Source organism: Podarcis filfolensis (genome assembly GCF_964270895.1).
Source record: "Podarcis filfolensis genome assembly, chromosome: 5".
Classification (NCBI taxonomy): Eukaryota; Metazoa; Chordata; class Lepidosauria; order Squamata; family Lacertidae; genus Podarcis; species Podarcis filfolensis.
Genome location: NC_139608.1, coordinates 55,331,605 through 55,908,320, shown reverse-complemented (window position 1 = coordinate 55,908,320; position 576,716 = coordinate 55,331,605). Strand labels below are relative to the sequence as shown.

Genomic DNA, 576,716 nt, shown 5'->3' with positions numbered 1-576,716 from the left:
ACTGGATTAAGGATGTCTTCACAGTAGCTTGGACAACACTTCCCCACAGATGATGGGCTATGAGCTGATTCATATTGATTGCAATGCTTCTGACACCTGCTGAAAGCTCCCTCTTCTGTTTCCATGGTAACCAAGAGAAGGAATACTTGTCCACATACTTTAGGAACCTCATTAAATCAGGCAGCAGGACAGCAGCTGTGTTCTCAATGTGTTGCATTGACAGTCATGGACTAATTTTACGACGCTCAGGTGATTTTTGGCCCTCTCTCTCTAGTCTAAACTGTTGAAAATGTAGAGCTTGTGGGACAGATGGCAGAATAAATAAATATTGCAAATATGTTTTAACACATAGACAAATTCCGGAAGGTGCAAAAGCAAACGAAAGTAGTTGATTGGCTCAGGCAAATTTTAGGCAGAGCATAAACAACAGATAGATGCTATCTGTCAAATATAACCTGTATTGTGCTTGAGAAATTTGTTTGGTTTAAAGCGGTCGTTCTTGGCAGCAGATGTGTTTAACACAAAGCATAAAAGGCTATGCCCGCACATGGCATTGTTTTCCTGTGCTGTACATTAAAATATCAAGATTGAACGTTTAAAGCTCATTCTCTTCCTCTTCCTCTAAATATTTTCTAAATGTGTCAGCAGGAAAAACAATTCTAGCTTCAATCATATCTCTGCCAATACCCACAGGCTGGAAAGCTGCTCTCTCAGGCCTCGTTCTGCGGCTCAAGCTATAGTATACACACAATCCTATGTTTCTTTCCTCCACAGGTATTTTTGGGATGTTGGTTTTTATAAAAAGCGAAAACAGCCAGGACAAGATACTAGGCAGGGCAGATGAAAAGGCATTGTTAAACCTGTTCTCCCCACACCCCCATGAATTTTCAGTTAAAAATTCAAGCTTCTGTAGTTGTGTAGAAGAGGGAATTTCAGCAGATGTACCTTGCATGACCACCCTTCTTATGCAAACTTAACCCAGCTGAAGATTTCTAGCAGTTATTCTGCACATTCCTGCACATCAGTTCTAGGCTTTGCTGCTCTTCCATCTTTTAAATTTAAATGCAGCATTACCTCCAACTATGAGTTTGTGAGCTTAGGACCAGAAGGAACCACTAAGCTATTTATGCTATTTTCTACCTACACAGTTGTCATACCACTTGCACATTGCAGGGTGTTCAGCTGCTTACAGTGCAATCCTATGTATGTCTATTCAGAAGTAAGTTCAATATGACTTAGACTCAGGTAAGCATGTGTAGGATTGCAGGCTTAGACACCTGCACAGGATGGAGATAAATGTGACTCTGATTTGGGAGTTGGGAGGTTACTGGTGTTCTAGGGCTCAACAAGCTCAACCATGATTGAGCCTTAAGTCCTGAATTTCCGCCCAACCCCTCCCAAAGGATGGTGTGGGGTTTGCGACACCACGCTGGTTACCTGGCCAGGGCCATCCCCGGATATAAGTCAGCCGTTGACCCGCCCCCAGCTTAGGTAGGACAATGGGCAGCCGGCTGGGCGTGGGATGGAGGCCAGGGGAAAAGGGGCCAATGCTTCAGCCAAGCCTCACTTGGCTCTTACCTCTCTAGGTTCAAGGCACTGGGTCGTTGGCGTTCCACGGCCTACAGGGGATATATCCGTCCCTGAACACTTTCTCTAATGGTTGCCATTCAATTTTCTTGCAGGTCTCCCCAGCATGAAGGTCTGGGTCGTGGGACAAAGCATAGTTCACTGGGCGGCGTCCTATGCCTCTTCACATGTCTGGGGCCATAATCTTGACATCCACCCTAAGGTACATATCTATTGGATGGGCCGGCGTGGCATGTGTTGGCATGCCCTGATGCCCATGCTGTTCAGAGCTGCTGCTGTGCACGGCCCACCTGGGTTATTGATAGTGCACCTGGGAGAGAATGACAGTGAAGCAAAAAGGCATCAGCTTGACCCTAGCTGCAAAGGCAGACATCAAACACTTGCATGCCATGCACCCGGATATGACCATCTGCTGGTCCAAACTTCTACCCTGCCTGTGCTGGAGAGGGGTCAATAGGCCTTCTCACATTAATTATGCAGTGCAAAAAATTAACAGGGCCATGCAACAAATTGGTGGCTTCTCTATTCCCCACCCCGACATCAGAGTGGGCAATGTGGTGCTGTTCAGGTCAGACAGGGTGCACCTGACCCCCTTGGGTCAGGTGACACCTGGCTGTGCAATATGCTCCAAGGCATCAAATATTGGGTGGGCAGCAGGGCGTGACCTTGGGTTAAGTTTCAGGGCTTGTTTTAGGGGAGGAGAGGGAGCTTTCAGTTGTAGGTTTCTTGGTGGCAAGGCCCATCTCGGGCCTCGGGTGGTGGTTTTTTGGCCTTGGTAGGTATCCTATAGTCTATCTTCGAGTTGGGGGGAGCATCTCATGCACCCCCACGGCACAGCATCTGGCAGAGCCCGTTAAAAGGGTTGATTAGGGGAGTCACTGGCCCTAGAGCGGCGACAAGTAGGTCAAACTCCCAACTGAGGTGATGCGGGAGGGCACGCTGTGTAAGTTCATGCTTTACAGTTCCCTCCCACTTCACTTGTTAGCCCTGCACATCCTCATACCCTATGGGTTAAGAGGGATACCTTCCAAGGCCTAGGCCAAGTTTCCTACATCTGAAATATAATAAAGTTGTTGCCTAATTTGAACCCATACACTGGTGTCATGTCTCCTTCGGGGGGGGGGGTAGGCTCCAGGGACAGGGGTTCAGCGTGTGTGCTCGCAAATTGTACCCTATATGTCAGTGGTAAAGCTGAAGTAATACATCTTTTAACATATTTCAAAGCAACCCAATGGTTTGTGGAACTTTACTTTGAATGGAATTCAGAATTTATTTAATATTTGTGTGCTTAGTTCAATTATTCATGGTCTTTAATTCACTCCTGATGGTTGAGAGTATGGCGGTAATGAATTCATTCAGGCTATATAACTTCAGACACTGACCCCTGCATAATTTTGATTATTTTGCATAATTTAAATCAAAATGGGCAGTGTGCTAAGCCATGCTTGTTTTGTCACTCAAAGGAACAGGGGAGAAATTTGGTTCAGTACAGATTTTAATGTGAACATTTCCTAATTCACACTTCCCAAAAGAATGTGTGAACCCAAAGCAGAGCAAAATGTGCATTTCTCAAAATGTTTTGATGCAGCTCTCCAAGCAACAAATTCATTGCAAGAGGAAAGTGTGTGTAATAATGCTTATATTAGTGTAAATAACAAAAATAGTTTTATAAGGGAAAATTCATAACAAAAAAAAATGGTGTATTGAGGAAAATGAGCTTTTAAATGCTGATGAGTTTTAATGGGGATTTTTTAAAACCCTGATGCAGAAATGTGGACTGAAAACAGGAAAAATGAAAACAGGAGGGAAACTGATATTGAAACACCAGATTGTCAGCAACCTGGTGTTTTAACTAAGCTGAGTGATGCCAAATGAAGAGCAGGATACAGTCGGTTTCAAAGTTTGATTTGTTCACTTGTTTGTAAGACATCCTACTTGCATTACATTTCTGACACATACCCAATTAGATATGATCTTCATACGTATGTACTTGGAAAGGATCCTCAATAATGTAGCACACACTGGGGAAATTGTTACCTGCTTACATAGTTACCTTTCTGTCGTACCTTAACTAAGAACTGCCATGATTTTAGGCCTCTTTTGCAGGGTTTGCAATTAAACAGTTTCAGTTGTTTGTACTTGCGTGTTCAGACCCAAAGGCCTCTCCCCTAAATAAAGACACATTTGACTCAAATTTTAGTTTGGGTTTTTGGCAGAATTTAGGCCACAACTTTACTGATTACATAAAAGTGAGTGGTTGCATAGGCTCTGGTTCTACTAGCTCCCTACACCCTTGCAGGTAGCGCTGACCCAGAGCTCTGTCATAGGTCAGCCAAGGGTGAACACCTGAGGCAGGTGAAAAGTCTGGGAACTGACTCTGTTCACTCCCCAGATGCTCCCCTGGACTCAGACACGGGCACAACCCTCTCTCGGGGGTTGACCAAACCAAGTTGAGTCCCTGGATTCCTTTAACAGAATACCCTTCACAAAGGGATAGCGAGACCATTCTCCCATCCCTATCACATGCCTATCCGCAACCTTACAAGTTGTGACGAATTGCTTCACGGCAGGCAAAACCCAAATGGCTACAGCCAATCAGCCAAGTGGGGAAAATTCCTGCCATGCCCCTGTCCCAACGACAGATGACACATGACGGCATAGCAAGGTCAATCACAAAATACCCTAAAATTAGGGAGAGGTGGGCGGGTGTTCCAATGCACGAGCTGAAAAAGGAAGCTCTGGGTCACGGGCATAGGTATATATAGGTCCCTTAATCCGTTCAGACTGCACCCCATTGGCCAGATTAAACCCAGCAACTAGGAACCTACCAATCGGGTGTTGTGGCTATCCAGTATACCCACCCACAACCGGGAGGTCAGTCTCCAGGTCTCACTGCAACACATGTCCTCTTTTAGGGAGGACATGATTAATGGATTGAATTGGAAAGACAGAACTCAATAATCTGTTCCCAAGCACAACATGGTTATTATTATTATATTTATTTATTATAGTACAAAATGGCAACACATTAAATGGCACTAAATAAAACATAAAGGTAAAGGTACCCCTGACCGTAGGCCGAGGGAGCTGGCATTTGTCCGCAGACAGCTTCCGGGTCATGTGTCCAGCATGACTAAGCTGCTTCTGGCGAACCAGAGCAGCGCACGGAAACGCCGTTTACCTTCCCGCTGGAGAGGTACCTATTTATCTACTTGCACTTGATGTGCTTTCGCACTGCTAGGTGGGCAGGAGCAGGGACCGAGCAACGAGAGCTCACCCCATCGTGAGGGTTCGAACGGCTGGCCTTCTGATCAGCAAGCCCTAGGCTCAGTGGTTTAGACCACAGCACCACCTGCATATAAAAATATTATTTTATAATATATAAAATATATAAAAATATATGTATAAAACATACAAGAGGTTAAAAACAAAAATCCAAAAGCCTACATGCTATCAGAGATACAGAACAAAGAAAGCTAGTGGGAAGATTGAGAAATGTACACATTTCACAGCATGGTTGCTAACTGTTCTAAAGTCGTCCTTTGCTTTATCAAGTTGTATATAAATGGATCTGACTCAAATGTCCATCATTATTACTCACCTCCATTTTATGAGTAATATGTAAATCTGTAAGCACAGACAAAGAACAAGCATGTTAGAAATCTCATCTCAGTCAGGACTGGTCAAATATTGAATCATTGAAGAAATATTCAGTTGATTGAGACTATGATGAAGCCCATTTAAAGAGCTGGAGTAGCTCTAGCTATAATATTTTTTTAAAAAATGTGTATTACTTACAGTTGCCTGACTATTACCAATTCAGCGAATAAATGCCACCCGCCCCATAGTTTGCTTGTTGTAATGTTTAGGAACCGACAATACTATTAATTATTAACTTCTTGAATAATAGGCTTACTTTAGAGGTGTTTGCTGCATATCTCAATATTTATATTGCACTATTAAGTGAAATAATTGATTTCCCAAAACCTGTTTAAAATGAACACAATTCTTTCATGAAACCAATTAAATAAGAGGTAATTGTTTTACCTCATATCAGCAATTTTTAAGCTGGCGTTTTAAATTGAAATGGAATTCTGTGGCGGTAACACTGCTTGTGTCAATGATAAAGGCAAAAGTTCAGCCCAAGTATATCTTATTTAGTAAGAATTACAGTTGCAGCGTTGTTGTTTTGTTGCTAGCTTAATTGATTAAAAATGGTTTGACTAACTAAAAGGGTATCTCCAATTAATTTGACAGCATTTTTTTTTAAGTATGCCCTTAAAAATGTACTTTTAAAACCTAGAGGAGAAGGATGCTTTTCTCCCACACAGGGTGTAATACCTCTCTTAATATGGTACCAATGGTGACATATATGGACGTCATCTAAAAGCTTCATTCTTAAAACCTATTGCTTAAATATTCATTCTGTAGTTGACCTCCTTTGTAATGTTGTATTTTGAAATCTTTAAGAAATACTTTAGTTTCCTGTTAAGTATGCTGTTTGAATGTATATATCTGACTTTCTTCAGTAATGTTTTATTCTGGATTGTTTTATCTGTTTTAATATACCAGTACTTGAATTGAGATGGGATAGACGCGGGTGGCGCTGTGGTCTAAACCACTGAGCCTAGGGCTTGCCGATCAGAAGATGGAGACACAACAGTGGAGAAAAGGGCCAATGCAGGAATGGGCCAGAAGGAGCAGCAGCTGCACCCTCCCTTGCCGTTTCTGACATTTTAAGAGTCAGGCATGTGATCTCCAATTCGTTAACTGGCACCAAAACATGCTGGCTTTTTAAATAAGCATTTTTATTGCTGGAAGAGACAATATTGAGGGGTTTAGAAATGTTTAGATACAATTGCAATCCTCTTGCAAGGACCTCACAGTTTAGTGTTTCAGTGGTTTTTGTAGCCAATGGTCAACAAATTGGTTTAAATCGGGGTAGGTAACCTGTGACCCGGGACACGGGTGGCGCTGTGGGTTAAACCACAGAGCATAGGGCTTGCTGATCAGAAGGTTGGCGGTTCGAATCCCCGCGACTGGGTGACCTCCCATTGTTCGGTCCCAGCTCCTGCCCACCTAGCAATTCGAAAGCACACAGTGCAAGTAGATAAATAGGTACCGCTCTGGCGGGAAGGTAAACAGCATTTCTGTGTGCTGCTCTGGTTCGCCAGAAGCAACTTAGTCAAGCTGGCCACATGACCTGGAAGCTGTATGCCGGCTCCCTCGGCCAATAAAGCGAGATGAGCGCCGCAACCCCAGAGTCGTCCGTGACTGGACCCTAACGGTCAGGGGTCCCTTTACCTTAACCTGTGACCCACCAGATCTTGTTGGACTCCAGCTCCCATCAGCCCCAGCCAGCATGGCTTGTGGCCAGATATGATCAGAGTTGTAGTCCAACAAGCTGTGGAAAACCACAGGTTACCCACACATGTTTTAAATAGTTGGCAATACACAGCCTCCACTATTTATTACTGACAGTGGTTGCAGAAAACAGAATCTGGTGAAATAGCTAAAGATCAGAACTGTCTAGGTTGTCAACAAAGTACAGAGGTACAAGCAAAGTGATATCTGAAGGGCAGAGTGAGGCCTGGTTGCAGAATCGAGGACAACAAATGACTCTTAAATGTTCATATTGAGCAGCTCCTGGAAGTTGAAGAGAAAGGAATGGCAGGGTGTTGAAGCTTAAGGGGAACTTTCCCAGTCCAGCTCCTAATTCGGTAAGATGTAGCAGAGAAAATATGTTCTCTGGCTGCTTACTACTGTGGCACAGGGAACAGCAAAGCAGTGCCTGTTCCCTCTGGGACCATTGTTTGAGACCTATAGATATAATTCCTTCCCTAGATGGTGGCTGGGAAGCTCCTTTAGAAAGTCTTACAACAGTGGAATTGTGCTAAAACGAGTTGAAGATTTGCAGAGAGACAGATAATGAATAATGTAAGACTAAGGGCATTTTCACAAGTGGCACTTAAAAAATATATTTGAATTTCATGCATTTGTAAATCAAATGGAAAACTCCCATTAAAGGAAATGTACATTCAGGGTGGTTGGTTTTAAATAAAAAAAAGCATTTCTTCCATTTTTATATTGCATTAATAACATTTAGTAGTGATATGTTTTCAGAGGGAAAAGGCATTCTTAGTCTGACTTAAATCACTTTAAAATCATTGTAGCAGTTGAGCTCACTGGCCATTCAGATCATGGAACACAGCTAAGTAAATATATATTCTGTCTAATATTTCTGTGGCTATAATCTTATACTTGCTAACCTGGCAGAGGAGTCAAGTACCTCACAAGCATGGAGACTATGGCCCCATATTTATCACAGCACTGCCCCATCTCCACCATATCATATGACTTAAACAGACATGGCATCCCCCCAAGAATCCCCTCACAAAGCTACAGTTCTCGGAATTCCCTGGGGAAAGGGATTGGTTGTTAAACCCCTCTGGCCCATTGTGCAGCTTCTGAAGACCTTCATTGCCTGGAAAGTCAGCACTCACTTGGAGAAGGACTTTTGGTATGGCTGTCCTTGCTCTGCGCAATAAAAAATATATATTTGACAGGTGCCCACTGTCTGCATTTTCCCGAAATGGTTGAAGACATTTTGGTTCCAGCAGGCTTTTCCAGCTGGATAAATGGGTCTTTGCCATGAGTGCCTATTTTTGCATTGTTTAATTTCATTTTAAATGTATCAGCCTTTTAAAAACTGTACATCACCTTGAGACGATTGTGTAGAAAGTGATTAATAAAATAAAATTAATTTTTGACCACTGGTAATTGTTTTTAAAAAATCACCCTGTGCTTATACATTCATTGTTAATTGATGTTCCTACATCACAAGGTGACCGTTTGAAGCTGAGGGACAGGAAATGTGGTTGGCAAAGACAGATGCACTTTCATTTTTATTAATAAAGACTTCAAGTCAAAAATGCTTGCTGCAAACAACTGCTGTTCTCAGTCAGCCTTCCTTTTATTGGTGCTTCTGTTCAAGATTCTTTATTGTTTGAGGTTCTAGCTGTCACCATGTGTAATAGATTTCTTAGAAACAGAGTTTAACCATTAAACATGAGCGAGTATGTCATAATTTTCTGCAGTTAAATGCCTGAAGGTAAAGCTGAGTGAATTTAATGCATCAAGAAGGGTAATTATCAGATAATCTTGATTGCCAAGATCCCTCCTGCTCCAGCAGAAGACTATTAGCAGTGTATGCATATGAACATTTAAATCTTCACAACTCATTTCTAGTTTTTGTCACTAATCACTGGGTGCTTCTTGTGTTGTTTTACGCTTTCTCTTTCAAGAATTACTGCTGCATTTCACCCTCTGTTTTCACCCTAAATTATTTTCCCGCCTATTCCTTCCCTTTCAGGAATGTTTATATGAATTTTTCTGCCTCAGAAAATTGGCCAAAATAATCTCACAGCATACTGGAATGTGTTTTATGAATACTGAGGTGTAAATTTTCAGGTTTTGGACATTCATTTTTCATTCTTCCCCTCACATAGGCTTAAAACAAACAAGTTTTCACTGCTGGTTATTCTGATTGTGGCTTTGCGTAGATAATCTCTATGAAATAAAGATGTTTTGCTTTACCATTGCCATTTCCTCTTGGCCAGAGGTTTGCCGATCTGCCTCTTCTACCCTTTAGCATTCACTCCTCTTGAATCGTAGCAGAAGTGTGTAGAGCCAGTGAGTTGAACAGAAATATAGGTGTTCCTCTGGAATAATCATACACGGGCTGAAATGCAGCCCTCCGCCTTCTTTAAATCATGGCTCTATGAGGTAAGTGCTCTCTATGGACTGGGGAGAAAAAGGCAAAGAAAAAACAGGCAGGGCTGGAAGCATACATTGAGGGCTGTGAAAGGTTTTTACATCATGAAAATAAAAACTGCATCAGTGGGGTTTGGGAGAATCATGATAGAGAAAATGATGCTCCCCTACGAGTTGCAGTGGTGTTGTGGTAAATTCTGAAGCACAAGCCCTCTTTATGACAATTCTCATAGCCACATTCCTTCCAAGGGACTTCCGGACTGTTGCTATTTACAGGGGGGGATTCAATTACGCGCCCGATGAAAACATTTCTCTTCAACCAAGACTTTGGTTGATTAAAATTGTACGGCATTTTATTGGTTCATTTTTGTTTTACTGTGTATTTTGTCTTTTCATTTTGCATTTTTATGTTGTGAACAGCCCTGTGATAATTGGATGAAGGGTGGCATACAAATTTCATAAATAGTAAGTAAAATCATAATCATCATAAACTTCCACCTTATATCTGAAAGAATGCAATTAGGAAAAGTAAGAGACAAAGTATTTGATCAGATCCTGAAAACTAATCTTTACGTAATACATTTCCTTCTATGCTTGGCAGAGATAAGGATTCCAGCCTGCCTTGTTGCATAATTGTTCTGTTGGGATTTTTAATATACCAGTACTTCAATTGAGAAGATGAACACTTGGTGGAGCAATTTGTGGCCATTAATGTTAAAAATCCAGCAACAGAAAATTTCTGTGGTGTTCCCCTTCCCTTGATGCCCTAAGCACATACTTACTTTGCTTAATGGTTAATCCAACCTTGCACACCATACATTTAAAGCACTCTTATACCAGTTTTAACCATCATAACTTCCCCCAAAGAATCCTGGGAAGTTTACTTGGTTAAGTGTGTTGGGAACTGTAGCTCTGTGAGGAATCTCCTAACTCTCAGAACCCTTAACAAACTACAGTCCCCACAATTCTTTGGGGGAAGTCATAGCAATTAAGAGTGGTATAAGAGTGCTTTAAATGTATGGTGTGGATGTGACCAGGAATAAGCATAGAATAATCCACACTTCATGCTTTAAAGTACACTGTTATCTTGTCTGTTCAATCACTCACCGTCTTTGTTGTTGTCATCTAGAAAAGTACACAATAAGAATTGCATTTCTTTGATCACACTTCCCAGCTCTGATAAATTATACATTTATGTTATGATTGGATGGAAGCCCAGAAGCCTTAAATTACCCACTTGTAAAGCAATTCTCCTGGCAACCTTGTCTCACAGTGATCAGTGTGGATTCTGTACCTCCCATTCCTGCCTGAGCACACAAAGAAATATCCATCCACAAAGAGTCAAGTGTCTGTATTAATAGAAATGTTCCTTGCTGTCTGTCGATTGGTGATGGTGTACATTGTTATGCGCTCCCCGCTTCCCCAAGCAGGGAGAAGTTCCAGAGGCAGCACTACCAGGTCTAGTTTGCTTTGGATAATAGAGCACAAGAGACTTAATGGTGTCTTTGTAATAACTGCTTTGTTTACAAATATACAAGCAGAGCATAGTGAAAACAAATAGACTTCTATAAGTAGACAGCGCAGCCTGCATCAGATTCCCAGAGAGGAGCAGCGACAGGCAGCTCCAAAGTTGCATCTCCATTTTAACTATATCCAGCTCATTTCTCCTCTCCCTCTGTTTTCTAAAAGGGTAAATGCAGCCCCAAAAGGTGAACCCTTTTCTGATAGGGTAAATGCAGCCTCAGAGGGTGAACCCTTCTCTCACACACCATTTTCCTGATATAATTCCCCCCTTCCTGAAGCAGCTATTTTCCCTCAGGGCAAAACATACAGGTTCCCACAAGGCAAATAGCAGTTGTGACAGCTCTGAGACTAGTTAAAAAGTCTTCTCCCAGTGCCATAGCTTTGAATAAAATCTTCCCCAGCTAGCTGCATTTGCAATGCCCCCCCCCCGCCCTGTAAAAACAGCTACTAAGTTACAGTCACAGACCTCTTGCTATCATGTCTCATTTGTTCCTCAGTCTCTTCTAAACAGCAAACAGTTACTTCTTTCTCACACAAATGCCCACTGGACCACTTGTCTCAGTCCCCATCTCTGCAGGTGAATTGCCCGTTCAGGAGAGCAGTCAGGCCCACTGAGGGATCAGGAACACTTTACTGCCAAATACTCTTAACTATGCATTCTTAGTGATCGAACAGCAAACTCACAACAGTATGTCAGCTGGGATTGGGGAGGGAGGTAGGGTGGAAAGCAAGTTAGGTGATAAAAAAAAAGGAGGGATGTGAGAAGTAATTGTTTTCTATTCCACCCTGTATTTGTCCCAAGCAGTGCTGTTTCTGTACCACTGCAGTTCGTCTTTCACCAAAACCTATATTATTGGTCTCACTGTCCACTGCAGCAAAATCCAAAACTTATGTAATTTGTATAATTATGTAAGATATGTAACTTGTAAGTATGTTATTCTACCCCATTCATTTTAATGCAAAGACAATCCAATGCAAATGTAGGGTGGTGTAGTCAGATACTGTTTGCAGACCAAAAACTGATCGTATTTGCTGCACTGATTTCTGTTCTGGACATAGGTGTAGTGGCCTGGATTCACAAGGGGTGGGTTGTCAAAGATGCATTACTATTTCTGTAGCAGAGTCTCAGTCTCCAGCATCTTAGAGCTACCCAGCAGGGGATCTTTTTAGTCACTGAGAAGTCTTCCCATCCTTTGTGTGGATTGCATCCAATCAGAATGAAAGAAGTTGAGTCAGCCACTGAGGATTTGCTCCTAGGGCCACTCTGGAGAAGGTGTGCAGGAAGAACATGGAGTTGTTGTTGTTCTGGGTGCTCTAAAGCTAAGCATTTAGGAACACTGAAAGCACAACGTGTTTCAGTTTCATAAGAACGGCATATAAGTTCTCTTACGTACCATGGAACTTCAAGGAAAACACAAGTCCCTCTGAAATAAGGTATTGGAGCACTCCAAAGCATTTGCCCATGTATGTGCACAGAAAATAACTGATCTAGCTGAAAGTCAACACATAGAGATCTGCACTGAATGCTGCAATGCATCCCTAATTATTACTATTGTATAATCTTGGAGCATGGCAGTGTGTGGCTGTGAGCGGCATAGCTGCAACTTCACTTGAATTTGCCACTACACTACTGGTTCCAGATATGAAATAAATCAGTGAGCACAGGCAATTTCCGCTCCTGTTTGCATTTTAGCCAGAATTCTCTGGCATCCCTCTTTGGAAGACAATATTTTATTTGTATTTGTTATTACTCTACATAGGAATCAGTTTTATTTTGTATTAATCTTGTTTGTTCTTAGGCGTTTCCCCTGCTGATTTAAGGATCTTTAAGCAGTTTTGATGAGCCCATTCAAAACATTGCACATTGATTTCAAAACTGACTTATGGCAGAGTAGAATAGCAAAGTATAAGACATGTGTGAAAACTGCCTGAAGAAAATTTAAACAAGGTGTTATGCCATCAGAAACCCTGGGGTATGTAGGAGTATACTATTGGATAATGATATGCCATTTAGATGTCACATAAAGAACAGCTAAGGCTAAAAGGAAAGTATTAAGATTTGTTTTAAACCAAAAAAGCAAAGTGTCTGAGCTCTGTGTGTTCAATTTGTCTTACAGGATGGAACTGCCTTATATGAAGGCAGTTTTGGTAGAGATGTGGCTGGAGGAGGAAGAATAATCCCCTTCTCTCTCTGCATGCTGTAGTACCATTAAAATTCAAATAACAGAATGCACAAATAGTAAAACTAAACTAACTAACAAAACCACCTTAGTCTTCAGGTGTTTTCAAAGGAAAATGCACAAATAACTTTTGGAGATGTTCTGTCCGAACATGCTGGATATGTTCAGAGCATACCCATTGAAATAAATGAACTTAAGTCCATTGGCTTAGTTGGATATCATCCAATGTAACCTGGAAACATTCGTGCAAAATATGGGCTGGCTCATTTGTCAAAACGTTTCTCAGGCTGGTTTACGTGATTGGATGTAACTTTATAAAATACAGAAAGATGACTCTACTTGGAGAGAGACTCCTGTAGTACCTAGAAGCAGGTCTTTATAAACCTGGTCCATAATCTTTATTCCACACCTACCTCCCAGGATGAACGAGTCAACAGTGCACAGCCCAGCATACGTGTATCTGCTGATCAAAGAGCAAGACGCTTCCTTCCAGCTTAATTGTGAATTTAAAGCCATTCATTAGTAAGTCCCTGTAGCATTGCAGGAGTGGGGGGAAATAGGTATTTTTTTAAAAAATACATGTACCAGAAATGGGAGAGTTTTGCTGGCTTTCTGTTATAATTCAGATTTCAGCCCTATATTTAAATAGACACAATTTAGGCTATATCCAGGAAGTAGGGTGGTTCAGATATCCTGATCAACATCGGTTCCATTTCTTGAAAGCCTCGGGGTAACTATGTTAAGCCAACCTGGCTGTGGCTGATGGGAGTTGTAGTCAAAATATCTGAAAGGCACCAGGTTGAAAAGGCTGGTATAAATCATACCAGTGAACATGGGAGAATACTGAACAAAGCCACATGCAACACACTGCACAGCTCCTCATTTTCAGGACACTTCTTCCTTCGCTTCTTTCTAGAACACCAAATTAGAGTAGAAAATGTATGTGTGGAGATTGTCATAGATTAATGTGTTGGTGGGACAACTCAGGGGATCTGTGCTGAGATGAGGCTGGATAAAAACATCATGTCCAAGATTCAGCATGTCCCTTTGGCTGAATACTCCTTACATGGGAGTAAAGCCTTTATTTTATTGTTTTGCCTATTGATTTGCTACCAAAATAGCTGAAGGTCATTCTTTACCCTGTTTGATGTCCAGTGGCACAGCTTCATGCTCTGGCACCGGCGGCGGGGAGCAGGCAGGGGCGGGGCTGGCGTGTGTCCTGGGGGCGTGGTGCACCGCCTGCAGGGGTGGGGCACATGTTTTGGGATGGGGCGAGTGTTCTGGGGGCGGGGCATGCCACCTGTGGGGGTGGAGCGCCCAGCACAGGAGGGAGGGCAGCCATGATGGAACCCCACTGGGATCGCACTGCCGGGGGCAGTGTGCTCCCCCCCCTTCCTCCACCAGTGTTGATGTCATGTGATGAATTTCAGTTTCGTTTGCCATTGCCTCTAGTTTTCTTTCAAACATGGCAACACATAATTATCTCTATAAATTTATCCTAAGGCCTGAAGTTTATATTACTGGGTAAATATTTTTTGTTGAGAAACTCCTAAAGAAATTGGCTGAATAAGCCTTTGTATCATTTAGTACCATTTAGTACTAAATGTATCATTTGTACATTTGTATCATTTAGTACATAATTAGTAGCTAAAACACACACAGTAACCTTGTGAGTGGCGGTCCTATGCAGAATTAACATAGCTTTACTCTGTAGGATATAGTAATCTTCACACTTTAACATTATTTCTGCCTCGTTTCCTTCTCTTTGCTATTAACTTTAGCACCCAGGATTCAAACCTCTGGGCTTTTATATCCCATCCGTTCCACCCCTCCATGCTAAAACCTAATGGGTTTTCTGTTTCCCCATGGAAGATGTTGAACAGATCCACATTTTTCCATAATCAAAGATGGAGTTGCCACCACCCCACTTAAATAACATTAAATTCAGTGTTACCAGCTGTTCAGCAATGAGGCCCTTTGTTACTAAAAAAAAAAAAAAGCAATTTGAAAGAATTTTGTAGAAAGCCTCTGGTAATTATAAAAGTTTATCATCTCACCATTATGAGGTTCTAAAATGCTTATGAGGAAAAACTGCACCACATTCCTGGTTTTCTACCAATTTCAGTTTTGGGAAAAATAATTTAATAGGCTGAGAGCAATTATAACTAAAAAAAATCTATATTGCACATAATTATTATCAGCCTTATTGTTCTCACTGTCCAGCCATCTGAGTTCCATTCCCAATCTGCCCACAGGCATCATGTGTGCAATTAATAAATCGTCTTCATCTTCTCCACACATATACACACTAATTCTCAAATATGTAATTTTAGCTGAGTGATGTTCAGGGAATTTTACAAAAGGCAAGGATATCATTAAACTAACGTACATTATTTCTGCATTACAATTTGCATGCAAAGCCTTTATTTCTTATCTCTTCTTTATTTAGTTTTTTGCAATGTGTAATTCAGTCAAGGTTATAATCCTTACTGAATGCCTGCCTGGCAATGAACTGTCAGCAGAGATTCATTTCTGTTGTGGGCTACAGGAATCTGGTAATTTAAAGAAGAGAATAAATACAAGGGAAAAAGGGACAGTTTTATCAGATGAGCTATGCACCTGGCTCCGGTTTAGAACTTATAATCATCTTATAAGCTACCAAACTGAGTCAGATCCATTGGTCCATCTAGTTCAATATTGTATTTATGGACAGGCAACAAGATTTCAGACAAGAGATGATTCCTAGCACTATGTGGAGATGCCAGGGCCAGGGGTTGGACCTGGGACCATCTGCCTGATGTTCTACCACACTTTACTCATGATAAAGAACATGAATGCCAAAGTATAAACAGTTAAAAACAAAACATAATATCCCAGCTGGAAAATGTCATGCTGGTAGGCCTTCCAAGCCACTGGGAGGGTTCCAGAGCTGGGGGGCCACCATGGAGAAAGTGTTCTCCTTCATGCCTGCCTGTTGAGGATTTTAACAAGAACATCATTATCTAAGCTGGTTTATCTCCAATAGTCAGTTTGATTATCATAAGCCTTGCATGAAATGGTGGCAGATCCCAGGATGCATTTTTTGCATGGTGTGTGTGTGTGTGTGTAGATATGAATATATCAAATGCAGATAGTAAAGATAGTAAACAAAAAACAAAAAAACTTGCCAGCCAGCAATTATGTCTTTTTATTTGTGACTATGCATGAGTATGGCTGTAGTAATTTAAAATTATTCTGGGTTCAGTAATCCTTTCTCTTCTAGCTCTAATCTACAGCAGCACACCAGCAACATAAAAACTAAGACATAACATTTTTTGGGGGGGGGAGTTATTCCTGTTGTTTGGTTAACAATAAATAAAAAAAGGTTCCCCCACATTTGAACCATTTTATGTTCCCATCTCTTTTCTTTTTCTACTCTTTGGTGGTAGCAGTGATTTTGTGATAAGCCACACCCCTACAGCAGCCTTTTCTTACTGGTGCCCTTGGCCCCCTTTAAAAACCCAAATATGCCCACCCAGACCAAAAACATTTGCAGCCACTGGAGTAGAAACATTCATTGTTCCATCCATCTAAGCATGACGAAGACTTTCTGGCAGTAAGAGCCGTTCAGCAGTGGAACAGACTCCCTTGGAAGGTGGTAGACTCTCCTTCATTAGAAGTTCTCAAACAGAGGTTGGATAGTCATCTGTCATGAATGCTTTAGTTGAGATTCCTGCATTGCAGGGATTAGACTATATAAATATTATTATTTATACCCCACTATATAAATATTATTATTTATACCCCACTGGTTTCCCCAGCCACTCTTCCAACTCTTGTTGGCATGCACCTGAATTGAGAGACAATGGAGTATGCCTTCAAGGGTGAAGTAAAACTGCTGTGTTTCAGGCTTATGTTCCAATAAAGTACACAAGGCTACTCATTGTTTTTAATCAAACACAGGCATTGGAAGAGGAATAGAACTACTATGTACCTGGCCTTTTCCTAAAACCATGCACAGGAAACACAATGAAAGCAGCTCTCACTAGACCCCTTTCTTCCCAAATAAGGTTGGGCCACATGAGGCAGTGGTGGTTTAGTTAACCCCACAAATTCAATGTGTATCAATGAGGGTTCTCTAGCAGCGGGCATGCAACCCACCCAAGATTTTGGCTCATCTCTCTACTTCAGGTGTTCCATGTTCTGCACCCCTGAAAGAGGGTCCTGCACCACAGTTTGAGAACTATGAGTTCATAGTGTTTACTAGATGACAAAGAGATGACAATGAGGCACCTGTTCATAAATTAATTTCCTGGCACCAGAGAAAAACTGTATTTTGCAAACTGAAGTGTCATGCAATATTCCGGTCTGGGATAACTGTTTTTCATACAATAAATATAATTAGTATTCTGTCCTTTGGCAACGTTTGAGATTTTTAGCTATGTTCTGTAGTAGTTTGTTTGGTTAAATCTCCCCTCTGGATACATGTTTGTATCTGTGCATTTAAGATATTCTCATTGTGGCAGACTACATTGCTAAGCAAGCTTTTCCTGCTGGGCAGAAGATCAGTGTGTTAAACAAAATTAGCATGTGTAAGCACAAAAAGGGGGGGAAGTCAGAATATAGTAGGGCACTTAATTGGCCAACTGCCATCAACCATTTCAACACTTGCACACCTTCCTAGCTACTTGTACTGCATTGTTAGAGGAGAATAAATCATTTGACACGCAACTAGGTTTTAGAAAAATATGTGAAAACCATTCAGGCAAAAAATCTGTTTGAAATGTATGAAATTTTCCATCTGACTGCTTTCTGCTGGGAGAAAATATTGCAGTGAGCTGCAATATTTTTAATCTTGTTTTATATTAAATAGTTTAATATATAAATCACTCAGGGCACAATTGTTAAATTCAACGCAATTTTTACTTCATTTTCAGGTGACAACGTTTCTCAGCGCGGTTCCAGAAATGTAGGCATTTAAATAACTCTGCTACCCTAGCAAAGACTGCAAATTTTGTGAATACAAATATAAATATGTGGAACACTTAAGCTACCTGAAATTGGAAAGCGTTGCTAATAAAATGGGAAGCTAAAGCTTTCATTTGCAAACTGTGCATATCAGTCTAAGTACAGTACACATACCTTATGCCAGATTGATCTATTACTTTGGTGCGAGGGCAAACATAACTTTGGAACCTGATGAAGGAAAAAGTGACTTGGGGAAAGTGATTTTGTGTGTAGAAGCAGTGAGTGAACAAAGAGGAACAAAAGAAGCTATTTTGTACTGAGTTAGACCATTGGCTTATCTAGCTCAGAATCTGCAGCTCTCCAGGATTTAAGGCAGAGGTCTCTCCCAGAAGATGAGATTTCAGGGATTGAACCTACGATCTTTTGCATGCAAAGCATGTTCTTTACCACTGAGCCACAGCCCTTCCCTACACTGTCACTACTCCAGGTAACATCATCTCTCCCCCCCCCCACTCGCAACTTGAAATAAATAATAATCAGCAATCAAACAGGTGTTGCACACATCACACTTTAATGTTGACAGAGCTGTCTTTCCCATTGCTCTTAGTGGTTCATTGCACCAGGGTGCTGGCCTCTCGGGGCGCCCTAGCAAATGGGGGAGCTGGCAGCTTTGCTGGCAGCCTCTCCTTTCCCTGCATGCCCGCCAGCTGCACCCTGCCAACTATATGGCTGGCGGGCGTGCAGCTTCCTTCCCAAGCCTCCGCAGGAGAAGAGCGATCCCCGAAGAGGCTTAGGATGGAAGCTTCCCTCCCAAGCCTCTGCATCTGCTAAAGACAGCCCTGCTCCGGTCGTTGTCCTCCTCCTGCTTCCTGGCAAAAGGCGGCGTGCAGCCTTCCCAGGCTGCCTTCTTGGGCGGCCTGACACTGGAGAGCATGTTCGCCAACACGTTTCCCTGCTTGATCGCCACCACCACGCCAGGGATCGGGGCGGTGAGGAAGACAGAGGGCAACCTACAGATGTTGTTGGACTGCAACTCCTATAATCCCTGACCATTAGCCATACTGGCTGGGACTGCGAGAAACTGAGGTCCAATAGCACCTGAAGGGCTACAGGTTTCCCCACCCTGATTTAGGGCAACTAGTTGGAACTGCAACTGCAACTGCAACTGGAAAACTTTTCTTTTCCATTTCCTTCTGCTAATCCAGCTCACATTACATAGTCACCATCATCACAACACTGAATCACTAGAAATACTATATTTGCTCAAAGAGATAGTAAAATTTATGTCAACAAAATAAATGCTATGCTACTGGGATATTTAAAAGTTCTTTAAAATAAACACAGCCAAATAGCTGTGTTGCCTTCCCAGCTACCCACTGACAAGGTAAATGGAATTTCTAACTTCCCTGATTTCTGAGTATGTTTAAAATGCTTTCTCCCAAATAAAAGCAAGATGCAGGATTTTGCCCAAAATTGCATAATGTAAAACAGTGCATTTCTTGGCCGTGCTATATATGTGTGTACATGACTAACCCAACCAAACAGCAGCACCACATGAGTACTATTAATTATTAGCTGTCATATTGAGATTAAATTGGGCATTAAATTAAGGTTAAAGAGAGATTAAATTGTGACCTGAGGTGCAGAAAAGACTCACTAGGTGCTGAAATATCAAGTCATTATTTGCAGAGAATAAAATTAAGAGCCTTTGCTGCTGTCTGCCTTCTAATATAGTGCTGGATTTAAAGATGCATGAGGAAAATTAGTACCATACATATACCATAGTTGGTGTTTCCTAGAATGAGATGGGACAGAGAGAATTGGCTGGCAAAACTGGTTGTGAGGTGCAATGACTCACAATGGTTTTCTTTGTGCAGAGTAAAAGATAGGACCTCAGGATTGGTGTTGTTGAGAGGCTGGCCAGCTCCGGTACGCTCCTTCCTCTACTGTGATCAAGCAGGCAACCCAAAAAAAGAGGTGTGATCTCAGGGCCTCCCCATCAGCTCACCTGAGAAACCAGCAGTGGTTGGCTCCTCTTCTCCTTGAACACTTTCCATCCAGTTGTTACAAGAACCGTGTGACTAGTACTAGTGCTGGGTTTATTTGGGGGGGGGGTAGACTTTATATTAGTGGGTCCGAACTGAGATATCTTCAATGCAATTGGCCAGTTAGTTAAATATTTCTATTTATTTACTTGATGGAGCGGGCAGCTGCCCCTGCACACACCGCCGTTGTTGTGTTTGGTCCTCGTTACTCCTCCCAACACAAATTTACTCCTTTAACTCTGTACTGTCTCACCCTCTACCTATCTCACACATATTTTTTATACAGAAGCCACTTGGGCATGCTGTTTACACCTGGCCCACACTCATTCCCATAAAAACCAAGTTCATGTTCTGGTAGAACAACATCAGGTCCAAGCTGGCAGTCTCTATTCCTGCACAATCCCTCACAATGCTACTTTGGGCTTGTAGCCTACATACCTTTGAGACCACCTCTTTCCTGCAACCTATTGTGAACTGTACTTTCAGGTGAGAATGACATCTTTATGGCATCCTTCCAGTACCCAAGTCTGAATGGGAAAGCCACAGAGAGGCATTCTCAGTGGCTGTTGTTCAGTTATGGTACTTGCTTTTTCCAGAGTTAAAAGGTATTTTTAGGAAGCCATTCTTATGTGAGGAACAGAAAACTATCCTTGCAATTTTGCAATTGATGGAATTGATGGAAAAACAGAGAAGAGCACTTAGGCAGCTTTTATTGATTTAGAATTTTTTTTAAAAATCTCAGCTGGAACAAAATGTTTACCATGTTAAAACTGGAATAAATGGCAAAGGGAGAAGAACCTATATAAAAACAGGAAGCTATAATTAGAGTAAATGCTATTGTACAAACAACTAAAATAAGTTAAGGGGTCCATCAAGGATGCTCAGTGTCCCCTGTCCAAGATCTATTTCAAGGATGCAATAAACAAAATAAAAGAACTAATAAATACAAGTATTAAAGGAATTAGGAAGGAAGTAAACCATTTTGCGATGGGGATGAGAAGGAAGTGCTTTCAGTAGCTGATGTTTAAAAATGCACTTATATTGATCATGGCTTTCTGAATGTGACTCACCCTGAACTTTTGAAGAAATGGTAGGGTAAAATCCATATATATATAAAAATCCTATTTATTTATTTTGGCTCTTTTCCACTACACACATTCTAAGTTCTGCTTTCCATCTTCCAATATGATTTTCATTACACCTTCATTTTTCTCCTCTACTTTCAGCTTCAAAAATTAATTATAATTTAATATTTCAGACAGGCCTTACTCTTTTTGCCAATTAATACAAAACCACCTACTGTGAAGCCCATAATTTTTTTGAATGCAAAGGGAAAGCCTGCAAACAAGGAACTAGTTGTGTGAGTCCAGGCCGAAGGTGTGGTATTATAGTAGGTGAACTGCATGCTGGGTGATCCATAAGTGATCCATAAGACTCATTCAGCTGGTTTGTACTATGTCTTCAATTAAAAGTCATCATTTTCGTTGTTCCTTTATAGTGGTTTATGGTATTAAAATTTGAATTCTGTGCAAAAAAAATTTCGTGCAAAGAAAAGGAATAATTAAAAACCATACAGCATCTAGCACAGCACATTCCAATTGCTACAAACAGGCAGAAAAATATTTATGTGATCCACCAATGTGATCCACCATCAGCAATGTTCAAGTGGTCCAAGGGAGCAAAATTTCGGAACCACTGTTTTAACTAATTTTACCTTTTTTGTATTGTTCAGTTAGCCGTACACTACTTGATTATAAATCGTCAAAATAAAATAAGTAAAATAATAAATAATAAACAAACATTGGTTCGTTGTGTGTTCCATAGTAAACCTCAGCATTGCTTACTTCCTCCTTCCCTTCGCTCCTCTTTTAAGCATCAGAGGAACCCTGTTTCCCATAACATCAGAATCTGGACAGCTGTGGTTTGTTCTAACCACAGTTAAGAAACCAGGATCTGAAACCATGACTTGTTCCTGGTTTATTAGAACTAACTACAGTTAGGAAAAAAGTGCAGCTTCCAATACCGAGAAATAACAGGCAACTGTGGTTTGTTCAAAACTGCAAGTGAAAGCTTTAAACATTTTCCTTGCGCATGACTTAGGGGGAGGGGGAGGCATAGCACAATAGTGGCCGGTGGAGCAGCATGGGTGGGGTTGCGTTGTTCCCAACACCATGTTTGCTGCCCTTTACCATTGTGCTACCTTGCCCCTCTCCTTCTTGGTAACCAGCAGTGATGTGTAGCACTGGGAATCAGGGAGAGCAATGCAGCCCCAGCCTCCCTATCTTGCCAGCTGCTACTGAGAGAGCATGTGAATCTGAGACTCATGCCTGGTTATCCTTATAATGCTAAAGCAGACTTTGCTAAGCTTTAGACTACAGCTCCCATGAGTCCCTGCAACCACAGGCATGCGAAATATATGGAGGGCACCAAGTTGGAGAAGGTTTAACATTATGTAGTTCTGCATCTCTGTCAGATGCCACCAGTAATGACTGGTCATGATACCAAGACTCTCAATAAGATGGCAGTGATCTGCAAGGCAAATAGTTCTAGCAATTGTAACCAGGGTTGGGTGGGGAGGAGGAAGAGTCGCTTGCAGCAAAGTCACTTTCAGTAGCATCCCCATTGTGAATATACTGTATGAATGACCCTAAGAGCTAATGTGAAAGAGCATCTTCATTGTGCGTCCTACAAATGAGATTCTGGGCCAATCTTTAATTAAGCTGCCACAGAGAAACATTTTCCTACTATTCCATGTGATAGCTGTTATCTTGGGAAAAGCCTTTCGTGAAGGTGCAGCTCAGCATAGACATCAGGTTCTTTTATCCATGCCAGTCCAAACCTTGTTTTTCAAATGTTTGTGCTAATGTACAAAAGAATCCCAATCACATGATGCTACCAGGAGCGATAAAAATCAGCTTCCATGTGGCTGTAACGTGTAGATCTGTCCCAAGATCTCCCTGCACCCCTCCATATTTTTATAGTGTACCATTCTAATAATTTTAGTTGGTTCTGCATTACACTCTATTAAGCCATTTCTTTTCCGCCATATATTATTCATAAGACTGATCTTTTATTTAGTGTTATTAAAATTAATTCTTCATTAATTCTAAGAAAAGATGAACATACAATGAAATACTTTGAGATAAATTCAGCAAATATTATTAAAGGAACCTGAGTGAATTACAACACTGAAAGCGAATGTAATAATGGTATGAACTGTTTCTGAAATATAACCTGTGAGATAGAGCAGCTCCCCACCTTGAACAGTAGAGTAATTTAACAACATACCAAAACACAGGCCAGTATCAGACCATAATTACCGAGCTGATTCTGCTGAAGAGCTTTGCTTTATCATTGTGTCTTAGAAACTGAGACTAATCCAGAAGCATCGTATACATAAATTAGCTGTAGCCAGAGGCAGGGCTTACTGTAATTAACAGTTGTTTAGGAACCCTACACAACAACTCTAGGCATTAAAATTGTTTTGGAGCTTGATAGGAAATGCGTTTTCTGCCACACACCCTGCCAAGCTTAGGCAACACAGCAAGCAAATTCTGCAGTTCACACGACACCTAAAGAGGCCTATTTGCACTGGTGCACACAGGATGATTTTGTGCATGCATATTCAATACTTTGTGACTGCAACATTACGGTAAGTTTGTGCAATACTGTCATTGAAGATCACACATCAAATATAAAGCATTCACATCACCTGACATTGTTGCAAATATAATCCTTTTCAATCAGGACTTGCCTGCAAGAAGGAAGTCTTAGAGTACATCATATCCTTTTTTTTCAAAGATGTAAGGCATCCCTCTGTCCACTGATAGGCATTCAGTATCCTGTCAGAAATGCCTCCAGCAGTTCCCGGACATTCTTTGCTCGGTGTCTAAGATGGTAAGAAACCCATGTCAAGCATTATGTAGCCTGAGAAAAGTGTGCCTATAATATGCACATGTATATTATATGTCCAGGCTCACCAGGTTTCTTTTGGTGCATGTGCCAGGCTCTTGCTTTTGATGAAGCTCATTTATTGCCATGAAATTGCATGGCCTCAAAAGCCAGCAAAAGTTCTTTAACATTAGCTACTAACTTTAAAATTAAGTGCCTGGTGATTTGCTGGGTAAAGGTAAAAAGGTAAAGGACCCCTGGGCGGTTAAGTCCAGTAAAAGGTGATTATGGGCTGGGGCACTCATCTGGCTTTCAGACTGGGAACCAGACTACACGACCAAAGCAGCTTTTTGTTTGCTACGTATCAGCTCTCCATGTGGGTCAGTTCTGTTGACTCTGCCTTGCAAATGTTGATGGAATTGTTGTCCCACCATCTAGATCTCTTGTTCCCTGGTATATTTTTGTTTTGGCATGGGAGACATTGATTTTCCAGGTGGCTCTCTCCCATAGTTGGAATTACTTCTCCCTGGGGGCAGTATGCTAAAGCACATGTGCATGACCTTATCATTATGACATGAGAGAGAACTCTTGAAAATAGATCATCCCCCCCCCCCACAATGTTCACTGTGAAAACTAATAATGATTTCCAGTCAAATCTAAGAGGGTTTACTACTGAACAGTGGTGTGTAGCCCAATGACTACAGAATAGGATGAATCCTGTATTTATTTATTTCTCTTGGTGGAATACACTTCAGTTGCTCCTTCACTTTTCTCCCAAGTCTAAATTTGCCTCCTTCACCTTCCCCACCGGACTATTTTGAAATAAAATGGGTAATATGCTTTGGTTGTGTTTACCATATAGAGTTTGTGCCAGACATTGCATTTATATGCTTCCCTTTCAAATTGGACTGCATTCTGTATTCACAGGGGTTTCTTGAGGTTAAACGCTCCCATTTCCCTTTTCCGATTTCTTGATTCAGAGCAAAATAATCTCCCTGCTATTTCTGCATTGGGATCTGTTTTGTTTTGTTTTCCAAGGATAAATAACTTTGGGCTCCCCGTAGGGTGCTGGTAGACGATGTGGCATGTCACTTTCCAAAAATGTAATGTAATGTGCAATTTCCCTATTGCTTGCATATGCATTTGTCCACCCTACCTCTCCCACCTTCCTCCTCTGGCATGGGCTGCTATACATTTCTTTTCCTTGTACATTTGTTGCTGCTGTTTTTCAACAGACCAAAACTGGAAGGTGGTGCTGTTTAGCATGTAAATAAAGCAACACTTTTCTTCCCCCAGTAAATAGCTCTATCTGGAATTATATGCCAGGAACTTTCATCTACACAATGATGAATTCAAGTCGTGCATTGTGTGTCTCTTTTCTTTCACAGTAGGAAAGGTGATCACTCTGTAATTAGCTCTTTTCTTCCCCTGCTTCTTTTTTTTTTAACTTTATCTTTGCTGTGTACTTCAAATTCTCCTGACCTCTCCAGAACTTGGCATTTCATATGGCTGAGGTCAAAATTCTAATGCAGCCTTTCTGAATTTATTTAGCATTACAGTTTCCTATCATCTAGCCTGCTAGAAATTGAGGGTGCTCAGAAGCTGATTGTAAATAAAGAATGTGACATTGCAGATATACTTGGAATGATGTGTGCTTCAAGTTCACTATTCTGCCCAGATGAGTGGAGGGCATGCTTTTGCATTTTAATTTGAAATTCACTGAATATTTTGAATGCCGCAGCATGTCTATAACATTATTTCAAGGCTCTTGTGCATTCAGGCATGTAATGATTGGCATTGGCAGTAACTTGATGCAATGTTGCACAGTTTTAATGTTATCTTTGATCACTTCCTATTCATTGGAAAAATCCCACAATTGCAAACCCACATTATGTTTCAGTGAGGATGCCAAGTTCTCTATATTCCAAAGCTTATTCAAGGCACTTTGTCCACCCTCAGGCTGCTCATTAAAGGGATGGCAGTTTCCAATTTAATGAATAAGATAGAGTGCAAATTCCCCATTCATTCATGGAGAGTGAATGGTAGAGGAATGAGCTTTTCTCCCTGCTATTCCCTGGTCCTTTGTTTTCTTGGAAATTGTATATGCTTCTTCATAAATGATGTGGATAAAACTCCACACACGTACAGTCTTACTTAGTTTTACTTGATCATTTAAACCTTGGCAACAAGGTTGTGCTGCTTAAAGGTCTGTTCCATAACCATAGTATACATGATTTGTCTGAATTTCATGAGATTTTACATATGGAGCACAGAGGAAGTTCCATTCCTCAGAGAAAACCAAACCTCCAAGGTCTCTGCTGAGCTGAAATTATTTTTCTGCACAAGAATAATTGCAAAAGAACAGTCCTATGCAGAGTGATTGCCACAAAAAGTAGGGTTGCCCTTTTTCAAAAACCAGGACACCCCAAAAGTTGCTGAGCTTTTTTTTTTAATAGGAAAACCCAAAACAAAAGCGGGCAACATTAGCTATACAACATCCCAACATGGACTACATGTTGACCTTTTGGGGGGGCCACTAGGGGGGCATCGGAAGATGGCTGACAATAACATCTCTCCGACCCACACAAGGTAATTTGGAGGCTATGATGGGGGTAATTAGCCTCCTTAACCCCCCCAGGATGGTGGGGGGGGACGGCCCTTGCCTGCTGTGCCCTATACCACCCCCGAATTTGTGGGGATGGGGGCACTAGGCACAAAGCCCTCCTGTGGGATTTCGGCACTCCTGGACGCCGTCCCTGATTCGCGCCACTAGCTGCAAGAACTTCAAAAGAAACAATTTGGACAAGACGAATTGCACATACTTCAAGGAAGAAGGGGGAGTAAAGACTGCTAACAGAAGAGATCTCTGATAAAACAAGACAAGAATAAAACATGAGAAGATACGCCAAGACACGGTACGGCAAATGACTGATGGGGGGGGGACTTTCCTTTCTTTTCTTATGTGATTAAACAAGAATCCCCTCCCCTTAAGAGTCAGAAATGTCGTTTTAAGGACTTAAGCTGTGGATTTAAGGCTGTGTGGAGATAAACTTTCGAACCAAAGCATGTTTCAAGAAGAGCCTGGAAGGTATAAGAGCTTTGAAATGACGCAGTTAAAAATGCCGTCGCCATATTGGGAAGCTCTGTCGGAGGTCTTGAGTCTGGGAGGAGAAAGAGAGAAACAAGCTGTTTATATATTGTGGATTAAACTCCTCAGTGGGACTTAAGAGCGACAGTTTCGCAAGATTATGATGGAAAGAGCGATGTTATCTATGAAGGAGATGATATATGGAAACCATCTTGATTTGAGGATTGGAAGAACGGAAAATTCACACAGGATTATTATTACTAGTGGTGTTTATCGGTTTAAGGAGACTATCAGAAGAGATCATAAAGAAAAAGGAGAAATTATATGAACAAGATGTGATGTGGAAACAGCAAGATAAGATGGGATAGAATTATGAACTCTGTCTGGACTGATTTGGACTGATTTGGACATTAACGCAGTAGCAAGAAGATGATCAGAATTCCCCTTCGGATCTTGAAGTATGGGTCCCCCCAACAAAATTTAAAATTTGGCTTTGTAATTCGGAATTTATGTGATGTGATTTAATCTGATGTGATTGGCCAGTTAATAAAAATTATTTTTTTAAAAAAAATACATGTTGACCTTTTGAAGAAAAGGTGCATTGTACATGCAACTACAGCAATGAGGAACATAAGAACCCCTTGCTATGTCAGACAATAATTTCAACTCTCTTCCTAGCAATGTCCAGCCAGGTGCCCCAGGGAAGATCATAAGGACAAGGTGGCAATAATCATCATGTGATTTGTAATCATTAGAGGTAGATCCATCAGTGATTAGCATACTATGCATATTAATATAACAAGGGCTTTGTGAACATGTGTTTTATTTTGACCCTTTTAAACATTTGCATTTTTTGACAATCTCACTACTTTATTTAAATTAAGTATTTTTTGGCTTCTCCATCCTGACTCTTTTAACATGATGGCATCCTTTTGGTCATTTTGTGTGTGTGTGTGTGTGCGTAAACCTATGTCATTTTTAGTTGCGCTCTGTACACACTTAAAGGTAAAGGTAAAGGTACCCCTGGCCATTAGGTCCAGTCGTGACCAACTCTGGGGTGGCGGCGCTCATCTCACTATATTGGCCGAGGGAGCCGGCGTACAGCTTCCGGGTCATGTGACTAGCATGACTAAACTGCTTCTGGCGAACCAGAGCAGCACACGGAAGCACCATTTAATTTACCTTTCCGCCAGAGCGGTACCTATTTATCAACTTGCACTTTGACGTGCTTTCGAACTGCTAGGTTGGCAGGAGCAGGGACCGAGCTACGGGAGCTCACCCTGTCGGGGGGATTCGAACCGCTGACCTTCTGATCAGCAAGTCCTAGGCTCTGTGGTTTAACCCACAGCGCCACCTACATCCCTTACACTTACCTGGGACTAAAACTCAATAAATTCAATATAACTTACCTCTGAATAAGCATACACAGGATTATAATAACAATAAATTTTAGGCTGCAGTCCGAATCCCAGTAAGCTGGGCAACAGAAGGACTTACTTCTGAGGAGAGGTTATGTATTTCTGAGGAAGCCATTGTTGGGCTCTTTAACTTGCTTTCTATCAGTCTTTTAACGAAACTTCTAATCTTTTAGAAATTGGAACTTTGGCCGTATGGATTTTTCTGTGCTACTTCCCATGCAGAAACATATTGAATTTTATAGCATTTTGGCTATTGTCGTCAAGTGATTTGGACATGCTTGCGGCTTGGACCAAAAGGTCACATAGATCCCAATTGCTGTTGTTAAGCACAGGCTGGGCTCTACCTGGTTTACTTATATAAACACTCATCAAATTCAAATAGCCAGGCCAGGATTTGTTCAGTGTCAGGCAAGTTTCATACGATATTTTAAGCACATGGCAGGTGGGTAAAAGTCAGCTCAGACTGACACATCAGCTCATAGAAGATAAAAGGCTATCTGTGGCTACTTGTCATTATGGCTATATTACTAGAGATGGGTGAATCTGTCAGTTTTGGTTTCTTTCAGTTTTTAGTTCTTCAGCTTGCTTTTTAAAATGTCCTTATGAAAAGTCATTAGCATTTTAATGCAGATATTTTTATATGCATTTCTGGATACTGTACAAATGCTTGAAAGCAATTTGCCATATGCGTACACACACACACACACACACGCACACAAACACACACACACACACAAACAATTATCCCTAATATCATGCACTTCTGTATGTTATTCTCACTCATTTATGTGTTTTTATATGCACCTAATAGGTATATTATGGTTCACATTTTTTGGCCAGACACCTGCACCCCAAAATACAGAGAAGTGTACATTTTGGTGGACAGCTGTGTTCTGGTTCATGTATTGTTTCAGGAAGTGCTGAACTTCTCCCCCATCTTTCTTACCACCAGTATGTTAATACCAGATGCAAGTGATCATAAATAGGAGGTCACATCCTGCTTGTGGGCTTCTCATAGGCATCTTGCTGACCACTATGGGGAACAGAATGCTGTTCTAGGTAGGCCTTTCATCTGATACAGCAGGATTCTTCCTATGTTCTTGTGATCTGTAGCTTACAATGGGAAATTCCTCTTCCTGTATGTGCCAATCACTTCCAGGACCTCTTTAGAAAATCTAAGCCTTTCTACAGATGCTTTATTTTAAAATAATATTTGATTTCACCTGTAGTTATTCTAAACTGTTCAGAGGCATGGCTTGTACCTGTCAGAAGCTATGCATGCCATATTGTGGACCCAGTCTATGGAACACTAACCAAGATGGGACAGGGCCCCTCCCTGCTAAACTTCACATGCTTGACACTTACCTATTTTAGCAGGTAGCTCTCCTATTCTTATGAGGAATGATTTAATATTTCTTACTCTCCCTATGGTATTTTAAAACAGTTTGTGTACACCGTTAATAAATTCTGAATATTCAGTGGTATATAAATTCCTGAAATAAATTAAGTATTTTTAGTCAGACACGTGAAAGGAGGGAACAGGATATAGCCTTCCTTGGCTGATAAAAACTTAGAGCTATGCCATTGTATTATTTAATAATTGCCTGCTTGTTTTGAGAGTCTCTAGAACATTTCTTGAGAATGAATCCTACTTGTTTAGATGTCATTTCCTAGATCTATTCCTAAAACATGTAAACTTTGGAGATTTGAAATATTAAATCATTATCAGTAAACAACTCTCCGTTGACTTCCTATTTATCTATTGCTTTCAGAGTTTTATCTGCTTTGAATTATATTTGGTTGCACACCAGGGTCTTTTAACAAGGAGGATGCACTATAGTTCTGCAAAACAGCTGGAAGCAAAATCAGAATGGTGGCTGCACATTTAATATCACCACACTTTTTGTGGTGTTGTGATTAGCGTATCAGACTTGGACCAAGAAGATCTGGATTCAAATGCCTACCCTTCCATCAATGAAACTTACTGGGTGTTCCTCTCCTTTTCATCCTTGCACTCCTCCTAGTGTATCAATAGTGCTTTGCCAGCCTGGATTGGTGGAATGTCTTGCATTGTAATCTTTATTGACGGGTGGGAGAGAATCACTACAAATGAGGTCTGAAAAAGGATGAAAGGAAAATACAGAAAGCACTGGATTGCAATGAGTTTTCAGCAGCATTGTTTGGATTATCCATAACAAATGAATGAACAGTGGATAGCAAACCCAATCAAGAAGCAAATATTCTGTGCTATCTATTAACTGTGAAGTGGTTTGATGAAAGCCAATCCAAACAAAAAATTCTATAACCTTCCACCCATATTCACTAGTACACAGCATCGTTTTACTGTCTGATCTGCCTCAGGCAGAGTAGTTTTCTCTCTGACATATTAGTTTTGTATGATCAGGCAGTGTTTCAAACACTAACCCACCTGCAGCTGGAAGTGGTAAAGTCCATCCACAAAGGTTCATAAAGGTTGCTGAACAAGCAGAAGAAGGGGACTGTATATATGTTTGTGGATGTGGCGGGAACAAGGTCCAATCTGCACTAAGGCTTTCCCCCCATTGCCGCCTCTGGGTCATGCGCCTCCTGCACGATACAGATGCCAACTCATATTCCTCCCTTTATCTCTGCTCTGATCTCATCTTGTTTTCAAAATCTTTTTAATGACTTTTCATTTGTTTATTGTGCTACTGCTGTGTTAGTGCTTTCGCTGTGAGCTCGTGCCATACTATTCTAAGGCCACATTCACACCATACATGTATGCTCTGTGTGGGGGATAGGGGGCTCCTAACAACTCTCAACACTCTTAAGCAGGCTTCCTCAACCTCGGCCCTCCAGATGTTTTGATACTACAATTCCCATCATCCCTGACCACTGGGTCCTGCTAGCTAGGGATCATGGGAGTTGTAGGCCAAAAACATCTGGAGGGCTGAGTTTGAGGAAGTCTGCTCTGAAGCTACAGCTCCCAGAATTCTTAGTGGGAGGCCATGGCTGCTTAAAGTGGCATCATGGTGCTTTAAATCTATGGTGTGAATTTGGCCTAACACTTATCAGTGGGTGTGGCTTTAACCTGCAGAACCTGCTTGGCAACTTTAGCAGGGGAGGGGGGTCTTCATGGACAGAAAGTAGTTCTCCTCCAGTTCCCATTCTTCCATTTCATGACTTCACTCCATTTTAATTCATAGAATCATAGAATCATAGAGTTGGAAGAGACCACAAGGGCCATCGAGTCCAACCCCCTGCCAAGCAGGAAACACCATCAGAGCACTCCTGACATATGGTTGTCAAGCCTCTGCTTAAAGACCTCCAAAGAAGGAGACTCCACCACACTCCTTGGCAGCAAATTCCACTGTCGAACAGCTCTTACTGTCAGGAAGTTCTTCCTAATGTTTAGGTGGAATCTTCTTTCTTGTAGTTTGGATCCATTGCTCCGTGTCCGCTTCTCTGGAGCAGCAGAAAACAACCTTTCTCCCTCCTCTGTGTGACATCCTTTTATATATTTGAACATGGCTATCATATCACCCCTTAACCTCCTCTTCTCCAGGCTAAACATGCCCAGCTCCCTTAGCCGTTCCTCATAAGGCATCGTTTCCAGGCCTTTGACCATTTTGGTTGCCCTCCTCGGGACACATGTATTTTTCTTTTTATTCGTTTCCTCCTAAAGCTCTTAATCACCTCAGGAGTATTTTCGTAAGACAGGGGGTAGAAATAGTATGAATTTTTTTTTAAAAAAAAAAACTTTTCTCCACATGTGCCTAAGTGTACATACACTTACCTCAGAGCTTTCCAAACTGTATGTCGCAACATGCTAGGTGATGCAAAAATAAAAAAGAGGGCCTGAAATAATCACATGAGGTAAAAATGCACCTTCAGCTGTAATCGTTGTTGTGTGGCAATGAATCCTGGAATAATTATAGGGAATGAAGTACAGTATACATTGACATATGGCCACCGAGTAGCAATACCATTACAATAAAATTATGGCATAGTGATGCCTCCGGAAGGAAAAGGCTTCCAGTGTGGATTTACCCCCAATGCTGACAATTATTTACGTTACTACAATATTGTTTCCAATGTGAATTAAAGTAAGAACACTAGAAGGATCTGTAATTACATCCTCCTTTTTAACCTTTAAATGGTTTGGTACCACCATTTTCATGGACTTCATCTGTAAAAAATCAAGCAATATTTTAAATTAGATGTCACGCTTTAAAAGATGGCAAAAGCAATTCAGGACAAGGGATGTTACAACAGACTTACTATCCAGTGTCTTGGGCAAAATAATTTCCGAGACCCATCTAGCTTTCTTTCTCCAGACAGCATCCATAGTGAGTCAGATGTGGTACCACCAGGTAAGTATGTAAAAGTTTTTATTTAATCTTAACAATTTAGTCACTTTAAATAATATCATGAAGCTTAATTTGCCGGCTGTTGTTATCCTTGCTCATGTGGTGTTAGCAGTAGCTTCATCTGACAACCTTACCAAGCAATGGTGCTTATTTAATAAATTTATAAACTATTCCCAAAAGCTCAAAGCAGGTAACAAAATATAAAATCATGCCTATACATGTTGGAAACGAGGCTAGTGGGAGCGAATCAGGAGGCCTTTTCCTTAAATTCAAGCATTATGGGTTCAAATTAAAAGAAATACACAAAGGGAACTAGTCTTCGATCATAAAACAACAATGTGGTGTGGAAGGGGTGTTGTTTTTGTTTTTATCATGTATTTTCTTTTTTTTTATATTGTGATTTTATATTGTGAACCACCCTGAGATCTACATGTATAGGGTGGTATTAAAATTTAAATAGTAGTAGTAGTAGTAGTAGTAGTAGTAGTAGTAGTAGTAGTAATTTAATCTTAAACTCATATTATAGCATGGTGCTGATAATATCAAGGTCACAGGTTTGATCCCCATATGAGATCCCATTGTAGGACAGCTGCATATTCCTGCATTGCAGGGGGCTGGACTAGATGATCCTTAGGGTCCCTTCCAACTCTACAATTCTGTGATTATATAGTACATAGTTTCTCTTCTCCTTGCATTGGTACAACAACTGTGTGAGGTAGGCAACTGATTCAAATAGCCCTGCTCCCCTTCTTTCCCTTTGCTGCAGAGTGAGGATAGTAAACAATGTGCCACAAAAGGTATCACTTGCTGATTTCTGCAAATCAAACTTCGGTTAAAACTATAGGAGTAGGTGGAGCTGATTTTTTTATTATTATTATTGCATATTATTGCATATTATTATTGTGTGTGTGTGTGTGTGTGTGTGTGTGTGTGTGTGTGTGTGTGAATGTTCAGGTGCCTTGGAAAAAGAATAGTGTCAAACTTGAGTTGAAGTTTCCTTCTTCATAGTTTGAATAACATCAATAATTAAGTAACATCAGTAATTAGACTTTCCAGTGTTCTCCTGAAAAGGAAACAAAACATCAGCCGTGGTTTGCACATCATGACAAACCAGACTCTGCCCACCCCGCAGTCACAGTCAAGAGCAGGGCAAGAACAAAGCAGTTGTGCATTTTGAACCAGTTTATTTTCAATTATGGTTTAACACTGCATGTGAATGCAGCCTGTTTTCTCATCAGCAGTGGGTTGTCTCTCATGCTTATTATTCTTCTATTAATGAATTCAGGGGCTGTGGGTTAAATTGTCTTTCAATCTTCTTTACTGCTGGGTTATATATATATACCTTGTCTTTTATTTGCTTTTGATGACTTGCTTGGCCTAGATTCACATCAAGCATTTGGTATGATTGAATAATCTTTAGTTGTGCCTTCTTGCCATGCTATATGCTAATCTGCTGATATGCTGTTCTAGTGCTGTCATTCAGTGCTCTAGTCTATAGTCTTTATCCTTTCCTGGGTTTTTAAAAGGGTATTTTATTGCCCATCATTACCATTCATTGTGGCTTTATCGACTGTGCTCACTGCTTGTTCACTCTCCTGATGTTCCCTTCTTGCCTCTCCATCATATATTGTGCCCTCTGTTATTCTAAGGTGAACCGTGCTTCTATCAAAACTTCTATATCTTTTTGTCCACCAGACTCCTTTTTCCTTCCCTTTCCTAGCATGTTTTTAACGTTTCCCTGCCACATTTCCTGATGGCTACTAGAGTTTTGATCATGACGGAAAACGTCATCTCATCTGAGAACAAATTCCTTAATGTCCAAGGGCACAAACTATATCAAACACTTCTCTACCACAGCCATCATTCCGGGATCATCATAAATGAGCCCTTAATGTTTCCAAATACTAAAACGTTACCAGCTGCACAATGCACATTTAATTGCTAAATCCTGGGCAAGACAGCTTAAAAAGCTCTTTCTTCCTTTACAGTCTGTTTGTGTGGCACAAGCAGACTCCTGAAATAAAATGACATTGTGAGCAGTCATCAAAATACCTTTAGGGTTTTTTTTTTTAAAAAATATTTTTTAACAGTACATCATATTTTTGCATGCCTCTTATAACAATCATTTATAAGCAATGCTTGCCAGTTTGCTTTAATAACATTTGGATGGGAGCCAAAATCAGAATATTTATCTGAATTGGCAAAAATGGTATGTTGGAAACTCATCCCAAATACAGTACAGGGGAAATGAATCTGTTTTTATTAACCTCTGTGACTCTCATCATTTATGGCACATGCTTTCTCCTTCTTAGGATTGCTGATTGTGAAGCCCAGTTACAAAGTCTTTATTCTGGTAGAACATTCAATGGGCAACCAGAACAACAAAGGAAAATCATTGTTGACCAAAGACAACAATATAAAAATCAGGAATAACAGTGTAATACAAAACAATACAAAACTCTTATCTTTACTCTCACCTACAGACATTTCAAATATTAAAAAACAAAACTAAAATACTTTAAAAAATTATTCCAGCACATTATTTACTGAGTGTCCCTATTTTCAAGACAAAAAAACCTAAAAAATCTAGTACAGTGGTACCTTGGGTTAAGTACTTAATTCGTTCTGGAGGTCCGTACTTAACCTGAAACTGTTCTTAACCTGAAGCACCACTTTAGCTAATGGGGCCTCCCGCTGCCGCCGCGCTGCCGGAACACGATTACTGTTCTCATCCTGAAGCAAAGTTCTTAACCTGATGCACTATTTCTGGGTTAGCGGAGTCTGTAACCTGAAGCGTATGTAACCTGAAGCGTATGTAACCTGAGGTACCACTGTATATAGTGAATAACATTAGATACAGCACAATCTTGGGTATAATCAGAAGTAAGCCCCATTAATTTCAGTGGGAGGTACTTTAAGTAGATATGCTTAAAATTGTGCTGATTTCTCAACTGCTTGAGAAATCTAGCAACAGAGTCCTATGGAACAGAAATTTGTTCTGGGGTGCCCAATCTTTCTGGGCCCAGGGCACAACTGGAAATAGAAGAAACTGCTGTGTTTAGCAGGAAAATATACATTTCACAGGAGAAAAACCAGTGGTGCTGAGACAACACAACAAGAGGCAAAGCAAATAAACACAGACCCAAAAAATCAGACACCACCACTAAACAACCCTCCACAAAAGCACCCAAAATTCATATAAACTAAAGGGGGGCATGGGACCTTGGCAGAAGCCAACGGGGTGGTATCCAAGCATTTTGTGGTGCTCCTGGGTGCCACAGTGGAAACATTAGATATAGGGCTAGATTAGGCTCCTGCTTAGAGGGCATTTTCCTGGCTACCACAGGTGGAGATACTGCTGGAAAAGCAGGCAGGGTGGTGTGTCCCTGCCAAAGTGGAGACCAGTGGAGCAGCACAGTATCAGATGGAGGGACACTCTACCTCATTAAACAAAAAACAAACAAACAAACAAAACCCCAGCACAGCAGATACCATCTCTATCTGTGTGTGTGCTGCTGTTATTAAAGAAACGCCCCCAGTAGAAATCCTAAACCTCTGAGGAGTGTGTCCACCAGTGCTGCCATTCCACTTGTGCAGCAAACTTCCTCTTGCACAGCAGAACTATCTCCTCTGCAGCCCACGCCCTTTACCCTCAAACTTTGCTCCAGAAGGTTGGGGCAATCCACTCCTCCAGAGTGTATTTTTGGCAGGGATCTGTGTGTGCAGTTTTTGATAAAACCCTGTATACCCCAACTTTTTATTTGTGCAGCAGAATTTCTGGTTCCATTTGAAAATTCCAACCAATGTGACTCATATTATTTTTTCTTTCATGGCAATGTACCGTATTTTTCGCTCTATAAGACGCACCAGACCACAAGACGCACCCAGTTTTTGGAGGAGGAAAACAAACAAACAAATATTCTGAATCTCAGAAGCCAGAACAGCAAGAGGGATCGATGCGCAGTGAAAGCAGCAATCCCTCTTGCTGTTCTGGCTTCTGGGATAGCTGCACAGCCTGCATTCGCTCATAAGACGCACACACATTTCCCCATACTTTTTAGGAGGGGAAAAGTGAGTCTTATAGAGCAAAAAATACGGTAATTAGCGAGTGAAACTGTTAGTTTAGGTTGTGGAATTTAACCATCTAATCCATCTCTCCTCCTCCCCCCATCCAATAAAGGCTATTTAGTTTAGTTTTCTTCTCGTTCTTTTTTTAAAAAAGTAACTCAGTTTTACAAATTGCTATTTAGTCCTTCCAAATACTCGCCACCCCTCCTCTGCAGAGGAGGGCGCTCCCTGCTTCTCAGTACTTGGCCCTAGACATAAGCCCTTCATTATCTATTCTACAAATAGAACTGGTTGTAATGTAAATGATAAAATAAATCTTTCTGCGGCTTAAGATCCTACAACTTAAACTCCTATGCTGCTTATCTGTCTTCTGCCACCTACCTAAGGTTTTATCCAGTACTCTTGGCACTTGATTGTTCCTTGCATATATTTTTCATTCATACCCAGAGGGCACCTCGTTTTGTATAATAAGTTAGACTGTGAACAATTTAGCGCAAGAACTATCTAGTTCAAACAGTGAGGAAGACATTCTCTAATAAGAAAAGCACTTCCCCCTTGGGGGTACCACACATTTCTAATGTAATACTATAATAAGGTACTTGTATTGACATTAAAATGTAGAATAGATATGCATGTTACCTTTTGCTCATGTGGAACTGCCTTCACTGTTTAAAGCTTAGCCTCACACCTTAACTGCAAAATCCTTATACATAACCAAGCAGTCACTTACCAAACTTCCTGGCTGCGACAGTCATATAAATAATTTCTTATTTTAGCGAAGCAAAATAGTTCATTGACAAACCTAATTAGGGACATATTGCTTCTATACAATAAATGTATCCCAGTACTTTAGCATTGCATTGAGGAATGCAAGAGACATCATTCACACTCTGCTTCAAAATAAAATTAAAAGGAAACTTATGTGTCTGAAAAAAACCAAGAAATTAAAATTCTGCAATCAGTTCTACTTACTTTGCATAAACCTGTTCAATTTGCATGATTTATTTTCCCTATATAGAATGTGAGATTTTGTTTTGAATGGAGTAAGTAAGGTTAATTAAGGGGAGTAATGGTGTGAGGGAATTTGCATATTTTGCTTCATGTTTTGGTAGCACTGCCCACACATTTTCAAAGTTCTCTCCTCAACCATAAGGGCCAGTTGCTTCTGTTAAAAAAAAAAAAAGCACTGAGATTCCAAGGAGGTTAAATTCTGAACCTGGTGCCAACTTCTACATTTGCACAGTACATATATGTATAGGAAACACATAGTTTTGGTCAGGAGAAAGAGACAGAAAACCATACATGGAAGCTTAATTCTTTCAGTGGAACATTTGCAAACATTGATTGCCAGTTTTTAATATCTATTTTCACAACTTTGAGGATAAGACACAGAATGCATTAGAGCAGTACAATCTTGATATTACCAACACATGTTGGCTGAGCTACCCCTATGCAGGAATGACCATAACTGGCACACTCACAGCATAACTGCCAGGGTGCCGAGGTGCAGTCACCCAATGCTGCTCTTGGAAACTGGCAATCAGGTAGGAACAAAACCATTGCAAAATTGTACTTCCTAATCTACCAGGTACGCCTGGCAAGATACCATGATTAATAGTATCAAAACTGAGATCAAGCAAGAGCAACAGGGATGCGTTTCTCCATTAGGGCAACAAGGCTGATTCAGCAAGTATCTTACCCATGTCCTTGGGACTCAAAAGCTCAAATGGATCCCACAAAATTTGACGAAACAATGTGTTGGAGATCTCCTCTGGACCTGATACAATCATAGAATCAATGTTGCTATGGAGGGTGTGATTTCCCCCCTCAATGTGTCCAATTTTTCCAGTCTTAAACTGGAAAGGCCAAGAACTGAGTTCTAGATAAGAATATATTAACAGAGAATTCTCTGCATCTTTACAAAACTAAAATCCCCAGAATTTCGAGTAGGTACACTATGACCATTAAACTAGCATAAAACTGCAATGTGTGGTTGGAACTGCATGAAGGAAGTGGTGCCACGCTTTCTTTCTCTACCCTCATCACCTGCACCTGCCACCACCCAGACACCAGAGGAAAAGGCCTGCTCTACGCACATAGGCTTCCCATGTGATTTAGATCCCTAATAACTCTGCATTGATGGAGAAGTGAAGGGCAGACGGATCACAACAGCCTGATAGCAGGCTGGGTCCCTGTTCCACCACAGTCAACTCACTCCGATACACCATACTTTTTATGATACCGCTCAGTAATGTTTGCTGAGGAGTGGCAATGCCATTTGAAAAATACAATTAATTACTAACCATGGACATGTGGTAAAGAAATGTGGCAGCCAAAAATGGTGTGATGTGGCCACTACAAGTAGCATGCATATAGTGAATTTATGACCCTCGTACGGCAGGCTGTATTGTTGGCCTGTCCAACAATATAATTAAAACAGGTTTCTGACTATGTCATGAGTCAATGGCGGTTGCTCTCCGTAGCCCTCTGCAGACTATGAGGAAGTTCAAGCAGGGGAAATGGAGGCATAAATCCTCACAATGCTCCTCAGTGGGGTCTGGGGAATCCATTGCATCCTGCAGTGCCACGCAATCCAATGTCCGCCAACTTGAAAGGCAGAGTGGGAGCGACTTGGGAGTGTGTCCCTGCCATGGATGAGCCTCCATTACCGGCATGATTTGTGGATAGTTCCTCCTTAATCTGGACAATTGGCTTTAATCAAGAGGCATTCCTGGACCGGCATATGCTAATGGGCTGCAATCAATCAGCTGCCGAAAGGACTGGACTTGGCTCCCTGAAGGTATTTGAATGTTTTTCTGAAGCTTGAGAATCCTTACAACAGGTTGGAAAAGAAGGGGAAGGACAAGGTCCTTTGTGGTTACTTATGGTTTTCAAATGGTATTTCCTTTTCTTGTCCTCCCCTACACAATGGAAGAGAAGTGTGCAGCCGTTGTTTTGTTACTCTGTCTGATACTTTGAGAAAGAGGGCGGAGGCTTTTGATTTATGCTCAATAAGAAATTTAATAAGTGCCCTCCCCCTTGATCAAGGCTGAATGGGTTTTATCTCCAACCATTTCTGGACTGGGGTGTTGTCGGAGGAATGGGGGGGTGAACTGTAGCTGAACATATGTGGAAAAGAAGCTGAATCTGAGAAAAGATCTTGCTCTTGTCTTCAGTGTGTGCCGAGAAAGAACTGCAGAGGAGAACTTAATGGTGGAAGTCTGGAAGTGCACCCTGTGAGTTATTTATGGCTGTGGCCCGTATGCTAGTCTGTAAACAGAGGAAGGAATGGAATGTGACCTTGTACCATCCAGAGAAATACTGCAAAGAGCTGAACAATGGAAGATAGAAATAAACTCTCCCAGCACACCAGGTCTGGAACAAAAATGTATATGAAGGACTACATACGTGAACTAGATTTTATATTTATAAGATGTAACAGAGGTGCTGTTTGTATGGAGGAGAAAGTGGTCAGCTGGAAGAACGGTGTAACGGCAAGTGAAGGATGACAACTGGATGCTGAATAAGAAATGATGCAGCTATGGCAGGAAATGGTGGACACATGTTTGCAACAGGAGCGGGAAACCTGATTTTAAGAAATTGTATTAAATTAAAGTAATTCAGTTTGATTTGTAATAATTCGGAAAATAAATAAATAAATAATACTTTCCTAAACCTTTTCCCCATGTCGCAACTCAAACTGCAAAGTTGTGGTTTTACACTATTTGAACTCCTGAACAGGGCTTCTGCTTCTACAATGAATTTCAGCTTCAAAGAAACAGTTCTCCGGCCCTTGGTTGCAATCATATATACACGTAGCGAGGAGTAAACCCCAGTGAACTCTATACATGCATAGGGTTGTTCTGAACCCTATGCATGTATTTCAATCATTTCAATCAAAGAACAAGAAGAAATATGCTTAGTTTGTTTAATAACAAGGAGAATGTGAAAATTTGTTTCTAGGGGTAAAATTATCAAATCTATTACAATCCTCAAAGTAGATACTTGTGCCAGAGTTCTGTAGATGTCTCTCTGTATACCAGGATAGTTATACAGCTGCACACTTCAGAGGTGTTATGGCGCATTGTTTAGAATCAATTACTCGGTTTGAGTTTACCTTTTAAAAGAAACCTGAACTACATGGTAGAAATGTTCCTTTTAATCATTAGGAATGTTTTAGAAGTAGGTGCTTGTGGAAAATGCTTGTTTTAGAGGTACTTCACAATAATTGTGTGTAATTCAAAATATAAGCCTAAAACAATTCGCTTTGTTGTGAAGGAACTAAGTGTTTCTGTTCAAATTCTGTCATATTTAATTTTGCTTCATTTACAGCAACACCCCCACTGACAAAAACATTTTTTAAAAAGTCAATTTCATTTGCTGCTGCTTTGTATGAAAATGAAACCCAATTGAGGTTTTGTAATTAAGTTCTTGCACATAAAGCCACATCAGGAGAATGAACTAAGTCTGTGAAATGTGCATTGAACCTGAATTGAAAAGTTAATTCAGAATGAAAAAGGATGAAGTTCTCCATGTTCACTGGGGGGATGCAGAAGCATTTAGCAGATAGCCCATTTCCCAGTATCCTGAGCTGCTGAATGCATCTTTATTAAGCATGGGATGAATATTTGAGTAAATATTCAAGTGGCTTGCAGTGGTCTAAAAAATATTTAAGTGGGTTGCAGTGGTCTAAAAAATGCCTCCCCAAATACTAGTCACATTTCTAATTTGTGCAGCAGAAATTAATTCATGACAAGAAGTGCAGTTCACTCTACATGTTTTAGCATGCTTAGAAGATGAAGATGATAGTTTATCACATTTATACTTTGGCTTTCCATAAAAAGCACATGAGGCAGCCATGTTGCCATTTAAAATGCAATCTGCTTGATATTCCACCCCCAGTAAAATTTCATTTTACTTGTAAAATGTGTATACCACCTCATTGTAAAAACAGCAAACAATGATCTCAAAGCCAAATGAAGTATAAATGTACTAAATATAGTATAAATTGCCTGTTAAGTATCAAAAACACTAGGATTATCAAAAGCTTAGATACATGAGGTTACTTATTTATGTATATTATTATATTATATTATATTATATTATATTATATTATATTATATTATAATTATATTATATTATATTATATGGGATAGATTTGAAAGGAAGACACATAATAAATTAATATAACCAATGTATCCTATATTTGATCAAATGTAAAATGCACCCACTGCCGTACATTAGTGTGTACACATATTATCCTTATGGATGATGAAATCAGCCTTGTTTCATTGTCATTGATAAACCTGAGACTCAGCTATACAGCTACAAATAAAACGTTTTAAATGTGTTGTAATATACCAATGTGACACTAGATGGCGACAGTGAGCTATGGCAAATTCAACGTATTTTTCAAAACGTTCTTTGTTTAAAGCATTTTCACAGTGTTCTTTTACATGTGTGTAGATTCCACCCTGCGCTTAAGGTGCACCTATATGCTATTCTACGCCATTCTCCCCAGACAGTGATCATGTTGGCACATCAAGATAAACCTCATACCATGACTTACTGTGAATAAGCAAAGTCTTCCTTATCCCTAGTAAGCGATGTTCGATCGAGAGGTTGTGGTTTGTTTTGTTTTAAAAAACCATGGTCCAAAGCCAAGGGACCATGGTTTCCTCCCAGCATGAGTAACCATGGAATTATGATAATGAATACTGATAAGCTCTATACCTATTCGCTGATTGTCCTCATTCACTTATTTATGTCTAGCCAGACATTCACCAAATATACACGGTATTTTCAGAACTCCCTTGTGAGTCCTTTGCTTGTGAGTCCTGGAAGACCTGCTTCCTGCCTTGCAGGCCTTTTCCCACCTGGCCTGGGAGGGAGGGGCCCTAACGGATTACAAAAATTGAGGCTGCTAAACAGACTCTTGGGCTGGGCTATTGTTTAGGGAGGTTTTTTGGGGGGGATTGTTGCTTTTATTGATATTAATTTCTTGAAATTTTATTTTACATCTTATTATGCTTTATGTTGAAATTGGTTGCATACTTTTTATGTTTCCTCTATTGTTTATTACTACTTTTGTTATGTTTGTGATTTTAATTTTTTACATGTTGTAAGCCGCATTGAGTAGGGGTGCCATACGTCCTGATCTTCCCAGACATATCCAGAATACTGCAGTTGGCAGCAGTGCCTGACGTTTTACCACATGTAGAAAAGTGCTTTTTTTCCATTTCCCCTTAAGAAAAGCACAAAAAACGGTGCTTTTTTCTTTTTTTTTTTTTAGCGAGCTCAACAACTTTGCCAAATAAAGCTCAACAACTTTTCTGTCCGGATTTCCACTATTTGAAATATGGTAACCATACAAATAAAATATGTGTGTAGATACATATTTAATTGTATGGCAGCATACAAATAAAATGATGCATGCATACCAACAGTCACTTCTGCATAGAAATTATAGCCATATCCTAGAAATGGTGTTTCTGTGCGCTGCTCTGGTACACCAGAAGTGGCTTAGTCATGCTGGCCACATAACCCGGAAGCTGTCTGCGGACAAACACTGGCTCCCTCGGCCTATAGAGCGAGATGAGCGCCGCAACCTCAGAGTCGTCTGCAACTGGATCTAGGTCAGGGGTACCTTTACCTTTAGAAATATTTACTAGGGAAACAAGTTGCATTGTGTTTACTGGGGCTTACACTTAGATGAGTGTATACAGGATAAATTGCAGACTTCCTCTAACATCACTCTACACAATATATACACTTCAAATAAATTAAACAGCTAAGAGCAGAATGAATGACTGGAGCAATGTTTCAAAAGGATGAACTCACTTTCATTTTTGTTTGTAAAGATTCTTAATGGCAGCCATTCAAGGTGGCCTTGGAATGGAGTATCAAACAATTCCTGCAACTCAGTGATTCCGCTAGATTCCTAAGCCACTTTTACCCCTGTCTGGCAATATGCAAACCCAAGAGCTTCAGCAGTGGCTAGCCACATGGTACTGATCACTTATCATTTATGCAATACTTTAGTGGAAGTAAAATCTTCATTACTTGTCAGATACTAGCTGTTTGGCATTGATTGTTCAATTAAGTAGCCATGCTTTCATTACAGTATTTTTTATGCATTTACATCTAGTAGTCCCACATTATCAGTTTTATATTAGATTCTTCTGGGTTTGCACATACAATTTTGTCATATGACAAAAATGGTTTATGGCACATTAAAATATATTATATTTCAATAGTACCAATATATTTGATTATAGGCAAACCCCCTCCTCATTTATGTGGGGGGTTTTGTTCAGAAGCACTGCACCCATCAGTGGGATGCGCGTAAGCCTGCCCCATTCTGCCTACTCCCTGCCCCGTTCTGCCCCTGCCCTGTGGGAAAGAATTTAACCCTTTCTCCTACACTATTTTCCTGATCTGAGACACACAGAACTGAGCTGCTATTGTCACTTCTCCCCAGGTTACAAAAACATCCAACATAGACTTGAGCCTTTGTGCTTGACCCATTGCTTTTTCAAGACAGTTCTAATCAGTTTGTGGATTTAGGCTCTTTGATTCAGTAGGTAAGAGGCCCTTACTATGTAGATATACTTGCCGATTATGCTTTCCCCCCCGTTTCCTTATTTGGCGTACTGTGACTGACAGCTTGCATGCATTTTCCGCACAATTCATTTCCCCCCACAAACATCTGAATTATATGCATTTGCTGAAAGGCAGCCAAAACATCTGAAAGGGTTCATTGTCTCCAAACTAATATTGTGTCAATACAAACTGAGCTCGGCACCCAAACAACTGTATATTAAACCTTTTCCCCAGCATCTTGACTATTCAGCCTCCATGACCGAATGCATACTGTAGCACATCGTGATAGGAGCACAAAGAATATTTCTGTTGCTGTTAATGACAGAGGCCTTGTTTAGCTGTTGGAATATTGTTCAGTCTCTTGTTCAGGATATGTATAATGAATATACTTAGTGCAGAAATGCTCAGGAAATGCTGGTGATTGGTATGTCAAATTATCCTACAGACATAAGAACCTAAGAAAAGCCTGCTGAATCAAGCCCAGCATCCTGTTCTCTGAGTAACCAGCCAGATACCTGAGAGAAGCTTACAAGCAGGACCAGAGCACAAGAGCAGTCTGTACAGCCATCATGGTTAGTAGTCACTGTCATGAATCTGACTAATTCTTTTCTAAAGCCATCCAAGTTGGTGGCCATCACTGTCTCCTGCAGGAGCAAGAGCCACAGCTTAACTATGTTCTGTGTGAAGAAGTGCTTTCTTTTCTCTGCCCTGAACCTTACAACATTTAGCTTCATTGGGTGTCTGTAAGTTCTAGTATTGCAAGATCAGCCTTCCTCAAAGTGGTATTGCCCACCCAGAGTTGTTGGACATCAACTCCCATCGACCCCAGCCAGCATGGGAGTTGAGAGCTGGAGCCCAGCGAATTCAAAGACCCAGGGTTGGGCAACAGAGTTATTGCGTAGACCCTGTTCACATTGCTGCCCATTCACATCAAAAGGCAGGATGCAAGAAAGGGCTTGGTTACCACTTAAATCTACACAAGAAGCTACATAAAGGTAAAGGGACCCCTGACCATTAGGTCCAGTCGTGGCCGATTCTGGGGTTGTGGCACTCATCTCGCTTTGTGGCTGAGGGAGCCGGCATACAGCTTCTGGGTCATGTGGCCAGCATGACTAAGCCGCTTCTGGCGAACCAGAGCAGCACACGGAAACGCTGTTTACCTTCCCGCTGGAACAATACCTATTTATCTACTTGCACTTTGATGTGCTTTCAAACTGCTAGGTTGGCAGGAGCAGGGACCGAGCAACAGGAGCTCACCCCTTTGCGGGGATTCGAACCGCCGACCTTCTGATCAGCAAGTCCTAGGCTCTGTGGTTTAACCACAGAGAAGCTATATAGAAAGAAACTATATCCCTATTCATTACATCCTAATAAAAGAAAAGCTTTCAAACCACATTAAAAAGCAACAGAAGAAGCAATGCTGTTACATATAGTATGTTAAAATAGAACTATGACTGTTACAATAAAATACATTATTCACAAGGCGTGATTGCAGAATCCAGCAGAACCATTCAGGAGGCTCCTGTTAAGTTTTCCTAATGTCACAGTAAAAGAATTATCATTTTCTTAAATCTACTTCCGCTGTGTGCCGTTACCTCAAAAGCAATGCATTATTCTCCCTAAGATACTTGGCAAGATAATTATCTATGCATGGATGCTTTAGTGCAAATGGCATCTCTAAGAGTCTTAAGTTGAACTTTCTTGGGTTTCTCCCCTCTCTTCATAAAACAAAAGGGGCAAGGCAGAGATTGGTCTAAACCCAAAGATTGCCATTTAAAACCCAAACTAATGAAATGCTAATGTGCACAAATGAATATTGAAAGAACTGGGGCCGCTGCTCTGAAATGTATTCTCTGCCTCCCATTGTCCTTTCAAAATGGAAGATTAAAACCTGTACTGCAATGTTTACTGTGTTTAATTTTCAATTGTTTCTTTGATGTAACAGATAGAAAGGTTTGCACCTGTGAAGTAAAAAGGCTTTGAACAGATTGCAAACATTCTGCAAACACTTCATCAGAAATTTTAGTTGTCAGCCTCCCCTAGCACAAGGGAGCCTTGATGATATCTTTGTGTGCCTTTGACTCCTTTTGATTAATAAATGCAAACAAATTTCTCTCCATAACCTCTGTTGCAATCTATGCATGACAATTAGAGACAACCTCTGGTGAGGGAGGCACTGAAGTCTGTTCCCTCTTCTTCTGCCACAGAATAAATACTTGATGTTTAATGCTTTTTGACAATTAGAGAATGAAGTCTTTTGTAGCTGGGCAGTCTTGGCTTCTGCTCATTATTCTGTTTTCAGCAGCACAGAATCAATGTTTTCTATAATATTAATGCTTGTCCAGGAGATGCTCTTGTGTCCCAATATTGAAACCTGTAGCAGAAATATAATTGTCTTCCTTCAAGAATATGTTGCTACCCTCTCACTTAAGGATGTGTAAAATAACAGTACATAATGGGGAATCCACTGGTGGTGGTGTCTTCAGATTCTGTAGTGGAACTGTGGAGGGGGGCTCTTAGAAAAGATGACCCATAACGGGACCTCCTCCCTGTGTTGGCCTACGTCCTTGACACTGTCAATAATAGCTAGTGCTTATTTGCTTACCTCCTTCCTCTAGGCCCAATCTGCACCACAGCTCAGGTGACTACAAAGCAAGTTAGTTCATAAGCTATAGATGTCAGATAAGCAGTTAGCAACAGTTTAGATCCAGATTTCACTCTCCTTGTTGGGAGCATACCCACACTCAGGGGACATGCCCTATGGTAGAAGGGAGGAAGTGTTTTTGGCTTATTTCCCTTCCCCCTCCAGGCACTTGTGCCATCTGAAAATCTGCTCCAAAGGATTGGGAGACCCTCCAGAACAGGGCAGCAGGTAGGCACTGGGGTCTTCAAGGGGAAGGAAGAATAGGCAAAAGTTGTGTCCCCACTCCATCAGTGGGCTTCCTTCTCTGGATCAAAATCCTTCTGTGGACAGAAGGAGCATTTCTGTTTGCAGAGGCCAGAACTGGGTCTACTCCAACAAGTAATAGAAAGATCAGCCAAGTCAGAGGGTTCTGGGGGCTAGTAGTGGAAGGTGGACCTTTCATCTTCATCATTTGTAACAGTACTGTACTAGTTTGAGTTCAGAAAAAAGCAAACTGAGCTGTCCCACAGACTGTGGCAACCTACGCCCCCTCCCCAATCCGTTGTGGACTGCCTGCCCCTGACTAGCTACGATACTGTCCAGGAGTTAGAAGTATATTGCTATATAGCCTACTTGCCCCCTAATCGTAACAATACTTTCCTAGCAACCGTGTGCACAGCTTTGTTCGGGAATTCTAAGGCGGGGTAGTGTGCAGTTTCAAAATCACTGCTTAAATCTGCAGTTTTGAAAGCAGTTTCAGCCTGCCATCTTGATTCAAAATGGCATCCCGTTGTATCCAGTCATAGATGAAAAGCTGCTTCTTGATCTCAGGATCATGCAGAATTTGATGATAATATCTTAAGATGCACAGCAAACAACTTTCCAAAACATATAGTAGATTCAGACTGGTTACCCTTGGTGCTCGATCCCAATTTTTATTTCCCCCCCCCAAAGGCCATTGGCCACGATACCTTTTTAACATTTCAGAAGCTTCCTTTCTGACAAGTAGTTCTTCATTCTCACAAGTCATACTCAGCTGTATGCAACTATAATGAAAGGAGCAGGTTCTTTTTGATGGTTATTTGGTGTGCTGGTTAGATGTAGTGATTATACCTTCTTTTCAGTTGATTCACCTGATTGACTAGGATGGTCTTTGTCTATTCTGTCTCAAAGGTAAGCACTATCTTAGGTATGCTATGTATGTTATATCCTCCCACCTGCTTTAGTGAATTGGCATATGAGTCAGTACTTCTCTGTTTTATTTAACTGGCATGTTGCAGAAGGCCTATTAACATTCACAGTCATAATTTGCAGCATGACCCCAACCATTTGGGCTCCCCCTTTTCAATAAGATTTTGATGTTGCTGTCTTTACCCGTTAAGAAACATCTGTAAAGAAAACAAGGAAAACACAGCTTGGATGACTGGCATCATGTACATGTGTGTGTACATATATGTATGCATTCACACACACAAATACACAGGCATTTCTGGTATTTATTTATTGCAAATGACAGCCTTGCCATCCCAGCATGTTCTGCAGCATCTTCTGAAAATGACAGCAACTATAATTCAAATTTACTGCTGTTATTTTTTTTAAACTAGTAATGAAGTTGTAAATGCAGCATTTCTTTCATTACCTATTCATTAAAGATATGACATGAAAACAGAGTTACCATGGAAATAGCACTGCGAATTCTAAGTACATAATAAGAATTTCATTGTTTACACTACTGCACAGATAACTGATGGGTGTTATTGTAGCTGGTAAAGTCTTATTTAGCTTCACAAATGCTTGGAAAGAGGAAGAAAGGTTATGCAATTGGTCTTCTACTAAGTGCTTGAACACGAGCAGACCTCTTTAAAATCATCAGTGCAAAAGCAGTTTTATGATGAAAAGGACCAAATGTGTTTGGAAAGTATCATTTGGCATTGAATATTTAAGCATTCAAGCTATAGCCCACTTCATGTGTTACTAATACCTCCAATACAGATGCAGTGTTTCCGTGCTGCCATATATATAGAAATTAGCATACATAAATGTAGGGATGTTGATTTAAAAAAAAAATTCACGTAAACTGAAAACAATACAGTTTAATTTGTGCAAATGTGTCAGGTGTAATGAATAACAGTGTCAGCAGCTTTGGAAAGGCAGGCAAAGGTGTTAGAAGCTTTATCTCGCCCCCAACGTGTTATGATTTAACAGTGGGAAGGGATTGTGAATATTAGACAATGTGTCTTCCAGCTTCTATAAAGGGTCTATGCAACAGAAGGAACATGAACATGACAAGTGGAGCTTACAACTTCAAGTGCCCCCTGTGTAACACTGAGGGTACATTTGCACTGTCGTTCTTAGTGACCGGATGTTTCATTTTGCATTTGATCCCTTGTAAGGCGTCAATGAAGAAAGTGTGAACTCACATTTGACTGTTACTCAACTATAGAACTTGAAGGGTCTCTGTGAAAATTGTCCAAACATTACCACCACCATAATCATTATCATCATTATATTTTATTTTTATCACACCCTTCTACCAAGGAGCACAGGTTCTCCTGCATCCGTTTACAACAATTGTGGAATAAGGTCATCCAGTGAGCTTCATGTCTAAGCAAGATTTTGAACCCAGGTCTCCTTAGTTTTAAGGATGCAGTATAGTTACACCACATTAGCTCTCGATGCTATTTACAGGCCTGGCTCACAGTGGTGAGCAGTAATGTAATTATTGTATTTATTTATTAAATTTGGCATACCAGCCTTCACCTGAAGATCTTCAGGTGGTTCACAGAATAAAAATACAAAAGAAAAACACAAAATACATACTGAAAACAAAAAAATGAAACAAACCAATTCCCCCCTACAAACACATTTAAAAGGACATAAAATGCTAGTCAGCCAAATGTCTGGTTAAAAAGGAATGTTTTCGCTGGGCGCCTAAAGATGTATAATGAAGGCGGCACCAGGCAAGCCTCCCTTGGGTGAGCATTCCATAAATGGGGAGCCACTACAGAAAAGGCCCATTCTTGTGTTCCCACCCTCCAGACCTCTCGCGGAGGAGGCACATGAAGAAGGGCTTCCAGTAATGATCACAGGGGCCAGGTTGGTAACTAGAATAAGACAACCAGGGCACCGGCCCTGACTGCGAGCTAGGGTCCCTCCAGACTGGTGTTTCTGTGTGAGTGTATCCTCCAAATATCATCGATGCAATAATAGTGCATTAGTGGTGTATTTATACTGGGCTGTCCACACACCATTCTGATTTATTAGCTGTTCTTTGATGCTTCCCCAAGGTTATTGTGCTATTGCTGTGCTATTGCCCGCATTATAGTGGGACAAAAAATAAACTGGAACACGGGTGGTATAAAAAGTTACAGGATTTCAGCTTGAAGTAGTGAAGCACTCACTGATTTGAAACAAAGCAGTATGTCCACCCCCACACTTTTCCAGTCACAAACAATATTGAATGCAGGATCATACATACTGTAGCTGTCCCATGAGCACAATTATGGGCTGTTCCATGAATGTACAATTATAAAGGATGCCTTGGGAATATGTGAGAAATGGGCACCAAACATCACATATGTAAAGGCATGTGAATCATGCACTGTTTTCTAAAGTAAAGATAATCAAGCATATTTTCCAAGCAGGTAAACGAAAAGCCAAATTGTTCAGAGGCACAGCCAGGGCAGCAGGGCAGGCAGAATGGCACTGCTGCAGCTTTTCATTAGCTTTCTGCCTGCAGCCTAACACAGTAAATCACATTGAGCCACTGACGGAAAACTGCAGGAAAGAGAGAGAGGAATTTGAAACCTGTGACACTGGTCAGCAACAGACAGATGGTTTGTTTTTGGTTTTGGTTTTTTTTGCACAACAGCTTTTAGGATTATTAAGACTGTGAACTTGGGATATATTAAAATGTCCACAAACTTTGATGGTATTTTATGTTTTAATTGTGTACATTATGTTGTGCACCACCCTAATATTTCACGAGATGGTGGTATATCAATACCTTTTATCAATAGATAACCTTAATCTGCCACAGTTCTAATTCCCAGGAGGAGGAAACAACTTGCCTTGTTACAGCACTGGTAGCGGGGTCCCTTTAGGACAGGAGTGGGGAACCTTCGACCTTCCAGAAGCTGATAAACTACAAGTCCCATCAACCCAAGCAAGCATGACCAATGACCAGGAATGATAGACCTTACTGTTGTTCAGCAACATCTGGAGGGCCAAAGTGTCTGCACCCCGTCCTGAGGAAAACACGAGTTGCCTATTTTACTGTGTACCCTAGTTGGGCATGACAAGAGTGGGCCAAGAAGTCTGGAAGCTATAACAGTACCATGTCCAGCAAAGAGAAGGAAGGCAATGCTTGATTTATTTAGTTACAAAAGCAGGTTTGGTCCTGTGCTTTCTAGAACGTTAGAAAGAAAATAGAAATAGCTGGCAGCAGACTTGTTAACTGAAAGGTGGTGGGGAAGAGAACATAACAGGGAGCTTTGGATTGCTTTGCCCATTTGCAGTTGACATGTAGTACTCTTTTCATGTCAGTTAGTCTATCATAGTCCAATGATAACCGTATTAAATCCGACTCCGTGAGTAATTTGATATATCTAGTGTCTGATAGGGAGAGCTATGAACTGCAGTCCTTGCGCAGTGTGCATAATAATGTGGAAGAGAATTAAAAAGGTACTCCCAAGGTGTTTCCAAGTATTTTATGGAATATTGAGTTAATAAATATTAGTGATTTAGGGACTTAGTAGGCAAAGGGAGTGGCTGCCATATATTCCCCAATAATTTGCAGAATGCCTTGGAGATTAGGAGCAGTTTTGCTCAGGAAACAAAAGGCTGGCTGTATCTCTTGCTCTTATCACAAAGAACCTTCTGGAAAGATTAAAAAGGATCATGACACAGCTGTTAGTTCTGAGACATGTTCAAGTATTGCATTAGCATTTCATTGCCATAAATGTAATCAGCTCCGTTTAATGAGGTAACAGGGCAATCCTATACATGTCTCATCCAAAGTAAGCCCCACTGAGTTCAGTGGGGTTTCTTTCCAGTTATTTGGGAATAGGATTGCAACCCTAAAGTCCATACTGTTAGATGACAAGGGACAAGCTGAGATTTATGTTTTTGTGGGAGGTTTTGTCATGGGGATGAATTTTTATTTGTTCCTCTTGCTAATGAACCCATCAACTTGGGGCAGGGGGGAAATTCCGTTCAGTTTGCAGTTAGAGGCTGTGTTGTCTTCTGGAAGAAGTTCCAAATTCAAGGTAGTAATTTAGAATTCAGAACATACATTTTACTAATAAGCAGGCAAACCTTATGTGTACAAGATCAGTCAACTGAACTTAAACTTCTCTAACTGACAAAGCTAACTGACAGGATTGCTCTTAAGATTTTGTTCATTGCAAAGATACACTAACTACTTAAATCAGGTATTTCATGCATCTTTGTCAATTAACCATTTTGGTGGGACTCTGATGTGTTTGAAACATTGTAACTCAGATTCTTGTCTTTCCATTGTACCTTGTTGCTCTCTAGCCTTTTTTCCAATATCAAACACAGTTTGTTTTTCCAGGAAAACCCTCCACTATTGACTCTCTAAAGAAGCAGGAGATTACCACAGTTTCATTTCATCTAACACAATAGCCCAGGTCAACTTAGATTTTGGTTTCTCTGTAATGCCCAAGAAGACATTATCCTCCTCCAGGTTCTGCAACAATCCCTGATGTTTGGGGAGAAATGAGTAACTCTCCTTCAATATGTTTTATGAACTTTAACGAGAGTGAGATGGAAGGGGGGGAGGTAGTTTAAAACTGACATCTGAAACATGTTAACCGAGCGGTTCTAATTTGTACAGATGTGTGGATATTTGTTCCTACAAAGTTTTGCAAAGTCTACAAACAAGCTAGGCAAGTGACAGCTGCATCTGAGGTTCTCATATTCTGTCCCTATGGAACCCTAATTTAGCAGATTGGTAGAGGTATGTGAGACTAAACTTGCTTTTCTCAGAGTGCTCTTTCTCTCTCAGAAGAAAATATGGGCCTCACATTTTAGGTCAGTGGAATCATAGTGCACCTACCATCTATTGCTGAAATTAGATATTTTAAAAATAACAATTAGTACCACATTGGCCAGAGTGAATGTATATGTGCATTCACCAGTTAAATGTCCCTTTAAAGATGGAAATACATGCATTCAGAATGTTGCTTTAAAAAAATGTGTAGATTTAAATTGTATCCATGAACACCTTTGAAATATGGTTTTATCAGGGGCATGATAACAGATCATGCATGCCTCATAAACAGAGCATTTTAAATATTTGGGTAGTCCTAAGGCTCATCCAGTCCAGTATTCTGTTCTTACGGTGAACAACCAGACAGATGCCTATGGGAAGTCCAAAAGCAGGACATGAGTGTAACCATGCTCTCCCTACTCGTGATTCACAGCAACTGGTATTCAGAGCCATACTGCCTCCAATCATGCAGGCAGAGCTTAGCATAATATGGGCTAGCAGTCATTTATAATGTTATGCTTCATGAATTTGCCTCATTGTTTTTTAAAGTCATCCAAGTTTGTGACCATCACTACCTGTTGTGGGAGCAAATTCCATAGTTTAACTGTACTGTGTTTATTTTTTGCCTGTCCTAAATGTCGAAACATTCAGCTTCACTGGATATCCCTGAGTTCTAGTATTACGAAAGGGAGGGAAATTGTTTATCCACTTTTTCTGCACTATGATACCCAGCAATTGGTATTCAAGAACATACTGCCCCTGACTGTAGAGGTGGGCATCATGTTGGCTACCCCTACCATAGTTGCTCCGTGAATACTCTGTTCCACTCTATGTATTGGTCCAGAAAATGTGAATCAAACCACTTCATTCGGCTCATCCACACATACTTTTCTTCCCCTTCTTTCTAGGCAGAGGTCTGCACTATAAAGCTCTGTGTCTTATTTTATTTTTTTGCTTTCCCCATGAAAACCCACTCTTTCCCGCTAAATCAGAACAAATGGCAATTCAGGTTTTCCACACATCACTATTTGCTCAGATTCAGTGGTAAAGAATGGGTTTTCACAGGGAATGTGCTGGAACCAAAAACAAAGCTCTCAAACCCGTAACCCAGTTTCTTGGGGATGGGTGTGCTTTAAATGTATGATGTGTACAGCATGAACAAAATCCTCACACATCCCTGGTTTTTCATGAACATGTTCTGTCTCTTCCCACCACCACCATCACGAAAAGGCAGCTTTCCCAACAAAAACTGAACCTGAACATAATTCAGCTCATGAAAATAGCCCTTTTACCTGATGTGCTGAAGCGAATGTGAACCTTGGCACCTTGGAATGTCAATGGCTTTACTGAGCAAGGCATATCAGCCATTGAAGGGCCATACAACTAATTGTATGATATGCAATAAGCAGCCCACAGTGGCTCAGAGTCAAATAAATTGATTAGTTGAAGAGCAGGTAAATATTTAGACATGATCGATATAATAGCTGGCTTTTTCGAAGGCTGTGTTGTTATAACAGAATAACCAGGCCAAGTCTGTTTGTGTAAAACAACAGCATATCCAGAGATGTTAGAGGCGCAACAAAACAAATGTAGAGTACCTTGATAGAGATAAAAGTATTGATCCAAGGGGGACTGCAGCCTGTAAGACTATCGGTTATTGGGATGCAACAAAATCTCATTTGCTGGCTTCTGTGCTTGAACACAGCTACTGATCACTGCACCACCTCGATCTGAGATCACATCTTGAGTTACATGCCTATTTCTCAACTAAGCAGTGCCAATTACTGTCACTTCTGTGCTAGCTCTTCCTATCCACACCAACACTGGTGTCATTCTCCTCTTTCACAGAAAGAATTCCTTTATATGGTTGATCACAAGCATTGTCTTTACCAGTGTTTTCTAGTGTTTGATAAACAAGTGAATTCTGCACTGTTTGCAGATGCCGTTCATAAAGAAAATCAATGGGCTTCCCGCGGCGTATCTAGCAGGCTTGATATCTTACATAGTTTGTGATGCAAAACCTGTGATGGACTATTTGATATTTCTGGCAGCAGTTAACATTTTACGGTCCTCTGAAACTGGATTAATGCTTGGAGAAGCTGTAGTAGAAACCGTGCTGGTTCAGACATAACATTTTTGATGGTCAGGGCATATGGGAAAACGAGATTTGTATATTTCAAGAACCCTGCAGAGGCACTTTACAGCCTGCTAATCAGTTAGGACCAAGCCAACTTTGGTGCAAAGGCAGGTTTGTTCTCTAAGGGCAACAATACCCACCCAAACAGCACTTTACCCCTTGGGCTGCTTTTCTGTTTTTTTGGAAGGAAAGAAGTTCAGGCCCCCACTTTGGAACAGGGATGTAGGACCTGAATGTGCTCCCTGCCTGTGGTGATCCATTCTGTTGATCATCAAATCTGCTTCTAAATCCACAGTCTGGTCATTTAATCTTCATAATCCCATTTTGGCTTCTGTTCATTGGCTAGAGTATTATGTATTTATTTATTTAAGGCACTCCCTCCCTGGGAAAAGTCTCACGGAAAAGCTTAAATATCCATTAAAAAAAACCCCAAGATATCTTAGCTTCACCATCAAAAAAGACATAGCACAAAAGAAAAAAAGGGGTGGGGAGGAAGGAAGAAGAAGGCAAACTCAGGCAACAGTTCCTAGAGTTACAGTGTTCTTGTAATAACTGGCTAGGGGGGAAATGGTTCAAGGCCAGAAACAGCTCATCTCTCGGCAGAAGTGATTGGGCATCCATGCTTCCTATAGGATATGATGCTAGACTTTACTGAAATATTGAAGTGTGTGTGTGTGTGTGTGTTTTGTTGGCAGTACATTCAACATTGCCTACCATAATTACTACCCAATATAGCTTTTGATGCATTTATTTATATATATTGTCAGCTCTTGGAGTAAACTTGACAACTTGGACAAAATGTTATTGATGGACCCCTTAAATTCAAAGAATTGGAAACGTATTCATGTATTACCTACAGCTTCCCCCCCTCCCACACTGTCCAGTACATATTTGCAGAAGCAGAACTATTTCATGGTGAAATACTGCCATGAGTGCTGCCAATCTCCACTGGAAACAAGAGAAATGAGTGCAGCTTTTGGTGTGTGTCTGAGCTTTTTGTTATGAGCACATAATCCAGAGGCATCATCTGAGGCTTCTTTCTATTGATATCCTCTTCCCCCACACTTGTTGCCATGTCAGATTCACTTCGGTAAGCAAACATCTCTCAGCACTTTTCATTGCCTTGCCCTCAGGCAAAATTGTCACGCAAAGAATCATTGAGATTGATCTCAAGTCGTATGTGATGATAGCTTACTTAAGATGGCTGCTTGTTATCTCACTGACTTACCCGCAGCCTTGAACTCTGCTGTGGAATTGGAATTCCTTGGCCACTATCAGGGTTTCTTTGGGGGAGAACTCTTGCTGCAGAATTGCTATGGGTTTATTAAAGGATCATATTCCACAAAAGAAAAAGAAGAAAACCGCAACATAGCTTCATGTAAACATCGATTAAATTGTGGCTTGAAAGTGTAGGCATTTCTTTCTTTTTTTGTGGTGCTGTTTCTAAATATACCTGCAGTTGTACATGGTAACCAAAACTCTACTTTTCTGTGTTACCCTGTTACCATACAATTGTATTTTACCTTCGTAAGATTTCTTTGCCTATGAAATTCCACCAGTATTTTTTAAACAACAACAACAACATCCAGGGATTTCTCTTTTTATAACCTACTTTTCCTTGCCATCAACAGTATCTTCATATGCACATTGGGATGAATGTCAGTATCAGCTGCTGGGATTCTGGGGCAACTTCCTGGGACCCCGGTGTCCTAGCAAACCCACTGCTAATGCAGCAAACCGCTAGCCCCCCCTCTTTAAAAACATACCCTGGTCCATTATTCCAAGTAGCACTAGGCAGTTGGGTCTAGTCACCATTTGAATTTCCCAGAATGCCCCAAACTCCCAGATTAATGGTGGGTGCATTCTATCAGCACAAGCTTTTCAACCTGCCTGACAGAATGACACCTCCCTCCCCCCCCACACACACAGTGTTCTGGGACTTATCCTAACACCACCCCCTGCAAGCCAATTTCCGAAAGGTGTGGAGGGAAAACCTCATGGCACTAGGTAGGTAAGGTAAATGACCCCTGGACAGTTAAGTACAGGCAAAGGCGACTATGGAGGTGGCACTAGCAGAAGTGAGTTTCCACTAGTGGCACTATTTAGCTGAATCCCTCCCTTATATTTGGCTCACCTACACATTCCATTCAACTCCACATATTTTTCAATTGGCACTGTGCTCCAGACCTTTGTCCACTATTCCTGCAACAAAAATGGAGTTTAGTACCACCAATGCTTGTCTGTTTCTATAGGAGCCATAGCCAGTACTAAGGTTATGAAATGCTTGTGCATAGTTTTGAAAACATTACCTCTAGCTGTTGCATCAATGAAGAGTTAAAATAAAAAATAAGAGGAAAAGGAGCAAAGACTCGTCTCCTTGAAGCTTACGGCATAAGCTTTTGTGGACTACAGTTGACTTCACTGGATGCATTAGAAGTGTTTTTTTGTCCATGGAAGCTTGTGACACAATACATGTGTTAGTCTTTAAGGTCTCTCAAGACTCCTTGCTGTTTTTACTGCAACAGGCAAACACTGCTACCCCTGTGGAAGAAGAAAAAGGGAGCGCACAGAGGGAACAGAAAAGAGCAACATAACCATTATGATAAATGTAATGGATTGTGAGCTGAAAGAGTCAGGACAGGAGGAGGAAGGAAAACGAAATAAGAGAATGTTGCAATAGTCAATTTATGAGAAATAATGAGAGACTGAACAAGAGCTTCAGTTGAATCAGAAGGTGGAGGGGCTGAGGCGGGAAGAGAGAAAAGGGCAAGTTATATAGATGTTATAAAGCAGGTAGCAACATGAAGCCAATTGCGTGAATGCATGGAAAGAAAGAAATAAGAATTAAAGATAACACAGGGATGGGAGAAACGATAGGGTATCTAGTAGAGGAGAAAGTGAAGGCCAATCCAGAAATGTCAGAGCAGTAGCTTACATGTCTGCTCTCTTCACATATAAGGCAGTGGGCAGCTGGGGGAAGTTTACGTTTTGCATGGAGGAACGTGAAACTCACCCCTTCCCCTACATTACACAGAACTGTAGGGAAACTGCATTCTGCTGAGTCAGACCATTGGCCCATTTTGCTTAGTATTCTCTGCACTGACTGGCAGTAGAGATTTCAGACAGGCCCACCTAGAGATGCCAAGCATTAAACCTGGAACTTTCTGCAAGCAGAGCATGTGTTTTACTAGTGAGCTGCAGTCCCTTCCTTTACCCTACCTCTTGGAAACTACACTACTTAAAGCAGTTTACCACCAGCCTAAGTCTAGTACTGACAGTGAGTAAAAGCAATAAGTGTTGTGAGCAAAAGTGTTTGCAGGTGGGATGGGAGGGGTGGGCTGAATTTGCTCTCCTCCACCATGTACTCTTTTTTAAAAAAAAAATGAAGTGTACATTCCCTCCATCTCAGCTCAATATATGGGGCAGACATTTTCATAACATACATGTGGCTTCCCTGTCACATCCAATTTGCTCCCAGGAAGAGGAGAATGAGCACAGAAAAGCAGAATAAAGTTCATTTATTCTGACAGACTTTAGTTTGAAGACATGGGAAGCCAAACAGCAGGCTAACAATTGAGAATACATCAGGCATCGTGATGAAGGAAGGAGCAAGGAAGAACTTAATGATGAGGTGGAGATCATCTGCAAAGGGAATCAAATTGGCAAATAATAGAGCAAAAGGAGATGAAAGATAAGTAGACAGACTTGAAAAGAAGACCCATAAAAGAGAGCATAGACTGTAGAAAAAAGAGAAATGTGAACAGAAGGAATAGTAAGATCTGCCTAGAATAAGTGCCCCCCCCCACCCCTTGAGCTGGTGTTTTGTTCTGCAGCATGTTCTTGACACAATACTAGTGCATTAGTGGCGGATTTATTCTACTTTGGTTTGTCCTGAGATGCTTCTCCAATGCTAACAGTTTATTGCTGTCCAGAGGGAAAATAACACAACCAAGCAGAACAAAAATAAACCAGAACATTTGTAGTATAAAAAGTTATGGGATCTCAGCAAGAATTATTGGATATGCCCTGATTGGAAATGAAGCTGTGTGACCACCTCAAAATATTTGCAGGCACAAACAGTATCAAAAGCAGGATCGTGTACAAGCACCCCAATAGCATTATGAGCATAAATTATCATGAATATACAATGGAAAAAAGACACATGGGGCCCAAGGAAAGAAAACCCAGAGAATGCAAAGAAGAAATGCAAGGAGCATGATGTATGAGAGCAATTGGTTCTGAATAAATAATTAGTTGTGGGAGGATTCTGGCCTTTTTAATAATCCAAAAATTCATTCTTAGCAGTCCCTCTGTTAATCATAAGGCACAATACATAGCCTTCAAAACATTGCCTTTCTACAAGGTCTTCTTCATACTTATTTCTTTTGTTGTTGGGTTTTTTTGGAGGGGCGGTCTTTATAGTCTTCTTGGTACAGTCTGAACGTATACTTCTCTCTTAAGACACTTAGCAATAGATGTCAATATGTTTTATCATTCATCCTTGCTGATCTCTTTTTCTGTGTGTCAGATAAAAGGGAATGGTTACTTTTTCTGTCAAGTCTTTTAAAGGCAGTGTCACTGTTTAATTATTTATTCAGCCTTATGTTCTCGGTGGAGAGGGTCATTTTAAGATGTATCATATTTCCCTTTATGTTCTGCACATTACACATTTCTGCAGATGTTCCCCTTGATGGTAATAAAAAAATGAGATTTCACAATTGTATATACTTCTGCTGCCTATTGTTCACCTGGTCTCATTCTCTGCCCATTTTCAACACAGCAATTTTCATAGCAACCAGTTTTTGTATAATGCAATGCAGGGGAATGTTCTAACTTACCAATCACTTGGACCTGTGACAATGAAGAACAGTTGCTGGGAGCAAGAGCCATATTGTGGGTTTACTATACACACACCTTTGGAATGAAAATATCATTTGTGCCTAAAGGACATATGGCAGTGGAGAAAAACCACTTCCTATACATTACAACCCTATATTAACTGACAGATCCTAAGACCCTGCAGTCTGCTACTGGAACACCTAGGTCTGAGCCCAATGCCAATTTAATGTCATAACCTGTGATGCCACACCAGTTGTTCCCATCCCTAGTACAATTTGTTGGAGTAGAGCCACCAGTTGTCCTGTAAATAAGACTGCGGGCCTTTAAGCCCATGGGAATCACAGATTCTGCCATAAACATGCACTGCCCTCCTATGGCTTTTTAATGATATTTGAAAATAATCCTTATTTAGATGGCAACACTGGCTACATGTCTTCACCCATACAAGGCAGCCCAAGCTTCTGCCGTTAGCGTAGGTTTTGACCCTGTGGTTTATATGGGCTGGAGCCACCAATGAGTGGGTTGGGAAACCTATGAATACCAACTCTCGTCAGCCCCAGATAGCATGATCAATAGCCATGGGTGATGGGAGTTGTAGCCCAATGACATTGGGAGGGCCACAGGTTTCCAATTACTGGTCTATGACATGCTTGTTTGAAGATTCAGCCAAGAGGCTTTGTGCTTCTGTGATCTACAAAAGTGTGTCAGTGGGAATGAGAGCTTGGGGAAAATGATAATAAGAGGCATCCCCATATACACAAACACTTTCATAAGGAAATCTTCTTTCACAATTCAAAGCTCGTTCGCTTAACCTCCATCAGAGCTCTCATCAATTGCTTAAAGATGATGTGGAACTACTTAACATATTACTGCTATCGTGGTGGAGAGCCAAACCCTTCAAAACCCTCGTCTCTAGGGGTAACTCTGGTGCTTGCCAAGTTCAAGTGAGTTCAGAACTGTTTTGAATGCATCTCTTTACTCATGCAGAAATAAAACCCAATTATTGACTCAAAAGTTAATGTAAGATTGACTGAGCGTACCTACAAATAGTCTGCTTTATTAAAAACCTCAATTCACGATGGATTTTATTTCTGTGATTCATCTGGCAGTATTTTGTTCATCAATTCTCCCCCCCACCCCGCCCAACACACTCTTTCTTATTTCAGTAATACAAGGACTGAAGTCACACTGACTACTTAATTGGCCAAATACATCAGCTGAAGTGTTACACTTTAGAAGCAGTGTGTTTTTTCCTCCAATTTATTTACTCTTCAAGGTGGAAAAATAGCAACGTTACTATAGAATTCAATTAAATTTTCCCAGGTTAATGGGTTCTGTGTCAAGAATGAATAACCAGAAGTGCGTCGGCAATGAATGCAACCATAAAGATTCATTCCTTTCACTGTATATTCTACTTCAGAAGCATATTTGTGGGGGTTTTTTCCTGGTAGGCGAAACAAAAGGAACTACCCCTTTGTTTTCTCTTTTACAGAGCAAGTGCTACTGCCATTCTGAGTACAGCAAATTTCTTAAAATTATACCAGCCACTTTTACTTTAAGTGCCAGAGGCCAGTAGGAAGAAGAATAAAACACCCTTTCACTTGGGTTAGCTTTAGTGAATATATTTAGTCAGTAAATTATTTGCTTCCTGAACTAGAAGAGCCAATATACATTTATGTTCCAAGAATGGGTTGTTTTACTTACTTTATGAGTGAAGGCTGCAATAGTAGCTAAGTCAAAGGACATTTAATTAAGTTATATTTGCTTTTTCATGATCTTTTAGCTCCAGATTATAAATCAAGAATCAATGAGTACTTAATTTCCTCTTCTGGAATTAAAAGTAATTGCTTCATAAATTCACTTTAGTAATCCAAATATTTGCGCAGAGCCCAGCACAAAGAAGTTGCTTCACTGACGAGGAGTCAAGCTTCCTTCTGTTCATTAGCAGAATATGGGACTGGCAAATTTAGGTCCAACCCAGTCCTATAATGTACCACATTTCCTTAAACATTGGGCTTTGTCTCATATTGGAAAAATTCAAAGGCTCCTGTGAACACTCTTTTGGGTTAGCTTTTCCTGCCAGGAAGTGTACTTCTTAGATACTACTCTGCTATTTTCTACTCCCGGACATAATTCTAATAGATTTGTGTTATTTATAAATTTTCTACATATATAAAGCAATAAAAGACAGAACAATTGCAGTTGAAATGGTGAGAGGCAGCAGATAACAATGCATGCATAACATGTCAATGAGATAAGAAACTTCCCAGCAGGTCAAATGCTTGTTGAAAGAGAAAAATATTAGACCACCAGCAAAAGACCAACCAAAAAGATGCAAAGTAGATCTTCCTTGGGAGGAGTGTTCCACAGCTTAGGAGCAACTAAAGAGTAGGCCCTCTCCTCTATCCCAGTCACATTCAGTTCAGATGTTGGTGGAACATGAAAGAGAGTGTCTCTGGAAGATAATAAATGGGCAAGCTTATATAAGTTACAGCCACCATTTTGATTTGGGCTCAGAAATTAATAGCATTGCTGTGCATTGTCCTTAACATTATACTTCATTATACAAGATTTGTGCATGATTATTATTTATCATAAAATGCATTGAAAAATATTCAGCTCTCACTGGCTGGCTGACTTGCAGGGCAACATTGGTATGAAGATTGCTAGGTATCCACACAACACAGTAAGCTGAAAATCTGATTCAAACCCAGTCCAAGATACTTGGGTTGCTAGAAGTGTCTGAAAATGTTTTGCTGTTGAAACACACTACATAAAATATTTCTAATGACATTGGCTAGCTCTCAAAGACATATGTGGTCATTGTTACCAAGCAGCTTGACCAGTGGCTAGCATTACAATGACTTTGTGCAAATGAGTTAAAAAGCCATTGGATAAATCTTGGCTATGTCCATAGGTCAAAGCTTGTGGTTTGTCTGAAGAGAGCTAAACAATGAACCAGGTTTGCACGACATGATAAGCCAAACCATGGCTCAGCTCAATTCAGTAACAAAACAGTTAGAGGTGCAGCAAAGCAGCTGCTGCCACTTCACCAGGAGCCCAAATGTATGCTTGTTCACGCTAAGCCATGGTTTAGCTTACATGTGAACTGAACAACTGTAAATAAATGCAGGCCAGAACTGAACAAATTTTAGATATATTCCAGATGTAATGTGAAATATTTATGATGTGGTTAAAGGGGCAACAGAATTAAATGGACACAATCTCTCCAAAAATAAAAAAGGGAGACGAGGCCATTGATTATAGAGTCCTGGAGAGGTGTCTCTAGTTAACATTCTTAGATCCATCACATAATAACGTTCAGAAGCAACCAACCCCTTATGTCTTTAAGAGGTTATTTCAGGGAGATGAACAGGGAAAAAGGAGGCCTGAGGTCAGAAACAACTGTTATATCAGGAGGAGATCTCCATCCAAGTGCAAGGGAATAATCAAGATTTATTTAGAAAAGATTGCTATTAAATAAACATTACAGAAACTTTCGACTATCAAGCTTATTTATAGCTTAAGGCGTGAAAAGCCACATTAGTATGTTGAATTATATGAGTTCACTGCTGCTAGCTGACAGCATGTCAAATTATTTGCAAATATTTTCTGGAACAGTAACCTTGAAGGATGCCAGCACTATTCAGTGTAACCTTATCACAAGACAGGAACCAAGTGTTGAGGAGGGATCTAAGGAAATAAAGGTTTTAGGACTATATGACCTCTAAGCTTTGGCAAAAAGAAAAAAAGAGAGTTTGTAGATATATCCTTTGGCAAAGAGGCTCCCTTGCGCCGCCCCCCCCCCCTTTTGGCTCTTTGGCAATTGGACTGATTCTATGGAATGTTCTGGAAAATAGTGTGAGGGATGTCTAACTGAGAAACTCTGCTCTGGGCAGGCATTTGTGAGTACATTAGTCACATTTAAGTGGGTTTATCTCTTCCAGCCTGCAGTACCAAGCTTCTGCGAAAATTATGTAATCATTTTAACAAAGTGTTCTGTAATTGACATGAAAAAGGCAAAATAAAATAAAAATGAATTTCTCTATAAGCAGTTTATCCATTTTAACTGCAATCCGTAAAGGGGAAATAAGGGGGGGGGGAGGAGGATACAAACACAAGAGCTTTATGGAAATTGCACCCTTGTTGAAATTATATGCTTTGCACCATTTAAAAGAGTAATACCCCCTATGCAGAATGTTTTCTCATTTAAAGATTTGTTGAAGAATGATTTCCAACTTTTAATTGCTTGCTGTATTGTAACTGCTGTTCTACTAAATATTTTGTTTCCAACCATTGGAAATAGAGGGAGCAATGAGCAGTGTGGTTTTTGTTCTTTTTTTTCTTTTTTTTTGTTCAGCTGACAAAGTTTGGCTGTACAAGAATTGGTTTCTGAGGTCGCAAGGGGAGGGTTTTGAGAAAAATATTGCACTTTGCCAGTGACAATTGTTTGGATTTCCTATCGCTTCCTGCTTATAATCGACCTCAACCCTCAATTAGAAGCTGCATTTTTGGGAATTTTGTGTGTGTGAATTTTGGTCCTAGGTGTAGAACCCACCTCCTCAATCTGGGTGGGATTCACCTAACAAGCTCTATTAGCGGAAGCCCTCTCCAAAGACTTTGGGTTGCACACTAGGGCTTCCCCCTCCCCCCTCCCCTACCCCTAAACCCTCCAATGATTCTGGGGAGGGTCAGGAGAACCCCCCAGAACAGCATGCGGAGGGAGAAGAGGGGATCATTCCATCTGACAAGTTGAAATGCTTATGCAAACAAAACGTTCATCATAGGGCTATGTTTGATTCCACCCTCTGACATCCTGGTGTCAGAGGACCACTGTGGGCACTGTTGCCTGGCAACACCAACACGGGAAGACTTCCACCATGAGCTGAGTGAGATCCAGCTGCTCTGTTGCCTCAAGGACAACACCAGGGAAGACAAAGGCTGAGGCAGGAAATGCCACCTGAATAATGCTGTCACCATAGGGACATTTCCTTTCCTGGTACCAAGCTAGGATATCATTCTTATTATGATAATTTTTGTAAGCCATTCCAAAAGTCTCTTGGGGCTGTTAATCAGGATATAAATATTCTACTAAATTAAACATGTTATTTATTTTTTAATAAGTGAATATGCTGTCCTTTGATATAGATACTCTCAGGGCAGCTCAGCAGAATAGAACAATAAATGCAGCAAGCAGTGAGGTTAAAACAACATCTAAAACTTAGGAGCAACTTGTGGGGCGGAGCTATGGAATTGGCTCCCTTGAAGCAGCATCATTGGTGCTTGTTGAAGTGATGAGATAGGGCAGGGTGTTAATGTGGTCAGGGCAGCACAGATATACTAGCAACGCAAATCTAGTGCTCTCGCTGGTGTGCCCACACTGCCCTGATGTCACTGCCACCCAAATCAGACAAATGCATCATCTCACACAGTGTTGTCCGCATCAATTGGCAGCATCTCTCCAGGATTCCAGATGGGATTCTCCCAGCCTGACCTAGACCTGTCAGGGATTGGTCCTGGGACCTTCTGCATGTGAAGAAGATATACTACCACTGCTCTTGGACAGGCAGTATTCAATGAAGATGCTTAAGTTACACTGCCCCTAGTTTGTTGACGCGGGTGGCGCTGTGGGTAAAAGCCTCAGTGCCTAGGACTTGCCGATTGAAAGGTCGGCGGCTCGAATCCCCGCGGCGGGGTGCGCTCCCGTCGCTCGGTCCCAGCGCCTGCCAACCTAGCAGTTCAAAAGCACCCCCGGGTGCAAGTAGATAAATAGGGACCGCTTACTAGCGGGAAGGTAAACGGCGTTCCATGTGCTGCGCTGGCTCGCCAGATGCAGCTTGTCACGCTGGCCACATGACCCGGAAGTGTCTGCGGACAGCGCTGGCTCCCGGCCTCTAGAGTGAGATGAGCACACAACCCTAGAATCTGTCAAGACTGGCCCGTACAGGCAGGGGTACCTTTACCTTTACCAGTCCTCACAGCGGGTGGCGCTGTGGGTTAAACCACAGAGCCTAGGACTTGCCGATCAGAAGGTCGGCGGTTTGAATCCCTGCGACGGGGTGAGCTCCCGTTGCTCGGTCCCTGCTCCTGCCAACCTAGTAGTTCGAAAGCACGTCAAAGTGCAAGTAGATAAATAGGTACCGCTCCTGCGGGAAGGTAAACGGCATTTCCGTGCGCTGCTCTAGTTCGCCAGAAGCGGCTTAGTCATGCTGGCCACATGACCCAGAAGCTGTACACCGGCTCCCTCGGCCAATAAAGCGAGATGAGTGCCGCAACCCCAGAGTCGGCCACGACTGGACCTAATGGTCAGGGGTCCTTTACCAGTCCTCATAGGAAGTCCCGAGAGCCAGTGTGGTGTAGTGGTTAAGAGCGGTAGACTCGTAATCTGGTGAACTGGGTTCGTGTCTCCGCTCCTCCACATGCAGCTGCTGGGTGACCTTGGGCCAGTCACACTTCTTTGAAGTCTCTCAGCCCCACTCACCTCACAGAGTGTTTGTTCTGGGGCAGGAAGGGAAAGGAGAATGTTAGCCGCTTTGAGACTCCTTCGGGTAGTGATAAAGCGGGATATCAAATCCAAACTCCTCCTCCTCTTCTTCTTCTTCTTCTTCCCATGTTGCAGTAGAAGTTCTGCTCCGGAGGTTACCACAACATGTATAGCTTGGCCAAGTTATCTTTAGCTTTACTTTACGTTTGTCCTTGTTGATTTTTAAAAATTTCCCATCCAAATTCTCACATTTTATTGTGGTTAATTTGAAATGTTAGTAGATTTTAAGGAGTTTGCGGCTACTTCTAGTTTCTTTAAATCCACCCATAAGTTTAATAGATACATGTGATTGTATGATGCCAAATGGTACTAAACCTAGGAGTTCAGCTCCTCCAGAGCCTCATTGCAAATCTTTTCTCAACTTGAGGCTAATTATTCACTGCCTACTGTTTTGTTACAGGCAGTATTCAAAAGCACTGTTGAAGTTCAGATATACTATGTCTATTAAGCTGCCACCAAAAGGTATCTGGAGTGGCATGATTTGTTCTTAACAAAGCTATGGTGGATCAATCTGTATACATTAAACATAGCTCCATAAAAATACATATCTTGCTGAATTTGTTTACTCTAAAATTTCAAGAGCTCAATATTGCATAGAAAAAATCTATTAACGCAAAATGGGAGCATTTGTGATTACATTTATGGCATCATAAAATTAGAGTTTGTTCAGTATAAAAGACAAGTAGCTCTATTGAAGCTATCTTTGTCATGCAATAGGCACTGCGGCAGTGGAACATATTTAATGACAGCACAAAATGACTTGAATATATAGTTAACCTTGACGAACAAGTGTGAAACAGTAGGAGGGCCATAAAAGTGTTCACTTTTTATGTCTGCCATTCTGTCTTCTGGATACTGTTGCACATGCCATCAATTTATACAGCATTTTTGGGATTGACGCCGACTGGTGTATAAAGTTTTGCAATTCTGATCCACTGCGGATGGAAATAATAGAGGCAATGCCTCTGTAAAGCAAAGAGAAAAGAAACATGTATGAAGCCATGGCTAGCCTAGGATATTAGAGAGATGGTGTCTGGACCCCTTGCTGATAAGTCTACCAATGACGAGATTATTTTGCATCCTATTGAGATTCATATTACCATCTTCAGAAAAGTATGATCTGAGAACCATCTCATAAATGTGTCCACTAAAAGTGATTGGGCTACTACCCATATGACTAATTCTGAAAAACAGATGTTTCGGTTTGCAGCCAGCTTGCACAACCCTCGGGGGAGTATAAAAATTTCATATAGACATGTAAATAGAACGGTAAGAATATTCAGAGACAGGCTTATTGCTAAGGACATGGGAAACAGATTCCCACCCACCTTGCTATCTGTGTTTACAGCTGGGTATAATTACTTGTTATTATTATTAAAAGCATTTATATACTGTTGTCCGTTTACAAAAATCTCAGGGTGGTGTATAAGAAAATATCTAAACAAAGATGCATTAAAATCCTAAATTACATTAGAAAGAAACCAAATTATAAGAGCAACTGTCATTCACCATACTAAAAATAAGTAAACAAAAATCAGTAAAGCTTAGGTAACTAAAGATCAAGAAATGCCTGGGTGAACAGATGGATCTTTTAAAAGATATCAAAACAATGTCACTGATGTTGCCTGCGTTACCGTAGGGGGGGAAGTAATTCCAAAGGCCACAGCGGAAAAGTTCCTTACCCCTGTTGCCACAAAATTTACCTGCACAGGAATTGGAGCAACCAGGAAGTTCTGATCTTCAGCTATCAGTGAATGGGCATGGTTATATTTGGGAGAAGGTTTTTTCTCCCAAACATGGCCCTGAGTTGTACTAGGACCTTATATGTATATAAACACACCTTGAACCTGGATCAGTAGGAGACTGGCAGCCAGTGCAGTTCCTTCAGCAAAGGTGCAACAACTTAGCTACCAAGTTCTGCACCAGCTGCAGCTTCCAGAATAGCTTCAAAAGATGCCCCACATAAACTGCATTGTGGCAATCCAGTCTTAAGGTTACCAGTGCATGGACCTCTTTGGTAAAAGCAGTCTGTTAAGACTTCTTTCTCTGTGTGAATGCTAGCAGAGATGCATAGAATCTGAGGGTAAGATTTAGCACCAAGTCTATGGGTCTTTTCACCTACCTGCTGTATTGAAAACACATTCTGTAAAGTAGCTTTCCACACAACTAGTGTTGTATGATTACACCACAACCTTTTAAACTTAGTATTGGACAAAGGTCAGGTAAAATGTTACTTGCACTTAATGCCCACTTTGGTATGCATTCAGGTAGCAGCAAAGGAATAAGACTAATTGGAAACTGGCACAAAAAAGTGTGGATGAAACAAGGTCCCATAAAGTGAGAGCACCCAATTTGGTTTCAGTATTCTTCCTTGGAGTTATGAACAAATTCTCTTCTCCCCAAGTGTACTTGCTGGTTTATCATTCTTCTGAGTCTCTTGTTTATTCAATGGATGCCGTGTGTGTGATACAGATGTCGTAACAATTCCCAAAACACCCAGTAGAACAGGGATCGAGAACTTTCATTACAGAAAAAAGAAGGCTCCTTCTGGTTCCTGCCTGGATATAACTAACAACTACTAACAAACAGAATAGGGCTGTGACAAAATTACTAAACTGTATTGTTAGGGAATGGCTCCAAGTGTCCACAACAGATACTCCTTCTGATATAACAGTTCTCTTAGGAGCATAACAAACTGCCTAATCAAGCCATTGATGCATCTAGCTCATTATTGTCAATAATGACTGACAGTGGCTGCCCATGATTTCAGACGAGCAGATATTCCCAGCCCTACTAGGAGATGTTGGGGGTTGAACCAAAGACCTTTTGTATGCAAAGTAGGTGCTCTACCGCAAGTGTGGGAACTTTTCTGACCCAATGAGCCACAGCACTATTTCTGTCCCCCTGCCTCATGGGCCAACTCAGCTGATGGTTGCTCATCCCTTATTTCTGCAGGGATCAGCCACACAATCAAATGCCCTACAGGGAACTCAGCTGCAAAGTGAATCCAGCCACATCTACCTGCCCGATACCTGAGGTCACATGTGATATAAGTTGTGAGGCAGGTGGACTTAGCTTTGGGGAAATGGCCTTGAGAACTATCTTTTGGCCCACGGGCCAGAGTTTCCCCAACCCTGCTCTACCATTGTTGTTTAATTGGTTCTACTTCAGCTTGATACAGCATGGAAAATTGATTTATCACTGTAAGTCCCTCCACCCAGGCCCATTGGAGAGGGGAGGCAGAGGGATGCACTTGCCCTGGGTCTAGGAGGGCTGAGCTGGCCTGGGGGGTGAGGTCCGCATGCACGGGCTGCTCTGTTGTTTGAGTTTATAACTTTATTGTAACAAGACTCTCGCCATTGGGCCTCAGAAAAGCTTTGCACAGGCCTGTCTCCATCTAATGCTGGTCTATGTCCAGTCACTAGGGTCATTCTAAAACCTGAAGGAATGCTCAGAGATAGTATTTGCACAGATTTCTTAATGGCGTTTTAGTTTTAATTCTGTTTTTAAGTTCCATTCTTCTGTTGTTGTTGTTGTTGTTGTTGCTGCTGCTGCTGCTGCTGCTGCTGCTCTTGTTGTGGTTGCTTTTGTCTTTTACTCTCAGAAAGCGTGTTCTCCGTCATGGAGAGCACGTGTTGCGGTTGGGGATTCCAAGACACCTTGCTGTTTCTGGGCAGATGGTTTGGCCAACTCGTAAGCAGGGGCGGGCTGTTACCGGGGAAATTTAGATGTTGCCATTTAGTGATTGACAGCCCTATTTGTTAAATACAAGGCACGCAGCAACGGACGTCCTCTTTCGCTGCGTGCTTCGGATCACCCGCCCTCCCTTCCCTAATGTTAGGCTGTTTGCTTGACCTTGCTATTGCCTGTCATGGGGTCGTCTGCTTTGGGGCAGGGGCCCAGTAGGAATTTTGCCATTTGGCTGATTAGTGTGTGCCACTTGGTTTTCGCCTACCGCGTAGCAAATCGTCACAACTTGTAAGGTTTGCGGTTAGGCATTGGTCTGGAATTGGTTGCTGGAGGGGTATGGATTCGGCTGTGCCTGCCCCCCAAAATGCTGCTGCTGGTGGAGGGGTATGGATTCGGCTGTGCCTGCCCCTCCAAAATACTGCTGCTGCTGAAGGGTTTTACTGTTAAAGGAACCCAGGAGCTCCCCCATGCTTTTGTCCGAAACCCCCTGGCAAGGGGCTAGGGCCGCGCAAGCCCCTGGGAGCATGCTGGGGAGAGGTGAGGCATGGTTCCCAGTCCCGTCTCTCTCCCCAGGTGACTTACCCTTCCTGACTTCGCGGGGGGGGTGTGAATGTCAGAGCTGTCCCTGTGCGGGGGCAGTTAGTGCTACCAATGCCTAAGCAACCACTCACATTGCTGTATTTGAATAAAGTTGTGGCCAAAATTATGCCAAAAAATTTAAACAAAAATTAAGTGTCAATTGTGTTTTCCTTTGGGGTGTATTGGGGACCTCGACACGCAACAACTGCATCTTTTATCTCTTATCTTGCTAGCACATTTTACACAGAGATAAAGGATATGATGGTTGAATAGAACCCTATGTAACAACAACAACAAAAACACACACCCAAAAACCCTTTGGAAGCCACCGCCAAGCAGCTTTAATTCTTGTTCTGTATTGTTCGTTTTTAAAAATGGTTGATAGTCAAGGGCATTTCATGGTCTTTATGTATCACATTTAACCCTGGGATAAATACCACTCCTTAAAAAAAAAAACATCATCATGGCTACATTTGCTCAGTAGATTTTAAAACACACTACCAAAACCAAAAATAACCAAGCTGGCTAATTTTATGGCTGCTAATTGCATTCGTTGCTATGCAAGCTAGGATAATGATAAGGGTAATCAAATCTCATGCTTCAGGGTATATGCTCATCACCTGTGGATGTCAGGAAGGGTTTTTCCCCCCTTCCTTCCCCACATACAGAGCCAAGTAATTTGCAAAATATAGTGCAATTGTTGGTTGCATTTTAGTTTGTTTATGCTTTCTTATGAAACACTGTCTCATAAGAAACACCGCCTCACCGTCTCTTAGCTGCAATCTATGAAGCAGCATACTTGATGTGGTTAAACGACTGATTTGCCTGAGTGAGGGAATTTCTAGTGTCTTCCCTATATTGTTTGAGGGTAGGGGGTTAATTAAGTAATTAAATAAAATGCATTTATATACTACTCCATATTTCGAAAAAATCTCTAAGCGGTGTACAGTCTAAAACAACATCATCATTTAAACAAAAACAAACCCTAAAAACAGTAAAACAGCAAATGAAATAGAAGTTCAGGAGAATCAAGCACATAAATCACAAAGGACAAATATTTTAGAAAGAGAACATAGACTTTTCCAAATGTCTGAGTAATCTTTTTTTAAAAACCATCTTGGGAGAAAATAATGTATTATGTCATAAAGTTATGATAGCCAAGTGAAATTTCTATAAACCTGTTGAAATACCCAGACTTTGGAACTCCCTCCTTAGAGAAGCTAGACTGGCTCCCTCCTTGTTGTCCTTCTGCTGGCAGGTGAAGACTTTCTTGTTCCAACAGGCTTTGGGGAACCAACTGATTTTAATGAAAGGGCTGGTGCTGTGCTGTTTTCATTGTAATTATTGGTTTGATTTTTGGTAGATTTTATATAAAGATATAGTTTTAATTTTATCAATGTTTAATTTTTTAAAAAATATTGTTTTTTAATGTTTTTAGCAATTGTTATTTTTATTTGTAAGCTGCCTTGTTTCCTGCCAGGAAAAAGGGTGGTATATAAATAAATATATACTAGTAATAGTAGCAGCAGTAAGAATAAGAATAAATTTTCACAACTAGGACAAGTATGGGAACCTGGTCCTCTCTTTCACCCAATTACCCTGTGTGGTGATATTGTCCTTTAAGATCAGTTTGCGGGCTGGGCAGGAATTTGCAAGAATTCCTAAAATAATGAGCTTACACACAGCTGTCTCCCGTTAAGGCTTCAAGGCTGGTGTCGAAAGGTAATTAGAGACATGAGAAGGGAGCAGGTGCTGATTTTGTGGGGTGGAAGGGGTGAATGCCCATGGTCAGCATTCCCTTAAAACCTGGATTGGAGAGAACTCCCGACACCCAAGGCCAGCGTCTACCTTTGAATATATCTATGTTTGAATATATCTTACTTCGTTGCTCAGCCTACTAAGATTTATGTGTAAGTGTTTATGTTAACTAGCTAGATAAGGCAGGTTTTGTTATTTTTAGCTTCTAAGCAGTTTTAATCTGTGCAATTACTTGAAGTTTTTCTCTCTTGTAGAGTCTTGTTTTAACAAAGTTTGTGTATGGTTTTTATGGAAATTGGTCTTGCTTGAGTTTCTGAACCTTCCAATCTTGACTACGCTTTTCGAAGCAGGGTCCTCCATCACACCCCGTGTCAAGGTTATCCAAGAACTGGGAAACTAGAAAAAGAAATTTATTTAAGGCTTGTTCCCTTGTGCATGAACCTCCCTTAATTTCCCACAACTTGATAACACTGGAGTGCTCTCAGCTTTCTATGAAAGAAAGAAGAATCACAATTGAACACGTGGAAATTTTCAAACGAAAAGCACCGCTTTGTTTTGTAATAGCGCCTTTGCACTCTTAAGTCACCACCTGATGCCACAGTCATCAAGTGATGAACATGACTGTGCTTCATTATACTTGGGAAAACCTCTGCCTTCTAATGCAGCTAGTTCCCAAGACTATAATTGTGGCATCCATCATGTTATGTTAACATGGCAAGCACTGGCCAAGAAAATAACTGAAAACTGGCCTCACTATCTCCATCCAGGAAACACCTCTGTGATAATCCTAACACCGGATATTGGGTTTGCCAAAATGGAGTGGGGAGGGGGAGGGAAAATTGTCAGAATTCCACTTCATGCCTCTCCATCTTATTCTCCTTTCTGAAAGTCTTAATCAAGGATCAGCAGCTGTCCACAGTGCAGCTCACTGTCATTCTGCTGTGCAACATCGAGTAAGACTAGGACGTGACTGTTATTGGCTTTGATTCGTTCCTTTTGTTTGTTAGGTTCCCCTTTTCCTTTTTCTTCTCTAGTGCTTTCTCATTTTTCTCTGTTGCTGCAGATCTGTCATCTAATTAATTGATTGGCCTTTATCTGAAGCCAAATGAAATTTCTCTATTGCATTCTCTGATTGAAGCAATCTATTGACATTTATACATCCTAGCAAGCACCCTTTGTAAGTGTTATTAATTATCTATACGACATGCATGCATACAACAACCATTTGTCAATATGTATTTAAAATGTTATTATGTTCATACATACCTGATGCATAATCATATAAATTCAGCAGAACAGCTCGGGTGAACTGATCAGACAGCCTTCACACAGGGACACCTCTTGCATTGCATTTGGGGAAAAAATATTTATTTAAAATATTTTGAGGATACAAGCAATCACCAGGGTGGGGGTACATTAACTCACTTTTAAAATAACAAAGAAAAATAATGTAGGGACACAACTGAACAATGGAAAAACTAAAGGCACCATAGGGTAGTAATACTGAAAACCAGATTCTACATAAAGAGGCAATTATAGTTACATGGAACACAGTCCTGGAAGATAATGATCACTCTGCAAATTGCTTGATAAAGATTTATATATTTTATCTGTTCTATAACCTAGTACTCTGTGGTTCAGTTCAATAAGTTTCTCAGAGCATCCTGCAATAGGCATTAAAACCATATCAATAATGACACAACATTGTTCTGTTACATTTGGAATGGTTTTATGTATTTTATAACAGTAATTACTTTATCTGTTTTTAAAATAGTGTTTTCTTTTGCTTTAACCCGCCCTGGTATCTTATGGTGAATGGCAGGTAAGAAAGGGGGGTCCATTTTTTTTAATAAGCTATAAGAACATAATTAAGCAGTACAGCATACAAACCTGTTATGTACTAAGCTGAATCCTAGAACAATAGGATCCAGAATACAGCAGTCTGATTGGTCCGCAGGAGCAGCCAATCAGGCTCCTGGATGAAGTGAATCAGCAACCTGACTGGCCTGCAGGAGTAGCCAACCAGGCTTCTGGAGGAGGTGAATCCGCAACCTGATTGGCCTATAGGAGCAGCCCGGAATTAGCCAATCATGCAGGGCCCATTGTGTAAATAATGTGTATATATAGCTAGACATTTTGGGGAAAGATTCATTCATTGCTACTATGAGCTGAATAAAGAGCATGAAATTCACACTCGACTCAGAGTATATTTCAAAACCTTTAAAAGGCCTGGAAAAAATATATTAAAGATGTTCACTTGGCAGTCATAGGACATCAAACTTGAGATCATGTGAACCCCACTTAGGAGATAATTTTAAAAACTAGGTTATCCCCATTGAGAAAGCCCTGTCCCTGGTTACCATTTTCCTCACCACTGACCAGTGGCGTAGCGTGGAGGGTGCAGGGGGGGCCGACCGCACCAGGCGCAACATCTGGGGGTTAGGGTTAGGGGGCGCAAATCCACGGGTTAGGGGGCACAAATCCACAGGCTAGGGGGCGCAAATTACTTGCCTTGCCCCGGGTGCTGACAACCCACGCTACGCCACTGCCACTGACTGGAGAAGATGGTCTTTGAAGTACCCAGGTCTCAAGCCACTTAGGTTTGGGTACTCCAACAGCCAAACTGGCCATTTCAAGGAACATAACATTTGCCCATAACACAGACATATACCGGAATAGAAGACATAAGCCATATACTGAACAATACAAAAATCCAGTTTGGGGAGGTCTGGTAAATGAAGATGGAGAAAAACCTTGCTGGGTCTATTTAAGGTAAATATATTATCAGTTTTTGTGACTCACTGGGATCGGAAAAGGTTGTTTTCTTATTACATGAGATGGAAGCAATTGGGTTTATTGCTATGGTGGTTAACATTTTCTGGGCAGAAGTCATATCCAATGCTGCTCTTCCCCTAGCACAGCAGACTTCTACTTGCACAACAGAACTTTCGCCTCCTCTCCTCTGCCTACACACACCGGTGGAGTCTCAAAATCTGCTGCAGAGGCTTGGGGGACCTTTTGGAGCAGATTTTAAGGTCATGTAAGGATAAGAAAGGGAAGTCCTACTGTACAAGTAGAACACCACACACACAACATTAGATACAATCCAGAGCTTCTCTTAACATACCATTGGTATGACCATTGCTCTACTCAGTTAAATACGGTCTCCACTGATTACCAGTGGCTCTCTAGGCCATCAGGCAATGGGTTTCCCTGCCATCAGCTACCTAATCCTGATTCTAAAGGTAAAGGTAAAGGGACCCCTGACCATTGGGTCCAGTCGTGACAGACTCTGGGGTTGCAGCGCTCATCTCACTTTACTGGCCGAGGGAGCCGGTGTATAGCTTCCAGGTCATGTGGCCAGCATGACTAAGCCACTTCTGGTGAACCAGAGCAGCGCACTGAAACGCCGTTAACCTTCCCGCCAGAGCGGTACCTATTTATCTACTTGCACTTTGACGTGCTTTCAAACTGCTAGGTTGGCAGGAGCAAGGACCAAGCAACGGGAGCTCACCCCGTCTCGGGGATTTGAACCGCCAACCTTCTGATCAGCAAGTCCTAGGCTCTGTGGTTTAACCCACAGCGCCACCCACGTCCCAAAATCCTGATTCTAAACACATATAAATTCCAGGGGTTAAACCTGAGGTATTCTGCATGCAAGGCATGTGCTCCAACACTGTGTTGCAGCTCCTCAAAGCTATAGGGCATGTAGAAATCCAGAAGATTGGTCCAGAAGTCCTTTCCCCTCCCATCACTCTCTATTTCTTCAGCCTCTCTCTACATCTCTCAGAGCTGCAGGCAGCCCAAACCATCCAGGTGGGGTTGGTGAGGCAATGCAGCACTGGGGGATCCCCAGAAGGCACGTTCTCCACCTACAGTAGCACGTGAGGCCATTGTGCTACAGGTGTGATATTACTGATCATTTCCTCTACTACACCCGGATTGTGTGCGTGGGCCTGTTCTCCTTTGAATTTCTTCACCTTACAAGACAGAAAGCGTTAGCAGGCCAGCTGTTCCTCTTATGGCCTTGCTTGTGTGGATATGTTTATCAGGCTTTCCCAATTGTATCTGCGTTGGCTGATGGGGTGGGAGGGGCGCACGTGTTGATTTCCTCTGGTAATGGCTTGCGTTAGAGTATGTTTTCAGGATCAAGGCCATCATTCTTCATGGTTTGTGTTATAGAAAACACCTGACAATATTGATCAAACAAAAGCACTACAGTACTCACAGGCAATATCACTCCAGAGTTGGTGTATGAAACATTTCCCTTGTCTCCGTAGCAATTATTAATGAATGGAATAAAGCTGCAGGTGAGCACAAAGAGCTGACTGTTCTTTTCTCTTTTTTTGCAATGTCAGCACTCCAGATTGTATACTAAACTAGTCATCATACCTGGAAGCAGACCAATAGGCTGTTGACAGACATGTATTTCTGAAGGGAATGTGTGAAAAAAATGAAAATAAGCTGCCTCTGATTAAGCTAAACAGGCCTATTAATTACAATACTCTCCCTTTCTTCTCGAGATGAATGCAGGACGTTGAATAAGAGGCTTATCAGGGACTTGATCGTTTGAAATGTTGAGATTCACGCAGGATCTGAAGTGTCCATGTATGCCTTACATGTAAGGCAAGCAAATTGCAACCTATAATTTATTTTGTATTATACATGCCCGGAGAACTAAATACCTTAAGCTAGGCTTTTTAAAAAAGATATGATCATATAGATTTTTATGATCATATAATTATAAGGTGAATGTGGATGCTGAGAACAGCCATACATCAGAATTTGTGGCTGATACCTTCCAGAAGGACCAGAAAGGCATTCCTTTCTTATATACATTGCACAGGCTTCCACAAGTGTGCAGGAGGATTGCTGAAAGTCCCCACCCTCACCAGGGAGAAAGAAGCATCAGCTGCCAGTGTTTGAAGACACCAGTCAATTCCTTTGCCTTTGTCTTCTTGTCCTGGGTAAACACCTGCAACCTGGAACCTCACACTACTTGGAGACTGGGGTGCCATGCAACAATATTCCTTGCAAACATGCATTTTGAACCGCATAGGGAGGAGTAATGGAGAAGTCACAAGCAGGGAAGGAGTTAAACACAGCTCACCCCTTTATTTGTTCCAGTAGTGTTGGATCATAATGAACTGCCTCTCCTTGCATCCCACCCTCCAGATCTGCCCCCCCCCCAGATCTACTCCAGAGGATGCCCCACCCCTCTGGAGCAGGTTTTGTGCATGTGTGAGGTGTGGGGTACGGCTGCGGCAAAGAGGCGAGGATGTGAACGTTCCTCAGCACAAACAGAATGTCAGTGCTGTTTACAACCCATTTCTTTTCCTTAAAAAACAAACTCCCATGAAACAAATCACAGGCTGTAGACAGGCAGATAGATATTTTGTCACCTTCATTGCCAGAGGAACTTCATAATTTCCTCATCATGCCGGTTTCCTAATTTTGAACTTATATATGCAGAGCTATAGTATTTGCTAGCTTCTTTTCAGCTTTCATTTTAAACCTTTCCAAGATATAAACAACAACAGACTTTGTTTTCTATCTGTCGTTACTTGTTTTAAGCAGGAAAGGGAGGAAGGAAATGTAGGGAGCTTGATACAGGTCATGTGCCTGTTGAATAGAAATATCATTACATATTTCCTTTTTGACGTAAGCTTAGAAGTACCTCTCTCTGCTTTAAAACACCATGAGGTGTTAATTTCCCTCTTATCTTGCTTGTCCATGCCCTAACATTTGAACCAGATACTGGTTTTTATAACAATACCACAAGTCCAACAGGGCTTACTTGAACTGCTTAAATGATTGATAGTGAAATAGTGTCAGTAATTTAGGCTGCAATCCTATACACACTTATGTGGGAATAAGTCCCAATAGAAATCCTTTCCAAGTACGTATGCATAGGATTGTACTGTGACTTTTGTGCTAATTCTAAGGCCCAAGTGATTGCATGGGCTTGTTCCTATGGTCAACAGAATGTCTTATTTAATTTTCTATCTGTTCTGTGGGAAGCAAACCAAAAATAGCTAAAATAACCTTGCATGTCCTGCAAATCTATTCTCATGAGTACATACACCTTTCTTTCCTGTAAATGTAAACACTCTATAGGAAATTATTATTATTATTATTATTATTATTATTATTATTATTATTAATATACTGCCCTATACCCGGAGGTCTATGGCTATGCAATGCATAATACATTTTTATATACAGGCATGCAATATGGGGGCACAGCTTAGATATGATGGTCAGATGAACCAAACAAAGTCCCAACAATTTCTTGTAAAGTGTGGGGGGGGATATGGCTTAAGCAGGCATGAGTGGGGAGCCCAATCTTCCCTGTGACCATGCTTCCCCATCTAAATTGGCCCCTGAATATGTGACAGCCACCCATCTTGGTCTTTAAGTTCTTTATGTTCAAAACAGTTCTGGAAGGTTAGTAAGAAGATGCTACCACTTATATCAAAATGTGTTGCATTAACATAGATTGTCAGTGAATGGTGAGGAACATCTGCTGTTGTTTCCTTGCGGACCTGATCAGTCCCTTGTGTGGGAGATTACTGGGAGCCCCATGAAAGAGCAGTATATACATAATAGTCACAATTATAATAAATATTTTAAAATCCTGCATCAGCTTCCTCCAAAAAGCAGTTGCATGCCAAGTGTGTCACTCCTATAAAGCAATTCCTAGTCCTTTCTGCCTGTCTCTCGGATTAAAACTGCCTTTCTCCCCTCCCCCCCCCGCCAGCATTGGTCTCCAGGGCCATCTTAAGCATATCCACTGCTGTGGTGCAAAGATCCCTCCGGAGCCCCCGGTTTCCCAGATGCGTTGACCTTTTTTAAGGGGGGGACCCCAAAGTTGTTGACCATGCGGCGGGCTCATGGTGTGGGCCTGGGCAGCCGTGCACGATATGGGCGGCACAGGAGGCAGGTGGCGGTCTCGTCCGGGCAGGGACAGGCGAAGCGAGCTGGGCCATCCGTGTCACCGCAGCAGAGAAGCACGCTCACTCAGCTGCAGTCTCGCAGTCCTTGCTTGGGAAGGAAGGGGAGGAGGAGAGAGCATGACTGGGAGGGCATCGGGAAGGGGAAGGAAATGCAGTTTGTGTGAAGGAGTGCAAAGGCGGTGGGAGAAGCAGGGGAAGGAGGGAGGGGCGCTGGGGGCAGCACTTGCAGCGTGTAGCCTTGAGCGCAGGGATCTTTCTAGGTAGAGTTGACAGGAGGGGAGCAGTGGTAGAGTCACGTTTATTATGCGCAGAGCTTGGGATGCAAGCACACACCATGCAGCCAAGGAGGTGGTGTGACGCGGAGCCAGCAGAGAGAGCTCTGGACTGTGGGAAACATCAGGGGCCTTCCTGCCTCCGATGAGCACTGGAGGTGTGCAGGCACCAAGCCCCCGCTCCGTCTCGCTTATCTCCCTGCTCTCCCTTCCCTGGACTCTCCCCAGACTCTCCACCTGGCGCCCTCCACTGCTTGGCGCCCTGGCTTGCCGCGCCACTACACCCAATGGTAAAGATATCCCTGTTGGTCTCAAACCCCATCCTGCTGGGGAGTCGCTGCCAACCAGGCAGGGGTGGTTAACCTGTGGCATTCCTGATGTTCTTCAGTTCTTAAGCGCTAGCCTGCATAGCCAATGCTCAGGGATGATAGGATTTCTAGTCCAGCAACATCTGGAACACCACAGATTCACACTCCTGCATTAAGGAAGTACCATCTTATCCCTGGCTATTAGAAAACATTCAAATTAACAAAAGATGATCAAACTTGCCTGCTGAATTCACTGGTGCTGCTTTCATATTAAAGTCACATATTATTTCTACTTAATCACTCGTGATTTATTTATTTACCATCCTTGGTTTGAAATGTGTAGAATTCTTTATAATAATTGTCATCCACTGCACAACCCTGCGAAGGAGGTGAGTCTTATTTTCAGTTTGACAGGTGGGAGCTAACTCTTGACATACATTGACTTGCCCAAGGCCATGTAGTCAGTATATGGGCTAGACAGGCTTTGAAAATTCAACATGTATTGATTGTATTTTTACAAAATGCCATTCCTGTTGCCTTGATGACTGTAAAATGGAAGTCTGCACCAGGGTGAAGGAGCTACATGTGTAGGTGTCCTGATGAGGGCATGAGAAATTATAGGACAAACAAGCTATGTGCTGTGAGCTGAACAGAGTTTTGTGTCGAGTTGCGTTGGTGAGGACCCTATCAGAAAACCGCAGGAAATCAGGGTTAATTATATCCCAGCTATTTACTTAGCCACTTGTTCACAGAACAGGATGTGCAGGTTGGGAGAAATGATCTCTGCCCACAATTCTACCGATGATGGATGGCACTGGAGTTGATAAGGAAAGGCAGCTTCTTCAAAGGAACGTTGTACACTGCGACTGAGCAGGCAGAAAGGTGAATGGATCTGTTACATGAAGTGAGAGAAACTGATCATCTAAATGAACAGAGGCTTAGTTAAATCCCTTGCTTCCCATTACTGTATTGCTGAAACATTCCCTTAATACAAGCCAACTTAATACACAAAACTAGGAAGCCCAGTGCTACAGCTTCATTACTCCTCTTTACTCTGGCAAGTCTATTAATACTGAAATTGATCAAGTGTGCCATTTTCAACCACATCTATAGGAGAGCTCTCATTCTGAGATCTCTTTATACATCACCCAGCTTGGGTTTTCGGGTGAGAAACACTGTGGGCCAGATTTGATTAACTGGTCCTGCCAGCAGAAGCCTGCACAATGACTTCTGCTAGTGGAATGGGGGTTTTCCTTCTCCCATGTGGTTGGGTGTGTATGGGAGAATCCACAGAACACTGCAGGAGGAGGGAGGAGAGGGAAGATATTTCCATCAGGTAAGAAGAAATGGTGCAATCTCCTTAGCATTATGTTGAATTCCTCCCTGAAGATTCAAGATGGGTTGTTATCAATAAATTTAATAAGGGCTCATCAAGGAGATGTATAGTCTGCAATAGATAAGCAAAACAGAAATGTAAGAAATGTTAGGGCACCACAGATACTAATTTTATCTCCTAGTAATTTAACATGGTGCACATGTAACCGTGAGCAAACTGGTCATCTGTGGTATCTAGAGGTACGAGTTTACCACACTTCTGCATCCAAGCGAATGCTTAAGGAATCCAGGATATGTTTAAGTCTTCTCCATCATAGAATCAAGCACCATATAACTCAAGCACCATTTCTATGCGTGCTATGAAAAACAACCACAAAATAGGTGTTTGTTCGCAGGTACCCAATGGGGAGCAAAAGTGAGAAAGGTTGAGTTCTGGCAGTAATAGACATAACACCAGAACTGGGAGTAGTGGGTTTTAAGGATATATTCACAGGAGGGGCAAGTGGCATCCTAATGATGCTGAGGCTGTTCAAGCATAAGACACACCATGGAAGCTGACTAAGAGACAGGAGTCTAGCCAATAAAGGTCTTACAGAAATGGAGTAAAAGCTAGGAAGGAGGATAAGCTACCCTCATTGCATGGGAACCACAACAGCACAGCTGTTTCCTGTGCCACAAATATGACAGAAGTCCTGGACCACATGGAATGAGTACCTTTGTGGCTTCTCCCCACAGCAGCATAGGGGAAGTGCTACATGGGCTGCTTCCCATATGAGCTTGGGCTTCTGGCATGGTTAATAGTTCAAGAAGGTTCCACTTGGTGCCAGTGAGATGGCACTCCCAAGTTTTCCCACCAACAGCAGCCTCAGAGAGACAGCTGCATAAGAGAAGTAACATCTGATCCTCCATGTCTTTGGTTACACCTGTTGCTTCTCAACAGTGACCCGTGTTAATCCTGTGCTTAGAGAATGTGCCACTGAACCTGCAGTAAATTACTACCAGAAAGCAGTGCCTGTATAGACAGGGATGTATTGGGCTAGACAGTTCTTCCTTGACATCCCTGATTGCTCTGCATGTACTAAAGAAACATATAGATGACTGGATGGGCTAAAACAATGCAGAGTCTTGCAGTACCTTTAACTCACACATTTATTATGGCATAAGGTTTCATGGACTAAAGTCCACTTCATCAAATGCAAGAATGGGCCTAAGGTCTATATTAGAAAGAATATTAATATAAATACAATCAGAGTTATAAATTTATTTTTCCTTACACTGTACAGAGAAACACATTCGGACAGATGACTGAGTTCTTCATGCAACAAATTTAGCATGTCCCTGTAATGGCCGGTGATACACAAATAACTTCTAATATAAATAATGAACCACTTGGATGCAGTTCAGCTTCCAGACCGGCTAAAAAATTGAAAGTGTTTGGGTCGGATGGGGGGAGGGAAAGAAGGAGAGAATCCAAATGCATGTCAGGATTTACAGAATACAATAGATGGACGTTGCCAAAGAGGTTGGAGTTCGTTTAGCAGAAGAGTAAGCAGATGGCCCCAGGAAAGTGATCACATTCTTAAGTGCTGAATTAGATTTATACAGAATAGAATCACATCTGCCAAGACTGCTAGCTAGAAGTATGGTGGAAAGGAAATGCCGGAAGGAAATACAGCTTTCACTAGCCTCCGGTCTGGATTCATAGTAGAAGAATGCCATAATACAAGGATTTGCAACATCTGTATTTTGGGGGTATCTACAAGATTATCCAAATACTATATTTTGTTGCACAAACTGACGCCTTTGTGAGTGGTCAGATTCCATCGAGTAGTTTTGGGCTACATAACCTTGCATATTGGGGATTTTTAAAAACCATTCTTACCTATTTTATTCTAAAGCAATTGAGCATTATGAATATAAAAACTACGTAACTACATCTGGTAAGCAGCATTCCTCTTAAGAAGGACTTAAGAGCCCCAGATGTGCTGGGATATTAAATACTCACTCATCAACGTATTGTTTAGTTATCTGTATTTGTTTGTTTGTTTAAGCATTGCTTATTCTATCTGGGTTATGGTCCTAATGGTAGGACCTGTAGGCAGAATGTGGGCTCCCACATTAAAGTACTTCTCAGGATGGTGGGGAGGCATAGGCACAAGTACAGTGAAAATTAGGACCCCATTAAGAAACGGTTGGGTAGCTGGGAGTCAGTACAGTGGTACCTTGGGTTAAGAACTTAATTCGTTCTGGAGGTTGGTTCTTAACCTGAAACTGTTCTTAACCCGAGGTACCACTTTAGCTAATGGGGCCTCCCACTGCCACCGCAACGCGATTTCTGTTCTCATCCTGAAGCAAAGTTCTTAACCCGAGGTACTATTTCTGGGTTAGCGGAGTCTGTAATCTGAAATGTCTGTAACCTGAAGCATCTGTAACCCGAGGTATCACTGTATTTCAGCCCTCAGTTAATTGCCTGGAAAACGCTTGTGTGTCAGCCTTCACTGAAGGCAATATGTTTCAGGTAGAGTTGCATTCCTCCTACTTATGATGTAGTTGAGGCTGGTATCAACTAAAATAGTCCTGCCTCTAGCACTCATCCAGCAGGAATAGTTTTCCAAGTTTTTATTAGAGGTTGGCTGAGAGACAATTCTAAACCTCCTTTTTTATATATAAAAAGTAAAGTGCTGGGAACTGCTTGCCCACTCCTTCAAACCCTCTCTAAGACATTTTAAAAGTTCCCAGTGGAGTGACAAGTCCTGGGGTGGATGATTCAGCAAGAATTCTGTAATGGTTGGTGGAACAAAATGCTGATGCAATCACCCACCTGTCTGGAAACTTTTCATGCACTAACCTATAGTTCTGTGGGCTGCTTCCACAGCCTTTTTAAATGACTGGTGTTATGCCAGGAGGAGAGTTAATAATTTTCCTATATACTTATATGGCTGCTGTTGTCCTTTTTAATTTTTGTTGTTGGATGAACATATGTGTTTTAAATGATTCACAAGCTGTTTGATATTTTATATATATTTGTGAGTTGCTCAGAGGCATTTTTTTGTAGAAAGTAATAAACATATTGTTGTTGTTGTTGTTGTTGTTGTTGTTGTTATTGCAAGAAGCTTTTAGTACCAAGAGATTTCAGAAAGAAATAATGAGCTGGATCTAATTCTGGTCCATATTGTGTTAGAGTCCCCTCATAGTGGTGAGGAGGAATGAATGTCCCCTCAAAGTATCTGCTTTATATACATTATTTACACAATGGGCTGCACATGATTGGCTAATTCCGGAATTCTACTGTAAGCCAATCAGGTTGTGGATTCACTTCTATCTGGAGCATGATTGGGTGGTTCCTGCCAACCAATCATACTGCTGCATTGTTCTAGGACCAATCAGACTGCTGCATTCTGAATCCTATTGTTCTAGGACCAATCAGACTGCTGCCTTTTGGATCCTATTGTTCTAGGACCAATCAGACTGCTGCAGTATGGATCCTATTCAACTCAGTACATAACAGGAACTATCTTCTTATGAATGAGTGCTTGACTTATTGTGTCTTTTCACTGTTTATTTACAGCCTGGCTGAACAGATGCAAAGGGGGAGCATGTTCAGAAAGTGCTTAAGAGCAACAGCTCATCCTTGCAGCTCTCCAAGGCAGTTTCTTGCCAACCAGCTCAAAAATTCAGTCTCTTACTTTCTGTCTCTGACCTGTGCCATTCAGATATCATGGGGTTGTGAGGGACACACATTTCTGAAGCTTAGAGTAGCCACCAGCCACCAGTGTTTGTTAGCAATGACCCTATTGTTCACTATGAAGTGTGAGGCTGTAGCCATAGTCTGTTTTACTAAAGAGCATGTTTCTTCAGGATTTGGGTGATACTGGATCATTTCATGTTCCTGCTCCTCTGTAAAGCAGGGTGACCAATTAAAAAGAAAACAACAATTAAAACTAAGGCTAGATTGTATTTTGTTTTGAGGCCAGTTGCCAGAAAAGCAAGAAGCTGTGTCAAACCTTCCAACTTCCTGTGTTTTAAAAACTTAACTCTCTTAACTTCTGGAGGTTTGGTCAGGGTGTCTGTGTGTGTGTGTGTGTGTGTGTGTGTAAGCGTAAGATTTGGAGCTGAGGAAACATTCCATGTCTGGTAGTAATAAAGGACTTTGTGACGGTGTGGAATCATAGAATTGGAAGGGGCCCCCAATGGTCATCTAGTCCAACCCCCTGCAATTCAGGAATCTCTGATAGATCATATATGACAGGTGGCCACCCAACCTCTCCTTAAAAACCTCTAAGGAAGGAGAGTTCACCACCTCTCGTTGGAGCCTGTTCCACTGTCAAACAGCTCTTGCTGTCAGAAAGTTATTCCTGATGTATCTTGTTAGCAAAGTCACTTTCAGAACACAGACATAGTTCAGAGAGAAGAGAATTCCTGATAGCATTTTAATGAGGTAAATGGAACAAAACTATGTTTAGTTTGAGGAGAAACGAACAGAGAGTTTTTGTCTTTCCTACTTCAGGCCTCATACATAGCAGGGAGATGTTCAGTCAAACATACAGAGGAAAACTCCATCAGAACTACACAGCGTTTGCATCTTTGTCACTCTGCCTGGTTGTTAAGCCTCCACCCAGCCAGCCCTTGGTTAGCTGACTTGCTGATAACAGAATTAACCCTTAAATTACAAATGGAATAATCCCTGCTGTTTTACTTCCAACAAGTTTCTTGTGTGCTGCCTAAAGAACAGAGTCAGGGAAAGGACTTCTAGAAGAGAAAGAATGGAGTTGATTGGGGGGGGGGGAGGATGGCACTGCTGCAAACCACAAGGAGGAGGATACTGGCAGGAGAGTACAGTATTAGTGATATGGGGCTATCAGTCAGACTGGTGCCAACTGTGATCTAGATACATGCTGCCCTTCTTTTGAGTCAACCTAGAATATTTTTCGCTGTCTCGTCTAACCTTTGCTACACCTAAACCCACTTGTGAGCAAGTCTTCAGGAGCAAGTCAAAGGACACAGTAGTGTATGTTTAAGAAGTAATTTGTTGCCAGCGCGCAGCATTCTAGTGATCCATACTTTCAATGCCATGCTATTTGTGTATTTTTTTATTTACTTCATATATATTACAAGCAGTTCTGGGGATTCTTAACTAGCGGTTTCAGAGCTCCTTGAAAATTGTATTCAACACCTTATAAAGCAAAACCTGAAGAAATATGTGCTAAGTATTAAAACCTAACTTATTTATTTCGGGTTTTCCCCATAGATATTCTGCTTTCACACACCCCACCTGAAACATAAATTGACGGTGCTGGACATGCATAGAATACAAATTAGAACAAACTAGATCCATTGTTTATTAATTTATCCTGTGAACCTAGTGTGTGGCATACATTAGCTATCAAATAAAGAAGGGAAGAGAGCATCCCTTCCCTCTTTATGCTAAATGTGTTACTGTGCTTTCTTACTCCACTGACAATCTGCACAAAACGCCCTGACAGAAAAATTGTCATGAAAGTTAAACTAGACATGTCCAATTTTGTTACAGGATAATCTGTGCTAAAACATGTGCCAGTTTGGGTAACCTTCTCAGGCTCGTACTTTGTTTTCTATTAAATGTCAACTCTGATAGACTAGCTCGCTTATTGGAAAGGGCAGGTTTTTACTTCAATAAAAACAAACCTTATTAAAAAGACAGGCAGTCCCTCAAAAAAACAAAACAAAAAAACAAAACAAAACCCAAAACAAATCCTTACAATACATGAAATATTCACTCTTAATTGGCATGGCTACACTGTAAAGTTTTATTGGTAGTGTGAAGGCTACCTGAGATTATTTGTTTTCAAGGGATTGTCAAGGTTATGAAACATTTTCAAGGTACCAGAAGATGCATAAATTAAGTCTGCTGCTGGTGATAACATCATAGTACTGTTGGATTAAATATGCAGGAGCCTTCAGGAAAAAAATATATTATCACAATATTGTGTATATATTTAAAGGCCTGATTCTCATCTGGTATAAATTGGCTAAGTCCCCCTTGACAGTCTTGTAATTGTGTTAATTTACAACTCTTCAAAATGTGTCTTTGCAAGCCCAGACTTGCTGAATGGAGTATATTACCTTCAAAGCTAAGACTCAAGGGAAAGGAATCAATAGCTCAGGGTAAATGTATGCTTATCCCTCACAGATAGATTGGGCTGGGCTCAACTCTTAGAGAACAATGACTGTAGAAGTACAATGACAAATGTTTGTAGTACTCTGGTCTTTAAGATAGCATTTAATATAATCATATGATAGTATTTATAAATTATAAAGCACCTGAGAAGATAGGCACTGTGGAAGCAACTGAGTGTTTGCTTGTTTTTTAAAAATCCCACCACGAAACCTGCCAGCCTTTTTGTAGAAATCTTTTTTTAAAAAAACTACAGCAAAAATACAAGAAAAACAGAAGAGTAAGGAGAGGATGAGGCAGGGGTTGGAGGTCAAAGGCTCAGGAGGTGTTATTGTGTATAGCTTAAACATTTACAGGTAAGTTGAGGTGTGGATGTAAAGAAGAGGCCATATTTTCCAAAGAAAATGTGCAGCAAAAGATAAGGCAGAGGTGTACAATGGAAGTAAACTAGGGTTTAACAAGTGTGAATCAACAGAGTTAAGGGGATTAGAATACAAAGAGGGGAAAGATAAAATAGATATGAAAGGTGAAGAGACTTTTAAGAACGCCATAGTTAGGTGATTCCAACCAAAACAGTAGAAGGAAATGTGTGGCAAGCTTTTGAGTTCTCCATAAGCCAGCAAGCAAGGTGTTGCACAAAGCAAGGGTTGAGAGAGATGTAACATGTTTGTTTAACACCCTTCCTGATAAAGCATTCTGGAGAGCTCAAAAGCTTGATGCACTTCAGTGGCATTTTGACTAGTCTCAGTAAAGGTATCGCCCAACTGTGGAGTCCACTCTGAAGATTTTTATTGTGTACCCCCACTTCCCCCCAAAAGTAATAGAACAATCAAGATCTGACAAATGATGGTACAATAGGAATGGAGAAGCATAGACAAAACCAAGTACAGGGTGGGGTGGGGTGGGGGAAGGAACAGCCAAGTAGAGAGGGCGAAGCTAAGGAAGAGGAAAACAATGAATTGCTATCCAGGGTGGAGCGAGACACTTCTGGTCAGAACTGGTGACTCTGCCTCCCAGTGGAGACACATTTTCAGGTAAATCAGAACCTGAGCAATATAAAAGCGTCCAGGGTAAATAATAATTGACATTATTTGCTTTTTATATGGCTGCCATCATTTGTTAAATATGAATAGCTTGAAAGAGAAAGCTTTCCTACAGCAATCCATTCCTTTTATCTCTCTGCCCATAAAAATCAAGACACAATTCTTTACTTTTACCATCATCACCTGTTGTCATAGAAACTATTGCAACACATAAGTACTGCAAATGACTGCAACTTCACTGGATGGACAGGGATGGATATGGGCCCCTGAAGGGGAACACTTTAGTTTAAACAGGTGTGTCTATAATAATGGGGGGTGATAAGAGGAATCATTCAATATCACAACAATGCTGTATGAGCAACATCCATTATTATGCTAACCATATCCTAAAAGGGTATTTACTGAACCTTTTGTTTATTTTGTGGCATTGTTTCCCACAAGATATGCAAATGTGCCTGAAAACAAGGAGGCTCGTTGTCATGGAGTGAATGAAGCACTGCACTCAAGTTCTGTAGTAATTTTATTATGATTCCTAGGAAAGGAACAGAAATGTGTGCATATGTGTTTACACACACACACACACACACACACACACAAACAAACAAACAAACACATACACAAACACCTTGTTGATAAAAAGATTATTTAGTGTGAAACACGTGTAAGGTACCCATTGGCAAATCTCCCAAAATGAATTCATCATCAAACACATTTATTTTTTGTTAGTTTTATAGCACCTGGAAATTGACTGTGCATTCTCTCAACCTTATCTACAGCGCGGTGCTGTTCTCCAAAAATCAGGAGGTCAGTTACAATGCAAGTTATCATTTTTGTTCTTCACTGAAGATGCAAAATGCCAGGAGAGCTTTGATTTGAAGCTCGGCAAAAACAGTTATTCCTGCATCATCTCAGTGGAATGCAAAAGCTCAGACAGGTCCTTAGGATGTGTAAATGTCACCAAGATTCCGTTTTGCAGGGAATCCATTGACACTCGAGTGACAGCAGGCAGCATTTTGCTTCTGGTTCAGTACAAATTACAGACAACTTGACATTAGAGACCTCGGAATACAAAAGCAGACTGAAACCCTACATGATCAACTGACTTTTTCATATTTACAAAACCAGAGCTTTCGTTTAGACCTCTCTTAAGGGACAGATGGATAAAATGGAGGGGGGGTACTGCAAAGTTCCTAATTCATGTTATTTTCTGCACTATACTTAAAAACCTAAAATGAGCAATGATTTTCCCTGCAAGATATTAAACATAAATGCTATTGGCATATTCATAGGTTTTTTTAGTGTGCAGCCTGTAGTCTCGACAAACCCCTGTAGCATAAAGCATAATAGAAAGCCAAACCATTCAAACAAGAAAAGATCTTAGCGGTATTTCTGCCCCCTATTCATGTTGTTTACTGCAGATAAATTCCTACATTCATTGTGTGCGTTTACGTAGTGGTTTTGCTCTCTTCTCCTTTTCCTTTCACATGTAATAGGCAATTTGGGTGTCTATTTTATCAAGAGGTCTGCCAGCTTGATTCTGCATTTTGAATGTGCTCACTGAAAATAAAGCAGGCAGCGATAAACAGCTTCTTTATCTTATCTCTCTCTCTCTCTTTCCCTCCTTTTCTTTTTAACATGACTCTAGGTCAGTGATGAACATAACACCTTTGGCTCAGCTGAGAATATAGGCAAGATAGGAAATCAAGGTATGTGTTGTGTTAGGATACTGTCATGCCTTGGGCAGGTTGTTAAAAGTAGAAGTCAAGGCACTCAGCTAAGTGTGAAGTGATGATAAATCCCAACGCTGCTGTTTCTTATAGAAATCAACCATGTGCCCATAAAATAAATTTGAGAAAAGTAATTAGAATTTGCACCAATGGATGTAACTTTGCCTGGCCAAAGAAAGAAATAGAAACAAAAAGAGTTAAATGATTTCTGCTTCTGCTTCTGCTTCTGCTTCTGCTTCTGCTTCTGCTTCTGCTTCTGCTTCTGCTTCTTCTCAGACAGCCAGTGTAACGTAGTGGTTAAGAGCGGTAGATTCGTAATCTGGGGAACCGGGTTCGCGTCTCCGCTCCTCCACATGCAGCTGCTGGGTGACCTTGGGCTAGTCACACTTCTCTGAAGTCTCTCAGCCCCACTCACCTCACAGAGTGTTTGTTGTGGGGGAGGAAGGGAAAGGAGAATGTTAGCTGCTTTGAGACTCCTTTGGGTAGTGATAAAGCGGGATATCAAATCCAAACTCTTTTTCTCTTCTTCTTCTTTGGCAATCACTTGTAGCCAAGTAAGATTGTCTTCCATAAGCACGGTTTTAAGAATGAGTCCGTAAGGGACTGTGGAGGCCAATTCTGGATCCACACATCCTCCCACAGTGGGGACATTGGTTCCTGGGCAGGAGTTGATCACGGTGTGGTTTTGCCAAGCGTGCCTTCCTCCAAGCACGTTTCTCCCTTGCATTCTGAGTTCGAGTGTCTTCAAAGTCCATGACACCTTTGGTAAAGGCTGTTCTCCAACTGGACCGCTTCCAGTCCAGTGTTTCCCAGTTGTCGGTGTTTATACTACATTTTTTTAGATTTGCCTTGAGACAGTCTTTAAAACTCTTTTGTTGACGACCAGCATTACGCTTTCCATTTTTAAGTTCAGAATAGAGTAGTTGCTTTGGAAGACAGTCGTCAGGCACCCTCACAACATGACCAGTCCAACGAAATTGATGTTGAAGAATCATTGCTTCAAACACGGGTGATGATTTAAGCATGTACTAAAACACTGAGAACAAATAAAATTCTTAATACAGAAAGTATCCCTTTTTGCAGGTAGTTTTCTACTTGATCTTACTCTATGAAATTGAAGATGAAGACAAGCAGACAGGTGGCTTGGCCAGGTGTTACTTCCTGGACCTGTGTAGGGAACAGTGAGACCACACATACAATCCTGCATATGCCAGCTCCATTCCCCCCCAGCCTTCCTCTGTTGTACAGGAAGGTCTGAAGGGCATTTGGCTGAATATGCTCAAGATCCTCCCCATGACTGGGAACCCTGATAGCGCTGAGGGAGCTTCAAGTCACTGCGAAGTCAACCAGCACAATTCCAAACAGTTTTATGGGGGGCTTAGATTTCCAGCCAACATCTCAGAACCAAGGAAGAATAACATTGCACCACAGAACTGGAAATTCAGCAGCTAGAAATGCTTATAGCACCATCTGTTGGTGGAGGTTCTAGCTATAGCTAGCTATTTCTCTAGCTATAATTTCACGAGTTTCCTCTTGGGAGGAATGGTGGGATATAAATGCAATAAATAGTCATTCTCTCAAGCAAAATGTATACAAATTCATGCGCAATGTGGAGTATGCATCATTCCCACCCATATCTGAGGAGGGACTCAGTGATGCTTTTCCCCTGTGGGGTCCCATATTTACCCCCCCCCCCAATATATAACTTAAGGAGCTAATGATGTCCTTGTGAAGTCTAATACTATATAAAAACACATATATACACTCAAGGTATGTAGCTTCATCTATTAAAAGGGGTTCCATGGTTACAGCCTCAAGCAATGTAAATTGCTGAGGAAGCTCACATCAGCTTCTGGCCAATTTAATGATTTAAGTGTTAAATTGGCAGAGGCCACATATTCAGGAAGGGGAAAGAGAGAGCTTTAAAACAAAGGTTTCAAAAGTGTCACACACACCCTATTAAAATTGAGCTTGCCTGTGCCTGACTTCTAAAATTCCTTCCCACTCTTATTCCACTCCCACCAAACCCAATGAACGAATCATAATAGCTTGCAAGCAAGTTCAAAACTGTAGCCTAATAGCAATAGAGACTAAAGAGTCAACCCACTGTGTCTGTTGCCTTGAGTTAGAAGAGGAGGCTTAGCAGTTAGGGCTTCTTAGAAATGGCACCTAGACACACAAAAGCATGGAAAGGGCTGTGTGCACACCCTGTGCATTTTGGAAAACCACCACAAATATTGTCCAAGTGTGAACACACTATGGGACAAGGAAAAGAAATGCTAAAGGAACTGCTTGATTGAGCAGTGGAAAGTTTGTGTATATGGTGGGTTATTTCCCCAGAAACCTATGGAATGTGAGATTTCCCCATTGTCTGGAATCGTGTCCTGCCTAAAATTACTTCTGCTGATGGATAGCAGTTTTGTGCTTGGGGAAAGATTGAGGATAAATGAAATAAACCAAGTGCCTTTCTACACTGGCAAACTGGAGGAGCTGCTATTGCGTCCCTCCATTTTTGCTCCACAATACTTTTGTGTACGTGTGCAATGTATGTGTGCATAAACACAGAAAGGTTTGTATGCATGTGAATACATGGACCAACCATGCCCACTAGTATTTCCCTGACCTCCAAGCATGAAGGTTCACATTTTCCTGGAGCCTATGCATGAACAAGGCTCAGGCTCCAGTACTCACAACCCATAACTCTGGAAAATAGAAGGTCCCACTGTATGTGCATAAGAACCTAAAGGCATCAAGGAGTACTAAAACAGGCTAAGTGTACATATGGAACTTCATCATGTGACCAGAACAAATGAATGAAAATGTATGCAAATACATGTATCAGAGACTGCACGCACGCGCACACACAAGCACAAACACACACAATATTTCCAGTGACCCATGAATCTTTGCTTCTGTACTCAGTCTTTGCTCCCAAAATTTATCAATTGTGCAAAAATCCAAAATGTTACTTTTCAGTAGGTTGGTGCGGGTATGGGATTCCACATGCAGTTTCATCCAATTACAGAATTTAAGCCTTCTGACTGGAGAATTTTAAGGTTTTCTAAATGCTAAAATCTCTTCTCCCTGATCATGACCTGTTTCATGTCACTGTGATGTGTTTCAGCAAAGAAATAAAAAAAGAGCCATCTCTTGGTATCCTGTTAATGGGGACTGCTGTGTATAGTGGCCAATCAGAATGGGAGGTTTAAAATGCCTAATTAATTCAACTGTCATGAAATTAAACTATCATGTACATTGAAATGTGCCTTTTTTCAGGTGCAGTTTTACTTGAAGAGCCCCCATGCCTGTTTAGCTGTGATCCCTTTTGGAAATAATTGGTGCAGTTTGATTGATAATGTGTATTCCTCTTTAAAAGAAAACACGCTATTTTTCATAATCAGAGGCTGAATGCATAATGAGCGTTCTGGCACTGCCTTTAGCATCAGGTCTGTCAAACTGCACTGTTATTTCCATATTGATGCAAACTAAGATATTACACTCCCTCATTACATTGACACGGCGTATCTTTCAACAGTCAGCTCCCAATCATACATTCCTTGCAAACAAAATTACCTTCATCTTCTCTTTTGCTGTGAAAGCAACTAGTCTTGGAAATGTGCCCCTAACAAGCTAATCAACTAATTTTTAGGAAATGTTTCAACCATTTAGCATCCTCAAGGAAAACAAGGAGGGAAAAGTCACTAATGGAGCAGCAGGCATAAACAGAAATAAATAGACAACTGGTTGACTGAACATTAGCATACTTGAGCTTTATCAGAGCTACAATAGAATTATCTTTGCAAGCAGAGAAAGAAAAAGGAAGATCTATTTGTTATTATAAGCCAAACCACCTCATTTAGAATATGCATACTTGAACAGATAACTACAGCTAGGAAAGTAAAAGAAAGGAGAAGGTCATTCTTTCATGCACTGTACATCTTGTGCTAGAAATCCATTTCCATGGAACCAGCAAACAAATTTTCTAAATCGGGATTTTAGCTGCAGCGCATCACAGTTAGCATATGCACAAATCAAGGGATCCAGTCCAACTAAAGATAAGCACATTTCCTATTGACTTCAACTCTTCCATTGAAATGAACAGGAATTGAAATTATTTGAAAGCTGGATTGTGTCCCCCATTAGCAATTTCTGTTTCAAGCTTAAGAATCCACTGTGCTCACTTGCACCTTCTCCTTAGTTGTAAGTCCTTAGAGCTTGGACATAACCAATAAAATCAAATGTCAATCTTTGGTCAACAGTATTTTAATGCTATTTTTGCAACATTTTGCCCTTTAGGGCTGAGTCCCAATCTGTTCCTCGCTTGGCACAAGCCTCCATGACCCGTGAAACAATGAGGCCTCACGTGGTGACTCTGATTGTCTCTGCCTGAGGTCAACCCTGGGCAAGAGACTGTCCAGAGGCAGGAGAAGCAGAAGTCAGATCCAATAGAAGCAATGGCCTGTCTGGTGCACTTGTGTACCTTGAGTATATAAAGTTAGTGATTCAGACATAGTACTGATATGTGCAGAACACATCCTGCCACTTTCAATAAGGATACTGGAAGATAAAACACTTAACACTACTTTTTCAGATCCTATTCAACTATAAGCTCCCAGGTTTGTACTTAATAGTGGTTTTAAAGATAAAATTGAATTTACGGATGAATACAGGTCCTCAGACTGTGCTTAAGTTGTGGCCTTATCCCTACCTACCTACCCACCCACCCACACCATGGAAATGCAAATACCATTGTCTATGGCCCACCCAAGCTCATAAAAAGCAGACTGGCAGAGTTGTCCAGCTAGCCACTTTGCACCACTTTTTCCAGACTATGGTAGCACAACCCAGTTGCATCTACAACTCATTTGCTGGTGTAAAATGCTAGAAGAATGAAAGCTTTGTGTACAGCTGCTACAAGGGATAGTAAGGCTCAGGTGGAAAGGGGAAAAGGCAGAGATCAAAGGAAGAGACTGAAAGGCGGGGATTTATAAATAGTAGAATGGAGAAAAACAGGACCATCATAGCTTCTAAGAGATGGTTATGAGAGGGAAAAGGGTGAGAGGGAGAAAGTGACAGAGGCATCAGTAGCGAAAGGGTTAAAAAGAATAGTGAATGAGTAAGTTAAATGTCAAACAATTTGCTCCATGTTGTTCAGCAATGCATTCATCTTGATTTAGCAGAAATATAAATGTGTCCTTCAAAGTTATTTGTGTTGTCCATTCCTGGTATAAACTATGCACATTTAAAACCAGGTCAAAGTCGACATTGGCCTTTCCCACCCTAGTGCTATTCAGTGGTCAGAGATGATGTGATTTGTGGTTCAAAATATCTGAAGGGCAGCAGGTTGAGAATGGAGGGTATAAATAAGTCTTGTTAGAAAAAGTAATCCACAAATCAGTCCACAAATTAATAGATTTTCATCCCACAAATCTCCCTGTTGTGGGTCTGATTTACACTGGTTTCATCTTGTGCTCACACATTTAGCATACCATATTATTTATCTTGTTATAGCAAAGCAAAATGATAGATGAAATATGCAGGATGTCAAGCCAGAGGAGATGTTTTATCTGGCCAACTGCTTAGATTTGATATTTTGTTCAAGTGACTAGAACTGGTTGGCAAACACTGAAAGCTGAAAAATTGTCAGAAAGACCACTATTCACAAGAAACCTAGATTCAATTTTAAAATGAAGAAGAAAATCATTTTAATAAAGTTAGAGGATCTGCTAGCTGAAGACTCTAAATGACACATCAAAGAATATGGGGCATAATGTAGATCACTAGAATTTATTGCAATCTACATTTCTGAGATTATATTATTAAAGCAAAAGCTGGGTCTAGAATCCTTTTGTGTTTGTATCTTTTCTCAAAGAGATCATACAAAATAAAAAGGATCATTAGCTTTAAATTAGATTCTCAGAAAAGCAAGAAATTTAGCTTTTGGGTACTGCATAGTATCAAGATGTCATTACTTCTTTTTTTGCTAAGGCAAAGAATGGGTCAGAAACTGCTCTGTCCTTAATTGTACTATGCAGATAATGACTTTACATTCAAAAGCAAGGCGTCAGGTAGGAGCTGTGTGTTTCAATTAACAGGCTGATGACCACAGCTAAATAAGATCTGATAGGAATTTCCCAAATGAATATTTGTGTTCTGGGATGAGTTTCAATCCTTAGGGCCTGAAGCAGGCTACAATTGAAATCACACAGCCTGAATTCACAGTTAATGTACGTTTACACTAAAATGCCGAAGCCTTAAAAAGTTGAATGCAGACAATGAAAAGCCAACTTTGGGGGAGGAGGGGGGGGTCTTTGCAAATGGGGGAAAGATTTTGACAGCTGTGATGTAACCATTAAAAGTTTCTTTAGCTGTCCCTTCCTTCCATGACACTATATCTGCCACCATATTTTTTTCTGACAGGGATCTGCACCTTTAAGAGTTGTAGAAATAGTAGAGGCAGAGAACTGACAGATTTTAGCAAGAAGCTGGAAAAGAGAAAGAAAGGATCAGATAATGGCTCCAGTTGCTGAGAAGAGTGATGTCGCCATTTAAGGGAGGGAGGGAGGGAGGGAGGGAGGGAGAAGGTGAAAGTGGCTTAGATGCGCAAAAAAAGAATGTGTGTATGGAACCGGACAACTAAAACAAAAGAATCAAGTAGAAAGATAAAATGCTGAGCAGAATGCCAATCAATGCGGTTAACTGAAATCATCTCACTCTGTCTTGCAGCCATAGTTGTCTGCTGCGTCTGTTATTTTCATTTGGGCAGGGTGTGTGTGTTAGTGATTCTGTCCTTTCTTGGTTTCACTCCTCTCTCACAAATCATTCTTTAAAGTTTCCTTTAATGTCGTTCTTCTCAGTTCCCTCAAGGTTCACTTCTTTGCTGCTTTCTTTACACACTTCCCCTTGGCAATACGATTTCCTCTTTTGGCCTGCAATATCATCGTGGCACTGATGATACCCAGCTCCATCTTTCTCTTCCTTCCCCGTCTTCCGCTGTTCTTACTAATATTTCCAACTGTCTTACAGCCATTTCTGCTTGAATGATTTATCATTATCTCAAATTCAGTATGCAGAAAGGAGCATTTATTGTATTGTCCCCCAAACCACTTTCACCTTCCTCCTTCAAATGGAAGCATCTTCACAGCAAGAGAGGAGCTCTGGCAATATCCTTCATTCTTCTTTCCTCTGTCTCAGCTCACATTACTATTCTAGCTCAAAGGCTGTTGATCCTCTGTCTATAATATTTATAAAATTCATCATTTTTATCTACTTATTTTATCAAAATGTAGTCCCATTTTATTCCACTGATTATTATAGCGTTTTGCCAGCTAGCCTTCCTGATTCTGAACTTAAATCTATTTATCCCTCTTTTCAATTTTTCTGCATGCTGAGTTTCTTGCTTTGCACTTTACAGTTACAGTGGTACCTCAGGTTACAGACGCTTCAGGTTACAGACGCTTCAGGTTACAGACTCTGCTAACCTAGAACTAGTACCTCGGATTAAGAACTTTGCTTCAGGATGAGAACAGAAATCGTGGCCCCATTAGCTAAAGTGTTACCTCATGCTGAGAACAGTTTCAGGTTAAGAACAGACCTCCAGAACGAATTAAGTTCTTAACACGAGGTACCACTGTATAGATACATAATATTTATTGATTAATATTTGTATATATAATATGTAATTGTGTTACATATCAGGGCTGGGGAACCTTGGGCCCTCTAGAGCTCTCCCCTGGCCACACAGCCCTCAGGCCACACAGCCCTCACCTCAGGTCACACCCTTCCCCAGCCCTGCTTCATATTCTCCTTGAGGGATTTTGCTGGGAATGTGCCCTTGAACTCTGATAATACTTCTTGATTACCTGGACAGAGGACAGAGAGAGGTGTCTGAGTGTCTGTAGAAACTAGACAACTGTAAAAAAGGGGGGTAAAAGTTGTGTCTGTCCACTTTGGTCTCTGACCGTGCCCACCATTGGCATGTGTCTCCTAGAAGGTTGCTCAGATGGGAATAGAAGCCTATGAAAAAGGTTCCTGTCTCAGCTGGATTCCTCTATTGTCCCACAGCTTTGCCTCTTTTTTACGTATCTTCATTGCTTTCTCTGCATTCTTCTTTTCAGTCTCCACATTCATCAGATACTACTCTACTTTCCAAAACGGCACCCTTTTTGAGAAAGCTATTGTCTGTTCTCACATGGAACCCTTTAACATGTTCAGCAGGCATCTTTGTCCTCATTTATTTTATTCATTTATTTATATTATTAAATTTGTATACTGCCTTTCATCCGTATATCTCAGATAAAAACACAAAATATACAATAAAAGCAGGAACACACACACACACGAAAACCAATTACAGATAGGTAGCCGTGTTGGTCTGCCATAGTCAAAACAAAAAAAATTTTTTCCCTTCCAGTAGCACCTTAAAGACCAACTAGGTTAGTTCTTGGTATGAGCTTTCGTGTGCATGCATCTGAAGTGTATCTGAAGAAGTGTGCATGCACACGAAAGCTCATACCAAGAACTAACCTAGTTGGTCTTTAAGGTGCTACTGGAAGGAAAAAAAATTTTTTTGTTACGAAAACCAATAACCTTCCTCCCCACCCCCTATAGGAGTTAATCAGCCCAATGCCTGTTTGAAGGCAAACATTTTCTCCTGGTGCCTAAAGGTGTGTGATGAAGGTGCCAGCTGCACCTCCCTGGGGAGAGCATTCCACAAATGGGGAGCCACTGCAGAAAAGGCCTGTTCTCATGTAGACACTCTCCGGACCTCTCATGGAGAAGGCACATGAATAATGGCCTCTGGTAATTTAAGAAGTTGTTTAAAAAAATCATCCTAGTAGTCTTGATTTATTCAATTCATTTCTTATTGATAGATTAATTATTGTATTGTATGGGTGTTACTGCAATTGTTTCACTTCCTTTGGCTTTCTCTCATTCAGCAGTAACGAAGTTTTTCCCCTTCCTCCAAGAAGACCATTTTCATTTTGTCTCTCTATTTTCATATAACTAGATTTTGAGCAAGTGAGCAGGTTTGCTCATGGACACTACATTTTAGGCATTTTCTATAAATGAGAATATTGATAAAATATAGGAACGCAGAGCCCTGTGTGTACTGAGAATGCAAGAAGAATACATGCCTGTAAACGTACAGAAATGTACAGTATGGCAGCCAAAAGCAGTACCAAAGACGGTCACATATATCAGAATCCATTCATTCATTATTTATAGGTTTCTGTTTATTTTCATGAACTATCACAATGTTTAACTATTTGGATATGAAACAAGCAACGTGATGTTTGCAAATAGAAAATGGCCTTGAGAATATATTAGCTCTCATCTTGGAACAATCCAGCTAGATCCTGAGGTTACTATCTGTCGTTAATTATCTGGCAACAACGAGTTGAAAAACCAATAACATTAAAAGTCAGCACATTATTGGGTATCCTCCCAGGATTTTTCCTATGGAAATGTGGCTGAGATATTAAAACTCATCAAATACATTGTGACAGTGTCAACGCACAGAAACAAACCTTCCTGCTGGAGGTTTATATGGGGTATAGTATAGTTCCCAGTAAATAGTTTTTGTCTGTGCAAGTACCCTAGGGCCTAAGTATACACCTCCACTGATCAACGTAACATGTGAACAGAACAAATGTGACTGGCAGCAATTCCCATGACAATGATGAATGGACACATCCTCTCATAATCACAAAATCTGCTTAGAGGTGTTGTCAAGCTCCAGGCTCAATAGAACAATCTCCAGGGGGATAGTCATACTTGCCTCATCAACAATGTGAATATTATAGCTCTGGAATTATTGTCCAGCTTAATTTTAATCTGAGCCAAAGAAGAAACTTCTTTTATCCATCCAGCAATTGCCCAAACCCAACCACCATGTTTTCTGTCACCCCACTTGCAAGTGGTGGTGCTTCAGCAGTGGCAAGCTATAGTGAGAGCAACACTGGAGAGAGGGCTTGAGAGAAGTCCTCTTCCCTTCATCCCCCGCATGGTGTGTCACTACTAGAGCACTGCCACCAGCTGCCCCAACCAGATAAATGGAAATGAAAGGGAAGTGTTTAAGAGATTACTCCACTGAGTAGATGGAGGAGGTGGGGCTGAGGGTCCAAGAGAATTAAATTTGCTTGACTTGGATATTAGCTCAGCTAGGCTTATTTCTGAGTCAACCTAATACCATCTCTGGATTGTTGGTTTGCTGCCAACCATAGTAAAGTTGTCACACAATTTTGTTGTTGACACCTGCCCATGTCTAGATAGTTTGACTAAATGAAAAATTATACTGTGGGAGCCTATCCAGATAATAGCAATCAGTTTTTAAGGCTAGGAACAAGCATGCCAATCTCTAGTCATGAATCTGAAAACAAAAGTAAACATAATTGTTGAGAATTTTTTACATCATAGGTATTTGCTCCAAAAAGGGGTCTGAAGTTCAGTTTCCCCTGATATATTTTTTTATATAATGCCTCACTGCATCTGCACCTCATTAATTCCACCATGTTGCAGCTAGAAAGGGAAAACAGGACATTCCCAGATGAAATTGGAAGCTGGGTTTGCTTCTTAAGTCTGTGAATAGGGACATTTGATGGGTATGCTTTTTTGGAATGATTGCCAGTGATGGATCAGAATGACATTTTAAGACTCAGCATTACAAGGACTTAGAGCAAGTGCAAAATTGCAGACACATTCCTCAAATTTGTTGTTCAGAACAAACATGGGCAGGGTGATCTCATGTTCTTGGTATGCTAAATTAAGGTCAAAACTGACAATAACACATACCTCTGATGATGTGCCATCACTGGCTATACTGTTAATGGGATTCAGTTTTTTTCTTGTGGCTACAGAGTGAAGGAAGAGTGGGAGCTACTTGTCTGCAAATCTCAATTGTTCCCAATAGGAGTGTTTAACCTTCTTCATTTCCAGGCTGGTGCTGGGGGCAGCATAAGCCCCTGGGCAAGAATAGGATTCCAACTAAATCCAACTAAATCCCACCACACTTCCAACTCTTCCAACTTCAGTTTTCCACATTACGCTGGTAGAATCCCACTGATGCAAACTAGTAGCCTTCCACTGGCAGTAAAGGCATCACTGTGTGCAATTCCCCCACCACCACCACTGTAGTTTTGTGCAATGGGCTTTTGGGATGACTCAAGAATAGTATTGCTCTATGACATTACAGTACCTCAAATTGTGTGGAATCTCATATAGTACATTATACTACTTTCCCATTTGTTTGTTGTTCAATATATCATGTCTTGACTGACAGATTATAAAGTGCTCTTCTATAACTCACCTAACTGAATTTTTCTATTCTTGGATTTTCCCTGCTCTTTATTATCTGTAATTGGATAACTTCTCTCAATTTTCTCCTTGGAACACTGAAGATAAGGTTTCTGTTTAATCATCCCACTTTAAGTACGTGCAATCAGAGAGGATATTGGTGCTTTTTAAAATAAGACAATGACATTTAATGACTTTTATTTCTTCCTATACAAAAGATTAATTTATGTGCTGGAGTCATTACATTTAGAACCACTCTCTCACTCTCTCTCCCTCCTTTGAATGATTCAACCTAGTAACCCTTTTTCATTTAGATTTTTGTATCTTTCATTGCTTGTATTTGTGTACAGTCCTCTCCTCAATATTTATTTTTCATTTTGTTTTCAAAGAGTATCCTGATGGAGCACTGATGGAACATCTTTTGGGGTGAATAATGGTAGGTAAAATGCTTTTAAAATGCTTTGTCACCTTCTTTTGGATGCATTTCTGTTTGTCAATATTGTTTTACAACTGCTACACCCAGATTGAAACACATTTATTTAGGTGCATTGTGACCAACACAAAATAGAGTGGTACCATTGCCTCTCATGATCTGGACACTATTTATCCATTGATGCAGCCTAGAATTGCACTAGGTGCTATATCACACTGCTGACCCTTGTTTAGCTTGTGGTATACTAAAACCTCTGGATCCGTTTCACACAGACTGCTATCAAGCCAGATGCCTTCTTTTCTATATGAATCTAATTCTTCCTGCCTAAATACACAGCTTTACATTTATTTAAAATGAAATTCACTTTGTTGGTTTGGACCCAATTTCTGATTCCGTCAAGATCATATTGAATCCTGTTTCTGTTTTCAATGTTTTTCACTACCCTGCCCAGTTTGGTACCATCTGCATATTTGATGAGCATCCCGTCTATTCCCTCATCCAAATTATTTATAAAGATGTCAAACATCTCTGAGCCCAGGACAGAACTCTGTGGTATTCCACTTGTCACTTCTTTCCAGAATGACCCAGGGCCAGTTGATGAGCCAGCTTCAACTCTACCCGTAGCCATTTTCATGCCCTGTGTATTCACTACTTATGTGAGATGCACATATCAAAATGGCAGCAAAGTGTGGGAGGACATTCAGTCCCTAACAGTGATCACCATGATAACCCAGAAGGCTCGTATCGAGTTTGGTTTTTGCATATAATTGGCTTGTAATTTAATAAGGACAATTCTTACATATTCAGATCAATAGTAAAATTCCAAATGACTTCAATGGGATCAAATTTTCACCCAATTAATTTATTCTTTCCCAAGCCTATGGGACTCACTTCTATATTTTATGTGTTCATTTGATTTTCTGAAGGCAAAAATTGGTCTACGATCATTAATATGAAACTAGCCATCTGGTGCTGATATTTTCCCCCCCTTTGTTGGTTAAGGAAACAATACTAATGTTGCAATTATTATAAGCATGATTTTTATTTGTTAATTTTCTTAAACCATCAAATGCAGAGAAGGGAATGAGATGTGGCATGACAGATTGTAGCTGCTATATCTAGTGGCCCCAAAGGCTGCAATTTATGTCTTAAAAATGCACTAATTATATATGTCTGTTACTGCCTCTAATGGCCCCCAAATGGTTAAGAATGGAGGATACTGTCACCAAATATTGCAGCAAAAGTGCTAATCATTAAAATGAAATGTAGATTGCTTTTTTATATTTGGTATGGTGCTGTGTCACTTAACCAACAAACCAGAACTGTTTTGCTGATTGCTTGGCAAAAAGTAGCAAGCACATACAGAACCTCAAATGGAAACTGCCTAAAGAAAGCGATTGTAGTCCTGTTCACGGGAAGATTGTCCAAAAGCAGAAAAGTTCTGGTTTCTTATTATGTTATCTCTCCTGCTTCCATATTGCACAAACAAATTGTGAAAGGTTTATGACTGATGTAGCCCATGTTATGAGATTGATGTAAGATTTGCATGCATGATTTATCCCTGACATATATGAGAGGATAAATTTGCATGCATGGATCTGATCACAAACACTAACATGCGGACTGCTGAATGGGCAATGGTGTCATAGATTTCCACCATAATTTCAACAACAACAACAACAACAACATCAAACCTTAACATAACCATGGCCATACAGGTCAGTGTTGTGAGCTTTACAACAGAAGATGAACTGTTTGTACTATCTGTTTCTGCTTTCGATTGAATAGTTGAGTAGATAGTTTGTGACAGGTGCTTCCCAAGCCCAGTGCCCCCAAGCAGTTGCCTGCTCCTAAATCCAGCCCTGAATTACCCCATGGTGGACAAATTTAGCCAATTATGAGGGCTACTGCATATAATTCTATTCACAACACATCAATGTGTTCATGCAAATTAGCCCTGAGTGACTTTGACACGCAGACTTCCAGATTCATGCTCTTAACAACTACATGACATTGTAGCTCACTCAACAGAACTCATGGATTGTTTAGCAAGCATTACCTAGCAGATCGAGAGAGGACATGAAACATTTCCATTGTATGAAAAAGAGTAGGGCAGATGCCCCACTGCAAGCTTCAAGTTCACAACCAGCAAATGAAATTCAATCTGCAAAACATAGATCAAATTTCTTAAGTTCATCAATGATCATGCATCAGGATAATCACATGGCAAGCATCTCCTCTCATGCCGTTGTGCTGTAATCATACAGATCGCAGGTGTGGTTGACTTAAGGTTACTTTTCTATATCATGAAACTGTTCTCCTTCAACATTCCTAGGATCCAGTTTCACATCACATGAATTGAATAAGAACAGGAAATAAGAAACAGAGCTCTGATGTCAATGGTAAAATTCAGCTTCGAAATAATTAAAGGAACAGTACCTCACAACTTGTGGGAGATGGCTTTCCACAACAATCATTACACTGTGGTGGGTGCCCTGTACACTAATCTGATATGCTGGGAACCCAAACCCAAATGTCAATTGGACAATTTTCTCATGTTGTTGATCATCTCTAATCCAAACCTACTAGCCAAATCAATCCAGGTTGGGGAATGTGATGTCCTCCTATTTACTCCAAACACTCATGACAACAGATTACCACTTTCATGAACATCTTTCCATTTTGCTTGCTGATTTAGCACTAAAGTCACTGAGAAGGACAATTCCATTGTTCTACATTGTTCTACATTTACTAGATTCACACAACACAAAATTCATTCTAGACCTTCTCCCTATTGATGAATGTTGTTAGGGATGGAAGGTGGAAATGAGCATATGAGTATGAAATTATATTTTTTGATCAGACCTTCCTTTACCCAATAAACAGTGTTCAGAAGCATTTCCATTATTGGATTTTTAAAAAAATCCCATTATCATTGGGGAAGGATGTCTGGTTTTTCTTTTTTTATTATTAAAAAAAAAGATAATTTGACTTAAAATATTTAAATGTTACCAGTGATAAAATTGTTTCATACAGTGTGTTTTAGCCAAAGAAAAATTAATGCATTTCCTCTCCACACTCTGTGTTTTTGTAAAAACAAAAACACTGGCCTTAATGGCTAAAGCCATGTGCTTCCAGCTCTTCATTTAACTCTGACCTAATATGTTGAAATGTGGTGGCCTCAAAGCCACAAGAGCATTTATTCAGCCCAACCTACATGGCTAATCAAGCCAAATTACATATTGTGGCTCCCGAAAGGCCAAGGTCAGGGCTGGTGCTGCTCTTGGCTTTCTCCTCTTTAAAGGCACATCTCCTTTCCATATATCACACTATGGTCTTTGGCCAGGAGAGACAGGCCCATCAAGACAATACCTGGTTAATGAACCAATAAAGCATATTTGTTTCGGTACTTCTTGCTACCTTTTCTTATACGCACAATTATTACTGAAATCAGAGATGAGAACATTGCCTTGAGATATGATTTCCATACGGGGATAGGCTTTCTTTTTCTTTTTTAACCCAGCCATACAATACCCACCATTATCATTTTGATTATATGCTCTTCTCATTTGCTCTACGTGGTACATTTGTTATTACTTTTACAAAGGAACAGAAAAGGCATCCGCTAGATGGATTGTAAAGGAAGGATTTCTATTTTTGCAGAAAGGTATTTTGGCTGAGAACATTAAGCGGCAAGTGCGATTTGTAAAAGTTTTATTTTATTTTATTTACGTAAACTCTAAAAAGAGGAAATAACAGAGATATTTCTACAAGACAGGAAAGCCTGCGGCTACTTGGCAACAAATGATTGCAATTTAGAATTCATGTACTATTAAGAAGTCCTGATTAAATTGTAAGGTCCTTGGGAAAAGGGAAGTCATAGAAATGAAAAGCCGGTGGTGTCTTTGCAGCTTGGGAAGCCTTATACTGGCTTGTCTCTTGGGAGGTTAAGTTTACAGTGGTGACCTGAGGGCTTGCTCTCTTTTTTTTTTTGGTCTGCTGCAGCTATCATAAGAATGCAAGATGAGCCTACTAGGTCAGGCCAATGACCCATCTCATCCTGTATCCTACTCTCACAGTGGCCAATCAGATCCCTATGGGGTGCTTGCAAGCTGGACATGAGTCCACTCTGCCCACCGTTGATTCCCAGCAACTGGTATTCAGAGGTAACCTGCCTCCGACAGTGGAGGTAGAACAATGGCATCATGGCTAGTAGCTGCCTTGTTCTCCATGAATTTGTCTAGTCCTCTTTGTTGTCAGGCAGCAAAGAGACAGCCCACCCCCACCTTCCAGAGAGCTGGGCAGACAGACAATAAGTGTGATCCCACCTGAAGGGCAAGGCAAGAATTTCTGTGCTTTCTCTGGCCCAGTCTGTCCTACAAACTCAAAAGGGGTTATCATTTGTAAGAGGAAACCTAGTATAGGCTGCTTGCCTTGACAGTCTGTGAAAACTTTGTCTCAAATCCATTTTCTGCTTTGGCTGGGTCTTCAAATACCTTTTACATATCTGCCCTATAACCTCCCACCAAGATGTCTAGAAGAAGTGCAAGCTTCCTTGGATGACGCTAGCTTGTCCTGCTAGATTTAGGGTATCCACTTACTTATAAGTAAACATGCTAAGGACAGCTCTGGATGTTAAATCATCTGCATTCTCCCCAGCATTTCAGCAATAAAAATGAGGGTTCTGTTGTATACTTTTAACATTTCTAGTTCCATATCAGGGGACTTGGCCTGCCACCACTATGTTGCAGATAGCCATTGCCTGCCTTCTGTTAATTTACTCTGCACTGAATAGTCTGCATACACTGGCTTCTAAAGCAAGGTGAGCTTGTACACTCACCATGGTGCAATGGTTAGAATGTTGGACTAGGATTGGGAGACAAGGGTTCAAATTCCCACTCAACCATGAAGCTCACTGGGTAACTTTGGGTCAAACACTGTCTCTGAGCCTAACCTACCTCACACGGTTGTTGTAAGGATAAAATGGGGAAGGGAGAACCATCTACACTCCCTTGAGCTCCTTTGACGAAAGATGGGGTAGAAATGTAGTAATAAAAGTACAGTACCTTGGTTTACGAACTTAATCCATTCCTGAAGTCTGTTCTTAAACCAAATCCATTCTTAAACTGAGGCACGCTTTCCCTAATGAGGCCTCCTGCCACCGGTGTCCTTCCACTGTTCGACTTCTGTTTGTAGACCGAGGTAAAGTTTGCAAACCGGAACACTACTTCCGGTTTTGTGGAGTTCGTAAACAGAATAGTTCGTAAACAGAACTGTTCGTAAACCGAGATACAACTGTATAGTCTTACTTTCTGCCTTCCAAACGCGATGCAGCTATGTAGAAAGTACCTGGCCCATAAGCAGTTTGCAGGGGGTGGCAGGGAAGCAGATAGCAGTTAAGCAGAAAATAGATAGGCTGGTGGCACAGATGGACAACCTAGGGGTCCACCACAGTAATAAGATGCCTTGAGTGAGCAACAGCAACAGGCCTGAAAGATTTCCATAAAATAGTGATGCAGAATAGGTTTTCAACTATCATCCTGACTCCAGTACCCATGCATAATCATGGACCCACGATGCCACTGCTTTTCCACACACACACACACACACACACACACACACTCATCCCCTTTTCAGGTAGCATATGTTACTGACAATATCTGAGTTACAGTTACTTTTAATAAATGCAACCAGATCAATTTTGAAATGAGACGTTCTAAGGAAACTTATGGCCAGTTCAAACATTAAAAGTGCTAGTTCAAACATGCCAAACAATAACATTAACTAAGCATGGGCCATAGTATTCCTCGGTGCCTTAGTAGTATGAATTCAATGTACAGCATGCCTAACCTTCAGTGTTCAGAGCACAATAAATATGTAGATTCTCTAGAAGCACCAGACAGAAATTAATAGGATTCATGCACAAGCCCTGTACTCCTCTCCATTTCAATGGCACACGTACATGTAAAATTCTTGCTGAATTATGTCCTGTGACTCTAGACTTCTGTGTTGCTTGTCTATATGCCCACTGAGGAATATACCTTTACACCTGCAAAACACAAATACTAGCAGCACTTGGTGCACTGCAACAAAACTGGAAAAGATCTGACAAAATGTATAAGGAAGTCACTGGAAGGCATCACAAGAGAGGAAATGCTCGTCAGTTGCAAGCCATAAATATTTGACAGAAAGTAATTGCTAGATTTTTGTGCTCTTTGTAAATGCATGACAATGGTAGTAGAGTGACGTATATACAAACCATTTGTGCTGGAAGACCTGGGTCTGTTGGAGTCCATAATGGAAACAAGCTGTTCTTCGGTTGCCACTTGTTTGCATTGCAAACTGCTCTGCAATCCAAGACACTTCTCTTTTGCTGCTCAGGTAAATAAATAGTGCTAAAGCAGCTTAAACGGGTATTGCATATGTGAGGATTTTGCTTGTCCTCCAGACCCAGGTGGTAGGTAAGCCACAAAGAAAAAAAATATGTCCAACCTTGAATCTAGTTCAGAAAGGCAACAAACAATGTTTAAATCAAAATGTAGCTTGGAAGTTAGTGGTAAAAGTCAACGAAAGTCATTTTGGTATAATTAAAATTTGTTTCATAATACCTATAGAATTAAAATGTGCCAAAGCACCATTATCACCATCAACAACAATAACAACAACAACATTTATTTAAAAAATTTACCACCCTCCATCTGTGGGTCATAGGATGGTTTGCAATACAAAAACACAAAAATACATACTATAGTAACAAACAATAGCCCCTACCCTACAGTTTTAAAAACCATAGATTGTTTAATTAGCCAAAGGCTTGGGAGAAGAGGAATGGTTTTGCCTGGCACCTAAAGATATGTAAGGAAGGTGGCAGCTGAGCCTCCCTAGGAACAACATTCCACAAGTGAAAAGCCACCACAGAAAAGGTGCATTCTCATGTTGCCACCCTCTGGACCTCTCGCAGGAGAGGCACACAAAGAAGGGTATCAGATGATGATCACAGGGTCCAGACCATAATCGTAAGTTTGAGTCATATAGTAGTAGGCCATAATATCCCTCATTGCTTTAGCAGCAAGAATCTAGTGTATACAAGGTTTATCCTTCACAATGGTCAGAGCGCAGCAAGCCCTAGTTTGTGTCAATCAACCAAGCAAAAACCTCGTACGAGCATGTATAGTGAAAAAGCAGAAACTAGGGGGAAACCTGCATCAAAGAAATCTTACAATTTTCTCCAAGTCAGGAAAAGGAGAAACACTGAACTGAACAGTCAGAAATTGCAGACTGATTTGACTGGTCACGTCACAACAGTAGGTACATTTACCTATAAGTAATAGGCTCTGGGGACTACCTGGTGCTTAACAGGTTTATTCTTCATCCTTAAAGCTATCAGAAACATAGCTATGCTACCGTCCAAACATTTGGTACAAGTTGGTAAACAGTAGAGGAAATAAAATCAGACTAATCAGGAGTAAGTCAGATATACGTACTTTTTTTTTTTTACCTCTGGGGAGATTTTCAACTATAACAATGTGTAGCTTTGAGCTTCTGACAGATGCTAATGAATTGTTGTTTACATGTTTGATTTACTGCCTAAACAAAGATAAGACATGCTCTTGAAAACACATTGAATGCACAATCCAAACACATCCATTAAATCTGTCACAATAAACATGACAGCTTTCTTCTAACCTAACAACTGGCATGCCTCATTTACATATTAATGAGAAAACTGGGATCAGGCAGCACAAATTGCTTCTATCTTGTGACTGAGAAGTTACTGATCGACAGACAGCATTGCACTGCAGAGTGTAAATGCCACAAGTAAATACCTCTGCCATTTTAATAGATCTTATTTTTATTTGCTGAATTGCTTCTACTGCCATTGATTAGTTGTCTTGGATAAGTTTATAGTTAAAGACACTGGGATTACATTTGCAACCTTGAGCCCCACTGTCAGTTCCCCATAAGCATATGTTGTATTTTTAACATATGGGGATTCTCCCAAGATCCAGTAGCAATTCCACATTTATACACAATGACATCATCAGATATTACAAGGAACATGTATCAATTTGTACCTTTGATCAGTTTTTAAATGTTTTCTACATATTAGAAATATAAAAGCCAGATTTGTGACCTCTGCCTCCTCTTAATGAGAGAAAGTTGACAAATGTCTTCAAAGAAGCAAAGGGTTGAATTGCTCCTCATTTTTGTCTTTCCTGAGCAGTATCTGACTCTACAAATGTTGCTCCCCAAGGAAGCACATGGGAAGTTTTTGAAGTGTAAAGCAATATTTTATTATGGTAACACAAGCGCAAATCTGTCCTATATACTGTACAAATAATGAGCTGACTTAGCCTGGGGAAAAATATCTTCAGTGTAAGTGATGCTTATCGTGAAACTATTGCAAATGTCATAATACAATGTGTTAAGCACCGTTGTTAAAATATTACTTGGCAACCAAATTTCCTCTCTGACTCCAAATGGCATAAATGAAAGTTAGGCACAGCAGCCCCAAATATGAAAAAGGACTGTTTGGAGAGGAATGGATATCTTAGATCACGAAAACCAGGAGTACCTAAGACCTTTTCTTTGCTTTTTATAACTGTTTTGTTATATAATTGCATACTTCATTGTAACCCCCTGTAGCCTTGTGGTAAGGGGTAGGTAAGAAATCTAATACATAAATAAGTAAAATAATTCCAGTCCCAGCTGAGCAGCCTTCACTGACCTGGTGTCCTTCAGTCCATCAGTGTCCATCAGTCCCAGTCAGCACTAATATACCCTCTGGTAAGCGGGTATATTATTGCAACAGCCTACACGTAAGCCTGCGTAGAACTGGTCTTTACAGCTGCAACCCTAAGCAGCCTTGCTTTCAAGTAACTTCTCTTGGAATCAGTCTTGCAGATATCACTTCTAGTTAATAAGAGTTAATGTATATCTTTAGACTCTCTCACCTTTTAATAGTCTCTGGCGGTGCTATTTTCCTAGAAAAAGAGGTACTGGAATTCACCATGAATTCTTCTCTTGTTCTCTTATAATGGCAGTGGGACCCACCTGAAAGATGCCGGAACTGAGTTCTGGTGAGTTCTGTCTGAAAAAAGCCCCAGTCTCTGGCTGATAACATTGAGCAAACACCATCCTCTGAGCGTGAGAACTATTACATTTTCATCTTTCTATGAATTGAGCAGGGGAGTGGGGTACATTTTCAAAGTAGAAGATTATATAGGAAAAAGAATATACACCTAATATAAATTAGAGTATTCAGCCTACAAAGGTTATTAGGTGCTTAGTTATCTTTCTTTTTGTAAGTTTATTTATTAAATTTAAATCAATTAAATATCAACAAAAGCTAAATATAGGTACCTCTTCAAGATACCGAGGGAAGTGTAAAAATATATGCATTTTAATAACCAATAGCTACCACTCAAGATGACAAGCGACATCATTAAATTTCTTTTTCTATTTCTATAATAGTATCACACCCAAACCAAAAATAAACAAATGTGCCCTTAATTCATAGTCCATAGTTCTACCAATTAAAATTTGCCCTCATGGATTCAAGTTGGCTCCTACCAATTAATCAACTAAAGCTTTAGTCAATTGATCTAGCAATTATACTAATTAAAGGATGCAGCCCTAACGGAAGTATGACTTCATTTTATATTTTTATATAGAATTAGTTGCTATACACACTGGGCAAAATCCAGCAAGAACGAAGAATCCCATCAATTTAAATGAGATTTTAAAATCACATATAGTACTGTGCTATCCAAGGTAAAATGGTAACTACCAGCCCTACATTTCTGCAGCAGTGGGCAGAATGTCAGTTTGGCAATTCTGCTTTTGGGTTGCCTTTGTGCAGCACTGTTCAAATAAGTCCCCCCCGCCCCATCTGCCAGTCTTTCTCACTTTGGAGCAAGGAAGGTTAATGCAGAAGCTTGCTGGTTTGATGGTGCAGGCATCTTGGATCTATAACTGCCAGTTGCTTGAAAACGGTGGACAAGTTAGCTGTGATTTCAACAGGGACTTAAGTATGATTTTTCTCTTGATTAAGGTCAATATAAATTGGGATACAACTTTTTGTGGCTGAAGTATTGCACAATACATTACGACGTGGTTTGGTTTTTAAATGTTTTGATTTTGTGGCTGTTATTTTTCCCATTGTAGAAACCGCACCTTAATATTGGCAAGCACCAGATACAGTGGTACCTTGGGTTAAGAACTTAATTCATTCTGGAGGTCTGTTCTTAACCTGAAACTGTTCTTAACCTGAAGCACCACTTTAGCTAATTGGGCCTCCTGCTGCCGCTGCGCCGCTGCTGCATGATTTCTGTTCTCATCCTGAAGCAAAGTTCTTAACCCGAGGTAATATTTCTGGGTTAGCGAAGTCTGTAACCTGAAGCGTATGTAACCCGAGGTACCACTGTAGTTTAGAAGGTGGTGTTCTCTAACTGCAGTTGCCAGCAAAAATACCACTTCACTACTCCCAGTTGACCTTCTTTGCTTCAGGAATTACTTAAAGCCGATTTCTAAGTTATGTGAATGGCTTGGGAGCCACACCCACTGGGCTGCTCCTTATGCAGCCACATCACTGCTTATAAGAAGCCATCATATACATTTAGTAGCTTCTTAGTCTTAGACTTAGTTTTAGACTTAGACTTAGTCCTGCCCCAGGAATTTATGAGCTGTATAGATTTACAGTTATCTGATCACTGTGAGTGGTTATCTGATCTGGTCTGATCTAGGGTCTGCAGGTTTCATTTTCTTTCCAGTTTGGGGACAAGGGTTGCTCCTAGTAGGCATGTTGGGTACATTGACTGAGTGTTCCTCCTGGTTTGTTTGCAGGGAGATTAAATAACACTGGTTATTTATTGAACATCAATTCTGATTTGTTTGTGAGGATACTGGATGATGTTGCATCCACCAAATGTTATCCAATGTACTTTCCAGGTCCTTTCCCCATTGCTTTCCTTATTGCAAAAGGTCAAAACTTTGGGGGAAGTATGTTTGTTGCATGTAAGAGCTCCAGATCAACTAAAACAGCACAGCTTGAATTTGCCAGAATGTGATTGAGACCAATCTGAAAATAGTGACAGACGGGAAGTGCTCTAGGTTTCAGAACTCTGAAGCTTTGTGGACATGAGTCTTGATATATTAACAGAAAGTTCTGCCATGGTGTGAAACCAGACCTTCAGTAAAGTACTCTGCCAGGCAGCCTCTGTGCCTGTACACAAAAAAGCTTAGCTTTCAGGAACATGTTAAGTGTGGAAGATTATTTTTATCTCCAGTAAATTAGGAGAAAGAGAAGTTGGAATCCTGGAAAGGAGAAAGAACCAGATGGGAGGAAAACATCATCATTTCTGTTTCACTAAATGTGTTAATAAAATGTTACAGTTATTTTCATGGAGGGAGTTTTTTTTTATGGCTATGCCAACAATAAGTGCATTTATGTTCCCTTGCTCTACTTCTACATTATCCTTTATTTATGTATTGGAGACTTTATAAGTAGCAATTGTTATCCGTTAACGGCCTTTATGTTGTAGTTGCCTATTTGGAGGCAAGAAATCAAATTAAGAGAAATAAAAGGCTCTTTTCAGCTGTGCTAGCCGTGCTCAATGAATTGCACTCCCTGTTTTTATTGATGCAAATTCACTGCTAAATATGTTGAAGTCTAGTAATGTAGAATCGCATACTCATAGAATCACAGGACAGAAAGAACCTCCAAATGGCACGGCCCAACATCTTGCACTAAGGAGCTGAGAGGCAGCATGTTTGAGGACTTGCTGTCTAAACTGGATGGGCTTTTCCTATCAACCTGGTTTGAATCCCACTTAGAGGTGACCAGGGGCTGTATGCAACATTCTCTGCCTGCTTGCGCAAAGGTTATTGCACTAATGGGTGAGTTTTAACATTGCACACAACAGAGGAATCCAGTGCAGCAGTTGCATTAGCAGGAAAATGTTGCGCATTGGGTTGCACAATCTGTTGTGCAACAAGGTTACCACCAACCTGCTTATCCTTCCTCCTGTGAAACAATGTTCAGCTGGTGCAAAACATTGCACCTACAGAATAAATATACTACTGAGATTAATTTAGCGCCACACTGGATACAATCTCATTTGTTTCACCACATACTCAAGTCTTGCCCATGCAAGTAGGTCTTGTGAAAGAAATCTTATTCCTGAATCTCACTGACTTTGCTTAAAAGGCTTGTTAGTATTAATGTTATTTTGTCTGATCAAAGTAGGGCTGCAATGTTTATTTTATTAGTTAACTGACCTTTGTTTTAGATGACAAATTCACATTTTGTAGTAAGCACCATCTTAAAGGAATCATTCCCTCCTGTGTGTGAAAGGAAAATGCTTCCTGATCAACAACTTTGAATTTGATGAAAAGCCATTTAACATTGAAACTTTATTTTTGCTACACACATTTGCTTATTCATGAGAACAACCATGCCGGATGTCTCAGACTAAAGAGCTATTTAATCCAACATCCAATTTCCCACAGTGGCAAACCAGATGCCTATAGGAAGCCCACAACTGGACATGGGGTAATAGCTTTCCCCAGCAACTGGTACTATTCAGAGGCATGCAGCCTTCAAGCCTGGGAGTAGTATATAGCCCTTAGGGTGCATAGTCATTGATGGGTTTATCCTCCGTGAATCTGTCTGATCCCCTATAAAATCCATCTAAATTGGTGGACATTGTAACATCTTCTGGTAGCAAATTCCACAGTTTGACTGAATGCATCATGTGAAGAAGTATTTCTTGTCTGTTCTGAACCTTCAACTCTTCAGCTTCACAGCATGACTCTGGCTTCTAGTATTATGAGAGATGAGGAAACTCTATATCCATTTACATTCTCTACACCAGGGGTGATTAAACAGATGCCTTCAAGATTTGCTGGACCATGGCCACCATCATCTCTGATCTTTGGGAGTTGGAGTCCAGCAACATGGAGGGCCACAAGTTAGCAACCCCTTCTCTATACCATACATACTTGTCACTCCCTCTTCCTCATCATTATCTAAACTAAAAACCCACAGACTAAAATGCCACCAGTCTTTCTGGCTATTGTCAGAAAATAAACTTCTATGAAAGTTAATATGGATTATATACAATAATATTATTGGATTCCCAATAACTGGGTTCCCAAACTGTGGTCCACAGAGCACCAGTGGTCCTTGAGCTTTATGGTGTGTCTGTAAGAATACAGCTTCTAGCACAGTTCATTACAAAGGCTACAATAGCCAGGGCCACCAGCAATTTTCAAGTGGTCCTTGGGTGAAAAAGCTTGGGAACCACTGCAATAATATAGCCAAGGCCTGACCTTGCTGTGTATCTTGCTGACCTCCAACTGAGATTTTTTGGTTCTCTGACTAAAACATGCAATTTTGCCCCAGAAATTACCATTCTTGGGGTCCCGTGTTCCACATTCAATTTTGCCTGGTGCTGAAATAAGAAGCCAAAAGTTCCTCTTCAGGTATGAGGTAGCAAAGCAAATAACAGCTTAGTTTACTACTTTAGACATATTTCCTGATACAATTGCTCCAAACTTGAATTGTTTCCATCTGCCTCCTCTGCTTTCCTGTGCGCTTTGAAATTGTACATTGGAAATATGTTTGAGATGACAGCGTAGCCTTGCTACTTTAACATTTTCTGAAATATGAAAATGCATTTCCTGTTTTGTTACAAGGTTCTTGTATTAAATAACAACAATTCCTGCTGCATGACAGGATAGTTGTAATAAAAGACTTTTAAGATAGATTAGACTCCTTGGTGCCACATCAGTGATTAATCTGTCTCAACAGGCCTTTATTGCTTTGTATACTACTGAATAGGCAAGACTATTTCTTAAATATACTTGACTCTTTTGGTATCATGCAATTACACTAAGGAGCCCCCAAAACATATACAGTTATTTTGAACTACTTCACTTGCAAGGAGCAATTGATCGTCAAGAGTCTCTTCCTCCTCTTGTTATGCTGATTAACAGTTTCGGAGATATTCCCCGAAAGGAAAACATTTCCAAAAGTAGGCGACAGTTCTCATCTTAATATTTTAATTCCTTGAGGGTCCTCTACATTCTTAATGAAGCTCTGAGGGGCACCCTCTTTCCTCCTCGCATTTTAACCCCATGCAACCATATTAGGCAGAAGCCTTTAATTCTCTTCCACCACAAGAGCCAGCCTCATCATGAAACAGTGCTGTGAAGCCTTGGCTTTTTGCAGCAGAGGGGGGCACCGTTTTTCTGTATCCATTCTCCAACTCTGTGTTCTTTTCCCCCCTTTTTAATTGGCCTACTGAAGAAAGAATATGCAGGGATCCTATTCTGAAATATGTATGTACTAAATAATTTTATCTTGGAGGTATTTGCAGGCTCAGAAATTAAGAGTTATAGCTGAGTTCTGTGTCCAGCAATTTGTGACATGGTATAGACTATGGGTAGGCAAACCCAGACCGTCTGCGGGCCAGATCCGGCCCAATTGCCTTCTAAATCTGGCCCGCAGACGGTCTGGGAATCAGTGTGTTTTTACATGAGTAGAATGTGTCCTTTTATTTAAAATGCATCTCTGGGTTATTTGTGGGGCATAGGAATTCATTCATTTCCCCCCTCCAAAATATAGTCCGGCCCCCCACAAGGTCTGAGGGACAGTGGACCGGCCCCCTGCTGAAAAAGTTTGCAGACCCCTGGTGTAGACAGTGAAAGGGGGAAGCAGGAAGAGACAGCTCCAAGGGGACTCTGAAAACTAGGAGGAATTAGTGGACACAGTCATCTGAGGGAAGCCAGCCAGGCAAAATGCCCTAGGAACAGCAGGTGGGGAGATGCCAATCAGGAGACACACCACATAGAGAAAGAACATATAATAGGGTGTGAGGTGGGAAGTGGGGAAGGGCCAAGGGTGGGGAATGCCTTCTTCCAAAAGAGACTGCCATGGACTGTCATTGCTGCTGCTTCCTTCTCTGCTGTTGTTTTTGTTGCAAGAAACAAACACAGCTACCCCTCTGGAAACAGTAACTTTTAAGAGTTGTTTGAGACTGTCAGAAAGCCTGTTGATAGGGTGATTCAGTAGACTTTGAAAATATTTTGATAAAGTTATTAATCAAGGACTCTTGAATTAACTTAGCACTTTTGGCATAAGAGGAGAGGTCTTTTTTTTTGCTCTCTCTCACTGCTTAAAGAAAAGAATATGAACAATAAGCAATTCCATGAAAATTCCTCATTCAAGCAACTAGCTGGGTTGTTCAGAGATTTCTGTATGCTCAGGCAGGTTTCTGCAGACCACTTCAAAAATCTGAAGAAGTACCGGTATAAGGTATTTTGGTGTAAGACAGAACATAAGGATTAATTATTGTAACTCTATATTTGGATTTAAAATTATGCTGGACTGTGAATAATATATTAAAAATTGTGCTGGATTATGAAGAATAGTTACTATGCTTGAACTATGAAGAATAGTGTTCCACTTCCGATAATTAATGAGACCTTAAACTTCAGTCTCTGGAAACTATCCGGTTCTTGTTGTACTGGGCACTCTGCCTAATGCAGACATTGTTAGTATGGCTGAGGTCCAAGCTAGTATTAATATTCAGCCCAACTTCCACTGGATTTATTTGGCATTATGAGTATTACTCATGTGGGTCTTCAGACATGGCTTGTGATTAGGAAGACCCTCTGTTGGGTTCACCAGTTGTGGGTGGTCTCATACTATAGACCTTCCAAGAGATCTCTTGCTTGAGCCCCTGTATCTCTGGAGCCAAGAAGCTTCACTGGTTGTTGGGTTTTGTTTTGCTTTACTCCATTCTTTTCAGTGTAATAGGTCACTGCATTTTCTGCCTCTAGAATATATTTCCCCTTTTCTATTAGTAAACTCGTGGGACGCAGGTGGCGCTGTGGGTTAACTTAAACCACAGAGCCTAGGTCAGAAGGTCGTGGTTCGAATCCCCGTGACGGGGTGAGCTCCCCTTGCTCGGTCCCTGCTCCTGCCAACCTAGCAGTTCGAAAGCACGTCAAAGTGCAAGTAGATAAATAGGTACCACTCCAGCGGGAAGTTAAACGGCATTTCCGTGCAGTGCTCTGGTTCGCCAGAAGTGGCTTAGTCATGCTGGCCACATGACCCGGAAGCTGTACGCCAGCTCCCTCGGCCAATAAAGCGAGATGAGCACCACAACCCCAGAGTCGATCACGACTGGACCTAATGGTCAGGGGTCCCTTTACCTTTACCTTTATTAGTAAACTTAGTACAACACTGCAGTGTGTTCATCTCATAAATGGTAATCCTCTCTTCACCCATGTATCTCTTCACCCATGTATCTCTTCACCCATCCTCCTTTTCTCCCCAGTCCTTCAATCCTCCCTGGATCCTTGACCACCCCAGTCCCATTACCTGCTTCCCTCTCAGCTTCTACATCAGGCATAGACAAACTTGGCCCTCCAGATGTTTTGAAACTACAATTCCCATCATCCCTGACCACTGGTCCTGTTAGCTAGGGATGATGGGAGTCCCAAAACATCTGGAGGGCCAACTTTGCTTATGTCTGTTCTACTTTATCTACCTTTATAATTTGCATTGTTGCTCCAACCTTAAATTTCTCTATACAGATTAAGGTGCTTTGTCCCAGCCATGTCACTAGACAAGACCCAGTCTTCTGAAGAACAACCTGCTGTTCTAACCTAGAAGCTAGTGCATATATATTGCTTTTCAGTGTTGTTGTTGTTTTGGCCTAATTGATATTAGTACAAAGGCTTTAAGTACAAGGCAAGGTTTTAGTTGAGTCCACTAAATCTCTTGAGTTATTGCAGATAAGAGTTTTCACTATGCATCATGACAGAGTAATTTAAAAAGAAATCATACTGAGCTATGCAAGTGCCAGTGCTCATATTTCTTCCTTTTAAAAATCCAAACAAATGCTCTCAGTTTGCAAACAATATAATAATCTCAGTTACTTTTCAGGAAATTATATTTAATATACTTTACCGAGACAAGGGGGAAACCGTTTAACCGAGATAGGAACTATATTTAACCGCCACAGTACTAAATGGAATATTTCTATGTAAGTTATGGTTTTTAATCTAACTTAAACCATTATGTACACAGACACTATGTTTTTGCTATTCTAATAACTCCCATTTTATTCTTCGCAACTTTTATTTAAAGAAAATCATATTGTCCTAAGACAGCACACTTTGTGTAAACTTGTACAATATCCCGAATTTTATTTTTATGTCCATTTCTTTGCTAGTCTAGGGATGTGTGTCTGCATGCTTAAAAAAAAATACTGGAGCCTTAATAGGATTTCTCTTCATAGATATAAAGCATCTTGCCCTGCCTGGGGGGTGGGGTTTAAATGGCTGGATAAGAGCCTTCTCTAGGGAATACATATTGGTGGGTGCTCACATTTCATTTGCATTGGATTTCTTCCAGTGATCTGCACTTAGCTTACTGCATCCCTGATTAATATTTTACATATATTTTACTAGCACTTTAAATGAAATTTTCTTCCTGAGAAGATTAATTACTGAATGAAAGATATTGAAAGCTTATTATTCCAATACTTCATCCAGATAAAATTTAGCGTATGTATGAAGTTAATAATATGACAGTAATGGATATAATTTAAGATGTATGTTAACTTCCCTGTCTTTTTGTCATGCAACTATGGGTAACTTACAACAAGTTGGTATATACACTCATTATGGACAAAGCAAGTGGCCAAACTGTGTTATCTTTTAAAAAATAATGAGCAAAGTTAGTATAGCATGACTAGCATACAGTTTCATAAAATTTCTAGTGCGTTCTTAATAATTAACCCATGGGAAAAAATGGCTGGCTTGCATTTTTCTCCATTTGCAGAGCTCAAAGTGCTTAAGTAAGTTTTAATGGTAATCAAACCCTCATACTTAAAAGCAGCAGACCATTTGGAGGGCCAGGAAATCAAGGCAATTGAACCAAGATTCACACAAGACTCACATCACACTGACAAACAGAATGTACTCTGAAAAGATATAGAGCCCCTCCACCCCCCTGAGCATTTAGCTCAGGGCTGGGATTCCAGCCTGGGAAACCTTTTTGGCTCCATGGGCCAGATCCTTCTCAGGATCAACATCATAGACCAAATCTATGTCAGTGCAGAGGTGCCGTTTGCAATTGATGGCACCAGGCATACATTTGCCCATTCTTAAACTCTGGAATGTTTTGTCCATGAATTCAAAGTGAATTGGCTCCAAGTCTCTCTTTGTGGAGCTACTCTGAGCCTATTCAAAGTATGATGTGGTATGCTGGCATCATCCATGCCATATGTAGATGCTACCAAGTGGAAGCGAGAGCTGGACCATAAAGAAGGCCGAAGAATTGATGCTTTTGAATTATGGTGCTGGAGGAGACTCTTGAGAGTCCCATGGACTGCAAGAAGATCAAACCTATCCATTCTGAAGGAAATCAGCCCTGAGTGCTCACTGGAAGGACAGATCGTGAAGCTGAGACTCCAATACTTTGGCCACCTCATGAGAAGAGAAGACTCCCTGGAAAAGACCCTGATGCTGGGAAAGATGGAGGGCACAAGGAGAAGGGGACGAAAGAGGACGAGATCCTCTTCTCGAAGCTACCAGCATGAGTTTGGCCAAGCTGCGGGAGGCAGTGGAAGACAGAAGTGCCTGGCATGCTCTGGTCCATGGGGTCACGAAGAGTCGGACACGACTAAACAACCAACGGTAGGGTTTGGGGGACTTCCATACATGCATTTTTTTGCAACGTCCTCCTGGCATCCTCCTCCTCCTCCACATGCCATGTTATATTCCTTACCCCATTTAATCTGAAATTATTGTTTATGCAGATTTTTTATCAGGGTTTCCATCGAAATGGTCAATATATGGAAAGTAATAAGGGAAAGCATTTTGATGAGAACGACGTCATGTGGACACCAGCATGATGTCCAAAATCAGTTTCCGTGTAGAAGCACCCCAAAGCTGCTTTGCCATCTCCCTGGTGAAATTGCGTAAAAACATGTGTGAGGAAGACCAGAAAATGATGGTAGAGGCACATCTTTGTAACGTCAGAACAGTCTTCATGTGACTGTGAGATGCATGCAATAGAGGGAACGCCCTGGGAATTCAGCAAGATGCATATTTTATATTTACAGTTGAGTATTACACAGCAGAAAGATTTTAACCTGTGGCAAATTTTTTAATCATTTCCACATCATTCATTTCCAAAATGTTCAGCACAAAAAGGTGACTATGACTATCAATGTAAATTCAGGTGAAATTAGGATTTCTGATATCAGTGTAATTGGGTAATAGCTAAGCTTTAAGCTGTCAAATGAGTTAGCTGATTCCTAGTAGTTTCATCCAGTCTCTCCTGACATTCCATGTGGGCACATGACAAATTATAGCACATTCACACAAGTTTGAGGAACAAAGGTTTGGTTTATGAAACTCTTTTCTCAGAATCAGCCAGTTATTGTGAGAGAGCTATTAATAATAACTTGTTTATTATCTTGTCTCGCAAACTTGGTTATTAAAAAAATACATCAGACCTACACTGCTGACTCCTGAGAAACAATAAGCCAGCTGTGGTGTGAAAGAGTAAATATTTTTAAACACTTTTTAAATGGTATGCATCCTATTTGTGAGAGAGAGTGCATGCATGGGCACATGTGAAAATATTCAACTAGGTTTTTTTCCACCTGGGTCAAAGACTCGCTAGCTATGGCCAATGTGTCCCTTTCAACATCTTAAATTTTCCTGTAGTACTTTGTATTGAATAGTGTGTGCCAACCTTTATTCTCTGCAAGTATGTGTTAACAGTAGTAGCACGTGATCCATTTTTTTTCATGGGTTCATTCCATGGAAGTGCTGTAATGCTGAAAGGCACTTAGGCATATAGGCGAGGCTGATCACCATGATCCTCAACACACTATTGTTGCACCTTATCCCTACTGTGTGATTTCATGGCATGGATCCTTATAAATACCTCTCTGCCTATGCTGTTATGACCCTTTAAACAGACCAGCACTTGGGGATCAATCCACAGAAAAATGCATTTAACATCTCTGTTGTAGTGTGTTATCAAAGAAAACAGATAATGCTGTCGTTCAGGAATTATTCACATGCTTGGCAGAGAGGTCACTCTTCAGCTTTGTGAATTGTGACTGAGGGGAATATGAAGCTTTTGTCTCCACTGTTTGTGAGGTTATTTAACACATGCAAGTTGGAAACTGGAGGAAACTATGCGTACAATATACACATTGCTAGGTAAATTTTGATAAAGTATTAGGATTCTTCCAAGCCTGCTGAATTCTAAAAAGTTGTCCATTAAAGCCTTGCACAGGGGAAAGTTAATGTATTATCATCTCCAGAGATCTTGGTGTGCAGTGGCATGAGCTGGGATGCTGGTAGTAGAAACAAGCAGGCTTAGAATACACTGTGGTGAGAGCACCCTTATTTCGGCTAGTTGAGGTGCGCTTGCTTCCCACTGCTGCTGCTTTTTATTTATTTTTGTGATTTCTCATTGCCCATTCAGGTTTTAGCTCCTAAGTATTTGGGAAATAGGTTCAGTGAGAGTGCATTTTCACCCTTTAGCTTGGGGAGGCTTTTCTTTGGCTCTCCTGTGTTGTGATTTTCCTTTCCTATTTTATTTTGCTTGCTGATTGATTTATAGCACTTTATTGTACTCTATTGTATATATTGCTTTAATATGCTGTTCACTGCCTTGGGCCAAAAATGTGTGTGTGTGTGTGTGTGTGTGTGTGTGTGTGTGTGTGATGTGGAGGTGGGGAATGAGGCCAAAAGAGGATGCCAGGATGCCCCCCATCCAGCCCTCAGGTAAGCACTGGGCTTTGGGAAGGAGGCACAAGACTCTGGCAAGGTCCTTGAGCGCTCCCTTCTCCTTCCCAAATCCAGGCAAGTGCTAACTAAGCTTTGGGGGTGGAGGTGGGAGGACTCTAGGACCCTGTCAGAGGCCACCAAAAAAAGGCCTTGAGGGATGCATGCTGCCCTTGGGCCATGCCTTGGACCAACCTGTTCAGACAGATCTGAAGGAGGAGGAGGAGGAGTTTGCATTTGATATCCCACTTTATCACTACCCAAAGTAGTCTCAAAACAGCTAACATTCTCCTTTCCCTTCCTCCCCCACAACAAACACTCTGTGAGGTGAGTGGGGCTGAGAGACTTCAAAGAAGTGTGACTGGCCCAAGTTCCCGCAGCAGCTGCATGTGGAGGAGCGGAGACGCGAACCCGGTTCACCAGATTGCGAGTCTACCGCTCTTAACCACTACACCACACTGGTGAAGTGAGAGAACAAGAAAATAGGCACTGGTAATAGTACTAAGACATAAGTGAGCCTGTTCAGGAAATGTGAGGGGAGAAACTGAGGTTATCTTGCACTAGAATTAGCATAAAAATTACCATCCTTTCATGATGCCTGGATAGCCAACACAAGGTATGTGCTCTTATTATTTCTCAAATAGCACATTACCCTGGCAACTTATGGAACTCATGTTTCATTTCCTGCTATGGCTCTTGTGCTTGCTTGCAGGTCCATTGCATGTAGATATTTGAAAAGCACTTCCACAATAAAACAAGCAAACAAACAATGTGCACAGTTGTTTGTGCATGTTTTTAGCCTTCCTTTGCAGGAGGTGTGTTTGTTAACAGATCCAAATCTTCAGGCATATCTATAGGGAACACAAATCGTAGGTGCAGGACAAACAGCAGCAACACAACACAAAAATAAATTCAACAAGGGATGTTGGTGCAGCAGATATAATTATAGGAAGAGGTGGTGGACTGATTATTCCTCACAGCCCAGCCACCAACCTCACTTACCATGTATTCACATCTTTTGCTGTTTGACCCCAACATCTCAATTTTCTGTCTTTGAATTCCTGGCTAATTAGGCAACTCTGTGTTCCCTATGAGACTGGCCTTTTGTGCAGAGTTTGTAATTAGAGTGACTGTGCGGTGCTCTATTAATTGCAAGAATTGTGATTTTTAGATTAATGAGTTAATTGCTAATATCTGCTTACAACATTCCCTCAAGATGTATTACATTACATTACATTACAGTAAATAAACCTCATGTGTGGGATAGAAGACATTCAAAGGAAGCTGCCATGAATCACTTACTGTTAGATGGTTAAATTACTATTTATTCACTATATGGTATTTGTAAAACAGATGTTTTTTTCAATTAAAAAAGGAAAGAAAGAAATACAAACTATTTTGGTTACCAAGGGTAACAGAAACAATTTGGTCTGTAAAATAGGATATTGCTGCTCAATGTGATTTACCATATTATAGAGAATGGGCATAGTCAATGTTGTGCTCTCTAAAATTTGTTGGGCTACAACTCTTATCATTCTTGACCATTGGCCATGCTGGCTGGGGCTGTTGGTATTTGTAAGTAAACAATATATGGAGACCACTGCAGTGGGTAGCCTTTTAGCATATGCGGTACCGCAGCTTCCTCAATAGCCTTCATAGGGTATCTGTTCCCTGCTTTAAAAGAAGTAAGTCTGAAATTTATAGAAGTGACATTGGCTATGGCTTAGTACAAAAGGTAGTGTAATAATCTTCATTTCCCATGTTGCCTGCATTAATCCAGTACCACTGGCTAAATAAAACCTTGTTTCTAATAAATTTTTGTTTTGTTTTGGGTTCTCTCACTTTCATCCTATTCAAATGTATTTTACTAAATTTGTCAGGCACTTGAGCCAATATCCCATGTGTGCAGAGAAAAATGGCATAACAGGTGTTAAAATACCTATGTCTGCTGCCCACCTTTTCCTTGCACATGGCAGAAGAGATAGCACAAGATTAAAGTTTTCCCCATAATAATATTGATGGTATACATATTGTATGTTATAAAGGGCGAGTTGTTTAGCCGCATTCCCATGAACACTGCTTTAGACACCCTTAAATTGTTCCACTGCATAGTTCCCAAGCAGGAAGCAAGCAGCACCTATTCCAAACAGTTTGCTAATGGAAAGTCAGAATTGGCCTTCAGGCTTGCCATGAAAGAGATCTTTCTTCTTTGCCACTCTGAGAATTGCTATCTGGGATAGGGAAGTGGGCTTTTCTATGCACAAACAAAAACACACCCAATCTTTTCAAACGGACAGTGTATTAGTGAAATAAACAATACATGAAACAAAGAACACACCCAGAAACTGTTCAGTCATTTGTGTTTCTTGATATGATAGCAAACTTAATAAACTTTGTCCACTACATTTATGCTGTCAGATTTCCTCTGCTGTTAATCCAAAAGTTGCTGTTATTATTATTATTGGTTTAAAGGACCTTACCACTGTCAGTCCTAATGCTTACTCAAATTAGTCCCACTGTGTTCAACGACATATATTCCCGGATAAATCTGTATAGAAATGCAGTCTTCTGCAATTTTTATGCAAATCACTAAAATGCTCAGTTGACCCACTCTTGCACCATTTGTGTTATGTGTGACTATTGCAAATGTGAGATAGAAAGTGGAAAAGTGAATTATGCTGTACTCACCGATATAGGTTGCTCATTCACATTATGGACCGATTTATGGGAGAGCTAGTTTAATGTGTGATAATGCTTGAAAGAAAAGGAATGAAGATTTGAGCATGTGAGGGACATGCACTATTAGTAAGCACTATTTTAAGCTAATGCTGATAATTATCTTCATCACCATTACTTTAAAAAAAAAAACCACACACATTTTAGAATTGTTTGCAGAGATCTTATTTTATACCAAACCTTTGTTTTCTCAGAAGCTGTCTAATGTCCTACTTTAGCCAGCCAATTTTACATTCTTAATTCCTAGGTAATATTGTTCCGACCATTTGGATGCTGCTACCTTGTTAATTTCCTTAAACTATTGTGCCTGGAAATGTTACCTATTTATATATCGCATTGGACCCCAAGGAGCCCAGAGCAGGGCTTTACATATCAGACATAATAGGACCCAAAGATTGTGACTTCTCAAAGTGAACTGTGTGGTTAAGCAGGGATCTAAAATTAGGATCCCCACTCTGGCCATTGCATCGCAGCAACTCTGCTCCTGGTGCTGTAAAAATATCAGCTGTACAGAATTAACCCAACAGTCCTGATTTCCATGATTTTGTTTCTATTTATAGAATGATACATGAACCGTACAGACCTGAGCCTGAAATAGAAGAGGACTGAAAAGGCAGAGAATGCTGCAAACTCTGCAGTTTCATGATCACTTGTACACAGGAAGCATGGTTGCTAATCAGCAGACAATAGTGTGGGCCTGATCAAAAAGCTTAAATGAAACAGCAAAAAGTCTACAGCAAACAAGTAGTCACTCATAGGACATAAAAGGTTATTTAACAATATTTTCACAAATCACAAGTGAACGGGTGCACCGAAAGAAGGCAACCTTCATTAGCTGGCTGGAGTGGGCCTATGTTTAACCAAACATATTTTAAAAAGCCTATAGATAAGAAGGTCCCCAGTGGATCATCTAGTCAGGCTGTTCCTGGTATGCAGCATGGTGAAGAACAACCTGCTTCAGGTGACACCATGAGGGGGTGATAAAAGAAATCAAGAATTGGTATCTAAAATGATTAAATGTGTACCCTTGCTTGTGGGGAGGGGGCAACTTTGGGCTCCACTTCAGACCCCAAAATACCTTGGCCCACTAGTGCAAACACACCACAGTATGACATCATCCTGCCACAATGTGAGCAACCAAGCCTTTTCTTTAACATACGGATGGGAAGCCTTGTTTGAGTTACTGTTACTGTGCTATGCCACCTGTATTTCTCTGTTCTGCTTTTCTGTCTGCATCATCGGTTAGACATTGACAGACCCATATTCTTTACAGTACCTGCTATACCTCCCTAGGTGGTGATGGTGGTAGCAGTAGTAACATGGTTTTCACTACTGTACAAAATGGATTATTGCTACCAATGATTGTGAGCTATCTCTTGCTCGTTACACCTTCTGTGCTAGCTTGTTGCACACCTGCTTCCTTGGTCCTCTGGTAGGTCTCCTACAGTACAACTCCAAAGCTTCTGTTCCAGTAAAGGTAAAGGTAAAGGTACCCCTGCCCGTACAGGCCAGTTGTGTCCGACTCTAGGGTTGTGCGCTCATCTCACTTAAGAGGCCGGGAGCCAGCACTGTCCAAAGACACTTCCGGGTCACGTGGCCAGCGTGACGAAGCTGCTCTGGTGAGCCAGCACCAGCGCAGCACACGGAAACGCCCTTTACCTTCCTGCTATAAAGCGGTACCTATTTATCTACTTGCACTTAGGGGTGCTTTCAAACTGCTAGGTGGGCAGGAGCTGGGACCGAAAGACAGGAGCTCACCCCGCTGCGGGGATTCGAACCGCCGACCATACGATCGGCAAGTCCTAGGCACTGAGGTTTTACCCACAACGCCACCCGCGTTCAGTACTGTTCCAGTACTGCTCTTCATATGGGGCCGGCTTCAGAATCTGGGGACTCTTCACACAATAGACTATCAGAAGACACCTTAACCAGCCAGGGTAGAACATGCAAAAATGCAGCCCAGAATTACCTGTCCACATAGTGTGTCTAAATGATGACTTCACCATTCTCCATCCAAGTGCTGCTTAGGAACAGTGTGCTGCAAACAATTTCTTTTGTTATCCATACAAGTGCACACTATTACACTATGCATTTAATGCAGAATGTAATTTGGGAAACGTACTTACAACCACTAACAGAGATTTAGACTCCCCAGTTCACCCATACATAATCACAAGCATGTATTGTCATCCTAACAGTGCTTACAACAATACGATTAATAGCAAATAATTAAGATTAATTGAGAAACAGTATTATATAACACCATTGTTTTGTTCAGCTTCCTCCTCAGTGGGCCCCAGGGCTCTGGTATTTGCCCAGTATTGCCGCCTTTGGGAAAGGGCCAGGTCTCCAGTGTTGACAGTGACACCTGAAACAGGAATTCATATATCTACTCCATAAGAAGACACACGAACCCTGGAAGTGAGGATAGCACATGCATATTCCCACCCACAGGAAAAGATGCTTGAACACCTGCTTCAATTTATAGACAAAAATGTGAAAGTAGTTTACTCAGGTTCAAGGACTAAAGTTACTCCTAGTGATATTATATAGCGTCCTCAGATCTGCAAAGTACCTGCTTTTGATATGAACAGTTGATCTTGATGTGGTGTCCTAAACACAGCTGTCCTTCAGACACTTGTGTTACATTGTACTTGCTTATTTCCTTTGTTCATAGAACAGTATAAGCTTGAGGTTATCAGCCAACTGGTGATGGACATTGGATAGGGAGGATCCTGCCTCAGTGCAGGTGTTTGGATTAGATGACCTTAATCATAATACAGCCTTTCAAATTCCATGAAACTGTCCATATCACTAAGATAGGGAAGTGCAATTGATTCCTTCTATTGATTAACTAGTTTTAAGCTGAGCCGCAGAGAGGTTGAACTTTGAGGAAGTTCAGGTTTTATAGGAAGGGAGGGGTACCCATAAACATATGTTTGTTTAGGAACACCTGGCACACTTATCAACACTGCACATCCATCAAACTTTAAGCCAAATGGACTGACACAAGGATTAGCTGTGTAATTTACATAGAAGCATTCATGGGGGAGACTTCAAGGATGAATATACTCAAGTATTAAGTCTGTTGACTTGATACCACAGGAACAGATTACACCTATTGTATGCACAAGCTTCGTAAGGTATTTATCTTGTCTTGGCTTGTTCAAAAGTACAAAACAAATAGGAGGAAAACAAAGAATAAAAATGTGTTTTCACGGTGACCAGAAAGCAAGAATTGCCAATAGACACATTTTTTGGGTGTCAGCAGGTCCTTTTCCTTGCATTTGCAAAAGCAGAGAATTTTAGAATTTCTCACCAATGTACACTTAGCCATTTGTAGAAAGGCAGAAGTAATACATGTTTCCTGTCTCTTGCGAATGATTCAGTTCAATAGGCTTTCAGCATACAAGTGTCTCTCCCTTTCCCCTCCTTTCTTTCTTGAAAATAATGCATTTGCCAGCTGGGGAAAAGTGTGACATTTGATAAAGAATATCAGGCATCTTTAAACTAGTGTGACTCATTGTGATATAGCCAAAATCTACTTCTAACTGTACAGACTTTCATATTAAATAAGTATCGTATATAAAATCAGAACCACAGCAAAAAAAAAAAAAAACATTATTAGATCAATCTGTGTGCTGATGAAATGAATAGTCCCAATTCATAGATAAGCTTCTCTCACATTGAAAAGAATCAAATTTTTTTGGAAATATGCTTGCTCCACCAACAATATAATTTTTGCAAGTCCTGTGCTTATCTCCCAGCCTTGCACCACAGGCAATCTAGGGTGCTTGGCTTACAGCATGTGTCATAGAACTCAAACTAGGTGTGTGCTTAAGCAATGCAGCCGCATAAGTCTTTGCAACTTTAGTGTCTATATTTGAGTATGCAAATGAGCTTATTTTAAGAAAGACAGCTTGTTCTTCACTAAGTTCCATGGAATATTTTGAAAAGCACATACCTTGCAGAAGGGTATGACCTGGCAATGAAGTAGAGAAGAAAAGTGTCGTTGTTTTTCTAGCTTTTTTGAAACTTGATTTCCCACAAACTAAAAAAAACAGCTCATAGGTCAGGGTGAAATCATACTGGACCCTGTTTAGCTTTGCATATGTGCTAGCAGTTTTATCACCTCTAACAGTGAACTCAGGTGAGTGAGTAGCTATCAGTTTGGAAGTGACACATGGTCAACCAAAAACAAGGGAGTGATTTTTACATACTCAGTGGATTACTTAGTTAACACTTAGATGTTATATAATACAACAGGAGAAAGCCTCAGGTGGGGTGAGTAGAGGAGAGGCCTCTTTATCCATTCCCAACTGCTGAAGCTTTTCCTCCTGAGAAGCTCAAACCAACGTGGCCCTTGTTCTAGGCTGGCTGGAAGAAGAGTGTTCCTCTTAGGGATGTAAATAAGACTAAAACAGGGTGCTGCTGGTTCCACTTGCCTAATGCCCGTGGAAACCCAAGGTGGTTTATAAAATAACTGCACAAGCCCTTACTGAAAATAATTCTAATTCATCTACTATAACTATTGCAGTTGCTACCAACTTTCTGTTATGATCTTGGTAAGAAGCTAATCCAAAAACTGGAATAGAATAATGAAAATATAATGCCAATAACTTTCTGCAGAGTAGGTTTAACAAGTAAAATTATGTCTGACCATGTGTTTAAAAAATGCAAAAAAAAACAAACCCAACCCTATACTAGGTTACTCTCAAGCTAAGTTCTGCTACTTATAATAATTAAGTGTATTATTATGAGTTGGGGGGTAGTAAGCTATATGCTGTGTGCTGAACCAAAGGTGAGAGGTCATATACGTTTAAAATTCATTTGCTTTGATATAGGCTAATTGGCTTACTTTGATGTTATCCTTATCTCGGGGCTTGGGGTGCTGGGCTCTAAGCCCTGAAAGCAGAACTACTGATAAGATGTGGGTATTTACCATCTATGCCCTCATCTGGTCAGGTGGAATGATGGGAAGTTCTGGCCAAAGTGGTGTATGCTGCTTTGGGTATAAAGAATGTGTGAACGTTGGCTTGGGTGCAAACAAGCCATCTCCTTGATGTGATGTCCACTCCATGGCTGTAAAGGCCATGAGACTGGCAGGATGATTTGCTGCAAGTCTACACCTTTCTTTAATAAAGAACTAGAATTGATCACCATAGGAGTCAACTTCTAGGGGCCGTGGTTGCTTCATCCCCCCCCAATAAAATATTTGAGGGGGTTGCCCCTTGCCCAAGTTGATGGGCATTGCCATTCAAATGGTGTGTGCATGCCACATCATGTGATTATGTGGGGCAGGGCTTACCTGGGCCCCTCAATATTTTATACAAGTTGGTACCTCCTGCTGATCACTCTGATGTTTTTGACATCCTTCTTTGGTATCCCTGTACCCAACCACTCCCACAAGACCTCCTTTGGGCCTGTGGTTCAGAACAATGCTGACACCCATCTAACCCCTGGAACCTGCAAGTGTTAAAATATAAGCCAGGCTAACTTCCTGGTGTAGTGACAGCCTAGGCCCTAGGTAACAGGCCTTTAAGGGAACAAAGGAAATGAATCTGTGTGAGACAGCAAATGGGTGAGGCCTCCTCTCTTAAATGGTCAGAGTTGAGAGTTGAGTGATGTGAGCTAGAAGCTAGGAGAAAACCTAATTGGGAAGCCAGAGAAAGCCAGATTTGATTTCTGTTTGAATCTAAGGTTGCTGCTATGGGGGAAGCAAGGCCTCTCTGGGTGTTAATTCTGTGAACGTGTTCATCATCGGCTCAGATTGTACATTTATGTAAGTAAACCATATACCCTAAAGACACTGCAGTCTCTGCTGTGCCTCATTCCAAAAGAAACAGGAACCCTGGGTAAGTGCATGGAACCCCTGGAATTTCACATCGCTCTGAGATTGGGGTGGTATGCAATAGTATTTTACCGGTTGAATTTATTCCACAAACTAAAGTCTTTAAAAAGCCAGAAGCATAAGTAGCTTTTCACATCTACTGTTTGCACATTGAAAACTAATCTGGAGACATAAAGAGAAAAACTGACCTGCATTTAAAAAAAATGTATTTTAGACTTCACTCTTTTGTTAAAAGCAGTATTTGGTTTCCTAACTGAGCATAGCACTGCTAGTTTTTTGAGGCCATTTCAAACCCTCTTGTTTATGATGCTGATGTGTTTTTTAAGACATGTGAATGTCATTCAAATGTTACAGAAGAGGTAATGTAGACATGCATAGAACTGTGCTGTAAGTCTTGTTCAGCTTTAGCTCAAATGAAGGTTTGTCCGTTAGGTGTAGTATCTCAGGTGTTAAACAAGTATAATGCGCCTTGGTTTTGGAACACTTTGGTTTTGGAACAGACTTCTGGATTAAGTTTGAGAACTAAGATACCACTGTACCTGCCCTTCCTAGAATACTCTACAGCTCCTATGTCTGCTGTAGCTCCCCATTGCCACCTAGATATTTCCTTAGACCAAATTATGATTGTTATTAACCTGGCTTCAACAAGATCCTTCTTAATGTTACGTCCTTTATTCTCATTCTCTTTCATTTCAACATCTGGATTAATTTACTTCTGAAATATGCAATGATCAAGAACAAATTTATTAAGGAAATTTATTGTCCCTATTGGACATGCACAAGCCAGTGTAAATTGTGTACTGCAACCTTCTTTGGATTGAACCACATCAGGGTATTGGTAGGGCATTAAAAAATATCCATATATGGAAAGCATTTGACTACAGTGGTACCTTGGGTTAAGAACTTAATTCGTTCTGGAGGTCCGTTCTTAACCTGAAACTGTTCTTAACCTGAGGTACCACTTTAGCTAATGGGGTCTCCTGATGCTGCCGTCATGCAATTTCTGTTCTCATCCTGAAGCAAAGTTCTTAACCTGAGGTACTATTTCTGGGTTAGCGGAGTCTGTAACCTGAAGCATCTGTAACCCGAGGTAGCACTGTGTTAAGAAGGTCAGACTAAAAGCTTTCCTCCAATAATGCTGATTTTTTAATAGGAAGAGAGCATTTCACTCATGCCATTTTCCCGCCTTCCTTCTCTGAAGTGGTACAGGGCAAGGAAAACTGAGTGCTTGAATTGGTTCTCAGTGTTGACGTTTTAAAGCAGCCTGAAAGGTGGAAGAATTCCTTCTTTTAGGGTCCCCTAAACTATAATATGATAATATACAGCTAATGGTTTATATGTTCCATGCTTGAAAAGTTGTTCCCTGTTCTGTTTCATGGTCTCCTTTAAGAAAGCTTCTCGGAAAGATGAAATTTTCATCATGGCGTTGGATACAGGATCAATCAGTTGGTATCGCTGGAACTTTGCAGCTGCTTATGTTTTGTGGTCCTCCTCCTTTTGCTCCCACATGCAATAAGGTAAATTTGGATGGCCTTAGTCTCATAAGCGTGAGAGAAGTAACTACAGCTCCTTGCATGGTTTTATGAGTTAAGAATCATGGTGGTGGTGAGATTGACCTGCCAACCTCTGGCCTAAAGACAGGTGGCTTCAGTAGTTTCATGACAGGACAAAGTTCATCAGGTGGAGTTTCTCTAATCATCACAGAACTGTGGCAGGAGGAAAATAAATAAAACAAAAACAAATGTCCTCCTGCCTTACTTCCGAAGACAACCTGGTCACTCTTGTCAAAGGCACAGAACCACTTTATACTATATTGTTTTGCCCCAAAGCTGTAGTATAGACACTGAAATCGCTCAAAACAGTTCCCCTTTCAGCTTACATTCTCCAGCAACGCAGCACTTTGAGAGGAGCTCTCTACTTTGCTGCCTGAGGTTTTTTAAAATGTGTGAGGTGATGAAGTTCACCTGGCACATGTTAAAATCACAACATTTATCATGTGTTAACTGATACCTTTACAAGCCAACCTAGCGGAGAATCTCTTGTGAATTCACTCGTTTTTTTGTTTTCTTCATGAGAGCTACACAGGCCTCTCTGTTCATGCCAAAAAACACGAGTCATTATTAATTATAATTTTTTATTGATGTCTCCAGCACTATAGGTTGCACAAGCAGCACTTTGCAAATGAGCACAAAAACATGTTTAAGCCCATATCATAACCAAAATATCACTGATGAGTGAAAAGCCTGAAATGACATGTACCAGGTTAATAATGTATCAAAATTATCTTTGAAAAAATGCAGTAAATGAAATCTAACACAGCCTTTTTTTATTTGAGTGGCATGGGGAGCATTTGAAAAGTTTAGAACAACAGTCTGCATCTTGTTGGCAACCAGGCAGATCTATTGCCATTGTAGACCAGAGGCAAAAATCCTTTGGGGATTCTGTTCAGTTTGCATACTCTTCCATTGCCACACATCTCACCAACGGACAGAAGCCACACACACCTGTATATGTTATCACCACTCTTCTTTCCAACTCTACTTACCTACCACAGTGAAGCAAAGGACTGAAGCAACAGAGAGATGTGCTCATTCCAGTTTTTCCTTCACTATGTCCTGGAAAGAGAGGAAAGAGGTAATGGAAGAGAGAAGCAGGTGATGGAAAAGTATATGGGTAGAGGAAGGAGGTGATGTTTGTTACAGGTCAGCCTGCAATCGTCCAAAGGCTGATGATTTGGCTCACTGGTTGCCAACTGCTGATCACAGAGTTCAAGCTTTCATGAGTGGGAATTCAGTACATTTCAGACTAAAATGACATGAAGATGTGTGAAAGCACGCAAATAATTAGTTTGGAGAATACTGTAAAATTAAAGTGCAAATGTTCCAGAGTATATTGCTGGATTAAGGCTAGATCAGCCATAATTTTGCATACAGAGATTAGAATAAAATATTTTTACATTTTTTTATGTTTTTCTCACCCTCCCCATTTTATTTAACAATTTAAGTCCAACACAAGGAACAAACAGTACAGTTACACAATAAACATGATACATGCATTCAGTAAATAGGCAGTAAACCAAGATCAAGATGGCGCAGAAGTCGCTGTTGGCAGCTATTTTGCAAAATCAACCGCTATCATCAGCACTCAACTACCACGCAATCACTATTCTACTTCATAGCTATTAAATGCACTGACATAAAATTAGCTGTGGAATGTTCCCAGGTTTGGCTTATCCATATCTTATTTTGGCCATATGAAAGTACCTGGCATATAAAAAATATTTACTGGACCACATATGGTACACAAATTTCCTATTATGGATGAACAGGAGGCCATTTCCACCCAGAACTGCCTATAGGTATAACCACATATGCAGTACCAGTAACAAGGGAACACTACTACCAATTCTGAACATTAGTACTTGTGTTCACTCAAGAGTGCTTCACAGGCATTATCTCAGTAATACTTACAGCAGTCTTCTAAGATAGGTCAAGTAGTATTATTCCCATTTGGGATAGAAGAGGAAGGCTAGAGAGAAGGGGAAAGGCAACTGAAAAAGAGTGGCTCGCTCAAGGGTCAAACTAAACTATACATTTAGCTTAGCATCTCTGCCTTTATGTACAAGGAACTGAGATCATAGTAAGGGTGATGTGTTAAAAGCCCTCTGACCTCCCACTCTATGCGGATCAGGCACCTTGTGCGAGCAATTCACGCAGAACAACAACCCTGCACCTAAAAGGCACAGGCGCAGGGTCAATATATTGTCTGGTTTGATTGTCCCTTCATCTAGCTAGCTCATGGTTAAGGAGAGATCTGAGACAAGGACTTCTCAGCTCACTCGTTTATGCATGCTTGCTCAGATATAAGTCCCACTGAATTTATTGCATTTTACTTCCAAGTCAATCCTCCTTCAAATAACCAAATTAAATGTGGACTTAAGTGTATAATCATAGTCAAATTCTGTTTCTGGATGAATATACAGTAAACCTCTTTTTTACATAGTTTCACGAACTACAATTCACATGATGATGCCTTTTCCAATAGATACAGCTTCAGGTTTTTTATTTTGCCAAGCTATGGATTTTGCTTCCTTCCTGAATAAGCAGAAATAAATAAATAGGACAAGACAGGCTAGAAGATTATACAACAAAAAGAAAAAGGGTAAGATCACCACCTGCCCGCATCTTTGTGATAAGCAAAAAAAAAAAACCAAACACCTAAGAGTGATAGGGCTAACAGTCATCCTCAGAGCAACACAGACTTAAGACCCAAATGAGGATGTGCCTGACTGTGCCATCGCTATCTCACATTCGACATTTGAACACCGTAGTGTGACTGTATGGTATTCAAATCAATTTTAGTGCTTCGTGGGGGTGTACATGTCAGCTCCTCTGTCTTAAGATGTCATCAGGAGGGGCTCAGCATGTCTGGTGGCCTTTATCCCGAGGCTCTGCAACATCCATTTCAAATTACATGTGCTCTGTACGGGGTGATGATGAATGTGTGATCTAATAATCACACATTCAAATAAACATTGTTGGGAGAAAATGACAGGGTGGTGCCGAAAGGCTTCTAAGCTGCTACAGAAAGCCCCCAGTTGGACAAAGCAAGCACAGAGCTTGATGTGCCAGCACAATTCTTTTTTACTGATGCGTGTGTGACTAAGGGCACACACATGCTGTACAGGCAGTATGCATTTTGAGGAATAGGGTGATTTCCATTATTTCAACCCTCACATTCCAGATTTGTGAGTTCTTCAGTATATAAAAGGTTTGCATGGGCTGGCTTCTCATGGTGAGCATAGGGGTTCCTGGGAGGAAAGGAGCCAGATTTTTGTTGGACATTTCACATACTCCCAATGTGTGCTATGCAGCATCCAACAGGGAGTGCAGGAAGCTCAAGTCTGGCCATGCTCTAAATACCCTGGAATCACTTAAAGCTGCAAAATCCGAGGCTTCTAGTGTGCTTCAGAGTGGATGAAGAATGTTGCTAATTATGTCTCAAGACAAGAGCAATCCTAAGAACAGGATGAAAAGCCGGGCCTGTTTATGTGGCACAATATGCCATTTTTAAAAGCACTATATTGCATTCCTTCAAATTCTGCCCCTAAACAGAATCAGTCTGATTTTGTCATCCTGTGTGCACTTATCTGGGAGTGAGTCCTATTGAATATGACAAGACTTAGGCCTGCTTTAAATATGCTTTTAAAAAGCAAAACAAAGCCTTTGCTTATTCAGAAGCAAGGTCCATTTAAACACTATTTATTTAGTCCATTTATAGACTGCTTACTATTCAAAGGTGTCAAAGTGGTTTACAATAAGGAAAATCCAGATATAAAAACAAAACACAGATATACACAATACACTCAATTTCAGATGGTTTATATTAAAATAAACCCTAATACTGTATGGAAGTTCACAGTACCCATAAGAACTATATAACATTGGGTAAAACTAGTAGGCAGCGCAATACAAACTTCCATCCACACTGTCCACACAACCAGTTTACACAACATCACTCTCACCTCTATTCACACAACCATTACAAGCATTCACCAGCTCATTCAGTATCTTTACCAACCAACCACTGTATCCAAAGCACTCCTGCTCAACGACGCATACATACCCTCCTATATCCTTCTTGCTGCTGCCAAACACACATCTCTGCAGCATTAATGGGCTCGTGTCCCACAACCACAGAACTAGCAAATACTCTCTCGCCCAGTTATATACCAGTGCAAACTCTCACGCTGTGGGGGGTGTAAAACTGCTTCGCTCCCATCAATCCCAACACCAGAATCATACCACACATGGTGCCATCTGCGTGGAAAAAAAAGCTTCCCTGTGTGTGCATTCCCTGTGGCCACTGTATCATTTAAACCTACATGCACTCACGCCAGAGCAGGTGTCTTGAATCCCCGGAGCACTAATACTGCACACGTCGGCGAGGATACACCACAGCTGCTTTTCTCTTTAAACCATACTATAATCAGAGTAAACGACCCCTAGCAAACCCTGTTGAGGGTTTGCAGTTTGCACAGCCCGAGCTCACGCGTGTTCCCTGCAACTCCGTCTGCCTCCAACGGGACGTGCTCCCAAGTAAGCGCGTTTAGCACTGCGGTGCTCGTTTGCCCGGTGATTTGCAATGGTCGGTGCTGGGCGATATTGTGCCCCGCTGGGCTTGTTTACGGAGCTCGGGCCTCCTCATGGAGTTGCTGGCTAAGTGACGGGTCTCCTGAACTTCTCAGGTATCCCGGTTCCCCAGAGGGCATCATGATCGCTGCCACGCGGGGGTAACGTTACAAGGGCAAACTCCCGCTCCCGGGAGCCGAGGGCAGCAATTCCACGTGGCTGGAGAGAAAATGCGTGGAGTGCCTGCACGCCGGGAAAGGGCAAGATCCGGCTCCGTAGCAACCGGGAAAGGTGCAAAGCGTGCGGCACGTTTCAACTACCGGCTCCGGGCTCCCTCGGCCCCAAGCGGGAGGGGGGCGCCGAAAGAACCCGCCGCCTTTTTCCTGCTCCCGCGGCGAGGCTTTGCACTTTCTTTCCGGTTCTCTCCCCAGCGCCGGTTCCTGCCCGTTTCCTAAATTTTCCTCTCGCCCAAGTCCTGCCAACTGCGAAAGTCGAACACGCGAGGAACCGTAGGACTGGGGGGTGGGTGGGTTGGAGAGAGAGCGCCGCGCAAGAGACGCTCCTCCTCCCTCTTCTTGCCCCCTTCCTTCTCCCCCCCTCTTTTTTTCTTTCTTTCTTGCTGCGTCTGTTTGTACTTTAGCTGATCCACTAATCCCCTGAGAAAGCCTATTTGCAGTGAAGAGTATCTGTAGGGGGCGAGGCTGGTCCATGTGGGTTTGTGTCATTGGTTTGCAAAGAGAGACCCCGCCTATTGCCCAAAAAGAAAAAAAAAAGGAGAGAGAGAGAGAGACCCTACCTCTCCTAGCACAACGGAGGAGGAAGAAACGGAGCCGGGAGGGGGAGGATTCACCCTCCCCTTTTCTTTTTCTTTTTCTTTTTTGCTGGAGGAGCCCCAGCCAAAGACTTCTTTAAAAAAAAAAAAAAACACAAAGCCGGGAAAAGAATCCAAGTTGCCATTCGATTCTCCCCCTCCCCCCTCACTTGGAGTAGCGGCCGGAGCTGGGCGAAGGAGGAGAGGATTAAGTTTTTTTGTGGGGGGCGGCGTGTGCGTGCGTGTCTCGTTTTAAGGTGGATCTCTGGCACCAGGAGCCCCGGCGCGGGGAATAATAATAATCAAAAGAGCGAGCGAGCGAGCGCGAGCGGGGAGCCAGCGGAGGCGATCGATCAAGGGGGGGAAGATGCAGCGCTGAGAGCCCAGGCGGCGGCTTTCGCCCAAGTAGGGGGGCGGGCTGCTCCCGGTGGACCTTCGGAGCCCGACGACGAGGTAAGCGGGGCGGGCAGGCAAGCGGCGAAGGGGAGCCGAAGAGAGGGTCCCCCCGGCTGGTTCTCTCGGCGGGGCTCGGGAGTCTCGCTCTCCCCGCTCAGAACCTACCTGCAATCCTCGTAATGTTTGCGCCCGTGCTAGTGTCCAAGTGCTTTCGCTTCACTGCGCCATCCAGGGAAAGGGGGGGGGGGGCGGGAGAAGGACAAGGGGAAGCTTGAAATGTGAGGACATCTTTGGTCAGACCTCACCCCCTCCGGCCGGCTTTTATCCGTCTGCGGAGCCCCTTTCCAGCCAACTCTCGCCGCCGAGATGGTGCCTCTTTAGGGCGAATGCCGCTTTCCCCGTCCCCCATCCACCCAGCGCGATGGAAAGGTGTGTGTGTGTGTGTGTGTGTGTGTGTGTGTGTGTAGATTTGTCGAAAAGGCTTTCCGATCCAGGTTTGTGCTTAAGCGCGCGCGCGCTGGGTTGTGTGGATGTTTCGCCTTTCTCTCCCCCACCTTCCCATTCGCACAGTCTCATTAAAAAAAATTTTTTTTTCTCTTTTGGGAGGGGGGGTGGCAAGATTGCACTGGCTTTCCAGAGCCCAAGTGGGGCAGATCGGAACAAGTGGATCGCTTGCCTCTCCCTGTCCCCGCTTTCCAAAAAAACCCAAACAAACCTCCAAAAACGAGAATCTGAGAAAAAGAGCCGATATTTTGTTGTTGCTGCTGTTGCATGTTGGAAGGGCGAAAAGCTGACGGCGGAGGAGGAAAGCGGCGGAAGGAGGGGGGTGGAGAGGGAAAAAAATGACAATAAGTTGCTGCCCGCCTTCTTCATCCTTTAAAAATCCCCCCCTTCCCTCCCCGCTTAGGCGGAGAGTAAGTGAGAGACGTTAAATGAGGTGAAGTGGAAATCTTTTGTTTTGCTGGGCTCTGCATTGTTTACTTAGTGCTGAGTGTGATGGACAACATCTGCCAGCAGATTAGCAGGGTAACCCACGGTTTGCAGCGCTGCCAAAGTCTCGGCCAAGACAAGGGAGCGGGGAGGGGGCATCAAGGGGGGGAATGGGAGAGAGGCAGGCAGACATTGCACGCCGCCCAGCCCGGGGACTTCCTCCTCCCCAGGCTGCCCAGAGCCGACTCGGGGGCCCGCCGCACTTCCCCCTCCCGCTCCGCGCCGCTGTACTTGAATGCAAGCCGGAGAAAGTTTTCCTACTGCTGGAAGTGGCGATAAGGGGAGACGATTGCAAGAGGGTGGGCGGCTGGGTGGGATCCGTCTCGACCCTCTCCCCCCCCTTCCACACACGCACACCCCCTCCCCTTTCTCTCTTCCCCTTTCTCTTTTTAAACTACTTTGGAGATCTGCAGCGAGGCGGGTGGGGGTGGGGCCCGGGACGGGCGTGGAAGGCGCTTTATTGATTTTGTGGGCAAAACGAAAGCGGGATCCGCCAGAGCCTTGCAGAGCAAACAGTTGCAGAGCGATGTGGGTTTGGGGGAAAGGGTGGAAATGAGCAACGCCGGGAAAATCCGGATGGGTCTCGGAGGCGCTTCGGGAAGCGGGGGCGGGGGCTTGCGAGCAAGGCATCCCCATCTGGGGAGAGGGCTGCTTTGCGTGGAGATTTGAAAAGCCCTTTCTTTCCTGGGGAAGCGTTCTGCTTAGTTTCATTGTGACGTTTGCATAGTGGCCGTGCAGGGTGTGTGTGTGCCTTACAACCCCTCACGAGAAAGCGGATTTTTTTCTCTTCTCGCAGCCTACGCTACATAACCAGAGCTCGATTCGTTTTTCGGCCATTCGCTTGTAAAAATTAATAATGATGAAGTAATGTCCCCTACCGAGCTGCCAGAGAGGATGTTTACATACCGTATTGCTAATAACGGCTGCTGGGGTTTTTTGGGGGGGAGGGGAAGACCTGATTTTGATTGTTCCCGTACTTTGTATGGATCTCCTCCTTCCTTTCCCTGCCTGCCCCACCTCTTGAAACACAGAGAGCAGTAATAAGCATCATTTGGCTCCTTTTAAAATGGAAAATTTCAAAGTGAGGTGCTGTGTCTCCAAGAATGAAATGGCCGAGGGTTGTGGAAAGGTGTTGCCATCTGCGGAGATAAGCAGAGAAATATCAATGTGTAAACCAGCTCCTTAGCAACTCCTGTGGACACACAATTTCTCTACCTATCACTCTGCTGCTGGTCAGGCAAGGCATTTTCAGGGATAAATAAGATGTTTACATCTGACCTTTAACTTGTAATTGTCTGAAGTTTTCCTGTTCTCTTGACCAACTCTTTGGTATAACATTGTCTCCTTTCCAAATACTATTACACACATCACATGATTGCACCAAGATGCTTTATGTTGTATGTGTCTAAATATTGATTCAATATATATCTGTGCCAGGAAATGAAATCTCTCTTATAGTTATTGTGGCATTTGAGCCCCCTCCCACCAAAACAAACAAAAACAGAAACCCTGTTGGGTTTATAACTTCAACATCTTGGGGGGGGGGTCATGCTTTAAAAAAAGCCTCATCTCTTTTTTTCAAAAAAATATCAGTGTAATTGTGTAGATTAAAGCTTATTACTTAGTGGGATTCATCCATGAAGAGTGTTCTTTGGCCCAAACCTAACTTGGCAGGTGGTTTCAAAAATCTGTTTCAGGAAAAGTTTGCCCCTTTAAAAAAGCAAAACAAAATGTGGATTTCATGTATTGTTAAGTATTTCAGTTGATACCATATTGTGCATAAGAAATGAGAAACACAACAGAAGAGTAACTTTTAAGCTGATAGTTTTTCTTTAAGTTAATTACAACCAATTAAATGTGCATAACGATTAATGAAAGTAGAGCCAGGTGCTCTTGATCAAGTGTAATAGGGACAAAAAATAAAGCAACTATATTTCTATAATACATATAAGCATGCCTTCTATACTTCGAGCATATTTTCTTATTCTTAGGAATTAAGCCAGAAAGAGAGGCAAGGTTAGTTTTTGGTCTTTATGTCTTGTCTTTGCTGCTGTTGGTAGTATTGATGAATATTTGGGGAAACAGTCCATGCTGTTAGAACCAGTTGATTTTGCAATTTCAGCTAACTGGACCTAAGCTTCCAAGGATTTCAGTAGGACTCCATTCAGACGTTACTTTTTTTATTTATCAAGCTCATATACCACCCTTCATCCAAGGATCACAGGGCAGTTTACAGTATAAAGGACAAACATACACAACACAATAATAAACTTTATTCTGTCTTCCCAACTTTTCCAACCTGTTATTTTTATGTGATCTTTAACATGATATAAAATCCACTTCTGGAAATCTGGTAGTATCTAGTGAAAGTTTATTGCTCATTTTTGTGTTGTAAACATTTTTTTTTCTGGAAACTACTGTTTAAACAGAACCACAGGAGTTTTGAGTTGTAAGTTTCCCATGGTTTCCATGAATCACATCCTCACTGCTCATGTAATGAACTTTTGGGTGGTGCTTTTGGTATACCATGTGGTGAATCATGGGGGAGCAAGTGTGCGTGTGTGCGCACACACGCGTGCACACACACACACACACACATATATAGAAAGGGTGGAGGAGTGGCAGCCTATCTGATGACATTCATGCCTGGTGTGATTGAAATTTAGTGCAACATGGTATTATATCAATTGAAAAGCCACAGTTCCATAATGCAACAGGTTCTGCAGTGTAAAAGGAACATTAGAAATCATGACAGAAGTGGTAGCATTATAACTAGTAAAACTGATATTAAAAAATCCTATGTCTGAATGCAGCCTAGATCTTGTTCTCATCCATGATGTGCTTGTATTAGTGAAAGTTGGTTAGAAAAAAAGGTTTTTTTAATGCATTGAAGGATGATGGTGTAAGCTACTTCAAAAATGTAAACGAAAAACGGTTGCATTTTAAGAGTTTGTTCAGAATACAGTAGTGACGTACTTCAGAGCTGATAGTATTCCAGACGTTTCATTTATATAACTGATTCATAAAATTCTGTTTTTGACGGTTTGTAGATATGGTTTTCAGCTCTTTTATAAGAGCACATAAATTTTCCAACTGTGGAGTTGGTGAGTGAATTTTTTGATAGACACAACCTGCAGTTCAGAATACAGTATAATCTACATGCAACGTATTTTCTTCAGTAACTTCTTATTCCGTCTCAAATTGACAAAAAAAAAGGGAGTTGTCATTGTAGGCAAAATAGTGTCTACTAAACATCTTACTATGGGAAAAAATGCATTGCTGCAACTCTTAGTTACATATTAAGAGTTTGGGCTGTGTGGAAATATTAATAAATCTGTGAATGTTAATAGGTGAAAATTAGACAACTGCTTCTGTATCCATCTTTTGGAAATACTTCCATAAAAAAAAAATCATATGGATCATGCAGCTAGCATGACCCCATGAAACATTTCTTACATCATGATGCAGAGACTGGATAATGAACGTAGGTGTGAAAAATAAATAATCTCAGACTGTTTGATCCTGGATTCTTACTTATTTCTGAAACAAAAGATACCAGTTTCAAAGTAACCTGTGGTTCCTGACCATTGGCCATGCTGGCTGTGGCTGATGGAAGTTGGAGTCAAACAACACCTGCAGGCCCGCAGGCTCCCTGATGGGAAAAGTTAAAACGTTTAAGGCTGCAATCCCATACTTAACCCTTAATCCACCCTGGTTCTCTCCAGAAGTGTTAGATTACAGTTCCCATCAACCCCAGCCAGCATGGCCAGTGTGTAGTCCAGGCACAGGCAAGCTTGGCCCTCCAGATGTTTTAGGACTACAACTCCCAAGATCCCTAGCTAACAGGACCAGTGGTCAGGGATGATGGGAATTGTAGTCCCAAAACATCTGGAGGGCATCATGTTGAGGGAAGTTGCTGTATCTGTTCACCTGGTAGTAAGTTTCACTGAACTCCTTAGGCCTTGCTCCTGAATACACCTGCATAAGTAGTGTTCTGTGCTTTGTAAATAACAGAAAATGTCCTTGTTTTCTTGGGGATATGTCCTGCTGTCTCTATAATAGAACTACTGTCTAATTTAGAACTGCACCCTGACAAAATAAAATAAACTTGAATCGATTAACCTTTTCTTTATTGTCTCTCGCACATATCAACCTCTTTCATGCTCTCAGGTTGCCCTTCCTGGTTTCGTAGTTTTAGCTGCTCCAGGCCTTGGATACTAGGAGGCTGTTGCTGTCAATGTTGCCTCAGGCAAGCCTGGTGGACATAGTCTGAAGTTTTAACTGCCGTCCTATGTTAATATTTTATGGGCATTTGGGCGGCAGGGCGGATGGGGGATTGTTACATTGTTTGTTGTAAGCCACCCTGTAATCTTTCAGTGTTATGTGGCAGGTTGTAAAGCTACATACTTTAAATAAATAAATAAATAAATAAACCTATAAGGGAGCACCCTCTTTAATAAGTGGCAGTGTTAGAAGCTGACCCTGAGGTCAAAGGTTGGGAAGAAAAGGTTTTGGCAAGAACACTTAAGCTGCCACAGATGCAGTCTCTGACTGATTGCTGCATAGTGGAATACAGAGAAGTGCTCTTCTCTAAGCATCCCTCAGCTAGCCTGTACAGTGGTACCTCAGGTTACATACGCTTCAGGTTACATACGCTTCAGGTTACAGACTCCACTAACCCAGAAATAGTACCTCGGGTTAAGAACTTTGCTTCAGGATGAGAACAGAAATCGTGTTCCGGCGGCGTGGCAGCAGCGGGAGGCCCCATTAGCTAAAGTGGTGCTTCAGGTTAAGAACGGACCTCCGGAACAAATTAAGTACTTAGCCCGAGGTAGCACTGTATACCATTGCAGTTTGCCCCACAATAGATTTCAGACTTAAGCAAAAGGGCTCTGTCCTGTCTGTTACTTCCTAGCCCTGACAATTGTCCATACTGGCTGGCGCTGATACGAATTGGAGACCAAAACATTTGGAGGGCACCATGAAAGCTACCCCTGGCATAACATAGGGGGATATACTTGGCTCTAAACATTGGAGGACATGTTCAGCTGGTGTTGTAGTCTACAGGAAGTGAGGTAGTAGACAAGTTAGAGAGGGCAGAATGTATGCCTAGGTAGGCTCTTGGAGGAGGACTTGCTTCTGCAAAATAAGCTGTGGCTCCTGTAGAGAGGCAAGAAAGGGTCTTAAGGAGTAAAGGAGGGCTTGCTGGAAAGGGGCATCCTTCACCCATTCACTGCCACTGTGATTACATCCTGGTGAGCCAAGATTGGCTCTGTTTCTGCCATGTGTTTTCTACTTATTTGGGTACATGTGACTGTTGGCCTTTCCATGCTGTCTTGTGTTTCCTCTTCAGACTTTGTGTTACCCATCAGGGACAGTGGTGTAAATGTGGTAAATGCATCTGCTGCCATAAACTGAATCGGTTCTCAGTGTGTCAAGCTCTGTAGTGCAAATTGAATGCCATTCATTCCCTTATCCGTTTATTTTTAAAGTATGGCTTTGTAACTTACCAATATAGAACAAGTCTTTGATCGACAGTTTTCTTTATAGTGTGCTTCTATTTAGGTTCAATTTAACAGGATAACTCTTGCAGAGTGACTTTTTTGCAGAGCTCCAGTTCCAGAATGTCAGTTAATACCAAGGCATTCCTGTCATGAATCACTTTTGAAAGCCAAGTTGTACCCTTTGCCCTTGTGTGTTTCCTAAATGGAAGAAAAAAAATTAAGAGGAGTTTGCAGTAACAGCGGAACGCTGCCACTTGCTTTCATTTTTAACGTTGTCATTTTAGCAGAGAGGACTTGTCAACATAATTTATGTGAGCATGTCTTGGGTTCCAGTGCTAATAATCTTCCTATTGTTAAAAAGCATCAAGCCTAAATGTGCTGTGTCCTAGACGAAGGCTACAGATAGAGATCTACTCCAGCTGAGGTTGGTAAAGACAAATTTTCTGTCAGATTGGGTGGTTGCTGTATGGATAATACTTTAGCAATTCATGCTGTTATGAGAATATCCTCATTACATTCTTAAAAATGGCAAATTCTGAATTGGACGCGCTTGACAGATTGCATAAGACAAGGTAATACCCAGCAACAGATGCCCATCAAGTCATCTTGCTATCACTACTGACTAGAAATTATTCTCCAGATAAAAGCTACTAGTCCACAAACTTTTTTCTCATATGCCCATGTTCAGGACATAGGAAGCTGCCTCATCTAGCTCAGCATTGTCTGCGGGGGCTTTCCAGGGTTTCAGCTAGGAAACATCCCCAGCCTTATCTCAAGATGCTGAGGATTTAACTTGGGTCCCTCTGCATGCAAAATAGAGGCTCTACCATTGAGCTGTTGCCCTTCCCACATCTTTTGTGGCCCAAAAGGGAAAAGCTAAAAACAGCCACACTCTTTTGTAATGTTTTCCTCTTTTATCTCCTGGAGGCAATTCTTACTTGTCACAAATGACCAAGCAAGCAGGTTTCCCTTTTCATTGGAGTCCTTATTTAACTATTCTCTCCTTGTCTCATTGCCCTCCCCCAGGTGTTAATTTCAGGAAAGGAGTAGTGCTTGGGAGGTCTCAAACCAGCCTGGAAGTCACACATCTGATAGAGTATGCCCTTTTACTTAATCCCAGACACCTAAGAGCAGTGCTTGGTTGCTAGTGAGGAAAGCCAGCCCTTTATTTATTCCCATGTGAAGCACGGCCACCTTTAGTCTTGACTCAACAATTTTGCTGAAGTCAAAGGGGTTCCGAGTCTGTAGTTAACTCATGGATGGAAGATTGCCTGGGAATTCTGTGTTTGCTTGCTTCCAAGCTCTGTGATAAATGAAAGGCAGGATTTTAAATGTAATAAATGACACTTGCAGAGTAAGGGATTTCGAAGGGCTACAAATGAAGAAATCCACAGAGAATTTGTGGGCATATGTTAACAATATAAGTTTCTAAATTTATTTTGGGTAAGACTTCACTGACTTTCAGATTGTTGCCAGAACTTCGATTATGTTGTTCTGATCTCTGTTGGTTCTGCAGGTTCCCATGACTTTCTCAGCAAAGATTAATGGTCATGGATAATAGGAATCTAATATCCTGATTTATTTATCACTCATGAAAAATGTATGTGAAATTCATCCTGATAATCATGTGTTTTTGGTGGGACAGTCCTGTGGAGGCACAGTACTGCTGCAGAGGCACACATTTTATTGGAACCCACAAGAACTCCTTTCACCTGTTCTAATACTCTGAACTTAAAAATAAATACAGATAATTTTTTTAAAAAGTGATAATTACTTTTTGCAAGACATGTTTAAATATGTCCTAGCTATCTTAGTGTCTCCGAGGTCACTGAGCCTCAGCTTCTACAGCTGCTGCCTGACATGAACTTCTGTTGGCAGCAACAACAGCAGATATCTTCTATGTTTAAGATATTTTATTATTTTGCTAATTATGCTGCCTTAAACGTGCATTTTATATTTGACTTCCTTTAGTAATGTTTTCTTTTGAAATGTTCAAGGTAGTTTTTTTTGGTTAACTTTGGTGCATTAAATGTTCATTTTGTACATGACCTTCATTGTAATGTTTTGATTTGATAGCTTTGAGATAAATTTTAGGTTCCTGTTAATTATGTTGTTTTGAATGCAGGCTTTATATTTGACTTTCTTCTGCAATGTTTTCTTCTGGATTGTTTGGTGTTTTAATGTAGGCTGTAAACCACTTTGATATTTTTTTCTTAACAATGTAAAGTGGTGTAAAAATGAAAATAATAATAATAATAATAAGCATTGGTGAAGCTTTTCTTTGGGAAATGTGGAACACCTTGGTTGCTCCAGCACATGTTATACACCTGTAGTGTTGTCAAACAATCAGTTGCTATTTACTTGCAGCAGTGCCTGCCAATTGTGAAGTGAATAGGGCCCTGAAGCATAGCATGGTAAGGGAATCTGTGGAGTGGAGACCTAATCTTTATGGAATTGAGCTCCAAAGAAGACTTGGAGTAATGTGCACTGATTCAAAGTTACTAAATAACTCCAATATTGAAAAGATGTAGATACTTTTCGACTATATTATTCTGCTGAACATCTGTAAAAGAACAAAAGTGCTGTCTGATTTTGTCCATTATAAATTCGTCCCTTCCTGTGCCAACTTCCCTGTGAAGCACCCTACTCCATTATCCTAATGCACACCAGCTTTTAAGCTATCCCAGTGCCTTTTCCTTACCTTTGATGCTTAACTAAGGCTCTCCTTTCTCCTCTCCCTCCTTCTACCAAAGACTTTATCTCATCTTTCAACAAAACACTGGGTAGAATCCAACATTGTGTAAGGGAACAGGCTCGTACAATGGGATTTCATCTTCCTCGCCTCCCTCCCCCCCCGGACCTCCACAAGCACTGCATAAATCTGCTCCAGAGGGTCCACCGACCCTCCGGAGCAGATTCTGAGGCTGCATTGGGGGATGAGGGAGAGAGCAGGTAAAATCTGTTCCTCTCATAGACAGCTTTAGTAGGTTCTATCCAGCAGTGGAAGACAGGAGTGCCTGGCGTGCTCTGGTCCATGGGGTCACGAAGAGTCGGACACGACTAAACGACTAAACAACAACAACAACATCCAGCACTCTCTGGTCCAATCTCTCTTCCTTACTCACTCACACTTTCCAAGCTTTCCCTTTTCTTGCCACTTCCTAAGCTCTTTTCTCTTTTCCCCTGTCTCACCTAACAAGCTGAGTACCCTGATCTCATCACCTATGCTTTGGTGCTGTCCTCTCCCAGCTTCTGGTTGTCATGTTCTCTGCCATTTTGCTCCTCTTAACCACATAAATGACCTTTCCCTTTCTTGCCACCATTACCATTATTCCCCTTTTCTTACCAAAATCCCTTATTTTATCCTGTCCTCCTGACAGTTGTCCAGTTTTACAGCAAGCTCTTAATGTATTCCCGCTGCCTTAATTTTCTCCAGCTCCCTTAACAATCTGCCCTCTGTCCTCTTCTGGCTCTCACAGAAATCTATCTTACAGCCAAATCCAGCAGTCTCCACTTTGTCCTTATCTTCCCTAACCTCTCCGCTACCTTTGAGACAGTTGATCACTCCCTCCTACTTGACTCCCTTCATACTGTGTTTCCATGTCTTTGCCCTCGCTGGTTCTCTTCTTACGTGACTCAGGGTGGCTCATCAAATCTCATGACTCTCAATACTATCTATTTACTGATGAAACCTAGATCTACCTTTCTGTCCGCCTCTCCACCTGATCTCCAACTGCCTAGCTGATATCTCTGGTGGGATGTTTTATCATTGTCTGAGACCAACCTAATGCACTTTCCTCCCAAGTTTCTCTCTCCTTGTATACTCCCCGTATCCAGGCACAAAGCCCTGGTCCATTCTTTGATTTTTCCTTCTACCCCTGCCCCCCAAACCCTTTCAGTTTATTGCCAAGACATGTTGCTTCTTTCTGTACAACTATCTATACGCTTCCTGTTTGCCCTCCTAGGGGAAACATTGATTTGCAATCTAGTCATCTGCCACCCAAACTACTGTAATTTTCTTGACTGTTTCCTTGTCATGTTGCCGCTCTGATGCCTCCATGCCATGAGAAGCATATGCTACTCAGAACATATGATGCTCCACCTTGGATTTCTATCCTGTATTGGATTCAGCACAAAACCCACATCCTTCCCTTCAATTCCCCTTGTGGCTGTCTCTTCCAAGTCTTCATAGTTTCTGCCTGTGACCTTTGCTCCTCACACCGTAGCATCCTGAAGTGTCTGGAGCCCTCTTGTGTATTTAAATTGCTTTCCTTACCCCTTATGCTTAGATTTCCCTCCAAAACCCTTTGTGAAACCATTCCTTCAGATTGCCCCATGTTTTCCATGAAGCCTGTGGTAAATCCACCTTGAGTACTAAACCTAAATATTTGTGTCTCAAGGCCTTCTATCCCCCTATTTATCCTCACCTCCCTCCTCTTCCCCTCCCATTGCCTCCCTGGTGACAAATCGTTTATTGTAAGCTCCTTCAGGGCAGGGACCTGACTTTCTGTTCTGTATATAGGCCACTGTTTCCAACGGAAAGGGCATTTCTATAGCACAGCTTACATGCAGCATATCAAAACGTTGTTTACTTGGCTTTGTGTTATTCTTTAGGTGTGTTTACTTAAGAGGCTTGTTTGTGTATGGAGTTTGCTAAGGGCAGCTTCAGGTACAGATACTTGAGTTTTTTCACCTTTACATGGAAGCAGAACAACTGGGAAAGAATTGTGGCCCCCAAAATAAAGGTTTTTCCTGAACCTTTTTGCCCCACGGAACGCTGGGAGAATTGTTGAGGTCTTGGTGCACTACCTAATTATTTTTCTGCTTGTTGTAGCATTTGTAATGCATGGTGCTATATGCTGTATTAACTTTTAATTGTTTTTATTGCTTCTTTTATTTCTTATTTTGTTGTATTGCAATTTGAATTCTGTGGAACTCTGATTGTAATACAGTAAAATGCAGTGTAAGGAATAAAATAAGTACTGAAATACAGTTAAAAGTTAATATGAATATTTAATGTGGGCTTGCCACGGACCACCTGAATGAAGCTCCTAGACTACAACTTGGGACCCCTGCTTTGAAAGTAAGAGGTATGATTTGTACCAGTGCCAGGCCCCTGGATGGATTCCAGTCTTCATTTCTGCACTCTCCCACATCTGTGCCTACTCACCATTGCTGACTAGAGAGAAGAGACAGGTGAGCTAGCAAAGGCAGCTTGTGTTCCTTCTGGTCACTCCCATTGTTTCCTGGTAGTCTCCACCCACACCAGACTTCTTGTTAGGACTGTTGTGTTACTTTGGGTCATGTCCCATATGAATGCAGAAATGAAGAAGTTTCTTGTTGGGAATAATGTATGGGTGGGAGAACAGAATAGTCCAGCGGTCAGCAAACTTTTTCAGCAGGGGGCCGGACTATATTTTTTTGGGGGGGAAATATGAACGAATTCCTATGCCCCACAAATAACCCAGAGATGCATTTTAAGTAAAAGGACACATCCTACTCATGTAAAAACACGCTGATGCCCAGACTGTCCACGGGCCGGATTGAGAAGGTGATTGGGCCGGATCCGGCCCCTGGGCCTTAGTTTGCCTACTCATGGCATAGTCCCTCCTGTGCCCACAGATGCTTATATGCAAATGAAATGGTCCAGCCGTGCTTGTGGTTTTGGAGCCCAGCTTGGGAAATGACAAAAATTGCCATGAATGTGAAATTGAGAGCAGCATCTACAGGTCCTGTAAAAGTGAGTGTGTATCAAGTAAAAAAGTACTATTTTCTGTAATTGTTTTTTGGATTAGGAACATAATTTTGTGGGTGCTTCAGGGGCTATATCTCTGTTTTGGGACACCCAGGGAGTCTTTTGAAGCTTTCTCCTTCAATAGCAATAGCTGCCTATGCTGAACTGGAGGTATGGAAGAGGCCTGTGGCAGCAATAATTTTAAAAATCCTGCTGTGTGTAGATCTGGCCACCTAGGTCTGTGGACTGTAGCTGTTGCAACTGCAGTGGAGAGAAACTTCTTTCCAAAAACATCGAGCCTTGGAGCTGGAGTCTTTACCTTGCCTTGATTGAGCAGTAACAGTACAATCGTTTACATTTCTATTCAGAAATAAATCCCAGTTGGGTTTACTCCCAGGTAAGAGTGCATCAAATTTCTGCTTTAGCAAAATATGAATTAATTAATTTTTAGTCAATTAATTATTATTTTACTCCATACAGTTTCGTTTCTGGGTGCTGATGAAAACCTAGCCTTTGCCATTAAAACACTTATGCGTCCCTGTGCCCTTGTTTTTCAACTACAGGCCTGTTACTTGATAAGCTGTATTATTTTTATAGATCTCCTGCATCCTTAGTCATGGTCGGTTTCTAAAACTAGTTCACTTCAGTGAGATTTGCACAGGGGAAAGAAGAGAAGAGCTTATTCAGGCATGTGAACCGCTGGGGAAGTTTGCAAGATTGCCATATGTTAACTTCTCTGCATTTCTGTTTGCTCAAATTTTTGTCTTTTATAGCTGGGAGAGCAGTCCAGTCTCTAAAGAATCAACATCTACTACATTCCACTGTGGACGCATACTGGTAAAGAAAATAGCAAAGAACACACTCTTTATTTTGGATAGCATGCCAGTCAAGTATAACGTGTCGAAGTAAAGCTTGCTTGCAGTTATTTGAAAAGGTGATAGAAAAAGAATGGAGCAAATTATAGGAAATCTGTATTTTCTTGGATGACCGTTGTGTGAATAAATTCCTTGCTGTGTAATTTAACTCTAGAATAAGCAGCATTTTGAGTTGTCATCCAGTTTGGAAAGCCTCTAGTGCCAAGGGTAATCTTGTGAAAACACTGCACATGATTGAAAACATAAGTTTAAAATTGAGGTCACTTAACAGTAATAGAATGGTGTCCCATCATAACAAAACCCTAAAGCGTGATAGCATGTGAGTTGCTGTCCATTTATTTCCTCAACTGATCTTTGCAATTCAGTTTGGGGGGGGGGGAAGGCTTTTTGTTTTCAGCTAAATTCAAATTTGGGTTGGATTCTGCAGTTGCAGGATTGTAGAGTGGGTTTCTTTGTGTGTTTTTTCCTGAGCATGTATTCAGCCATGCTGAAATCAACAGTGATGTAAATCTATAATTTGTTCGAGGAAGTTTTCATCATTTCAGTGTGTGTTGTCTTTAATTTATACCTTTCAGATTGTATGTTAGAAGCTAATGCTCTGTGAGTGGGTGTTTCCTGAATTTGGATAATTGATCAATTGTCTGCTTTAGGTGGGGTCTTGAAGGAGCAGATTAATAGTTTAGGGGTGCTCCTGGACCCATATTTGTTGCTAGCAGCCCAGGTGACTTTGGTGGCCAGGAGAGCCTTTTGCCATCTTAAATTGGCAAGACTGCTATGGCTGTTTCTAGATCAGGGTAGCCTGACCACTCTTGTCCAAGTGTTGATAACCTCCAGACTGGATTGCAGCTAGTGCAAAATTTTGCAGCTCAGCCACTCATAGGGGCAGATATATTGTCATCATATGCTGCTAAAAGAATTGCACTGGCTGCCTATCAGCTGCTGTGCTGGGTTCAGGGCACTGGTATTGGTGTGCAATACAGATTGGGATCAGAATACCTAAAATAATGTTTCACCCCCTACATGCTTACTCGATCACTTTGTTATGCAGGAGAGGACATTCTGCAGATGCCATCCTACCTGTAGGGCCATTTTGCATGATGCCGAAGCCAGTCCATTAGTGTGGTGGCATCTACCCTGTGGATCTCTCTCCAGTTGCATTATCAGATGGGCACCTTCTGTGTTGTCCTTTCAGTGACTTGCTAAAGATTTTCCTCTTTTAATCTCTTTATTCTAGATGGTATCTTTATTGGATTTGGGGTGGCTCGTGGGAAGTGGTTCATAAATGAAAAATAATAATAGAGTAATGGCTAAGTCTGCAACCATAATCCCATTGATACTGGTGACTGGTCCCTCTGCAGACAGAGAGGAGTGCTGCCAATGTGGTGGGGCGAGACTGTTGCAGGCTTGCAGCAGAACCTAAACTCCACCCAAGTGGGTGGAAAATGACCACTGGAGGTAGCCAACAGAAAACTCTGAAAAGGGGGACAGGATTCAATGGAAGCCTTGCACAATGGGACTTTTTTCCCATTTGTATTCCTGTTGCGCTTCCAAAACTGACTTGGAAGGGTAGGAGAACCACAGCATGTGGAGAAAGGAGAAAGGTGATCATTCCTCCTGTCAAGTTAGAATGCTTGCACAGATGGAACGCTCATCATAGTGAATTCTGTCTGGGGTGTTTCAGAGTGGGTGGGGTGCTGGAGCTTGGGATCCACAGCTTGTTGGATCCCCCAAGGGACCTCTTTGCCATTCCTGCACTTGTGCTGTCCCAGTGAAACAGGATGAAAATCTGCCACCTTTCATCCTAACTGGTAATTTCCAGCAGAGCCCTTGACAGAGTGGTGGTCTGCTGCTTAGATTGGCCCTGGCTTCAGTCAGGGTGGCATTGCAAGAACCTGGCTATGAATAGAGAAATCACTGCTTTGAATTTTGCCTGTGTCATGAATGCAGTAGGCAGCTGCAAGCCACTGTTTCTTGGGCTCAGTCCCTCTATCTGCAATATGGGAGATGATAATACTGACTCCCTTTCAGGATTGTTGTAAGCATTACAAATACAGTAGACAAATCATGTGAAACACTTTAAGCACTGGAAATGTTGAGTATTAGTAATTTTGAAAAAAACTTAGTGCATTTAATCTCTTTCCTCCGTTATTTTTGTGAGTGTGCTTTCAATATCACAGCAACAAGTGAAGCGTTATAATTTAGCTTTTGAAGACAAACCTTCCTTGTAATATTGTAATATTTTGGAATATCATTGTTTTGTGCTAAGTAGACATTTATTATTTTGAATCTTTATGCTGCGATTAGATTGTGTCCTGTTCAGTTGAAATATGGAACTTTAAGACTAGAAGATCCACAATGCATTGTAACTGCAGGCAAAAACTCATAAGCAGCAGTACCTCTGGGTGATGAACAGCTGAGTAAGGATTGCCTTGAGGGGACCAGACATGGAAGCTGTTGTAATTGATTAGAATGTTTGGCTAAATTCAGAGTAATGATAAGCATGATGGGTTATTGTTGTGGGAAAGAGCCTAGATGAGCCTTGGGGTCATCTGCTCTCATATTTTTCCTCTGATGCAACCATGAGGAAGAGATCAAAAATCTTTCCTTCTGTTTCTAACAGATCACAGTTTAGTGTTATGTCTGAACCTGTGCATAGTTAGTCGTAACTGTACACAGTTTTCTGAAATGAGCTAAATTTAAAATCTTGGTTTATGAAGATGGCTTGTTTCAGGAAGCCATAGTTTTTTATTTTATTTACTATATTTCTACATATGTCCTTCATATATCAGAATCCTAGGGTTGTTTAGAGTGTTCACATTATAACAACAATACAGTCATACCTCGAGTTGAAGTAGCTTCGGGTTAAGCATTTTCAGGTTGCGCTCCGCGGCGACCCAGAAGTAACAGAGCGCGTTACTTCCAGGTTTTGTCGCTCGCGCATGCGCAGACTCTAAAAATGACGTCATGCGCGGAAGCGGCGAAGCGCGACCTGCAGATGCGCAGTCACGTGTTACGTTCTACTCAGGATGTGAACAGGCTCCGGAACAGATCCTGATCGCATCCAGAGGTACCACTGTAAAGCAAACAGCAGTAAAACCAATAATAAAATCATGATTAAACTAATTTATACGACAGTGCCATTAAAACAACTATAGTTCTTCAGCAAATGAAACATTTTCAATTTCAGCTGGCTTTGCCAAACAGATTGTTAAGATCACCCAAACATAAGCTTGAAAGGGTTTAGACCAAGCATCACGGAAGCTGGTTAATTTTGAATGTAAATGTATGAAGTAAAGGGAAAAGAGGGAGTAATCTGGAACAGTGGGTACATATGGGGGACAAGGAAGAGGAACCTGCTTTCTGCCCTTTTTAGAAACTTGTACCGATCATCAAGACCACATGTTAGTGACTTCTTGACACTTGGAATTTTGCTTCTAAAGCAACTAATTGCAATTAAGGGTTTTTTTGCTTTTTTGTATGTGTTTAACCTAGCATAAACTTCCTTTAATTTCAGTTTAGATGATTAGCCTAGGATGATTTGATAAAAAAATGAATGACATGTTACATCACTAAAAGCAAGCGTTGTTTGTGAAGAGTTTGCTTAATGAAGATAAAAGTGCAAAATAAAACTGAATGCCTGAGCTGTGGTATTCCCATAAGCAGCATTGTCAGTTGTATGCAACGTAATTGTATTTTGTACACTTGCCAATTAAGTAGCTATAGGAGTGGATTACCTCTTCAGGAGATTGAAGAAGAGTGTCTCACAACAGTAAATCAAATAAACTAGAAGAGTTACAAAAACATGCTGAGGATGTAGTTAAAATATCAAAAATTACCACCACACTGACATATATTTGGCAATATTCGTATCAACTGAGTACTCTGAGCCTTTAAGGAGAATAGTGGTTGATTATAATTCATTATCTTGGCTTTTTAAAAGAATATTAATCCCTCAAATTCCTTTAATCTAACAAACTTTATGTTATGCCATTCCTGCATGTGTTGGCAGCTCCTCACCTCCTCTGGTGCATCACTTTCACACAGGTTAAAGGGCAAACGTCTGCAATGGCAGAGAATCCTGCATGCACTCTTCATTTGTGTTGTAGGGTTTTGTATGTATAGTATTTTTTTGTGAAATTTGTGTATTTTTCCATATCTATAATCATAACAAAACCTCTCCAAGTCGAAAATTAGCTCCATGGGTATGTAGTTGTACCAGAACCTATTTTTCATGTTCTAGTTGGTGTCGAGAGCCAGTGTGGTGTAGTGGTTAAGAGCGGTAGTCTCGTAATCTGGGGAACCGGGTTCGCTTCCCCGCTCCTCCACATGCAGCTGCTGGGTGACCTTGGGCTAGTCACACTTCTTTGAAGTCTCTCAGCCTCATTCACCTTACAGAGTGTTTGTTGTGGGGGAGGAAGGGAAAGGAGAATGTTAGCCGCTTTGAGACTCCTTAAAAAGGGAGTGAAAGGCGGGATATCAAATCCAAACTCCTCCTCCTCCTCGTCCTCCTCCTCCTCCTCTTCTTCTTCTTCTTCTTCTTCTTCTGTTTGCTTACTTGCTTGCTTACTTGTGTATGTTTTATACAGGAGCAGTAAAAAAAATCATGGCAAAACATTTAGTGTGATGTGTGAATGTGTGAATCTTTGTACAGAAACAGGACCAAAGAGCATTGAACTTCCTTTGGAGAGTACACAAACGATAGAGATAAACATAATGGTGTGTGACCGAATTCTTAGTCATGCCATTATGCAGTCGTCGTTCCCCCCCCCCCCGTGTAATATGAATAAGGCAGCATACTTCAAATTTCCTGTCCAATTATTTGGCATGAAGAATATATCACCGGGTGGTCATCTGTAATGAGTGCTGTAATGAGTGGTGCAGGTGACTAACATTTGAGGGTTGTACTGGAATAGGAAATACCCACTCGTAAGTGATTATTGGTATAGGTATTTAGCAAGTATATAATTATATTTGAGCCATGTGTGTCAGGTAGGTCTCTCATCCTAATTCAGACATTTTTACTGCTATTTCTTTAATAGCCATGATATTTCCATCAATTTAGCCTTTCATCTTCATTTGTCAGCCGTCTTACCAAGTTTTCTTGTGTACTTAGAAGTTGAGGTGCTTTGCTTCATTTCAGGATGCAGCAAATATCCAATTTAAATATCCAATTTAAAATTTGACTACTATTATTAATTATCATAAGTCCTGAACAGGGCTGCTGCCAAAATATTGGATGTAGGAGCTTGGGAGCGGGAAATATTTTCGCAGCTCTGTCATTGGATGTTTTGTCAGTCCGCTGCATAAAAAGTTCTATTTCCTGCCCTTCCTGTCAGATTTGTTGGCTGCAACAGCATCTTAACAGCTTCACATTTTTATCCACCTTTTGTCTCCATGTTTCAGAGAGAGACCCTATAATCCTTGCAGACTAAATAAATATTGCAGTGTTTTCAATACCAGGCTGTTATCTTAAGTGCTGCATTTTGGTCCTTTGTCAAATAATGGGGAACCGTACTCCTGATTCTGATGCCTATTTGTTTTGTGGTCTTCTGGTGTGATTCTTTGCCTCTGCTGTTCAGTAGCATAGTCAATATGCTTTATGTAAATTGATTACTGCAGGTTTTTCCTCAAGTCCCGCGTGTTTGATCATTCAAGGAAGCTGACTGTTAAGCCAGTTCGCCTGAAATTTTTGTTTGTAATCTCTGCTTCATGCTTTTTGCATTGACGCTGCCCATCTACAGTGCATTTCTGTTGCCACTTTACAAGCTATGGGGTAATATAGCCAGGAACATCAATATCTTGTTTGGCTTCATTTATCTGTGACATTTACCTTGCTCATCCCAGACCTCAGTAAAAAGGCAATTACTTGTGTTCTCCAGTATGACACTAAGCTTTTCACCTGCATTTGGCTTTAGTGTGATATAGCAAGCAAGACTACCAGCTTACATATATTGCAGAGCTCCTGCAACACTTCGGAGTTGAGGGGGAAGACAAGCAGATGAAATGAGTGTGATGATAATGAGTGCCAGAGAAACGAAATAAGCAGCGTATTTCATGGAAAGGGTAAAACTTGCACTGGCATCAGCCACCCTGCATCAGTGTATTTTGCAGAACATTTCCTGGCTTTCAGATCCAATTAATAACAGATTCAGTCCTGGCTCCATTTTGCAGCTGGTTGCTAGCAGCAAGTTTGTGGGAGTCAGTGTGGTACAGCCGTTTAGTATCATGGATTCAGTGCGCCTGATTTTTTGTTGCCCCAAGCTGTGTGCAGTCAGTGTACTGTGCAAACTACACATACAATGCACTGTGCTGAGAAAGTGACATGGAAGTGCTGGGTGGTGTGCCCTCAGCTGCTTGAGTAGGGCTGGAAAAATCCCAGGCATCCAGTACAAAACATGATGTTTGGATTCTGGAATGTAGGAATTTTGACATATAATTCTAGTTATATTTCTGTGTCCCATGTTGGGCTTGCTTTGCCATTTTTCATTGGGTTGATATCCTGTTGCTTGTTTCCAGTGTGCGAGCTCTTTTGGAGGTGCATACCTGCACACTGATTTGAGGCCAGCAGAGCTTTGGATGATGTTTGTAGGATTTGTGGTAGGGATAGATGCACTGCAACAAAAGGAGATGGGAGTAGGGACCATAAACAAAGACAAAACTCTATATGAGGATTCTCTTTAGCAAATGGCTTGCTGAGAAGCACTGATTTATCCACTTATGAATGGGAAATTTAGTACATCACCAAGGTCAATAATGGCTGTTTTCTCTCCATTCTAATAGAGGATTTAAAATGCGCTAAGTATTTGAGTGGGTCTTACTTGTGTGACAGCATATGAATCCCACTCGGGCCATATAAGAACTCTCCTGTGCAGATAATTTATTTTTGGTTTTTTGACTTGCTATATTACCTGTATCATTTTTGTCCTCTTGTATTCAAGATTTAGTATAACCTTTTGCAGCCCAGTGCTTTCAATATGGCACTAGTGTCTGGAGGGCACTAGCTTGGGGAAGCCTGATCTAAGAAATTTTATTGGCATTGGGGAAGGCTGATGTAAAATAGCTTCTTGGTGATTTTTGCTATGACAACAAATAAGCAAGGGTGTTGCACCAGTTCAAGTACATTGTTATCACAATGGAATAATTACATTTAGGTACTTGATTTGATTTGTTATCTGGAATATTTATCCAAAAGCAGGGATGAAAATGAATGTGTTGTGCTAGATGATTAGTGTAGGCTGTAGGAAGTTTTATTTATGTATTTTTAAAACTCACAGTACATGTTTTAAACAATTCCCCCTACGACTTGTGTAGCAGTGCCAATTTATGGCTTTCAAAAAAGCTAGGTAAGTAAATAAACAATCTCAGTCTTCCAAGCTGAACAAAAAGGACAAATAAGATAAAGATACGTTCTACTTTTTGGACCATAAGAAAACACTTGTTAGTTGTGCTTTGCATGGGGGGAAAGAGCATGGCCTAGTTGGGTATGTGCAGAGTCGCTGGACTTAAGAACAATCCCAGGATACAGTTTTTCAAGTCAGATCCTCATGGTGGAAAAATGGGTTCATGTTAAGGCCCTTCAGGCCTCAGCCAAGATCTGCTCCTCGTTGCTTGGTTAAGACCGTAGTCCAAATAAGCAACATTGAAGCTGGATCAAGCAGAGTGGGGTTTCAGGGGCCAGGGGTTAGGGCTAGGTTGAGGCACAAAGCAAGGCCCAAGGATTCATCTTCTGCTTGTAATGACATGTTGCTGAGGCTGATAAGCCATCTCTGAGGCCTAGGATTAGTATAGGCCTAAATTATGTTATAGGCCTAAATTATTAGAATAGACCTAAATGGAATCAGCTGACAGTGACCACAGCCTATGGACACCCTTGCCTCTGCAGGAGGAAGAGTGCTGATGTTGCAGGAGATAAGGTGTTGGGTGCTAGTTGTTAGGTGATCTGCTGCAAGACACACAGTTTGTGGTAGCTTGAGGTAGTTGAAAGGAATCTGTAGCCAACAACGCTCTCACTTCTGGGTAAGTGAAAATGGATAATCGTATTATGAGGGACTGCTGCATATTTAATATACCAAAGTTCAAAAGATAGGACTTTTAAGCTGTTCTACCACATGTGCCAATTTTATCTTCATTTCACAATAACAATTAAAGTTGAAGACCTTGTGACCATATAGAACCTAGTATGGCCTAAGGAATAAATGAGATCTCTTAGTCTCTGCTTCCCATTTCACGCTAAGCCAAATCAGAACTTTTGAGTTACAGGAAAACAGATAACAAAAAAATCAGGTTTGTTGCACTAGTAGTGCAAGCTAACAACCTGTCAACAGCAAACTTGGACAGTAATCAGAGAGATGATGTGCTCTTTTGAACCACATTGTATTGGTATTGTCAGCAACCAATGTAATCAAAGAAGCAAGAAAAGTTAGTGTGTCTTACTGAGGTTGAAAATAACCTTTTCATGAATCTGCTCAAGAATAATAGGTGTTTCCTCATTCACTTTCTGTGTGTCACACACTTTGCAGAGTATTTTTAAAGACCAAAACCAAAACAAACAAAAAGCCGGAATAAGGAAAGAGGCAAGGCCATGGCTGAGAACAAAAACTATTTAGGATATGCATCAAACAGTTCTTTATAGTCTGGGGGTTTGAGGAATGTATTGAGAAAAAAGGTTCCTTTTAAAGAAGGTAAGTGTATGCAGGTGAGCATTATTGCTTAAATGCCACCAGCATTAATATTTTTTTTTAAAAAAAGATTACAATGTTAAAAAGTTTAAAACACCATTTTAAAAAACAGGGGAAACAAAACAAAATAATATAAATGATAACATTGAAGAAGAAATGTGATTTTTAGAAATGCAGTAATAATTAGAAAAAAGAAAAATTCAAAGCCTTGGGGGAAAAAATTTAAACAATCAGTTTAATAAAAGTTGAAAAGCACTGCTTAAAACAAAATAAACAAGATTAAAACAATATAATTAATAGTAATATTAAAGTGTTTTGCGATCTGACAACGCAATATAAAATAGCAAAATTCTTCTGGAAGTCCACACTTAATGTTGATATTGACAGTTGCTTTCAGACTGAGATATTACTCTTATTTAAAATCCCTATAAGGTGGCTGCCTTTAAGTCTGATGTTTCGGTATTGAGCTGCTGCAGTCAGTTTGTTTGAGGATGATTATTCCTGGATACAAATGGTCCTTTTTTCAAAGAATGACCATAGTTGGATGCCCAGGTAAAAACCCATCAACAACAGCATTACATTGCCTAATGGAACTACAGAGCTCAAAAGAAATCTTTATCTCCCCCACAGAAATGGGGAGTTGCCTGTACTGTACTCATTTACTCTGCAGTAGCCCTGTTGTCCTCTAATTTAAAGGCCCCAAAAGGTTTTATTATTTTGTTAAAGGCAACTTAATGTAATTGTTTGGCTTCGCAACAGAACTAAGTCACACAGGGTGTTTCAGATGTTTCCCCGCCCCCAACATGTCAAAAGGACATGTTTGGGGGGATGTGAGGTAGCCCTGCCCCCTCGGTTGATGTGTCAGTGTCTTCACTGTGGCGCAGTTATGCTCTCATCAGTCTGTCATTTTTAGATCGCCCAGCTCCTGCATCATGCATGAGCAGAGTAGTTGCGTCCTTCCTGCTATTTCTCCCCCTCATCCTTATTGCATATACTCCTGTGTAGCGCTGGTTTCTAAATATACCTAAGGGCTACTGGTTGTTCAAGTGTCTGTGTGAGCAGGAGGGGAGATGGGCGGAAGTTGCCAATCCAGGATACTTTGAATTCAGCTGGCTGAATTCCCATGGAGACCACCTTAAGGCAGTGGGAATCCTAAAACACTCACCTTAGCGACACATAAGCAGGAAGTGGCAGTAGAGAGAGAGGAATAGGACAGGACTCCCAGTGCTGTTAGGCCATCCTGTTGAGGTGGGTGCTGCCCTATCATTATAGTTACCTCCTCACTCCATCCCTTTGGCTAGTGTGTGCTGTATATACATAGACCTCTACGACAGACAGTCCCTGATTGGTATGAGATGATGGTGATGAGAATAATAATAATTAATAATAATAATTTATTATTTATACCCCACCCATCTGATTGGGTTTCCGCAGCCACTCTGGACAGCTTCCAACAAAATATTAAAATACAGTAGTCTGTCAAACATTAAAAGCTTCCCTAAACAGGGCTGCCTTCAGATGTCTTCTAAAAGTCAGATAGTTGTTTATTTCCTTGAACTCTGATGGGAGGGCGTTCCACAGGGCCGGTGCCACTACCAAGAAGGTCCTCTGCCTGGTTCCCTATAGCTTCTCGCAGCGAGGGAACCGCCAGAAGGCCCTCGGTGCTGGACCTCAGTGTCTGGGCAGAATGATGGGGGTGGAGATGCTCCTGCAGGTATACTGGACCGAGGCCGTTTAGGGCTTTAAAGGTCAACACCAACACTTTGAATTGTGCTCGGAAACGTACTGGGAGCCAATGTAGGTCTTTCAAGACCGGTGTTATGTGGTCTTGGCGGCCGCTCCCAGTCACCAGTCTAGCTGCCGCATTCTGGATTAGTTGTAGTTTCCAGGTCACCTTCAAAGGTAGCCCCACCTAGAGCGCATCGCAGTAGTCCAAGCAAGAGATAACTCGAGCATGCACCACTCTGGCGAGACCGTCCATGGGCAGATAGGGTCTCAGCCTGCATACCAGAGAGATCTGAACCCACAATTAATGTGCATATGACATCATTATCATGTCTTATTAACAGTTCAAAATGCATGACGGCAGCTGTGCAGTATGTGAAATGCCAGGTTGTGCACTTCATGATGCCTTATTGTCTATGCACATCCATTTAAGGACATGTACACTAGAGACAAGTTGCTTCTGTTCTCCACTTGTGGAGATTTAACTCATGGATAGCCTGGAGAGAAGACCTGAATCCTCAATCACAACTTCTGTAGCTGGGGTAGCCAGCATGGCGCCCTCCAGAGATGGTTGACCTGCAGTTCCCATCATCCCTGGCCATTGGCCTTGCTGTTGGGGACTGGTGGTTATTGGTAATCCAGTAACAACTGGAGGGCATCATGTTGACTATTCCTCACCTATAGCTCCTTGCATTAAAATATGTCCCCAAATGGCAAAATAAGGGCAGTGAATTACTGTCCCTGGTAGATAAGGACAATTTGAACGCACATTTTCTGTATAGTCTCGTCCCTCCAGATTATAGTTGTCCTTTAGCTGATGAGCTGTTTAGGTGGATTTCTTGTTCTGTGGAGGCCATTTGGTGGTCTGTTCTATTTTGTTGGTGGATATCACAATCCACAGTTTGTTTGGAAGGCTAATGCTGTGGTCATCGTGCTGTCTTCTGTTGCTGGGTGCTGTTTTTGGATTGTTTCCCCATGAGTATGAGTAAAACATAACAAGTTATGTGATGTTCTGACCATAGCAACGAAACAAAGCTTTCACCCATGTGATTAAAGCAGAGTTGATTCATGCATAAAAACCAAACCAATATATGTCTTCTCTTAGCCCTCCAAGTAAGCAACCTCAGAAAAAGAGCTATACTGAATGTTAACTTAAACTGTACAATGCTACTATGCAAGTGAACTTTAGATATTAATCTCTTTGAAAATTGCACTGGAGATGCTGGCATTTTTATGAAATGATAACCTGAAAAGGCCTAGAAATGACAGGGCACTCTTGGAAAGTAATGTTGGCCTTGAACTCAAACCAATTAATTTTGCAATACTATACATACCTGGAAGTTTCAGTGAAAACAGCAGTGCTTCCATCCAGTTAGATGCCCTTACAATCACCTGTAATTCACATGTTTATACCAAAAGAATAATAATGGCTGTGTTCTCACAAAGGGGATTATGGTTTGTAAAAGCAATACTAGAAACAGTTTTGTCAATCATAACATGGAACAGTGTATTAATATGGAAGTTCTTATCATGATAACAGTACAACCATCAAAATAGCAATAAATCAGAATGCGACATTATTAGCAATAATTATTGCAGCTCCAATACCAGACTGTTAAGTCAAGCTCCACTTAAGCCAAATACTCACTAATAGCACATTCCCATGTCGGGGTGCACCCAAGTAACCATATCCTGTATAGATTGCAATATGAAAATATGCATAGAGAGGCCAGGAGCCGTTCCTGAGCCTGTGAGTTCTAAAGCTTTGGGCTAGCAATGAAAATTCCCCATCTACTGTGCTTCTAGTAGTGGTGCCACAGGCCTGCCGTAAAGACCTTAACATGTGAGCATTCTCCAATTGAAGAAGGCCATCTGTAAGATATTCTAGACACAACCATGTAAGGCTTTGAAGCCTTAATTTGTGGTACCAGCTTTAAATTTCGAAATGAATTGGAAATTATCTTTTTTAAAAGCCCTCTAAAAACTACTTCATTCTCATTGCTGAGATATTAAGTTTAGAAAATAGCATACAAAATAGCCAATCTCATTTAAAAACAAAACATCATTTATACACAGTCAATGTCAACACTTCTTCCCACCCAAACTGGCCTGTGCTGCATGCAATAGATCTTAATGTTAAATCATCTCATTTTCTATTTTAGTGTAGGCAGTGAGTTGGCTAAAACATTGATCGTGTCATGGATAGTTTTCCAATGTTCTTCAAGGCCAGCCCCACTCTGATGCAGTAGGGTGTGTTAAAGTTTCTAACTTTCAAATTCTGAAAATGGGGTGCTAAAAAGTTTAAACATAACTTAGGAATTCAAAAGATATTTTGGTTAAATTAATATAATTTAGTTTTGGTTGGTAATTACGTAGAATGTGTGTAAAATTGCATAGAAATCATTAAAAATGATTGCCAAGTACTTGCAGTATATATTAATATTCTTATTTTTATTCTTATTTAGCATCACTTGACATTTTCAGAAGCTAAAATTAAACTTCTGTTGTTTTCTGACACCAGTTTATGTAGTTCTTCATCAGATGTAAACTTGCCAAGTTAAATGTTGTCTAATCACAATAATGGCAGGTTTTGTATTCTTCACAGCCCAAAACATATTTTTAAGACCTCCACTGAAGAAATTGCAAAAAATAACTTTCACCCCCTAGAATGACACATCCTATATGATGCATATGGATAAGAGCAAAGCATGTGTGACAGTGGCCATGCCAGCCTCCAGGAAATGGAACCACTTGCACCTTTGCTGAGCACTCTTGGCCACAGCTGACACATCACTTCAGGAGCACTCCCAAGCTGAAACCTTGGTTTTTAATGGGCAATCTACATCTGAAACATGTTGAACACCATTATCTGAACCAAGCATTTCTCTAATGGTCATCAATTCAGAACCCCCATACCCTCCCTGAAACCAGAAAGTGGGGAGAGAGTTGGGTACTACCTGCCTGTTGATGGCACCACATTCCAAATCTTGAGGCATGTCGTATGATGCATATGTGATGTATAGTTATTTCAAAATAGCTGTTGTAGATGATAGTGGTATTTGGCTGTTTCTAAGTATCTTTTGCGTTTGTGTGTGCAAGTATGTGCCCTCTGTGCTGGCTCAGAGTCTGTTGTTAAGTCTCCTCTTAGTTCAGAGAAGAGAGAGATTAACGTTTAACAGTATGTAGAACTGAATATTTATTCTCATGATGCCTTTCCATACAGCACCTTTTAATTAGCTGGGAATTAATCCTTTTCACATTACCTGTGAGTAACTATAGATCAGAAGCAGATTTTTATACCTTGGAATAATAGTTAATCTCCTTCACTTTGTTACAGATTCAGTAGCAGACTTCCCTATAGCAATGCTTTTGCAGGAGACAACTTACAGGAAATACTGCCTTTAAATTCTGTTGGTAGTTGTTACGAGTCAGCAGTGCTTGTACATGATGAGGCATGGGAGGTATTTCATTCCCTACATGGTCGAAAATCATAATTCATAGCTTGATAAAATATTGTGGACCAAAGGGTGAAAATAGTTTTAAAACTATGATCAGTGGTTAAGCGGGGTTAACGTGTCTGCCTCAGGGTTGTGTGTGTCACAATCACTTTTAAGTGCTGTCTTCTCCCTCTATTTTACAAGAAATACTGCCCTTATTGAGGCTTTTAAAAAAAGCATCTGAACTGTAAATGCTGATTTTATAAGCTAAACTGTAGAGCTCACTAATACATGTTGTGACTGTGAGTAGTGCTAGCCTTTTCTTTAAGCTATGATTAATATAGTCTTCTGTTTAAAGCTATTAAGTGTAGTGTTGTAATTGATTTATACCAAGCACAGTTAAAAAAAAATTGGCTGTAAATTTCAAGGATGCTGGGGAGAAATCATAAAGCAACGCCCCACCAAGTCCCAATGTAGAGCAACTACAATTTCACATTAATCTCCATGCATAGTACCCAGCGAGTTCTTTTCACGCAGCCCCTTTTCATGAGTTAGCTGCCTGCGTAACGCCTAGTTGTGTGTTTCGGAATTACTGTAAGAACAACGCCAGTATAAGATGTTGTGACACTTCTTTTGAAAGGGCTTCTAGCAGAAGGGAGAAAGCAAAAGGGCTACGCTTAATCAATGTAAATGTCAGTGGCTTATTTTAATAAATTCTTGATTTAACGTGGCCTGTTTGCAGTTGCACGTTTTGTAAGGAATTTGCCATTCCCTTCCAAAGGTAGGTGACATTTAAAAGATCTGTAAAGGAGATTGGCTTGACAGCTTCAAATTACATTTGAAAGAGTTTTTCTTTTTCTAAACAGAAAATGAATACTTCCTTTTCTAAATGTCATCGCAAAGGCACAAACATATTTAATCAAATTTATATATTTAATTTATGTAAAGTTAGATTTTCCCCCTTATTCACGAGAGAGAGAGAGAGAGAGAGAGAGAGAGAGAGAGACCTGCTACATTTTTGCCATTTCAAAGGTTTAGCAAAGGTAGCATTTGAAACTCTTGAGCTTTCTGAATAAATGAATCCATTGTTTGTAAGGAGTTCTGGAATTCTTCAAAAATTGGCATCAGTTTATTACTTGAGCCCTTTCTTGATCTAGATATTTAGTTAACCTCTTGCTGTTAGAAGTACCTAAATATTTTTTAATAGAGAAGTATGTGTGACAAATTGTTGGGTAGCTCTGGTAAAAATAATGAATAACTAGAAAATATTGCAACACAACAGAAAAAAAGGATAAATATAAATTTATTATAGGGAAATTTATCCCATCATTCAAACAAATTCCCAAGGTGATTAGCAAATAATAATTGGCATCTGCAGTGCTGTTAAAACATTTTCTAGCATATCATTCAAGCCAGTAATTGCTCCGCATACTGCTTTTACCGGTATTTTATCTTGCAAGATTTATATACCGCTCAATCAGTTTGCTGCAATCAGTTAAGCCTGTGCATTCTTCTTCCTTGGGCCCACTCAGTAACACCTGGGCATGTGTCTACAGCAAAGGTCCCAGTGAGACAAGATAGTGCCTCTTTCTTTGTGCAGTTCTTTGGGATGACACAGTCTGCCTTTCATTTACAGCACATCTTATCTTCCTTGCATGTTCTTTTATACTTTGGGTGACTGCGTTTATCCAGGACAAAGGCAAGTCACTGAGAAGACATTTCCACAATGTCTTTGCAGATGGAATGTTGGAAAGTGTCCAAGTAATTGCCATAGAATGTGTGTGGTCTTAACATTTTAGCAAGTGCCTGCTCTGTCATTTATTGTGACACTGTAGGAAGCTGAAAAAGTTGTACTGCCTTTGGTCATATGTTTACTCTGAAAGTGGTACTGACTCTGACTTATTGCCCATGTGGATATTGCCAGGGCAGTATAAAAGGTTTGATTTTCAGGTTTCTTCAGTATCCGTGTCATGATTTAACCTCACCATAGCAAGACTTGAAAGCTGACATCTGTCTTTGGGTATTTCAAAATAGTGTTTTTCTTGCTGTTTGTTGGTGTACTGAACAAATGCAAGCGTTCCTTTCCTGCGGTTCAAATAAGACTCCCATAGATAATTTATATACCACTTTACATTTCCAGTAAAATAAAAATAGCTCTAAGTGGTTTACAGCATAATTTTATAACATCTAAATTATCATTGCAAAATATCAGAATCAAAAATTACAAATGTAAATCAAATGCAGGATGCAAGAGCCATATTTAAAGCAGTATATTCAATGGCAAAGCAAAATTAAACCTCAAGAAACACTACAAGTAAAAATCAAGCATAAAAACTCGATAGAATTTCACATACTAATGCTACAGTAGTGGCTAAACAAAATGTATTATGAGCAAATCTCTAAACAAACAAACAAACAAAAAAAGCAAAACAGAGGAGCACCTTCTTCACATAAATGGTTATCTCCACAACTTCTCTGCCTGAAATGACTGCTTCAAAAATTACCTTCACCAGTTTATTTTTATTTCTTTGCAATATTTAGCACTTTGTGATCCCAAAGTGATGTTTCAGCATGATGAAATAGTAATAGTTTCCACAAGATTGCTGAACTCCTTGAAGCTGTGAAAATGCGATAGAATCTTTTCAAAAAGTTTGATTGAATATGTGTTCTGGAGTTAGTTGGTGTTTCTCCCCAGTAGTTCTGTGATCCATTCTTTATGTTGATGGGGTTTTTTTGTTAAACAGAATTTGTATACTGCATCATCATGAAAACCTCTAAGCAATTTACATAATTTCCTCTTTCAACTGTTCTAGCCCTTGTTCCATTCAACACTTTTTTGCCGCTTATCACTGCCACCTGTTTATTCTGCTATTCTTTTCTGCATCCGTGCTTCTGATTTGAGCTTGTTCTTCACATGCGTATAGCTACTTTGAGCTTTTGTACGCTAAAAGTCCCCAATACATTCTGTGACGGGTTTATTAAACTAAACTAATTCATCACATCTTGCCAAAATAGAGACAACTAGATAAAGAATAAAGACTGATAATTTGTCTGTGATACCATTCCTCCCCCCAACTTTTCTAAATCATGAATTTTTCACAAATCTTACTGGCTGTATAGCATGTGTTGTGTGACAGGACTGGCACCAATACCTGTAACTTCTTGTCTCATATGCTGTACTTACAGGAGACAAAAGAGCCTAAACAAGGGTAAAAACATCTGATATTTTATCAGCAGTTTTGATATGTTTTGGTGCTCAACAGTCTCTCTAAGCTGCTGTCCCAAACTGTATCCACGATTCTTAATGGACTTTTAAATGGTTCCACTTGAGATGAGATTCCTTTGTGGGAGAATTTGATTGTGTGCATGTATAGTTAAAAGTGACACTAATCCATATTTTCATGGAACAGTAGGAAATGGCTGCAGCTCAACAGAAGTAGATTGTTTGAAAATAATAGTTGATAGAGAATTCACTTCACAATAGTCCAGCATTGGTAAAATAATTGAGGAGAGCACATATTGTGAGGTGTCTCAGCATAGGAACAGAGATCTCCCTAAGGTGTGCGCTTCAAGAGATTCTGACTGGAAATGGCAACTGGTGTTTGATATTCTGAACCTGCATTTTCTTTTTCCTGTAGAAAAATGCCAAAAGTGTTTGCAGCCCTTTCTGACCTATAAGTGCTATCTGTCTTATTTTTTACTATTTTGTATTTTTTAATAAGAGTGATATACATATCTTAATTATTGAACTATTTTTCCATTTGCTGGCATTTTAAGGAATAGTGTACTTTAATAACATAAAACAAAAAAGTAACTGCGCTATTGCCACAAACCACATTCAATGATTTTATATTGCAGATACTTGTGAGCTAACTCAGTCATGTTCTCTTTTGGCTCCATGGTAACAGTGGAGCACATGGCTGAAAGTATACTGTACAAGTTAATGTGTATTCTGGGACATGTGGAACACAGTGTGAGAGCCAAGATGCAGCCAAAAAGAGCCCTGAAGACTGCTCTTTTCTTTGGCAAAGTTATTGTGGAAGCTAATTATTATTTGATTATCTTTCACAGTGCTGCATTGCTCCCTCATACTATTGACCATCTTTAGAGAAGGCGTTGAAAATCTCACCCGCCTCAGTTTTTCCACAATATAAAGTAAAAAGCTGCAAACCAAGACTACAGTGAGGAAGAGGCAGTAATCTAAGAGTGCCATGGAGATATCACTTTCTGATTTCAAAATCTTATCTCTAATCATATGAACACAAGAAGAGCCCCAAAAGCAGAGTGAGGACAATATCCTTCTCATGACTAGTAATCATAGGGTGCTTATGTTTCTATAGGTAGTATATTGTTTTCAAGGCCAGTGATTGCCTTTTCTTCCATGAATTTTTCTAATATGCTTTTTGAAGCCTTCTAAGTTGGTGGCCATCACTACATCTTGTGGTACCAAATCTTGTCAGTTACGCACACCATGAATCCTAGATGCGTAGAAGCTAGTTGTGGTTATTCTGAGTAAGGAAAACATACATGTGCATTTTTTTCAGGCACTCTTTATTATGACTTCATGTGCTCTGGGAATCTACATTGAAAATAGGTCCTTGGGCTAAATCTTAGTGAAACCTGACTCATATTATCCCTGGTTGGCCAGTATATTGTAAATATACTATTGTGATTGATTTCTGGAGAAATACTACTTCCTAGAGACTGTTTATATTAAGTTTGTATAGTGTTTGAGGTGAGAGGGGGATCTTTAGTAAGCTGAGTAAATTTCTAAGTGTCTTGCCTTTGAGGTCGTAGCCCGATAAATGGCAGCACCTCCTCTCCTCCTTTGAAGCGTTTATTCTTCTATCCTTGCTAAGTGATAGAAGGATTATGAGTGACAGTTTGAACTGTCAGTTTAAATCATAGGAATTGAAATAGTACTTGAAGGCAGCAGTGTCCAGATCATGGGATATTCAGATGTGTAATAGTTACACACAAATTTGTGTTTCCACATATCTTTTGATTTACTGAGAAACTTGATCTCTTAAAGGTTTATTATCCCTGTCTTTTTTTCTTAACAGCTCCCCCACCCCGTCCATTTTTCAATGTTTGTACATTCCGGATGGCCTACAAAAGAATTCTGCTGCTATAAGTAATAGCAAAAACTGAAGGGAAAGTACAAGAGCCCCAGAGAGACATCACTCTCAAAGCAGTGGTGTTGTTGGTCAGGTTCTCAGGAAGTAAGTGAAGAGGATACATTTTCCTACAGTGCTACTTCAAAATCAGACAGGATATACATTCTTTTAATAGCTGAAACATCCCTTACTAATTTTCATGAATAAACACAGACATAACACTGTACTAACAATTCTGTAATGCAGTGGGAACAGGCCAGCCCATTAAATATTTTCCTTACGCCAAATAGATTGTTTTGCACAATATGTGAGGCATGTGAGAATGCTACACTTGTCTGCTTTTGGATTTATTTATTTTTAGTCTGGGTTTGAATCCATAGCACAGTGATTTTCTGGCTCTCAGTGGTCATGTGAATGCAGACAGAAATGAGGAATCTCTTCCTCATGGTGTTGTTGTTCTTTAGTCGTTTAGTCGTGTCTGACTCTTCGTGACCCCATGGACCAGAGCACGCCAAGTACTCCTGTCTTCCACTGCCTCCCGCAGTTTGGTCAAACTCATGCTGGTAGCTTTGAGAACACTATCCAACCATCTCGTCCTCTGTCGTCCCCTTCTCCTTGTGCCCTCCATCTTTCCCAACATGAGGGTCTTTTCCAGGGAGTCTTCTCTTCTCATGAGGTGGCCAAAGTATTTGAGTCTCAGCTTCAGACTCCAATTGGAGTCTCAGCTTCCTCATGGTAGGTTACTACCATTTGTAGCTTCAGTGAATCATCAGCTTGAGGAGTTGCTTGCCTGCTCATATCCATCTGTTTGTCTTCCTTCTTGTGGGCCATGGGAACTGTTGTGTACGGCATTGTGTTGAATCGGAAATGAAGCCATAGTGGCTCCTGTAAAAGTCATTCTTAGAAGGTTGTATCCAACCAAGTTGCTCCTTTAGTGCGAAGATTTGTTCCTGTGCCCCTCAAAATCTGTCCTGGGGTTTCACCCAACCATCACAATTTCAAGGGGGCAAGTGGGGAGAGGAGAGGGAGAGAAAGTCCAGTTTGCAAGTGGAAGTTCTTGCACTAACAGAATTACTTAGTTGGATACAACCCAGGCGATGCAATGTTTGAAAGTTGTGGAAGGCTTCTGCCTAGATTTTAGTAATTAAAGTTATCCAGAGCTGATGTAGAAAGAAACGAAGATGTAGAGATACTGTTACTTTAGCCTCTGTATAACAGAATGACAGAGAAGGATTTCGGTAACCATGGAGGGCTTAATTTCTCTGGGTTAGAATATTATCACACAGCTTTCTTCAAAGAGCCACAGACTTTCTACCAAAATCTGTATAATAGGAAGAAGCTAGACTTGGGGAAAGCTTCATCTTGTTGCAGCTTCTATGATTCTCAGTCTTGTGGAAGTTGCTTTTCAGAGTCCTAAGATCAGTAGCAGTGACTATGTGTGAGAGACATTCTCCTCCCGCATGGAGACACTTGTACAAATGGTATTTTTCCATAAATACTTACTGGCTTGGGAAGGGACACTGCTGGCATCAAATGGGGATTGTATAATTTTCCCCATATTTACAGATCAAAAGATACATATATTTTGATCCAAGTATAAATAATAAAGTGGAGAAGATGGTTTTATTTATTTGAATAACTTCTCTATGAGGGTAAATCCTCATTTTTTTAAACATCCACTTGTAGACATGGAAATTCTGTGAAGAAGGCTGAAAGGTGAACTTGAAAAATATTTATACTTTTAACCGTACCTAATATTGATTGATTTTTAATGTATTCTTAGGCTTCTGACTTTTACTTCCACATTTTTTGGAACACCAGTTAAATATGTAACCATGGAGCTCAGTGAACGGCAGTTGTTTGATTCATTTTTCTGTGATAGCGATAAAGGAAGTATTAGAGTGAATTTAAAACTTGCCATAATTTTATAGACTGTTACTTCTGCTTTTTGTTTTTGTTTATTTTTACACTTCTGTCCTGCTTTTAAAACTTGTAAAGTTTTACTTACAAAAAAGATTTATGATTGTTGGCTTTAAAAAAGATGCACATGGTAACCACATTTTTTTGATTCAGATGAAACAAGAAAACCCAGTTTAGCAAAAGCAGAAGGAAAAGTTTCTGAAATCTTCCTTCCAGCCTTAAATGTGTGTTGGTTTAAAATGAGTGGGAAGTGTCATTTGAAAGTTTTAAAAACACAGTCACAATAGAAGTCTTTCTTAGGACTGCTAATGATCACAGAGCTTGGCCTCTGTTTGGTTTGAGTATACTCCTGTGTTTTTGCACCTGTCTGCCAAAATGCTGTTCCAAACATAATTGAGGATATTTTTCTTGGGGGAGGGGGATTACAAAGGATCTGCTCACTGCCTTGTCCTTTCGGATAAGTAAATGCAGCTCCTCTCCAAACTCTTGTCATTACCAAATACCAAAAGGAGTGAAATGTCAGTTTATTATAACACTTATTTTCTTAACACATAATCAGAAGATACAGAGTTTCACATAATACTATGGTGGCACTAATACTGTTTGTAATATCACAGTTTCAGGTCCTTTGGAGTCTCTGTTGTTAGCATCTCTATTCCCTGGGAGTCTAATTCCAACATGGACATGTAGAAAAAGGATAGAACATCACATTAAAAACATAGCCTAGGGTTGACCTGAAGGCTGAGATTATGTAACTATACCACAAACTAGGTGGTAGAGTTTGAGCCAGAGGCAGATTCAAGTAGTGTGTGTGTGTGTGTGTGTGTGTGTGTGTGTGTGTGAAAATCCGTGGGGGTTTTTGTGTCTGCTGTTTTCTGCTCAAAACAAGCAACAAACATGAGCAATATTGAGTGAAATATTAAAGATTCTTTGAAGTCAGTGGATAGCAAGAGAGTGTACTCTAAAAATATACCTTAAGGTCTGCAAAAGTTTATGTGAAAGATTGTAAATCTGGGATACAAACCTGATGCAAACTCAGGGACAGGTGTGCACTGCCCCCATATTAGCTTTTTCAGACATCCCATTCAGCAAAACTATGGCACATCTCTGATGATTCCAGTAGCTCTGTTTTTTGGCTCGTGTTTTGGCCTGGACTAAATTTTTTAGAAGCAAGTCCCTTGCCTTTTCAGTGTGGTGACAACATGGTAAATTCTATCATGGACCATTAAAAATAAATAACCATGGTTGGCTTTAACTACATAGTGATCAAATATCTTTATTGCAGTCCATAGACCCACAAAACAGTTTCAAAACAAGATACGGTTAAAACAACCAAACAGGTGAAAGAGACTGAGGTAGTCATTTTGTTATGTCTAGAGCTTGATGGTCTTTGTTTCTTGCGACTTCCGAAAGAAACTTTCCCATGGTCAGTGTAATATCATTTGACCTATCCTCCAGAAGGTATTTAATATGGGAGGCTTCAGTGAATTGGGATCTAGCAGTATCTGCCTTTCCATCATTGTTTGTCTCCCCTGTGTTCAAGCCTTCCTGATACCCTTTGTTGGCCATCTATGCAAATAGTTTCCCAAGCTCCATTCATGTATTTCCTTGGGTTGGTGTGTAAGAGCTGAAGTTCTAAGACCTTTGTGTTGTGGTCAAATCTTCACCTACATTGAGTTGACTCAGTTCAGCTTAGTGATTCATACTGATTAATTAGCTGTTGTATTACAATTTGTGTTTGTTTTAATATTCCAATTTGTTGTAGCTGTTATCTACCTAAATGCTTCAGTTAAAAATAATTTTTAAAATAAGGCCATATGTTGAGTCTGACACATAGTCCCAGTCCGTGCAATTATGACCCTTTAATTTTGAGGACTAATTGTGTAGATGGGCTAGTGCACATTGGGCTGGTATGTGTGGACTCAGATTTGAATACAATTATGGCATGTTGCAGAGTGGATGTAATCCTCATCCATCACCCATCTACATGGGGCTGCATTGCTTGATGCCACATCTGAAATAGTAAAAATAATACAGTTAAAACACAGTGTGCTTTCTTTTCTAATATGTGGTAGGTATATTTGTAATATATGTAAGTGCTGGCAGATGCATTACTTTATTCCATATTGCATTTTCAGAGAAAGTGCAGTTTTATTGAACAAGAGGATTGAATTCTTAACTGACTAATCATTTTTCGTAGCCTAGTATTAATGGACAGCTGTATCCATTAATCAGGGCTTTAGTAGATTAACAGTTGTCAGCATTTATGCTAATAGTACTTACATACCATACTTGTGAAATGCAGTTATGTTTCCATATTTTTATAAAACATTTGGTAATATTCTCTTGCTTTGTACCTTCAGATTGTTCCGTTCACGGTTGTATATCTCTCTTAGAAATGGAAAAGGGTAATTCCCATTCTGACATGATGCATCATCATTTGAGACTTCTTCCTCATCTTCCACCTACTAATCTTTGTGTCAAAATAAATGGAAATAATTTGTTCTAAGATTTTGATTGCTTTGCATTAGCCTTGCAATATGAGTAAAATAAGGCATATATTATATTAAACTTATTTCAGCAGACTTTGGTATGTAGAAGTTGGAAGGAAAAAGCATTTTAAAGGATTCCGGATTGAGACCTTACATCCTTGCTAGATCAGGCCAAGGCTCCATCTCCTCAGTTTCTGTAGTAACCAGACAGCTGCTTCTCAGAACTCAGAGAGCATGAAGGCAAAAGCTCTCTGATGTTTCTTCCCCTATACAGTGGTACCTCAGGTTACAGATGCTTCAGGTTACAGACTATGCTAACCCAGAAATAGTACCTCGGGTTAAGAACTTTGCTTCAGGATGAGAACAGAAATTGTGTGGCGGCGGCAGCGGGAGGCCCCATTAGCTAAAGTGGTACCTCAGGTTAAGAACAGTTTCAGGTTAAAAATGGACCTCCAGAATGAATTAAGTTCTTAACCCGAGGTACCACTGTAATTAGGGGAAGCGTCAAGTATCTGCTTTGCATGCAGAAGGTCCAACATTCAATCTCCAGAATCTCAAGTTAGTGCTGGAAATGTTCTGTGCTCAAACCTGGTGAGCCACTGTTAGTGTAGACAGTACAGAGCAGTATGTTCCTAGTTGTTAGAAGTTTAGCCTCTGAACACATCTACTTGTCATATCTTCAAACTGTTGGTAACCTCTGTGGTTTTTAATTTGCACACATTTCTATCATGCATGGCAGGGCTTGAAACCCCAACCCCTTGCACCCAAAGTGAGAATTAAACCCACGGACCAACAAAATGCCATTGTGTCTTCTGGGTGTGCACGAACCACCCACATTTCAAGTAACAGCTGAATGTGTTGTCCAGTGGTGTATGGGTTTGAAAAATCACAATGCAGCTGTGTGTGTTTAGTTTGATTTGGGTTTGAGATTGTGTGTGTGTGTAAAGACCGCCTGCCCGCTTGTGTCTCCAGCTTAAGAAAAAGGAAATGGGATGAAAAAGTCTGAGTTTTGTTTGGTTTATTTTAGTTGAATCATTTGAGGACCTAGTATGCACACTTCAGTTAGTTGATTGCTATAGATTGTCCAGTGGCTCTGGAGAGCTCATCAAGATGTCTAATAGCTATATCTTATTGATTGTCCTTCAATTAATCACATCTGATGCTTTCATTTATCAAAAACCAAATACATGTAATTAACTTTGAAGTGAGAGAGCTCATTTCAAAGTGGTATTTGCTACTGTCACTGAAATATCTCAGGGTAGATTATACTAATGGGGAGCACAAGTCAAAATTAAGCTAATGGTGTCCTGTCTGTCAAGGAATAATCATTTTAAAACAGAGTTGGAGTACTGCTATTCTCTGCAGTTCAAGAAAAAAAAAGTAACTTACCCAAAGAAACCCACACAAACAACCCTCCTTATCAATCTTACACTAATTTGCATAGGGCATATGTGATGGATATTCTTTTTATTGTCTGATGGCTGGTTAGCCTTTCATATCTGCCTTGAAGTTTTGTATCCTGATGTGGATGTCTGTAAAATGAAGGGCTTGTATGTGCAATTGTATGTGTTAAGACTTATATGCAGCTACAACCCTGATGGCTTAGGACTTCTGGTTGTAGGTAAGAAGGCTTCTACACAGTCGTAAACACATAGGCTTCCCCTGCACAGATGTCTTTGGTTGATGCACAACACATGTAGTGGGACCCACTAACTGGGCCCACTGGCCTAGTCTCACTCCAAACACAGTGTGCCCCTGACGCATTGACTCCATGCTTGCACCCTAAATTTTGAAAAGGGCTAATATCAGGGATATGAGCAATAATTTTAAATATTGTGGAGGCATCAGAATATATTTTATTTTTATATTATTCCTATTTCTTCCCTAATTTCCTTTCCCTATTTGTATCTTATATTTCACCTTCACATCCCTTTTTAGCCAACACCTGTATTACAGGGATTTTAGGTTTCATATGTTCAGAACATAGGGAGGACCTAGAATCCAACTGAGGGGGAAATCACATTTTAAATTGTTGCTTTTCCATGGCCTTTCCAGTGACCTGTGTCCATCTTGTTACAGCAGCAAAGGCATGACACCTTTTAAAAAATGGATTTCAAAGTATGCCTAAACCAGAGCCCTTCTGCAGTCACCTGCTTTGTGCATCATGCTAAGCCCAAACTATGGCTTAGTGTGAATGTGTAGGCTCTGATAAAGGAGATTTTCTGATTATGTTCATAACTTAGGAGAAATGCTGCTCTATGGTGGACATCCCCTCACTTTGAATAAATGTTCTTATAAATATGGACACCAACCAATGCACATAATCACAAGTTTTGTTTAGTCTGCATTTCTAAGTGACTCATCTCATACTTCTGAGATTGTTATATGAACCACAGTGCACCTGTCCTTCTGTTTTCACACTTCTCTTAATTTTGCAATTCAGTTCCAGCTTGAAATGAACCAAAATGCATATAAAATGTGTATTAGGTTAAAACGTATATACAGTGTTAAAACGTATACAAAATGTATACAAAAATATATACATTTTGAAAAGTGTGTCCAAAATTGCAAATTGTTAATGAGTTACGCCAGAACTCAGATTTGTGGTTTTAGGCTGCATTTCTAATCCCACTTACCTGAGAGTAAGGTCCACTCAATACGACTTACCTCTGAGCAGACATGGTGAGGATTGCAGCCAAGCTCTTCTGAGCAAACTATGAGTCATGAACCTGGTTACAGCTCACAGTTACTCTAGAGAGAGCTAAACTATGAGCTCAACCATGATTTAGCTCAGTCCACCAGCAGAAAGACCTAGGAAGAGCAAATCACTCGCAACGTTAATGAGATACTGAAGTCTTAATAAGACACGTCACCCAGATTTGGTGTGAAATTCACTGATGGATAATGCTACACGTATCATGAGAAAACAGTTTCAGAACAGAGCTAAGAACATCTGCTCATGTATCATGTTTAGAGCTTTTGTAGCCTATTGAAAGCAAGAGGAGGCCTTTTTACTATCGTTGTCAATTTACTATCATGATCACTTTGGAAATGATTACTAAGGCACATAAAGATGAGAGTAACTTAAGGTTCACTTTTTAATAGCTTGGACTTGCCTTTTAAATTGTATCTTATTTGGCTGTTCAGAGTGATTGGCTCAAACATCCAGATGTCTATAACAATAAATTTAAGATTGTACCCAGCTGGTCATCCTGGGAAACCTTTCATGTGTAATAAGAGTATTACACATGAAAGTATATAACACAGCCTTTACTTGTAAGTGTAGACTTAAGGATGAAACTCTGTAGAACAGAGAGAAGATTGTGGAAAAAAAACCTTAATGGCAGAAACCAGCACATTTGATATATAATATCAGAAAGGAAGCTACTTTCCTTATTCTTTGAATACTGTTACTGAAGTGGCTATTAAAATGAGTAATTAGCAACGTGGCAATGATTATGACATTGCATGGATTAATTAAAGTGAAATGATGCTACGTGAGACCTAGTAGTACATGAGACACATGTTCTAAATAAAATAGTTTAGAAATAGTTATCTAGTTGTATATCTGAATTTTATACATTTGTACAGTATGTTTTAGAATGGAAAATAGGCAATGGACAGCCCCCGTCCTTAGTTTCACATCTATTAAATGAGCTGTGTGTTGCTGCTTTGACTGACTCAAATGCGAGTAGTCTGAAACAATGATTGTGCTTTAATTCTGTTGAATAGAAATTGATTTGCAATTTCAGACAACCTGTTTCTGTTGCTTGGTGGGACGTTGTGTTCGGCTTGCCTGCATCACAGTTCACTTTGTATCAGATTCTGTTCCACTCCATTCTACACTAAACCTGTTTTACAAGTTTAAATACAGTGGTTGCTGCATCTACCTTCTATAATAACATTATCCTGCTGAATGGATTTTAAAATGGATTATTCTAGTGACAAGGGAAGTATATCCTCTACGGTATCTCAATCCATTTCCTTGTGTCTGGGTTCCTACCCTGATTGGTATGTAGTGTGAGATTCTAATCTTTTGTTGAAATAGATCCCATTATATTTGTAAATTCCTTATACATGTGTGAGAGAAATTGTGACAGGTTGAAAAATGCATAAATGTGTATAGTGCAATCAAAACAGTAAGTAAAATACAATCTGTTTAGTTTTCCAAATTTGGGTGCAGATTAACACGTTTGAAAAAACTGCAGAATTCCGAAGTTACAAATTAGGCTCCTTATTTGGTGGGAGGGACAGCATATTTGCAACAGAGGAGTAGTTTAATGTGCCTTAACTGCTTCTACAGAAACAATCTGACTTGGCTTGCAGGCTCCTGTGTTTGAGATCTTTGTACATGTCAAGATAGCAAAACATGAGCTGATTGACAGGGTGATGATTTGAGTGTCAAGACCATCTGTCTAAAATACTCCCTTGCACACAAGTTTCTTTTTGGCCATTTTGTGTAGCTACCTCCATGCTGTGATGTCCAAATTGCATTGCTGTCATGTGGTATGTCCTAGCTGAGAAGATATAAGAGTGACACATTACGCTAGCAGCGTCAGTGGCTGTCACACTGCTTTGGTAATGTGTAAAAGCAACAAAAAAAGTCAAATGGGAAAAGAGGAGTTAAGGGAAAGGTATGCCTGCCTATCAAGTTAAATTAATTGAAGCAGATACATAAGATGTTGCATTGTAGCTCTCCCAACTTTGCTGTCCCCTACCTAGCTCCTGATGATGTGTGTGTTTTATGATTGACCCTACATCCAAGGCTGATGGGCCATATAATTAGGAGCTTTCAGTATTTATGTAACGTCCTGCAAAGCAATCCCTTTGGGATCGAAAAACATTTCCTTCCATTCACCCCAGAAGACTAATCTTCTGGTAAGCTGTAACATAAAAAATAAGTGCAGGGGTTACTTTAGTGGGGAACCATCAGTTGATGCTGAACTTCAACTCCCATCAACCCTAGACAAACATGGGCAATAGTCAGGGATGATGGGACTTGTAGTTCAGCAACATCTGGAGGACCAAAGGTTCTCCATGCTTGGTGTGCAGTGATGTGGGCTTTCCAGAAGAACTGGGGAATTTTCCTATGCAAATTAGAGCAACTCGCATCAAAAAAATGTTATAATGCCCCAGAGAGTGATCTCATTTAGAATGTTTATTTTACTTGTAGTTAGTAAATAAAGCTAAGAAGTTAAAACTGTCAAGGTTACCTAGTATCATACTTTAAAATTTATTACCCACCCTTTACCAGAAGGTCCCAAATGGCATCAATTTATTTATAAATACTTAAGAACCTATGAAACGAAACATTTTCCATAAAAAAGTGAAGCGGGGGCGGGATTTCCACTCCACAGGTCTGTTGGTATGTAGATGTGGTCCATGAGCAGTATCTTGCCCTTTGGATCTTGATGATTATCTGCCATAGGCAGAATGTTGAAGGAATGATAAATACGTTTGAAATTTATGTAGGCCAAGAAAAAAGCTTAGTAACCTGCAGCAGGCTCAAGCAAACAAGCAAGCCTTGCAGCATGTCTGTTGGCATCCATCTATCTTGAAAGACAATGGAGTGCACCTCCAGGGGTGAAGCAAGACTGATGTGATTGCAGTACCAAAGTGACCTCCCCACAACGCAAACATGGGCAGTGTGTATGGAGGTTCTGGGCTGCCCAGACAACAAGACCCCCCTCCTGGCCTTGTAGTCCAAAGGAAAGCAGAGCAATACATTTGGCAGCAGCTTGGCTGCAGGAGTTGCCGGAAGGAGGTGTACAAGTCACCATCCAACCATCTTAGGGACTCCACACCAGATTTGTGAAGGATTTACTCCTTAGCCTTTTCATTTGCCGAAGATATCCCGGAGGATATCAGAGTTTTCCTTCTCCTAGATGGGCTACCTTCTCAGGTAGTCACGCCCCTCATTTCCCTCTACAGCATGCGCAGAAACCCCCTTCTTGACTGTTGGACCCACTATTGGTCTAATCCTCTCAATCTGCCAGAGCTGGTATTTGCATGCAGGAGAAGCCCCTAACTCACTGAGGGTTTGAGACTCATCGGCTACCTTCACCTGGTTTGGCCTTGCCACATACTGCAAAGGAAAGACTAGGAAGGAATCTTTTCCCAGCCCAACTGTGGAATTCCCAATTATGAAAATGCAAACTCTGGAGGCTGCATTTGCCCCACTTAGGCCTTCCCGTAACCTGTAGAGTTGTGACATGACAGCTCATCTGTAAGTCAGTCGTTTTGGGAGCAGATGAAGCAGAAGGGTTGTGGTTGTTTTAAAAATGGAACAATAGGCTCATTGGGTTGCTTTTAGTCCACAGACGCTGTGTGTATACCTGCTTTCATTGGTTAAGCAGAATTCCATGCCCACGCAGCTGAGAGCAACATGGAACTGAAAGCACAGCACCGTTTGCTATTCACTGCATTTTATTTTATTTTTACTTTTCTCTTTCTTTTCCTCGTGCGCCTGGTGCGTGTGTTAAAGTAAGCTTTTATTCTGCGCTAATCCTCAGAAGCAGCCCGAGAAATGACATTTATGCATATTTTATAATGTGATTTCTGTCGGCATACGGAAAAAACAAATCAATTTCTCAGCAGCACACTGTTTAAAAGAAACAGCAACAACCTGTGGGATAAGTTGCAGAAGCTGTTAAAATTAATTATAAATGGCAGAAGATATAATGTTAGGGAGGGGGGAAATGTGCTAATGTGTAAAGAATACTAAAGCTCTGTGCATAAAAGAATTGTCTTATTATTTAAAAATTTATGTTTTTATAAATGCCATAATAAGGAACCTTATTTTCGCTTTTATGTCCTTAACAGCTTCATATTTTATGTCAAATATTAGCAGTTGTCTTATTTTAGATTCAAGTTTTCTCATTGCCCTGTCAAGCTTCCAATATGCTGTTTTCTAGAAGCAAATACCAGATACCTCCAGGGAAAATGGTGTAGGATAGGCTGAAGCATCAATTGGACAGCTGGAAACAGGGATCCCTGAGACAAAAAGAGTGTTGTGATTGTGACTGTACTGGCCTGAAGGGCTACTTTCCTTGCCTGCAAGTTTCAATCTGGGCAAACAAGTTGCTTATTACAAAGCTGGATTACATGGTCAAGGACTACGTTGGTTATTATAGCGTAAGTGGTGATAAAAGAGCATTTTTAACTATCCTAATCCAACAAAGCATGGGAATCACATACTGTTCATCAACAGTAATCACATACTGGCATTAACATAGTGGCTTAATTGTCACTGAAGTAGCTAACCTGTGCCTGGACTTTACCACTTTAGACTGGGTTGTACCATTTCAGGCTGTAGATTGGGGGGGTGATTGAATGCTCTTCCACACACCCCTCAAATTCCCACCAAATAATAACACAGAGAGAACTTCCTGTGTGTGGTGTTTATTTTTAAACACAGGAACATTTGGACAGGTAGTCTCCCTCTGCAGTACATCCAAGGCACAGAGAAAACCTCAGTGACAAACTAGGCTATCTAATATGTTTTAAGAGCAGTTCAGGGTTAACTTGTAATGGAAGGGCCTTCCGGAGCTGATTTTGTAACAGACATAACCCCCCCCCCCATCACTGTCTTGTACTTTTGTACCATCTCAATGGATAGGCAATCTGTGGCTCTTGGCATAATTCCATATGGCCCTTGTGGGGAAGGGTTTGCCAGAGAGAAAAGAAAGATGATGGCCTCAGCTGACTGTGGGCGCACCATCCAGAGTCACTCCTTGGCCACCAGCAGTATTCAGCTCTAGACAGATCACCCCTGAGAGAATGTTGTCCTTGATGGAAAAAGGGATGTTCATATCGGATCTAAACAAATCCCAGAAGCCAGTAGACTGAGCCTATTGAAGGGAAGTAAATATGCCATCAATTGAGTTCATTTAAGGGAAAGGCCTTTTTCCTACTTAAAATGGGAACCTTCCCCCCCCCCCCCCCCGGGTCCTTGTACTTGTACTTGGTCATGTACCTTTTGATTTAATTAGGCCATCAATTTTTTACAAAAGATGTGGCTTTTGTTGTTTAGTGAGAATAGAAACCAGCATATTACTATTCTCCCTCCCCCCAACCTTAATTCAATACAGTTTGTGATCATTTACAGTTCCTCCAGATGTTAGTTCCTGCAGAGTGGGTGTAACTTGCAACTCCTTGAAGTGGAACAGCTACAGATCTGTTGCAGCTGGGTTTCTGCTAGCTTTTGTAGAGATACTCATGTACAATTTTACAATATGCTTTGTAGCATTTATTTATTACTGTAAACTACTGTAATTCCCTTCTGGAACCTTTTTTATTTTTATTGTTTTTGGCATGATTCTGGCTTTTAAAAGTAGTTTTTGTCTTCCATGGAAAGGTTCAATAAATTACTATGGAATTATGAAACTCAATACCTTTTAATCACAAGATGGATGCATCAGAGGGAACTCAGGCATAACCCCCCTTTTGTGTTTTCAATATAGTAGGTTGGATTATTTTTGGTGTGAGTAATTTGTACAGTTGGTGGTGGTTAAATGTGCTCAGTATGTCTGAAAGGGTGGATTTTGACTTGGGGCCCATTAAGCATATCCTGACTTGAATAATGTTTTGGGGGTACTCATACAGGCTTGGGTGGCTTTTCGAGGGAATAGCATCACTTGCCAGATGTTAAATATCCCAGAATACAAGAAGTACAAGAGACTTTAAATGTGTAGGAAATGAATTGTAAAACTGGGGGAGTGGGGCGTGCTTGTTTTCCTTAGCCTCATTCATGGAAACATCTAAACTGTTTCCACTGGCATTTTATGAATGGAGGAGGGGGCAGGGAAAACCTCAAATCAGCCGGAGGCAGAGTGGAAACATGAACAAATGCCAGCCCAAATGGGAAGAAGATGTCAGCCTTATGATATAATATAGATACATAGGTAGTGTATTCAGTTCTCTTTTAAATAGCATGCTAGAGCTGGTATGTTCAGTTTATCTAGATTTGATTAAATATACCCGGTTCGTACGTCATGATCTGAGACAGATAAACCATGGTTTATTGGACCAGGAATAACCTGTGTGACTACATGCTTTCTCCATTTCATGCATGCCTGGCTTTGGTTATCTTGCTTTGGAGGGAACCCATAAGCTACACTCTCCTGGTTCAGTCATTACAGGAAACTATGACTTAAGAAAACAGGTGTGCAAGGAATAGAGAGAGCATGTACACATGCTATATGTCCCCGGACCAATAAACATTAAGAAATCCAAATCCTACCATTGTTATGTTATCATACCCCCTCTCCCATCTCCCCCCCCCCGGTAAAACTTGCACTAATTTGTACGACTGTCACACTGATTATTAGTTAGGATCATAGAATCACAGAAATGGAGAGTTGGAAGGGACCCTGAGGGTCATCTGGTCCAACCCCCTGCAATGTAGGAATCTCAGCACACAGTCCCCCACTCAGTATTGAATCCATACCAGACCCTGTCTAGTTGCTGCTGAAGAAGCACTTCCCCAACTTTTGGGGTCACTGAGACTACACGTCTAATTCCATCAGTGCCTCAAACCAGATAAGGGACACTGAAAAACCAAACATTGAGTCAGCTCTAAATAAAATTTGCTCCCCCAAGTTCTGTGATTTAAATACAACAAATAACAGGCTCACATATCTCAAAATTAATAATTCCAGTCCAACGCACAGCCTTTATGTTAGCCTGACTGAACTTTCCCCCCTCAGCTTTGGTCAAGGGCAGATATTCAAACATCCCCAGAAATGATAGACATTGCGGATGTTCTTTGAATGTGCCAGACATATACTTTTCTATCGTCCATTGTACAACCAGCTATCCAACCATGTGCTACCCCCCTTTTTTGGGTAGTCTTAAGATCACAGCACAATGAAAATATCAGATTCTATCTGTCTGACATTAACGCAGAAGTAACTGCAAGGGTGGCTGAGTTTTTGTCAATAGTATCTTTTAGAGTGGTGAATGGCACTATTTGTGGGAAGAAATTCCAATAAAAATCCTTGTTATTATATATTTTACATGGCTCTGTGTGTCTGTGTGTGTTCGTGTGTGTATGTATGTATGTATATTAGACGAACTAATATCAGTGTACTGGAAGAAGCAAAGGTCACCAGTGTTGAAGCAATGATTCTTCAACATCAACTTCGCTGGGCTGGTCATGTTGTGTGGATTCCTGATGATCGTCTTCCAAAGTAATTACTTTATTCTGAACTTAAAAATGGAAAGCATAATGCTGTTGGTCATCAAAAGAGGTTTAAAGACTGTCTCAAGGCAAATCTTTAAAAATGTAGTATAAACACTGACAACTGGGAAACACTGGCCTGCGAGCACTTCACTTGGAGAACAGCCTTTACCAAAGGTGTCATGGGCTTTGAAGACACTCAAACTCAGGACGCAAGGGAGAAACATGCTAAGAGGAAGGCACGCTTGACAAATCCACACTGTGATCAACTCCCGCCCAGAAACCAATGTTCCCACTGTGGAAGGATGTGTCGATCCAGAATTGGCCTCCACAGTCCCTTACAGACTCATTGTTAAAACCATGTTTATGGAAGACAATCTTACTCAGCTACGAGCGATCGCCAAAGAAGAAGAAGAAGATATATATATATAGATATATAGATATATATATATACACACACACATATACATATACACACACATATATACACAAACACAGTTTAATTTTTATATATATGGATGTTTTATGATGGCCTATATTTGTAGTGCCTAATAAAGGTTTGGCGAAGTAAGAACTAATCCACTTTCAGTGTTGAAACATATTTCTATAGCAATGATAGAACTCCAAGGTGAAGCACCAGCCCCATGAAAGTAAATTTGGAGCAATAACCACATCGCTGTGACCATCAACTGAATTGTTAGGCTGAAGGAATATCTGAATAAAACATTTTGACATCCAGTATTCTTACCTATCCTCCATTTCATTTCATATTGACTACCAGAATACTTCTCCAAGCCAACAAGCTATGTGTGACCTGATAATATAACTTCTTGCTCACCTGATACACACAACCTTACCTTCTGATCCAGTCCTCCCCATCTCTTCTTTCTCTTTTGTCCTTGTCTATCATGGTATTATTTTCCTACTTATCTCACTTAAAACAAATACTGGATGTTCTATGATTCCACAGAGGCCAAAGACCATAACAGCAGACATAATTTAATTATTAGAAGCCTCTTTTGTTCCTTACGGTTTTATACCTTGTAATATACCTGCTCCTTTAAACTGTTTTTGTTCTAATTTTAATTGCAAGCCTTCTCTTTCTTGTCTGTTATTTGTGATGGTGGTGGTGGTTATAAAAATATTTATAAATTACTGATAATCTTAATATCCGAGAGCTTACTCTGCTCATTTAGACTGTAATCCAAGGAGAAATTCCCATTTAACTTTGTGCGAATTACTTCTGAGTAGGCATGTATAGGATTATACTGTTAAGGGGACAGTTTTGAACCATAAGTGGATTAGGTGTATATGCAGCAGAAAGCTGCTGTTCAAGATCGTTATATTATGAATGGCATATGTGTTAATTCGTATATGAATATGATCAGGGAAAGCACTGGTCCTCTTCCCAGGTGGCAGAGAAACTCGGGAGCAGTGGCTGCTTCACCTACAATATACCACTGGGTGAAGTAACCATTGTGTTCTGGCCCTCATATCTCTACATTGCTCAGGCCTTTCTCCAAACTACATACATGTTCCTTAAGAGAGAAAGCAACCTCATCCAGAACAGACAGCATTCCCAGTTTCTGGTCATGAGGAGAACCTAATCAACATGCCTCTGTCTTGTTCAGATTCAGTTTCAGCTTGTTGACCCCTATGCAACCGACCACTGCATCCACACTGGGTCAAGGACTGTCACAGCATCTCCTGATGTAGATGAAACAGGGAAATAAAGCTGCATGACAAGGGCAGTATTATATAATATTTGTTGGTTTTCCTGGATTTCTTTTGCGTGCACTGTTGTTTCTCATATCTGCAGATCCATTTTGATAAAAATTAAAAATTGTACCTACATTATGTTACTCTGCATTGACAACGCAGTACAAAGTAGCTAGGGATTGAAGCAGTGCTTTGTGAAGCATCTGGAATGTTGTTAAACAAATGTGTTGGTTATTAAATAAAGCCTTAGGTCATGCACAATTCAGATATACATCCTTTAAAATGAATGGCAGTTTTCCTATTGATTAAAGCTACTAAGATTAAGATAACATTGGCAAATGAATCACTTTATTGTGGTGGTTTGATCATTTATAAATCAATTTGATTGAATTTTCCCCTGATACAATTCTCAAATTCTCCTTGCATTTCCCTAAAGTACTTCCAACAAAGTGTGACACCTGTTTCAAAACATGTTTCTGTGTCAGCATGATTTTAATTATTGCTAGGCTTCTCTAGCTGGCAAAATGTTTTGATGTTGGAACACTTCTCTTCTGTACAGTTTGGGAAGGAGAGGAAGGGAACACTTTCCTGAGTTCAGTGATTCAGTCTTGAGTGGGATTTTTGACTTTATGACTATAGTAATTAATGCTCATTAGTTTTCAGTCTTCCTGCTCTTAAAGTTTTTTAGACAGGTTCTCCTCCACCCTCACCAATCTTTTCCCACCCATATTAATAGGCCAGTAGCATTTTTATGTTTGCACATATTCAGTGATGAGTTCTTCTCTGCAGTGCATGTGTGAATCATATAAGTAATTTGGTCCTGAAACCACCATCTATTTAAACCTCAGTAATAACAGGAGAGTGGGACGCGGGTGGCGCTGTGGGTAAAACCTCAGCGCCTAGGATTTGCCGATCGTCAGGTCGGCGGTTCGAATCCCCGCGGCGGGGTGCGCTCCCGTTGCTCAGTCCCAGCGCCTGCCAACCTAGCAGTTCGAAAGCACCCCCGGGTGCAAGTAGATAAATAGGGACCGCTTACTAGCGGGAAGGTAAACGGCGTTTCCATGTGCTGCGCTGGCTCACCAGATGCAGCTTGTCATGCTGGCCACGTGACCCGGAAGTGTCTTCGGACAGCGCTGGCCCCCGGCCTCTTAAGCGAGATTGGCGCGCAGCCCCAGAGTCAGACACGACTGGCCCGTACGGGCAGGGGTACCTTTACTTTTTTAATAACAGGAGAAGGGGATGACAGAGGACAAGATGGTTGGACAGTGTTCTCAAAGCCACAAACATGAGTCTGACCAAACTGCGGGAGGCAGTGGAAGACAGGAGTGCCTGGCGTGCTCTGGTCCATGGGGTCACGAAGAGTCGGACACGACTAAACGACTAAACAACAACAATAACAGGGCACTGTTACTATCCTCTTGCTAGAGATGGAGGGTTAAGGTTGATTGTTAGAGGCTTGGTTAAGGTTATCTGAAAGTTTGTGGTTGATGCGAGAGTTGAATTGGGTTTTTCCTGATTATTCTCTTGAGCCATTTGTTGTTGCATTTGTGATACTACGTGAGGGTAGATTACAATACATTTCCGTCATGTCTGGTTGAAGTCTTTTGACATTGTCATCCCAGGCTATATTTGAAGGCACGTTATGGAGCTGCTTTGTGGAGGTGAGCAGATCTGGGTCTGGTCAGTTTTGGATTGGGGATTGCTCAGCAACCACATGCATGCTGCCTTGAGTTCTGTGACAAGAGAAAGGTTGGCTATAAATGTCCTAAATAAAGAAATAAACTGGTACTTGGACCATGTGATTTTCAGGGCTCATGTGATAGAACGTTCTTCTGTTCCAAAAAAGGCTGTAAACAAACTTCGTACGTAAACCGGATATAAGCAGGAAGGATTATAGCATGGCCACTTGACTAGGTAGTGGAATTTTCATTGCTACTATTGAATTTGATTCAGTCATGTGATGGCCAACCTGCAGTCCAAAGTAGTACAACCTAGACACAGATTTGCTACCTCAGTGTGAACTGTGTCTGGGTGGTGACTTTTTGTGGGATTTTTCTGTTTGGGGTGCCTGGTGGTTATATAGCTTAGCTTACTCTCTTGAGTCTTCTAACTCCATCTGCTTTATTGCTTGGGGTTTTTTTTTTTTGTTCTTCTTTTGTTACTTTATTTATATAGCACTTTTCTTTTCCTGATTCAAAATAACAAAATTAAAAAATTAAAACTATTTATAGTAAAACAATGCCCATTTAAACCAGTTAAGCGCCAGTCCAGAAAAATTTAAGTCCTGCTCTGGTCGATTTCACCAAAAACAAACCCCTGTGTTGCAATAAGAACCAATCACAACAATACAAACACAACACACAGGCTAATATTTAGTAGTATTGTTGTGACTGGTCCATTTCACTGCAACTGGTTACTTGACACTAAAAAGTCACGTTGATTCCAGTGAATTTTAAGCACGACTAACTTTCTGGATTGCAGACTTAACATGTCTTTCAAAAACAATGCAAACAATCCATTATGATCCCAATAGTTTGGCTTTCTTTCTTAAAAAAATAATAATCTGACAGATTCTTTTGTCACTGGGGAAACACTTCCACAAAGCCTGCTGCTTCCTTTTTATGGTATTAGATTATGTGTGTTAGCCTTAGGGCTGCTTTATATTTTATGTAAAAATTGAGTTTGCCATCGGCAGACTGGTGCTTCCTGTGTAACATGTGAAGAACAGATGTTGGACCTTAAAACACCTTTTTAGGTATGAACAAGAGCTCTGATGGGGCTGTGGCTTCCCAGTGCATAAACACAGGCATTTAAGGACATATGTTTGTTGTTGACATATTACACAATAGCCAAGTTTGCTATGGGTATAAACACAGACATATTTCCTTCACCAAAGACATGGTGAGTGACGTGACCCTCAGATTGGTAGGAGAGGATATGATGCGTTGGATGATCCTGCATTAGGATAGCTGGTTCTTCTCAATTCTTGCTTGACCAGAACTTGTTGGCTGCCGTTCGAATTCTGAAAATATAACCATAATGTTGGTGATGCTTGAATAGTTCCCTTTCCCTCGCTACTGACCCGGTCAGTAGCTGAGAATTGTAAGTGGCGTCTTTATTCGGACTGCAAAAGAGACAAGGGTTAGGAGATGCAGTCTAAAAAGGCCACTTCACATGAAAAGCTGTTAGATCCAGGTCACTGAGTTTGGTCGTCTGCATTTTATGACAAAGTCTAAAAATGCAGATTTGTAACAACCTATGTTAATGAATTCCAACTGCTCGAATTCCACACTGAATAATGGCTGGAATTATGAGCAGCAGTGATTTACAAGAGCTGGTTGAATGCAATATTTTTTCAAAATTAAGTTGACGGAATGCTGAAATAGCACGCTATTTTGATTAATGATTTTTTTTGCAACAAATAATGTGTTGGCAAAGGGAATTCTTTTCTTAACAATAAAACAAAGGTGATAGAATGACAATTTCAAACGTCCAATAAATTTTTAAAATCTAGTATCACATTTTAAATGTAATTTTGTGCATACGGAGAATGGCAAATGATACCTCTTTACCCCGAGGCTGCCCACTTTTCATACTTCAGAAATATTCTATTTAAATGCAGATTTTGATTTGCTAACTGGTGTAGTGTGTAAGGAGAAGAGATGGTAAAGAAGGCAGGAAATCTATATCTTTTTAAAATTAAATATCTGATTCACATGTCACCCTATCAAGGCGAGACATTAAGGTATTTTCTAAATATGGTAGAAATGTGTGTTCCTGGGTCTGCATACCCTTAGTGTGATGCATGATTCCAAAACAATAGTGGGGGGGGGGGGGAGAGAAATTACATCCAAACTTTGTAAAAGCAGTGAGACACCAAAGGAACAAAAACTTTTTAAAAGCGACAGATATTTTTGTACTGAAGAGAAGGATAAACTAGTATAATCAACAAAATATATCAAGCTTAAAATGTGCTTAACTTGAGTACACTATGCCCTTTTGGTTGAACTTGGAGATGAGCTAATTATACACTGTTGTAATAATTTATAAATACAAAACCTCTATTCAAGACATCCTTTGTACTAACGTAGATTATGAAATTCAACTCTAAACCACGTGTTTCTTTTAAAGGCAAGATTTAGGGGCAGGATGGAATCTATCCAACTGAAAGGGGGGCAGCAGAGAATGTTAGCACACAGATGACAAGCCATTCTTTCCCATAATCAATTTTCTGTGTGAATTCCTCTGTTTGGTTTCACCATCAGTTAAATTGAGGACTCCCAAATACTGATTAGGTGCAGCATGTGAATTTGAAACACACAGTAATAGAATCAATATTCACCAAGTTTTGTTAAGCTTCTGCAATCTGTCATTGCACAAAGGGGAAAATCCTCTGGCATTTGAGGCATAGAAGAAAATAAATAGCACAAATTTTAAGAACAGAAAGAACTTAGATGTGAAAATATGAGCTTAGCAAGTGATCCTGTGACTGCATACTTGTAGTCTTAGTAAGTATTGTGGGCCTTACGCTCAGGTGAATGTACGCAGGATTGCATTTTAAGACCAATTCCTAATATAGGGCATCTGGAATTATTGTGTGTACGCTTTTAGTTTGAGAAAGCTTCTGTGTTTGTCATTTGTTTCCTAAACACAGTTATCAGTGTAATGTTCAGACATGTCCCACTGTCTGATGTGGCCTTATAACCCTAGTAATTGTGTTTAGGGTTGCAGCCCAAATATATACTATGGCTGCTAAGTGACACTAACTTACACACTTTGGCATCTGAGGCCTATTAGGTTTTATTGACTGTTGTTTTGCCCTAGGCTTCTTTTCAAAGGGTTATTCAACTCTTCCCTTGCTCATAAAACAGAAAAAATAAACAAGATTTTCTTAAATAACATCCTTAGAAATGGAAAAAAGAAATGTTAACAATCTGCTTGGTTGCTGTAGTTAGTACCACTTACGCATTATTAGTGTTTTGAAAAGTCCATCATTACCACTGGGGTGAAATCTTCTGTTCCTGGCAGAAGAACCTTTTGGTCTTAGAACTTTTCCTGAACCAAAACAATCCATTCCGTCTGTGAGTGGAATACTCTGCATGTGCATGACAAGTTTGTCAGAGATGAGCCTTTAGATTTCTGTGAGAATCTAGATTCCTACCCTTATAAAACTCTCCCTGAATGTTTGAATTACTTACTTGCTCCTTGTATAGCAGATTTTTTTGCACTTTTCCACCTATATTCCTTGTTCCCAGCGTGTGATCTTGGTTCATGGCATTTCAGGCAACTATTTGGACAATATAATTTAGTTTTCTGGTCTGTGTAACATTGAACATGCAACAGGGTGTGTTTGATGGCTGGAAAAGGCCCTACAGCGGAGGCTTAATGGCACTATGGGTTGAATCCAGAAAGATGCCAGTGGAACTAATTCTGATCTTGGCACTGTTTTGCAGACGGTTGCACAAGAGCTAGCAGGAGACTTCACACAACACTGATTTAGTGCAAGTATGCATCATCACATGGTCAAGTGCAATAGCTTGTCCAGAAGGACATGCACAAAATATTATTTATTAATTTTATTAAAATTTATATGCTGTGTGATTGAAAAAACCTCAACATGGTTTACAATGACCTGCACTAGGAGGGAAACACAGGCTGGATTTGGGTTCTCTTTTCTCATTCTAGGATTAGAAAGTACTTCCACTTCCAGCTCAATATATTCAAGCATATAATACTTACATTTTGGAGGGGGTGCTTTAGTTAAGGTATTGGTATTCAGTTCAGTGTTTATTAATTTCTTTCGGTATGTATTTTGGACGTCCCAGATAGATTTTTTTCCATTGTATTTGGTTAATAATGCCACAAAATAGTTGCATATCTAGTAACATTTTATTCCACTACAAATTTAAGATTGCTTTAGTCTGAGTTTGATAGTGAAAATATATTCATTGTATGTGCAGTGTATGTATTCATTCCTAAGTTTGTATGAAATAGAATAGAACTTGGGTGTCCTGAGTATATTTTGTTTGGTTTTTCTTTCCTTCTTCCTCTTCTCAAATTTTTATTTTTAAATGTATATCCTGGCTTTCCTCTTTAAACAAGAATTCAAGCTGAGTATGTCAAGAATCCCATTAATTCCGTAACCAGATAATGAGCATAAAGCTAAAAATACAATAATGGGCAGAATTAAACATGTGCTTATTTTGTAGAAATGGGAAAACAAAGTGGCACACACCATTTTTCTAATAGATCTCAGAGAGACTGAACATGGTGGGCTTCTTTCTCCATAAGTGTGTTACCACAGTAGAAACGTTCCTGCTCAATACTGCTGTCACACAAATCTCCAAAAGGGGAAACATTCACATAGCAAGTTCTTCACAAATGATTTCAGAAGATAGGGATGTTCATGGGAAAAAGAAATGCCCCATAGTGAATTTAGCTTGTTGCAGAATCCAGATATCTTAAAATTTTGCACAGGTATTCATTGTACCTTGAGAACAGGAAAAATATCTGAGCTCCACATAAACACCATCACTTGTAACAAACAGCCATTGTTTTTCAAGCATGGCTAGAACTGAAATATGATGATAAATTTGGAAGTTGCAGATTTGTCTTTCTCCATCTAATATATGTCTTTGTGTCAGTGTGTGGAAATATTGCTAATGAGTCATTTGTAGAAAGTAAAGCAGTTGATAAAGGCTTTCCCTCCTAAACTTTCTCTCTGAATGGAGTGTTCTATTTAGTAGTACAAAGCAAATGATATTCTTTCACTAGGTTTTGTTTAAATAGACTACATCAGCGGTTCATGAGTTGGATAGCAGCCCACTGATCACACAGTGAATGCCACTGGATTAGATACAGATTACTGGTCTAACAAATGACTCACAGTGTTGGTATAAACTAGAAATAAGTGAACTGTTCAACACTCACAACTGAAATGGTCTGTGTTCGGACAATAAACATTGGCCTTAATAAGCTAAGATATTAATGTGCTGGTTGCACTCACAGTTGCTTCACTCCTCCATTTGCACTAGTGGGGAAACAAGTCAGGAAGCAGTAGTTAACCACAGATTCCCATTTTGTCCAGACTGGAAACTATGGTTAATGGTTTCCAAACAAACTAGGATATTAGCCAACTTTGAGCCATGGCTTTATAGCCTGGCTTGCTTTATTATAGTTAATGACTATAATTTCTTAGTTTGGATATAACAGGAACATAAGGTTTATACGATCCAAAGAGAACGATAACTGGACATAACAGGAAGATATGGTTAATTAACTCTGGCTTCCTGGCATATTTTCTGACACACAAAGGGAAGAGTGAATCAGCCGCATGTGGGTGCTGGAGAAGCCACATTCATATCTTGGCTTCTTAAACTGAGTTTTGATACAGCATAGCCAATGGGGTTGCATCTCACTTACCTATTTTTATTGATACATGTCTACTAATTAACTTGTCATTGTGGTTTTACTGTATTTTCTGGTGGGTGCTGTTCTACTTTTGAGATGGTGCAGCACAACTTCCAGTAGGAGATGAGTGGTATTAGTTTACAGGCACTTTCAGTCATCCCAGTGTCAGTTAGCTAAATGAAAAAAGTTTGCTCATGAACTATTCCAAGAAATAGATTACTATGTTAGTTTCCCTTTAGTCCGGTTGAATACCAGAAGGACAACCCTTGTGGGTTCATTAAGATGACCGTGTAATTTGTATGGTGCTTGCAGTTGTAGCCTGATTGTTTGAAGCTCTCGTCACATGGTGTTTTACCATGAATTACAGTCCCTTTTGGTCGCTAGCATAGCGCGCTCCGACCAGGACAGAGCAGAAACGTTTCTATCCGCTTCTCCAATATTCAACTGTTTTCAATCAGACCATTGCCTCAGATTTTTACACTTTGTATCTGAGGTCTCTCCGCAACGCCCACTCAGCAGTTACAGTCTTACTCCCTCTCCTCTCCCAGTCTTCCGTTACACGCCGTTTACTCTTACCGCTGAAGCGAATTCCTTCTTCTTTCATATCATAATATCTTTGTTCCGCTGGTTTCTTTAACTTAAATTCAGTCTGTTATTTTTTAAGTTACGACCCAGCTTCTTAATTGTTGTTGGAGGCTTGCCGCTTTCACTCGGAGCCTGAGGCTTCACAACACGGGGTCTGTTGCTTCCCTTTCGTGCTGCAGCTCCAACCCTGTTCTCAAACTTGGTTTAAAATGGGAGCGCCGGCAGCACCGCCAGGTACCTGTCCCCAAAGATAGTCCTCTTTGGGTTTTGAGGTCCATGGAGCCTTCGTGACACCTCTAGACCCCCGCGTTGTTCGAGACCCCCCCCCCGGAGGGCAGCCTCGCGCTCCTTCCTGTGGCTGCAGTTCGCCGGAAGTCCCCCTAATGCTCTTTCAATCAAATTTTGAATTAATTTGTGATTATTATTTTTTAAGAATCGTGTTTATATATGCATTTCTCAACTTAACTTTGCATTATTTGAGGCAACAGCTGCATTGGGAAATGTGAATGCTAGTGGTATACAGTGGTACAGAAGCTGTAGACCAGGTCAGTTTGTGTTGGAATTTGCAAAGTTCCAACCATCAATGCAAACCAGTAAGGAATTTGTGGGGTTCTACCCTGTTTATGGAGTACTGTAGTCTTTCCAGAGAGGCTTGCCTGGTGCCTTCACTGTGATTTTTTAAGCTGTAAGTGAAGACCTTTTCAGTCGCAGGGCTTTTAAATAGCTGTCATACTTTCTGTTTTAAGGAAAGCGTTCAAAGTCTGAGCAATTCTTTACTTTATAATTTGATCAGCTCATTACTACTATAAAGGAAAGTTTTTAGTCTGAAACTTACTGTTTTTATTGTTGCATTTTAACCATTGTATTGTACCTTAGTTTATTGCTTTAGTCTTCTTTCACCCAGAGAACACGTTACTTGATGTTTGGCCACGCAGTGGTAGATAGGATACAGGTTGGTTTATCGGTTGCTAGACTAGTATGAATAAATCTGAATATTTGAATTGGAGCAAGTAACAGTGAAGCACAAATTCTTTTTCTTGCAGTAGGTCTATGCCCTTTAAAATAATATTTAAACACTGATTAAGAAATTACTGGGGGGAAATACCTAAAGAAAACATGCTTGATATATGAGCATCTTAATTTTCTAATACTTGATTGGAAGCTGCTGCTATGATTTTAGTTAACTATAGTAATTCTTTACCTCTTTTTAAAAAGGAGAAAAGTGATTGGAATGGATTTACATATTGCCTTAACAACTTTCACAATAGTGCAAAGCTCCCATCAAGCATGTTATCAGATTATTTTATTATGCCAACATTAATATTGGAAGCACACACATAATCTGGAGTCAGCAGGTTCATACACTACTATCTCATTAAATTTTCAGGCAAAAGCTGCAAAAATTAATTGGAGGCGTGTAATAGTTTAGAATGTGAGCTGGCTTATGGTAATATAAATTACATGAAGAGAAGACAGTTTTATATACTGAGAGAGGGAAAACTGGTTTACTTTAATGAGAAGAGATAGAAATGTGGAGCTATTTTTTCATTACAGATGCACTCTAAACTGTTTGGACTTACTTGATGAATAGAGTTAATTCTCTGCTACAGTTCCAATAATTCATGTTGCACAGTTTAATGACTTCTAGATAAAAACAGGATTGAAATGTTAATTTCTATGAAGAAATTGGAGCACTCATATATCAGGCTTTTTTTCTATTAAACTACTAGTTAATTTCACTAAACAGGTCTCTGGAGATATTTCATGCTACATCAAGCTTTGCATTTCCTTTTTATTAAAAGTTGGTTTGGTTTTGAACATTAGCTACTGGAGAATTTCACTTGTACTTAAAACCTTCTGCCATAGTTTATTAGAAGTTTTGTTTATTATAGTCAAGGCTGCTTTGAGATCCTGTTTTTAATTTAATGCTTAAAACAACTTAGGCATTACGAGTTGGATCCAGAGGTATCCCTCTATCCCCAAAGGTATTGACTACTCCTGGAAAGGCTTCATTAAATCCAAAGATGTCATTCTGCTTGTGCAAGAGTTTGCTCAAGCTCTTGCACATGCGGATGCAAAATAACGATTTATTTCATATTCATATAAATAATTACCTATTGCAGCATTGTTGAGATTCTTCTGTTTGTTTTTGCACAAGAATGTATGGAACAATTGTTGGCGCACTATTTTACCCACATCTGGTTCTTTGGCGACAACAACACTGTATAGTTTCTTTACCTCCTGCTTAACTAGCCCTATCAGGCTGTTGAATTAGCTCTCAACCATTAATAATTGATATTATAATTATGTTAATAATTATAATAAAACAGTTATAAAACAGTAGATTTTTTTTCTAACACTGAGCAATTACTTGCCCTAGCTCTGTTAAAAGATGGAAAGTTACATTTTGTTTTTGATTTTTGAAATAGACCTCTCCAGATATTGCCATTGGATCCAAAGGTATTGCTGCCCAACTATTTATTTATTTAAAGCAAATTTTGATTCTAAAGGATCTGTGTGTGTGGACCTACCCAAAATAATAACTTAATTCACTTTTAGTAACCTCTAACATGCACTTACATAGCTACAATTTTTGTAGCTACTGAGTCCAGCTCCGAGGACCTTCTGGCGGTTCACTCAAAAGTGAGAAGTGAGGTTGCAGGAAACCTGGCAGAGAGGGCCTTTTCGGTAGTGGCACTTGCCCTGTGGAACGCCCTCCCATAAAATGTCAAGGAAATAAACAATTACAGTGGTACCTCGGGTTAAGAACTTACGGTAATTTGTTCTGGAGGTCTGTTCTTAACCTGAAACTGTTCTTAACCTGAGACACTACTTTAGCTAATGGGGCCTCCTGTTGCTGCCACACAATTTCTGTTCTCATCCTGAAGCAAAGTTCTTAACCCGAGGTACTATTTCTGGGTTAGCGGAGTCTGTAACCTGAAGCGTCTGTAACCCGAGGTACCACTGTATCTGACTTTTAGAAGACATCTGAGGGCAGCCCTGTTTAGGGAAGTTTTTAATGTCTGATGTTTTAGTGTGTTTTTAATATTCTTTTGGGAGCCGCCCAGAGTGGCTGGGAAAACCCAGCCAGATGGGCAGGGTATAAATAATAAATTGGTGGTGGTGGTGGTGGTGGTGATTTTTCCTTGTTCTGGTTGACAAAAGAATCCTTGTAAACATAAATTTATTATAGTAAGTTTTATCTTTCATCATGAAGTGATCTGTTGTCTTCAATATGTAGGACAGAGGGTAGAATCCGGTTGGTACCCTTGATCTCATGGATGGACTTTCGATCCAGTGGAAGCATCTGTTAATGGAAAAGAAGGAGGGAGCAACATTGCTAGTTCTTTCTCTGCAGCCTCCAGTCTCTCCTGAAAATCAGCTCCAGATTGTTGAGGGGATTATCTAGAACAGGATGAAGGGGAGCAGGGGTAGGGAGAGTTGCAGAGGGAAGGGGGAATTGGCAAAAATAGCTTCCCTTCATCATTTGGTAGTAGGGGCCACAGGTGGATCAAAATCACTTTCATGAGTTCAAGGGTACCATTTGGATTATACTCAGTTTTTATTGGGGTTCATGCATACTGGGATAGCATGTGCCATCTCAGCAAGTGAAACAGCAACAGTGCTGATCCCTGCTAGTCCACAGGGCTTTCAAGGTTTTAGTCATTCAGTCTTCAAAGTGAAATGCTATGTTGAGTAAATACAGATTACTACCAGGAATTTAAATCTGGACCAAACAGTAGACACCTTGCACTGGTTGTTTAACTGCATTTAGCTTTCCTTATTCATGATTACTTGGGTGGTCTTCTCTTAACCCTAGGGCAGTGTTCCAGCAGATGTACCTTCTGCTATTAACTGAGTTTCTGTAGAGGATTTTTTAATACCTTGCTATTGTGCCTTGACTTCAGTGCTCAGATTGTATACTAAATATTGTTTCGCTTGTGGATGGTGTCTGATCACTTTGTTGTTGACTTCCAGACAGGTCAGAACAGAAATCTTGTTATTTTGTCAACATGGCTTTTTGGGAAAGGGCAGGTCTAGATCCAGTTGTGTGAGACACTGGATACTATTTCTGTTGTGTGGTGCTTAAATATTTAGTATATAGAGTTGTTGCTATATGGTTCATGGGGGGGGGGGAGTGGAGGCAAGGCAAGGCAACACTTTTTTATTGAGCCAGTCTCAAGCGCACTAGTCCTTGGAGGTTGCTAGCATCTGGAAATATTTGTGGAACTAACAATACATTCTCCCTCATCCCTTATTTTCCTGCCATGTTCATGTGGTAGTCCTCTTTTTCTTTTAATCTAGTTTAATTAATCACTGAAGTAGCAGGGTGCTTTTCTTAAGCAGCTAGTTGTGACAGTAACGTTAAAGGACGAATCTAAAATGGCATTTTCTTTTATTTATAGTAAAACAGCAATACAAAAGATAAACAGAAGAATAATGGGGGGGGGGAGAGAATATGGACCAGACCAAGCCATATTCTCATTTCAATAAGTTTCCTCCTATCCATGATAGCTAGATGGAACTAGATGTATGACCCTCCAGATGTTGATGGGCTCTGGCTTCCATCTTCCGCAGCCAGGATGGCCAGTGATCCAATAACCTCTGAAAGACCATAGTTTCCTACTCACTGTTGTATACCAGATGCTGAGAGTGATTAGCAGTGCTGCTGTTGGTAAGTAATGGAGAAGTTGTAAGCTTCCTAGAAGTGTCTAGTTGATTATGTTGGAACCAGATCCCTGCTACTTGGGCTGTTACATTCATGGGTCCATTGGTTTGAGATATAGTAGATGTAGATATAGATATAGATATAGATATAGATATAGATGATAAACTTACAAGATACAGAGAATGTGCAAATGGGATCAGGGACAAGCTGAGTAGCCCTTCTCCCTGGCATCTGTACATACTGCAGAAATGCCTGAAGGGTTCCAGATCCCATCAAAGCCTGTACAGGTGAAAGCCTCCTCCCTCCCTCCAGATGTTTGCACAGTATGTGCAGATGCCAGGAGGAGAGGCTGTTTGGCTGAGCCCTGTTTCTACTTGAATGTTCTCCTTAACTGTAATACCTGAAGAAAGTGTTTAACTTGATAGTGTCTGTCACATGTTAACAAATAGTAGTGGAAGGGGGGGGGGATAGTTGCAGTCCATTCCCATAAACAGAAAAATGATGTGCCTGCTCTAATTACAGAAGCCCTCCAGTCTGACCTCAGCAGAACTATTTAGCTCAGTTAAAATGCCAAGTCAAAGGCATTTGCAACTCATTTAAAACCCAGGGGAAAGAGAGAATGCAGTTTTATAGTTCCTCTATCATAAAGGACCAAAAATTTAATTGGGAACTGTAATGTAATCCATGTTTATATGTGATCATCATCTTCATTAAATATCTCTCTGCAAATCAGGCAAGTAAGGTTGATAAAATACCTGGGTTAAGAGCACCAAGTGGGATTTGAGGGTGCAAAAGAAACTAGCTGTAGATTTCAGGGGCCTTCATGATTGCAACTAGTCTGTCAATAGCACATTTTCCTGGATGCTGCAGCCTGCAGAACAGTGTCCAAAATGTGTGTCTGTACACAGTCTCCTCTGCTGTATTATCACTATTGGATTGTGCTATGTATCTAAATTTACCAAACTGCAGTAGCCATGAAAGATCAAATGCAGTCCTAGGTGGAGAGAAAACCATACATTCCATCTTCAAGATAGTAAGCAGTTTCATAAGTGTACCACAGCTATTATTTTCATATGTATCTGGTGCATAGGTAGATGGATCCAAAAGGTTAGCCCACTATAGTACGTCCCATTAGGAATAAGCGAAGATCTAGCTTTTTTGCATATATAAGGCACAAATATTGGAGAGGTACAGATTAATGAGCAATATGAAGTCTAGTATGTATGTATATGTATATGTATATTTTTTTTAAATGTCCCACTCTTTATCATAAGACTTCAGGGCAGGTTACAACAAGTACATATATTAAATAAAATATAAAAATAAAATACAACATTAATAAAAAGGTCAGCTATCTACTACTCAGGCCAATTCCACAACGTTAAACAACCTGAACAGAGGCAGGTCTTCATCAGGCTTGTATTTCTGTAGTTACTTAACATTTATGGAAAAGACAAGTTTCCAGCTAGTTTGACTTCTCATCCTGTGCACCCAGCCCTATTTGCTTAAGCTTCCATATCCCTGAATTCCATCTTGTACCATGCCCTCTTGGGTAATGGTTTATATTAACTGTTTTCCAAGTACAGATTGGAAATGGCAGGTGCCAGAGCCTATGACAGTTTTGCCCCAAGGCAAAGAAATTCTCTGCCCAGCGACATTAGATCAGGAAATTCCACGTCCATGCTTTAAAGCAGGCAAAAGACATTTCTGTTTTCTCCAGCCTTTTAGTTGGCTTAAGGAAAGTGTGTGTGTGTGTGTGTGTGTGTGTGTGTGTGTGTGTGTGTGTACAGTCTTGTATGGCACAGCCCTAGGATGTTTGTCAGGAAAGGCACTTTCTAAATGGATGCCTTCTTATATTGTATGACTTCAGTATTTGACACTGGGATTTAACAAAGTGTTTCATGTATGAGGTGCGGTATGCAATTATTTTAACCCATTTTGCTTCCTAGTGTGGAAAATCTTCTTAAAACGGACCTTGCTAAAGTCATTGTACCATATACAAAGGGGTTATTAAAATGCATTCTAGAAATAGAAAATTGGATTAGATGAGACACTTTTGGCTTTGAGGCCTTCTTCAGCCTCATGGCCAAGATGTCTCATTTAATCTCATTTCCTACTTTCTGCTTTGAATTTTATTAACCCCTTTCCCCCTCTTCTCCCTCCCCCCTTGCCTTTCTCAGCTTGCATTTGTTGATGCATTTAGTTCCCATTGCTTTCCCATCCTTCGCATGTAATAGGAACCCTTTGGTCTGATAAGTGGCCGGTGCCGTTATACTTTATGCATATGAATTGCTTTTACATCAAGAAGCGCCTCTTCCCATTTTCTTTTGTTCTGTCACCAAACTGAATTTCTTCTTCTTCTTCTTGTCCTCAACTCTTTCATTTCCCTTATGTAAATAACACCTGACAATTTAGTTATTTTATGTAAAGTGGTGCCTTTCAAACAGTAGCAGAAGGCAATAGGATTTTTCAGTTGAACACCAGTCACATAGATCGTCAGGAAAATCTGAAGAGATCAAAATGTTGCGGTGATTTAATGTACCTCATTTTTCATCTCTTGAAATTTACTGGCCTTCAATGGTTACCCAACAGTGCATTTATATAATGCTAGTAAAGGAAACTTGGATTCTTCAAGCAGAAAGTATGCTTCTGTCTACTATGGGAAGTTTCCCTTCCTGCACATCATATTCTGATAGCAGTGTGTAATGGTCACGTACTATCTGAGCCCAATATTTTGCCCTACATGCAGCTTGGGATTCCATTGTGCTGTAATGCTGGTTTGGGGTGTGAGGTGAACTTAGTGTCCCAGATGTTGACCATTAAATGTAAAAAATATCAACTTTGCAGACTTTTCTTGTAGTTTGCATCTTTGTCTCTGGATATACCAAAGTTTTGATTTCTTGGAACTCTTCAAATGCTTACTCTTCTCCATTCAGACTTTATTTGCTGCTATGTGTTGGACTATTCAGCATCCTAGCTGGTGTGGGAGTAAGTTAACCATTTGGCAGATCAATTTTTCGCCTTTTTGGCAGGGGGAGGGAAATACAAGAGCATCCAGTTTTTAGATAATTTAAAGGTAGAAATAATGATGTAAAACATAGAAATATATAAAATGTCGAGTAAATGCAGTGTCTGGCAATTTGTATATACCTACCATCGCTGGGAAGTGCCTAGTGTCATAGTGTAATGAATAGAATAGAATAGAAATTAGTTTTTTAAAGGCTGAAGCAATATTTTTAAAAAAATATTATTTTGGATTTTTTTCTGATTGATTGGTAGTTTTTGCTGGAGTTATTTCCCCCCCCCCCAGCATTTCTATTCTTTAATCTCTTCTCCAAACACAGACCCCAAATATACTTACAGAGCAATCTTTTACCCCAAAGGGCGAAAGAGTAGAGAAAAGTAGTGAAATCCCAAAGTCTGCCGTCTCACGTCAGCAAGGGTAAAAGTTGGAGGAATATTTTTCCGGACATTCTGCTATATCATACAGTTGATTTATTAATCGCTTTATATAAACAACTGTCTCAAGGTGATTGACACATAAGATAATTAAAAACAGTTAACACAAAAACAGCAGGCACATTTAAAGCAAGACTAAAACCCAAAGTAGATACTTGTGGCAAAGACCCGTTTTATCCAGCTGGAAAAACCTCTTGGAACATCTTCAAGTGCAGGGATAGGCAACCTAAGGCCTGGGGGCCGGATGCAGCCCAATCGGCTTCTCAGTCCAGCCCACGGACTATCCAGGAATCAGCGTTTTTTTACATGAGTAGAATGTGTCCTTTTATTTAAAATGCACCTCTGGGTTATTTGTGGGGCATGGGAATTCGTTCATCCCCCCCCCCAAAAAAAAATATAGTCCGGCCCCCCACATGGTCTGAGGGACGGTGGACTGGCCCACGGCTGAAAAAGGTTGCTGACCCCTGTTCAAGTGTTTCCAGAAAGTGATGATAGTGGGCACCTGTTGTATCTTATTGCTTATAGTGCCCCACAATACTGCCAGGGTGTAGAAATTGTAAAGTGAGGATTGATTGTGTTTGTCTTGCTGTGGCTTCTGATACTCTAACTGTTCTTGGATTTAGTCATGTGTTGTTTACAAAGTTCTCAGCAAGGAACCCTTAAGCTGCAATGGACACCACCTTGTTCCTTGTAAGAGTGAAAAGCAAAGAAGGGAACAGTATTTGGTGAACGTAAGTGAGAAGTAGTTGAGGCTATAGTCTACCTCAGACATCTCCTGCACTCTGCTTTTGTCTTTGAACTAGCCCTGAGCTTTTCTGACAACATCCTAAGTGATAACAGTGGGCCAACTCTCTTAATACAATCTCCTTTGCTTGAACTGACCTCAGTTATTAAATTTTTTGTAACTACTCATTGTTAGCTGGCAGCTTGAAGTGCTCCTGAGTACTTTTGGATGGTGACATCACTGACTTTCAAAAAAGAGAGGGTGGTGGCCGTTGTTTTTTAAAAAAATCTGACTCAAGGTCATTGGATCGTTTGTCTGCTTGACTGACCAGTTTCCATGGATACATGCTGCTGACAGCTTCTACACAGCTGAGGAATAAACAGAACTTTGCTTTCTAAGAATTATGTATGTAAATCTAAAGATGTGTGATTAGGGCTTACTCGCAGGTAAGTGGGCATGGGATTGTGGCCACACGCTCTTACCAAAGCATAGTTACAATGCTGCTTTGTTTATTTTAATATGCTGGAATTTTTTTTCCTAATACTTGTAAATTTAAAAGACTTTCAGAATACAGCTTCATTCAGTCTTTAAAATTGCAGGAGGCTTATATAAATCTCACTTTTGTGTAACAGCTTCTTTGTTTGCTCCTGGGTCATTCAAACCGACCAGAAAGCCTTGACTACAGGTTCAAATGGTCTTAGATTTGATACAAAGTGTTAGCAAAATTATGCAGTAATTGGAAAGCATGCTGAAATTACAATGGAAGGTGGGCATAGATCTCTGAGTTGGGTTATCTAAAAAGAGCCTCCTTGAAGCGTCTCTGTCACAATGTTCAGCAGGAAGACCAGTTTGTGTCTCATTGTTTTAATTGTATGTTTGCAGAAACTATTTTAAACTTGCTTCTCCCATGTCAGTTTCAAAGGACTGGATTTAATCCACTGAAACCATAATGCAGCTAGAAATTTAAATAGATGGTTATATGCGTTGGAAAGAAGCCAGCAAATGGAAGGACAATGAGGAGCAGGTGTGTAAATGTTTAGTTTAGTTCGGAATTTCTTATTCTCTCCTCTTCCAGCCACCCACCCTCTTTTTTTTACTGGTACTTATGAGCCAGACAAATGAAACTTAACTGAAAAAGTCAGTGATTGATCACATCTTGGGTAAAGGGTGTAAAAGTCTATAAGAAGAGAAATGTTTTTACTGACAGAGTGAAATTATCATATTAGGGTATTGGCACCTGTCAGGCCTGACTAGTAGGGTGCTTTCATAAAGTGTCACATAGTGACATTTGATAGGCATTTAATGCAGTGGGACAAAAGAATGGGAGTTTGTGCTGCTAGGGATTCTATTGGTACTTTTAAGGCCATGTTTTGACTGCTGACAAAGCCTTTAAAAAAAACAAAAACCTGTAGCAGTAAGTAACCCAGTATACTGGTGTACGTCTCCAGTTTCACAGGAGGTGATTTGCTGTTTCTTTGGTGTGTATGAAATGAGAATTAAATTTATTAGCTGTTGCTTACAATATGTGTTTCTGAAAGCAGTGTAAATTCAAAAACAACAACAAAGCGTTCTCTTCTGTGAAACAGATGAAAGGCTCTCCATACTTCTCTCTGGAATGAAAGGTGGATATGAAGCAGGACATAGGAGTGAGCTTTGGCTTACAAACACTAGCGTGACCAGGGCCTAAACTTAGCACTCCAGTCTTGTTCATGCAAGCCCTCCTCAGCATTTTCTATCACTGGATGCAGTGTGTGTTTGGTCTTCAATTTAAGTATGGAATTGCAGGTATTAAATGATCTCTCAGGGTCTTTTTTTGCAAGGCGGCGGCAGGGGTATTTGCATTTAAATTTTGAGCTGCACTTCTCTGATGAAAATAAATTTGATGCCCACTGGTCTCCTAGAAGGTTTTACAGAATGGAGTGTGGCTCTTGGACTGAAAAAGGTCCCGTACCTAGGCATGCTGTATTGTATTTAAGTCCTACTCAGAGTAAACCCCTTGAAATTACTGAACCTAAGTTAATTGTGTCTATTAATTTCAGTGGGTTTACTCTGAGTAAGCCTACAATTGAATACCACCCACTTATGCCAGAATAGAGGTGTGTTGATAATGATAATGGGGAAGCTGAATCATAGAATCATAGAGTTGGAAGCGACCACAAGGGCCATCGAGTCCAACCCCCTGCCAAGCAGGAAACACCATCAGAGCACTCCTGACATATGGTTGTCAAGCCTCTGCTTAAAGACCTCCAAAGAAGGAGACTCCACCACACTCCTTGGCAGCAAATTCCACTGTCGAACAGCTCTTACTGTCAGGAAGTTCTTCCTAATGTTTAGGTGGAATCTTCTTTCTTGTAGTTTGGATCCATTGCTCCGTGTCCGCTTCTCTGGAGCAGCAGAAAACAAACTTTCTCCCTCCTCTATGTGACATCCTTTTATATATTTGAACATGGCTATCATATCACCCCTTAACCTCCTCTTTTCCAGGCTAAACATGCCCAGCTCCCTTAGCCGTTCCTCATAAGGCATCGTTTCCAGGCCTTTGACCATTTTGGTTGCCCTCCTCTGGACACGTTCCAGTTTGTCAGTGTCCTTCTTGAACTGTGGTGCCCAGAACTGGACACAGTACTCCAGGTGAGGTCTGACCAGAGCAGAATACAGTGGCACTATTACTTCCCTTGATCTAGATGCTATACTCCTATTGATGCAGCCCAGAATTGCATTGGCTTTTTTAGCTGCCGCGTCACACTGTTGGCTCATGTCAAGTTTGTGGTCAACCAAGACTCCTAGATCCTTTTCACATGTACTGCTCTCAAGCCAGGTGTCACCCATCTTGTATTTGTGCCTCTCATTTTTTTTGCCCAAGTGCAATACTTTACATTTCTCCCTGTTAAAATTCATCTTGTTTGTTTTGGCCCAGTTCTCTAATCTGTCAAGGTCGTTTTGAAGTGTGATCCTGTCCTCTGGGGTGTTAGCCACCCCTCCCAGTTTGGTGTCATCTGCAAATTTGATTAGGATGCCCTTGAGTCCATCATCCAAGTCGTTGATAAAGATGTTGAATAAGACCGGGCCCAAGACAGAACCCTGTGGCACCCACTAGTCACTCTTCTCCAGGATGAAGACGAACCATTGATGAGCACCCTTTGGGTTCGGTCAGTCAGCCAGTTACAAATCCACTGAGTGGTAGCATAGTCAAGACTGCATTTTACCAGCTTCTTTACAAGAATATCATGGGGCACCTTGTCAAATGCCTTGCTGAAATCAAGGTAGGCTACATCCACTGCGTTCCCTTCATCTACCAGGGTTGTAATTCTGTCAAAAAACGAGATCAGGTTAGTCTGACATGACTTATTTTTCAGAAATCCATGCTGACTATTGGTGATCACAGCATTCCTTTTTAGGTGCTCACAGACTGTTTGCTTAATGATCTGCTCCAGAATCTTCCCTGGTATTGATGTCAGACTGACTGGGCGGTAATTATTTGGGTCCTCTCTTTTCCCCTTTTTGAAAATAGGGACAACATTTGCCCTCCTCCAGTCTGCCGGGACTTCGCCTGTTCTCCAGGAATTCTCAAAGATGACTGCCAGTGGTTCTGAGATCACATCTGCCAGTTCTTTTAATACTCTTGGATGCAGTTCATCTGGCCCTGGAGACTTGAATATAGATGTAGCCAAGTATTCTTGTACTATCTCCTTAGTTATTCTGGGCTGTGTTTCCTCTGCTGAATCATTTGCTCCAAATTCTTCAGGTTGGGCATTGTTTTCTTTATTGGAGAAGACTGAGGCAAAGAAGGCATTGAGTTCAGCCCTTTCTGTGTCCCCTGTTTGCATTTCACCATCTTCTCCTCTGATTGACCCCACTGTTTCTTTGTTCTTCCTTTTGCTACGAACATACCCATAAAAGCCTTTTTTGTTGCTTTTAACCTCTCTAGCAAGCCTGAGTTCATTCTGTGCTTTAGCTTTTCTGACTTTGTGTCTACACGTGCTGGCTATTTGTTTGAATTCCTCTTTGGTGGTTTCCCCCCTTTTCCATTTTTTGTACACATCCTTTGTTAATCTTAACTCAGTAAAAAGTTCTTTAGATAGCCACCCTGGCTTCTTTAGGCACCTTCCATGTTTCCGTCTCATTGGTATTGCCTGAAGTTGTGCTTTTACTATCTCCCTCTTAACAAACTCCCAGCCATCATGAACTCCCTTTCCTTTTAGTATTACTGTCCATGGGATCTCACCCAGCACTTCCCTAAGTTTTATGAAGTCAGCTTTCTTAAAGTCAAGAAATTGAGTCCTAGTATGCTTGGCTGCTCCTTTCCGCTGTATAGTAAACTTCAGAAGAGCATGATCACTCGCGCCTAATGATCCTTCCACTTCTACCCCACTAACCAGGTCATCATCATTGGTTAGGACCAGATCTAAAATGGCTGTTCCTCTTGTTGCTTCTCCCACTTTCTGGACAATGAAGTTGTCTGCAAGGCCAGCGAGGAATCTGTTTGACCTTATGCTCTTGGCTGAGTTTGACATCCAACAAATATCTGGGTAATTGAAGTCCCCCATTACTACTATCTCCCTTCCTTTTGCATGCTTGGCCATCTGTTCCAGGAAGGCATCATCTATGTCCTCCGTTTGGCTTGGGGATCTATAGTAAACTCCCACAATGAGGTCACTGTTATTCTTCTCTCCCTTAATTTTGACCCAAATGCTCTCACTTTGGCTTTGAGGTTCTAAATCTTGGATCTCTTCACAGGTATACACATCCCTGACATATAACGCCACTCCTCCTCCTTTCTTGTCTGGTCTGTTTCTCTGAAATAAATCTATTTTATCCCTTCATTATCCCTTCATTATTACATTCCAATCATGGGACTTATCCCACCAGGTTTCAGTGATGCCTATTATGTCATATTTAGTTTGCTGTACCAAGAGCTCAAGCTCATCTTGCTTATTTCCTATGCTTTGCGCATTAGTGTACAGACATTGAAGTCCATTAATCATTCCCCCGTGTCCCTTATTTAAGGATTTTTTCCTCCCACCACTAGGTCTGCGTGCTGTTTGTTCCATTTGGTCTATGACATTTGGATGATCATCTTCATCAATTGATAGACTCCTACCTTCAGGACCACTGTCTCCCTCCCCCACATTAGTCAGTTTAAAGCCCTCCTGATGAGGTTTCTGAGATTTTTGGCAAAAACATTCCTCTCAACCGTTGTGATGTGCAGCCCATCGCTTGCCAGAAGTCCATCTTCAAGAAACTGCAGTCCGTGATCTAAGAATCCAAACCGTTCCTGTTTACACCATTTGCGAAGCCAGCTGTTCACTTCCACTATTTTTCCCTCTCTCCCTGGGCCACGTTTTGAAAACAAAACAAAATAATAATAACATTGCCAATATAGTTGCTGGTGAAATTTGATCGGATATGCCTGGACAGAGGAGAGGATTTTTTTAAAAAAACCATTTATTAGGGTTGCAGGTGGCAGGGGTTTTTGAATCTTGTTGAAGTGGAGGGGTGATGGTTGCTATCCTATAGACACTTATGCCTGAGTGTGTTAATAATGAGGATGGTTATCACTGATAAATATATACTTGCATATGAAGATGGTAATAAAGGATTGGAAGATGTTCTGGATGATGTTTTTGAGCATTTTCCAACCCTTGGTTTAAAATCTGTAAGATTGCAGTTTGTTTGCTGAAGGCGGTCAAACCAGTCTCTTCATTAATGGGCCTGACCAAGTCACATTATACTCTAAAAATATGTCTTATGTTGCTATAGAACATTGGTTCCCAACCTTTATTTGGCCATGCTCCTCCTAAGCATCTCTGAAATCCTGATGCCTCCCCGCCCCCGGTGACATTTAATTCTTATTATTCAAAAAGTGAACTCCTATTCACATGGAGAAAGCCTAAAAGGCCATTCACTGTTAATAATTTATCCTCAAATTCCCCCCCTTAAAAATCAGATTGCCCCCCTGTGGACTGTGTGCCCCACGTTGGGAACCACGGCTATAGAAGCAACTAGTAGCTAGCGTTATCCAGAAGGAGGGTTTGCCCCCCCCCCCCGCCTGGCTAGAGATTTAGAGGTGGGGGAGCATACAAGAACAGCATAATCCTAATCATGTCAAATGCAAGTGAGAGTCAGTGTTGTGCAGTGGTTAGAGTGCTGTACCTTGGAGACCAGGATTCAAATCCCCACTCAGCCATGAAGCTCACTGGGTGACGTTGGGCCAGTTACTCACTCTCAGCCTAACTTAACTCACAGGGTTGTTGGGGAGAGAAGAGTGAGCTCCTTGGAGGAAAGGTGGGATATAAATGTAACAACAGCAACACAACAACAACAACACAATAGTTCTCTGATCTTCGCTACAGTGACCATATAATGCACAGACCTCATCACAGTCTTATAGAAATAGGATTTCAATTTTATTGAAATTCTGTTCTGGTGACCTCATTGCTCTCTTGAAGTACCGTATGTTGTGCATGTTACTTGATCTGTATTTGGTTCAAGCAAGACTGCATGTTGGAAATGGTGGTATCATAGAGCATAGCCTGTTGAAGGTTGCTTGTCCTGTGTTGAAAATGTTATCAGTCTTAGCAGTTCCTCTTATTTTGTTTCGCTTAAAAAAAAAGCAACCCTCTTTAACGTACTTTGTATTTAGCATATGATTTTCATTTCCCAGCTGAATTTCAAGATAAAAACAAACAAGATAATTTGTGTAACAGATGAAGTTGTAATCCCTTGGCTAAAAGAAGTACTTACAGATTGCCTGGATATTTATGGGCCTAGCACCTTGAGCAGTAAATTAGTTATTTTAATAGTGTTAGCCTTATTTCAAGAAATGGACTTATGTGTTTAAGTAATCATAGCCACTGCTATGGCAGAAGTTAACCAGATCCAAGACTTCCATTGTTTTGACCCCTTTGTTCAATGACCAATGATTTTGTGCACTTGGACAATGGCAACAATTGGTGCTCCTGCATCAGAAGGTTGGGAAAATACTTGAGCAGTGTAGCTGTGTTGCTCAGAAAGATCATTTTTATATGTGAATAAGAATTTGCCCTGGAACTGTTTAAATGCCTCTTTTTCTAGCGCTGTTAGTTCTGTAGCAAGCAAAGCCTATGGGCTGGTTGAAGGCAAGTAGGATACAGCAATAAGGATGTCACTTTGATTGCTATTGTACAAGCCTCTTTGCATTGTTGTTGCTTTGATAAAATTGTTCCTTAAATTTATGTTGCTATTTTAAGTAGACAGGTGTGTGACGATGCAATATTGAATAGATTGTAACTACTGGTGTTCAGGTTTCTAGCTTAAGTTTGTGAGTTAGCAGTGTGTTCTGTTGTAGGGATTTCATTTGCTACCAGAGTAAAATTTCGTACTTATACCTTCAACCTGAATTTTCTTGACCCCAGAATATTCAGGATGCTGCAGACATTCTAAGCTGAGCATAAAATGCTCCTGAACTTGTTAAAACACAAGAGTTAAAATTATTTTCACATTCCGCCTTAAGGTATGCTATTAAGGACATAAATGTATAACAGTGTTAACTGCTTGGAACATTTATTTGATGAAATCAAATCATTGCAGAATTTCAGGTGCAGTACTGAAGCAGTTTAGCATTGCTAAAAAGAAACGAGGAAGTGTAAACTTCATGTTTCAGCCTATTATAGCTACTTGGGATCAAGCATTTTTTCCAGTATAATAATTCTGTCTTATATTATCTGTTCTCTTAGGACAGGGCTTCCCAAACTTTATTCCCAAAGGATTCATTGAAAATTTCTGAGGGTCTTGGCGGAACAGTTAATGATATTTCAGCATTAGATTTTGGTGCCTTTCAGTTTGTCTCATATTCACAAATGCATACTATTAGTTCTACCCTTCCCCCCTTGCCCCCCAAATAGCAGCTTACACAATTGGTTTGATGTTTGATTCCTTTTGTAACTACCTGATACAGCAGCAAAGATAAGCAATGGCTGCATAGGAATAAGAGGCCAGTTCAGACTTAAGGTAGGAGACCTAAGCTTTTGCCTCAAGGGCTATAATTTTATTACTTCATTAAGTGCTTTCTCCTACATTTTAAATCTTTATACATCTCTAATTGTTCCCACTTTGTGTCTTTTTAACTCAAGACTCCTTGTTTTTCTCTAGTTGTCTTCCTCCACCATATTTTTTGCTGTGTCCAAGTCAAGAAATAGCATTTGCTGGCCTCGCTATAAAAAAACAACAACCCACATGGTTCTGCAAAGGAAGCTGCTTTGATGGTAGAGAAATTTCCAGCCCTTGTGCAGCCTGTAAACAGTGCCATTAGCTAATAAATATCCCTGCCCCCTACTGCGTCTTATGTGGGATCCTGTAGTATTTTTATTGCTAGGGTGATCCCTCTTTTGGTAGCATGTGGTGCTGCAGCTGGGCCACCAAGGAGAATCCTGCTTTGTGAAGATGAACGGAGAATATGTTCCTCAGAACTGCCATGCTTAATGAGGCTAAGGTTCTGGTATTAGGAGATGTTAATGAGCTGGAGCATATAAACTAACCACAGGAAAAATCCTTTTAATGGCAGCAACAGCAGCAGTAAAAAGAAGGATGCTGTTAATACAGAAGCTGATTCACAACTTGGTGCAGTTGGAACAGAAAAACAAGTCTGAGAAACTGCCACCATCTCAAATGTGATGCTGTTGACTTTAAGAAGCAGTCTCCACTGTGAAAGAACTTGGGCCAATACACCTGAATCACCATTGCAGGATGAATGTATATGAACTCAGTGTCTTAAAGAGTTCCAGCCACAGGGAATGTTTTTAGCAGGTGCCCAAAAGAGTACAGTTGAAGGTGCCTGCTTGATCTCAATAGGCAGGGAGTTAGGAAGTGGTGTTGTTGTTTAGTCGTGTCCGACTCTTCGTGACCCCATGGACCAGAGCACGCCAGGCACTCCTGTCTTCCAGTGCCTCCCGCAGTTTGGTCAGACTCATGTTGGTAGCTTCAAGAACACTGTTCAACCATCCCGTCCTCTGTCGTCCCCTTCTCCTTGTGCCCTCCTTCTCCTTGAGTTCTTACAAATGCAGAACAGGAATTGTGTGGCAACCTGTAGTAGTGCCAATTCTGCTGACTGAAACAGTCGAGTGGACACAATGTATTCCAAAACTCCAGATAATCCCACACAGCGTTTTCATTGAAGGCTGCATGAAGGCTGCAAGTAGGACTGGAACCACTGCAAAGTGGTGTCACCTACCCCTAACTCAGACAGTCGCTCCAGAAGGATACCATGGTTGATGGCATCGAAAGCAGCTGAAAGGTTGATGAGAATTAACAAGGACAAAATTTCCCTGTCTCTCTCCCGACAATTACGGTAACTTCTTAGGTGCTATAGTCAGATTTCAAAGGCTCTTTCTTGTCTGTTCTGTTTTATTTGGGGAGTTTACCATTAAACTTAGATATAGATAGAGATATCAGCCATACTTGCACATGTTTGCCATATTGCATTAAAAGGAATTCTACCTGTAGTTTGGGCAGCTGAAATTAAAAAGTGAATCTTATTATCCTCCAGCAGATACAGCCTAGCTACAGATATGAAGCTGCATTTTACAGTGGTCATGTTTATTTCAAAAGCAACTCTTGCAAACAATATGAACATGAAGGAAACCACATAGTGCTGATTTCCTCTTGAACATTTGGGGTAAGAGCAGTGGCGTAGCGTGGGGGGTGCAGGGGGGGCCGGCCGCACCGGGCACAACATCTGGGGATTAGGGTTAGGGGCGCAAATCCACGGGTTAGGGGGCGCAAATTACTTGCCTTGCCCCGGGTGCTGACAACCCACGCTACGCCACTGGGTAAGAGGCCTGATTGCAATGCTTAGACAATAGGGTAATTTGTCATATCTAGCTGGAAAGGTTACTGCCCATGTTTTGTCACCTGTTTTGCCTCCAATTTGTTCAGTTCTTCGTATAAGAAAGTACCTTCTAGAGAGGCCTGCAAAACTAGATCTAGAGGACAATTCTGCTGTTTTCCCCGATCCTATTTAATGCAGTGTTGTAAATAATGGGCCAAATAATGATTGCAGATGTTCTAATCATCACCCTCCCTTTCCCAAACAGTTTAAGGGCCTGTTTGCAAAGAATTGTTCTGAAGAACTGAGTGATATTACTGAAAATAAATCTGTGCTAACTTTTTATAGATTCCCTAGTCAGTCTTTTTCACAGGACCCAGGGGCTGCAAACCAAAGATGCTTCAGCCTGGCAACTGCATACTTAATGAGTATTAAAGGCACTTACAGCACAGGATATAGTCCTGCAGTGGGAAAATTGTACAGCTGTTATGAAGAGTTTTATGTAGCTGTACATGTCATGGCTGAATTGACCATTGTCATCTTCTGATCAAGATTAATAAAGCAGCTCAACAGTCTTTCAGATATTATTTTTCCATTTGCTGTTTGAAGATAGCACTGGGAGATGTGTTGGAAGAAGCTAGAAGGTGAATTCTGTTTTTCTTCAATAAATCCCCTAGACTGTTTGGGGAAAATAGATGGCTTCACACATCTGTAAAAACAATGTAAGCTCTCTGGCCATAGTTTCCACTCCATTTATTTCAGAACTGATATCACCAAAGGAAACAAAAGAGACAAATCCTGAAAATGGTACTAATAAATGAATATCTGTATACTAATGCTGATTCAAGTCTCTCTGGGCTTGGGCTTGTGTAGCCAAAACTACATCAGCAACACACAAGAGATTGGTACTGGCAGACTCACAATGTGAGGTATGCACAAGTAGAAAAAAATGGCTGAAAAGAACCTAAGGCAGGGTGGGTACCCCAAAAGCACTGTGATGACCCAGTGATATGGAGTGTACTTTAGGCATTTTCCTGAACACACGAGGGTTAAAAGTGTGTAAAAGCAAGCCCTAACTCTCTTGTTCTTTTGCACATGGGCTGTTTGCAGACATTTGCATGTTGAGTTCCATCCAGTTAGATTTAGTGGGAAATAGAGTAGCTAGAACAGGAGGACTGAATATATATCTATATATCTATATATTTGTGTGGCTCAGTCATTTTTTGGTTCTTGTAGATAAGCTATTTTTCAGTGTTCCTACAGCTGGAAGAGAGCTTTCTGCAGACATCAACAGATAAACTAAAGCTTGGATTAGGCACAAATATGTCCCATACATAAACTCCACCCCCCCAAGTCAAAATGGAGAACAGAAATCCCAAAGGAAAAACAAAACCACTCAATAAGAGGACTAAGTTGGCTCAATGGGGATGGGATTTTGATTGGCTGTTTGGCTAGGGGATAGATGACTGGAATGGGATGGAAAGGCATAGATTGATCCCTGAACAGAAGCACCTTAAATAAGAAGTATTTTGTGGTGACAGGTGTGAGCATGAAACATGGAGGTGGTGTTTGATAATTTTCCCAGTTGAATTAAAAGTGTGTATATGCCCTAATGCTTTAGTTTAACTGTATTTTGGTTTTCTATCATCTGGTCTTTAATCTGTGATCTTTTATATTGAAAGGAATTAGCATTTGTGAAATGAACCGGGGCAGCGTTAGACAGGAACCACCTGATGTACGAACTGATAATGGGGCCTTGAGCATGTAACAATTTTTCAGTCAATTTTCAGTTATCTATAAAATGGGAATGGTGATAACCTGCTGCACATGGTTGTCGCAGATGAGATACTACTATTAATCATAAATCACTTTGCCATTTGAAACTGCTACAAGTTTTACCATTAATCCATTCACCCCAAGGATCCTGAATACTCTTGGGTAAATAATTCTGTCCTAACTTCTGCTCACCCACCTTTAAAATATGAATGAAAATGCTGGTTTTATTTAGAGCACTAGAAATGAAAAATAAATATTGACGTCCTAAGTAACATAGATAGCAATGATATTTGTTGTTAGGTTTTTCCTTAGGAGTGTTACCTGTTACAGTAAATAGTTGAGTTATTTCATTAAACATAAATGTATGTATTCAATATTAAAGATGTTAAAAATGTAAACTCACCACCCCACCTTTTCAATTCAATGTCATACAGTAGGAATGCTCTCTGAACTGATGGTGTCAGAGGCATCCAAAGCAGTAAGTCTTCTTTCTTTGGTGATCACTCGTAGCTGAGTAAGATTGTCTTCCATGTACACAGTCTTAACGGTGTGTCCGTAGGTGACTGCAGAGGCCAATTTTGGATCCACACATCTTTCCACAATCCTCAACTCTGGGCAGGAGTTGATCATGGTGGGGGTTTGCAAAATGTGCTTTCCTCTTAGCACATTTCTCCATTTCATCTTGAGTTCAAGCATCATCAACATCCACAACAGCTTTGGTAAAGGCTGTTCTCCAACTGGAGTGCTCACAGGCCAGTGTTTCCCAATTGTCGGTGTTTATACTACATTTTTTAAAATTTGCCTTGAGGGTGTTTGTAAGTTCAGAATAGAGTAGTTGCTTTGGAAGATGATAATCAGGCATCCGAACAACATGACCAGTCCAACGAAGTTGATGTTGAAGAATCATTGCTTTGACACTGGTGATCTTTGCTTCTTCCAGTACACTGGCATTAGTTCACCTGTCTTCCCAAGTGATATGTAAAAAATTTTGGAGATACCATTGATCGAATCTTTCAAGGAGTTGGAGATCAGTTTATAAGTGGTCCATGTTTCACAAGCATACAGTAAGGTTGGTAGTACAACAGCTTTGTAAGCATGCATTTTAGTTTCCCTGTGAATGTCCCAGTCCTCAAACACTCTGTACTTCATTGGGAAAAAGCTGCACTTGCAGAGCTCAGGCGATGCTGGATTTCAGCATCAATGTCGGCCCTTGTAGACAGATAACTGCCCAGGTAGGAGAAGTGATTGACACCTTTCAACACTACAGCATTGAGTTGGATTTGTAGTGCTGCAGAGCGGTTGTTTTGTGCTTGTTGCTGCAGCACTTTGTGGTTTTTTTTGATGTTGAGTGATAGGCCAAGCTTTTCATAAGCTTCTGCGAAGATATTTAGGATGGTTTGGAGGTCATTCTCTAAGTGTGCACACATTGCGTTGTCATCAACATATTGAAGTTCTGTGATGGAAGTTATGGTAACCTTACTCTTTGCTTTCAGCCTACTCAGGTTAAAGAGCTTTTCATCTGTTTGATAAATGATTTCTACTCTGGTGAGGAGTTTCCCTTCGAAAATGTGTAGGATTATGGCAATGAAGATAATAAACAGAGTTGGGGTGATAACACACCCCTATGTTAACATCATACAGTAGGGATACAGTAGGAATGGGATGTGGGTGGCACTGTGGTCTAAACCACTGAGCCTCTTGGGCTTGCTGATCAGCAGGTCAACGGTTTGAATCCCTGCGACGGAGTGAGTTCCCGTTCCTCTGCCCCAGTTCCTGCCAACCTAGCAGTTTGAAAGTATGCCAGTGCAGGTAGGTAATTAGGTACTGCTGCGGTGTTTCCGTGCACTATGGCTTCCATCACAGGTGTTCAGTTGCGCCAGAAGTGGTTTAGTCATACTGGCCACATGACCCAGGAAGCTATCTGTGGACAAACATCGGCTCCCTCAGCCTGAAAGAGAGATGAGCACTGCAACCCCATAGTCACCTTTGACTGGACTTAACCGTCCAGGGGCCCTTCACCTTTTTTTACCTTTACAGTAGGAATGTTCTGTGAACTGATTGTGCCAGAGGCATCCAAAGTAGCAAGTAGTGTTGAAATATGTGGACAGGTTTGTTTATACTGGCATTTATTTATTATATTTAGAGACCACCTTTATCTTCCAAAGATATTAAGGTGGTGTACATGGTTCTCCTTCTCCTTCTCCCCATTTCATCCTTACAGGGACCCTGTGAGGTAGCTTAGGCTAAGAGATGTTGACTGGCTCATGATCACCTAGTGAGCTTCATGGCTGAGTGGGGATTTGAACTCTCCTATCTCAGGTCCTAGTCCAACACTAACCATTATGCCAGACTGGCTGTGTTCTTTTAGTTTCTTTTTAAAGAAGTAGGATACTTTAGGACACATACTTGTTAGGGTTTTATTCTTGTATCTGTACACAAGAATCAACCTTATTTTTATTAATAGAGTAGATGCAGTCTTGTATCCTGTGTAATAATACAGTGGCTTGCTATGCTTAGTGCATTTTTCAGTTTTATTTTGTTTGCGGGTTAACTTTCATTCTTCTGTCTGTTCACTGGGCGATAGCACAGTCATCAGAAATAACAGCTGTTGGCAGCAGCTTGAACTCATGGAAGTTACTGGCTAGGTTGCTGTCATTAACTATTTGGCTGCTGGCTAGAGAAAAGATGAGGCCAAATTGATTGTTGAACAGAACAACTATATTGCTAAGAACAAATTGGAGTAAAGGCACTAATTCTGGGCACGGCACCACCTATTGTTGGGAAGGCAACATTACAGTTACACCTCCACATTTTTTTGTCATTGGTACAGTACTCCGTGCCAAAGGGAATTTGAGTTGTATCAACTCTGTTTCCTCTCTGCCCCAGTGATTTCAGCCATAGAAGGGATAGATATCATTTTTGAAACAGAAAATCTGAGTGAGACTGAAAGCAGCATGATTAGGTTTCAGTCAGGCTGTCAGGAGAAATATTCTGTTGAACTTTCTGAATGCAAGATCTTTGGCTGTGAAAGAACTGGGGGAAAATGCAGAATTTTTTTAGTGATAGTTCACAAGAGAAAACAGAATAAAGAACCGCTTTACTGTGGCTTGTAACATAGAAGATCCAATCTCGAACTTGGCTCTCTGGGAGTTCCTTTAAACTCTTAGGCGTCTTTTAGCTGGTATGGTCTCATTCATCAGTGGAAACCTATATTTTATAGCCTTGGCAGTGTATGATTAACTTCTAGATGAGAGTATATTTTGTTTCTTCTCACCTGCCCACCACCCACCAGTAAGCCCAGAAATATACTGCAATGTTACTGATTTGTTGTACAAGGACTGTCCATGTTCATGCTGTTGGGAAAAAAAATGAAATGCTGAATTGCTTTTGTATTTTATTGTAGATTGCTAATTTTATTTCCTATTTAACAGTTCCTGCAATTCTAGAAGTCACTGGAGCTTTGTAAGTTCAGCTTAAAAGCATTTTAAATAGTCATTGGGCTGTGGAATGATAGCATCAATCTTCTGTGCTATTATTATATCTAGAAAACTGGATTGGATATCCATTTTCATATTTAAAGCTAAATTACTGGCAAACAGCCATATCATCTAAAACACAGAGAGTGGTAACCTGTGTAAAAGGCTTCTGTGACTGTAATGGCAATACCTATGGGTGCAGGATATTTTTCAGCAAATCAGAATCCGTTGGTAACAAAATGACTTCTGAAGAAGGTCTTTTATCCTTTTAAGCAGTTCCCTTTTTAATTCTTTCATTTTCAAGCTTATTCCATACTTTATAGTCTACCTACTAATAATGATTAGATCTGTTTAATTGGAACGTTATAAGCTTCAATTACTAGCTTGTCCACTGATAACTCTGCTTTGGAATGGGGGGGGGGCTGAGTGAGGGTGGATTTCTTTTTAAAATTAAATAGAAACTTAACAGCGTAATGTAAGTCTGTGGCAAATTGAATTAATTTCCTGTTCCACTTCTGCTTAAGGTAGACAGATAAATAGCTGGTTTTTAAAGGCTCTTCTGTTTTCTTCAATCAATTGCTCACTACCATTTAAGAGTTTTATTTCCTGATTATTCCACCCCACCTTCCACTCCCCCAAATATCTATTAGGCCTCTCTGATCTGAGGCCAATAGCAATATACTTATCTGGCAGAAGTAAAATGGAATCCTAAGCTTCCTAGCAACATTGCTTGTCCAGCCCTTCAGCAGGGTTCTCAAGTTCAAAGATGCAAGGCTTTTTAATAACCCCATTTTAATTGTTCCAGTCCCTTCCCTTCCTGAGAACCTTGCTGTTGCTTCTTTATTGCCTATTCTTCCCTTATCAGTAGTGACAGGAAGTGCAGCCACATCAGAGGATACTGTCTGGCAAATGACTCTTTCTGTGTTGGCAATGGAAGGGCGGGGGAGCCAAAGGATAATCTTAGAATAATGAATTCTGAGAAAAGCTGTTCATATAGTAGTTTTAACTGTGCAAGACAAGCCCCCTTTCTCTCTGCCTTATGTTCTCTGCTTCACACTTTTTTTCCGAGAGAATTAATGTACTCTGAAAAGGGCATGGGCGCTTGTTCAAAAATGTCTCCATATGACATCTCTGGAGAGAAATTTAGCCAATGCGGGAGAAAACATTTACAGATAATTTAACCAAAGGGCTGGGCTCAGTTGCTCCTTGCTAGCAAAAATACTGTGGATACTGCATACAAAATAAGATGCGCACTTCCAAAACTTCTCAGGAACTAGGTCAAAGGAAGTTAGTTCATGGTGTACTGTGCACCGCTGATACAGGAGGAAGGCAAATATTTCAGCATGCCACTGTGTTCATACTTGTCGTGTACATAATGGGATTGCAGGACAGCTTTCAGTTTGAAACTATAAAAAAGGGATCATGAAATAAATCTCTCCCTGGACGGTACCAAAAACAAACTTTCACCAAATACAACAGTCTGCCTGTATTTTGCCTCATTTCTAACTTTTTTGCAATGCAAAAATATGTATAAGCAACTATTTTGGATATTTCTGTAGGAAATACAGGAGCAGCATATTTTAAAAAATTACATTTTGATGGATTCTTCTAGGTCATTTGACAAAAAAGCTGCAACATTAGCAACATTTCCCCTTTGTTATTATAGCAGACCTTAGGCTCAGGCCTAACACCAGAACTTCAGTGTATGTTGACCCCTTGTCCCTTGACTTGGTGCTTGAGAGAGTAACTCACCTTTACCACTGGGGTAAGAGCCTCCTATTCTACAGTCCCAGTTCTTGAGCAGAAGTATTGTATGAGGAATGATGTTTTGGAATAATGTGCATAGCAGACTATAGACATCCTAAGGCCTGTGGGAATGACCTAATTTCCCTTACACTGGCAAATAAGTGATTGGGATTTGGAGTAGGGAAACAGATGCAGCAGAGACTGACATTCTTGACATAGATGGAATTGGGCTGTCTGGCATTTTCATTGAATACAACAGCATATGGGTAAAAGTGATGTGGGAGGAGCCATAGCTTATTGGGGGTATCCATTTTAGTCCCTTTTGCTTTTCAGCTAAAGGCTCTTGCATAGCAAGGCTGGAAAATACCTCCCTCTGTGAGACCCTGGAAATTTACTGACAATCTTGTATTGTATCTTTGATTTTCATGTATTCCCAGGTTTCATTTTATGTTGTTGGTGTTGGGAACAGCTCTAGCTATGGTTCTGGTAACTTTACTCCCTGGTCTTATAATGTAGCCTTGTCTCATGATTAATCCAGGGATGCTTCATGTCTGTGAATCTCTAATCATATATAACACTACTTCTAGACTAGTGTAAACTGCTGGTTTTCAGACGTCAATGGATTATCACCTATGTACATGTACACATACAGCTTTTAAATGTACATCAAAGCAGGGACTTGTAAGGTTTGAGTTCAGTATTGTGGCATGTAAGAGTTAAAGTAGTCTTACTTACAAAGTTCTGGAAGCACAATAGACTCGGAAACAGCTGGGTTTGAAGTAGTTATTGTGGAAGGAAAGGAAGATCGAGGAATCTGGATGAGAAATTTTCACACTCTTACTGTTGACATCTATTCTTGTGCATCTTCTGTCCAAGGGTTATGTAATACTTGATAGTTAAAAGTACATCCCACTGGACTAAGAATATTGTTGGGTTTTTAAATTAGCAGACACAAGATCCTTCTGCTGAGTTGTCTTGACTTTGCATACTTTTTGGCCTATGAGTTCATATAGAGAGCAGCAAATATCATTTTTGGACAGGATTTAATTAAAAATCCAATTCTGATTCTTTACTGCTGTCACGTTACAAACTCATAAGCAAGAATGGCTTGAACCATAGCAACTAGTAAATCATGTGATGCTTACCAAGTATTATCAATTTTGTATTTTCACCATAATAAACTTTACAGCGAATTGATGAAATGCTTACTTCTAGGTGTTTGAATGCAAGACACTTTAGCCTAGACTCGTCCCATTTATTTTAGTGGGTTGTACTTCCAAGTAAATATCCTTTCAAATTGTTGCCTTACAGTATTTCCAGTTCTTCCATTTTTACAATGATGTTTGTACATCACTCTAATGTGATGATTTCACAAGTGTATAGGCTTCTTGAGGAGCTGCTCATGGATGCTTTGCTGTCTCTGCTCATTATGCTGCTGTGGTTATGCCATGTCATCCAGACCCAGGCTCATGATTTATCCCGCCCAGACAAACCATAGGACAAACCTTGGTTAATAACTCTTGGCTAGCCTGGAGAGCGCTAAATCAAAAGCATGTGTTAAGATGACATGCTAAGCCAAGCCATTGCTTAGATCAGTGCAACACAGCATCAAAACGGGTGAGGAACAAAGTAGCAATAATCTCCTCTCCTGAGGACCAGATGGTCACAGATTCATGCTAAATAATTGCTCAGCTTCATGTGATGTGTGAATGAGGCCTGTTCCAAACTGGACTTTCAGAAGAAGTCCCATGTCAAAATATGTAATGATGTGGCCAAGAACAGGCATTTTATTGAATAACTATTGACATTTCTCTCACTATTTTCACCATCTGTTAGCGCATGTGCAACAGATGAATATGTCTGATGCAGATTTAGTTGTGGGTTGCTCTACCAATGAGGCATATCACCTCAGGTGGTAAAATGATCAATTATTTAGTTCTATTTTTACTACAGTGAGTGGAATAATTTGGATCCTCCCCCCCCCCTCAAATACCAACACTTCCTGGTTAGGCAATCAGATATCTGTGCCTACTCAGTGGCTTCTCTTGTTTAAATTCTTTATCTCCAGATCCTCAGGCCATTTTTCTTTTTTGTACCCTTACCATACTTGGCCATAGAGCTGTGTTTCATGCCAGGATGCTAATGCATGACATAGTAATGCTTTTTCCTCTCTTCAGTGTATAGTCAAACAGCCCCCACATATGGAATTGGGGAAAGAGTTTCCAGGCCAAAAGGTATCACATCCATGGTCAAACTAAATATGCTAACATTCATGTAATTTGTAGCTGCAATGGTTCTTCTTTTTATAAAAAGGAAAGACAGGGGGTCTGATCTGGATCATGACCCTGACAGAAGGGTAAGGTCTCTCAGCAGGAGTCCTGATACGAGGGTTGCAGAAATGCCTGCTTTCTAATTTAATGTATATACATATTATACAACTTCCATTTGTATTAATACTGCCATGTTTAGCTTTGTCTCCAGGCAGGCTAAAAAAACCTGGCACTTCTTACTTCAGAAATTAAGCATTACTTCTCCCCTCTTCCAAAAAGCAAAACTCTCCTGTGAGCTACAGTGCATGCCCTCCCCCAATACACACACAGGGCACTTCGGTGCCCTATACCCTACCAAGATTTACGGAATCACACTGAGCAGAAGATGGAATATCTGGAGGGGGAAAGTGTTCCTTTATTTGGCAAAGATTGTCAGGATTCCTGTTCTAAAATAACACGGCAGATGGTGCTCAGTTGACAACTCCAGGGTGATTCCTGCTCATGAGGAAAAAGGAAAAAAACAAAAACAAAAATCCAGCTCCCATTGAAGTACTTCGTAAAGCTTGAAGTTTGGTTGTTAGCTGTTTCGTTGTGTCATTTGTTATACAATGATGTAAGGACAATTAACATACTACATTTTTAGTTGAGGAAATGCTGTTGCTTTCTCCTGTAGGGTTGCATGTTCTGAGCTGGAATCCAGCAAGCATGCTGCATGTTTTGCATAAACACATGTGTTTTCCTGGGTTTCCAGAAATGGGAAGCATACACAATTCATTCTCAGCAGGAATATGTCACTTGTGAATCAGACTCGACAGTTTTTTAGGAAAGGCAAAGTGAGGTATATTTATTTCATTTTTAAATTTTTTAAAGCATCAGTTGATTTTAGTGAAATTAGATTGGGTCCTTCTGTTTTATTTGATCAGGATGATGTGGCCGATTTTTCCAAAGACAGGAGTTTTAGGGAATAAAATGGAATAAGTTTTTATTTAATATGTAGAAGCTGAATATTGACTCAGTTGATCTCTCTACATTTTTGTCCTCTCCTTTGAGAAGATCAACCTACTCCTGTATCGTCAGGAGTGTCCAATGAGCTGTGGTAATTTCGCAGTATAAATATTGTAGTTTGACAGCCGCTGTCTTGTGACCATTTTTTGTACAATAGCCTCCACAGGGGATGTAATAGATAAAAACCTGACTTCCTTGTATTTTCAACAAAGCAGATTCATCTTTAAATTTCTTTAGCTGGAAACAAATCACCATTTATTGTGCCACATGAACTTGCCATGTGTTGGCTGTGATGGTTGCTTGTAACCTTTGCTTATGCCAGATATTAACATGTCTCCTGTATCCTTTGGCTTATGAATAGTTGTTGGGTGGACAGTGATGCTGGTCATACCTCATAGCCAGAAATTATAGATGGACCATCTCTCTGTATGTTTAGAGCTGCCACTTCATAAGTATAGTTATTGGCCATGTCTCACTCATAGAGATACCTAATGTAGCAAATTGTTAAAATGCCACTAAAAGCCTATAACATATAGCTTTGGAGAAGATTACATTATTACATTTTTACGCAACTATTCCCTGTTCCTTCCACCATTTTTATTAATACCTTCCCCACCCACGCGAAGTGATTTATGAAATGTATGCCCATTTTAAAAACTGATGCTGGGCATACAGCAAAACAACAAAGGTGATTTATTTCTTTTACTTCATTTAGAAACTGCTAAGTTCTAAGAAGGAGCACTGATGCATAATCAAATTAATGACTGCAAACCTTGGTTACTATTAGCTTGCTCCAGGGTGTTTATCTAACACCTGGTGAGAACCAACTAAGACTGGAATCTGTTGACTTGCTCTAAATATTACAAACTGTTCCTGCAGTAATTATTCACAGAACTATACAATTAGGAAAGGATGGAAAGGTCATTGAGTCCATGAATGTTCTGTATTTGGCATTCCTAACATTGTTTTGTCCATGAAAATTTTAGCGGAAGGCAATAAGATGCACTATACAAGAAGATCCAGTGCAAGAAATTCAAAATGGTATATTCAAATAGGTTAAGAAAGCCATCCACACAAAAAATATCTTTGAGTTTATTGACACATGCTGGTTTTAAGGAGTTCTGCAAAAACAAAACCCAGTTCCAGAGCTCTTGGCTATCAAAACAATAAGGCTAGCATTTAGTTTCTACCCTACTACAACAGAATGGAAGACTGCTGCAAGCAGGGCTTTTTAAAAGCAAAATTCAGAACTTCCCAGTAGTATGCGATTGCAATTTGCGTGCAAAGTGCATGCTGCTACAAAACACCCATGCATTTTCCTTGTCTGTGCATACATTGACAACTTCACATGAGTGACTAATCATGAAAGGGGACTCCATGTTTTAGAATTATATCATTCATATGAGAAACACTGTCGAACACTGTGGTGACTGTGGGGTGTGTCTTTGACTGGGGGAAAAGAAATGGGAATGCTTGATCAGGACCTAGGGTTCTAGGGGAACCTGGACCTACTTAATTTATTTTTCACATTGTTACCAGTCACCTTTTCCATTTTCTTAAACGGTCCTTTTGGATCTTACTGCCCCCTTTTTTTAAAAAAAAAAAAGGGGGAAAAGCTAGCTTGGAAATCTCTGGCCTACTAGTAAGTTGAAGCTTCCTGGAAAGAAGGTCGTCTTCTTTTTGTGACCTATACATGCTGGGGGGGGTGTCACTTTGGCAGACCTCACATATACAGTGGTACCTCGGGTTACAGACGCTTCAGGTTACAGACGCTTCAGGTTACAGACTCCACTAACCCAGAAATAGTACCTCGGGTTAAGAACTTTGCTTCAGGTTGAGAACAGAAATCGAACAACAGCAGCGCAGTGGCAGCGGGAGGCCCCATTAGCTAAAGTGGTATCTCAGGTTAAGAACAGTTTCAGGTTAAGAACGAACCTCCAGAACGAATTAAGTTCTTAACCCGAGGTACCACTGTACTGGGAATATGGCATGAATTATAGGAGTGCTTGTGGAAGTTTTTCTCTGCACTCTGACTTTTCATATACAGCCAAGAGGGGGAGCCATTTTGGACAAAGCTTCCAACCAGGCTGGCAGAACCTGCTTTGGCTTGGCTGGATTTTCCAAGAGTTACTTGGCTGTGTAAAAGGGTATCCCAAGTGCATATACTTATATATAATAAATTTATTTATATCATAAATAAATTTTATTTATATCCCGCCCTCCCCAGCCGAAGCTGGGCTCAGGGCGGCTAACAACAATCAGATGTAGATGAAGTCATAATGTTTGCACAATTTTAAAAAAGAATTTTTTTCTTTAAAATGTATGGGAACTAACCGACAAACCTGTGCTCGATTTTTTTAAAAAATATATATGTATCATTCATTATTTATAATTTTTAATTATTATTTATTATTTTTCCCTTTTTCTTTTGTCAATTTTTATTTATTTATTTATTTTGACAAAGTAATAATCATAAATAAATAAGAATAAACATGTGCACCTCACCACCGAGACCATTCCATTGTAACTATCCAACCTCCCAAAATTACAACACCTCTTGCAATGGTTTGATCCCTTTCCATTTTAACAGTACAAATTCTACAAACACCCTCCATATCTCCTCGAAATCATTTCTCCTGCATATTCCCTGTCTTATCTCAATGGCATATGTTAATTTATTGTTAATAGCTATATCCTACACCTCTTTATACCATTCTTCCATTTTACATTCTGCTTGCCCCTTCCACTCCCTGGCTATAATAATTCGTCCGCCTCATAGCTTGTGAAATTTAGAAATTTTAGTTGAAATGATAGCATGCCTCTTAATGTCTTGTTTGTCCATTTAGCTGCCATGTTAGGTTGCTGAATCCTAGACCCATGCTTTGATAGAGCAGGGGTTTCTCCATTGCTATTGGGTTATTTCTTTTTGGAGTTTGAAGTGTAATCATTTAGATGGCTTGAAACCAAAGGGGAAGTGGTGGAATGTACTGTAGTTGCCCTGCCTCTGCCTCTCACACTTACCATCCTTTAGCTTTTGAAAAGCTTCCCTGTATGAATGGAAGACAGGAGAGCGCATCATCTTAGATGTATACATTGAACCTGATCTCATAGGGTTCCTTCAGGCACTTATCTAGCTAACCAAACTGTAACCAAACAGCCTTTCACAGTAGCTCTTGTTGTTGAAATCTTTGAGTTCCGCATCTTCTTGCTACCCTTTCTGTTTTTGTAGGCTTAAAAGTATCTGCTGCCTTGCTTACTCCCCTCCCCCTGCTCTTCGACCACTTTTGAAAGCCAATCCACAAGGCAAAAACTGAGTCCTAACCCTGATATCTGCTGATTGAAGGGGATTAGGATTTAGCAAAAGTACCTCCCTCTACCAGTGGAAAAGAGCTCTGCCAGCGTAGAGGCAAGCATGCTATGGAGGAGCCTGTTATGCGCAAGAATAGTTTTGTGAGCTATCTTGGGCTGTTGTTTCTCTGGCAACAGCCAGCATTTGCCCCCCAAACGTGAGCAACCTACCCAACCCCTGTGATTACAGACCTGGCTGAAGGCGAATATGTTTTTCATGAAACAAAGCCAACAAACATACCTGGTTCAGTCTCTAACTCTCACCATAGCCTTCCCTGCAGACTTGTTGTGAACTTAAAATATTGCTGTGAGTTCCTCCAAGTTCAGGTGCATGGGACTAAAATTGAATACATAGGTTCATTCTCATTCTGCGCGTAAACAATAGATTGCTCATTTTATTTAAGGCCTTTGTTTATTTAGGAAGTCTCAAATACTTAGGAATTTATAAAACCAACAAGATCCATAAAACTGCCAGTGTTACAAAATACAGCAATAATTCAGGTGAAATATTTAAGCTATCCCTGAATTTGTTCTGTCCCTGAGTTGATACATTGTAGAGCTTCATTTGGTAGGAATCAGCAGTTTTATGTGGCCATTAATTTTAACTTCAATAGGGGAAACTAAAGTGCTAAAAATTTACCCTTGGTTTTCTATGCAAAGGTTGAAGTGGCCTAATATTTATTATTAAGATTACCGAACTATGCATCAGCAGGCATAGTGAAATGCAGCTTTTAAGGTTTCATCCAGAACTGATTTAGTTTATGGTGCAATCCACTAGTTAAACCATATTGCAGGGTTTCACTCTCCTGAAAATAAATCACATTAGATACTGTGAAAACCTCACCTCTTGATTACCACACATTATTTTTCCTTCCCTCTGCTCAAGTTTGCTGTATAAATAATTTTTATGGTTAATTAATTATAGTGGAAATTGAGAAAGTGGAGTTTCAGACACGCAAACACATACAATTCTTCATCTCCAAGTCTCTTGATTTTAATTATTGTGTTAATCAAAAGATATTGGACTGTACAAAGCAAGAAGTCCAAATATGCTTTCAGTTCTTATTCTGACTTGAATAGATGTTTTGTTTGTTTTAAGGAACTTTTGCTCTGCGATTTAGTAAAAGGATGTGTATGGTTTTATGTATTATGTGTTGTACCCTTCCCTGGGATCCATAGATATGAAGGGTGGGCTGTATTTGTTTTTGTAGCGTATAAATAACTAGGTATCCCATGTGCAGATGCTGTAGGCGGCCAGAGAGGAGACAAAAGAAGGGGTCAAAAAATTCTGGATTTTTTAAATAGTAAGTGTTCCATCCTGACATTATATTTCCAACAAACCCTGGCAGCAGAGAGGTTGGAGAGCAGTGTGTAGGCATGAGATGCTGACCAGCCACTGAAAGTTGGGCTGAAAGGAGGCAAGCAGCCTGCAACTTGTTCCCTTCAACCTGAGGCCCAACAGGATAGGAGACTTGGGCTCAGAACACTATACCCTTTTTCATGCATTACAGAAGCGGGTATGGAAACACAAGGGGCAGTGGGGATGAATGTACTAGCTCCACCTTTCTCTGTCGCCATTTTTGTCATTTCCAACTCGTGGAAGGTGACTGTGTGGAGTCCTTTGCATCCATGGATGCTCCTCCATGCATTTTGGGACTCTGGAAAAATCAGGGTATCAGAAGTGTTGTATCAGTATTTGATCATCAGTGCAATTATACTATTATAAGGCTGCTCTGCCACCTTGGGAGAGCTTGAAAGGATGCAGAGAGAAGGCTAAAAACCAGGCAGGTGTCTCAGCCCCTGTTAGTGGATCCGTGTAGGCTTCAGCAATGTAACTGGGATGTATCATCTCGCTGTTTGGTGCGCTCTCTCTCCATTGTTCAGGAGGGGATTTCAGTTTGTTCATAATATTTGCTCTTTTTAGAAATACAAATATGCTGTATGATATATGGTAGCACAAAAGCTGGTACATGTAATGTTAAAGAGTTTGGCTATGCTTTTCCGCCATAAGAGTTCAGGCTCCCACAATGGGAACCCGTCACCACCCAAAAGATTACTTACTTCTGTTGATGGTGCTGTCTATGAGTATTGTCAGATACAGCGAAAACTAGGCCAAATGTTGCCCCAGAGCAGCAACTACATCTGTATGTTTCCAAGCAACTTGGTGAGTTGGTTCAGTTACAAAGGGCTTTTAAAACACTCCATCTGGTTTCCAGCCCATGATGCGACCACCCCAAAGAATGATCTAATTCCTCTGCATTTAGACTTGGAATCTTTTCACCACTCGCTTCAGAGCAGGAAATCAAATAATAGCCTTTAGGAGCAATAAGATCCACATGCTTGCCTAATTGCATGTCGAGCACGTTTGTTACTCATATTTCAACATATGTATAGCACTACAGTGAAAAGCGTAGTTTTTAGGCTGCCACTCTTTCCCCCTGAAATGTAATAAATCGTGGTGCCGGCTGGTAAGTGAGCATTTAGATATTAAACTGTTATATCTGATTTGGCATGTTTTGTGCATAATGTTGAATACTCACGGTCAGACAAAATTGCGCCTTTGGTTGTTTGCTTGACAGATGTAAAGTTTGTGTGTGCACACATTTTTAAGAAGATGCTATACTGATTGCACATATTCTCATTTTTAAGATGAAACACAGAACATTAATTGTTCTCTCTTTTAAAAAGTGCATATGGCTATCTTTGGAACTGGGAAGCAATGCCTGCTCATTCTACTGTGCAGAGCCGTGCAATATCAAAGGTGGTAGAAATCTAAGGTTAGAGATTCCTTGACACCAATAACTTCTGCTGGACATCTTTTTAGCACAGCTTTTTAAAACACTCCTCTGCTACCACTTTGCACCCTCCTTTCTACATTCCAGCTTGATAAGTCCTCTGCATGCACGAAAAGCACCCAAAACTAACATTGCATTGCCCTGCAAGGGAAGTGGGTCAGCCATATAGCTTTGCCATCTTGCCATAGTAGCATCTATCAAGCAGCACTCGCAATTTGCTTGCACAAATGTGTGCCTCTGAATAAGGGCATGCATTGCTTAACATACAGGGCAAGAGGGTTTTTACACCCTTCACTCAAATGTCTTTTGATGTAGTTTAAGCTTATATGCCCTTGTAAAGACTGTCCTTTTTTGTGTGCCATTATAAAACTTCTGGTGGGGCAGAATACAGGAAGCTCCCAGTGATGGAATGATGGGAAAGAATGTCTCGTTGCTTAAGTGCTGAAAATTCAGGTGTTGCATGCTTTCCTGGCATTGGTCAGCAGCCATGTAACCTTACCTAAGTAGAATATGTAGGAACCTGCTTTATACTTTCTTCATCTGCCCTAATACTGAGCTCTCTAGGGTCACAGGCAGAGATCTTTTCCTCTACCTAATCCTTTTAATTGAAGATGCCAGGTATTGAACCTGGGACCTTCTGTGAGCAAATAATGTACTGTACCAAATCCATAATTGGAAACACACGCCTCTCTCTCTCTCTCTCTCTCTCTCTCTCTCTCTCTCTCTCTCTCTCTCATTTTTAATTAACTTTGCATTTGCTAATGATGAATCATGTATTTATTTGGGAGAGTAAAAACTGAAGTTGATAATAGTTTTTAAAATGAAAAGTGTTTCAAAAAGAAATTCTTCTATATTATTATTATTATTATTAATGCTTTCCATGAGTTCTAGGAGGTAAACTAGCACTCTCTCTTGTTTATAAAAGCAAACCTTGATTCATACTTGCAGTTTTATATCATGGTTTCCTGTGGGAGCTTTCTCTCAGGTCACAGGAAGTGTGACTGGGCCTGGAGCCACATACATTCCACAGTTGTTAATTTTGTCAAACTAGTAATAGTAAAAAAAAAGGAAAACAACAATAACTAAGCTTTCCTAATATGCTTTTGAAGGACTGTTAGGGAAATGTCGATGATTTGCTGAAAAGTATTGGAAGAGCAATTGAGGGAAAAGGTCCCCTGAAGCTTCAATTTTGTCAGCAAATGAAGTACGCAGTGTTCTCATCTGTATAGAGAGGTTGAGTACCTATCTATTCATATTTTCTAGATTAAACATTTACTCTTTGCTTCCGAGTTGCGTGTTCTGGAGATGTTGTTTTTTTGGTTAACTGATGTAGCGACTTCTGCCCACTCACTCCAGCTCCCTTGAGTGAAAGCAGCCTTAAGCTGCCACAAGAAAGAATACAGACTGAGATAAGATGGAAAAGAAACATAACACAATTTTTTTTTGTATATAATCGCTGAAAAGTGCCACACAGAATATTTAGGCTGAAATCATAGGCACACTTGCTTAGGCATAGTAAGTCACACTGAACTGCATGAGCCTTACATCTGAGTAGATATGCATAGGATTGGGTGGTTAGACATCATAAACAAATAGAAGTCAAGTAAAGAGTTTGTTAGCATTCAGTGAATTTAAGAATATGTGAAAAGAAGAGAATAAACAAGCTTATTCTATGGCATCCATGGCTCAGGATACCATATAGAAATGTCACAAGTAGGGGTGTTGTTGTGAGGTAGATGGCTACTTGCAAGGCAGTTGGAAGGTTTTCATAAGTTTCGTTAACACTAAGTCAAGACATGTGTGGTTTTCTTTCAAGGTCCATAGGCTTAACCAATAAGGACAGAGTAAATAGTGTTCATTTCCTGCTGACCTTATAACACGAACAGATGTTTTCTCTTACCAGAATCATTAGTCCATTTTGTGATGTTTCCATTTTCATAGACCATAGGCTTCAAAATCAACTTAACCCCTTATAGCTTTGACTTTCCAGCTCAGAGAGTTAATTGCTTATTCAACATATTCACACAGAGGGCTCCCCCACCCCCTTCTTTCTTGGCATTTAGATTCACTGTCTTGCAAAAAAACATTCATTGCACTGTTTCCCCCTCCTTCTTTTATTATTATTATTAATTTAGTTTTGGCTGAAGTCATCCCTCCCTCCCTAGTCTTTCAGCCTCCACAGGGGACAACAGATGTTTCCTCTGACAAGCTCTATGAAAGACTTTTGCAAAGGATTTTTCCCCCCTTGGGAAGTTTCTTTATTTTCCACCACACAAACAGGCAGAGAGTGTATACACACACAAAACACACATACAGAATGAGAGCAATAGCACACAATTTTTCTCTTGCCACATTTTAGAATAGCAATTACTGCTCATGGAAGCTCATTCTAGCACCATTTAGGGACTTCACTATCTAATCTCTTTCCATGAAGATGAGTCAGTTCTACTAGAGACTGTGGAAATCCTGAACAGTAGTGGGGCTGGATTTGGGACTCTTTAAAGCAGGGGTGTGAAATATGTGGCCCTTCAGATCATCCCTGATGATTGACCATGCTGGCTGGGCCTGATGGGTGTTGGAGCCACAGGTGCACCATCCCTGCTTTCATGTAACCTGGCCATTTTCTCTCCAAGCTCCCTCCGACCCCCCCCCCCCCAATTTCAGGACTTACTTTTCTCTGTGTGTTCCATGCATTCATTCTTAGTTTATTCTGAACTGACTGTCTTCTAACCCAGAGAAGCTAGCAGTGATTTCTTTTCCCTTAGGACTACAGCAGTGTATAGTCATTACCCAGGCACTGAAGTATTGTCCTGTGCCTTTTAACACCTCTGTGCATCATTTTGATAGCGCCATGCATGTGAAGAATTTCTCACTTGTGCATACTCCAGTCATCCAGCCGGGCCTCTGCTGTCCCCCTCTAGCTAGTACCCAGTTAGAGAATGCAGGTGTTTGTTTTGGCTCTCTGCTGACACCCAGAGCTTAAACAAATCATGGACTTCCACCCCGGCTGGAGATGGGGAAGAAATTGTCCTTCTCTAGTTGGAAGTGTTGGAAGGAAGCCTTGGGCTCATCTTGCACACCTGAACTCCCCAACTAACTCTGCACCATAGTGAGGGGGCTAAACAAGATTGCCAAACTCTGTTGGCAGCCAAGCTACAATATCGGTACATGCCAGAAATATTTACAGAATAAACTGTGGATGTTATATAGGCACAGTTCAGAGGTGTTACAGTAGCAATGTTACATGGGCTGGAAACAGAAATATAGCTTTTCCTTGGAGTACTATCCCTTGGGTCTGTTGAAAAAGTGTAGTATTATGGGGTAGCAAGTTTATAATTTATTAATTTAGAATAGCTATATACCATCTTCCATTTCCTAATTCCAGGGCAATTTGAAGCAGTATGTACCAAGTTCAGAATAATAAAATACATGCTACAATCAGACAAGTATAATAAAAAGCCAAACAGAAATATTCTTACAGGTCATTGTTGTTGTTGTTTAGTCGTTTAGTCGTGTCCGACTCTTTGTGACCCCATGGACCAGAGCACACCAGGCACCCCTGTCTTCATTACAGGTCATTAGCAGAATTTAAAGTTGCCAATCTCCCCAGAAGACTGTAGTAGGCTATTTAACTTTATTTCATTGTACATGCATAACTTTTATACAAAAATGTTAAGTTCCTGCACAATCATTGTGCTTGCCACAGTTTTTCTAATGCTTAGAGTTTCTACTATATGAGTGTGCAGGCAATCCAGAGTAAAGATCACAGCTGTTTCTCTTCTCCCTTGTTCTGCTGCTGCACTCTCATGAGCTGAGCTATGGTTTGGCTTAGAGTTACATGGTTTATTCTTGGCTTAACAACTTGTGGTTTTTCTGGAGGGAAAAAACCCACAAGCTTAGCTTCAAGACTCATGCTAAGCCAGGCTTCGCTCTGGGTAGTGCAGCAGGGCTAGAGAAGGAATGAAGCAGCTATATTTTTTTCGGTGTGTACATGCTTACTCATTCACATTTAGCCATAGTCTGACTTCATATTTTGTGTGAACTGGGCATCCACCTAAGAGAGGACAATCCATTTAACAGGACCCTCCTGCTCAAAGTACAAAAGTTGCCAGTATTTGAGTTCTAGCCTCATGAGGTATAAACAGCATCAAAGAAAATTATGAGGGAAAATGTACCTGGCCTTGTTTGCATATAGTAAGAGGATTCAATTCCCTCTTGCTTGCCTTCCAGGCTGAAACAAATTCGCTTCCTTAAGCCATGAATGGAGTATGACCTGCATGCTGCAAGCAGAACAGTGTGAGATAATGCAATCAAATAAACACATGAACAAGTTTTTTAAAAATAAAAAATATAAAATCTTGGTTTAAATACATTTCCCAAACAAATCATGTTATTGTTTAGTCTTGGCCTGCTTAATCTTTCCAGCTGCTGTGAGGAACATGATTTTTGAATTACGGTAAAAGTGATGTCATTAGAGATGCTTTCCCCTTCCCCTTTCATTGATGAAGCTTGCACAGTGTGAAGAATACAAGTAAATGCAATCTCTAAAAGCTATATGTTTGCAAGTGGTGGGCATTTATGACTGCCGCAGCTTTTTCCATCAAAAGCATCATCTCTGATCTGAAGATAAGCTAATTTAAGGAAGTAGGAAACTAGAATGAAAGTTTTCTGTCTCCCTCTGCTCCATCCCACATTGTTCAGGAGCTCCCTCACCCCCCCCCCCCGAAGTCCTCCAAAGAAGCTTTTTTTGAAGTGTGCAAATTGCTGCAAGGGGGAAGAAGGAACAGGAAGCTATTTTTCTGTGAACTTCCTTAGGTTGCTTTATCTTAGGATCCAAACTATTTATTTATCTCTTTTGGCCAAGCAATTTATTTCACAAACTCGCCAAAGCACCTAACACTAAGAAATTGGAGGGGAGGGGAGAGAACTGGAACTCTAGCTTTCTGTATGAAAGGAAATTTTAACAGGGAATGTGTTCACGTATTACATGCGTTCTGAAGCAATTCAGCCCAGAAGACTGTACCACTTCAGAAACAGCAGGAATGAATTAGCCCTAACACCAGGTAGATGAAATTGGAAGCATGTTGATGCACTAAGATTACAGAGTTTGATAAGGAAACTTTATTTTCTTTGATAGCACTTGTCCCTTCAGCTCATGAGGATGCAGCTGTAGCAAATTTTGGCTATTTTTAAAAAAAAATAATTAAATGCTTAATTTACCTATTAAATTTGATAACTGTTTTTAACTCCTGCATGGATGTTCTGCTATGTATGTACCGTATGTTTTTACTGAAAACCGTCTGTGGTCTATGGGAAAGGGGCTGTTTATAAATTTCTAAGTTTGTAAATTTCTAAATGAATGAATGTAGTAAGTGATAAAACATGCCCAGTGTTTTGGAACAGAGCTGAAATCTGCATGGTTCTTGATTGCTATAGTGAATTTATTGGCGCTTTAGTTGATTGCAAGCTTGTGTAGGTCTAGATCAAAAGAACCTGTGGACATCTAGATGTTGCTGGACTCCCAACTACCATCAGCACCAGCCAGCATTGACTGTTGTGAGGGATGATGGGAGTCTAGCAATATTTGGAGGGCCACAGGTTCCCCTCTGCTAGTGTAGATAAATGAAAAAGGTAGAGCTTCGACAAGGTGATACCAAGTCAGAGTTAGGATCTGATTAAAGAGAGAGAGGAGGAAATAAAGAAGGCATGCCTATAAGAATACAATGCTTCACTTGGGTGAGGTAAGTCAACAAGTGCTGAACAGTAAAGATTATTTTTACTAGTACAGTTGTTTTTTGGAAGTCGAATGGAATCCTTTCCAGAAGTTCGTTTGACTTCCAAACCTTTTGGAAACCAAACCATGGCTTCTGATTGGCTGCAGGAAGCTCCTGCATTCAATCAGAAGCTGCAGAAGCCTGTCGGACGTTCAGGTTCCAAAGAATGTTCGCAAACCGGAACACTCACTTCTGGGTTTGTGGCGTTCAGGAGCCAAAACATTCGAGTACCAAGGTGTTTGGGATCCAAAGTACGACTGTACAAATGCTGCTTAAGTCACAAAGCCTCAAATATATATTTCAAATATATGTTACGACGCATGAAGACCATAGATATTTTTGGTACTGGGAAAGGCAAAAGCAGAACTTTTCATTCATTGGTGGATTTTTCTTTTGTGTAAAGTGTTTCTGGTGGATACACTGAGCCCATGATGAAGCTGGTTCTTTATAACCAGATTTCTAAAGATCTGAGGCCAACTCTGAAGAGTAACTGGTGGCTCTCATTTTTCATACCAGGTATAGCCTTGTCCTAACCGTTGCTCAGCATTTAAAGGTAAAGGTACCCCTGCACGTACGGGCCAGTCGTGTCCGACTCTAGGGTTGCACGCTCATCTCGCTCAAGAGGCCGGGAGCCAGCGCTGTCCGGAGACACTTCCGGGTCACGTGGCCAGCGTGACTAAGCGGCATCTGGTGAGCCAGCACCAGTGCCGCACACAGAAATGCCGTTTACCTTCCCACTATAAAGCGGTACCTATTTATCTACTTGCACTTAGGGGTGCTTTCGAACTGCTAGGTGGGCAGGAGCTGGGACCGAATGACGGGAGCTCACCCCGCCGCGGGGATTCGAACCGCCGACCTTGCGATCAGCAAGTCCTAGGCACTGAGGTTTTACCCACAGTGCCACCCGCGTCCCTGCTCAGCCTTTAGCATTACCTTATTATAGCATATTAGCATTTGTGTGGAAAGTTTTATCATGGTAGCATTTTACTTTATTATTTCACAACTTTAAATATATTTCTGAATCTTTGGTCTTAGTTAATCATAGGGAACTAAAAATGTGAATTCAAATGATTCTAATGAGAGAAGTTAATTTAATACTGTATTAATGCTGGAACTAATTATCCCCCCAGTATGGTTTTTTTAAAAATCACATATATACACCTTGTAAAAACACCCCAACACATGAAATGACAATTCTGGAGGGCCCATGCTGAATATCATTGTCTCAAACCAATAATTGCTGATAAATGGAATGTTAGGAGTTCAGCTTAATCAGGTTTAGAATTTGGAAGCAAACTACATCACAAATGTTGCTTCTATAAAATATGATTCTTTTGTTGCATTTGGAACAGCTTACTCAGTTCCTTGGCGCAGAATTAGCTCACCTGGCAGAACTGTAGTAGCTGTGCCAACATGACTGAAGTGGAGGCTGATTGTGAGGGCAGTTCTGTAGATAAATGTGCTTTTTTATGGTCTCAGTGTTGTCACATTCATGGAATTCTGTACCTTTGAAGATCTATCCCTGGAAAATTCCAGAACTGGTTTTCACTCCTCCCTCCCTAAAGGTGAGGTCCTATCTTGGGTGAATGCCGAATAGGATTGCAAAAGCCCCTACCTGCTCAATTCTCTGCTGGCTTGCCCCCACAGTGAAGTTAACCTTGAATTTGCCTTAAGTATTGTTGCATCCCTTGTGTCTACTTTTCTTCTTTCTGTAACATGGATTTCTTCCCCTGTCTTCCAACAAGGGGGCAATTGCATATAGAAACAGCTGCAGCCACATGAAAAACTGAAGGTGTGATACATACGTATTTCTTCCCCTGATCCAGCTGTCAGGACTGTGCATGTCTAACCCTGTTAGAAAATTGGCAACAGTGCCAATCAAGCAATTGTATAGGAAGGAAAACTAGGCAGAAGATTGGGTTTGGTCTCTCCCTGCCAATTGTGTTTTTAAAATAGTTTTTTTATATTAATTTTCTATTAATACAAAATTTACATAATACACCATGGTCTGGTTCACAAATCTCACTAAGCCAAACTGTGGCTAAGCATGAATGCATAGATTCCTGGGAGGATATTGTGGCCAGTTTTTCCCTCCCTATTTCTTTGCTGCTGCAGTACATTAAGCTAAGCCAAGCCATGGCTTGGTTTAGCATTTCATCTGAACCCATACTGTGGTTTAGTGTTCTCCAGTCTAAACAAAAGCCATAAAACAAGAACAAACCTTGGTTACAGCAATGTGGTAAGCCTGAGGAGCCCCAAACCATGAGCCCAAGCTGTGGTTCAGTTTATGTGACACAGCAGCAAAATGACTGGGGAGGAGTGAAGTGACTACATCCTCCTCTCTGGGAGTTTGTATGCTCAGACGTTCTCACGAAACCATGATTTGGTAATATGTAGTCTCGGCTTCTATTCAGTTTTACAAGCATAATTTTGTATATTGGGGTTTTTGAAGTAAATGCCAGCAGAGAGATTTTGAGCAAATTTATTACAAGTTTGCAAAATAACACTAATTGTTTGTCTGGGTTATACATGCACAACCTCAGGTCAGGGCCTGATTTGTTAGGAACAAGGTGAGATTGTCTGTAAAACAGACTACCTCCAGAAAACTCCATCATAAGCTGTCACAACAGGAGTAATCATATCAGGCATTATGTGTGGAGCCAGTGACCATTCATAAATAACATAAACACATGTTCATTGGATTTTAACAGAAGAAAGGAGTGAGATGCGCCTGCACTCTTAAAAAGAGACAGATGGGTGGCAGTCAGCTGCTGTTGGGGAAAAAAAAATCTTCAATGCAGAGAAAGGGGAAGCACACAGCAAGAGACCAGTCAGGATTCTAGTAGCAGCAACAGGGAGTAGGGCAGGAGAGCTACTTTTAAGCCTGATTTCATTAAATAGATGGGAGATGTCAAGATAGGTGAGTGAAGAACCCCAAAGGTATTTGGATTGGAAGGAGTGAAATTAAAAGGATTAAATGAGGGAGGGGGAGGGAGAAAGAGAGGGAGACTGTCACTACTTAGGTATAGTTTCTTTGTGATATCTTAAAGGTTGCTAATGCTTAAAAGAGCCCCAGGGGTCCAAAACTAATAAATATATGTGCAGGCAGGTTTGCTTTCAATCTCAAAACCTGCAAGAGTGTATAGACAGGTTAAGAAATGGCTTGCTTGCTCACTAGGCGCTCTCTCTCTCTCTCTCTCTCTCTCTCTCTCTCTGTGTGTGTGTGTGTGTGTGCGCGCGCGCACACACACACACGCACGCGCACTTCCCTATAAAAATGAAAGAATGGCTTTTTATATTTAAAAAAATCCAATCTGGATTTTATTAATGGCAAGCTTGTTTTCAAGTCATCTTCTTTGTTTGCTGCATTCTCCCAATTGTTTTTGTTTTAAATATAACAGCTTAAAACTTTTGCAGAAAATTAGCTCTTACCATTGGCAATCTTTAAAGCTCATTTCTATGAAGCTGTCAATGTAAGAATGTGTGCCATTATGTAGACTAGGCCCCCCCCTTTCTGGTTTCTAAAATTACAGGAGACCTTCCAGCAGCATTTAAAAAAAATCTGGATGCATTGGGACTTTAATTATGAAGTCCTATTTTTCTCAAGTGCCTGCTTCTTTGCTGTAGAAACATAGAAGGCCAGAGCCATAATGGTCTATTATGTCGGTGATCCATGGAATAATGCATCCCCAAGTAATAGCCATTAACTTCTATAGTGGCACTGATTTGCGCATTAAAGGGACCCCTAGTAGGTGTTTCTAGAGAAAACCATAACAGCTCTATAGGAGCCGCCACACTTCATTGCTTCAGTAATCTGTATATTTTGCAATATGGAGACACAAGTAGGCTTTTGGTACACAATGGAACATTATGACTGCAGATGAGTTGTCATAGGTTTAGGTTAATAATCTGTGGGCTGTTAGAATCCCAAAATAGCCTTGGTATTGCAAGCTGTTAAGTGTTCCTATGAAGAAATCTGCACACTGAGAACACAGGAAATGTGAACCTGATTATTTTTAAAAAAGCTGTGTCAAGGTTGGTCTTTTTGTTCGCATACCTCTCTTCTTATGAACATTAAACAATATGTATAATGTTGTGGATTCATGGTTGAGCCACAAAAGATTTGGATGTTTGAAGATCTCAGGTCTCTAATGATGTTTATTGTATTTTTATGCCACTCTCCAACACATTTACAGGGCATCTGTCAAAAAGAACAATGAAGTTATTTCAAGTGTGTGTGTGTGTGTGTGTGTGTGTGTGTGTGTGAGAGAGAGAGAGAGAGAGAGAGAGAGAGAGAGAGAGAGAGAGAGAGGTGTATGGTGACAGTAATAATGGTGTATCTCGACTGTTTGTCTCCTCCTTGCTAGTGCCATGGAAGAAACAAACTATGATTTGTGGCTTTGTGTTGCATCTAAACCAGGGGTCACGTTTCGCATTGCTCCAGCCATGACTGGTAAGCCAAGAACAACCTTGGTTACAGATAATACAGTAGTTGGCTGGGAGAAAAGCAAACCACTATATCTGGTTCAGGTGCAACAGTAAGACGGATTGAGGTTCATTTCATCTCGGCACAAGCTGGGAGGAACGGGAAGAACTGAAACAAACATGATTCACTTATGTACAGTAACCAATGGTTTGTGGCCTTACCTTCAAAAGCAAGTATGTGGCCACTGTATCTGTTATGTAGAACTCACACGGCTGCCGTTTTCTAAAGTAAGGAGACAGCCATACTATTTTGCAGAGCTTTAGTATCCTAAAACAAGATACAGTCTTTCAGAGTAATACCCCAGCCATAAAATGAGGGAAAGCTTAAAACAGTAAAAGTTGATGTTCAATAGGTAAATGGCTAACACATGTGCTTCTACATTGTATGAGCTGCTCAATTTACTCCAGTGTGCTTGCCAGTTACTTGCAAGCAAGTTATCTGTTGAACTACATCCAGATATTTATCACATTGTTAGTGTTTGCATGTCACAGTAGTGAGTAAACCATAGTGTGAATGTGCATGCTGTGAATGTGCAGGTAGCTCTCTTTGCTCCTCCCTTAGCATGAGCAGGAACTATAACACCTGGATTAACTTTTATGTCCCAACCAGAGATCGTGGTTTACTTTGCTCAAACAAATCACAGTTGTTAAACCAAGGACAAACCGTTGCTTACCATGGTTTGTTTTAGTGTAAAGCTAATCCAGGGATTCTGCTTTATTGCTACCATTGGGGAGGAGTGAAGCAGGAATGACCTCCATGTTCATGGTAAACCATTAACGATAGTTGACTAGGGTGAGCAAATGGAGCTGTGGAACATAAAGGTAATGTGCCATTTATTTGCAAAATGAATGCAAAATTAAAACACCCAAAGCACTTTAGTTAATGAATGTGTAGTAGGATTGTTCCAAAGGCATAGTGGGAGGAACAAAAACTAACCTGAGTTGAGTCGCCTCACTCTTGAATGCATGGATACCTGGACCTATTATAACATCATGCTAAATCCATAATTTAAAAAGTGACCCTGAATACACAAATGCAAACGTTACACTAGTCTCTCTCTCTCTCTCTCTCTCTCTCTCTCTCTCTCTCTCTCTCTCTCTCTGTGTGTGTGTGTGTGAGAGAGAGAGAGAGAGAGAGAGAGAGAGAGAGAGAGAGAGAGAGACTTCTCTGGAGCTGAACCTATGAATGGAAACATAGGGTCTTTGGATCTTATATAAGGATGCGTCTCAGAAATGTTACGTGGCAACTAATGCTGATATAATATTTCTGGATCTGGACTTGGGAATAATTTCTGACGGTGATGCTACGAGCTCTAAGCTTTGCACAATGCACATGGATCCCATATGTAGTTGTTTCCAGGGTATTTGCCACAACATAATTTACGTAAATTAATTACAGGCTTCTTAAGGCTGCAATTCTTTGTACCCTTTCCCAGGAGTAAGACTCACTGAACCCAGTGAATCACGCTTTCAGAGAATAGGATCAGGCTTTAAGTTAAAGTAACTACCACAGGTTGCAACTTTGTATATTAATGCATTCCAAGGGCCCCTCTCCCCCTTAGTATGTAAGAGCTACTGCATTCCAAGCTGGTAAGCAACTACCCAAATTTGTTACTAAAGGGAATAAGTGGACCTGTTACAGAATGTTGCATTGTGTCCCCATCAACACTTTTTCAGCACTCCAAATGTTTTTGTTTGTTTTTTTAAATGAAGAAGTTCCTGGAGCACCTCATAATTGTAAGTTTCATAATTCTTCCCTCTACTGAAAATCAGTTTCCTTTCTTCCAACTAATCTTACATGGATATTGCTGAAATCCGCTTCCTGGCATCATTGAAAAGAAAAGGTCCAATGAAAGTGGGAGAACCTCTGCACAGCCCTAGAAAGAACTGCTGGCACAATGGGCGCATTGTCAGAGGGTACAAGCATTGTGTCAGTTTTTTCCTGCACCCGTCATATTTTAAGGGTCCCTCTGAGGTCCTGCACAGGGCCCTCCGAAAAACTGGAGCTGGCGTTGAAGAAATGTATTAGTTTATCTCTTAAGCACATGTTGTCATTATTAGAGAACTGTTAAAACATTTTCCTCATTGATACTAATCAGTGGGTGGCAAACAAAACACTTCTCCCTCTTTTCATTTTCCTTTATTCACAGCATCATCTACATAAGAAAAGAAGTGTATTAAGTAACATGAATCCCTTCAGGCTATTTTATTTCAAGTTGCTAAATTGGTACATACGGATGAAATTCCTTTAAGTTTCACTTGTAAATACAAGTTCTAAGTGAAAAGCTAAATTATGACTCCCAAATATATTTTGCTGAATATAATGTTACTAGATAGCCATTTAATTTATGATGAATGCCAAATCTTTGATCTCCTGTATATGACATTTACAAAGCTGGGTATGCTAAATTAAGCCCCCAAAATGCATCGTTCATGAAAAATGCTAAGTTAACCAATTCTGAGTGCCTCAGTTGGCACAGCAGATATGCCATTGATGAATTGCCCATTCCTTCCTACCATTTTGCTTCTGTGTGATCAGCAAGGACCTGCAGGCTTAAAAAACTAGAAAACTAAAATTGTTAGACTAAATAGTATCATTAGAATACACTTACTTGTTAGAGAGTGGCCTGATTCACATGTAATGCTATGGTTAAACATTGTGTACTAAACTAATGACTATGGTTTGTTCATGGTTGTTAACCAAAGATATTGGCCAGGTTTGGACAAACAAATGAAACCATGGTTTAGTAAACCATACTTTATAAGCCATGGATTGGTGTTATATGAGAACCAGGCTCTTGATAACTAGTTACTTTTGCTTGACTCAGTGTTATTTGTTATATGGAATTGTGTGCAATTCTATACAAGCCTCACTAAAGTAATCATCCAGTTGTATGCAAAGGGTGTATTTTACAGTAGTTGCTTGTTTGTATGTTGTTTGATCATCTACTTCTTAGCCACTTAGCTACTGTAGCTACTTAGCATTGGTAGCCTCACAATTTGACTACTATAATATGTTCTATGGGGCTTGTCTTTGGATTGGCCCAACAGCTGCAGCTGGTGCAGAATGCTGTGACCTGGTAGTTGAGTGAAGCACTTAGATGTGCGTGTATTATACCTGTGCCAAAGGAACTGCACTGGCTGCCAATCAGATGCCAAGCCGTGTTCAAGGTCTTGTAAGTATGTGAATATTTTTGCCCAGGCTTTCCCTGACATGTAAGATTAGACCCTGATTTATGTGGATGAATCCCCTGAATCTCTGTTTTACTTGCTTTGATATGTTTTTATATTGTTTTATTGGTTTTAAGTTGTATTTTTGTTTTAGTGGATTGTTTTAATATATTGTACATAGGGTACACCACTTAGAAATGCTTTTAAATACGGTTAATTAATTAAATAAAGGCAGATACTGTGTATAAAAGGTATTGTTGACTTAAGGTTGGATTGGACGACAGGCATTCTGTGGAACCCACTCTTGAAGTTTGTTAGACCTCCCCAGAATGAACTGCAGTGTTGAATACTAAAGTCTCCATTTTCAGTGTAGTCAGATAATGCACATCACAAAGGTAATGTCATACTGCATAAATGTATCTGGTGTAATATATTAAGAGAGAGTTAGTACACTGAGAAGACTGTAGTGCAATCACCCCGAGTCATGTGAGGCAAATTCCTGTTCTTGAAGTGTTATAGAGAAAGTTTTATTTATGGTAATGAAACGCAAATGGCAAGTAGAACTTTGTGGCTTCTTGGAATGGGTCTTGACAACAGTCAGAAGTTAAGATTTATAACATGGACGTGGAAGTTGGCAAAGTAGGGCCAAGATCTCAGCCCTCTGCACAATGATTTATGGACCACATACACAACTGCATTGTAAAAAGGGTACTTGCAGTAGCAGAAAACTGCCTGTGTCCTGGACTGCACCATCCCTACTACTGTGGCATTTCAGTCTGATCTTCATAATGTGTAAATGTATCTTCATGATTTTTTCTTGTTTCCTTCTATGCTATAAATTTTAAAGGCTTCTCTCCCTCCCCCCCCCCCACCAATGTTTACATGGAAAGAGATATTATGCCTTCATACCCAGGGAAATGAATAAATGTGCCTTTAGAGCCCTTTCCAAGAGCATCTTAAGACAAATTGACTGCATGTTCAGTATACATTAATAACGAGAGAGAACCGCCAGAATGTAAGTGGCCGTGGCTTATCTATTTGACAGTTCGAAAGTTCAGCTTTCCTTTCTTCGCCACCGAAAGAGCGATAAGAGCTCCAACCTTCAGCTCAGGAAACAGATAATAGTGCTCTGACACTGTTTACAGTTTTTCCACAGTTAATCATTTTTGAAAAAAATTTAAAAAATACTAATTTGCTGCTTTTGAGATTAACAATGGATGGGTTTATTGCTTCTAGTGGTTGGGAGGGAATCCACTCTGGTTGTTGCAGCGCTTAACTGCATGTCTTGTAAGTGCTTAACTAAAGTCTTTTATGTCTCCTGGCCATCTCCTCTTGTCCTTGCTCTTGTGCATATATTTATATATATGAATGAGAGTTACTATGTACCTGTGAAAGGAAAGGTTGAGAAGTGACAGTCATGAAATGAAAGTTGACAGAAAACTCCCTCCGTTTTTAAGCATCTGCTGATGAGGCTTACTAATGCAGCTCAAGAGCTGCATGTGGACCACTCACTCTAGTATAAAATGCCCTCTAATGGCCAAGTAAGCATATGACACAGGGTAAATTATAGGAAATGTGTATCCTTTTTTCCTAGTGGCTTCTCTGTTGACTGCAGAAAATCAACTCAGGGGCTAGCCTGGAACTTGGAGTGAAGTGAGATTTGACTCAAAGTCAAGGAAAGGGTTTTGGACTAATACTTTTGTATACCTGCTTGCAGGATGAATGATGAAATTCACATGCTTGCAAACTTTATTGGCTGTTGTGCTGCAGGGAAATACATGAATAAAGGAAGGGCACCTGGTAAATATCAAAACTGGCTTTTACACATTTTTATAAAACTGCAGTAAAACTGTAATTTGCACAATTACTACAGGGATTATTATTATTATTACTATTATTATTATTATTTGCTTAAAAGTACTATTTTATTGCACATACCATGTTAAAAATGTCACAACCCCCACCTCAAGAACACAGCATCTCTGTGCATCAGAAATACAATACAAAAGTGCTTTGTGAGTGTATAACATTATTTATGTTTGATACACTTGGTGCTATAGATAAGAGGTTCCGAGAAAGGCTCGTTTCAGAAGAAATCTCAGGTGGCAACTACTTTCTTCATGTGCTGCCACTTATTCTGCAATGAGCACATTTCATGGGGTCTTCAGCAATGTTGGGAAACCTGTGGCCTTCCAGATGTTAGCCTATTGTGCCTGATTATGCTGGGTGGGGCTAATGGAACTTAGAGTCCAAGAACATCAGAAGATCACAAGTTCCACCATGAAACGTTCAAATCACAGCGAATTGACAATGCACAGGATTTGGTGTGGGGGGGTGAACTTTATTACTGTAGTCTTAGACAAACATTGTGCAGAAATATTCTTTTAGGGTTTGAAGAATTTCATTATTTTGTTTCTTTCCTTAAATTAATAAATATTCATTAGCACACACAGTTCAGATTGCCCTGTAATATACTGTGGTGCGGTTTGTGCATGGCGTCAATTTTATATATTGTGGTTCTTTATTCCTGACTGGTTGTTTGGGTTTGTCTTTGAAGCTTGGTGTTTTGCTCAGGTCAGCAAATACCTGCTTATATGTGTTTTCTTTACTGGGAAACTTAAATTAAATTGTAATTTCTAAAGTGGTTGATTTACATACCCTCTGCAGCATGCAGCAGCTCAGTGTTGACAGTTCTGAAATCAGTGAGATATGTAGCTTTTCTTTTCTTTTTAGCCTAGCCCAGTAAGTACCTTTTAGGGTACACTTTTCAGCATGATTTGGAAATATATCACTATCTGGTTAAAGCACAACACCAGTCCCCAATGTGACATTATATGAACCAGCTCTGGGAATCTTTGCTTCCTTGCCCCCTCATCCTCTGTCTTCCAGTACTTACCAAAGTTTCCTTTTTGTGACAAACCACAGTTTGTTAAATCTAAAATAGAAAGCTATGGTTTTTATTTGACCTGAAAACCATTTGAAAGAGGGAATGTGGAAAGACAGGAGGAAACATTAGGCTGATTGGATTTCTTTTTATGGCTGGTTTCATATATCTTTTATATTTGATCCAATGTAGTTTTTGTAACCATATTGTTACTGTTTCATATTTGATATTATTAAATTTATACTCTCCCCTTCTTCCTAAAGGGAGCCCAGCGGGGGCACAAACACAGATGTTTCAGATATAGTATGGAAGTGACTTTGGCAGAATAAATACCCTAAAAGGGGTTTATTTATTTAAAACGCATATTAATAATAATAAATTAGTGCAATAATAATAAATAGTAGTTATTATTATTATGATGAATATAAGCAGTAATAATTATAACAAGTTAACAAAATGTTTCATCTTGCTGTCTCTATTTCCAAGTGATTATGCATTCTTTTAAGTATTTAAATTCTGAATTTCTAGCACAAGACGTTCCAACTTTTCATACCAAGTAGACCTTAAGAGTATTTAGACACAGAACCCATGCAGCCAATGGGCTGCACATTGGATTCCTCTGCTGTAGACCCTTTTCTTCCCATTCTCTTTGCTTCTTTGTGTTTTAGTGTTATTGTTTCCTTTTCTCCACAAGCAAGAGTTCTTAGTGTTATCTTTTGATCCTTCCTTTTATGTTTCTGACGTTATACTGTAAGCTGAGGCTTTTCATTTTCAGGCGCCAAACATTGCTGATATGTAGACTTTCCCTTCTGTTGAGTCTCCCCATATTTTAGTTCATTCTCTTTCTCAGCCCTGTTTGCATTATTCTTTCTCTCTTTTTTGGCTGCTCTTTGGTTTCTATTTTGCATTCCATCACTCACCTTATTTTTTTCTGCATGCAGAGATGTTTATTCTTTCCATTTTTCTAATTTCCCCTTTTTTTGTTCAGCGAAAGATGCAACCACTATATATACAAAAACACTTCTTTGGGATACTTTAAGACAGACACCATCTAGTTATATGATCTGCAATGATACTTAGAACTTCATTCATTCATTCATTTGGTTGAGGGAACACCACACAATACACAGCTGCATTTAAGCAAGATTATCTATACGGTATGTTGTTCACTTGTGTAGTTCGGCTGTTTGCTTAAAATTGTTGTCATCTTGTGTAAAAGCCTTATAAGACTTTGGTCCCGTCTTGAAATAAAGTTCATTGAAGAGAAAGGTACTTTATTTCCAGCTGTCAGGAATCACAGTTATTACTGAAACACTCTACTGATGTTTAACCTCTAGCATTTTTGCTTCTTCCACCAGAGTAAAGGAACAGACTTGCTACATTTTTCTCCCCTGTAGTTTTTTATCTTTGATTATAACAATATAGCTTCCCCAGTCATTCTAGCTGCAGCTACTTTCAGTCTCTCTTTGTTATTTTGTGACCCTTAATGTGAAAAGTGAAAAACAGTAGCTGTGATCGAGGACACTTGAAATGAAGTTCTCTGTAGTCTAGTTCTAGCAGGGAACTGTTAAATTATTACTGTGGTTGCAAAGTATTTTTAATACCCAGCACCTAGGTCCAACCCTCCTGAGCCAAAACACTATGACATGGTCATGGGTTAAATTGTACCCCCTGATTATAATGGAAAATGCCTCTATTCCAGGCTCTTCGTTCCATTTTGGCACTTTGGCTACCTTGTCATTGGTATCACCAAGAAAGATAGAAAACTGTTCTCCATGGAGATCCCGTCAGCCATGATGAATGGTGGTACACAACTAAATATAGCCTAGTAAAACATGTGTTGAACTGCACAGAGTTGCAGGTGAATTGTAGTGCAAGCTCCTCCAAACCACCCCCATCCCCATAGTTCATTGTTGTGTGAGACCTCCTATCTAATGTAACTCAGCATTTTCAGCGAAAAAACAGTAATGTCACCAAAATTCATAATTACCTGCTGGAATTTGTCCAGATTGTCTCAATATTGTGACTCAGGTACTGTTTCCCTGAGTTCTTCCAGAGCTTGAAGTATTAGATGAGGTTCTGAGCATGCATGTTGAGCATTCAGCAGGACCAGTCACCCAAATCCAGCTGCTTTATATAGATATATGAGCAGTTCTTTAATGTTAATCCCTTACCAAATGTATTGTTGATTGCTTTGTAGTGCATGACCAAATCACGTGATTATGCAGTCTTTTTGTCTGGTGAATATCTTCTCTATTTGGAATAGTCAGCAACTGCTTATTGCAAACATTTTACGTGGTTGTTGTCATTCCTCATCTCCCCTCCACCACCTCTTGCCAGCCTGTTCTAAAACAACCTTTCTTGTTCCAGGTATGTTTGTTGGACTTGAATTTTCAGGTAGCTTTCCACTGAAAATTCAGGTAGCTTTCCACCACGGCTGATGCTGTGGTGTTGATGCAGGTGAAGCTAATTAAAACTCCCAAAGAGGCAGTAGTGCTGTGTACATGTTATCAGATGCATACAAACTGGTTCTGAATTGAGTTGACGTGAATAAGCCTATCACTCCCTAACCTACTGTGGTGGAAAATGCTGGACGGCTTTATATGCTTGCTTGATCAGTTAATGTAAACAGCTCAGAAAAACACATTAACCCAGACTTGTAGAACATGCAGCCTGACACTACAAAGGTATAAACTGTACATTTTGGCCTGTTGTTCACAGACACAGGCAAGCATCCAAAACAGAAGGTGTATCAAGATCACAGGTTCTGCTGAGCCTGCTTTTACCTGTACTATTCTCAATCTATTTCTAGAAAATCTTTATTCTCCCTTCTGAGCCATTTAGATTTTTTTTAAAAAAACTGTTAACACTAAAAGTCTTTATGTTTGTGAGATAAAAGGCATATTAATAGTTAGTGGTCTCTGATCACTGGCATGTCCATATAATAATGATAAAATGGGTTGTTTCACAGACTGTTACTTTCAGACCACCCAATCTTATGTAAAGTCCATCAGCTATATTTACATGCTGCAGCTGACTTCCAGGTCACGCTCAGTGGCAAGAGAGCAATTGTTCAGGCAGGTGCCCCAAGTGGGGCCTTGGTGTTCCAGTGATTCCAAGTCATTGTAGTTGACAGGCAGTGTATGGTTCATAGGTACACAGACAGCAGGTAGGGCATTAGGAAGAGGCTTTTGGTAGAAGACAGCCCTTCCAACAGTGCCAAGATGGCTACACAGCTAAATTGTTTGACCATCATTGTCCAATGATTTTGGGAATGAACACAGAAACAGTGCTACCTGTAGCCTGCTTTTTCACCCTTTTTATACTCGCATGCATTTGGCGTTCCTTTCCCATCCCACCTGAAAGCTTTTTATTTGTTAAAGGTGAATAAGTGATGAACAAGTTGTCTTAGTGATGATTGGGACACAGCCTACTTCAGCACATGATGAAGCCAGTGATTCTTGTGACAGAAGGCCACAAAAAGAGTTGTATGAGCAGTTCACTGGCTAGTCTGGTAAAATGGTTTGTTTACTCAAAGAACTTAAAGAAATGATACTCTTTCCCATTTTATATGAAACCAATTGTCCATTTGGAATGTTCTCTCAGTGTCAGGATTGAAAAATGGACCACAGCAAAATACTGACCTTTTCATGAGAGATTTTTTCCTGTGTTACTTATCAATCAGCAGTCGGCATATTCTTTCTAGTGTGGAGATAAAAGATTTATATTGTTTACTCTCCCCACCATCACCACCTCAACCTAACAACATTGTAAATGTTCTCATTATCCACAGAAATGTCTAATCTCCAGAATCTCTTAAGAGTGGGTCTTGAAGATATTTCATGGCTGTGACTTTTATGTAATAGAATTGCTCCTATAGAAGTGTTTTCTTTTTCTAGCTATGTAATTTTTTCATTCACGTACTCTGAGGGTTTTTTGTTTGTTTGTTTTATTTCACTTAGTTTGTTGGGAAAGTGTTCAACCATGTATGTGTTTTCATATCAGAAGAGAAAGAAAATGGCCTCTCTGAGGGTTTGGGGCTTGATGGATACTGGGTGGTTTCAGTCCTACCAAATTTAGAACTGGTTGCTGGTTAATTGTGTTGGAAAAATGTAAAGGCAGTTGGATGGACTGGTCATATTACTTCCTGCTGTTTCCTAGACAATAGAAACTGCTAAGTCTCAGCTAAAGCAGCCAGAAGATTTAGAATAAAATTTTGACTCAGTAACATAGTTCATCTTGTTTACTTTTCTGTGCAGTTCACAGTAACAAAGTTGTAGTTCTGTGGAAGTGTTTGTTTGTTTCTAGCTAGTGGAGAGAGCAAATGGTCATGCAATGGGAAGGAACCTGGAGACAATGTGGTCAACCACTTTGGTCCTTATTTAAGTTTGATCTCCTATAAACTTCTAACAGATTTTATTATTCCCTTGAAATGAGAAAAGAACAGTGTTTTTCCATTGAAAGAAATTATAGTGACCAAGGAAAATGATTCAGTAGAACCAAATGTCTCCATTTATCAAAATCTGATGCTTTTTGTTTGGCTCCCGCCGATAGGACCATAGTCTCTAACCTCCTCCCCTGTTAGGATCACAAACCTTCAACACAAAGGAAGAAACTGTACAGGTGAGATGGAACCAGTCTCCACTATCCACAACTGAATAGATAAGATAATATCAATATCAGTTCTGTTCATGAAATACATTTTTCTTATTGGGATTATGCAGTATTGTGTGCTCAGGGAGCAAAAAAACATGAACTTCTCTAGATTCTTTTTTCTCTCTCTTTAGAAACTAGTAGTATATCAGGGACACAGGTGGCGCTGTGGGTTAAACCACAGAGCCTAGGGCTTGCCAATCAGAAGGTTGGCAGTTCGAATCCCTGCAACAGGGTGAGCTCCCGTTGTTCAGTCCCAGCTCCTGCCAACCTAGCAGTTCAAAAGCACATCAAAGTGCAAGTATATAAATAGGTACTGCCCCAGTGGGAAGGTAAACGGTGTTTCCGTGTGCTGCTCTGATTCGCCGGAAGCGGCTTAGTCATGCTAGCCACATGACCCAGAAGCTGTACGCCGGCTCCTTGGCCAGTAAAGCAAGATGAGCGCTGCAACCCCAGAGTTGTCCATGACTGGACCTAATGGTCAGGGGTCCCTTTACCTTTACCTTTAGTATATCAATAAACACATACCCCATCCATTTCCTCATCCTGGTAAGCCCATGCTGGGCAAGGATAACAAAATACAAAATGGGATCATTATCATGTGCAAAACAAACAAAAACTAGTGTTATTTTATAGATAAGCAAGGATCGGTATTTTTCTCACTGTATGCTTAGTCTGCTAATCTGCATCTGTTATTGATACAAAAGAATTTGCCCTGCCATTAGCTTTGTATTTGCTTTTTTCATTTCATATATGTGCATTTCTGATGGACATATAAAAAAAATGAAAGATTCGGTCTCAGGGTGAAGGTTGGGCAAGTAATCAAATAAATAAGTAATAGTAATGGAGGTGTTCACAATTTAAGCAGCAGGTGGATTTCATGCCTTCAGTTCAATTGCAAGGATATCCACAGGCCAAATACATTACTGAGCAGTGCCCATTTCACTGTTGTTGGAAGAGACCCTTCTTCGCACTGGGTATAACACGCTCCTCATTCTTTGTTCTGTCATGGACTGTGGGTATTAAAAACGCAATCCTAAGAAGAACTGAAATAATTTTTTTTGCAATGTGTTATTACTTTTCATGCTGTCATGGTTAAGTAATCCCCCACAAATAAATAAATAAATGCCTGGGGTAATGTCCGAGCCCTTTCAGGGAAATTTAAATTTTGAAAGACGCCGCTGGAGACTAGCAAGGACATGCAATTACTATATGTAAATCACTTCAGTTGTTTCCTAATCTTGCTGAAGACCAAAGAATTACAGTTTCCCCCCCTGTGTGTATCTTTTTCACTCAGATTTCATTATATGCTGAAACGGTGCATATATGTATGCGTTAATTGCTCTCTCTGCTTTCAGTTGTGCTTAGCCTACTTACTACTACTGTTTTAGAATTGTGTTTTATTTTCAGATTGCGTAGAGATCTTTTAGAAGAAGTGGTAGGTGTGTGTATCCTGCTCAACTAATGGAAATCTTTTTATTAAAGAGGAATCCCCTCTGTGTTTCTGTTGTTTCCCTAGCATATCTATGCCACCCCAAATCCTGGCTTGGGGAGCTTGTTTTACTCCAGCAGGTTTTAAAAGTAGGCTCTTATCACTGCATGGTATCATCATGGGCACCTGTCAAACTTAAATGGGATGGGCCCAATCATGGAAACTGTATTAATTTTTGAAGTACATCTACAGCATAATTGGTGCCTTTATCTTCAGAGTGTTTAAGCATGTAGTGATGTAGTTACAGATTTCATAGGCATTGTGTTTTGTGCTTTGTATACTGGTTTAAATGATATGGAATTGGTGCATGAAGTGGGGTTTTTTAGAGCATGGGTAGGCAAACTAAGGCCCGGGGGCTGAATCCGACCCAATAGCCTTCTAAATCTGGCCCACGGATGGTCCTGGAGAGTAGAATGTGTCCTTTTATTTAAAATGCATCTCTGGGTTATTTGTGGGGCATAGGAATTCGTTCATTTCCCCCCCTTCAAAATATAGTCTGGTCCCCTACAAGGTCTGAGGGACAGTGGACCGGCCCCCTGCTGAAAAAGTTTGCTGACCCCTGAGTTGGAGGGTATCTTCTTGTATGTTGATAAAGACTCAGAAAGGTAATTTAATATGACCAAAAGTAGGAGTCCTTGGGGCATGGCAGATCCCTGTTGGTCAGGTAGGAACAGATTAGAGTTATGGAACCTGAGATAGCTCCAAGCAGACCACTTCACTTGACAAAGTCTGAACATCAGCTGAGGACCTTGATGCCTCTTGGGCCACATTACCCTACACATGTGCTACCTCTTTCTTGAAGAGTGGGGAGCTTTGAATGTTTTAATCCTCTGGTCTGGAGCTTTACATACGATTGCATCTCAGCAGTCTCCTGCCTTTTGTGTTGCCTGCCCTGGGGAGGCCACTGGTGTAAGGGACCAGTTCTTTAATGGAACCTGGTTGAAAAGCTGCAGCTCAATATCAGGACTCCAGTCTGGATCATAGCTGTCAACGTTTCCCTTTTTTTAAGGGAAATTCCCTTATTCCAGATAGGATTCTTTGCCAGAAAAGGGAAAAGTTGACAGCTATGGTCTGGATTCATACATCTGCCAGTTCACTGCTAGTCTTGCTGATGCAGCTGCTTTCTCCTCTCAAGTTCAGTCATGGAAATAGACTGGAGAGATTCACTCTGTGCAGTGTACTCCCAAATGAACTACGCAAGTTCATAAATAAGAGACACAAGAGATCAATATCTTGTAATATAAGATTACTTAAGAAACTGGAGAGCTATTTATTAGGGATGTGCATGGGACCCAAGATTCACCTTGTAGCTGTGTATAATTTTGATCTCTCTGAGTTGCTCTATTCTCTTTGATCTTTAATTTGAATTCTGAGCTGCTCCATGCAAAGCTAAGGCCTGTGTTTCCCATCCGTTATAATGGCGAATCGAAAAACAGCTATAACTCTTTTGGCCAAAATGGATGAAATTTATAGTCTTATAAGCATTTCCAGAGCGGATTAAGCTGCCAAATCGCAAATAGGTCCAGTTTTTGTTTTGTTTTTTTGGTGGGGGAAGTGAAAGGGATTCATTTCCCTCCATAATCCCACATGAGAGGACAAAAGACGGTTGTCTCTTGCTGAGTTGTATGTATTCTTGCTTGTACATTTTTATTTGTTTGTATATCTGCCTGCAGCTTCACACTGCCCTTTTCTTTCCAGTACAGAAGCCCCACTCCTGATTTCTTCTGATTTCCACATTGCATTCCTCTGCACTTCATCCCTGATCCTCAAGTTTTAAGGGGTCTCAGCGGGGTGTGATGTGAAAGCCCCAAAGTGCAAGCTTGCCCTGTTTTGCTTTCCTCTGGATCCAAGCCAGTACAACATCACCAATAAATGGTATTGCTAAGCTCAGTGAGGATTTAACTTTTTAGAAATAGTTATAGGCAGAGAAGTTTTTCTCTTAGAGCATTTGGGGGCTGGTAAGGGAAGTGTGTGATCACACCAGCCCACTATTGATTTAGGAGCATTGGCTGCACAAGCTCCTACAATGCATGGTTGGAGTGCATTTTACAGGGTTACTCAATGATTGAAGTATAGTTTATGAAATTATGTAACTTTTCACTCATTCCATGGTAACTGTATTGTAGAAGGATCGTTGCCATTTCAGATTTGCAACAAAGGACTTGTGTACTTGGCTTGATTTTTGAAGCAGACCTTTTTGTGTGAAGCCTGTGAGCAAAAACTGAACACAGATTTTTTAAAATTTTTGTTTCCTTTACTTTTCGAAGTCATGTTTGTATGTTTTTTGAAGTGGTGTGTTTTGAAACCCTCCTTACCTTTGCTCCTAATAAATGCAATCGTTTTAAGGTTCTGGATGTCTTTTTCTCTTTTTAGCGCAGCTCTCCAATTTGCATGCCTTAAAAGATTTATTACATTTTCTAATTACCATGGAAAAGTAGTAAGGTTTTTCTTTCCTTTGTAATTCTTCTGTGTTCCTGATGATCTAAGAGTTCCTGCTGTTGTCATGTGCAGTTGGCTTAAGTGCAAATATTTTACATGCAGAGATTTTCAGCTTTGGAAATAATGAAGCCATTAAAATTGTTGTTCTCAAGAATTTGTTTTAAATTGTGTGTTTAAGGCTGGTGCTTGGTAATGAGAGAGACAGAAACGCCAGGCTCTGTTTTGATTGCCATCGCTGCCAGGACCACACTGCTGGTAACATACAGAACGTGTTCACAGTATTGATGTTCGACTCTGTAATATCATAGTATCTATGCTAGCCATACCATTTGCTACTTGTTGGCGTCTCTGGAATGAGTACCAGTTGTCTCTGACTGAGAACCCAGATGGTAAAATGTCCCTGCTGCAGTGAAATAATATCAAGTTCAGGGTCCATCACTTCAAATCTTGTTTCCCCTGATTGGAACTTCTTCTGCCCTGTCATAGTATATCTCTGGATTAACCCGTTTACAGGGCACTGCTGACACTGGTTTGATATCTGCCCAGGTGAAGCAACAGAAAGATGAAATTATGGGTCTATCCTGTATAGAGCAGACAGGTATCCTACAGATGACGCAGAAACTGTTAAAAACTGAAGGTGGCAGCTGTGGTGGTAGAAGTTATAGCAAGGCTTGCTTGTCTGCTCCTTGCTTGAATATTTAGGGGAGTAAAGGATACTATTTGTACTTCTCCCACAAGCAAGAGGTAGTCCGTACATCGTGGGTAATTGTGTGATTCTCTGCATCTCATGTATGACTTGGTGACAGGGAGTTTCTTTCTCTGCTTGTATGCCTGCACACTTTCCCCTATTTCTTCATCTTCAAAGCTGGTCCCAGTTCTCACAAGTTGTGTTTTGAACCATAAAGTTGCTCATACCTGATATAAGCTAACTTCCTACTAGTCGAGCCCATACAGACTTGTTCCTGCTTTTTATTCTACTGCCTTATTCCTGTTAGAATGTGAAGAGTGCTTTCATTAAACTGAGAAATGTTGACAGTGAAAATTACTTCACTTCTATTTATCTACTGTATTTATCTGCTGTAAGCTTTTATTTATGTACATAGGTCCCTCCCCCCTTTTATTGGTAATACAATAAACTCTTCCCTTAAAAACCTATTTGCCTTGAATTCGGAGTTTAGGTATTTTTTTTTTAAATGCAGGATTAATTATGAATAGGACTGGGAATCATGGTCTTTAGAATCTTCACATTTTGAGGGAAAAATCAATTAATTATTACTATAAATCTCTGTGATTATGCTGCAGTCGTATTGCTGGGAAATTGGCCATTAACTACCAGGAAATCGCCCATCTCCTATCAGTCAGAATTCAGCGGCACCAGTAAGCCCCTGTTCCTTTTATAAATTAACTATCAACGTGATGCATAATTGATAACCATCTATAATAATAACAATAATCTCCGTGAAATTGTGATCCTGCTAGGCAGTAGATTTGTTACAGTCTTCTCCCCCACCCTCCCAAACCCCACAATAGTATCCTATTGCATTTGTTAACTATTAATAGCCAACAGTTTCTGGCAAACTGAAGCTGAATTTCCTTCTGGGATGCTGTGTTAGACGAACAGATAGGATCATAGCTGTAAGGAGGCAGCATTACCCAGACCTGCAAAACGTTGCGATAATACTCATCCCTTAATGGCATTTGTATAAACCTGTTGGATTACTCTTTAAAAGCAATATTACAAAACAAACCTACAATGACCCCAGTTCAGCTTTAGTCACGACAGACAGTAGCCCTGAATATGGAGACAAGCACCATCTGGGTGATGCATTTAACCAGTGGACCCAAGATGATCATTGTCATGCAAATGTAGATCGAGTTACCCACCAGTCTCCACATTGGCTATGATGCACAGAAACTTGCTAGTATATTTGGATCTCTTGAGCAGTAATGGGGAGAACATAGTGAAGTCGCTTACACAGCAGCAGATATTTTGCTGTCTGAGGCGAAGGGCAGGACGGTGCCCTCTCCCAAGGCACACACAGAAGCCAAGTGGAATGGTAGTTGACCTGATGTGAAAGGACAGTGTCTTTTACTGCAGTTGAGGGCAGCAGGCTAGCATAGGGGAAGAGGGCAGGCCACATGGCACTCCCAGCTCTGGCCACTCCCCCCACCTCAGCATCTGCTACCTGAAGCAGTTCTTGTTCTCCCTCACCGTAGGGCCAGCCCTGCATGGCAACCCCTCCCCTCACACCTCCTTGCACTCATTGAGAGCCTCTCTTTCCACATTGCATTCATCAGAAATATGACTTTCCAATATAATTTAGGTTTCAACCGCACCTTGTCTATATAGTGCAACTTTCCAAATGGCTTCTGTTACCTTTTGTTTTCCCACGCACGTTCATAGATATAGGCAAATACTACACATTGTTCGAAAATATTTCTAATATATATCTAGAACACCAGCCAGTCTCTACCTGTCCGCTGTCTTATTTTACATCCACTCCAGGGGTTGGCACTGCCTATTGGCTTCCTCCTCCTTCGTCTCAATGTTGCCCCTTGTAGAACTCAACAAGAATGGAGACAAAGGTAGAATTAGTTGGCTATGCCTGCCATCGGCTATAGCTTGGTCTGTCATTGGCTGTGGCTCCACCTATTGGCCTCTTCTGCCCTACTAGTGGGCACCAGCTGTTACTGGACAACTGAAACAAAATGTTGCATTGAATCATCACCCTCTAACTGGAGAGTTTTTGTTAAGGGTGGAAGCCAGGATACTGTACGTTTTAGGGTGTTCAAGCAGGTCAAATCTCACTTCCCTTCCACTAGATTGTTTTGGGGGTATTTCAGCCCCTAAATAACATTTTTAAAAGCATGCATTGAGTTTCATCTAAGCATCCTGATCAGTCCCCACCCCTTCTTTTTGCTTCAGCACTGAACTACTTGAATTTTATATTAGCAGGAATGATTTTAATGGAGCATGAGTTATGTGGAAGTTTGACGTCCTGTAGAAACTGCACATTCATAGATTGACTCCCTGTTATGTGTGCATAGTATTTTATAGGCACCTATGTTGTCATTCACATTTGATTAGACTTCCTTTTAAGCACCCTGCAGCTATCTTTTCTCTTTGAGTAATTATGCTGAGGTTCATGACTCTTGCAAAGGAATCCACTTTACTATTAATTTACTTCTGAATAGTGCTGATCTTAGGGAGGCTTAAGGGAAAGTTGCCAGGCTGTTAACAGGTGCTAGTGATAAGCTCCATTTTAGCATTATGGGATAGAAGCTGCAGATTCATATATGAAACTTCAAACCTCTTCTAGAACCCAAGCTTCAAATGTATGCCCTCTCACAAACATTACTTAGGCACCAATCAGTGGAACCTCAAAGGACACCCAAGTGAGCAAGTACTGTATTGAGATTGTCAAACATGCCATATTCTGGGTCGCATTTCCCCCCCCCCCCACCAGCACCTTGTCATCCAGAAAGGAATCACATGTAGGGTTGTTTTACTTGGTAAATTTTTAATGCATTTGGTATACAGTTGCCTGAAATCTGATGTTGGTACAAGGTCTTTTTTCTCCTTTTCACTTTTTCCAAGTTCATTTAAGTATGGTGTGAGCCAGGGCTTTTTTTCCCAGCCAGAACTCACTTCTGGCACCTCTCAGGGGGGTGCCATTGCCATTATAAGAGAACAAGGGAGGCATTCATGGTGAGTTCCGGCACCTCTTTTTTCTAACATCCTCTGCTTTTTCCTCCTTGCTGTTTCACATGCTACAGCACAGATTAGACCATCTTGTAGGTCGGGATTGGCTAGCCTGTGGCCCTCCAGATGTACTACACCTCCCATCATCCATGACCTTTGGCTGTGTTGGCTGAGGCTGATGGGAGTAGGAATCCAGCAACATCTGGAGGACCACAGGTTTGCCATTTCTGTTATAGATTGGTCTCACACATACAAGTTAGTTGTTGGTATTATAAAACTAGGCACCAATAAATAGACTTATATAAATTATAGCTAAATTATCAAGATTAGCATCAACAGAGTAGAATGGAAGGGCAAGGTGTGAATTACGTGTGTGTGTAATAGAATTCAATTAAAATTCCAGATTTTGTCAATAGTATGAATAAATTAAACCTGTATGGTAGATATTATTTACATAAACTGGCCAAATCTCTGTAAATGCACTTAATGATTTCTGTTAGTCTTTGATGCAGTCTCCTTAAAATGAAGCCTTCTTTTCAACTGATCGGCACTGCACTAGTGAGTTCCCAATGGTGGACTCCTTAGTGCATGCGGATCCCAGCTGTCAGCCAGTTTTAAGTTCCCCAGTTTACTTTTGTAGCCCTTTCCTTACCTGTCCCACACCTGATATGACATCAGGTTGTGGGCAGGTGGCCATGGATTGGGGGAAATGGCCTCATGGGCCAAACTCGGACCTGGGCTGGGCTTAATTAGGCCTGTGGACTGGAGGTTCTCCACATCTGCTCTAGAATCTTTTATTGCATTTACTTGGGCTGTGGGTTTGCAGGAAGCATCATGAAGGAATGTACTGGGGAAAAGCATGTTTTAAAATGCAAGAGGACATGAGCTGGAAGCTGTGGCAAAGAACAAGCTGAGCTGAGATGTTCCACCTCAGACTACCAAAAGTGATGTAGACTCTGGTTTCTAAGCCTTAATCGGAAACAGGCAACACATATCACATTTATTCTCAGCAGCTTGGGGCTTGGACTTAAAAACAACAACTGAAAAGCTCTGGTTGAGACAGCAGGGTCATTGCTCCAGGGTATGATCAAAGACCCTTGACTTCATATCTCTGAGCACTGCTGTATGCAAAGCCAGTTTACTATACAGTTGAAATACCGTACAACAAAATCTAGATGATGGTCCAGTCCCAGTGCATATAGATAAGGGCTTCCTTCTAAAAAAAACCCCACTGGTTGTGCTGACAAAGGCATTGCATTACACATATGTTAATATATCTAGTGTAAGCATTCTTACATCTAGTTCAACCAACATCAAGCTCAAATGACCAAGAGTGCATGATAGTAAAAATCCATAAAGGCAGACATATAGAGAATAGTATATAGCTTCAGCAGCAACAAGGCAAAGTCTGAGATGAAAAGCAGATACAGTCTCCAGAAGGAGTAGATGCTATAGCCATCCTGTGTCTGCAACACTTCTTTACAGTTCCATTTAAACGTTTGCTGTCCCATATCTGCAGCAGGAATTTGCGTAATGAGGGCTCCATAGTGAACAAAATGTCTTAATGGCAGCAGTTGTGTGTGTCTTTTCGTGGGGATGTTCCTCCTGTCCCTGCATTAGTCTGCTCCAGTGAGGCTATGTCTATTCCATGTAACATGTTAGCACACCACTGTTATGCTTTAAGCATTGAAGCTGGCAATTGCTAGTGTCGTGGTGCCAGCTTGCTCTCTTGTCCTCAAAGCATGACTGTGGTGCAGTGCCACTGGCTATGATATGCTGCTTCCACAGCACTCATTTGGGCACTTTAGGGAAAAGTGTATGAACTTCTAACTGCTGTGTTGCAGTTAGAAATAAAAATCTAGCCCTAAAACAAAAATGTGTGCAAACATTTCTATTTTCCCCCATCACTTGCGCAGTGAACATGGGGCACCCAGATTTTAGCTCATTGTCTTAGGAGCGAAATGCACCAAAACTGTTTTCATTCTGATGATATGAGAAGCATTTCTAGACAGTTTCAATACAGATGTTGTTTTACAAAGGGCCAACGATGTACAACTCTCTTCTTGTTGCAGGATTCAAAGTGACGTTATGCACTCGGACTACTGTGAATTTCCATAAGTTCTTGGGGGATTGCTTTATCCTTTGATTCCAAAAGTTGTAAAACACAGTAGCGCAATGGCACTTGTGGACAAACACAAAGTCAAACGGCAGCGATTGGACAGAATTTGTGAAGGTAAGCCTTGATGTAACCTATACATCTACTGAACAGTTCCTAAGACTTTTAGGAAACTTGCCGATCTCGCATTTCATTTTATGGAAAGCTAGTTCAGTGCTAATGCCCTAATAGAAATACAACACTGAGCAGAGAGCTGCACCCTGGCAATGTATTTGTACCTTGTAGTTGTAGACAAATCACATTATATGTATATATTTTTTCATGCCGGTTAATATGCAAATCCTTGCCTTTATTTGGTAATGTTCAGGTGCTGGAATTATCCCACATCTGCTCCTAATGTGAAAAAAATTAAGACATCCTTTGAAAATCCCAAACCCACATATTTGGTTTGAAAAATGTAAAGACTCTTTGCATTACAGTATTACTTTCCTCTCCCATTCTTCCAGTTTACATTTGGCTGCTTTTTTCACTAATGGGAGAAGTCAACATTTTATTTGTTAATTTCAACATTTATGACAATATCACACTTGGCGGTTTAGAGATAAAAATACAAATCACAACAAAATAAATCAATCCTAACAATAAACAAAATAAGCAGAGTTAGGAAACACATAATAAAAACTACCTCAGCAACAGCGGAATGCCAGCCTTGAACATTTGTTGCAATAACTTCTATGAAGGCAAAGAAATGTTGTTGCTGCCAAAAATAGATCTCCGTATCAGGTTTCCTTCTATTATTCCGTAATATCAGCTTCAGCTTGCCTCCATGGTTTTCAAAAGCATTTCCCTGTCTTTGCCAGCACCAGCCAGTGATGAGGAAATGCACATTTTGTAATGAATTCCTAGGCAATGTTTAGGTGTGTGGTGACGTGTGGGGAGGTTACTTCCCATGGTGTTGTCTTTTTAGTGGCAGTCCTGCCCTTCTCTGCAATATGTGGTACTTCCCCAAAGCTCAAGTAAAGCGTGTGAGGTGGTTGTAGATGTACAGTCATACCTTGAAAGTCAAACAGAATCCGTTCTGGAAGTCGGTTCAACTTCCAAAATGTTCGGAAACCACAGCACAGCTTCTGATTGGCTGCAGGAAACTCCTGCAGCCAATCAGAAGCTGCAGAAACCCCGCTGGACATTTGACTTCCAAAAATACTTTGCAAACCGGAACAGTTTGCGGCGTTCGGGAGCCAAAACATTCAGGAACTAAGCTGTTCCAAAACCAAGGTACGACTGTAATTAGTTAGCTATTTGCTCACCATCATCATTGGTTTATCTCTATACTGCTTATTTGGCCCTTCAAAGCTGTGAACAGTGTCTTACGTAAGATAATACAATAAAATTATTGTAAATACAACTACCAAAAAGGACCATGCAGTAAATCAATAAAAATATAAAATAGCAGCAACCCAGACGCACCATGAATTCACACTTGTATACCTTCATGGGGTTCATGTGTGCTCTCCCCACTAACACAGCTGCCATTCACAAACAATGGGACACACAATAGACTTTTCCCTGGAAACAGCTACAGGCAGTACTTTCCCCCCTAGGGGGTACTCAGGGTACGCACCTCTTTTTGTGGGGGGGAAAGGGGGTTAAAAAGTGTGGCACTTACTGTAACAACCTCATGGTGAGTATCCTCACCTATTTTTCAGCCAAGTGCCCTGCAGTTATATTTCCAAGTTCCAGTTGGAAAATTCAGCATACCTTTTTCAATAGATAGAAGTTTTTGTGCCTCAGGTTGCATGTAAAACCATTGGAGAGCGTATTAACAGCCAAGGATCTGCCGTGGATTGCCATATTGCTCAGCATTTTTCAAGTAATGTTAAATAAAGAAAACAGGCACTCCAGGAAATTAAGACTAGGATTTTGTAGTGACACTTTCCTTGCTCAACACATTTGACAGTATATGGTGATGACCAAGCATAATGAGAACTTCTGTGCACATGAGTTTGAGATCAATCAAAATGCAAAAGTGATTGCAAGTAGACAGGCTTTTTGTGAGGTAGGGTTGGCAAAATTAGTCTGGGGAAAAAAGTCTGAAAGGAATTATATAAACATAGATAAATTTAATGCTCCTTCAGGTCCCATCCCCCAAAGTGTATGTCTACATGTTTTTTGAAGTAGGGATCTGTTACAGCTTAGATTTTGGGGATTTGTTTCATTGCAGTTGGACAACTGCAGTCCACAAAGCACTGCTCCTGTTCCGTTCTTCGTTGTCTTAATGGGTTTGTGCAGGATAATTGTTTGGTGTGAAACAAAACACTGTTAGTAGTTAATCTATCTCTGCTGCTGGTCTAGACAGTGTATCTTTTATTTACTTATGAGGCAAATAAAAGTAGTGCCAGGATCGACAGTGTCAGACTTTCTAATGGGTTCACTGATACGTCTCCATGATGAGAGTTGCTGGTCATCTTATAAATGTTTTACAGGCAGAGGGCAGGGGGAGAAAAAGAACAGAGGGACATTCAATGAGCCAGAGCTTAAATCATGTCTTCTAAGTGATTACCTACATCTAAGGGTGCAGTCTGTGTAGAAAGATTGCCTCAGCCACAAGGAATTCTAGAGAAAATGAACCTAGGCATGGATTGTAAAATTTAAACGTTTAGAGACTGAGGCAGAAGTTTTATTTTTTTAAAAAAAAAAACTTGTTCTCTTAGAAATATGCAAATATAATTATAATTTACAAAGAGTACTGTGGGACAAGCTTTTGTAGGCAAGAGTCTGTTTTATTGGATAGATAAAGAAAGCTAAGTTCTTCTTTAAAAAAAAGAAAAAACTGGAGCCATTCAAGACATTTTGCTGTCCGAGGCAAAAGACAAGATGACCTTCCACAATAAAAAGTTGAACAGACAAGCAGTTGAATTTTACTTCAACAGTGGCATTGTGAAAGCATCCTCTGACATACCTGAAGGCAGCAGGTGAGCTTAGGTGGTGCAGGGTAGGCTGTTTTGCACTGTCCAGCATTTGGCTTCTCACACTGTCAGTGGTAGGCCTGACCCTGAGATGTGAGGTATTTGCTAGCATTTAAGGTACCATAGGATTCTTCAGCCCCTTTTTTTTTTGCTACAACAGTTGTTTTTGTTTAATGTTTTGTGCTCTTATTCCACTCCACACTCACATACCTTCACCCATTACTTCTAAGTTTGCCTTGAATTATTTAGCCATCAGTCGAGAGTAGGCTGATGCTAGTGACCGTTGTCCACATACAATCCTCCTGTGAAACACATTATTGTTACTGATATCTCTTGGAAAGCCATGTTCTCTATCATACAGAAGTGAATTTTAAACTCAAAGCAGAGAGCTCATAGTTGTGGCAGCAAAAAAAAGGGGGGCGTCTTCGTTTCATCATGTAATAACAGAAAAATGTTAAAGCCATTCCACCTGTCAGCTTAATTAACCCAATCAAAATTGGGTTTATCTTCTCCAGAGCAGAGCAAAAGTATGCTTCCTTTGTAATCCTGAAAAAAATGCTGACAACTGCCAGAATTGTATTGCAGAAGGGAGAGAGCTGTGCTCCTACCCATCAGAATGCCATAAACACACAGGTGTAGTACTCTATCTCATCTCTAAAGCAGACTTTGAACCTGACTTAAAAGGGTTCTATCAGGCGGCTTTAGATTTTTCAAAAGCCACCCTTCCAGTTTGATGTTTGCTATCAGATGTGGTTGCTAAGTGTACAAGAAACTTAGGAGGATCAGAGGACAAACCAACCCACAAAGCATTAGATACAATTGAAGTTTAGATTATTTTCCTCTGAACAATGGATTTTACAAGTCTTCCTTTTCCATCTGTTTTTTTCTGGCCAATATTTCTCTCTCTCTAATCTGTAAAGGTGCAGTTTACATAAACCCAGAAATCCATTTGTCGTTTGCCAAGTACGTTTGCAATTTTAATTACACTGAAGGGATTTGCTGCTGTCACACACCGCACAACATGCTTTTGCAACTGCTATTAAAACATGGGAAAAACAGATTATGACTAAATGCAATTAAGAAGTACTTTAAAAATAATACTGAAAAATAATTTTTCATGGATAAGGATCATGGGTTTTCAATTCATTTCAAATTTTTCTGTGACTGTTTTGGTTGATTGTGGATAATGATTATTGTATAATGTTGAAAAGATCCGGCTTTTTACCTGGTGCGATATACTTAGATATCTTAAACCATTATAAGGAATAATGGTGGCTGATGAGACTTTTCCCTGCTTTAAATCTTCTTTGAGGTTGTTATAATCAGTAGAATGGATTAAAAGAAATATTTGTTAGTCCAAAGGTAATATGCAGTGCAGCATAAAACGTACCATTTTTTATGTATATGCTTATCACATCTTATTCCAAAGGGGGGGGGGAATGACCATTTGCTAAAGGTTATTGCTTTCATTGCTATAAGAATTAGCCCAAAAAGATTAGCCTGTTACACACAGAAATTGAGAACATCCAAGGGTTCAGGTTTAATGCATTAATGCTTAAAAAAAGTAAGACAAGAATATCTGGGCAAACATAAGTTTGGCATTGTTGTTTAGTGACCATTACAACTGGGTGAGATCCTGTTGCTTGGTCCCTGCTCCTGCCAACCTAGCAGTTTGAAAGCACCAAGTGCAAGTAGATAAATAGGTACCGCTCCAGCGGAAAGGTAAACGGCGTTTCCATGCACTGCTCTGGCTCACCAGAAGTGGCTTAGTCATGCTGGCCACATGACCTGGAAGCTGTACGCTGGCTCCCTCGGCCATTAAAGCGAGATGAGCGCCGCAACCCCAGAGTCGTCCATGACTGGACCTAATGGTCAGGGGTCCCTTTACCTTTACCGTACCCTATTCTTAGTTCTTGCTTTGTGATAAGTTGTTATGGATGGGAGGGTATGTATGGAAGAGTGCTGGGACAGTTCTCAAGATGGGGATCATAGCATAGCCATGCATCAGCCTACCATTAGTAATTATATTGAGACTACAGAATGATAAACACATAGGAAATCAGGTGGATTCCTTTAATGGCTGGCATTTCAAATTCCAGAAACAAACATTAGAGATTTAAATGAGTTTGCCTCGAAGTATTTGTGTATAGAAGGAAAAGACTATGATGATATGCTAAATTGCTGTGAATGAGTCCAATTGGTCAGCATCATACAGGAGTCATAAGAATAGCAATTTGTATTAAGCTGCAGGTACAGGTTTTGAGTCATGCTGGTATTACTTCTGTATCTTTATTATTCCCTAGCCCAGTTTTAATCACTCTGTTTTGAGAAGTGTAGCGTTCAAAATGTCAGGATGTGAAATGTTGCAGCATGCTGGCAGTCCTATGAATTACGTATGTTAATACAACTACAGACCATGCACACTGCATGTGCTCCGTGAGAACTTTTTAGCAGAAGTCTTAGACCACTTCTTCTTCCACGTGGCCCAGAATAGCAATGCATACAGGTGTAGTGGTCAACGGCACTGTATCATGGGGAAGGGGGGGAGAGTTCACTTCCTGTCTTGTGCACTCTGGTGCTGGTGGTGATTTGGGGCATTAGCCTTCTACTGTTTGCGCCTGCACCAACAGCATAAGACTCCAAGCCGTCCTCTGATCCCCTGTAATCCTTGTTCTCTCTCTCTTGGCTTCTGAAGAGAAAAGAGCCTGGCTTGGCTGGGAAGCAGAACTGTAGAAGGCAGCAGACTGCCTGCAATCCCTGTTAGCAAATAAATGGTAGTTTGCACTGGTAGTGTTTATACCTCTTTGAATTCATTTAAAATCCAGGATAGATTAATCTTTGTAAGTGGCTAACCTTTGGCCCACCAGACATTTATGGGTTCCAACTTCCACCGACCCTAATCATCACTGTCAATGATGATGGAAATTGTTGTCCAAGAGCTTCGGGGTGGGTGGGTGGATAAGTTAGCCACCCTTGCCTGTCAGGATTTTAGCCCACTCTTACAGATGGCCAGACTAGTTAGTAGCAGTATATATGTAGTTAGAATGAATGCTCCCCACAGGTTTAAGTGAAATTCCCTTAACTCGCAAAGGAGATGCTACATAGGCTTCAAAGGAGGCAGATGTGCGGTCATTACTATGTACCGTATTTTTTGCTCTATAAGACTCACTTTTTCCCTCCTAAAAAGTAAGGGGAAATGTGTGTGGGTCTTACGAAGTGAATGTAGGCTGCACAGCTACCCCAGAAGCCAGAACAGCAAGAGGGATTGCTGCTTTCACTGCGCAGCGATCCCTCTTGCTGTTCTGGCTTCTGAGATTCAGAATATTTTTTTTCTTGTTTTCCTCCTTCAAAAACTAGGTGCGTCTTGTGGTCTGGTGCGTCTTATAGAGCGAAAAATACGGTAATTCTCCAAACTGTGCACCTGTTGCTCCCTTTTCTTACAGCATCTAAAGTTTGAGTGCAGGGAAATCTATATGAGGAAATTTAGAGTAAGAGATAGACGTGACACAAGCTGTGTAGATAAACATCTTGTACATTACATTTAGTGAAGCGTGAAACAGGTGAATGAAGCCCTGACAACTCGCCGAGCTTTACCTCTTTTGTAACAAAGGCAGCAATAAAACGAGAACATAATTTTGCTTGCGTTTGTTTTTCTCAACACACAATTCCAAAATGTTTGTTGTTTCTTGCTTTTTTAAAAAATAGACTTGGTTTTCATGTTACATGCTGAAAAGTATAGACAGATCCTGGGAAAGATTTAAATATCTACATAGGAAGCTGCAATGTTCTCTAGACAAAGTACTTGTTAACACGCCGCATTATACCAAGTCAGACATTGATCGGTCTACTTCAGCGCTGTCAAAGCTGACTGGCAGCAGATCTTAAGGCTTTCAGACTGGAGTCTTTTCCGAGCCCTGTCTAGAGAAGCTGTGGGTTGAGGTTGGATCCTTTTGCATGCACTCGTACCATTGAGCTACAGCCCCTCTCCAAGATGCTCTGATTCTGTGGGTGTCTAACCCCCAAAGTGGAAATCAGATATCTCTCGTAGGATTCAGAATTAATTAAATGTGAAACACAGGGCAGAGTTGGGTTTTTCTTCATAGTCATGTTGTAGCTCCCAAGCCACTTTGTATTCAAGAATAAATCTCTGCAATCACTAGAAGCCTCTAGCTCATCTGTTAAACAAAAAAGAAAGTTTGTATTCTGAAGTTGTGTGCATTTGACTAGCTTTGTGGAGCAGAAGCACCTTTCCTGCTACAGCAATGCCCCTGATCTTCCTTCAGTAATTCACTAATATAAAGATATAACAAGGGAGGAGGTGGCCCTGGTACAAGAGGAAGTATCTTGTTTCCCTTTAGACATAAGGGAGTTCACACTGTTAAAAGAAATTTAGTTGGTTTTGTTAAATAAGAAAATGTTCTTGAAATGGCTGTGGACTTGCATCACCCTCCCCCTGGCTGATTTTAAGGTTCTAGGACAATACATATAGAAAAGAGTGGAATAAGCACTCATTCTTGAATTCGTTTTTTTTTTAAAGGTTTAACAACTGTTCCAAAAGTTCTCCAGGAATTTGTGTGTGTTTGTAACCCACTACAGACACTACCCAATAGCAGCATGCGAAAATCGTAACGGATGTGTATACCTGTGTATTGCAGCAGTGTTAGTTACCCTTCTTGGAAACAAGTTTTGGCTAAGTTTAAAAGTGCCATGGAAAATGACAAAACCTGTTAAACCAGGACTGTGGTAGGGTACAACAAATGTTATTTTGTCACAGGGAAAGGGATATTTACAGTTGTGCTGTCAGGTTTTTCAAAAACCAGACCCACTGTTGTCTATACACAGAGGCATGCTCTATGACAGATGTGAAGTGGAGACCACAAAAATGTGAAAGGAGGAAGATCCTTTGGATTTAAAATCATATATGGACTAATTTACCTTTAAGGCTTGTTCTTTTAGAAGCATGTGCTCTCGTTACCCTGAGGACATGTTTTCCAGTACCCCGAAGATAAGGAGATATTCCGAAGAAGAACTCTCATGCTGGTGCTGCTCCCCATACCAGCACAAACTCTTGGGAAACTGGGCTAATGGTCCTGTTGGTTCCACTGCCTCTGACTGCTGCCCAGTTGTCGTTGACCCATGACAGGTCCTTCTTGGTGACAGTTCCCCATTTGTGGGAGGCCCTGCCTGGCGAAGTGGGTGGTCTGTCTCCCTCAATACTGACTTTCAGAAGGAATATATTAATAACATTTCTCTTTACCCAGACATTTGACGGCTAAAAGATACCGGCTTTTGCAATCTTAAAATGAGCAACTGTGAAATACATTTAAAAGCCATCACATACCTTCACAGTTGCTAATTTTTAAATTGTGTTTTAAATTTAATGTTTTAAACTGTGTTTGGGGGGGAAAGGGCGGGAAAGAAATCTAATAAATAAATAAATGAATGAATGAATGAATGCTTTTAGAGGCTGCGGTGTCAGATTTCTGGATGAAGTGCCAGGGGTCATCTTACTTTGGCAGCAAGGGAAGAGAGGACATCTTTTTTTGCAGTGGTGTACAAAAGCCCACCTATAAAACTGGAAGGCCACCTATAAAACTGGCATCTTGGTCCCAATATGGTGACAAATAGAGGTATTATAGGTTTTCTCCCCCACAGTGAATGAAGGAGAAAACTACCTTTTATTCATTAGACCGTATTGAAACCTAAATTTTCTGTTCTAGGCATATTTTCTTTTTCAATTCTTTGAACATACGACAACATTGTACAGATAAATAATGTAACCCTTGGACACTGTATGGTCTTTTAAAAATCCCTGGAATAGCTCAGCCGCTAGAACATACAACTCCTAATCTCAGGGTTGTGGGTTTGAGTCCCACGTTGGGCAAAAAGATTCCTGCATTGCAGGGAGTTGGACTAGATGACCCTTGGGGTTCCTTCTAGCACTATAATTCTGTGATTATAATCACGCTGCCCCCCTAAAGAAACACTTCTTCCCCATGCTTAACCCTCCCCCCTCCAAGCTGGCCTTCAGCGGCTGGTTAGGATTGCTATATAAGAAACTTATTTATTTTGGTTTTTTAAAATTTGAAAGCAGCATCCCAGTGTGTTTCATCACAAACATGTGCAAATGTCATTCCAGCAACTGAGTAGCACTACCCAAGAGAAGCCTTTAGACTAAAGCTATTAAGCTTTTCAGTTAAAGCATATAATGAAAAATTATTCTGATTTATACAGACAGGTCAAGGATCAATATTCTGACAATTATTAATAAACCAAACTTCTCATGCCTGATCTGTACTGTGTGTTAGATAATCCAGGCTTTTATCGCAGGATTGTTTCCAAATTCTTTTAACACTCAAAATGAGTTTTTAACTGAATATCTAGTACTGTAATTTTTGGGTAGACAGTTTTAGATTCTGGAGAAAATGATTTTCAAAGATAGCTCAGAATAATTTTTCATGGATATCTGAGAGACATGAAATCTGTTGAAGACTATATGCTCCTTTTGTAGGCCGAACACATTTATTATTGGGTAGCCACACTGCTTAATTCATATATAGGTTGCACAATTTGTATTTTGAATAGTATTGGGTTGAATGTAATGAGGCTTGCTCCCAAATAACTAGGTTTATGATTGCAGCTTTAGCCAGTAGAACATTGATTCTGCTACTCTTACAAAAGACTCAAAAGGTATTAAAATACAACCTCATATCAACATTAACGACGCAAAATCTAGTAGCATTAACAGAGTTTGATAGAGAAAGACAAAGGATGCTACAGAAGTAAAACAAATTTAAGGAAATCAGTCTTCATTCCATTAAATGTAAAAACAGAAAACAACTTCTAAAAATGACTTGGGGGAAAATGTTTCATTTTCTTAGGTATTTTCCTTCACTGACTAGATAGGTGACAGGCTAGTTACTTTGCCCACATTCCTAGGCTAAAACTCATAAACCTCATTCAAAGACCTAGACTTTCTGACAGCTGCCTGTCATGTATTCTCTAATTCTTATTAAGGCAAGAAAACCTCTTCCAATATATTTGACTTTCAAGCAGTTGCATGTCATAAATATTCTAATAATACTAATGCAAGAATAATCTAGTAGAGGGCAGTTTTTAAATGTGTTGCATTTGTATGTGAAATTCTTAAGTGTGTGATGAAGAGGATTTGTACTATTTACTGCAGGGGGGTGGGGGGATTACTACGACATCCTGTCTGTATTTGGGTCAGAAATATAGCCCAGAGGTATTTGTATGATAGATGCATTAGACTGCATTAGTGACTTAGCTATCATAATAGCACAATACGCCATCATGTGACGGCTTGAGCTTCAAACATTTTATTGTGGATTAGCCCTAGAAATGCACAAGATGACCTAACAACCACCAAAAGAAGGTGACTGTTGTGCTATTTTTTCTTCCTCAAGATCTCAGCCTAACACTTGCATGCATATCTGTACTTTTTATGGAGAAAGGAAACAATATTATCATTCAGTATGTTCTGTAGTTTTAATGTACACAACATAGCATAGCAAATGTGTTGGTGAATCTTTTTTTAAAATGTTCTAGCAACCAGGATTCAAGATAGCCAGGGCTACTTGCATTCTGTTGACTATTTTGGTGTTTATAAAGTGTTTGTTGTAATTTTCTTAAATATTAATGAAGTGTAAAAATGTTCAGTAGGTTTGAAAAGACCAAATACTGTACATCTGTCTTATTCCTTCCACCTCTTAGTGTCCACATTAACATTGAAGTGATAAAAATATAATAATTGTGTCTGCTGTGCATAAAGTATGTGTGTTGTGTGCGTTTAAATAGTGTACCGGTGAACAATATGTAATGTCCATTCTCTTCTTTCAGCTTTGTAATACTAAGACTTGAGAGCCTTTCATCCTCCCTTTTCTGTGACCTCTTCTCAGGTCTTAAAATTATAAATTCCAGATTACACCTTGGCAATTTTCTTTCCTGGGATGATGAAAGGATTTGAGAATTATGGTAATAATATGAAGAATCGTTTTGGAGAATAATTAGTGGAGCTAATTTCAAACTGGCCTCTCATCTTCCCTGTCCCTTCCCCTGATCCCTCAGTAATTTTTCAAAAAATGTGCAGTGTTCATCACGTGTTTTCCCAATACCTAGATTGTTTCTACTCATGATCTTATATATTTGTATATCTTGCTTCAGCCTTGTTTGGGGCCAGCATGCCTGCTCCTATTTAATTTGTCTTTAGCTCTGTATAGTGGATTAGCATTTCATCAGAATGGATTAAGATTGAATTGACATTGAAGCTCCCTTGCCACTCTCCCCACCCCCTTTATTTTCCTGCCATGGGAGAGGGAAGGTAAAATCTTAAAGGAATCCTGTGTTATGCATAGAAAACAAATAAATATAAATAGCATGTAGTAGCTATGATCAGAGGAAGAATATATACAGAGGTGTCTGGGTCAGCCGGTACAGTAGGTTGCATCAGGCTCAAATGGTGTCACATGGAACAAAAGCTTTAGGGGCTTTATTTATCCCTTAATCCCCACACACTGTTTGACTAGTTGTCCATGTGAGCAAGCCATCCCAAGCAGGAAGGGATAAACCATCTGGATTAAGTGCAGCATCCCTTTTCTGTTTCTGAATTGTACAGGAAAGACCTTTCCATTCTGCAGTTTTTGGAGCCAGGCTGGGTTACTGTTGGGTCTTTCTGTGTTTTGTCTACTTATGTTTCGAAGAATTAATAATTCAGGCAACACTTTGAAATCGTAAACCACCTGTTGGGCTGTTTCTTGAAGCCGCAGAAGGATTCAAATACAGTGCATTTTGTTTGTTTGTTTTTGCTTTTTTTATGCGTGTAACTGAAGCTTTAACAAGAGAGCTTGCTTGCCATTATTTAAGCTGAACATTGCTGTGTACCAATGCCAATTCCAAGCAAACACATTGGCCGCTCTCAGAGCTGGGATGCTGCAGGATGGTATGAAGGCAATTGGGAGAATGAAAGTTCGTTCGACTACCAGAGACCTCCGGGGAGAAGGAATTCTTTAACCTACGGTGGTGAGGGAGTTTGGTATGAGCAGCCAACCCAAAGACCACACGATATCATCTTGCAGGGAGGTGCGGAACTGAAGCAGGAGCCATATCCGTACCAGGAGCCAGTTTTTCACCAAGGTCCTTTGCGGAAAGGTTCCGTCCCTGAGTTTTCTTACTACGACAGACAGCCTACAATGTCTGCACGAAGTTCCTTGCCACCTCAGGATTACTACAGTGACCCTTCGCTAGCTGCCAGATCACCTAAAGATCCACGCTACTATAGAGACCACATGATTAACAGACCATTACCGAATTATGGCAGATTGGCTTGGGATCAGATGCAAGTCCGGTCACCTGCCCCACATGAAGCCAGCCGCATGTATAGAGATCCAATGACTAAGATGGTCCCTGAGGCACAGAGGATTCGAAACAGAGATCCTTCTCATGCAAGGTATGGTGTTGAACCTCCGATGCCCAGGTATGGGGCAGAACCTCCAGCATTTCTGAACCGGCCAGCTTATAATGACACAGTGGACAGATCTATAGATGCTGCAGGCAGTAGGCAAGTTACCCCAACATGTTTGGTAGTTGATCCAAACTCAACGGCAGCTCCTGATGGAAGCATAAACCGTGGTTATGGACCAGTCCGGGAGACGGTTGGTGCAAAAGCTCCTTATGACAGCTGCGAAACAGCCACAACTCCTTCACAAACTCAGGTGCCTCCACCTTTCCCAGGACAAGACATTAAAAGGAATGTGGATCCAGAGTTCTTGGCACTTCTGCGTTCTGAAGGAGTATCCGAAAGCACGCTCAATGCCTTGCTGCAGCAGGGATTTGATTCTCCAAGCATGCTGGCGATGATGGAGGAGAATGACATAAAATCAGTTGCTCCGAATCTAGGGCAGGCGAGAGTGCTTTCTAGAATTGCCCATATTTACAAAGCAGAGATGCAGATGCAGAGGCAGGAAAGGAAAAGCACCATCATCCGTCCCAGACACAGGTCTAACAGCTTTAGTCACCGAAGCGAATTGCTCCAGAATGAGTATGCGATGCACCCAGCCACCAGCCCAATGGCAGATGGTGCAGTGATGCACCCACCTGCAGCTGCTTCTATGCAGCCCGTGTCCCCAAGAGTAGCAGAAATAACTCGCCGTCCATCTAGTGCTCCGACACAACACCTTCTAGAAACTGCAACTTACCCTGCGTCTGGCTTGCCCCATCAAGGTGCTCCTTTTCTTCTCAACTCTGGATACAGTGCTTCTGGCCCATGCAATATGCACACCCGACAAGCAACTGGCTATACTGCTCCAGCTGGAATAGCTATGAATGCACTGCAAACAAATCCACACCCAAGTCCCAAAACAGCATATTCGACCACATACACAGTACCCATGGAGCTGATGAAGCGGGAAAGGAATCCTCCTTTGTCCCCAATGCACAGTCCTCACAACAGCCCCCAACTCATTCGAAAACAAGGAACCCAAATGGAGCCCAACCTGGTGCCAGCAGGACCAAGTTTTCCAATGCAGCATTCTCCATATCAGAAAACCACAAGGCGCACAGGGCCACCAGTCATTGTCTCCACCATGGCATCGCCTGAACCAAGTAATTACTTTAAAGTATATTACTTTATATGGTTTCTTTTAGAATTGTTGTATTCATGTTTAATTATTGGGAGGGGGAATCAGCATACCAATAGCCTTAGAAATAAACTATTATATATGTATATATTCTTACCTGCACCAACCTGAAGAGTCACTAATCTACCTGGTACATAATAAATAATTCCAGCATGAGGATGCACAGTGTGACTTAATTTGGCTTTTTAAATTTTTTTCTTAGTTCACAGCAGATAAAAAGTGTGCCAAACCATCATTTCACAGTGACTCTTGCAGCTTTTGTTATTTGCAAGGGACATAAGATTAGATACTAAACACTTTCTAGGGCAATTAGGCTGAAAGGTTTCATTTTTAGACTGATTTCCCCCAGTTGTTATCAGCACAAGTGTGCTTTTCAGAGGAAACAGTTAGTGTTTCCTTGATGAAATTTATCAAGTAACTTATCAAGTAACTAATGATGTGATCCTGGAACTCCCCAGCTTGGACAGTAATCATTATTCCTTTTGGATTGATTTTTCTTTTCTTTTTTCAAGTTGATTTTTCAAATAAAACACTATGCTGGTGATTTCTTATTGGAATTACTTATGGCTATAGAAGCAGTTAACAAAATAAGTCTGCATTTAATGCTAAAGTCAATCATTAACCACTAGGTAAATAAATACTTCGTGGTGGGGGTTATTGGTTTCGTTTGTTACCATGTTATTATTTTTGTTTTTTTTATACTGCAAACCGTCATCCTTGGATGAAGGGCAATATAGAAACTAATTAATTAAAAGGTGGGAATCCTTCTCCTAAAATTCCTTTCCTACGTACTGGTTTTACAAGCTGTATACAGAATGCATAAACTGATAAGTTTCTAACATTGATGAAGCTAAGCACATATATATAGTCCATGGAATTAAATTTGTAATGAAAGAAAATAACTGGCAGATCCTTAGCATGGGTTACATTCAATTAAATCCCAATGAAAACATTTGCCATCAATGAAATTGTAGAAATTGCCTCAGATTAGTAAATTGTATAATTTGACTTGTGCCTAATGCTGTGTGCAGCTACTGGGATTAAATCCCTTTAAATTAAGGGGAATTTTCTTCTAAGTAAATGTTTTTAGGATTGATCTGCATGTTTATTGAAAGTGAGTGACTTAACAAAGGACACAATCCAACCATGGTGAAGCATATTTTAAATCCAATTGATTTCAATAGGAGAATTAAGCATATACTTTAACTCAATTCTGCTATGATAAAATAGATTTAAAAGTACTTACATTTGGCTTGTGCCCCAAAGTGTACTATCTATGAGTGTGAAAACAATGTCTGAACAATGACAGTGTCATTTTAAAGGTGGAACTGATAAAAGTTACAATGTTCCACTTTTGCTCTTACGCTTTTTAAAGCACAGATTGCTCTTAGTTTAGATTTCATGATGTGTGAAATAAATACATATGTAGAAATACCTTGAATATATGATAATGCCATATGTACAGATATATTAGAAACAGAGTATACTGCTTTTAAAAATAAATAAATGCTTTTGAAAGAATTTGAAGCTAGGGTTGTGAAAATGCTTCATTTGCTTAAAATGATGTTTTTAGCAATGTTGGAAAGAACAGCCCTTGTGACTGCCATTTGAGCTGGGCTTGGTTGTAAATGAAAGCTTCTAAAGACTGTTCAGGTAGAACAATTTCTGAATGATTTCTTGTAAACAGATTCAGAATTTTTCAATTTGGGAGTAATAAAATGTTTTTTGGAGAGGCCAACATTTTGTCATAGCTGTTATCCAGTGCATCTTTAATTGATAATCTAGTGCTCCTTCAGAAACTTCAGACATAATACAAAAAGCAAATAGCGACCCTGTGCAAGTCATACTGTAGGTAAAAGCTTCTGGTTGCTTCTGGTAGCTTGTGAGCGCAACATTTTTCAGTAGAGCTCATGCACTTTTAAGATTAAGGCAGGCGTTCTTTCTAAACATGGTGAAAATGGTTTAAACACACATTATGTGCCCTGAAAACAAATGCCTCTGAATATAGATAATATGTCATACACTTCAGAATATCTCTCTCTTTACTGCTTAGTCCTTCATCACTCTTATTAAGACTTCAGGGATGCGTATTTGGGTGGTGGTGGGGAAATCTATAGCTGTTTTCCCTTTTTAATGTGTTAGTCTGTTTATAAGACAATACCAACAGCATTGTTGAGATGTGAGCAGCCTCCTTCTTGAGTCAAACATTTTTTCTCTACAACCAATTCATTTGCATGAGGATGACATTTGTTGCTCCAGTAATTTCATCTGATAATGGCCAGCTTGCAAAGCGGATCTGAAAACATATTCCTTAATTATGTGTTGCTAAGCAACGAGAGGGTTTGGTCATAATCACAGAAAGATTATCTTTCTATTGAAGTCACTGCAAAGGTTTAGCTGAAGTAGGACCTTCTGCTAATTCCCCCCTTTCCATTCTTGTTTTGTTCTGTTTCTTTTTCTGCCCAAAACAATGAAGGAAGGTATTTGCCCCTCTTCTTAAAATGCAAATTTAATCTAGGAGTTAAGGTAAGATCCATTGATTACGGAAACATGGGTGAAATGAAGATCCAGGGTATCTTAATAATGAAGAAATATAAATCTTTATTTTAAAACATTTTCAAATAATGCTCAGGAAAGGTACTTGAACATGCATATGACATTTAAAAACACAGTTGCAAGGTCATAGTTGGGGTGCAGAATTGGCCAGTGGTAGAATGCTTATATATATCTTATATTTACTGCTATGAGATGAATGCCAAGGGAACCTTAACTTTTTTTAAGGTATCTGAATCACAGTGTAAATGTTAGCTTAGGCTGCAGTCCTGTATGGGACTTACTTCTGAGTAGATATATATATAAGATGACATTGTTAGGCTCCAATCTTACATGCACTTATTGATGTGTAAACCCCCTTGAATTCAAAGGGACTCCAAACCCTTGGGGGGGGGTGTTCGTTCCAAGGCAGGAGGAGAAGCTAGACAGATGTGGGCTCCAACAGATTCCGAGCCAACCTTTCCCTACCAGTGGCAGGGATGCATATGGGGTAATGGCTCTGCCCCCCAACAGCTGCCCTGCAGGGGCTTGGGTTGCTCCGTTACTTTCAAGTAAACATGTAAAGGTTTGCACTGTTAATTAGATTTTCCCCTTAAATTAAAGGGATTTCCACTCATTGGCTGCACTGTTGGCATATAAAGATTGGTTGAAGTATATAGATATCATAAGCTTCTAGTGAACTTGATTTTAAAATGTAAAGATTTAATTGGTAGCTTTAGTTGTAACACACCTTCTAGAGAGCAATCCCAATTGAACCAGAGTGAGACTTGCATCTGCGTAAACATACATAAGATTGCATTGATGATATATAATGGATTGTAACTAATTCTGTCCATGCACATATAGAACAGATGCCTGCTTATGGACTTTTCCTCTCCCCACCCCCCAGCAGCCTCAAAATCTGTTCCAGAGAGTTGAGGAAGAGCTGAAGTCCACCTATGCAAGGTTGGCTTCCATTGAATATCTTCAATGAGATGTCTTTTAAAAATCAGTTCACTCAATTTATAGCTTCATGCCTTTCAGTTACAGCAATTCAGGCTCAAGGACACTGACTTCAGCAGTAAGTTGTTATTATATATTTTGTTTAATTATGCAAGCCAATGTATCTGCAACTGAGCCAGTTTCAAGGTCCTTGTATTAATTTAAAGAGTCCTGAATGACTTAGGTCTAGTGCAGCTCAGGGACCCTTATTTCCCAGCTTGGCCACTGAGATAATCTGCAGGAGCACCACTGGTCGTTCCCTGAGTTGGCAGGGATCATTTGACAAATGCAAGGAACTGAGCCTATAGTGTAATCGGCACAATACTGTTGAATACTCAGCCAATAGAGAATCAGCAGGTTTCAACTTTTAAATGCCCACTGAAAACTTTTCTATTCCATCAGGCCTGTTCAGGTGATTTGGAATTCATCTTTCCACAATAGCTGATTTCTGGTTTAAACTTCTTTATGTGGTTTTGTGTACTGTTGTTGCAAACTGCTCTGATATATTTTATGAATAGTGGTATGGAAATATTTCTATAAATGAATAAAAAGATTTATAATATGGCATAGACAAGAAACTCAAGGAGTTGATGTGAAAACTAGAGGTAGGGAAACTGGTCTAACATCAATCTGGGAAGGGCTCATTCTTTCCAAACTTTTATTTCTGTTTTCTGTTTTAATTTTAAAAGAAAAAAGGGGTTGGGGATTTTTTTTCTTAAATCATTACAAATCTGTTCCTACTAGCCCTTGCTTGTCTGAGCCTCCATACCCATTGCCTAACTCTGCAGCAGCAGCAGGCATGTAGGTATGGAGGGATGTGAATGGACAAACAAGGAGGGGAGGGATAGGGCTACTCCTTGGGTTTTCATTGGTCCTCAAAGCCTTACCAACACAAACTGCTTAGCTCTCAGAGCATTTTAGTTTGTCAGGGCTGCTGGGTCCTGTATAATTACAATTCTTACAATTTTTCACCAGCAGCTTTTTGTTTGCAGTCAGGTTTTTGGGCATCATTGCACTTCCATAACACTGTTGCTGCTACTGGAAGGGGATGGGGGGCAGATCAGATTTGCCAAGCTTATTTACAAGTCTAACTGAAATTAAAGGGATTTGGGCTCATATCATAAAAGTTATGTTATTGCCAGACTGGGGGAGGCTCGCTTCCCAGCCCTTCACCTCCAATTCTGGAACTCTGCAACATCACTTACAAAGATGGGCTGTAAACTTAATTCCTTTGCCAAGCAATTCTCTCTGAAAATGTAAAAGCTTAACCTTGCTCACCCAGCATTGCCAACTGTTTTAAATGCCTTTCACGTCTGCCATAGTTTCAAGCTTTGGCTAGAAAAACACTTTGGAAAGCACACCAAAAATAAATAGAATAGTCATGAATTTAGACTTTAAAATAATCTTTTTAAATTATGAGACTTGTGACAGAGCTACAGCAGTTAGAAATCCCACTTGTTGACAGTAAATTTACAGTTTTCAGATGTCTTTTCTGTCACTCCTTGATATGGGATGGGGAGATCAGGAGCACAGTTTAATCCTACTTTGTTTTAAGCAATTGGAGTTAGAAGAATTCACGGTGCTCTGAGTTTGTACATAACAGGAAACTAGGATTTAATCAAAAGTGAAAATAGAAGCTTTCATTCCCCTATAACAAGTGAAGAAGGAAGTTGGGGGGTGAGCCCTCAAGTCCAACCTTCACTGCAGCTTGTTCCTGATTACCGAAGTGTAGTTTATAATTATTATTGTAGGAGCCAATCCAAAGTGATGCAAGCAAGCCAGGCCAGGTTTGAGTAATACTACCAGCAAAAAAGTGATGAACATTGTCACATTAAATAATAGATGCCTCACAACCCGTACTTGTGGATCCTCCCTACCTAAGACTTCTAAGTTACATTTGTGTCCATAGTATATTTACAACTGATTGGCTCAGATTCAAATTTGCACTTTTTAAATTTACTTTAGTTAGTTACCTTAATCATAAAACTCTTTAAGCTGTGTATATAATAAATAAGATAAAATCGGCAATACTTTAAAAACAACAACAAAGACAGGGAATAGCTCTCTTTCTGCCGGACCACCAGCCTGATAAATATATAATTACAACATTTACATTTGTCATCTGGGGGCAGCCATTCCATCAGACTGCCTCACTGGGAGAGATAGGAAACAGAGCTCATTTCATTAGCTTTTCTGAAAGTCCAGCTCCATCAGGCACTTCCTGCCCCTGAACTATGCCAGTTGGTGACTAGAGGAACAACTATTTAGAAATTTGTGCCTAAATTTTTCTTCTTCTCTCCCTGTCACTTTTCCCTTGTCTTTCATGTATTTTTAGATTGTAAGCCTACAGATAGGGAGTGTCTTGTTTTAATTGATCATATGTAAGCCCTTCTGAGAGCTAGAGAGCAGGGTGCTTTTTTTAGGAAGACCCCAAAATTGGCAAAAAATTGGGTGCCATTTTTGCACCCAAGAACCAGGACATTTCAGGATTTGTGACATCTTCCCAAGGGTCTTTATATGCTCCTTGGGCTAAAGCAAATAGATGTAATGCTGCTGGCATCTTTACCATGGTCAAAAAAATTGGGAGTAGCTTGTGCGCTGCCTTCTTACTATTTTCTGCATGTTTCCTCATCCCTTTTCTTGTCAGCTGCAACCATGCTTGTTTACACTTGTACTTACCAAGGTTAATGTTTGGAAACCAGCTTCAAATCCTGGTTTCATTTGCTAATGAAAAGCTAACTGTGGTTAATGGTAACCATTATTAGTCTGAGTGCTGATGTAATTTGACACCACAGTTAGTTGTGCAAAGGGAAGGTAGGTTTGAAGGAAGAATGAGGCAGCCCTAAGACTCTTAACCATGGTTAAGGGATCAGTGGCATTATGTCTACACAGAGCTGGTGAATGTTACTCAATGTGCACATCGGCTTGACAGACGATAACCACTAGCAACCTAGTGTTAACTTGGGTAGTGCTCATGCTTGCTGTATCCTACAACAGAAAAATGAGTAATGACAATACAGGTTTCTAAATAATAATAAAAATTGAATGCAAATGACTTTTCCTCACTTAAGGTGTCGAAATGATACTCTCACAGTGAACAAAGAGTATGCACAATTTCATCTTCATAAACCACATGCAATTTTAGAGACAAACAGAATTGTCAACTCCTTGAATTATTTATTTCATCTTCCAGATGTAAAATTGCTTCACAAATTTTAATAAATACCAATCTTTACAGTGTCCATGTAATATTTAGGAAGATATCTGAAACCATTAAATATGTGTCTTTTGACACTAGAAACTGGTCTTCCCCAGCTATGAAGTTTTAGCGGTGATACATGAGGATGTGAATAGGATGTTGATGAAAGGTGATGAGTTATACTACTGAATTGTGATTAAATCACAAAGGTGCGAGCTTGACTCCCATCCTGCTTTGTTCTGAGCAGGATGCCAGCTAAATATTCACATGCTTGCATCGCAGTCAACTATCCCTCACCATCCTTGTCCTTACACATGTTCCATGTTCTCCATTTATATAGAGAACCACCTGCTCTAAATCAGCCTGTTCTTCATACAGGAATTCCTTCTTTGGTGAGGTCTCCCTCACAAACAAATTTTAAAGAAGATTTAAAAACATTTCTGTACCTGGGTGGGTGATTTTTCTTAATGTATCTAAAGGCAGTTATAATCCTAGTCTAATGCTTTAATGACAGTAATTCCAAACACTAAATATTTGTACAGTATTTAAAATGTTGGAACAATTTATCAAAATTAAAATTAGAACTATTTCATGAAAAAGTACGCTAAATACGTAACAGTTTCCTATTACAGAATGTTACATTTAACCAGTATATTTTATATGAACTGTTACTTGTACCACACAGAAAATGGCAAACATTTGCTATGCCTAAGTGTCAGTTTGCACTTCTGAATTTTTCCATGTGATCATGTATGTGGGCACACAGACCCAAAGAGAGTTGGTTTGAACTATGGTTTGAACGTGATCTGGTTGGATAGCAGGAGAAAGTGCTACCAAGGTGATGGTAATGCTCACTGTCAGCACCCTGTTCAACTTTTCTGCATGTGGTTATGTGGATAGTTCTAAAATTACAGGTTTATGTATCAACCACCCTGCCTCATCTCCAGCAAAGTGCATGCTATTTGGTTCCCTAGAGAAAGGTACATTGTGTTTACTTTCAAATTTCCTGAGCTTTAGCAACAATTTCAAAATCTATTCATTTATTTTGAATATATTTATCCTTCCATTTCTGGGCTCAAGGGAGATCGCAGTAACAAAAATATTAAATGCAATCTAAGCTAGTAAAGTCAACTGAAAGGAAACAGCACCCACCCTATAATAAACAAACAGCCAAATGCCTTGTGAATCCAATAATCCTTTTTGTGTGTGTGTGTGTGTACACCATTTTAAAACAAAACAAAACAAAACAACAGCTCTGCACTTCCCCTAGGAGGGTACTCAGGACAGTTGTGATAAAGGCCTTGTTCCTTAAAGCGGATGTTCTTGGTTTTATGTTGTGAGTCCTAGGCTGTGGAGTGTCTTAAAGTTAAGCATCTGCACCTTGCATTCTGTGTGAAAACAAATCAGCTGCCAGTGGTGTTGCAAAAGCTAGGATGTTCCTAGTCACTATTAAGAGCTATGCAGCACCATTTTGCACTAGCTTGCCCATATTGAGCATATTGCTATTTCACAATAGCTGAGATACAGAGGGCTGCTTTGTGTGTTCTTTATGGCTTGGGCATGCCTGGGGGAAATCTGCTTCCCCCACCCCCCAGCCCCAAATAAACAACCCCTCACACACTGGTTGTGTGGTTTGGGGGATCTAGGCTCATGTGTTCCTTTTTCCTTTCTCATGTTGACAAATGAAGCTGCCTACTAAATTTTGTTTGACATTTCTGAATAGTTGCATTAGGAACGCTGTCCACTGGCTGACAGGTATGCAATACAGGATTGCTGCAATCTAAACATTAAAAGTCTAAAATATTTGTCAGCAAACCAGAAGAGATTATATGTTACAAAGCTTCACAGCTCATTTGCACTGGTGGAAAGAGCCAAACACACAGTTTGGGATACTTCCAGGCAATAGCAAAATTAGTGTCTTCTCCCCACCCCAATGATCTATGCTGGCTCTAGCCTTGTTCAGTGCTAACTGTGAAGATACTTCGCAAGTGTTCAAAGTACTTCATGTGCATTGCCTCCTTCCTATCCTTGAAGTTCCTCACCATCCATGCATCAAATGGCTAGGTTGTGTATGAGGAGTCCATTCAAGGGGGGAAATAGTCTGCTAGTCAACAGTTGCACAGGAGTTTAAATGAGTTTGGTCCCCTTTCCTCCTTATCAACTGATTTGTATAATTTTAACTTTTTTGAAGTGGTTCCTTCGGAGCTGCCATGTCTTCTCTGGATTCTCAATAAATAAGTGAGCAAATTGAATAGCATTCAGCACAACTAAACTCGAAGATATGGTAGAGGTAGCAAGCTAGCACACTGAGGAAACAACTTCTGTTTTGTCCCTTTGAGACAATTTCAAGTTATTCTGAGAAATTACAGCCCCCATTTGGTGTAAGAGTACATAGTAATTTATTGGCTGCAATATAAATTATAAATATAAATATATAATAAAGTTAGGTCTTTGCCTTTGTCAACTAGGTATTCAGGAATTGTTAACACTGTGAAAAAGAAAGGAATGTTTGAAAGAAAATCCCTTCAAACTTCCAACAGTTGTAATCACTTCTTTGCACGGAGGGATTAGAAGTATTGTTTAGGCTCACATTTATTTTATTTTATTATTATTTTGTTAAAATGCTTCTATACTCACCTTCATCAAAGCAGTGAACAACAAATGTAGATCATGATGTGCAACAAAGAAGAAAAATCAATACCATCAAAAGAAATAATAAAATAACCCAAAATAATACTTAAAAGAAAATGCGTAGATAAAATAGCTTAACCTGCGGTCTGAAAGCTTGTAAAGCAGGCACCAGCTATGCCTCCTTAGGGAGGGCATTCCAGAACTGAGGTGCCACTGATGAAAAAAACCTTTGTAATTTTATAGCACAGTTCCAATGAGGAAAGTACTTGGAGAAGGGCCTCGTCTGAAGATCTTAAGATACAGGCAGGCTATTATGCTTTCTCTCCTCTTCTCTTACTAAGTGTACCAAGACGTCCCACGGTTCCCCCAAGTGGATTTGGGAGAAGGACTCCATTCAGATGCATGGTGGGAATTCTTGGTTCAGATGTTATCTTCTAAGCATCTTTTGTGAGCTACCTTACATGAGGAAGCTTGTGAACCCAAAGGCCACTCCCCTTCGTGTCTAGGACCCACTGTTTAGGACCCACCACATGCTTAGGACTGGGGTGTTAGAAGGTCACTGTAAGATCAGTTTGTAGAGAGCAATTTGAGAAATGTCTTAAATGGTTCAAGCTCCTAAACTCTGAGCGATTCCTGGAAAGGTAACACTTAAAGTTTTGTAAATATCTGCTCAGTTAAAAAACACAATGCTCCTATAAGCACAGCTGTGTGTAGTATAAACATAGGACTGATACATGAGAGAGAATATCCTGTTTCAGTGAGTTTGTACAGAGCAAATAAGGAATTCGTAAGTTCTGTTGAGAGTAGCGAGTGAGAAATGGGATATCATGATTGACTGACCTGTTTCTGAAACCAGATCTTTTGGAGCTTAGTAGAAGTCTCCTTTAAGTATATTGTGGGTTTGATAGAAAGCTTTCCCCTTGGGAGATGGTGAAGGGAAGTCCTGTACGGTTGTGTCTCTTTCCTGGTTTTCCCAGCTATCCACTGGTAAGACTAATTGCTGTTGTAGGCTACACAGTGGTGAACAAGGGTCACTTCATTGATTACTGTAATATGATTCTTGCTCCCTTGGCACATCTTTGAATCTGGTTTAGTTGCATTCTGTTTGAACAGTAATGCTGCTAAGTGGAGAGTACCTGAGGTTCAAAGTCGGGAAATGTAAGTTATTCCTTTCAGAGTCCTAAATACTGGTAATTAATATAAAGCACATGAACCTACACATCTAAGAAATTAAAAAATTCTGTAGATGTTTGTCAAAGAATCATCAAATTGCCTGTGCTTCTGGAAACTAAAAGCAGCACACAATATTTATATTTACAAGTTTTGTTACATCTGCTGTAAGAAAGCAAAAGTCCAGGAGAGGCAGCTTCACATGGGAAAGGTTTTTTTGTCATTATTTTAAAAAGTTTTCCACTTAAAATACAATAAAAGACCAAACTAATCTTAAAAGGAAAGGAAAGAAACCAAAAAAAGAGAAAAAGAAAGAAGGGGGGTGAGTATATTAATACTAAGCTTCTTATATCTTTAGTCCACACACAGAAGAGTGAACTTTTGCCCAGCTCTCACCTGTAAATCTATGCTATGATTCTATGCTACGAATCTAGGATTCCTTCCAATGGTGAAGGAAAATTCAACCATTTCATTTGCCTTCACCATTACCACCATAAGAAAACAGGCTCAAATGGCCTTTATCTGTTATTCGCTTATTTCGCTTATTTGATTTGTATCACTTTTGGATTAGAGCCCCCAAAGCAGCTCAAGATGCTCACAAATACTACAGAAGGAGTCATTATGGTGGTGTGTATTTGTCTTCCTCCTTCCCTTTCTTGGTATTCTCACACAGAGCAGTTGGTCTTGTATGGCCATGGTAAACATGAGAGTGGGGCAGTCTAGACAAATCTGAGCTGGGTGTGTAACAGTATTTATTCCTGACTTCCTCCCTCTCTTAAAGCAGATAACAAAAACATGCGAATTCTGAACAAAATCCAAACCTTCCAATGCAGACATATCCAGACAGCAAGAGAAACTGAGCAAGGACACATCCAAGCATCTCTGCTCTTTGACAAAATGATTGTCTACTCCTTGATACTAAGAAAAGGAATAAAAAAGTGGCTTCCAGAGCTTGCAGATACACCAAATTGAGCATGCCATCCCTTAACTTTCATAAGATTACTCCATATTCTGAAAGAAGCTGATTATCGCAGAACTCAGCTGAAAGGATGAGTGAAAAAGTTGTGATTGGCAACACAGGGTGGAATTCAACTAAATTTGACCTGTTGAAATGAGTGAATATAGGTTAGGTCCATTAATTCCAATAGGCATCAACAACAGGGCATGCCTCCAGTTTTGTACAGTGGTACCTTGGGTTAAGAACTTAATTTGTTCTGGAGGTCCGTTCTTAACCTGAAACTGTTCTTAACCTGAGGCGCCACTTTAGCTAATGGGGCCTCCTGCTGCTGCCGCGCCGCCGCCGCACGATTTCTGTTCTCATCCTGAAGCAAAGTTCTTAACCTGAGGTACTATTTATGGGTTAGCGGAGTCTGTAACCTGAAGCGTCTGTAACCCGAGGTACCACTGTACTCAATCTGTTGCTGCGACCTTTGGTTTCTACTTTACCTTGGTCATAATTATTAGCACAACTGTTTCTGGCATAAGTAGTTTGTGGCATCTGCTTCTGGAAGTGCAGGGAAGAACAACACCTTTTTTAAAAAGACATTCTGTGTCTCTGAGGATGCCTCTGAGCAGTTTCCTAGTGGAAAGTGGCTTTGCCTTTCGTTGTAAAAGTTATACCTGGCCTTCATCGGGGTACTTTCTTAGCAACCGCTCCACTGGAAAAATCATGGATACACTCACTGTGATTACACCATGGTAAGCAGTTTAGATATTACAACTGGGGCAGAGATCATTCACCATGGGTGGCTTGTTCTTTGCAGCATGCTGTGATGAAAATAACATACGATTTTGATCAATGGGATAGGATTTTGTTATTGAGAATGGAAGGCAACTTGTTGGTGGTAGTTATTCAATTTATTTAGAAAATTTCTTAATCACTTTATACTCAAAAGAATCTCAAAGTACTAGACAGAAAATAGAGATCAAATACAGTGGAACAGGATTTCAGAACATTTTGCAAATGTAGATGTAAATAATTGCTGGGTTATTTTCTAAAATGCGTTTGAAAAGGACTAAAATTTTTTTGCAAAAAGATAGTATTCAAGAATTATAACAACTAAAAATAGTCATTTAAAGAATGCTGTCAGAATTGTAAGCAGCTTATCTAGCTGACTTAACTTTACAACTATCTGATACGTACGAATACATGTCACTTGTATAAAGTAAAATCTTACAATGCCATGCCCAGTGGCACAATCTAGAGAAGTTTGAAGTGTTTGTAGAGAGGGACGCAGGTGGCGCTGTGGTCTAAACCACAGAGCCTAGGGCTTGCCGATCAGAAGGTCGGCGGTTCAAATCCCTGCGACGGGGTAAGCTCCCATTGCTCAGTCCCTGCTCCTGCCAACCTAGCAGTTTGAAAGCATGTCAAGTGCAAGTAGATAAATAGGTACTGCTCTGGCGGGAAGGTAAATGGCGTTTCCATGCACTGCTCTGGTTTGACAGAAGCGGCTTAGTCATGCTGGCCACATGACCCGAAAAACTGTCTGCAGACAAATGCCAGCTCCCTCGGCCTGTAAAGCAAGATAAGCGCCACAACCCCAGAGTCGTCCGCGACTGGACTTAATGGTCAGGGGTCCCTTTACCTTTAGAGAGTATGAACAATAAGTAGATTATATCATAGAGTCCATCTTTAATGGTCAGTGTGGTCGTCTTTATAATTAGGTAGGAAACATTGTCTATTGTCCCTCAAGGCTGAAAAAGCCAAACTTCTCTTCATTATATTTCAAGTCAGGTAAAGAAAAAGTCCCAATTTCAATCTGGAACATGTTATGACATTTCTTTCCACTTAAAAGGTGAACAAAGAATGAAATATCATGCCAGTTGTCTAGCTTAGTTTCCGCAAAGTACCCTTCATAAGAGCTCCAAATCCTCCTCTTACTATAACAAGTATTAGAGGGGGTTTTTTTCCATAGGAGTTTTATATGAAAAAAATAATAGCTTGGAGGAGTAAACATCACTTTGTGACAGGCTTTAGTGCTTTACTGCTTACTGGGCTTCAAGCCTGGAAGGATTTAAAAATCATTATACTTTAAGGGAAAGTTGAAGAGAAAAGAGGGAAGGGCAGGGGCTGTTCCAGCCAGCTGTTGTGATTTAGGAAAACCAAAAGAAAAGTAACTGAGATTGAGAGAGTCAGACAGCCTAGAAATAGCCATACCCAACAAGATTAGGACAAAATTAGAGCCCCAGTCTGGGTGAGCTTACTTCTCTAATACTACAAACATTAATAAAGACAAATCTTTGATCTTAGTGGATTGGGTTTTTTTAAAAAAAATCATCCTCCAAAACCTTTTATTACAAAACATTGTTCTTCAGTTTTTGATTGATTGCTTTGCAATATAGGTGGATGGTGTAGCATGTAATAATGCTTTGGCAAATAGACACGCAATGCAGCTGCCAGTTTTATTCTTTATGTTTATTTTTTGTAAAGGAAAGTTTCTTGTTCTAAAGAATCAATGCATTTTGTGGTGCGTTTCCATATTTAATGTACAAGGGAAACTTGTCACCCAGGATTACAACAATGTTGTAGTTCTAGTTCAGAGGTTTTCAACCTTTTTGGGTCCACGGCTCCCTTGACCAGCTACATTTTTTCTGCAGCACCCCTGTGGGGCTCAGGAGCCCAGTTATGTCACCCCTTGCCTACAGAGCCAGCAGCCCCTCATCACTTTTAGAACTCCCTCCCTTGTGGTGTGTTCCCTCCTCTCCCATCTCCTTGGGAGTCCTCCAGGCAGCCACTGCTGCCACCCCTGGTCTCTGAGCCCCCTGGTTCACAGAGAGGTGCCTCCTCACTGCCCCACAGGGGCCTGGGAAGCTCCCACTGGCCAGCCCCAGAGGCACTATTTGCCTGTGGAGCTTGTAGCCAGGGCTGCTGCAACAAACAGCCGCTCAAGCCTTTGGGAGGCAGAGACGCGAGTGGGCATCAGAGAGAGGGAAGAAAAGAGGACTCGAAGCCAGTGTTATCCATCATATGTGTAGCCCGGTGGACAGCTGCCCCCCTAGATCAAGTAAAACAATAGAAATAAATAACTAACTGACCAGTCACGCTGGTTCTGCCCTCCCTAACAAAAGTCCTGCCCCCCCCAACAAAGTCCTGCCTCCCCTAACAATAATCCTGGCTACGCCCATGCTGCCCATGGCATCCCTGAATATCATTCACCCCAGGGTGCCATGGCACACCAGTTGAAAACCACTTTTGTAGTTAATTCATTGCTGTAGAATACCTTGCGGTTCCTGTAAATAGCATAACCTTTTCCTCTTTGTTTCGTTCCTTAGGGAAGTCTTTGCTTTATTTAGAGATGTAAAGGCCTGGGGTAGGTGCAGAACAGGATCCATCCCAAATTTTTCCAGTTTTTCCCCCAGGCCTTCGTATCTGTAGCTTTATTTAAGTAATAAAACTCTTTCAGCAGCATTATGGGAAGTTCCTATTTTTTCCTCTCTCTGTCTCTCTCAAGAGTTTGTGGGTGTGCTTAGGTGTGGGTGTATGCATGAACCAGAATTGGCCTATTCTCCACTTAATGATGAAAAAACATAATGATTTTTTAAATAACCACCTTGTACCTTTTATTTTATAAGGTAATTAAAAATAACCATTTTCTTTCATAATGTGTGATTTCTGATATTCCACATGCTGGATACATAACTTACATATCCATCTACCCTTATGTTCTGGTTTCTTCCTTTCCCCTTCCTCAAGTTTCTGTTGCAAGTTGCAAGTTTACTAGGTGTATATCTTAGCAATAGATTCTGTAAAAATAGAAATAGCCTGCTTCATCTCAGCTAGGAGGAAGAGTCATATAGCTGGAGAAATGATAGATTTCGACCACAACTCAATGATGTATGAAAAACATAAGCATTTATTCTACTAGTAAAATGTTCCATGTGTGTTATGAAAGATATTGGAAGTAGATTCTCTTGTATTCACATGTCCCTTCTATGCCTGATTTAGATCACAACATCCCAAAAAATAACAATAGTGCAACTATGCTGTGCTACAACTTACTGCAATACCATGTGATGAGGCAACACATTAGAGGACCAGTATACAGTGGTACTTCTGGTTAAGAACTTAATTCATTCTGGAGATCCATTCTTAACCTGAAACTGTTCTAACCTGAAGCACCACTTTAGCTAGTGGGGCCTCCTGCTGCCACCGTGCAATTTCTGTTCTCATCCTGAGGTAAAGTTCTTAACCCAAGGTACTACTTCCAGGTTAGTGGAGTCTGTAACCTGAAGCGTTTGTAACTCGAAGCATTTGTAACCCGAGGTACCACTGTAATAAGAAACTTTATTGCTTTTACTTGTATTGAAAAGAGGTGTCAAGTGGCCATCACAAAGCAAAAAATCTGGTTTATCATATATATGAAGACAAAACTGGTTTGAGACACTGAAATTATGTGCTGTATGTTTGACAGCAAGTAGCATGCTATTGCTTTTGAGGCCAACTTTTCAGGATTTGTTGTGAGCAAAATACTTTTTCTCATTTCTTAAAGAAATTCTGTTTTTAGTAGCCACATGCAGTTTTAATTATATGCCCTTCTGTAAAAATGTTAAAAGCAAGAAAAAGACACAGCATTTCAGACACCAAGGCTGGATCTGGACACACTGAAGAAGCGTTTCAGTTCAAAGCATTGTAAATTTAAACAGGGAAAACAGGTAGAGAAAACGGGACTCCATGTTACCATCTGGTGGCACAATGTTATATCGCACATACAACACATATAAATAGCTTTTTCTTTACCAGTCTAGCTGAGTCCCAAGTAAGAAGCTGTTTGTCAATGGAGTGTTTCTTTTTATTGGATGCATTTTTACATCAGCTACTGCAAGTCTACACAGAGTACTGTTACAAGCAGCAGAAAATGAACAAAAGTGGGCAACCTCTATCATCAGGTCAGCAAAAGCACAGGTAGAAAAAATAGTGCCTTTTGATTGTGTGTGTTATGTTCAGATACATATAGCAAAGAATTGAAGCACGTTGCTATTTGCTAACTGAACCTTTGACAGACTCATTTAAGTGGTCTCTTCTTCCCAAGGTTCCCTTCAAGAGCTTCTTTCTTTCAGCTAATGACAAAATAGATTGAAACACCACAGGAAATAATTTCTAAAATCCTGTGCTTTGAGCCTTTAGGCAGTTTTTCGGTTGTTGGAAACATTTAGGAAGTTTCTATGAATGTTGGAGCCTTCCCTTCTAAACAAGGAAATGAATAAAATTTGTCAGAATGGCTGCAGCTGTGCTACTTGCTGAGAGCACTGAAATGGGCTTAGTGATTATGACCAGTTCATTGGGGCTTTTCGTATCATAGCCTGACTCCAGAAGTGGGAAAGCTCTGGATAAAAGGCATCCTAAGGCCTTTTGAAAATTATAACTTTCCTATGGGCATAATATTGTCTTCTTCCTGTCTGTATTCCTGGCACATCTTGTAGAAAGGTTAGTTTCTGTGATGCATTTGGTTTGCAGACTGCTCTGGGCTGATGTGGAGCTGAAATTATGTATAAATTGCATAAAACAGTATTGCATCATTTCTCTCTTCATTGAAAGAACTGTATCACGTTGACACATAGCAAAATGCCCTTTGTTCAAATAATTGGTGGATGCATGTGTGTCAGCATTTATCAGAAATGTATATTACCTGGGCCTTTACTTAAGAGTGAAAAAAAATCTGGTACTTGGACTAAATCATTCTCTGTGAGGTAGGTGTTTATGTCTCTCCCTCATTCTCCCATTCATAGATAGATAGATATAGATATAATTCTTGCTAAATGTAATTACAATGGTACCTTGGTTCTCAAATGGCCTAGTTGTCAAAGAAATCGGTTCCCGAACGCCACAAACCCAGACGTAAGTGTTCCGGTTTGCGAACGTTTTTCAGAAGCCGAATGTCCAACACAGCTTCCGTTTGAGTGCTGGAAGCTCCTGTAGCCAATCGGAAGCCATGCCTTGGTTTTCGAATGGTTTTGGGAGTCGAACGGACTCCTGGAACGGATTAAATTGGAGAACCAAGGTACCACTGTAATATTATACTGTAAGTGTCCCTGTTTAACGAAGTCTTGTAGAGGAACTACTGCTTATAAGCCATTTTAGATTACAGTTCGGATACCCAACTTCAAATTACATGTCTTATGGTTATAAATATGAAGGTCATAGGTGTATATAAAAACCAGTTTCCTCTTCCAAATGCATATGCATGGAGGATTAGGAAAATATTAGGCTTCTGCTCACATATATTTGGAAACATACATGCCACAATTGACACATGAAGGACTGGCTCAAGCTGTATCACTATGTTAAGTGAAAGTATGCTTGCTCCACACATCTTTTTAATGCTGAGGTTGTGGAGGGGATAACACTGTGTTTCCTCCTCTAGAGTTTACTTGACAGCAGCTCCTTTCCCCGTTTTGTAAATGAAGGAAGCAAGATAGAGAGACACAGTTGGAAAACAGCAGATAATGGTTCATCCATGTCTCTTTCCAAGGCTTCCACTTGAATTTTCCACTGTATTCTGGCACTTCTTATATCCTGAATGGTAGAGTTGTACCAGCCCATGTGCACTTTCTCCTTTACAACTGATTGAAGGTGCATGTAACTTATTTGGGAATCTTAATGTGCACACAAGATGCTTCAGAAAAAGTGGGCTTCTGACTCTGGATAAAATATGTTTGTGTGCTTAAACTTTCATGTACATATAGTCTATATATTTTCCCCATTCTATTCTCTGATCATGTTTCTGTCTCTCCATTTGTGTTGCAAGCTTAGAATGACTGAAATTTAGTTTAGCCATGTGTGCATGTGTTAATTGAGAGTAACCTTAGGGTATATGGCTAGAGTTCTTAGGTTGATAGGTGATGGATTTTATTAGGGCAATAAAATATAGAAAACCATTAAGGGAAAATGGCTTACTACATCAGCGTAGTTCCACATGATTTATATCTTCATAACCTTAGGCACATCTGAAATATTTTCATCTGCTTCAGTATACATTATTAGATAAATCTATAGTGTGGTCTCACCTACATCAGAATTGACTTTCATTTTCTGTGAGTGTAAAAGACAGCAGGGGTGAAAATCAAAGATTTTATTGTCATTACATTTTAGCATTTTAAACTGTAGCTAATCTATTATTACCCTTTTGGAAGAAGCAGCAGCAGCAATTACACAAACAATGCCATTTAGCAATAATGAGAGTTAAGAGGTAACTACCATACACACCTGAGAATATTTGCACCTCATTTAAGAATGGTATCAACTTGTGCCAAAACCACAAGGTTAGTAGCTCAAGACACAACATACTTACTCACCTTTTTATGTCTATTTGTATACTTTTTGGTAGAGCTTTTGACCATGGAGTTGTTTTGTTTCCAACTTTCAGTCCTGCATGCAGGATTTACAAGTGACACAGAGCCATTCCATTGCATGAAATATTCCTGAAAGGGATTTAATCTGAATTGTGTCTATATGATTGACACTATCTGACATCTGTTGATGCGAATTTCAGATATACAGATGAAAAAGGGAAACCGGGTGTGCAGTGCTGCAAAGGACTGTCAGTATCTTAGCCTGAAGACCTAGGCTTATGTTATTATAGGCTGATAACTGGTAACTGATTCACATTTCCCATGCTCAAACACTACACGGGAAACCTAACCTGCATAGCTTATGGAAGATGTATTGTAGACAATTCCATATGTGAAAAACTGAGGAATATAATTTCAGAAAAGTAATCATTTTAAGAGGAATTGTTCTGAAGAGTGTGATACTATCAGATCATCAGAAAAGTGAAGAGAGCATAACGATAGCTGGCTTTTTGTGTAATTGTGTAGCTCAAAGACTACAGGTCACCTAAGATGCAGGGTCCCGTCCCCCCCATTGGCCTATGAACTACCAGCAGTAGTAATGTATAGTAATATAAACTAATTCTATGTTGTACTGGAATGTAAATTTTCAGTAAGTACTGTGTATGGAGAACCCAACCCTAATAATGGTTTCAATGGACTGAGAGAGAGGAAATGGGCAACAGGAAATAGCATAGTTTGTTAGATTGATGGTGGTTGTGCTGAACTGTGGTAGTTAAGAAATTTATTTACGGCTAAGGTCGCATTGCTATCAAAGAACATAACTTTATAAAATTCTAAGAATATATTAATAAATACAATCCAGTGACTCTGGAATTTAAGACCCTTAGAGATCAATGGACTTGTTATTAAAGTCAATTGATTTCAAGGGGTCTTCCCCACCCAGGGGCTTCCCTAGTAAAACATTGCCAGCATTCCCTATGCCTTTTCTAATTGAGAGAAAGTCCCTACAGAATCTACAGTACATATGGGATTGCTGTTTCACTTATCATGACAGTAACACTGAGCCACATAATTTTGTGTCAGGAAAGGTGAAAAGCATGGGGTACTGATGACAGAAACTTTCAGGTTTCTCATCTTGAGCTTGTTGTAGTGCTTTGGAAGTTGGCATTGTGTCTGGACGTGGAAAGCAAGGAGGCAAGACTTGGGGGAAAGGCCAAAAGTCACTCTTCCCTTGTTGGGCTTCTGTTCCCCATGGGTTGTTTGCATTGTCTCCTGAGCAAAGGGAACAGTGCCAAGCTTGTTGGAGCTGGTGTGCCCGGGCAGTGGGAGAACATATTTAAACTACTGCTCTAGCCCTATGACAAACCTGTAAACCTGTAAAAATCCTGTTTTCTGCATTGGTTCCAGTGGTTGTCAATATTGACAACAGAATCTCTGTAAAAGGTACAGGTAATGGCTGTCATTATAATTCCAGGAACTGTTTACAACCCTGAGTCTAAATACTGCAGCCGGAAATTATCTTTGTACATATATACATCTCAATTAATGTGAGTACTGTGGTACATTCTGTCTTTGCCCTTGTGGATATAGTTGGGATCTGCCTGTCAGCAACAGTAATTTTTATCTTGTTTAAAAATATTCCTTTGTCACACACAAACAGCACTTAAAATAATCTCCGCCTGGGAGAGACACTTTTTGCAAATAATAATTTGTTGCAAACTGCATTATCTGTTTTGCTAGTCCCTGTTCCCCTCCCACCCCTCATTGAACTAATCCTACACAATGCAGCACCATAGTTCTATTTAAGACAAAATCTAATTTTCTTTGATGGCACATTAAGATAATGCCTGTCAAGGATATTTTAAAGCTGTGCTATAGAGAAAGATTGCAGTCCTGTACTCAGTTACTGACACTTAATTCCCACTGCTTTCAGAGGGATTTAAATGTGTGGGACTGAGTGCAAGATTACTGGCTAAGATGCAAAACACAGATAATCTTCAGTAACTGTTTCTCTTGGGCTTCTGGAAGTGCAAGAACTGTACTTTACATTTCTGCTGAAGCTTATAGGCTGGGTCTGTCCAAACCCATCCATGCATATGAGACACCAAGTTGCAATGCCATGTCCCCAGTTTTGGTTGAGATTTGAGAAACCCATTCATTCATACATTCTTGTTCACGGCAGTGCCCCCAAACCTGCAATTCCAAATACCCATGAATTGTATTAACAAAGATGAAAAAAATACTACCAGCAAATACTTATTAAAATTAAAGGTGCTACAGTGTTATGCTGGTGTGTTTCTTTAGAAGCTTAGCTTGTTTATTTCCTGATCATCAGAATTAATACTTGGTAACCTGTGGACATTGAATAAACCTCCCTGCAAAGTATTACATACAAATTAGGATGAATTAGGCCATGTGAAAATGACCTTGATCTTACATGCATTGCCTTGCACTTGGAATTATTATTATTATTATTATTTGTTAAATTTGTATGCCACCCTATACCTGTAGATCTCAAGATTAGCAGTTTTCGGGGGGGGGGGGCATCAGCCTCTTACCTTGAGCAGCCTTTAAGCGGGGGTGGGGGGAACTATTTGAGACTAAAGTATTCAGTCTAGTTGTGAATTTACCGTTGACCATTCTGATTTAAGCTACTGGAGAGTATGTGTTTGGGACTTAACTCACAAATAATTCCATATGACACTACCAAACTCAGTCATCATCACAGCACAAAGCAATACTTTTGGAGCATTGCCTTATTTTCGCATCCAGTATATTGGATTAAGCAACAGGTAAATAGCCATGTCCTAAAGCAAACCAATTAGTATGTAAGTCTTGAAAGTGGTTGGCTCTCAGTTGAGGAGAAAAATTGGTCTGGTTTGCAAAGTAAAAAGGGAATGCTATAAGTAGATGACGCTAAAATGGACATTGAGTCGGAGCTTAAAATAATCTTCTAGCTGGTAGCAGATATTAAGTTCCAAGGGTTCTGTGTGACTGCACGCTGGACTACATGTTTTAAAGTTGTACTCTACTTCTCTTTGTGCCTTTGCTTGTTTCCTCAATTGGTTTACATTCATGCTGTTTGGTTTGCACTGAAACAAAGCTGTTGGTGGAAAGTGTTCATTTTATACCACTTTGGGTGGAGAAGATTGTTTACAGCATGTTAAATAAAACAAACATAGACAGTTCCATATTGCCTTCAGCTATGTTAATGGGGGGCATTATAGTGTATTCACAGTTTTTTACCACAAGCTGAGAAGCTAAGCTTGATTTTCCCTCTTCCCCCTACTCCCACCAGCAAACCAGAATCGGTTTTTATGCTTAGGGAGAGATAATTAAGTTCTAGCTTCAAGCATATTGGTTGGATCCAGAGAAAAAGCGTAGAAGTGTATTGGCAGAAGCTGACTTTCCTGTTCCCTCCTGAACCTGACAGCTCGCCCCCCCCCCCAAAAAAAGAACTTCTTCCAAGGTTCAGGGGACACTTACTGAATGCAATGGGCCTGTTGCACAGGAGGCTGAATGGGAAAGCGCACTTCCAGAAAGATGTGAGCATAGCTTCCACTCATGGTAGTTGCCTCCAATTTTCAGGTGTTCCCTTCAGCCTGACCCATTCAGCAGGGTCCTTTGGCCCTAGGGAGAGGAAGTTCTGGTGGAGGAAAGTCATCTTCCACAAGTCTTCTTCTGCAGGCTTTTCTCTGGATCAAATCCATCATGATGAGGCTGAAATCTTAGCTGCAGCCAACATTATATTCCTTTTTAATGAATAAAGGAGAAGGAGAAATTGTGGGTTGTAAAAATTGTGGGTTGTAAAATCTTTGGTAACATATTTTTTTTAACCAGGGCAATTTGATACTCTGTTTGTTGCCTCTTCTCTGCCTTCCTAGCATTCAGACCACAAAAAAAGAACTTCTCTTCCTTTAAGGACGCTGAAGATGAACAACAGTCCAGCAACAACAGTCCTTCCAATACTGAAATATAATGAAAGAAGCCACACCTGTGGAACTTCAGTCTAATCATTAGCTATGTAGCTATGTAGCATTATTCTTTCTCCCCCTCTCTTCCTGTCTTGCCCTACTTCATCAAGCCAACATCTGCCTCATGATTGCCATTTTTGCACATTGTTACTCTTCAGATGTTTGGCAGATTGAATAAAATTTGGCCATGGAATGGTTTAATGTTAATACTGATCTGGTGCTGCTATTAGCCATATGGATGTAAGGATCATGAGATCATGTCTGCTTCAAATTATACTCCATTTATTATTCCTTTATTATTGTTGTTATGCTGGAGTAGAATTTGCTGGGAAAGCTATTATCAGCTTCTTGAACTGCTGAAAATTGTTTCCCTTATCTTTATAGATGTCAAAAGGACCACATGCAGTTGGAACCAATTCCTTTCTGGTTTTAACCAGAACCACTCAATCTAGGTCAGAATAAATGTCATAACATGACATATATGTCCTGCATTTAAGCTATAATCCTAGGTACAATTAGGTAGTTAAAATCTTATTGAAACAAAGAGATGCAGATAATGGAACTGGGCATACTATTAGAACCCTATATATTTTTTCCTACTATGGTGAGATTAAGTGAGGGATTCTGAATTTTCACTATGCTGTTATAAAGCCTACTATTATTATCTTACAGATAAACAATAGTATAGAATAGCGATTTTACAATCCATTGGATTCAGCTTACTCAAAACACACTTAAAGATTGACTCGAGGGAGAAAATAGCTACATTCAATAGAACATCCAAACTCCTTCAGAATAAACTGCACAAGCAGATAACAGGTAGGTTAGTCTTATTTCCCCCTTTTCTGATCCTTCTATCTGAAAAGAATATCACAGGCAGATGCAGTTTGGGGAGAGGAATAGAATAGGGTACAGGTATCATCCTTTATAAATATGTAGAGCAAGTGGGGGCTTGCAACAAAATGCTATGCTGGGTTTCCTGTTCTTCTTCGTATGGCTTCCTTAGTTCCACCTCATTATCCCTATGACTCACTGTGGGCCACAGGATCCTTACTAATATTTTCTGCCACTTCTTGTGCCCTCTTGAATATTCCCATTTTGCTCTGCCTTACATTGAACCTCAAACATGATCATCTCAGTGGAGTCATTGGATAGAGAGGGCAGCAACCACACATACACCCCCCTTACAGCTGCTTTTCCTTCGTCTCCCTCACACATCTTCCTTTCTTACTTCCTGACAGTCCGGTTCTGGTTCCTTGTGCCACCCCCACCCCCACCCCCTAAGTCTTCTCTCCCTCCCACCCTGGGAATATCTAGTAAACTAAAGTCATGTGATATCGTTGCACTGCATGTTTACACTTCCTGTGCCACACTTTTTCATTGACTGTCTTTATGAGGAGGGGGAAACTTGCAACACAGTTACATCATAACTGTCCCCTTTCATGTTAACCACATAAAGTGAGCTCCATGACCTTGACACATTGCATGTGAATTTCTGGAAAGGGGGGCGGGGAGACGAAAAAGATAAAAATCAGTTAAAACTAACCATAAAACCAAATAGCTTACTTAAAATACCTGCTGAGAGAAAAGCTCTTTGATATGTTTTGCTAGTTTGAAAAATACATTTTCCCTAGTTTCTAATCCTGCTTTGCGGAGTTTGCACAGACCATACTTTGCTCATTCAGACAAATACAGCAAACTATGGTTTGCTACTAAGTGGGAAAGAGTTGGTGTATCACAAACAGGATTGTGGTGTGGGAGGGGTGGGGAGGCAGGAAGCACACCCGAGGATCCTTAAAGGCTCACAAATTGAACTAGGGCAGTGTCTATCCCATGTTCTGTTGTAACCAATTATGTTAGTGGAGCCTAATTTTCAAAAGGAGTAATGGGACTTTGAAATCCTAGGGCTATTCAACCAGACCAGGTGATCTAGCTGTTACAGATAGACCAGGAATCTGACCTCACTTTAAGGCTTAGTTTAATCTACAGTTTACATTTAGAACATACTCTAAAGACTCAAATGAAAAATGAATCTGAGTCTACAATTTGTTCTCCAGAAGAAGGCTCCCAAGAGAGTTCTCTTTCAATTGCCTCTGATGATTTTTATATTGAAGCACATTGAACCTTGTGTTTTTTATTCTCCTGGAATAAACTTTTCCTCTCAGTGCCATCCTGAGCCTCACATCTCACCCCCCCCTTTCTCTTGGGTTTTTCTTTTGTTCACTCTCTCCCCTCTATCTTTTTTCATCTTCTAACACAGCAACATGCAAGTTTATGGTTAATGTTTTTGTTAATGGCTCTTCATGAAAAGGTGCATTTCCACAAGCATCTGGTGCTTTGCTAAATGAAAGTTCTCTTCTACCTGTACATATTGCTCAGGAAGATCAAAAAATGCCTCTTTAGACTTTCAGAAGCTAAATCTGTGTGTATTGGTGATCTTCCCTAGTCAAGCAGATTGTCAGTTTTGCTTTCTGTTCTGGAAATGCAGTAAGTAGACATGGTCCTTTAAATTAATTTTTTCTCCCAATGTTTGATTTTTCTCTTGAAACCAATTCTTCAGTGGCTAGAATGAATTATAAGAAATGGCATGACATTTGATGCTGAAATAGTTTTAAAATCTGTAGCGCATGATACATGTTTAATTATATTCCTCCAGTGACAGAAAACAAAACATGAGGAAATCATTTCCCCAAAATCTAAAAGTATTTAGATCCAATATTTTGCTTCATTCTTCTCTCACCTATATTCTGCCCATCAAATAGGACTCAAAGGACAGAAGTTTATAAATAGTAGGACCTTGGAATCCCAAATTTGAGGGGAATATCCCAGTGTTGGATACGTCCAAAGTGAACCAAGCTCTGAGGCTTCATTTCCTTAGAAAGGTGTATTTTAGTCCAGGATGACACATTTGTTAATAAATCTCTCCCAAGTTTTCCATAAATGGGAAATGCCATGCAGATTGGGAGTAGGAGAAGAGGGGGAGTGTAATTCTGTGGCGGATAACTCTTAAGCTTCCAAAGATCTTTCTGATGTTTAGTGGACTGCGTCTGTCTTCTGATAGCAGAAGAAAAAAATACATAGTCAATGGGTTAAAGGTAAAGGTACCCCTGCCCGTACGGGCCAGTCTTGACAGACTCTAGGGTTGTGCGCTCATCTCACTCTAGAGGCCGGGAGCCAGCGCTGTCCGCGGACACTTCCGGGTCACGTGGCCAGCATGACAAGCTGCATCTGGCGAGCCAGCGCAGCACACGGAACGCCGTTTACCTTCCCGCTAGTAAGCAGTCCCTATTTATATACTTGCACCCGGGGGTGCTTTTGAACTGCTAGGTTGGCAGGCGCTGGGACCGAGCGACGGGAGCGCACCCCGCTGCGGGGATTCGAACTGCCGACCTTTCGATCGGCAAGTCCTAGGCGCTGAGGCTTTTACCCACAGCGCCACCCGCGTCCCGCTAATGGGTTACTCAAATTTAATTAATTAATTTCTAACCTCCCTTTTTTGCTTCAAGAGAAGTTGTGTTCATGTCAAACCAAAGCTAAAGTTCAGCCAAGGCTGTTTCCATCCATTCTAACACAGAACATTGCTCTAGGACGGTCATCCCTTTCCATCAGTTATCATTAGAGTGGGGAGCAGGGAGCAGGGAGGAACTGTCTTTTTGAGGAGGAAGTGGTCCTGAGGTGGACAGTGCCAGAGTCTGAAATAAGCAGAGTCAAAGCATGAGGAGAGGAGAAAGGGACTGGAGAGAGGCTGGTGGGCCTTCCATGAAGATGACCTGTGGGCAGTATCCAGCCCATGAGCCAGAGGTTCCCACTTTTGCATTAGATTGTAGCTGTTTCCTTCCCTTCCCTTCCCTTCCCTTCCCTTCCCTTCCCTTCCCTTCCCATCATACTCAGTTGACTGCTAGCAACTGGACAGCCAGTTGTATAGCTCTGCATTCCTTGCTCTCTTCTCCCCAAAACAGCAGTTCATTTCATTGTGCCAGGGCAGACAGGGAGGACAATACGCCTTCTATTCACAATACTTGATCATCAATTGCCTGATGTCTTAGCTCCACTTAGTATTAGATGCTCAAAGCAGTTTGCATGCATTATCTCAATAATCCTTAAAACAAACAGGTGAGCTAGCTAGCATTATTAGCCTATGCTGCAGATGAATTTATAAAACTTTGGTTCCATAAACCAGATGTGGTGAATATTTACACAGCTAAAAGCTGTGGCATGCATTTTATTTGTCTTGGTGGGTTTCATTTGTTAAATTCATGGAATTAGCAAGGGTTCCCTCTGTTGATCATCCATATTCTTTGTGATGCCTGAAATAAATGGAAATGTCACTTGGCTACAGCGGGAAAGCACAAAATGTGGTCTTCTCTGCATTTTTGCGTTCCTCTAGTTGAAAGTATTATGAAAACGTTCAGCTTTCAAAATGTTCTTTTTGACATGTCAATCCAGCACATATACCATTATTCCCATTTCACAGAAGGAAACTGATGTTAAAAAATAGTGAGTACTGATATAGCTAAGTTGGCATATATTAAACATTTATTTATTTTTTTAGTTCAGCAATGGATCATACTGTCTCTAGTAGTAGCATTCCCATTCCAAAAATTAATTTGTTGAGTTTAGGAAATGTTTATGTGAATATTGTTCTGGATCAGCAACTCCGTAGATGGTTATTGACCTTTCTCTTCTCTCTCGTGTTGAGAACAGCAGGGAGTTGGATGTGGCACCACTAGAGGCTGGATCAGCAGCATTGTTCGTGGTTATAGCCACTGTGGATTTAAATCAGCATTTAGTAATTATTCTTTGTACTGCTCTTTGCTTGTTTGATGGCTTGGTATTTCCTTAGCTGTTGTTAATTTACCTATCCTAGCTAATAAATAATAAGCATTCCTTAGAGGTTTATGTGCATGGATCTGTCTGTGTGTGTGTGTGTGTGTATTTGCTTGTTTATTTATTTACTTTAACATTTTATTACTCTGCTCATTTTCCCAGAAGGGATCCCAAAGCAATGTCCAATAAAATAACAATACCAAAACCATTAAGGCATTAAAAGCAAAACAAATAACAATTCTGCATTAAAAATAAAGCTCAGGAAGTATTTTAAAAACCTGACAAGGCAGGGGCAGATAGGAAAGTTTTCACCCAGTGCCAAAATGGAGAGCATCATTTCTAGGGAGAAAGTTCCAGGATAACGGTTCCATAACCAAAAAGGCTCCATAACCAAAAACCAAATAACCCTTAGTTGTTACCCACCTTATTTCTACAGGACATCTGGGGAAATTACTGTATCATAATATAAATTCAGGTTCAAGTGGGAAGATGAAGCTGTACAACTTCCCATGTTACAAGCTGCATGTTGAATTGTTCTTGGAAGGGATTGGGAACTTGTGTTGCTCTTTAAAAACTGGTGTCATGTATCCCATATTCCCAAACTCATTTGGCAATCTAGCCACTGTGTTTTACACCAAATCCAGTTTCCAAAGTTCTTTCAGTGACAACTCCATGTGCAAGACATGTCATCCGAAAGGGATATTACAAGAGACTGTGCCACTGTGGAGAGAGGCCATCTCTGTCCAGGAGGGTCACTGTCAATGTTCCAGCTTAAGCTGATGTACATAAAGTGCTTGAGCAATTAATGTCAACGCTGAATCTGATAGCATATCAAAACTGCAAAGCAGGTCTTTCAGAGGTAGTACATACCTGTTCAGAACAGGTTGGACACTGTAACTCAAGTCAGAACAACCCACCAACAACATATCCACCTTGCCTGGATTGAGCTTCAGTTTATGTTGGGAATCTGAGGTGGGATACCCACGTAGCGAAAGTTGCCCCCAGTTTCAGTCACCACACAGAGGCAGCTTAAGGTCCAAATAGTTTACTGTTGCAGAAAATATGACTTCAGCAGTACAGTTCCAGACGTTGATATATACATAACAGCTTGTATGAGTGCAGATACAGATACAAATATGTATACAAGCAGAGCTTTTTTCAACTGGAACTCCTCTCAGGTGGGCAACAATGCCATTATAAGACAACAAGGGACTCATTCATGGTGGATTCTGGTACCTCTTTTTCTAGAAAAATAACATTGTATACAAGTATGAAGTATTTCTATTGCTCCAGCAATTCAAGATGACTCAAGCTTCTCAGTACTGACCCTGATACAGTTTTTTGGTCTTAGTTCAGCATATTACTGATTCCAGACACAGGGTCAGCATCTCTACAGCTTTACCTGAATTTGATGAGAAGCAGGAACATAAAAAGATGCCTGATACTCAGTTAGCACAGAATCTACTACTCTGGAAGCAACACCTCTCCAGGGTTTTGGACAGGAGCCTTTTCCAGTGCTACTGGAAATGCCAGGTACTGAACCTGCAAGCTTTTGCATGAAAACAATGCACTTTTCCTCCAGGCCATAGCCCCTCCCCCAAAAGAATAAAGAGAGAACATATGAAGCTGCCTTATACCAAACTATTTGACCAATTAGCCTGGTGGTGTCTTCTCCAGCTAGTAGCAATCATCCAGGGTCCCAGGCAGAAAGGTATCCCCCATTGTTTGTTTCCCAATCCTTTTAACTAGAGACCCCAGGATTGAGCATGGGCCTATCTTCATGTAAAGCACATGGAGTTATGGTCCCTCCATGAACTGAGTGTCATCAGCAGACTGATAATCCATTGACTACAAGATTTTGCTTGGACCTCACTTCAGAAAAGAGCAAGATTTTTGTCTGAAACTGTCTGATTTAGCTTCAAAGGGGCTGTCTTTACAGTTTGGGGATTTTTCTTTTCTTTTCTTTTTAAGATTCACTTAATCTTCCCTATTGTTTTATGGTGTTTCGTTTGAAAATAGCATACATGAGAGAAGTACCCCCAGATAAAAAACCTGCCTAATTGTAGACAAATGGGCAGGGATTTTGATACTAGGCTCCTTTAAGTTCTTATTGGGGTTGAACTAAAAGGGATTTGCTTCTCTTCCTTTGGTTTTGTGGACAGCAATTTCATTATGAAAATAAGCATGCATTACCTCTAGGAAGGTAAAGTGCAGGTATGGCAGGGGGGATGAATGTTTGGGGGGGGGAGACAGCTTCAGTCTTGTGTTCTTTTCATTTGGCACAAAATGTCACAAGAACAAAGTGCAAAGCTGATTCCACAGGAATGGATCTGTGGGCATGGGGCACTGAGGCAGAATGATGAGGATGCCCAACATTTTCTAGAAACAGAAGTAGCAAAGTGGCACAGTACCTCAACATCCTTTCCCCAAAGTCTTGGCAAAATTATTCCCTCTGATTAGTCACAAAAGAGCTCTTCCTCTCCCCACCCCAACATTATTCTTATATTACATACTTGGGGCGAAGTGTTTCAAATTTTGCAGACATGTGGTCTGCTCAGTTTTTTAAAAAAACACTGGAATCTGCAGAGCACCTCAAAAGTGCTTCAGATGTCCTCTCTTTAGATTGGTGTGACCTGTTTTTAATCAGGCAAGCTTCTGATCTGTCTGCGACAGCCCCACTTAGATTCAGGATTTGTCCAAATATTTTGTACACCCCGGATGATATTCATGACATCACTCAACAGTTTTGTGTAAATGTTAAATAGTGTTGGAGACAAAATAAGAGCCCTGTGGTGCACTGTAATATAATGGCTATGGCGGCAGTAGACTTCCATCACAAATCCTGGAAACAGCAGGCCAATGAGGAGTGGAACCACTGGAGCACAGAATGCCTGTTCCCCATCCCAGATAGCCACTCCACAAGGATACTGTGCAGGATACTGTGATAAGTGGTTACAAAGGCTGCTGGGAGAGCCAGGAAAACCAGCAGAGTCATTCTTCTGGCAAAGGTTATCTAGTGACCAAACCCAGTCCATGCTAAACCTAGTTCTGAAGCTGTACTGATAGGAATCCAGATTATGTGTTATCTCAGAGTTCCTATCTACTTAGGCACCTTGTCCAAGAAGGATATATTAGTGATTGACCAGCTGATAGAACAATCTTCCTTAGCAGAGGTCTCCTTCAAGCTCTTCAGAAATGGTTACTCCTGGAGTCTGGTGGTCAGCCCTGCCATACTAGATGAGCAGGTAGGTGGGTTGACCAAACTCTTCCAGGTGCCTTGTGCACATCATTGGGACTTAGCAACTGAAATCCTTCCAGCAACACCTGATTGCATAATCTAGACACATTTACAGACTGTACTATAGGCAACGTGGCATTTAAAGACACTACAGATGTAAGCAATTTTAAACTTCAAAATTCATTTACATCACAGCAGATGGCATAGTTATCTGTACATTTAGGCACAAGCCAGTTAAAGCTAACCACTTAGAATTACAGTTGCTTTCAGTGGAAGGTTATGCATAAGTGTTTGCAGTGTATTGACAATCCAGCTTGTATTCTGATACCTTTCTTGCATCCTTTGTAATTTTCCCTTCTAGTCTGGTTCAAGTAAGAGCAGACTCTCAGCACCTGCCCATTCCATTTCACATGTGGCTTTTCACATGCCTTACATGAAAGTGGCTTCTTCTGTAAGACAGATTCTTCATCCAAGACCACTGACTGTCTTTATGTGGAGGTATCAGAACCACTTTCAAACCTCTGGGTTAGTCACTAAGTTTTGTGGAACATAAACCTTTCCCATTATTTTTAACCGTTTCATCTCACCTCTATGAATTCCATAATATCTTTTAAAAATTATGAGTATGTTTTGCTTAATTCTTATTAAGAGAGTGCTTGGATATCATTGTGCAAGATCCCATACAGTGTAGTATTTTTCTCCCCCAGATTTCTTCCTGCCCTTCAGGTTTAGCCTCTTAACTTATGGCCATCTGGATAAAGCCTTATGGTTTCCTCAACAACTCTCCACAACTTACTTTTTAAAACTGTGAAAATGTATTGGACACTGTTGGTTCCCCTTATAGCTCAGTCCCAGCAGACAGATACTGATGTTGCAGTACTAGACCCAGTCCCTGTTCCTAGATACTTAGCTGGCATGTTAGTCCTGCTAACTTGAGCATCTGTGTGGTTACTTGCAAAATATGTCACATGAGTGGCAGCAGGTGTCTGGCAAAGCCTTTGTGTGTGGCCTGAAGGGTGGGGGGCATCTATCTAAACTCCTGTTGGTGGCTGCTGTTTCTGCTGCAGCCAAAGGCATACACCCAAATACATAGCCTACGTTAACAGATCACGTTTCACTTTAAGTTGTGAAATAACGGGGCGTGGCACAGATTAAATATGTTTTTGAGATAACTAGGAAAGTGAGGCAAATGTACAAGTCAGTTATTTGGGGGAAGGGAGAGGGTGACATGTACAAACAATTCAGAGTGCACAGTGTAAAGTTTACTTGCTGTTATTATTTTGACCGGCACACACGTAATTTCATTCAAGGGCTGCCGGGGGAGTTGGGAGGGGGGACGACAAACTTTGATTAGTTAAAAGCAGCAGCAAGGTCTGGAGGGAGTGTTCGAAAGAGTTGGGAGCCGTAGAGAGGTGACTATAACTCCTCTAGCAATTTCAGACTATTCTTCTGTAGCAGGACAAAAGCCTTTTCTTTTGCTTCCCGTGTTCAAAGAGACATTTGTCTCGAGACTTTGCAGCTGTGGCCGTGGGGATGCTTGTTTGAAGATACCCCCTTGTAGGCGAGAGGAGAGTCGGCACACCGAACAGTAGTGTAGTATCTTATACTTTTTCTCCCCCTCCCTTTCCCTCTCTTATGCTTTTATTTCTCCTCCTTCTACTCCTCCTCCTCCTCCTCCTCCTCTCTACCATGTGCATTTTTTAATAAGATGAAGAATGTGGAGGCAACGTTTTCAAGGCAAGGGGAAATTTCCTGTTTTTCTTTCCTGTTTGTTTAATAAAGTGTGCCATTGACTTTTAAGAACTGCAGCGACTTTTGTTACAAGCGAGTAATTCAAGGCAACGCTTGGCTTGCTTCTTGATGCACTTTTTATATACTGCTGGAGAAGATGTTTAAATCCTTTTCACTTTTTTAAAAAGAAGAAGACGGCAACGAAGATGAAGCTGTGTGGCGTAGGCAAGTGAGATTAATAAGAATTAGGCAAATGGCTTCTTCTGCTTTTGTTTCGGTGAGATAGTACCAGCCGTCTTGCCTTCACACAAAGGCTGCCATTTACCAGGGAGTCCTCCCTAATTCTCTTGGCAGGGGTGCCATTGGAATCGGATACAAGTGGGTGGCAATGGGGAGGAGCTGCAAAAGAGGACAAGCAGGCTTTGTGTATTTTTTAAAAATGCAACAAAAGCACTTTATACATTGAGCTGGGTGCAACAAGCTGTGCAGCTTGTGAGTGGGATGGAGTAGTTTTGAGATCTCAGTGTACATAGAAAGCCCTCCCCCCGCTCCTTTCCTTAAAAGCTCTCCACTGAAACATTGGCTAAACTCCACAGAGAGCTGAAAAAGCCAGAAAATATTTATTGAACAATGCTTCTGACAACTGGCTTGATATTTGAAAGCTTTGGAAAGAGAAAACAGACAATCTTAATTTTGAAAACAATTCTGGGGCACCTTGTTGATATTCTGGTCAGAAAATTGGATTCGGTTTCCTTCCTATTGTACACACCCTTCTTTATTGGCACTTAGTTCCCGTTGAATAGAATGGTAGGCTTTTATTCCTCTGGCCCTTTCTCTGATTTGCTTTCTGTACATACAAAAACATGTAGTTTATCATCTCTCATTGTTTTACTTTCTAAAATGCTGCACTTTCTTTGATTCATGTCCCAGACAAATGTGGTCTAAAATGATGGTTGCAGAAGCAAGATGCATGGTTTCACAATATAAACAAAGGTGATAGAAGAAAGAGTGGCTTCCTACCTTTTTAAATTGCTACCTGATTTAAGCATTTCTACTTAGAAGATGAAGTAATTTGTTTTTGGTCCTTTGTGTTATCAATGAAGCATTTGCTACAGGAGCAACCATGGTGCACTTTATATATCATTTGAAACTATTCATTTGCTCCCCCCCCCCCAATTCTAACCCCTGGGCTTAGGTTTTGATACAGTATTTACAGGCATGAAAGCCTTCAAACTATCATTTATATTTTTTAAAGATTGGTATAACTAGAGCTTGTATATCTGTGTTTGCAGGGAAGGTGTGGCAAGAGGTCAGCTATTTTAATCATACTGTTGGGGCTGGGGGTCTTAACGTTGTGTTGCATGGTTTTGGGGGCTGCAATCAGTTCATGCTCTGTACTGAAAAGCAATTACTGGCACATCCTGTTCTCCTATTGCTCCCGTTCCAAAGTTTTGTTTCTGTCAAGTTGAAGTAATTGACTTCATCCAGTTGCTCTAAGCTGGAAAGTAAGAGGGAGAAATCTTTCTTAAATATTTTAGTCACATTTCCCACTAATGTTTATCTTTAGTCTTTTTTAAAAAAAAAATCAATGCAGGGGCTTGGCATTGTTTAAAAAGCTTAGGTCATCGGCGCTCTCAAACCTGCTATAGGAAAGAAGGTTATATTTCCCTTGCCTTGCTTAAAATCACTTATTTAATTGGGCAATAAAATTTGAGATAACTGCCTTTGGTGCTTGGCATTTTATGGTTTCAAGAAGCAGGCACTGACCCTAACTGTATTGTTGCTAGTAAATGTTTCCTGCTTTCCTAAGGAACTAAGCTCTGATTACAAATTATTGAGGAACATAGGAAGTGATACACAGTGTATAAACTGGCAGCCACAGTCTGAAGCCATTGTCCTGGTAGGGAATCTAGCTTCAATTATCCTCTGATTTGCTTCCCCATTCTGCCTTTGACAGTAACAAGGCGAGGCTGTCATTAAGTGATATTTTCAATCCTGGAGACTGTGCACCAGAGTCAAAGTACAGTCGGAGAGCTTTATTCAACCAGGAAGAAAGGTTAGTCGGGACAAAGCATAGCCATTCAGCTCTGGATTGTAAGCCTTACAGTTTTATGTGACCCCTCCCCCCTTTTATCCTGGTTATCTGCTTAGGGCAAGCTTCTTTCACTTATCCAAATCATCTCAGCACTCGGCCATGCATACTGTGACACAGTTGCACTTCCATCTGGATACAAGGCTGGAAGATGCATCACAGTCATACCTCTTGTTACGTTTCCCTCAGGTTAAATTTTTTCAGGTTGCATCCCGTGGCGACCCGGAAGTACCGGAAAGGGTTACTTCCAGGTTTCGCCGCATGCGCAGACGCTCAGAATGACGCCACGCGCATGCGCAGAAGTGGCGAATCTCAACCCGCACATGCGCAGACGCGGGGGAAGGGAAGCCTCCCTTCGCTCTTCTTCTTCTTCAGGGGTGGGCTCCTTCTCCACCCACCCCACTCCCACCAACAAGGTCTCTAGAGGTTGTAAAGCAAGCCAGACCATTTAGCAGCGACCCCATTCATTCCAGCAGCTGGCCATCACCCACTCCAAGCCTTGCGAAAAATATAATCACCATTACTACTACTACTACTACTACTACTACTACTACTACTGCCCTCCACCCATAGATATCAGGGTGGCTCACAGCCTGAAACTAGGGTACTAAGCACATGCTAAAAACTAGAACAAAGGCAAACCAAGCCAGCAACCCTCCTTCTCCCTTATTTGTGAAACAAGCCTGTTAATTGCCTATCCAACTAAAAAAACAGGCACTGAAGCTTTTTGAGATCAATGCAAGCTAAAAAGCATTGCAGGGGGTTGGGCTAGATGACCCGCAGGGTCCCTTCCAATTCTCCTTTTTTCTGAAAAACACACGCACAACCCAACTGTGGTCCCTCTGCAGTCCTCGCCCCAAGCAACTATGTGTGAGACTTGCTTCCCAGAAAGTGTGTCTTGTCTTGCTACCTGTGGTTTTTTGTCTCTTGTCAGCCCCCTCCCCTCAATCTATTCATATTCCTTTCTCCCTAATCTCCAATATTACATTTTCCTCTGGTTGAGACTTAAAACAGAAAGCCCTAATTCCCAACTGTGTTTCTTGCTGCAGTCCTACTGTCTACTCAGAAGTAAGATCCTATTTGATTCAGCAGGGCTTACTCTCAGGTAAGTGCAGTTAGGGCTGCAGCCTTTTTGACCCAAGTTTTGGGTCCTTTTTAGGTTCAAAATGTCACTGCTTTACACCCCCCCACCCCACCCCACAATATTCGAAAACGTTGGCTTTGTACTTAAACACAAATTGGCCGGGAACTTCATTGTCTGTGTCTTTATTAATTTATTTAAAGAACAACAAACTGGTGATTGCTTTAACTTTTTGATATGTGGTGATTTGAATCATGAGGATGAATTAGAAGAACTGCTGAGTCTTGAGCGAGTCTTGCTTTGGAATTGAGGACGTCATTAGATTTTCTTATGCCTTTTCATTTTATTTTGTTTTAAGGGCTGGTTAGAGATAATATGTAAGTGTGGTGTCAGCTCCCAAAAAGGGTCAACAACTCTGGGGAACCTTTCCTAAAAAAGGTTGACAACTCTGGGAAACGGGGGGGGGGAGGGGACGCCAGAGGGATCTTTGCAGTACAGCGCCGGATATGCTTAAGATGGCCCTGGTCAGAAGGCCCTCAGAACTGGACCTCAGTGTCTGGGCTGAACAATGTGGCTGGAGAGGCTTCTTCAGGTATACTAAATGCACAAGGCAAGAGCTGGGTTAAATTTCTCCTTAAATCCTCAAGCCATAACTTCTCAAAAGCCACTCCAACGCATTTCAGTGCCATAAGCACCTGTCTGCTCCCTTTTACCTCCATTTTACTCTGCTACTTTCCACACCTGTGAACCCCCCCGCTACCACTTTCCAAATAGCTCCCTCTCGGTCAAATTGGCCAGCAGCCCTAGAAGGCAGTTGGGGCGTCTAGGGGTGGCACAGATACCCATTGTAAGCCCTGCATCCAAGACAGGATTCTCATTTGTTCTATGTGTGGATCATCCTGTACTCCTGAAACGTTACACAGGTTAATTAAAACTCATTTCACTTAAGACCACTCTGGCATATTGCCCTTGCTTTCCTGTCAACATCCATATGCTATATATTGAGCTAATATGATATCTATTACATAGCACCCCAAATAGAAGAAGAAATGCAGTATTCTTTTTTCTTTGGCATCAGTTTTGTTGCTCTTTACCTTAGATGTTGCCCTTTTCCGGGCACAAGTGTTTATTTGGTCTTCATTTGGCATTCTGTCCAACTCAGTTAGATCATAGCTGTCAACTTTTCCCTTTTCTTGCAAGGAATCCTATTCGGAATAAGGGAATTTCCCTTTTAAAAAGGGAAACATTGACAGCTATTAGTTAGATCCTGGGGTGCTGTCTCAAATGCTGCAAGCCAAGGATCTCCATTTTAGCCTTTAAATCATGGGGCAGCTCAGAACTTCCATACCCACTTCTCAGGCTTGCATCCCGGAGAGGTCTCTTCGCAGTGCTAACACAGCGAAAACAACTCAGGAGGCAGCTGTTGCGAGTTACCAGGCATTTTCACAGTGACTCTAAGAACATCTTTAATATCTATCTAATGCACAAGTAGAGAACTTGGTCCCTCCAAATTCTGTTGGACTAGAGCTCTCACCATTCCTGGCCATTAGATATGCTAGTTGGACTCCAGTGATACTTGGAAGGCCACAGGTTCCCCTGCCCTAGTCTGAGGTATCACTTCTCTGTACTTTAAAACAATAAGAGGCTTACATATTTACAGATAAATGTAGCAATTTGTTTTAATAGAACAGGAAATTCAGTTAGTATTTGTCTTAACTTTTTGATGACTTGTAGGATTGCATGACATAGCTTGTTATGTATTTATAGCTTCCCTGTTAACTTAAACCATTCATGGATTACATTCTATAAATACTCTTTTCTTTTCTTTTTTTACTTTAGCACAGGAAAATCAAAGAGAGTGATTTTAAACAATCCAGTGTTTTATCAAAGGGAGTAATCTTAAATCACTCTTCTATAAAAATTTAGGAAGTCCCAGGCTTAACAGGGAGGTAATTCTAAAGCAATTAATGACGTATTCGAGTACTTAGATAGAGTTGCAGAGAATTCAATAGCATGTGTTGTAACTGAACTGTGGCCCTGAGTCTTTAAGAGAGGAAAAAACTAGTAAGATAACGCTAAGTTTCTTTGTCAGAAAAGCATCCCTCAGGGCAGCACTTTCAAAAGTGGCTTTCACTGTTTGAAGTTACTGGCCTATATCACACAGAGCCCCAGCTGTTTGTGTGCATGTTGAGAAGTGTGCTCTGAATGTCCGTACTCATCACGGTTTGTGGGCCACATCTAAAAAGTACAATGCATGCTTCAAGCTGAGGCCCAAAGAGGTATTGAGGTAAGCTCTGGCTTATAACCCCCTCCCCCGCAGGATTCTTGCTGTTGCTGTTGTTGGTGTTTTTTCCTTTCCTTGCAACAGCAAACCCTCATGCTACCTCAAAAACTGTTTATGAAACTCTTCTCTGCTTCAAAAACAGCATCCCATGCAGCAGGCCCAACAAAAATTCCTCAAGTAAAATAATAGGGAAATAATGTGGTGCACTTTGAATCAAATAATACCTCAAAGCCACTGGGCTTCAGTTCTTCACACAGTTGTGTGAAATCAGATTGCTGTCTACTTGGTAATGATGGTGTTTTAGATGTTGTGTTTAATGATATTTGGGGTTAGAATATAGCCTTTGTCCCATTTAAAGGACCTGGTCACTCATCTCCTCTGGGAATAAAGAGGTGTCTGTTCCACGTTGCTCTCCATTTTTCTAGTGGTCCTTTGTTTTTCCTCCCCTTAGAAACAAGGGGATGTTACACTACAATCTGTATTTTGGGAGCACCTGAAACTGTAGCATTGTTGATGCTAGTTGGGCTCAGTGCCTGGGTGGTAAATATAAAGAGCTCCATGCAGTTGTGACTGGTGGTCAGACTGCAGAAGGCAGGGAGATCCAACAGTAGGCAAAGTCACAGCCCCACTCCCTGGACTTACTCTTAGTAAGAATGCAAGTGGAGGGGCAGGGCAGGCTGAGGCTAGTTGAGGCAGTGTGCCATTTGCCCTAATAGACCAACCTCCACTGGCTCCATGTAAACTCCTGTACCATGTATAAGATTGCACTGCAAACTGTCCAAATGTTGATTCAGGTAGAGGTACAATAAAGAAACCGGAAGTTAAGCTCGGAATACCTTCTCAAGTAGCATCCTGGTCCTTTTATAAAGCCAATACTGCTTACTACAGTTTAAGATGAACCCATGCGGCAATCAGGGGTACTGTTAAGTTGGTTTAACACTTATTCTCCATTTGGTTCCAGGTATTCGCCCGCAAATAATGAATGGCCCTATGCATCCTCGTCCATTGGTGGCTTTACTAGATGGAAGGGATTGTACAGTGGAGATGCCAATTTTGAAGGACTTGGCTACTGTTGCATTCTGTGATGCGCAATCAACTCAGGAAATCCACGAAAAGGTAAAGAAAATGGTTTTGTAGACTGACCTAATGAGGGAGAGTATGGCTGTATAGCTTTGAATCCATTTCAGGTTCGGTTCCCCTTACCTGTACACTGCTTTATAGAGTAAAAATGACTAAGTTTTGTAATAAAGCAGTTTTGGATTACAAGAGGAGAGGACCGAATTTGTAATTGTGTGTGTTTGTTGATTTACTCTGCCTTTTCCTCTTTGTATTGCTGTTGCTCTTTTGATTAACAGAACTAACAGTGGATACCTGAAATGCGAATTCCTGATCTAAAGTTTCTTTGATGGCACCTGTCTAGGATTTTATGACCATGTTGGTTACTTAGGCAAAATCAATCTCTTGGATTCAAAAATTGACTGATCTTGTTAGATAGGCTTTAAAATAGGTGGGTAAGAGGGGAAAAGGTTAATGTAAACAATCTGCCTGGTCCAGGTGCTGTGTTCCTTGTGTTCAGTGTACTTGCAAACAGTGTGTGTTCATGAAGAACAGATTTAGCTATTCTGCCCCGATTGATTTTCTTAAATGATACAAAATCAATAGGCGAAAGCAAAGGAATTAATGTATAAAAGATCAAACATACTTGGATTTCATGTAAACATTAGATAACTGTCTTTCAGTAACCTTTTGAACCTGGATTGGCTAGGGACCCCATGAGGTAGAGGGGGTAAATGACTGAAGTAATAGAAATGAAGCCTTGTCAAAAGTGTCAAAATATGTAGCTTGAAAAGGCAAGCTAAGGTCCAAACTAGATACTATATGTACGCACGTGGATCCTTCTTCAAACAGCCCCTTTTAAACTAGCTTTGGGAGGGGGAGATTAGGAACAGAAAAGCAAAGCACTAGGGTTGTGCCCCCCTCCCCAAAACTGGTCCCCTGCCAGTCCTCTCCTCCCCACAGATTTCCACACGTGTGTGTGTGCTTTTGGGGGAGTATCAGCAGAACATTTTTAATTTTTGTATGTGAAACATCTTGTTTGGCCTTAAGGTAGCTACAATGTCATCCTGAATATATTTGGGAACAGCGCTTCCTTTAGGTTTTTAATTCAAGGACATTCACAGCTTCTATTTCGGTTATTCTGCTTCGTTGCTAATTGTACTGTATATGTGAAGTTTCTGTTACATCTTTGTATTATATTTTTATTTGCAGTGTTTTTGTTTTATCTTTTCAGGGAATATTTTGTTGTCCTTTTTTGTATTTTTGTTTTTAGCCTTCATCTGTAATGTTTTATTTTGAGATTTTGTGTGGAGTGTATGAGGTGCTTTGGGAGAGGCAGTATCTCTGCTGGGGGACACGTCATGCTCCTTGTTCACCATAAGTCTTCCCCCTGCACTGAGCTCTTGTCTGTGGCTCCTAGAAGCTGTTGGCTTGCGACAGTGGCCACACCCCAGAAATGGCTTTGACTGGCCAGCTAAACCAGGTGAAGGTAGCCAATGGATCTCAAAACCCCTGCATGCAAAGGCGGATTGAGCAGACGTGGGTCCAACTGTCAAGAAGACAGTTTCTGCACATGCTGTAGAGAGAAATGAGGGGCAGATAGGAAAGCAGATATACTCATTTGTGAGAAAGGCTTTGGAAGTAAACCCTGAGGAGCAATCCATACCCACTGCCTTACAGGACATCTTCAGGGAGAAAAAGTTAAGGATTAAACCCTACACAAATTCGTAGTGGAGTCCCTAAGGTGATTGGATTGAATACTTCCTTCCAGCAACTCCTGCAGCCAAGCTGATGCCAAATGTGTTGCTTTCCTTTCCTTCGGACCACATCAGTGAGGCCCAAAGGGGAGTCTTGTTGTCCGGGCAGCCCAAGACCTCCATTCACACTGCCAGGCTTGTGCATTGTTAGAGGTCACTTTGGTGCTTCAGATGCAGCAAAATCCATTTGACGTTTTAAGATAGGTTGCAAAGTGCTTAGAATTTTTAAAATCTTTTTCGGAACTGCAAACTGGCATAAAAATCATTTCAATAAATAAATAGACTAACAACAAAAAAAGGTTGCAGAATGCCACTTAGAGCCTGTTTAGATCATTACAATGTGGTGGATCCTTACCTCGACTTGTAAAAGCTGTTTCTATTTCCTGTATTAGTAGTTTTACTGGGCACATAATATAAAATCTGTAGAATTTGGCATTCGCTTCTCAAAAGATAATATCTGATTGTGTCCATCCATGAGTGGATGACTTCTGCTCATGCAATGGGACTTGCCTTCCTCTCACCCCCCCTTGCAGCCTTCATATCCCCCAAAAATCTGATTCAGAAGGGGTCTCAACCCTCTTGAGCAGTTTTGGAACGTGTGGGATGCTATAGGAGAGAAAAGAGGCAGGGAGTTCCTGCTGCAGGAACCAAGATCTGTTCACATGATGTTGGATATCACCCCTTATCTAATTCTCTTTTTATTGAGACAGGAATACGTATGTCTGATTCATAGAATTGTAGAGTTGGAAGAGATTCCAAGAGTCATCTAGCCCAACCCCCCACAGTGCAGGAATCTCCTGCACACAGTCCCCCATCCAGTTTGAAACCACACTGGACCCTGCTTAGCTTTGCAAATGTGCTCCAAGACTCCTGTTCCTCCCTCTTCTCCATCTTCCTCTCTCCACTGGCCAAGATTACTGGCTTTGGGAATCCCAGGCATCCTAGTCTTTCTTTCTTGTACTACTCTTTTCCTTCCCACAAGTGCATACATAATTTTATTTTTATACCCTCTTTCCATAGTTCAGACATGCTCAAGGCAGCTTGCAACATGAAGGAAATTACATAATTACAAGCATAACTAAATTAGTCATAAACAATAAATTAAACATCAAAAGTAAACAACCAAATTAAACAATTTCCACATAAACCGTAAGATCTCAAATAAAGATACAAAAATTAATATCAATGGCAGTAACAACCCATCCCCCTCAACAGAACTCCCTAAACAATACCCCAGCCTGTTCATCAGGCTCAGCTTTTGTAGTTGGAGTCAATCAGGGCCCCACCCTCCCAGGTCAGGTGGAAAAGGCCTGAAAGGCCAGGAGCAGGTCTTCCAGGATTCCAAATTCTCTGAAAAAATTGGATCTTAGGAGTGTAATAAACAATTCTGTATGATATCTTTGTCCCGGAACACTATGTATGTTTGTTTTGGATTATTTATAAACCTCTAAACACTACAAAATGCCGCAGTGGTGTACAATAAAAACACAACATATCAATGGATATCTTTGCACAAAGAAGGGTTGACCTGAAAAGTTGTTCACCCTGAATGCCATGTAGAAAGAGATACTTCTGGGTGAGCAGAAGGCTTGAAACCTAAGTCTCCTAGAAATGCAGATAAAGGGGAGGAGGAGAGGGGAGAATGACAAGATCAGAAATGACGGGGTGGAGGTGGCAGGCAAATCCTTAGAAGGCTTACTGTCATTCATCGCTCAGTCTGTCCTTATAATGCTCCTGACCTAAGGAATTATCCCTCGGTAGGGCAGCCTTCAGCGCTAGTTTAAATAATCAGCAGCAAATAGCCTGGTCAATACAAATGTAGAGCTGTATCCAAGGTATCTTAAGCATGTTGCCTGTTCAAAGCTTTTTCTGTTTTCTGTTTTCATGCTGTGTTTACACTGAGTACGGAATAATGAGGGTGAATATAACTTTACTCTTAGTGACTCTCTGGCAGACAGTATAAATCTGTGCATTAGAGTGTAAATCCCGTTGGGGCATGTAGGGCCTTCTGATCTGTAGTATCCAGTCACATGAGGCCAACTGGATGTCAGAGGCTGTTGTTTTATCTCTTTCTCCTCCCCCTCTTAACCACTGTCTGGAAACTTCATATTTCCTTTATCATACTTCCCTTTAAAATTAGATTATAACCATCTCCCAAATACAAATCCTGCCTTCTCTTTTCTCAGTTTTCATCAGCTCGTGTTAGTGTCATAGTAGCTCATCTACTAGGCACTGAGAGAGCACATTTGTGGCTTGGTGATGGCTTTTGCTCAGCTTATGGAAGAGCCCAACTCAGCATTCAGTCTACTAGCAACCAGCTGGGAATGAAATGATCTGGATTTTGGTTGAATACAATACCATTCAGGAGGACAGTTCATGGCATCTGGTTTATAATAAAACGCTGGAATATATAGAACTGCAGTTAATATAAAGTGAAACATATTACCTCAATATTCAGAAGTGCTCATTAACAAATGTCTAGCTAACATAGGCTAGAAACAGAGGACCAGCTATCAAGTGGATTTTTCAATTTTCGCTTTTTAAAAAAGTGTAGGGGTATTTCACCATCCCTTGCATCAGTGAAGATTGGTAGTGTGTGATAAAAATTACCTCTATCAAGCGCCTTTCTTTCATTAACTACATTGTATGATGGTCATGTGTATTAATCCAGAGGTTCTGCTGTATTTGAGTTGTATCCAACTAAGTTATACGCAGATTGGACCCATTGAAATTATTATTTTAATTTGGTCTACTTTGATTAAGACTAGCATTGGATGCAACTCTCTGTCAGTAAGTACCATAGAAAAGCAGGGCAGCCTCATGGGCTGCAGAATTCTAGTCAACCAGTGAGTGAGTATCCAAAGTGAGAAGTATTTTTTGATCTAGCTTTTGTCCAGAACAGTTTCATCTTTGTCTCCCACATGTTCAATTCAGAGCCCGTATATGTAGGGTGCAGTCTGGGGGCTAGAGAAGGGGACTGCAAATGCCTCCGGAAGTCCAATATTTACTTGATCTAGGGGGGAAATCAGTCCTTTCATCACCCAGTAATATATATTTGTGGATTTTCTGGTATCCTAAGGGATAGCGTAGAGGCTAAAATAAACTTCCAGCTGAGAAAGAGAACAGGAGGTAGTTAGTGATGGATTGAGCTGGCGGCCAGTTGCACTGACCGTTTGGAGAAGTCACACTTCCTTTTCTACCATTTACATTACTGTTGTTAAAAGAGAAGTAGCCTACATCACCAGGGATTTGAGAGTGTTTAGATATGCAAAGATCTAGATATTGTTGAGTATTATTTTGATGGAGGTATTATCATGGGACTACATGGGGGCATATAGTACACTCGATACAATCCAGGATCTAATGCAAAATATTTCTAGAACTGAAAGATTATCCAGGGGCAGAGGCATTCAGAGGGGAAGCAGTGATGTATTTCTATTTTTGACAATAGACAAAAGAGCGCAAAGCACACGCAGAATCTCACTGCTTATGATTCTAGTTTGGGCAGTGACCCTATTCCACCTAAGTTCTTCCAGAGTTTAAGCCTCTTGACTGATTCAAATGAAGACTGATCCTTTGGGGCAAAATTTCATACATACATACTTGCACACACGTACACACACATAGTGAGAGCTACTTTATTCTGGAGTTCTTTAGGGTTTTCATTATTACTTGGGAGTCTTTAACCACTTAATCAGATTGAACCAAGTGCCTTGCTAGATATTTGTGCATGACTCATCACCGGACTTCAACAGCTGTTACCGGAACATGGCCATCTGCTTCACTAATGTCTATTATTTCCTTCTTTTTTGTGTGTGTCTGTTAGGTTTTAAATGAAGCCATTGGAGCAATGATGTACCACACTATCACTCTCACCCGGGAAGACCTAGAGAAGTTCAAGGCCTTACGAGTCATTGTTCGAATAGGCAGCGGTTATGACAACATAGACATCAAAGCTGCAGGGGAACTTGGTATGTTTTAGACGTAACTTCAGTGCCTCCTCCTTAACTAAGTTTTTGGTTTTCATTCTAAGTAGAACAAATTACTTGATTGTCTCAGAATCATGTTTACAGCAGGTTTCTGGTTGGAGTGACTTTGATTCCATCCCTGCATACGACAAAGCAGCTCTGTTTTGCTTGCTGTCATGCAGCTGCTTCAAAGACCATATGGGAACTCCAGTGCAGATAGCACAGTTTTATTGCAGCTAAGGGCTTCCACATTCTCAACTGTAAACTGAATAAAACATCGTGCAATGTTCTGATGGGACATGAAGCTCCACTGGCAGAGAGATGGTCCATAGATTACTATGGTGTGGGTTACTTTGCCTCCTCCTTTCTGGTGGCTGCTGCCTGTTGCATACATGGATAGCTTGCCAGCACAGATACAATACCATAGAGCAACATCCATGTCCATGCAAGCATTTGATTAGACACTAATGCTCCAGATCAACAGTTGGCAAGTTTCTTCAAAAAAAAACATTGTTTAACAGAATGGCCTGGCATGTAGACAATAGTCCCCTTGGTTTTAAATCTCTTAGCAATGAAGTCTCTTTTTGCCTGACAACAAACATAGGCAACTAATTATGTTATCCTTAACTAGATTTAAGAATTATAACATATTGGCCATTTCTGTGTGCTACTAAAATGCTAGTGAGCTGTTTGCAAGCAGCACCGTTAATTGTTTTATCACTAATGAGTGCCACTGCATTAGCATATAAAATAAAATTGATCTTTATAGGGTGCCAGCTGTATATGTTTGTCGATAGGGTGTCATTAAAGTGATTAATTGCTACGGAGTACTCCATTGTAAATCTTAATAAAACTAAAGAAACACACATTCTCTGCAGCAGGCATTCTAAACAAGACACTTTGCTGGATCATCTACAGGGTTTTTTTTTCTTATTTAAAAAAATCCCTAACTTGCCTGAGAGCTCTTTGCTGTTTTACTTACAGCATGACTTTGCTGTCAGAGATTTGTAGACTGAGAAGCTTCTCATGGATTTTTTTGTTGTTTTTTTTTAAGTAATCAAGGGCTGCCATGTACATTTTGAAATTTTCCTTCTGATGGCTCTTTCCCTGTCTCCAGTCCACTGCTGTTCTATGCATATAGTGAATGAAATAATGGGGGGAAAAGAAAGAAAATATAATCAGATGTAATTCTAACTGCTTTAATTGTGTGTGTGTGAACCCTACATCTATATATTTACTATATCCATTGGGAAGATTTTTAGTCCAGTGAAGAGCCACCACTGGCATTCTTGGTTAAAAGACCTCAGGTAGTTGGCTTGTAAAGACTCTGTCGGAATTGGCACAAGTGATCTAGGTGGAATATTGGTTCAGCTCGTTATTAGATAGCTATTTATCCTTGTCCTATAGCAGTGTAACATTTAAAACAGGAAAACCACTGACAGCAGAGAGAAAAATGCCTACTGGCACCTGAAGCTTTGGGGCCTTGTTGACATTTAGGTCTTAATGTATGCGTTGCAATTCCATCTTGTTTTTTCTCCTTATTTTGGTACATTGCCCATGGCAAACTTTTGGTAGCTATTAAAAGTTATACATTTACTTGAATGCTTTGCATCTTTTTCCATACCACCTCCAGCTGCCCTTATCTGTAGCATGAAGTGAGCTACTTCTGCCACTTTTCCTGTGAATATTTGCCCAGGCTGATTTAAGGGGAAAATACTGTTATAGGGAAGCACCAAACTACAGTGGGAAGTGCAACTGTGCGCTGTAGTCAAGTGTAGACATTAGAGCAGGCATATGCAAACTCGGCTCTCCAGATGTTTTGGGACTACAACTCCCATCATCCCTAGCTAACAGGACCAGTGGTCAGGGATGATGGGAGTTGTTTGCCTATGCCTGCATTAGAGTGTCAAGCAAGGGATGGCTTCAAGACACTCCAGAGCCATGAAGCTCACCAGCTGACCTCCCCCAGCAAGCAATATGTACATATTATTCAATGTTTCATACACAGCATGTTTGGCGATCGCTTTCAGGCCAATGAATAGCTCTTTAATGCTATTTTTAAAATTGTATATCGATAAAAGGACTAAGTCTGAGAAACGGGATCAAGTTGAGTTTTGTTTTTAAAGTACTTTGGACAGATGGAGGAAAGTATGCTAATGCCATAATTCCTGGTGCGATGGGGACATAATTCTGCGGGCCTGGAAAAGGAGCAAATTGTGCTGAACTTTTCATTCTCTGGAATCCTGGCAGGAGTCAGTCCTGTGCTGAGTGAACATTGTTAATGCTTTGCCAAAGCTGCTTACACTACTTAACCCTAGTATCTCACCTTGCATGTCTTGGCATTACCTTGGGTAGCAGCTCCATCCTATGAAGGTGAATAATCTTCCTGCATGTAGAAGGGGCAGGAAAAGCCATATCACTTAGCAGCCTCATTTGAAATCTTAAGGAAAGGATGACTTAAAAGGAGTAAGGAGTGTTAGAACTGAGACAGGGATGGGGAACTTGTGGCCCTCCATATGACCACAGTTCCCATTTCCCCTGACCATTGGTCATGATGGGTTGGACTGGTGGCAGTTGGACTCCCACCAGCATCTGAGAGTCACTGGTCTAAGAGCTTCCACAAAGCAGCATTTAATTTTAAACCCTAGTTGGTTTAAGATCAGCCCCATGTGGTGATATTGTGTGGAATCAGCTCAGTTTTGATTTATTGCTTATAATCACCAGTTGTCACATTCTGAAGTAGGATAGATGGTCAGCATATAACAAACAAGATGCTTTTTCCTGCGTGCCTTCTAGAGCAGACGTTCTATAATCCACAAACACTAGTGGTCTGTGAGTTCCATTCCAGACATCCACAGGAAGGTTGGAAATAGTTGACAATATATGAATTTGGCCCTGAATTTTTCATAAATTTGTTCTTTGTCAAAGTAGCCTTGTTTGGGGAGGGTGGGTGGGGGGATGAAACAAGTTTAAAAGGGCCTGTCCTTAGCCATGGTTTTCATACTGTGGTGCTGGTACAGTCTACTAAAATTTTCATACAACATTTCCCCTTTCCTTTGAGTTTTATTCATGAGTTAGATGCACCATAACTTAGATGCACTAGACAAAGGTCATAAGGACCATCAGCTTCAAAGCTCATAAAAATGGCCAGAACAGGCACATGGTAACGGATTCTCAGAACTCTAAGAATGCCGCTGGAAGGGTTGTTCGCTTTAGGCTGTAGCTCAATGGCAGGGCGTGTGTTCTGCATATAGAAGGCCCCAGGTTCAATTCCTGGTGTCTGCAGTTGAAAGGATCAGGGAGCAGGTGAGAAAAAACACCCTTCTTTTCCAAAGAGCTGCTGCCAGTAGGAGTCAACAGCATGGGGCTAGGGAAACCTGGTATAAGACAACTTCCTATGTTCCTTGGCCTGGTTCCAAGCAGAAGGAACCTACAGTGGCTTAGAACTTACAGTGTCTTTCTATGCTCAGGGACTTCAGCACCACCACATAAGAAGAGCCTTCTGGATCAGGTCAAGGGACCATCTAATCCTGCATCCTATTTTCACAATGGCCACCCAAATGCCTGTGGGAAACACTGGAGCAGGACCTGAGCACAAGAGCACTCCCCCTCTCCTGTGGTTTCCAGCAGCTGTTCTTCAGATGCATTGCTGCCTCCAACCGTGAAGGTTGGGGATAGCTCTTGTGGCTAGTAGCCATTAGTAGCTCTTTGTTCTCATGTTAAAGCTGCAGCATACAACATGGGTCTGGATTCAAGCCTTCCGATATTACGCATTATGAATTGTTCCAAGAGATCATAGAGAACATAGTTAACTTGGAACACCATGCTAGTGGCCTTCAAAGTATTTTTTAAGTTTGCACTAGTGTGAAACCTTGAGATTTCCGGGCCACAGTCTTGATCACTAAAATGTAGGTTTCTGCCCCATTCACCAGGAATTGCTGTTTGCAACATCCCCTCGGCTGCAGTAGAAGAGACGGCAGACTCCACGATGTGCCATGTCCTGAATCTCTACAGACGGAACACTTGGCTCTACCAGGCACTGAGGGAAGGAACCAGAGTGCAGAGCGTGGAGCAGATTCGGGAGGTGGCTTCTGGAGCAGCTCGTATTAGAGGCGAAACCCTCGGCCTAATTGGATTTGGTATGTTTATTCAAAATGGGTCACATTTCTTTCACTAAAACAACAGGGGGTTGGGCTTTACAAGGAGATCTGCATGGATTCTGACATCGTGTTTGGCAACTGCAACATTTGCTTGAGGAAGCTGCAGCCTTGCACAGTGCGTGTTGAAGGAGGAGGCGGGTATTTAAAATCTCCGGCTGTTTTTCTCTCAGAGAAAAATATCATTTATGCAATTTGCAGAATTCAGCTAAAACGTCTGCTTGCTTTTAGCACACACAGAAGCCCTGCTTGTGAGGGGCTCAGAGCTCCTGAGTTCAACTGTTCCAGTACAATGCAAAACAAGGAGCACAGCCTCATCAGCCGATGAGACTAGAGATGCTCAATTGCAAACTCTGTGAGCTATGGTCACTCTCCAGTAGTTGCTGTTGAGACTCAGTACTCTTTTGGTTCACCCCACCTCCGTGAACACTCAGTATAAATTTGGCAAACTAATAGGCATTTGTGCATATTTTTCTCCAACTTCTTCTACACCAGGCCCCGAGTTGTACATTTGTGCAGTGTCCTTTAATGAGTAATTGCAATCAAAGATAGGTGTGCTTCTTCCATTTCATCTGTTCAGAAATATGGCAGTCAAGAAAGGGAGAGAGAGAAAAAAACCCCATCCCAGCGGAATCCACATTATTTTATTCCATTCACCTACTTTCCAACATGAAGGCATGATTACGTCTGGTTATTTGGCTTTCTCTCCATTTTCTGAAAAGAAGACTCCTATCTTGATGTAGAAGTCGGTTAGTTGAGCCCAGGCGGTGACATTGAATTGGAATGACATTGTGGATAATGACCTGCTGATTGCACTGCAGCTGTCCCTCTTTATCAGAAGAGCCTTATTAAACCTTTGCTTCCAAACCATGACAGTTGTCTTAGTCATGCCCAATTAAATAGCCATTCAGCAAGAGCACAGAAGGAAAGGGTAGGGGGGAGGAGGCTACAGCAAACAAGTTGCTCTTATAATAAATAAGGCTCAGAGGGGTTTTGTTGTTGTTGTTGTTCTTCTACCAAAGATGATCATAATCAGATTTCCTTAACATGACTTCCTCTTTTAGGTCAGAGGCTTAAATGTGGCTAGAACCCAGCACTTTAATTACCACTGTGGGTGCGGAAGATCTGCACTCTAGTACTTTTGATAAGCTGTGTTACTTCTTTGCAGTGGACATTTATTCCTTGCCCGCTAGAGTTCCCTCCTTCCAGTTTGAGAATTTGGCATTACACTAGTGTTGCATTCCCTTTATGGATTCATATAGCAATGTCTGTTCATTTTAATTGCATCTGAAGTGCATTGGCAAATAGTTAATGGACTTTTTAAAAAAAATAATGCCATAGCTGCTTGTATTCTAAAGGCAGATTCAAATAATGCCCTTATACACGCTGCATTACATGGTTCATGTTTGAACCTTCAACTAAGTTGGCAGTTAGACTCTGTCCTAAGAATCCAGCTCTTGGAGATTTAAAACCTAACAGTAGGGAAGGAGAAAGACAGAAATCATGATGTTCTCTAATACCCTCTTGCTCATGTAAAAATATCAGTATACCTGGATGGGTTTCTAGTATGTTGTCCCCTCTTTCCCCCAACCCAATTTTGCATTACAGTAAATGAAATTCCAGGTCAATTGACATGAGGCAGTTGTCAAGTGCTTAGGGCAAGGTGCCAGCATTTAAAAATATATAATGAGTAACAGGTAATGAGTAGTGGGGGCTTGCTGATAATAGCTATCATTTGTATATTCATGGTATGCATTTGTGAATTCTTGCAGTCTAAAAGAAGAGCTATTGTCCATATCACCTTTAAAGGGAGATCAGGACAGTATTATTACTATGCCACTGGAACAGGCTTTGCACACCTTGTGACCCTATGAACTAAACGTAGCCCACTGGCCACTACAGAAACTTCCATTTCTGTAGTGCCAGAAAAAAGTAAGCCAATAAGACCATAAAAAGTCAAAATCATTGAAATGACAGGACAGTGCAGGTAGGCTTTCTGTTCTTAGCATTCACAGGGAGTTATTTTCTTGGTTATAGAGCATTTCAGTGCTGGTCAGTGAGGTGAATGATACCTGGGCCCCTCAATTTAATTTTAAATTAAATTAAAAATGTACCACAAATATAAAGCTGCTACAGATTGGCCATGTTGCAAACTCGCTGCCTATTTATGAAGCCTGCTGGTATGGTAGCCCAGCATTTATTGGGCGTGTGGCAGATAGTAAGATGCATGAAGCGAGTGGTAAAACTTGCAAAGTGCCTCTCCTTGGCTCTGACCAGTGTGCTAGTATCATTTCCTCCCATATTTCAGGTGCTGCATTTCAGCAGCACTAACACAGGGATATAACACAGGAGAGAATCAGTGCGGCATGAACACCTTTGCTGTGGTCAGAGAAAGCGTTTGGCAGCAAGTCGTGCCAATTGGTACCATTCAATGCACCCGTTGGAATTCATGCAGCGAATGCCAAGCCTATTATGACAACTCTCTGCCTTTTTCTTTTTTCTTTTGGCTTAGGTCGCACTGCGCAAGCAGTTGCAGTTCGAGCCAAGGCGTTTGGCTTCAATGTGATCTTTTATGACCCATACCTGCAGGATGGCATAGAAAGGTCCCTGGGAGTCCAGCGGGTCTACACACTCCAGGATCTGCTGTACCAGAGCGACTGTGTGTCGTTACACTGTAACCTCAATGAACATAATCACCACCTTATCAATGACTTTACGATTAAGCAGGTAATTCTGAATGGAGGAGGATCATCTTGTTGGCTCCAACTGCGCTCTAGGAATGTGTGGCTGCTGAGGTCTGGAATTCCTGCTGGCACAGTGATAATGCCAAGCAGCTGCAAACAATAATCATATGCATTTTTACCTTTGGGATAGTTGAGAGTTATAGCTAAACTGCTCATCTGTCTTTTGCACATTATATATGTTAAGTGATGGAACTTAAGCAGGTTGGTTTAATGCTTGCCAGTAAATTACAGTTAGCAGCCTAACGTTGCAGAATGTAACACACCTACAATACTTTTCACTTTATTTGCTCTAGTCATTTGGTCTTGTTGGCGCAAGACTTGCTTACATCAATGGCTTATTTGAAATAGTGTATTTTGAGGAACTGGGCTGGAGTCTTTCATCCAGGTTCTCCTCATCCTTGCTCTTTCGAAATAACAACATGAGACTCTTAATCTCAGGGTTGTGGGTTTGAACCCCATGTTGTGGGGAAAACTCCTGCATTGCAGGGGGTTGGACTAGATGGCCCATGTGGTCCCTTCCGACTCTACAATTCTATGATTCTGTGTGTCATAAAGTAATGCCCAGACTAGCCCAACACAAGCACAGTTTCCCAGACATGTTCAGGGCAAAGGTCACCTAGGTGACCAGAAAAACTGTGCATTAAATTCTGCCAGAGGAAATCTCAGTCAACAGTTGTTCTTTTGTTCCTAATTCAGTCAGGAGTTCTAGATTCCCGCCCCACTCCCCAAAATGGCTGATTTCTCTCCCAAAGGCTGAGGAATCTGCTTCTGCCCTGCTGTTTTTATCCTATACTGCTGTGGTTCTGCAGCTATCTTTATTATCCCTATTCCATGCAAAATGAACACATGGATAAGTAGCAAATGGACTCTTAGCATAATGTTCATTGTACAGTGTTTAATAACCTCGGAAAGCACCTTGGACACAAAGTATGTTGGTGCAAAAATGTAATGCTTCCAGAGTAGTATATTCTACTATTTGGATATTTATTTACCATAGTGAAGAGTTCAGGAAATCTGTAAGAAGTGCTTTTGAGGTTGAAAGAGAGATCTCAGGTAGCATTTAAAAACCAGCAGCAGGTATGCAATGCTCTCATTCAAAAATTTACACAGCAGGCTGTTAGGCCAAAACTGCTAATTATTTTCCTAGTGCTAGTTTCAATGGCCTCATCCCCAGTATTTTGCCTCTTAGACATTGTCTTACCAGGGGCTCGTCTCAAGCGCAATGGTGTGCCATTGTGCCACTGATCTTGTTCAGGACATCAAACGCCAAGACAGGGCTTACACTGGTGCTGGAAAATGGTAATATACTTCCATTGTATTAATCAATTTCCAAAGTATGTTATTGGGTCAGTTGCGTTTGCTGGAGGAGGAGACCCTTTGCTCCAGAGGAAGATGAAAATGGTTGAAAAATTATTGGGCATTTTCCATGAAGTAAATTATCTCTTTCCAGCATCTGCTTGTAGCCTTGTCTGTTCCTTTGCTGCTATCAGTATTTGTGCTGACTCACATACTCTCCAAACTCATGCAGACCCAGAACGCATCCCACTATGACATCATTCTTTGCTAGGATGAGGGGGGGAAAGTTCATAGAATCAGTTCAGTGGTGAAGAACCTATGCCCCTCGAGATGCAGTTGGAATCTAATTCCCATCAGTCTCGGTCAGCATAACCCATGGTCAGATGGGTGTTGCAATCCAGCAATATCTTGAGGGCTGCTGCTTCCCCTCTCTTGCAGAGGCCAGAGGATGCTACATTACAGGAGTAAGCCAGGGAAGTGGTGGCAAGACTCTGCTTATGTCCCACTGTTGGTAATAGTAGTGCTTGAATAGTCCTTTCTTTCTCCCTGGCTCCCTTCAGATGAGGCAGGGAGCATTTTTGGTAAACACAGCCCGTGGTGGTCTGGTGGATGAAAAGGCCTTAACTCAAGCCCTGAAGGAAGGAAGGATACGAGGGGCAGCACTGGATGTGCATGAATCGGAACCATTTAGGTAAGTTGAGATCTCACTTGTAGCATTTTGCACTTCTATCGTGCATGTTCTCAAAGGCTCATTCTAGGCCGTTTCTATTCATGTAATAATGAATCAACAAGGTGCCTGTGGTAAGCCTGCAAGCAGGACCCAAGCACAGCGGTACTCCTATGGTTTCCAGAAAGTGGCATTCAGCAGCATACTGCCTCCCAACACCAGAGGTAGAATATAGTTGTTGTGGCCAGTTGCCATAGGTAGCTTTAGCCTGGTTAAAGAGGAGAGAGCTTAACTATGATCCTGGTTTCAGGTGACACGCTAAGCTAGGGGTGAGGAAGGCTAGATGTGGCCTTCTGGCCCTCTGTGTCATTACCAGCTTAAAATGCAGCCAGGCCATTCTTTTACTTAATTTGGATCAAAGCTGGTTTGGGGAAAATGTGTCAAAATGCAGAGTTTGATAACAGGATAGATCTGGATTGTGGCTAACGTCGTGTGTCCATGACAAACCAACAATGGGAACGCACTGCATGCAGAGTAAATGGGGAGTGTGTTCATAGCCTGAATCATCGTGCAGTGCAGTGCAGATGGTCTCCCCTCAAGCTGAACTTGTTTGTGGATACCGCTGGAAGGATCTAAGAGAAGCAAGTCTTGGAATCAAGAGACATGTGGGAAGCACTTATTTTTATGAAATGGGCAGCCAGATGGCGCACAGCATGTGTAGCAAAATGTGGATGAGAGATGTTTTACCATATAAAAATCAACTTTGAAAGAAAATGAGAGAAAATGTGACTTGAATTTGGTCAATCATCTGTCTGCTTAAAGACAATATATGTACATGCCTTTGCCCTCCTCCCCACCCTCAATGCTGCCCCTTCTCTCCTGCCTTTGCAACATCCAGGAATTAAAGCCAGAAGTCTCTCATTAACCATACATGGTGTTCTACTTCAGATACTATGGTTTGGAGGTTTGGAACAAGCCAGGATGTTAAACCAACTTAAAACTGATTATAAGATCCTGGCATCTTCTAAGACTGGTAGCTATTGTTTTCTGGTTTGGGCAAAATGGGATTCTATGGTTAGTAGGAGACTTCTGGGTTTAATTACTGCACACTTAAAAGGGCTTGTGTGTGTAGACAAAAGGCTCAGACGTACTCCAGTTATTAAGCCAAGAAAGGATTCTCAAAATGTGATCAATGTGTGTCATTCTTCTAGCCTAATTTTTCAGGTATCTAGGAACAACAGTAAACAATAGTGGAAGGGTGATTGCCTCTGTATAAAGGCAATCACTATACATATATAGGCAACTACTATTAACTAGGGAGCATGCACCTTCTTGACTTTGACTTTATGGATTTGTATTAATCATTTCAATGAATTTGTTGTTGTTTGCTTTATTTGTATGTTACTGTGTTTGTCTAGCAATATCTGGTTGTAGCGATTGTGATGTTTATTGTTTCTTTTCAATGCTTTCTGATTGTTGTGAGCCGCTTAGAGCTCAACATTTGTTGTTGGAAAAGGAGAATAGAAATATTAAATCAAATCAAATGCTGGTGAACTTTATTTTTTTACCTCAATCTTTGTTTCTTGGGGGGTGTTTTCCTGTAGCTTTGCTCAAGGACCACTAAAAGATGCTCCTAATTTAATTTGCACACCACACACTGCTTGGTACAGCGAACAGGCCTCACTGGAGATGAGAGAAGCCGCCGCGACAGAGATACGCCGAGCTATCACAGGTACAGCAACTTGCTTGCCCATAAAAAGGTAAAGGACCCTGACAGTTAAGTCCAGTCGCAGACGACTCTGGGGTTGTGGCACTCATCTTGCTTTACAGGCTGAGGGAGCCATTGTTTGTCCGCAGACAGTTTTTCCGGGTCATGTGGCCAGCATGACTAAGCCGCTTCTGGTGCAACAGAACACTGAAACCAGAGCAGCACACGGAAACGGCATTTACCTTCCTGCCGGAGCGGTACCTATTTATCTACTTGCACTTTGACGTGCTTTCGAACTGCTAGGTTGGCAGGAGCTAGGACTGAGCAAAGGGAGCTCACCCCATCGCGGGGATTCAAACCGCTGATCTTCCGATCGGCAAGCCCAAGAGGCTCAGTGGTTTAGACTACAATAGGCCAGTTTAAATGTTATAGGTCCCATGAAGTGCTTGCCTGTGCTTTATCTGGCACTACAGCATGTGCAGGTGTGGTCCCTGCCAGTGTTGATTGCACTTGTATGTGCCAGTGCATAGTTTAAAGAACCTCTGAACATCACATCACCATATATGGCACACCGGTCCTGGAAAGTGCATACCTCTGCTTCCATAGACTGTGGGGAGGGGGGCAGTTGTGGTTAACACTTAAATCACCTAGTTTTAAATCATATTTAAATCTTACACATGCACGCCTGTGTATGTTTGTTCAGAAAGCTCATTAAGCTGAAAAATTCTATCAGTTGTCAGCTGCAACATCAGGAGCAATTGCTACATGAAAACCTACATTGAACCAAAGTGATGTTGCCATTAGGGGATTCTATGCCAGAACTCTCTTAGTTTGAGTGTCCCTATCCCATAACATCACCCTATTCCTGCATTGGACCTGCAAGTACTCCTTAGGGAGGCATAGCCATAATATTGTTACCTACAGTGGTACCTTGGGTTACAAACTTAATTCATTCTGGAGGTCTGTTCTTAACCCGAAACCGTTCTTAACCTGAGGCATGCTTTTGCTAATGGGGCCTCCCGCTGCCGCCGTGGCGCCATTTCCGTTCTCATCCTGGGGCAAAGTTCTCAACCCGAGGTACTACTTCCGGGTTAGCAGAGTCTGTAACCCAAAGCGTTTGTAATCCAAGGTACTACTGTATTTGGTTTGTTGTTAGGCAAGTAGTCAAGATATGCTGCACTGTGTACTAGGCATTTATAGTTGTTCCTCTCTTCAAGGCAAAACCACAAGTGTGCTGAATGGCACTACTTTGGTCATGGAGATATGGTAGCAAATCATGTTAATGATGGAGCAAACTCCTAATTAAAGGGATGTGGACTTTTATCTAAGTATTTTTCAGAATAACTGAGAGTTTCACATAATCACTTAGGGCTCCAGCATCCAATACATGCCAAATGTGTAACAGGCACTGCTATAGCATGCCTAATTTTGTACTGTTTTAGGTGGCCTTCTGCATCCTTTCCTGTGGGTCGATTCTCTACCATTACCCAATGTGGAGTTGTTTTGGGGAGAAATGCCAATGGGGTAGAGGAAGTTATAATATCTTGGGCAGCTTTCATTCATTCTGCTGAGGTCTGCAGGATGACCAGCAAACATCTGTAATGGGGCTTGTAAAGTGACTTGGTGCAGGAAAGGGGTGGGAAATTATCCAACCTTTCAAAGCACTTTTATCTGGCCGCTGTATTAGGGTGTGGCGAGGGGAAAGCACTGCATATTGTTTTATTTGTAAGCAAATTCTACAGCAGTCCTTCCCACCCGCCCCCCTGAATTTTAGTGGGAAGTAAAGAGCTGTGTGAGTTAGAACGAGTGGTGTGGAAAACCTCAACTTGGATATAGCTTGTTGCATATTAGTCGGGCTGATTTGTGCCTGACCCTGTTATGAATTTGAATCGTCCCCTTCCTCAGGTCGGATCCCTGAAAGCCTACGAAACTGCGTGAACAAGGAATTCTTTGTCACAACAGCTCCTTGGTCAGTAATAGATCAGCAAGCGATTCATCCGGAGCTCAATGGTGCCACATACAGGTAAGATAAAGAACTCTTTTTGGGGAAAAAGCACCATACTTTGTAGTTCTCTACCCAAGAATGGAGCTAGAGAATGAGATACACACATCTTTGTATAGGGCTCAGGTAGGATAGCCCTTCAGCAATAGTGTATTCAGGTTTCCTCCACAGAAGGCACTTCCTTTATTCTGGGAATACTATTCAGAGATAGCATCTCCACAGGTATCCCGCTGCACAGAGACCCCTTAATAATGCCACTATAGAGTCACTTTGAGCTTCTCTGAAAGGTCTTTCTGCTGTTTCAGTCTTACTAACTCACCCACTATTTACCTGACAAAAGGAGCTTCCAGAAGTCAGTTTCAGCAAACCAGCCCTTTAGTTTGGGGGGTGGGGAGAGGAATATAATCAGATTCTTTGCAGAGGTAGGAATATAATCAGTGCTTCTTAAGGACTTCAAAGATTCTTTGCAGAGGTAGGCCACCATTGTAAATGAATAAATACCAGTATATTGATGCACTGTTCACCCAGCACAGGCTGAAAGGTGGAACATTAATTAACTGTAGGGCACCCCCCCCCATGTAATGTTAAGGGGTAATATATTACCTAAGTTTAAGTCTAGAAAAAGCAGAAGAGATGTGGAATGGTTACTAGGCAGGGGTGGGGGTTTTTGGGCTGCTGGAAATGCCAATCAGTCCTTTTAGGGCACTTCCAGACGATTGTTTCGTTCAGCAATAAATGTGCAGTTGTCAGTAACTTGTTACAAGATAATTTAGACATCCCTTGAGACAGTGGTTTTGTTGCAGGAAAAGCCCAATTGGCTAGTGCCCATCATGATTTCACAAGCCCCCTCTGTTCACGCACACACCCTCCCTTGGATGTTTATGGTAGCTCTCAAGCACCAGACTATTTGTGCAACCTTCAAAAAGAGCAGTAAACAGGAGGCAAACCTCTGCAGATGAATTTGTTTCCCTCCAAGTTTTAAATTTCCTGTGTGTTTAGGATTGCAGAAGTTATGGAATTTTCCTGATGGATCCCAGTGGGGTTCAATGGACCCCTTTTCTCTCCACCTCTCTTTAGCCAAGTAGATAGTCCTCTAGGGCAGTTATGAAAGTTTGTGCTCTCAGATTTCTTCCATGTGCACTAAAGGTGTATAGGATATAAAAAGGGCTGTGAGTTTTTCTGGGATCCCCACATGCATGGATAGTGTGCCTATGTGGAGAAGGATCCCACTCAAGCATAATCTGACATTTTGAAAGCCAGAATTTTTGTTTCACTTAGGAGACATAATGCCAATGGGCAGACATAGCAAGAACAAAAATGAACCTTCACGAACTAGTCTCTCTCCATCTTGTTTTCGGGTCAGAAGAGCTGGGCTTCTTATTTATCTCCTCCCCATTTCATTACATACTGTGTATACTAATATTTGCATTTTTGGGGAGGGGGACTTACCTATGTCCAGCACAGAACCTTCCTTCCAAGGTCTAATCTAGTGACCTCTCCTATACTCTTACAGCATACCTTCAGAACAGCTTTTATTCTTTTCTCTAATTAACTTTGCCTCACAGGTACACCTGGTCTTTTTGTAAACTGTTCTCTACCAGCATCTCTTCTTTTACACAGTGTTATGTTTCTTCTGCACTTGTGTGAAAACCCACACAATACTGCTCATGAGCAGAGTTTAATACTGAGTTTCAGAAAGCAAGGGCTAGGACTGGGAAGTAGGTATGTGATACTAAGTAAAATCTGAAAAACTAAGGGTCTAGATATCCAGTTCCTGTTGCCTTTTGCAACTCCTTGCTCTTTAGTGTGATTAGCAGAAATAATGGAAGTATACGCCAGCTTGTTTACTGAACCTATTTCATGCAGACTACAAAATTTAAATTCAGTATAGAATATATATCATCTGCAGTGTACAACCTTGCTTATGATGCAAGAGGCTAATCTTGTTAATCCTACTCCTTGAACAGAGTTGTATGTTAAAACTAATTTGCAATATACCTTTCTTCCCTAAATTTGTCCTGTAAATTCACAGACTGAGAGCCAGACAAATGCAAGTTTGCTTCTGCTCACACATAGGGGCTTTTTAGCTTCCCACCCTTCTGACAGCAGTCTGACTTAGGACTTGCAGAATTAGCTGTCCTGCTTCATCTTGCAGGATTAACAGTGTGATAATATACCAGTTTTCTGCACTTTTCCTTACGTAGGGTTTCATTATCATGCATATTTCCCCAAAGCACAATTACTGTTCTAGTATCCTAAAGCCCAAGTCCAACTTGTTTCATTCTCTGTATGTCATACTTTCTCTCTCTCTTTCTCTCTCTCACACACACTCTCTCTCGCTCTCTCACAGTTTAAAGCTCTTTCATCTACACGGCCTGGTTAATGTGTTTAATAGTAAAAATGACACGTCAGGTTGATTTCTGTCAATTTCCTCCCAAACACTTGTTCACACAAGGGACTTTCCACCAACTCTGTGACAGCTTTGGTTTTATTCTTTGAAGAGCTGGCCAGTGTGCTATTTCTCACTAGTTTGGGGACTCACCTCATTTCCTTCAGCAGGTACCTCTTGCATTCCAACATGCTTTTGAAACTCAAATCTAAATGCCTCTTTGAGCTTCCAGAACTAGCTATGCAAGTTACTCAGACTGTTGTCTTGGGCTGATTGTTCCCTCAGCCCCTGGTGATATGGATGGAGCAATTGATGAGCTGACTTAGATGAGGTTTACAGTCAGACAGACAAGTAAGAAGTGTTATCATAATTTAAGGGCCCATTCCAGCTAAGCAAAAGCCCCAGAAGAGGTTGGTGAGAGGCTAGAGCCAGGGTGCCACAAGTCACATTATTGGGGTGGGGGCATGAAACTAGTCTTGTACAGGCACCATGTTCTCTATGTCATTTTACTGAAAGAGGAAACATCCTTTTTTTGAATTGAATGTAATGTATGTGTTTAGGAAAGGGATGCTGTTATCGAACTACTGACATTAGAACAATGTCACATTCCATTTAGGTTTTTCTTTTCAGCATCTCCATGAGCCAGTCCACCCTTCTGCTTTGTACTTCAAAGGATTTTACAGGAAGAAAGAGATGATACCTAATAGCCAAAAAACATTTCAGTCGCCCTCTGTGGCACTCAAATGAATTAACAGCAAAGAAGCCACAGTCGTATTTTGTGTTCCGATATGTTTGACATCAATAAAAGGGTGACAGGAAGAAGGGATGGCAGCAGCGGATTATTCATATAAGGCTGGTCCCTCAGCTGCTGAAATGTGCACTCTGCGGCTCTCTTTCAACACTGGAATCATTTTTTTGTCTCATACTTCAATGTGGGTAAAAGCAATGTGAAAAAAGAAGAGTTTGAAGGTGATAATTTATATTAGCTTTGCTTCCCCCCTCCCACCCAAACAAATACTGCTCTTACAAACATACTTTGAAAACTTGACAGATTTTGCAGTAAAAAAAAAGTACTTTCTCTTACCATACCTGGATAGCAGTGATTTGGCGATGAATGAAACTGACTGCAGGGTATTTCCCCTCCCCCATTACCCTTCTACTACCCCCACAGCCTGTTGTTCTATGGAATGCTTGCATGTCTCCTTTTAACTAAGAAATCACACTCTTCCTAGATATCCACCAGGCATGGTGAGCGTTACACCAGGCGGGATTCCGGCAGCTATGGAAGGTATTATCCCAGGAGGGATCCCTGTTACCCACAATCTTCCGACAGTGGCACATCCTTCCCAAGCTCCATCTCCTAATCAGCCGTCCAAACATGGGGACAACAGGGAACATCCCAATGAGCAATAGCAGATAATTCAAAGCACTCCGATTTGGGACCAAGAGACATTGGGGGGGGGGGGGGAATGACACATGAACTGACGGGAATTTGATACAAAATTTGTAAGGTTGATTTTGGACTGACGCATCATGTTGTTCCAGTGTTAACTACAAAAAAAATGGAGTCAAGACTTGGGGAGGGAGGGGGAATGCAGACGAAGTCACCTGCTTACTGAAGCACTGAAAACTAGGATGCGATGATACATTACTGATCAGCTTCTGTTACTGTATGTTTAAGTTTCCTTCATCTTTACATCAATCACAAGAATATATATTTCTTCTCAGTCCCTTTTGGGGAATAGCAGGTGACCTGCTGCTTAGAGCAGGTCCAACAGTCCTAACAAAGCTTACATGATAGTAAGAGGAAACCATCATGTGACTTCAGCCCTTTCCTTCACTTACCTGGCTCCTCCTTGTATAGCCTGAGGAAATATAACCCAGAGATGTGGGAACTGTTTTGCTTGTTGCAGTTATATATGGCCACTAATGTATTGGAGGGATGCTACTCAAGTTTAACTACCGTCATGTAGGACAGCAATCTTGGTGGGAAGAGGGGGTAAAAGGCCCATGTTAACTAGCTGCCTCTTACCCACAGAAATGGATGCTTATTCTACAAGATACACTTAATAAAGTAGCTGTACACTCAATAACACGTGCTGATGATGCAAAAAAAAAGAAAAGAAAAAGTGTTACGTTTCACATTTATACTCAAATATATTTTTCTCAGTTTTAAATCCACAGCTATTTTATTGAGTGGAAACGTCTTGGGCTGGAAGGGGTTCAAGACTAATGTTGCATTTCCTTATGTCTCAGGAAAAAGAAACACTTTTTATGGTAACTTGTCAGACTGTATGAACAAACCCACTTTTTTAGACATGGAAGTCTTCTTTTCTTCATGTGATATTTTATACAAGAACACTTCAAAATGTGTTATTAGATGTGACTGATTTTAACAAATCCTATTAGATTTGTATCAACTAGTTACATGTTATATTCATAGTCTTTTGTGAATCATCGCCTTTTTGTTGAAAAAGATGGCCTATTTTGAGCCTTTGTATGGGTACATTCCTGTTTCTGTGATAAGTTTTAAAAGCTGTCCCAAACAAAACAAAAAAACCAGAACCAATGGCTACCAGAAGTATGTTTTGTTTTAGTGTGTTACCGTTACTGTATTTGTTTATTGTAAAGGTGGACATATAGCGTTCAGTGCAGTTTTCAATAAAAAGTGACAATTTCTATAATTTCACATGGACCAGGCCCTTCATGTCCTTTACCCTGTACGAAATACTAACACATTTTCAGGTCCAACAAGAGCAAGCTATGCCAAAACCACCCTTCTCAATGAAAGAAGGTGATTGATACATCTCTGCAGTCAAGATTCCAAAACGCAATAAACTCTTCTTTTCAGAGCTGTGAGAAGCTCATGAGTGGTCTGAAGTAAACTAACTCTGTTCTTTAAAATAAATAAATAAACATACATCTACCCCCCAAAATCCTGTGTGCTTAAAAAAGTTCCAAGCAAACCAACAAGACTCCTCTAGAGTATCTGCACCTCACAGTTCCAGCAAAAATCCTGTCTGAATATAAGAGGAGACCACAGTGTGTCGGTTAATGGCTTGTTCAGACATTAGCTGGCACCTAAGACTTTACTCAAAACAAGATGGGGATGAACTTTCCACTATTCTGTGCTCACTCTCCTACCCTCATCACTGCAGAAACTAATGGGTACATTGAGATAGACTCCAGATCTTGTAACAGATTTGAGGAAATTACAAGAGGTGCCCTGAGAGAGGTGAGGGAGAAGAAGTACCAATGCACAGCCCAAGTCCTTATGCTAACAGAACTGCTTTGTTGGACGCAACCCAGAGTTTCCTAGACCAGAAGCAGGAGATGCAAGACTGCATAACTCCTAAGAGCCTGCTGCCTGCTTATTCTCTCATTTCAAACAGAATGTGGGAGGGAGAGGGGAGCTTTGACCAAGGACTACTCTTCTCATCCGTATGAGGCTGTACCCTGCAAAGTGGCCCATGAAACCCACACCAGACTAGTTAACTACAAGCTACTATTATTTGTTGTACCAACTGTGGCGTTGGAAACCTTAATTCAAAACAGCTTTAGCCACTAACCTATGCCAAGTCAATCTTCTCTCAACCCAAATTTACAGGATTCCTTTAAACAGTAAAGCACTACATGTGCATCAAAAACACCATTAAGAACGATAATATTTTTTTAAAAAACTGCAATCCTCAGAACACATTGCTAAGCTATGTGGAATAGAAGTTGAGAGCCATGGGAAGTGGAGAGAAAAGAGTAAAGCTGCCACCAACACTGACCACGCAATGAGTCCATGCAACCGTTGGGACAGCGGCAGCAAAAGACAAGATGACTGGGATAGTAAGAACTAGGTCCAACCGCAAATGTAATACAGATGTGATTTCATGGCAAACGCAGGCTGTATGACCTCCCAACCTAACAGCAGTGTCCGTTTGAAATGAATAAATAAGGACTAGAATGGAATTTGAGGGTAGGGGGAAGTGAAAGAAGACACAGAATAATACATTAACAGACAAACTGAAAGCAAACCATTGTTACAAAACTTATATTTGTTTTGTTTTAAATTAATGGAAAAGCACATTACCAGCTTTGAACATATTCAAGGGAGTCAACTTCATAGCTGTGTCAATGATCTAACACTGCAATTATGAATAACTTACCATAGACACCAGTATAGAGCAATCAGGAGGAGGAACATTGGTGAGTTACAGAGAACATTTAGGAAGCCACACAAATGAAGGTGAAACAACATTTACACTGGCATTAGTGATTTTAAGAAGCTGCTATTGTTGGAACTTTGTTCTTAGACCAGGCAGTGGCATTCCAGATAGGCATAATTAATGTTGATGAAAATGTATACTTTCTAATAGGACACTCACATTTGAGGCAGACTCTGCTACTGCCAGTGAATCTGCTAGGAACCCCTGGTGCAAAATTTGGCTGCTTGGATGCAATTATCTTCGTATTACTTCCAGGTACTAACTTGAAGAAAAGAAAAGAAAACCCTCCACTTAAAACTAGAGGAAAATGTAGTTTTAGAGGAGGCTGTAAGTCAAACTTCCATATAACAGTTGTGGGTCTGGAAGTCATCTCAGTACAGGGGACGTATGTCATCGAAGAGTTCTTAAAATGTTAGCGTGATTCAGGAAGCATAGGTTTATGCAGTAGAACAAAGCTTCAAACAAGATGTTAAAAGTAATTAAGATACAAAATGGTTTGAGATGGCAAGAAGGGGGAGCCATTTTGCTGCCAAACCATTCCTTCTTGTTTACCACATGAAGTGATTTTTTTTTCTAAGGAGAGGGGGCAGCAAATTTTGCAGTCCAAAAAGAGCACAACCAAACAATTCAAATGGATGAAAAACCACTGCTTAAAGCAGGAAATATATGATAAATTTTTATAATATATCTCCACTACAGACTCAAGATGGAACTTGCCCTTCAGCTTCAGAAATGGTGGTTTAATTAAAAAAAATACTACCTCAACTGTAACTTAGATCACAATAAGTGGCAAAGCCTGGACTTTTAAAAAAAGGTGTATGAGATTAGAGACCCATGCATTACTGCAGTGTTTGAGGCTCGCCGCAACTTGCTCAATGCCTATTCTCCAGCCCCGTAACAGCTACTGGAATTACAATCTATAAAACCACTAACCACCACTGATTATCATTATTGTGTTTTTTATTCCAGGCAGCAGCAAACACTTTCATCCAAAAAGACTCCAAAATTTCAGGCTTTGCTACTGCAGCGGAATAAAGATGGCTGGAGATTCAGCCATTTCCCCCTACTAGGATAGTAATGCTTACATTTAAGACATATGTATCGAACTAGAATCAGCTATAGATGGCAGCACAGTGACTCAGATCTTTTAAAAAAACTTCCATTATTTTAGGTAACTGACTCCTCCCACAAAAGCACAGCTTATTGCATTGGTCCAGGACTATGGGGATTCCACCACTAAGTATGCAATGTAGGCAGAAAAAGCATTTGGAAAACCTAAAATTAGAATTGCACATAAAAGCAGGACCTGTTTTTTAAAAAGAAATCCAATTATTCTCCAGCTTAGGAAATTTGACTCATCAAAGGTAAGCATGTACCTTTGCCCAATAATCTCTGCATGCACCAAAAGAGAGAACTAATGACCAAAACACATACAAACACATCCATCCTTTTACATTTCAGAGATCAAAAAGCTGAATCAATGTACTTCTTCAATGTAGTACCTTGAAGAAATTTCAGGGTAGGTTTGTCAACAGGATTACTTTTGTAAAGTATATTTCAACACCATCTAATCCACATTTAGAAAAAGCAGCAAATTCTGAAGGGTTCCTATATATATTTTTACACATATGTAAATGTACGGCTCCTGTCCAGATTCTTAAACAAGGAAATCTATTTTGCAAGAGGTTCCTTGTCCTCATTTCCACCATCATTAGTCTTCAAAAAGTGCTTATCAGGATCTGCTTTATGCATACAAAACTATTCAACCTTTAGTGTTTTTTTAAAGTGAGGTTTTTGGATAGGCTATATCCATTCAAGATAGCATGGCTAAAGTTATCAAGTATAATAAAAAAAGAATTTTCTACTGGAGAATATATTCTGAACTTATACTTTCAGGAAACTTACATATTCAAATGTGGCCACAATCAATCAACATGCAAAAAATTCCAAAGTTTACATACCAAGGAAAGATAATATACAGTACTTTAAAACAAAGCTTTAGAATGAAGGCTTTTAAGGAAAACTGCCAAAGTGCTTTCTCACTCGATTTTAATGACCAAGGAGTGCTCCTTAATGGAGGTGATTTTAACTTGCAGGGGAAAGGCTTGATAAAATAGTAATTTCTATTGTACAACTCACAGCAAGATCAGGTTTGGACAAAATGCAGTTTTTTTCAGTTCAGTTTAGATGTAGCAGATTCCACACGGTAGTTAGCATATAGCTCTCTGGAACAGTACTTCTCTGACTACTTTAAGTATGCTGGAAGGGGGGAAAATATTCCAAATAAGAGATACAAAATATTAACGGACAGCAGAGAATTCTTTACACAAAAAAAAAAGTTCACTCAATCAAAATGTATCATCCCTTCCATAGGTTGGTGTGTTTTTTTCCCTTTAACATTTCATCTTCTTATAATGGGCACAAAGGTAACTCAAATCTGAATAAAAACAATGAACTGCTCATACTTTTGACTCACTCTGGGTATATGGCTTCAACAGCAAAAAGAAAAGCCACATCATCTGACCTGGGCATTAGGAAGATTGCATATAAAATGGGTCTGTTAGAATGCTTAGGAAGTGATGCAGAAGAACCAAGTTTTACTGTAAGTCTCAAAAAGAACAAATATTAATCTACGGTGTGCTTTTAAGTGCCCTTATTCAAAAGAATTTTTTTTTCAATTATTTTAAGATGCTGGTAATACTTTTTCCAATTACACAACTTTCTTACACAACTACATGCGGTACATTTATAGGCAGATGTACAACTGGAAAGAAAAATGCTTTCTGTCTTGGTAATAAAATTAGGGCTTTGCTTTTTTACAAACTGTAGTCCAACCAACGTAGCTGTCTTCACATATATGTTGAGCCTCTGAATTCTCCCCATGCCGATTAAAAATCTTACGCAGGCTGCTTCCTGCTACAATTAGGTCGTTGTGTAACAAATTGCTAGAGCACACCCCAAGTGCTGGGGGATCTCACCACACATTATTCTCAGCCAGGTATCTCAATTTTATCATTCATCATCATCGTCTTCATCTTCTTCTCCATCTGAAAGGGATGTACAGGGGCGAATTTGTCTATAGCGATCAAGCCATTTCTCTACCATCTGTGTTACCAGGGGATGGTTGCGCCGGCGAGAACTTTTCTGCATAGCAACTAGGACTCCACCCTCCGTCACGCAACAGTCCAGCCACTCCCTGAGCAGCTTCTCCTGTTGTTCCTCATTACCAATCTTCAGAAAAAGAACACAACACTTAGGACATGATTAAAATCAGATTAGTGACCACAACTTTTTTTAAAAAAGGGGTGCCCTGCAACATTTAAAGTGCTCCAGGAAGACTGTCTTAGGAAAGTGGATTTTTTAAAGGGGCTATCTAAAGCAGTGCATAAATATCGTATTTTTTTCCTTCCTATAAATTAAATTTTATGTAACTGCCAGCAAACACAAACACAAGGTATTGGAACTTTTAAGAATGCACACCCCACCATTAGGCAGGCAGAGAATAAGAATAAATAAAAGTCCTATGCTTTCAGCTACTCTCAACTTTGCAGTCTTCTTTTAATAAGCATAGAAATGAAATTGTTTAATATTATTAGGGGTCTTGTAGCCCTTTTTAGGCTTTCAAATTTTCACTTTCTAATTACAAAGAGAAAGAGACAGAGACAGAGACAGAGAGACAGACGGAGCGAGAAACTTATAGAGATCTATAACTCACACCAGCAGAACATTCGACCATACTGTTTTGCCTGTTATTTCTGGTTGGGAAGCCTTAGCTTTTCCTCAAAAGCTTTACTAATACATCTGTTTAAAAACAACAACAACAACCACCACACACACACACACACCAACACCAACCACTCTCACAAACCAATTTCAGAACAGAAAGGCAACACTAAGTTGGCACACAAGGCTTCTCATGCCTGTTACTCAAACTACTGCAATCTGTTTTCAAATGTCTTGCAACTGCTACATATCAGCTGTAGGCTCTCTGCCATGTAGATTCTCCAGAGAGGCTTTCCGGCCCCCCTTTTCTGCTGATGCAGCGACTCACTGAACACTGAACTGCTTAGTGTTTCTTACCTCTTGAGCAGACAGGAAGTGAATGTGCAGCAGCTTCCTTTCACTGTCGACCAATGGTAAAAAAGTAATAGTAACATCATCATCAGTGTTCAAGTTAGCACCAGCACCTCGGTTGCCATAGCCATCATTCTCCATGGCAACCAAAGCAGAGAAATGGCCCCTTGTGTAGCCCAGAGCAATAGGGCTTTTCCAACAAAAACTCTGTTCCCATAACAAAGGCAAATATACACCTACAAAGAAGGAGGAGTGATGAAAGGGGTTAAATCAATGGAACACTGCACATTAATTATGTTGAGGGGGGGAAATAATCTGAAAGCATGACATAAACCACATTTACAATGTACATCTCAATATGTCTTTTAATACATCGTGATACTGGTTTCAAATTTAGGAAGCTGACTAATTTTAATTAGTGGTTATAAAATATATTTTACTGTGGACCACAGAGTAAAATATAAGACACAATACTCTCTTCCTAAAGTTGGCAATTAAAAGACTGCCAGAATCATGAGCTGCAGTAACAACTCCCAAGAGGCAATCTAATATTCTATGTAACCTTTTTTTCAATGATAAACCCATGAGCATGAACTTAAAATACAAACTGTCCTGTGTAATTGAAGAAGTGGAAGCCATATTTGACTCGGTGTCCATTAATCTAGTCCCCACAGCCTCTCATTACACATAACTGAATCTCCCCCTGCCCGTCTTCTAGCACATCAGAAGTTATTCATAGATGCTTCATCAAAACAACTAAACTAGGAACGTGACCTGCCTTGAGAGGGTTTAAAAATAGCAGTGAGTAATCCAAGTACATATGTAGCATAGCAACCTTTCATAGAAAAAACTCTGCCCGGTGCATTTGCACATGAGATTGCCCTCAGCATGTCTCCTGACAGACCAGTGGCTCTCCTGCACTCACTTAACATAATTCCTGTTTTGTGTCCTCTTAAGAAAAATAGGTGGCAATGCATTTAAATTGTATAGCAGTTAAGTATTATGGTATCATGCACTCAACCTATCTGTAGCCAAAGTTATACTCACTTACATGGACTGACTTCATATTGCAACTGCTGTACTGGGGAAGGAGCATTTACACACACACAATTTGGATCCACAATAGACCCTTGTTATCAGGCTCTTGCCTGACTAGCCCCAAGGATCCAAGTGCAAACACACTGCTGCAGTGGAGCACATACACGTAGCAGGCAGAGCGCTGTAGCAAAATACCATGTTATACCATGCCTTCCCTATCTGCCTCTCTCCCATTACAGAAAGCACCCAAGAATGGAAGCAGCTACAGCATCATCAGAGAGAAAAAGATCAAGTAATGACTCTAGCCTCCATAACTGATCTCTGAAGGCTGTTGGGGCTTTCAGTGCTTTGTCACTTTAAGGCAAGAAGGCAAAGAGGACCCCTTGAAAACAGCCACATTAGCAGAGTGCTCTTAAGAAGGTCGGTAGAGCACTGCTGAATGTACTCTCTGTCAAATCTAAAATAGAAAAATGTGAACACTCAGGATGTAAGCAATCCTTTCTATAACAAACAGTAAGTCACACTTACCTTGAAAACGGGTATATCCTAAAGTTTCTCCTCGGAAACTCTTATAATATTTTACTCCATAAACTATAATTGGTCTTCTAAGAATATGTGCAAGTACAAAAATGTGTGTCTGTTCCAAACTTGCTCCAGGCTGTATCAAAGAGAATAACACTTGAAATAAAAATGATATCTATCACATGAGACAGACCAATTGACTGAGCCTTTGATTTCAGCAAAATGTTCATGTAACTGAAGTCATGAACATTGTTCAGATGTTAATTACATATCAATTATTTTTGGAATTGTTTGCATTTTGAAAGCTTTAATTATCCAGTAAGTATATGCAAGCATCACTGGGTTGGTGCTTAAATTATTATGGGGGAGGGGCCAAAATAAATCCACAAGATTCAGCTACCAATTCTGTCTACTTTTAGTCAGATTTGCCCTTCTATGAACAATAGCTAAGAGCGGGGGTAGGCAACCTAAGGCCCATGGGCCACAAGCGGCCCAGAGGGGTCATTTAACCGGCCCACAAGCTGCCCCTGAATGAGCTGCCCGTGTGCTGCGCTAAACTGGTGTCGTGTGGCGAATTGCTTCCGTGGTGCCGAAAATCGCGTCTGCGCATGCTCAGACGCCGAAAATCACATCTGCGGAGGTGGCGGAAATCGCGGCCGCACACGCTCACAATCCGGCCCACAGAGGGATCCCCGCTGGAGTGAATCAGCCCAGGCGAGGTAAACCTTTCCAAGCCCTGGCTAAGAGGGTAAAAGTAACAAACAAGGACATGTTTCTTCAGGGACCCTTATATTTTTAGCCTTGCCCAAAAACATCAATTTATCTGAAATTTCTGTGTACTAATTACTATACAAGACTGTATTTTCAACAGAGAAGAAATTTTAACATTACAGTAAAATGTGACCAATTATGAAATCTCATATGCCTCTTCAGTACCACAGTGGCAATTACAATGAAGCAGAATAAGGGCTTCTATTCTGGAGGTCCTACTCATTTGCCTTTTACTTCATGTCACATTTGTTTTATTTTGTGACGTAAAAGTACTCAGAATGAAAAATGCTAAATGATCATTTGTGCATAAGACAAATGCATGCATGATGAAATTATCTACCGGTCTTGACTTCTATATAATACCTCCAGGACAGAGGCACTGTACCTCTGAATTTCAGTCACTGGGAAACAACAGCAGGAGAGAGATACTTGCCCTCAAGTCCCACCTTTAGGGTCTCCATAGACATTTGATTAGCCGCTGTGGAAAATAAGATGCTAGAGCAAGATAGGCCTTAAGTAGAGTCCTACTAGATCAGACCAAAGGCCAACTCAGTCCAACATCATATTCTTACAACAGACAAAAACTTTGGAAAAATATACCCAAGCAGGATTGAAAACAATCCGAAATGGTCCTGCCACATCCAAGCCATCAGTAACTTTTAAACTGAGAATATGTCAGTCAAGAACAGAAACACATAAATACTAACCGTAAGATTCAAATAAATAGGAGCAAAATAGATAGAAAAACCACAGCTATGAACATAAAATACAAGTAACTTTTAAACTGTGCTTCCCCATGCTTTTTTAAAACACACACACACACACACACACACACACACACACACGTCTTACCTGACTAGCAAGCGAAAGTATAAATGCCCAGTCTTCCTGCCACTGTTCTTCTCGCAGTGAGAAGTGTAAACCAAAGCTTTGGGAGTACCATGACTCCCATTCTTTCCATCGGGTATAGAACCTACAAAAATAGCATAAAAGGACTCAAGATGCATTTTCATAATTCAAGATTGTACCGAACTATGCAAGCTTTCGCTGAAAGTGGATTTCTTCAGATTCACACACAACACACAATACTTTTCTTGCTACTTCAGCCAGGTATTTTACGGGAGAGAAGTTGAATAAAAAATTGAACAATAAATGCCAAATCCTGAGAAGTATATATATAGTATTTGGTTGAAACATAGCTCATTTAGCATCTCTTGTCTGAATTAGTACAAGGTTTTTTTTATGTTCACATTGGATAACCTGGGAGTTAGCATCCCCTGAGTGGGAAGCAATGGACATGGTATGTCTGCAATGCCCCAGGTAAGAGATGGGGTGGAATGCCTGTGAAAGGAGTTCAACTGGAGATTAATTGTTGTGATGTGCCTTCTTTAGTGTGTAGTGGCTGTAATAGGCCTATAACTGGGTTCTTTGTCTGGCTGAGCATCTGTGACCATCTTCAAGAGAGTGGATTGTAGGCAGAATGTACCAGGAGTGGGTAGGTGGGAGAAATCTTGAAGAGTGAAGCAGAACTACCTATCTTAGTATTCAATGGGAGAAGGTATGGCTGGAGGAGGAGGACAGAAATCACACATGAAAGAAGAGATATTGTTGATCCAAGACCTTGCCTAGATATTTAGAACTCATAGCAGTGGTAGGTGATGCCTTTACAAACTGGGGTAATGCATAGCCACTGACTCCGAAGCAATTCTGACACCAACTTCCATCAGTGCTACCTACTCCATCTATATAAGTTTCTATTAATCATTATAACTTACTGGAATTTCCATGTTCAGAATAGGTATAGCTATGCATGAGAGTTGCTAAAGGAAACAGTAACACACTGTTGCCCTCATAAGAGTGATTTGGCTGATCATGGCTGGAATCAGTGCCACACCAGATTGAGAACCAAGGCCACAAACCAAGATAAAAGTGAGGTCTGAGTCTCAGCTACTAAACACCCAAACTATTACCTCCCCAAATCATTTCCCAGTTCCAGATGCCCCGTTAACTGATTAAACCAGTCCCAATTAATTTTCCTCTCCTATTGATTTTAGGATGTTCACACTTCAAGAGAAGTAGTTTGGCATGCTGTACGAAGAATCACCTCCAATCCATAGTGAAGTTGTAGTCTGCAGCTCTATGGTAATCAATATACCAGATTCAAAGTTCACATAATGAAAATATTTTGCACAGCAATTCTAGTTAAGCGAGTGATATGGTTTGGAGCTATGTAATCAGAGGTTTGTGACATTTTCCAGAGCCCAGATATTTACGAGGACAGCAACAAGCAGCGAAGATGACATGATTACTTCAGTAACAACTTTATATAAATTGCATTGGACAAAAGCCATTTTGAACTGATTGATCAATTATACTATTTTAATGGTACAACACAGACTTTTTCTCCATAGATGCCAGAAAGGCAATTTTGTATAAGATTCCAAGCCACTGAAGCAGAAATCCTCCAAATTCCTTCCTCCATCCTATGACAGCAGCAAGTATCCAGGTAGTCTTAACAAAGAAGCTTGCATTTTTTCAAGATAAGACATCTGAATAAGCTATGGTCATTTTCGTTCATGATTTCTACTTACCAATGAGAACAATCATGTAAACTGTCATGAAGCGCTTTACGTAGCACCGAGTCCTTATCATAAATGCCCCATGTAGCTTGTAGTACTGAATCAAGCAGGCAGTCCCCTGCAGTCCGATTCCAAAGTGCATAAAGTCTACTGTCCAAACGCGTACCCAATTCCAGTGACCAGTTTATAATGGGAGATTCTTCTTCAAGTTCTAGAAGATAACAAGCAACACAATGTTAATCATCCTAAATCCTACAAAAAAATACCTGTTGCATTTCAAGATACTAGTGTACGTGCTTTTGAAATTCTAGAATGATTAGCAGAATACAGCAATGAAGTTCCTTTCATAATCATGAATACAGTTATGGTGGCATGCATGCAAATGTACAACTCAGTTATGACTATCATAGTACAGACTTTCATATATTTCTATTAATACTCCCATAAAACCTAACAACTGACACTTCAGTTTTCTCAGGGCAGGCTATCAAAAACAATCAGGTATCTATGAATAACTTGCACACCACTGTACATTTCAACAGAAATCTGTAAGTGGTTTACATATCTTAACATGAATATATCATTTTTGTATTCCATTCATAATACTACTGCTAATAATATTAATAATGATAAATTCCACTTTAAGTAACATAATTAAGCAACAATAAGCATCTCACCATGTATGTAAGTAAAATAAAATAGCAAATATTATGCAGAACATCAAGATACAATATCCAATGCAACATAATATAAAACCTTGCATAACGGAGATACCATATTTACCTTTTTGAACATCTCTATCAAGTACTTCATCAAATAATTTCTCTTGGACTGTTGGTGGCAAGTCTTCAATATCTGCAAAACCAAGAATGAGCATGACAAATGATTGAACTCTAGAATCCACATATTCCATATGAACAGCTATTCACATGACAATCACACCAAGTGAAACAGCCCTTTAGTCCCAAGAAAGAGGTAGAACAAACCAGCGCAAGTACACTATGTGAAATGCTTTATAATTTCTCTATATGAAATTATGGCTCCAATCTCAACTAATCCTAACTATGCTCCCCACACTCAAAAACAAGACAAAAAAAGTTTCATTTCGAAGCCCACTTAGAACATTGGGCCCCACTGTATCCCTAATGCCAGGAGATCAATGAGGTCCAGCACTTCCACCATGCCACACTTCCACCATGCTAAAGAAACTTACCTAGGAGTTACAGTGGGGAGGCGGCTTGCAGGACAGAGTTTCTTCATTGGGTCCTAGTAAACTGCTCCAGCAGCAGCCCAGATGCCAGAAACCTTGACAAAAGTATTTCCCAGAGCTCCTCACATCCCTATCAAAATGCATCAGGCATGCATTTTGCAGGAATGCCACCTCAGGATGACACCAGAGCAGCATGTTAGGGTCGAATGGAGGGCACACAAAACTTATCCATTGCTGCTGTCACCTGGCAAGTTTTGATGATAAAGTTTTGATGTTGCCAACTGCAACATTCCTCACTGGTGCAGGATATGTTAAAATTGGAACTTAAAATGCCTAAATGTTCTTAAGGCTACAATCCTGATAATCATCTACATAGCAATCATATTGCTTTCCCCATCCAGAATAAAACATGTATTGGGTATACAAGTGAGGCAGCCAATGCGTGTAGCTGAGTGCTGGGAGAGCTGTAGCTCAGTGGTAGAGCAAATAGTCCCAGGAGAGCCTGGAGAGCCTCTGCCAGACAGTGCAAACTAAGGTTACCAGATTTTTTTCAATGAATCCAGGGACAACAGAGGGTTGGCCGCTGCCTTGACCTCAACCGCCACATTTTCCTCCGAGGCTTCTATCTCCTTTCTCCATGAGCCTGGGCAACCCTTGAGTTGTCGGTTCTTCAGTGGTGGTGGTGGTGAAGCGATGCGCAGTGGGTCAGGCATGGAAGGCGGAGAAGGAGGGCCAAGAGCCGCGGCGGTGAGGCCATCAGAGCATCCCCAATCCCATTCTTACTTGCATGCAAGCAGGAGGGGGCAGGGATCCCTCAGCTGGGAAGGGAGAGATCCCCGCCCCGCTCCTGCTTCTATGCAAGTAGAAGTTGGGAGGCTACTCCGATAGGCAGCATGAAGCCTCCCTTCACAGCTTAGTTGCTGGGGTCAGGGAAGGTGGAGGCAGCCCGGAAGCTGCATCTTAGAGCCCCTGCACCACCATCATATGGGGACTTCGAGCAGCTCCTGAAGCCAGCCAGAGCCAACTGCTCCGGGCTGCTGAGACTGCCGCTGCTGCGTTTCCCGGGGACATTAGATGAAATCCGGGGACATTCCAGGGATGGAATTTGTCTGGGGACTTATTCACAAATCTGGGGACCGTCCCCGGGAAACTGGGACATCTGGTAACCCTAGTGTAAACAACATTGTGCTAGGTGGACCAGTAGTCTGACTTGTCTAAGGCAGCTTCGTATGTCTGATTAGGGTGCCTTCAATAGAAAAAAACATTCAAGCTCATACGTCTCCCACACAGGTATGCATCTCTGTGTAGGAAATTTAATATAGGAAATGCAATATATTTATCAGTTCTGTGATGCAGTGGCATTTTCAAACAAAACAAAATTAGGAAAAGAAGACTGAAGTTTCTCAATTGTTAGAGCTCTACGTTATATCTTCAAGTAACACCATGCATGTTTCCTTCCCTATCTCATCCCACTTACCAAAAGAGATACACTAAATGTAATTATTTTCACTTACTAGAGCAGTCAAGACTATTTCGCATTACATGATCTAGTGAATCAGAACAAATTAAGTACAACACGTACAGTTGGAGAAAAGGAATGTTTCTGTTTTTAGAAAAGCTATGGCCGTTTTCCTCTTTAAAATACTATCTTTAGCATCAAGCAATTCTCTGCAGTAACAGAAACACAGGGATTCTGTGTTTATGAGGTCACTACTCACGTACAATTGCTACAAAAATAGTTTCAAAGCAGAAATGGTCCCTACATACTGGAGAGTTTCCTCAAGTTATACAAGTGAGTGCTTTTTCTTTCTTTTTTTTTAAGTCCAAGCTCTGCAAAAATATTCAGAAACTGGTGGGAGAAAGGAACCACACTTCACTGAAATGTTGGCACCATTGGAAATATACAGATGCCAACTCTCAGCTATCTGGTCACCTCAGTTAGGAGTTCAGGCTGAAGGGAAACAAACAGTAATTAGCTATCCTTTGAGTCTGGGACCCAGGGTGCAGGGAGGCCTCAGGGCCTTTGAGGCATACATTCTCTGAGCCCAATTTATTCTCTCTTTTTTCCGGTCTGTCTGTAATGGAGCCAAATGGGACACAGAGAACTGTACCCATCACATGCTGATGCTATTGTGAGGGCTTTCAGAAACTCACATACTCCCAACTTTTGCCACAATTGCTCCTGTCATACGGACTGAACTATCGTCACATTCATTTCTATGTTGGAGCTGCACTACTTCACGCTGAGCAAAGGGGCTTCAATACCTGCTCCAACAGACCCTTATGGAGAAGTAGGTTTCCCAGAGCAGATCTCCCTAGTAAGCTAAGGAACACAGACATAAATATTTTCTCTCTGGCTCCAGTCATCATTAGCTGCAGCTTTGTCCACTGCTGGTATGCATCCCTCATCAGACAAAAGGTTCCCCACCCTTGTACTATACCAATTGTGCAATCGCAACTGAATGCTCTTCAGAACTCAGCAATTTCTTTGCTGTGCAGCAGTAGAATGAAGTCAGCAGCAGAATTCTGGTTATTTTACAGCTACAGTGATCTCAGGCAGGTGTACAGTATCAGAATTTAAAATATTTCCATGATAAAGGTATTTACTAACAAAACAGTTTGAATCCAAGACTATAATATAGGCCTAAAGTATGGTTACCTGATGTCCCCATTTCCCGGGGACAGTCCCCGGATTTAAAAATCTGTCCCCGGACAAAATCCGTCCCCAGAATGCCCCCAGATTTCATTTAATGTCCCCGGATTTATATTTTAAGTGTTACAGATTTCTTAGTAGGGAATGAATGTTGTGTGATTGGTTCAACGGCACAAGACACATTATATGCGGACTTCCAGTGAGGCAAAATGGCAGGCGCCATGGCAGCGAGCAGCTCCTGAAGCCAGCCAGAGCCAACTGTGCTACCAGGCTGGCTCCGGGCTGCTGAGACTGCTGCTGCCACTGCCACTGCCAAGGGGGAACAGGGGACACCCTGTACGTCAACTGGGGGAACCGCTGACCCCCCTCCCGCTGCAACCCAAATCGAGCCGGAAGAGAGAGCGCCCAGCCACCCAGCCAACTGCCCACAGAAGAGAAGATATTGCTTTTTTTAAAAAAACAAAAACACTTTTTTAAATAACTTTTTTTTCTCTTTTCAAAAAAATCTGGATTCTTTGAAAAAAAATCTGGTGACCTTAGCCTAAAGAGTACTAGCCTAAAGAGTACAGGAATGAGTCTCAAAGTAATTTCAATGTTAATATAAAGGAACTGTGACAACAGTCTTTCTCCTGAAGTTTCCTCTCATCTGAAATTTACTCCATGTGTAGTCAAGAAGCTTAATGAATGAAGATTTTTCAAAACCTACAGCACTTCTGTTGAGGAAGTATAAGAAGTAGTCAGAAGTGGGCAATTTCATACACCCATTTATCTGCTAAGGACAAGATAACAGATAAAAGAAGCCCCTCATAATTACCTGCAGGTAATGTAAATGTTACAAGGTCAGTTAGGAAATAGCAGGCAAAGTCTCCCTTCCGCTGATGAAGAGATGCAGCAATTTCACGTCGGATTTGCTCAGTAAGCTCTGGGCATACCATAGCTGGAATGCACTTAGCTGCATGTTGGGATACCTGTAACAGGATATTTCATGATGTTATTAATTTAAGAGAGAAATGGACCACACCTGCTAAAACGTAAGAAAACCCCCCACCCAAGGACAGCTGACAGTAACAGTAAGACCCAATGTTCTGCATTACTAGAATGGTGGATTGGGAACAGAGGCATCTCACTTCTGACTCCTGCTCAGACATATAGGTTGCTGGGTGATCACAGGGCAGTAATGCACTTGTAGTCTAACCTACCCCTGTGAGAGGGAAAGGGGGGTGCCTGCATGGATACCAACCCGAGCTCTTTGCAGGAAGGACAAAACTATCCAAAGAGTGAACTAGGTTTTGAGGAGATGTATGTCACTTCTTCCATAGCTTAAATGCTACTCTGTGATCAATTGAAACTGAGTTCCTAGAAAGAGCTGCCAGCATTGGATAAGTCTTTGAACTAACCGGCATCATTCCTTCAGAAACAAAACAAGAAGGTAGTTTTAGCAGCCCTGATTTCTGTCCATATCTAGTGAATACATGAATTAATGTGTTCCTAATATAAAACACAGCTAAGATGTAGTTTACAGCTGTATCAAAGTCCCTCACATGGTAGGGTATCCAGGACTGCTTCACAAGGAATGTATTTCCTACACTGAGATTACCTCCATATAGAAACCATGTCCGGTGTGAAGTAGTCCATAAATACACAGCTCCATTGTCCCTTTCTGCCTAGCCTGGTAGTGTCTTGGATTTATTCATTTCACTTATTGAAAGTTAACTACAATGCTAAAGTCAGAGCAATCCCTTCAATGAACATAACACATTCTTGGAATATTTCTCCAGTGCTCCACCATCTATTTTGGAGAACATTTCAAAATGTTTTTAAAAGCTCTACATGGCTTGATACTTGTAAAGCTACACCACATCAACCTGCCTGTGCACTGTGGTCATTTTCAGAGGCCTATCTCTGCGTGTCATTGTCATCTAAGCTGGGGCAGGTAGAAACTGGGGACCTTTCTTGATTGCAAACATGCCATCCAGCAACCACTTTGATGTCTTTTTAGAGCCAGTTGAAGACCTTTCCCAAGGACTTCTAACCTCTGAAAAGACTGTTTCATTTTTAGTGTTTTCACAGAAGTTTAATTATGTATTTGTTTGATGCTGTAAGTTGCTCTGGAATTATACTGTTATAAATTTAATAAGAATTGTTAAAGATACAGAAGAGCAAAGCTTTGCTCAGGAAGAACCAGTGTTTCCTCATCAACCACTGTGAATAATTTCTGTTAGTAAATAACCCAGTAGATGTGGACAATCCAGTACAATAAAACTCTCATCACTCTCAACTATTGGCAATGCAGGCTATGGCTCATGGGAACTAAAGAGTCCAACAACTTCTGGAGAGCCACACATTCACTCAACCCAAACAGGGCTTTTTGGTGGTGGCTCCCCATCTGTGGAAGGCTTTTCCCAGAGAGGCTCACCTGGCATTACATGTCTTTAGGAACCAGGCAAAAACATTCCTCTTTACCCAGGCCTTTGGCTATTAAATAATCTATGGCCTCTTAAAGTGGAGGGGGGGTTTGCTGTTATTATTGTTGTTTTATTATTACACAGACTATTATTATAGTTTTTATTATTGTGCTCCGTAAAATGTGTTCTTAATGTTGCACACCACTCTGGGATCTTTTAATAAAGGGTAGTATATAAACTGAATAAAACAAACAACAACAGGAAACAGAGGATAAGACTAAGGGACAGCAAAATCTCTATTGGTATTGGCACCATTCATCTTATTCATATACCTCTCTGGTATACCTCACCAAGAAGGATCAAACTGACCACCAAGGCTTCAGCACTACTCTCATTAAATTCCCTGCTGATGCTTCATTTGTCTCTGGAACCAGATGCAGAGACTCCCATAAGCACACATACCAGCAAAAGTGAAAACTCACCTCTGTAAGCAGAATTGCTAGCATATCTTGTCTTTGAAAACGTATAGCAAGATGAACAAGTGTGTATCCCACATCAAAAGCGGAAGGGCGATTTAACAAGCGTACTTCATCTGCAGAAAGCTGGCGTGCAATATCTCCTCCTGACGACTTGTATGCTTCAATAGCAGCTAAGTCACCTTCTACAACCCCTAGAGACATGGAAGATGGGTCATAAAGTTAAAATTTCTAATATTACTTAAAATAATGACAGTTCATTCTTAATCAAGTTACCATTTATTGTACCATTTCCTTACCATACATCGAGATCCTAAGTTGGGGAAGGGCCTTGAATTTGGTTGCCATCAGTGGAGCTCTGTGCCTTGCCAGTCACACTAACTGATAATGCATAGTATTTTTGCCACAGTTCACAGTTCACATGAAGGCAGAAACCTATACAGTACATGTCCATGGAGGAGGGTATGCAGATCAAGTCCATGCAACTTTTTGTCTACAGCATGGTAGTTCAAGAGAAGGGATGAATCAATTGCTTATATTCACAGGGCCTCTGTGGAAGGACTTCAAACATTACTAATGAGATTTGGTTCTCACTTATAGCCCTATCTGATTATACTATCCAAAAATCACACAAATGGAGCCCTTCTAAAATGACCTTAGGGCTGTTTGGAAAATTCTCTCATTGGGCACCAGATCAAATGTGCCAGAGTTCCAGTGACAGATCTGCTAAAGACACATTACAGAAGTTAGGCAGGATGCAGCTTGAACATGGTTGGCTTCAATATGAAGCTACAGAACTTGCTGAAGTCTTCCTTGTGGCTGTATACAAACTACTACATTGTTATTTTTATCCTTCAAGAAACTCAAGGCAGCATACAAGGTGCTCCTCCCCACTTCATTTTTCTTCACAACAGCCCTGTGAGGTAGGCTAAGTCAAGAATTTGTGATTTGTCTAAGATCACCCTCTGAGCTCCATGGCTGAGTAGGGATTTGAATGTACTTCTCCTCAGTCCTGGTCTTGACACTAACCACTATAAGACATTGGCTCTCAAGGAGAAGGAGGAAACTGCTATTATATAGGACACAAGTGGGGAGAGATGTAGATCATTTGTTTTAGCAAGTCCAGTCAGTTCATATAAACTTAATAACATCACTCTGAGTAGGACACGCCTTTGTTTCAGGAAGGGTGTTACCTGAGCAATTCGCCATAAGCTAGCCAAAAATCACACAAAATAACTACTCTGTCAATGCCATAAGCTGAATACAAAACATTACAAGCCATCTGAAGGAGGGGCTATGATGGCTCAACAGGACTAAGATCCTATGCAAGGGCAAATTGCAATGACTAAGGGGTACCATTTAATAACCACTTCAAAAGTGCTAAGTGGATGCCTGCCCTGGATAACTTCATTAATGTGGGGTCTTGACTGAATATGCATGTACCAGAATAAAGCAAACAAAGGAAGTGTAATCAGGAGTGCAATGCCACCCCTGAAGAGGGGATGCATTTGGTACATTGCATTTAGGATACTTAATTTTAAACAACTGAATTCATTTTATATGCTTTCCTCATCTTCCCAAAATGGACTTCCAGGAACAAGAAAGTCCTGGTACAGAAAAAAGGGGATCTTATTGTTCTGAAGAATGAGGTATCCACCAACACCATCATGACAAACTGGAAGGGAAATAAGTTTGTGAGAGTCTTGGCAATAGACAGGATGTGCAAGTATGTACTGAACTGCCCTTCGGAGAAAATGAAATAATATCTTTAGTAGGATCCCTCTCCTTCTGGATGAAAGAGATGACAGAACGCAAAAGGAAGCTCCTGGAACTTACTATGTTTAGACCAGGCATAGGCAAACTCCGGCCTTCCTAATGTTTGGGACTACAATTCCCATCATCCCTAGCTAAAAGGACCAGTGATCAGGAATGATGGGAATTGCAGTCCCAAACATCTGGAGGGCCGAAGTTTGTCTATGCCTGGTTTAGACAATCTTATCTTGACTCAATAAGCCCCAAAGGGCAACAAAACTTGTGCTCATAGTCCCCTTTCTCCTCCACACACTGTGGCAAGCTGGGAAGTGTTTAATTAACCTTCCTTTTCAGTTAGATCCAAACCAGGAAACTATGGTTACTAGGTTTAGAACAAGCTAGGATATTAAACCAACTGCAAATAATGGTTTAAAATCCTGCCTTGCTTCAGTGATGGAAAACATAGGGACTTCGGATTAATTCCAGGGGAATTTCTGGCTTATTACAACACACCAAGAAGGAAGAAATGGGAGATGATCCAAACTAGACCACAGAAAGAAGTGGTGTTCATTCTCTGGGAAATAACTACATACCCTAGGAAATAACTATATACTCAATCTTTTTGAATCTTAGGAAGATTAACTAGGGAAATGAAACAATACTCTTTACAGTAAGAGAAGTGGCAGCATACAACGTATTTTCCATATTGAAGCCGTCTAAGCTATTCCAAGCATGTTTAGCTTTATAATCTCTGTTCCAGAGAAATTGCTTCTGAAAACTATAAAATAGGAACTAGATTATTTTTTTAAAAAATCCCCAACATCTTTGGTTTCCAGCCAGCAAAGAAAAGCTATACAGTAAAAGCACTGTGTAAAATTCAATCCTACACTTTTATGTTAACATTTCATAGCCTAAAGTAAAAGTGATCAAACTTGCAGCATTCAGATTTTTACACTGCATTGTATAAAACAGTATCTTTCTGCAGGTATTTATCAAGCTATATCCTTTACTTAGCACACAGACCTCTGCTTAAGAGAAACCAACAAATTCATGTGATAATAATAATGAGGCAAGTGCCCCTACCCTAGAATGGGGAATCTCTGGCCCATGGGCCAAATTTAACCTACTAGGCCTCCCCATTTCCCTCTCAAGGCTATTTTCCCAAAAGCAGGCACACCTGTCATCAGATGTGATGTCAGATGTGAAGCAGATGTACATGTAGCTGCAGAAAGCATGATTGAAATGTATTTCATGTTCTAAGCCTACATAATGATACTCTACTTTTGTAGAATGGGCACTCCATTTCATACCAAGAAAGCCGCAATACAGTGCTATCAGTAGGTTGCAATTGTCACAAATTATATTCAAAGTTTTTCTTTTTAATTTGTTTGCATGTCAGTTCTTAGAAACAATGATTTTGTGGCATTCTGTACCATAGCCTCCTTTACTCACCAGGCCAAAAGGGAGAATGACTCTCTGGGCACAAAACATTGGATCCAAGGTACAAAGAAATGCCAGCACAACTGGTTATTCCTCCCTCCCAGCTTAGTAAGTACCGGAGACTTTGTAGGGGCTATAAGGACCCCCCTTCTTACCCTTAAGTGCCCCTTGCTCCTCCCCATGGGCCTGTCTATCATGGGGGCCAGGACACACAGGTGCATAAGGGCTGGACTGTGCCTAAAAACCAAAAAGGAATCTGAATTTAGTATTTTTGTACACACATTTACTCAAGAACAACTAACATATTCAAGAGATTTATAACCCACCTTTTGAGAAAAGTCCTCAATGGGGCTTACAAAACCAGTTGTGCCTGCGCCTGGGAGTGGAGCAGAGCTGGGGCTTGAAAGATGGAGGCCAATGCTTAAGAGGATTACAGCAGGCCACAAGTTTATTGCTCATAGCTTTCAAATAATATTGGCACTGAATGAAAGGGAATCCCAATATTACTGAAAGCTTATGTACAGAAATGTGCTAAACATGCCCAGCCCATCAGTTAGGGAACCGGGTAACTAGCTAACAGCATAAGTCACTCCTTCTGCCACTGTCACCATTCTGCAAGTATGGCTGGTGTGTCAGCTCCCAATTAAAGTTGGCCCATGAGTCCTCACCTCCAAGGACCCTTAGGGCAGCCAGGCCAACACAGAGAGCACAGCCCCACTTCCCCCTTTGACTATGGTCTCTGCCTAACGTACAAGCACTAGAGTGAGCTCTGAGAGGACAAAATAAAATTGGTCTTTAAAAAAAAAAAAAAAAAGCCAACGGAGAGGAGGTTGATGGAGCATGAGATGGAGAGGATACCTGACTGATTCTCAGACCACGCAATGCAAGCATGGGATAGGGGAGAAGTAAGTGATTCCATCTGCACACCTCATTCCCCACTTTTGGTACCTCTACCAGCCTGGGTATTGCCGAGCAATATATAGCAGAAGCACTGGGAAGAGTGATGGGATATGAGTGCTGCCAACTGTTGGACATCCAGCCTACAGATCTATGAAAGGATATAAATACCTTTGTTTGTTGCTTAGATTGCTACTGTTTGTGGAAGCCAAATGGTGGGTCCTCCTCAGTGAGAGTGAGAAATGCCAGATGCATTTTACGCCTAAAGAGTCTCCATTTGCGAGCACCTCAAAAAGTCTGGGTGCCATTTTTTGTGCCTGGCTGACACTCAAGGATTACTGAAATGTATGTGCTTTGAATCCTTGAAGTATATGTTAAGGATAGACAATATGCTAAGGAATTTAACAATAAAGAGTACGTAGGGTGGTTTTGAAAACTGAAGTTTGGTACTAATATGTTTACTGTAAACAACAAATTAAACATGTATTAACAATTTCTGTTAAAATTTTGATATTAACAATGTGTCACTTATGTGAATTGTGTATTAGTGCATGCTTATCAAAATAATAAATAAAAAGTGTTGCCGTCCTGCCCCCAAATGACAACAAGACACCTACATCTATGAAACTAAGAAGATTATCCACAAATTATTTTACAGATCTGGGATGCCACATCCTTAAATATCAGATTATTATTTAGATCAAAAAATGTAATATTAAGATAACAATTACATCATAATATACATGATGTTATGATATACAGCCTAAGATTACCACTTGATAAAATTTCTGACACCATTAAGAGAGATGACTGGTCTGAAGGCTATGACCTGAGAAGTATTTTGGGGGGTGGGATTATAAACACTTATAAACACTTTCTGCAGGAAAGCATATTTCTCAAAAGTATCAGTAAAATGCTTTTAATGAAAGCTGCATTCCCAGACAGACAATTCTAAGAGAAAATGTGGTTTCTGGATTCTCTTAGGCAAGAATGAATGTTACACATACATACTCTGCCAAATAATCTCTTTTCACCTTTCTTCCCCATAGCAGATGAAAGGAACAGTTGTCAAACGCTTCCATTACAGATTTCACTGCTGACAACAAGCAACATAAGAGGAGACCAAAGCAGGACAAATATTGGGGATTATGATCAGAATACAGTATTTTTGTTCAAAAGAATCTGATCCAAGCCAGAATTGTATGTTACACACACAGATGTGAATAACTAGAAAAGCTGTTTAAAATGTAAAGAAGTAATGTGGAAGAAGCCACTCAACCCTTTTCCCCATCTAGGATTTCCAACTTCCAGTTTTTCTCCCCCACTGCTGCATCTCTTGTTCAAAGTAGGCCACATACGTATGTAACATGTGGTATGGAGACCTCATACCACCAAAATTGCACATTAATTGATGTCCTGACATGCCTAGACAACCTGTAACCCACATCTACCAAGTAGATCTGGTAGTTTGCTTGGAACTTGATAGTCTCCTCCTGGTTTTGTTGCTTGGCTACACAAAACGGAAGCTTATTAATTACCCATCAGGTTTCAAAAAAATGTCTGGCTGTGTTCAACTTAGCAAGCCACACATTGTGCAGGCTTAGGTTAGGATACTCAGTCTGGAAACTCACAGCCAACCACATAGCTGAAACATTAAGAATGTTGATCAGACATTTCAATCTTTTATCATGTGTTAGCAGCAGGAAATTTTTGGTTTGGCCAATCTAAAAGTTATACTAAAGAAAAGGAAATTAACCATTTGTAAATGCTGCACACAAGCAAAATTAACAAGAACAGTGGTTGAATAGCTCTGATCAATTCATCAAATAATAAGAATCCAAATGAACTTGAAACAGAGAATTTAAATCACCTTCCTCCAGAAAACACTATCACATTCTATCAGCCTCAGGCAAATATCTTGTTTATCTAGGGTACATATCAGCTCCTTTGTAGTTTGCTCAACTCTACTGTTCATGCCATCCTGGTGATGCAAGTAGATAAGGTAGGAGAGTTGAGGAAGAGGACGGATTACCTAGATTGGAATGCAAATTTCAAAAAATAATTGAGGGCCCTTTCATGCAATTATCACAATGTAAGTGGGCTTACTTAGCACATGCTAAGGGCACCTATTCTTATTTCATATCTGCAGAATAGGAACATATCCCAGGGAATCATATATGGTGTGCCACCAGTAGTGATATGAGGTGAGAATATTCTCTCCAAAAGATTATTTTTGAGAATTTAACATCACTAGCCACTAGAGCCTGAGAGTTTTGATTTGACTGCTCTGTATTGCTTTTAAAAATGTACACTTTCCCCATAAGGCCATCAAGATGAAAGAGCTCTCTAATACCCTCAAGCCTAAAAGAAAACTCTGGAGAGAATACAAAACTGATGCTTTAGATTTTTAAAATCAGAACAATAGTGATTAAAAAGGGAAAGATTATAATTCAGTATTTTCTTCCACAGCTTTTTACAGAAGCAGCCTGCAAAATTCAGTAGTCACTGGGCAGCACCCTCTCACAAGATATGGAGAGCCTTTAACAGTGAACTTTAACTGTGCCCCCCGCTGCTGTCCAGTGAGCATGGCAATCAAGGCTAAAAGGTACACAGATTATAGTATAAATCCACTACTAGATTTTCATTAAAACTGAGGCTTCTGATTGGCTGAGTCTGTTTTCTCTACCCTCTGCAGGAGGCTATTGCCTCATTGCCTAGAGTGTGTGACACAGCATGGTTTTTTCATTCCATCTATCATGATGGGCAAGATAGTGAAGCAGTAGACTTCAAAGCCAGGAACAGCCAGAAGGACTGCAGCAGCAGCCAGACCATCTGGAGACAAGGTAACAGACTGTATTTTTAAGGGTGGTGATGTGATTTTTGGCCAGCAGGAGCAGCCTACTCCATGCTCTCAACATTTGACTGGTAAAATGGCTTGGGGGGCAGACTTCTCTTCTGACTGTGTTGGGCTTGGCACAAATGCAGACGTCAAAGCAGCAGGTTGACAGGCCAAGAAACAGAGCAGCAGATGTATAAAAAATCAATATAGTCTCTACAGCTTTCTTCAAGATGCTGCCTGCCAGAAGTACATTAGGAGGGATTTTGTGTCATCTTCATCTGGCAGGAGAGCACCAATACATACATGCTGCCCACATCCACCTGAACTTCCATATTATAGCAAGGATTTCAAAATTCCTCGTGGAGGCACCATTTTTTTCTCCAGTTCTGCTGTCCTATTTGGTACTAATTTGGTGTATTTTTATCTTCTGTTGGACTCCTGGGCCAGACTGGGGGTTCTGTTGGCGTATCATCCACCCTGCTACCTTTCTGAACTGATGAAGATGGTCTCATATTTGGTTCTGGCGATTCCCAAGGATGTTTGGTGCTGAGACTATCTTGCACGGGCTTTACCCCTCAGCAACTGTGGGGTACCTTTAACAACAATTCACCCCAGAAGCTGTTTCTGGGGGCTTTTCCAGCTGATTTGGCAGGCATTCCTACTGAAGCCCTAGCTGTTCTCTGGAATAAGAAGATGACTCACTCAACTGATGCAACAAGTCTCTTCCTTTAGGTACAGCCTATGCAACTCCTTGGTACACACCTGAGCACAATGAAACAAGCTGAAAGACAGTTGGTACACAAGTGGAAGGAAATTCAAGATGAATCCAACTGAACACAAGTGAGAGCCTACTTTGTTGCAGTGATGGATGTGAACAAACTTTTTCCTCCTATAGATGCATCCTCTCAATGTTATCTAGATCTCCCAAACAGTGCAGGGCCTTTTTGAAATCTGGCCTGGGAGATGTGGCAAATCCTTAGGAACCCACTATCACATGTTTGCAGGACACTCTGAATGTAAAGTTTCTCGCATCCATCATGACTTAAACTTTACAATTAATGCTATGTCAGTAGCAGAGGTGTTCAGTGTTCCATCTGGTCCAGCCTGCTTGGGTGGATTTCAGTTACTGAAACATGAGGACATGGACAATGCTTGGCCATGACTCATGCCCAGAATAACACTTGTGTATTTGACCCTTGCCAGTCATGGCTTATTAAATCTAGAAGGAAATGTGTGGTTGGCTGGGTCTAAGCAGTTAGAAGACAGATGGCTAAAGTTTAACCCTCTCCATGACTTTCAATACCATCACTCTTGTATTCTTCTAGTTAGGCTCACCCAGCTAGGCATAAGAGGGATTTTCCATTTCTACTAAGAGGACCAATTCCATAAGTTGGTACGGCAGAAATACTGCTCAATGCCTTCACAATTGTGCTTCTTGGAGCCCCCGTGCTGTTTAACATCTACACAAAACCACTGAGAAAAGAGGTTGAGCAATCTGGGCTGAGGTGTGACCAGTATGCAACAATCAGAAGTAGGCGAGGCTGTGGATGCCCTGAATCAGAGCATTAGCATGGTAACTGATTGGATTAACAAACTGAGACTCAATCCTGATAAGGTGGAAGCACTATTGGTAGATGATTTGTCCATCCACGTCAGGGCAGCCCAACTTTTCATACCAGATGGGCCCCAAGAGTAGCTTAACATGGAACCCTTAGACACTGCCTTGTCATACGGGGGCAGGAAGGCCAAAATTTTATGCCTCCCCAGAGCCCTTGTGCTGCCTTCCCACAGCGGGCTAAGGAAGGCACTGGGCTTTGGGAAGGAGGCACAAGGCTCTGAAAGGGTACAAGAGCCCTCCCTTCTCCTTCCCAAAGCTGGAAAAGTGTAGACTAGGCTTTGGAAAGGAGATGGAAGAACTCTAGGATCCTGTTAGAGCCTTTACACCTCCTCCCCCAAACCCAGCACCTAACTTACCCAGCTTTGGAAAGATAGCATGATATGAGGATGCGGGGGGGATTCAAATGTTGCCGAGGGGTTCCAAAAAACGGTATTGAGGGGCACATGTGAAGGGCAAACAGTCTGCTCTGAAAAGGGTTCCCCACGCCTCAAAAAAACTTAGTAAATTCACAGCTTAGGGATACTTCTGGATGCAAAATTATCATAAGAGGTTCAAGAGGTCTGTGTGGCAAGTACCTTTCACCAGTTTTAGCCAATATATAAAGTATGGCTATACCTGGATGGAGATAGCTTGGCCAGAGCTGTTTACATTCAGGTTACCACACCTTCAGACTACTGCAATGAGTTGCACATGTGGCTGCCTTTTTAAAGAGTGACTCAGAAACTGCAATTTGTTTAAAATAGAGCCACAAGGCTAAGAACTAGGTACTTAACCTGCCGCACTGCCTCCCTGTCATTTTCCAGGCCTAATGTGAATTACCAGCTTTAGCCTACAAAGGCCGAAACATTGAGATCCTGTTTGGATCCAGGTAAAGTGAAGCAGGTGGCTATAAAAGAGAGGGGCTTCTCAGCTGTGGCACACCAGTATTGGTATAGTCTCCTCAGGCACCTTTTTATGGTCTTTTTGGCCCCAAGTGAGTGCCTTTTTATTTACTCAGGCCTTCTGAACCTGTGTTTTAAAATAAACTACAGGTCTACATAATCAGTGCTATTTTTCTAGAAAAAAAGGTGCTGGAACTCACCACAAACACCTTCCTTTGTCTCTGTATAATGGCAATGGTGTCCACATAAGAGGTGCCGGAACTGAATTCTGGTGAGTTCCAGCAGAAAAAAGTCCTCCTTTTGTTGTTCTCTTGGTGTTAAATAAACTTATGTTCTGGCTCTTTTAGTGTGGCTTTAAACTGAGCTGCCAACTTTTTTCTGCTTCCACTAGGAAAGATTAACCTGTTTTGTTGTTGTTCCAATTACTGTATTTTATTTTAAATATTGTAGGATGGAGTTTTTTTGTAAGCCACCTAGGGAATTTTATTAATGGGCAGCAAATTTAAAATAATATTTAATTAAGGAAAGCATTAGGGTGGCCACTTTGACCTTGGTATATCTTTTCTGCACCACAGGAACCTAGTATGTCAGAGGCTAGTAAATGCCTTAAGGTATCAGCCACACATGGGAAATATAAACATACATTTGCTATTATGATAGACCACAATCATGTCTTCCACATTAGAAAAAAAAAGACAAATATTGTGCAGAATCTATTCCTCTCATATGGTACCTTACAAAAGGCATCCCGTGGGAAGCAACTTGTCGCATACTAATTAAATAAATGCTAGAGTGACTGACATCAAATTTCTAAAAATAAATCATGGGAAACAGCATCTTGAAACCACTATAACAAAATTGTAAAAAGGCAAACTTAAAAATCAACAGAGTCTCCTTTTCAGGACATGCTGCAATGCAAGATGCAAAACTGCAAAGATAATTAATGAGCTATTTACATTTGGGCCAAAACAAGAACCATGTATTCAAAGACAAGTATAATTCATTGTTTTTAAATCTTTAAATAAGCACTATAAATAGTATGCCTTTTCTCTTACGGGCAGCACAAAAATGGAACCTTATTTTCCTGGTCAACTATTTGCCATATCTAACTGAACACTATTTGCAAGTCTAGCATTTCACTATTATATACACACATTACATGCATTTGCCACCGTGTTCTGACATGTCAGTATTACCATCCTAAGCAATAGATCAATCAGGTATTCAATATTAGACACCCATGTCTTAAGTTCTCAAACACCAGCTAAACATCTTTGTAGCATTTAATAAATCCAAGCAAGGGCATTCTTGTTGTTAAATGAAGGAGGAAATGTTCTATTCAAGACAATTTTCTTTAAAAAATAAATCCATCAGAAATCTTTGTCTTTGTGTATAGTACCATAAGGGAGAAAGATGGCAATGAACATTATTTTTACCATGGGTGTTTGAGAACTTTGGATAGCAGTATGCTGCATTGAGTTCTGTCTTGTATAAACAAGAAAAAATCCATCTTCCACAAAGGAGGGGAGACACTTCCTGGCAGCGCTTTGTATACCCCCCTTCTTCCATAAAAAGTTGGAAGGTTATTATTTTGAAAGAATACAGGGTATTTTTCAGCAGTCAGTAGTGAGGAAATTAAGTTCACAAATTCTTACTTTCTTCTACAAAAGTACAGAGTGCGTCATTCCTCCTCTGCCACCCAACTCACTCACCTGCACGGAATTCCATGCACTTGCTTTCATGAAATTCCTTGCTGATTAAGGCTACCACAGAGCCATACAAGGCAGAATTCATATTTGAAGGCAATCTGCTTCTCTCATAATTTTTGATTAAGATAGTACATATCTCAACATTCAGAGGCCCTACTGAATGCCTCCATCTAATGAAATGCAATAAGTAGCTACAGAAGTGGGGGTCTTTGGGGGCAGGTAGACACCTCCTCTGTGCAATGCCTTCTCCACAGAGGCTCACTTGGCATCTAATCTTGGGGGGTTGTTTCATTACTAGGCAAAAATATTTGGGGGGGGGTCTTAGTTTTAAACTGAATTTATTCTTTTCAATCAGAATAGATTTTGTTGTTGTTGTCTTTGCACTGTTTTTGCTTCTGAATTTTAATTTTTTTTTGTTAGGAGCTACCCTGAAAACTCTGCTATAGATACTGAAAAAAACTATAATAAATATTAGATCAGACAGGCATAGCTGAATTTTATACATATTTACACATTTTCTGCCCTAACCCTTTTGCGTGAACTGTCTATTTAACTTGTCTTACCTACTTCAATCCCTCATCAAACTCCACTTTTTCATGAATGCTTTGATACAACCTCCCCCAAACTGATGTCTGATCTACAACTCCCATCAGCCCCTGATGTGTCCCAAAACCTCTAAAGGGTACCAGGTCAGGGAAGGCTGTTCCACTAGAACTAAGCCTGTAACCAAGCCTAAGTATAACTGAAACAATCTCATATTCTTTTACCCCAGTCACCACTTCCCTCATGTTCATCTGTTTCCCTTGTATTAGGTTTTATATATTGTAAGCTCATTGGGACAGGAACATGTCCTCTTCGATTCTAGTGCACCATGAAACTAATTGCACTGTATTACTATCATCATTATTATTAAATATACAGCACAGTTTCACCCTTATACTTTGAAAATACTTTCAAGATTTCCAAAATATCTGCTTGTAGGGGGAAATCCACATAGCAGAACACTAGACATATCCCGGTAGCATTATAGATTTGATACACTAGAGATAATTAATCAAAGTGTAATTTATAATATGCCAAAATGACAATATTTGTTACTACAATCAGTATTTCCAAGGTCAGAACTACATTCTGTGTTATTTTTAACTGATTGCCTCACACTTGTGTAAGATCTATACTGTTTACAAACACCCGTGAACTGCAGCTGCTGATTCTAAGGCACAGCTTGTCACTGTAAATAGGGTAAAAAAAAATTAACACACGGCTAAGTAATTTTATGCATTACTGTTCATATATAAGAACTGTTCTTAAAGGCATTTAGAATCTTTATTTTTAAAACTGAAGTGCAACTCTGATTTTACGCTTGTGTCAATGGTATTTATTTGGCTAGGATTTAAGTAGGATTTCCCTATGTTTCAACACCTTACAAAAATAAGTTCATATAATGTGTTGTTAAAATATGGAAATTCAACATCTGTATAGTGATTTTAAGTGTTTAAAGTGCTTCATATGCATGCTTGTTATAAACATTGTGTGAAGCTTGCCAAAATAATTGTGTTTTACATTTTAACCAATATACACCACTCATCTTCCCTTGTAAATGAAATATGACTGACACAGAACTTACCAACACAAGCATTAAGAAACAGCCAGTCAGTCTTCTTCATTCTGTTTTTTATTTGCTTTAGTTTTTTGAAGTCAACTTCAAGTTCTTCTTTGCTGCCAACGGCTCCAGCCAGCTCAATTCTCTGAAAGTCCATTTTCATTTCAGATTCCCGTTTGGTTGTAGGAGGTGATCTTCTTTGGCTATTACCACTACTACAGCTGCCCCTCCATCGAGTTCTGTCTTGCTCATTTATTATTGAGGAAGCTTCGTCTGTTTCTGCCAATTCTATTGCTTCAATGTTGTTGGGTCTTGGATGATCACACACAACACACTTTCTGGCTTTAGCCCAGTTTTCATACGTACAGACAGAACAGGTCCAGTGCTGTGTCCTCATGTTTAGTTTATTTCTATCATTGTACTCCTCACAAGGATCCACAGAGAAAGGAGCTGGTCTTGAACCAGACCCTGAAGACTGAGGGGATTCTGTGGGACTCCTGGTCCTACGCTGAGACAAGCACTGTGTGCATCGTATTGCACGAGGCCAGTTCAAGTATGTGCACATGTGGCATGACCACTTATTTGCACTTTCCATACTGTAGGATGATTTAACTCTTGGTCTTGCACTGGAATCTGGACATATCAAAGGGCTGCTGCCTCCTTCAATACTTGCAGGATCCCAATCTCTACCGACATCACTTGAACCACTTTTGAAAGGATCTTCTGTTATAATAGTTCCACTAGGTCTTTGAGCGCGGCACATGGTACACTTGATCGCAGATGGCCAGTTTTCGTATGTACAATACTCACAAGCCCATTTTATTCCACGTTCTGTCATCCTGCACTCCTTGAAGTAAATGATTTCAGGCAGAAAGCTTTGGAAAAAAGAATAAGAATAAATCTATTAGAAAACATAAATTATGTACTATCCACAGTTATGAAAAAATATATACCAAATATATACCAAAAGAGCAACTAAACACAGTTCATGCACAATGCTTGATCATGGATTAGGATTACATGAAGAAGTCAGGAAAAGGCTCATCTTTACTCATCCCCTTTTTCCCTCCTTCACATGCAGAGAGAAAAGATTTATGTTTCTTTAAAAGTAAAAGCCTTCAGTTTTCTGTTACAGTTGAACTCAGGAAACTGTGGTTAGTTCAAACAAATCAGGATCAAATTGAAGCTTCAAATTCTGGTTTGTTCAGAATAAACCAGAATAAATAAACCACAGAAAGTGAGAGCCAGAGGTTCATTTGCATAACCATGCTTAGCATTGTGCCTGAACAGTACTTTCATATCACACTTGACTGAGTATTGCTTTACTCAATAGTGTAAATAAAATATTATAACAACTGCTAATCGGTCATTAGCTGCCTTACTTATTTTATACCTCATACAGTACAGAATTGATAAACACAAATGGATCAGTGAGAGATCATTAAGCATCCTCAGGAATGACCTGGAAGATACACTGAGAGCTAATTTCTGCTAATGTATTGTACTTAAAGTTCAATATATGTGCCCAGCACCTGATATCAGGAATACAGTATAACTAAATGTACTGACTAAAATCTCTATCATTTTATTTAACAGAAAAAATATGAATAAAATACTCTTTAGGCTGCTCCTAAATCCTACATTAAGAAGCTGAAGATAGAATACATCAGTTTACTAACTACTCAGATTTGTTACTTTAGAAATCAGAATATCCCTAAACCTCCCCCCCTTTTTTTAAGTTCAACACTCATTCAAGAGGCAACAGCATTGTAAGAGAATTATGTTACATCAACGTTGTAACATTCAGTCACTTTTAAACCAGTTAATCCCAGTTTTGCTGTTTTACAAGGGTCCTCCAGATTTTGGAATCACTAACTCATCACACAATACAAAGGACTCAGATAGGAGTTGAAAGATAATGTCTGACCCTTCTTTTTTCAGATGACCATATGGTTTTAAACAAAAATTGTTCTATTTACTTTTTCTATACTGAAGAGTCTATTTCGTCTCCATACTGCCTTTTCAGTGGCAAGGATGATGGACAGCACTAAGTACACAGCTTTTCCTGTGAACAATACAAATTATTGTTAAAATCTTACAACAACATACAGGAAATAGTACTTACTAGATCAGTCACATTTGTCATGCCTAGAGTAAATTTTTGAGTAACTTTAAATGAAACTGCAGCAGAACTATCTATGGATCTGCTGCTTTATCATTCAAACACAAGTCCAATAAACTGCAGCTTCATAGAGAGAACTGGCTCAGCTGTAACCTACTTATGACTACATCAATTTCAAAACACTTGAAGCATTTCCTCAAACATTAGCAATGCTTCAAAACAGAATAAACTTCATATATGAAAGCTGCTTCCTTGTAGGCAGTTATTCAAAACCTATATGTCAATATGTATGATTATACCTCATAAAGTATATATATGCAATAGCAAACCAAGCATGGGACATGTGACTCAGCCAAACAAACCCACACATGATCAATTCCAATAAAGGATCCATTCCATTTCCTATATTCAAGTGACTTTTCTTTCCAGTAGAAAGGCCCTGGAATTATTAATGAACCAAGATCCAAAGAACCAAGCAGGATCTATGTAGTTACTTCAGGTCCACCCAAGCAACAACCACTTGTAACTTTTTCATTTTTTGAAAAGCAGATCCCTGTTTCGTATCACAAGCTACATTTGAAAGTCCTCTCACTTTCAAGAGTGGCTTACTATGGTTCTTCACTTTCAGATAACCTCAAGTCACAAACCTGTTCCGTTACCCAGTAATTTGGATACATATCTACGCTCTCATGCATGTTTCTTTCAGGAAACAACCAACTTCGGCTTCCACCATTAATTAGCTAATCAGAACTGTGCAGCAGAGAGGCAAAAGATCATGTTGTAGGCTACTGGATTTGAACTGCTCCTAGCAATTGATCACAGCAAAAAACACCTCCCATCTAAGCCTGACAGTGCCCACTACAGAATGGGTACCAATAAAATCCCATTTCCTCATTTTTTGGGGGGGGAAAACCAAAATTAATTACACTTACATATATGCAGTATTCTAGTTTGTTTCCTCCCAGTGTAGCAAAGGGAGGAGTTGGACAGGTGAAATTTGAGCAGCATACACCAGCATTCCCAATAACCCCCCGTTTGCTCAATTGTGCTGAGCTATTATAAACCATTTAATCTTTATATGGTATTGGAGAGCAGATTTTTACAAGGAATCACTACAGCAGCTCCTTGTACACTTGCTTTGGCCCAGTTCAGATTTTCTGGTACTCCCTGCCGAGAGTCAACTATTATTTGTTTGTGCAGACCTTTGATTTTAAAACAAATAAATGATTTGACACTTAATCTGTAATCAAGAACCAGCCTCAGGAACATACACTGTGCCCCATTCCCAGGTACAGAATTTTTATTCTTTTTATCAATATGATTGCTGGTTTGGCGTTACATCTGCACTTTGGCCAATGAAAACCGGGTTTGCCATCTCAAGCCAGAACCTATATACCAATTTCAAACTCTGTTTCTGGATTATGCTCCCAATTTGCAAAACCATTGTTTCCAGGCTCATCTGCTCCAGCCTCAAGAGAATAAATACAACAATGAATGGAATATTTTCAGATGCTGGCTCTTGAAATGATAACCAAAATAACACAATTTTAACTGCTAGCTTAGTACTTAAAGCATGAGTTTCAGGTGCTATTTTGGACCAAACATGTATTTTATTTATTGAATTTATATTCTATCCTTCCTCCCAAAGGAGCTCTTGTCATGTATCACAAAGAATTGCTTGTACTGCTACTTCAGCATAAAGCAGAGGTGTTAATTATAGAATTTAAATTATGATTTGTTTTATTTTACACTCATATGAGAAAGACCCTATCGCTCCACCTTCCAGAAATGTTCACGCAGTTCTTCTTTTCCAGTAGATATCAGAAACTGGCAGACATTGTTGGAAACCTAGCATGTCATGTTGTGACTAGCTGCAAGTGTCGATTTGTATTGATTTGTTTTACTAACTGAAGGAGTAGTGTAGAGGAGGAAGAATTTGCTTTGTAGTATTCACAGTAGGAAAGCCTTTCATACAGACTTAACAGGGCTGCCTTCAGATGTCTTCTAAGGTTATATAGTTGCTCATCTTCTTGACATCTGATGGGAGGGTGTTCCACAGGGTGGGCACAACTACCAAGAAAGTCCTCTGCCTGGTTCCCTGTAACTTCACTTCTCGCAGTGAGGGAACCATCAGAAGGCCCTCAGAGCTGGACCTCGGTGTCTGGGCTGAATGATGGGAGTGGAGACACTTTTTCAGGTATACTAGATGCACAAGGCAAAAGCTTTATACTTTATGTACAAAAACTGGGTTTAATTTCTTTTTTAAATGACAGCCCTAAGCCCCCTGCCCCACACAGAGATTAAAAGGTGATGGATTGTTTAATTAGCCAAAGACCTGGGAGAAGAGGAATGTTTTTGCCTATCACCTAAAGATATGTAATGAAGATGCCAGGCAAGCCTCCCTGGGGAAATCATTCCACAATGGAGGAGCCACCATAAAAAAGGCCTGCTTTTGTGTTGCCACCCTCTGGGCCTCTTGTGGAGGAGGTACATGGAGAAATCTCCTCCAGAGTGATGAAGGACTCTCTAGAACAGATTTAGGGTACTATAGAGGTTGCAAGGGGGGAGATAAATTCTTGAAAATTGCTTCCCTTCCTGTTCCACCTACAGGAAGCCTTACCTGTGAGTAGAACTAAAAAAAATTAAAATGTATGCTTAACACTAACGCATTTTTCATGTTAAGTCAACAAGCTCTCTTTGAAATTAGCCAGAGGCATACCTAGGAGTTGGTGAAACTGGCCTTCACCTGAGACACAGGCCCAGGGGGAACACAAAAATCATCCATCAGACTATGGATTGCATGACAAATATGTGTGTGGTGAAATGACACCACTGTCCTGCCGAGATCAAGTGCAGGAGAAGCTTCTCATCCTTCTTGAACCATGAAGGCGATTGGGGGGGGGGGACCGATACAGCTTCTTGCCAAGGGCACAGGGGGCTTTACATATGCCCCTGAAATTAGCTGACGCAAACCAAATAGGAAAAAATATTTTCAAGAATGCCTACATAAATCACCCTTCTGAAGTTCTTCCAAAGTTCTCAAATATGGTAGCAAGATATGACAAAAAGGGTTGGGGGGGCACAATGACAGATGATTAACAAGTCTGTTTTAAAATTGCACGTGGTAACATACATTAGAGTCCCTGCCTTTGTAGTACTAGCAAAATACATTAAGTACTGGGAGAAAGGGTACATGCTTGTACAGCTCCACGCATCCTCTTGAAATATATGTAGGGAGGAATTATATTTAACTGTAGTACTGCCTACATTTCTAAAAAGAGACAAAGACTTAGCATGAACTTGTAGTCATGTGTGTGTTTCCAGTCAGCTGACACCACAAAATAATAATCATGTGCTATTCTAATTACTGTATTGTTACATTATTTCACAATCAGGTCATTTTGTTTCTCTTAACAGTTTAACAGCAATCAAGTGATACTTTTTAAAGTACAAGTCCTCAGATCCTTTAGTTGTCTGTAGATAGCAGGTGTCCATTTATCACCATCTCCTGGCAACTAAGGTTAGGCTATTTACACATTTATAACCCTTGTATGTCGATCAATTACTTGAACACTCATTTATTATAATACTATCCCTAGAATTTGGAGAAAACAAAGAGTCTAGCAATTTGGCACAATCAGCAGTAGTTCAATATATTTCTATTCTTATACTATCCTCAAATGGAAGATAATGATGCAGCATAAACCAAGATGGCTTGGCAGAGTCCTCTACACATTTGGCTAGTGCTGAAAATAAGCCATATAGAAATGTATCAAAATCTGTGCCAAATAAATTGGAAGTGCTACATAGAATGACCAACCAAAAAGGACAGAAAGAAATTTAAGAGGAGATAGTAGATTAAAGTATTTGTGCAGAAAAGTAGTAGTTTTTTTCTTTAAAGTCATCTAAAAACACAGTACAGTGGTACCTCTGGATACGCACACCTCCGGTTGCGTATCTTTCAGGATGCAAATGTGGCAAACCACCCCGCGCACATTCACAGAAGCGCTCTACCGCCCCGTGTGAATGTGCAGAAGCGGTCCCTCCGGTTGCAGAAACCTCGGGATCTGACCAGAGCTCCGGAACGGATCCCATCCACAACCAGAGGTACCACTGTAATGCTATTTGACACTATTAATCCAATTAGGGTAAAATACCCAGCTTTTCCATAATTTCAGTACAAATTTGATACTGAAGGACCCTGATCAAGCCATATTATGAACTCTATATGGGATTTACATAAGTGACACCACCAGAGTATGGCTTCTAAACCCCTTTATCAGCAATTACAGAAACTTAAGTGAAACTTCAGGCAGACCATATAATGCAAAAGAAGCTGAAGTTGGAAAAAAGCCAAGTTGTGCATACAGAAGCCCTTACATCTATTCAAGAAATTCTTCAGATCATAGATCTTTTAAAGTTAGTATCGTTTGCTCAATATCACACCATAACAAAGTGCTATATCAAATTAATCTATACTCAGTAGTAGGGAACTAGATCCAGCCAGTGAGCCAGATTTCCACATACCCTGGTGGGACAGGCTGCCCACCTGTCAACCCCTTGGTGTTACAACAACATCAGGTGACCCATTTTTGCCCCTGGAGATTTGAAAGCAAAGTGTATGGGCAAAAAAGCATGTGCAGTGCTTGTGGATATTTGGGGAGCACTGCACAAGGGGTTTTGCAGGCAACGCAGATCAGCAGTGCCTGCAGAGTTCCTTTCAGCCAAGCCCATTTCATCCAAGCCTTTACCAGTCCCACACTGGATGTAACATATGATGCAAGGTGTAGGGCAGGTGGGAGTGACTTTGCTGAAATGGACAGGCAGGCCAAACGTGGAGGGTACAGTAACTGACGGGCATAAATTAGGCCGACAGGCCAGAGGTTCTTCACCTTTGCTAGTTCAAAATTATCTACTTCTACCAATTACATTACTAGTTGACATAACAGGGGTGTGGGGGGTGTTAGGGGAGGGGTAGCACTTCTGGTGGGGGACACATCATGCTCCTTCTGGGGTAGTTTGTTCACCTTTAGTCCCCACCCTGCAATTCTCATGTTGTGTAAGCTTTCCACGCTGTAACCTTTCTAAGATTTCTAACCTGCAGCTTATTCTAACATTAGTTGCTTCCTTTGCTAATATAAAAACAACTGTTTATTTTTGCTTCTATGCCTTCTAAGGGAACTGCAACACCACACTGACAAACGTGTTGTATAAGTAGTTTTACTATTATTTTTCAAACGGTGACTTCGCCATTACTGCCTTGCCCCGGAAGCACTTTAAGTAACCTGAAACAATAGTATAAGGCTCAGCCTTAACCAAATTGTGGGGGGGGGGGGATCCTCCCTTCTTAAAGGAACTGATTAGCAAGGGTAAGATGGGTTTAACATCTATTTTTCCTTTTAAAAAGTCTTTTTCAACATCCTAAGAAAAATGTTTTGTATAATTCGAAAGGTTACATACTGCAACACTGGATGGGCCTGTTAAACCACATTATTTCTATGCCTAATTTTCATTCTGCTGAACCAACAGAATAACTTTTTTATCCGTTCTTGGAGCATCAACCATTTGAATTTACTCATTGTTAAAACTTCATTTACAGTTTATGTCAACATCAACAAAAATTAACTTTATTTCCTAATAATGTATGTACTGAACTGTTTTAAAGAAACCTTTAGCTCATTAGAAACTATAGGCTATGAAATTTTTCAGTACCAGTGATTACAATATGCTTACAAAAACAGACCAAAAGCTCAATCATGTCACAACATGTTAAAGTAAAATGTTGTAAATCCTAGAAAGAGTTCTGAATAGGCACATCTAAATGGGAAACCTTTTCACTCCTGTGGGCCTAATCTTTATCTCCCTGATCCTGGTGGGCCAAATTTGACAAATGGGCAGAGCCACCCACCTGTTAATTATTTGATGTAATTAGGGTTTGTTTCCAGGCACAATTCAAAGTGCTGGTTTTGACCTATAAAGCCCTATATGGCTTAGGTCCAGGCTATCTCAAAGACCGTATTCTCTCTTAAGAACCTGCCCAAGCTGCGAGATCATCAGGGGAGGGCATCATCTCAGTCCCACCACCCTCACAGGTACACTTGGTGGGAATGCAGGAGAGGGAGCCACTCTGGTGGCTGATGTCAGAGTTTGGAACTCATTTCCTAGAAAAGTTAGACTGACTCCCTCCTTATTGTCCTTTCACAGGCAGGTGAAGACGTTTTTATTCCCACAGGCCTTTTAAGAACTGGATGTCTTTAAGGAAAGGGCTGGTGCTGTGATGTTGTTGTTGTTATTATCTATATTTTTAATGTATCTTTTACTACGTTGTTGAAATTCTGCTAATGTTTAATTACTTTAATTCTTCTTTTTTACCTTTTAATTTGTTTCTATTTTATGTGTGCTTTTGTATTTTTATCTGTAGGCCGCCTTGACGGTCTGGGGAAAAGGAAGAAGGAGAAGGAGAAGATCTGCAGAACATCAGTACTTCAAAGCACCATTCAGGACTTGAAAATATCCCTGTGTGGTAGGTACTGTGAAGAGCCCCCAAGTCTGCCTTTCTACAGGGATTGGCAGAATTTGGTGTGCAATCAATCCAGCAGGACTGGAACTCCCAGAATCCCTGATGATTGTCCATGCTACCTAGGGCTGATGGGAGTTGGACTCCCAACAACATCTAGAGGGTCATAGGTTTTCTCATCCCTAAACTAAAAATACACAGGTTGGCTAAAGTTTAAGCCACCTGGTAGGTGTATACCACAGGCTTAATAAGGCTGCAATCCTAATTACATTTATCCAGGAGTACACCCCACTGAATTCAATGGGGCTTGCTTCTGATTATACATGGCTTGGAGTATTGGTTATTTCTGCTGTTTATCATTCTTTTTAGTTAAAATAAAATACAAATTAAAGCAAAATTTTATGTGGTAAATAATATTTGAACAATAATGGGGTACTTTCTTTACAATCAAATCATAAATGCTAACTTTCTACACAGGAAAGTTAGATTATAATACATTTAAAGAACCTCAGCTTTCTAGTTCTGATATGCATAAACTGAAAGTGGCTTTTGTAACTCAACTACTAATTCCTAGATGGCTTCAGTGGACTTCAGAACCATCTCTTAGAAATTCACAAGTCAGCAAACACACAAAAGTCAGCTATTCCTCAAGAATTAGTGGAAATAGCAGAAATAGAATCTGAAATGTTTTAAATCTACAGAAAACTGAGCTGGGAATGAAAACATCCTGTTATTCCGTGGAAAGTAACTTGTCTTCAGTGGCATCCTGAATAACTGCCAGAAAACTTTGGATAGCTAGATAAATTTATGCCCTTGAAATCATAGCCAGCATATATGTAGCAGGAAGCATTACCAATTACAGTGCCACATCCCATGAGTTCTAGCAAAGGCATTCCTTGCTCATAAAAAAACAACGCAATTACAGAGCAACTTCACAGCCCTTGTTAAGAACAGCATCCAGACTATGTTTAGGGAACCCTGCTGTCACACACAGCCCTCAATGCTACTGCCTAAGACTATAAGGGGTTGCCCTATGCAATGCATCAACTGGAAATGGTATGTTCAGAATCTTTTTAGAATATCTACGGGTGAAAGTACTATCTCAAATCAGGAGAGGGGAGATCTGAGAAGACAGCAGAAGAATCTGTACAGCTTTGAAGACTATTTTTTTTTTTACAAAGCAACAGTACACGGGAACTTGCTCTCAAATACAGAGAGGGTTATCTGCGGTACTCCAAAAAGCACTGTATGACCTCCAAAAATGCCTTGTTTGGCCATTAAGACAGCTGCTGCAATGTAGGAAGATTTTGTTCTAATTATCATTGTCCAGTACAATTTCTTACTATGACTGATGCAGTTCACAAAAGTGTGAGCAAGCGAAAGATGCAGTCTCCTTGTGATAGTTGCTATGGGGGGGGGCTGCTCAGCTAGAGTACTACTGCACAAAATCAAATCAATTTCACTTTAACAAGGATAAAGAATTTAACATCTGCACTGAAAAAATTCAGTATTTATGGCATGCCACTTTTGCAACAGAGACAGTAAGACACAGGTTACAGTCTATGAATAATGAGGAAGAGGAGGGGTAGAAAACAGGAGAGGTATGACCTCACTATAGTAAGATGTAGGTACTGCAGCACTAAATGTGGATAAGCAGGAACACAGAAATGTCTCTGCTGCATATGCCAAATTATGGTTTTCTTAGAGCTTTGAAACAACAGCGTTGGATACACTGCACTAGGTGTTCAAAACCCAACATTTACTGCATCACATTCCCGTTTCCCAAAACAGAAGTGATGCTCTCCATGCAGACCACGGGGGGCCTGTCGGATAAGCCACCCACATTAAGCAAAAACAAGAGTTGCAATATTTAGCAGTTCCCCCCCAAAAAAGGCTTCTGGGCACCGAGCAATTTAGTACACATTATGCACACGTTAATACTTGCAGCGGCATGAAAGCCAACTCCGAATAAACTGCCATAGGTGGCAGAACCTTATAGTAAACAACCCAGTGGCGACAGCAGCATCTCTCCCGGGCAGGTGCCTGGATGCTCCAAAACCTACCCACCCTTTTTTATTTTCTTGCGGCGGGGAAGGAAGGGATCCCTACATAGAGCAACAGACAAGCACTCCGTTGAGGTAACACAAGAGGGATCTCCCCCCCACACACACTAAACACAGTGGTCAAAGTTTTAGCCCATTTCTCCCCTGTTCTCCCAGCCCGAGCAAAAGGTTGGGGAGGCTCATAAACGAGGGGGGCGGTGAGCAAGGCAACATCGTTAAGTGGTGGTGTTTTTTGGGAGGGGGCGAGCAAACAGGGGGAGCTTCAAAGCCTCGTCAGGAGCGAGCGAAAGGCCTTAGGAATCCTTTGCCAACACTAGAGGGGGTGGCCCGGCCAACAAAGTGATATTGAAGCGGCGCGCGGTGTGTGGGGCTGGCGGGGGGGGAACGGGGGGGAGGTCGCGTAAGCCCCGAGGTACTTCCAGAGGTTTGGGGGGGGGAGGGGGAAGAGGAAGGGCTGTGAAGCTGAGGGACGGAGTTCGCCTCCCTTCTCCGAAGTGCAACTATAAACGCCGACCCCCCCCCAAGTGAGAAACTGTCCCCTCGCCCTCATATACACCGGGGAAAAGAGGCGGCTCAGGGTGATGTAATTCCTCACATTAAGTACAAAAGTCCCCCCCCCAAAAAAACACATTAAGAAATGCTGTTTTTTCCCCTCTCTGCCCCCACCCCGCCTCGTCGCTTCCCTCTCCCCACCCCCCGTCTCCATACCTTCGCTGGGCAGCCTCCTGATCCCGCGACTGTCTCTCCTCAGCGGCTGCCGCCCATGCCCCTCACCCGCATCCCAGCCAGCCAGCCGCCCCTGCTCCGCACCGCTGGTTGCGGCCTCTCGCTCCCGTCTCCCCCCTCCCCCCCCTCGCCCGCTCAGGACATGGTTCCTTCCTGGGCTGGGTGGCTAAAAGGACGTCGCTGGTTGGGAGGACGCTACCACCCCGGCGGGGCTGAGGGGGAGGGAAGCCCAGGCAACGAGATCCCGCCACCCTCGAATCTACCCTGGGCTCGCCTAATGGCGGCGGCTGGAGTGGCCCAAAACAAAATAAACCCCCATACGGCAAAGAGACTGGAAGCTCGCACGTCAGCCCGCCCGGCCTGGGGCCCTGCCGCGTCCCCATTGGCCGGAAAGGCGCCGACAGCCGGCCAATGGGACGGCGCCTCTTTGGAGACGAGCGGGTGATGTCATCCCAGTCTTTGGGGCGCCTCATTGTGAGGATGCTGAGGGGGGGGAGGGGGAGGGAGTATCTCCTTTCCTATCCGGGAATAAAATAGGAGGTGGGGGTGGAAAGGAGAAACCCGCCCCTTGTGTGCACGCGCGGAAAATCCGAGAGGCCCACCTCGACCCTCCACAGCGAATAAGGCAGAGATGGCCGCTTGACGGCTGCAAAGCGCCCGCAGGACACTCTTTCCTCCCCGTGAAGCATCGAGAAAGGGATTCCCTTTTCTCTGCTGCTGCTGCTGCTGCTGTTGCTGCACCACCACCTTCTCCCGCAGATTGCGTCCCTGTTCTGTGCCTACAAAGTCCTCTTGCACCATCCGAAATAAAGTGCTCAACACCCGCCACGCTCAGGCAGCCTGTTGTTCCGCTTTCCACAGTGTTTATTTACTTGTTGCATTTATATCCCACACTTTTTCTCCAAGGGGGGCATACACGGTTCTCTCTCTCTCCCCCCCCCCCCATTAAATCCCCACAGCAACAACCCTGTGAGGTAGGGTTAGGCTGAGAGGCAGCGACTGGCCCAAGGACACCTGGCCAGCTTCATGGCTGGCTGGGGGTTTTGATCCCTGCTCTCCCAGGATGTCCAAGTCGGATGCTCAAACCCAGATTCTCAGCTTTGGGTTCCTGTATGTTGACCACAACTCCCATCATTGATAGCTGGCATGGCCCGTGGTCCGGCATGATGGAGGTGGTGGTTCAAGAAAATGTGGGGACCCAAGGCTGAAAAAGGCTGCAGGCTAACCACTACACCAGGCTGGTTCTCAGTAATGGCTCTGCTCTCTGAAACAGCACTAGGCATGGCTCCCCGTATTCCCCACTGCTAACCACTTTCCATTGCAGTCTAAACAAGTGTTTCTTACTCCTGCCAGTCCATCTCCCTCAAAAAAAAATTTTGGTTGAGCGATGAGATTCCCACTAATTTGCTCCCTGTCATTGAACATATAGAAATGCCTTAAAATAGGGCCAGGCCACTGGTCCATCGTAAGCCAGTATTGTATTCAGCCTTGACAGTAGCTCTAAATCAAGGCTGGGGAAATCTGTGGCCCACCAGATGTTGAGCTCTAACTTCTATCAAGCCTACACTGTATATGGCCTGTGATCAGAGATGATAGGAGATGGAGTCCAAGTACATCTGGAGGGTTGCAGGTTCGTTTACCTTGCAAGATTATCAGACAAGATGGTCTTTCTCAGTCCAGCTACCTGAGATTCTTTTACTGGTGCCCAAACCAAGGATACACACATGCTCTATCACTGAACTATAGCCCAGGGTGGCTATTCTTTTTAACAAGTACAGTGTGTATCAAATAAAACATTGGACCGACTGTGCCGTTGTTAAGTGTGCTACACAGCAGCCTTCAACAGTTGTGCGAAGACGACTTGGGTAGTTATAGTAGTTAGCAATGTGGTCATGCGGCACACAGACCCAGTGTCGTTACGTTCGTTACGTAAGAACAGGCCATAAGTGTGGTGGCATCAACATACTGATACCCAATTTTATTTGACCTCTTCATTTTATTTGACCTCTTCATCTAATTTGGGGGTTACTGTGAATGTGCTGAATTGGTGTCTGGTTTCAATGATGTTCTGGAGAAGGTCCAACAAACTCAAGAGAAAATAGGGGTGTTTTGGTCTGGTGATTTGTAGTGATGTAGGTTTTCTGGATAATGTTGCATTTTTTAAAAAAATCTACCAAAAGAATCATATGCAAATCAGTGTAATTTACATCAGAATTTTTTCAGTTTGTATTGGCACATATTCTGTTAAGAGCTTGCTGGATCAGGTCAACGGCCCATCCCATCAGGCATCCTGTTCTCATAGTGGCCAACCAGATGCCTGTGGGAAGCCTGCAAGTGGGACATGAGGGCAACAGCACTCTGCCCACCTGCAATTTCCAGCAACAGTGGACGTAGAACATAGCCACTGGCAGCCATAAAGGTAAAGGGACCCCTGACCATTAGGTCCAATCGTGGCCGACTCTGGGGTTGCGGCTCTCATCTCGCTTTATTGGCCGAGGGAGCCGGCATACAGGTCATGTGGCCAGCATGACTAAGCCACTTCTGGCAAACCAGAGCAGCACATGGAAACGCCGTTTACCTTCCCTCCAGAGTGGTACCTATTTATCTACTTGCACTTTGACATGCTTTCGAACTTCTAGGTTGGCAGGAACAGGGACCGAGCAACAGGAGCTCACCCCGTTGCGGGGATTCGAACTGCCGACCTTCTGATCGGCAAATCCTAGGCTCTGTGGTTTAACCCACAGCGCCACTGGTAGCCTTACCCTTCATTAATTTGTCTAATACTCTTTTAAAGCCAACCATGTTGGTGGCCATCACCACCTCTTGTGTGTGTGGGGGGGGTGGATTTCTTAACTATGCCCAGTGTAATGTAGTAAAAAAACAAATCCAAGAACTAAAAAAAAGTAATACCAAAACCAACAGTGGTTTGTATGCATCTTACTTTTTTTCTTTTTTCTTTTTTCCCATAATACCTTTTCCATAGCTGCCTCTGCAGAGTTGAAAAAAAGTGTGAGGATTTGTCAGATAGGTTTTTTTCAAGGGGAAATGCTGATGAAGCTAACACGAACACGATTTCGTGCTAGTAATTGAATCTCGTATTGAAGGGCACCATCTTGATTCCCTGGATTAGGATTTATGTTAGGCAGTGTTCAGTGAGAAAGATTTACTGCCTTGATATTAATCTTGCTACACCTTTATCTTTAGATCATGGGGATGATACTGCAACTCAGATATGCTCTTTTGTCAACACAGACCTAGCCTGAAAGAGGGAACTTCAAGCCAATAATGTCTGAAGCCAACATCTTTATTGCGCAGCCGACAGATCTCAAGGAGCTAAAACACCTGATAGATTCCTTTCATAGTAAAGGAAGTGCTTCAGGTAAAGCACTATAGAATAGAAGCCCCATGACAGAATGTCACTTTGAGTAGCCTGATGCAACTCTCATCCTCTTCCTACCTAGTATCTCGCACACATCATGCTGCATTGCCTATGCCAAGGCAAGTACTAAAATAATCAATAGACTGTTTTTGAAAGTGAATGGCACTTCTATTATAGCAGAGTATTATACACATTGGGGTCTGTTTTCTAGCCCAGCATAAACATGCTGTTCAAGAGAGGTGGTACAAGTGAAAACACTCCCATTAGAGTCAGCAGAGAAGCATCTGTTCACATGTAGGTTGCCAACATTTTCTTCGTTATGCTCCTGTGCATAAAGTGTAAGAGGGGCATCTATAACCTGCATGGAGGCACTAGAATGGGGAAAACTACACCCATTACCCTGCTTGTTGCATGCAGCTGCCTCAGATACAGGACCCCCGAGACAAAAAACAGGTTGACAACCCATTGCTCAGTGACACTATCACAACTCTGTGAGCAATGTTTTAAATTAAAGCTGTGGCTATTTCACCTGTGTCTCTGTTCTTAAGAAAACTAGGAACTTTCCTCCTGCTTTTTAATTGTCTCAGACATGGGGCACAAGATGGGAGGGAGCATATGGTTCTCTATCAACCCAGCAGGGATGATGGTCAAGGCCACTGGCAAGGAACCTGAGACCCTACAGATGTTGTTAGCCACTCTGGCTGAGGCTGATGGGAGCCTAACAGTCAGGAATGATGGGAATTGTAGTCTAACAACATCTGCAGAGCCATAAGTTCTTGCCCCATGCCTTCCCACTAAGCACCAGTAGACAGACGTGCCCAATATGCCCCTCGCCTGAGATGCTGCTGGTTTAGAATTGGCCCAGTGTGTGGCTCCTTTCCTCGCAAAATGCTAATTTATCTTCTTCAGACGACAACACATATAAACTTAGAACAATATTCTGAACATCATCTTTGTGGAAACATTATCCAGAAAGATTCAGTTCCTTCTGAGAAATGTATGGGTTCCATATGCAAGTTCTTAACCATGAGAGCTTCTGAGGCACTATTTTTGTGTGTGTTAAATTTTTAAGCTCTCTCTTCTATACCACTCTTCAATAAAATTCTTGGAGTGGATTATAGTAAATGAAAACTAAAATGTATTAGCACTGCAATCCTATGCATATCCACTCAAATGTAATTCAATGATGAATTCAATATGACTCACTCCCTAGAAAGTGGATATAGTATTACAACCTAAAGAAGACTACAACTCAGCTTAATTAGAGAAGTATTTTTAAAAATTATTATTTTCAACCAAACAAAAGAAAATCATTCTCTGGTGAACTGTCATTAGAGATTCTCCATAAAGCCAAAAACAACAACACATTATCAGGATCCATATACCCAGGTTCTTTCAGGAGGAAAGGTGAGATATAGATGGAATGAATGAATGAATGAATGAATAAATAAATATTTTTTTTATAATAAATTTTTATTGGTTTTACAACATATATTAAAACACAAAACAACTAACAATTAACAACATAACACATAAACAAACAAACATGTAAACACATATAATTTCTTAACCTCTCTTTCTTAAACCTTGTTTCAACGACTTCCCCATACCTCCCTTTTCTGCATCCCTGTTTTAAATTTTCCCAGCAACCCCTAATTTCAATACTTGTAATTCAATTTCTAATCTTTTTCTTCTTACCCAATTATTTATCACTGCAATTCTGTTTTACATTACCCATGACATTTTAGCACTCATTAATTTTACAACAGTTCTTAAGATAAACTTTAAATTTCTTCCAATCTTCTTCCACCGTCTCTTTCCCTTGGTCACGGATTCTGCCAGTCATCTCAGCCAGTCCCATATAATCAATCACTTTCGTCTGCCACTCTTCCAGCGTGGGTAGTTCTTGTGTCTTCCGAATAAATAAATATTGCATTTAATATAAAGTGTGTAAATTTGTCTTTCCCAGATTGTGGGTGCAGAGTGTGAAGTTGATTTAGGTATCTATTGTAGTTCTGGATATGTGCATCGCTGTGCTTTCTACGGCAAATGACAGAAAGCAAAGCAACAAAAAATGATAAAAAGTGGGAGAAAGAGATATCCGAGTAGGGATGTAATGACACTTATCATGTGGGATTATTTATGGTAATTATGGCTATATAATAGATGGATAATGGTAAAAGATACAGCAAATTTAAATTTAAACATGGAACCCATGGAGGGAGGGAAGGAGGACTGAAGGTTCAAAAGAACCTTGTATTTTAATGTATGAAATGGTTATGTTTTATATGTATAAAATTATCAAAAATCCAATAAAAATTATTTAAAAAGAAAAATTTGGCTCAGAGGTGCACTGAATATGCTTTATTTTATAAAACTAAAAAAATCTTGTTAGATTTTTGGAACAATGCAGGAGGAGGAAAGAGAAGGTACAGAGTGTGGATAATGCTTTTATTATTTTAAATAATAAGATACATGACACATTTCCTTGTAAATTATTAACTTATGAGTGTCTGTTAAGCACACACACACACACACACACAGAGAGAGAGAGAGAGTAATGTCTGATTATGTAAAGTGACTAATTGTTTTATTGATAATTTTTAGCCTGAGATGATACAAGGCGAAATAATTGTTAAAACATGCTATGGGAAATATGCTATTCTTCAAAAAAAGAACTTGTAGATAATAGGAAAAATAGAAGTGGGGGGGAGTAAAATGTAAAAGTAGTAATCTGAAGATGGGAACAAGGTGTTATTGAGAAAACAAAACAGTAAGAGCAAAGACATAATTGAGGCACATGACTCACATGGAAGGCATATTACTTTTCACATCCCCAGATGTAAGTGAAATACAACTGGGGTTGACTGGAGAACCATAACTATGTCATGAAGAAATGAAAAGCCATAAACTACATCTCGCACAGGAACAAAATCAGCCCATGGAGGACTACATTCACTGAACAAATGCAGTGGCAACTGGCAAGGCCTCTTATCTACGCAATACTAAAATGACACCTCCAGGACCACCTTGCAACTCAAATAATCACAACCAAATAGAATCACAAATAACTGATATTTACTTTGGACTAGGATTTGCATTTTAGAGGATTTAGAATCGGCATGTAAAATTCTACTGCTGACAGGGTGGTGAGGTCACCTTATTGTTAATAATCACCTCTTAATCAACATATTTATTTGTAGAATGTTAAATTCTAAAGGCTTGAAGTGTATCATAATTGTGTTGTAAAATTAAAAACCAGTTGCATATTAAGATTAAGAACTGAAATAAAAATATAGTAAACATACCTCAGTGAGGTCTAGATGCAAAATGTTACATATAACGGCCAGCATATATTGGCTGTTTAAATTGTTTCCCAAGGTATTCCACCGTGAATCATAGCATAAGAACACAAATCTTCTCCTTCATATCACAAACCTTTCATTTTCTACACAAATAACTCATCTTATAGCTACTATATAGAGAATACCATTTGAAAATGGTATTTGCACCATTTGGTGGCCAAAAAAATCAGTTGTGATGGTGCTTCTCCCAGGTGGTTCTGTATTTTCCATGGCAAAAAACCAAAACAAAAACCTTCTGTCTTCAGATGGAATTGCTCCTCTGCTTCCACAGGACCTGAACTTGTGTCCAAGAGAACTGTCTGGCAATTCTGTTGTATGTCTCTCCTTCCTTCTCTCTGTGTTGGTCAGTCAAACCAATGGCCGTGCATAATTGGCCTAGGGGCCTTAAATCTCTGTCTTCAGGCATCCTTGAGACATTTCAAAGGCTCGGCACTTGTTGTCAACTCTGTTGCTGCATTCCGGTGGGTAGCCATGTTGGTCTGACACAGTCGAAATAAATTTAAAAAAATTAAAAATTGTCCAGTAGCACCTTAGAAAGCAATATCTGAAGAAATATGCATGCACACGAAAGCTTATACCCAGAACAAACTTAGTTGGTCTCTAAGGTGCTACTGGACAATTTTTTAATTTCTGTTGCTACAGACGGTGCCACGGTGTCCTTGTGTCTGGCTGTATGCAGTGTGTGTGCATGTAGTTAATAAGGTGATGTCATTGTTGGTGTTTCCCCGTCTCTGTACATAGAATCAAAGAATTGTAGAGTTGGAAGGAACCACAAGGATCATCTAGTAGTCCAACCTCTGCAATGCAGGAATCTTTTTGCTCGACGTGGGGCTAGAATCCACCACCCTGAGATTAAGCGTCCCATGCTCTCCCAACTCAGCTATCCCAGCTATACATGGACCAACTCATTCCATGCATGAAAAGTGGAAGGATTGTTGGCATGGTGCTCCATGAGTGCTGGAAGTTGGGGCGTTCCCACGGATGCTGGGGAGATGGCCGTCAGAATGTTTTGAATTATATTGTTTAAAGAGATACTGCTTTGCTCTTGACTTTGCTTTTGAGAGAGTGCACATCATCCAAGATGCAAACGAAGTTTCTAGAGGGGAAGTATTAAATACAGCAGCAAAGTCAACCTGTCATCACAGATATGGATACCCTGGAATAGGGGTTATCTACTGCTCCCAGTGTGCTGTAATTGCCTATAGTGTTAGTTGGGACCATTGTGGTTTGTTGTGGCTGTGTAGGTAAAATGCTAGTATGTTAGTGACAAACACCAGGGTTAATAATAAATAAAGTTACCACATGAAAGTGGCCAGAAATAATCCTGCAATATTTGTTACTCATTCTAAATTGTCTGTGTCAACAACCAGACAACAACCAATGACCATTAAAGCCATTCATAACAATATGATCCATGTATCTCCAGAACCTGTGCAAAGCACCATTTATTACGAAGGAGACTCACAATAATATGCAAGAGTTAGATTGGAACACTGATGAATGTATCAGTGAGCCAGACCCTGTCAATGCACCCACACACAAATGCTCTCTATGAGAGTAGAACACTTGTCCTATTTACTGAGTACAGTATTTTCATAGCAAACTGAATCACTGCTGCCTAATCAGATTACTGGATAAGTCAAGGAAAGCAGGAGCATGTTCATGTTTGACATATAATCCACTGACGCAGCTTTTAGGCATTCATTCCAGCTTTTGCTTAATAGATTATTAAGTAGTCTTCAGTCGGAGTGTATCTTTTTTTTTTAATGTTGTGCTGGTAAGTGCAGTTTCAAAGAAATACAAATGTTGGACAAAGAAGACACAGTAGCTCATCAAGGCTGATGGCAGGGAGAGTTCAGTAGAAGCAGCAGCAGCAGCCATACACATTTTGAGCACAGTTCACAAATAATGTTATAATGCAATCTTATACAATACGTATTTCCCCAAGCCCCATATAATTCAGTGTGACCTACTCCATACCATATAGTTTTGGGGGGCAGGAAAGTGGGACAATCAGCATGCTCTTTCTCCTGCCTCCCTCATTCAGTCCAAGAAAGGAGATTCCAACTAAACATCTGGAAAAACTTTCTGACAGTAAGAGCTGTTTGACAGTGGGACAGACTCCTACAAGAGGCAGTGGAATCTCCTTCATCAGAACTTTTATAGCAGAGGCTGGATGGCCATCTGTCATGGATGCTTTAGCAGAGATTCCTGCATTACAGGAGGTTGGACTAGATGACTCTTGGGAATCATTCTACAATTCTGCGATTCTATGAATAGAAGTGCACCGCTGGTCAAATCAATCCTAAACATGTTTACTTGAATTAGCTATTTTTACTAGATTTTTTTTTTTAAGTTTCAACCAAAGCGGAAGAAAGGTGGGATATAAAATGTAATGAAAGGGAAGGGAAGGGAAGCTGCCCAAGTAGCCATGGAAGGAGATAAAAAGAACAAGGATGCCTCACTAGTTCTCTGCATTATTTGGCTTTTGGGGGGTCTCAGCTGCTCTACTTTCCCCTGCAGGGTCTTCCTTCTTTCTTAATTTTGTCATGCTTTTTACACATCACAAGCCAGAGCCCAATAGCATCTGGAGCTCATCTTTTTGAAAAGGAGGGTTTGTCCTGCACATCACAAATGCACACACGACTTTTGTGATCAGCAGCTTAAAGCTGGGCTGTTTCCACCTTTTCCACTGTTAACAGATGTCAAAAAACTGTTAAAGGCCATGTTTTGACTAAAAATGAAGGTGCTTCTTTTCAATTCAGAACTGCCATTGTGTAATTACAACAACATAGACCACATGCAGTGGTTTCAGGTGTACAACCAGTTGGCATGGTAAAACCAGTTGGCATGGTAAAAACCAGTTGGCATGGTAACAACCAGCAAGCTTAAAACTGCTCCCCTTATGAATGTCTTTAAGGCACTGTTTACTTGTTGGGATACAACAGACTGTTCATTTTTTCAGAGATTGCTATATTCCTTCTCAAGAACTTAAAGCTGTCTCTAAGTAGGGATGAGGGGGGATTGTTATGTGTGTGGATTTTCTTACAGATGACAGCTATTGCTGTGGGTAGGGACACTCTTGCACTATAGTGCAATAAAAGGAGGTCAAACCTTCTCCAGCCTCCTGTAACATACATGTGAGTTTTCATGGGGCAAAGTGAATTGTGAAGGTTCTGAAAAACAACAACAAGGAATGGTGGGGTGAGCAGAATCCCTACCCTTCACCCAGTATTCCCACTCTTCTCTGTTCGCTCCGAGAGCTACATTTCAGCTGCTGCCAGAATTTAAACACACTTTTGCATCACTTTGCACCTGAGACCCTGTGGCTACTGTAAAAAAATTAATGCCCCACATTGATGAGAGTATGCCATTTTATTTAATGCTATCACTCATAACCTGATGAGGTTAATTTATCACACTGGGCTGTATTTCGCTTTATTTATAGCCTCAGAACCCCACCCCCAGCTCATTGGGCATTTATTATATATTTGTTGGTCACATCTGTATTCTGCCCAGAGATTGCAAGATAGTGACTTGCCCAAGGTAACCCAGTGAGGTCCTGACTCTGGGTGAAAGTAGATACTGTAGGCATGTAGAGGATTTCATAAACCATAGGATGAAGAGAAGGGGCGATGCATGCAACCGTACACTGAATAAACTAAGGCTAGTTACTTCCACTGAAAACTGGGAATGGGCACCGGGGGGCTCTGTGTGTAGCCATAGTGATAAATATTTTCAATAAAAAGGCAAGTTTTAGTTTTGCTGCTGAAATGTCCAACACTGCAAGGTTTACTTAATTAGTTAAAAAGCTTCTCAAACACCTTTTTCATCTTCAGACATACCAGGGTGGTGGGTATACAAAGGTAAAGAAAAAACAATTAAAAAAAACACACCAAATTAATTAAGGATAAAACAGCGTCACTACCATAAAAAAAATATAGTGCAGTGAAGAGAGCAAGCAGAACAGATGTTATTATGTTGTCTGCACTAAGTGATGTCACCCTGGCCACGATTGAATATGTTCGTGTTTTGTCATGTAAGCTTGCCCCTCAAATCCTCAATATTCTTTGCAACTAGCTAGGGCTATCAGAAAGTATTTGCCAGCAGTTTCTCTCTTGTGGGGGAAAAAAAGCCTTAATAATGGTAGGGAGCTGTATTTAATCCCTTCAGAAAATCGCTTGCTGTACACAAACAGAATATTTCTGGGCTAACATTGCCTTGCTGATCTTTATAAAAAAAAGAACAAAGGAGAGGGGCAACCTTCCCGCACCAGTAAACACATAAACTGAACTGTAATGTAGAGTAAAGGTAAAGGGACCCCTGGCCATTAGGTCCAGTCATGACCGACTCTGGGGTTGCGGCGCTCATCTCGCTTTATTGGCCGAGGGAGCCAGCATACAGCTTCCGGGTCAGGTGGCCAGCATGACTAAGCCACTTCTGGTGAACCAGAGCAGCGCGCGGAAACGCCATTTACCTTCCCGCCGGAGCGGTACCTATTTATCTACTTGCACCTGACATGCTTTTGAACTGCTAGGTGGGCAGGAGCAGGGACCGAGCAACAGGAGCTCACCCTGTCGCGGGGATTCGAACCACTGACCTTCTGATTGGCAAGCCTTAGGGCTCAGTGGTTTAGACCACAGTGCCACCCGCGTCCCATGCTAATGTAGAGTAGTTCCCCCCAATGATTATATTTGTTAAGATGATTCAAAGACACTTTATTGGTGCATATCAGCAGGCCAAAGAAAGGCATCAGAGTGAAGGAATGCAAGATGAGGTGAAGAAAATGCAATGGAGAGCCTGGCAAAAACTGTTCCCTAGTTCTAGTAAGCCTGGCCAGGACACCTCTACAGGGTTAGGCAACGGAGTTCCCCTGCCTCTTCTTCTCCCTGTACATGCTCTGTGCCCACCACAAATCTGCTCCAAAGGGTTGAAGGAAACCCCCATGCCCCATATATTTTAGGGGCACACAGGGGCAGGAGGGGGGAATTCCACTGAATGTTTGACTTAGTGCAAATGTGGATACGAGCCATTGCCTTGTTAGTCACGTCACAAATACCAGTAAATACAAGGAGTGCAAATCTGATAAGCAAATCTGCTTATCCTACCCAGAATATGTTTTCCCTTTAAAAAAGGTAAAACATGAATTATGTTCAGTCAAATAATTTGCTATTAAGTGCATGTTGGTAGAGACACCGGTGTGCGAATGCTTACTTTCTATTCTAAAAGTTTATACCTCTGGTATATAAAAATTGTGGCTTTGAAATGTCAAGTGGCATTATAGAGAAGGTTAGCTTCTTGCCACAAGTATTCTAGGACACACATGTCAGAAACTGTTCAAGGTGGTTGTAAGGTCATGCCTATAAATAAACAATTCAAGCTCCGATGCAAATATTCAACAGCTTTCTGGGAATATAGCTAGCACTAAATCCTAGCACTGTTTAAAACTGGAAAACAAGGTGGTCAGTGGTTTTAAGCGACAGGCAACGGGCACAGACTAAATTAGCTGAAGATAGGTCCTATTGAAATCAGTGGGACCTTGTCATTTAAGATGTTTTGTTAAAGGCATTCCAAGATGCAGGCAAATTACAGCTCTTATGGGCCACAGATGCCTTTTAAAGGTAATACTGATATGATATAGTATTATCCCCCACATCCACACCATACATTTAAACTACATGGCTGCCCCCAAATAATATTGAGAACTATAGTTTACCATGGACATGGCTACAATTCACTATTCACTCAAACTACGGTTCCCAAGGTTATTTGGGGGAAGTCATGTGCTTTAAATGTAAGGTGAAGGGTTTTTTGGGGGTGGGGTTACTGTACACCTGCAGGCAAGTGTAGAGATGTTCTCTTTATGTGCCAGTATAGTAAAACACTGGTTCTTTTCTGTGGCATTCTGGGAAACTTTTCCTAGCTACTTCTGAACCTTAAAATCTTCCTCTGCTTCTCTCTCTCATAGACACCTATGTAAAGATGTGCCAGGCACACACACAAATTCCATTCTTTGCATTCCACTCTTTTTTCACTCAGGTCACATTAAGTTTACAATGATCTGTTTTCCTTCAGTGTATAATTAATTAGTTGTTCTGTTTTCCTTCAGTGTATAATTAATTGTTTGTTTTTATATTCTGATCATAACATTAGTAATTGATTTAGACATAATATAATCAATCATAAATCTAGGTGGATTAAAAGCTTAGATACTTGTCTAAGGTCCATTAGCAAAAGACCCTTTGAAGAATTGGAGATTAATGGATTTTGGGTAACCCCTCCTTATACCTATGTTAACCAATAAGGAACTAGCCTCTTTGTTTGTATTTTAACCAATCAGCCACTAACATATGAGTGGCCATGCTTTTGTAAGATTCAATAAAAAGAGAGACACAGATGAGTTTCAGGCACGCACGCACTCTCTCTCAAGAGGCAGCCTTGGAGCTCAGCTGGGGATCTCAAAAACACCATCCACTTGTTTGCCTTGATTCGAACGCAACTCAACATCTGGTGACCCCGACGTGATTTCGACGAAGTAAGGTACCAGGTCCCTTGCAGAGCTAGGAAAACCTCATACTTATCCGACTGGAAAAAAGTCTCAGCGCGCTATTTCATAAGTATGGGAGGGAATCTGACGAAAGGTCAGAAAGCTCACGCAAATGAATTATTTAAATTAGTCAAGCAAAAGGGGGATGGTGTTCAAATTTCCTTAAAAGAAATTGAACAAATGTTAATGGAAATAACGTTCCAATGTCCATTTTACGCAGACAAAGGGTCTCTGGACATAGAGACCTGGCAAAAAATTGGAAAAACGCTTTTTTCTGAGCCAAGGGCTCCGATCGATTGCTTGCTTACTTGGCAAAAATGTGCAAATGCTATTGGTAAATTAGGATTGTCGTCTTCCTTACTCTCTACACCCCTTGCTTCATCACCTGATCCTCCCCCGTACCCACAAATCTTGCCTCCATTGACTTCACCCCCCTCCTTTCCCTCTCAGCTCGAAGCAGCTCCGTGTCAGATTAATACAATCCCCCTCTCTCCCCCTTCTCTGCCTGCCACTCCTCTGCCGGTGCCTGCGAGCTCTGCAGAAGCTGCATCTCAGCCTGCTGTTCTTTCCTCTCTCCCCCCTTTGCATTCTGTTGTTCCAAATGTTTCTGGGGTTGTCCGTGCAGGAATTTCTGAAGCCAGGCAGGAAGGTCTTTTATCTTTAGAAGAACAGTCTGCATGGTCTGGGGAAATGCCGTCACTTTTCCCTTTCACTTATCAGCCTATCCCAGGGACAGCACAGCAACAGGTATTTCATGAGAAGCTTCCATATTCCATAATGAAGGAATTCAGGAAGGCTATCTCTGACTCAGGTCTTAAATCTTCATATGTCATGGGAATGCTGGAATGTATTTCAACTTCTTATGTAATGTGTCCTAATGATTGGAAAGATCTTATGCATATGATTTTATCCCCTGCACAATATGTGGTTTTTGAAAGTGAATTTAAACATAGTGCGATAGCTCTGGCTGATCCAATGCATACAGCAAGTCAAATTTTTGGATCTGCCCCATTCGATAGCTTGGCTGCACAAGCATTATTGTCAGCTTCGCATTTCAGCCGCACTGCGACCTGTGTCCAGCGCGCCATTCGGAAAGTCCCTGTCTCAGGGCAGCCTCTGAACTCCTTTGTAAATGTTAAGCAGCAACACTCAGAGCCTTACCATCAATTTATTGATAGATTAAAAGAATCAATCTCTAGACAGATAGATAATGAAACAGCTCAGAATGAGTTGATGAAAAAATTAGCCTTTGAGAATGCTAATACTGATTCTAGGAAGGTGTTACAATCTGTCATAAGTCGTTCAAAATATAGTCTTGCAGATATGATACAATCATGTACAGAAATAGGGAGTCAATCTCATGCTATGTCTTTACTTGCCACTGCAATCCAAACTAATAGCAGGCCAACAGGTAATTGTTTTAATTGCAAGCGCCCTGGGCATTTTGCTAAGCAGTGCAGGGCGCCTGGCGGAGGTGCGAATAAAAATACTACTGCAAATACTACTACCAGACCTTCAAAAAAATGTCCAAAGTGTGGAAAAGGGTATCATTGGGCAAATCAATGTAGGTCTCAGGGAAACTCCTTAGGGGCCCAACTCTCAGGCCCGGAAAATTAGAGAGTTCCCCACCCTTAGTTTCTGCTGTTGCAAAAGTTTCTAAAATTGTGCCTTTTGAATTTGCTATTGATTTGATCAATCAAGAGGCCAAAGGCACTGCTTTACCTGGTGAAATTGTGATCATGCCTAGCCAAATGGCAGGTCCACTCCCTTCTACAGTCACAGGTTTAATTTTGCCTAAATTTTCTGCGGCAAAACAAGGAATCCAGGTTATTCCAGGTGTTTTACATCATGATTATGTGGGCACCATTATGATACAATTTTGGAGCCATATGCCAATGCAGTTAACTAAGGGTGAGTCTTGGGCACAATTGGTAATGCTTCCTTCTCCACCTAATGTCGTATCAGCTATTGATAATAATTTGCACGAGCTCTCTTCTTCTATTCCCCCACAGCTACTGGCTGTGACACAGAAAATTGGACGACAAAAACTTCTTCGTAAGTATAAAATCAATGGAAAAATTATAGAAGGCTTGATTGACACAGGTGCTGACGTATCTGTCATTTCCAGTAATTGTTGGGACTCCACATGGCCCTTAGAATCTGCTCCTACAGTGTGGGGTGTGGGTGGTAACCAGACTTCTTGTAAAAGCGCACAGTGGCTACCTGTCTCTCTGCCAGACAGCTCTGAAATTATTGCATACATTCAGCCCTGTGTGCTAAACATCCACCTCAATTTGTGGGGAAGAGATTTACTGCAACAATTAAATGCTACTATTCAATTAAATGAGTAAGCATGCTCTTCCCCTCAGCTGGAAATCTACTAACCCTGTATGGATAGAGCAATGGCCTCTTACTGGGGAACGATTAATTGCCTTAAAACAATTGGTCAATCAGCAATTACTGGCTGACCATATTGAACCTTCAGTTAGTCCTTATAATACTCCAGTTTTTGTTATTAAAAAGAAATCAGGAAAATGGAGATTATTGCATGATTTAAGGCACATAAATAAAATCCTTGAACCCATGGGGCCTTTGCAATGTGGTCTTCCCAATCCAAATGTGATTCCACATTCTTATCAATTGGCTATAATAGATTTGCAAGATTGTTTCTTCTCTATCCCCCTACAGGAGAAAGATCGTAGATATTTTGCTTTTACTGTACCAGTAATTAATAATTGTCAACCAACTGAGAGATATCAGTGGAAAGTTCTCCCTCAAGGAATGTTAAACTCCCCTACCATGTGTCAATATTATGTTAATCAAGCCCTTAAGCCTTTCCGTCTTCAGTATCCACACCTTGCTGTTTAAGCCGCTTGTCTATCATATTGCCTGAAAAGCATCATCTATTTCACAATCGATATAGTCGCAATATTGAATTGTCTGATGATTGTGATGACCTTGTCTCTCTTCCCAGTAGGACTGAATATATCTCTTTAGCTGTTTCTCTCTTAGGTGTTCCAGGATTGGCTGCACGTAATAGCAGAAATATTAACTCTCTAGCTTGTTCCGCAGCAAAAGCCCTGAATTTTACTTCTCAAGCACTTCACCTTCTCAACACAGAGCAAGCTGAACTTCACAATGGTTTATTCAAAAACAGAGCTGCTATCGACTACCTTCTTATGCTTCATCATTATGGCTGTGAGAAAGTCGCAGATATGTGCTGTTTTAACATCACTGACAATTCCAAGGCCGTTCAACGTCAAATTTCTCATTTGCAAAATCTTACCCATCATATTAAACAGGACATTGGGTTCTCTGGTTTCTGGGATTCTATTTTTCAGTGGTTCACTGGCTGGTTGCCTAATTTAACTTGGCTTCGTAGTCTTTTTTATTATGCCATAATAATTGTATGTATATTAATTTTGTTCTTTTGCTTCCTCCAATGCATTCCTAGCCTTACAAATCTTTTTTCTCGCCTTTTCTCTCCACCTCAGCCACCTAGTGCTCTCCTCGCTGACTATTATTCGAAATGGCAACGCCAATAATAAACAAAAAGGGGAAATGTGGGTAGAATTATTTTGGGATTTACTGGCAAACCAATAATCCTGACAGTACTCATGCCCCATCCACCCTCGCAGTATTATTTTGGGATTCGATGGCAAACCACTGATCCCAAAGCACTGCTGCTTTATTTTGCTTCATTCAACAAGTTGCCTTATTTCGCAAATAAGAAAAAAAAGGAGGAGATGTAGAGATGTTCTCTTTATGTGCCAGTATAGTAAAACACTGGTTCTTTTCTGTGGCATTCTGGGAAACTTTTCCTAGCTACTTCTGAACCTTAAAATCTTCCTCTGCTTCTCTCTCTCATAGACACCTATGTAAAGATGTGCCAGGCACACACACAAATTCCATTCTTTGCATTCCACTCTTTTTTCACTCAGGTCACATTAAGTTTACAATGATCTGTTTTCCTTCAGTGTATAATTAATTAGTTGTTCTGTTTTCCTTCAGTGTATAATTAATTGTTTGTTTTTATATTCTGATCATAACATTAGTAATTGATTTAGACATAATATAATCAATCATAAATCTAGGTGGATTAAAAGCTTAGATACTTGTCTAAGGTCCATTAGCAAAAGACCCTTTGAAGAATTGGAGATTAATGGATTTTGGGTAACCCCTCCTTATACCTATGTTAACCAATAAGGAACTAGCCTCTTTGTTTGTATTTTAACCAATCAGCCACTAACATATGAGTGGCCATGCTTTTGTAAGATTCAATAAAAAGAGAGACACAGATGAGTTTCAGGCACGCACGCACTCTCTCTCAAGAGGCAGCCTTGGAGCTCAGCTGGGGATCTCAAAAACACCATCCACTTGTTTGCCTTGATTCGAACGCAACTCAACAGGCAAGGACTGTCATTTCACCTGATTGCATGTAAGCCACCCTGGGAGATTTTTTGGCTGAAATGTGGCACATGCGTGCATGCAATAAATAAATAAATACCCTCATTAATAAGACCATTTAAAAGGGCAGGAATTCAAATGTAACTTTGTATGCTTGTTAAATGGCCGATATACTAAGCGAAATAAGATTATTATTGTTGTTGTTGTTAAGCTTATTTATATATTCTGCCTTTCCCCCTGGCAGGGACCAAACTTTGTATTGGTGAAATCCTTGATACTTGTGGATGTTTGTGTGCTTTTTAAATTATATTCCTGCAGCATGGGGATTCATGACAACAAAAATGGGTTTTACAAATTCTGATAGTTGCTGAGAGAGTTATACTTCAAGCCTAGAAGGATATATACCATCTATCTTTTATGAATGGTCTGAAGCCTTTAATGTCCATGAGACATTTGAACATACTTTTTATAAGCACTGACTTCACTTGGATACTAGTTTGGACATTTGGATGGCATATATAGCAATCTACATGTATAAACTAAGATGGATGTGTGGGTGCTTATTGTATTCTTAGTGTAAACTGATGGTTGTTGTTGGGGGCTTTCCCCCCCTTTAACAAATTTGCATAAAACTTTTTTAAAAAAATGATTGGCTGCAGCTGCTTCTCTGCCTATAACAACCAGTTAACATTTGCAAGGGGTCATATTGGTTCCCAAGCCCTGTAATTACCCCAGTTGCACATTGTATGGTTGTGCAGGAGAAGGGCAGGCTGGGCTTTTTACAAAGGTCAGTTGGTAGGCCTAGCCTTAAAGGTTGCAATAGGAAAAAGAGGAAATCCAGCAGTTAAAGTCTCATGAATTGCCTTTCCTTTTTTCCTGAAAGCTCTCTTGCACCTTTAAAAGCTATCAAACAGAAATACAGTCACTGTGCACATCAGAGAAATTTCTTCTCCCTTTTCTTGCCTCTCAGGCTTTTTCTACCTAAGTCCTGTGATTTCTCCTTCCTGCCTAATTTCACACCTAACTTCCAGATTTAGGCCTGGTTTGTGAGTACCTATGCCTCTCTCATCTCCACTCTTCTCTCCTTCACACATCCAGACTCTAATTGTGATTTTCCAACCAACTCTCTCTGCCCTTCCTTACTCTCACGCACCATTCCATTCCACCCCTTTCCCCTTTTATCATCTTCCTCTTTCAACATGTTTTGTACTGAGCATGTGCAGGGAACAACCTTATGAAATCCCATTGGCTGACATTTGATTTAAAAGGCATTTTTGTGGTCAAACTACAAACATGTTACATAGCTCATGACACATACTAGACGTTTCCCTTGACCTAACACAACAATTTCCCCAAAAGATATTGTACAATCATCCCCATAAACCATCCCAGCAAAGTCTATGGAAAGAAAATGCAATGTGCCAGCTTCCCAAAGTCCCACATCAGCAGCGAACTTTGGGCTCCCAAATTTCAGTAGTGCCCTGTGCAACATTGAAATTTGGCGCACGCCCCCACCTCTCATGCTCTGTTTTACAGCACTGTTGTGTCGCCCCACCCTAAAACCGCCTCTTTTCTCATCACAAAGTTAACTCATTCCAAATAAGCCACTTCTTATCCTATATTCTGCCAAGTTTCAAATCAATCCATTTAACCATTTTCTAACAACAGTGAAATTCAGCCAACTCACCCTTAATACAGACCCATGACTGTGGCCCTATAATAATTAATATTGGCACAGCTAGTGTTCTGATGGTAGGATCTGAAGCCTTAATTCCAGAAACTATGTGGTGTTCAGCAGGTCTTTTTTTCAGCTGGAAGTCGCCGAAATTCAGTTCTGGCACTACTCAGGTGGGCGCTATTGCCATTGTAAGAGACAAGGGATACATTCAGGGTGAGTTCTGGCACCTCTTTTTCTAGAAAAACGGCACTGGTTTTAAGGTTTGCTTCACACAAAAACAACCTCCTGCATTTCCAACCGCACCATATCTTCTGTCACGTTTAAAGGACAATTGTGTGTCTGAAAACAGATGGAAAATATAATCCCTTGAGATCTACTATAAACTGAAGACAAACGAGTCTACCATGTATTTTAAGACATGTGAATATCAGAGAATTTTTTTCCCTTTTAATAAAAAAAGTAGGTTGAGCAGCAAGTGAAAGGGGGGGGGAGCGTGTTCCAAAGTTGTTATAAGGTATGAAGCAGTCCTAAGTGCTTTGGGGTAGCAAGAAAATAGTACACCACAGCAAATTCTCCCAAATTTGCATGGTTGACCACTTGTTCATCGTTTCTGCTGGTTTGCACTGAGAGACACAGCGAGATTCCTGCTTCCTACTGCAGTTGAGAGAGAAGGACCAGCAAATGTAGGTTGCAGAGCAGGAAGTTTTAGTGCTGCTGCTGCTGCACACTGCCTCAATGTCGGAGATTTTAAAACAGGTATAATCTCTGAATATGGGATATTGGGGCAGGTCCAGGCAAACAACCTATATTTATAAGGTCATTTAGTTGTTGCCCAGCCTCAGTGTCCAAAAGAACACAACTGGATTTTTTTTTTTAAAGCTTGCAAGGATTCTCATTTTTAGATGCAGCTATCTTAGATGACTGCCTTTCATTTATAGACATTGACATACTCACATCCCTTGTAATGCTAATAACAGCATCTTTGAATTTAATGTTACACACTTGAATGCGGCTGACGATGAGTAGGCAGAGAAGATTACGCAGTTATTAGTCACATTACCTGTCAAAGCCAGCAATATGAGCCTCTGGGGAGACATCGTACACTTTAAAGATGCAATGTACTTGGAATTTAAGCATATGTGCTTAGAAATGAGCCCTATTTAAATCAACAGGCCTCATAAGCAAGCGTGTGTAAAGATGGACTGTAAATGTTACTGTGCGTATAAAATTTGTTACTTTCACATTGCCATGCACTGACTACATTTTATAAGTACCAGATTGTGCATTGGTCTAATTAGGCAGCAAGGTGTGACTGTGGCAGAATTTTCAAGTACCAAATGGAAATAATAATGTGCTGCTATTCTACCCAAAGCAGTAACATGCAATTTTGTTTAATATTAATCCTCCAAGACTAGAGGATTCAGCTATGCACTGAACCAGCTCTTAATTGCATTTTAGGGGAAAGGTTTTTCAAGAATCAGAGTATACAATCCAATGCACTCTAACTTGGAAATAAGACCCACTGTGTTAAATGTGACTCTACCACGTGACACAGAGGTGAGGAACCTGTGGCTCTGCATACGTTGTTGGACTCTCTCAGTCCCAGCCAGCTCGAGTTGCAATGCAGCAGCAACAATTATTCTAACTTCAAAATATGTGTTTACAGATGCAAAAGCCCATGTCTACATGATACAAGACTATAATATTTTATACTGTCACTTAGCATTTCATACTCTGTCAAACCCTCATGCCAATCTAACAAACAGAAAGGAAGAAAAGCAAATGATATCTGCTACAAACTGAATCCATCCACACTGTACACAAAATATAGGTATTGTGGCCATTAGTGAGTACATACTGCTAGATCATTGTTTATTGAATGGCACTGAAAGGCAAAATGCCAGAGAGAAAGAGAAGCATGGGCATGAGTGCACTCACACCCTTTAAACAAATCACTGTTAAGAGAAATAGCCCCTGCACAGCACAAACTGCTTAGGTCATCCCTATGACCCTGGTTAACCTCTGAACGAGAAGACAGCCAACTGGGCATGTGACATACAATTTCAGATCATTTATCAGGAAGGGATAGAGAGATGCCATGGATAGTTGTTTGTGTTACTGGGTTCAGGCTTAAACGTACTTAAAACAGAGAAAAACTTTTTTTTTTTTAAATCACTACTGGTGAACTCAGTGAGGCAAAAGTTAAAAATAAAAAAAACTACCAACATACTTTGAACTCTCCATTTCGCTGCGGACCCCTCAGCCCCATCCCACTCATTAAATAAGCACTCAGATGTTTTCCCAAGATTAACTTACTGTTTGTTTTTTTTGCTTAATCTATTACAATTTGTTAATAGTCGTATTTTTCCAAGGTAAATAAGCCAAGTGTCCAGGCCAGCAGAGGTGGTAAAAACAGAGTCCTGTAACTTGGACTAGACCATTCCCGTTCTTGAAGTGTGGTAAACAGCAGATTGAATTTCAGCTGAAGTTGAAAGAGGAAACAAATACTGCCAAGTGTGGAGACCGTCTTTGATTAGACTTTCACCTCTCAGGGGGTGGGGGAAGTCTCAGTCAATCACTTCAATGGGCACCAGAATGGCAATACTCCGCCACCTGTTTCCAAAGATAGAGGTGTTTGTAAGGTCACACTCTGTCTGGAATAATTCCCTGGTTCTTCTCTGGGAATTTCAGATGCGCTACCCACTCCCACATATGCCTAACTTGCGGAAGGGAAAGAAACATCATAAGCACTGGCCCAGCTGATGATTACACTGCCATGCATTCAGTGGGGTGTCAAAAAGGGGTTGTAGCTGCTTTAAGAATGTAAGCACCTCTTTCAGACACTCCATTGCATGTGTGGCTGAAGCTAGGATTGCAATCACATGGTGGGTGGGACTAGCAGCATTAGTTCATTAATTTCAATGGGTCTACTTTGAGTAGAACTTTGTTTGCTGCCACTCTTAGTACAGACTTTTCTCAGCTTCAGCTGTTTCCAATCTTAAACTCAGTTTGTCATATTTCTGCATCAGCTTGGTTTTGTTTTTTTTAAAGATCAGCATTCTAGTGCACAATTTTCTTAATGCACACATACATTTTTTGTCTATAATTTTACCTCAAAATTGCATTATTGCAAACAACTTTCCTTAATGCAATATATTTGTGTATGTTTGACCTAGATAGGCATTTTTACACATACTTCCTCCCCTCCCCCCTCCCCATGGATTCTTGTGCACTTTTTAAATTGAATAACTACCTTGCAAAATTCACAGCAGTGTTCTGTTTCAGACAGCGTATAGTTTTGGGAAGTGAATATAATAAAAAAATCAACATTAAAATGCAAATTGAGCAGGATGTCCCCCCCCCATCTCCGCTTCAAGTGGTCAACTATATTGCAGTTGTTTGGGGAGCATAGGAGTGTATGTGAAGCACTCAACAAACCACTAAACACAAATAGCCCACTATGTTCTCCGCTTATTTGACACAGGAAATAATCTTAATAACATTTAATAAAATTTAAAAATTACTTACTATGTATCACCATGCCTTGCTGGCTGTAGAACAAGCAGGGACAGATGTATTTCTCACTGAGCAAATCAGAAGGCTACTTACTACCTGCACATATCCCCTGATAGCAGGGGCTAGAAACCTTTTGGAAAAGTAAAACTGAATATTCAGAGAGGAGGCCTGGGATATTTCTGTGGGAGCCAAGCCTCCACAATGCCCCTCAAGGCCTCGCCCCCAATTATATGTTTGGTTCTCAGTGTGAGGTCCAAACTACACAGAAATGCATCAGATGCTAGGTTTTTAAAAATGCAAATCATCTCAGCTGGAGAAGGGTGGTAATTAACAGGATCAGAGCAGATGAGGGTGGGTGGGTTTAATGCTTTCCTCACCTGCTGTGGTCCTGGGAAAAATCCCTCTTCTGGAGCTGGTATTTGCTTTATGGGAAAATCCCCAAATGGATGGTAGAAGAGGAGAAAAGGGTTAAATTCCCCCTCTATCCTCGCTCTGATCCCATCATCAACCCCCCCCCCCGCCCCCACTGATGCAATTTGCACTTAATATGCCTGTAGTTTGATGCTCAGTGAGTCACCAAATGAGGACAAGCTTTCTGGTAGAAAATGGGCCCCCTCTGAATACAAAGGTGGAAACTTGTGGTTCAGAACTGCATTCAAGCATGAGCAGGGTCCCTGTGCATAAGCAGAATTGGACACAAACCCAAACACAAGAGGATGAATCTGGTGATCTATTCAGGGCAGCCAGTCACTACATTGTTGCTTTAACGGGACACAGATGCTTTTCCTTTTATTGAGTTAAGCAATAAACTTGTTTGGTTCCTTCTCATGCCATTAAATTTGGTTCTAAATGCACTTTTCAAAGCAGCAGCTGGAATAGACTGGAGGCAGTCTCTTTTGTGGCTGTCTAAAAATAGGGCAGAATAAAAAAAAAACATCTCTGAAAGGAAGTTTGATAGAATGTAAAAGATGAGCAAGATTCTATCTTGTTTCATCTGCTAGATTTAGGGTCACAATACACATTATGGAGATACGGTAGAGGAGCTCTTTCTTTTTTAAATTGAAATACAGTTGCAGGGACGTTCAATTTGTTCAGAGCAGTTGTGTTTTAACTCTTCGTACTTTTTTTTGTACTCAAAATTGTCTTCCCAGCTATCAGGAAAGTTGGGTGCAGTGACAAAGAAAGAATGCTTCCCCACTGAACCTCCATAAATATTGGCAACATGCGATAGTCACTTTTCAATACAGTGGTACCTCGGGTTACATACGTTTCAGGTTACATACGCTTCAGGTTATATACTCCGCTAACCCAGAAATAGTGCTTCAGGTTAAGAACTTTGCTTCAGGATGAGAACAGAAATCGTGCTCCGGCGGCGCGGCAGCAGCAGGAGGCCCCATTAGCTAAAGTGGTGCTTCAGGTTAAGAACAGTTTCAGGTTAAGAACGGACCTCCGGAATGAATTAGGTACTTAACCCGAGGTACCACTGTAATATGATTTTTGAAATTTTAAAAGTTAGGCTATCAGTCACATATTGCCCATATAATTGCTTGGTCCATATTCTGAGCAAGCGCACCAATACCAGAAACTGAAGGAGTCTTAACATGACATATTATAATATATAGATGGTGTTAAATATATGTCATAGAAGTGCCACAGAATCATAGAGCTGGAAGGGACCACGAGGGTCATCTAGTCCAACCCCCTGCAATGCAGGCATCTTTTGCCCAAAGTGGGGCTTGAACTCACTGGTTTCTGCTCTACCAACTGAACCAACGCTATCTGTTTAAAACAGGGCTGGAAAAAATGCAATTATGCTACAATGATTGATTGAAATGATTAACCTGAGACTTAGATTGGGATGGTGTCCTGTAAAAGAATGGATTTTGGTGCTTTAATAAGCAGCAAACTAAAGTCTCATTCACTCATACAAATGGTTACAGTTGTCTTCTTACTACTACTGAGCAAGCCAGTTTCCCAGCTGTGTTCATCTTTATAGAAGAGACACAGTCTTTTCAATGGCATAATGAATTGAAAATGACTTGCTCCCACCAGGTTCCCATCTCAAGAGTGCTCCTTTATCCATGTCTGAAGCAGGAATTTCATGTTCTGGTGATTGCCAGTTGCATCCCTTCCTGATCATTTGGTAAAATTTATTTTCAAATCAACATTTCCGACAGAATTTGGACTATATTTAAGACACACGCCTGACATTTCTGTCCAGCCCATGGCTACTTGTTATAAACCTGATAACCACAGTTGTCTGATGTACTGTGCTTAAAAAGAAGTGTTTAGCCCTCACTTTTAGAAATAGAGTTAAAAGAGGTTCAGAAACAAAAGATTGTCATACAAATGACAGGTAAACAATGGCAACCATGTATAATTGGATGAAATAAATACAAGGCACTCATTAAACCATATGTCTGAGAAAATTATCATGTTGCCCTCATGCCTTGTCACTCTTTCTATGCGGCAAACATGTGATGCGGTTGAGGATTTCCTAAACTGAGAAAAACATATGGCTGTATCAATAAATACATTAAGTCAAATGGAGCAGTCTTGGATGATGGTTTCGATCCTTAATTAAATCTGATTCTGACCTTCACAAATTTTAATTGAAACCATGACTCGGTGTAGCATTCCATGAAGGTGCTCAGTAAAACTAGTTTGACTGGAATTCCCTTTCCCCTGTAATTCAAATACTGACATTCAGATTGCAAAACATGATTGTTGCAAGGTAAAGATCCTAAAATCAGGCTTTTTTATCTTGTTGGAAAATGAGATTCACAAAATGTTCTTCTAATTTCATGCATTTATGTTCATCACTGTCTTGATACATCCTACATATTGCAGTGGAATTTGTTGCTGAGTTTATATACTGCCTGTAATCATGATCCAAAATAAATCTTGTAAACACAGTATCTTTACTTGTTCTCAGAAGTACTGGGCAATGTACACTCATCGACCTGAGGCTGTCTCTAACCCTTTGTTTAAACTATGGAATTCAATTGCCAAGTACTAAATCTGTAGCCTGGCACGGATCCCAGTTAAGCACACATTATGTCATTAAGAGGGACAATTACATGGATTCTACCGTAATTTTTAAAAGCATTCTTTTCTGTAGGAACAGAAGGGAGGGGTGCATACAGGGACAAGGAACACTGTGTTCAATAGGCTGGAACAGTCGCCAGGGTAGAGGTACTGGTGTCAAAACAAAGGAGCTTTGATATATAAGACTGAAAATAATTGTATCATGGTATTGCACTAAGTTAGCGGTCATCATTCTTTTTGGGCCTGGAGATACATTTGAAAATCAAATAAAAACTGCCAAGAGCACTACAAAATACCCATTTCACGGAATGAGTGACAATACTTCTTAGAACCTCACCCCAAATACCCCCAACAAATAAAATCCTTTAAAAAAGATCCATTTTAAAAAATGGGAGCAGGAGAGGGTGCTGGCAAGCACCAAGAAGGGTTTCTGAGGGAAGCATGGTGCCATGAGCACTACTGGGGACTCTGGCACTTATCATTTTGAGGACTGGGCATTACAAAAAATGATCCTAGGGCTGAAATCCTATCCACACTTAATTACATTTTAACCTTATCTATCTTTCATGCAGGTCAAAGCAGTATGTATATGTGAGTGCCCATTTTTATCATTCTGCATAACACACTTGTGAAATAGCCTAAACTGGCTGCAAGTGACTTGATCTTCATGGCCAAGTGAGGATAGACACTTGGGTCTCCTCAGGCTAAAGGCAACACAACTCAGGGGTGGGTGACCTGCAGCCCTCAAATCTAATTTCAAGTTGTGAGCAGTGACACCAGGGATTTGAAGGCTACAGTGGAGAATGAGATGTGCCATGGGAAGCTTGAGTGCAAATACAGGGGTTATGGGCTATGTGAAAACAGGAAAGAGAGCAAAATCTTGGAAATGAAAGAGATAAAAACCTAATTATTCTGTGGTCCAAGAGGATTGAGGGGGCTTCTTGAGTGAGGCCAGAACTGAAGGCTTCAACTGCACACCAAGGCTAAGTGCCCCACTCAGAGCCTGCAAGTATTGAAAGGCAAGCTATGGTTCATCAAGGGGGAATAGTAATCAGGGTGGGGAACCAAGAGGTAGACGTGCTTTTGCGGTAACCAAAAGCCATCTGCGTTCTTTAGAACCCTCCCAATATGGTTCCAATGGAGAACTTGTGCTTCCTTTAAGGTTCCTGACTAACCTGAACAAAACAACACAGAATGGAAGCGAGCCAACTGGGGTTGGGACAAATGGAAACTTATGCTACTAACCCTTATAACTGCATGGTGAGAAAATTTACAGGGGGTTGTGGCACAGTAGGGAAAGGATAAAACCTCCTCTTCCCACACACTGAGGTCCTGCTAACTATCCCCCTCTGCACCTGTACTTAAGTAAATACAAGATGGAGATGGAGCTGTATGGTACACATTACACGTAACATGTCTTTTGTCCTTAAGTCCCACTGTTATCAATGAAACCTGCTCCATAATCGGCAATGGAAACTTCGCACTTATAAGAAGCCTTCCCTCCCCAATGCAGCTCTGTGGTATACACATTGTATACATACAAATACTTTGACCATGAGTAAACATGCATAAAATGGCACTGCATAGAATATAACACGAATATTAAAACAGACCATGGCTTTCCCAGCTTTCACTTAGGTGGTGAAGTTTACATCTTCTACTTTTGGATTTCCAAAATTAACTTAAGAAGAATCGACTAAAAATCCTGGCATCTAAAGGGGCATGCTTTAGATAAACAGCATTATTCTGCTGCCATTTTTAGTATCAAAGGCAGTCTCAAGTTTCAACATGGAGCTTCTAAATATCTATATATGTGATGCAATATACCTGTATCTTTAGTGAAGTCAGATGCTGCTGAGTTATGACACCTGTGTAGCCAAATTGGAGCTACTGAGAAACAAGAGAAATGTATCATCATGTTCAGAGGAAGCCAAGGTTTGCAGAAGTAGAATAAATCACAACCCCCAAAGAATGAGCATGTCTTGTGCTCACAGAATGTGTAGTGTGTTGGGGCATATGTACATAAAAACAGGGAGGGAAATAAATGGAATATTCTAGGCTTCAAGTGACTTAACCATCCTTGAGTACTAGGTATCTTGACTTATTCTGGGGTTTTTTGGGGGGGCACACTTGATACTCTGCCCCTCGTAACAAAATGACAACTTTGACTGCCAAAGAAAGTACAGATTGATGTCTAGAGAAGCAGGACAAGGGAAAAGGAGCTCCAAAAGCCATCAAGGGAGTGCAAATAGTTTGAAGCCATAAAGTCTGTACTCTCACCTGCATTTCTTGGCACATGCACAAGTGCATTTTGCATCCCCCTCATCCCAAGCAACAGAGCATCAATAACATGTGCATTGAGCAACACAATCCCATCCTTTCTGCCCTCAGTGGACAGTGGATGGCTTTCCTTCCCCTCTTCAACACATCCTTCATTAAAACCGTTTGGCAGAAATGAAGGCAAACTGTATAAAACAGCCTCCCAGCTGCTCAACTTCACCTTCTAAATGGATAGCTCACAAGGAAAATAATTGATTTTCCCAATGCCACAACTTCCTTCTAGTGCTAAATTGATTCTTCAGAAATACAGCAGGCTGCTTTACCACTTAAGCCTTTCACTCTGACTGTATTAAAATTGCAGCACCCTGGAGTCACAAAGTACGAGGACAAGCAATCAGTCCTAAGGAAATGGATGCAATCAAAATAGTGTACTTAAAGAACCAAGAAATGCCAGCTGGAGTCAATAAATGAACCCAGAGCTCTGCTACCATAATGGATCATTATTGTCTGTGGAAATAGAGACTCCTGTCTCAGCAGAAGTTGCCCTTTCTGCACGAGCTCTATAAGAAAAAGGATGGTGAGCACCAGAGCCCACACTGAGCAGGAACCGATTATGCTAATAATCCAAGTCCCATGATCAGATAACAGTGCTATCCGGTCATAAGAACAGTGTATACTGACCTGTCCATTTTCAACCTGCCAGATTATTCATCTAGCAACCTGGCATTAGTTGTATGCAAACAGCAACACAAAAGGCAGGCTGATCTGCTTGGTACCATGTCCCTCCGTAAGATATATGGTAGATAGGTTCAACAAGCAATATGGGCCACCCTTACCCAACTGTGCCCCCCCTGATGTTTTGGAGCAGGACTCTCTGACCACTGCACATGCTAACTGGGAAGGATGGGAATTGTAGTCCTAGCCATCTGGAGGACACCAAGTCGGGGAAAGTTGATCGCGACAATTTCTAAAAATGGCTCCTGACATTAAAAAAAACCACATTTATTTATTTCAATCCATTTATATACTGCCCATAATTAAAAAATGATTCAAGCAATTTAGAAAAACTACGCTACCAATTAATTTTTAAAAAATTGTCTCTGAGTTGATGGCAATGTGAAACCCAAGTTTCTTGTGAACTAAGAAACTGCTGGAACAAATCAGGTTTGTGTCTGGCCTGTGCCTGCATGGGAGACTGCATGGCAATTCCCACGTACATTGCCTTAAGCTTAGTTATGGAAAGCAGAATAAAAATACAGGATACATATAAGTGGGGCTCAGACAATCAATCCTCTTTGCAGAAGACTACGCTGTGCAATAGCAAACCCGCTACAAAAGCTAGACCTGTTTCCGACTACAGAACACTTACCATTCTGCCATTTAGAATACATCTCAGACAATATATTAAGCATCTAGGCAGACAAAAGCAAGCTGCCACCATAGTAATGAAGATTATAATCACTTGGGATTTCTTCAGTGGTGATAAGGGAACAAATCTAAGGACATTGCTTCTCCCCATATTATAATTTGTTTTTACATAATACAAATGTATATGCAAAATAATTAGATGAGTTGTTAGTGAAAGGAGAAAAGGTGGCAGATTAGCCTCCAAAAGAGAAGGTTAAAAGCAAGTTGCTGCATGGAAGGTCCTATTCCCAGCTGAGTCTGGATCCCAGTAAGAATAATGGAAGAGGGCTCATATTCACACCAGATACTGCTGATGGGACAAACATTCTATCTGTGTTATACAGGCATTATGGTCGGTCATAACCTAACACATAACTAGAGATAACAATTACAATGAACCAATAGGGCAGGACAGTCAATGATGGTACTTCTACTGGAGATAATTGCGCAGGTTTGTACGGTTCTGATTTACTTATAAATTGATGCCAATGAAGTGTATGCCTCTGTAACCACAATTTATGAAGAAACAGGCAACAGATTTAAGACCACAGGTTTTATAACAAATTATTATTATAGGCGATGTAATATTTCAACATCATGATTTTCCCGAGAAATTAAATATGCCAATATTTATAGAAGTAATCTGTGTGTATAGAAACATGATTCAACATTATCCAGACTCAGCTGAGTCACCCATGCAAATGGAGTTGCTACCTCCAAAAGTTGTTGTGATGTACTATGCAAAGTAAGGGGATATTTATTAAATTGCTGCTGCCAGTCTTCTGTTGCAAGGATTATAGATATTTGCCATGCATGAGCAAATGTGAATGGACATTAGAAAAAGTGATTACCACTGTATACAAACCATAATCTCATGGGTGCTCCTCTTTACACTCAGCCAATAGGGGAACCAATATACAGTTTTGTCAATCATTTGTTTCATTGAGGGGTGGATCTTAACACTGCTTTCACTGGCAGATGCGTGATCTCACTGCAATGAAACATTGCTGACAGATATTAAAAGATAAAGGATTAAATAAGATTTTATTGTCACATTTAACTGCTTTGTCAGAGATGTACATTAAAAGTTTGAGTGAGATAAAAATAAAATTTCTTGAATGAACTGATGAGATGGCAACAGCACTTATTTAACAAACCAGCACAACAGATGCTTGTAGATACCCAAAGTTAATAAAACCCAAACACACTTTTTGTTAATTGAAACAGACTGCACCAATGTAAAACAAAACATATCATGTTAAGGCCAAATAGTATGTTAAGTACTGAAAACAGAAATGTTTATAAAGTCCCAAATGTCCAAGGAGATAGAAGTATTTTTATAATATTTCAAAGCCACTTGGTTTTACTTAGTACAGACAACAGAGAGGCGAACAGACAGATGTGGGATTGTTTAGCTACTGAGTTGTTAGCTGTAGGCAATCATATATCTAAAAGAAGTCTTCATGTGGGTTTTTAATCAAGAGTTGGATTAAATAAAACAGAGACGAATTGTTACAGAATCAAAGGTTTGCCATTTGCTAATTGAAGAAAATGCCTAGTTCGATACTTAGTGGCACTATTTTGTATCTTTTGGGCAATTTTTTCCCCTGCAAGCATAAAAAAAAAAATATAGTAAGTGCATTCAAAAATTATTTAAACGGATTCCACTTCATGCCTCGCAGGTTCTTACCCCAACATGAGAAGAGCTATAGTTTTAATTTAAGAGGAAAACCCTAGGGGATTGCACTAGACAGCCTCTTCCATTCTCCAGGACTTGTTATTTTATTATTTTATTTATTTATTATTGTATCCCACCTTTTTCCCTAACAGAGACTCAAAGGGGTTTACATAGTAAATCTGGATTATTTTGAAAGTTGCATGAAGTTTTGCATTAAATGTTCGGTGCCTGACAGAAATGACCACATTATTTCACTACTTTCTGCTATGTGCTCTTCATTATTTTTAGAACAAAAATGCAACTGATGATAGTGTGGGAAAGTCACTTTAAATCCACCAAGGTCAGAGTAGTTATGCTTAAGACATTCACTGATGATTTACTGGTAATCGCTTTTCTACATAAAAAGGCAACCATAATTTTAAGTGATAGACATTAGGCTAGTAGAAAAAGATTGAAACAAACTTCATCTCTATTAAAAGAGCATGCAGAGAATATAGCTCACATTTGTTCCAATCAGGCTGCTTGGAATTATCAAAGGTTTTTGTTTCTGGCAATGATCTATTTGGCTTCACCATTAAAAAGCCTGCTGATCAAAGTTCTTAGAAATGCCCCCCTCCCCCAAAATTCAAGGCATGATAGTGCACGAGGTAAGCTTTGATTTGAGATCATTAGAGTGCGCTTAGTTGCTAAATTCCATTTTTTATGGAGAATATGGCAACAAAAGCCACAGGATTCCCCCCCCCCCCCAATTTCACTTTGCTTATTTACCAGTACATCCATGAATTTCATCAATATTAGTAGTTTGATTATCCTAATGATTCAATTACAAAACTTGCAAAAATGTATCACAAAAGTGAATAAGCCATCTAAGTTCAAGTCTTCTACATCTGCTGTGCACAGTAATCCACTTTTGTAGCCCATTTCCTCCAAGTTAAATCCCAAAATATTTCTGTAACATTTAGGAAAGATAGTGCTATATTAAGCTTATGTTCCATTAGATCTGGGAGATTTGAGTGTTCCTGGAATCTCCATCTGCATGTGTCAGGGGACGAGAATTTCTTGTCTGTGCGTATTCATTGTCAGATGACTCTGTAGGTTCAAGAAAATTCTCACAGTCACTGTCTTCTGATTCATTAACATTGTCACCGACAGTCGCCTGGGAAGAAGATGGCATGGATGTTCCATTGCCTGAAAGCTTCAATCCTGTATTTGTGGAAACATAACTGGAAGAGCCTACTGCTTGAGGTCGAGGCATGAAAACATTGCTTTCTAGAACACCAGGGCGTGTGGCACTGTCATGATTGATTACACTCAAGTCAGCATAAGGAGGAGGAGGAGGATCAGAGGCATCGGGTTCTTCAAGATTACTACCTTCTGCAACAAATCCAGCATGGGACATTCGGGGGATAAATATAGGCTCCAAGGTATCATTTGACATTTGTCTGCTTAAGATGGCCTGCTGCAGTCCTACAAAAAAGTGGAAAATAAATGTAATTAGCTATCAAATCAAGGTATATTAATGTGGCAAACTGTATAAAATTTTGATATCATGGGCATTGAAAAGAAACTCACAATGCACATATGTATTCAATTATGTTTAAGTAAGTCATTTGAGTGAAAAACTGCCAATGTTAAACTGACTGAACTAGTTTTCCTAGAATTCACTTTGCTAGTACTAGCATGCTTCATTATTGCAGTGTCTTGCAAGAAGTTAAACCCAGTGCCAAAGCAAAGTGGAGCAATTTGGTTTAGTTAACTCAAACGGACAGGATTTCTCAAAGGCAGGCACTAACACAAACTTGATAATAGGCTGCTTTAGGTGCATTTATTGCCTCTCAAAAGAGAATTCCTCATGGGCAAAAAAGAATGGTACAGTTACAGCAGAGTATATATATAGCACACATGTATTATGCCTCACAGCAGAGGATTGTACTTATGCAGGAAAAGACTGAAGTAAAACCATTTAAAGCAACTTCAATTGGCTATTCTTTTGAAAAGCCAAAACCACAACCTAATATTGAGAAGTATGCTGATTTTTAGGCAAGAGAATTCCTAACAGCACCTGAACCACAAAACCATCAGATAAAGATTTCTCATTTCTGACCTCTTTCCTCAAACGTTACTGAGACCAACTGGGATGAGATCTATGTATCTCTGAACTATACAATAGTAACTTCGATTTTGATTCTTAGCTAATGAGGCGCTGAGGTTTTGAACACTAATTTAGAACTATCACATACCATCTGTCACGGACAAATGAAACTAAACATGCATATAATCTTTTCAAAAGTCAATCTTCTAATGTCAGAAGCAGTATTTTGTGTCTCTAAAATTGAAGGATTTCCCCCCAAAACTTTTCAATACTCCTTTGGTTCTTCTGCACAGTGTGGAGAGAATGCAGTGCGCAGAAACCATGCAAAATGAGTTCTACCACACTATCAGGCCTATTCAGCTCTCACTTTGGTTACTTGCTACCTTACCCTAAAAGCTTCTGCTTCTTGTCTTATGTCTTTCGCAGCATATCTGAGCAATGTGGTTTCATAAAAATAAATCCCCACCACAAGGCAATTAGACAAGGGAGTGGATAGGACAGCATAATATTAAAATACACACAAACAATAGGGTTTGAATGAGCCCAAAAACTGTAGAGAAACAGAAATAACTGCTGTGTAAGTAACTGTATTGGCCCAATTTTATTTTAGGGTTCTAAATGAATGGCATAGGGTTTTACCCTTGTCAAAATATACAGTCAAACCTCAGATCCCGAGCACCTCCGTTTTGGAACGTTTCGGCTCCCAAATGATGAAAACCCGGAAGTAAATGTTCCGGTTTTCGAACATTTTCTGGAAGCCGAACGTCTGATGCGGCTTCTGCCTGAGTGCAGGAAGCTCCTGCAGCCAATTGGAAGCCATGCCTTGGTTGTCCAACATTTTGGAAGCCGAACGGGCTTCCGGAATGGATTACGTTGAACAACTGAGATTTGACTGTAATGCCTGATTTTAACATGGATAGTATACTGATAAGCAAGTAAAATCAAACCCCAGTGAAAAGTAAGCATGAAAGTGGAAGGCATTCAAGAGCTAGAGAAAAATAATCTGTTGTACTTAGTTATAACTGAAGAACTTGTTCTATACTTGCCATTACCCTAAAGCGTATGTACTTATGGAAAATCTAGTGACTGTTAAACCACTCAGAACTGCTATGCCCCAAAATCAACACACTGCAGAAAGAATTATCCTTCCAGTACTCAAACTTGGTATTTAATGGGTTATCCATCCAATCATGTTTTGAACCGTTAGTCATGTATATTGGAGAACTACTTGATAGAAGATCAGAGTAGCACTTAAAGGCCAGGGTCACATTCAATACGTCAGAAGCTACATTTGAAGAGGCAACAATAAATAAAAAACAAACATTGCTCCCTAGTGCTGAAATTTCCATCGCACATTTATCTGCCCTCAGCATTTACTGTTTTCTACTTTTAGCACCCCCATATATGGCCCTCTCTATTTCTCAATCCACATTTCCTATAATCCTATTTTTCTTTAATCTTATTCCTGATTTCTCCGCTAAGCGCTTGCTTGGACTTTCACCACATTCCATCTAGTCATTTAAGTGCCAGCTAATATAGGGAATATTTGTGTTCATGAGTAACACAAAGGGGATATGGTCCAATCCAAAGTGAACTGGCCCCCATTAAAATTTTGTTTAGGAAGTTACCCGGTACATATTATGAGTTGACGGGAATGGACTTAGAAATAGAAAACACATGGCTTCCCACTCAGCTATTTATAATTAGCAACAAGTATATTCTAAGTGGTTCCTAATTGGAATGGAAGAACTGCCAGCCATATCCGTAGTTTAATAAGTATGAAAGCTATACTTCAGATATAAGACAAGCATGTTTTAAGGACACACTTCATTCTAGAGCCCCAGAGAACATACAGCGTCTTTCACATCTCCAGATCATAACTGATGCTCATCATTCTGAATACTACAATTAAGTGTCATATTTTGATATTTTCAATGAACATCCCATTCCACATGTCTACATTAGCAGCAAAGTTCCCATCACTACTAATATAATCGTCTTCTAGATTAACCCTTCCCCTGCTTCTTCTAACACTATTTTTTTCTGTTTGTGCTGCAGTTACTCCAGCAAAGATTCTTGTGTTAGGCAGGAACTGTATCAGGGATTATCTACCAATTTACAAAGAGAACTGGAAGAGTGTTTAAGAATGGTCAAGGGGAGGGTGCATCCCCAATTCTATAATTGTCCCTGTTCATCAGCTTTCCTAACCCCACAGAATTAAAGCATACATGATATGCTTGATATTTGGTCTAAGGAGGTGGGCACTCACACAAAACTAGATTACTGAGGTGGTGTATGGTATCATCTCTAAATACCCAATGTGATATATGTAGGGCTCTCCAACCCTACAAAGCAAATTGGGTGGCATGTGTGGAATACATCTTTGTTCCATACAAAGATGGACACAAATGGATATCGCCCTTAGAAAAGGGTCTGGAACAAAATGCTATTGTGCTATGCACTAAACTCTAAATATTGGATTTGTTTCCAACTGGACTGTGTAATGGAGCACTGCAGAGCTGAGGGTTCGGTCAATTTTCCCAGCCAGGTAGAGAATATTTACAGAAAAGGCTTACTTATTTCCTGCTCCTTTTCTTGTTTCTTTTGCAAGATTTGTGTTTTTAGCTTATTGACTTCTGCCTGGAAAGTTTCAGCAGCTTGTTCACTCTTCTCTACTTCTATACATACTGCCTAGGAGAAATACACAAGGTTAGTGAAAATTCATGTTCAAAAGCCTTAGCAGAAATGCAATGTAGAAAAATCAAGTTCCAAGACACAGCCACTGTGAGATTTTCATAATTCATATACTATGCACCACTTGTGACCAAACCTCAATTACTGTGGTAGAAAGAGAAGTTGCCAAATTTCACCTCTGGGCATCATTGTAAAGTACTGAAGGAATGAAATACAATTTGCACTAAGTTTTAAAAACTTATTTCTGAGTAGACATGGTTAGGACTGTGCTGTATGTTCTTTGGAATTCAATGGTGTTTACTCCCAAGTAGATGCGAGTAATTGCACTCTTAGCAGCCAGATTTTGGCTTCATACATGGCCAAGCTAAGTGTGGTGATGGCCAAGCAACAACTCATAAACCCTCGTTGAAAACAGATAATGCTCTATGTCACCACCTCTCAATCATTACTTACTGGAATCTGAGAACAGTAATGCAAACTGATTTTATGCACTGCAGCAAAACTGCATGAGGGTCATGTAATAATCAGGGCAGGTCCACTCACAGCCTGGGATGTAGCACTACAAAAACTGTAAGAGTAGTCCCAAGCCACTAATGCTGACACCAGCTTTGGCAAACCAAAAAATTCACGTAGTTATTTGGAGGAATGCAAGAGAATGGCCACTCTAGCTGGTGCAGTGCAAAGTTTATTTGCACTGCAGCTAGTAAGTTGGGATGAGCAGCCTGCTGAAGAAACAGTTTAATAAAAATCCATTTATGCCATAATTGCAATGTATCTAGTGAATACTGGCCAGGTGGGGAATATATTGGGAAGAGGCTTTTTATACGCCTGACTGTTCTTTAGAACTTAGAAATGTAAAAGTTAGATGAGATATTATTATTATTTATTAAATTTGTATACCACCCTTCATCTGAAGATGTCATGGCATTTCACATGGATCTGTTTTTTCTCTTTCAAAGAGCTACGAGTGAGAAAGAATGTGCAAGGACTTAATATTTGGGGAAAGCTTAAGTCAACGTTCACAGACTAGCAGCTTTAAACGTAACAGAAAATAGCATAAGCCCACAAAGCATGCACAGGCAGGTTTCTTTAGGTCACTTGTGCACCAACATAAAGCAAGGAAAGTCACATCCCTACAAATATTGGAAAGGGTGATTTCTGGAAAGCAAGCACTTACTTCATTAAGAGAACCACTAAGGGTATTAATGTTTGTACAGATGTTAATGATCACAGCTTGGATCATATACATAGAATATAGAAGTGTGCCTCTGAGCATGTGAAAACAGCCCTTCCATCACTGCTGAGAAACCTAACAAGCCTCTGAGATAAGGTAGGTAAGCTTGGGCAACTTTCTTCTTAGAAATTAACTAGTGGGTGCCTTCTTGTAGTTCCCCCTCAATCTATAAAACCTGGTTAGCTATCTACCAGATGAACGCTTTTAGTTTTTTATATCTGTTTTGTTTTATTGAACATCTTATGTATTTCATATTCTATATTCTATTACTGTAAATCGTTCTGGGACTCCTCAAAACAATATATAAATATATTAAACTAAACTACCAGATGTGTATGTTACAAATCTGAACAATAAAGAAGCGGCACAAATGATGCAGTTTCAAATCAACCCACAGGATTCAAGAATAAAAGGGAGATGGCGACTTCATGCATGGCGGGAGTAGTTTTGGATGCTTACTTTACCACTGGTAATGCCATAAACCAGGTTTCAGGCACATGATTGGGGCAGCTACTTAAGTGTAAACATGCAGTTATGGCCTTAATTAAACTTTGGCACAATGGCATCCAGACCTTGAAAAGACCAGACAATAGGCAGTAGGGTTTGAATCACAGAAAAGGAAGGACTAGAGCAAAGAGGGATTTCCATTTTCTGCTAATTTTAAATGCTACTGTATTCTTTAAAGATCCCTTATCAAATATTTAACACACACACACAAAGAGCCTTAATGCATTATACAGTAGGGCCTCAATTTTGCAATCAAGTCCAGTGGAGAAAGCTCTTCAGAAGAATGCAGCCGCAAAGTTTCAGCATTTTGCTCATACATATCCTAAAGTGAGATCTGGACATAGGACAATTTGGCCTATCTCCTTGACAGCTACTTTCAGTCTTAAAGCAGGGAAAACTTGTAATAGACAATTATTACCTACAATTCTTATGCTAGAAATTTCTGTTCTATTAGGCATTATTAACTAAATATTTTAATTAGTTGATTTGACTTAATATAGCTTAACTATTCACAATGTAAGTTGTTTGTGAAACATTTAAATTCAAAATGAAAGTTTTACTGTAGCTTTGCATTAGTAAGCAGAAAGTTGTCACAATAAATACAGAACATTAAAGAAGAATTACCTGTGCTTTTTCTTGAAGTGCATTATAAACCTGATATATAGCCCTGATGTCCTTCATCACACCATCTTTATCAAAAAAAGCAGTACTAAAAATACATCAGAAATAATGTGTTAGAAATGGGCAAATCCTGCTTTTCCAAGATGTCTTTTACCCTTCAAAAGAGTTTAACTTTCAGAGCCATACTCCAGGAAGCAAGGCCTGGATTGCTAAAGCTGTCTGAAAAGGATAGCATCTATGATGCACCCTGGACTGACACAAATCTCTTTGATCCAGCAGAGGTTTCGATTTGCAGAAAAATGAGGGAGGCAATTTTTGTCAATTCCATTTCCCCTTGCAGTTCTGTGTGCCACTGCACATGTTGCTCCAAAGGGTCCCCAATCCAAGCAAATTGACCAGGGGGTGAGGTTTTGCAGAGGAGAGGGAAATTGGCAAAAATTGCCTCCTTTCCTGTTCCACTGATGGAAACTAGATCAAAGAGCCTTCCATCAAGTGAAAAGACACCATTGGATACAATCCAAAGTTATTTTTGCACAACCTGATGTTATATTAACACAAGAGAAACATTTATTTCACAAAGTAAAGAGACTGAATATTTATTGCACACAAAACAAACAAAAACAAAAAAAACCATGACAAACTAAAAGCCAACAAGGAGCCTCATTTAAGCCAATCAAAGTCATACACATGGAGATCTTCTACAGTTAATGTTGGTCACATTAACGTTGCTTTTCTTGATAATTTGCTTTATCCCAAATAAAGTTTTTGACTTATTTTTCTGCTTCTCTGTACTGTTTAAAAAACAGCAGTCATTCAACAAAATCAGATAACCAAGAATGCTCTAGATCTGCTCCTGGTGATATCTAAGAGAGTCATGATAACTGAAATCAATGGATCCACTGCAAGTGTGACTAAGTTAGCGATCACATGCATTTATTTCTAGGCACACCAAAATGGCATTTGTTACATATTAAAACAATGCTCACCCATGCTCCTTAATAACTTTGGTATAATTTTGGGAAGTATTTGGCACTGAAGAGACCTTGTATTCCTGTTGGCTTGTGTTGCCTAGATTAGGAATAGTAAGTGACACTCTTTGATTATACCTGCAGAAAAAGTTTAGAAATATGAGGTTACTTTCTTTAATGTTATTTCCTTACAAGAGATTCCAGTCATAATAATCACCCAGAAGAGCCAATTGCCTTACTACCTCCTCACAATGATTAGGGTTTCAAAAAGCTACAATTAAGAAGGAAATACAACCTAGCAGTTCGAAAGCATGCCAAAAGTGCAAGTAGAAAATAGGTATCGCTCCAGCGGGAAGGTAAACGGTGTTTACGTGTGCTGCTCTGGTTTTGGTGTTCCATTGCACCAGAAGCGGCTTAGTCATGCTGGCCACATGACCTGGAAAAACTGTCTGCGGACAAACGCCAGCTCCCTCAGCCTGTAAAGTGAGATGAGCGCCGCAACCCCAGAGTCGTCTGTGACTGGACTTAACTGTCAAGGGTCCTTTACCTTCACCTTTTTTTACTTTAACATACTACTTGTGATCTTAAGTTCTGACACCCAAACAAACCATTAGCAGTAAGTAATGACCCTAGGCTACAACTTGCAGCTTACTCCTAGTAGTACACCAAGACCAGGGGAGAAATGCAGCACTCATGATTTCTCTCAATGCACCAGCATGCTTGCTTATACGCAGTAAGTCATAGCTTACAGTACATGCAAACCAGAACATTAAAGGAATGCAACCTAGCTTTTGTTCACCAGACTATAAAATATAACTAATTCACTGCTGGAAAATGTTAATGATGGCTATATAAGAAAGAGGTTATTACCCACCACCACTAGAACTAAATAGGTTTTTTTTTCCTAAATAGCTTTTTCTTTTTAAAAAAAGGTGAAGCATAATATTTAATTTTTAAGTCACATTAATTAAAGCTGTTTCCCACTAATTATCAGCTACAGTTTTAGATGATTGCTCAATTAATTAAAGTTTGCAGTCCTATATGCAAGTACAACCAGATCAGCTATAGAAAGCCAATTTGTGATTGGGTCATTTTCATCACTCTCAAATATTTTAGTTTCTAGTTACTCTTGTGGGCCACAAAGTATCTTTAATGAAGAGACAGCAGAATATTTTACTAGCAGATATATAGAGAATACAGTTTTCAATAATAATAATAATAATAATAATAATAATAATAATAATAATAATGTATTTGTACCCCACCCATCTAACTGGGTTGCCCCAGCATGATTATGATTATAATTATGATTATGAGACATAATGGCATTCACTAAACTAACAAGACTCTAAAAATGAATCCTTCTCAAGTTGGTTTTAAATAAACTACTACAATGTGTCATCCAATAATAATTCTTACAAATTCCTACATTATATTTTCCATAAACAGGCAATGACCAATTAACCGATGGCACATGCATGCACAGCACTGAACCCAGAAGTGACCCGAAAACATCACGAAATGAGTCACTAAAAGGGCAGAACAGGGTGCGGGGAGCTTATACATGCTCTGCCAATGCATGCTTGGGCCAGGAACAGAACCCCTGTGCAAAATGGTCATTGACTGTAACTCCCTTTCTGGATATATTACTCAGCAGTTTTGTATAATTAGGGGGAAATCATGACAGCTTCCACAGAAGAGCATATACTTCTGGATTTTGTCTGTGGATTATGTCATCTGGTACAATGCACACCAGCTATTTAGCACCTGAAGCAACTAAAACACTCAGAGGAAAAGCAACTTGCACATCATCTGTGACTATTACTTTTTTTAATTAAAAAAATCATTAAAACGGACGAACAGTTTCCCTCCACATCTTATAAACTGTTTACCTTCGGTTTGGTCTAAAGAGAACATATTCTAAAGCATGTGTTGAGTTATTTGCAGTTGAGATGAAACTGAAGAGAAGGAAGACAAGATCAGGCACTCCAAGAATCTGTGTCAGCTGTTTATGAATGATGTGTTCTCTATATGACATTTGTTGCTGGGTGTTTCTCCTAAATCTGTACCATCCAATAACGTTCTACAATAAAGATTGAGTTGAGGGAGTATTAACTGAAGGATAAAAATTGCATCTCAAAAGTACATTCAATATAGATTAATTATGAAGTCCCAACATGATGCCAGAATTCTTAAGCCTAATTATTCCAATCAAAGAAATAAATGGCATTCTGCAAGATAGCACTGTTGCAATCTAGAGAAAATCGAATCCCTTCATGTTACCAACAATCCCATGCTTCAGGAAATATTACACTTTGCAGTGACAGGAAAACTTCTGTTTCAAAGACAGCAGATATTATTACTGAAGTACATTCAATTTAACTTGCATGCTGCTTATCACATGATCCTTAAAAGCTTCTTTTCCCTCAAGTCCTTATGTTTTTCTACTGTTTAAGTAGCAAACCCTTTTATGCCTGTGGGCCACATTCAACGTTATCCAATGCTCTGAGGACCACATGACACTCACTCTCTCTCTCTCTCTCTCTCTCTCTCTCTCTCTCATACCGCATGGGAGAGAAAAATCTCATCTTTAAGTTGTTATGGGTAAAGAGAATGAAAGCTCTCAGCTCACACTACTGCAGCAATGGGGTTCAAGAGCGCCCACTCTCCTTGCTCATCAGGTCTGCATTCTCATCATCAACTGATCTGGACAGAGAGATTGAAACCTCTCTGGTCACACCAGCTTGATGGGGCTCAAATGCAACACCTCCCTTTCCCAGTTTAAAAACGCACCATCAATGCAGCCAAATTGTTGAGGGGTGTGGGGAGCTGCTAGAAATGGTCTGCAAAGCCAAATATAGTCACTATCAACCTCTGCTGTAGATACAAAGAAAACAGTGCTAAGATACTACAAAATTTCCCTTCTTCAGAACTGAAGTAAGAAGAATAAATAGAAAAGTGTTATTGCATATTTAACTGTGCACAATAATTCCTACAATTATTTAGATCTTACTTGAAAGGAAACTAAAAGAAACCCCTCTCTATATTTCAAAGAGAACGGAAAACATTTTTTCCATGAAAGCCACAGGAAAGATGAAAGCGATGAGGAAGTTCCACCCGATTACCAGCTGTAACTGAGAGTTAGGCTGCTGATTGTTATGAACCACTAAGTCCCTTTTGATGTCATTGGCAAAGATTACCCCCCTTTCATTTTTAAAAGAAATTTAGAAAGATACAGAACAAAATACAAGATATGGCAGTGCCCCAGTGAACTAGCGAGTACAATAAAAAAATTGCATGAAGAGAAAAACCAACTACAATTCTAAAAAAAGTCTTTCCACACTGTTGAGTGCTGACCACATGAGTTAGAAGTAGTGGGCACTGCTCTGCTGTGGGTATACTCCTTTGGTAGGAAGTTACAGAAAAGTAGTGCTAGAAAACCTATTTCCTAAAAGAAGTATTGGGAAATTCCTTGGGCTTATATCCTACATCTCATCCTATTTAACATTGACATGAAACTGAATTGAGTCAAGCAAAGGGAGAAACAACTACAAAAAAGTTAACATTTAGGCAATTCTTCTTCACCAGTCCTACAGGATTCAGAGAGACTGAGAGATGGCTCAGAGGAGAGACAGGGGGCAGAGCTCCCCATTATCAGTTGTCTGTGAATGCTCACTGGGATACTTTCCCTTCTTTTATTTTTTACATATCCTTTTCACATACACTGTGTGAGTGTATGTGCATACAGACTGGCCACAAACAGTTGGGACAAAAAGGGTTAGCCACGCCTGGTCTAATATTTAACCTATTTCCCTTCATCATTCTTTATGATAAAATGTTATGTTACTTTTTCTTCAGGCCTTACCGGTAGCACAGAGAAAAAATTAATAAAGAAGTGCAGACTTACTTTTCTCTGATCTTTAAGAATCCTATCCAAATTCTCTTCATTGACTTTGCCCGCATAGTCATAAAAGCTTAAGAAAGAAAAAAATAGGTTTGGCTTAGAATCGAGTCAGTGATGTTTAGTGGAATAAAATGTAATATATTGTAAAGGTGTGTCTGAGGCTGCTTATTCACTACATCCATGAACGATTAAACCTTATAGAAAAATATTATGGGGAAGTTAAACAGCTAAGTTATGAAAAATAACGTATGTACCCCTGAAGAAAGTCTGCTATTAAATGTTGAGTTTCACAGGTAACAAATCTACAGCTAATGTTTATAAAAAATTATCTCAACTAGCTCTTGCTCACATGCCTGTTACTTATAACTAAAGGACAGGAGTTCCCCTGCAGAAGCAGCATTCAAGACCAAAGCATCCTTTTTTGGGTTGGAATATTGTTTAGGGTTTTTCTGTTGGTGGGATTGTTGCTGTTTCTGATATTATTAATTTTTGTATCTTTATTTTAGATCTTAATATAATTTATGCGGAAATTGCTTAATTTGGTCATATTTTTTATTGATTGTTTATGACTACTTTTGTTATGTTTGTAATCATGTTTTTTTCATGTTGTAAGCCGCCTTGAGCATAGTTTGAATTATGAAAAGGCGGCATACAAATAAAATTATGTACGTATGTTTCCTTTCATTAGAAACAGATGCTTACACTTTAGATCACTGTCAGTCTGTACATGCTATGTATCCATTCAACACATAATGGGCACAGGAGTTGTGTGTAGACAGCGGTATGGTGTGGACCAGGCATTTACATTTATGTACAAGTAAGCCTTATCCACTTTTATCTCTGTGGGTGTTAGATGTACTGTATAAGCAGAGCATAATCTCTATTCAAACACAACACTGTAAGGAAGGAACAATTAAGTAAGACAAACACACCCAGTATGCAAGTATCCACACTCAAAACACCCACTGTGTGTAGAATACATATAAAATATGCATTTTAAGAGATTTTATAATGAGATTTGTAAGGCATGTCTTTGAAATGAAGATGCATCCTTCAGTTATTATCAGATAGCATTTTTATCTCCCTAAAAGCAGTTCCAAACAATTAACTTTCTTAGCCTCCATCTCAAAGAGGTTAACATGAGAATCACATATTTATATCAGCATCAAGATGGAGCCATCATTTAACTGAGCATACAGAGTAACTAAAAATCACAAATTTCTACATCTGAAGAGAAACTTAAGTATATCCTGTATTAGAAAATGACATTCCTTCTAGACTTATTAGCCTCTTTGTAGAGGAGGTTTACAGTACATTACACTCATTGACAGCAGTCAGTCTAATAAAGAAATTTTCTTTTTAAAGTATTGGGACACTAAAGGCACAGTAAATAGGCATCTATTCCAACCATGTTAGTTTCTTATTTCATACAAGTGGTACTATTTAGCAAAACGAAGCCTATTCTTATACAGAACAATGTCAAAGGTTGCATTTCTCTTAAAATAAATCACTATCAGATGCTGTGCATTGTGTACAAATTCTTATTCCTGTACATGTTTAAGTAAAAGAAGAGGTCTAAACTCCATTGACAACAACATTGTATAATCTGAACTGAATTTATTTTATATTTTATTTTAATGTATTTTTATTAAAGATTTTACAAATGTATGTGCAACGTCTCTCTCTCGTATTTTTTTTCCAAGTAACACTTTTTTGAAAAAACAAAACAAATCGGTTTCATTTGTTGAGACATTAGGAAGAATAGGAGGAAAGAGGTGCAGGGGGCGAAAGATGAGTGGGGTTGGGGTTGGGTGGTCATGTTCTGAACTGAATTTATAACAAATGTCTTTGTATATATAGACACCTATTGCTTTCAGCTTTCAACTTTCCCATGTGGAAGTGCTGGTATTTCTAGGATTGGCAGAAAGTTTCAGACAACTTCTGAGAGCCAGCATGGTGTAATGGTTACCACTGGACTAGGACCTCAGAGGCCAGGGTTCAAATCCCCTGGCAAAGCTCCCTAGATGATCTTCAAGAAGTTAAAAAATTGTCCAGTAGCACCTTAGAGACCAACTAAGTTTGTTCTGGGTATACGAAAAGCTTATACACAGAACAAACTTAGTTGGTCTCTAAGGTGCTACTGGACAATTTTTTTATTTATTTTGACCAACATTGCTACCTACCTAAATTCAAGAAGTTACCAATTCTCAGCCTGAGCTATCTCACATAGTTTTGAGGATAATATGTAGTAGGGGAGAACCACATACATGGTGTTCAGTTCCTTGGAGGAAAGGTGGAATATAAACGTAATATCATAAAAACATAGAATTGGAGTTGGAAGAGACCCCTGAGTGTCATCTAGTTCAACTCCATACAATGCAGGAAACTGAACTAGATCATACATGACAGGTGGCCATCCAATCTCTGCTTAAAAACCTCCAAGGAAGGATAATCCACCAACTCTTGCTGGAGTCTGTTCCACGGTCAAACAGCTTTTATGGTCAGAAAGTTGTTCCTGATGTTTAGTCAGAATCTCCCTTGTTGTAACTTAAATCTCCGGAGTAGGAGAAAACAAGCTTGCTCCATGTGACAAACTTTTAGATATTTGAAGATGGCTATCAGATCTCCTCTCAGTCTTATCCTTACCAGGCTAATAAATAAAATGCTCTAAAAAAGAAGAGAATTCATAAAATTGGAAAGCTCTTGGACACAGGGGGAAAAGATACAAAGGCCACCATCACTAGTGACATTTTCTCTTACCGTATCATGTTTAAATAAAGATTTTAAAAATATGTTTTTGTAAACCACTTACAGGATCTTTTTAATTTTTACAATTATGTGGTATATAAATTTTGTTAAACGTCTTCATTAAAACATCATGTCAATAAGTGTGCTAAATAAACTGGCTGGAAATCTTGAAGAGGATAAATACATACCAAGCAATAATTTTATGGAACTGCCTCAATTAGCAATAGCTATACATTTAACACATACAGCATCAATTGTATTACATACAGATCGTGGAATCTGTAAAATACGATATGGCAAAAAGTATTCTGTTAATGTGGAGAGCCACAAAATGAAGGAACTGAACCACCTAAAAACTTACTTCCTATTAAATCACTTGGTACAAACAGGGCAACTTGGCATCTGCATTCTTTTAGCCATAACAATAAATCCACATATCCCTAGAAAGCTAGTCATATTTCTAAGTCTCTAAAAGGATGAGCTGAATTTTAAAAAAGAATTTATTTTTAAAAGGAGACTTTATAAGGAAAAAAGACTCATTTAGGTATTACTTTTAATGTGATGCATTGCAAATATGTAAAATAATGTATACGACATATGGGAGCTCCCAAGCGCATTCAGGATTTATTTTTGTCCTTTATAAAGTTGAAGGATGTTCTTTCATAACACTTGTGTTATTGATTTAAAAAATAGTAATTACACTGGATGCTCATTCTGACAGTTATACTAATGCTGGTTTCAGCCCACCTACAATTGGCACAGAGGAAAAAGAAAAAGATGACAAAGTAACTTACCTAAAGAGTTTGGAACAAGGCTCATGATTATGGATATCTGTAACAAGAAATTGACAGTGGAAGTTTCAGTTATACTTTGCATCAAGTGGAACGCTACCAAGATGTACCCCACATGTTTTTTCCCCAAACATCAACCCAAGAGCAAATACCCAATTCCATTTCCCTGAACATATATAGAACGTTTCTAATATCAATGAAATTAACCTATAAAAGTGTTTTGCTCATTAGTCGTATTATTTTTACCATAATCAACAAAAGGGCACTATTCTACGGATATTGGAACAACACTTACACTTGTAAACATGTAGCCACACTTCTAATCCAGTGGCTTCTTTCCCCCTTAGGAACTGAACTGTATTTCAAGCACAAGAAAAAAGTATGTAACTCAGCTGTGTATCTGCTGAACTAGAAAAACATGTACCCAGGTGCAAATGGCCTCATGAAGTAGCTGCTCTTTTCTTAACTACCTGTCCCCGAAGCCCTGAAGTGTACACCTGGGACGTTTTATCATATGCCACAGAAAGTAGAAAATCAAGTAGCAGTAGTGAACAGAGTTCCACATATTTCTGTCAAGAAACTTACCTGACCAATTTTTGATAATTCAAAGCATTAAACATGGGAGTGAAATGAATGAATGAATGAATGAGGTTCAATTGCAGTGCAAGTTATTAAACTGTAGCTACTTACCAATAACTTGCAGAAATTCAACGTTGCTGATTTGAGAGTCACTAATGCTAAACGTCTCCTCTTGCCTTATCTCTCCCAAAAGAAATCCTTCCTATAAAATTGAACAAAATAATTATGATTAATGACAAAACCTACAATTGTACTCCATCATGTTTTATCTTCATGCAGTTTTCATAACTACATGTAACTGAAATTATTAAGGGCACAATCCAAGGTTGCACAAATGGACCTCTAAATCATAGAATAATAGAATCGTACAGTTAGGAGGTACCCCAAAGGTCATCTGGTTCAACCCCTGTAATGCTGGAATCTCAGCTAAAGCATCCATGACTAATGGCCATCCAACCTTTGCTTAAAAACCTCCAAGGAAGCAGAGTCTACTGCCTCTCATGAGAGTCTGTTCTACTGCCGAACAGCTTTCACCGTCAGAAAGTTCTTTCTGATATTTAGTTAGAATCTCATTCTTGTAATTTGAAGCCATTGGTTTGAGTCCCACCTTCCAGAACAGGAGAAAACAAGCTTGTTTCCTCTTCCAGGTGATAGCCCTTGGGATATCTGAAGATGGCTATCATATCTCCTCTCAGTCCCCTCTATTCCAGGCTAAACATACCCAGCTTCTTCAACTGTTCCTCATAAGGCTTTGTTTCCAGACCCTTGATCATCTTAGTTGCCCTCCTCTGCACATGTTCCAGCTTGTCAACATTATTCTTAAATTATGGTGCCCAGAATTGGACACAGTATTCCATGTGTGGTCTGACCAGGGCAGAACGGAGTGGTATGTATGGACACCATACTTCTGTAGATGCAGCCTGGAACAGAATTAGCTTTTTTGCTGCTGCATCACACTGTTGACTCATGTTAAGAGTACTAAGACCCCTGGATCCTATGGGGTTAATAAGCTTTCTTTCTGAATCAAAGTGGGCACATGTCCTAGCTGGGATCATTCCAGGGTTGTGCATGTGCATTCCAGGGTTGTGCAGACTAAACTTCCATTCATGCAGTAGGATAAATTCACTCATCAAAGAGATAGATTGCTAAATCAAACTGCCAGGATGGCTCAATAGTAGCCTCATGCAATAAACTATGTTATATCAAAGACTGTTAAACGTTTTCCCTTTATTTCCTGTGTATTTAAATTACACTGAGATTTTGTATATTCATTATATATAGTGGAATGCCAAAAAATTTTTCACTGGAATATCACTGAAGTTGACCAGTTAAGAAATTATTTTGCACACAATACTAACCTATGGCTTACCACTGCCTCTCTTCTCCACTTATGCAACCAAAATGGCTCCACTAGTATATAATTTCAGTTTCCCTGAATTTGGTTTCAAAATAAGCAAACTTCAAACCATGGGTTTGTTTTCAACCAGAACCCCTGACAAGAAGAAGAGATTCAGAAAAATAAATTGGGGGGAAATGCTGGTTAAGTCCTTCACTTAGCTGAAATAGAGGAGGAATCGGGAGTCTACAAGCCTAAGGGTTTGCTTTGTCTCAGTTCCAGTTTATACACATAGTGCTCAACCATGATTGAGCACTGTGTGAATGTGGCCAGTGTGTCACATGGGCCCCTGCTGGAAATATGAAGCAGGTTCACAGAGGCAGAAAATTTGGGACCTTTAGATTCTGTTTACGGAACACAGCATTTTCAATTCTTAGCACAGGACTTATGTTTACATCCTATCACATCAAGACTATTTTTTTCCTAGAGTGAAGTCAGATGTAACCGAAAAAGGGACTTAGAAAGATATGACAATAAGAGCAAGACAACGATAAAGCTTGCTGAATAGAGAAGGTAAAAACAGCAGCTTAGAACTTCTCTTGTACACAAATGGAATTTGAAAGTTGGCTTCTTCACTTCAATATTGAAAATAACATGCAAGCTACTTGGTTCTGAAATAATGTATAGAGCAAGCATTCCACAGATAAAACAGGACTACAAAATGCTATCAGAGAACACAAACCAGTGCATATTTGCAAAAGCTACAATCCAGTAGCTGCATACTGCAAAAAGTAGGCAGAACATTCCTATTTGGGGCTTTGGAACAGCTTGCACTTTAAGAAGCTTGCCTTCCAGAGCAGACAACAGAATTCACTGATCCGAAGTCAAAATTGTTTAAGTTGCAAACAAAAAGTTCATCTGAAGGACAAAAAGTACTGAATTTAGCACACAGATCTGTAAATAAAGCATAATGTAACAGAAACCAAAGATACCATTAACTTATTTGTTTGCTATTTATCAACAAGCAAAATAAAATTGAAATAGGCCTGTTTTCCTAAAACAGTCTTATTGTTTTACCCAATAAACCACAAGTTTGCGGAATATTGTTTTCCAAATCTATACTCTACCTTGCTAGCTCCCAAAGTAGCTCATATAAACTTAAACACAATTAATGGTAATCCAAAAATCCATTAAAATTCAACTGCAAATTAGTTTTTTGTTTGAAACAAGAAAACAAAAACAAAAATTAAAATAAAGCATAGCATTTTTATGGTGTTAGGAAAGAGACATAAACTCCTTAACAAGAGGAGTCTAAAGATTCTGAACAGAATATGTTACTTTGCTCTTAAGTGTTTTCTTCCCACAGGTGAACAGATTCCATACATGGACAGAATAGCATAGAGGAATATACACTGAAAATATAACATGAAAATTCTACATGATTTCGTGATCATAATTCCAAAAGTACTTTTTTGGGGGGGGGGATATTGCTAGTATATGCCCAAAATAGCAAGAGAATTATGAAGGAGCTGCACATAATTATGCTCAATATGCTTACTGTTCAATAAGTCAAAACACATTATGGAACTCCTACTATGGCTTCAATTGGACAATGCCAAACAATGCCAATGTGACAAGCCTCTCCGATCCCTTCCTCCCTGCCCCTTCTATGCAGCGATCCCTCCATTCCTGTTGGTAAACTGAAGGATACAAATACATGCAAAATGGCAAAATGTATCATTTAAAACATTTTCTAGACTACCCTGCAACTTCTAAACTCTTAGAACATCTTACAGGACATTCTAATAACAATGAGAAGAAACACATTTCTGCAAGTAGTATAAAAGCAGTAAACTGGGAATAGATGAAAGAGTCATGGCAATTAAATAAGAGTTAACCAGTTTAGGAAGTCTGTGTGAATAAAAAGTGTCAGAATCATATAAAGTTTGGCACCCAAGTGAGCCTCCCTGTGAAGAACATTCAACAACAGAGAAAGCCCTTTCCATGGCCGCCACCCCCAATACCTCAAGGACCAGCTCTCCCCATGTGAACCAAACTGGACCCTGTGATTATCATCTGAGGGCCATCATGGGAGGTCCAGAGGCAAAAAAAGAACAGACATTTTATGTGTTCCCTGTGTGTGAAATGCTCTCCTCAGGTTTGCCTGGAACTGTTGGTACATATCTTTAGGCGCCAAGCAAAAACATTCCTCTTCAATCTAGCCTTTAGCTGTTAACTATCTATGGCCTTTTAAAGTTGGTTTTTGTGTGTGTGTGTTTTAAAAAAGATGCTTTGATTTGCCTTCAGCAAGACAAAAGCATCCAATAAATTTAGTAAGAATGATATATATACAGGTGGCAACCATTTTGCACATGTTCAATTGGCGTATGACCAGTATAAACTCAAATACGTAGGTTAGGCGCCAAATGGCTCCTTCAACCATGGTTACAGTCTCGAAAGCAGAAAGTCTAATTACCATTTTGGAGCCAGATGGCTAAAACGTCTTATTTTTCAATAGAACTTATTGGTTCCTGAAATTCATTATGATTGTGCAGACAAAATATAACAGTATAAAGTAAGCAGCACATAAGTGGCACATAAAACGCTACTAAACCATTCTACATTCTATGTGAGCTCTCTCAATTTTTGGATTATTAATATAAGACTTAGAACGTAGAATGGTTTGGTAGCGTTTTGTGTGCCGCTTACTTTATACAGATAAAATATAACAGACAGAATTCTACAGGATGCGATGCTAGTGTGTGAAAACAGTCAAGATCCAAGGATCCCCAGACATGCACCTCCAGATAGTGGAGACATCAGGTACCATCCTGGTGCCTAGCATCTTCACTTGGTCACAAGTGGCCGACAGCCAAGTGCAAAATGCGCCTGGAAATTTTTGAACACTGTGTGTGACTGCTAACACAAACATCATTTTCGGAGGAAGGAGGAATGGGATGGGCTTATGCTCACTCTGCCGACATGTGCAATGACCCAGAACCCAACCCCCACTGTGGAAACAGGGAGTTGCCCATACAGAAAACTAACTAACTAACTAACTAACTAACTAACTAACTAACTACTGAGATAAGTATTGAACCACGTTAGTGCAGTCTCCCTGATCCCCAACCCAGACAGTTAAACCAGAAGGATACCATCTAGTATCCAAGAACACTGAAAGCTTCCAGGTGGACTCTTTTCTTTCCCCAGCATAAACGTTATCCATCATAGTAAAGACCACTGTTTCATTGTTAAATCCAGCTTGAAATACATCTGCACAGTAAAACTGGAAATGCACAGCCATCACTTTCTTGAGCACTTTGCTCTAAAAGCAAATATATGTATGTGATTAACCAGTACTTATGATTGAGGATTTTTTATGTGTGATCTTAACCATCTTTTTCAAGGTTGTGGAAGCCACTTGTTCTTACAAGGAGGCTTGTCTCACTTCCTGGCTCCAATCAGTCATTCCTTCTCAATGTTATAAGCCAAGGGGACAAAATCACATCATCCTTGAAATCCCCAGCAAAGTAAGTTGGTCTCACATATTCAGAGACCAAACTGCAGAATTTATGACATCCAGGCTGAGATAGTTGCAGGTGATTTTATCCTCAAAGCAAATATATTCCACTGCACCTCTATGGGTTTTACAATTACAGTTGTACCTTGTTTTGCGACCGGGTTCCGTTCCAGAGCCCTGGCTGCTAGCTGAAAAGGACGCAGGGCAAAGCACCGCGTATGCGTGCAGAGCGGCTTGCACTTCTGCGCATGTGCGAGCAGCAAACCCGGAAGCAACCCGTTCTGGTACTTCTGGGTTTGTCGTAGACATTCAATGGAATGAACACTAGACAAGGCGGACGTTCACGGAGGTATTACTGTATCATGTTATAGACAACACTGAAAGCTATTGTAAGCCCCCCCGAAAAATTCTGTTGGTCTACAACAAACTAATAGAATCGTGCTGCAGATGCATTTTGCCATCATTATTATTGTTACAGTGGGTCAAAAAATGGGCTCATATGCTGCTACATTTAAGTCTTCTGCCACGAGTTCAAGTTACCGGCAAACTTGTGTGCAACCCATAACATGTGGTAGGCTGATAGCATGTGACAGCCCCATGGTTGTAATGGTACCTTTTACTTTGTAATAGTAGCAATGAATTCCAGAGACACACCAACAAATTTTCCAACATAAACGTTGAGAACTTTGCAGAAACAAAAGCCTGCAAATCTTCAACACCACACCAGACTACTGATCAGCTGTATAGGATTTCTAGTCCATCCTTATTGCCCAACACCAGTTATACTCACAACCTGGAGTTGACCAGAAAAGGAGATGACGTTTCTGTAGACAGCAGCCAATACCTCCTGTCAGACCACCTGGCCTAGAACTATCCAAATATTTTGTTATCTGACCATCCATCACCAACTGCATCTCATTCTGCCCAAAAGAACTTCAGAAGGACCCATCTCCCAGAGATTTGAGCCTTAAGCTTCTAGAGGTCTTAGTCCATTAGTCTACTTACACCACTATAACCATTACACCACATCAGGAAATACTCAGACACATACTAAAACAATGCAACATTGTTAAAGATATTACAGAATCAGTATAATGAAGGTGTATTGATAAAGAAGTTAAGCAAGGAAACATACAAATAAAACACCACCTGCAACTATCTAAAGGATAGACTTAACATCATGCTGAAGTCACTTAGTAGTACTTCTGAAGGGGAACATTCAGAACTTCACCAACTGGTGGGTACCGTATTTTTCGCCCTATAGGACGCACTTTTTCCCCTCCAAAAATGAAGGGGAAATGTGTGTGCGTCCTATGGGGCGAATGCAGGCTTTTGCTGAAGCCTGGAGAGCGAGAGGGGTTGGTGCGGGCTTCGGGCAGCTCTCCGCAAGCCGTGGGAGACCGGTGCGACTTCCCGCCGGGCTCCCTAGGCTTGCGGATAGCAGCCTGTTCTGGGGGATGGGGTCGGGGGAAGCTTGGGCTTCCCCCTCCCCAGCCCCGCGCTGGGGGGGGTGAAAACAATTTTTTCCCTTTATTCCCCCCCCCAAAAAACTAGGTGCACCCTATGGGCCGGTGCGCCCTATGGGCCGAAAAATATGGTAGTTTTGTCTCTCAGCTTAAACCAGGGTTAGGAAACATAAGGCCCGTGGGCCCGATGTGGCCCAATCGCCTTTTCAATCTGGCCCACAGACGGCCTGGGAACCAGCGTGTTATTACATGAGTAAAATGTGTCCTTTTATTTAAAATGCATCTCTAGGTTATTTGTGGGGCATAGGAATTCGTTATTATTTTTTTCAAAATATAGTCCGGCCTATCACATGGTCTGAGGGACAGTGGACTGGCCCACGGCTGAAAAAGGTTGCTGACCCCTGGCTTAAACCATCACTACCTATAGCTTTCACCTAGATCTTTTCATTCCCCCCCCCCCCCGGAGGCTTCTCACCTAGAAAACAAACAAGTGAGTTACATCCAGTATTGTGGGTTCTCAAAATAAAATAAATTTAATTGAAAAAAACAACATATTTTGCATTCAGTAGTTTTCAGTTTGCCTCACGTTTTTTATAATTTAGCATTTTACAAATATTTTAATAATTTAAACACAAACCTAAACAGTTTAGAACTGTCTAGCTTTGCTGTAACTGCAATTGCATTTGGCATTCATGCATTATTGCTAATGAATCAGATTCCTGCCCTCCCCCTCTAGAAATACAAAGCAAGGGGAAATGTTCTATCAGGCTTCACTTGCTATATTCAATTCTTCTAGCATCCTAACACTGCAGCTTACCACGGCTGAACCCCAGTCAATATAAACAAATACAGTTTTTATTACTACAGCGGTCCTAGTTTCTCTTTTTATTTTACTGCTCCCCTTGTTTCTATAGGTAAGCCAAACAGCTTCTATAGATACATCCAACGAGATTTCTTTCCTTTTTGACAGATTGTATTATCTCCAAAGCCAGTCTCTACATGTTGCTTCATAAATACCAAGTGAAAGCGCCCAGGGCACCAGGTTGGGAAAAGCTGCATGACGGCTCCATGGGCGGCTTCGTTATCAAGCTCAGCTGTTTTGTATTCTCAGGACGCGTTTTGCTTCTCCCCACCTCGAATGGCTGTCTTCCCGAAAGGTCGCCCACTCGCCCCGCCATTCCCTCCCCCGCCGAACACAGCTTTCTTCCCCCTCGTATCCCGCTTCCCACGACGGCTCGGCCCAGGCTACCTGCCGCCCCTTTCAGCCGCGCTCCGCTTCCTATCGCCGCCACCCCCTTCTTCCCTCTGACGACCGTTTCCTCTGGCGCAAGGCTTGCCTCCCCTGCCCCCCCCCCGGGAAGTGTGTGAGTGAGAGAGAGAAACGTCGCCTCACACGGGGCACTTACATGGTCGGCGCTACTGTTGGTGCTGTAGTAATAAACGGAACTGAACGTGTAGCCTGAAATGGAAGCCGCCATGATGGAGCCCCGCCGCCGCCGCCGCCAGCTCCGACGACGGTCCCACAAGCCACCGCACCTGCGCCTCCCCGGCTCACCCTCGCAGCTGGGCTGGCTTCCGGCGAGCACCGCGAGGCCTCCTGGGAAACGTAGTTTCCCCACGAACCGTTAAAGGCCCATGGGTCTTAGGGAAGAGGCCCCTCAGGAGCACCCGGGGTCTGGCAGTGAAAAGGCGCGGTATGGCGAAATAGCTGCGCGGAGAATGTCAGGATTCGGAGCAAGGCCTCCTTTCATTTCTCGTAACTGGGGCCAGTGGCCCACCCACGGTTCCCACCTTTCCGCCAATTATAGGAAATCTCCTATTGACTGCAATGGAGGTTGAACCGCTTCCTCTTCCCCAGAGCTGAGTTAGAGAAGAGGTGACGTAATGGGGGCGGGGCATGGTAGGTATCTCTCTCTCTCTCTCTCTCTCTCTCTCTCTCTCTCTCTCTCTCTCTCTCTCTCTCTCTGTCTCTCTCTCTCCCTTTTCTTCCCGCCGCGGCAACTGTAGCCTCGGAAACAGCTGATGCTTCCCAGCCTTACCCTCAAAACCCCACAGGAAGAGGTTAAAGGAGCAAGGAAGGGCAGGTCCTCCAGCAGCCTAGAGAGGCAAAGATTAAAGAGCTGGGTTGGCAGCGCGCTGCTTCCTGTCGCGATCGGGCTGGCCGCCGTTCGGCAATGGGCGCCCGGGAGGAGGAGTTCGGCCCTTCGGCCCTGGGCACCATAGAGCAGTGAGTGCTGCGCCGCCGCGTGGGGAGCGGCTGGACTGTAGGCTCCGCGGGAGGCTTCGTCTTCCCTTCGCGACGTTTGGGCTGAATCCAAATCCCGTTGATGGAGCTCGATTCTCCTTGAAGTCAATGGGACTCGACTTGCCTTTACTGCAATGGGACCTGTATTCAGCTTAACCTAGATTGGTCCTAGACGCCCTAATTGAATAAGTCCTCTGGTTCAGTGGCGAAACTAAGTGTCCTGATGACTTGCCGGAGTCCCCCCCCCACTTGCTTTTAATGATGTACAAAATAGCATCACCATCATCATCATATAAAGGAACGAAAAACCTACCTCGTTATTATTTTAAAACAACTTCATTTGTTTTTAGACTAACCCGTTAAAATGGTCAGCTGCACGGTTTCAAAAAGCAAAACGGAAACAAGGGATTTAAATCTTGTCCTATGGGGAAGTGTTGTATTTTTTTATTTGATTTAAATTATATGTGAACAGTGGTTGCATTCGGAAATGCACAGCATTACCTGCCAACTGCATACAAATCGGTGGAGGGGGAAATGTGAAGTTTCTGTTAAATGCAACTCCGTACAATATGGCAATATGGTTTTTAATATCGGCCCTATGAATGAATTCAGAGTAAGTTTGTGCATGTGTGTTGGTAAAGCTTTTGTCGACTGATCTTGTCGAACCTGATTAAGTACAGGTTCAGGGCCTTTCTTGGGCCTAGAATACTCTGGACTATATGGTGTAGAAAGGGCACCTAAGGGCATGTGCAGAATCTCACATCTGGGATTGGTGTGAGAGAGTTCTAGGTAAAATGTGTGACTATTAGGCTGGCTTGAACCAAGTGGTATATTTCATTTTAGAAACTAAAAATGTAAGTTTAGTTTGGATGTGGTATTCCTCTGAATAACTGTGGCGAGGACTCAAGCAGGGAAAGTTGTGTTGCGCTTGTGTCCTGTTCACTGGTTTCCCGTAGGCGTCTGGTTAATAAGTTTTACCAGAGGAGCACAACTTCCTTTACTTGCAAATGTTAATTTGCTTACTTTTTGCATATGTAGGTTGTCAGCCAGTGTGCCGTGACACCCTGGGGCGACTTGTTTTTAAGGTTTGAAAACATAGTCATTGTAAGATGTGGTATATTTTTGGGGGGTGGGGGGACGATAAATCATGCAGTGCTCTCCTGTGTACACTTACTTGTAAGGAGGTACTGCTGCATTCAGTGGGGCTTACTCTTACGTTAATTGGCATATTCTGCAACTTCACTGGGACTGGATCAAGTTTTGGATCACTGGTGGGTAGGGTTCAGGTAAAGGATGGGCTCTGGGTTTCTCTGGTAACAGGGTAGCCCCTATTTCCTTATGTAGTCCTTCCTCACTATTGGATTACGAGATATGAAGCCTTTGCAATGTTAACTTTCATGTTGTTTTCTCCCTGTAGTTGGGATGCAGCATATGAACATGAACTGAAAAATTTTAAGGAAAATGGTGCTCTTGGTGAGATCTGGCAAGTGTCAGTAACAACATAACATGCTGCATTAAATGTTTCTGCATTTTCTTTGTAAAAGTGCATGCAATAAAATAAAATGGTACATCTGCTGTTTTGCTTAGACTACTGGTAATGTGATGCAGAGGTTTTCATTAAAAACACCAGCTCGTCTAGGCTAAACCTGTTGCAAATTTAAATAGCTAATTATCATGTGGCATCTGTTTTTTATGTGGCAAATGAATTGCTGGCTACAGTCTGCTTGGTAGAGGCCAATTGTTCATATCCCTGATGTTTGTCAAAAATTGAATAAGTGCATAGACAAAGTTGCACTGCTGCTTTGTGTTTCTATAGATTAAAAAACAAAAACACAAAACCCATCTCATCTTCTGTAATGTTAACCCAGCAGGTTTCAGAGCCATCCGTTCGCTTACAAAATTAAGCCAAACTAACTTGCAATGTGATCCCTTGAGATTGATGCCATCATGAAGTGGATGCATTGCATGAGATTGACAATGTTCGTTTGCCTTTGTTTTGTGTAGTCTAACAGTGTTAGTTACCTGAACCTCTGTTTCTGATTAGGTTTGGTGAAGAAAGCATGACTCGTTTAATTAGATGGATAGAAAAGCAAAAGATACCCCTGGACAGCTCTGTGCTTGACATTGGAACAGGAAACGGTGTTCTGCTGGTTGAATTGGTTGGTATTTGTAAATCTGGTGTTTTTCGATGCAAATCTAAATCTAGTGACAGAGTAAGCAAGAGTTAAAACATTAGTTAAAATGCACAACGTCCATGTAATTTAACACTTCAGTGGCCTATCTCCATCTCCATTATTGAACCATAGGAATTCATTCTGAAAATGAATTTTTACAGTTCAGTTGCATAAAAATTATTGTGTGTTTGTAGCTTTAAACATCCAAAAGTTTTAAACTGCTTTGAGGGTTTTATTTTACAATTAAGCAGCGTATAAATGCTATGAAATAAATAAATAAAATATTATCAAAAGAAGAAGCATCACAAAATCAGCCCAGAGTATCTAAAATGGTTTCATGTCTTACACTGAATTCTGAGTTTATTTCCTATACCCTTACTCTTCCTCTGATGAGAACCTAAGGCAGCTAACAATTAAAAATACAGCATTAAAAATAAAAGTAGAACTGCAGTGCACAATACAACATGCAATAATAATCAGTGTTACATTATTATACAAACAGTCTCACTCCAGTTATGTTCCAAAGGCCTGTCTGAACAAGTAGGTCTTAAATTGCTGTCTGAATTAACATTTTGTGTGTGTGTGTGTGTGTGTGTGTGTGTGAGAGAGAGAGAGAGAGAGAGAGAGAGAGAGAGAGATTTTACATCTCCTTTGTAGTGAGATGTGTGACCTGACCTCAACTAGTATCTGTCTTCTGGTAAGGTTGATTTAAGACTATGGATGTCACATAGCACTAGAAAGGTGAAAAATTGATTTTGCACACATAACCACTTCTTTTGTGTCAGTGTTGCCTTTGAAAGCACCCCATTCTGAGCCAGTTTATGAAATCCACAAATACATCGCTGTAATATTGTTCTGATGCACCGCTCAGTAGTCTTTCCAGATTACAGCTTGAACTCACCCATGGAAGGTGTTCAAACTTTGTTATGTAGAAATAGTCCTTGTGGTCTTTCATGCTTGCTTCCTTAAGCAGCCAAGGCAATTTTAGCTTTCCTGAATTTCAGCTCAAATTATCTTTTACATTTGCCCAATATCCTCCAGCTGCTATACTACTTAAAATTCCAAGAACTAGATTAGAGCAATAGCTTTATTGGGCCAACCAAATGTTACTAAATAGTGAGAAAGTTTTTGAGTTCTCCAGAACTTGTATCAGGCAAAATGGTAAACAATACAAAGGGAAGAGGAGAGAGAAAAAAAGTTGACACCAATAAATGGTCTTAAGATGGAATGTTGCTGGCAGTATTGAACATACAAATGAAGCTCTGTTAGTTGCATTGCTGAATTTAAGTTGTATCTGTGCTGCAAAGGAGAAACATAAGATTGCTGATCCTTCATTTTTTAGAAAAACAAAACCCGGTTGTTGCCCAGATCTGTTTTCACCCTTAGGTAAAAAGCACCTTGGTAAATGGAAAAAGGAACACTGAAAACTAGACAGCGCTTACATTAACAATTCTGTAGCCTAATTTTAAGTGGTGGGCCAATATAACTACCTTTATTGTTGTGTATTTTGTTTCAGTGCTGTAGCCTGACACAATGTGGCTTTGGGTGGGGAAAGATACAGGGAATAGCCTCATCCAATCCTCCCCCCCAATATTTGCAGGGTGAACTGAGTGCGGTTTTGGGATCCCACATGAGATTTCCCCCTTTTTCTTCTCACATGGAGTGTTATCAGTAACACTTAATGTTCAGCCTTGCCTTTAATACAGTGAATTAGCCTTTAACAATTTTGTCAGCCTAAAAATTGAAATGGAATCCGATTCTTTCATGGGTCCTCTGGAATAAAAGCAGGAATAAATATAAGGAACTATTTTAAGGTATAGTGTAGGCCTGAAGCTTGGTTGACTTTTCACAGTGATCTAAGCTAGCTGTGACTATGCAGGACTGAAACATAAGGATCCCACAAAGGATATGAAGTTTAGAAGAAAAACAGAGCGAAGGTATTGCATGCATGCACCTGAGATTTAATGCTATAATATCTCTCTTGTAAAATATGTCCTGCAGTTTAGCATCTTTGATGCACAAGTGCATGATCTTTGTTGCATTTTCTTCTAGAACTTGGCATTGTTTGCTGCCATGTTTCAATCTTGTACAGTCATACCTCAGGTTGAAGTAGCTTCGGGTTGAGCGTTTTTGGGTTGCGCTCCATGGCAACCTGGAAGTAATGGAACGTGTTACTTCCTGGTTTCGCCGCTCGCGCATGTGCAGATGCTCAAAATGATGTCACGCGCATGTGTGGAAGCGACAAATCGCGACCCGCGCACGCACGGGTTGCATTCACTTCAGGATGCGAAAGGGGGTCCAGAACGGATCCCGTTCGCATCCAGAGGTACCACTGTATAGATTTTCTTCAAAGTAAATGCCATGAAAATCTACTCGTAAGCCAATGAAACATTTAGGGCTTAATGGACTTTTCCTCTCTTTAGGCCAAATCTGGTTATACCAATCTTACAGGAGTTGACTATTCTTTGCCTGCAGTGCAGCTTTCAAAAAGCATAATGGAAAAAGAAGGGTTGCCTCACATTAAGTTGCAGGTAAGTCTTCATGGATGCAAAATGATAAAATTATGGGGATAGGAGGGCTTTTCCTATAAAAAAGGCTAAAAATTTGGAATAGCTTAGGAAAAAAAATAACTGAGGGATGGACATTTATAAAATTAGGCATGTTGCAGTGAGAGCATAAATAGAATTTTTCTTCCTCTGTCATAAAGCAAAAGCCTGAGCCCCACCCCCCTTTTGAAAGTTTCAAAAGTTTCCTTGTGCGCTTCTTTACATAGAATTTTTTGCCACAAGATGTTGTGATGGGCACTAATTTAAATGGCCTTAATATGGGCTTAGACACATTTACTGAGGGAAGGTCTATCATTGGGTGTTGGTTATGAAAACTACCGTATTTTTCGCTCTATAACACGCACCTGACCATAACACGCACATCGTTTTTAGAGGAGGAAAACAAGGGGGGGAAATTCTGAATGAAACAGTGGATGTATCATTTTTGTGCTTCATGCTGTGGCCACAGACATGTGATCTGATGGTGAATTTGGGGTGACCCAATGCAAAAATCCTGAGAATCCCTGTGGATCCATCCTTTGTAACCACGTTTTTGCACCATTGCAGCCCCAGGCAACAGTGGGTGCGTGATTTTTTTGGTGTAGGCTGTAGCCATGGTCATGCTATGTGATCTGATGGTGAATTTGGGGTGACGAAATGCAAAGACCCTGAGGATCCATGTAGAGCCATGCTTTGTAACCACGTTTTTGCACCATTGCAGCCCCAGGCAACAGTGGGTGCATGATTTTTTTGGTGCAGGCTGTAGCCATGGACATGCTATGTGATCTGATGGTGAATTTGGGGTGATGCAATGCAAAGATCCTGAGGATCCATGTGGATCCATGCTTTGTAGCCACATTTTAAGTTGGGAGGGAAGGAAAAATACAGAAGGGACAAGGAGCACAAGAGGGGTGTGCAGAGAAGCAGCTGGCTAAGAATGCAGGAGATGGGTTTAACGGGTTAGGGAGGAAAGGAAGGCAAAAGTTTAGGAGAAAAAATCTGCGTGTTATAGAGAGAAAAGTACGGTAAATGGAATTTCCAAAGCCAGTCTTCAACTGAATACCAAACGTTGAAATTGGGGAAAATGTCAGGCGAGGCTTTTTGTTTTCACACTTACCTAGAAGTTTCATTGAACATAGCGGGACTTTCTTCTGAATAGGTTTGTACTGTGTATGACCCTGGACCAATTACTCCCATATGTGGAGATTGCCTCATCTCTTCTAGACTAAAAAGTGGTATAAAATGTTTTTTTTTTGGCACTACACGGAATACATTGCCTACCAGGTTTTGTTTACACAACCAAGATTCAGAGCTTATTCTTTCAGGGTTGTTGTCCTGTGACCTCAGTCTCCCATGTATGGGATTAAGATCTAGATGTCTCCATCACATTATATTGCTGATTTTATGCTGCCTTACGTTGATTTTATGTTTTCTTTTTTTAATTAGTCTGTATTTTACTGTTCTTACGAGAAGTGTTTTGTAAACTGCCCTGTAGATGTTGTTGATGAATGATGCAGCAATAACTAAACAAGCAAATAAATAAAATATCCCTGAATGCCTGGTTTAGGAGTGTTCTGTACTTCTTTTCTTTCTATGATCCTAGGAAGGCATAGGCATAGTAGACCTGATAGGAAATATTAAGTAATGATTGCAGTAAGAGGTTTGACAGCTATAACTACCTTCTACAGGTAGAAGATATTTTAAATCCATCAGATGCATTATCAGACTTTCAGGTTTGCATTGATAAAGGGACTTTTGACGCAATCAGTCTGAACCCAGACAACGCAGCACAGAAGAGGAAGCAATATGTGAATTCCCTGCACAGAGTGTTGAAGCCTGGAGGCTTTTTCATCATAACGTCTTGTAACTGGACCAAAGAGGAGCTGCTCAAAGAGTTCAAAGAAGGTGAGTGCATGCCTCTCTTTAAGGTATTTCGGATATTAAGATACAGTACTAGTGAGAGAGCTTTGTGTCCCGACTTAACCTGCTCAGCCTGAATCGATATAGATAGAGCAACCACTGCAAAGTTGTTCTAGGGCTGATGCTTAATATGCTCAATTGTGTGTGAATTTCTGTGAAGATGGTTTCTGCCTGAATACTTGGAATTCAGATGTACTTTTTGCTAACCTGAGCCATCACAGGCAGGTTGATAGAGGAGAAGGCATTCTTGCAGATAAATTAACCAAGTTTGTATTTACAGAAGGTAAATAGACTTTGGATTTTCTGGTCCCCAAGCTGTTTTCTGATTCCAGAAGTAATTATTGACATTGGTGGTTGGGGAAAATTGGAATTACTGGCATGATAGCAGCCTGTTGTCTGTTTATAATACGAGGACTAAATCTTACCTTGGCAATATCGGTCAGCGATATAAAACATACAAGTCTATAGAAAGTGGTACTGTAGAGTCTTCTAATTTGTCTGTGCTCCATTTCGAATTAATATAAGTAGCTATCGAATGAGGATATAGCTTCATTTTTTCCTAACAAAAGCATTTTTCTTATGGTTAGCAGGCTTTCATCTTCTGGAGGAACTGCCAACACCCACATTCTGCTTTGGAGGAAGAACTGGAAACAGTGTAACTGCCTTGGTTTTCCAACAGAAAATATGAAGTTTTCTTTTTAGGTGAACTTTGGATAAAGACTTCATTCTAAATTTCACTGACATTTTGTATAAAAAAATACAGGTTTCAGAAACAGTTTTCTCTTAACTACTCCTTATTGCAGTATGTCATTATATCAGCATTTTATACTACCTCAAATAGTGCTGGCTCAAATTAGGAACAGCTACCAATATTACTGATGATGATATCACACCCATAAAGGCGATTTAATAAACTGTCCGGCAAAGTCAATTGCAATATGTGCAAAAAGTGAGGTGGGGAAGGGAGGACACTTTGCTGAAGTTTGTAAGTCTCCTGTCCAGGTGCTTATAAATAAGAACGAGGAACATCACATTTCCTGGGGGGAATTTTTGAGTGACAGGACTCCACCATGCTTCCCCATATTGTCGGGGGAATATGGCCACAAATTGCAGCTGTGAACGGATTCATCCTACCCATACACTATTTAATTAAAGCATTTTAATTCTGCTTTTCAGCTGGAAAAGTTATGACAGCAGTTTGCAATCTGAAAGACACAGCAAAAAAGGGAGAGGAAAAAAAGAAGGGGGGGAAGCAGTATAAATCTGCTTCCAGATGGGTGGTTCCTAGTGCAACTCAATCACTTCTCTTCCTTCGAAAGCTATAAGCAGATTGCAGCTGGCTTTCCATACTGTTAGAAGTACTGTCCTTTCCCTATCCTTCTGTGTTCTGTCCACCCTGGTGATTGTGCCATGGCTGCTGTGAGTGGGACCATTTGAGGCTCAACACAGATTCACAATGCATGTTGTGGTGGGTGCCATTTTGTGATCCCATTTATAATTATTAAGCAGTCTTCAAATTAGCATTGAAACACTTTTCTAGAATTATTTTTTAATAGAAGACTTATTTTTTATTTTTTTAAATGATATTTTATTCAAATTTTGAGAGTTTACAAAAATAATAAAATAATACAGAAAAAATACAAACAATAAAAAAGATACAGAATAGAAAGAAGAAAAAAAGAAAAAGAAAATAGAAAAAACAGTAAAAAAAAGTCCATCTTTCAATGTCTTATTTTTCATTCACTTGTTTCCCTGACCTCCTCACACCTCCCTTTTTTGTATTCCATTTCGAATGGTTAATTCAGCAAATCCTTTCCCTCTTTGTTTTTATCTTAGTTCTTTATCTTGACATATTGTAACCTTATAATTTCATCTATTTAATAAATCATTTTTGCATACTCCTTTTTAACATTGTTGCTAAAACCACTTCGTTTCATTCCAGCATCATTTTAACATTCGTTAATTTTACAGTGTTTCTGTAAATAGTCCTTAAATTTCTTCCAATCTTCTTCCACCGACTCTTCTCCCTGGTCTCGGATTCTGCCAGTCATTTCTGCCAATTCCATATAGTCCATCACTTTCATCTGCCATTCTTCCAGACTGGGTAAATCTTGTGTCTTCCAATACCTTGCAATAAGTATTCTTGCTGCTGTTGTGGCATACATAAAAAAAGTTCTATCCTTCTTTAACACCAATTGGCCGACCATGCCCAGGAGAAAGGCCTCTGGTTTCTTCAAGAAGGTATATTTAAATACCTTTTTCATTTCATTATATATCATCTCCCAGAAAGCCTTAATCCTTGGGCACGTCCACCAAAGGTGAAAGAATGTACCTTCATCATCTTTACATTTCCAACATTTATTATCGGGCAAATGGTAGATTTTTGCAAGCTTGACTGGTGTCATGTACCACCTGTATATCATTTTCATAATATTCTCTCTTAAGGCATTACATGCCGTAAATTTCATACCTGTGGTCCACAACTGTTCCCAGTCAGCAAACATAATATTATGTCCAACATCTTGTGCCCATTTAATCATAGCAGATTTAATCGTTTCATCCTGAGTATTCCATTTCAACAGCAAGTTATACATTCTGGATAGTATCTTAGTTTTGGGGTCTAACAGTTCTGTTTCCAATTTTGATTTTTCCACCTGGAAGCCAATTTTTTTGTCCAAATTGTAAGCCTCCCTTATTTGATAATAATGAAGCCAATCTCGCACTTTATCTTTTAATTTCTCAAAACTCTGCAATTTCAATTTGTCTCCTTCTTGTTCCAGAATTTCCCAATATTTCGGCCATTTGGCCTCCATATTGAGCTTTTTCTGAGCCTTTGCTTCCATCGGTGACAACCACCTTGGAGTTCTATTTTCAAGTAGGTCCTTATATCTTATCCAGACATTAAACAATGCTTTCCTGACAATATGGTTTTTAAATGCTTTATGTGCTTTAACCTTGTCGTACCACAAATATGCATGCCACCCAAAAACGTTATTAAAACCTTCTAAATCCAAAATGTCTGTGTTCTCAAGAAGCAGCCATTCTTTCAACCAGCAGAATGCTGCTGATTCGTAGTAGAGTTTAAGGTCTGGCAGGGCAAATCCACCTCTTTCCTTTACATCAGTTAATATTTTAAATTTTATTCTGGGCTTCTTGCCCTGCCAGACAAATCTAGAAATATCTCTCTGCCACTTCTTGAAACAATCCATTTTGTCCAAAATTTGCAATGATTGAAACAGAAATAACATTCTTGGCAATACATTCATCTTTATAGCTGCAATTCGACCCAACAAGGACAGCTTCAAATTTGACCATATTTCTAGATCCTTTTTCACTTCTGACCAACATTTCTCATAATTGTCTTTAAATAAATTTAAGTTCTTAGCGGTCATATTAACCCCCAGATATTTCACTTTCTTATCCAATGTTAAACCTGTCTCCTTCTGAAACCTCTCTTTCTCAATCGGTGTTAAGTTTTTCTCAAGAACCTTAGTTTTTAACTTGTTCAGCTTAAATCCTGCCACATGACCAAATTCTTGAATCAGTTCTAATACTCTTTTAGTACTAGATTCTGGCTCCTGTAACGTCAGTACTAAATCATCTGCGAAAGCTTTCAATTTGTACTGTTTGGCTCCGACCTGTATACCTTTGATCAAACGGTCCCTTCTGATCATATTTAGCAAAACCTCCAGGACCGAAATAAAGAGCAATGGGGAAATTGGGCAGCCTTGTCGTGTCCCTTTCTCTATCTTAAATTCCTCTGTCACCACATTGTTGACAATTAGTTTAGCCTTTTGTTCTGAGTAAATTGCACCTATACCGTTTTCAAAACCTTGACCAACCCCCATCCCCTGAAGATTTTTATTCATGAAACTCCAAGAAATATTGTCAAAAGCTTTCTCCGCATCTACGAATATTAAGACTGCTTTAGTGTTAATATTCACTTGCAGTTTCTCCAAAATATTAATTATATTTCTCGTGTTGTCAGACAAGTGTCTACCCGGGAGAAAGCCAGCTTGGTCTTTATGTATCTCCTCCACTAATACTTTTTTTAGTCTTTTAGCCAAAATGTCTGCAAAAATTTTGTAATCCATGTTGAGCAGGGATATGGGGCGGTAGTTCTTAAGTTGTGTCTTTTCAGACTCAGTTTCCGGTATAAGTGTAATATAAGCTTCCTTCCACGACTCTGGCGCTTTTCCCCCCTCCAAAATTTCATTACAAACCTCCTTTAGTGGTTGAATTATCCAATCTTTCAGAGATCTATAGTATTTTGAGGTTAAACCGTCCGGCCCTGGAGATTTGCCCAACTGCATATTCTGGATGGCACCTTCCACCTCCTGTTCTGTGATTTTATAGTTCAACATTAACTTGTTTTCTTGAGAGATTTTTTGTAGTCCATTTGTTTTTAAGAATTGGTCTATATCAAATTCTTTCTGTGGCCCTTGTGTATATAACTGTTTAAAGTACCTCTGGAAACATTTTCTAATTTCCACTGGATTCTGAATGTTCTTTCCTTCCACTTCCAAATTAGTAATGGTGTTAAGTTTTTGTCTTTTTTTCATTTGCCAAGCTAACAATTTTCCACATTTATTGGCCGATTCAAATGTCCTTTGTCTCATCTGTTTAATTTTCCATTCTATTTCCTGATTCATCATCTTCATATATTGAACTTGATATAACTTTATTTCTCTCAGAATCTCTTGTGACTTTGGTTTCGCTCTCAGTTTCTTCTCACCCTCTTTTATTTTTTCCAAAATTTTGTCTTTTTTCTCATTTTGAGTTCTCTTCTTTATTGCATTCTGTTGAATTAGAAACCCCCTCATAACTGCTTTGCTTGCGTCCCAGACTACTCTTTTTTCAGTAGTAGTGTTCATATTTATCTCAAAATAGTCTCTCAAGGTTTTTTGGGCCTTCTTAGTAACCTCTTCATCTCTAAACAGGGTGTCATTCATCCTCCATCTGAAGGAACCAGTTGGTGTTAATTTCATCTCCATTTTCACAGCATTATGGTCGGAGCAAGTTTTAGGGCAAATTTCCACTTTTCGAGTCTTAGGAGCCAGTCCTCTAGTTATCCAAATTTGGTCAATTCTTGTCCATGTCATTTTGGCTTCAGAGAAGAAAGTTCCCTCTCTACCCAAGGGATTCTTTGTTCTCCAAATGTCAATTATGTCCATATTGTAAGTCATCTCAAAAAAGGTTTTTGGTAGTCTGCCATCTTTAGTAACTACCTGTCTCTGTGCCTTGTCCATGTTTGTGGATACCACTCCATCCATGTCTCCCATCATAATAATGTCATAATCCATGTAGTCCAGCAATGTCTCATGCAACTTTTTAAAAAATTCCGATTTCCCCTCATTTGGTGCATAAACTCCTACTATCAGAAATTTCTCTCCTTGTGCTTGAATTTCAATTGCCACAAATCTTCCTTGTTCATCTTTAAACATAAATTTCGGTGATAGGCTCTCTTTTGCATAAATCACGACTCCCCTTTTTTTAACCTTATCCGATGAAATAAACTCTTGACCCAATCTTTTATTGATCAATACTTTCCTGTGCAGCCTTATCACATGTGTTTCCTGTAAACAAATCAAGTCCAATTGTTCCTTTTTCAAGAAATGAAAGACTTTTTTCCTCTTCTCCGGGGAGTTAAAACCATTAATATTCCAGCTTAATAGTTGCAGAGCCATGGCGTGGTTACTTTGCTTTTCCTCCAACTGCACCCAGCAGTTGTTCCTGGTCTGTCAGTGGTACCACTTTCTCTAAGTTTTCCAATCCAAAGGATAGTGATGATATGTCTAATATTCCTGGTTTTAGTGCTCTTAGCTCTTCTTCAAATTCTTTCTGCAAGTCTTCTCCGTGGTCTTTCAGAAATCTTTCTTTATCTTCCACTGATCTTATTTTTAACTTTCTTCCTTTGAAAGTAAAAGATAGGCCCTGAGGGAATTCCCACCTGAAGACAATACCGTTACTTCTCAACAAGTTCACCAGGTCTCCGTAGTTAGACCTAAGATCCAAGAGGTATTTCGGAATGTCTCTGAATATCTCCACTCTTGATTGATATATTTCCAAGGTCTTCTGAAAATGCAGACTCAATATTTTGTCTCTTTCCTCTTTTGTTCGGAGGGTAATCAAACAGTCTCTCACCCTGTTCTTTCTCCCCCCTCTTCCGAGCCTGAAGGCACTTACTATCTTAATATCTTGCTTCTCTAAATCTAGGTTCCAGAAGTCTGCAAATTCATGCATAAGAAAGTCACTTAAGTTGTCTTTCTCAAGTTCAGGTACCGCCCTGATCCTTAAATTTGTCTGTCTTTCCTTCAGTTCAATCATAGATAGCATTGACTTGTGATCCTCGAGTTGCCTACATATCGGTGGTATCTTTTCTTCAACGGCCAGTGCTTTTTCCTTTGCTTCTTCAGCTGTCTTTCGGGTCAAAGTTGATTCCTGCAGTAATTTCTCAATAGATTCTGTGTTAGAATTCACCTTCTGTCCCAAATTATTGATACTTGTAGTATTCTGATCAATTTTGCTTGATGCTTCAGCTACTTGTTTACTCAGTTTTTCCAAAGATTCCCTAATTTTGCCTAATGCCACAGCTACTACATCTTCAGATGCCATTCCTTTTAGATCAGTTTGAACAGGTGCTGCCCCTAATGGTGCAGAAGGGCCAGATGCTGATGCTCTTCACTGCTGCCGAATTTTCCCAGATCTTGTTGTTTTTTCCTGTGGCAAGTTTGCCATAACACTTTATCTGAAGCTCAAGGTCAGTCCCACGGCCGGAATTTATTTTACTATGGAAAATTCCTCTGGCCAATTTGAAGTGGAAAATTCCCTGGCCTGTTGTAACAATTACCAAGTTCCTCTAGGGGGACACAGTAACAGTCAGTTCTTGTTGCATTAAAGTAGCTTTTCCAAATCCCCCATTTAACAAAGTAAACAACCGTTTCAATTTCAATTTCAGTTACTTTACAGTTCCTTAAAGACCTTAAAGTCCGGAGAAGCCAGTCAGAATCAAAAGTATCTCTCTTGCAGAGTTAACTGTCAAAAAGTTACAATGTCTATAAACAGCGCGATTCACGGTACGGCAATCTTGTTAGCACTTGACAGCCCGTCCCAGGCATTAAGCGGTGGTCTTTGTTTCTTTTTCCTCTCTTTTTGCAGGCAAAATTACTTCTCACTCTTCCCTCCCCTCTCCTGCAATTCAGGGAGGGAGATCTTTTGTCTTGATGTTAGGATTTAAGTCCTTTTAAAGTAATTTTCCAGGTCTTAGTTTAAATAGTCTTTGCTTTGATCTGTTTACAAGAAACGGAAGGTGGACTTCCTGTTTACACCTTCTCGTTTTCGGTACCAAATTAATGCTCTTTCTTCCCTTGTTTTCAAGTCTTTAAATTCAACCTACTCACGGTAGTTGTTTTGATAGCCGAATTGTCACAGGAAAAAAGTCAGCGCTCTCCGACAACAGCTGTGTGGCTTCACTCCACGGAAGAAGCAATTGACTCTCAGCACCGTGCCGCTCGCCCCGTTTCACTCCGGAACCCGGAGCCGGGTTCCTTTGCGAATTGGGGGGGCGCTGAAGGTGCCCGCCGAGTCCCACGGTCACAGGCTTCACCCGCCTGTGGTTTTTTAGAGGGTCCCCGCTTCGCCGTAGCGGCAAGACCCGATTTCCGCGAAGCTCACTCCCTCTGGGTTAGAGGGAATCCGCCATTGCCGATGGCGCCGACTCCGACTTAATAGAAGACTTATACCACCATAATGTTACCACTTGTAATAATGGTGTTACAGTGCTGTAATGCCACAAATACAACAATGGTAATTTTAAAAGAGTTTTAAAAATCCTTATGACACCCCAGCAAATTTTGCAACTGAAATGGTTTTGTAACACAGTTTTATGGTGGGACAGTGCAATATATTTCAAAAATTATAGCTGGAAATTTTTTTAGCGTTAATTATAGATGAAAATTAATGAGATTGTAAAGCAGCACCCATTGTAAGGACTTTACTGAAGGTGAGCTGAGCTGCCATAAGGTTCACTTGACCAATTAATCACTGCTGTCAAAACATAATGTTTTGAAAAGATAGAAGGGTATTGCTAAAGTCACCTATACCTGTGGGCACTGCAATTCTCTATTTTTCTGAAAAACGTTGGACTTTCTGTGGCCTGAGAAAAGATTGAAGAACAACAAAGAAAATACAGGTTGACAGTGTTGGGATGTCTGTGTCATGCAGATGCACCGTCAAAAAAACATGGATCAGACACAGCATTTCCCACATTTAGCATCTTCAGGCACCAGTTATTAAAGTTAAAATAGTTAGACCATTGTTTTCCCCCCAGCTTCACAAAGTCTTCTTTTTAATCCCAAGTCCTCGCCTGCAAACATCAGATACCCATCCAATTAGATATAAGGGTGCTCCTATTGCCATAAATGGCCATTTCATGTGCGTTTCACTGCTATCCTGGAATGCAAAGGATGCATTACTGAGGGAAGAGTGCACACTGCACAGAGGAGCTTCAATACTGAGATGGAATCACGACAGAACTCCAGTTTGTGTTGGACCCAAATAGCGTGGACCCTGTTTATGTTAGAAGAATCTAAAGCCGAGAATTTATACGCTTCTTTCATTGCTTATTTCTCAGAGGTTTTTTGCTGATAACTCCTGGTATTCAGAATACTATTCCAGATCATTTACCCTGTTGTCTGATTTCAAGCCAAAAGGGTGTTAAAGAAGATGAGGATGAATGGCTGGTAATTCCCCCAAATCACCCAAGGTGAGATTACACCTCCAGACTGGAAACGAAACTTGAGTGCTGGCCCAAGTGCTTACTAGTCTTAAACCTGATATAACCAAAGGACGGTCATGCAAGAATAAATTACCTGAACATTTGCCACAGGACAGGCAACTGTCCTTTTCAATAAGTGGGTATTGAGAACTGATGAGTAGCGCCAGCCTCTCTGCATTTGATTAAAGTAGCCCATGATGAAAGGGACACGGGTGGCGCTGTGGTCTAAGCCACTGAGCCTCTTGGGCTTGCCGATCGGAAGGTTGGTGGTTTGAATCCCCGCGATGGGGTGAGCTCCTGTTGCTCGGTCCCAGCTCCTGCCAACTTAGCAGTTCGAAAGCACGTAAAAGCGCAAGTAGATAAATAGGTACCGCTCTGGCGGGAAGGTAAATGGCGTTTCCGTGCGCTGTTCTGCTTTCGCCAGAAGCAGCTTAGTCATGCTGGCCACATGACCCAGAAAAACTGCCTGTGGACGAACATCGGCTCCCTCGGCCTGTAAAGCGAGATGAGCGCCGCAACCCCAGAGTTGTTCACGACTGGACTTAACTGTCAGGGGTCCGTTACCTTTTAGCCCATGATGATCGCCTAGGTAGGAGTTTGATTAAAAGAATGGCGAGACAAAAGCTTTGGATGCCCAGGAATGGACAAAACCACTGAGGAACTAATCAAGATTTATGTGATTTATGCCTTATGTGGAAATATCTCAGAAGTCTTTCATCATTCTGTTATGTCCAACAGAGGGCATGCAAGGCCAGCATCAGTGAGGCTGAACCAGGCTCATTGCCATGGTGTGATATCATCAGCTCCCATTGTCCTTCCCACCCCTACCTTCTACTATGGCTTTTGTGAGGAGCAGGGCTGCAGGTGTGGTGACCCATTGCTCCACTAAGCCCCACCAGAGAAGAACAGAGTTTGGGTTGCACCCTAACCAAGCAACAGGTTAACAAATGGCAAGATAGTATGCCCGCTGACTACTTTTAGCAATAAAATTAAGGGCAATACTCCCATTTACTAAATACTGTACTTTTGCTGGATGTTTCGGCTCCATTAAAAAACTTGGACTGATGATGCAAACAGTCGTACTTAGAAGTAAGTCTCATTGAGTTCAATGGAGATTATTCCCAGTGGGTATAGGATTACAGCATGAGGCTGCAATCCAATTATAGTTATTTAGGACTAAGCCTACTTGAATTTAGTGGCACTTCTGAGTTAACATGCACAGCAGGATAGGGTTACAGGACTAATTGATCAGGAAAATGGCACAGAAAACGCGTGATTGCCCTACCTAATCACAACTTTCAGATAAACAACCCTGAGCAGAAGAATGGAAGATGGCATAAGAGCAGCAATGGAAGGAAGGAACACAAGTGGCTTCTGGGTGTTTTCTGTTGTACCAAAAGTTTGTTAGGGGATCAGCATATGCCAGTAGGAGTCACTCTTGGCTTCTTAATAGAATTTAAAATAAATTAATGCAAGGCATCCTCACAACCAACTATACCAATCATTTATTGTAGGTAACAATGTCAATAAAAATACAGGTGGCATGCTTACCCTTACATTATTTCTGTTTAACTTATATTTTCTTGTTACAATATTATTAATTCAAATACCATGAGTCTCCTCAAGTTTGAAAGAACACAAATCTGAAGTTAGCTATAGCCAAATCAATTTGTTGGGCTAAAATTGAATTACATTGTAAGCATGAGAACTATAGCTAATTTTTACATTTTAGTGGTACACAGTTGATGTATTTAGATATAATTGTCACAAGCATAGCACATGCCAATTCATAAGCCAGGTGTCACTTAATATACTATGTTAATTGTTCACTCTTATTTTTATTTATTTATAATATTTTGAACCATCCTGTCATCATAATTGATCTTAGGGTAGGGTACAATACAATTAAAATCCATCCAAATTAAACCATCACAATTAAAAAATGCACCCAACAACAATAGCATACAAGACAAATATGGTTATAATCCAACCTTCTATCAATTCCTTCATTACAGTCTTCACATGTGCTACTGATGGAACTCAGTAACTCAGAAGGAGAAGTGGAAATGTGGGATTTTGCACTCACAGATCACACAAAAGTACCTCAAGCCGCATGTTGTTGAGCTCTGCTTCGTAACAAGAATTTAAATTTGCCTATTATAAAATGATCCCAAACCAACTACTAGTCTGTGGATTGCATATTCATGATAACTACCAAGCTACTGTTATTATATATAAGCCTAGAATATATTACACTTTAATTTAGCAAAGCTATTTAATCTCATTTGTCCTCACAATAACCTTAACAGTCCCATTGTTATTACAATTTTAGAAGCTGAGGAAAAATCTGTCTATCCCAAGCCCATGACTGATCAAGGATCTGAACACAGACTTGCTGTGTCTAATTTCTGTATTTCAGCCCTACACTTTTAGTTCTAGATTTATTTTATTCTATTTTACATGGAATAAAAGTAGCCCTGAGGTCAAAGCAGTGTTTTAAGCTATAATCATATGCACGCTTACAGTACAGGCCCATACATGCCTACTGAGAAGTAAGTCCTATTGAATTCAATGGAACTTGTACACGTGTATAGGATTGCAGCCTCGCCCTGGGAGTAAACTTCACTGGATATGGTGGACCTTATTGCCCAGTAAATAGGCACAGAATGGAGCTGAACAAATTAGCCACCACACCTTTAGCAAAAAGCAAATAGAACTGTAGAGAATTCAGTAAAATTCTATTTAGGGTCATATTTATTCCATCTGATTGCCTGACCACCTAAGGCAGGGCTGGACTTATCAACAGGCAGATTGGGGTGGCCACCTCAAGCTGCAGATCCTGGGGTGTGGGGATACTGTTGAAGGACAACTGTGTGTCATGAGACCTGTTCTGATCCAAACCTTGCCTGGTATTCTCAGGAGTGGTGGACGATGTGTGTCCAGGAGGGGGCACCATCTTATATGGCTAAGGCAGCAAATAAAATAAAAATAAAAAATGGGGGCTGGCCTTGGCCTTTCTTCTAGGCAGCTCCTTGTTATGGAGCTCCCTCCAAAGGAAGATTTGGCTGGCCTCTAGCCTCCTTGGCAAAAATGTATGCTTTTCTGGAGAGTTTGCTCTGTGCTGCTTTCTGCTTTTTATTTTCAAAACTTTTATGGCGGTCTATGTGTTTTTATTATGTCTATGGTAGGATTATTAAAAACATCAACAACAAAACCAACAAGCCAAGGTACTCCGTGTCTCTTTCCATTTTGCCCCTCCAATGTTATAAATTAGACACGTTTTGAGAACTGCTTTCAACTGGCAATAATAATAATAGCATTTTCCATTGAAAGAGCGGGGAGCTGGGTACAATCAGGACTGATTCAGCTGCCCAAAAATAACACAGTCAGTTACATGCAATGCTATGGGTGGGGTTTTTTTTTGGGTGGTGGGGGATTTTGCCCCAGCATCCCTGTAAGGGACTGTAGACATCACGCCTCTTAGTTACTCTGAAGCAGCAAGAAGTTATTGGGGGCAACAAGAAAACAGACACTTGCCCTTTCTTCCAAATCCAGACTGACCACAAACCACTACTCTGGGTATTAGTGCTTTGCTCCTAAGGGTGCGACCCTAACCTCACTTACCTGGGAATAAGCCTCACTGCACTCTGCGGGGCTGACTTCTCAGCAGAGGCATTTAGGATTGCGCGGTCAGATGTGAATATCCCAGGGTTTCCAAACCTGTCCAGGAGCCCCTGCCTAACCTTTGACCTGGAAGGCCTTCCCTTCATCCCGGATGTGCTCAGGAGGGATGCATATGTGCATGTTTGCATGCAGCGGTACGAGAAAGGAGGAGAAGCAGCCCCCTGGCCATTCCCAAATGCGCTCTCCCTGCTGTTACTCGTCCCCTGGTTGTTGCAGTAAATAAGTGCCCGGGGGCCGAGGAGGAATCGTCTGAATAATAGGAACTCTCATCGCCACTTAAACAAACCAACCGCGAGATGCGATGCCGGTTTGATGGCAGAGGCCCTGCGCTTTGACCGGAACCGGGAGAGCACGATAATGTGAAGCAGATTGGCAGCCGGCGAGAGACTCTTGCAGAGGCCCCGGTCACAAACCCCCCCGTCCACCCCCGAGCTGCTGCTCCGGCTTTAACGCAACAAGAACCCCGTAAGAGATGGGCTGAAGGCCGCTTCCAAGCCTTCGCTTTGCAAAGGCTGCTGCTGCCTCTGCCTCCCCTTCCTTTCATTCCCCCAGAGGCTACGCAGTCCGCCCTGCTAACAGCAAGTGAGTGGTGGCTGCTGCTGCAGCTGCTGCTGCTGCTATTGCTGCTTGCAAGGGACTTGCAATTAGCAGGAGCCCGGCACGAGCTCAGCCCAGCGCCTTTCACTTATTCACTTATTATTTTATTATTTTATTTTAATTCCAACCCCCTCCTATGCTTTTTTTTTTTAAAGCAAGCCGCACTCGCTGAGAAAACAACCCAGGAAGTGACAAGCCCATTTCCTTTCTCCGGGAGGATCAGTCCAATACAGCACCGCCGTTTCGGCAGGGGAGTCCTGGCGCAGCCTTGGCAAGATTGCGGAGCTTCCCGCAGGGACACACGCGCAGCGGGGCGGCTTGGTGACGCGGGGTCCCAAGCCCTCTAGCCGGGGTAAGAGAAGGTGGCCTTTGAGCGCTTGCACGCCGACCTTCCCTTCTGCAAAACCTCTCTCCACCCCCCCGTCTTTCTCCCTCGTTGGTCTCGTCCTGGGCAGATATTGTTACAATGTGTAGAATAGTAGAGCGGAGACACTTTCATTCCCCTCTCGGACCAGAGAGAGAGAAAGAGAGGCTTTCTTGATGGCTTGAGGTGGAAGCTATTTATTATCTATTATTTCCTTCTCTCTCCCCCCCCCCATCCCCCCTCCTCCCTTCTCCACTTTTCAATTTTTATTTTGTTGGTGTTTGGGAAATTCTGCTCCGCTTCCTTGCCGGTGCCTGGGATGAGGAGATGACAGGAGCGATCAGATACAGGGGACCAAGTTCCTATTGCTGCTACTGCAAAGGCTGCTATTGGCATTCCGGGAAGGAGCAAGCGGGGAATGCACGATGGTGATTGATCTGGGGTGTGTGCGTGCGTGTGTGCTCCTTTAACCCGGTTTCTAACTCCATCGTTCTGGGTTGTCATTATCAGCAAACAAGAGAGGCGAGCTTAGAGAAGGGACAAGAGGTTGGGAGGGGGGAAGCTGGGGTGAGTTTAGGAATTATCATTTTGTTTATTGAACTTTGCGTGTGGACAAGGAAAAGGCTGCCTGCCCTGATTGATTGAACTGAGACCATGCACTGGGGCTGCTGCTAACCAACTGGAAGTGTGCTAACATTTCCCCCCTCCCCCTCCTAGCTACCCCCCCCCCCGGTTAGATGTGTTCCTCTTCTGTTTCTTCTTTACGTAGCCATAACTATAAATATGGTGATGATAATTTGACGGGAGTGAGACTTTACTGTATGGATTGCATTTGCACATGGCGAAAGAATCTGCCCTTGAAAGGCTCTTTTAAAGTTAAGAGTTTTGCAGTACGTCATTGATTTGTCAGCTATATGAGAGTTTAGTCCTCAGGCTTCATTTCTCTTTCCCCTTTCATGAAAATGTAGAAGTCGGCCTGGACACAAGCAGGCTGACAAATGCTTCGTTATTCATGAGTGTTTTATATCTCTGTTCATAACAGCAGTTGCCAGCAGTGTTTATGTCTGTATGTCCCATTTGCCCTTGCACCCCATATTTTTCACATTTTATTTTTAGCTCTTTTTCTCGTTTCTCGGGATAATGTTTCTGCATACTGTGAGCCTCAGTGAGTGTATTGTGCATGGTGATTTTGTTATGCTTGATCAATGGAGGGCTGTCATAGTCTCTGCTCCAAACCACCATTATATCACTGGCAGTCTACTCAGATGTGACTTATATGTTTGCATGTATTCAGGTAGCTTATGCTTCCATTAAAACAAGCTCAGCATGAAGTTGGATTTAGTATTCACTTTTTTTTGGGGGGGGTGTAGTATGACTAACTAGCATAACCAGTTATCTTTTTTTTAAAGATAATCATAGATTAAATGTGTTACTTTCCTGAATTCTCAATTACATCTTGCTTTTACAGAGCCTAGGGGTGGCATTCAACTAAGGTTTACTCCAAGTCTGTGAATGTGACTAAGTTAAATTCATTAATTTCAATGTGTCTACTCTGAAAAAAAGCGGTTGACCACCACCCTAGGTTTCTTATAAAGTTTGCTTTGAGTAGGTAAATGGATGTCATAGTATTGATCAACTAGCATGTTAATAGCATTGTACACATAAGCCATGTTACAAGTGCTGATGAAAGTAACAGCACTCCTTGTTCTTCAGTGTGTCTTGGAATGTAGGTTTTTTTGTGTGTGTGTGCTTACACTCTTCAACTGGTGGGGCAGGACACACTAGTGGGTCACAGCCTGAGCCAAGGTGGGCCACAACAGGGGCACTATCACTATGCAAAAGATATGGCAAAAGATCAAGAAATGGGTCCCCAAATGCATGTTTGGGTTAAAGGGGAATCCTGGGTCTGAAAAGTTTCTAGACTCCTGCTCTAGATGAACTTTGTGCAGATCAGATATTTGGTATTAGATTGGTTAACAGTTTGCAGATTGTTAGCACTGTAAAAGAAATCTTGAGGGAGACTGTAAAATCCGGAGCAGACTCCTCGGTTTCACAGCCCCTTTTTGGATCAAGGGAAATGGTGCCTTTTGCTGAGATGATTTAGGAGTGTGCTCTCATATGTAGTCTTGGCAGCACAGCAGACGTAGGCTGCTTGATTACAAGCTCTGCCCTGTGTTCGGGAGACCACAGTGCAGTTTGACTATAGGGAAAAGATACAAAGCCAACTAAGCAAGCGATACTGTGAGAGAACAGGCATGCAACCAGAGAATGGTACTAATTATGAAATTGGATACATATTTGTTACAGGATTATGCCCCACCCCCAGTGTGAAGAACACCTTACATTTGGCTTCACTGATTAATGTTAACCCACATATTCTTACTGGGTTAACGAAATAATTTATTTCCCTTTTTCTATCATTTAAAAAAAAATATCTGAACTGAGGAATGGTTCTGTTAAACTTAAATGCTTGCATAGTAACAGAAAAATAAGAGTGCTGGTTGTTGTTTTTTTTACCACCCTATGAGACAATCCTATATATGTTTACTCATAATTAAGCCCCACTGCATTTAGTGGGGCTTGCTCCATAGCGTTTAAGATTTCAGCCTCTGTTTATTTGGGTTTTTCTTGCAAAAGCCTTCACCAATACCTGCTAGATTATTTTCCTAGAATCTGAAATGCACAAGAAGACCTTTATCAGGGACAATCCAGTAAGGACAGATTAAACAACCTGTGTTTATTTGATAAGCAATTAGGTATTCAGCCAGAGAATGGAGTTGAGCTTTGCATTTTGAACTGAAACAAGTTAAATTTTCTCTCCACGTCAGTTGTGTGTAGCTAACGCATTTGGAGATTTGAGTTAATATCTACTTTTTTCAATGAAGCTGACACACTGGCCACGGACAAGTTCCTATTGCTATGTCTTTGCAGGGTTCTTTTTTGATCAATCCATGAAAGTGTAGGTGAGACTTGAAAGCTGATTGATGTTTCTCACAGCCAGATTACCATAAGATGGCCCAAGGAGTACTGGGGAGGTGCCCAGGAAATCCTAAAATTATGCAATTCCACTCTTACATGATTACCCATCCACCTATCAATTAAATAGTTTCTCTCTAGTAGTTGGCATACTTCCATATTTCCTATTCATTTTGAAACTACATTTTAGAAGATGTCTTCCGAATCTTAGGTTAGAACTATTCCAAAATTTGGTCAGTTCAGAACTGTAGAACGTAAGGAAAAATAATGTTGTTAGATCCAACTGACAGTTGGAGAGCAATTACTTGACAAGGCTGCAAAACTATGGGCAACATACTTCCATTGCCTACTTGCTCAATGGAAATCCGCTTGCAGAGTAGGAGTTTCGGTTTCTCTTCTCCATCCTTTTCACGTGCCCTCAAATCTGCTTGGACAGAATCCAAATGCTCCAGAGTAGATGTTGGGGTTCAAAGGGGTGTGTGTGTGCTCTGACCATGTCTATTTTGCCCTATGCTATACTTTACCAGAGTCCAGTTTTCAGCTGGGTAATTCAATTGGCTGATCTGATTTTTTAAAACATTAAGTGGTTTAGAAATGCTTTTAAATAATATTACACTAAGATAACAATTTCTCTCCAAGTAATACAATATGAAATAATTAAGGTTAATGGGGCACAGTTTTCCGTGTAGCTAACACATGTGTCCTTGGAAACCTTTGGCCACTTTCACTCAGATTGGAAGTAGACTTATCTCTATAGATATCTCTGTAGAGAAATTATGTTTAAAGCAAGCCACAATTTATTATGTATTATGTAATATGTTGATAAAAGGAGGCTTCAGCTTTAGATTCGACCCAGATGTTAAAGGTTTTATTTCTAAATGCTTTTTTAAAAAAATTACTGGTGAGCATAAATATCACACCAGGTTTAAAGTGACTTCCAAGCTGCAGAAAGTAATGTTGGCTTGCAGTAATCAGGATTTAAAACATTATCTACTCCAGGAGCATTTGGTCTCTCCTCCCGAAATCCTATTTAATTCCATTCACTTCTCAAACACTCAAACACTCAATTTTCATAACTCTGCCTTGAAAGAATGGTTTGCTCTACAGTCGTGATATACATGGTGTCAGTGTGGCCTGACCTACCTCACTTGGTCATATGCTTTAAACATCACGGCTTTCGATATTTGCAAGGAAAGAAAATGCTTCTATATCCACTTTCAACAAATAAAACGCACACGGTGATTTCGTAGGTGATTGGAGAAGTGGTCATATAAATGGGCTAGCAGTAAAGCCAGTGGAGTGATCAATAAAATGTAATAAGTGAAATGCAGCTCATGTTTGTATGGCTGTCGCTTAAAAATCTGGCATAGAGATTGTTCTCCTTTCTTCTTCAGAGGTAATGCCGTACCACAATATTTCCACTGGCTCATGAATGGTTGCTTTGCATTGAGGTAGTACTACATACATGGATATGTGTATTGAAGCTGGGCTTTGTACATATTCTGCTTTAGATTCAGTTCTTTCCGTATAATGCTGCATTGTATTTAATTCTGTCCCTTTTTTCTATTTTTGTTGTCTTAGTATTTATTGCACCAGCAAACAGTGTTTTACAGAATAGCAAAAGTATATAAAAAAGCCCTCATTCTGTTTAAATACCAAAGAGCCTTGCAGATCTTTAAGGTGGCCTGAGGCCCTTTTATGGTCTAGACTCCACTTCATCAAGTAGTTGATGAATGTTTCTGCTGTGAAACATTTGTCAGGTTTGCAAGGGACTCTGTTATTTTTGCTACAGAGTTGTACCCTTGGAAGTTTTGTTGGTAAGGGTGGCAGTGGTTAATCTGTGCCCGCCCCCCGGTGTTGCTGGCCTACAACTCCCATCTCTTAAGAACTGGCCTTGCTGCCTGGGACGGATGGGAACTGGAGTCCAAAAGATCTGAAGAGTCAGACGTTAACTGGCCCCAGCTTGGAGGAAGTGCTCAAATCAAATAGTGTATCAAGGAGCAAATGCATTCAGATACCATTACATTTTATCACCCTGAACGTCTCACATGAGAAAGATTTAGGACTAGCTGTGTAGATCTTCAGTTCTTTCGGATCAGTTCATTTAAGGAGCTGTTTAATTCAGCCTGTTTGTGGATGCATGGAAGCCTCGTTATACAAGAGCAGGATGGAGGCAGAATTGCTACGGTCAAAGTGCAAAACTTGGGATGTTTGATTTGCTTTTGTTAGAGAAGCCCTTACCACATTGCTTTTTAAAATTTGGTGCGTGTTTGGCCTGCTTTACTAGTGGTAGGAGTGTTGCTGTGACAAAAAAGATAACTGTACAAGCACAACAAGTTTGGCTGTATTGTGGCCATGATATTTACTAGAAAAACCATTGGGTGTTTGCTGTTATACTGTTAGCCCTGGGGCCTAGTTTGGGTCTGACATGGAGGGATGGGCATGAACTAGCTGGATGTCAGGCACCCAATTAGGCAGACAGGAACCAAGGATAAGAGGCATGTGATGTAGTCACGAACAGGCTGGAGGTCAAATACCAGATTGGATAAAGCAAAGTTGGGCCTCATATGAGATGAAGTGAGAGAAAGAGTCTGTGTTATGTCCTAGGACGAGTTCCTGACACTAGCAGACCAGCTTAGAAAGAAGGGATTTATAGGGCCTGGTGACTTTCCACTATGGACCAACACCTGGACCGCTGCTTCAGCCTAGAAGGAGCCCTTGCCCTATGAATAGCTGGATCCATCTGTTTGGCTGAAGGACTAGAGTGCTGGTGGCCGCTGGAGGCCATTTTTAAAGACATTTGCCTTGTTTAAGCTTATGTTTAACGCCAGTGTGGTGTAGTGGTTAAGAGCGGAAGTCTCGTAATCTGGTGAACTGGGTTCGTGTCTCCGCTCCTCCACATGCAGCTGCTGGGTGACCTTGGGCTAGTCACACTTCTCTGAAGTCTCTCAGCCCCACTCACCTCACAGAGTGTTTGTTGTGGGGGAGGAAGGGAAAGGAGAATGTGAGCCGCTTTGAGACTCTTTCGGGTAGTGATACAGTGGGATATCAAATCCAAACTACTACTCAAATCCAAATGAACCTGCCCACATAGGTAGGAAATATGAATAAGCAACAGCATATTTCTAACCTCGGACTAGCTTCTCAAGAAATAAGACAAGGGCTATTGATTCCGCCTATTTTTTTTGCTATGACAGCTTTTTACATGAATGATGGAGCCAATGCTATGACTACTCCAACTTAAGCATTTACAAACATTTTTGTTAAAATTCGGGTAATACCGGGGAGATCAAAATCTGATTTGAGGGCAACTGAAGTGCTTGACTTTTCTTCTCACCGTCCCCAGCCCCCAAAGTGAAGCAAATAGCAGAATATGTGCTGTAATAAAATTTCGTTATTGGAGCAAGGAGCAGGGAGGAGTAAGTAGGACAGGCATTATTCTGTTTAAATGAAGTCACTGTTGGCAAAACAGAAAGTTATTTGACTGGGAAATATTCAGTGTCACACACACACACACACACCCTGGCAGTCCTAGTTGCCTAGTTTTTTTTTTTTTAAGTTAAATTTGTCAATACAGCTGAAAAGGTTTGGATTGGTTTTGCATATTGTGTGTGTGAGAGAGAAACAGGGCCTGCTCTGCTATTTAGATGGCTGAGATAGGCAACCACAGAAAGCAGGTTTTAAGGGTATTGTTAAAGGGCACATTGTCAATTACTTCATTCATTTTAATATTTATTTACTGCAATGGAGGAACCATCTTCTACATCAAATACCAAAATATCTTTTGAGAAAAAAAGTTGTTTATTTCTAAACACACTTTTACAGTAGTCATCTCAAATATCATGTTGTTTGCATACATTTAAAAGCCATGTCTCCATAATACCACATAGATAGATAAACTTAAGATCCAGTTCACTCACAGAGCTGTGTAATTCATAGCCCACCGGAGATTGTTTGAGCTAGACCCATTTTAGATATTAATGTAATTAAGAACAAGTCCAGGTCTCATGTTGCCAATTCACATATGAATTCCACATACATATCCATGTATGTAGGCAGTTGCTTATTTACATATATAACTCTTGAATCTGGCCTAATGTTTCAAACCATGCCTGCATTAACACTTCCTTTTCTTGATTAGTTATTTTCTTTCTGGTATGACAGAGATTGAGCTCTGAAGAAGTAAGAGAAAAAAGGCCGACCAGCTCATATATCTGCAGTTGAAACTAAAAACATTGTGCTATTTTATTCTTGTCTAAAAATTCTTTTTTAAGGCTGAAACATCTAATATAAATTAATATATCAATGTTAATTATATTGATTAAACAATGTATTTTAAAAGTTATTCTTCCTCTTTCACGATGTTCATACCTTTTATCCCATTTTCTCCACCAGGTAGGAGGGGGACCATGGCAGAAGCCATCTCTGGTGACTAAGGAAACAAAGAACATCGCTGAAGGATTTTGGATACCTGTGCATTTCAAAGGTATATGAAATACATAGCCATACATATTTCTAGAGTTGTTTTCACCATCTCTTACTAGAAGGGAGGGTGTCAGGCAGTATGTACCTGATGGCAAGTGGCTGGGCTCTTTGTAATGACCTGTAAGGAACAGTATAGGAATAAAGTGTTTTCAGAACCTTCCCTTTGGAAGCCTCAATGAACATTAACCAATACAAGTTACAGCTTTGCTATTAATGAATTTGGGTTTCATGGATTAATTTGACTCTTTCCTTGCACATTGAAACAATGTTCTATTGATCTAGTGTTGTCCTTTGGGCAAAACGTTCAACTTGGCCTTGAGAACCGACTTCAAGTTGGAGCGGGGTCACTGCCTTGCTGGTTGTCCTCTCTGAAGCGCCTCGTGACGCATGCTCTTATCTGTAAAATGCTAACAAAGACATAGCTTTCATTCTCACAACTCATTCTGCAAGTTATCATGATTATTAGCTTAGCTAATACAGTTTCTGCAAAAGCTCATTTGAAAGCATATTGCGTACAAAGTATCACCAGTGTTTCGGGCCCCCCAGCAATCTAGCATGCATGAATTATATCATCAAGAAGTATAAAACCCTTAATCAAATGATCAAAGGTCTTTGTAAACTTTGCCCATAGAGCTTCCACCTTGAAAAAGAAGATTTGAGTTGGTATTTGGGGTGCTTGGGTAGCTGCCAGGGACGCAACACCTTAGCAAGGCTCACCCCTCTTGCTTTTTGCACTGGACTGACACTTCCAGCAGCTAGCATCACTCTGGGTCACTGTGGAAAATTAAAAGACCCAGTTGCCCAGTGCTCTTGGAAGTGCTGCCACCAACAGTCAGGTAAACCTACCAGACAGTCACAGAGCACAAAGTGGGATGCTGCCACTGCGCAGGTTACCTGGTTGCAGTGGTCCTGCTATTCACCAGGACCTGGATGGGATGAGACAAGGCAGTGCCAAGGGCAGAAGAGACTGAGCAGCTGCACCGCCTCAAGTTGCCAGTCTAGTGCTTCCTTTGCCCTTGCCACTGCCTTGCCCCACCTCACCCCACCCCAGTGTTCACAAGCAGCAGCATGGCCACAGCTAAAAAGGCAGTGCAGTGGCAGCACCACAACTACTACTTGGTCCCCCCTCAAACCTGGAATTAGCCCTAAGAGATAGATTTTCCACAAGTAGGGTTCTCAGATGCTCCATAGCCTACCTTATTTTATTTTACCCTCGAACTTGACACCAAAGGTACCGTATATACTCGAGTATAAGCCGACCCAAATATAAGCCGAGGCACCTAATTTTAGCACCAAAGACTGGGAAAACTTACTGACTCAAGTATAAGCCGGTTCACCACACCACAAACCTGGTGGTGGCGGCAGCGGCGGAGGAAGAACAACTAGCCCAAAAGGGCTCCTTTCAGGCCGCTCATCCCTCCACCGCCACTGCCCGCCTCACTTGAGTATATGCCAAGGGGGGCTTTTTCACCATTAAAAATGTGCTGAAAAAGTCGGCTCATACTCGAGTATATACAGTAAGTGCTTTAATTCAAAATCATCAAAAGGTGCTGAGCTCTTATTCCTTTGATTACTCTCTTAAATATAAAGCTTGTCACCTTAAATGCTCATCAGTTAAGTGTGCCTGTGGTCCTGTATATCTGTATAAAGGTGTGCCCAAACACATCAAAAAGTGAGAAAGGAGCAGATTGTTGACACCAGTAATGCTGATATCAAAACCTGTTCCCAAGTTGGCACTGTGGTTGCCAGAATGCTTACTGGGAGAGTGAGATGGAATCTCATTGCACTGATTCAGAAGGAGTTAGATTGGTTGTCAGTTTACTTCTGGGCCAAATTCAAGACGCTGGTTCTTATCTATTAAGCCCTAAAGGGCTTGGGACCCCAGTACATGACAGATGACCATGTTTTAAAACTCTTATCTGTATCCCTTTGTCAGGGAGGTTCAGTGGTGCATGGCAATGTGGAAGAAAGCCTTCTCTCTAGGGATGCATCATTTGATGAGCACCTCCCCTCAGAAGCACACCTGGCTCCAATATTGTTATCTTTTCGGTGCCATCTTAAGGCATATTTGTTTGCCCAGGCATTTTAATTGGTTTAGTTTAGCCTGCTGTCTTGTTTCAATCTGCTCATCTTATTTATTGAGGTATTTTATGGTTTTATTATGGTATATTACATTTGATATTGGGTTTGTTTACATACATGTTGTACCATGTCCTGGTAATTACATAGATGAAAGTTGGGCCAGAAGTACTTTTACAAAAAATGAATGAATAAATAAAAATGTTAAAACTCGGATATTTGAAGAAAATACATAGTTGAGGCCTTCTGAAAATGCTGTCTCCAAGTGAGTCAGATCATTGGTTCATGTAGTACATTATTGCCTACCGTAACTGGTGACAAGACTCCAAGGCATTGCAACCAGAGATCTTTTTAAATGCAGGTTCTGTGGACTGAACGTGGGTCATTTCCACATGCAAATGTCGTGCTAACTTATGGAACCTCCTCTAAGCAGGTCTAAGGTACAGGCCCATGCCTCTCCTTCAGCCATGGAGTCTGTGGTATTTGAACACACAACTTCACGGGCGCAAGTTAGTAACAATGCCAGACCTAAAGTGCTGAATCTCAAATACAGGACCTTCAGTGCTTAGAGGCCAATGCTGTTTTTTCTGTAGTCGCATAGGTAGGACTCTGAACATATTGGCTAGAAACCAGTCATGGGATCTAGCAGTATGAACATGAATTGCCAAAGCCAGACAAAAAGTGACTTGGTTCAAACAGAAGTTGGCATCTAAGTGCACAGACCTATCTAAAGTTAGGCTACTATGGGGTATGTTTTGGTGGCATCTCCTGCTGGGTTTCCTCTGTCCTTTCCATCAATAGCTTATATAGCAGATGGGATGCATGGAGATGTCTGAGATCTGTTTGAAGCATCCTTTCAGGGATTATGCACTCCTGAATGAAAATGTGTTCCCTAAAAGAACACCAATTCTAAGCTGTCTCTGTCAAAAAACAGCAACAATTTTCTGTTAAACTTAAGAGAACATTTATTTAAGAAATTTCTTACCCACCCTTCACCATAAGGTCTCAGGATACTGTACAAAAATGTAATCATGCAGTTTTAAAACCAAATAAAACAGTTGCAGAGCAAAATCTGAACAACAGAGACAACAGAGTGATGCTGTGATTAGAAATATTACTGGGTGTAAATTTTTAGAAAGACTTAAGCTGGGATTCAGACTTTTGGGAGCAAAGGTGTTTGTCTTTTTTCATCTTCTTTGGAAAGAAAAACTCTTAAAATGCATGCAGTCTTAATATTATTAAAGTCTTCCATAAACTCTGTGTCTAAATTCCTTAGGGGAAGGGAATTTTATAATTTAATGGGGTAGCTAAAGCAACTGTCATGCAATATCAGAATAATCCTGCTAAGTTAACAGACCAAAGGCAGAAAACATAGCCATGGTTCTCTTGGGCTCACTGTTCCCCTCTGGGGCAGGTTATATACTCAGCATATTTTTGCATTCGTTTTTCTAGTCATTAACTTTTGGCTTAAATAAAATAAAGTTAGAAGTTATGGTTGGATATGGTCCAATGAGATCCATGAATCTTGGATATATCTAGTACTATAAAGTTTTGGAGCTTCTCACGTGTTCTTTTCTTTTGGTGTTTGTACTCCGTGTCCAGCAGAAAACTTTTTCCCCCCCGCAGAACCGTTCTGCGAATACTTGAGATTATGCAGATTTTTATGACACCGACAAGATCATATGGAACTACTTGCTAAGTTTGACAGATCTTCTAGGTGACCTGGTCTAAATGCATTTGACTAGAGATACTTGCCAGGAACATAAAAAACGTAATGCCAAATTGCTGAAACTTGCAACAGCTCAACTAAATTCCAAACTTACATGTCCTTTTGTCATTCTCCTAGGAATGAGTCCACTTCTAAAAGTCTGGGGAAACTGCAGTTAGCAGTTTGTTGCCTTTGAGAACTAGGCAGCCATGGTGCCTCGCAGTCTTGGGTGAACTTCTAAGAGTGTTGAATTTTTCACTAGAAAAAGTTCTCACCCTGTGTGTTGTGCAGATGTACTATTAATAAGCAACACTAGAATGCTAAAGTTCTTGCATGGATCTAAAGGCCACATTTGCACATAATATTAAACTAAGCTGTGGTTTGAGCTAACCTTAATGTCCGCGAGTTGTGTGCCGCTGCACACAGCTCAGGGACTCCTGCTTTGTTCCCCCCTTAGCTGAACAGGGTAACAAAGTGGCTGGTTTAGTGTTATCTTTGTACAATGCTATAATTAGAAAGGGAAGAAATAGTTGCAGTTTTAAATCTTGCATTTCATACCAAAATTACAAGTAGTCAAATTGAGTAAGGAGACACACGCTAAAATTTTATTTTTAAGTCTCCCTGTTTTTAGTAGGAAGGTGAAGCTGCTGAGGATATGCTTAATGTTTTTCAATGAAATCATAGGTATTTATTTATTTTTGAATTTAAACAGTATACATTTTTTAAAACAACATGCAGGCTTAAAAAACAACAACCCCAGGGTGTATTCAACTAAGTTTTACTCAGAGTAAATCTGTTGAAATTAATGGACCTAACTTGTTCATGTTCATTAATTTCAACATGTCTACTCTGAGTAAAACTTAGTTGAATGTCACCCGCTGAATGCAGTGAAGCACATATGTAAAATAAAGGAGATGGGGGTGAGGAAACATCAAAGCATTTTCTTACTGTTTCTTGTGCCCAGCATCCTAGAAAAAGACCCTCATTTTACATCTTTTGGTATGTGAATGTTCAACAGCTAATTAGACATTTGGATATATCCAAAATGCTCCCAGTGCAAGCAGGGTGGTGCGTGCTGCTTTGCATAGTTGCCTTGTCCCTGTTCGTTTCTTGGGGCCTCTCCTTCCCTCCTTTCCCATAAATAAGGGGTCTCAATTTCCCAGCCTTGAAACAGGAAGGTGAGGAGCTGCAGCTGTCTGCTATATCTGTGTAAAGGTTTTAGTTTGGGGGAAGGAGCGCTGTCTGGTTCTATGTGTGTGAAAGGTGTGTGCGCCCACATTTGTATGTGGTGGTGATGTGTATGTTTTGTTTCCATATTTATATATGCAGTGGACATGCTTGTTTTAATCCAGTGACTCTGAATCACGCCCACCCTTTTTTTATGGGTAACACCCTGCCGTACCAATTATCATAGTTTAACCATTATAGGAATATTAAAGAGATCACTGTACATAAGATCATGGAGCATAAGGACAGCACTGCTGGACCAGAACAATGCCCCATGTAGTCCAGCACCCTTTTCTCACAGTGACCAACCAGATGCCTTTGACTAGCTTCCACACATTTGTCTAATCGTCCTTTAAAGTCATCCAAGTTGGTGGCCATTGCTGTCTCTTGTGCATGCAGATTCCATAGTTTATCTATACACTGTGCGAATAAGTATTTTATTTTGTCTGCCCTGAATCTTCCAATGGATAAGTGAAGAACATCATCCGAGCTTTTATCACTGTTGCCATACCTTGACATGAGCCTGAAAACCCCTACATTTTAACCACTCACATACTGAGTTTGGCAGGGTGCTTAAAAGGGATTAGGTGCAATTTGAAGTGATCTTGAAAGTAATCTACCCTTTAAGTGACCTCTTATCTTCTTAAGCGCCTACTATGTTCACAGTCATAGCAGCTAAAAGGGGATTTGTTGAGGATCACTTAAGCATGATCAAGGTGATTGTGGTCTTGACAGTTTCAACCTGAGCTAGGCGAAATCTTGATGTGGGCAGGTTAGGTGGGTGGGTCTTTGAAACAGTTGTTGGTGCATGGACTAATGGCACCAATGCTGCCGTGGTAAAAAGTAGGAATTGGTTTTTAGTTAATTTTATTTCAGGTAAACTCGTTTAGAGTCAGGTGATAAACCTGCTAAAACAGTGGAGACCTGACATACCATACTTTAACAAACAGGAGCACTAAAATTCTCCTTAACAAACTGGAGCACTAATTTAAGGAGCATTAGGTCATCATTAGGAGCATCCTAATGAGAGCCAGTGTGGTGTAGTGGTTAAGAGCGGTAGTCACGTAATCTGGGGAACCGGGTTCGCATCTCCGCTCCTCCACATGCAGCTGCTGGGTGACCTTGGGCCAGTCACACTTCTTTGAAGTCTCTCAGCCCCACTCACCTCACAGAGTGTTTGTTGTGGGGGAGGAAGGGAAAGGAGATTGTTAGCCGCTTTGAGACTCCTGAAGGGGAGTGAAAGGCGGGATATCAAATCCAAACTCTTCTTCTTCTCTTCCATCCTTTATGACATTTGAAAAGGAAATGCTCTGTCATCTATTGTACAGTACAATGAAACCGCTCTCATCGGCCAATGAGGAAATACTGGAAGTACTGTCAAGCCCATAGGCTCATCAAATGGATTTGTTTTGCTCATTATCTAAATGCTCACTTGTCAATTACCAGCATGTATTCGCTTTGGCCTGATTGTGCTTTCTTGTACACATGCATCCTATTACTTATGCAGTGTGTACAGGTGCCTGTGTTTCCATTTCCCCCTTCAGAACATATTGGTGGTTTTTCTCTTTCCAAAGAGAAGCCAAAAGGAAACTTGGTTAGGTTTAGATGGTCCGTGTTACCTGCCAGCCCAATTAGTCCAACCTCATAGTTAAACTATGGAATTCACTATATTATAAGATGCCGCAATGGCCACCAACATAGATGACTTTAAAAGGGGATTAGAATTAGTCAAGCACCATAGCTACTCGTCACGATGGCTCTTCTATTTGTAGTCATCTTTCAGGGTATCTGTCAAGATCAGTCGCTGGTGTTCAGTGGTGGAGAACTATTGTCACATCCAATTGTGACATTCAACTGTGGGGAAACAGGGTGCTAGACTGGCCTGGCTTTTGATGTAGCAGAGATTCTCTTATATCCTTAAATACATATATATGTAGAAACTTCCAACTCACTTGTTGTTGTTGTTGTTGTTTGCAGTTCTGCACCTAATGCAATATATTAAAATTCCTGACATTTATACATTCTGCCTTTCTTGTCCAATCTGACAAGACCAAAAGTATAAACTGCAGCCAAGTTACAAATGGGAGTGCATTGAGCAGTGCAGTCCTCTGCCCATGTGGCGCAGTGTCGCTTTGAGTTTTGCATGCTCTTCCGCTTTGATGCTAATACTACACCCTGAGATTCCATGCCAGTAAAGAATACTGCTAATTCATCATAGGGATATTGAGATTTAAGAAGGCTGAGAATGCACTCATATGAGTCTACCCACAGCTCTTGTATTGCTAGTTGGGCAGGATACTGACTACTCTGTGTGGTGTGCCATCCTATTAATATAGATTACTGTTCCTGTCTGCAAACAATTGTTCCATATTCCAACTTGGATGTAGGGCAGGCAAATTTATCCACAGCTTTGTGAGAGCAAAAATATCACTGGGTCTGGTGGCTGGTAAAGAAATAGAAGAGTTTTACATTCATGCTACGATAAGTTGTATTCTGGATGCTCATTTGCCCAACATGGTTTGAGGTTTTCCCCTTTCCCTCCTATCATGTAAGCCCAGACATTTTCTTCAGCCCTCAGTGTTTCCCTGCTGGTTCACACACTGATAGGGGTTTGCATAGGATGTGAAATCGGCCCATGAGGGCATCCCAGCTGGTGGGGAGATAGTTGTCTTTTTGACGTGAGAGGCTTCCAGCACTGCTTGGTCATCCGCTGTAACTACCAGTTTGAAACATATAACTGGAAACCTTTTAAAGCAATGGCTGAGTGTGTACACACTTGCATGCAGTAGGTTTCAGAAAGTAGTGTTGCGTTTATTCAGATACAGTGGTACCTCGGGTTACATATGCTTCAGGTTACATACGCTTCAGGTTACACACTCCGCTAACCCTGAAATAGTGCTTCAGGTTAAGAACTTTGCTTCAGGATAAGAACAGAAATCGGGCTCCAGCGGTGCGGCGGCAGCAGGAGGCCCCATTAGCTAAAGTGGTGCTTCAGGTTAAGAACAGTTTCAGATTAAGAACAGACATCCGGAACGAATTAAGTACTTAACCAGAGGTACCACTGTATACCGTGTATAACACGACCCCATGTATAAGACGACCCCTGTTTTTGGGAGCCCTCAACAGTTGTTGAGCTTCTTTTGTAGGTTTGCTGAGCTGTTGAGCAGCTTTTTGACGATACCCCGCTCTGGCTGATGGAACTGGTGCCGTAATACACCGCATACTGGCGCTCACCTAATATTCTTCCTAAGCCAGGAAGAGTGGGTAAGCAGCCTCCTCTCTGACATTTTCCTGCTACCGCTTCAGCACCAGCCCTCGCTTACTTAGCATATTAATCCATGTATAAGACGACCCTCAATTTATCACAAAAAAATTCAGAGAAAGGTCTTCTTATACATGCAAAAATACAGTACTTGCCTCATTTGGAGCATGGTATATGTTTGGATATGCGTGTACATCCTTCTCACACAATTTGTGCACTCCTGTTCTTAAAAAAAGAAAAGGACAGATTGCATGCCAAGATATACATGTCAGGTCTTACATCTGCACATGGGTATGGTATGTGAACTTGTTGTTCAGCATTAGAAATCCAGCTATATGTGAAATGGTATTGGAGAAAAAATGGAATCTTTCACATCCCTGCTGCTTTCTTGAGACACCTGAGCATCCAAAGAGCTAATATGGTAAAGAAGCTGGGCATCTTGTTTTAGTGGAACGCTAAGTGCTTGTGTTAGCCAGAACTATCCTTAAAAACTTTGCTAGGCTGCTTGCAAAAGAGAACATTCCTTTAGCAATTCTCTACCCATTCATATGAAATATAACTGGTTTAACTGCCTTTTAGGTGAAGACTCCACAAGATTCAAGATTTTGAGGATTAAATTTAGCATCCCTACAATTAGGAGGATGTGTTGTATTAAAAAAATACGATTTTTTTACAGGTTTATGTTGGGGATTTGACAAGGGTGAGGGAACCTTTTTTCTGGGGGTTACATGTCAGTGGCGAACAAGGTAAGAGATAAAAGTGGGAAGAGCAATAGGTGTGACTCTTAACTTTTGCACAGCTGTTATGAAGCCCGCTGTGTAAAGTCAGAGGTTTCTACCCCATCAAGCACAGATCCCTTCATCGGGGCAAGCAAAATGTATCATTACAGTTCAAGGATGCATATTCCAGACACCTCCCCTTGCAATTTATTTGTTGTGAATTTACACAAAGGCTTTCTGACATCATAGAAGAACTGAGGCTGAGAGGACAAAATGGCCAGAGCTGCCCAAGTAGTTCCAAGGTAGATAAATGATGTCTTCACTACCCTGTGCGCTGACTGTAAACCCTGTTGGCTGATGTGTATGTGACAGAAGACAAGACGATAAGAAAATTAGAGAAGGTGAACAGAGGGAAGCAGCCAACAGGGGAACGACAAGACAGTAGCTGAGAGAAAAGGCTTCTGGAGGCAAAAGTCGCTCGCAGTAAGATAAGCAGATGTCAGGGAGACGGGAAATAAGAGAAGTTAAATACTCATAGAAGCCGTGAGATAGGCAGTGAGGCAGAGAAGGGAGGATGATGAACAATAATAGTTACAAGCCTTTTGATAATGCTTCATAAAATGAGTAGGAGAGGTAATATCCCATAGCATAAAGCCATTTAGAAACTCTCCAGGGTAGCAAAGCCCCACAAGGCAACTGGTTTTAAAAATACAGCTGTATGTATCATAGGCCACAGGCGGATATTTATGTGAAGGCCTGTTGTTAAAGCCTTGGCAGCACTTCGCTAGGTGGGGCAGCTCCATTTTGTATGATAAATATGGCTCTTTGTTTTGAGAAGCAGGAAGTCATTGGAAAGAGAAATGTACTGCCATATCACATCACATTCTGCATACGATAGAAGGGCGGGGAGGAATATTTTAACTCCTCCTTTTGGCTTCTTCCGAGATCAAAGATGGCTACAACAAAATGTGATTTGTCATTGCGCTAAGAAGAGCAAATCAGTTATCAAATTAATTTCCAGGAAGTATGTTTTTATAAGGACTGTCCACACTGTAATGTTATTGAAGCAGCTTGTTTGTTTGAACCCTTTGTCTTTACTTTACAGACTTTACATCATCAATGGGAACTTTTTCCTGTGCTGGGCATTTGGTCTCTCTTGAATTCTGCTTGTATCATGTTATTTGATATTTTGTTATTTTCATCAATGTAAGCAAGAAGGACTATCTCAGTTCAAGGACACATTCTCGTGAGGCAAAGGCATTCAGGGAGGGTGTGTGGCATGGAGAGAGTCCTGAGGGCCAGGTAGATAGACTACTAGGCCTGAGATGCCCCCCTTACTTCAAAGGTTACCATGTATCACTATCTCCAATATCCTTCCTTTGTCTGTTTAGATGTGCAAGTTACAATTCCAATAAAGTGTGCAAAGATGCATACTTTTATTTTGATTACACAATTCATGATCCTGAAAACGTTTGTGTTATTTTTATTTATTTAAAGAAAATGTTTCTAACCCTTATGACTATGAAATAAAATTTTGACATTTCTTTGCTCCTTCTCGCCATTAGCGGGAATAAATTATGCAAAATAGGAGTCTGAGTTGCTCTGGTGTATAATTCCGAGTTATATATATATATATATTTAGTGAAAAGTACACAGAGCTCTGTTAGCAATGGCTGAAAAGAAGCCTCACAAGAACTCTGCTGCAAGGTTTCCTTAACTGAAGAGAGTGGATACAGATGGTCCCCTCTTTGCTCCAAGAAAAAGTATGTAGGATGGGAAGGGAGCATTCCCTCCCTCCTCCATATTCATACCTCAGCTAGAAATGTCGGCACTGATTCCTTTGCAGCCAGCGCACGTAGGGGCCATCTTCAGGGAACAGACTGTAATGTATTTAATGAATCTGAGGAAAGTAAGAAATTGTAAATGCTGCAGGGCAACACACACTTGCTATTCAATCTGCCAGATTTGTGCCAATTAAGACAACTTGCAGCTGTTTGGCTCCTCCTTATTAAGAGACATTTGTATCAGGTACAAATGTTAAGGATTTATTTTCTCTGACATGTTGAAAACGCTTTGGTGATACCTAGTCACTTTGTAAGCAAAGACTGAAACAGTGTTATTTACTGGATGCATGCAGTAGGGAGCAAGTTTGTTCTTTTTTAATAATAATAATAATAATAATAATAATAATAATAATAATAATACACTGCCTTCTACAGTTTTCTCAGAGGTGTCTGTGTGCAGGGAGATTGTATTTAAAAGGTTTGCAGCAGAGGTCCTACAGAGACATATTTGCATCAAATTTGCAAATGTTAATTTATATGTACAGGGACAAATAAAGACTAATTTCCCATTCAAATCACCCTGGATAAACCCTTTTGCACCCAACTTGCACCCCAATTCAATTTCCACCCCGATTTATTTACCTCAATTAATTTCCCAACAGTTCCTGCTCCGAAACAGTTCAGTTCCCATTCCTTACCCCCAGTCAAATCCAGATAAAGTAATCTTAACTTATTTCCTCAAATTAATATCCTGCCCAGTTACTAAGACCCACCCTCCAAATCAGTTTTCCCCAGATTCACTACGTAGCCAAAAACACTAAAATAGCAGATTCAGGGCCCACTCCCAGCAAAACCCCTGTCTGTGTGCACAGGAAATACTGTACAGGGTTGTGTCCAACCAAGTTATGCTATTACTGTAACTCAAGGTCTTCTGCCTATGCACCCTCCATCTGATCTGGATATTTGGGGACAATCCCCAGAACAGATTTGGAAGAGGAGTGGGGTGGGGGAAAAGGGAGAGGAAGTCCCATTATATGCAGGCAGACGCCATTGAGCTAACTGGATGACTTCACTGGGTACAACCCACAGTAATTTGGCTTCCATTGATCAATTACGGGTTGAAATTCAAGTGAACTGAAGCATGACTAAGGCTGCAGTCCTAAATACACTTACAAGGAAGTAAGTCCCATTGAAACTGTCCCAAGTTAAACAAGCATAATTTTGCCCTGTAAGTGTTATTATATATGGTGTGTTTCTTCTCATCTTGAATGTGATACTGTTTGGCATAGAGGCTGTCATAACTTGAGACATGCCTGCAGCTGCTTGTTTCCACATGTCAGAGCCAAAATGGGTGTAGGGTCATACTTTGTGTTATGTTTGCTTCACGTTGCAGCTTCTCGGGTTATGAACATGGCAAACCCAGAAGTGTTTACTTCCGGGTTCACTGCGTGTGTATGCGCAGAAGCGATCTGCGCGCTTCACGCACGCGCAGTAGCAGTGCTCTACTTATGGACTTTTTGGGGTGCGAATGGCACCCTGAAACGGATCACATTCGTAAGTAGAGGTACCACTGTACACTGAAGCACATGTGGGCTGTACAGTTTTCACAGTGTCCTGCTCTCACCATTCACATATTCTCTGATAACAAATGAAATGCGAGGCAGCTTTAAGTGCCGCATTGCAGCAGTCAGATTTTTAGTGTTGGGATACAGTTACCCTGTTCAACTTTGTACTGGATTGTAATGAATACATGGTTCACTGTGGCCATAAATGGGAACAAGTAAAGTGTAAATTCAGGCTAATCCTTGGACGTCTGTTTGTGCCACTTCCATCATGTTTTGACAAAACGACTTTATTGTCATGTGCCCACTGTAGAAGGTACATATTCCCATGGCTACTGTATGAGAGTAAATAATCACATAGGGCTGGTAATAACTTTAATTTATTTAGTCATTGGTATTAATAAAATTGTCCTTATTTACAATGATAATTTTAAAATGCCTGGATTGGTCTGACTGAGAACCAGTTTTAACAGCAGTCCTTAATACCTCTGCTCTTGCCAAAATCTCTTTCCATAGCCAGCTAATCAGAACTCCAGAGATATTTTGTGCCTTCTGTAAATGTGTGGGTGCAATTACTCAGAGATGGCAGAATGCTGCTTGCTATTTATAACTTCCATTTTACCTTTTATCTCTCCTTGCACACACTCTCCCTAGTGCTATTCAGATTCCCTCCATAATGATGGCTGATTCCTGACTCCCTTTTTTTTTTAATCTACTGGGTGAGTGGGAGGTCATAATTTAACTGTGTTGTTGTATGTGGCAATACTTTTCTCTTGTCACACATACTTGAAACAACATAGCAAGAGGCACAATTAGTGCTTTTTAGCACATGGGCCAAACTTCAGTGAGCTGCTCCTGTTCAAAAAGGAACGTAAAGAGATAGATAGGCAAGGAAAGCCAACCCTGGCCATATCCAAGAATTCCCTGTAAGGCAGTGACTGAGCCTGCTGGTGGATATTCTGGGATAAAGGACCAATTCTGCACTCTCTCCATCACTCAGTAATAGCTTCCCAGTGCACTCAAGCAGGCTCCAATCTATAGTGATGGCGCTTATTGTTGTAGAAGAGAAAATATGACGGCAAAATCTGGGTGGACCCTTGAATAGCATGGCTGGCTGGGAATGGAAAGAGCCCCCTTGGGTTTCAATATAGTTTGGTCCATAGTGTAGCAGGAGCATCTGCCAAAGTTTCAGGCCAAGAAGGCCCATGAAATAACACCAGGGTTTTACTTCCTTGCTTGCATAGAATGTCACAGTCTCTCTTTATAGTTGCTGGTGTTGATCTAGCAGAAATAGTTCAAATGTCACTAAGATTGGAGCCTAAGTTGGGAGGGAGAGGGGTGGGAGGGAAATAAATTGTACTTCAGCAGAATGTCCTTGCTGCAGTATGGGTAGTCTTGTCAGGTCCAGACATTTATTCTCTGCCTGCACCTAGTACCGTCTCTGTTTTGAAAAATAATAATGGAGGACTTCTTTTTGATCCCTTTTTTAGCTCTCACATTTCTGCAGGAAGGCCCCACTTGACTGAAAAAGATGAAATGTTATCACTAAAAAAGATGGCACACAGTTGCATGCAATCTGCATCTGCTATTTTATACATTTAGATGCCAATTTAGAAATTGCTATAATTGAAATAGAAATACAGGGTCTCTCACCATAGTCCATGAAGACTGAACTGGTGATTTCTATGCTTTTCCAATCCATGTTCTAACTGATGGTGGGCAATATCCTGGCCCCTGCTCTCTTTTCTTAGGGTTCTTTTTATTTAATAAACCAAACATGGTCCAGACAGTTCTCCAGATAGAAGACACATCAAATAGAGAACCATCTTCTGTAGAACAGGACCCATGCACTCCCTTCATTTCTGTCTGTCTGATTGATTATATTTAAACTCTGCTCTCTACCCCTATCCATTCTACATAGTTAGAAGCACTCTGTCCTTCTAACCATCCTTGTTAGGCAGGGTAAGCTCTGAGGTAATAACTGGACTAATGAGTGTCACGGCTGAGAATGGATATAAATCTGCACCCCCCTGTTACTAGTCTGATGCTACACTGCACTGACTCTCACAGGCTTTGTATTTATAGGCATATGTGACAGTATAATATTCATGCATATTAGTTACAGTATACAAGTATGCACTGACAAATGAATACTCTTTGGATACTGTTCCTGCCCTTGGTTTCCAGTGCCAATTATTCTATACACTCTAAAGTCTGGATATTTATTAGATTTGCTCACATGTTCTGGAGCCTGTGCATCTTACATTAGCACCAACCTGCTCCCTTCAGCAGCCAGACCTTTTCAGCTTTCCTGCCTTCCTGGGATTTGTAGTCGAGGACACGGTTCTGTCTTTCAGAAGACAAGCCCTAGAGTTCTACATGTGTTTCATTCTTTTCAAAGGAGGCCTCTTCTAGCTCACTGTTCAGAATGTTGCTTGCTCTGTTTTAACGCTATCTCTGATTGGCTTTGGCAAATTTCACAACAGGAGATCTATAGATATGTAAATAAAAAGGAAGTAATTTTGCATAGAAACCCTGAGGCATGATGTACAATTTAGGTTGTAATCCTAGACATACCTACTGAGAAGCTATTCTTGTAGACTTAAATGATATACCCCAGGAAAGTGTACAGTATTCAGGATTGCAACTTTAGCCTCAGTATCCCCCTCAAACTAATGGACTTTTGTAGCCCAGGTTAGGGCCTTGGTAAAGTGTATTTATTGTGTGTGTGCACTTACACACACACACGGGTTCTGAGACCTGTTAATGTGTGCCCTCCCGCTTTTTTGTAAAGTAATTAGACATGCATCCCACAATGGGGCAAAGGGTCTCCAAAGAAGAGAGAGAAGAAACAAAATCAAAGGCATGGAAAAGATTGGGATGATTGGGAAGAGCTCTGCAAGTTTTTGCTACTTTTAAAGAACGGATTGTACATGTGCTCAAGCACTGGAGTACACAGCCAGTGATATATTAAAAAATGCAGGCATAGATAAGGAGTGTTGCATCACTAAGGGTGGTGAAATATACACAACAGCTGGGTAACGAAAGTACTCTATTGTGCTGAAAACTGATCATGAGCAAAAGCCCATGAGCAATGTGTCACTCTCATCCACATAATAAAATCCAGAGGAAGTTGGGAGTCTTCTCTGCTACTCTGCAAGTCTGAGGAACAGCAGAAAAAGCAGCTGCTCTGTGCTAGTGCGTATAAATATCTCATGACTGGCCAGTTAGGACTTGTTTTACTACAAAGCTGTTAGAACGGATCATTATTGCAATCTAGAGTCTTGAGGAAGTCTCCCTAAACCTTTGCTACCTTAGTGACTTGGAGGGTCCTGTGTTCGTAGAACTAGTACTCCTCAGACTGAATGCATTACAAGAAGAAGAAGAAGAAGAAGAAGAAGAAGAAGAAGAAGAAGAAGAAGAAGAAGAAGAGGAAATCAGTTTTCAACCATATTCATTGATCTGAAACCTATCCATTCCAGAAGGCAGTGTGTAGAATTCCCTAACCGCCCCACCCCCTGACCCAATGGTATAGTTGATGTTATTGCTTTTTTTCCTTGTTACTAGATTTGTTATTTTCCCCCTTCTTCCGTTTACTCATATCTTTATTTGTAGTGTTGGAGGACTGAAATTGATGACCTCTGTGCCCGAGTGGAGGGGAAATATTGCTTCTTTAGCAGCCTAGTTAGTGCTAGCTGCCAAAAGATTAATTTAGCCTGGAGAAGTGTCCTTGAAAAAGCAGCCATTTGAGTTAGAAGGCAGGCAACTTGCTCATCTCTCAGGGTCCTGCCAGATACCTGTTGTGCATTGGAGTGCTGCTCTTAATTTCAGTATCTGCCTGCGCACACACAGGTAGAGAGACCATTTGGATTTTTGTAAAGGAGCTTATTAGTTTATGCTATCCTAACAGTCTGCAGTAGATGCAATAAGAGCAGCATCAGCTTGCAGTGCAGTAGCTGTTGTGGTACCCTCACCTTTCCAGGACTCCATTCCCTCCACCCTTATTTTCACAAGTAGTATTGTGCAGTACAAGACCATGAGAATGAATGAGTTATTTGAAAGCACTTGGACAATCCAAGGATGCTATGTAGACCATCCTGATGCTGATCGTATAAGATGGCGTCCCTTTACCAACAATCAAAGAGTAAGGTCTGCTTTAGGAAATTGTTTCATCATTTGACTCCATTTAATTAATGAAACTAATGTAGTTCAAGGATAAAAATGTATTTGCTTTTTAAAGATGCATTCAGACACTCCAGTTTGCGTTGAATCACAATTCATATTGGGTTCATTTAATTGTTCTGCTTTATTTCTGATAAAATACACAGCTGAATTGATGTGGGATCACTTCCATGTTACTGAATAGTTGTGTGTGCTTATAGAAAGGGACTCGCCTCTTACTGTGATAGCATAGGAGATAAAAGTGGCTGCTGCTGTCCATGGAAATTACTGTGTGTGTGTGTGTGTGTGCGCGAATGCTAGAGTGTGATTTTAGAGACACTTAGTGAAAAGAAATTGTCATTGCTCTGCCTTATGAACCATGGAAGTGCATAGTAACATTCTGTTGTGAGAGATATTGTTCCAGGGAGCAGGTCTGTTATAACCCTGGTACTCTCTATTACAACTTCGTAAAGACCCAGTGTGGGATTTTTCATGAATATGGAAAAACAATTATTTGCTAAAAGTTTTCCATTTCCATGTATCGAGCACAGTTTATGGCTATTCCTTCCAGTGCTTGTGATAGCCATCTCTATGATACTCTTGCTGGTGGGAAGAATTAAATCGGCATACATGAGAGTTTGCATAAGGGTGAGCTTTAGGACATGTTACAGCTCCCTTCTATCTCAGGCCTTGGATCACAAATCATACCCTGGAAGCAAAGCTTTGAGAAATCAGTCTGTGAATGCAGCAAACTGCATTTATTTTATTTTATTTCTTTAATGTTAAAGCATTACTTCTATGATATGCTGGTGTTACACCCGTGTTTTTCACAGCAGATGTGTGAAGTACGAATGATGGATGCTGTTATTAAGCACCTGTCTGCAAATGGTGAGGAGTCATGGCTCAAACAGTCCATGAGTTCTCGAGGGTTAGTAGGTAGGTTTTGAAAACATACTTTGTGGCTTTAAACTGAAGCCTATACATTCAATTAACAAAGAAGCTACTGTTCTGTAAATCCATATTTGCATGTACACATTCATGCAGCCAAAGAATGTATGAATAGGTTCTTCAAAACAGAGCAGTGCCCTTTTACCATCTTGAATAAAATTATCTGTTTCTAGAGAAATTGCTTTGTTGCGTTTAGGGAACAACTTGGCATCATGTTGGGCTCTGGTCATATCAAGCCTCAGGAATGTTGCATGCATTGGAAAATATTAACTTCTGAAAGGAGATCTCAAATCACTTAGGGAAGCAAAGCCTTTGAATCCTCTTTATTTTATATTATTTATTTAAGTTTTGTTAATTTCTTAATTATAAAAATACACATAAGCATTACAAAACTAATACAGCATTTCAGAGACAATGAAATGCATTGTTAGTTTAAAATGCTTCCCATTAATAATCCACAGATTTTATTTCTTAATTTTTTTTAGGTATTTCTGACTTGTCCAAATGTATTGGTCATGTTTCAGTGTGAGTGAACAATTAAGAGTTCTAGGCTGACACAGTGTTAGAAACTGAGATATGAAAGCTAGGAGCTACATGGCACCTTAAACCTAGGTTATGGGTGCAACAATGGAATGTCTAGGCACACTTTTTTATAACAAGAATACAAAGCTGAAAATGAATGAACCGCAGCTAAAATATTATGTTTATTTTTCACATGGTCTAGTCCTTCCCCTGCCCACATCCTTAATATTCTTAAGAGGGTCTATTCTCCAGTCTTCAGAGACTAGCTGGAAGTGGGGAGGCAGAAAAAGGTCCTCCTTTCCTTCCACTCTGCAGTTTTAATCTGAAATCTTAGGCACAGTACTGCACCCAGAGCTCAGAAACTGCTAGCACTAATGAAATTCCCTGTTGGAAACTGCGCCTAGAACAATGGGAGTTTTGAACACTGCTGACATGGTAATACTCTGCCATTTTCCTTTTTATTAACATTCTGAAATACATTTGTCCATCTTTTTAATCCTCTTGGCTATTCTCAGTTTATGTGTCAATGTCTCTTGCTCAGTGCAATACTACAGATTTTTCTGTGCCCATAGTCCCTTGTGACCCCCTTCATCTATCTCCAAAACTGTGCTACTAGCTGCCGCTAGTAAGTGGCTGATCAGGGCCTCAGCATTTTGAGTTATATTATTATATTATTTATATTATTATATTATATTATTTTCAGAGAAAATGAGTTTGAATCCTCTTAATCACATAGTCATAAAACTCAACAGCCAGATATGCAATATCCTTTTCTTGAGAAGGTAAAATGAAGACACATTCAATAGAATTCCAGCTTAAGCTTTTAAAAACAAATCATATCGTTCCTTTTATTATACTCTTTCCACTTGGTTACATAGATTTGTCTTTGAGGGCATGCACATCGCAACAGGATGTCCTTTTCAAGAAGAAGTATTTTGCCTGTACTTGCAAAATCATTGTTGTAAAGTCTCTTGAGTTACTTGCAAAAGCATTAATCATTACCTTAGGGAAAATATAATTATCTGTGGAGAAATCATGTCTTGAGTCTAGGTAACTCTGACTTAACAGCTTGACTGCTGCTCAGTATTCCAGAGGAGAATAGTCTTGGCACCACGCTACTTATTTCCATGCTAGTTCAGTGCAGTTTAATGAATTGCTGTAGGTAGATCAAATGGTTCCTTTTTTTTAAAGGAGGAAAATGATTCATTCAACTCTGAACATGTTTATCTCCCCTTTAAGCTTTAATTTCTCTCACTGGAAAAAAAATGGTATTCAAAAGTACTCTGGAAGAGGTCATAGCTCTGTGCTAGAACACATGTTTTACATACAGAAGACAATCTTAAAACTTCCATGGAGGCAAAGAATTCAAACCCTTTTTCATTTTAGGTAGCAACACAGAGAGATGTTCCCTGCCTGAGATCTTGATGCGGTGCTTTCATAAAGTGCATACAATATTGGACTCAAGGGACCAGTTGTGACCCAGTATGTGGCGGCTTTGCTTAACTTCCGTTGTGTCATACCCAGTGAATCTGTAGTTGGCAACCTGCAGCAAATGCACATTTGGAATTGATAGGATTCAAGGACTGTGCGTGGTCACAATGCTAAGACAAAACAAGGTTCAGCAAATTATAGCCCGAACAAACCCAAGATCCATGAACCTTGGCTTCTTTGGAGACAAAACAACAACTGTGAACACTGGTGTGAACCTAAACCTAAAGCAGCCACTTCATTATTTGTTTCACCTGCTGGAGGAAGCGGGGAGCAAAGTGGGAGGGCTTGAGCTGTGTGCCCATAATTCATGCACAGACTAATTTGCTTAACCATGGTTTTTGGTTGAGCATTGCATGACCAATGAATGCCATGGGATATGAGTTATAGTTGAAAGGAGAGGAAGTGAAGAAGGCAGCATTTGCCCGTTTATCTTTTGTTTGGAAACACAGAAAAGCCCAAGAGTTGAAGCCATCTATAGCAAACTCCTCCCTGTGCCCCACTAAGTATGATTTGAGTCTTGAACTACTCATGATTTTTAATCTCAATACCTATAGTAAAGTGTATTCCTCATACACTTATTTCATTAATGATTAACAATGTAAGCAGAACTCTGCAAAGTACTTACAGTCCTACCGTTGTAAGAAAATAGGTCTCCACCCTTTTCAGAATGCAATTGCTTCTCAAAGTCCTGGTGCAAGCCAGCCACCGGGCACACCCAAGCGCTGCTGAAGACATCTAAATGTGCAGAAAATGGCCGACCTAGGTGGTAGCCTTAGTTAATTGTAAGTGCTATTTAATTTTAATTTTTAATTTTATTTTTTTTGATACAGTTTTCAATTCAGGTTCTGCTGTTTTTTATCAACTGGTAGAATAACTTGGAGAGTCAATAAAGCTGCTCCCTTTTACCTGGGCTATTATGTGACCACCCGAGGGGCAAATCAGAAATGGTGTCATGGCATGAGAAGGGCTGTACTGTGGCGGTCAGTATTTTTAAGTCAGAAAAAAGAGAAGAACCTCCCCTTCCTTATGCACTGGAAAGAGTGCCGCATTTCCTCTCATTTCTCCCTCTATCCTCATCATAACCCAGGATTGGCAGTATCTGTCCAGTATCTGTCCATCAGGTCAACTTGCTCACAGTCACTTGCCAGGTCTCCCTTTAGGTTGTGTTACTTGCAACTGATACATAATTCTCTTACTGTTCTGCTGGAGTGCTAACAAGTGATAGGTGATATGGAGTAGTGATATTTTCACAGACCCTATTTCCGCATTGCTGGCTGACAGTTTTGATGTCAAGGGACAAGCTTGCATGGCGCGACTGGGATCCTCTGGCTGGCAAGTTGAAAGCTCAGAAGAAGCAAGTGACTCAGGACTTTTCACTTGGTGATAAGATGTCATGGGAGAGGTCACTGGTCTGCTCACTCCAGTTTGTGCATGCTTCTGCTTTTGTAAGTTCACAAATGAAAAATCTAAGCATATTGGTCTGATGTCAAAGTTCAGGACTCTTTGGGGTCACTAACTTAGTAGCTTTAGCCTGCAGATATGAGAGCTAGAGAGAGGCTTCAGAGATGTCACTTTCTCATTGCCTCTGGCTAGCTGCAGAAGATCCTGGCCACCAAGTGTTTAGAACTGACATATCCAGATGTCAAATATTTGAAGATGTATGTGAAAGACCCATGACCTAGCATTGAAGCTGTACCTGATATTCAAAATAAAATTGTTAGCAGAGGAAAAAGTCAATCCAGTATAAAACTGACGCAAGTGAACAGCCAGGTCTTGTCTGTGTTTATCTTTTGCCCCACACTTTCCAAGCACAGGTCTGTGTCTGAGTAGGATGGCATTGCTCATTCTTCATTTTTTTAAAAAAATGTGTAGATACCTGTGAGATAACCTCAAGATTTAAGATTTTTTTGGTTCAAAATTGGGCACAGGAGACTTTTTTGAAAATTTTGATTTTCACACATAACTTTTTTTATGAAGAAAATCTGAGTCGTGAGAGCACATGGCACCAGGTGATTTGATGTGGAATGACCCTCTTTAAATCTGAATTGGAGCGCAGTTAATGGCTTCTTCTAATATTCGAAGTGACTCACATTCATCTGGGCCATCTCATAATTTATGCTTGAAAAACAGTTTCCAACTAAGCCTTGTGTTGCACATTGAGCTATTCCTGAAGACTGCTTGGAAGTTGCTGCAGTAGCAGAATCCGATGGCCTGGCTTCCTTCATGAATAGGTTGCATATCTGCCAACGTGGCATAAGCCCAAGGTGCTGGTGATCTCTCTTTTTAAAATAGCTTTATATAAACTGGTTGCATCAAACATTCAGCATCACCTTCTCCAATATGAACTTCCCTGTTGATCAGCTGGACTTAACTTTTCTGAGAAGACATGTATCAGATTGCCATGCTGGAAATTTAGTGTAGATTTTTTTGGCAGGCTTTCTAGACTTTTACTGGAAATTCGGGCATCCTTTCTTTGATGTGGTTTAGTATATGTTAGGACTGGTCTTTCCATCTTTTCTTAGCTAAGTCCACTATATACTAGAAAATGATAATCTTGAGTGCATTGGGCTTGTGGCAGTGAACCCTCTAGTTCTGATTCAGTTAGCTGGTGCGATAGCTCACAACGTTCAAACTCAGTAATTTGCCGGACAGTTCCTGTTAAGGAAAACCATCATTTTGGTGGGGGTTAAAACCTCACACAGATGGTTGAGGACTGGGAAGAGCCTGAACCATGGGGGTTTTATGCTGTAAAACCTGGCATCTTTAAAGGGCTACCAAAGACCAAGAAGCAGTTCAGGGGTGGCAAGGCTGATTTTCACAGACTGAATTCAGTGAGGCCATTATTTTGCTGCAGGCTTCCAGTAAATAAAATAAAAGTGCACTCCAGGGCATACAGGTTTTGCAGGAAGGCACTAATCCCCTCCTGGGTCTCAGTGCCTGCTTCAGCTGCTCTTGACAGTTTCAAACCACTCGACCAACTTGGTAGTACAGCTGTATGCAAATTTTCAAGTGACACAGGACTTTCATCCTTTGGGGTTTTGTGTGTGACTCAAAAGCTTGCCTAGTCCTAAATCAACAAAAGTTTATCTGTGTAGGAGTCACAAGAAGGTCTTAGTGAAGCAGAATGAAAAATATCTGCCATACTGAGACCTTTCTCCACTCTATATCTTGCAGAATGCTATAAGTACTGCTCCATTAAAATGTCACTTAATTGATAATGTTTTCTGCCTGATATAGAGCCCTGTATAATTCAAATGCTTACAAATTCCTGTACCTATATATTCATGTACTAAAGATGAGTAAAAATGAAATTGCATTAAATTATATGTATGATATCTTTCAAAAGACCAATTTTAGATGGGACAAGAGTACACTAGTTTTCCAGTTGTATGCAAGCCCTCAGTCGCTGCGCAGGGAGTGTTGGGCAGGAACGTATAATATATGAAAGGTATTGTTTTTTGCTGTAACTTTCTTTTATGTGGGACTGTATAGGTTTGTTTCCAACTTCGCCATTTATTATTTGTCCCACAGAATAAAACGCGCTGTTGTCTAAACCACTGAGCCTCTTGAGCTTGCTGATCAGAAGGTCGGTGGTTCGAGTCCGCTCAACAGGGTGAGCTCCCATTGCTCTGTCCAAGCTTCTGCCAACCTAGCAGTTTTAAAGCACACGAATGCAAGTAGATAAATAGGGAATATAAATGGCATTTCCATGCACTCTGGCTTTGTCATGGTGTTCTGTTGCTCCAGAAGCGGTTTAGTCCTGCTGGCCATATGACCCGGAAAGCTGCCTGTAGACAAATGCCAGCTCTCTTGGCCTGAAGCGAGATGAGTGCCGCACCCCATAGTTGCCTTTGACTGGACTTAACCATCCAGGGGTCCTTTACCTTTACCCACAGAATAAAAAACTTGCTCATAGTGCAATTCTTAGAAGCTTCCATTATGTCAAACAAGATTCAACCCAACATTGAGCTCAATCTCACAGTCCGGATTATGAAACACCACAGCCCCTTTTTCTCTACACACACAGCTCCCTTGGCTGGAATCTGTTGTTAAACAGATTTAAAACTGGTTTAAACAGTCTGCGCTACTGCAACAGTAGTATCTGAGAAGCAAAATGAGAAACTGAGTAAGAGTTGGTTGGGTAGCTTATGTTTTATACTAAAGAGTTCTCTGTTGCCGTAAATATAGCCACCTTGGCATAAACTTGTTTATATTTGGTGGCTGCAAGGCAGGTAGATGCTCAGACCAACAAACAAGCCCACCTTGCTCATGTCACATAATCCTGGGCAGCTAAAGCAGAAACACTGCCCTTTGTGCCCTTGGCTAAGCATATTTTTAGGATTCGAGTGTTTGTCTTGTTCGTCGCATCTTCTCTGCTTGTAGTTTTCATAATTCTCAGGAGGTCATTAGGTTCTTGAGAGATTAATGAGAAAGCTCCTAGCAAAGTGTACTTGAAGACAACCAGTATGACACACATAATATCAGACTCCGTTACACTTCCTTTTTCCAACTGTAAATCTTCAGAAAAATGTATCGATTTTCTTCCTTCCAAGGTTCTGCACTCTGGGTGAACTTAGTTCTGACAAAACAATAGTAGATAATTTTTCTTTACTAGCCAGCTGGCCTTTAAGTGTGCATTTTCAATGGCATCCACTTGCAAACTCAAATCCAAATAAACAAGAAATATGATTTGCAAGCTGATTTAGGGAATCAATATTGGCTCTTAGTCAGTTCTTATGCTTATCAGCATATTCTAAATCATTGACCTTACATCGAACTACTTGGTTTTAATTGCACATTAGGGGATAAATGTTTAGTGTCGTATGGCTCATTATTTTTCTCTCTCTCCTCTTTAGCATTGACAAAAAATGCAGCAAAATATTTGAACAGGATTATAGGGATTACTTTGGGAAATTATTGTATAATTAGATTCTTACTGCAGTTTGTTCATTTTTGCATGGTATGCATCTAGCTGTAGGCCTGCCAGAAGCAAAAAAACCAAAAACTTGTCTTGGCTATCTGACTCCCCTGTGGTTCCCACCACGTAGCTCATGTTAATATCTCCTCATTGTTTGTTTGAACTTTTATCTGAAATGTTTTGAAGGCTGCCCAGGGGTTCGAGTAAATAACGTTGGCCTATAGGCAAACAACTCTATGAATTATATAACATTTATTCAGCCTTTTTATTGAAACTTCATTCCACACAAATCTTCAACAGCATCAGGTCTAGATTAGCTATTTTTCTAAATATGCTACAGCAGCACAAGGCTTTCATTGAATCAACAGACCAGAAATCTCCCTGATACTAAGCTGTGTGTTGCTCATCCTATTCCCAAGAGTCAGCTGGTTTTTAAAAATTCCATAGGCAGCTGTACCTTTTGTTACATAAAGTAGGAGCAATGAACATATTCCCAGATGTGCGCATTTAGTCAACCAACATTGGCTCAGCATGATGAGCATATTTAAGCCATTATTTCTTTCCCATCATCCTCAATGTGTTAAGAGCAATGAAAACCAACTTTATGGGCAAATACGCCACATCAAGTTCAGAGTAGGACATAATAGTTCTAAATACAATCCTCACTTCTTTTTGCCTTGGGGTAAATTTGCTTCTGGTTCCTGATGAGTTGAAAAGTAGCTTTCAGGCTATACTTGGAGACGCAGACAGAAGCGTAGGCCTCTTTCCGTTTCATAGCCTGCAACAAATTCCTATTACTTGAGCTACTTGTGGCCCCTGTGGCGAGGGTGGCCATCCATTGTCTTGGAGCCAGAATTCTATAGCAAAAAATTACTTATGCAACAGAATATCTTTCCTTCGTAACTAGCTTGTTGCTTGAGAATCTGTAGCAAATGTGAGAATCTGAAATACAACATCAAATTAGCAGCTTGGAGGTAGTTTGGAGTCACAGAATTAGAATTTCCTCATCCTTGTTCCTTTGCCACTGACATTCTACTTTCTGGTTTTGCTAGCAGCAGATTGTCACCAGCCTACTGTAGGCCTTATCTGCTCACTATACTCTCCCCCCTGCACCTATGGAGTTCACATAGGAAGGAAAGAGCTTGCCTGTTCTTCTTGCAGGGATAGCTTCAGTATCTGGCCATCGTGTTGTGCTCTTGGGTATGTGGAAAGAGGCCAGATTTCCTCAGATTTGTTTTTTGGGAACAAGGAGAGCGTCACTTTTTGATACGATGATTTGCAAAAGCAACGTGACAAACTATCTTTCTTTTTTTCTTCTTTTTCCAGAGGTTGAAGACTTTGAAGCATTTTGTGTCAAGCCATCCAGTTTGCAAAACAGATGGGATTTGGTTCTACCAAACCTTTCTTCTGGGAAAATGCACTGAATCAGAGGCTGTGCCTAATATGGCTGGTTTTGACCTTTACCTCTACTGGAATGGACCCCAATGCATGACTTCGTTACCATGGTGATGATCTTAACTACAACTCTGGAAAACAAAGGTGCTGATTCTCTATCATGCAGGGCTGAGTTGGTAAGAGAGTTCATTTCACACCAACAGCTTAGTTTACTCTATCAGCCGTTTATATTCTTCAGATTCCAGGGCTATCTCCTTTGGGGTAAAACAAATGGGACTCTTTCCTTATAGCTCAATGTAATTATGCCAATGGGTGCACAAGAAGAACATACCTATTTGGTGCTGCATATGTTGAGTCTTGTGTTTTAAAGGACAATGTTGGCTTACCTGCGCATTAGCTGTGCATAAGGGGCTTTGGTCTGGGAGTTGTGCAAGAGTAGGTACTGAGGACTTATTTTAATTGAGTCACTTGGTTTATGAAATGTCACATGGGTAAGCTCTTCTGGCCTGCTTAGCATCACATTTAAATTTGACAGTATTCCCAGAGATGTTCATGATATGACTGCATTCAGAATTAACAGTTACCTGTTGAAACAACAGTTGTTGTTAATTTCATTTCTATACTATAGGAATAAGAATGAGAATTTATTATTTATACCCAGCCCATCTGGCTGGGTTTCCCCAGCCATTCTGGGTGGCTTCCAACAGAACACTAAAATACAATAACCTATTAAACATTAAAAGCTTCCCTAAATAGGGCTGCCTTCAGATGTCTTCTAAAAGTTTGGTAGTTATTTTTCTCTTTGACATCTACCGAGAAGCCCCTCTGCCTGGTTCCCTGTAACTTGGCTTCTCGTAGCGAGGGAACTGCTAGAAGGCCCTCGGCGCTGGACCATCATGGTGTCTTCCAGAATGCTGGCAGTGTTTATAATAATGCAAACAGAATTATGATGTGTCTTTCCCAAACTGTTCTGACTATAGAATTGTGGCTTTAGTGCCAATTTTGACTTTTCTTGGCATTTTGTAAACCATTTGCTTAATACAGTGGTACTTCGGGCTACAGACGCTTCAGGTTACAGATTCCGCTAACCCAGAAATAGTACCTCGGGTTAAGAACTTTGCTTCAGGATGAGAACAGAAATCATGCTCTGGCGGCGCAGTGGCAGCAGGAGGCCCCATTAGCTAAAGTGGTGCTTCAGTTAAGAACAGTTTCAGGTTAAGAACGGACCTCCGGAATGAATTAAGTACTTAACCAGTGGTATCACTGTATTCTGGTTAATCATTGTCCCAGAATTGGTTACTAGTGCAGATAATCTCATAAGAATTGGAGCAAAGCACACTTGGATCAAAATAACTCCATCTTTCCATTCACAAAGGAAGGTTTTAGGAAGAGCAGAAATAGAGAAATTAAACTTTTTGCTTGTCCTAAGAAAAACAATTGTGGTTACAGATAATTTACTCCTTCCTTCCTAGTTTACTATAAGACCCAACCCTTGTGAAATGGCAATTACAGTTAAAATGAAGAGAAATGTAGTTTCAAAAAAAATTCTTCCTACTTACTCTCCCCCCCTTGGATCTAAAACCAGCCTTCTAAATAATAATTTTATATTTGGATGGTGGTAGTCAACTAAATCCTACTCAAAGTTGACCTATTGAAACTAAGGAACCTAACTTAGTCATGTCCATTTAATTCAAAGGGACTATTCTTGTTAGGACTAGCAAATACCACCCATTCTGCCAAAATACTCTTTCTTCACACATCTAAATGTTATAAATACAATTCTACAAAGGCAAAACGCACACATTGTAAACATAAGGAATAATATATGTAAGTGAATAGATATGAGGGATTCATACATTTATGTGTATAAAAAGGCTTTCTTATTTAGATGTAATCAATAATACTGTAGCTTAATTTAACAGCTATCTATTGAGCTTTTTTTAAAAAAAGTGATCAAATGTTCAAGACAACACCATCCCAGTGACATTCTCCCTTCTTTTGTATGCCATTATAGTTTCATACTTAACTTTATAGATGTAGTTGAACTTGATAAATATAAATGTGTAAGTGTCATTTGTAGCAGGTTGTTTCAGAAAGTTGGGAGAATGGGGAAAGTTTTAATAGGAAATATTTTACCAGTACATAGCTTAATAGGCATGTGCAGGAGAGGCATTGAATTAAATCCAAGAGGGAAAGGAAGGTAATAGGCTTTGTTTTGACATTTGGTAAATGGCACCATTTGCCCCGCTTTAAGGTGATATTATTTGTTATCTTTCTGATATCAACCACCGTTAGCAATCCCTAACCCCATCTCAGGCCTATTTGCATGCCTAGCAATCAATGTACTGCTTGATAATGGATGAAGTAACGGCTGCTATGCTTAACAGGCCTGGAAAGAAAGTGCCAAGAATTAATGTGGTTGTACAGAGGAGAGGAACAATGATCACAACTGAGTAGCAGTGCAGGTCAGAGACAAATGTGAGCGTCCCAAAAGATGGAAAGAAAAAGAAGCAGGAGAAGAAAGAAAGAAAGAAAGAAAGAAAGAAAGAAAGAAAGAAGGAAGGAAAAGTTGGACAGGGGAAATGAAGGCAAACCAGCTGAGGAGGGAGTTGGGATGGCATTGCTCATTCGCTAAGCTACAACTCCTCTTATTATCACATTTCAACACATGCTCCAGCATGTGTTTAAAATCTTGCACTCCAGAACTCTGGTAGTTGATAGTAGAAATTATTCCTGAGTAGGACTGGACTGAGTTCAGCCCTTTGTGTAAGTGTGCACAGGGTTGCAGCCTAAGTATTAGAATGTGTAAGACTCCATACAAAGAAAAAAAGCAAAAGTTATTGCTGAACAGTGAAGGGGGTCTGCTGGGTGTGTGTGTGTCCCATTGCACTAGTGGTAATCCATGTGGGCGTGCAGATATTTTGCTGAATACCACCTTAAATAATTCTCTTTTTGCAAAGCAAGATTGGTCTGCTAGGGGAAAAAATAGAAAAGCAGAACAGAGATCAAGTACTTTGAATTTCATGGACATTACTAACGTGTTGTGTTATTGGATACCAAACTGCAATTTGTTTCTGCTGTTCTTTTTCTTCTTCTTTGAGTCATGAGGTGATGATATTGACAAAGGAGAACACTTTTAAAAGGAAGACTTTAAACAATATCTGAGAAATTGCTGAAATTGTTTGTCTTCTAATAATATTATTAACTTTTGCCCCATTAAAAACAAGAGAAATTCTGTGAAAGCAAACTGGAGATGTTTCAGTAGTGGAGATCACTGCTTAGTTTGCATGTTCCACCATTCTTACTTTTCTAATCCTGAAGAGAAATTTGAAAGAACAATTCAAAACTTCAGCTGAGTCTTTGATCTTGGATTAGAACATTCACAAAATAGTAACCTGACCCCATTCTTTGGTTTAGCCTTCCATTCAGTTTTGAAAAACTGTTAGAAGGAAGACTTACGAAGAAAAGCTGCAAAAGAGCAATACCGGCACACCATCCTTTTTAAGCTTGCTGCCCTTTTGCTTAATTTGTACATTTGACTCAGTCTACACCTTTTCACTGATTGTGCTCTTGGCATTACTCATTCCTTGAATGGCATTTGGACATGACCCTGTACTGTATTTCAGCATAATTCTTAAAACCTCAGTGAATAGCTTTTCTGGTTGTTTTCAGCACACTCCAAAGAAGATGAGTCAAGGACCCACTCTCTTTTCTTGTGGAATTATGGGTGAGTAAGGAGAAAGCCTCTAATTTTTTATTGCACGTTATAATGCTGGTGGGAAATGCAACAGGGCTCTCGGAGCTAGGGATGGGGGAATCTGTCATTTTCAGTAATATATGCATTTTTATGCATATTTTACCATAGGATGTGCATTTTTGTACACATTATTTGGCTGGAGAAATTTAATTCAGTTTGCTTTTAAAGGCAAATCTAACTAATCTGCACTTTCAAAAGCAATACACGAACCGAAACACATTAATCTTTCAGAATTTTCACTTCTCCAAATTTTGCTACGTGGTTCTCCCTCATTCCTACTTGGAGCTGATTCAGTGTTTTGTTACGAGCAAAAACTGTGGGTTTTTTTTGCAAGCTGAGAAATCCATTTCCTAATTTCTCATGCGCTTTTCTTTAAATTCCATATGGCTGGCAGTTGATCTGCTTTATGTTACACTATATAGCGCTCAGCTGATGAGCTCTGTGTGTGCCCTGCATGTCAAAACTCCAGGTGACCTCAGTCTCATCTCAAATATTGTAGAAGTTAGTAAATCACCCATCTTCACTCCGGTCTAAACCAGATGTACTTAACTGAGACAACTGACTAGGATTCCAGATTCCAAGCAAAGCATTCTAGTGTCTTGAAAAATCAGCTCAATGACACATCTGGTATATTCAAACTTTACGTTTAGTGATGCTTGATAATCAAGTTCCATTTATTCACAGGTATGAACTAAAATTTGCCTGCTTGCTCCAAACCTGGGTTTTGCATTGCTGAGTATTTCAATCTTATTTTGAATCTCACTTATTTTAACAGTAATACATAAAAGTGAAGTGATACATTCATTCCTAGTCTGTGTAGTGTTTAAGAGAAAGTGTAGTGTAATGTTTAAAACTTCACAGTATAGTATTTTAAAAAGAAGCAATAATAATTGGGCAATCACTATTTAATTGGTATTCTTGTGCTGCAGTCAACAAAAGTTCATACTGTACTGGCACACAAGCTGCCATCCGTGTGTGTGTGTGTGTGTGTGTGTGTGTGTGTGTGTTATACACCCTTATGATGTTTGAGGTTTGGCTGGATGTTCTTGGAGGCCTGGCAGTTCTGAAAGATGTAGTACTGCATTGTGTTCATTAGTTTCTTATATGACTGGGCAATGACCTCCAGACCCAATTAAAACTTTAGGCCCAACTATTCTATAACAAAAGCTGGTACTTTACAAACAAAGAATCTGTTCCCACCATTCACAGGCATTACCCTCATTAGTATTAATGGGAGCTGAGCAACTGTATTGGGAGAGACATTTCTCAAGCTTCCAGACAGGAAAGTCATCTGAGATGAGAGTGAGGGGGAAATACAAAGTGTTTTTGAATTATTATGATTCTTTTGCCTCAGATGGAAGGTGCAGGCTTCAAAGTAAAAAAATAAAGTGACAGAAACAGTCTATTCTATTTATGTTTTATGTGAAGAATCAAACAAGAAACAAATAATACCAAATCAATTAGCCAAACAATATATAGAAGTCTAAGAAGCTTGTTTATGACTACTTTTCTATAAAACTTTTCCCGTTCAAGCTACACTGATATGGTCTTTATTTGCTAAAGTGTCCTGTTTCCAAGGGAACCTAATCTTACCTTGCTGACCATAGCATCCCCTGTGCAATTTTCTTTGCCAGTTCCAGTGAAAAAGAGAAAATCCCATTGGCATTATTTTTGTTTTGCTTTGTAATGTTCGTCATCTCTTCCAATGCCTTCTTCCTTGGCCCAGATTAACCAACCATTGTTGAAACTTGCCCAGATAGGTTCAGTGCTGACAACCACAATGAATTTCCAACTGCCAAGCTGTTTCTGATTATATAGTTTTGTTCCTACTTGTTCAAAGGGTCAAGACAAATGCATCGTTACATATTTGGATTTGGATTAGAGCCAGTGGGAAGTCAAGAAATACACTGCCACATGGGACATCTGGGGACTGGAGAGAGAGACCACGCTTGGCTGGCTTTCTAGTCTCCTCAGTCTGAACAGGCAGTGTCAGCAGCCAGCCAGCAGTAAATCACACTATACAAGTTAGAGTTAACTCCTTATTAGCAAAAACATGTTCTGCACAGGAGTGTCAGGCCTAATGAGCACAGCAAGTCATCTCAGGTAGGTCTTGCCCCCAGGAAGCAGTTGCTGAGACTGAACGTTTCCACCTCCCCACAGCTGCCAAAGTTCCCTCCTATCCAGGGTATTTTCCAAGCAATCAGAGACTGTGTCTGTGCATTGCCCTTTTCATGTCCCTTCTGGTTCTGGGAGACAATGGAGGAGGCGAGCTTGTTGCAGCAGGAGGGGAAGGCACCATGACTCTTTACCAACCTGACTCATCTCTGCCTCTTGGCCTCTCTCCTCCCACCCTCCTGCTTCAGCTTCTGGGCGTCTTTCTGCCACTGTCCTTCCCAGCTCACTAAGCCTTGTGACCACCTCAGCTTCCAACACCTCCTCTTCCGAGTCTTCTCCCTCTGATCACTCATCATTGTCCCACCACCACTCCCCAGGTTTTGAGCCTTCTTCCCTTGGGGGGTTCCCTAGCTGGTTCCTCCCACCATTCATCTGTGCCCAACCAGTCTAATAGAGGCAGGATGTTGCGAGAACTAATTGTCTATTTGGATTTCAGCAGAGACGGGGTGGGGGGAGAGATATAGATAAAGCTGGCATATCCATAGAAGATGCAACAATGACCTTGAGAAGCTGTTGTGCAAGTCTAGCATTGGAATGATAACAGGATAAGTTCTGTGACAGGCCATCTTTGCCCAGAGCATGGACTGAGGCAAATGGGAAAGGGTGGCTTATATCTACTGCTTTATAAGTCATGGGAAAACTTTTCTTTTGGCCCTGCCAGTTATGTCAACTTGCTTTAAAGAGAAGGCTAGGCAAACCAGACACTTTTGTAGAACCTCTTTAGCACTATACAGCACAAAGCCTGAGGAGGGATTTTGAGTGTAGTCGACCAAACACGCTTAGAATTCTTTAGACATACGAGATGAATACACGAAAATCTGAAGTGGAACTGTATGGATGTTGGGTGTGTGTTTGTATATGGGCCCCCTCTCCATTTTAAGCCCACAATGCATTCGCCCCACATATAAATAGGACTTTGGTCTCAAGTATGCTGATGCCATATCTTCCAATATTCTTATTATGTTCTCATGTTCCCTATTAAAAAAAACATTGATAAATCTATGAAAACTTAACACATTTGAGTTTGATTGAAATATTTAAGATTTTTTTTGCCATTTTTTGAATAAAAAAATTAGCATGCTTTGGACTTTTTGCAGCTATTTTAGTTGCTTTTAGGCTTTATAACCCTAACCAAGTTATTGACATTCATTTAATATTGTGTTTCTATTAGAGTACTATCATTAGCTTTCTTAGGCTTTCAGTTTGTCTGAAAAGGGGCTGTTTCCCCTTTCAGGCTTTGTTTTATTTCAATCCTTCTGTCACTTTCACACTAGCATTGCTTGATGACAATTACTGAAGCATGTCCCTTAAAAAAGTGGTGGAAACAACTTTTTATCAGCTTTATTTGGAGAAAATGTGTGTGTATATTTCCTAGTAGCATTCATTGGCAATCTCTCTCTCTCTCTCTCTCTCTCTCTCTCTCTCTCTCTCTCTCTCTCTCACACACACACACACACATTTATCATAACACAGTTATATTTGGAGAAAAAGTATCTGTATACATATTGCTCATTCGTATTAATTTGCTGTCTCTCCATCATCACAACACTGTGCCATGGAAAGGTTTTGCTAAGGAGAAAACCAGTTTTGTAGGGGGAAACAATAAAAAAAAATTAATTCCTGCTTAATCATATGCATTTTTACTCCATTGTATGTGCTGCTAAGCTCAATGGAGCTTGCTCTCAAGTAAACAGGCAGAGGGTTTCAGCCTTTTCTGGTGAATAGTTAATGTAGATATCTGGAAAGGCCTCAGATACCACTTGATACACTATTAAAAAACATCAATCTTCATCAAATATTTGTCAAGTCACAGTGCCCTACATCATTTTTTACCCTTTTCTTAAAGGGCAAGAATCCTCTGAGTTTTAAAAATGTTGAAATTGGTATAATTACCGCCAAGAGAAGAGTGTAAAAGAATACTGTTCCAGATTTTTGTTTTGCAGGAAAAAGCATAGAAGATGAAAAACGTATTGCTATAAATTCAGCCTTGAGCAAGAACAATTTTGTATGCCTTGCTTGAGTAGCCCTTGAATCATGTGCAAATAAATCGTTGCTGTTATGGAACAGAATATTTCTTTTATCCTCCCAGACAGCCAATATTATATTTCTCCAGTCAAAAGGGATACAAATGTAGTGGGTGGGAGGGTCACAAAGAGAAGCTGGTTCAACATAATGTTTAGGCAGTGAAACTATGGGTTTTTTGCTTTTAAAAAATATGTTCTGTAGCCAAAGGAGGAATTGAAGCAAATATTTAATGCAATGCTGCACCCTAATTCCTTTCTTAGAGATTAAAAGGAAAATATTGGCTGCTGTTCTCAAGCTGCCTTTCCCAGAGTTGGTCCATTCATGTCAGTAGTGGAATTTGGCTAGCTTTAGGATTTTGTATTGCGAATGTTCAGTATTAATAGTGGTAAAAAAAGGCCTTCCTTCATGAATTTATTCTGTTGTTTTACTAAAGGAGCATTGGTAACTTGGGGGCAACCTGATGCTCAGAGTTATGACGCACAATTCTTAAGGAAGAGTCCCTATAAAGGCAGCATCTATTTCTGAGGTTTGACAGCTAGGTGGGAGAGTTTGCTGAACTCCTGTGGGGTTTAATGTTTTGGAGCTTTTGGCTCCCATCTTATCCGTACACTAGGGGTTGAAGCACTGAACATATTCTGCTGTATATATCCAGACACTGGCGTGTGCCCTGAATATACCTAAAGCAAATGCAGAGCTTTTACAAACAGCATTGAGGGTGTTGACTAGTTTCTTAAAGTAGCTGGCATGTTCCTTAAAGTTCCTGGCATGGCAGGAACTCATTTTGTTGAAAAGAGATGCAAAAGCCACGTGCCCAAGAGAAAGATATACAGTGGTACCTAGGGTTACAGATGCTTCAGGTTACAGGCGCTTCAGGTTACAGACTCCGCTAACCCAGAAATAGTACCTTGGGTTAAGAACTTTGCTTCAGGATGAGAACACAAATCGTGCTCTGGCGGCGAGGCGGCAGTGGGAGGCCCCATTAGCTAAACTGGTACCTCAGGTTAAGAACAGTTTCAGGTTAAGAATGGACCTCCAGAACGAATTAAGTTCTTAACCCGAGGTACCACTGTAATAATCTTTAACTTCAGTTAGAACTGGGCCAAAACAGAAGCCCGTCTTCTGTGGTATCTGCTACTTTTCTCATAGACAATGTAACTGGTAATGTTCATTGATCTCCTCTCAGTTCTGCCTCAAATACACTAGATCTACAGTCAACATGGCCAAAGGGATTTTGATGTCTGCCTGAGATGCTAAATCCAAGCAATGCCTCCAGCTGTGATGGTAAAAATAAAACAAAGCCAAATATTTGACAATTTTCTGCTGTAATGGCAGAATTTGGATGCATCTCCCACTTCTTATAGGTCAGACACGTGCTTTATTAGGAAACCAGTAGAATTGGCAGGCACTGTTTCAACAAACATGTAACAGTTTAAGGATCAAAATATAAAATTGTTATAGAGCCAGTTTGAGGGAAGTTTCATTCACTCCTCATTTTCAGCGTGTGTGTCTAGTGACAGCTGATGGGGAGCACAGACACAGCTTTTAGCCCTTCACGTTACAGTTTATTTTTCTGGGTTATACCTTGAACCCTTTACAATATGGAAGTATAAGCATTTGATCTTTCTTAGCTCCTTCTTTATTAAACGAAGCAGTAAGAGCAGTTCAGCAATGGAACCAATTTCCTAGAATTGGTGTTCTGTCCCTTGCTGTGGTCTTCAAGCAGAAGGCAGACAACCATATCTTGGGGATTCTCTATATTTCCTGCATCGAGCAGTGGAACTGAAAATCCCCTTCCAACTCTTTTTTTTTTTTGATGCAGCCAGCAAGCACAGTAGTTTAGCATTTTCTTAAGCAAGAGCTAAAGGTAAAAATGGTTGCTCCCAACCTTTTTGTTTATTGAAAACCCTGTTTAATTTGGAATTAGTCATTGAGAATTTCACTTCAACAGCTTTGCCTCAGGTTTGGTGGGCATGATTCAATAAACATCAGTAACTGGGCAAAATATTTGCTTACTACTTAAAGCTATTTGAACTACCTTTAATGAGACTGTATTAAGGCACACACATAATTTTGCTGCCATTATGTCCTCCCTCTTTTTTGCCTTTGTGAAAAGGAACTTTCTGTGTTGTACTGATTTTTAAAAGCTTTATAAAAGAGAGAGAGAGAGAGAGAGAGAGAGAGAGAGAGAGAGAGAGATGAAAAATAATGCTGGATGCAAAATTCAGAAATATAATAAAAGGAAATCTACACTGATTTGATTTTGGCATCATTGTTTTAAAATATAAATAGCATCATTTGTTACAAGAGCTACGTGACTTGTGCTGGAGCTATCTTAATAGATAGTTAGGAATAAGGACATTTTGCTGCACTCTTCCTTCCAAAATGGATCATCTAATTTTCCACTTGGGAGGTGCTGAGTACAAAAGTAGCAATGGGAGATGGATAGTTTGCTAGAATGCTGGAGAGGAATCCGTGTCCTTTGTTGTACTGCTGGTTTTGCTCCAACCAGGGGTGGCGGGCTCTACTATATCATTTGCACCACCTGCCGCACCAGCCTCTGGGGGACCTGTGGCCTTTCAGATGTGCCTCTACAGTATAAGATGGAGCTCCAACTCCCATCAGTCACAGACAGCATGGCCAATAGTTGGGGATGGTGGGAATTGTAGTCTGGGCCGAACTCAGGGTGTTACTATTGCTGTATAAAGCTCTGAACCACTTTGGGACAGTTTACTTGAAGGATTGCCTCAACCCCTATGCACCCATTTGACCATTTGGATCTGTGGAACTGGCACTTCTTCAAGTTCCACGTAATGTGTGTTCTGCACTTGCAAGAAATTGGTCCTTTAGTGTGGCAGCACCTATATTTCAGAAGTTCCTGCCCACTTATATTAGGCAGGTGCCTCCACTGTCTTGTTTTTGCCTCCTGCTAATCCGCTTTTTTTCTTTCAGCAAGCCTACCCAGACACGGAACTTTAGCATGCAATTTTGACAAGTGTTTTAGAATTACTGATTCTATTTTCTGTTTTTTATATATATATATCTATGCAGCTAGTTTTGAACGCTTGTTTCTTAGTGGCATTTTAAATGAATATTTTATGCTGTCCATTGTAAGCAGCTCGGAGGTCTTTTGTCAAACTTTCATTTATTGTAATTGGACATTAGTTAAATAAAATATAACTAAATAGGGCAGCAACGTACCAAGGGCCACAGGTGTGCCTCCTGTGATCTATAACACCAGCAACAGATGGTGAGGGAAGGGGCTTTCTTCCTGTTATGCCTAAGTGGGTTGTGGGCTGCTTCTCTCTTCTGGCATTGCTGTGGGGAAGTGGGGATAAATGTTTGCTGGTTTGTTTGCAAGAGAATAGTGGGGCTTGGTGATAAATGTTCCATGTCCTCACACCAGCTTAGGTGTAGGGGAATTCCTGTTAAATGTGACCATTGTGGTCGTCTCTGAGGCAACCTTTCTGAGGTGAAGTGGGCTGTGGTGCTCTTAGGAAACGAAGGGTGTGAGATGGAGGCTACAGTTAGGAGTCCACACCTTACATAAATCCCTATAAGAGTTCTGAAGAAACAAAAAGGAACTCTGAGGCTCCCGAATCAGGATTTCAAGCTCTTCAATCTGTCAACGTTGTTTCCAGACTTGTATGCCTCACCTCTTCCTGTTGCCAAGTGTCCGCATAAAACAGATTATCTAAATGACTAATTGCTACGTACGTATAACAGGAAATAATTTGAGTGAAGCTCTTAATCCATTCCTGTTGACTACACTTTGCTCTTTCGGCTAATTAATCTATAGAAAATAGTTAACCCCCTACCCCATTTTGCATCAACAGTACTACTCTCCCTGAAGATTGTGTGATAGGGGACCCTTGCATTTTGCATTGGCTGGTAAGCTAGCTCTGATGTGAAATCTTAATGTGTCATCTGCAGGACTGAATGGGGGATGCTTGCCTGTTTTTTTGACAGAAGCAGACGTGTATGTGTGTGGGAGCAACCACACCCTGACTCTGCCGTCTCTAGTCTCTCCTCAGCCCTTTCTTAATCTTGATGTTTGTTCAAGTGGTGCCAAGTACAGGTTATCCAGTCTCCTCAGGGAATAGCTGCGGAGGTCTGATGAGCAAAGCAGATTTTCAGATGAGTGATTCCTTATCGGGCAGAGGTGCCAGTTTCTGGCCTTGATCTTTCTTAGGCCTGTTGTCTTTTTTCACACACAAACACACACGGAAAGCACTTGAAGGCACTTTCTTTGTCCCAGGTATGCATAGTGAAGTTGCACAGTCATTTTGGACATGGAAAAGGGCATTTTCCTATCATTCCAAAATCAGCTAAATAATGCCACAAACGTCAATTCAAAGCAAATGTTTTCCAGGACGTGATCTGGCCATGCTGGGGCATGTTTGGAAAACATCACCGCAAAGAATTACAGGAAATGTCACCTCTGTCCAGAATGATTTTGGACTCTCAGTTTCTTAGGGAACATGGAAAAATAACTTCGGTACCTTTTGTGTTACCAAGGACAACTTGGCAACCAAGCGTGGCATGACTGGTAGATCCAGGCCAATTTACCCATATACTTTTTTCAGTTTTACATCAGTGAAGGAAGGTTTAGCACCTGTATTTCTAAAGACCATGTGTGTGTTGGAGCAGGAGATAGAGTGGGGAAAAGACTCAAACCATCTTGCTTTTATGGGAACTTTGTGCACAAGGATTTCAGGCACACAGTGATGTTGCTAATTCATTCTGATCTCAGCAATGTTCTGTTTATTTATTTCGTATTTATTAGGAGTATTAGAGGGAAAGAGCAGAGGAAAGGCTTGTCCTATCCCATAGGCTCTAGAATTAAAAACAGAAAATACCAGTGAGACCTGCAACAAAATATTGCAGCATGTTTCAGTATGTTTTTGATTGTGTATCTGTGTGCACGCACACAAAGATGCTTCTAAACCTCAGGCTTCACCTGAATAGGTTGGTTCCTCCCTCTTGTTTTGGCTCTTCAGCACAGTGGCACCGAGTTCATTTTTAGATGAAGCAATGCCATACCATCTAAAACAAATAAGTGGATTGTCGGGAGGAGAGGAATGCATGGACTTATTTCCTTAAGAAAAAAAAACCTTTTAATTTTGGGGAAAGGCTTTTTTAGCTTTTAAGATTAAGAAACAAAGAAGGCTTTGGAGAAAATATTAACCTGTTCATCATGGAGCAAAATGTTGGGTCCAGTATGCATGTGTGTAAGCCACAGACCTTGCTGTGATGTGTTATTCTGATGAGGCACACTTTGTGCTGTCATTTCATCCCCCCCCCCCAACCTAGATGCTTTATCTTTGAAAATCTTTGTGTGTATGTGTTGGGTGCAGCAGGAAAGCACGAGTGGTTTCTGTGTCATCGCTGCCAGCTAATTACTGCCATTAAACTCATTCTACAATGAGAAGCCACATATTTCATAAATGGAGTGTGCAATGGAAAGTACAAACTGCTGGTTTCCTAACACTCTTGGCGTACCAGGCAAATAGTACACAAGGAAGTAAATTAAATGCAGGTGCAAGAGATCATGATAAAATATTGGCAAAGAAAACACCACTGTGTGATCCAAACCATTTGTATGCCCAAACCCCACCCAAACTTCAAAATATCACAAAGCCTATAAAGATGCTGAGTTGCTGCAGTATGTTGTTTTATATATTTTATGTCACAGAAAAAGATCATAGACATATTTCCCCCATTTATTTGGTAACTTATGTTTTTATGCTCTAGCAGTATTTGTTATAATTTAAATGTAATTATTAAGATATCAAGTATAACTGGCAATGATAATGTTTGTTTTTATGTCTGTGCCCCTCCAGTGAGTGCAGGACTATAGCACCCATCATGCCTGACCACTGGCCATACTGGTTGAAGCTGATGAGAGTCAGAGTCCAACAATATGTGAAGGGTTACAGGTTCCCCACCCGTTATAGAACAATATCAACATAACACCTATTGAGAAAGCAGCATAGTGCACCTCCTTCATAACCAGCTTCTGAAATAGTTCTTTAGTCACAACGGAAAATTAAAATTCACAACCAGAAGTGGAAAACAACCTCTACCTGCAGTTGTTACTAATGGAATATATATGCCAATTCAGCTCATAGGTAATACCTATGTTTGGCTGGCTCCAACTCCCAAACTTTACTGCAGGGGAAAGCTGCATTTACTTCAGTAGGCCTTGTGCCAGCTAAGGAATAGTGAGCAAGAATATTAAGGCCCGGCCCCTAAGCCATTGCCTTAGCTTTATATATGAAGTCTGGTCCCATGCACGGCACTTTCCTTTTTTCAAAACACCCTTCCATACTGTTCCATACCTTCCAACATCTTGAGTTGCAAAACCGGGATGCACATCTTCCCGCTCATGCTCCCCCATAAGCCATGTAACCCATACGAGATCATGGAGCCCAAAAGGGCTGGTGTACTTGCATACGATAAAACAGGATTTCCTCCCCCCCACCCCAGCATTTTTTTGGGAAGTGTCTGTCAGCCCCTGGAGCAGATTTGGGAAGTGAGGTCTGCTGAGAGGGAGAGCCCGAAACTTGAGTCCTTTATTTGCAAGTGGTGGAGTAGCTTTGGAAACTCGGAAGGAGAAAATGTGTCTCTTCTCCCCTCCCCCCATCCCCTTGCTCCCTTCCTGAAACATCCTTGTGTAGTGCAAGACTGTGAGATTTTAAATCTCATGGTACTTATCCCCACAATCCTCACCCTTACTAGAACCTGTTAGAGGAGTTTGTGCAGGCCAGATCCATCTTTCCCTTTCCTCCGAAGACTTGACTGATAGACTCGCACAACCAGCCCAAATTCTGGTTTCCTTCGGTCCCTGTTAACTCTTTATTTTCGGTGGCTCCATTTTGCTTGCCGACTGCAACCACCCAGGTGAAAGCTCTGGTAACTGAAAACGGATGCTTCAAAATCTCCAGAGAGTTCACAGTCTTATGAAACTGAGGCCTGGAAAAAATAAAGATGAGAAGTAATTGCAGAATTGTAATCAGCAGTAGTTCTGTACAAATAAAGTATGGATAATCCTTCCAGTTATGTCTGTATTAGAAAATCTGCTGGTGCGAGACATCACCAGTTTATAAAGTGAACATCTTTTTTTTATTATTTTAGTTCAATGAAATAAAAGAAACATTTATGTGTATATAGGACATTATTTATATCTCTTCAAATATAATTTTAATTCCACTTTTCTAATTTCACATTGTATTAGTGAGTGCTGTCACTTCCTGATTTAAGGCACATTGCAGTACAGTAATAAAAAAAGAAAGCACACTTGGGTTAGCAGCACAAGTGCTTAAAAAAGCAAGAACATTTTGTTTGCAATGGTGACACCAGTATTGTCTAGCTGCATCAGAGTTTACAAAGTTCTCACTAGCCAGTGTCTGCTTTAGCTGAATCATTGTTAGAAGTGTTTCAGTTTTCTTGCAGTAGTGGTCTAATTCATAAAACTAGGTCATCAGCTAGTGATCAGCTCTGTATTATGCTCTCTTTAGCCATTAATTCCAACCAAGGCCTGCCAGTTCTTGGTTCTCTATCTGTATATTTTCCTTCCAGATGTCTTCAAGGGCACATGAACTTTGTTTCTCATAGAAAGACCAACTTAGAATCCCCAAAAAGGTGGCATTCCTTCTCAGTTTTCCTGTGGTGTAATGTTCCTGCTAAAGCACACACGTGATGAAAGTACAATATTCTGATATTTTCCCTGAAACAATTTTGAGGACACTACTGACATTTTTATATTGCCGTTTTTATCATGTGCAGCTATGGCTGGGTGAATAGTCTATTGCATCGTGTCACCTGATTTTGTTTTGTAAGAAAAACATCCTTAGCCTGTGAGCCACTGGCTTTCCCTGAATAGACTATAGAACCACAACACTGATGACCTCTAAGGTGAACCGCTCAGGTTATTGTTGTTTTCTTGCCAATGGAGACTGAAAATGTATAGGTCGAAAAGCTAAACTGATACCAGTGGCAGCAGTTGCCACTAGACTTGCCAGGGCGGCTAGCAGGTCATGGAGGTGTGGTCAGTGGGGTCAATGGTGTGTGATCAAGCTGTCTAGAGTAGCCACTTGCATATTGTCCCCAAAGAGAATATACATCAACAAAAATTAAGATGAAAGACAACATTGGTTTGCATAGAATTGCATATGCTAATTTGTATGTCTAGATAAAAGCTTATAAATTAATACTATAATGGTTAAACCAACCACTGCATTTAAGAGAACACAGGCAAAGGGATAATTTTTTTTTACTGAAGAATGGATGCACTGGTGCAACAAGGCTCAAGATAATATGCAACCATATGTATTGTTGGAAACAAGTTTAAAGTGTAACTATTGGTCTTTACATATAGTACTTTATTTGCTTATTTATTTTTGCCTGCTTGAGAGTTTGTATGCTTGTTTATTAGTTTATGCTGCATCTTTACTTTTTTGTTTTGTTTTGCAAAGAAAATTGATAAAATGAAAAATAAGAGTAGAACACATCCCCCCTTAGTGGGGAAGACTATGACCAGGTGATCTGTCTGTGTCCAGCTGCAAAGAGTCAATGGGCAACTTCAGGGCCTCGGCCTTCCCTTCTTATGGTTCTAAAGCTTTTGACTGTGCATGGAGCAGACAGCATTTTAAAGAGAGGACAGTCTTCTGTAAAGCAGGACACTTGGCCATCCTAATAGAGTTCCTCTGTGTAAGCTTCTGGCTGCATCACCGCTGCAGTAATTATGTCAGCATGGCAGTGTAATAAGGCAGATAATCCCTTTAAAGCAAGAAAACAAGTCAATTTTGGACATTATAAGGAAGCATCTAAATAGCAACAGCAAGTGCCAGCCAACACTGTACACAGGAAAATTGTGTCTGATGTAAAGGATAGTGGCAGTCAAGAACATTGGCAAAGACAGCTGGGAGGAGCATATGGAGATTGAGTGAGGAGGGGTTGTATTCAGATTTTGAGTGAAAAACCTCTAAATGGAGACCCTGGGGGACAGTGATATGATTTAGAAGATGCTTCCCTCATAGGGTTTGTTCCCTGCCCTCATCCTAGATTACAAACGGAGGGCAGCAAGAATGATGAAGACTTTCACATCGTTTGCTGATAAGAGTAATCTCTTTTTCTTGGCACTTATATTGTCACCATTTATTGCTTCACAGGCTACTCTCCTAATAAATATCCACAGTGTATGTGTGCTGGCTTGCACACACAAACACACTTATAGTTAGAATCACCTTATTAAAATATCCATCACCCCAAGCTCTGAATCCACCATGTACATATTCCCCCGCTGAAATAGCCGTTTCATTTATCCAAATTGTTAGGTTGTTGAGTTTGAGCTGCATTCAGTGGACAATTAAATTGACTTGGGTTTGACCGTAAGAACCAGCAACACTGGTTTCTAAAAACAGAAATGTTCTCAAAGTGAAATGATTTCAGTTTTTATTTATGGCTTGTGCTGAATAGGATGTTAAGTGGGCTTTCAAATATGGTTAAACCATATTTCATGCATAAGCAGTTTCAGTTCCAATCTTTTGATTTCCTTTGTCTCTTGAGAGAGAGAAAGAAGAAGCATCACTCTCCGATAATAGCACAGAACCCGTTGTTCTCCACCGCTTTTTCGTGGCTTGTTATTTAACAAAGCTAGTGTCAGGCGCATTTAAGTCGGCAAGCCTTGATAGCTGTCAACCACAGCAGATGCAGATGAAGATGCTGAAATGAATAAGCTGCCTATGGTGAATTATTATGTAGTTACTGTTTCAGTGTCTTTTTGCCACTCACCTGAAACACTTACTGGAGGTGGGGAGGAAACCATATATTCATACGTTGTTCAGAGCAAAAAAACCCCCCACCCTATTCTAATAATTGTTCTGTTTTCTCTTTGCCATAACTGGATCAATGGATAAAACAGAAGTTAGAAGTTACAGAGCAAGGATCATTGTATGAATATGTAGTCTTGTATTCACAGGTGGCTTTGAATCCGGTGCATAATAGTAAAGGCAATATGTTTATGTCAAATATCTTTTCGTTTAACGGGAGAAGAGGATTTCTACCCGCAAAAAGGGAGAGGTTGCTGAGGCTTACAAACCGAAGCATGTACCTGGTTCAAAAGACACTTAGGCTTCTTCTGCTAAGCCCATTGTCCCATCCTTGGTTTTTTTATTCTATGCAGTGGTGTAGCGTGGGTTGTCAGCACCCGGGGCAAGGCAAGCAATTTGCGCCCCCTAACCCGTGGATTTGCGCCCCCTAACCCATGGATTTGCGCCCCCTAACCCATGGATTTGCCCTAACCCCAGATGTTGCGCCCGGTGCGGCCGGCCCCCCCTGCACCCCCCACGCTACGCCACTGATGCTATGGAAAGAGGATCTAGTGATGGAGCTGACAGCACAATCCTATACCCATGGACTGTTTACCCTAATCACCTCTGCCGTAGTCAAAATTGCCACCAGAAATTGTTTGTGTGAAAGGTAAAGCACATACTCATACACCCGTCAGTGCCTCCATATATTCAAAATATTCATATTTATTTATTTAATATTTTTAATATCAAATAATAGAATTGTAGAGTTGGAAGGTACCCCTGAGCATAATCTAGTCCACCCTCCCTGCAATGCAAGAATCTCTACTAGGCCATACATAACAGGTAGCCATCCACCCTCTGCTTAGAAACCTCCAAGTCAGATTGGTTGTTTGCCAGACCATCCTATGTCAGAGGGCCAGAAGTTAGGAGAGGAACCTCCACATACAACAGGTTAGCACAGCTGTAATAAGGCTAAACATAGTTCTTTTGCAGTTTTTCTTCTGCTAGATCCTAAAAGATCTGCATTGTGCTTCCTTTATATTTTAGGACCAAGTTGCCTCATGCCGTTTTGTCAGATATAGTCTCTAAGTGTGTGGATTTAGCAATATGGTCTCTCGGCTACTTTTCTTCCTCAACCTTGGGTCTCTGGAAGCCCAGGCTGGCTGGGGAAGTTAAACAGAATTCATATGGTAGAGTGGTCAACAGGTAACTTTGCAGAGGGGGAAAGGAGTAAAAAAAAAAACGAGGGCTGCTTGATTTGCCTCTTTTAAAAGATTTATAGTTGCTCATGCAAAAATAAAGTTGAAAGAGACAGGTATCCTGTATCCTTTTGTATGGACTCACCAAAGCTTTTTGTATTGTAAAACGTGATGTCTGAACCCTGAGGGGGTCATGGCAGCGTGCCAGTAAAATTAGCTTCTATTTCTGTTTCTTTTGTCTGGCGACCTGACCTGAGAATGCTCTGTTGGCTGCAGTGAATATGGTGGGAAAATAAGTGACATCTAAACATAGCTGTAATTGCTAAATGTGTATTTCTTGCTTTGCATTGTGATCATTAAAGTGAGGGGGAAAACAGAACTGATAGCTGCATCCAAATCCAGATCTCAGCATTTTGATGGATGGGTAGCGCGGGCATCCATCTGTAAATGCTAGTTGAAGAAGACAACAAGGGGTGGGCATGCAGTTCAGGACATCCATCTGTGTGGGGGTCTTAAATATGAAACTTTTTACTTTAAACATTATTATATTACTGGAACCATTTTATTATTTTAGTCATTGTTGGTGGAGCTGTATTACCCTAGCGGCTTATTATGATGACTAGCCTGTTTGTTTTTCCAGATTTAGCCCTACTTGTCTTCATCATTTTGGGCATAATCATATTAAAATTTTACAGTGATCGTTACGTATTCAATATATGTTTCTGTTTACAAATCCAAGTTATAAAATTATGACTATCCTTGTGATAGAGGGTCTTGCTTGCTTCCTTCCTTGCAAATAAGTTTATCCATACACACACCTAATAACTAGCATATGTTGATCTCTGACCTAAGTGTTTTGGACTTGCAGTGCCCTTTCAGTTTAAAAAAACAACTCAGTTCTTCCTCATTGTTGCCACTGAGTCGAGTGTGTATTCAAAATGACTTAACTGCTTGTCCTTTTATTCATGTTTGCATGGAAACAAAATATAATTGTGTTTGTTTCCTATGAGGAAATAGAACAAAATGCAGCACCAAAATGCTGCTAGATAACTCAGCAGCCAGCCTAGATCTTCAAACTGCTGCAGACCTGCTCAAAGAGCAGCAGCTGTGCCTGGATGAAAGTGGGTCTTATTGAAAAGATGGCATTCTTAGCCATGGAGAACATTATGTCTGTGCTGCTACTGTTCATCACAGAACAAAGATCTGACATCAATTTATATAGGCTGAGCAACTTCAATGTTTAATACTGTGCCTGTCTTGATTTTTTGACCCTCTTTAAACTCTTGCATTCACATTAAACCTTTATGTTTAAGGTTTTTTTAAAAACACACTGCCGCTTGTTTTTCAATATTTTCTGCTGCTGCTGTTCCTTAGATAACTAGCTTGTTTGTCCCTCCATCCTTAATCAATTAGTACTTGTCAAGCCAAATTCCAACAATTAACTAGTTTACAGCGAAGCATCCCATGAGATATATTGTTGTTTTTGTTGTTGTTGTTTTTAAAAAATATTGCAGGTGAACCATATTGCTAATTGGTGCTAATGAATGTATATCATTTTATCATTTCCAAATTAGAAAATGACAGATGGAGAGATCTCAGTAGGAAATGTCCCCTTCAGATCGATCAGCCAAGCACCAGCATTTGGGACTGCCTGCCTGACAAAAGCGAAGAAAACGCCATATGGCAGAGAGAGGCAGCTAGCACATGCGCAGTGACCAACTTGATCAAAGACCTCAGCCTCAGTGACCGCAATGGCAACCCCTCAGCACCTCCCAGCAAACGCCAGTGTAGGTCGCTCTCTTTTTCTGATGAGATGTCTAGCTGTAGGGCTTCATGGAGGCCTATAGGATCAAAGGTCTGGACTCCTGTAGAAAAGAGACGGTGTTACAGTGGCGGAAGTGTCCAGCGCTATTCCAATGGATTCAGCACCATGCAGAGAAGTTCAAGCTTTAGCCTTCCTTCCAGGTCAAACACTCTTTCCTCATCCTACGACCAGTCTGCATTTAGCAACAGATTAGGATGTCAGCCATGCCAAGAAATGAGAAGGTCAGCCACTTATGGGCAGGCGAGTGATATCTGGGGCAGCGACCACGGCTCTGTAGAAGGTGGCAGGGTTGACATCCAGCGGTCTCTCTCCTGCTCCCATGATCAGATTTCTTTTTCGGAATATTGCCTCCCCTCAGCCAGCAGCACACCTGCCTCAACCCCAGAGCTGACAAGGCGCTCCAATGGGCTTTCCCGAAGCCGGTCCCAGCCATGTGTCCTTAACGACAAGAAAGTTGGAATTAAACGACGGCGGCCTGAAGAAGTAAAGGAACAAAGACCTTCACTGGATCTTGCCAAGATGACCCAGGTAAGAGTTAATTATATCGTATGGTTAGGCCAAACATTTACAAAACACATGAAGTATGTATTTACATTATAGACAGTGTGCAACACACTGATGTGGTAATACTGTGTAATTAACAAAAGCAGGAAACTGGTTGAATTCCGCCCCTCCCCCCCAAAAAAACCCTGGTTCAATTGTGTGTTTTGTTTTGCTTGCTTGGAGTAGAGGTAATTGTTTCTGGCCTTTCCTTTTATTAGTAGGAGACTGATTGTTTTTCTAATGGATTTGATATTTAGCATCATAACCACTAGCCCTCCATGCCCTAATATGAAAGGTTTCTCTTCTGAAAAATTATTTATATTCATAATCTGTAACTCACTGGTCTTCAACTGGTGAATCATGGCCTGATCCAAGGGGGAACGGGGCAGGTCACAACAGGATCATGACCACCATGCACTTATATGGCAAAAGATTAAGAAATAGATCCCCAAATACAAGTTTGGGTTAAAAGTGAGCTCTGGGTCTGAAAAAGTTGACGGCTGTTGAGTCACTTTAGATAGCTTAGCCTTATTTGAATGAAATGGTGTTTCCAATAGATAGGCAGCATAAGTTTCAGCAAGCAATGGTTTGGTTATTAATGAAAACAAACTTATTGTAAGAAATTGCAGAAGAGGTGCTTTCAAGCACATGCTGTGGGAAGCCAAGGAAAACCTCAATGGTACTTAGTGTTTGTTTTATTTCTGGATGAATTCTCAAAACTGGGGACTTTGCTCTCTATGAGTGTTGACTTCAAGCAGTCTTGTCTTCTGTAATTTTCCACTTCTTTATTACGTTTCATTTTCAGTTGCGAAACAGAGGTAAAAAATTTCCCCTTTAGTCAGGAATCCAAAGTGTGAGCAGACAAGAGATCTGAAGTGCACATCAGGGAGGATGTTGCTCCCATAAATTCTTAACTTTCGGAATCCATTTGTGAGATAAGTGGCCTTTAAAATTGTGTGGTACATAACTAAGCTACAAGAACCCTTCAAAGAACAGGACTCCAAACCAGCTTCATCTTATTACTTAATAATCAAGGCTTTTCTTTTAATGATTCAGCATTCCTTTTGTCTGTAATTTATAGGCATACACTTGTTGATAAAATAAAGATACCCTTGTGTAGAACAGAGATAAACTAGGGTATATAGATCTGATAGCTTCCCCCACCCTCCAGCAGCAGTGCATTAACTCTGCTTTATTGGCATAATTCCTGTTTTACTTTATTGATTTCTGCAAGCCAAAAAAAAGCTCGCCCCATTGTTCACTTTTCACTACCTGTACTACTCTCAACATTGTTGTATGCACTTAAAACAGCTGTTGCAGCGCCATGAAAATATGATCCTTTCCCATTGTTTGTATTGCTTTGGATTACAGTGACACTTCCTTAAAAAATGGTGCCAGATCATCCATTTTAATTGTATGCTGCCTTTCCATAGTCAATATGGCTCAAGATGAAATGTGCTGCGTGTGCTATTTTTGTTAGCTATTTTTGTTAACAGTGACTCTCCCAAGCAGGTACAGCTGATTAGAAAGCTGCAGTTGTCCTCTATTTCCCCTTATCCAACACAATGACTTTTGACAGTGGAAACTCATTTATTTTCGTTTTATAAGACCGTGATGCTTTGCAATACTTTTATGACTCTATGGGTGATTGAATAAGTTCGTTTTCTTTTGTGTTTATGGGAATGCTTTTTCCTTCTCTAGAGAAGTTTGAAAGATAAAAAGGGTAAGAAAATAACATGCCTGGGTGATTTCAGGGGGGAAACATACTACATTATACTGCTTGCAAGTCCCCCTTTGAAAATGTGTGTCAGTGAAATTTAATATGCTAAGCTGCTTTATTAGCTAATAAACTGGATAGGTAGTAAAAACAACCTTATTATTTTTTACGAGTCCCAAGTTGAAATCACACAGCTAGCATCACTGAAGGCCTTTTCATTTTCTTGTACTTGTGGAAACAGTTTAAATTATATAGTCATTCATGTTTGTACCCAGGTATATATAGGTTGTTTCATTTGCTCCAGGCTGGTATCCAAGGAAGTGGGTAGAGGCTGGAAGCAGGAGGTGTAAAAGGGACCTCTGAATGAAACAAACCTATGTGGATGGCTTAGTTTTTCATCTGCAGGGCTCCAGGTACATCAGGCATACATTAAAGCAGTACATTAGAGGCTTATAATTGTTGTAGCATTGTAAGCAGCTCTGGAATAGAGTTAAGTGTCCATGATTCTGCAAACATGTGTCCTCTTAGAATTCTGATGGGAAAATTTGTGGTAGAAATTTATGTGTTTGCCAGGAAAAGTGATGGCAAGAGAGCAGTAAAATGGAACTAGTGTCACCTTTAAAAAGGTAAAGGTACCCCTGCCCGTACAGGCCAGTCTTGACAGACTCTAGGGTTGTGCGCTCATCTCACTCTAGAGGCCGGGAGCCAGCGCTGTCCGCAGACACTTCCGGGTCACGTGGCCAGCGTGACAAGCTGCATCTGGCGAGCCAGCGCAGCACACGGAACGCCGTTTACCTTCCCGCTAGTAAGCGGTCCCTATTTATCTACTTGCACCCGGGGGTGCTTTCAAACTGCTAGGTTGGCAGGCGCTGGGACCGAGCGACGGGAGCGCACCCTTTACCACCATGTAGATTACCATGGTTATGAGTTGGATCCTGACAAAGGGTATTTTTGGATGGGTGTTTATTGTGGGGTCAATGCTGCTCATGGACTGCTCAGTACCACACAAAACCCAAAGGGTAAATTTAGTATGGATTTGCCCTTTCAACATAAAATCAATTTTTTAAAAAAGTTTCATGCCAGTGACCTGTTTATGATAGCTGATTGATCCATCTGAAGTATTCACTCCCAGTATGGAAGCACCTAAAGTTAGTTGAACTTGGGCCTCAGTAGAATATGACTCAAGTCCCATCGCTGAGTGGAGGCTGGTCCATTCATGAGGCACTGCCCCATCAACCTTCATTAAATTTTAGTGTTTTGCTTTGCCAACCTTCATATGCACACTATAATTCAGCAGCTGTGCGCCAGTTCACACATCATACTTTTAATGAGGGCCAAGATGCTGGAATCTTGGAACCCAAGTTTGGGGCAAGTGGCAGAACCTCAGCAGAGATTAACATCACAAAACATGCTGCAAACAAAAGTATGGAAAAACCTTTAAAATGTGCCCTTCCAGTGAGTCCCCAAAATGTTCGCTTTTGAAAGCTCTTTCCAAGCTATCCCACTTGCCTGGCATAGAGATAGATCACATGTTTGGTAAGGCATAAAATGGTTTGCTTACCAAACTCTTCAAAGTTCAGATTCATGTGCTTTTCCATACAGCAGTAAGAAAAGATGCACAGGCTTAGTTACAAAAGGTAAAAGTTTTGGAGTAGAAAAAACAAACAAGTTGGTTAAAGCCATGTGGCTGGAGTGACCAACTCAGAGCTCCTTGAACATACTGAAGAACCTACTTGGAGAAAGAGAGAGAGAGAGATTATAAAGGCTTCCTGATCTATTTCCTCTCAAGGTGGGAAGTGATAACATAGGCTAAGCCTGGCAGGACTGCTTACTCTATGGTTTAACATCTTCATGCACCAGTTAGATACAAACATATATGAGGCTGGGACCCTACACAAAGTAGGTAAGATGTAGTATACGAGCAGCCTCTTGATAGGTGCTGTGTTTACTGAAATCCTGTCTGTAGGGGACTGTGAATTTGAATGGAGCTGTGTGTGTGTGTGTGTGTGTGTGTGTGTGTGTGTGTGTGTGTGTGTTCCTTCTCCTAGAGGCCAATTGTTCTTATCAAAATTGTAAGAGAAAATATTTGAAGGGCCTCCTATCTTCTGCCATGCAGGCAGAAAGCAGCTTGGAAGGGAAGAGATTTTGATTGGAAAAACAACCTGTAGGGAAAGAGTTAAGCATTCCCCGCACCATTCCAATCAAACCCACAGGCTCCTACAGCTGCATTGAAGCAAAAAACAAAAATGTCAGTAGACATCCCATGCATCTCCCACCTCTTTGGGCCTGAGTAACCCCATGTAAGCTAGCTTCCTCTGCCTGGGATGTTGAAGAAAAGAGAAACACACTCCTGTTTGGAAGATAATTTGTGCAATTACTTTTAAGTTGCAGTAATTATAGTATTGTGCTTTAAGCTAAAAGCCCTTGCTTTATGCATCTAGATATTCCCCAAATTTCTTCTTCTTCCCCTATTAATTTTAGTGCTTTGCTGATCTGAATCCAAAATACTTAGATATTCCCACATTTTTCCTGGCAATTGTCAGGCAGGAAGAACAGAGCTCAGCCCCATGCTAACAATTGGGTACATATAACAGCCATATTATAAGTACTGTTTTCACACTCTAAACATACTTGGCGTTTGAATGTGCCCCCAAGCAGTGATGGTGCACTATATCTGACAGTGACGAAGAACAGCACAATATGTTCCTCTGTACAGCAAGGTTCCTGCTGTGCAAGACAATACAAAATCTTTTCTACTGCATCTTTGTAAGTGAACAACCCCTCTTGTGTGGGTCCTTGTGTGATCTAACCATCTGCATGGAGGAACTAAATAAATTAGTCCCAAATGGTGGATCAGAGTCCTAAGAAGCCCAACATGATGGAATACTACAAGGAGGCTTTCAGGCAAAACAGATTTCTGAGTCATTGTAATTATGATCAGGCTTTTTCATTAGATGAAGCTGCTTTTAATGAAATGCAAAGAATCAGTCACCTTCTTCTAATTTGTACTAAAAGCTATTTTGATCATGGTTTTTCCATGCAGTGCCTTCCCTTAAATCCACCTTAGGGAGGACCAGGGGACATTTTTCATCCAAGGATGGGCGAAAACCAATTAGGATTTAAAAGACAAAACAAAAAACCCCCAACAACAACAACAACAATCCCGAAAAGTGTGTTATGATTGAGATGTGAATAGTTTGGAGAGAAGGGACTAGGAAACAGTTTTCCTTTTCACATACATGCTAAAGGTAAATGACTTCTGATTAATGAGTCTCACAGCAACATTATTCTTTCCGTACTGTGCAGTCATCGCCACAGAAAGTAGCAATTGCTCAGCTCAAATTGGAGAGCCAATGTGGTTTCCTGACAAATCAGGAAGTCCCCAGTTAAAATCTCACTTGACAGCCTTTTGGACAAGCCACAGTGTCTCATCCAAGGCAACCATCCCCCATCTGCAACATAGAGGTGATAATAATGCTTACCATACTGGGGTGGTGCAAGGAGAACAAAAAAAAAAGGTTATGTGTGTGATTTTCTTTGAAATTCAGTGCTATGCAATTGCTAAGCTTTATTAAATGTAAAGGTAAAGGGACCCCTGACCATTAGGCCCAGCCGTGACTGACTCTGGGCTTGCGACGCTCATCTCGCTTTATTGGCCGTGGGAGCCGGCGTACAGCTTCTGGGTCATGTGGCCAGCATGGCTAAGCCGCTTCTGGCAAACCAGAGCAGCGCACGGAAATGCCGTTTACCTTCCCGCCGGAGCGGTACCTATTTATCTATTTCCACTTGACATGCTTTCGAACTGCTAGGTTGGCAAGAGCAGGGACCGAGCAATGGGAGCTCACCCCGTCGCAGGGATTCGAACTGCCAACCTTCTGATCGGCAAGTCCTAGGCTCTGTGGTTTAACCCACAGCGCCACCCACGTCCCTTTATTAAATGTAGGGAATCGTAATTGTCAGGTTAGTACATTCTCATGGTTGACTTAAGCACTCACTTTGGGAAGCTTCTCAAAAGAGTTAGCCCTCCTGTACTATTATATGCTTCAGGCACCTGGATCTCTCCAACAATGAAGGCTGTTTGGACTACTGGTTTGAGCCTATAAGGTCTGTTCTTATGTTTAGTTCAATGTGACTTTATTTGTAGCATACATCCCAAGCAAGATCCATCCTGCCCTTTAATAGAGCAGTTCATCCCATAGCATAGTAATTTTCATTTTTCATGTTGTGCCCCGAGAGTAACAAGCATGGCTGCTGCGCAGAGCTGCATTATCACACAAGGACTTTAGAAACAAGTTTACATAATGAAAGATCACACACCATTGAACTGGGATTTTTACAAGCATTCTGGTAGCAGCACAATGAAGCCTTTTACAATTACTGGTGAAAAGTAGAATTTTGCCTAAGGCCGCGGACTAATTTAGGAGACTGGAGCTCTTGTTCTCAAGTCTTCCTTAGATTTTTCTCAATGGCCAGAGGCAAATTGCTTAGCGTCCCCCTCCCCCCCCCCAGTCCTCAAAGGATTGCTGTGAGCCTGAGCCTATTGTTGTTTGTAAGGATCAGCAAGGTTACTAGAAAGTGCACTCTGTATAAAATAAAGCAAACAAATTATTACAGGAAATTCTTGATGGTGTTTTTTTTTTTTTTAAGGATCCCAGCATTTAAAACGGGAGACACACAAGGAGTGACCACACTGTATGTTAATGTGCATTCAGTGTTGGATGCAGGTGCCTTTTGGGTGTGCTGTGTGCATGACGTTGTCTCTGTACCACAGTCTAAAGTAGAATGGATGTAATCTGTGCCGAAAATGCACTTCTCAAGTGCTTGTTGTGTACTTGTGTACACAGAGTGCTTTCTCAGGTCACCTCCTTTTGGGGCAGACCTACTCATGTTGCAGGGCTGTGCCTCTCCCTTCACTATGTTTAATTTGTCTATGAATGAATTTGGTAAAATAGGAAGCAGTAAAGTAACTTAGCTGTCTGTCTGTCCATCTCTTTCTCTCTATATATATATCCTCTGTATATCAACACACCAGTTTCTAGCCCCTCTCTTTCGAAAGATTGTGAAAAACCTTTCCCCCACTTTTTTAAAAAAGAAAGGTCTGTTGAAGCTCTAATTGAGGGGAGAGGAATAGAGAACACACACTAGTTCTCACACTAGTTTGAAAACGTGACCACCCGCGTGTACAGAAGACACAGATGATATTTATTTCACAAGATTTATATACCACTTTATTGTAAAAGAATCTCAAAGTTGTTTAGAAAAAGAATAAAACAATAAAATTATTAGTCAAAAGTTTAAAAACAACTATTTAAAACATTAAAAATAATATTTAAAAACTGTTGTTGGCCTCCGTCTGTCTTGAGAGACAGCGGAATGTACTTCCAGGAACGAAGTCAAACCACTAGAGAATCACAGCGCCTGCTGTGGTTGCAGAGGCTGGTGACTCGTAATTGTGCCTCCCATGTTGTTTGTCTCTGGGGCGCAAGCTGGTCCTGCAGTAGTGTCCACATGGATACTGAAACAGAGTGAACCTCTAAATGCAGTTACACATGTGCAAGATTTTCCTGCATATTGAGTAACTTGGCTAACCCTACTGAAATAGGTTTGGGTTCTAGCCATCGAAGATGAGGGAGCTGAGATTTGTCTTTATTTCTTGTTTGTCGCTTAACACTGAGATGTTTTGAAGTGAGTAGGAAGATCAGAAGGAGTAATAGTTACTGAGCAGAGGTATCTTTCTGTCCTCTTCTGTGCCTTTTAATCTGCCATGCTGCTGGCTGCCAGCGCTGTTATCTCTACCCTAATCTGTTTTTTCATAATGTCTTGGCCACTGCAAGCTCTGCAGGTTTGATCTCATGTTAACACAATAATGGATTTATCTTTGAAAATGCCAACAAGGTAATTCTGCTGATACTATCTGCAGTTTTGAGCAGTTTAATTGCAGATAATTTTTAATGGCTGACTCATAAGAGAGAAAATGAAGTTTAGTGGTAGAGGCAGATGAAAAGCTGTTCTCCGAGACAAAATTCCCACCATCAGCATCATCTTGCTTACTTCCTTGTTTTTCCCATAAAATTAATCACTTCCATTAATTTTTCTGAATTGTAGACACACAATGATTTCTCACACATCTTTACTCAGAAGTAAGTGTGCTTGGGTTTGCAGCCTTCATGCTGAGATGACTAACAGGCACATACCCACAAGTGATATATAGGATTCATCCTCCAACTGAATTTACGGCCTGGGATTCTTGAAACACAGGACTGAGTCCTAGCTTTGACAGCAAGTTATTTCGGGAATGTTTTCAAGACGCCACCTTTACCCCCATGGTAAATTGGTAAAAAAAGCACATTGTTCCAATGATGTAGTCCTTGTATTCAGATTACCTAGTCTAGGTCAGTGTTGTACTACAAATTCAAAATGGGTTTGACTTCCTCCTTTCCCTTCCTTAGAAGTCTTGAAAGATACATGTGGGTGTTGTAAAACCTTTCCAGCATCTTTAAATAAAAGCCCACAAGTCCAAGGGTTTCATGAATGCACTGATCTAGCAGGATGCGACAGCCCTTTCCCTGTTGTTCTGTAAATCCATGTGTACGTAGCACATGAATACCTAGGATGGAAATATTTTGCTGATTATGAGAAGACTTCAAAAGTTAGGGCAAAAGTAGCACTGTGCAACGTAGAGTCATAATTACGGTAAAATAGCACTGGAACTCTTTCTCGTGTGTTGCTGCTGCAGTCACTACTTAACTAACTCCATGTTGCCTTAATGTCTGATCGAGTAAATCCTTTCCAATTCAGCATTACCAGACTAGATAGAGTGCTGATGGGAAATGCCTATGATGTAATCTGAGCTACCCATGTGATCAGAATATTTATACTTTACCACCACAAATCTGCTTCCCTGGGGCTGGCAATGACTCCTATATTAAATGGGTAATCATGTAACAAAATGGACCTATAAAACCAGGTCTAATTTGAAGTTTCAGTGTACTTGGTAGAAACCTGAACCAGGACTTCAGAAGAACAAAATTTTTAAAACAAAGACAGATTTAGCAAGAATAAATGTCTTGATCTTTAAATCGCCTTTGTTGTTTTTATTAATTAACACGACTAATTAACTACCCCTTTGATTGTGATTCATAGCAAGTTTTAGAGTGACTCTTCAACTGACTATAGTGAGCTTCTCTTGGAACTGGTTTATGTGTTACTTTTCCAAAATCAAATCTGGGATCTGCTCCCAGCTAGGAATTTGGGGCTACATCTATAATGTGCCTCCCCAGTGGCAGGTCTTGGCAGAGGTTTGTGTGGGGTATGTGTGCAGTTTCAAGGAAGGTATACTAATTGTGCAGGACCTTTGAGTCATAGTTATTGTTTTGGCTGTTCTGTCTGCTGATTTTGCTAGACCCTTTCATTTCATTTTTTCAATTTTTTTACATTAGCAGCAATCAGCATAGAACCTGACACAACTCTCATGTGGTTTGTGGTATCACACACAGTGGCAGAGCTTTATGCTCTGACACTGGGGGGGGGATAGCAGGCGGGGGCGGGGCTGGTGCGTGTCCTGGGAGCGTGGCACGCCGCCTGTGAGGGTGTGGTGCCCAGCACGGGTGAAGGGGGCAGCCGCGATGGCACCCCACCGGGATCACACTGCCGGGGGTGGTGTGCTCCCCCCGCACTCCTCTTCCTCCGCCAGTGGTCACACATGCTGAATTAGCACACCTAAGACCAGTAGAACAAGGAGGGGAAGATAGTATATGGTAAACATGTATGCTTATATGTTGTGTGGCACAAAACAGCTTCTGGAGAAGTTTTAAAGATATTTGTTTATTTAAAGACATTTGTTATACCATTTATTTTACAACTATCCAAAGCAGTTTACAACTTAAAAAAAAAAACCCGCTACAACCAATAAAAGAATTAAAGCTATGCAGCATTTATTTTTTAAAAAACTAAAGTAATGGATGGTGCTCGACTAATTGTTACTCAGAGTAGACCCATTGAAATTAATTAACATGGCTAGGTTAGGTACATTCATTTCAATAGGTCTACTTTGAGTAAAATGTAATTGAATACCACCCAGTATCCAAAGTCCTTATATCATGTGCCAGACCAATATTGGGGAAGAGCTGAGTGCAGAAATAAGTCTTCAGCGTAGGCTGAAAACCGAATATGGCTGTTGCATGCCTAATTTCTGAGGGGAGGCTGCTCCACATGGCAGATGCCACCACTGTGGAAGCTCTCTTCCATTCACCAGTCTAGCTCTATTGTGCATACATATATCAACCGTTCTTCCTCCTCTCTTCAGAAGACTGATATGGCTTGCAGATGCATAGTAGAGTTTCATGCATATGTGTTCGAGATTTGCTTGGGCGTTAAAACCTGGGGCCTGTACATTTAACTCCAGAAACAACAAGGTAGACGCAACTCTCCTGAAAGCCTCTGTTGAAAAAAAGGCCTTCGTACCCCAAGGCTCGTCCCTGTGTAGATAACTAATTCAGACATATCCATTTTGACATGGATGTGTGCAAGGGCTCCCTTTGAAAAACTGTCCCGTGAGCGCCAAACATTATATAACGGGCCTTTAATGCCATCACTGCTTTTGAAAGGAATTTTGTCAGGAGCTGCTTGAGGGTGAATGGTGCAAGTATCTGCAGCGCCTGTAGGGACGTCCTCCCCTGCTTGCCCCCTACAGAGAGAGAAAAAGGGAGGCTGCCATGCCCTTTGAAAACTGAAAAGCTTTCGGTTTAAAAATATGTGTGTGAGAAACCCTGTACCCAGACAAGTTTAGGTATTCAGAGCCTCCAGTATATATAACACTTCACTTTGGCATTTGAGGAACTGTATGTGGGGTTTTTGTGTGTGTTTCTTTTTGTTTGGGCAGCAGCAGTGGTACAGCTGCTCATGGAGCTTCCTCCCCCTCCTTCTTCCCCCTGTTTTTTAGCACCATTTTAATCCCTGACATCAATCAAGCCACAACACTTAAAGGGGGCACAAAAGCTCAATTTGTTCTAGTATTGCCCTTGACATGCTTTTCTCTCATTGGGGAGGCGGGAGGACAGAATTGTAATGTAATATAATAGAATTGCATTAACTTCTTCTAGCGATAGAGGGAAGGAGGAAGGTGAACAGTGGAGCCGAGCTTTTGAAGAGAGCTGCTCAGTATGTAAAAGCAACTTAATTTGGCGGTCTCCACCGTGTTAGCTACTCACTCAGATGAATCGTTAAAAATTTTGGGCCCTGCATCAGATTCCTATAATATGCTCTGGGTGCCCAGACTCCATTGTCACTGCTGGCCGGAGGAATGTCCAAAGCTCTCTTAACAAACAGGGTAATATCAGATAAAGGGTAGGGAGTAATCAGGTTGTTACACTGAGTTGTCAGATCTGAGAGCAAGGCAATGCTCTCCATGTATCAGGCAATGCAGAGGTAGGTACGAAGGATTAGGCTATAAGACAAAATCATGAAAGGAGAGAAGCAATACCGTGGTACCTCAGGTTACATACGCTTCAGGTTACATATGCTTCAGGTTATAGACCCCGCTAACCCAGAAATATTACCTCGGGTTAAGAACTTTGCTTCAGATGAGAACAGAAATTGTGTTCTGGCGTCACGGCAGCAGCGGGAGGCCCCATTAGCTAAAGTGGTGCTTCAGGTTAAGAACAGTTTCAGGTTAAGAACGGACCTCCGGAACGAATTAAGTTCTTAACCCAAGGTACCACTGTACATTTCAAGCATAAAGCAACAAATGCAGTATGCGTGTGTGTACAGCTTGTGTTTCCCTGTAGTATTTCTTTATAACTGTGTCAAGCCAACTCAACCGACTCCAGAATCCAGTTTGGCTTGGGCCTTGACTGAATTCGGTGCACAGACCTAATGACTAGTACCATGCAATCAGTGCTGGAGTTGGATTATGAGGGACCTCTAAATTAAAAAAATAAATAAATCAAGAAAATAATGGAAGTAAATTGCATATCATGTGCAGAGCACACACAGTGCAGGTTGCAGTCTATCTTCTGTTTAGTAAGTGCTAAACTGTGTATGTAATACCTCTTTTGTTGCTGTACTGGGAGCCAGTGTGGTGTAGTGGTTAAGAGCGGTAGACTCGTAATCTGGTGAACCGGGTTTGCATCTCCGCTCCTCCACATGCAGCTGCTGGGTGACCTTGGGCTAGTCACACTTCTCTGAAGTCTCTCAGCCTCATTCACCTCACAGAGTGTTTGTTGTGGGGGAGGAATTTAAAGGTATTTTGTATGCAGGGTATACAAAAGGTATTTAAAGGTATTTTGTATGCAGATAGGCTTATTGCAAGATTTTTGTTTGTGCTCAATTGTTAATTTTTAAATGCATCCTCACCTGGTATATATACAAATATAAATGCTTGTTATTTCTATTTTCATTGGTATGGCCTCTTAAACTTGGCTTAGTTTAGGCCCTTAGCATATCTCACTTTGGCCCTGCATACAGTTTAATACTGGGCAGAAGAGCCTCATCAGTGGCACCACTGTTGATAATGTAATTAGGGTGGTGGTTCAGAGAAATGGAACCTAGTTCTTTCAACCTCCACAATCTCAAATGTAGGACAATTATTATTATTAGCAATATGGAACATAGTTAAATAAAAGGCTCCACAATCAAGAGTACGTCCTGAACAAGGAGGATTCGAAAGATCCAACAAAGTATGGGAACCAAAGGTAGCAAGGACTGAACATTCCTTGTGGCAGGAACATAAGAAAAGATTGCTCTGGTTTCTACCCTGTTTTAATGCACAATATTTCAAATGCTTAACTATAATAGGAATGAATCTTGACCCCCTGTCTCTTTCATCCCATTCCCCTTATAAGAAATGACTGCGCTTCTTCCATGAGGGAAGAAAATTGTGTGTGTGGGTGCTGTGATTTTGAGTTGAAAATAAGTATCAAAGCTAAGAGCAAACATTTGAAAGAAATGTGAACTTAATTTGACCGGATTCAAAGTGGGTGTTAATTGCTCCACTTTGACCAAAAGTTAAACAATGCTGCCTTTTGAAGAGCAGACACAGCAGCCCTAAGGCAATGTGATTTAAAAAACCAAAAAGTCCTAGGGAAGCATAGTTCCATTACAGCGTGAGCATATTTAACTCATTGCAAGAAACCTGATAATTCAGTGGTTCCCACATCCCCCGCCCCCATGGACCACTTGAAAATTTCTGAGGGTCTTGATGGAATACTTAATTATTTTTCTGCCTGTCGTAGCAATTGTAATACTGTATGATTTTTATTGTCTTTTTACGGACACTCTGTAGATCACCTGAATGAAGCTTGTGGACCACAGTTTGGGAACCCTGTGACAAATGATAGAAATTTCTTTATTTGAAGTTTTGTTACTTACGGAACAAAGGGAAAGGTAGTAATGTCAGAATGTTGGTATAACAAATTGCCAGTGAGGAATACAAACATCATAATCTCACATGGCAGTGCATTTATTGGACTGGCATATAAATACATTTATGCTTGCTGATTCATCAGTCTGCCAGTCTCAGTCATGTATAGAATGATCAGTTATCAATTATGACTGCATTTGTATATAACATTTAAGCCAATGTGTGTGCTTTCTCTAAACTGGGGGGGGACAGGGACTTTTGGCCCTCCATATTCTTTGCTCTCTAATTCCCATCACCAGCCAGCAAAGGCCAGTAGTCAGGGATGAGTTGGAGTCCAGCAACATCTGGATGTTTAAACTGCAATGTGCATAAGCTGCATCCTGGCACATGTAGCTCAGGTACTCCTGTTATGCTTCTCCTTTCGTCCATCTGGTAGCAACAAGCAGTATATCTGCTCAAGACTGGATCCAGAAATCCCATTCACAGTGAGTAGAATGGCCTTAACTCTGTTCAGGACTGTCTAGCACCACCTATAGATATATACCATTATTCCCTGGTCCAGAGCATTAAAGATTCAAGCCTCTCCATTCACTTTAATAATGGAGACAGGTGTGTGTGTGTGTTACTGTATCGCATCGAGGCACCTGCTTCATTAGGGCGATGAAATCTTGAAGGAGGAAGAGGAAAGTTCAGTATACATCTCAGAGACTTGGAGTCTCTTGCTTAAGGCATCACTTAAATTGTGTATACTTTGGTGTGAAATATTCCAGTGTTCTGAATTGTTGTTCGGCAGTATTGTTGAGTTACAAAATCAGCTCTGATTGAACCAGAAAGCTTGTATATATGTATTTAAAAGATTCATATACAGTGGTACCTCAGGTTAAGTACTTAATTTGTTCTGGAGGTCGGTACTTAACCTGAAACTGTTCTTAACCTGAAGCACCACTTTAGCTAATGGGGCCTCCCGCTGCCACCGTGCCGCTGGAGCACGATTTCTGTTCTCATCCTGAAGCAAAGTTCTTAACCTGAAGCACTATTTCTGGGTTAGCGGAGTCTGTAACCTGAAGCGTATGTAACCCGAGGTACCACTGTATCTTTTTGTTGCTGCCTCTGTACTGTGCCGTACCTGTTCGCAGTTCTGTTTCACACATCCAGAATTTTGATAACTTCATTAGTGGTTCAAGTTGGTAACCCAACCTTACATACATTCCATGACATTGTGGTTGCTTGGGGAATGGAAAGAAACTTTCACAAGTAGTGCCATGGCAATTGTTGCATAACTGCATGCATTGCCATGTGCGTACACATCTCCAAGGGTAGTTATGAGAGAGGCAAAAAGTCCCAGAAGATACAAAGAAGCTTTGTAATGTGTTGCTTTGCTTGTCCATGCCTGCTTTAGCACCAGGATGCAACTGGGGCAAGTCCCCTAGTGCAAACAATGTGTGTATTTCCCCATCTTAGTTGCTTAATGTATACAAAGTGGCTTTCCCACAGCCTGAGGATTTAAGCCAGGGAGTGAAACGTCATGTTTAACTATAAGACAGCTTTGAATAGAAATTGATATTTGTCATTTCTGACTTAGTCAAACTATAGTATATCCACTGCATTTCGTAAACAGAGCACATGGGCCACAACCTTCTCCTCCTGTGAGTTGCACGCAACTAAGTCCTACTCAAAGTAGATCCATTGAAATTAATAAACCTAAGTTAGTCATGGCCATTAACTTCAGTGGGTCTACTCTGAGTAAGACTAGCACGGGATACAACCAACTGGCCCCTATCCAGAGATCAAGATTTGTGGGCACCTTTTTGCCCGCAGATGATCAGTGCACAGAGGGGGTGTCACTTTTTGTATATTGATAGGTCACAGGTGTATTAAGGTACTGAAAAGTGATTATTCCTTCATTCAGTGAATCACAGCATTTCTATACTGCCAATAAATAATAATAATAATAATAATAATAATAATAATAATAATAATAATATCATTTCATTATAAAATTAATTCAAATCAAATTGATAGCAACCATTGGGCTAGAGTTCTGTGAAGATTGCCAAAGGAGGGAGTCAGGCTGTGCCCTGACCAAAGGCCTGGTGGAACAGCGCTGTCTTGCAGGCCCTGCGGAAAGATGTCAAGTCCCTCAGGGCCCTGGTCTCTTGTGACAGAGCGTTCCACCAGATCGGAGCCACAGCCGAAAAAGCCCTGGCTCTAGTTGAGGCCAGCATAACCTCTCTGTGGCCTGGGACCTTCAAGATGTTTTTGTTTGAAGACCGTAAGTTCCTCTGTGGGACATACCAGGAGAGGCGGTCCTGTAGGTACGAGGGTCCTAGGCCGTATAGGGCTTTAAAGGTTAAAACCAGCACCTTAAACCTGATCCCCCCCCCAATCCCATATCGTCCCGTCCCAGCCAAAGGACCTCTGTCTTCGAAGGATTTAGCTTCAACCGGCTCCCACGTAACCATCCAGCCACAGCTTCCAAACATCTGATCATTGTGTCTGGAGCCAAGTCAGGATGGCCATCCATCAACAGATAGAGTTGGGTGTCATCAGCATACTGATGGCAACCCAGCCCAAAACTCTGGACAAGCTGGGCGAGGGGGCGCATAAAGTTGTTGAAAAGCATCGGGGAGAGTATCGCACCCTGAGGCACTCCACACACCAAGGAGTGGCGCGATGACAATTCCCCCCCCAAGCGCCACCCTCTGTCCCCGGCCAGAGAGAAATGAGCGCAGCCACTGAAGGACTGTGCCCTGGATCCCCACGTCAGCAAGGCGGTGGTCCAGGAGTTCGTGATTGACTATGTCGAAGGCTGCTGACAGGTCTAGAAGAATCAGCAGCCCCGACCCGCCTCGATCCAGCTGCCTGCAGAGATCATCTGTTAGGGCGACCAGAGCCGTCTCGGTCCCATGACCAGCGCGGAAGCCGGACTGGAATAAACAGCTTTGTGGACAGTTCACAAAATAAAAGTTAAAGCCATGAAGTATGGATATTAATCAAGTTAAAACAGCATCACAGCAAAAACAGCAATGCAGAAAACAAAGGGTAAAAACCTTTTATTTGTCCTCCTGGTTGCATAGGAGGTGGAGAGGAATGGTGAGCATACTACTGTAGTGCTGCGTATCAATATAGTCATTGATAGGAACAACGGACATTAAATTGCTTGGAAGCCACTCAGCGACGTTTTTATTTCCCTTTAGTATTAACACCAGAGGTAATACCCCTTCCGTAACACCCCATGCACCCCTAAGGTGTATGGTCACTTAATATGTTACAAAATTAGCAAGTACGCTGCTTAAGGTGCTTCACACAGGGTAGTCAAACTGGTGTCTTCCAGATGGGTTTTAAAACTACAACTCCCATCATCCCTGATCATTTGCCATGCTGCCCGGGGCTGATGCAACATCTGGGAGACACCACATTGGCTACTCCTCTAAGAGGGATTCTGACTTCTCAGCTGTCTTTATTTTTGTTGTACAAATCTGGGGCCAGAATCTGAAAGGAAATGTTAATCTTAAAATTTTGTGGCGGCAGAAGAGAATTAATTTTCTTTTTCCAGTGTATTCTAGCAGCAGCCCAACGCATCACATCCTAAAGGATCTGTGCATTGTCTCTTGACGACATTCTTATTCATTCAGCCGTTGTATCATTCCCACAAACTATGGACCCCCTAGTACACAAGATCAACCTTCAAAACCTCCTTAAAAGACGAATTTGAAATGAGTTTCATGGAGAAAACAATGATAGAAGACAAACCAGAGAAAGGATATTGAAGTAGACAAGCAACCACACACAACCACACCAACCAACCATCCATGTTCTTAGCAACGACGAGATATCAGGGAGGGCTAAAAACAACCATGTGTCAACATAGAAAATATATTTGGTAACAGAATTTCAACAGCTGCAATGTGGATTATATAGCATTAACTGTTTGGCAGGAAACACTAGCTGTAATCTGAAATGGCATGAAGTTAATTGTCATCAGCAGAGGTACAGCTATAGTAGCTGATTTCAGATGGTATGGGTGCTCTTGCCAAGTTATTGGGGGCACTTGCTTGCTTTTTTCCAAAAGCTGAGGGTTTGTGTCTTTCTGAACTCATGTTCTGGATGATCTCCAGACTACTCAGATACAAATGGATACCTGATCCACTGAGATGTGACCAAGTCACAGGTGGTTGGCTAAGGTACTGACAGCACCGTCTTTTGTGTCAAATGGGCCATTGAAATGTATGTGTCTTTTCAGGGCCAGATGGATTTGAACATCAAACATATTTGGAGAGGTTGAGGTGTAGGGAGATGGGGAGTAGACTGCAGCCATTCTGGTCCTGCACAATGAGAGAGAATGGCTGGATGCAGACAGCCATTTACCATTGCTTACTTACTATAGTGTATATTTTGCAACTTGGTAAGCCAGTTATTGTATTACGTATATTGTCATGTGGTGGAGGGTAGTTTTATCACACGACTGCACCTTATCAGAAATCGAAGGAAACAGGGGAAGGTTATGTCTGCTCACCCCTGATGTGAAGCTATAGATAATCGTCTTGTCAAAGGACTGCATTATCACTTAGTAAATGGTCATGTGTCTTTCCTAGTGATATGCAAACTGCATTCATTTTGTCTCGAAATCTATTCATTTACTAAAATCTTTAAGTATTATTTTATTCGTAGTTCATTATGCTTTTCACATTTTTTGCAATAAAATGGTTCAAACCCTTCTTTCCCCTTCCCAACCTCCCTCCAACCCCCCCTTTGCCCTTTTAAAATATTTCCTTGAGTATGCCTATTAAAAAATAAAACCTTTAAACTTTTCTAGGAAAGCTTTAAATAAAGCAAAGAAATACTATTGGGTGGCTGTCGTATGCCTCCAATCTCCCACACCCACAGTTGAAAATAATAAACATCGCTTCTTGGCAGGGATAATGGGATTTGTATATTTTCTTCTGCCTTTTGAAGTGAATTGGTAGGCAGAGAAACAACAAATCCCATGTTCCTCATCAGAAAATGATGGTCTTATGCCTGTTCAAGAGCATTAAAGTCAAGTATGGAGAGAGCAGCAAATCCCCATATCTCTCTAGCAAGCCATCCCTACTGCTAATTATGCACCATGCCTTATCAAAGGCAATTTGTTTTCATTTAGAGAGTAGTAGGGAGAGCTCTCTGAGGGGTAGGGGCAAACCTCATTTCAAACCAGACTCAAATTCAGAGGGGTCTGAGCTGGACTCAACATTGGTTTAAGATTTATTTATTTTTTAACTGAGGGAGTTTGTATTGTAAACTTCCCCAATTCCAGACTTGACTAATTCTGTCAGTAGTATTTAATAGTGAAATCAGATCTGCCAGGTTGGATTTAGCGTCTTAAGGGGAAATTGCAGTGGTTCCACCCCACCCCACTCCTGACTTTGACAGCTTCTCTTTCTCTTTCCTATCTGGGCTTTTATTTTGTCAGGTTTCAGCAAGGTCAGTCTGCCCCCAACCCCATATTCACAGCCATACCAGCTAATTTCCCTCTTCACCCTGTGCCTTACAGAGATTTGTAGCCCTCAGATAGCAGCTTCTGACCACCCACCCATATATCATATTTGGCCTTAGACCCATAAACCACCACAGTTGCCGGAATCACTTCCTGGTTTTCTTCATAGTTTCAGGCCTTCCATCCTTGCTCTGGCTGCCGTTGTCCCTTAGTAGCAGAAGCCAAGGATTCTGGCTCTTGCAGCTGCATCTGCATCATCATCAAAAGCTGTCTCAGCTAAGCGATGCCTTATGTGGTTACTATCATGAAGTTGTGATGCATTTTCTGCAGACACAAAGTGAAATATCATATATTAGACCAAATTTTGTGTGATTCTTCTTCAGGCATAGATGATATGTAACTAAAATAAAATAGAGTGGAGCAAGGATGTTGGTTTTTGCTGGAGAAGGATGCCTTTCTCCCTTGTGATAGAAATGCCTAAATGGAATACCTAAATCGCAGTTCAGCAAAGAAGTGGCAGATGAGAGGAGCAGCTTGCGTGCCTCTGGAAGGAAGTGCTGAGAGTCTATTCTAAGGCTTCAACAGCATGAATGGTCATTTGTAATTATATATGCTCAGGATGCAGTTCTATTTATTGCTCACATTTTGCCTTAGATTGATCTGATACAGTGTTTCATTTCAGAGTCAGCAAAGTTTTGTTTTGTTTTGTTTGTTTTAAGTTCATGAAAACCCATTTACTTATTTCTATTTCTACTGAGCATTGGCTTATGCATGTTTCACACGATTTAAAAAATGGATCTTTGTGAAGGACATCTAGAGGAGAATATTTTGATTTCAAAGGCTGTCCAAACTCCATCAGTTAATATAGATCAGAATATTGGCAGCTGTGTTGGTTCTGCGGAGAAACCTAGACCAAATATAATATATTTGCTTTTGGTTCCACTAGTCATTTATAATCATGCATGCTTTTCAAGTGTATCTCTGTCACCAGACATAGGTGTGTGGAACAAATTAAAAATACAACTCATGGTATCTTTAGGCTGCTGGGTTTGCAGGTCATACAACAACCAAAAAAGGCAGTAGATTTATTGAAATTAGTGGCAGTAGTAGGACTTATAATAATTTTTTATTTAGGATAAACACTGTATTGCAAGTGATACTTCTGCTGTGCAGAATTGTGCTATGCATTAGGCACATAAGATAGGGCAGAGGGAGAGTGACATATTCAGGAATTACCAAATAATATTTTACAATGAGAATTACTTGGTAGTAAAGACAACAAACAGTCCTGTGCATGATTTGAATTCTGTTGGTGCATTTGCAGCGGATGCGTCACTATGCAACTTTTGTAGTGAGGTGATTTGGCAGTGCCAAAGGAGAGGAGACCCAGCTTCGTTTCGTATGCTTTCCATACATATGAGCATTGTAATGAATATTCCTAAAGGGTCTAAAAAGAGAGGTAATTGCTAACATAAGCCGGAGTTCTTCCTTTATTTTATTTTAATCAATAGTTTTGATTTCACTCCCATGACCTTCTCCCTCCCTGCCATCTGGACATCTCAGGTGACACGAAATAGTTGCAAGGTCACTTTTTATGCCTTCCCAGGAGGTAATAGGCAGCCCCTATCACTGCTGCTTTGCCTTACTGTATTCCTTACTACCATTCAAGACTCAAAAAATGATAGCATGTTAAGCATGCCCTCCCATATCCACTGTCTCATCTAACCCTGCTTCAAATCCACCCAGTTCTCCACGCCTACCATTTCAACAATACGTATTTAGTGATCCTAACTGTCCAGATCTTCAGAACTTTCTTGGAAGGCAATTCAGGAACACTGCTAAACAAATAAATCTTGCTTGGTTAGCCTGTCTTTGAAAGCTAGCGTTTGTCTATTCACATTTCCATGCCTCAAACCCCCCCCCCTCTCAAAATAGGTGGCACAGGGAGAGGAAAACTACATACTGGGAGGAAAGAATGAATTCATCAGTGTAGTATGCAAGGGGATGTTATTTGCAGGCAAAATATAATTCCTTTTGCCTTTATGGTAACAAAACCTGGAAGCTAGTCTGAAGCACCATCCCTCTTTTAAAAGGGAAAAAACCACCCCTCTCCTGAAACGCTGCTATTCCTAGGACAGGATGCGAAAGCAAACATTAAGTATGTTTGACTTATTCATATTTTTGACAATTATCCTCCAAGGATTATTTTGGACATTTCAGTTAAAAAAAGGGTTTCCATTATATCTAACTGAGGGTGGAAACAAGTTGCCGGAAAACAAGATCCAAAAAGATTTGGCTGCCTTTTACTAAACCCTATTTGACTCAGGAAAATGTCTTCCTTTGTCCATTTTTTTGGGGCTGGCGGTGGTGGAGGGACAGTCATAAGAAATCCGTAACATATCCATTACCCTTCTTGCATTTTCCTAAGAACCTTAATATTACTTCTGCTGGGGCTTCCCTAAATCCTGTTAAGAGATTTGTGTCTTGCAACTATAGCACAGTACAGTAAACTTGTGCCTGAGGTTGTGTCCACCAAAGGTGTAACAAATCTACAATGACCTTATTAGATTTTTCTGGCTACATGTGAAGAGTTTTAAAAGTTAGAATCTGCACAGTGACTTGGGCCCCAAAATGGACTATGAGGCAGTATAGCTGGCATAACATTGTATTGATATGATCTCAGTGGTCAGGTCTCACAAGTCTAGCTGCTGTATTTGGAACTAACTGCATTTTGAACAGTCTTCAAAGGCAGACCCAAGTGGGGCTTAGCTGCAGGTTACCAAAACATGGATCACTGTGGCTAGATTATCTTAATACTGGTAGTTTCATACCTGTTCCCAGCTTCAGCTAATAATAATAATAATAATAATAATAATAATAATAATAATAATAATAATAAAAAAAAATACTTCATACTGTGGAAGCACCTTGTGTACCCAGTGACAAGGATGGATCAAGGAGCAACACGAAACTGCAACCCTGTTTCTTCAATAGCTGTGCACCCCCAACATGGGCAGATGCTAGGTTCACTCCCACTGTGATTTTTTCTTTGCCCATTGCGGTAAAATTTGTTTTTAAGTGGTCATATTGTAACACCAACATTTAAGGTTAGAAAGAACAATGGAGTGTAATTACTTCCTGATGGCCACTAGAAGGTTGGCGTTGACATGAGTGGGAGCAGGACTGAAGCTTTACATGTTTTCTAAGAAGTTGAGAGGGACTTAAAAAAAATAAATGTGTGTGTTTCTCTGAGGAAAGATTTGCCAGAGCTGATGCGAAAATCAAATTGTTTCCATGTGGGAGTAATATACTAACTGGCACAGAGAAACACAGCAGGATTAGACAAGTTGGGTTCAACATTCTTGACTTTGGTGGAGCTGATTTCCATAAGGACTGGGGGATTTTGATATTACAGAGGAGCTGGACGGAATCCTGGAGGCAAAAAGGAATTGGAAGAGAACTGACCCTTTTCTCCATGGGCTGTGGTGGTAAAGATAACAACTACAGCATAGGTATCACTTAGCAGGGTGGCCAGTCAATGTGGCTGATTGTAATGAAAGCTGGGGCTAAAATAGTGCAAAGTTTGAACAGTGTAAAATAAAATAAAATAAATCTCCCATTATCTCAACTCACTGAATCCCTGTGCAGCCTTCCACATTTCTAAGCAAACAAGATGCTATGGAGAGGAACTGGTTGGTATGGGGTCTGAGTTTATTATAGAAAAAAATAAGGTAAATATGTATGTATGATAGTGGGTGGTCTCAATACATTTTTCATAGCCATGGTCCATTGAATTGAACGACTACTACACATTAGGCCATGATCCTAAAAGCTGCAATGGAAACGGGTGTTGCACTTGGGCCAGAAAGCCTTGGATTCATTTGCAGCATAGCCTTAAAGTCCACTAGGTGACTTGAGGCAAGTTGTTACCACTCAGCTCAGCCTACCTCACAAGGTTGCTGTGAGAATTAAATAGGGAAATGTGCCCCGTGCCTCTCGGAACTTCTTAGAGGAAGGGTAAGCTACGAATACAAAGATTGCTACTACTGGGTAGACTGCGCCAAGTGGTATTTTGCTATATATAAAGAGCAGGTCAACAGCTGGGACCAGATGGCCCATGGTGTGCAGCCAGTCCCTCAGTGCCTGTGGGACTTTCCTGCGGTTTACCTTTTCAGAGAGAATAGCTTTCTTTTGGGGCATGGGGTGGGCAAGACCTTGGAGGACCGGAAACATTACACCGGCTCTAAATTGTGAACCATGAAGTTGGTTAACAGTAGTTGATAAGAGTAAAGAAATTATGTTCTTTAACTGTAAGAAAGGGGAAAATGGTGATTGACGGCCTACCCTGTCTTATTGGATTTTGTATATTTCATTTCTTGTTTCACTTTAACTGCCTTTGTGCCCTTTGGGGGGGGTGGAATTGTAGCATGTAATATATGATAATGTATATGATAATGGACAGCGGTCCTTTCTTACCCAATAAAGCTATAGCAGTACTGTGCAGACAGAGCTGGTTGTCTTTTAGAATGCTGAAACATTGCCTCTGTGCCTGCTGTGAAGGTGGGGAGGGGAAGCCATGCCTGCTGAACCTGCCCCCAACATCAACATCCTCTGTCTCCTGATTTCCATATGCTCAGTTAAAGGAAGGGCAAATGGGCCTAGATCTGTATGTATGCAGGCCTCTCTTTCAGACCCTCTGCTGAATGTGTGGAGGTCGCCATGCATGTGTGGAGATACTTCGGAAGAGGCTAAAGCCAGGATATACTTGCGAGTTACTATGTATGCACATTTATGAAAATGTTTGTACTTTCCCATTATGCTGTAAGAATATCTAAGGTTGCTTGTCCAAGCTGGCAGACACAAAGGAAACAAATGTACTGTATTCGGCAATATAGCAGCTTACTTTTCTTCCACAGGAAAACAGTTACGAACAGGCAAAACCCGGCCTTATATATCCTGCTAATATGTTTGCACAGAGCCGAAAGCAATGGAATTCAAAGTCTTCTAGCCATCCCACCCCCCTTCTTTTTTTTACTACTGTAAGGGAAAGCAAACAATTTATAGGAGGCATTAATTATTAGATGAGGTATTTCAATTAAAGTAATTGCATGAGAGACTATGCAGGGATTTGGAAAAGATTAGTGAAAGCTCATGCATTATTCATTCGCTTTGAACTGGGGTAAGATTGGACATGTCACTTCTTTTCAGGACCATGCTATACACGTCTACTCAAAAGTAAGTCCCATTGAAGCAACGTGTCTCCTAGGATTAGAGCCAATGACAGGGTTTTTTTTGGTTTTTTTTTTTTAAATCAGACTTATCTTTTATTTTCTTCATGTTGAGGTCAATATACAATACTTTTCAAATATAAAAAGCACTGCAGCCTAACTAACCATGATAGAATTAAATCTAACCAGCTGGGTTGGTGTTTTTTTGTTTTGTTTTGTTTTTTTATTGCACAAGATTTCAGTTTCTCTTTAGCTTTCGTTTTTAAATAATTGATACAAAATATATACTTTTGTCCTAAAACAATTCAACAACCATGCAGTGTAAAAAGTAGACTATTTTTTTTTTTACTAAGGGAGCCCAGAAAGACCTGGCAGTGGGGTAGGCTGCCTTTGATACTGGATAATAAATGGAACAGAACGCTTTCCTTCTCCTCTCCCTCCTCCTCCTCTGCCCCCCCTCCCACAACCACCATGCAGTCACAAGCAGCCACATTTCTGGACGTTGCCCAGCCTCTTCCACCATGCCCTTAACACAAAAGGACTTGCACTCCAGTTCTTATTGCAGCAGTTCTGTTCTTAATGAATGGCAAACCTGTCAGCCCGCTTGATTTATGTCTGAACCTGAGACACCTATTTAAATCTCATGTAACAACACCCTGGTGCAGATGTCAGTGGCAGCGCAGCGCTGGTCTCGGAGCTGTTGAGCTGTCTAGACAGTTTGAGGTGATAGGTCATTCAGAAAATGTTACAGGACTGCATGTGCCATAATTGGATTATTATGGAAATTTGAAACCAGCTTCCCAAAGTGGTGGCCCATTTGGTGGCTGCATTTTTCACCCTTTCAGCATAGAGAAATAAAGTGGTGCCATTTCTAAGTAGTAATCTCTTCTCTCTCCCTCTCCCTCTCTCTCTCTCTCTCTCTCTGCTGTGATCTTATATACACTTACTTGCCAGTAAACATGACTCTGTGGAACTTACTTCTGAGGATTGGTTCAATCTTCTGTATTGAAGCAGAAAACTTTGTCACCCAACATATCTCTTGGATTAGCCCGCTACACATGTTAGCTGGTCACAGCAATGAAGCAGGGACTTTAAGTGCAGGATAAAGAATAGGAAGTTAATAAAAAGTCATCCAGATTACTCAAGCCCACTAACATACCACATGTTTCTGGAGAAATATAAGACTCTCCCAGGAGCTCTTGCCAATGTGACCTTAGAGAAAATGCCCAGCTCCAAATGTAGTGACTTGACCCTTTGGTTGTAAGAGCAGATTCTGTCCACCAACTAAAATAGAAATTATTTAAAGCTCTGTGGTACTGTACATCATCATCAAGATATCCTGTATTCGAAAGAAGGAAAATTGTATCACTAACATTTTTTATATTTCCAACATTACAGGGCAATTTTTATACACTTTTCCACTTAAGGAGTCCTGATCTTTGCTGGACTTACACATATGCCCAAAATCAAATGTGTAAATGTAGCAATTATAGATATAATCATGAGCAATTCCTGTGATTGTAGCAGAGATTTTTTTCAGGTGAAAAGCTAGCATATACACTAAATAAAGTGTTTGCTCCATATGTACGAGAACAATGTTTGTTCCATGAACTCACCTAGTTTTTGAGTGGCTCCTCACACCCCCCTTATTATTTTTTAACCACCACCCTTTTTCTAGTTTTGTTCTGAGTTTCATTACTGTTGGGAGCTCTTACTTCACCCACAAGTTCTAAAGGTCATCTGAGATTCTATCCTTCCTCTCATATCCATATCTGTGCATCATGTTGAGGCTATTCCTACAGAAACTTGTCTCACTTCTAAATTTAGCTCTGTTCACAGTTCTTTGAGACATGTCACTACCAGCCGTAGTTTCAGAGTAAAGAAAGCTCATTGCTGGTGTTTCTTATGAATGCACAAGATTCTTATCCACAGAGGGCTCTAAATGACCTGCCACATAATACCACCTCAAAAGATTGCCCCACTCTACTCATAGGGTACACAAAAAGAGTAAAGTAATAGGTGGCATTCTACATAGTATAGTAATGGCCTCTAACCTTACGTTTCATTCATGCAGTATGCTGGTACTGCCATGCCACGATTATCCTGAAGTTGTAGAGGCACACTGGTGTTAAATTAAAAAAACAACAACCCTCCATTCTTAACTTTTTCAGGAATCTTGAGGCAGTATTGTAGAACTCTATTTGCTTTGCATTCACATTCGTTTTTGAGAGCTGCCATGGTTTCTGGTCAAACCAGTTTTGTAGATTTTCACACTACATCAGGCTGTGCTCTTGAGAAACCAAAGCTAAGTAACCAGGGCCTCTGCAACAGATGTGTACGTTTGTGACTATCATGGTACTCTGTTACAGAGTGACCATGATGAACAACAAAATCCCTTTCCTCCATGACCAACGGCAGTTTTACAAGGCAATGCTGAAATACGAAATATTGGTGTGTATTTGTTTATGCATCCACGTAACCCTGTTAAAAACATCAAAAGTGCACTAAATATAATATAAAGCTAACTGGTTAAAATAGGGCTTAGTCAGTTTCAACTGTCATTGATTTACTCAGACAAGCTACAGATCTCATCGACCCCAGCCAGCCTGGCCAATGATCAGCGGTGAGGGGAGTTGTGGGGGATGGGGGGAGATTAGGCTCAGAAGCAGGGCACAGCTCCCCTCCCCACTGCAGTGACCGTGGGCAGAACAAACATAAATTCTGGGTGTTTATCATGTTTTATAAATCCCAACTCCATTTCCCTTACAGCATGAATTTCAAGGGCGAGTCCAATCCCAGTTTCTCCTTTCTCTGCCTACCCCATTAAACTCAGAAACAGCTGTCAGGAATTGTGTATGCTTCACTGTGATGTCGCCTGAGTGCTTCCAGCTGTGGGCCGGCAAACAGAAATTAGCTTATTTTAACATTTCATTATTTGAAAATTATAACACCCCGGGCAGTGCACGTGTCATACCTTATAAAAGAAATAGACGCCGAGCCCCATTTAGTTCTTGGATGAGAAACTTCAAATAAAAGCTGAGCTTTTGAATTTTGTTTTCGAACAGCGGCCCTTCCCCCTCTGCCTCGCCACATGGTGAGCTTCACTTGAAACTTGAAGTGGGAGATGGAAGGTACACCTAAAGCAGTTCTTTGGACAGTGGTTCTTGAAAAAGATGGGAGGCAGATGCTTTGACTACAAAAAAACTTTAGCCCTTCTTTCCACTGCAGAGAGAGTGAGAATCACAGAGGCCTGGTCAAAATTGTAATCAGTAATCAGTTAAGGCCTAGGCCAGGGGCCACTTTTACACTGCCATGAATGTTTCAGTTATTGGAGGATAGTTTGTGTGGAATTGCTTTCATATATATATTATGGAATATATATATATATATATATATATATATATATATATATATATGAATGAAATTGCTCTCATATTACATACAGTTCCTTCTAAATGCCTCTCTGTGCAAAACAAACAACAATGTCATGTTTTTCAACTTTTAATTACCATTCCAGCAGATTGTGGGACAACCCAGTCAGATGGGCAGGGTATTCTTATTCTTACTAACCTTCTTGTCGTATGAAAAAGAGCAAGTTTCCACTGACATCTATTGCACAATATTACACAGATCTACTGTCATTTTCTATTGCACGTGGGGCTGCATTGTTGTACTCTTCGTCAAATGTTTTACCCATCCTTATAAATTATTTGAAGCTAGCATTTGGATTGCTAAAGAAGTGTGTCCACAACCTTCCCTCCCATAGTAACAGGCTGAATGTTACAGTGTGCAATTTGCTCCCATAATGCAACAGTGCAGTTGATACCAAATGAGAAAGAAGAAATCTGATTAAAGGTAGTAACTTTTGAGACAGTAGTTCGTTTCTCAAATGCAGAAATAGAAACTTGTGAAAACAAGTCTCACGCAGGGTTTGCCATTTCTACAGAAAACATTGAGGTGCTTGTGAACCAAAGAGCTCTGTTGCTATCTCATATTATCGTTTCCTGTTTGGCAGTTATTATTTCTTGGGCTCTTCTTTTCTTTTGCTTGGAGTGCCTACTGTGTCAGCTGTCCGATGGCTGGAGAATCCTAACTGGCTAGTTGGGCTAGTTTTCCTTGTGGAGGTAACATTCCATTTTGACAGGAGCATTTATTATGGAAAACAAATTGCGCACTTGAAATTAAAACTATTCTGATGTGAGTAAAAATTCCAAAAGAGTGCTAACAACACCTAACAGTCACCTACGAAAATATTTGGGGCCATATCCTGTCTGGCTGTGCAACAGGGATTTCCCTCCCTGCACACCCTGAGACCCTCCCCTCCCCAAATCTGCTCTGGAGATTGAGGGGAACCCCCAGAACAAGTTTAAGGTGCACATGGGGGAAAGTAGAGGGAGAGGAAGTCCAGTTATGCTGGCAGAAATCCTTGTGCTAACAGAAGGTCAGATACCACCAATGGATTCCCTATACTAGGGTCAGAAAACCTTTTTTCATCCTGAAAGCCACAGTCCCTTCTTAGTAACCATTTGGGGGGGGGGTCACATATTGGTGGCGGGGCAGAGCAATAAATGGGATTTTAAAAATGTTTCTACTGGATCATTTTCAGAGTGCAAGGACACATTCCAACCAAAAAAACCCCATGAGGGTGCAAAATTGGTCTAGCGAGGGATGTGGTTCAGGATAGTATGTGGGCTGGGGCAAGTCCCAAGGGCCAAGCAGAGAGGGCCACATTTGACCACTGGTTTGTGTTTCCCCATCTTTGCCCTATGTGTGATTTCCACCTTGTATGATAGTAAAGTCTATTCATATTTACCTCTTATTGGCCTCTCTTATTATACTCTCTTGTAGTTTCCACCTCCCCTCCCCACCGCTTTTTGTTGGACTTCTGTGTTCTAAATAGCAGCAGCCTTTAAAAAAAAATAAAATAAAGAAAAAGAAAATTATCATTCTACAAGGAGAACTCTTGCAGAGCAATATTTATTTATTGAGTGTGCTAAAGGAATCTGGCACCAAAAAATGTTTGCAGTTTTCTCTTGCTGGAGAAACTGCTGCCATTGTTATAAGCTGCACCTTTACATTTGCATTCGAAGATAGAGATTTGTTGTTTGTTTGTTTCAATGAATTTTATCATTACACAATGTTTAGTCTGCTGCCATCTTTAGGTATAAAATCTTTAGGCAAGCCCATACATAGACTTGCCTGAAGATTTTGTACCTAGAGTTCTTAGAAGATTTTGTACTTAAAAGTACCTAGAATAAATCCCAGGACAGCTAAGTATGGCTAACTTTGGATATCACCCATAATTTAGACTCTAAGATAAAAAATTATTTTATTTATTTACTATATTTCTATCCTGCCCTTTCTCCCAGCAGAGGCTATGGCAGCAAACAACAAATTAAACCTTAAAATATATATTTTAGAAAAAAATTAAAAAACCAACTTTTAAACAGTTAAGAATATTTAGATAATATTTACACCCCCTAAAACACTGTTTTTAGACTTAATTTTATATTAGTTTTTCTCCATCACAGGCTGGTTTGGTTTCCTTGTTGACAAAGTCACAGCTTCTGCTCTGTTCTGTGGCAGGCCTCCATGGAAAGGGCAGGTCCTTAAGGGCTCTGCTGCATTTAGTAGCAGGAACTCACCATTGCTGTTATTTACATTCATGACTTCACCGTGCTTGTTGCCCGACATCTAACTAAAGCAAGGATCTTGCCTACTGCTTGCCTTTAAAAGAAAACAATGCGTCAAGTGTTCTGCCCTTGCTGCTTCTCACATGAGAGAAACAGATTGAAGACTTAACAAAGATGCACAGTGTCTCTTTGTAGAATAAGTACAGATGCCAGTTATATCTGAAAGAGTGACACTGTCCCATGACTTTCTGCCATTGTTGGAGCATCTGAGGATGTATTTATTACATGTATTAGCAGAGAGCAAGTTTACTTGCCAATGGGCTAACTTAAGGAATGGTTGAGGAGGTGGTAGGTCACGCTCCACCTTGGAAATGCTCCCTAGGCATTTCATGTTAGGAATGAGGATCATGACCTGCTCCTCACATTGTTGCCACTGCCTAGTTGGTGTGGAGCCAGTAGCCACAAGCTCCCAAAAAAGGAAAATAGGGGAAAAGATGGAAGTCCATTCTAGGTAACCTTCAAAATGGTTCTCTTAGATCCTCCCATTCATGGAATAAACCTGGTTCATAAGACAGACAACAAAAATATTTGTGTTGGCCAAAGGGGCATCAGCTGCTACCTGGCACAGATAGTCCCTAAGTTTGCAATATAGCAAATATTCAATTGTAATATTTATCTTAATAAAATTTACTTACTAATAATTGGATGAAGGTTTTAAGACGTGATGTAGTTATTTAGACACGCATCAGAACTCCTTAAATATTTCATGGACAAGCATATTTTTAAAAGAGCTTAAGCAAATTATTAGTCCTAAATGGAGACTATTTACCTTCATTAAAACACGCACACACACTCTGTATTTGTTATTATACTCTTGAGTTCAAGTTAGTTCCTGTATTTGAGAACTTTGTGAATGTCCATGCTTAATGGAAACACTGAAAGCAGTGGTTAACGTGATTACTTTATAACAAATTGAAAGTGTGGGTTATTACTGGCAGCTGGTCACAGCACCGTTACCAAGGTTTAGAGTACAACTAGACTGTTTAGAGTACAACTAGACTAGGATCTGGCAACTTCTATTTCAGTGTATCTGAAGAAGTGTGCATGCACACGAAAGCTCATACCAAGAACTAACTTAGTTGGTCTTTAAGGTGCTACTGGAAGGAAAAAATTTTTTTTTGTTTCAACTAGACTGTCGTATGTGTGTGAGAGAAAGATGGGGTTGCTATATGTGTGGTGTGTAGTGTGAAGCATATGTTCAGTGACTGTGTGCTATAGATGTCATGAATGCATGGTTTGTGCAAATGTGTGTGCACGCATGTTTCATGCCCATAAACACCATGGCAATGTGGTTCTACAAAGTTTGGTCAACCATGTTTGGCTCTCAAGCCAAAAAATATTAGCCACCTCCTAAACTAGGTTTTAGGGATGCGGGTGGCGCTGTGGTCTAAACCACTGAGCCTAGGGCTTGCCGATCAGAAGGTCGGCGGTTCAAATCCCCACGACGGGGTGAGCCCCCATTGCTCAGTCCCTGCTCCTAGCAACCTAGTAGTTCGAAAGCACATCAAAGTGCAAGTGGATAAATAGGTACCGCTCTGGCAGGAAGGTAAACGGCGTTTCCGTGCGCTGCTCTGGTTCGCCAGAAGCGGCTTAGTCATGCTGGCCACATGACCCGGAAGCTGTACGTCGGCTCCCTTGGCCAATAAAGCAAGATGAGCTCTGCAACCCCAGAGTCATCCGCGACTGGATCTAACGGTCAGGGGTCCCTTTACCTTTACCTTTAAACTAGGTTTTGCAACCAGTTGCTCTTGGCTTAGGGTGTTCATGCAAGGTGATTTGCTAAACTGTGAATTATTTCCGTGTTACTTAATTACTAAAAGTTGTTGCCTATCGAAACATTACCTTAATTGTTTATATTTAATGGGTTAGTTATAATGGGTGACTTTTTGCAGTGCGGAAAGCACACCGTTCTGTTACATCTAGAAAAGCAGCCAGAGTAAGTAGTCCTTAGGCTTATTTTGTAATTAAAGTTGAGATTCTACACATTCTAGCAAACTATTCCCCACCCCACCCAAGCCTTCAGTTGCTCAAGTTTATCTGGTGCTGGGTATTTGCATAACTGGTTGATGGTACTTAAAATCTTCTTGGAACATTTTAGAATGAGTCCTGGCTTTTCTTCTTCTCAAACATCCTTCCTGCAATAAAGATATTGATCTGATCTTTTGTACAATTTCTCTGCTCATTAACGTTGGCCTGAGCAGAAAAACATCCATAGCCTCATTTAGCTGCAACATCTTTGTAGAACATTCGTTGTTATCTATTGACAACCTGCTGCATAATTGCTAAGACAGTTTGCCATGTCATTACCAGGTATGCAACCTTATTTGAACTCATGTTGACTCTACTCCAGAAGGCAAATATATCTGAAGATGTTAAATATGATTTAGGAAGCAAAACAGGTTAAGAGTGACCCTTCATTTTTTTAAAAGAATGCTTTGTCACTTGTGGCAGACCTTGATGAACCCAGGTTTGCAAAAACTGATATTCAAAACAAACTGTAAGGGAAGGAGAATTATGAAGTGAGTCTGGCCTTTAAAACCTAAACATATGGGCTTCATTTAAGTCTCTGAAGAAAGGAACTCTCTTGAGGTAAATGGTCTAGGAGGAGCTCCCTTGTTGGAACTCATTGAAGCCCACAGTAATGCAATCAAATTCAGCTTTGCATTAGATATTTCTATCATTAATGGCTGGTGGGTGTGTTTGTATACACCTAACAGGAGAAAGGCTCATGTAACTTGATCTGGGTTGGCTTTTGCCTGCAGATTAATCTTTGGAGAACCAGCCAACTTATAATTATAGTTATAGGTATGAGTGGAGGAGTATTGGGTGGTTGAGACATGCCAGTTTCTGTTACATTTGGTATGTGAGGCTAGCAGTTTGTCTGATTTTCTTGTGATTTCTCTAGCCAAGTAGATCAGACTCTCATTAACAACTTAACAGAATAGAAACTATGTGACTAAGATAAATACCTCCCCCCCCAAAAAAATTGTTAAGATTCTTAAAATACAGTCACAAAATAGACTAAGATACCACCCTAAAGCTTCCTGATGACCAGAGCAGTTCAAGTTCTATAATAAAGTCTGACCTCCTTCATGTCTTCTGGGTCAGGCTTGTTCTTTGGTCTGAACAGCAAGGTTTGGCTCAGCTTGTTCCCATTTTCTGCCACAGACTGACCCTTGCTGTGCCTTTCTCTGAGAATCTTGCCTTGGAGCCAAGTGTGTGGCAGCCATCTGGTTAGCTAACATTGTGCCAAGCACACGGTGATGGAATGATAAAATACGAATCAGGCAGGTTCTCCGGTGGGGAAAGTGAAATGCACAAATGAAAATTGACTTTGTGGGCCAGCTGCCCTCTATTTTTAAGCTGAAGTATATTCTCTTTGCTGGCTTGGCATCAAGGAGTGTGGCCCTTTCTTGATAGCTGTTGCCAGATTCCTGACATGCTGGAAAGTGGCAGCTAGAAGCATTTGTTCATGGTGGCTTAAGAAATTTTCAAGAAATCCTTGGCTGTTCTCTTGCTTTGAGATGGTCATCTGCTTCTCTCCTTCAAGTCAAACAAAGTGATATGCTCTAGAAAACAGGAGCTCGCTCTTTCTTTCTTTCTCTCTCTCTCCTGTTCTGCTCCCCTTTAGCATGTTTTAATAATTGCTTCTTATTTTTCTGTCTGAGGCTGCTGGTGAGTATAGCTTAAAATGAAAAAAGTGTCAAGAATAAAGACAGGGAACACACAAAGCAAGACATTAAAGGACAGTTTGGGAGCCAAAGCCAATTTCAGCACAGCTGTTGAAACTGTTCCTTCAGGCATGAGAAAAAGTTAGCCATGACTCTTGGGCAAATCACATTTTCTTTTGTCTACAAATATTTTTCATGATAGACGATTTAGGCACAATTAAAATAAATGCTTATGTGGCCATCTTGTTTAGAGCCAGTTCACGGGCAAGGATGACCTCTTCCGTCAAAACAAAATTACCTCTCATCTGTTGTACATTAGTTCTTGTTCATCAGAATCTTTAGAGGAAGAGCAGTTAACAAATAATTCAAGTAAATGAAACAAAATAACAATGCTTAGGGCTTCCTTCCAAAACTTGTAGTAATTAGAGACTGCAACCAGTCTTGATTAATGTCCACAAGCCACAACAAGTTGCCCAAATCACACAGATGCCAGTGGTATATACAAGTACCCTATAGCCCATGGATAACTAACCTGTGGTCCTGTGGTCCTTCAGATGCTGTTGGATCACAGCTTCCATCATCCCTGCCTTTGGCCCTGTTGGCTAGGGATGATGGGAGTTGAGTTCAGCAACACTGGGAGGGCCACAGGTTTAGCCTCTCCTGCTGCAGCCCATGTGCATTCAAGTCCTTTCACTTCCATTCTGTAGCACGGCTCACTGGTTACTCCAACCACATCCCTCCATACTCTCATTACTATTTAGCACAGCTGGATCATGGTGGGTCCAAAACATAGCAGCCTGCTTTCAAGTTCTGGCCTTCCAAAGTCTTAACGGGGATGATGTCAACCATACACAAGGGGAATTACAAAACGCATGGGGGAATTATTGTGGATATGAGTAAAAAGTAAATGATCATTAACTTATTAATGGGAGGAATAAAATAATAGAAATGGATCCCCTATGAATAGCATATACCCAGTTCTTCTAAGGTTACTTTATGGTTCCATTCTCTGAAGCATATACTTTATCCAGATTGTAAATATATTTTATTAATATAACTTGGCCCTGTGTCTTTCTGTAAAGGCACTCTCCTTAATCTTAACAATATATGATATTGCATTCATCCTCTAGTAAACTGTCCATGCTTACGTTGCATCGCTTATGCTTTAATATCTCTCATACTTGTGATAAAAATTATGCTTAAAATTGGCATAAGATGCCTTTTGGAATTGCAGAAGCAGAGCTGGAAGGAACAGCATGGATTATTTCATCGAACTGTCTGTCCCGAGGCAGGGAATTTTACACTTCAGGCATTTTTGCCAGATGCCTCCCTAGTTTCCTCACAGAAACATCCAGCAACAAATGCTTCCAAACTGTGGATCTTGTTCCATTGCCCTACATTTTATTTGGTTAAGATGTTTTCCTAATATTCACTCAGTGTGAATCAGCCATTTCCCCTTAAACCTGATGCTACTTCTTTGTCCTCCGAATAGTAACACAGAATGGACCCTCCCTTTCAGGAGGGCTGTCATGTTCACCTTTAGCCTTCAATCAATTTAAAAAAATGTTTAGCTCATGGAACGCTTCACTGCATGACTGACAGTGATTCAGATGTGCAGAAAAGTAATCTGGTGCAATCTTGGACTGGACTGAATCAAGCTGCAGGTGGGTTTCTGCAAAGCTCTATGGAGGGAGAAGGCTAAGGAAAAACTATTCTCCCTAGTATGATAGCGAGCAGAATTTTAATTTTTATTTCTGCATGAGAAAGAATTAAACAGATCCCGCCCTCTCATAGTCTTAAATAGAAAAGTTTGTGGGTTAATTGTAGTATGTGCCCTCTCTGTACTTTTATCTTGCTTGGTTTTTTTTATATATCATATTCATATAGAAATGCTGCTCCAAATAAATGCACAGAGCAGTTACAGCTGTGTGGAATACTAATTGTTACTAGTACTATATTTCCACTTCCAGAAGTGTTGTGTTATACTTCATTGTTTTGCAAGGTATTTGGACATCTCCTATTGTGAAATGCAGCCTTTATTTTAAATAATTGCCCTTTCCCACGAAAACATTGTCTTTCAGCATTGTATAATTGATGTCCCTGATAAGTGGAAAGATTTTTCCAGAAACATTTAATAGACTACCTGGGCTTACATTCAAAGAGTCCATATATACTGATTACATTATATACATTTGCTTTCAGAACTGAAAATGGTTAGGAAATGAATCAGTTGTGTACTTGCTGGAGTGCAATATCGCCTATGTCTGGAAGACTAGGCACTATTGTATTGTACTTCTCTTCACAGAATCAGCACAGGATAAATATAACAAATCAGTTTGAGTTAGAAAGACATCTAGAGAAGAACACAGTAGGGTGAAGTATTTTCTACTCTACCAGGACGTGTGTAACTAAGTAAGTACTTAGTAGATGAGCCAAACATTCTTCTGACTCCTATGCAAATTAGCATGGGTGAACATATGCTTACTATTATACAAAGAATTGGATGTAAATATCATATAGCCAATATAGGACGCGGGTGGCGCTGTGGGTTAAAACACAGAGCCTAGGACTTGCCGATCAGAAGGTCGGCTGTTCGAATCCCTGCGACGAGCTCCCATTGCTCGGTCCCAGCTCCTGCCAACCTAGCAGTTCGAAAGCACATCAAAGTGCAAGTAGATAAATAGGTACCGCTCCAGCGGAAAGGTAAACGGCATTTCCGTGTGCTGCTCTGGTTCGCCAGAAGCGGCTTAGTCATGCTGGCCACATGACCCAGAAGCTATACGCCGGCTCCCTCGGCCAATAAAGCAAGATGAGCGCCACAACCCCAGAGTCGGCCATGACTGGACCTAATGGTCAGGGGTCCCTTTACCTTTGCCTTTATCATATAGCCATGGGGTTTAAATACCTACCAGTAGCAACTTCAGAACAGTTACTTCTACTTGAGAAGCTTAAAATAATTTCCTGTGTGTGTGTGTGTGTGAGAGAGAGAGAGAGATAGAGAGAGAGAGAGAGCGAAAGAGCCAAGTTCATTCCATTATATCTCTAGGTAGTGCTGTGACAAACTTTTTTCTAACACTGTGAATAACTACTACCAGCAGTTTCCACATATTACAATTTGTTCCGATTTAGTGTTTAAGAGTGGGTATTCCAGGGGAAAGTGGCAGGCAAAGGCAAAACTGCTTGGACCTGTGCCTAGGAAGGATGGGACAAGCAGCAAACTCCACTCACCTGTGCTTTCTAGGCATGAGACAAGCAGAAGTGTGGACAAGCCCTTTGATAGGGACCACTGATCTCACTTGGCACAAGGTAGCCTCCCAGGTTCCTAAGTACTGTAATTCTTACATCATGATTTTGCCATGAACTCCCAGAAAATTCTCCCTGAATCCTCCTGATCTTGGCTGATCAAGTCTAGTTACCAAGTGGTTAGCCAAGTACTTTCAGAGCAATCTGTTTTGCAGATGTCTTTTGCTTTTTTCCTCATGGCCTTATACTATTTTACACCGAATATTTTGTGCAGTGGAAATAGCTACAGAATAAATGGCATAATCTCACCTCCTAAAACTAAAATATATAAAAGATTCCCCCCCTTGCCAAAGAATAGGAGGTGGTGCTGTGTAAACTTTGCAAGGTACAAAACTGCAGGCAAGTTTTATAGCTATACTGATTCCTAATTACTTTAATTGAGCCAAGTTGGTAACATATTAAAGGTGTTTCCATAGTGTAATTCCCCATTGGGGTATATATATTTGAAAACCACTTTTCCAAGGTACGACTCACACATATAAGCTAGCCCATTTTTAATAACCATTTTGATCATCTGCCGATATAAAACCATACAGATTAATGTAACGTGAACTGTGGCTTCATAGATATTATGAGTTGCACATTATATGACTGTAATGGCTCTAAGAATGCTTCTGTGGCTGAGAATAAAATTAGCCAGGTGTACCTCAGCAGCGTCATGCAACTTACGCTTTCCTCATACAATCCCATCCATGGATGGAAGGGATTAACTGGAGCAGACAACAGGGACATAGGCAGGCGGCTGTATGTATGAACAAGTCCTCTTGTTATCCTACTCTCTGTGACTTTGAAACCATATGCCTGGATAACTTTCTCCCTTGCCTGCTTCTGTGGATAAACTGCAAATCTGCTTTCCTACATCTGCTGGACGAAGGTCTTACTACTCACACTGTGCTGCTTTTAAGACTCACTGGAATCTGCTTATTCTGGAGCACATTCAACAAACTTGGCACTGCTTTTCTACAGACTAGACTAACTTTCCTGGTGTGTGGTGATGCTAAATCCCAACTCAGTGGAATTGCCCAAATACTAAGAAGATTGAACACATTGTGCTACAGACCCAAGGAAAGTCTGTGGGCTTTCACAGAATGTAAGTCATTGTTGGATTTTACTCAAATGTGTTATCCAATTTAAACACACACACACACACACACACACACACACACACACACACACGGAGAGAGAGACAACGACATAAACCCAGAAGTGGAAGTTCTTAACTCCAATAGATTTTTTTCTTCAAACATTGCTATACTATTTTGTGTCTGTTACTCCTTTTCCATATCTGGTAGCAGATATGTACTTCCAAAAAGATATGTGCCTACTGTTCAGATAGATCTTGGTGACTCAGGGAATTGATTCTAAAAAGCATGCAATTGAGAGATTGTTTTAGTAGTCGGGACTATATTGATCACCCTCTCATTAGCTTCTTTCTTTGCCTCCCTCAAAACTAATGTTTCCAGGATCCTCATTGTGCAGTAGACCTTATAATGCTTTCACATGTCACAAAAATCCTCAGCGCTCCCTAAAGTCTGTTAAGTGACGTGTGGTTTCACTAAACCTGAATTGTGATGAGTTTGTTCCATAGCAGTTAAGCGTCTGTGCCATTTATTGTTGCACAGAAGAGAGAATTTAGCATAGATAAAACAAAAAACAAAAAAAATTCCTTCCAGTAGCACCTTAAAGACCAACTAAGTTAGTTCTTGGTATGAGCTTTCGTGTGCATGCACACTTCTTCAGAATAGCATAGATAGTTTCTCTGGCTACTGTAGGTCAGGAAAAGTAATGCATGAGTATGGATTTGAACTCTGGTCTCACATGTCTTAGTCCAGCACTCTGAACCACTATGCCACACTGATGTCATTACCATGTGCTCTTCCTGGAGCACTTATTGAGAATCTGAGAATAATTCCTTAATTCCTGAATCTGCATAGGAAGCTTCAGGTTGTATCAAATGGTGTCTCTATGCTCATGGGAAGGCTGTTTGCTGCACCAGAGATTTCTGTTTGTGGAAGGGACGGGGAGGTGACGTCCACAAATCCTCCTTTTCTCCTCCAGCCCCCTGCATCACATTGCACAGTGTTTGTTTCAAAGGGTTCCTCGACCCTCTGGAGGTTTTAAGTACTTTCCTGCAGAGGGAAGAAGAAATAAGCAAAAATCCCGCCCCCTCTTTTCTGCTGATGGTTGAACCCTTTGCTGGATCGAGGAGTCTTCTGTGACTGCAGGGAAATGACTGGGCGCAACCGCCAATGAATTGCTTTCAATCAGTGAAATTCTATGCTTGGTTTCAGTTTCCACACTTTGCATCAGACACACAGATGTACAGCTTTGCCCATGGCGGCTGGGAACCTTGCAGCGGGAAACTGGTTTTGCTGCTTTGTGTGATTAAGGTTTGAGACCTCAAAACATTGTGTGAGCATTGACAACTTGCAAATTGTATCTGCTCTCACCAGGCTAGGCCTGCCTGAAGCAGCTTTGTTTGGGGGGCTGAAAAATGGCTTAATCAGCTGAATCTCTCTCCCCCCCCCCCGTGTGTATGTGTGTGTATATATTTTTTTCCTCCAGTGCTTCTCTCTTTTTTGTCCTTGAGAACAAAGTTCCAGTCACTTTAATCAGTCACATGAAATGGTCGTTGGAAGAAGTCTGAAATCCTTGTCATCTCTTTTTCACATCTCATGAAGATTGTAACTCCACTCTGCGGCAAGAGTGTTAAGTAATCATTGTGGGTTGTTCTCTGGCACAACCTCCCCGTCTTCGCAGCAGATAGCATCTGGCTTGCAGTTTAAAGAGAACTATAATAAAGCTGCAAGGCCCTGCAGTTACTGTGCATGTTTTGTACCAGCTTGCTTTGAAATTAACATGCTTTGGTTTGTGTGGTTTCAGTAACGACAGCTGAAACATGGTACCTCCAGGGGCTACTTCTGTCTCATACTGCTGTCTTGTTCTTTTTCTGTGCTTTGCAAATAGAGCTGGTTTTGTGCAATGTACTAGTGAACTTTACGCAGGACAGCAATTATTTATTGGCAGCTATTGAAATAAAATGAGGCCTTGCCAGTTCATTAGGGCTGGCCCCACTCATATCTGAGAGATACAGTTGTTTCCTTGTTTGCCTTTCTCTCCTAGGGGATAGCAGTCAGTTACTGGCTTCGTCCAAAATTTGATTACCGGTCCTACACACTTTCAGATGTTGTGACCTATACACAGGGCTGCATGGGTGGGAGCAAGAGAGCAGTGAAGGTCCCTGGGCGCACAGAAAAAGTGCAGAATGTGGTGTACAGTTTCCCGAGGATCTCAGCTCTTGCTCTCTAGCCCATACGGTTCTGCAAAAGTGTTTGAAAATGTGTGACCCATGCCAGGCAAAATCTCAGAAGCCAGAAATGTGACTGAATAGGTGTTTCAGCAACCGGGAGTGAGGAGGCTTCAGTGCCCTGTTCAGTTCTTGATCCTTCTCTAGATTAGCAAAAAAGAAGAAGAAAAATGCAAAACAAGAGAAATTATACCGACACAATATATTTACATACTGTACAGGTAAGAGGATCCAGGTTTACTTGGTGTAGAATTTTGATTGCCTGAGGGCAGAATTTGTTTTCCACCCCTGTTATGAATACACATAGAGCTACTCATACATATAAGGATGTTTGCAAATCTTAGGTTGTTTCCAGATGACCTCTTTGTTGAACATTCATCCTGATTTGTTTGCAGTGAGGTTACACAACATCAGGTCAAGTGATTGTTGTTCCATGATTTCCAATGCATGTTTGCGTCCTGTTCGTTATTGGAAAAACTCTGATTTCCCAATATAGGAAATATATATATATTTTATATATATAAAATATATATTTTTCTATATGTTAGGAAATATCCTAACAGGGAGTGGGTTAGTTACGCAAAATCACCAAATCAACTTTTAATTGTGGAGCCTGTATGTGATTGAATCCCACCCAAAACAGTCTGTAAGTGTCCTTACTTACAGTACCCACTTATATCCATATTATGGTAACTCATTCTGTGCTTCTTTAGCACTCCCCAACTCTCTAAAGCAGGAAAAAGGAGGGTCAAATTGCAATTCCAATTAGGTTCAAGTCTGTAAACCACAATACCCACAATTTCAGTTAGCATGAATTATGTTTAAATGACTACAGACATTGCACTCATCCCTGAAAATGACTATCAAGTTGCAACTAAAACCTTATGTCTTTCAAATCCTTGGGCTTAACCTTGGCATCTCCTGCTTCGCAACAAAGGAAGTATGTGGTGATATGTATACATACATGGCCACTAGCTGCTGGACTCATGTATCTGATGGATGGCATGATGTTGAACCTCAATGGTGGGGAAGGGGAGCAGATGGCAGGAAGAAAGCAAGTAAACAAATACTCCTTGGGCTTCCTTCTGATCCATAAAAGCAGATCAAGGTATAGAGCAGTAGTTTGTTGAAATAAAATGTAAAGGAGCACAAACTATAATGCAGGGGGAAGGGGGGAATTGTGCAGGTGAGAACTCATTGACATGGCAATATTGGCAGGATCTTGTTTCCTTAGCATATAACCCAGTTCAGACTCCCTGCCAGACATATAGTATTCTGTTTGTATTTCACATATTTTATAACTACCCTCTGTGTATATTTTTTTTCCTTGAGCATTTCTGTCATATATTTTCCTGACACTTCATTCATCACTTGGAAGTTGAAGCCAGGGAAAAGAAATGCCAGTATAATATCTGCCTCCTTTCCCCTCCAGTGTGACTGTTGGTCTTGTCTTGGAGTTCTTTGGCTTTCCCCTCACTACTTGAGTATATACTGGCAAGGCTGGCTAATTACTGCCGGGAGAAATAAGACAGCCACATCTTTCAGCATCTTTTGGAGCTGGGCTCCAAAGATCACAGCCGTGGTGCAAATTAGAGATCCAAGACAGCCAGCAGTTAGGACTATTAGATTTCTACACTGACATTAAGCATAGGGAGTCAATGCACCATTGTATTTCATTTCAGTGGTTGGGTTTCATGGAGTGCCATTAAGGTTTGATATCAAGCTGCTCTTTTACTGGCAAATTGTTTTATTGCAGTGGCTAAAAGGTGAAAATGACACAGGCCAACCTGCTTTCCTTTTCTCTTGTTAGAGGCTTTATAACTGTTATAAGAGTTGTAAATGCACATGAGCTGGAACAATGGAGCATTGTTCTTTGGGCTCAGCAACAGCATGTTGACAACGAGTTGCTTTTAGCTGATTAACTGTCCAGATTCTGAATAGAATATTTTGGTGCTTGTAAACACCACATCTCGAATCAGGTAACGTTTGAAGGCAGCTAATAAAAGCACTGTTTTTAACTCACACGTACATTGCCTTGCCTTGCATGAAATCAGCAGATGTCTTCATTGTGCATGATCTCTGCAAAACAACACTGGACACTGTTTATGCCAGTTTTCATTTAACACAGATTCTCCGTAAATAATCTGCAATGATTGAATTACTCATAAAACCACAGCATCCTTGTTTCGCCCTGAGTATTTAAAGTTCTTAACACAAAAATTCACTTTTAAATGTATCAGGTGCTTTGAAAACATTTACCTTATTCATTTTCATTCAAATTCCTGGTTTAGGGGTGGGAAAGTGTAACTTGGCAGAAGGTGACATGCAGCAAATGCATAAATTGAGCTCAGATCTTTAAAGGTCATACATTCTCTGGGCTACCATGTTCCATCGTAGTTTCCTTCTCCTGGCTAATGCTTTAAGGGAAAATAATGCTGAAGTCCTCTGTATGGACCCATCTTAGATGCATTGTTTTTATCACTGCAGTTCACAGAAGTTGCTCTGAGTAACTTCTGCCAGGTCTCTGCTCAGAATTACACTGTTCATGCAAATGCAGACGTGGGCACTTCATCCTAGTGGAATGAACAAACCAAGTCTTAAAGGGGCAAGCAAACTACTTTGCATTTCTGCAGCTCAAAGTCACTTCACTGTTTTCCTTCTCGCAGACAGTAATTTTCAGCGTTGTGAAGGAACAATTGTAGCACAGTGTGCTAAATGGCAGGTGATGACAGTTTGGTAGGTAAGACAGGTATTGTTGACAGCTTATAGCATTACACCCTCAACAGGAAAGCTGCCACAATATCCTAGTAGCAGTGGGAGGTTTTTCTTTTTTGGGGGGGAAGGGGGCATTAGCACAAGACCTTTTCAGTATTTTTTCACTTTGGGCAATATAGTCCTGTTAACCTTTCTTCTACCATAGTTGCTTGGGGATCTCAGAGAGAGACATTCTTTGGATTTCCCATGCTCAAAGTGAAAAAGAAAATATCACAGATTTTTAATTTGCAGAAAAGGAAGCACTTTTATCAGTGAATTTTCATAGGTTTTATAACTTTCTCAGTGCGACCCTTAGGTGTAGCAGGGAAGCTGGTATTATAGGTTTTTTTTTTAACTAAGCCCTTAAGACTGGATAATAGAAAAGCAAATAATACAGAACATAGATTTATGCATTGAAGAAGCATTATGGATAATCATGTTCCCTATTGGCACTGGACATTATAGGCCTAATCAGGACACTATATTCCTTGTGAATAGTGAGTTTTCCACCTCTTGGCTGCATCCCTGGCTTAGTGGTGGAGCATCTTCTTTGCCTGCAGGGGGTCCCAAATTTGGTCCTCAGCATCTCTGGTTAAAAGGACCTGAGGTATCAGGGTGGGAAAAGGCCTCTGCCCAGCAGCTGTTGCCAATTATGTTACTAGACTCAATGTGGCATTCAAAAGAGTGCAGAACGTGATCACTGATACTGGATGCAAATCCACCAACACAAGACTTGATCCTCAGCTCATCAGGTATGCCAGCTTGGAGCTGGTGCAATAAAAATTTAGGAGGGGGAAACATCTCCCCCTGCCCTGCTCAGTGTTAGTCAGCAAGACTTGGGATGTGGTGGTGAATCTGCTGCTCCTTTCATCCCCAATTCCATATAGGATAGCTCTGCTAGTCTTGTAAAAACCAAATACTTTGGTAGTTTTAAAACTTTGACCTGTAATCTATGACACGCTGTCGTACTGCTTCCCATATACATGCTTAGATGTAAAAACCAAGTAACTGGAAAACAGTTTTTAAAAAACAAAAAAAAACCCTAAAAATAATTATTATATATTGTAGATTCACATTTTTAATTTTAATTAACCCACTCTATGTCTGAATGCTGGCAAATGCCCACTTTCAGATGGTTCAGTGTGACTGCTTCATCAATATGTAAATCAAATGTGAAATGAATTAGTTGCCCTTTTGATTGGTGTTTTAAAACAGGCATATTCTGCAACGTGTTCTTGACACAGTAAGAGTGCACCAATGGTGGATTTATTCTGCTTTAGTTTGTTTTGCAATGCTACCACATTATTACTGTCCGGAAGGGCTCTTAGCATAACAAAAGTAGAATAAAAATAATCCATATCATCTGCAGTATAAAAAGTTGTGATATTCCAGCAGGAAGATCTGCGATACAGACTGATTAGAAGGGAAGCAGTGTGACCACCCCAAAACTTTTGCAGGTGCCAGCAGTAGTGAAAGAAGGATCACATATGGCTGTCCTGATAACACAATGAGCACAAATCATAATGAATGCACAATAAAAGGGATATCTAGAGGGTCACTAAAACAAGCAGGTAGCATTTAATGGTTGCCAAATAATTTGCAGCAGGGTGGGATAAAGCAGAGTCTGGTAGAAGTGAATAAATAGGTAGGGTGTGATTAAGATAGGCCAGGAAAGATTGAGCAAAACAGTAAGAAGCATAACTTTTTTCTTCTTATTATTTTTAAGTTCCGTGGTACCAGGAAGGCTGTACAATTGCACATCCGGGAAGTTGTCATTCTTCAAAAACTGAAAAGAAACATGCATTTTAGTTGTTGTTTGCTTTGGTATCACTGGTTCTAATGCAGCCCCAAATTACAAGCCTACCAATGCGAGAGTCCTGCTGGTTAATAAGTGCCTGTCAGGGCTACCCTAGGTCCCAGCTCACAAAGGACCAACGCTGCTTCGTTGTTAAGTATAAAAGCCTTTATTGAAGTTCAGTTTCACTTCCAGAGCCGCAGCGCGCAGCCCCACGTCTAAAGTGTCAGACCACTGATGCTCCGTCTGAGTCTCCTCCCCCTTGACACCAATTTAAGAGTCTAGCCTTGCTCCACCTTCTCCGCTGCTCCTTCCTCCTCTGGGTCCGCCTGCCCGCCGGGGTTCCGCCCTTTCTAGCCTCTTCTCCCGCTGATTCCCCTGAGCCTTCTCCCTCCCTCCGGCGGGCTTTAGGAGCTGGTTCCCCATCCGGGTCTCCTGCTGTTCCGCGCGCCTGCACATTTGAACTTGGCGCGCGCGCCCACCCAGCAACTTTCCTCCTGACCGTTCCACTGCTGCTGTCACTGCTTCCCCCATCGGGGGGGCTAGCTGCAACTGACCTCCCCTCCGTTGGAGGCGTGGTCAGCCCTGACTCCCTCTCTGGAGGAGACACTGCTCCTGACACATGTGACTCCTCCCCCCCACTACGCTCTGGTGGGGAAACTGGTCCTGATCCTCCACTGCTGCTTTGGGGTTCCCCTCTGGCTCCTTGTTTCTGGTGCGTCCCCCCTGGGACCCCCCTTGCCCTGACCATCGGCGCCCCCTTCTGGGAATCTTCTGATTCGCTGGAGAAGCTCATGGAATCTCTCGGGCCACTGTCATACTCCCCTACGCTGCCCTCGGATTCTTCCCCTTCGCTCTCCCAATCCTCTCTCCCCAGTGCTCCTGCTCCTGATTCCCTGACATCCATCCCCCCCTCGAAGCCCCCCCTTCCCCCCTCCCCCTCTTCGGGTGTGGGTTCCGGGTGCTCCAGTCCAGTGGGTGTGAGTGCGGGATACCATTCTTCCCCCCTGGTGTGTAGCCGGTCCACTGGATCCGGCCCAACCGCAACGGGCTCGTCGACGTCGATTTCCTCTGCTTCCATCTCTCTGCTGATGTGCTCGAATCCAGGATCCTCCCCCAACACGTCCATGTCCTCCCCTCCCCCGGGTACCTCTGGTGAGACAGCTTGCAAAGGTCCCCGCAGCAGCTCCCTGCGCCACCCCACCTCCGGTTGAGTGTCCCACCAATAGGAGCGGTCTGTGGCAAACCCCGAGAGAGACCCCTCCGAGGAGCTAGTGTCTGGCGTCGTCTCTTCAGCTGATGAAAAACCCTGGAACGTACTGGCTGACAGTGTGGGCGTGAAGAGCCAGTCGTCGAAATACTCTGCCGGCATAGGTCTGTGTGGGAAGAGTGCATGGAACTCGTCTTTAAGATAGTGCTCCTCCACGGCATAGCACGGTACCCACCTGTTGGCACTGGCTGGGGTACCTTCCCTGGCGAGGAGGTATTCCACCCCCTCTTCCCCCCACCTCGAGTCCAAAATCTCCGTGACCTCGTTGAGTGGCGTCGCCCTCCGTGACCCCTCCCTCTTCGGAGATTCACTAAGTGTGTCTGGCGCGTTCCCTGACGCCTGAAACCTGTGGGGTTCCCTGTAGGGTGTGAGCACTGACCTATGAAAGACTGGGTGCATTCTGGAGCCCTCCGGGAGTGTCAACCGGAAGGCCACTGGATTGATTTGCGCCGCGACCTGGTAAGGTCCCAGCTGCTTGTGCTTGAGCTTCCTCTTAGCTAGCGTCCTGGCCGGCACTGCCTGGGCTGCTAACCAGACCCAGTCCCCCACCTGGATGTCCTCCCCGACCCTCCTGTGCTTGTCTGCCTGCATTTTGTAGGCGTGTTTCGCCAGTTCCAATTGCCTGCGGAGTTGCTCGTGGACCTCCTGTAACTCTGCTGCTAAGTGCTCTGCTCCCCTTGGCTCCCCCTCCCCCTTCGTCTCTAACCCTGGGAAAGTTCTGGGATGCCGCCCATTATTGGCGAAGAACGGTGTCACTCCCGTAGACCCGTGCTTCGTGTTGTTGTAGGCAAACTCGGCCAGCGGTAGGTAGTCCACCCAGGTCGAGGGTTGTTGATTGGCGTAGCATCGCAGGTACTGCTGCATGATGGCGTTGACCCTCTCCGCTTGTCCGTTGGTCTGCGGGTGTCGTGCCGACGCTAAGTTGATCTTGACGTTCAGGATGCCCAGCAGCTTCTGCCAGAAGCTCGAGACGAATTGGCGACCCCGGTCGGACAGGATGGACCGCGGCAAGCCGTGAGCTTTGAACACGTGGTCTATGAACAGCTTGGCGGTCTGTTCCGCTGTGGCCACCTTCGCGCACGGAATAAAGTGTGCCATCTTGGTGAACATGTCTACGACCACGAGCACCGCTGTTTTGCCTCGCGAGCTGGGCAGATCTGTGACAAAGTCCAGGGCCACTCTCTCCCACGGTTCGAGCGGCGTCTGTAGGGGTTCTAGTAGACCCGCTGGCTTCCTGTGTACTGGCTTGGCCCTTTGGCAGGTGTCACACCTGGAGACGTAATCCGCGACTTCTCCCCTCACCTTGGGCCACCAAAAGTCTCTGGTTACTAATTCCGCCGTTTTGTCCTTGCCGAAGTGCCCAGCGCTGGGCGCGTCGTGTAGCTGCTGCAAGACTTTCGCGCGGAGGTCGTCTCCGGGCACGTAGAGAGCCCCTTTGCGGATGAGCAGTCCGTCTCGTATCTGGAACTCGTCGTCCTTCGCTGTGCCTCTTCGCACCTCCTCCATCTTGGATTGTGCGAACGAATCCGTCTGCAGCGCTCGACGCACCGCGTCCAGGTCCACGGCAGCTGAAGCGCACGCCCACGCTTTCGGTGCGAAAATGTGCTTGGCCGCCACCGGCGCCGCTTCCTCGAGATACTGCGGCTTCCTGGATAGTGCATCCGCCATGACGTTGTTGTCTCCCGGGATGTATTCTATCCGGAAATCGAAATCCGCAAAGAACTCCGCCCAGCGGATGTGTCTCTGGTTCAGGAACCGCGCCGTGCGCCAGTACTCCAGGTTCTTATGGTCCGTGCGGACTTGCACTGTGTGTCTGGCTCCAACGAGGAAGTGCCGCCACGCCCTGAAAGCTGCATGAATGGCCAGCAACTCCCTGTCCCAGATGGTGTAGTTCTGTTCCGCCTTGCTGAGTTTCCTGGAGTAGAATGCGCACGGCCTCCATTCCCCTTGCGGATCTTGCTGCAACAGGACGGCCCCCACTGCTCTGTCTGAGGCGTCCGTCTCAACCCTCATTGGTCTGCTGGGGTTTACATGTAGCAGCTGTTCTTCGGACGCGAAGAGACGCTTGAGTCTCCGAAAGGACTGCTCCGCCTGGTCCGTCCAGGTGAACTTCTTCTTCTTGGAGCTGAGGGTGTCCGTGATGGCCGCCGTCTCCTTCGCGAACCCTTTGATGAACTTGCGATAAAAGTTGGCGAAGCCGACGAACCTCTGGACCTCCTTCCGATTGCGCGGGCTCTTCCAGTCCAACACCGCGCGGACCTTGGCGCTGTCCATGGCGAGTCCCTTGTCGGACAGCTTGTAGCCCAGAAAATCCACCTCCGTCATGTCGAACTGGCACTTCTCTAATTTGGCGTAAAGTCTGTGCTCCCGTAGCCTCTGCAGGACCTCCTTGACGTCCCTCTCGTGAGCCTCCTGCGATTCCGAGAAGATCAGGATATCGTCCAGGAAGCAGACGCACTTCTTGTAGAGGAGTCCCGCTAACACGTGATGCATGAAAGCTTGGAAGGTATGGGAGCCATTTTGCAGACCAAAAGGCATTACGCGATATTCATAGGTGCCTAAAGGTGTAAACATGGCTGTCTTCCACTCATCGCCCTCCCGCATGCGTATAAGGTTGTACGCCCCTCGTAGATCCAACTTGGTGAAGATCCGTCCCTTCCTCACCGTCGCGAGCAGGTCGTCGATCTTGGGCATGGGGAATGCTGCGGGCTTTGTTTTGGAATTTATGGTCCTAAAATCAACTATGAGTCTCCGTTGGGGCGTGTCCTTCTTCTTCACGAAAAACACGGGACTGCCCCCCACTGCTTTAGATTCTTGGATGAACCCCCGCTTCAAGTTGTGATCTATGAACTCCCTGAGTTCTTGCAGTTCATCTTCAGACATGGAATACAGTTTCCCAGTCGGCAGCGTCGCTCCCGGCAGGAGGTCAATCTTGCAGTCGTAAGGCCTGTGGGGAGGCAGCTTATCCGCTTCCCTCTCGCAGAAGACCTCCAAAAACTCCTTGTACTTGTTGGGTACCGCTTGCACCATGCCTAGGTGTAGCTGCGGTTCATCCTCTTGCCCCTCCTCCTCCTGGCGGGTCTGGATGCAGTGTTCTGCGCAGTAGGAGGAACAGAAGGTCAACTGCCGCTGGTACCATGCCAATGCCGGGCTGTGCCTATCCAGCCAACTCATACCCAACACTATGGGCGTGTCCGACAGGTGGGTGACGTTGAAGCTGATGACTTCGCGGTGGTTTCCAATTTGCATCACCATCGGTGGTGTTTGCTGTACCACCTCTCCTCCCAGTAGCTTCCTGCCATCGACCGTGACGACGTTTAGGGGCATCGTGGCTGGCATGAGTGCTATGCGATGTTGCTTTATAAAGTCCACTCCAATAAAGTCTGCGTTGCTCCCAGAGTCAATGGTTATTGGTACTTGCATGGTGTGCCCATTGGGCAACTGGAGCGATGCGGTGAGTTGCACCACTGGTTTGGGTGGGAGGGGGTCTGTGGGCTGTAAAATCTCTGGGGACTGCTTCACTGACTTGCCTGGTTGGGCCCCAGTGGCTCTGTTTCCAACCAGGCTTCTTCTTCCCCCTGCAGCTGTTTCAGCTGCTCACCTGTTCCCTTTACTGTTGCTGAGGCTGCAGTGTGCTTCTGGAGCCTCTGGGGACACTCTTTGGCCATGTGCTGTGCACTGTCGCAGATGTAACACTTCCTGGTCCCTCTAGGAGCCTTCCCCTTGACTGCTCCCGGTGTTTGGGCTCTGCTGGCAGTCTGAGCCCTTGCACCACCAATCTCCATCGGCTCTTCTCCCCTTCCCAAAGGAGGCATGGACAGCGCCCGCCCCGCCTCTCTGGGAAAGAAAGGGGTTGTCCTGGCTGGGGTGCTTCCCTTACGTCCTTCCAGGCGCACACCAATTGCCAACGCTCTTTGGGCAACTTCTTGGGTATTTTGGGGTCTTTCTCCTCTTGCCAGTTCATCTTTCACCTCTCCACTTAGCCCCTCCCAGAACAGGTCTCTGACAGCAATGGAGTCCTTCTCCCAGCCCAGCACGTTCAGTAAGGCAAAAAAGCGCGAGTGATACTGCCTCACCGTCGCTTTCCCTTGCTGTAGTCCATGCATTTCCCTCCGAGCAATATCTACATCTACCGTAGATTTAAAGCAAGCGTCCATAGCTTTGATAAATGCATCGGAATCTTTGAGGGCAGGGTCTTTTTCGCGCCACAAATTCCGCAGCCACGCTTTTGCTTCCCCATGCAAATGAGTGATTATGAAGCCCACCTTCTCTTCCTCATCTCTAAAGTCTTTCCGAAGCAAATTGAGCGCGTAAACCACGTCAGCTCTGAAGTTAGGGTATTGCTGCAGGTTCCCATCAAAGTGCGCCACCAGGCTGCCCCCCCTCTTCCCGAGGCCAACTCCCTCCGGTTTGGGTCCTGGCAGCCCCTCTTTCCCCCAACGGTCCCACCTGGCTTGCAGATCCCGGCAGAGCGCTACTGCTTCTTCTTCTCTTTTCCTGGATGCTGCTACTTCCGCGTAAAGCGTCGTGACTGCTTCTTGCAGTTCTTTCACCTGGCTCTCTGTAGTCATCTTTGCCTATCTTCGTGAGCTCGCAAAACACCAAGTCTTGCCCCTCGCTGCACCAACTCACGCTGCGAGGTTTTTATGTGGGACGGAGCATACTGTCAGGGCTACCCTAGGTCCCAGCTCACAAAGGACCAACGCTGCTTCGTTGTTAAGTATAAAAGCCTTTATTGAAGTTCAGTTTCACTTCCAGAGCCGCAGCGCGCAGCCCCACGTCTAAAGTGTCAGACCACTGATGCTCCGTCTGAGTCTCCTCCCCCTTGACACCAATTTAAGAGTCTAGCCTTGCTCCACCTTCTCCGCTGCTCCTTCCTCCTCTGGGTCCGCCTGCCCGCCGGGGTTCCGCCCTTTCTAGCCTCTTCTCCCGCTGATTCCCCTGAGCCTTCTCCCTCCCTCCGGCGGGCTTTAGGAGCTGGTTCCCCATCCGGGTCTCCTGCTGTTCCGCGCGCCTGCACATTTGAACTTGGCGCGCGCGCCCACCCAGCAACTTTCCTCCTGACCGTTCCACTGCTGCTGTCACTGCTTCCCCCATCGGGGGGGCTAGCTGCAACTGACCTCCCCTCCGTTGGAGGCGTGGTCAGCCCTGACTCCCTCTCTGGAGGAGACACTGCTCCTGACACATGTGACTCCTCCCCCCCACTACGCTCTGGTGGGGAAACTGGTCCTGATCCTCCACTGCTGCTTTGGGGTTCCCCTCTGGCTCCTTGTTTCTGGTGCGTCCCCCCTGGGACCCCCCTTGCCCTGACCATCGGCGCCCCCTTCTGGGAATCTTCTGATTCGCTGGAGAAGCTCATGGAATCTCTCGGGCCACTGTCATACTCCCCTACGCTGCCCTCGGATTCTTCCCCTTCGCTCTCCCAATCCTCTCTCCCCAGTGCTCCTGCTCCTGATTCCCTGACAGTGCCATTCAAATTCCTGATAGCAGGATTCTTAAGAAAAATAAATGTAGATACTGTAACAAAGCTACTGTACATAAACTTTAAAAAAAACCCTGTTAAAATAACATTCCCAGCCTTTTCAAACTAATGACATCAAGGAGGTGCCAAGATAAGGCTTGCATTGGCATGTCGAGGCATGTTTGCAGAATATTAGTCCTGTGTGTGAAGATAAAAACCAAACACTTTTCTCAGGGTCAACATGTAGTGCTTATTCACAAGTGGTCAGCTGAGAATGAAAGCAACAGGGGAATGCAAGGAATGCCTTGCAATGCAAACAATCCAATGGAATTCACATCTCTATGTATAGAGATTAATTATGATTGATGCTGTTTTAACACCTCTTTTTTTTTTCTTTTGCTCCAAAAGACTTATCTTCATATGTCTTAAATCAAGGGTTGATTTCTACCTAATGGCAGATACTGGGCATCCTCACATGACTTTTTCTCTCTTTCTAACCCATCCCCTACCAAATAATACATATTTCCCATTGCTCCACAAAATAGGCTGTCATGTTGTGCCCTGCCATGCTTCCCACTAGTGACAGCCAGTGATGTGGAAGGGCAGTGAGAAAACGATGTAGGAAAGGGAAGAGACGTCAAATTCGGGAGAACAACATGATGTCAAATTACAGGACAAGTAAAGCTACACATGACCATGAAGAACATGGTGTCTGCCACAATATGTACTTTAACCCTAAGAACTACTTTGTATAGTCAATGGCTTTGCAAGGGCCCTGAAATTTCTCTCTCTCCATTTAAAAAATGCTACTCATTGACTGATGTAAGTACCTGTTGCCCCAACTGATAGGGCAGCTGTGTGTGTGGGGGGGTATGTATGCACCATTTAGTGGTCTTGTTTTCTTTCTTCTGCTCTTTTAGATAAGGCAGCAAATTTGTGCTACGCCAGGCTCCCGTGGCAGCCATTTTGTGTTACGCCACAACCTACAGCATCCATTTTGTGGCATGCCATGACCCCATGGAAGCCTCTTTGTGTTCTGCCACATCCTCATGGCAGCCATTTTGTGTTATGCCACACACCCTCTGCACTTTCTAAAACAATTTCAAGTTGGCCCCAAAGACTGGCAACCCCTGATCTAGGTCCTGGAGATGATTTCTCAGTCTTGTTGGGTTTTTTGTTGGGAGGGGTGAATGGGGAGGTGGGGAGAGTCAAACTATACCTTGTGCTTTTCAGGGAGCTCTGTTTTTATGAGCTCCATTGGATGTTCTTAATGCCATCTATGACACTTCCAGGTAATGCTGTTTTCCAGCCCTCGATGTCTCTCCAAATCTCCCTCTCTTATTTGCATTAAATCCAGAGTGCGCCACACTAGCAAGAATAAATAGCTACACCCACATATTGCTTTCTACAACAGTTAGATTGGCACATGGGGAAGGGGAAAACAAAGCCGTATTCTCTAAGGGATCGTTATGCATGAGGTGGGAACACTTGCAATTAAAAAAGAAAAGAAAAGCATGCCCTCTAACAGCAGAAATATGATAACAGGTGCACTTGTATGGCATTAAACCAGGGACTGACTCATTGCACAACAGTGAACCAGCAAAGCAAGCAAACTGCTTTCACAAGGCAGGGTGGTTCTCATTCAGAACGTTTGAAAGGTCAACATTAGAGATATTAGTTTATGACCTGTGTGGTTTTGCATTCAAATATTGAGGGGGGGGGGGGTTTCTGTTTTTTAAATCTCCCCCCTCTCTTTGATACCCAAGTAGAAGAACTGGTATCATACTGGTCAGGAGCTGTAGTGTAAGTTTGTGGATATGGAGCAATGCCAATACAAATATGAATATGTTAGAGTGCTAGCTACTAAACAGCGTTGCTAACCGTCAGATAACAGGCCTGGAGTTATCGCTGTCTTTTTTGCATTGCAGCACATTAAGCACAAGTGACTTGTCTTCACAGTTTGCCCCCGCCCTCTCTTTTATCTGTGCCATGTTGGTCTCTACCCTTGCTGTAAAAAATGCTGCCAGCTTTGATCTCCCACCTGTTTCAACTGCCAGCTGCCTGGGTGTTTTCTCCCATGGTGTTATTTAAGGGTGAACCCTTCAGTTACGTTGTGCAAAAGCTGGAGCCGTCTAGCTAATTTATTTGAAACAATCCTAGTGAAATAATTATTAGGAGGATTCCAAAATAGTGCATGTGAAAAGTGCAACCAGCTGTCTTGGTATTCAGAGGTACTGTGCAGCAAATTACAAAAAGTTAAGCACCAAATGCAGAGGGATCTCTGCCTAAAGTTCAAGGGGTATGGAATTCTGCCCTAAAGTCCCCAGATTCTGAGTCCAGAAAGCCTGTATTCTGCTAATTAGTGGCAGATCCAGAAAAGGCAGTGAGTAAGGAAAATAAGCATATTGCACTATGGGAAAGACCAATGAAGAATAGGTGCACCATCATTGCTGCAAAACCCACCACTAAACCCTTCCCTCTCATTTCTTGACTTTTATGCATATTCTGTGAAATAATGAGAGCTAGAAACCTGCTTCTTTAAAAATAGATAAAGAATAATTAAATTGTGGTTTCTGAAGAAGGATGAGAAATCTTTCAGTTTCTGTGGACTTTAGGGGAGTTTTAAAAACTGGTTGTGATGCAGCCTGGTCAAGAAAAGGATGCAATTTGCTTTGGCTCACTGAGAATAGCTTTTTAGATCCCAGCCCATATGGCTGTATGCTAGTGCAGCTGTCAATCAAACAGAGCCTATGAGGCGTCGAGAGACAAACCTCCTTCTTTCCTAGAGAAAACATCTCAGAAAATATCTGAAAAGTGGACTTTTGTTCACACCCCTGTTAAAAGGGGGTCTCAGATGTCACCCCCAAATAGATAAGGCCTGTCAGAAATCTGATATTTGACACATACATAGTTGAAGATACTACCATGGCACAATGCCATTTTGTGAAAGTTTTTGTTTGATATCACACACCGCACACTGCTGCAGTGTTAGGAGTGGATGGAAACAACAGCCCAGGTTGAGCTGTGCTGCTGTTGGATTTTCACAACCAGCTCTTTAAAGCTTACAGCGATAGCTGGTAGCCGAAGGAGAATGAGCCAAGGGGGAGCTCACCCGCCGAGCTTTATCCAGGAGCACTTATCCAGCAATGTGGTTTCTTTTTAGAAAGGGGTTGTCTGAGCAAAGCAGCTGCTAGATCAGCTTTCTGCACGGCCTCCTTCAGCACTGTACTGCGTGCCCTTCAAAGGATCGGTTACAATGGGAACCACTGTCTGTCACTGACCTGGTACCTATCCTCTCTGGGATGTTTCTCAGGGTAGTCTCTTCCTGAAGCTTCAAACCTCATTGGTGCCTCCCTTGCCCTCTGTTGATATGCGGCAATTACAATCAAACCCACAAGCTGTTGTAACTTGCGTCTCAGGTCTAGCCCTGAGCTTAGCAGCCCCAGGACCAGGCATGTACAATGCCGTCCTCCTCGAGCTCTGCAAATTGGTACAAAAAAAAAACAAAAAACAAACTCTCAATTGAATATTTTCCTTTTATCATCATGAGTTTTGATGCACCAACCTGGGCCCCTAAGATATATTAGTTGCCCACTCACTCTAGATGTTCCTACTGACTGCGGTGTAAGGCAGGTCCAAGCAATTTTCACCTGAAGAAGCAGAACTGAGCTCCCTCTGGCCTCTAGCCACGGTGCCTATCTGTAGTGGTGTATCGTGGAAGAACAGCTGTAATCTGACTCAGTTGTTAGTTTTGGCCTGGCCTCGGGGAAGATGTATGTTTTGGAAAGGTGCATGTTTCTTGTGTAATAAGACTTCTATTCATTTTAAGAAAAGACAAAGTGAGGCTGCCTTGCAAGCCTTTGGAGTGGTTCTACAATGTAGAGCCAGACAAACAGGGCATTTGTTCTGCAACTGTGAAAGGCTGAAAAGATCCCTTTGAAGCAAAGGTGGTATACACCTTTAATCCCAGAGCGCGGGGAACAGCGGTATTGACACAGTTGCCTCCAAGCGCAGAGGACTGAAAGGTGGAATTCAGAGAACTCAGCCACTTCATTTGCAGCACTGTTTGCAAACTGAATGCTCCTCAGTGGTTACCAGGTAACTAGAGACCAGAGAATTCTGCCAAACTCTGTGGCATCAAGATTAGCAGAGGCTTCTGTTCCTCTTAAAAGGCAGACATCTGCAGCAACATCATAATGCCCGCCTGACTAATGAATTGTCATGGGGCCATCTTTCCCCCAGCACTCTAGAAAACAAAGGGCTTGGTGCCTGTGAAAACTTGCTTTTGGAATTAGAAAGGTGGGCAATGGAGCTTACAAGCACTCCTTCGTTTGTAAAATGTCAAGTGATTCCAAAGCAGCTGAGCCTTCTTTCTTTGAAGTAGAATGATGGTGGCTTGAATTCAGAGAGAGATCTGTGACCACCTTCTTTACAATCACCCACTTGGGATTGGATTCAGTCTTTGCCTCCTAGAAATGTGAGGCATATAGTGGGGTTTCAGGTGTTCTCGTTTGGTGTGTTTGGCCCCTTGCAAGTATAGTGTGTGCAGGTTCCCCACTTGCGACACATCCATGCCATGCAGAGGCTTCCCAGCCAACAGAGTAAAAAGAGCAATGCGGTTTCTGCAGCTTTTCACACCATACCAAATATTTTTTCTGTCTGCTAGAGCTTCTTTCATGAATTCTCACAGGCATGCATAGATATAGTCATTTTATGGTATAATACGGAGGTTGCACCGGCAGATCCCAGTGCAGGAGTATCTCTGCTTGAGCAAATGTCTTAGCCACATTTCCAGAGAGCTGCATGTATGTACTGAAAACTGTCATGTGGAGTCCACAGGAACTTCTTGTATTTGGTGACTCCTTTGTCCTGAATAAAATGGGCACAGACTCACATGGGGGGATGTTAGAAGAAATGCAGGAACCGGTGAAAAGGGAAACAATAGTAGCTTTTCATTTCCTTCAGTTCTCCAGCATCTGCATGAACTTTGCTAAGAATAACTAATCTCTACTAGTGTGCCTTTGGGAAAAGGACACATGTGCCATCCCAAAGGGGCTGACCAAGCGAGGTTTACTGTTGAATCGTTTTCCTGAGATTTCCTTTCGAAAAACAACTTTTCTTCTTCCAAGTGTAATTCTGTATAGTGGTTAAAAATAACTAGTGACATTTTCCATGCAACTTGGAGATTGTAAAGCAGGCATCCCCAACCTGCGACCCTCCGGGTGTTTTGGCCTACAACTCCCATGATCCCTAGCTAACAGGACCAGTGGTCAGGGATGATGGGAATTGTAGTCCAAAACATCTGGAGGGTCGAAGGTTGGGGATGCCTCTTGTAAAGATTAGCAAAGGCATAGGCAAACTTGGCCCTCCAGATGTTTTGGAACTACAACTCCCATAATCTCTAGCTAACAGTGGTCAGGGATGATGGGAGCTGTAGTCCCAAACATCTGGAGGGCAGAGTTTGCCTATGCCTGGATTAGCATCTCCAATTCATGATGATATTGTGGTGAAACCTGCTCAAGGAAGTTGATGGAGCTAAGCTGTTGTGGTGGTTAAAGTGTCAGACTAGGAGCAAGATCTGCCAGGTTCACAAAACCCTCTTGGTGGTGAAAGTCACTGGGTGAACTTAGGCTAGTCACTATCTTGGACCACTCATGGTCAGCTTAGCCTACTTTACAGAATTGCTTCAAGGATAAGATGGGGTAGGGAAGAATCCTGTTTGCTGCCTGAGCACCTGTGAAGATGATGGGGTTTGACAATGGGGCTGATGAAAGGTGACTTCTTCATCCTGATAGTCTCGCAGTCCCTGAAAAATGCTGTACGAGATCTGGGGTGCCCTGTAAATTTCAGTATGCTGTGGGGTACAGAGGACTGAGAAGAACCTTGAAAATTTGGCAGTCTCAGCCCCCCAACCCCCCACGTGTTCAGCAGGGTCTCCTGAATTTCACTAGAGCATAGGGAGGGGATGCCATAGGGCAGAGGGGATGGGAAAGCCATCTCCTGCCCATCCCATTGTGTGTGCTTAACTCTGAATCTAACCCAATAAAAATATACAGGATTGTAGCCAGTTCTGTTGCTCCACTAAGCATTTGCACACCATCAAAATCTGCTCCAGAAGGATGAAGGACCCTTCTGGAGTAGATTTTGAGGACACACAGGGAGCAGAGAAGAAGAGAAAGTCCCACTGTATGAGTGGAAGTCCACACAGACAGTGTCGGATACAACCCACAGAATCTAACCCAATAAAAATATGCACTGCAGTGCATCTTCACTGAAGCCTAGCAAACATGTAATCTTAATGAATTACAGAGAGATACTCAGTATGAGCCAGCATCCTTGTTTCCTAATTGCAGTGTTGTTTTGTTTTTTCTTCTTTTTCAGAATTGTCAGACTTTTAACAGCCTTAGCTGCCTTAGCATCACAGCAGATGATTGCTCTCAACAGAATCAGTTCTCACCTGGCATCGGCGGCACCAAGTCATGGACAACAGCATCCCTTTGCACCTTGGACGTCATGCCAGGCAGGACACCAGCCTGCACCCCTGTGCCAGAGCCACACTCAAACGCAGAAGAATGTAAGTCTAGCAAAGAAGATTTCTCCTACGAGGAATCAGAGTTTTGTGCCACAGAAGACGAGAGCAGTAGGAAAGAAGACGACAACTCCTCATGGAGGAACAGTGGGACAGGAGGGGATAACATCTTTCAGTTGGATGGCGAATTAGATATTGAGCAGATAGAAAACAACTGAGAAGACAAAGTGGGATGATCTGTCTGCATCAAACGTTTTAGGAGTGGTAAGATCACACAGGTTGTCAATGCAGGCAGGAAAGGAAGTCCACATTTTTCTTCCCCACTGATGGGTGGGAGAGGACAAGAAGCTTTGCCAAAATTTCATCAGGTATCTTGTTAAACCTTGAAACTCTTTTAGAACTACTGTAGCCCGTGAGGTTTTGCAAACATACTTTAGAGAAAACCTCCAAATTATATCAGCACATTAAAAAACAAAAAGCTTTGTGGATGAATCAAAACTTGAAATTGTGGAATGTTAGAATAATAGCAACTAAAATGTTTTTTTTTAAGTGTCTGGAACAGGGCTTAAACAAAAAGTAAGGAAAGACCAGAAAGTCTGTTGCTTGGCTTCATTCACAAATAGGCAATGTCACTATCTAGACAGGCAGCTGGTTCATCCTGGTTCATGGGAATCCTGATCCACTTTGGCTTTTGGAAAAGAGTAGAATATTCATTTTTTTATTTTTGCTGTTGGACAATATTCATTGTAAACTGCACCTCAGATATCCTTATTAAAGGGAATGAGCAAGGTGGAGATTAGCATTGTTCTCTGAATTCATCTTCTGTTGGATTATCTTTCAGGTTGCATATCTGATAAGATTCTACAAGGTCTCACAAGCTTGACTTTCCAGTCCTTGCCGTAGAATCACAGTAGCCTTTTACAGTCTGCTTGCTCCATTTTTTATTCTGTAATCATCAAGAACGCCATTCAAAGAGAGCACACACAGTTTGCCCTGATCCAGTACAGCAAGATCCGTAGCCATAAACAGGTTTCCAGCCAAGGCAGGTATATATGAGCATTTGGACACACATTCTCATCAGTGCTCATTTGGTCCATGTTGGACCGACTGGATGCATAACCTCATTTGGGCCCTTCTCCTTTGTACCTTGCAACTGCAGCTGGATTTCAGGCCATTGTCTTGAGGAGAGGAACATACAAAACATTTGTGCATCCAGAAATTTAAATAAATGCCAAAGCTAAATTGGCAGTGCTATATCCATAAGGCTAAACTGGTGTTTTGGTTCTATGGTATAAATGCACAAGGATCAGAAGAGTTAGTGAATAATGGAGGTTGCTGAGATTAGGGCTTGGCATCTTAAAATGATTATAAATTCTTTGATTATTATTTTCTGGAGTGGATAACATATAGTCTCTTAACTGCATTTTGTACAGCTTGTCACCACCAACAGAACTGATATTAATGGCATGCCACATTCATCAGCAGAAAGAATGGAAGGTAACAACTTGTTTTGCATGTACAGCATCACTTTGGAATTGTTTTCATCTCCTAGGACTAAGAAAAGGCAAAATAGCAATAATAGGGTGTGTACATAACATTGTTGAGTTTTCTCTTGGTCTAGTTTTCCTTTTACAACATACACTGGATATGTCTGCAGTAGCAGAATTATAGGTTCAGCTGTCAAGCTAAACCATGGGTTGGCATAATGCAAGCAAGCCCTGGCCTTCATGATCCCCTCCATCATGCCATTCTGCATTGCCTCTTTTGCAGCAAAACCAGTTTACTGTTACATCCAAACCACTAGACTATGGTTGCATCTGCCCTCCAAACTAGACCAATAATGATCAAACGTAGTTTGCAGCTGCGATATGGTCACAGAATCATGGTTTGCAGGTTTGAATATAATGGCGCATTATGCTTTTGTCCATAAAAAGGGGAATGGAATCAGAGCAGGGGAGAAGAGGTGGGTGTGCAAGCCTGAGGCTTGGTAATACAGTGGATGCTCGGGTTGTGAACATGATCCGTGCGGGAGTCACATTCGCAACCTGCAGTGCCGCTTCTGCGCACAAGTGCGTCGTGATTTGGCGCTTCTGTGCATGTGCCGAAACCCGGAAGTAACCCGTTCCGTTACTTCTGGGTTTGGCGTGGTGTGCAACCCGAAATCACGCAACCTGAAGCGTCAGTAACCCGAGGTATGACTGTACATGTGAACTGAGCCATTCTGACATTTCAGCAAGGTCAGCAGCGATCATAAAATTGATCATGTAAATGATGTCAAATAAGCAAGATAAGTGAAGAGTTCTAGATCGTATGAGTGGCCAGATTCAATCTGGAATCAATCACAGGACTTTAGTAAACAGATATAGGGAAGTTTCCCTGACATATTTCTTAAGACATACAAGCAATACTTATACGGTGTGTCTTGGGGTTATTTTAGCTATGTGAGTTACATAGGACCTGTCTTTTGGATGACAATGCTGATACAAAATACAGTTTGAGATGCTGATGTTCAGGTAGCAACACTCCAGAGTTACCTTCCACCTCTCTCATTGATAGTGGTAAACAATAAGCTTTACACTTTAGCAAGCATAACTCAGTTAAATAAGCTGTTCACTTATCTACATGAAACCAATGTTTTGTTTACCTATAGCAGGCAGAGGGGAGGGGACAATAGAGATGACATTTCTAATGACAATGACACCCTACTTTTTTTTACTGCAGTGGTGCAGATGTTTATGGCATCCAACATCACAGTAGATTCCATCCAAGCTTTAGATTTACAAATGTCCAGTCAAACTGCACAAATTTCTGTTGTTGCTATGTTGATTTCTGCTATTTCCTCCCTATCAGATGCTCACATAATGTGCAAGCCAAAAAAAAGATAATAAACTAATGATAGTAAAGTAGGGAGAGGATTGCTTTAATTCTGAACGTCCTGTATTATACAGTTTGATGCCATTCAAGAACCTGGTGGACATACCTAGGAGCCCTGTGCTTCCCAAGCTCTCAGTTTGTTGTGTGCATGCCAAGTTAACATGCACTGCTGGTTTCAGCAATTGACAGAACAGGTGCTCAGCACAGTGACAAGCAGATCTCCCCAGGTTTCGTTTGGAATGGACTTTCCAAAATGATCTAAATTTGGCTCAGATTCAAGCCTGAATTTTCACACTCAGGCCCATTAATATCTCAGTGTCCTCTTAGTAATGCCATCAGGGGTGTGATAAAACTTGCAACCAGGCTCCCTTCTTCCATTTCCCTTTGCAAACCTTCTTGTTGCCTATTTTCTCTGCCCCTTCCTCCTTGTGGTGGCTGTTGCCTTAATTACATGGCAGGAACATGTTGGGCCCAGGGAATTAAAGACTGGGAAACTGCAGTTCCCAGGACTTGTAGCAGTCAGGATGCTTCTGTGAGCATGCTCAGGTGTATCCTGGGTGGCCAAGGTGCCTAAAAATGGCAGCTCCCCAGCTTCTTGTAGTTTCCAATCTCCACAGTGCTGTTGTTGCCTAATGAATACAGCCACCCTTCTTGTCATTGCCTATTTCTGCAGTAGAAGTCAAGAGGAGGCTGTGGTGGAAGGAAGGCTGGTGCTGGTGAACTCAGATGGAACCTGGCAGAGATTTGGGTTTGGCTTGTAGGATGCTTGGGAATTTTGGACTGGGGAAGTTCACACCTTGAACTCTCTAGTTCAAAACTTCATCCATTTCACTGTTGTGGATTGCTGAGACTGCCACCTCCTGATCAGAAGAAGGCTTGTTGGACATGTTGAAGGGGGATTTTCCCATAGACTCACCACACACTGAAAGGGGATTCTTTACCTTCTAAATTTCTCTATGCTACAAAACGATATTAAGGCACACCCAAGCTTTCTCTGCCTCAGGAGCGGAAAGCTTTTTAGTTTGACCATATGGGTGTTGCTGCCCTCCATGAGAAAGCAAATGCCCATCTTTGGAGCTACCCCAGCATGGTAGAGAGGGAATAGGGTAGGGTGTTGTGCTGCAATGAGCAGCAGATGAGTTGGAGAGTATCACAGTATTGGTTTGAAATTGGTGAGATGTGTGACACATTGAGCCCCTGCCATTTACCATTATGGGTTGCTTGCAGTTGATACTGAGGGCTGATCTCTTCTACCTATCTAACAGTTCAGGTGGACATGTTCTGTATTACGTTTTTGCCCATAGCAAAATGAGCACCTAAGCATTTCACCAATAAAGCAAAATCACTGCTGGGTTCATGTTGAACAGAAAAATGAAATCTCATTCATCTAAGCCTATGAATGCCAGTAGTCTGAGTTTAGTGATTAAACGCTCAGGTCACCATGGGCAAAAGCATCCAGGCAAACTAACCAGCTCATGTGAATCAGTCCTCAGTAACTACCACAATCACAGCATTGTCTAATAGAGTATACAGGGACAATCTGAAAGCATACTGGGTGTGCAGGAATGAACACCATGTACACAGTTTAAAAACAAGTGTTTGTATAATCACGTCAAAAGGACAGAAGCAAAAAGTATTCAGTCGAAGTCGCATGCTTTGAGTGGTACTAGAATTGATGGGCTATCTGGACGTGTTCAAATGAGATCTGTTCCAAGGTACTAGAAGAATCCATGAGTCCAATATGGTACAGTCATGTTGGAGCAGTCAATTGTTTAAGGCAGCACAGAGATTCTGTGGCACTTAGGGCTGTTGACCGTTTTATGCATGGTGTAAGAGCCATATTGTCTTCATTGGCCCTTCTGAATCTCATCCTGCAAAGAAAGTGCTCTTTGTCTGCCTTTTCCCAGTTACTTTTCTCTTTTCAAACTCACTGGGTTGTATCCAAGAAAGTTGTTCCACTTCCTGCAGAGTAAAGCTACCCCTGCCTCTCCTCCACCTGTGAAGCCTCAAAATTGGGGTTTCCCCCCAACCCTCTGGAGCAGATTTGAATAAGGGGGGAGAAAGTTCTGTGCTAACAGATCAATTCCATCAGATAAAGCCAAGGTATGTAGCCCTGAATCATTGTAATGCAGCACTGCACCAACTGTCTTGTCAAGATAGTTGTAGACACTGGGTTGGATCTGGACTAAGTATGCACACTTACATTGGGGTAAGTCTTATTGAGCTCTGGGACTTACTTCTGAGTAGATATGCATAGGACTGTGTGAATTGGCTGAAATTATGTCTCACTGAAATCAATGGGACAAGATTATCGTGAATTAAGTCCAAAGTATTTCAAAGGGGACTCAGTTCCACTCACTTAGTCTGCATCCAGCTCTCTCTCTTTCAATTTGTTTCATGCACCTGGTGTGACAAAACATACCCCAGCATGATTTGATCAGAGATCTCCCTAAATCTCAGTCTGTTATCATCGCCCAAGCACACTTTTCTTTAACATAACCCTCTTATAGTTGAAGTAACTGTTCCTCACTGTGACATCTAAACGTGGGCTCACCAGCACAGAGGACATCTTGTGTCACCGTATTACACTTCTTGAGACAGCATTATCAGTTCTTTTATGGCTAGCATGCATATATCTTGGTTTATGACACTTCAATTTGCCTTTAGTGCTACAGGGATGGCATTTCTGATTTTGGATTAAATTCGTAAGGGCTTTAAGAAACAAAAAAAGGGCTGCTACCTACAACAAGCTAAATAAATACACAGAGTAGGAAAGTGCCCCCAAAGGACCACTACCCAACTCTTCTAGCTGCAGTGTAGCGTTTACATGGCAGCAAACTCTCTTTGCCTTAGTAAAGATGCTTCGCTGCATTATGGCCTTACAATGGGCATAACAGCATAGACACAACATACTGTTTGACTGAGGTTAGGCCAAGGTGGCATTTCATTGGATGGTATTGGTTTTGGTTTTGTATGATTTATGTACTGAAACTGAGTTTTTAAAAGCCTTACTTTTTTAAAATAGAAATAAAACTTTGTGGATTTATGAATATGTGTGCGTGTGTGCGTGTGTATGTATGTACAGACACACATACACACAAAGGTAAATATCTGAAATCTAGTATGTGTCTCGTGATCAGGGACATCCTCTTGACTGTGTTACTTTTCATAAAACGAGAAGCTCAGCTGGATCACCAGTTGTCCACATAAGCTGAAAAGTCACTGGTTGCCTCTGCTAGGTATTCCCAGGCTCCTGCTGGGTTTGTTCAATACTACACAGGTCACTTGGATCAGCTCTCACAGCATATTCCTGCCAGGTGGATTCAAGAATCTGTTGCTGATGTTCTCTGTACTTTTATTTGTTAAGTACTAAAGTCAGATCAGCAGGGAGATAGGCAATGGCTTGTTTATAACACAGATCGAGCAATCTGGACTTGGATATTTCATGACAGCAGCAATAAATGTTAAGAGTTTCCCTTTTTAAAAAAAACAAACAAACAGTATTTCAGATGCAACATTTTTAGAGGATTTTATTCAATGAATTAGCACTGGTGAACCTGATTCCTTTGTATCTATTGCCATCACCCTTTGGGAAAGGGTTTCATGAAATCTTAAGATCACACAATGAAGATTGAATGAACAAAGGCAGAAAGGACATATTTCTGGTTTTGATTGTAATTTTTCACAAGGTAGCCTAGCCTCTTGGCCAATAACATTGTGTTTCAAGTGCATTTTTAGATAGTTCTTACGGAACAGGACAAGATGAATTTTTTAGGGTTGTAGCAGTGTTTTCCAGCATTTGTTTTTAATGTTTAAGAATCAAAAGATGATGATGGCCAAAAAGCCTTTGGAAAACCATGAACTCTGATAGTGCGTGTGTGTACGTGTGTCTTTCTTTCTGTCCATGGTAATTGCACAGATGCAAACATATTGACATGTATACGAAGTCAGCTCTGTAGTTGGTGTTACGTTTGTTCAAAATCTATTACTGAAGACTGTTCCTTGACCTGAAAATTAAGAAAGACTGCTGATTTGTACTCTCTCAAATGACTTTATTGCACTATAGAGCAGCTCAGTCTCAGGAATTTACTTGTTACTTTGACTATGTAAATAAAGCTTTCTGATTCTGTATCCAGCGACCCAGCACTGCTCTTTGCTTGTGCCTTGTCACAAATTCCTTGACTTCTCTAATTCCTTGACTTCTCTCTGGCTTAGTTCTCTCAAACAAGTCAGGTGCCAAAGTTGTGTTCAAGATGTACTGCTTCAGTTGTTAGTTTTGGGTGTGTTCGGCACGTAACTGAATGCTTTTCTATGTGGAAACAATCTCTGCATGTAGAAAACTAGTTGTCAGGGGGAATTCTTGACTAGAACCCTTTCTCTCTCTCCCCGACCCCATTGTTTTCTACGAGTGAAGTGTGGTTCTAAGAGAATTGCACCTTATGATCTATATCTGAAGTTCAATTCTCAGCTTAAGGTCATCAGGTGATGGATATGCAGGTATAAATTAACCTTTGGGCTCTTCCATCACGAGGGAAATCTGTATACAAATAAGAGAGGTGTTGAGTTCAATGGATTCTCCGAGCCCCGCAATGCATTAGTCCATGCTTATTCTGCCTGTGCAAGCCATTCTTTCCATGTTGAAAGACAGGAGGTCATTGGAGTCCTCAAACATCATAGATACGTGTTAAAAACAAATACAGTTCTTAGTCCCACCCCCAAAACAGTTATTTGCTAGACCAGCCCACCAAAATGAAAAATCTCACCTCACTCTCACAGATGCCGGCTTGGTTTCACTTTTTTAAAAATAAATCAGCATGTGCTTTAAAAAAGAGCATGACTGATCCAAATAAAGTTTAGAATACAATATTAGGAACCGGATGCTAAAAATAAACTAGCAAGTTCAAGACTGTGCTCTTTGACAATTACATGTGCTGCTGCTGATGAACTTAGGGCTACTGAAGTAGTCAAGTGGGTCTAGGTCTCTACCCCTAATCAAAATCTCAAGGGGCAATGAAAGGGAATGAATGTATAATATAGATACAGTTTGTATAGATACTACAGTCTTGCATCTTTTGTATTGGGAAAGGTGCAGGAATGACCATAGACAAACACTTGCATGGGGGTGAAGACAAAGACTTGGAAAAGGGGTATAGAAAATTAAAGGAAATATGTATGCACCAGCTGCCGCCATGGTGGGAAAATTGGGAGCTAATATTATACCACTACTAAATGTGAATGGGTGCTTCCAGCTAGAGGTTTATTGTGGGATGGGTGCTCTCATGCATGCAAGTGTTTTGCATTGTGCACATAATGTTATCAAAATGGCCAATTTCCTCTTTAACTAAAAGTATCTCATACCTCGTACCTCTGTTGTCATCAGTGGTGCGGAAGCTTGTTAATGCATTATTTGGAGGGGCAGGGGGTATGGTTTGGAATGTGCGATGTTTTGGTGGGTGGACCCTATTACCACACCTCTGCTTCTGTTTACTTCTCACCTGAACACAGCCAAACCATTTAGTTTCCATCAACCCAAATGACACAAGTTTTGCTTATTTCCACAAACTGCTGCATGCTGAAGGCATGCTGGGAATTCAGTAACCCAGTGCTGAGCAGCTATGATCTTGACACATATAGGGGATTTATTTGCATCTGTCAAGATAATAATTAAAAATAAAAAAAAAAATACACAACTCTTCCACAGGACCTTTTCACCAGAATTATTAAAACGCCAGCACTGTAGTTTAGCTAAAAATCAGCCTTGTGCAAGAACTTTGGGCTATTTTTTAAACAAAATAACAACAAATGGAAATAAATATTCTCACCCCCAAGATCATTTGAGGCCAGTAACATTGCTCTTCCGTGCTTTGTGTCAGGGGGAAATTGTTTTAACCATGCGTGTGTAGAGGTACAAAAAATACCTGCAGGCACAGCCAGAATGGGAAAAGGTAGCGGAAGGTGGAGAGGTAAGGGCTGAAGTGAGTGGACAGAAAGCATAGAACAGAAATATCCCATCATGGACCACTCACTGGTGTGAGTGGGAAGCAGCACAATACCTAAGAATAAGATGGAAAAGGGGAGTGTGTGGACAGCTGAGTACCAATCCTGAAAAACTGGAACTGAACTATCAATTTGTGTGAGTAACCCCCTGCCTGGAAGCCCCACTCTCCAAACTCTCTCTTAGGACATGATGTAAGAAAAGCCTTCTACATGAGGTCAATGGCCCATTCAGTCCAGCATCCTGTTCTCATAGTGGCCAAGAAACTCACAGGCAGGACCCTAACACACTCTACTTACATCCTCTTCTATCACTATGATGCCCAATGATGGGATTGCCACTCCTCTCTCCATAACTGGTGTATGAAAAACCAAGGACACTTTTATGAAACATGGGAACTGGCGGCTCTGACAAGTGCCCAAGTTCAGACTTGATGGAAGGACTATTAATTCATGGAGGCCAAATAGCAGCCCATGACACAATGAGATATTCATTTAGGAGGTGGCAAATGTATTAATATTCAGCTATTAAAGAATTTGAAGGGGATGCGGGGAGTGAAATGTGTTCCTTTCGACTCAAACTTCAGCACCATTCATTCCCAAAGCACCCAGCAAAAGACTTAAGCCCTCCTCATAACGCAATACTGTATGGACAGTCTATAGGTACATTCAGGCATTTCAACTAAGCCCCGAACTCTCAGGTCTACAGCAAACATTGCAACCTCTAGAGCCTCAGCTTGTAATAACACACATTTAGCACAAGCTGTTTCCAGGGCATAAGCAAGAGGAATGATGGAGGCCAAGGCACGGCTGGTATTCTCTAGCAGAATGACTGAAGGGATGCATCGCCAGCATCTGCATTGTCTAGAATCAGGGCTGGAAACTTCTTTCTTATCATCACTGCCCTGGCCTGTCTGATGCTCTTCAACAAAAACAGCAGCACCCTGATCTGCTTCCTCCTAATATGCACCAAGTGAGTGGCTGCTTAATTCCTGCTCTGCATGAGAAGACTGAATAATTTTACACTGGGCTGTG

At 41.0% G+C, this 576,716-nt stretch overlaps 5 protein-coding genes and 3 long non-coding RNA genes across 32 annotated transcripts; 3 read left to right on the top strand and 5 right to left on the bottom strand.

Moving 5' to 3' along the window:
• Window positions 1–133,708: 133,708 nt before the first annotated feature.
• On the bottom strand, window positions 133,709–137,696 carry LOC310763997. Its single transcript, XR_014548952.1, has 2 exons — window positions 135,062–137,696; window positions 133,709–134,206 (listed from the first exon to the last, which is right to left on the bottom strand). It is a non-coding gene; the product is annotated as an uncharacterized lncRNA (long non-coding RNA).
• Window positions 137,697–137,721: 25 nt separating this feature from the next.
• CTBP2 (C-terminal binding protein 2) lies at window positions 137,722–337,186 on the top strand. 12 transcript variants are annotated; one of them, XM_083616854.1, is made up of 11 exons: window positions 159,567–160,048; window positions 164,598–164,685; window positions 261,039–261,199; window positions 313,715–313,869; window positions 319,393–319,537; window positions 323,467–323,673; window positions 326,204–326,418; window positions 328,292–328,422; window positions 330,003–330,130; window positions 332,012–332,129; window positions 335,730–337,186. In XM_083616854.1, exons 3-11 carry the CDS (start codon window positions 261,142–261,144, stop codon window positions 335,908–335,910), a joined length of 1,338 nt encoding a protein of 445 aa, XP_083472980.1. In that variant the 5' UTR covers window positions 159,567–160,048; window positions 164,598–164,685; window positions 261,039–261,141; the 3' UTR covers window positions 335,911–337,186. The 12 variants fall into 12 exon arrangements, 10 of the variants coding, with proteins under 10 accessions (XP_083472981.1, XP_083472978.1, XP_083472977.1 ...); XM_083616855.1 differs by lacking the exons at window positions 159,567–160,048; window positions 164,598–164,685 and adding an exon at window positions 137,722–137,838; XM_083616852.1 differs by lacking the exons at window positions 159,567–160,048; window positions 164,598–164,685 and adding an exon at window positions 137,733–138,986.
• A 1,337-nt stretch (window positions 337,187–338,523) lies between these two features.
• ZRANB1 (zinc finger RANBP2-type containing 1) lies at window positions 338,524–379,006 on the bottom strand. The gene is made up of 11 exons (XM_083616926.1): window positions 378,592–379,006; window positions 369,161–369,246; window positions 367,206–368,056; window positions 354,449–354,636; window positions 352,376–352,529; window positions 348,482–348,553; window positions 347,711–347,909; window positions 345,972–346,092; window positions 344,355–344,484; window positions 342,795–343,024; window positions 338,524–341,945 (listed from the first exon to the last, which is right to left on the bottom strand). Exons 3-11 carry the CDS (start codon window positions 368,017–368,019, stop codon window positions 341,727–341,729), a joined length of 2,127 nt encoding a protein of 708 aa, XP_083473052.1. The 5' UTR covers window positions 368,020–368,056; window positions 369,161–369,246; window positions 378,592–379,006; the 3' UTR covers window positions 338,524–341,726.
• A 30,257-nt stretch (window positions 379,007–409,263) lies between these two features.
• On the bottom strand, window positions 409,264–433,909 carry ABRAXAS2 (abraxas 2, BRISC complex subunit). The gene is made up of 9 exons (XM_083617046.1): window positions 433,781–433,909; window positions 426,164–426,254; window positions 425,477–425,513; window positions 421,938–422,004; window positions 419,923–420,113; window positions 418,049–418,168; window positions 417,066–417,150; window positions 414,583–414,697; window positions 409,264–411,381 (listed from the first exon to the last, which is right to left on the bottom strand). Exons 1-9 carry the CDS (start codon window positions 433,850–433,852, stop codon window positions 410,909–410,911), a joined length of 1,251 nt encoding a protein of 416 aa, XP_083473172.1. The 5' UTR covers window positions 433,853–433,909; the 3' UTR covers window positions 409,264–410,908.
• A 561-nt stretch (window positions 433,910–434,470) lies between these two features.
• EEF1AKMT2 (EEF1A lysine methyltransferase 2) lies at window positions 434,471–442,034 on the top strand. 2 transcript variants are annotated; one of them, XM_083617083.1, is made up of 6 exons: window positions 434,471–434,601; window positions 436,037–436,108; window positions 436,664–436,778; window positions 439,217–439,324; window positions 441,028–441,244; window positions 441,850–442,034. In XM_083617083.1, the coding sequence occupies exons 1-6, from the start codon at window positions 434,549–434,551 to the stop codon at window positions 441,945–441,947; spliced, it is 663 nt and encodes a 220-aa protein (XP_083473209.1). In that variant the 5' UTR covers window positions 434,471–434,548; the 3' UTR covers window positions 441,948–442,034. The 2 variants fall into 2 exon arrangements, with proteins under 2 accessions (XP_083473209.1, XP_083473208.1); XM_083617082.1 differs by having other exon boundaries at window positions 441,847–442,034.
• Window positions 442,035–450,503: 8,469 nt separating this feature from the next.
• Window positions 450,504–573,818, top strand: FAM53B (family with sequence similarity 53 member B). Of its 13 annotated transcripts, XR_014548925.1 has the most exons (8): window positions 452,908–454,184; window positions 454,472–454,668; window positions 462,052–462,142; window positions 487,849–488,061; window positions 491,590–491,644; window positions 508,460–509,238; window positions 566,666–568,927; window positions 569,327–573,818. XR_014548925.1 is itself a non-coding variant. In XM_083617033.1 (6 exons), the coding sequence occupies exons 3-6, from the start codon at window positions 488,007–488,009 to the stop codon at window positions 567,029–567,031; spliced, it is 1,287 nt and encodes a 428-aa protein (XP_083473159.1). In that variant the 5' UTR covers window positions 450,504–454,668; window positions 462,052–462,142; window positions 487,849–488,006; the 3' UTR covers window positions 567,032–573,818. The 13 variants fall into 13 exon arrangements, 8 of the variants coding, with proteins under 8 accessions (XP_083473159.1, XP_083473162.1, XP_083473158.1 ...); XR_014548923.1 differs by having other exon boundaries at window positions 450,504–454,668; window positions 487,849–488,093; XR_014548924.1 differs by having other exon boundaries at window positions 450,507–454,668.
• On the bottom strand, window positions 526,966–536,725 carry LOC310764015. Its single transcript, XR_014548975.1, has 2 exons — window positions 536,601–536,725; window positions 526,966–528,126 (listed from the first exon to the last, which is right to left on the bottom strand). It is a non-coding gene; the product is annotated as an uncharacterized lncRNA (long non-coding RNA).
• LOC310764003 lies at window positions 553,007–561,094 on the bottom strand. Its single transcript, XR_014548961.1, has 2 exons — window positions 560,293–561,094; window positions 553,007–553,653 (listed from the first exon to the last, which is right to left on the bottom strand). It is a non-coding gene; the product is annotated as an uncharacterized lncRNA (long non-coding RNA).
• Window positions 573,819–576,716: the final 2,898 nt, after the last annotated feature.

What these genes read in the sequence shown, in the direction of transcription:
- CTBP2 (XM_083616848.1), top strand. Translation starts at nt 272,952, where the DNA reads ATGCCAATTCCAAGCAAACACATTGGCCGCTCTCAGAGCTGGGATGCT. An exon ending in CTCAGGAAATCCACGAAAAG is followed by an intron (nt 313,870 to 319,392) that starts GTAAAGAAAATG and finishes TGTGTCTGTTAG; the next exon opens with GTTTTAAATGAAGCCATTGG. An exon ending in ATGACTTTACGATTAAGCAG is followed by an intron (nt 326,419 to 328,291) that starts GTAATTCTGAAT and finishes GGCTCCCTTCAG; the next exon opens with ATGAGGCAGGGAGCATTTTT.
- ZRANB1 (XM_083616926.1), bottom strand. Translation starts at nt 368,019, where the DNA reads ATGACAGAACGTGGAATAAAATGGGCTTGTGAGTATTGTACATACGAA. An exon ending in GTTTCTTAATGCTTGTGTTG is followed by an intron (nt 354,637 to 367,205) that starts GTAAGTTCTGTG and finishes CCATGTCTCTAG; the next exon opens with GGGTTGTAGAAGGTGACTTA. An exon ending in ACTTCCTGTCTGCTCAAGAG is followed by an intron (nt 341,946 to 342,794) that starts GTAAGAAACACT and finishes CTTTTTCTGAAG; the next exon opens with ATTGGTAATGAGGAACAACA.
- ABRAXAS2 (XM_083617046.1), bottom strand. Translation starts at nt 433,852, where the DNA reads ATGGCGGCTTCCATTTCAGGCTACACGTTCAGTTCCGTTTATTACTAC. An exon ending in CCTTGTTCCAAACTCTTTAG is followed by an intron (nt 422,005 to 425,476) that starts GTAAGTTACTTT and finishes TTCTTTCTTAAG; the next exon opens with CTTTTATGACTATGCGGGCA. An exon ending in AGAAAAGGAGCAGGAAATAA is followed by an intron (nt 411,382 to 414,582) that starts GTAAGCCTTTTC and finishes ACTTTTTTGTAG; the next exon opens with GACTGCAGCAGGCCATCTTA.
- EEF1AKMT2 (XM_083617082.1), top strand. Translation starts at nt 434,549, where the DNA reads ATGGGCGCCCGGGAGGAGGAGTTCGGCCCTTCGGCCCTGGGCACCATA. An exon ending in GTGTTCTGCTGGTTGAATTG is followed by an intron (nt 436,779 to 439,216) that starts GTTGGTATTTGT and finishes TCCTCTCTTTAG; the next exon opens with GCCAAATCTGGTTATACCAA. An exon ending in TGCCTCACATTAAGTTGCAG is followed by an intron (nt 439,325 to 441,027) that starts GTAAGTCTTCAT and finishes TACCTTCTACAG; the next exon opens with GTAGAAGATATTTTAAATCC.
- FAM53B (XM_083617033.1), top strand. Translation starts at nt 488,007, where the DNA reads ATGCATGACTTCGTTACCATGGTGATGATCTTAACTACAACTCTGGAA. An exon ending in TATCATGCAGGGCTGAGTTG is followed by an intron (nt 488,094 to 491,589) that starts GTAAGAGAGTTC and finishes GGTTGTTTTCAG; the next exon opens with CACACTCCAAAGAAGATGAG. An exon ending in CTTTTCTTGTGGAATTATGG is followed by an intron (nt 491,645 to 508,459) that starts GTGAGTAAGGAG and finishes TTTCCAAATTAG; the next exon opens with AAAATGACAGATGGAGAGAT.